The sequence below is a fragment of the Protopterus annectens genome, chromosome 5.part0, assembly GCF_019279795.1.
Source record: "Protopterus annectens isolate FY-2018-M chromosome 5.part0, PAN1.0, whole genome shotgun sequence".
NCBI lineage: Eukaryota > Metazoa > Chordata > Ceratodontiformes > Protopteridae > Protopterus > Protopterus annectens.
The window spans coordinates 12,415,723-12,875,808 of NC_056735.1; the positions used below are offsets into that span (position 1 = coordinate 12,415,723).

Consider the following 460,086-nt stretch of genomic DNA (forward strand, 5'->3'; position numbering starts at 1 on the left):
TAAGCTTCTCTAAAACATGGTTGTGTGAGCTCAGCTCTACTAAGCTGGTTGTGTGATGCATTCGTTGGAGTCTTACTAAATTGCTCTATATGCCTGGCGGTGTTGGTGACAGTGTGCACTTTAAGGTGTAGAGGTGGGGTGTGCAGTAGTCCAGAGTGTTCTTGGACTCCTGGTCCACAACTATGAACCCTGGCTGTTGCAGAGCGATTACCAGGGCTCAGAATGTAAAGCTGAAGCCTGAGATCAGTTGGTCAGGGATCTTACCAGGGCTACTGGTATCCCCCGTACTGGCGAACAGTGTCATCACCTCTTTGATGACCTGAAGTGAAGGAAGAGGGGAACCTTGGACACCTGAGTCCAAAAGGCTAGGGCTGGGCATACCTCACAGATATATAAGTATGTTTATTACTACTTTGCTAAAATACAAGCTGAATCTGTGCAAAACTGGCATGTAAGATGGTGTGCTTCTCTCCCAAGAGCTGCAGCTGAACTGGCTCGGAATGTGCAGTCTCATGCCGGGGGCCTGGCCAGGATGTTTTGTGAGTGTGGTAAGTACGGATATTTTCTGATAACTGTAGTGCAAGAAACAATAAACAATATCAATAACAATGAGCAATAAAGTGTATAGCAGGATTGTGGTTTGATAGCTAATGTGTGCAAATTACTGCAGTAGGGCTGTATTCACTGCATGTGTGCTCTGATGTCACTGCAGTCAACTGTAAAACTGAAATAAATAAAGAATGCAAAAGTGATTGCTTGTTAAATGTGTTGCACAACCCACAGTACAGTTTAAGGTTGTTGTTAAAGAGCAAGATGTAGTCGATGCCGATAAGGAGATGAAAAGCAAACCCAAAATTGTTGGAAAAATATATACTTGTAACACTGGAACCAACCCAACGGAAAGCCACCACACGTTCCTTCTCCAAAAACTTCTTTATTGACCTAGGTTTCGTCCATACGAACTTCTTCAGAATACATATTACTACTTCAACACAAGGTTTTTATACAGTATTTTATATTGAATAATTACTTAATTGATGTCATTGATTTTCAATAATAAATTCTTAAAAGGGAAATGTCTCATTCAAGAACATTTCATATCTATTGAAAACCATTGTAACTACAATGTTGTAATGAACTTAAATCAAATGTATATATATGCATTCTGATGTAAAAAATATGTATTGAACCATTTTTACTAAAAACAACTTATATAAATGTACATATAATCAATTATAACGATTCATAAAATTATAAAATTAAACCCTACATTATACTTTACATATGTTAAAACACATTTATATTATATAATGTATATGATGTATATATTTAAAAAAATATATATATGTATATACTACCTCATCTAACTTTATTTTTATATTATATGGAATTGCAACAATATACTAGAGGTCTATTGTAATATGATGTAATATAATATAATATGCATAATACCATAAATGCATATAAAATAAACCAACATATATTTTTAACACTGCTGACAAGTATTACTTCATTTGATTTTATTGTGTTATATATAATATATAATTATATGTAATCCATTCATTTAACCCACTAATTTCAAAATTGATATAATTAATAATTTGACTTTAGTCAAAGCTTGTATATGATACATAAATATAATTGATGTGTATGTATATTTTGTTATTTTTATGACATATCATCTATTTCCCATAAACTCTATTCAATTTCAATAATGGCATAATAGTCAGATATTCATTTATACCTGGTGGGATACATGAATTCAGACATATTTGTCATTTCAATTCCTCCATATCTAAATGGTACATGGTTGTCTTTCCCTGTTGGTCATATTTGATTTGATTAATGACCATAAATTTAAATTTATGGTCATTATTTTCAATAATATGTCTCGCTAACGCATTAGTACTCTTATGATGTTGTATATCCAACAGGTGTTCTTTGATACGCTCTCTAAATTGTCTTTTTGTTTTCCCTACATAGAAGGCTTTACATTGTTGACACAAAGCCATATACACTACATTTGTTGTTAAACAATTATAATGCCCATGTATCCTAATTTTACAATCATTGATCATTATTTCTGTACCTGAACAATATATGTGACTACATGTGGTACATGTTCCACATTTAAAGTTGCCTTTACTTCTGTTATTATACTTATCAATTTTTCCTTTTTTTTCTAATATATTTTTGAAAGATGGACTCTTTTTATATACAAATTTTATTGGACCTTGAAAAAGTTGTCTCCAAGTTTTTTCATTCACAAAATCCCAATTTTTCTTATTATGCTTCTATCTCTTTAAAACAATCATTATAATTAATAATATACAATGGAACATTATTATAGTAGTCTTTCTCTAACATTCTTTTACTATCCAATGTTGTTTTATTCAAAGAACCAGTTTTTAATATTGCAGTATAGATTCCATTTTGTCTCTTATTTTTTACTTCATTGTATATTCTAACACAAAACTGTTCTGGATATCCTCTATTCATAAATAGTTGCATAATATATTTTAGTTCTTCTATAAAATCCTGCTCTTCACTTACCATTATGGCTGCCCTGACCATCTGCCCTTTGATAATAGCTTTTTTCTGATGGTCAGGGTGCCAGCTATTAAAATGCAAATATGCATTAGAAAAGGTTTTTTCTATGTTTTTAATATTCGTTTCTTTGTTATATATTATATCTACATCCAAATAATTGATTTTTTCATCATGAACATGATGTGTAAATCTTAAAAATTTTACTGTAGTGTTTATATATTCCAAAAAATCAAATGAAGTAATACTTGTCAGCAGTGTTAAAAATATATGTTGGTTTATTTTATATGCATTTATGGTATTATGCATATTATATTATATTACATCATATTACAATAGACCTCTAGTATATTGTTGCAATTCCATATAATATAAAAATAAAGTTAGATGAGGTAGTATATACATATATATATTTTTTAAATATATACATCATATACATTATATAATATAAATGTGTTTTAACATATGTAAAGTATAATGTAGGGTTTAATTTTATAATTTTATGAATCGTTATAATTGATTATATGTACATTTATATAAGTTGTTTTTAGTAAAAATGGTTCAATACATTTTTTACATCAGAATGCATATATATACATTTGATTTAAGTTCATTACAACATTGTAGTTACAATGGTTTTCAATAGATATGAAATGTTCTTGAATGAGACATTTCCCTTTTAATTTATTATTGAAAATCAATGACATCAATTAAGTAATTATTCAATATAAAATACTGTATAAAAACCTTGTGTTAAAGTAGTAATATGTATTCTGAAGAAGTTCGTATGGACAAAACCTAGGTCAATAAAGAAGTTTTTGGAGAAGGAACGTGTGGTGGCTTTCCGTTGGGTTGGTTCCAGTGTTACAAGTATATATTTTTCCAACAATTTTGGGTTTGCTTTTCATCTCCTTATCGGCATCGACTACATCTTGCTCTTTAACAACAGGTTTGCTGTATATCTTGGTTACTAGTTTCCATGGCGAGTGAGAGTAGTTCGGTGGATGTCGGGAGCATGTTACAGCAAACATGTAAAGAACATTCGGTTCTTATACAAAAATACTCACTAAGGAAGCGGTGGAATTAATGCATTCAGGGAAAGTTTGGGTTTACCCTTACACGCCACCCAGTGCATCAACGCAAGGTAAATCCGATACATGCAGTAAAGAAAGAACTGTTAGAGATATAACCTGTTGGAAAACTACTGCATTTAGTTTTCTAAGACCACTACCAATGCAAGAAATGTTAAGAACATTTGAGAAAAAAATGTTTAAATTGAAACGGACACAACTAGAGAACTGTTATCTGACACGCAATATAGAATTGGGAATTATTCCCAAAGGTTTACGGCTCTGGAGATATCCTAATGGCTGTGAACACAATGACAGTATGTTAAAAGAATTACATGATTTGTTTGACAACTGTGGTATCCATTTGATGGAAATAATGGTTAAATACAACAGCATAAAAATTGAAGAATTATTAATCCAATTGGAAGAATTAAATCAAAATATCTCTAAAGACCTTCTTTTCGAACATACATATGACCAGTATACGCACATCATATCAGATGTTACAAACAGTTGTGATATTTTGTTTCAAAACAAAAGTGTTAAAATTCAACGTGATATACAAAGATATGCACAACATCAAGCATATCCAAAATCTGGAAGTTCGAAGGGTCAATACCATGGTAACCAACACGCGTCAGTTGCAGATGACCTCAATCCGCCGTTTGAGGGAGAAATGAGGGTGAAGACAACATGGAGGCTAATCGGCTGAGGAACCAAAATGAGTTTAATAACCAACATGAATTTGACAAAAAAGGCGCTGAACCGAAACAGACTTTTTTGGGACAATACACAGTAAGCAGGAAACGGAAAATGTAACCACAGATGCTGTGGTAAAGGCGGGTATTAGTATAGCGGAACATAGTTTTTTTGGACTTTTTTACATTCAACAGCCGCAAGAACTGGATAATAACATTAGTAACGTGAGTACGCCCTGCCTAGATATTGATATTGGTTCCATTGAAAATGTAGAACAATGTACAACACTGGCATCTTTTTCTAGCAATTCAAACCCTGCAGTTGATTTAACACTTGATAATAATATTATATGTGACTTGTATAACAGTAATAGCCTTTTAAAATCTGAGGGGAAACAAGATAATTACGATAATATGATTGATGATGCATTATTGGATTTAAGTATATACCAATGTAATGAAAGTGAGTTTAATAGTGGAATCGATAATGTGGAAATTGCAAGTGCTGACAAGCAAATACATGAAAATGAAGAATGTTTTTGTAATGAAGTTAACTTTTACATAGATTATAATCCAGACCATTATTTGGTTAACAACGACAATTGTATAGAGTCACAAGTTATAGGTATAGATACATATTCTAATGCAGACTTAGTACCTGATATTAATGATTATGTTTCTTTAAGTAACCCTAACATAGTAACAAATACAAAACATGATTTCAAAGTATATAATTATTCTTCAAAGAATATAACAGTGGAACATGCTGATTTATTTTCCAAAGGGTTTAATTTTATTCTAGTGGAATCTATATTGGATCTAAAGCTATTTTCACGTAAATTGAATCTAAAAACATTTTTTTACAATAAAATTGATAATCAAAGTCAACAACATAAGATTTTTACAAAATCTAGTTTATTCAATCCACCCATGAATGATGAAATAGCGAATTTTGAAAAAAGAAGTGAATATGATGTAAGAATGTTTTATAAAAAATATAAGTATAATAGACATTCCAATATGACTAAAAAAGAGGAAATATTACTTAATGACATCAGTAATGACTTGCAATTAAGAATTATGAGGCCAGATAAGGGTAATGGTATAGTCATATTAGATTATAGTGATTACAGTTCTTACATGACTAATATGCTACTAAGTGATACATATGTTGAAATAAGTAAGAACCAAGTGAACATAGCTTTTAAAAGAATAGAAGTAGTGCTAGATGATATGTTATACCAGGGGGAGATTACTGAGAATGAACATGAATATTTACAGAATGAGTATCCAGTAATTAGTGGTATCTTCGGAATACCAAAAATACATAAAGGCCTCAATAATTTAGAATTTCGACCCATTGTAGATGGGAATAGAAGTATAACATGTAATATAAGTCATTACTTGGATTATTTCTTCAAGGAGAGTATGAAATGTTTTACTTATATAACAAAAGGAGCAAACTAAAAGAAATAGATATGAAAAATGAATATACTTTTGTAACAATTGATGTCGTAAACCTATTTACAACAATTCCTCATGATATTGGCCTTATATGGCTTGAAGAACAATTGTTTGAGACACATTTATATGAACAAGAACAAATCAATACGTTAATAAATTTGATGGACATCGTCTTAAATAACAATTATATATATTTTGAAGGAAGTTATTACCAGCAAGTAAATGGGGTAGCCATGGGGCACCTAACCTCATCATGAGTTATTGGGAACATAATTACTTGTTTCAATCAGATTTCCGTAAACATCTTGTAATGTATACTAGATATTTAGACGATATTTTTATCATCTGGGACCATGAAAAAGATATGTTAAAAACTTTTTTGGAATATATAAACACTACAGTAAAATTTTAAGATTTACACATCATGATGAAAAAATCAATTATTTGGATGTAGATATAATATATAACAAAGAAACGAATATCTTAAAAACACAAATACATAGAAAACCCACCTTTTCTAATGCATATTTGCATTTTAATAGCTGGCACCCTGACCATCAGAAAAAAGCTATTATCAAAGGGCAGATGGTCAGGGCAGCCATAATGGTAAGTGAAGAGCAGGATTTTATAGAAGAACTAAAATATATTATGCAACTATTTATGAATAGAGGATATCCAGAACAGTTTTGTGTTAGAATATACAAGTAAAAAAATAAGAGACAAAATGGAATCTATACTGCAATATTAAAAACTGGTTATTTGAATAAAACAACATTGGATAGTAAAAGAATGTTAGAGAAAGACTACTATAATAATGTTCCATTGTATATTATTAATTATAATGATTGTTTTAAAGAGATAGAGAGCATAATAAGAAAAAAATTGGGATTTCTTTGTGAATGAAAAAACTTGGAGACAACTTTTTCAAGGTCCAATAAAATTTGTATATAAAAAGAGTCCATCTTTCAAAATATAAAACAAAGGAAAAATTGATAAGTATAATAACAGAAGTAAAGGCAACTTTAAATGTGGAACATGTACCACATGTAGTCACATATATTGTTCAGGTACAGAAATAATGATCAATGATTGTAAAATTAGGATACATGGGCATTATAATTGTTTAACAACAAATGTAGTGTATATGGCTTTGTGTCAACAATGTAAAGCCTTCTATGTAGGGAAAACAAAAAGACAATTTAGAGAGCGTATCAAAGAACACCTTTTGGATATACAACATCATAAGAGTACTAATGCGTTAGCGAGACATATTATTGAAAATAATGACCATAAATTTAAATTTATGGTCATTAATCAAATCAAATATGACCAACAGGGAAAGACAACCATGTACCATTTAGATATGGAGGAATTGAAATGACAAATATGTCTGAATTCATGTATCCCACCAGGTATAAATGAATATCTGACTATTATGCCATTATTGAAATTGAATAGAGTTTATGGGAAATAGATGATATATCATAAAAATAACAAAATATACATACACATCAATTATATTTATGTATCATATACAAGCTTTGACTAAAGTCAAATTATTAATTATATCAATTTTTGAAATTAGTGGGTTAAATGAATGGATTACATATAATTATATATTATATATAACACAATAAAATCAAATGAAGTAATACTTGTCAGCAGTGTTAAAAATATATGTTGGTTTATTTTATATGCATTTATGGTATTATGCATATTATATTATATTACATCATATTACAATAGACCTCTAGTATATTGTTGCAATTCCATATAATATAAAAATAAAGTTAGATGAGGTAGTATATACAAATATATATTTTTTTAAATATATACATCATATACATTATATAATATAAATGTGTTTTAACATATGTAAAGTATAATGTAGGGTTTAATTTTATAATTTTATGAATCGTTATAATTGATTATATGTACATTTATATAAGTTGTTTTTAGTAAAAATGGTTCAATACATATTTTTTACATCAGAATGCATATATATACATTTGATTTAAGTTCATTACAACATTGTAGTTACAATGGTTTTCAATAGATATGAAATGTTCTTGAATGAGACATTTCCCTTTTAAGAATTTATTATTGAAAATCAATGACATCAATTAAGTAATTATTCAATATAAAATACTGTATAAAAACCTTGTGTTGAAGTAGTAATATGTATTCTGAAGAAGTTCGTATGGACGAAACCTAGGTCAATAAAGAAGTTTTTGGAGAAGGAACGTGTGGTGGCTTTCCGTTGGGTTGGTTCCAGTGTTACAAGTATATATTTTTCCAACAATTTTGGGTTTGCTTTTCATCTCCTTATCGGCATCGACTACATCTTGCTCTTTAACAACAGGTTTGCTGTATATCTTGGTTAACAGTTTAAGGTTGTCTCCAGGCCACTTTCAGTCACCTAATGCTTTATATTCCTCCCACATCAGGAACAAAGTATACGGATAAACTAGCCCACGTTCTGGGCAGATATTATGTTATACTTCACAGATGCTAAGGCACAATAATAATAAAGTGTAAAACAGGATTGTGGTTTGATAACTAATGTGTTGAAATAAGTGCAGTAGGGCTGTATTCATTGCATGTCTGTTCTAATGTTGCTGCAGTCAACTGTACAACTGAATTAAATAAAGAATGCAAAAGTAATTTCCTGATAAATGTATTGCAGAACTCACAACATGGTTCGGGGCTGTTTTCAGACCACTTTCAGTCAAATAATGCTTTATATTCCTCCCACTCCAGGAGCAAGGTATATGAGTAAGATAGCCCATGTTCTGGGCAGATATCAGGTATATACTTCACAGATTCTACGGAGCAAAGACAATAAAGTATAAATCAGGATTGTGGTTCCATAAGTAATATGTTCAAATAACTGCAGTATGGCTATATTCATTGCATGTCTGTTCTAATGCCACTGTGGTCAATTGTTATATTATATGCACATGTACCCTGCAGTCACAGCTTTTGGGTTCTACTCCCATGCCTGCCAACTAAGAGATGACAGCTATCTAATCTACTTAATGTACACAAACATACCTCTCAATTGTAATGATTTTCCATAATGTAATGACAACTGCCCAATCTGTCTGGTCTGTGATTAGCAGAAAAATGATTACCTGGAATGCAATGCATTTGCAAATCTGTTTACAGAACACCTCGGTAGTTATGTACATGCACGTTATGCGAAACAGTTCTGTCTAGTTGTGTACCTGCATTTGTTAGTGCTTGCCCCATACTGTCCCATGCCCCATGCTAACAGCTTAAGAGGTATGTATGTGCTACATCATCTATAGAAGAATTTGAGTCACTGTACTCACAACTGACACTGCACATCGTAGAAGTATGTAATAGCAGTCTGTGTATTAATATCATCTGCGACTTCACTCATGGTATGTTTTTCTCTCTCTCTTCCCACCCCTTATCTTCTTTAATTTATTAATGTTATTTATTATTATGATTTAATATTAATATGTGCTGTTAAACTAACTGTTTTGTTGACCTTATGGGTTATTTCATACTGGCTTGCTGTTAACATACTTGCTGTTATGTTATTTAATGTTGTGTTCCACATAATATACCTTAATATGTATTTGGATTAATCAGTGTTATGTTCCATTATGTTAATACTAACACTGGTATGGTTATTACTAACCTTAACTTATTGTTTCAACTAATTTACTACAGAGTGACAAGGTAGGGTGGTTCCAAGTAATCTACCTACCTTGGCTCATCTGGCCATGGCACTGGGGTCCAGCACATCTGGATCCCAGTCTGGTGGTGCTCCCTCTGTTGACCCTGCACCACTTGTGGCATTGGGTAGTTCCGCTCTACAGGCTGGGGCTGGGCAGCCCTCTGGGAGTGGTGGTGGAGGGGGTGATGTCACCCATGATGAACTGCAAGGATTGGTGTGCAGGATTGTGTTCCATGGTTTTGGATGCCATCTGTGCTGGATGGATGGTATGCTGGCCACCCTGGTGAGGCAGCCTCACCCCGGAGTCCAGCCTCCACCATTGCCATCCCATGGGCAGTGAAGGAGCAGTGCCAACAGTCCCATGGGTAGAGCCTTGAGTCATGCTGCTACCTTGTGGAGGCACCTGAGACTGAGATTCCACAACACTGTCCCCTTCCAAGGTGTTCATCCCCCCTCTTATGTCACACACCACCCCCGTCTGCTGTCTTGTCTGCAAAAGCTTCCTCACTTTCCCAACTTCCCTCCCCAGATGTACTTATGTCCCTTCCCCAACATTCCACTCTCACCTTAAAAAAAAAACATCCCATGCATAGCTCTCCATTTCACACACGTGTCCACTGGACACACATAATTTGGTCCAATTGGCTTGACAACGTAGTTATATTGTCCTCACCCCTCTCTCTGAAGGTGACAGTCCAAATTCATCTACAAATTCTGTCAAAGTGCACAGTTGTTGCTGTACAAAAAATGGATAGCTATGGTTCTTTCCTACACCCTTCCTGCACATATCTAACTGCCTTTCACTATGTTTTTCCCCCTGCTTACACCCCATTTCAACACTGTCATACCTCCCCTTTTTTTTCCTTAATTAATTTTTGCCCGTAATGTAGAATCACTAACCTTAGCTAAATGAAGCTATATTGATATATGTATTTTAAATGATAATAAACACATACAAAATAAACACCTGTCTGCTATTTCAAACCTAAGACCATCGCACCTGCAGACCACTGCAGTATCATTCCACACCACACAGCTGTTAATTAAAACAGATGGTTTTAGCAAAACATAGTAATTGCAAGTTACCATCATTAAGCATGGTTAAGCACAGCTGCGCATTGTGCCACATCATGCCAACTTGCTGAAAGAGTAATAGAAAACTGGGAGTGTAACTTGGTGTCTGGTACAGGACTACACCACTAGAATGCCAGACACAGACTAATAGATGCAACTGAGGTCTCTAATAGCAGGTAAATGGCACTTTTATCAGCAACATGTACAAGTATACCTGCTAAAACACTAATGGTAAAATACATGCTCAGCCGGGACTCTGTTAGAGAGCTACATCCCTATAAAGGCAGGCACATAATAATGGATGTAATGGAGGTATGTCACAGTCTGTATGTGTGCACTTATACCTTCACAAATACACATGCTGTAACAGTGACTCAGTAGCCCAGTCAGTTAAATGTGTTGCAAACAGTAAGTTTTGCCACACATGGTCCTGGGTTCAAATCCGGTGGTGTGTAGCATTTAAATTATATTATTGTGAAGCCATTGATGAATGACTGACTCATGCACTCTTTATCCACACAATTCATGTAAAATGAAATGTCTGCTTTTCAATGATGGAAGTCACAGGCCTGCAGATAAGAAACATACTTGACATATCCCTATAGAAACACTATTAAGTGCATAAAGTGTCAGGTCATGCATTAATATGCATTCACAGAGGATTTTAACTTAGGTAATGCAAATGAGGCCCACTAATATCAGAGTGCCACACACAATCTTTTCATAATGATATTAAAGATTAGCACAGTTGTACAACTAACATACACATATGGAGGTCCGGCTAGTAACAAGGACTGCCAGCACACACGTTCCAAATGAATACCGTAATGTAACACATGGCCTGAAAGTTGCCCAAATGGTTGGCATAATGTTATATGTGTCCCCCGTGTTGCTCAAGGACACAACAAACATGCTGCCTAGTACTCAGTTAGTGATACCATTTCCTAACATTGCTTAACTTAAACATATGCCTTAATTTGCAGTGGAATGGGTAACCTCACTCTGGCTCTGCCTGTGCAACAAGGCTGCCACAACTCCTACAATTACTCTTACAACTTGTTGTCCTCCAAAGTGTTCACACTCTCTGCCTATGCCTATTGCCTGCAGCATTAGCTGCAGTCTGTAGCACACACATCTGTATGTAAAAGTATCTGCTACAGACGTACCCTCTACAATGACATAGTATCTTGACCCCAGTAATGTCCAGCACAACATATCAGAAAGGGCTTCTATTCTACATGAAGGTCTTATATCTTGTTCAGTGGTTGCATGTCATTGGATGACTATGCCAGCATATGCAAATGCACTGCATTCTATGTGGGAAAATCATCAAGAAAACCCTCTGATTGCATTAAGGATAACAACCAAGTGATCAGACATAAAGACCTCTACAATGCCCTGAGCAAACAGCACGGAGTGCTCACACTTTCATGAATTCGGATTTCTAGTGTAGGACCAGGTCAAACCCTTTGCAGGGGACTACAATACACTACTGGTGGTCTTGGAATTAAAATGGCAATTACTGCTCAATGCAGAAACTCCACCAGGGCTCAACGAGAATCTCAACATCAGGTGTGCGCTCAGATGGTACAGGTAGCAAACCACTCCTACCACTCTGCTGTAACCTACAATCCCGTCTAATGAGTCAATTAAAAGCCTTTACAGAGCTATAAAACTTATAAAACTTAAAATAGATTGGTCACTTTTTTTAGATTTAAACCCTAGAACTAATTATTAGTGGATAAAAAAACACCTTATTGCCTTTTCAACTGACTAGAATAATTGATTCGCAGATACAGTATTTTATATAGAACATTTATTTATTCTTCATTTTCTAATGAGGTAATTAATATAATAAAGAACAAAGGAAATAAAAATACCAGTTCAGCCTCATCCTTTTGTTTATCCTTCAAATGTTTTCATATTCAGGCATTCATGTTTTTAAATGTCTTACTGTGACTCTTCCACTTTAAGGATGATTCAGCACGGATTTGCATAACTAATTTGTATAACAGATTGATAATTATATGATGGTACTCGCTGGTACTTCTGTTTCTTCTGTGGATCAGGGCAAAAGCTCTTAACAGTAACTTTTTATTATTACACAAGTTTTTATTATTGTCCTGTGCTTGTTTGTTGGTATTTGTAGGATTAACCTCTGTGTTGTCCATGGCACTCTTCTGTGCAGTGTGCGGATTTGTGTAACTGTTATGTACTGCAGTACCGCCATACTTTTGGTTTAGAAAAAGGACTTGTTTAGTTAATTTGGCTTGTTTTTGTGTAATAAGGAGATGTGTAAGAATTCTATTGGATACATGAAGTATCTTTGAACTGCGGTGGTGGTGCTGCGGTAGCGTTGTCGCCTCACAGTAAGACGTTGTCCCATTCGATTCTCAGCTAGAGCGTCTTCTGTGTGGAGACATGCATGAATGGGCATACCTTTGTTGAAGGTTGTGCGTCAGGGCTGGCAACTTGGCACGTAAAAATCTACTGCCAATCATTAGCGGACCGGAGTTCCACTGTGGCGACCCCTAACTGGGAAAAGCCAACAACAACAACATGAAGTGTCTTTGAAACTCCCTGAATTAATTTCTCTCTTTCATCATGTTGTTTGAGAACATGCACCTCCTTATTTGAAACTGTATACAAGATTTCAGACTTTACCTCATCAGCAAACTTTTGGTTATGTACTCAAGCATATCGTCCCAACATTATAGCAGTAGCAGTGGCCCTAAGCACAGTATCTGAGCAATCATACACACTCTTAAAAGCATGCCTAGATACCTGAGAAAGGGTAGAAATGGTTTTGTTAAAAAAAAGCTTTCTGCTGCAGACAGAGAGAAAGCCAATTCCCTCAGACTGTCCAAGTGACAAAGCATATATGGTTGGGAGGGTGGCCTAGTGGTTAAGGTGTTTGCCTTACAAACACAAAGTGCAGGGTTTGAGTCTCACAAGGGATAATTGGCTAGGCTTAAATGGCTCACAAGGGCAATTAGCTTAGTACTAACCTATGAACCTATATATATGCCTACGATACCTTATTGATCTTATCTGCTTCTTTAGGGACTGATGGCTGGGTATCAGGATAAATGCAGGCAACATTCAACATGTCCTCCAGGGCTGGCCGAACAGGAGAAATGGGATAGGAATGAGGTATAGCCATTTGTAACGTATCATTGTTTCTCCTTGTTTCAGAGGGAACATCTATTTATTCCCATATTAAAAAAAAATCATTTATCCTAGCAAAGGTCTGATTAAAAGAAAATTCCTCCCCAAAGATAAGAATTAAAGTTGGGCCTGGGAGCCAATAGGAGAAAAACTGTATCTTTGCCAAAGGCAGAATTATCAGACCCTGTTTTCTCAGGAATCATTTTACAGGGAATACCCATATGTAAAGGATTCTGCTTACAAGAATTTACCATCTGTAATGCCTGTCTGATAACTTCATCAGAAGAACAATATTTAACTTTTTTATAGTAGTTCCCAAATAAGAGGGCTGACTCAGAAGAGGTATGTCTGCCCAGTCTAATGGTCTCTTGCCCTGGTTAGAACAAGAATAATCTTTTGGGCTATCTCCCAGAACCAGAGATGGTGTCTTTCCCATGCCTGTATCAACACTGGAACAGCCAAAGAGGACATGGCTGACCCCTGTTTATGCTGACTGAAAGGACTACAACAGAGGAAGCTGTAAAAGTAAGTGAGTGGTCTGAGGAATAACCAATGGCCACTGAAGGTGCACAGCTGGGACACAGAGTCCACAACAATGGCAAAGACTCATTGGTAAGAGAATTCTTCCTGGGTACTGCAGGAGAAGAGCCAGCTGGACCAGGGTAAGTATCCATGGTGTATCCAGAGAAGAAGCATCAAAAGTAGTAAGCATAGCTGGATCGAGTCATTTGGAAGGTAAGTTGTCACTGAGTGTTCACAAGCAGCAGACTTACACAAATAACAGCCTCCCCAGTCCCATAGATTATAAAATGTAAAAGCAGAACACAATTCCCCTGTTGTTGCTATTCAAACACTCGCACATACACTTACAAAATCAAAATAGCAGATTGGTTGTCACAATAGGCATTACACAGACACAATTCAATTCCCTATCTATTTCTACATAAAAATTTCTGTTCCACAAAATTCAAAGTTTATACAAGCAGTATACAACGTTTAACAAAGTTAGCCTCAAATACCTTGATAAACCCTCTAAGCTAAAATAGTGGTCTCTGATAGGAAACTTCTGATATTGTGAAAAAATATGTGTTTTAAACAGGAAATGCTGCTTATAGTAAAAAAATAGATAAAATGCTGTTTTTATAAAAGGGCAATAATTTGTTAGTGAAGACATTCACCAATGAGGACTTATCCGCCAGAAACAAAGCTCTTAGCTGATTGTTCCTCCTGGTTTAATTTCTCCTAGTCTTTTGGGTTTCTAATACCATGACAGGAATGGACCACATTCCTAAGTCAAAGTACGATTAAAGTTTATGAAATTGGCATTGTTTCAATCTTTGACGTTAGCCAGATGTGCTCTTTGCTGCACCTGCAAGGTGCCCAGAACTGACTCCTTCTGCAGTTCATATGAACTTAAATGAATTAGTAGCATATCTAAGTATGATTGTAAATTCTTTTTTTTAAGACTCATTCCTCTTACTACTATTGGAAGTGTCTGGGAATCCTTCCATATTGCCCTTATTTCTTCCTGTAAATCCTGCTGTTTTATGACTTTTTGTCTCTCAGTACACAAGACACTGTAGTCACTGGGTGTAGCAATTTCAGTGATCAATGTTACTTTTCATGGACTACTATTTCTGGTTTTCTCACATCTATTTTTTGAACTGTTGGCAATGGTGATCCCATGTGATATAAACTTCATCATTTTCTTAGGTTCATAGGTGGTTACTGTGCTATTGACCTGAAGGTCTTTATAATACTAGCCATGTGTACCCTATATAATACTAGAGAAACCCAATATAAAGGATCTTGCCAAAACTCGAGATCTTAGTTAGCAATGACTGCCGATATCTAGGAGGGTCATATGTAAAATCCCCAGTAGGAATTTACAGTTTCCCATCCAGTCATGCAGGCTATGCTTAAACAGGGTCATACAGGGACTCTGTTTGATGTGAATTGGTAGCCTATTCCAGAGGAGTGGCAACCTCTGAGAGACATGTCTGTCTCTCCAGTGGATCATATTTATGTGTCATGTCAGGTTAAGGTCCCTGTAGTGGGTGACCCTTGTTCCATTTGTTTTGCAGATGTGCAGCGTTTCCTTTAGGTCTGGATCTGAGATTGCTCTGTAGGCCAATCACAAATATCCTCTAAGTAGTTTGTATGCTACTGAATTCAGTGACAGTGACTTCAGGCTGTCAGTGTATGGCAGGTGCTGTAGACCCTGAATTTTCCTGGTTAGAAATCTCTGAAGTCTCTCAAGTTGCTGTAGGTGCCTGGTAGGGTACATACCAAAAGGAGCATTGAACTCAGCTATTGGCCTTATGAGGGTCAAGTACAGCGGAGCTATGACCTCTTTCACTCTTGAGGAAATGCCTTTGCTAATAAGGTGTGCTACATAGAGTGCTTTCTTTACCAGGGTAGACACATAGTGATGAAAGTTCAGGCTACAGTCAACTTACATTCTCAAGTCTCTCACTACTGAGTTGTTACTTAAGGTATTATTACTTATATGATAGTATGCAGGGATGCCATTTTTACCAAAGGGGATGATGATGCATTTTTTTTTTCATTGCGTTTGAGTCCATGGTTCATAGGTTCATAGGCAGGTACTAGGCTATTGGCCCTAGGGCCTATACAAGCATAGCCAAAAAGGTAGCCTTGCTTTTGCCACCCAAGAAAATTATTTTCCTGTGGCCCTGTCAAGTAGACCCACAGATGTGATCCCCGGGGTGAATTTCCTATTACTCAAGATTTTTCTTGAAGAGTGCTAATGAGGAGCTCTGTTTGACATAGATAGGTAGTCTGTTCCAGAGTATGGGAAGTCTCTGGGACAGGAATCTATCCCTCCAGCATGTTCTGTTTATTGTGGTGACAAGGTTTAGGTCCCTAGAATGTGTAGCTTGGAGGGATTGGGATTTCTTTAAGTGGAGAATGTCCAACAGTTCTGGGTTTGACATAGCTTTGTATGCTAGACAGAGATCGCCTCTGAGTAGGCGATATGTGACGGAGTAAAGCTGGAGTTCTTTGAGACGGTCTGCGTAAGGTACCTGTTTGAGGCCAGTAATCCTCTTTGTAAGGTATTTTTGCAGCCTTTCCAGTTGTTGCAGATGTCTTGTGAGGTACATACCAAAAGGGGCATTGTACTCTATAATGGGTCTAATGAGTGATGAGTAGTGGGAACAATGACCTCGTTTTTTCTGGATGAGAAACCTTTTGTGATGAGGTGTGCCACATAGGAGGATTTCCTGACCACTGTGGTGATGTGATTATCAAAGGAGATACTACTGTCCACCTGTGTCTCAAGGTCTCTTATCACACTTTTGGTGTTAAGTAGACTACTGCCTATGTGGTAGTTCATGGGTACAGAGTTTTTACCAAAGGGGATGACAATGCACTTTTTGGCATTGAGCTTGAGACCATGGCTTTGACACCAGGCATCTGTCTCAGTGAGGCCCTTTTGTAGAATGTCCACATCATTAGGAGTTTTGATTATGGCTCCTAGTTTGCAGTCACCTGCAAATTTAGTTATCCAAAGACCTTCTGTGTTAGCCTGTACTTCAGAGAAGTAGATACCAAACAGGAGAGGACCCAGGACTGAACCCTGTGGTACTCCACTTGTCACGGGTCTGAAATCTGTTTTGGAGTCTGCTACTTTCACAGTGTGAGTTCTGTCAGTAAGCCAGCTGGCAACCCATCTTGTGACATAGGGATTTATACCTAGTTTAGTGAGTTTATCTATAATTCCAGTGTGGGGGATGGTGTTGAATGCCTTGGCGAGATCTAGATAGGCTGTGTGAACCACCTTACCCTCATCTATGGCTTTGGTGACTACTTCAAAGAAGTCTATCAGGTTTAGGAGACATGATCTGCCTTTAACAAACCTGAACTGTGTGGGGTCCAGAGTTTGGAGATCTTCAATGTCTTTGTTTATGAGTTCCATGATGATACGTTCCATGGCCTTGCAGACCAGGCTCGTCAGGTTAATGGGGCCAATCATTGGTTTGTGTAAGACCCTCTTGAATTATATTAACATAGTTTAGGGTACCTAATTTGCAGTCATCAGTAAACTTAGTCAGCCACAGCTCCTCTGTTTTGGCATGAACATCTGAGAAGTATATTCCAAATAATAGGGGGCCAGGACTGACCCCTGTGAAACCCCACTAGTGACAGTTCTGCTGGTTGAGATAAAGTCCCCAAATCTGTCAGTGAGCCAGTTAGTAACCCACCTGATGACATAAGGGCTGATATTCAACTGAGGGAGTTTATCAATGATGCCCGAATTTGGGATTGTGTCAAAGGCCTTGGCTATGTCAAGGTAGACTGTATCTGCAGATCTGCCTTTGTCTGTGGCTCTGGTGACGTTTTTGAAGAAGTCCACCAGGTTTAACAGGCATGACCTGCCTTTGACAAAAAACAAACTGTGTCGGGTCAAGGGTTTGGAGATCACCTATATCCGTATTTATAAGGTCCATGAAGATTTGTTCCATGGCCTTACAGATAAGACTGGGTAAGCTTATGGGTCTGTAGTTACTAGGGTCTGTTGCTGTACTCCCTTTATGAAGGGGGATGACGGTTTCTGTTTTCCATTCAGCAGGGACAAAATCAGTACTCAGGCTGTGGTTAAAGAGGATACATAATGGAGTTACTAACTTTTGTTTTAGACCATTTAAAACACAACCTGGGATGCCATCTGATCCCATAGAGGATTTGCTTCTGGCTTTGGAGAGAGCATTGATGACTTGTTCTTTGGAGATGCAAGGTGGGAGAGATGAAGAGGGAATGCTTTGTGTAATGTTTGGATGGGACAGGGGAGTGAACTTTTTACCAAACCTGTCAGCTAATAAGTTAATTATTTTCACAGGATCAGTGTGTGTGTGTGTGTGTGTGTGTGTGTGTGTGTGTGTGTGTGTGTGTGTGTGTGTGTGTGTGTGTGTGATGGCATCCATAGCTAGTTCAGTCCACATCTGGGTCCTACCTTTTAGGTTACGGATATAGCTGAAGAATCCCTTATGGTTATCCTTAGCCATGGTTGCCAATTTTTTTTCGAGGTTCCCCTTAGAGGATTTTACATGTAGTCTTATTTGTTTGTTCAAGCAGAGGAGGGTGTTCTTCCAGTACTGGGGCCTCTCTTTTTTATTCTTAGACAGCAACTTCTTCCTCTTGTTGTATAACTTATTCATGCTAGATGTCCACCCGGGAGGGCTTGTTTTTTGTTGAGGATCCTGTTTTGATCCTATCAGGTACAGCAGTGCCAATACTTTTGTAGAAGTGGTTTTTCAGGGTATATGTGTATTCCTTAGTATTGTTGACAATGCCATCTGTGGGAGCAAGAGCTTGTAAATTATTTATGCCTTCCTTTAGGAGGGTATAATTAGCTTTGGTGAATTTATTTAGCATGATTTCACCTAAGAGGGTTTCAGGTGTTATAGCTACTTCAAATATGACTGATTTGTGATCAGATTTAACCAGTGAGGGTCCTATACTTGTGGTGGTGCAATGGTCACTCATGTTGGTAAGGACAAGGTCAAGAATATTTGAGCAGCTTGTGGGGTTGCATACTATTTGTTCCAGGGCATTAGTGTTAACAAAGTCCAGGAACCTTTGTACGAGCATGTTGGTACTCATATAAGTTTTCTAGTCAACAGAGGGATAGTTAAAATCGCCCATGACTAAAGTGTTTGGTTGTAATTTGATTGACTCAAGTAGGTCCAAATAAATAGGGTGGGTATCATGGCTCAGTGTAGGGGGCCTATAGCTAACAATGACTTGAAGAGGGGGTCTTACCAGCAGTTAGTTGAACTTTGAGTAACTCCAGGGTGTTTTTCTGTCTAACCAGTCTAGAGATGCATTCATCTTTGATGAAGATAGGTGCTCCTCCTCCTTTGGTTCTCACGTGTTCATTTTGCATTCTGAAAGTGTGGGAGGCATTGCAGCCTTGCAAAGCTGGGGTACTCTCTGTGGTTCTGAACCAAGTTTCTGTGACTACACAGATGTCAATATCCAACAGGGAGAGGAGTGCTTCCAGGGTGCAGTTTCTGATTTAAATACCTAGTGGTTAGCAGTGTAACCTTTAATTTATTTGTGATATTTTCATGTCAAAAATTTTGTACTTGACACCCTGCCTAAAAATGGCACTATGGGGAAGGCAGGTGCCTTAGCTAGGAATCAAAAGCTTAGACATCACAGGTGAAGACCATCTCTGACAAAGCAGCGTGGTCTATCAGCTATGTCATCACAGGCTGACAGGATCTGGATCCCGTTAAAATGACATCAGAAACTAAGTCAATTGTTGAAGTCAATCATTTTTTGTTTATATTGTGGTATCATCCTAGGTGAGGGTAGAATGCTGCCCAAGGCTATGGACATACCTGCTTGGAACACATATTCAGAGAGCTCAATCATGTCTATCTTCATATAGTCCAGTGAGGTACATCTCAAGTCATTCACACCAATATGAACTATGACAGAGTCATAATGGTAATTGTTGTTGAGAGACTTGAGTGCATGTATGATCTGACGGATCCTGGCACCTGATAGACAGCTGACTATAACCTTCTCCTTGTCCAGCCTGGTGAGTGGAACATCAGTGTGTCTCATAATGGAGTCATCTACAACTAAAAAATTTGGTTTAGATGTGCTTTGCCTTAGGGACTTATTTGGTGAGACACTGATGCTTGTGTTTTTATGTGTACTGAGTGCCGTAGGTGCTGTATTAGGTGTAGCACGTTTGTGTTTGGAAGGTCTCTGATGTTTAGGTAGATTTCTAGTGAGTATCTCCACATATGATGGTTTATGTGTTTAGTGCATGGTTTGCGTAGGAGGATTAGTGTGTGAGCTGACAACCTGTTCAGTATTACTGTTCTGTGTGTGAGAGAGCGAGGATTCCAAATTCTTAGTGTACATGCATCTCTCAGAAATTGTACTTGTGTGATTTAGGAGTAGACGGTTGTCAGTGTACAGGAGGCAGTTGCTACACTGCCTCAGGATAACCATGTGAATCAGGCTGGTAGCAGAAATGGAGGAAACTGACTAGCCATAATGCTAGGTTAAAATGTATTCACAGTGGGGATAGAAAATGGATAGGTGTGGTATAACTGGGTGCTCTAAGTGGGGTCTAAACTAATGGGGTGCTTTATAAAGGGTCTATACTGGCAGGGGTTCTCTAAATGGTATGATACTATTGTAGATTTGGTGGTTTTGGGACTGCTTAAGGGACAAATGTGCAGCTGAGGTGCTCTCTGAGCAGCTAAGTGCAATTTAAGGACTTCTCAGCTGGATTATGGGCACCTACTTAGGGAAAATTTATCTACTGAATTTTTTGCGTCTATAACCAGCAATGACTATCAGGTCTATATCATGTTAGTCGAACTGCAATAAGTCCAACTACATGAATATCGAACCTGGAAGTTCGAAATGCAAGAATTCCGAACACACAGAACAGCGATTTTTTTTTCCCAGGGGAAAAAAAATTGCTGTTCCAGTACAAAACCAAAAAACACACGTACACTCCAAACTGTTCCTAATGTGGGGGGCTTTGCCCCCCACACCCCTCAACATGGGAGGCTGTGCCCCCCACACACCCCTACTTAAATATACCAGCTCCGAGATTGCACCACAGTGGAGGAAATAAAGCCGTGGAAATGGCCCAATGATTTTCTTCCCTGGGGAAAAAAATCGGTGTTCTGTGGCTTCGCTATTTCCACATTTCGAACTTCCCAGTTTGATGTTATGGCATTCGGACACCGGTGTATTTGAACTCCTGACATATACCCATGACTATCCTCACTGTGCAATAGTGAGTGATGGTGCACAGTGGTGCTCTATGTATAAACAGATGAATATAGCAGAGCAGTGGCTGGTCACCTAACTCTGTAGAGCTGTGTTAAAACAAGTGCAAACCTGCGCAAATGTAGGGCTTATGTTGCAACAGTGAGCACACTGAATTAAACAATTTAACCAAAAAAAAAGTTCAAAACTGAACCCTCTGCCAGTAACCTTCAATCAGGTGAGTCCTAACTGCACTCTTCTGCCACAAGGGTGCAGGGGGCTCTCCAGCAAGAAATAGCCTGGTTGACTGCTCAGTTTAACAAACAGAACCAGATTCAGCAGGTCTGAATGTAGTCTATGCTACAGCAGACAGAAAGTGCAACATATCCACAGTTTTAAAAAAATCAGTAATATTACAAAAATACAGTTTCGCCTAACTCTGTATTTGTTTTGTGCTTTTCGGCTTTTTCCCGGTTAGGGGTCGCCACAGTGGAACTCCGGTCCAATAATGATTGGTAGTGGGTTTTTAAGTACCGGGTTACCAGCCCTGATGCACAACCTTCAACGAAGGCACGCCCCATTCATGTATGCCTCCAGACAGAAGACGCTCTAGCTGAAAATTGAATGGGACAACGTCTTGCTATGAGGCGACAACGCTACCGTAGCACCACCACCGCAGTCTTATAACTGTGTTAAAACAGTAACTGAATTAAACAATTTAACCAATAAAAAAGCTCAAAACTGAACCCTGCCAGCAACCTTCAATCAGATGAGTGCTAACTGCACTCTCCTGCCACAAGGGTGCAGGGAGCCCTCTCCAATAAAAGATAGCCTGGTTAAGTACTTAATTTAACAAACAAAACCAGAACTGGTAGGTCTGAATCTAGTCTATGCTACAGCAGAGAAAAAGTGCAACAAATCAGCAAGAAAAGTTTTTTAAAAAATCAGCAATATAATAAAAATATAGTTTAAAAGTGCAAAATACAGTATAAAATTGTACTTATGGTTAGCAGAATGCAACAGATTCCTTAGATTGCACAGATGAATACAGCAGAGCAGTGGCTGGTCACCTGACTCTGTCATGCTTTGTGACTCATGTTTACAATGCTTCTCAGCTACTTCAATATTATAATGTTTGCACAATCCCCAATGCAACAGTGTTGCCTCATTATCACGCCTTTCAGTATACAGTCTTTCTGCCATTAGTGTATCACACCCAGCAACAAGATGTGCAACTGTTTCCAATTATGTTTTACAAAACCTGCATTTGTCTGTTTTCTCACATGTTCAGTGGACTTTGTGAACCAACGTGTGCATAGTTCACTTTCTTGAGCCACCAATATTAACCTTTTGTCTTCTGGTTTTAATTCACCTCTCCTTAACCATTATTGTGTTCGATCCTGATCAACATGAGGTTGTTCCAAAAGTTTTCTGTACTTGCTACTACATTTATGTGTTTTCCGCATTTCTTACCTTATCATCTGATCTTTCACCTTACATTCTTTGTTTTGTTTTTAGCACATTCAGTTGCTGACTGATTTGTATCTGCTTCTGGTTTGATTTCAATTCCCGCTTATGCTTCTGCTAAACTAAGCAGGATTATGTATCTGTACATGTAATCAATTTCGAGTAGGCCCATACCTCCTTCAGAATGGGGAATATATAATCTTGGTATACACTGATTTTTATAAATATCTGATAAGCATGAAACATTTTTATTGTTTTCCTGTCCAACTGATCCAAAGCTTCTGGGGCCAGTCAGTCATTTCAAAACTGTAAGTTAGGACAGGAAGAGCAAATTGATTTATTGCCTGGACTTTGTTCCTAGATGTCAATACTGTTTTCAAGAATAATTTTAGTCTTCTAAGGTATTCCTTACTAATCTTTATTTGCATTTGTTCATATTTTATTGTTGATCCTTCATCAGTTCCCAGATATTTATACACTCCCTCTTGGACAAGTTCTTTTATATCACATCCCTGTTCCAGACTGATGTTTTCTTGGTGCTGCAGCTTTCCTGCTTTAAAGGTTACTTTTGAACATTTATCAAGACCAAATGACATTCTCATATAATCTGTGAAAGTTCTGACCACTTGTAGTTGTATTTTCATTTCCTCATCTGAGGAACCATATAGTTTTAAATCATTCATGAAAAGAAGATGAGAAATCTTTACACTGTCTTTTTTCTGGGAGCCAGATTGTAGCCATAACCTAACCTGTTAAGTGGACAGCTTAATGGGTTAAGGACAAGACAAAAGAGCAGTGTTGACAAAGAATCACCCTAGAATATCCCCCTCTGAATTTTTATTCCTGGAATAATACTTTGTCCTTTATTGTGGTTTAACTGCAAAGTAGCTTGCCACTGTTTTATGGTTGCTATAATGTATCGATCAGTGTAGAGTGTATCCTATACATTTGTAAGCACTCTTTTATGCATGAATGTGGGATGCTGTCAAATGTCTTTTTGCAGTCTATCCATGCCATACTTCAACACTTCCTCTTTTTACAGATCTCCATTGTGACTTTATTTAACAAAAAATTATCCTTTGTTCCATATGGCTTTCATTTATTACCTTTTTGTTCTGTTGCCATGATTGAGTTTTCTTCTAAATGACTATAAACTCTATAGGCATCATTTCCAGTGTATAGTTTATACATGGTCGGAAGGTAAATTATTCGTCTATAGTTTTTAGGACAGCTTGCAGCTTCACTCTTAAGAAGGAATATTATTTTTCCTGTTAACCATGTTGGCATATGTTCGGTGTTCGCATATAAATAGTTCTCACTGATTACTAAATCTTCATGTGAAGATATTAATACTTTAGACAGAAGTTAGGTACTGCATCTAGGCCTGGGGTTTTCCAGTTAGGAGCTTTTTTAAATTTTGTTTCAATTTCTCTGGCTGTTGCTTCATCCCATTTCATATCCTGTACATTTGAACTTCTTATTCTTTCTTTTACTTCTTCTATCCATTCAGCATCTTTATTATGTTCCACAGGATCTTCATAGATATTTCTCCAACATGTGTCTGTTTCTTCTTTTTTAGTGCTGTTTCAATTCCTTTTGCCTTGTTCCCAATTCTCTTATAAAATGTTTTTGGGTCATCAATAAAGTGCTTATTTTATACTTTTCCTTTATACTTATCTGCATATCTTCTAAGTTGTTCTGCCTGTGCTGATATCTTTAATTTATAATTTGCAATAATATATGATAGGTCCTGATCTGGTCTGATATTGCGCATTGTTTTTATCATATCTATCTTTTTGAGTATTTTTGTTGATCTGCTCCCTCTTCTGCCCTCTTCCAACAATGACTCTTCTTGTCTTAATTGCTCTATAGTTTTCTCCATCAATACTTACAGGGCAGTAAGGGAAAGGAAGGGAAGAAATTAAACGCCATGATGTGTTTTGTGGTAAGACTTTATCTGTTATTAATTTAGCTGCACAGTAATATATCCTATTTACATCTGCTATATTGCATGAGTTTCTATGAACAGTCCTGATTACTCTGTTCATTTGTTTTATCAAACGTCTAAAATTTTGGATCTTATTGACTTTCTGTGGTCTATTTCTTTCATTGATCTTAATATGTCTGTCCATCTCTATTAAATCAAACAACTCTTCTTACATCATTTTCTTCTAAATTTAGTGCACATTCTTTATTCTCCTTTACCTGTAGGCATGCTACAGAAAGTTCCAGAACATCTTCCAGTACCACGTTCTCTTTGATTTCATATTGTGTCATCCGTTGCTCTTTCATATGGGAACTCACTGACCTATCACTCCACAACATTGACTGAATCAGAGTTGCCACAGTTTCCTGTTCCTTCCCTTGCTGTGCAACTCCAACTGAACTTTTGTACTGGTTTCCTACTGAAGGCTCCAAAGTATCTTCATGTGGCAACTGATCAGAAGTTTTCTGCTTTACTGATTTCTCCTTAACTTGGGGATTCATTCAGAGTTAGATTTTCTACACTAAATCCGTCTATTCACAGATAATCCATAATCTCATTTTCTATTTATTTAACATCTCCCTTACTAATCCACCTTTCCACTTTCCCTCTTTGTTTTTTTTTTTTTATTGTAAAATTGTTCATATCTGGACACATTTGCCTGTATTTCTCTTCAAATATCTTTGGTGCTGCTCTTTTTGAACTGATTAGTTTTGCTTTTGCATAAATATTGCACCATATTAAATCTCTTTTTCTTTCCCATGTCCATATTTCTTCTTCAGATGTCTCCTGCTCCTCCTGTTTCTCCTTACATGGGGGACTTGTTGTTCCATCATGCTGTGATATAACCTGTGTTAGACTTTCTACACTAAATCCTTCATTTCACAGGTATTTCATAACTTCTGCTTCTATTTTTTAAACTTCTTTATTAATCTTCTGTTCTGTGTTCATACTTTGTTTTCTTATTTTTTGCATTGTGAAATGTTCCATATCTGGGTGCCTTTGCCTCTATTTCTCTTCAAATATCTTTGGGGCTGCTTTTTATGTTGATTAATTTGGTTTTCTCCTTTGCATAAATATTGTTTCATATCAGATCTCCCCTTCTTTCCCATGTCCATATTTATTTTTTATACTTTTCAGAAATCTCTAAATTTTGTTCTTTATATTTTTACACTTCTTCATTCGCTTCCTTTTCCAAATGGCCCAAGATTTCTTGGTCTATATAATGTTTTAATGAATCTGTTGTATTAATAAACATAAATTTGCATTTGAAACTTTTGACAGTTTTTCTTGTGCAAGCATTTTTCTTTCCTCTGCTTTCTCTCTCTTAATATTTTTGCATATCTTCTGGCTGAAAATTTTGGGCTTCTTGCATAATAGTAACAATACATAATTTCTTTCTTATCTTCAATAGTCCACTCTATCATCTTTATGGCTCTTCTTTGGCCTATCAGTTTTTGTGATTTTTGTGGACTGCTAGTTCCTTCTGCAATGGGGGGGCCATCCTGCTAGGAAATCTGAGAGACACTTCTTGAGACGGCAAGAAAGGCCTGAAGAAAGTTTTACTGTGACTGCTGATTTCCATCCTAGGGATCTAGGGATTAGCCAATCAGCAGTCAGAGTGAAGGCGTTGGGGGTGGGGGAGAGACAGAGCTTTTTCAAGATGGCCAGTTATTGTTTCCTAGGAAGGAAACAACCCATCTGCTGCAGTCATGCGAATGATGAACATCACACAGTCTAGACAGAAAGGAACAGGCAAGTGGAATGTACTGTCCGGACTATAAAGAATCTTATGAGAAACTTTGACGGTTGTAAAAATTCAGGCTCCTACCTCTTAGTTTTGGAGTATAGACTTAACTTTTGCAAATTAAGGAATTTTCATGGCTTGACTACTAATTTGAAGAAATGTCAGAGTAAAGATATCAATCTTTCACAACTGTAAAAAAGGCAGAAAAGTGAGGATCATAATGGAGTTGAGAAAGGTAATTTGCCTCGCCAAAGTGATGTGCCAAATAGAGCAATCGAGATCATACCACATATAAGGTTCAGACATACAGATTCACAGCAGGAACTGGAAGTGGTTAAGAAGGCTGGATCTGAAGAAGTTCAGATGCTGAAGTTACAGATTCACAATGCTGCCTCAAAGTATTCCAGATAATCTACTACCACCATCTCCCTGTAAAAGTATCTCTTAGAGTGCACAGAAACTCAGTGCCAGGAAGAGAGGGAAGCGGCTCAATGTAATCCTGAAATACGTTACTGAATAGGGTAATGCTGTGAGAAACAATCAAGCTACTTAAAAACAGTACTCAACATTTGGAAGACCGATTATAAACCTGATACATTAGAGGGAGATGCTGTAGATGGTCTCCATTGTTAAAGTGATTATGTTTTTCTGAATTCATTACCAAAGCTGGAAATTTTAGTCTGTTTAAATATATTGTATATCACATGATACAGTGTGTATAATCTTTATTTGCAGTCTGTGTACTTAAATTTGTTTCTTAAGGTTATTGCATTCATCTTTTAACATATATGTGGTGTATATGGTCATATATATATATATATATATATATATATATATATATATATATATATATATATATACAGAGAGAGAGAGAGAGAGATACAGCTTTAGATAGATAGATACAGCTAGATATACAAGTACATGTTAAATTATTAGAATGCAAAGGCATTGAAACTGAAGTGACAGATGCCAAAATTCTGGAATTTAACACATTGAAAAACTCAAAACATCTAAAACAAAACCAATTGCAAAATAAAACATGCAGTTTCATTTTGTGATTGGAGCAACAAATCCCCACCACACATTATAACCAAATTTGCCTGAATGGTGGTAGTGTTACTGAAAGGGTTTTGAAAACTAATACACAGAGCAAGAAGCAGGGATACGGTTAGTACATATTAGCAAGGTGAGCCCTAACCGTAATCCTGAACCTTACCTTTCCAAAACTCTTTTTGTAGTACTATCACTAATCAGCACAGCTTAGACACACAGCATGTACACACACACACACACACACACACACACACACACACACACACACACACACACACACACACACACACACACACACACATGCACTCCATTACAGCTATGCCCTCATTTAACCCTACCCTAACCCTAATGCACCTACACTCACATTCCTACTTGCTAATGCTGAAACCTTCAAAATATCTAAAGGCATTACTTTCCTAAAGCCACACTTACCTTACCTGCAAGCATTTGATGTTCTGCTCATCCAAGATGACTGGAACAATGAATTGCATTTCACAATTAGAAACTGCAAATGCATGAGAATTTTAAGACACCTGGAAAAATATTCAAACTCAGTATTCTAACTGTGTGTGTGTGTGTGTGTGTGTGTGTGTGTGTGTGTGTGTGTGTGTGTGTGTGTGTGTGTGTGTGTGTGTGTGTGTGTGTCACAACACTATTGTTAGGGTAAGGTGTATGTGCTGCTTTGTATTAGTGTTAGTATTAGGGATAAGGTTATTGTTATCTTTATGGTTAAGGCTGGACTTAGGGTTATTAAGCATATGTTAGAGGGAGTCTGACAGTCTACCAAAAGCTGTTTCTTTGACTGCCAATAGACTGAAAGAAAAATACCAAATCAATTTTCAATGACACTGGAGTTTTCCCTTGCCCCTTTGTAAAACAATTACCTCCAAGGTTCACCAAAAGTTGTTTTGGCACAGGTTTTTTTCAATGGATTTACTTTTGATTAAAGTTAATTTGACCAATCTACATGATTCCAAGTAATGGAGTTAGAGGGCAGTGCTTGCATGTATACTAACCCTAACCTTAGCTTTAATTCTGTCCCTAATTCCAGCCCTAACCATAATGCTTTTGGTAACTCTATCCATAACACTATACATACAGCTTGTTTTTGGCTTGTTTTAGCTTTGGCATTTTTCATTTCAGTAATTCATGTAATACATTTTTTTCAATATTATTTAAGATAAGAGGATTCCATTCATTGTAAGACACTCTGTAAAGATGTGCATAGGTTTCAACCTCTTAAGAAGCCAATGTGGAACACAGACCCTTGCGGGTCCCTATTACGAGAGCGAAAGTCCATTTAAGTGAATCCATAAATGTCGACACATATTGTGTGAACTGCCATTACAGTGAACGTCCAAAACCGCGAATTTGGAAATGTCGAATTACCATGGTTGGCCCGTCTGTGATATAGCTCCATAAGGTAAGTGTGCGATAGTTACGGACTTAGGGTTAGGGTGCGGGTTAAGGTAAGTGCATAGATAGGTAATGTATGTAAGTTTAAGTGCAGAGTTAGACGTAGGGTTTTGTTAAATGTATGTATGTGGATTATTTTGTTTGTGTATATTTTCATAGGGGAAGTGTGCGGTAGTTACAGACCTTAAGGTTAGGGAGGGGTTAAGGATAATGCATAGATAGTTGTGTATGTGAGGTTTAGTGTAGGGTTAGAAGTAGGGTTTTGGTGCTTTACTTTGGGGTTATAAGTAGGGTTTGGTTAGTGTATGTATGCGGTGTATTTATTTTGTTTGGGTAGGTAGTATGTAGCAGGTGGTGGGGTTGGCCGACTATGACAGTTCGAGATTTAAAATTTCACGGTTTAGTGCATTTGGTATTTTCGCAGTTCGCGCAATACGTGTCGTTGTTTTGGTATTCGCTCAAAAGGACTTTTGCTCTGGTAATATAGACCCGACCCTTACAATGTTTGATAAACAGTCAAACTGTGCTATACCCTACTTTCAAACCGCATAAAAATTTACGATTTCCATGAGACCTGGTCAAAGTGGGCTTTCTGTCAGAAGCATTAAGTTGAAGTTTAAATAAGTCAAGAATGAATACTGTGCATTTGTAAAATTCAGTAAAAACACACACTTGCAATTCAAATACAAAACTTTTATTTTATTATCTGAAAAAAACACCATAATCACACTATAAATAACTAAATGAAACAGCACTTCCATAAAGAATTAAACTAAATTTAACTGCTCCTTAATACCATTTCCTACCACATTTACTTGTCTCTAATATATTTTCTAAACAGACATTTCACACTACAACAAATTTCACGTCTGTTGTTGTTTGTACTAAGAGCATGAACAAACAGTAGGGAAATATGTGCCTGGCATATTTTAGATGCACACCCATTGTATGCTGCTGTGGTTTTCTAAGCAGCATCTAAGAGTTGTTCTGGCTGCATCTGGATTAATTTCAATTTCTAATAAAAAATTCAATGTTTTTATACTGAAAGACTGAAGCAATCCAGTCTTTATTTTCCATACCATACTAACATTTTTTTCAGCTTCTGTATTTGAATGTGGAAAGCAAAGTCACCATCAACTGCCTAAAAAGAGGTGGTTTCCCATTACCACAAAGGTCCTACAGAAGCTGTGCCCAGTACTTGGACACTCAGGAGTGGAGCCCATCTACTGGACCTGCTAGGTTCCCTTTGTCCTCAGTTAGATACTGGGTAAACTTATCAATTAATTGTTCAGCCCCCAGCATAATTTCCACAAACACCCAGATGGAAATGAACATCTCTGACAAGTCCGGAGGATATGTCCAATTTTTTTTGGCAGGATTAATAAAAAATGCATTATCTTTCATTATATGTTTTAATGGGAAACTTGCTAAGCATTTTCTGCAGCACTGTAGCAGAAAAAGCTGCATTTTTTTATAAATGTTAAATTCTATCACTGTCCCAGTAATATCTTCCTCATGGCTGTTCATGTACTGTATGATCTCACAGCCAATATGCAGCTCACTGTTTGATGGAATAGAGCTACTGTCAGTCAGCATGAAAACATCACAGTGTTTGATATATTGGCTGGCAGCTACAGGTCTCAGGAGTCTGCCAGTATGTTGCTGCAGGAGTTTATGAAGAGCGGCATGTATTGTCAGTAGCTGAATTTCTTGGTTCAGAAGCTGAATGTTGAACTCAAGTAAAAGTTCCAGTTCATATTTAAGAAACATAAAGATTATATGCAATTCGTGACTCTGCAGGTGGTTATAAATTAAGTTAATTTTAGCAAATCATGGCTTTTTTGACAAAAATATGAATTTGGGGCAAGCCACATGTCCAGTGTTCTGCTTCTCAAGACTCAGCCATCAGAGTTAGTGAACAATGTAGATTCTTTCAGATTTAGTTGTCTTTGTACACTGGACCTGAATGACAGTACACATCTGATATGAGTTCTTCAACTGGTGACAGTGAAATTTGTGCACCAGCCTTACTACAGAGATCTGCCAGGTGGTACAGACATCCCTTATTAATAATGGCGCACTTCACCTCCTTTAAATAAGGTGACACAGAGTTACGCTTTCCAATCAGTGAAGCATTATTGTTCAAAGAAAAGCCCACAATGTTGGAAAAAGCAATGTAAAATTTTGTCAGAGTGGACATTAATGCATCAAATAATACTTGTCCAGTTCCTGGCACACATTCTGGCATATAAGTAACCAAGTTTTGCCTGCCTTTTTATCTGCATAACCAATAAGGATCACCAAAAGTTTGTCATAAACCATGTCTGTGCTTTGGTCCATATACACACAGAATGGTGATTTCTAACAATTGGTAACAACTTCATTCCACCCATGTGATCTGGTCTGTATACACATAGAATGGTGATTTCTAGCAACCGGCAGCAGCTTTATTCCACCCATGTCTGTGCTTTGGTCCATATACACACAGAATGGTGATTTCTAACTATTGGCAGCAGTTTCATTTTGCCCACCTCTGTGCTTTGGTCCATATACACACAGAATGCTGATGTTTAACAATTGGCAGCACCTTCATTCCAGTCACATCTGTGCTTTGGTCCATATACACACAGAATGGTGCTTTCTAACAATTGACAGCACCTTCATTCTGCCCACTTCTGTGCTTTGGTCCATATACACACAAACTTAGCTTCTTTTTAATGCAACTTTAACTTTATGCATGTATCCCAACATATGTGAATCATTTTGCTATAACTGCTATTATATCAATATTGTTTAAAATTGTACTTGTTTTAAAATGTATTACTGGAGCTTTTCTCCTTGGGTCTCCACTGAAAATGGGCCACAAGCCCAGTTGGACAAACCCGGTTAACAAATGTCAATAAATAAATAAATAAAAATGGTGATTTAGAACAATTGGTAGCAGCTTCATTCTGCCCACGTCTGTGCTTTGGTCTATATACACACAGAATGGTGATTTCCAACAACTGGTAGCAACTTCATTCTGCCCATGTCTGTACTTTGGTCCATATACACACAGAATGATGATTTCTAATAATTGGCAGCAGCCCCATTCTGCCCACATCTGGTCTTTGGTCCATATACACACAGAATGGTGATTTCCAACAATTGGTAACAACTTCATTCTGCCTATGCCTGTGCTTTGGTCCATATACACACAGAATGGTGGTTTCCAGCAATTGGCAGCAGCTTCATTCTGGTAATGAGGTCCCAGAACATTCCTTACAATGCAGGCTGCCTTTGTTCCTCTTCTTGTCATTTTCCTGAGAACATCTTGATCCTCTGCACATTCCTTCATAAATTTAAGGGCATGTTTTCCTGCTGCAAATGACAAGTTATGGTCAGCAATGGGTGACACAAAACCAACCTCTGTCTCAATATCGTTTGCACTTGTCAAACTCTGAGGTCCAAAGAATTCTGCCATTGTCCTTACAGCTGCATGGTTGCAATGCTGTCCGTGTTTCTGACTGTTACCATGTCGCCACAGGTCATGTAGTGTGCCATGATGAATTATGAAATTTGTGCTGCAGGTCTTGCAGAAACCATATTTTACCCCATGCCTACTCACAGAAAGACAGTCAAAGGCACTTACCCAGCTTGGCTGAAAAATTGTATATCTCCTTCTGTTCTTCGGAGTGCCATCTATATCTATATCCCCATCTTCATCTTGATCTAGGCAGGTTTGTAAAACAAGGATATTAATGAAAAATGAAAATGAAGTGCGGCTATACTAAAAAAAAAAAAAAAAAAAAAGGTTGCAGAACTAATTGTATCCTCCAAGAAATGGGGCAATAGCCACCCAGCCTATTCACATCAGAGGAAGTTTGCTGCCATGACGGGAAGTCCTCCTGCTTGTCTCTGCTTCTTTTGCTCATTATAGACGCCTGCACAATCAGATTTAGTGCACTTTAACTTGCTGAAAGTTTGTCCCTCCCTTGACTCCACGATGACGCTTGCAATCCTCTGGTGTTCATTTGCTCACCTAACCACTGTTGCAGAAGGGAGAGTTTTCATTGTACAGATGACATTTGCATAGTGTACTGCTCAAAATAGCTTTAATTCTATTTTAACATCTATGTTGAAAATGAACAACCTCAGCTTAACGAATGCAGTTGCAGAAGACTTCTGTTTTTTTTTTTAGATTTCTCCAAATCTTTTGGGTTCCTAATACCATGACGGGAATAGACCCCATTCCTAAGTCAAAGTACTACTAAAGTTCATGTAATTAGTATTGTTTCAATCTTTGATGTCAGCGATTAGTGTTCTTTGCAGCACCCACATATTGCCCAGTAATGACTCCTTCTGCAATTCGTACAGAGTTACATGTACTGGTAACATATCTAAATATGATAGTAGATTATTTTTTTATGAGACTCGTTGCTCCTACTACTGGAACTGTCTGGGTATCTTTCTTCCACATTGCTCTCATTTCTGCCTGCAAATCCTGATATTTTATGACTGTGTTTCTCTGTACGCAAGACACTGTAGTCACTGTGTGCTGAGATTTCAATGATCAATGCTACTTTTGTCTTGTTTTCATGGAGCACTATATTTGGTTTTCCAGCATCTATCTTTTGAACTGCTTGTAATGGGTGATACCATGAGATGTAAACTTCTTCATATTCTATGATGCTTTGTGGCTCATGTTTCCAGTGTTTTATAGCCACTTCAATACCATAATGTTTGCACAATCCCCAGTGTAACAGTCTTGCCACATTAGTATGCCTTTCAGTACGCAGTCCTTCTGCCATTAGTATGTCGCAACCAGCAAAGAGGTGTGCAACTGTTTCCAATTCTGTTTTACAAAACCTACATTTGTCTGTTTCTCCCACATGTTCGATGGACTTTGTAAATGAATGCATACATAGCCCACTGTCCTCTGCCGCCAATATTAACCTTTCATCTCTTGGTTTGAATTCACCTCTCCTTAACCATTCCTGCATTCGTTCCTGATCAACATGAGGTTCTTCCAGAAGTTTTCTATACTTGCAACTATATTTATGTATTTTCCACATTTCTTGCCTACTCATCTGGTCCTTCACCTTATATTCTTTATTTTGTTATTTGGCACATTCAGTTGCTGCCTGATTTTTATCTACTTCTGGTTTGATTTCCATTCCTGCTTGATGCCAATATGCTTCTGCTAGCCTAAGCAAGGAAATCATCTTAGATTTATTCTCCTCATGTTTCAAAACTTTCACTACATTTGGGTCTTGTAAGGTGAGTCCCACGATTGCAGATCTATACATGTAATCAATTTCAAGGAGGCCCATCCCATCTTCAGAACGGGGAATATATAAACTTGGTATAAAGTGATTTTTATAAATCATTTGGTGAGCATGAAGCATCCTTCTTGTTTTCCTGTCTAATCTATCCAACACATTTTGGGGGCAGTCAGTCACTCCTAAACTGTAATTTTGAACAGGAAGAGCAAATTGGTTTATAGTTTGGATTTTGTTCCTAGATGTCAATGCTGCTTTCAGGATTAATTTAAGTCTTCTAAAGTATTCCTTACTATGTTTTATCTGTATTTGTTCATGTTTTATTGTTGATTCTTCATCAGTTCCCAAATATTTATGCAGTCCATCTTGTTTTGTAGTCTGAAGCATGAGCTGTGCCTACAGGAAACACCATGTGCCTAAGCAGTAGTAATAAATACATAAACTAGTACATACAACATCATGTTAATACCACCTGTGTTTCACTCCCGTCACCACTTTAGATGTATTCTAGGCCTGCCCCTCTCCCCTATTACAACTTCAGATGTATCTGCACCTGCCCCATACACTCTGGTCTGTACCTGCCAAAGATGCCAGAGCAATGCAGTTCACAGTCCAAAAGTCCTGACTGAAAATCCATCATACATGTTTTGCAGTACAACACAACAATGTCATGCTCTGTAAATGAGCCAAAAAACATTCTCACTGACGCAATTAAAACTACATGTGCCTCTACTATTCACTTCCCCACTCTTGTTTATGGTGCTCCCATCCTTACTAACCTCCAGACTTAAAATTAAAACTTGAACAATGCTATAACAAAGTTGCTAAATTTGCAGCACACAATCCTTTCAGAACCCACCACTGTATAGCACTGAAACACCTAAATTGGTTAGAACTGTCACATCAACTAACATATTCACAGCTTCTTACCACTCATAAGATCTTCCAGTGTCCATCTGCTTGTCCAGCACTAAAAAACATTCTACACAACTTTGTTCTCACTTGGTCAATGCAATCCAGTTACCAAAAACTCCTGTCTGTCTACAAACATAGCAAATCTGCTGGGCATTGTATGTACTCATACAAGGTTGCTAAGTCCTGGAACTCCTTACCTGTATCCATAAGGTCTGCACCCTCCCTCCCATCTTTCAAAACCACTCTGAAAGACCTCCTAGCTAAAATCTGGCTCTGTTCTTTCTCACAACCAGGATAAACTAGATCCCTAAATGTGAACAAGTACCTTTTCATTCCTTATACCTCCTTACTGTCCCTTCTGCACTTACTTCCTTACTGCTAATTCTCTTCCCTGACTTTTACTCTAAATATACCACTAGCCTGTTTTCCCTCACTTCATATTGCAACTCCTGTTTATGTTAGACTAACTTACCATTAATTTCTCTACAAACAGTCTAAATTTCTCTAAATATTAAATGATTGTCATATACCTTGTATCGATTCTTAACCAATGTTTTTATATTATGTCTAATTTGTTATAATTATTTAAACTGCAGATGATTTGTTTTATTTTTGAAAATTGTATAATTATTTTTCTTAAAATGTTTTGCATTAATTTGGAGCTTTTCTCTCTCTGGGCCTCCTATGAAAATGGGCTTCTACCCAGTTGGACTTTCCTGGTAATCAGACGTCGATAAATAAATAAATAAATAATAAAAAAGGCATAGTTTGCAGTACAGCTTGGAATTACATTCCTTTATGACAGCCATGTTTTTCTGTTTAGAATCTGGGACAAATCTAAGCTACAGAAAGGGTTGCATAGAAATTCACCTTAATAGTCCATAGAACAAGTCTTACCTCAACATGCATGTAATAAACAAACAGCTTGAAACTAATATCATATTACTAACTATAATCACAGGGATTTACTAGACAATCAACTTTTTCATGAGAGAAAAATACACATACATTCAGTTCATACTGTGCACACAGAACAGTGCAACACAGAAAACTCAGTAATTTCACAGGGAATCTGATGGTCATTCACAAAAATAACACAAGGCAATTTGGATATAAATCTATGAATAAACATGAAACATGTTTTCTCAGGTCTGACTTAGTAGCAGTAAAATCAACAAAAATCTGTGACTCTTCACAGAATCAGCAAATCACTCAAGTCATGGCTATGACCAAATGTTAAAGAACAGAATATAATGACATGAACACAGTTCATTTAAAAAGTCCATATAACAGTTTGTATCAACTGGCATTTTCTCAATGATAATGATAATGATGATGTTATTTACATTCGTTTACCAGGGTAGTGACATGATAACGATAATGTTATTTATATTCATTTACCAGGGTAGTGACATGATAACGATAATGTTATTTATATTCGTTTACCAGGGTAGTGACATGATAACGATAATGTTATTTACATTCATTTACCAGGGTAGCGACATAATAATGATAATGATAATGTTATTTACATTAATTTACTAGGGTGGTGACATGATAACGATAATGTTATTTATATTCATTTACCAGGCTAATAACATAATAATGATAATGTTATTTATATTCATTTACCAGGGTATTGACATAACGATAATGTTATTTATATTTATTTTCCAGGGTAGTGACATAACGATAATGTTATTTATATTCATTTACCAGGGTAGTGACATGATAACGATAATGTTATTTACATTCATTTACCAGGGTAGTGACATGATAACGATAATGTTATTTATATTCATTTACCAGGGTAGGGACATGATAACGATAATGTTATTTATATTCGTTTACCAGGGTAGTGACATGATAACGATAATGTTATTTATATTAATTTACCAGGGTAGTGACATGATAAAGATAATGTTATTTATATTCATTTACCAGGGTAGTGACATGATAACGATGATGTTATTTATATTCATTTACCTGGGTAGTGACATGATAACGATAATGTTATTTATATTCGTTTACCAAGGTAGTGACATGATAACGATAATGTTATTTACATTCATTTACCAGGGTAGCGACATAATAATGATAATGATAATGTTGTTTACATTAATTTACTAGGGTGGTGACATGATAACGATAATGTTATTTATATTCATTTACCAGGCTAATAACATAATAATGATAATGTTATTTATATTCATTTACCAGGGTAGTGACATAACGATAATGTTATTTATATTCATTTACCAGGGTAGTGACATGATAACGATAATGTTATTTACATTCATTTACCAGGGTAGTGACATGATAACGATAATGTTATTTATATTTGTTTACCAGGGTAGTGACATGATAACGATAATGTTATTTATATTAGTTTACCAGGGTAGTGACATGATAACGATAATGTTATTTATATTAGTTTACCAGGGTAGTGACATGATAACGATAATGTTATTTATATTTGTTTACCAGGGTAGTGACATGATAACGATAATGTTATTTATATTCGTTTACCAGGGTAGTGACATGATAACGATAATGTTATTTATATTCATTTACCAGGGTAGTGACATGATAAAGATAATGTTATTTATATTCATTTACCAGGGTAGTGACATGATAACGATGATGTTATTTATATTCATTTACCTAGGTAGTGACATGATAACGATAATGTTATTTATATTAAATTACCAGGGTAGTGACATGATAATGATAATGTTATTTATATTAGTTTTCCAAGGTAGTGACATGATAACGATAATGTTATTTATATTTTTTACCAGGGTAGAGACATTGCAGTAGTGGTGCTGTGGTAGCGTTGTCACCTCACAGCAAGACGTTGTCGCATTTGATTCTCAGTTATAGAGCGTCTTCTGTGTGGAGGCATACGTGAATGGGTGTGCCTTCGTTGAATGTTGTGCTTCAGGGCTAGTAACTTGGCACGTAAAAATCCACTACCAAACATTAGCGGACCGGAGTTCCACTGTGGCAACCCCTAACCGGGATAAGCCGAAAGACACAACAACAACCAGGATAGTGACACGATAATGATAATGTTATTTATATTCATTTACCAGAGTAGTAACTTGATAATGATAATGTTATTGATATTCGTTTACCAGAGTAGTGACATGATAACGATAATGCTATTTATATTCGTTTACCAAGGTAGTGACATGATAATGATAATGTTATTTATATTCATTTACCAGGGTGGTGACATAATAACCATAATGTTATTTATATTCATTTACCAGGGTAGTAACATGATAATGATAATGTTATTTATATTCGTTTACCAGGGTAGCAACATGATAACGATAATGTTATTTATATTTATTTACCAGGGTAGTGACATGATAACGATAATGTTATTTATATTCATTTACCAAGGTAGTGACATGATAACGATAATGTTATTTATATTCATTTACCAGGGTAGTGACATGATAATGATAATGTTATTTATTTTCGTTTACCAGGGTAGTGACATGACAACGATGATGTTATTTATATTTATTTTCCAGGGTAGTGACATGATAATGATAATGTTATTTATTTTCGTTTACCAGGGTAGTGACATGACAACGATAATGTTATTTATATTTATTTTCCAGGGCAGTGACATGATAATGATAATGTTATTTATTTTCGTTTACCAGGGTAGTGACATGATAACGATAATGTTATTTATATTCGTTTACAAAGGTAGTAACATGAAAACGATAATGTTATTTATATTTTTTACCAGGGTAGTGACATGATAATGATAATGTTATTTATGTTCATTTACCAGAGTAGTAACATGATAATGATAATGTTATTTATATTTGTTTACCGGGGTAGTGACATGATAACAATGATGTTATTTATATTAATTTACGAGGGTGGTGATATGATAACTATAATGTTATTTATATTCGTTTACCAGGGTAGTAACATGATATGATAATGTTATTTATATTCATTGACCAGGGTGGTGACATGATAACGATAATGTTATTTATATTCGTTCACCAGGGTAGTAACATGATAATGATAATGTTATTTATATTTATTTTCCAGGGTAGTGACATGATTATGATAATGTTATTTATATTTATTTACCAAGGTAGTGACATGACAATGATAATGTTATTTATATTTGTTTACCAAGGTAGTGACATGATAACGATAATGTTATTTATTTTCGTCTACCAGGGTAGTGACATGATAACGATAATGTTATTTATTTTCGTTTAGCAGGGTAGTGACATGATAACGATAATGTTATTTATATTTTTTACAAGGGTAGTAACATGATAACGATAATGTTATTTATATTCATTTACCAGAGTAGTAACATGATAACGATAATGTTATTTATATTCGTTCACCAAGGTAGTGACATGATAATGATAATGTTATTTATATTCATTTACCAGAGTAGTAACATGATAACGATAATGTTATTTATATTCGTTTACCAAGGTAGTGACATGATAATGATAATGTTATTTATATTCATTTACCAGGGTAGTGACATGATAATGATAATGTTATTTACATTCATTTACCAGGGTGGTGACATGATAATATAATGTTATTTATATTCATTTACCAGGCTAGTAACATAATAATGATAATGTTATTTATATTCATTTACCAGGGTAGTGACATGATAACGATAATGTTATTTATATTTATTTTCCAGGGTAGTGACATGATAATGATAATGTTACTTATATTCGTTTACCAGGGTAGTGACATGATAACGATAATGTCATTTATATTTGTTTACCAGGGTAGTGACATGATAACGATAATGTTATTTATATTCATTTATCAGGGTAGTGACATGATAACGATAATGTTATTTATATTCATTTACCAGGGTAGTGACATGATAACGATAATGTTATTTATATTTGTTTTCCAGGGTAGTGACATGATAATGATAATGTTTTTTATATTCATTTACCAAGGTAGTGACATGATAACAATAATGTTATTTATATTCGTTTACCAGGGTAGTGACATGATAACAATAATGTTTTTATATTTATTTGCCAGGGTAGCGACATAATAATGATAATGTTATTTACATTAATTTACTAGGGTGGTGACATGATAACGATAATGTTATTTATATTCATTTACCAGGCTAATAACATAATAATGATAATGTTATTTATATTCATTTACCAGGGTAGTGACATAACGATAATGTTATTTATATTTATTTTCCAGGGTAGTGACATGATAACGATAATGTTATTTATATTTATTTTCCAGGGTAGTGACATGATAACGATAGTGTTACTTATATTCGTTTACCAGGGTAGTGACATGATAACGATAATGTTATTTATATTCGTTTACCAGGGTAGTGACATGATATCGATAATGTTATTTATATTCGTTTACCAGGGTAGCAACATAATAATGATAATGTTATTTATATTCATTTACCAGGGTAGTGACATGATATCGATAATGTTATTTATATTTATTTGCCAGGGTAGCGACATAATAATGATAATGTTATTTATATTCATTTTCCAGATTAGTGATATGATAACGATAATGTTATTTACATTTATTTTCCAGGGTAGTGACATGATAACGATAATGTTATTTATATTCGTTTACCAGGGTAGTGACATGATAACAATAATGTTATTTATATTTATTTGCCAGGCTAGTAACATAATAATGATAATGTTATTTATATTCATTTACCAGGGTAGTGACATAACGATAATGTTATTTATATTTATTTTCCAGGGTAGTGACATGATAATGATAATGTTATTTACATTCATTTACTAGGGTGGTGACATGATAACGATAATGTTATTTATATTCATTTACCAGGCTAGTAACATAATAATGATAATGTTCTTTATATTCATTTACCAGGGTAGTGACATAACGATAATGTTATTTATATTTATTTTCCAGGGTAGTGACATGATAACGATAATGTTATTTATATTTATTTTCCAGGGTAGTGACATGATATCGATAGTGTTGCTTATATTCGTTTACCAGGGTAGTGACATGATAACGATAATGTTATTTATTTTCGTTTACCAGGGTAGTGACATGATAACGATAATGTTATTTATATTCATTTACTAGGGTAGTGACATGATAACGATAATGTTATTTATATTTATTTGCCAGGGTAGCGACATAATAATGATAACGTTATTTATATTCATTTACCAGGGTAGTGACATGATAACGATAATGTTATTTATATTCGTTTACCAGGGTAGTGACATGATAACAATAATGTTATTTATATTTATTTGCCAGGGTAGTGACATAATAATGATAATGTTATTTACATTCATTTACTAGGGTGGTGACATGATAACGATAATGTTATTTATATTCATTTACCAGGCTAGTAACATAATAATGATAATGTTATTTATATTCATTTACCAGGGTAGTGACATAATAATGATAATGTTATTTATATTCATTTACCAGGGTAGTGACATGATAACGATAATGTTATTTATATTTATTTTCCAGGGTAGTGACATGATAACGATAATGTTATTTATATTCATTTACCAGGGTAGTGACATGATAACGATAATGTTATTTATATTCGTTTACCAGGGTAGTGACATGATAACGATCATGTTGTTTAGATTTGTTTACCAGGGTAGTGACATAACTATAATGTTATTTATATTAATTTACTAGGGTAGTGACATGCTAATGATAATGTTATTTGTATTCATTTGCCAAGGTAGTGACAAAGTTGTTAATGTATGTAATTAGTGTGGCATTACTGAAAAGCCCGTTACTCCTTTAATACATTAATAAATATAACATGTTTTGCATCAAAATACATTTGGTAAACAATGCTCAGCATGCAGCACTCACTGACTACATAATTAATTACAGAACACATCTTACTGCAGCCTACATTTCCCAGTTAGTATGAAATATTAGAATAACATTTGTAACAAAACTGATTCATTTAGAAAGTTACTAGAACATGTTTTCTTCAACATACATTTTCTCCATGATAATGCATGAAACTACTCTAGCTTGGCCTCATTAAAAAAAAAAGCATAATTCATGTACAAAGTTAACCACAGGTTTTGCATCAATTTGAACTCCCTAAATAAGTACAAACCTGTTATCTTCAGCATCACTGAGACTGCAATGCAATTACTAACTGCATGGTAATTCATTAAAAAGTTGCTAGGACATATTTTGCATCAGCCTACGCTTGCTACACAAGTATGGCACTCTAGAATGGCATTAGTTATTATTCATCGTAATAAAAGAAAGTGCGTCTAACTCAATGTTAAAACCACAGTCCACAGCAGTTTTTACCAACTTACTTTCTCTAAGCAATAATCAGCATCAGCTTATAGAAAAGTACTTCAGTTCTATTACAAAAAGCAGACAATTCGAACTCATATCTGCAAAAAACATTCCCTAACAGGAATACTTATACTCAAGAGAAAATGTTTAAATGACATTATTTAAGTTCAACTATTAAAATAAAATAAGCATGTATTTTAGCACCATCTCTTCTAACCCTCCACACCATCTCCTTTACCAGCTAATTCTGTAAACTGTTTAGTTACAGAAGTGACTGACCTGGCGAACCCGCCTACCCACTCGGACTTTCCCAGCAATCAAATATCAAGAAATAAAAATAAATAAATATGTAAATAGGGCTAGCCACCTGGTGTTTTAACCTTGGCTCTAGATAATTGTCACTGATGAAGTGATACCATGACCCCCTTTGCAAAAATAGGAAAAAGTGTTTGAGGACAGCTGGATATATGTAAATACTAAGTCAGTCACAGAGAACCCTACATACATGCATACAAATATTTCAGGCATGGGTGGTACTGCCCTACTAGCCTGCCAATATACCAAAACACATATTCTCATTACACGTGTCCATGTTGTTTTTAAAAATAACTAATGCTTGCCTTAATGTAACTTGGTAGTCTAGTCCATGCATCAGCTACTCTCTCAGAACCAATTAGTACACCTCTCATTCCAATATAATCTCCTGCATAGGTTGCCTGATCATAGGATTATAGGATCAGAGGAGATTACTAGGCTATCAACCCAGAGGTCATTTTAAGCCTAGCCATTTCATCCCAATGTAATACCATAGAAATGCTAGTCAATACCCAGGATTGACTTTAGTGATGACTGCCCATGTCCAGGAGGGTTGTGGGTGCTATCTCCAGTAAGAATTTACAGTGCCCCATCACTCATCCAGGTTCTTCTTGAACAGTATTATAGAGGTGTTGTGTTTCACATGAATTGGTAGCCTGTTCCAAAGAAGTGACAGTCTCTGGGAGATAAATCTGTCCTTCCAGCATGTCCTGTTAAAGTCACAGGCCATATTTAGGTCCCTGGAATGGGTAGACCTAGACCCATTTGATTTACGGATATGAAGCAAGCTCATTGCGTTTGGGTTCTGGATTGCTGTGTAGGCCAGGCATAAGTCTCCCCTAAGAAGTCTATACAATACAGAGTACAGTGACGAGGACTGTAGTCAGTCTGTGTAAATCACATGCTGGAGCCCTTTGATCTTCTTCATTAGAAACCTCTGAGGTCTCTCCAGTTGCTGGAGGTGCTTTGTATGGCACATGCTGAACGGGGCGTTAAACTCAATTATGGGCTGGATAACTGCTGAGTATAGAGAGGTTATAATTTCTTTTGCTTTTGAGGCGATGCCTTTACTAATCAAATCTGCTACATGGAAATCCTTCCTTACTACAGTAGACACATGGTGGTCAAGTTAAGGTTGCAGTCAACTTGTGATCTCAGGTCCCTTACCACTTTGTAGATACTTAGGGTATTGCTGTTGATTTGATAGTGTGAGGAGATATTGTCTGTGCTGAAGGGAATGACGATGCATATCTTTGCATTTAGTTTGAGACCATGACTAATACACCAGTTATTGGTCTGAGTGAGACCCTCCTGGAGTATACACAACCCCCTAGTTTTGACCTGAACATCTGAGAAGTATTTATCAAACATTAGGGGGCCCAGCAGTGACCCCTGTGATACCCCGCTGGTAACAGGTCTGCTGGTTAATGTGGAGTTACCCACTTTAATAGTGTGTGTCTGGTTTGTGAACCAGTTGGCAACCCATCTTACAACAAATGGATTTATATTCAGTTTGCTATGTTTATCTGTAATGCATGAATGTGGGATTGTGTTGAAAGCCTTTTCCAAGTTGAGGTGTGCACAGATTTACCCTTGTCAATGGCCCTGGTCACATTTTCAAAGAAATCCACCAAATTTAACAAACAGGATTTGCACTTTATGAAGCTGAATTGGGTAGGATTCAGGGTTAGGAGAGCACCTATGGCTTTATTTATGAGGTCCACAATGATACGTTCCATGGCATTACAGATGAAGCTGGTCAGGCTTATGGGTCTGTAATTCCCCAGGTCTGTTTCTAGGCCACCTTTGTGAAGGGGAATAACTGTTACTGTTCTCCATTCTGCAGGAACAAAGCCTGTGGTTAGGCTATGATTGAAAACTGTACTTAATAGTGATGCTAGTTTATGTTTTAGCCTGTTTAGAAGACTGCTTGGGATGTCATCTAGTCCCATAGATGCTGTGTTTTTTTGCTTTGGACAAGGCTTTGGGGACCGGCTCTTCAGATATGTAGGGTGGGGGGAGTATGGGGGAAGGTTTCTGATAAGTTAGGAGGGGATGTGGGGGCGAAATTTTCACCAAACCTATCCCCTAATAGGTTTGCTATCTCTGTGGGGTCAGTGTGTGTGATACTGTTGGTCACTAGTGCTGCACATGCTTGGGTCCTACCTTTTAGGCTATGTATGTAGCTGCAAAAGGCCTTATGGTTATCCTTAGCTGTACTTGATAAGTTTTTTTTCTCAAAGGAGCCCTTAGAGGATTTGACAAGTTGACTTATTTGCCTGTTTAGACTGAGGAGGGTGCTTTTCCATTGTTCGGGCCTTGACTTTATTTTCTTGAACAGCAACTTTTTGTGTTTATTGTAAATTTTGTTGATGCTGAATGTCCACCATGGTGGCTTGTTTTTAATTGGGGCTCTGGCATTGATTCTTTCTGGTACATCTGAGTTTATACACTTATGCAAGTGATTGTACAGGGCTTTAGTGTAAGGTTTGGCACAGTTACCACTTCCATCTTGGGGTGGGGCTTGGAATGCATTTATACTTCACCTAGGAGGATATAGTTTGCCTTGGTAAAGTGTTTTAGTCTGTGTGACACCAGGGAAATATTGCCAGTCCAGCTATCTGGAATTTTGTAAACAATTATATGTCACTTGAAAATATTAATATGATTTATATAGAAATGTGACACTGCCAGCCCAGCTATCTGGAATTTTTTAAATAATAAATCCAACAACAATTAACGATGCCACTGCAGAACCTCAGCTACACAAACTGTGTATACTTGTACATGAATAAAATGTAGTATACTAGGTGGCTAAAAGCAAAGTAAATTTAATAAAAGGTTAGCGCTTTCACAACAGTTTGTGATTCTTCATCAGTCCAAAGAAACATATTACATAACTTCCTATATATGAATCAATTGATTATATATTCAATTATCTAGTTAAATTTTAAAGTCAACATACAAATATAAAACATAAACCACGATAATAAAACTTTAATTAAAATAAAACACATATACCTAAATATTCACATATATTTTATCTAAGAGACCGAGATTTCAAATAGGGCTTAATCAAAGCTCTATCATTAACACCTGTTGGTCTATCGGCTTGCAATTCTAAGATCCATTTTAACTCACATTGTTCTGTTAGATTTTTTAGATTCCCCTAATCTAGGGCTTGGATGCATGCATTCTATAACTTTAAAACTAAACTTGTATATATTGGAGAATAGGGATGAGTGCTTAGCTAGGGCACTTCTATCAACATCATTTTTGATGTAACCACAGTGTACCCTACTGGAAAAGAACTGAATGTATATAAACTATATACCTGTGCAAATGGTATGTTTTAATAGTAGAAGCTGGAACATACAGAGTTAACTTGCAAGGCTTCAAGAAAATAGATTGGAATCAGAATGTTTTAGGATTGTGTTATCTCAGTTTCAGTGCAGCAAGCAGACACAATTCTAGAGCTAGAGGTTTTCTTATTGTCTGGAAACAAAAATAATTACTAGGTTTCAAATGTAAACGTGTTTAATTGTTTTACGACTTCTAGTCATAGGCAAACATCTGATAGATATGTATTTTTCACAGAGAAATGTTAAATTTTGTTAAGTTTCTGTTAGCCTGGGAACTGAAGGCAGGTGACAAAGAGTGATGTCATCTGAGCTAACCTAAAACTAATGTTGATTATTAATTTAAGAACTCTCTCAGAGAGAATGCCTGGGCATTTTGCATCATGTCTTGGATGTAGAAACTTCCACTCATCATCAGCACTACATTTGCCTTGTTCTGTAAGGAAGTTATTTAGGGCATAGTATCTTTTAGATATAGGTAGGAATATAGTAGAGATTAGTTTAGATGTTTTCTTTATTTATATGAGGTTGTTCTGCAATGTTGTTTTAAAATATTTCCTGTGCTTCTGAACTCTGTAGTTACTGTGTTGTTTGAGTATTGTCTTGTTCTTTTATTATTTATTATTAAATATATTTAAACCTTTTAATTGTGGCTTGTTTGTTTAGAGATATTTAAGCTCTTAAAGTACTTGCATATGTATTTGGTGACACTGTATAGGCCACTCCTAAATAGCCTTAGCCTTGGTCACACTTACCATTTGGATAATAGTAACATTACACAGTAAGATTGGGCACCCTTTGGTAAGGGCCTTAATAGTAGCTGATAAGTAAGGGTGGCTGGTGGCAACTGGTACTACCTTATCATCAGGGCAGAAAGGAGCATAGCTCGTAAACCAGTGCCAGCCTTTCCCAGGTGTGTGCAAGTGTGTTTGTATATCAATCAAATCTCAAAGTGTGTGTGTGTGTGTGTGTGTGTGTGTGTGTGTGTGTGTGTGTCAGCTACTTGGGCAAGATCATGAAGCACTGGTTGGATTGAGAGGGTGCTGGAGGCCTTAGCTTGGCCACTCGGCTGAGATCTTAACCCTATAGCTGTGCCAGTGAGGAGTCTTACTGGGGATCTGGAGAAAGAGGGAGAAACCATCCCCAGACTGACTGTGATCTCTGTGTGCTCTTAAGGGAAATTGTACTTTACTGTGTGTGTACTTGTCATCCTCCCAATGTGTACGTCCCTCACTGGTGCTAGTGGTGAGGATTGAGGCTCCTTGATTACTGGGCCAGTGCAGATGCATCAGAATCTGATTTTACCCTTTGTCAGTTCTGGTGTTAGTGACAGCTTGAAGGTGACTGACTTGGGGTTAGTTTTAACTAATGAGGGTCTGACAGTTGTGACAGTGCATCTGTTTGATATGTTGGTGAAGACCAGATCTAGAATTCTTGTTCCTCTTGTCATGGTATGAATAATTTGTTCTAGGGTATTTGAATTAACAAAGTCAAGGAACTTTTGTGCTAGTGGTTTAGGGCTAGCATAGATTTCCTAGTTGATGGTGGGATAACTGAAATCTCCCATAACCAGTGTGTTCAGTAAAATTTGGATTGTCTCCAGTTTGGTCAAGTAGGTTTCATGGGTGTCATGATCCATTGATTGGGATCTATAACTGGCTATGACTTGAATGGACGCCTTACTCACCATAACTTGGACTTGGAGTAACTCCATGGAGTCGTCCAGTCTAACCAGATGTGAGGTGAATTTATCTCTAATATAGACTGAAACACCACCTGCTTTGGTTTTCACACATTAATTTTGCAGTCTAAAGGTGTGGAAGGCATTGCAGCTTTGCAAAACTAATGTATTCTCTGAGGCCTTGAACTAGGTTTCTGTGAATGCACAGACATCGACATCTTCTAGTGACAGAAGTGCTTTCAGGGAGTGCAGTTTATGGTTTAATCTCCTAACATTTAGCTGCATTACCCTTATTTTGTTCTGATTGGCTAATTAATGTTAGTATTGTTGTTTTTGAGACCTTGCCTAAAAAGGCACTCTGGGGGAGCCAAGAGCCTTTGCCAGCATCTGAAAGCCTAGAGATGCCAGGTGCAAGCCATCTCTGACAAAGCAGCGAGGTTTGTTGATCATGGCTTCCCAGGCTGACAGGAACTGGATACCCTTTGAATGACACCAAAAACTAAGCCAATTATTGAAATCAATCATTTTCTGCTTATACTGTGGCATCATTCTATGTGAGGGTAGTATGCTGCTCAATGCTAGGGACAGATCTGCCTGGGACACATACTCAGAGAGCTCAACCATGTCTCTCTTCATATAGTTCATTGAGGTACATCTCAGGTTGTTCACACCAACATGAACTATGACAGAGTCATAATGGTACTTGTTGCTGAGAGACCTGAATGCATGTGTGATCTGATAAATCCTGGCACCAGACAGGCAGTTGACCGTTACTTTCTTTTTGTGCATCCTGGTGAGTGGGACATCTATGTGTCTCACTATTGCATTTCCAATGACAAGAAAATTTGTTTTTTGAGTGTTACACTTTACAGGATTGATTGGCGAGACACTGGTGTTGCTATGTGTCATGGGTGCTGTGGGGACTGTGTTAGTTGTAGCAGTCTTGTGTTTTGAAGGTCTCTGGTGTTTTGACAAGTTTTTTCCAGAGAACCTTTGTGTATGTCGATTTTTGTGTTTGATGTGCACTATGTGGTATGAGTGGTGGTACTATGTGCAGATGTAGTGGTGGGTGAGTTGGCAATCTTTTCCATGTTACTGTTTTGAGTATGACAGAGCATGGATTCAAGATTCTTGGTGTAGATATATATCTTGCACTCTGTACTAGAGTGAGGGTTGTTGGTGTACATGAGGCAATTGCTACACTGCTTCAAGAGAACAAATCAACAAGGTTGGCAGGAGAAACAAGGATAGTCCAACTGTCCATAATGCTAGGCTGAAGACTGTTGTCACTAGGGGGTGGCTTTTCATAATTGACCATGGATGAGCTCAGTGGATGGATATTACTACCTGCTTTTTTTTTTTCTGGTGGTTTAATAGGTTACAGCTAACTAGCAGTATTTCTTTGACTGGGAAAGCACTAAGAATGGGGGCTACACTAGTGTGCTACAGTTGTATCAAAGGGAGAAATTGTTGAATTTAATTGGCTGGCTTTGGCTCACAATTGCGCAGCAATGTGCGGTGCTGCATGATGCGCAAACAAGCAGAAACCTGCTCAAATGCAGGACCTAAAGACCAGAACCTAAAAACCTGAAAAAAACTTTAAAAAGATTCAAAAGGCCAATGAAGATGCTTATTCCAAACCCTAGACCAACCTCCCTTTACCAGACAGGACCCAGTCAGCACAATCCTCTCACTAAAGTGCAGATAAGCCCCTTCAAATCCAAGATGGCCTGGAAAACATGCTGAGAGCAAACAACCACTACAAACAGTGTCAGATGCAGCATGCCTGTATCTGGGCTATGCTATAGCTATTAGCTATCCTAATTTCATCAGGAAACACTAGAAAATATTTAACACAACAGAAAAATAAAACAGCAGTAAGACACTAAAAAAACATTTAAAACAGCTGAAAGTCAGCAATGAGGCCCTAAATAATGGTTTAAACAGCTAATAGATCAGTTATTTAAACACTGCTTGGTAGGAAAACCAGAACAAGCCGAACAGATAGCTTTAAAACAGTGAAAAATACCAGTAAATACTTAAAAAGCTTTGTAAACAGTGAAAACAGCAATAAAATGTGATTTAACAGGCACAGTAATGCAGAGAATTGCAGTACATTTCCTATTTAGAGTACAGTTGTAGGTTTACTTACTTTAAGGAAGTAATTACCTTTTACTGATACACTTGCTGCATTTTACTGTTTACAATTTGGAGATGCACTGTTTCAGCTTGACTTAGTCTGATTTTGTTAAACAGCTTACTAGAACACACAGCTGTTACGGTTTTTAAATTGGTACTGAGTGCTCTCATCGGTATTTGGCAGCTGTGCTGTTTCAACCTGTGTTAGTTAGATTTTACTACTTAGTTTATTTGAGTGCCTATTCTGTTACTGTATTGTGTGGAAACTGAGTGATTTTACTGTAATTTTATGTCCTGCCACCATGTTGCTCAGTTCTCCTGGCATGCATTACTAAGTAGCAACAAATAGCTGGAAACGTTTACTGGCAATGAATTACTCTGCATTCTGTGAAATTAAGGTGGCAATAGACTAAATTTCATATTACTGAACAGGGTGACTTTCTTATTAATTATCACTACTTGTCCATTAACTAATTTATTTAAGTGTTGCTTAGCTAAACTACTTAAATTGTGGTAGTTTTTGTCTCTTTTATTCACACTATTTTACTTCACCTACTTCCTTTTCTGGCTTCATATTAACATCTCTCTCTCTTTCCTTGCAGTCTCTTAACCACATTCAAAAGTCCAACAACAACAACAAAAAAAAAAACCCAAAGGAACTGCCTGCATACAAGAATACAGAGATTGGAACCCCATTAAAACCCAGTAAAAGCTACTGCAAGTCTTACTTTTATCAGCAGACTGTGAGCAGTTCCCTTAAACACATTCAAAGGTCCAAAAAAAACAACAAAAACAAAAATAAACCTGAAGCAACTGCCTGCATACAAGAATACGGAGAACGGAACCCCATACAAACCAGTAAAAGGTAGTGAAACTCCTACTTTTATCAGCAGACTGTGAGCAGTTCCCTTAAACACATTCAAAGGTCCAAAAAAACAAAACAAAAAAACCTGAAGCAACTGCCTGCATACAAGAATATGGAGATCGGAGCCCCATACAAACCAGTAAAAGGTACTGCCAGTTCTACTTTTATCAGCAGACTGTGAGCAGTGTAGGCCTATTATAATCTTCTCTCTGTGATACCCCTACCGGTTCTTCTGCTGTGCACACTACTAGACCCCCCCCAGCAGTGTAGGTCTATTATAATCTTCTCTCTGTGATACCCCTACTGATTCTTCTGCACACTACTGCCCCCCCCAGCAGTGTAGGCCTATTATAATCTTTTCTCTGTGATACTCTTACTGATTCTTCTGCTCTGCACACTTCTGGACCCCCCTTTCCTCCCATTTATTGTAACAAATGTATACAGTTTCTCAAAGCTCTGCATTTATTTTATATTCTAACTCCTTGATGCTCTACTAAATCTGCGTTTGAGTTCACATAGATAAACGGACACCTTTAGGATCTGACCTGGGCTAGCTGGTTGATTGTTTTTCTCATCTCGCAGCTTTCTCCAAGTCCTGGTTCATAGCCTCCCCCTTCTATTGTTCTCCTAACATAATTCTCCCTTAAGATACCCTCAGTTTAGTAAAAGCTGGTGCAAAAGGAAACTAATATAACCTCAGGACTAAAAGTGTCTGCTGTTTATAACATACATATTCTCCCCCCAATCCCTGTGATACCAGTAAGGCAGCATATAACTTACTGGCAAACTACCATTATTTCAGTCTACCTGATTGTTTTTTCTTTATTTATGCACCTCTTCCAGCTAGGCTAACCCACTCTGTTCCCCCTCACTATGCTCAGGCTCACTCCGCTCCCCTTCCCTACCCTCATTTTCACCTACCCCCTCTTTCATTACATTTATACTTTCTACACCATACCCCTTCCTTTTCCTCCACCCAATCAGCCACTCTTATTAATTAACACCTTTTCTCCTTGACAACCACTCCTTCTACACTCTCCTCTCCTATAGCCTCATTACCTACCCTATCCCCTTCGTAGTCCCATCCATTCCTTACCACATACTCCTCCTCTCATCTTGAACCATCCCCTCCCACTCTCATAGGCTATACCACTACATATCAGCCATATCTACTACTCATTCCCTCTCTCTACTCTATCTTCTATCATGTGGCACCACTATTTCTCCATCTCCTTTCTCTTCTTCCTCTCACTAACAACTTCCTACCATACTTCACTTTGCCTTCAACCCCTCTCCCACCCTCCCTACTCTATCTCTCACCCATATTTAGTCTCACCATCACTCTTCCCCATCTCACTGTCTGACCTCTTCAAAATTACTACTTTTTCTAGCTCATCTCTCCCCGCTAGTCGGAAACCTAGATATCCTTCTACTCTGAACCTATGCTAATATATTCTCACGTTCTTTGACATACTTCTCTTGGATGGGGACATCTACCCCAGCCCAGGATCTCCCACTCATTGCTTGCACAATACCTCAACATTAACCCCCCCCCCCAACTGCCCCCTTCTAACAACAATCCCTCACCTAAATCACTAAAAATCTTCTAACTAAATATTCAAAGCATTATAAATAAAATAACAGAACTGCGCTCTTGGATTTCTAATACATCTCCCCACATCCTAACACTATCTGAAACCTGACTTAAACCACACATCCTCAGCTCGGAAATCTTACCTCCAGGCTACAATATCTTTTGCTCAGATAGAACCAATAAACAAGGAGGGGGTGGCTGTCATGTACTCTGAAATACTAAACCTGTCCCCTTTCTTCATCTCTGTTCCATCTTTCTTACCTGCAGAAATCCTTATCGTTAACTGTCACCTAAACTCACACAAAAAATTTGCCATAATCTCTATATTCATTCCCCCAGCAATAATATTCCAGTCCTAGAGAACGTTTTCTCCTGGAACGCTCAATATGTTCCCTATGAAACCATCATACTTGAGATGTTAACATAGACTGGTCTAAACTGTCCCCCTCATCCCCTACCCATAGTCTTAACCTCCATGGATTCCACCAATACATTTCTACCCCCACTAGAACTAACAAAAACTCCCCTTCTGGACCTACCCTTCACTGGATTCTTACCTGAGCTCCCAGCCATTAGCATAACCCTGGCATACTTCCAAACTCTTTATGTCATTACTCTCCAACCTTTATTCATATATTCACCCAACATTTTCCCAAAGACAATACTTACAGAATTTGCCAGAACTTTACCCACTTTGACCCAGATACTTTTAACTCCAAACTATCTGGCATCAGTTGATCCTTCCTATACCACCTTCCTCTCAATGAGGCTGTAAAGTCCTTCAGTAAGATTTTCCTTGACACTCTTGATTCTATCGACCCTTCTAGAAAAATCAGAATTAAATCCAACTACGCCCCCTGGCTTACAAAACAAACCCGATTGATCATGCACAAAAGAGAGGGCACCTGGAAATCCTGGGTTAAAAATAAATTCCCTCCCTTCAGACATACAAAGAGCTCAGAAACCAGACCAAAAAACTAGTTATCAAAGATAAGAGAGCCTATTTTTCCTCTAACCAATGCAGCCCTCACAAAAATCACAAAAATTCTGGACCTTCATCAACAACCTGTTCCATACAGGTAAACCCACTACTCCCAACCCCTTTCCTCACAACACTGCCACTGAAACTGCCACTCTCCTCAACAACTAATCATAATCATAAATAAAGCATAATCTCTGACTAATTTTATCTCTGGTCTTCTGGAATATACATGTATATTTTTTTATTAAGTGTATTATTATATACACGTGTGTAAGCTTGTTCTCATGTTTTTATGATTTTGTACTATTTTGGACAATGCTATTGTGTGTGGATCTTTTCTCCCTAGGTCTCCACTGAAAACGGGCTCATGGCCCAGTCGGACACTACCCGGTTAACAAATGTAAAATAAATAAATGAACTATTTCATAGAAACTATCCAAAAGCTCACACAAAATAGTACATCTCACCCAACCCCTCTATCACCTCTTAACAAAACACTTCCTAATAGATTTACTTAACAACCAGTCCCAACTACCACTATTAAATCTCTTCTAAATAAACTTAAGCCTTGCTCCTCCTCTACCGACCAACTACCCTCCCACTTCCTAAAAATGGCTGCACATTCCATTGCCTACCCTGTCACTATACTTATTAATCATTCCATCTCTGAGGCACTTGTCCCAGATATCTAGAAATCCTTTTATACCCTCTTCACAAAGGTGGCAACTCTACTGATACTTCTAACTTTAGACCCATTACTATCCTGTCCCCCCTTTTTAAAATTTTAGAAAAGTGCATCTATACTCAGTTAATCAAACACCTTCTTGACAACAATCTCATTACTCCTACCCAACATGGCTTTAGACCCCACCATAGCAGAGGCAGTGCACTAGTCTCCTTTACAATAGCTGAAGCCTGTGACAGTAACTTGCTTGTCTCCTATTTATTCCTTGATCTTTCAAAGGCCTTTCATACTGTCTCTCACTAAACTCCCTGCTAAACTTTGTGATTTACATCTCTCTCCCTCCTCCATCAACTGGTTCTCCAGCTACCTCTCTGGCAGGCAGCAATCTATCCGCTGGCAAACTATCCTCTCTCCATTCCTCCCTGTAAATACTGGAGTTCCCCAATGATCGATTCTAGCCCCCCACTCTGTTCAACATATTCACTAACAAACTTCACTCTGGTACTAACCTCTCTACACTTCTACAATATGCCAATGACTCCACCCTTATCACCTCTGCCCACAACATCCTTGAACTCCTAGCTCTCACTCAAAAAACATTCACCTCTGTCGAAAACTGGGTCTCTGATAACCAATTAATAGTAAATCCAAAAAAAAACTAAACTCCTTCTCTTCTTTCATAAAACACTTGCCCAGCACAAACCCTCTTTTTCTATCACCTCTCTTAATAACACTATCATCAAACTTGAACTCCATACCAAACTACTTGGAGTAATTATTGATGCTGAACTAAAATTCGATACTCATATCCAACAATGTATAAAAAAGACCCACCAGAAACTCGGACTTTTCTATCGTAACCAGAAATTTCTGTCACCTTCTTCCAAACCTTCCCTCGCTCAGTCCCTTCTTCTACCCTGCCTTCTCTATGCTGTTCCTGTCCTTACTAATGTTCAAACTTCACATATCACTAAACTAGAGCAAAATGATCACAAAATAACCAGGTCTGCCTCTAATCTTCCCTATAAATCCCACTGCTGTCTCACCCTTAAATCACGCCAATGGCCAGAATTCTCTAAACAACTACTTCTACCCCAACTTCACATTACACAATCTATCCTGAATGACCCCTCTTCCTGCCCTTCCATCTCCAACCTAGTCTCCTACTACAACTCCCATCATCACCTTCGTACTTCCAGCAAACACCTCCTTGACATATATAAACCCAATAAAAATATAGGAAAGTCCCTCTACAAATACTCTGCTGCACATGCTTGGAACTCACTCTCTCAAAACATAAGAAGCATTCATCAAAAACACCCGTTCAGAAAAGAACTTAAAATTTGTCTTCAGAGTACTTGGTCCTGCCCTTGTCTAACCCCTACTTGATGTAGCCTCTTCTCTTCTCAACTTTAACTCTTTTCCCTGCTCTACTCGTTACTTCCGTGTACTTGCCTCATATACCTCCTCTTCCCTCAGTTCCATAGCATATATATATATAGTTCCCCTTCACAAGCTCGAGTTATTGAAAGCTCGAAATTCATAAGTCTGAGACCAGAATCTCAAGTTTCAGTAACTCAAAATTGTGGATGGGGAGACAAGCAAAAAAAAAAGGAAGTTTACTTACACTCTCCCTACTTAAATATACCAGCTCTGTGACTGCACTATAGCAGAGAAATGGAAATTCTCCCGTTGTGCGCTTCTGTATACAGCGCGGAATGGGAGATTTCCCTCATCCCCATTGTAGTGCGATCTCGGAGTTGGTATATTTAAGTAGGGGGGTGTGGGGGTGCAAGGGGGATTGCCCCCCTGCAAAAACATTGTAAAGACATTTTTGAATGTCTTTTACATCCGCTTTAGAATTTCGAGTTGCTGAAAACTCGAGATTCTGGGCTCGAGCTTATGAATTTCGAGCTTTCAGGAATTCGAGATTCTAAAGGGGAACTATATCTATATAAATATATATATATATATATATATATATATATATATATATATATATATATATATATATGGATTCACTTTATAATCTCAGAATACTGAAATGTTGAATTTCAGTATATTGAGACTATAAAGTTGAACTTACAAAACACCGAATGCTAAAAACCGAGAAACTTAAAACTGTGAAACTTAAAATCACGAACCTAAACACACCATACACCACACTAAACATACACTACGCTACTCACACTACCAAAACAAAAAAAACCACACAAACATAACAACACACATATACAAACCTACACTACAAATAATCAAAGGGGTAAGCCCCCCTGCACCCCCTTATATATTCTAACTCTGAGATCACACCAAACAGTAAAAGACAGCAAACCCACAAGCAGACATTCTACAGTCCATTATACACACACACACACACACACACACACACACACACACACACACACACACACACACACACACACACACACACATTACATACATACAAACACCACCACAGTCAACAATTACACACTCATACTTTTACCTGCCTACCCTAACCCACACGTACAACTTCCAAACACACTCACATACACTCAAACACTTACCCAAAACCCTTACAAACTAGCCACTTACCTTAAATTCCACCTAAATCCACACACAAAATTGCACACCACCCACACATACACTCCACGTCATGTACTGTTAAAGCATAACCGCAAATTTGACATATCCATATGCACTTTCACTATTCTGCAGATTTGACTTTATGGTCTCGATATATTGAAATCCAACATTTCAGTATTTCGAGATTATAAAGTTAATCTATATATATATATGTCTGATATATATATATATATATATATATATATATATATATATATATATTCATATATATCTTTATTTAAAAAAATGATTGAATAGTTTATCTATTTGTATGTACTTCATGTGTGATATTCTCCATACCTGTCAATTGTTATTTAACCTATTATATATACAGATATTTTATAACTATTGATTTTCTTGTTATGTTTCATGGTGGTTTTAATTTTTTATTATTATTTTTATTTTTGATTTGATTTTTGTTTTAAAAATGTGTAATACGTCTGGAGCTTTTCTCCTTGGGTCTCCACTGGAAATGGGCCCCTGTATCAGTTGGACTAACACAGTTAACAAATGTCAATAAATAAAATAAAAATAAATAAATAAATACAGTATAAAAGTAGGTGGCAGACAATAAGAAAGTGCAGTAAATACAACAAATAAGCAAACTAATTTTTGGTAACCCCAAACGCTCCCAGAGGTAGTTGTTTCTAAATGCCCAAGTCTCCTCTTATATGTCTGCAATGACACACTATACAAGTTCAAATATTTTAGTCTTTCATAACAACTTACATTTTCACATCCATGGATGCATCTGGTATCTTTTCTGTTTACTCATGCTTGTTTTCTTATAAAGTTTCTATATTATTCCATACTCAGGTTTGGGTCTAATATAACTAACAAACAATGCTTTTATTTTTGATTTCCTAGATATTATAAATATTTTTATACAGTCTATAGTTTTATACCTACCATGAAAACAACTGGTTTATATGATCATAAAAAACTGAAAACTAGATCTACCCATATATCAGGTCCTTAAATGACTCTACATTTTCAATCAGTGTATACTTATAATTTATGTCTCCCAAATCTTATATGCTTAGTTTTTGATGTATTTATCAGCATATTATTCTCCTGTGCCCAAACTGTCAATTTAGTCAAGTTCTTTTGCAGACATACCTTATCTGTAACACGTAATCAGTTTACCCATTTCAAGTCATCTACATACAGACTGTAGGACACTTCAGATGAAAAAGATAGATCTGAAAGCTCCGACATAAATAAGTATGGTCCTAGGATACAGCCCTGTGGGACTCCCTGACTGTATAAAATTCCACCTGTCCAATTGCTGTGTGACACTTGTCATATCCTATTTGTAAGCCATGCAGCTATCCATCTTATTAAGAATACATCATTACTTAGTTGTTCTAATTTATTGATCAGTGCTTTGTGTATGACTATCAAAAGTTGACGTTAAGTCTGTATAAATTACTTCTCGGCACATTTTCAATTACAGCTACTTGTTGTTCTACAATATCATGTTATAGATGGTTATACATTTATTTTCAACATATACATGCTGATATATGGTTCCAAGTCCCAATCTTTCCATTTCTGACAATAAATTATCCAAAATAACCTTCGCCATTATTTTTCACCTCCTATCTTGGCAGTCACTAGCTGTGATTTTTGAAAATGTCTAGTACACAGAAAACCACACTATATAACCAACCTACTAGTGGCAACAATGGTTTAAAGAAATGAGGGCACATCTTATATTTCTCTTTTTCTTACATAGTAAAAAAATAAAAACAGCATCAACCCTGCCACAACCATGATAATCCAGCAAAAGGCAGGTCCAACAAGTCCTAACAGCATCAGTACTACCATGACCATCCCAAATGTGTTGTGTAACAAATCACAGAACTTTTTGAACCAGACTACAACTCTTGGTAATTTCAGGCTAGGTTGGTGGTAGTTATATCCTGCATGCAGACCACAGTCAGCAACATATCCAAGGTGCAGCTGGTTAGTGGTCACTTCAGTTTGTTGTCCTCTTCTACCCCTGGCCCAAGATTAAATAACTTTTCCAATTCCACTCTCAGCTTGTATAACAAGTAAATCTCTGCGTCCTGCGATACCCTTTTTGAAGTATTGCAGTGGCGCAAAAACTATAGAGGCACAACACTGGATGAGTTCTGTGCCTCTTAATTGGCTAGCTTTGCATGAGGAGACATTATACGATAGGCTCATACACCATGATGCTAACTGGCTATATTTGTGGTATACGAGCCAATCAAAAACTGCAAATGGAGTCACCACTGTTCTATGAGGAATAGCAAAAAAGTGACTCTCGACTTTCTGAAATGTGGATTGTTACATACAATCCAGAGCATTTGGCTGGTAAGAAAATAATCACTGATCAATCCCCCACCCCAAAATTGTTGGACCAAACTAACTGTCAAAATGCTGAACTGCTTTAGTGGAATATAAGACTGCAATCCAATAACATGGAAATCCTATGCTGACCAAAATACAAGAGGACTAAGAGAGAGTCACTTGACAATATAAGAAGCATTAAAATTTTACCAGATGGCTGTAGCAGACTTGCTCACGGTTAGGTCTACTTAGTGTCTGTGTTGTGGGGAGGTATGGAAAATAGAACATGAGCACTGACACAACTAAACCAGCTTCAAAAACTGAAATATAAATCCATATTATGTTTGATATATTTAGAATTTCCTACATATTCTATATGTACCTATAATGAACTTGGGTAGAATAAGAAAATGATAAAGGGTTAAAATAACATTGTTTTCTGCTTCTTTGTAACCAAAATTTAAAGACAAGGAACATAATGTTATTTTCTTTCAAAAAGTATTATCTTTAGGTCCCCCAGGAACAGCAATGAAAACCATGTTTTGGGAAGAGTGGAAACCACACCGGGTTCCCAAAACCATTGCAATATGGAAGAGTTCTAGGCCTTAATCATTTGTTTAAAGGAATATTATGACATGCAGTTTGCACCCTCTGTTTCTGTTCTGTAAATCTATATGGCATACAAAGCAATGTCAGACCCCACACTCATGGGACTGCTGCATATCCACAAGTCAAGCTCCACTCGAGTAACCAACATGCGAGACCTCAACCTAGTCTATGACATCAATAGGACTTGATGGTGGGACAGATTTGTGTCCCAGAAACTCCCCCTTTTGTGGAATAGACTCCATCTCCACGTAAAGCAGAGTACCTCATTAAACCTTTTTAAACGCAACCTGGATAACTGGATGGGGAACAGAAAATACACCCCTGAGATTCCACCTGTGTTCCTGCTGGACAGTGGCATAGGGTGCTGACTTGTTAGAACATGGGCTAAATTCTTGGCTAGACTTGTAAGGGCCTCAGAGCCAATAGCCTAGTAACTTCCTATGATCCTATTAGGGAACAGGCAGAACACAGTTATTAACAGAAAAACTTAGAGAAGACCATCTTACAACAGAGAAAAAGACAGTTATAGAATGTAGTTTTTGTGTAACTTCACAATAAAGTGCTTGTTGAATGTGCTGTTACAGCTTAAATCAGGGACAGTTGTTGTGTCTTTCGGCTTTTCCCGGTTAGGGGTCGCCACAGAGGAACTCTGGTCCGCTAATGATTGGCAGTAGATTTTTATGTGCCGAGTTGCCAGCCCTGATGCACAACCTTCAACGAAGGTAGGCCCATTCACGCATGTCTCCAGACAGAAGAGGGACGGTGAGCTCCAAAATACTCAGCTACAGTTTCCCCGGGAGTAAATGCCCTTGTACCAAATAATTTAATATACCCAGCTTTTTCTACATGTATCGGTGTTCATTTTTCATTATGAGTATCTCCCTGAAACCTTGCATCTTTTATATATATTGCTAAAATTAGTTTTCTGAATAAAATATTTGATAAACAACTGCATTTATTTTTTCCTAAGATAAAGATACATGAAACTATTGTTGGTTTTCTGACAGTTGCAGAGTGCATGTTCATGTAACAAAGGGCTGTTTCAAATCAAGCTTTCTCTTTATCCACCCTGGAGTTTACATCTGAATATTTATCAGAATTGTTCATTTCAGGCACTTAGTTCAGACTTGGCCTATTTTCCTTGAATGGTTACACTAAGGTTGTAACAGTGTAAACTTACCCCCAAACACTGACAGTGCCGAGTTGTTACCTTGGTAAGCCTGTGCATACAAACTGCTTTATTTAGCTTGGTCATTGTGACAATGTACACAATTGTTTTCTCTAATGTGGACTACAGTTATTTAAGCTTAGATAACACCATGCAGCTATCTCTGATCTCTGCAAAGTCAGGCTATCAGACTGTGCAGATCCAAGTGGAAGAGCTAGCATTTGCATTTGACTTAGGTTAAGAGCAAGCCTGGGCAAGACTCATAGTAAAGTGTACTCAAAACACAAAACTTTCTGCTCAAGCACAGTTTAAATTTCATTTGCACATTAGCAAAAGAATGTTGCTATTTTGTTGGCAGCTGAAAACAACAAACTAAAAATTACACAAAGTGCATACACATCTCCCAGTCTCCTCTAAAGCACAAAACTGCCCGGAGGATATCACATTTTCCTTTCTAAAGATTCCTGCACAGCTGCAGTTCTGTTACACAATAAAGAGGTGTTTCATATCCAAGCAGCCTTTCCTCTAAAAGATCAAGCTCATCTCTAAACAAGGCAAACATATAACAGAAAGACTTGTTCATTTCCCAGTCATATCATCTTCATTAATGATCAGCAATTTATTGTAAAAGGAAACTCTTTTCATCAGCATTCCATCTAAAATGTAAATTTTACAAGTTTTGTGAATGTTGGAAACTGGAGACCAAATGTCTGTTGCCACATTCTCTTGACATGACCATTCAGATTATTACAATGATGCCTTTTGGTGACTACTTAGAAAGCATCAAAGATTTCTGTCGATGGTCAGAGGCCCCCCGCCCCCCAAGTGTGTGAATGGTTAGGGGACTGTAATTTATTAAAGGAATGCAAAGCAGTTATTTTTCTCCAAAATTTAATTAACAGTTTGGTAGATAGCTAATTGCTTAAACATGTGTAGCAATTATATAATGAAACAATTAAGGTGTGCTTCCATAATGATGCCAGTATGTCCTGATGAATGTACTAATTGAAAGAGTACTCCAATACCCCAATCTCCAGTGATGGCAGTAAATTGAGAGGTATGGGCATATTTTAATGAGAAGCATAAAATGAAAAGGTACAAAGAAAAGCAGCTCAGTAAAAAAATAAAGTTTGAACTAATTGGAAGTGAATAAGAAATAGCAGCTTTTCTAGTGACTAAGTGCTTTAATGCATTCACTAGAACAATGTATAATTTAGGTTTATTTAAAGATAACCAGTGCACTTTTTCTTAAGGCTAAAAGTTAATGTTTTCTGAAAGTATATACGCTATATGGGAGGGGAATAAAGATAAGATAAGAACAGACAGCAATTAGTGTAAGCAGGAGCAGAGGCTATAATATGTGTTTTAGCATGGATAACCTTAACTTTATGTTAGTTAATATCTTTGTGGGCAGTTTGTTTTGTGTCTTTGTTTTAAGTTAATAGGTTATTTTTTTTTTAAAGGTTTTCATTAAAACAAAAAGTCTTGTAAAATATGACATAGATTAAAATGGAGATGATAAGAAACAGCTGTATGAAGGACCAGCCTACAAAACATTAATGAGTGTATATGACACAAAAACTGGAAATAGATAATTAAAAAAGATATCGTATATAATAGTTGGGAAAAATAATTTCTTATCGTAATGGCTATTATTTTTGAACATGATTCACAGGAATACACCAAAAGATAAGAGTATTGAATTATATTAAGAAAATGCAGAGTGCTAAAAGTAATGCTATAGGATGCTCATTTGGAAAGACACAAACATGTAAATTTTATAAAGAAAGGATTTCAGGACGGCTATTTAGCAGAATATCAGGGACAAATGGAAAGGGGAGTAACTATACAATTGCTAGAGGAGCTCCACTTGTGATATAAGGAAAAAAGAGCTAGGAATGGTAGATTTGTGATAGCAAGGGGCTACTGGCATGGTAGGCTTGTGATAGAAAGGGGCTACTGGCAAGGGATGAGGATTACTTGTGCATGTACTTATATTCTACTTAAAAATGATATTATGGGACTTAAGAAAAGTCTGGGAGAAATAATCAGCTATCAGCAGAGAATATTACTTATAAGTGGGAACTGAAACCTGATTTGCAACAGTGAGGGTGTATCTGGGGATCTAGAAGGGAAATATATAACAAAAGAGGGTAGATTTCTGAAGAAATTGATGAAAATATTTGGTTTGGAAGATATAAATTCATTATTCCCCAAAGTACAATAACTGAGCTAGACTAGACCGAAATGATATTTCACAAAAACATGTGCATTACATTGAAAGCTTCAACATGCATCCGTTATCTATTTCAGATCATGCTCCAATAGCAACTAGGATAAAAATGCAGGGTAATGAAGTACAAATGAGACACTGGTGCTTCCCCACCTACCTGTTAAAAAGAGAGGAATTTAAGGAATGGGTAGTGGAAATTATTCAAGAGTTATTATTATGGAAGACAGAAATTTCTTCAGAAGTTATAGCTAGTGAGTGGGATAAAATGAAAGTGGAGTGTAAAATAGGGTAGAAATAAAAGAAAAAGAGCTATGGTTAAGAAGTAATAAGAATTATTTAGAGGGGCTGACAAAGATTAAAGTATTACAGAATAAGGGGAATTGCACAGAACAAGAAGAGGCACAATTGTAGAGTGCTAAAGAAAAATAAGGGAGTATCTGGATAATATGCATGAGTTTAGAAAGATTGTTGTTAAGCAACTGTTTTTTGATAATAATGCCACAGCTCATAACTTTCAGCACAATGACTTAGGCAACAGAAAGTAGAAATGGTTGCTGCCAAACCTAAGGAGCCTATAACAAGAAAAATAACCAGAGATCATTTAGAGGCACTAAAGATATATCAGAAATTTTATGAAAATTTGTATAAAGACTTAGGTATGCCAAGGTTAGAGGTAGATGAGTCTCAACAGTTAACAGTTAAAGGAGGAAATGCGATACAAATGGTGACGTATGATCAATCTACAGGACAGTCTCCAAGAATAGATGGTATTCCTGTTTGGAAGTTAGGAGGGAAGAAAGTGATAAAGATCTGGAAGGTTTTGTTTAATAGTATTTTAAAAGGAGGGGAGGCACCAACATCCTAGAAGAAAGCTGTGGTGGCTGCAATACCTAAAGACAGTAAAGACCCATCAGACACAGCTTCCTATAGGTCCATTTCAATTTTAAATCATGATTATAAAGTGTTTATGCCTATAATAGCTACAAGAATGGCAAAGGTGTTTCCAAAATTGATAGATATGGATCAATGTAGTTTTGTGGAGAGAATGCAAAAATTTGACAACATTAATAGAACAACGATGATCCAGAGGGAAGAAGAATGTAAGAAAACAATGCTGTTTTTGGTGGTTCTTGATGCAAAGAAAGCATTCAACTAAGTAAGATGGGATTTTTATGAGTTGGGCAATGAAAGCATTTACATTCCCCGATACAATAATAAGGTTAATTCAGAGGATATATGATGTATCACAGGCAAAATTAAAGTGTGGGGGGGGTTCCTGTCTGTTAAGTTTTGTCTGATCAGAGGAACCAGGTAGTGGTGTTCTCTTTCCCTTTTATTTGCATTATAATTAGAGTCATTGGCAAAGAAAATAAGGGACTCAGAAAGTCAAGGGTTTATTTGGTATTGTAATCAAGAAAAGTTGGCTTTATTTGCAGATGATATTATTTTGTACCTAATAAAACCAGAAAAGGATATCTTAGTGTTGTAGAACATTCTGAGCCAGTTTCATATTGTTTTGGAATATAAACTTAATTAAGATAAAACAAAGGTTATAGCTGTAAACTATGCACCCACACATGAACTGGTTCAGCAATACCCATATTTATGGGGGCATGATTAAATTAAATATTTAGGAGTATGGTTTAAAAAGGATTCTGTTATGGCAGCTAAGGATACCTGGGGAGAGCCTAAACAAATGATAATATAGAAACTAAGAAACAGAAAGCTTTTGTTTATGGATATAGCCAGTAAGATATAAGAAGTGAAAATGTTTTTAGTCCTTTTAGTTTTATATATAGGTCAGGCATATTTAATCAACCAGTGAAAAAGTTGTGCATAGTAATTAAAAAAGAGTTTAAGGATTTTGTCTAGGAGGTAAACAGGGCAAGGGTCATGTGGAATAAGATGATACTTCCAATAGAACAAGACAGTTTAGGATTTCCTATTTTGAAGGGATGTTTTAGAGCTACACAGTTAAGACTCATATATGTAACACAAGCAGAGAGCTATAATTCAAAGTGGAAAGTGATGATGATGAATCTGGAGGGTAATTCAAGAAATAAAGGAGAGACTGGGATTTTGGATGCAGATCTTTAAGGAGAATAACATCAGCTACACAAAATATTATACTTGTAAAGTAAGAGAAAGTATTCTAAGAACTAAGTCAACACGAGAATGAAGAAATGAGATTTTGCCTGTAGGGATGACTGCATCTTGGGGTACAGAGAATAGGAAAGAGGGGTCTGGAATTTACTGACAAAACTGGCAAAGGAACCAAGATATTGGGAACAAATAACTCGAGAGAGAGAAAGGTAATATAATGGGAAGAGGCCACGAAGACATTTGGATTGCAGGCTAGAGACTGCCTTACCTATCAGGGATATCAGAATATAGGCAAAGAGAAAGGGATATTGGAATCCTAAGTGAAAGACCTGCTCTGGTATAACTTTTTGTTGAATCTGGAACAGAAGCTGCTGTTAAAAAGGGGTTAATTGGTGGGCTATATAAAATATTGCATGATAACTACAGGAATCAATCAGAGGAGGTTAGAAAAGATTGGGAAGAGAGATTGGATAAGCAACTCACAAGGAAACAATGGGAGGACAGATGTATGGGTCTCAAATATACAACAAAATCTAGAAGATTTGGATGTTTTTCTTGGAAGTGATTGCATAGGCATTTTTATACCCCAGGCAGACTCCAAAGAATTTTTCCTCAAGTAGATGGCAAATGCTGGAGGTGTGATGGGGAAGAAAGAGGTAACTGAGAACATATGTTTTGGGAATGTAATAAGTTGGCAGACTTTAAAATTCCCCTACAGAGTTCTTTGTCAGGAAGATTGGGTAATCAAATGGGTGTAACCGAGAAATTATTTTTTGAGCTAAGATACAGGATCTGAATTGCCTTGTAAGGCCTTGTTAAGTTTGATTCTGGAGGCTGCCAATAAAAGCAGGTCTATATCATATCATCAAAGGTTCAACTCAGTAAACCTCCTTTCGCCAAACTGACAAGAGCAAATGCTCACATAAGCAAACATTCACATCAGTGAATTTCTAAAACAGAGAATGGAATTAGTTGACCAACATTGTGACCGTCACACACACTGGAATATATCAAACCCATCCAGGTGGGGGCTGCACCCCCCCACACACACACCCTCACCCATATATATATATATATATATATATATATATATATATATATATATATATATATATATATATCAACTCCGAGATCGCACTACAGTGGTGAAAAGGGCAAATTTCCTGATGATGGCCAACTAATTCCATCGCCTGTTTGAGACATTCACTGATATGAATGTTCACTTAAGTAAACATTGGCTCTTGTTGGTTCGACAAATGGAGATTTGTGGAGTTGAACCTTCAATTATATGATATAGAGATCAAAAAAGTAAATTGAAATCAAAATCTATACTAACTGTATTTGAAGTGGTAAATATTGTAACAGAGATAAAATAAATGGAAGTGAGATCTTTAGGAAAGGGTAAGAGGAAATTACATAATGGAAACTGTTGGAAAAATACACAAAGAATAATGTTTTGAAGGAGGAGTGAGGTTTAAGGGAAGGCAGGAATTGATCATGTAGTACTGGATTGATGATAATTGTATAAAATAATATATGTGATACATAATGTTTGCAACTGTGAACATGTTAACATGGTTTATTTTCTTTTATATTTGTATTTGCCTGTGTCTTAAGTGATAATCTAATAAAGGTGTTAAAAATATTCCAGTCTCCATTTTCTGTTTCCATTCTCCAGTTTCTGGCATTTGTGGGACTTTTAAAAGTTACATTTTAGTTGAAAAGCTGATGAAGAGTTTCCTTTTGCAATGAATTAGTGATCAGAAGCACAAGGATGTCATCGGGAAAATGTTAAGCCTTTCTGTTGTATACTTTTGTCACTTTGAACTTGATCTTTTAATGGAAGTACTTGGAATCGAATTTAAGCCATGACTTGAAAAAGCCAGACCACTATTTGTAACATATATTACGGTATTCATTTCAATTTTACATTCACATTCATTTCTTGCTCTGAGTTTTCATCTCACGCTATGATATCAACTATAAACACCAAAACAGCTTTGCATATTTCTTTGAAAATAACTGGACAATGGCCTGTAACATGTCCAAAAGTATTTGCTTTTATCTGGATACCCTGCATAGGTTGCATTTCCTATTGCCTGGCCAGTGAGAGATTTCATCGTCTGCATTTTTCCTTACTTTTGGTACTGCAAAAACTATTTTTATTTATTTCCTCATCTTTATAATTAGTCAACAGGTATAGCTAGGGGTTATGAATAATATACTCACTACTCAATGCTTTTGAATGGAATGCTGCTGAAGGCATAGCTGAGTGCCACACTGCCCTTGTGATTTGATTAACCTCTACGTTACCTTAATCATGGGGATAACTTACTGCTATTATAACTGCATTTGCATTTTATTTTTAATGGCGTAGTTTAGCAATTTTAATAACCTGAAGCTAATGATATAAAACAGTCTGTATGCCAGAATCCTGAATGACTGATATGTTCACATGATTGACAGGAATTGTCTGGATAATTAAAATGAAAGGTCATAATACAGGTAGACCAACAATGCACACCAAAGCAATACAAATTTAAAAATTATTCTGAGATCACTAGTACTGGACCTGTAAAAAAACAGTTGCTAGCAATGCAAGGGTAGCTATATATTCTTATGAATAACAATGTGCTCTCATGTAATTGAGCATTAGAATCACAACACATTAATAGTTTCAGTATCTCTTCCTATGCAGAAATGAAACCTTTCATTTGCACAAAGGCAGAAAGTACCACACTAATTGCTTCTGCCCTACAGTGCTGGTATCTCTTATTTCAACATTTGGCCTCAGGATACAATGACACCCACACAGCTGCGACTATTAATGGATGCTTTTTATAGAGCATCATCACATTAGCACGTAGAAAACCTCCTAACTGCACAACAGTATGTGATCACTTATAAAATATAAATGCACTAGAGATAAGTTCTTCTGTATTAATCTTCAGTACACAGCTCAGCAAATTATTTACAAAAAAACTTTACGTTATTTTTCAGCTTAATATTCTATATTTTGACATACAAAATGTAAAACTGTACTTTAACAGGCCACTAAGAACCATGGTAGGTAATGAAGCAAGTTAACATGTGAGAATATACTTTTATACTTAGATTCAACAGATAATGGCTATACAGAATATGCCCATAATACGAGCCTGTGGGTTTTAGTGTTGGCATTAAAAGGATTATGAACAGATGGCACAGAATGAAACAATTCCTTCCCCCCATTCCAAGCCCTAGAACAGGCATTGACCCATCCATAGCTGACTTTTTGCACCACATTCCTATTTTATACTTTATCCTGCAATGTTACTTGTGCTGCTTTCATATTTGTGTATTATTTGCCAAATGTTTGCACTCTAATCTATAAGTGCTTTTGATTTTTTTTGTCTATGAGTTTCTGCACTTTTGGCTGGTTTATTGTTTCAACTTGGATATTTACTGCACTCTAGGCAACCTCGTATGGTGTTTTTACATTAAGAAAATTTTAATCTGCATAATAGTGGCAGAAGATGGTAGCCATGTCTTTTCTGAGCTTGGAATCACTGATTGAAATCCCAAGATGTCTCCTTCTGATTGGCTAGAGAGCTAGATTGTTTGTGTTAAGACTTACTGTACCTGTAGACTTACTGTACCTGTATCAACTTGGTTTATTACCTCAGAGCTTGGCCAGAAGGCTAGACTTGTTTCTGTACCTGTATCAGCTTGGCTTCCACACATGGCAACCATACCATTGACTGCTGAAGCTTTCTGTTGAATCCTGATCCCTCCACTGCTAGATAAGTACATTACAGTAGTGAATTGGACTCTATCTCAAAATATATGAAGTGTTATATTTAGGTTCATAGGTAGCTACTAGGCTATCTGCCTGAAGGCATTTATAAGCCTAGCCAGAATGTGTTGGCTTTTGCCACCCCCTTAGATTAGTTCCATGTGCCTCTGTCCAGCAGAGCCACTGAAGTGATCCACGGGGTAAACTTTTTGTTTCCCATCCACTCGTCAAGGTTTCTCTTGAAGAGTGATAGCAAGGAGCTCTGCCTAATGTAGATTGGAATCTTGTTCCAAAGCATGGGGAGTCTCTGGGACAGGAATCTATCCCTCCAGCATGTCCTATTTATTGTTGTGGTGAGGTTTAGATACCTAGAACGTGTGGCTCGAGGGGATAAGGTTTTCTTTAGGTGGAGCATGTCCATCAATTCTGGGTTGGACATGGCCTTGTATGTCAGGCAGAGATCACCTCTGAGTAGGCAGTATGCAACCAAGTACAGCTGGAGTTTCTTCAGTTGAGCTGCATAGGGCATCTGTTTGAGGCCAGTGATCCTCTTAGTGAGGTACTTCTGTGGTCTTTCCAGCTGCTGCAGGTGTCTTGTAAGGTACATCCCAAATGGGGCGTTGCACTCTATGATGGGTCTGATTAGTGATGAGTAGAGGGGCACAATGACCTCTTTTGATCTGGATAGAAGGATTTTCTAACCACTTTGGCAATGTGATTATCAAAGGAGAGATTACTATATACTTGGGTCCACCAATCCCTTATTATGTTTTCCATATTTAGGGGACTACCACCTATGTGGTAGTTTGTGGGTACTTTGTTTTTTCCAAAGGGGATGACTATGTACTTTTTGGCATTTAGCTTGAGGCCATGATTTTGACACCAGGTATCCGTCTCAGTGAGACCCTTTTGGAGGATGTCTGTGTCAGCCAGAGAGTCAGTTATAGCCCCTAGTTTGCAGTCATCTGCGAGGGTGGTCAGCCATAGTCCTCCTGTGCTTGTCTGTACCTCTGAGAAGTATATGGCGAACAGGAGGGGTCCTAGGACTGAGCCCTGGGGACCACCACTTGTAACAGGTTTAGAGTCAGACCTAGCTCCTGCAACTCTCACCATGTGGGTTCTGTCCATGAGCCAGTTGGCAACCCATCTTGTGACATAGGGGTTTATGTTCAGGCTGGTGAGCTTGTCTATAATACCAGAATGGGGAATGGTGTTGAAGGCCTTTGCGAGGTCTAGGTAGGCTGTGTGTACCACCTTTCCCTCATCTATAGCCTTGGTGACTGTCTCAAAGAAGTGCACCAGGTTTAGGAGGCATGATCTACCCTTAACAAAGCTGAACAGGGTAGGGCCAGTGTTTGGAGGTCCCCAATGTGTCTGTTAATGAGTTCCGTGATGATGTGCTCCATAGCCTTGCAGACCAAGCTAGTCAGGCTTATAGGGTGATAGTTCCCAGGGTCTGTTGTGGCTCCAACTTTGTGGAGTGGAATAACCATTGCTGTGCACCACTCTATGGGTACATAGCCTGTGGGGAGGCTGAGATTGAACAGTGTGTTTAGTTGAGGGGTTCGTTTGTCTTGAAGCTCATGTAGGATGCAGCCTGGGACAACGTCCGATCCCATTGATGCTGTGTTTTTGGCTTTGGAGAGGGATGTTTTAACCTGAGTGTCTGTGATTTCAGGAGCTCTACATTCTACTGGTATGGTTATGGGCCGTTTTGGGGGTGAGAGGGGGGGTGAAGTTTGTACTGAACCTGTCTGCCTGGATGTTGGCAATATCAGTTGGTTCAGTGTATTTTGTGCCAATCTGCACTAACTCTGAGCAGATCTGAGCATTGCCACTTAGATTCTTGACATTGCTAAAGAAGGCCTTGTGGTTATCTTTGGAGTCCTTGGCAATTTTTCTTTCGAAGCTCGCCTTGGATGATTTTATGAGGGATCGTAGTTTCTTGCCGATACTGATCAGGGATGTCTTCCCTTCTTGGGATTTTACTCTTTTCTGTACTAGTTTCCTCCTTCTGTTGTACAGCTTGTTTATGGTTGGGGTCCACCAGACTGGTTTCCTTTTCTTGGAGGAGTGAGTCTTGGTTTTGCTTGGGATAGCATGATCTATGCATTCTTGTAGGCGCCCATAGAATGCATTAGTAAAGGATTTTGCAGCTTGGACAGTGTTATCCTTTAGCATGGGGGATTTGAAACTTTCCACCTCGGTCTTAAGTAATGTGAAGTTTGCTTTTGAAAAGATTTTCACGGTGGTTTCCTTGTTGGGGGTGGAGGCGGAATGTGAATATCCAAAGTGATTTGTTTATGGTCAGATCTAACCAGCAAGGGGTTGACCTCCAGTGTGGAACACCGGTTGCTCATGTTGGTGATGACCAGGTCCAATATGTTGTCACCTCTGGTGAGAGTGTTGACCAGTTGATCCAGGGCGTTTGAGTTCATAAATTCTAAGAAATGTTGGGCAAGGGAGTTAGCACTTGAGTAGTTCTCCCAGTTAATGCTTGGGTAATTGAAATCACCCAATATTAGTTTCCTAGTGTTTCCAGAAATGCGGAATGGGGGTCCTTGGACATGGTGGGTGATCTGTAGCAAGCTACAATTTGAATTGCAGTTTTGCCCATTGTTAGTTGCACGTAGATGATCTGTGAAGCATCGTGCTGTGCCACTAACCTGGAGGTGTGGGTATCCTTGATGAATATGGATAATCCCACACCTTTTGTATTTTGGTCCAGGTTCTGTGGCCGAAATGTATGGTATGAGTTGTAGCCTGGTAGTGCTAGGGTGCTCTCTGGAGCCTTAAACCAGGTTTCTGTTACTGCACATATATCAATTTTCTCCATACTGAGAGGAGTGCATTACCCTCAGTTTTTTATTACTTGTGCTATTTACGGTGGTGGGTTTGTCTTTTGAGCCTTGCCTATAAAAGGCACTATGGGGGTGGCAAGAGCCTTGGCCGGTATTTGAAAGCCTAAGGGTGACAGGTGCAAGCTGTCTCTAGCGAAGCAGCATGGCTTGTCGAGCATGACATCCCAGGTGGACCCCCTTTGAATGGCACCATAACTTAGCCAATTGTTGAAATTGATAATTCTCTCTTTATACTGTGGTATCATTCTTGGTGAGGGTAGGATGCTACTCAGGGTCAGGGTCATACCGGCCTGGGATACATGAGCAGAGCGCTCTTCCATGTCTCTTTTCATGTAGTCCAGGGAGGTATGGCTCAGGTCATTCACACCAACATGGACAATGACAAAGTCATATTTGTACTTGTTCTGGAGTGACCTGAGTGCTTGTGTTATGTTGCAGATCCTGGCACCCAACAGGCAGCTAACAGTAACCTTCTCCTTATTCAGCCTAGAGTGTGGGATGTCAGTGTGCCTGACAATAGAGTCACCTATTACTAGTGTGTTGGGTATGTTATTTTGCCTTAAGGGCTGTGATTGTGTGGCACACTGGTTTTGTGAAGTATGTGTTTCATGGTTTGTGTTGGGTGGTGGAGGTTGCTTGGATGTCTGCTTTGGAGGTCTCTGTTGCTTTTGCAGATTTTTATTTGGAGCCCCAGAATATGTTTTCATGTATTTATGTGTGTTTATTTCCGGTGCTGGTTTAATGGGTCTATGTGAGACTGGTGGTGTGATGCAAATATTTCCCTTCTCCTCTTGACTGTCTGATCCAGTCTTGGGTTGAGAGAGCTTAGCCTCCAGTTTGGCTGTATAATTGCATCTCTCGCATGCATTAGTGTTTGGTGGTAGGAGGAGAGGGTTGTCTGTGTACATGAGGCAATTGTAACATTGCCTCAAAATGACCAGATTCACCAGTTGGACTGGAGAGTACACCTGAAACTGCCCTTTGGACATGCCTGGATAGGTACAGTGAACTGTTTTACTGAATGGCTGGTAAGGTCTAACAGAGAGCCTTGTCCTTCTGTACAGTATATGTGGGTCTAGGATTTACAAGAGCTTGCTATGAGTTTTTGTGCATTTTTTACAGATTTTGTGCACTTTAAACTGCATTTCAGTGGTGTTACTTTTACCACTGCATTTGAGTCGGGTACTGAATCCGGATCCAACCAGAGATAAATATTTGCTCCACATTACTATTTTGCACTTCATTCTGTAATATACTTTGGCTGCTTTTAAATCTGTATATTATTTGCTAAGTTGTTGCACTCTGATCTATTTATAACAGCTTTTGATTTTTTTTTCTGCCTGTGAGTTTTATTGTTTTCACTTTGTTATTTACTGGACTATGCTATCCTTTCATAATGTTTTTACATTAAGAAGATTTTGGTTTGCACTCTAGTGGCAGGAGAGGGTAGTCAGAGCTAAGAATCACCTAAACCCTACAGTGTGTGTTTCTGATTGGCCAGAGGGCTATTTTTGTTTGTTTTGAAACTTTCTGTACCTTTATAAAGTCTTCTTGTTTGCGGGACACAGCTCATCCCACAGTTAGCGGTGCTTCATATAGATGCAGGTACCTAGAAATGAAATTTTCCATATAAAACATACCTCTGAAATTTCCTCAGTACTTAGCTGCATAAAGAGCATCTAGTTTGCACATTGAGGAACACCAACCCATGAGTTTTTTCTTATGTAGTCTTGATTGTAATCTATAATCGTGCAACAAACAAGCTAATCAGCTGTAAACCCCTCTTGTACCATCCCCATGTAGATCATGAAATAAGGATCAGTAGCCACAGATAAACATTTTCCTACTATCTCTGTAGCTCGCTTGGTAGATATGGGCATCCTTAGGCAATGTATCAATTGCCTCACTTTTACTGTCAGACACATAAGTTTTAGGCAAACTGATAGGATATGTGAGAGATGTAGTCACACAATGTAACTAGAGGCAAGGCTCTCGCATACAAATTTAATGTATTTGTTTTCTGTTTAATTTTTTTGTCAAGTTCAGACAGAGAAAGGGTAAATGGAGTGTGTCAGTTGAGAATGACAGCTTTTGCTGTTAGACCCAATGTCAATCATTTTGGCCACACACACACACACACACACACACACACACACACACACACACACACACACACACACACATATATATATGGATTCACTTTAGAAGCTCGAAATACTGAAATGTCGAAATTCAGTATTTTGAGCCCATAAAGTGGAATCCTGAAAAGAGCAAAAGCCCAGAAGCGTGAAATTCAAAACCTCAAATACCGGAGGTTTTGAATTTCTCATTTCTGAGGTTCTGCTGTGGTTACTGATTCAGGTAAGTGTGTGTGTGTTAAGGATTTTGGGTAGGGGCTGTGGTGTGTGTTAGTGTACTTTTTGCTGTGATGTGTGTGTGGGAGCAGAATGTAGCTTGTGTGGTGGTGTGTGTGTGTGTTTGTGTGTAGTGCGACCTCGGAGTTAGAATATTTAAGTAGGGGGGTGTGGGGGGTACAGGGACTTGCCCTCCCTTTTTATGTAGTAGAGAGCTTGTGTGTGGGGAGGATGGTGTGTGTGTGTGTGTGTGTGTGTGTGTGTGTGTGTGTGTGTGTGTGTGTGTGTGTGTGTGTGTGTGTGTGTGTGTGTGCAGTAGTAGCGTGAAATTCAAAATCTCCGGTGTGCGAGATTTTGAATTTCGCGCTTCTGAGTTTTCTATGTTTCAAAAATTCGACTTTATAGCTTTGAAATACTGAATTTCGACATTTCTGTATTTCAAGGATATAAAGTGAATCCATATTTTATATATATATATATATATATATATATATATATATATATATATATATTAATAAATAAATAAATATGTGTGTATATGTATATAATATATATAACTATGTATATATATATATATATATATATATATATATATATTTATATATATATATATATATATTTATATATATATGTGTGTGTGTGTGTGTGTGTGTGTTCATAGGTATATACCAGGCTAATGACCACCAGGGCCTTAGTAAGCCTAGCTACTCAACCCAACCAATTGTGTGACTATTTGTCATGGGCGTTTATCAGGAGGGGGTATGTTAGGAAGTTTTTAAAAGTTATGGGAAGAGGTATGTTAGTTTGGGCATAGTTACTGTCTGCCTCTGTCTATTACAGACATGGGGTCCATACCTGGGGTGAATTTCTAATCTCCCCGCATTGGTCAAGGTTATGCTTAAATAGGGTTAGGGATGGACTTTGCTTCACATGGATGGGGACCCTGTTACAGAGCATAAGGATCCTCTAAGCCATATACCTGTTTCTCCAACAGGTCCTGTTTATGTCACAGGTAAAATTGAAATCTCTGAATCTAGTAGTTTTGATGCTGTTAATTTTGCAGATTTGCAAAAGGCCCATCAAAACTGGATACAAGGATGCCTTATATGCCAGGTACAGATTGCCTCGCAGCAACCTGTCTTGTAGGAAACTGAGTATAGGTGATTTGTATAGGATAATGTGTTTATACCTTGGATTCTCCTGGTAAGGAATCTATTGTGGGCATTCCAGCTATTGTATATGTCTGCTCAGGTACATGCCAAAGGGGGTATTATACTCAATGATGGTCTGATAATGACCACACCATAAAGTAGCAGTATGACTTTCTTGGATCTGGATGCTACACCCTTACTTATAAGCTGGGTGACATAGAATTATTTTTTTACTACCTTGGCTACTTTTTGGTCAGATGCCAGATTATTGTCCACATATGTTCCAGACCCCTGGCTACTGGGTCAACTCTTAGGGGTATCTTATCAATGGAGTAATTAGCCTGGGTGTCCATTTCGCCAAAATGCATTTCTTGGCATTGAGTTTTAGTCCATGACTTTGACCCCTGTCATTTGCCTGTGTTAGACCCTCTTGAAAGACATTTGTGTCATAGGAGGAATTTATGATAGCTCCCAATTTGCAGTCATCTGTGAACTTGGTCAGTCAAAGGCCCTTGGCATTAACCTTTACCTCTGAGAAGTAGATGTCAAATAGGAATGATCCTAGCACAGAACCCTGAGGTAACCCACTGGTGATTGGTTGCTTAATGAAGGTGGTCTCACCAATCCTGACTTTTTGGGTCCTGTCTGTGACTCAGCTGGCAATCCATTGAGTTATGCAGGGGTTAATGCCCAATTTGTTGAGTTTGTTAACTATACTCAAGCTAGCTATTGCATTGAACACCTTGTTCAGGTAGATGGTATGCAGTGTATTCCTGTCATCCATTGCCTTGGATCCATTGCCTTGGTGACCTTATCAAAGATGTCCAGCAGCTATTGACGCCAAACTTGCATGGGTACAGTGTCTAAAGGTTGCCTATGTATTTGTTTATCATTTTGATAATAATTTGTTTTTAATATATATATATATATATATATATATATATATATATATATATATATATATTTACCCAAGGCTGTTAACCATAGGTGAAGATGAGAACACTGATTGGCCACTACTATATTTGCCTTGTTATTTATTTATTACTTTACCAACACAGTCCATTTCAAAACTGCATTACTGCCACCACTGCACCTGTCTACTGCTCAGTGTCCCAGTCCCTGAAAAGGGCATTCATGGGCAAGATTCCAGAATAATTAAAGTCCACCACCTAAGATAGCTGCTCCAACCCTCACTTGTAGAGAACATTCACTCTTTTCTGGAACAGAGCCATAACTATAAGCAAAACAACAAAATCTAAACTGCTCACCAAGCGACTTCATACACCAATCTGGTACCGCCACCATTTACCTTCACAGGGTTTAACAACTCAAATAAATACACTTATTTTATGCAGGTACAAACCCAAATTCAACAAACAATTAAGTAATAAATCAATTAAGCAACATTACAATATAGTAAATATACTTATATACAAAAATATATAAAATACAAATATACTTATTTTCATTTATTTAACTATATAAATAATACATTTAAAAACAAACATTTATTTCCTGATTCAAACCTCTTGGGATCTTCTTCTTCTTTTTCTTTTCTTTTTTTCCGTTTAGCGTCGCAGCATTGCACCTTGTCCCATGAATTGAATGTGGAGTTTTTTACGGTGTCGAGTTGCCAACCCACGGAGGGAAAACCCACGCCACCACCAGGGAGGACATGATTCAAACCTCTTGGGATAATGTCCTATAATTTAATATCATTTTCATCTCTAACTCAGTCAATTTATTTAAATAATCACCTTCCCTGTGTTGTGTAAACACACACAAAAAGAAACCTGCATCTGAACCCCCATGAATTTTAAGAAAATGTTCTGCCACCTTACTTTTCAAATTCTAGTAACTTATGTTCCCTAAATGTTCCAATATATGGACCTTGTCCCCAAGAGGTTTGAATCAGGGAGTAAATGTTTGTTTTTAAATGTATTATTTATATAGGTAAATAAAAGACCATGCAATTGTTTTTTATATATATATTATATTGTAATCTTGCTTAATTGATTTATTACTTAACTGCTTCTTGAATGTGATTAGTTGGGTTCATACCTGTATAAAAAAGTGTATTTGTATTTATTTATTTTACATTTGTTTACCGGGAAAGTCCAACTGGACATACGTTCTTTTTCAGTGGAGCCCAGGGAGAAAAGCTCCAATGTCATAAAATCACATAGTAAAGTATATCATAACAATAAAATAGTAGGAAATATAACAACATTGCACATATAATACATTGAGAGAATTTGTAGTTACATTTAAAGTGCTGAAGATTAAACAATGACAACATTTAAAATAGAGAGAAATCGAGTTTGACATTTGTGGTGATAATCATAACTATTTACATAGTGTCATGAGCAGTCAGTTCCATTCTATGTGATGTTAAATCCTGTGAAGGCGAATGACTGAGGTACCAGATTGAATAAAGTCGCTTGATGAGGAGACTGGATTTTGTTTTTTTTGCTTGTAGTGTTTTGTTTCATGATTATTATGTCAGAGAATCATAACTTCTAATTTAGAAATGCTCATTTTCATGGCATTCAGCATCAAACTACTGCAGTACATCCTGATATTACAGTTACCTAAGGCTAGAAAAGCAGCATTCCCTGCGAACGTCAAGGATGCAGCCTTCTCATCCCCATCTGGATGCTCTCCATACCTTAGCCTTACCATGATATCCTGCCCATAATAATCACTGCCACCAGATCTGGTTAAATCAGACCACACATTAGGAACTTTCTCCTTTAAAGCCACTAACACCGCAATGGTAAACATTTCTGATGTCAAATAATTTAAGCATATAAACTTGCTTAATTCTATAATGAGATATCTAAGGTTACATACATCACCACCCACCAGTGTCTACTAGGCTAATGACCACAAGGTCATTTTTAAGCCTAGCCATGTATACCAAATTTTTAACAAGTTCTCATACCCTTGAACAGGGGCTTGGGAGATGAAACATTGACAAGCAGGGTCCTGGAAGATGAACCATTTACATGTTGCCAGTGTCCGTTAGAGACACAGGAGAAAAAACAGGGATGAATTTTCTGTTCCCCATGCAGTTGTCCAAGTTGCACTAGAATTCGGTTAGGGAGGAACTCTGCTTCACATGGATGGGGAGCCTGTTCCATAGATGGGGTAGTCTCTGGGATATGTACCTGTCTTTCCAGCAGATCTTATTTATATTATAGGCCAGGTTTATGTCTTTAGAACAGGTAATTCTGGTGCTGTTTGTTTTGTGGATATGCAGGAAGTTCATCATAGTGGGGTCTGACAATGCCCTGCATGCCAGGCATAGATCTGCCCTCAAAAGCCTGTAGGAGACAGAATACAAGAATAGAGCCTTGAGGCAGTCCGCATAGGATATTTTACATATACGTTTAGTGTTAAACCTCTGTGGATGTTCCAGTTGTTGGATATGTGTTTAATCGCTGTTGTTTGGATGTGGTTAGGTTGATTATTAGACAAAATGATATTACTTTAGGTAAATTAAAACTGCAGATTGATGAACTGAATAAAATTATTACAGATGATTTGATGTTTACCATTGCGACCAAAAGAGCTAAATATGATAATGTGCTTGAGGATGTTGATAAAAAGTGCATGAATGCAGTGAACAGGAAGATTAGGAAACTTAACCGTGACATTTTGGAATACAAAGAAAAAAGGAGTTACCCAGTGCCTAATAAAACATCCTTTGAGACTAATGATTTTGATTTAAATGGGGGTACTGTGGAAAACAATGGGGATAAGGTTACCCCCGTGGAACCCCATAATGAGATTTTTTTTCTCCGATTAAAGTTTTCCTAGTAGCCTTGCTGCATTTTCTGGACTGGTGTATATTTTTTTGGTTATTGGCTATTTTTGCACCTGTTTGTTTTATTTTGGACCAGTTGTTGGATATGCCTGGTTAGGCACATACCAAAAGGGACATTGTACTCAACGATAGGTCAGATGAATGCCAAATACAGTGATAGGTCAGATGAATGCCAAATACAGTGAAACAATGACTTCTTTGGACTTAGATGCCATACCTTTGTTTGTAAGTTGTGCACCATAGAATGATTTCCCCGCTACTGTAGACACGTGATAGTCAAAGGCTAGATTACTATCTATGTGTGTCCCTAAGTCCCTGACTACTGGGTCAGCGCTTGTTTGGCTTGGTTTTTGAATTAATTCTGTACTTTTTCCTGGTGGACATAGCTGCTTCTATGCAGCTATTAACATGCTTGTACAGGCTTTCTATGAGCAGTTCTGCATAGGAAGCAGCATTCTCGGGGTTTATGGGGGCTTGAAATTTGCCAAGTTATCACTTAATAGCAGGAAGTTAGCCTTAGAGTAGTTTCTGAATATTCCAAGGTTAGCTGGGGGTCCAGGTTTTATTTTTACTTCAAAGGAGACCATTTTTCTGGTCTGACCTTACCAGGGAAAACATTACAGTAGAGGGTGTGCAGTACTCTCCCATATTAGTGAGGACCAGATCTACTATGGTTGCACCCATGGTTGATGTATTGACAATCTGTTCAAGGTAGTGTGTTTACAAAATCCATGAATCTCTGTGCCTGTCATTTGGTGTTGTATAGGATTCCCAGTTAATAGTGGGGTATTTAAAGTCGCCCATGAATATGGTATTGGGTTGGTTGGTGACTGTTTCCAATAAGTTTAAATACATGGAATAGTTTTGCTGGGTCATAGAGAGGGACCTATAGCTTGAAAGGAAGTTGTATTGTCTTTTGCCTGAGGTGATTTGAACATGGAGCAGCTCAAGTGCATTGTCCTATTTGCCCAGCCTTGAGATATATTTATTTTTGATGTAAATACTGACACCTCTACCTTTAGTCCATGTCTGTGTAGTAGCTGGTTTAAATGTGTAGAAGGCATTATAACCTTGCACTGTTGGTATGCAAGGTTATATATACTTTTTTTCATCTAAACTATATTCTTACATAAAAAAGTGTATATATCTACCAATCCCCACTAAAACAAAATATAATGGGAAATTTAAAAATAAACCACATTGGCAGTCCACTACTATGAATAAGATTTATAATAAAAGAAAAACAAATTAAAAATTTCATAACAAATGCACCATCTACATAAAAAAAACTTAATCAAAGAGATCAGCAAGGAATTAAATATGACCATCAGAACAACCATAGCTGAATGTGAACTGAAACAGGCATCAGATACCAAAAGTAACTATGAATCTTCCTTTGGTTATATTATAAAACTGACAAATAACACCTTGCAATGTACAGAAGTAATCCAAAATGGAATTACCCACCGAGACCCTAAAGACAAAGTTAACATATTTGCAACACATTTAGTGCTAATTTTATTCCAGAAAAAGACAATTAAATTCCACAAATCCATGAACCTTACTCACCCCCTAAGATCACCATGGAACATGCCTTAGCTATATTCCCTAAAACTAAAAACACAACTTCTGTGGGCTCAGATAATTTATCTGGATGCCCAAATAATAGTGCCAGACATGTTCTCACTGAACCCACCCTTCTCTTGTTTAATTTAAGCCTAGTATGACCCTAAGATTAGCAAAACAGCTGTACTGGTACCCCTGAAAAAAGAGGATCCTGACAAAGACCCTGGGAATTACTGGGCCATTGCCCTAACCAGCCTAATTTGCAAGTCCATGGAGCATATCATATCTTACCTCTTAAACTATGACAAAAAAATCTAATACATCTGGACCTGCAACAGCTTGGTTTTGTCAAGGGCAGATCATGTCTATTCAACTTGGTAAACATCTTTGAGATGATGACAGAGACAGTGAACTGTGGACAATGGCCACTTAGTCCACATAGCATAGCTGTCTTTGGAATGCATTAAATGCTGGCATTGTAGGAAAACTAAAAAAAACATAAAGGTAGACCTTTCCATGGCACAATAGATTGCAAACTGCCTGAAGGATAAAACTCACACAATTAGGGTGGCAGGTGTCACTTCAGAAAGTAAGAAAATAAAATAACTACTTGAAAATCATTGTACTTGGTCCAGAGACCCCACCTTTTTGATATATACTTTTCTGACCTCCATACAGCAAACCCTTACCTATGGCTATCTAGATCTGTTGATACCTGAAAGCAGGGTATCATTAACTGTTCCTCCATTATATGGAGAAGTACCTAAGACCTAGTCCTTATAAACCAACGGTGTACAGACAAAGAACTCAAAATAAATGCAAAAAAGGCAGCATTATTACCTTTGGGGAACACTCCTTATCTAAAATTTACAAAGTAGCCTGTATACCACCTCATACAGACATGATAGCCAAGGATTTCAGCACCTGGGTCGGCAATTCCCTCACCTGTGACCACCAAGTTAAAACATTAGTTAAGGGATCCTTTCATGTATTTCAACAGCTCTTCAAAGATATCTCACCTAGGTGAAAGGATATTATTGTTCCCCTGTTCTCTATCCTAATTAGTCCAATTACTGAATACAGTGCTCCTCTCAGCATATACCTAGGCAGACATATCATGCAATTAAAAGGTCCCCAAAAGCTCTTAATTAAATAGGTTTTTGGTCTAAAAGCCCTTAACTCTAAACCAGACTAGAAGCTCTAGCATTATATTCTGTCTCTTTTAAGCTCCTGAATGAATATCTGTGCCTGGTATTTCATGTCCTCAAAGAACCCACCTTAATGGATGTCTTATACCAGGCTGAATGCCTATACAAATACGTGAACCAAGGATATGAAACTCCATAAACATAAAAATAAAACACATTGGAGGAATAGCTTCATTATGTAGTAGTTATCCCATCTCTTGAACAAATTTCTCCTGCATGTTAAACAGGGTGACACCCTTTCCACCTTCAGGACTAACCTTGATGATTGGACGTGTATCTGTAAATTATGTTGACCTGACATGTTAGGGGATACATCTTGAGAGTGGTATTTGGCAAGGCACACACTGTCTTCAGACTTACATGTCTTGTAGTTTTTATGACCCCCTGACTTTATGACAATATACATCCATGGTGGAGTCCAGCACTTACCCTCAGTGTATTTGGTATAACATTGCGCATATATAAATTATTCTCTTTCCTTAAATAAATTAGTGACTAAATGTCATTCAACAGTGGCCCAGAGACTCCATACTGTTTATTACCTCCCATGAGTCATTCTAGGATTTGCAGTTCATATGTCTTCTTCAGGCCTACAAAATTCACAAGGTACTGGCAAACCCCATGACTTCTATAATATCTGTGCAAGTACAAGCAGTTATTTCACTGTTCTAGGACCAGGATGGATCTGCACTGCACTCCTGTATCAGAGGTGGATGGATTGCACTGCACTGCAATTATGTATCAGAGGTGGATGGATCTGCATTGGATTTCCTGTACCAGTGGTGGATGGGTCTGCACTGTACTTCCTGTATCAGAGGTGGATGGATCTGTACTGCACTTCCTGTATCAGAGGTGGATGGATCTGCACTGCACTCCTGTATCAGAGGTGGATGGATCTGCACTGCACTTCCTGTATCAGGGTTGTATGGATCTGCACTGCACTGCTGTATCAGAGGTGGATGGATCTGCACTGCACTCCTGTAAAAGAGGTAGCTGGATCTGCACTGCACTTCCTGTATCAGATGTGCATGGATCTGCACTGCACTCCTGTATCAGAGGTGGTTGGATCTGCACTGCACAGCACTTCCTGTATCAGATGTGTATGGATCTGCACTGCACTTCTGTATCAGAGGTGGATGGATCTGCATTGCACTTCCTGTATCAGAGGTGTATGGATCTGCACTGCACTCCTGTATCAAAGGTGGATGGATCTGCACTGCACTTCCTGTATCAGAGGTGAATGGATCTACACTGCACTTCCTGTATCAGAGGTGGATAGATCTGCACTGCACTTCCTGTATCAGAGGTGTACAGATCTGCACTACATTTCCTGTATCAGAGGTTCATCTGTTGGATAAACCCTCCTTCCTAGCACCATGACATAGACTTTCCCCATGAGGCTGAGGAGCATGATCGCTGTATGCCTGGAGCACACCATCCTATCTCCCTTTTTAACGATGTGGATCACCACCCAACTTTAGTTTACAGATACTGTCCCAGCCTTCCACACAACAAAGAAAAATATATTAACCATGATATCCTAACAATATGCAGTGCCTTCAGCATTTCTGGCCAGATTTTATCCATTTCTGCAGCATTGTCACAGTGGTACTGTTGAATCTCTGCAGTGACCTGTTGTACTGAAATGCATCCAACCCCACAACTGTCCTGGCATTCCATTATTAGATAACAGTATTTCCACTGGATTTAGGAGTTTGTTAAAGCATTTCTTCCACATATCATCAGTGTTTTTGATCAGGTTTAGCGTTTTCTATCCTTGTTGACATCAGTCAGGGCAATAACCCACCCCAAATCACAAAAAGGCTTGCCAGAACTTCTTTGAGGCAATTTAAAAGTCATTTTTCATGGTCTCAATAAACTCCTCCTATGTCCAGGCCTTCATTTCAGTGAGTACCACAACTGCAACCTTCCTGGCTTGTTAGTACATGTTAGTAAAATGCAGAAACCCTCCTTCTAGCATTAAATAAAATACCACCTTCTTTTATTTGACAACTTTCCTCACTGTTGGTACATACCATTATGAGGTTCTAGGGTAACCACCATGACGAGTATCAACCATCTTTTAACTATAGCTCCTTGCCAGTGCTTTAACTATAGAGATCTTGAACAGAGTCCATTTGGACTTCACATCCCAGACCTCCCAAAGATTATTGAAGAAGCTGTCCTGGAGTTGGGAGTCAAAATCCTCCAAATCATAAAAATCAATTTGATGTTCTCAGGCCACCCTCAGTACATCTTTGGGTTTCTCAGGTCTGGCCATCTACTGTCCCAGCTCTGTGACCCAAATCACCTTCAAATAGTGACTAGTTAACAGCAAGAACCTCTTAGGACCCAGGAATTTGAAACATATGGCTTCATATCTGATGACATAACTACAAAGTTAATAAATGAACTTCAGTCCAAGAAGTTTTGGTACCAAGTACATTTATGAGCAACCTTTTAATCAACATAATGCTTGCAATGGACTTTCCATGAGTAGTGTAGTTGTCCGAAAAGAATTCATTACTCTGGTTATTTATTATGGAAGTCATATATCCCAGTCAAATCAATTCTGGAATTGCCACCAGTAGCCCCATGACCATTAAAGTTTCTCAGTAGAACTATAGAATCCGTAGGCTGAAACCATATCAAAAACTACAAACAAGGACTCTAAAAATTATTACAAATAGTTCTTGGGTATTGTCAACCTTCAAAACAATCATCATCTCCTTCCCCAGCACTGAGGTGACATTCCATATCTAAGAGCCAAGGCCCATACCTAGGGACTAGTCTGTCTTAATCCATCCCTCTCCTCCTGATACTTGATTAACATCACACTAGACCTCCACGCTTTGCTTTATGGATCATGAACCCTTAAAATAGTGCCATACTTTTTTTGGGTTGAGCCATTCCAGGCTATGTAGGTGACCCATCCTCTTGGTGCTATCCAGTGTATACTGTCCACAAGTGTAGTAACAAGGGTAGATCTTGGTATCCTTGTTCTAGCTGAGGTTCTCTGATTCTAAACTGTACAATTATGATGGTTATTTTGGATTGCTGTTTGGTGACTCCCCTCCAATTAATTTGTCAAGTATGGCCCAACTAGGCACACAAAGCTCCAAATAATGCAGGATCACACAGGTACACAAATTCCTCCACCTTGCCAAGATTATATGCCAAAAGGGGCAGTACACAAAGAGAATAATGTAAAACTTTTCCAGTTGCTGGCACTGGCATATTTGTTTCTACTTTATACTAATTTGTCTCTTGTAATGTTGATTATTCATCCCATTGTTCCCCTCTTTTAACTGCAAAATGAAGATTGCTTGTTTTGTGTTGTTACTCTGCATATATGGGTTACGAAGGAGATGATTGTTGAAATTATGGCCCGAACTGGTGAGAGGGTGTTTGCGTGACATTATGAGATCTTATAACTAAGTACTAGGATTCCAAAATATTTAGTCACCTTACTCATAAAATGTTAAATATGAGAGGCAGTGGCCAGTTAATCTATGGTTTATTAAGCTCATCTGCTTTAATACTGTTATCCTTAGCTGTAACTAATGTACATTCATGTAGCAAAAGTTTGTGCTTCTATTTATTAAGGGTAACAGGGTTGTAAACACAGATGAATTACAAGCTGTAACTCCATAACCAGCATTAGCACCTATCATCTGTGTTTCAATATTTGTATTAACTTTAATTATACTAAGGTATCTGTTTACTAGAAGTATATGACTCTCAGTAGGTTTAGAAAGGTAGGATTTACTACAAGTAATGTGACACCTCCAATTTGACTAATCCTAAAATTGCTACATACATCTTTAACCAGAATAATTTGCATAGCATAGTACATCTTGTTGATAATCATTATATAATTTTTGTATTATGCATCATGTACTGTTTATTCCTGAGAACCTAATGTAAAAAAGAACATGGCTTATTTAACTTTCTTGTGTTTATTGAAGGTAAATCTAGCCTTTAAAGGGTTTGTTAATTTCCTCACTTAGCTTGTTGCAGTTTTACGACCTATAAGTGAAAGGTATTGGCTATCTTTATTGAAGTTTTCTTTAAATACATTTTATCATAATGCCTGAATGTCTGGTTTTCTTGAAAACCTGACTACATATTGAACCATTTGTTGAAATATTTGTGCTTTTTGACACATGCCCTTAGTCATCCTATGCAATCTGATGATCTAGCAAAGTGATTTGTACCTCACATTAAAAGATTCAGCAAACCCACACAGTCACATTCCATCATATAAAAGGATGATTTAAACAAAACATTAATTCCCAAGTGAAAAATAATGGAGTTAAAAGTCAAATTTCAGAAGCAAGGAAACAACATCCATAAATTTAAGATCAGATATAATGAAATATTTTTTTCATCCAATAACATATGTCCATCTGTAGTCTTTGTCATAGATTTAGCAAGTATCAAACAAGTTCCATAGCTCATGGTTTTAGAAAGTATATCTAGAACTTTTGTTGACGCAATCTCTAGCTTATCCCAATTCCAATTTCCTTTTTGTTTAATCAGTGGAGGAAAGTTATTCCTATATTTTATAGTCTTTGGTACAATGTGTGGGGAGAAACCATTTATTTTCCTACATGTTGGACTATTGCTTGGGGAAAGGATTTCACATGCGGTGTATTAATTCCAAATTTAAGTAGAGAATATGGTAAATTCATTAGGTATAAAGGATATACTTCTTCAAAAGAAGCTTCTCTGTTACTGAATTAGCTTAAGGTGCCGAATATCGTTTTGCTGTTTAATCACTTATCCAAATCTAACTCTTTTTTTCTGTCTTACTGTTGTTCAGGGAACCAAATAACTTTCACACAACACAGTTCAGTAGAGAATAACATTCCCCTTTATTGGAAAGAAAGGCATGTACATGGGAGAATAGGAAATCAGGGTCCTGTCTCTTCGAACAGCAGAATAATACATTCTATATAACCTTTCTGATTAAAAACAACATTATTGTATCAATCTTAGAACCACTGACCAATTAAAAACTAACACTACAGCATTAATTCTGCTAACTAACAACTCAATCTGTGTTTATGGCTTTCTATATTAGGTATAAGTTACGATTCCATAAATGAACTTTCTGCAAAGAATAGAACTTTCTACACTTTGCCATGATAGCATTTTTCATATTTGGGAGGAATTAAATAATCAGATATATACCGAAAAACACTCAGGAATCCATTTTGTAATGAAAGCATATTAAAATGAAATACAGTGTCTAACATTTCTCCTCTTCTGTGAATCTCGCCCTTCACATTCCCTCATCTCATGCTGTAAAGCATCATTCAAATCATATATTTCTTTTATGACTGGACAATGACTACAGGGTCTCAGATGAGTGGATGTTTTTTCACTTGCTATAGAACACTCGTCACATGCGATTTCCTTCCTTCCCTGGCAATGACAATTTTATGCAGTCATTTCAAAAATATGCTCTTAGTAACAATAAAACATGCCTATGTCTTGATAGAATAAAAACACAACCTGAATACTGTAAATAATTTTCAGTTGCACATTCTCCATCTTTGCATTTGTTTTCACATTCCCCTTATGTATATGTATATATATATATATATATATATATATATATATATATATATATATATATATATATATATATACTCTATCATGCAATCTACTAAAATTGTGCAATACTTTATTTCCACCCTATGATGTGCTCCCGCCCAGAAAAAAAGATTAGTTAACTATGTCTACTGGGAACTATCAGCTTCTTTGGCATGTCAAAGTTTGGCAACTTTTTGAATTATTTCTAGGTGTCTATGAGTAGCACCAGTATTATCAGAAGTAAACAATCAGCACTCTGTTTTGTTGAGTGCGCAGTACCCCCTTTAGAATTGAGGGTGAAATCGAGTGCCATTTGGTTCTGGAGCACCACATTGTGCCTGGCAGTCATCTCTTGAGTAATCAAATTAATTAAGTCAAAGGTGGAGTTACTTAGTTTAGACAGTTTTCTCAGCTGCCAGATAGAACTGACTACCCTGTAAACAGGTATAATTCCTTTTACAGATATGACCCCATTATCAAGATCCATGCGAGCAAGTCCTTTAAAAGCAGTTTTTAACAGTATCACGATAAACCCAGGAAGCATCTATTTTTCCATTTGGGTTCAGAATGTCTTTACTGTCTCTCCTGTGATGAGGATTATGCATTTTTCCTGATGCTGTTTGTGTCAGTGTCCAAAAAATATGATGAACCTTTTATGTTGGCTTTAGAAGCAAGAAAATATACTGTTGATGTAGACGAAGGGTCTGTAAAGTTTACTGCAGGCCAGGATGAAGTAACGGAGTCACATGATTTCACTTTCTGGTCTGGTACAAAGGACAACTCAACTGCATCACTTCTGGATTCAGTCTGGATGGCAAATGATTCACAGTCAGTTCTGAATTTAGTCCAGGTGGAAAAACATTGGCTGTCACTTCCAGAGGTAATGATGTCCCTGTTTTTTTGTCTGGATCTGCTGGTGATATGTTCTATTGGTTCACATAGAATAATATCAATGGAGTCTTGGTTGCTCTTGTCATGAGGGAGGGACTCCTTGAGATGCAACACATGGATCCAGGTGGGAAGACCTTCACAATGGATGGCAGTAGCAGTTGTGAGCAAAATGAAGTAGGATCCCTTCCATCTGGGCTGAGTGTGTATCTCCAGGAGTGTACTTTAATGTAGACAAAATCACTGGACTGCAACATACGACTTTCTTGCTCTGTAGGTCACTGCACTGCATACAAAAACAGAATTGTGATATTTCTACAAGATATAACAAAGAGTTTTACAATACAACAAAAAAAACTGATTCATCAACATCTTGTAATTCCAAATTCTTGGGGAGGGGTGTAGAAGGTATTCTCATGAGCCTGCCCAGAGGATTTCATGAGGGGACGATCCTCTGGTGGTACTAACTGCACTTCTGAACATTTATGACCAGTCTGCTCACAAATTTTAACTAAAGGGTTTTAATGGTTTAATTAGCTCTTTCTACTATACCCGAAGCTTGTGGTCTATAGGAACAATGAAAATTCAATTTCACATTCAGAATTTTACAAATCTGCTGTGTTACCTGGTTGGTAAAGTAAGTGCCCTGATCAGACTAAATGTAACATGGAATTATTGGGTTCAATTCTGTTAACAATTTTTGCTACTGTCTTTGCATCATTCTTTTCACAGGGATACTCTTCTACGCAGCCAGAAAAAGTGTCAACAACAACCAATGTATGTTTAAAGTTCTGCAATTGAGGAAGTTCAATGAAGTCCCATTGCATGGAACAAAGTGGCCCCTAAAGCTTTTTCAGTGTTTGAATAGGTGCAGGTACAGATTTACACACATTGGTGTGAATTCAATAAAGCCCACACGGTCTGCTAAGACCATGTGTGTATTGTGCTGCAACACGTACACAATAGCACATGTTTTGTATTCAGTAAGCAGCTCTACATGACACTTAGAGCCCCACAAACATGGTAAACATTGTTGCATGCTAATTATAGCATAAGTAGCTGAATTTTAGGCTAATCAAAAATCCAAGATGGAGGAGCTATTCAAGAAGCTATAAAGCAATTGTGTAGACTCAGTGTATGTTTTCCATGTGAATTCCAAAACCTGTTAGAATACAGCCACAGAAACTACTGTACAAAGAAACAATGTCAGGGGCTGAAGTTGTTCTTATATATGTGTATGAGCAATGGGCCCAAGTGTATGCTGCTGCTGCTGCTAACAGACCTCAGCCATGGAGGAGAAGAGTGTTTAAACCCTGTTTAACTTTCCATGGTCTGTACGATGTGGAAATTGTAGAGCACTACAGGGTGGATAGAGATACTAATGGAATTCTGCAACCTCTGCCATCCACAATTGACAGCAAGGGCAAACCCAGGTGAATGAATACTTTTGGAGACTAAGCTATGTGTACCACTAAGAATATTAGCTACAGAAACCTTCCAAAGCCAACAGGGGATATGCTAGGGGTGTGACTGGCATCAGCATCTGGGATCCTATATCAATTCCTGAAAGCTATGCTCCAACATGCCAGTGATTACATACAGTTTCCCTGTACACCTGTGGACAAAGCTACAACTATGCAGGATTTCTACCTGTAGCACACTTCTCTGAAGTCCTAGGTGCCATAGACTGCATGCACATTGTAATTAAAGCACCATCCGGGGGTCAGGGAAGGGTGTACATAAACAGAAAGGGCTTCCACTCCATTAAATGCCAGGTTGTGTGTAATGCTAAGGGAATCATCTTGAATGTGTGTGCTGGCAACCCTGGCAGTTACCATGACGCACTTATCTGGCACAACTCCCAACCCTATTAGAGGTTTCCAGGGGTGATATCCCACAGGTCATTTACTGGGGAATGCAGGGTATGCACTGGAGCCGTGGCTGATGACGCCCATCAGAAATGCACACACCCACTAAAGAACGCTATAATGAGGCATATGCTCAAACAAGAAATATCATAAAGCCTGTATTTGGGCTGCTGAAGTCATGGTTCTAGTGCATATATACGTCAGGGGGGAGCCCTGAAGTACAATCCCTCTACATGTGCTGAAGTTTTCACTGTCTGTGCCATCCTTCACAATATTATTCTGAGAAAACAGTTGCAGCAGAAACACCAAATGGAAGGGGCACACATTCCACCACCACTGGAAAGGTCACCATCGCCGCACACAAAGTGTCAGAGGGGGAACCTCCAGCTACTGTGGGTGTAGGTAGACATAGGTGTGCATAATATGCCATCACTCTGCCCAAGAGGCAATGGATACACAGTAACATTGATGTCAGGAATTGTCTTTACTTATCAATGTAATGGGTGTGTACTGCTAGTATTAAACAGACTCAGCCTCAAAGTAAAACACTTGTAACTGTTGGACTATCAAGGTAAGTGTTAAACATGGAATATGAAAATAAATGTCTAGGAACACAAATGAATGGCAGATCCTTGCATACTGTTACTTGCTACTGTAACTAAGTAGAAAGTGTGTCTGTTGTGTTTGTAACATATCACACTCACACACAAACCAATGTTTGGTCCGAAACAAGACATACCAATGGAGTATTGTATTGTTTACCATGGAAATACCAAGATGAGTACAAAACTGCAAGAACAAAACTCTTGAAACCCAACCTTTACTGTGGCAACATACAAGTTATATTTGGTTCCCCTACCCCAAAAAACAGGAAAATGACAATTTGAACAATCCAAGGAATAACACATAATGCACTTTTTACAAATGCCTTCAACACAATTTTCATAAAATGTGTACACATTTACAACACAAAATTCAATTGTATATCACTTTTATTCACCTCTCACTGCACCACACTCTCATGGAGGTGTTTATGGGCCATCTTATAAGCATAACACCCCTGTGTCATTGACAGTATAATACTTTACATTTCCTTGAAATAAGATAGAAGACTGTACGATAACCAGTTTTAACAATAACACTTGTACTGACAGTCAATAAGGCTGTCTACCTGTGAAAGTCAATGCATGCCAAAATTCATGTGCCAAGAGCTAACTATAGGAAATGCATACAGAGAACAATTTAATCTCCTAATGCATACATATAAAAGTTTTCTTTGTGACATGTTAACAAATCTAGTATGTACTTAAAAAATACAAAACTATCTTAGCAACATCAGAAGCCTCCTGTGCATATAAATCAATAAGAATATCAGTCCTCTGTGTTATATAAATACACAAATCCTGTCACCTTCAAGTTCCCTAGCTACATTGTTACCTTCTTATGGTGTAGATTCAGGCCTCTGAGTATGGTGAATATGCAAATGTGGTGTGAACTAATTAGAATTGCTAAATCCCAAACTTTTGGCTTCATGTAGCAGATGTGAACAGAGTGTAGGCACTACCTCAGTTTTTGTTGCTAATGGATTACAACTATGAATGATTAGTAGGAGGAAGAAGGAATGCACAACAACAATTCAGACTCCCTTACCTGCTCTGGATGTGCCACCCAGGATACACTTTCAAAGTGTAGAAGTAATTGTAGCAAGCTTTGCAACAGAAATGAACACACACATTTCCCAGTTTCTGTGCACTAATAGCCAAACTCCCCTTCCTTTAATGAAGACTGTATTTTACTGTAATATTCTAATACATTTTAAGGGCAATGATACAAAATGCAGTATAGACTGCATGTCTGAGTCTACAGCACACATAGGAAAGGAGTGAACACAATATACAAAGAAGACAGAGCTTCACTGGTACAAGCAGTACTCATAAATGGTTGTGTGATCATTCATTGCACTAAATATGTAAACAACACATGTCAAACAACTAAGAGTGTACAAGTGTTTGTACAAGTGTTATATGTCTTTATAATAGTGTGGTGGAAATGGGAGTTGCTTGCATGCACAATGATTTGTATTCTTGCTGCTAAGCTGTTTCTATGGTAGAGATAAGAAACCCTTACTGTGTTTTGTAGGTTCAGTAGTCTGACAGTTCATATCCAAAGTCATGTAAAAATCTATCAGTGGTGTTAAAATGTAATTTGTAATGTTGTTTATGTTTCCTTTTTTTAATGTTTTTTTAAATAATAATATTTGCATGACTCATGACATAGTGTAAATACTGTGAAATGACAAAATAAATTAAAATTGATGAAAGTCGCTTCTATGATGAAAACAACATAAATTACAGATGTGAATCAAGTGTTTGTGTAGCACATCTGTTAAATACAATGAATCATGCAGCACATTAAGTAGACCAGGGTTCAAGTCTCACGTAATCTTTTAGTAATGAAATGTAATAAACAATTTTTACAATAATCATGCATGTTGAGCTTTGATAATCTCATTTTCATGCTACTCACCTCTGCACAAACACTGTGTAATGGCCCAGATAACAAGAAGACATTGTCAATTTCAAAAGAAAATACATTGTTGCATCTTTTACCTTCCATTGTGCAAATATGCTAAACGGCATTGCTCGGTGATCAGCAAGCTTCCACGACACCTGCAGGTCCAGAACACCTGCAGATAATAGGCAGACACTTGACAATTTCAAAAAAGGATACATTGTTGCATCTTTTGCTTTCCATCATTCAATACCGCTAAGTGCCATTGAGCTGCAGTTGGTAAGCTAACACAGCACCAGCAGGCTACGAACACTTGCAGACAACAAGCAGACACTTGTCAATTTCAAAACAGAAACACTGTATCATGTGTGGTCTTCTATCAAGCAAACATGCTAAGCAGCTTTGCACAGTGGTCTGTGCACTTACATACTAATGAATGTGAAAATATAGAGCTGCTGCCTAGTTGTTCCTGTGGCAGCAGGTGTAAATTAAGGGTTACAATACATGTGAGCCCGGGTTCTAATACATAAAAGTAAAACAAATTTTTACTGCTGTTCCACTTTAGTTTATATAAAAATTCACAATAGAAAAATAAGTACACATAGAAAAAATATGCACGTGCATTAGGCATACACAGGAGATCATATATATTAAATGTGTAACTGTGGGTATCAGTAGAATTATGGCTTGACAATTAAACATTTATTTTCTGAACTTTCATGTCACACACACACACATGATGAAACACTCAACTTTTTAATGTATATATGTAACTAATGATCAGATCTGACAAACAAGGTCTCAGTGGCAATAACCACTCTGCACAGTTGTTGTTGTTGTTGTGTCTTTCGTTTTTTCCCAGTTAGGGGTCGCCACAGCAGAACTCCGGTCCGCTAATGATTGTCAGTAGATTTTTACGTGCTGAGTTGCTGGCCCTGACGCACAACCTTCAATGAAGGTATGCCCATTCATGCATGCCTCCACACAGAAGATGCTCTAGCTGAGAATCGAACAGGACAACGTCTTACTGTGAGGTGACAATGCTACCACAGCACCACCACCGCATAACCACTCTGCACAGTAATGACTGTAAAAAAGCACACTTTTAACCTGACCTACCCTGTAGCAACTTATATAAGTTAATGTCCACAATTCTGATAGGCCAGGGTTCTAATCTAGCACACTCTAAATTTTATTAATGCTTGTCCACTCATTTTTCTAAATGAGAGTATAATCCAAAGATAATTATAAGTAACAATAACTATGTATAGCACTGGAGATCATATGAATTATATGTGTGACTGAGGGTATAGTGATAATTATCTTTCTGTACTTAAAAGAGACTTTTCTGTCCTGGGATGGACTTTATACCTCAATAATAGTCATATACACATGAAACCAGGATCTTGTCAGCTCACATACATACATGGTTAACCACACACTCTATCATGTGTCTACAGAATTAATGAGCTTGTCTGACAAGCACTTCTTCAGTGGCAAGGATGAAAAAACACCTATGTGGAAGAATATGTGTTATCTATTATATATAGTTTTGAATCCCACATTGCACAAATCACTTTTATCAGTGTGTAAAGCCATACAAAAAATGTGTCAGGTCATAAAATGTATGCCCCTAACATGTCTACAAAGTTAAATCAACTAATACGTACAGCAGCATCCAAATCAAAAACTAATGCCAACTGTCACATTACCATTCTTAGTTCATAAACTGCCTTCCTCTCTGTCTGGCACTGTTGCTCTCTGCTTAACACCACACAAACACAGTTAGCATGGTTGTATGGGTTTGTGCACTAGCTGTAAAATGTGATAACACAAATTGGTGGGAAACACTCTCAACTGTTCCTGTTTGACTTGTATGGACATGACAGGAGCTAGAAGGGAAGGTGCCTAATTTAGAGCACAAAGATGGGGTGTAGAAGAGTCCAAAATATTCACTGGACTCCCTGTAAAGTGCCACAGCCATAGGCTACTGCAGGGAGTCTGTACTGTGACTCAGTACAAACTGGAGGCTTAGAATAGTCTGGCCAAGTCTGTCTCCAGTGCAACTGACATTCCACACACTAGAGAGCAATGCAAGCATCACTACAATGACCTGAAAAGGTACAAGCAGGCACAACTCACCCAGTGGCTGGATGAGTTTAGGACTGCTGACATCTCACATTTGTGTAAGTATACAGATAAAGATACTTTAACTTATATAGCAAGCTGGATATAGCCAAGACTGGTATGCATAATGCTCTTCTCTTTTTCTCCCCTTTCTCTTTTACAGCTGCCCAGGAGATAGTGAACAGGGATGCCCAAGCTGAGTATTTGGAAAGACTTAGAGAAGCAAGGGATATGTATGCAGCACAAAAGAATATTATTTTATCAAAGTATTGCCCTTCGATACAATAGTAGCAAATTAAGCATGCATATCTTTACTGTAAAATCAAGCATACATGTTTCATTATGTAGCTCAAGCCACCTGTAGGAATCAATTTAAATAGTGTATTCTAATGTTATAGGTTCAAATCCCACAGGTAACAAAGATATTGCAAAATAATTAAAAAATATTGCATAATAACTTCACCAAAATTGGCATACATGTTATGCTGTTAACTTAAGCTGTATTATTTTATACAGCATATGTGCAATATAGTTTGCAGTTGTTAAAAAAGTATAGTTAATGTAAAAGCAAATTTATCATTTATATCGTATTAATTTACTGCGGTGGTGGTGCTGCGGTAGCGTTGTCGCCTCACAGTAAGACGTTGCCCTGTTCGATTCTCAGCTAAAGCGTCTTCTGTGTGGAGACATGCATGAATGGGAGTACCTTCGTTGAAGGTTGTGCGCCAGGGCTGGCAACTCGGCACGTAAAAATCTACTGCCAATCATTAGTGGACTGGAGTTCCGCTGTGGCGAACCCTAACCGGGAAAAGACGAAAGACACAACAACATTGTATTAATTTATTGTATGTGACATATGATGATTCTAATTATCTTTTTGCTTTTTTTCTCTCTCCTCTACCCATTATCTCTCTTTTTTATTTTTATATATTGGTCATAATGTTCTGATGTCATCAATTTCTGACAACTGACAAAATGATTTCCAGCACAGGGTGGTAGGCCAACCAGTTTGGCTCAGCCTACCACCCCTCCAGTGGCTGCACCACTAATGTGCTGCACATCTGGGACCAACCTGGCAGTACTGCCTCTGCAGCCCCTATACTACCTGGGCCATCCACATCAAGTAGCATTACCCCAGCAGCTGATGCAGTGGTACCCTCTGGGACAATTGGCAGAGGTAGTGATTTTGTCACCTGCCAGGAGATGCCAGGCATGATGTGTGAGGTCATGGAGAGTACCACTGGTGCACACCTCAGCTGAATGGAAAAGATACTCACCAGAATGCTGGGCAAAAGAAAACATCAAACACTCCAACAAGGTCAGGAAGGGGACAGTGATGACACTTCTGAGGATGAGGACTAGATTCTCACTGTCCCCATCTGATGTTCCCTCCCTATCTGCAATCATGGTGTCCCCCAACCTGTTGTGTTCCTCATCATCTGTCTCTTGTCTTGTTTGTCTGCATCCATTTCCTCACCTACCCTACTTACCTGTTCCAGACATACCTACATCCCTTACCCAACATTCCTCTCTTACTGAAGTAAAAACTCAATAATGAGCACCTGTCCCAAAAAAAAAAATTATCGTCCAATACACAGCTCTTCTCTTTGCACATGTATCTTCTCAACACACTTCATTCAGTCCAATTTGCTTTCCAAAACTGCATTTTTGTCACCCATCGTTGTTGAGGTGTCAGTCCAAATTCATGCAATATTCTATCCATGTTCATTTTACACTGCTGAAATAGTGGATAGCTATGGTTCTTTCTTAATTCCATCCTGCACATTCTTATATTGCTTTCTCTTTGTTCTTCACCCTGCTTGCCCCCTATTTCACCACTTTCCTATCTTCACCATTTTCACTCCTTTAATCTGGTAAAAAATAGAATCACATACCACACATATAAATAATAAATCCCCAGTGAAGCCTTTCATTTTTTGCCTTCTGTGTTTGCATTGAATTTCATCACACACCAGTGCCAAGCAATGGTGAATAGTTCATGTCCAATGGCTTGGTGCAGTTATCTCTGCCCAATGCTGCTTAAACCCATTGTACTAAGGAAACTCACAGTTAAAGTAGAATAAAGGCAGTTTTATTAAAAATGTCATATAAATTTATTTAGAATGTTGAATGTATAAATATGCAAATCCATATATATAATGATGACATAAATGAATTGAGTAGTGTTTGTTTTTAAACAGTACTTCACTGAAGTCAGTTCCTCTCAAATGTGCAAAAATTATAATTTGTAATTTTTTCATTATATCATCAATACATATGTAAAAACTTAGATTGAGCTGGAGTTGAACCCTGTAGCATCTGTGCTCAAAATAAGAGCTCACTACTGCTACATCTGCTGCCACAGAGACAACTAGGGAACAGCTGCTTTTCTTCCACTTAGTACTGTCCAAAGTGCTGACTGCCATGCCTCTCCACTTAGCATGCTTACATGGAGGAAATTGAACCAAAAGAACTTTTATAATTTTCTCAATAAAGCAGAGAACCACATTTGCTTGTTGCTTAACTACATGCAGAGGGGGTAAGCCATATAAATACTTTTTTAATGTCCTAAAATTTATGACACAAAATTTCTGATATGAACTACTTATGATCACTATAGTATTTGTTAGCCATTTCTACCATAGCCAATATGGATAGGTACTTCTCAAGTTCAAGTAGTATATCTCGCATGTGCAATTTGACATCAATCATGCAAACCAGCTGCTCAGCAGTGTGCTATGGAAAGTGCTGATTCGCATGTCGTACTTAAGTTTATTGCCCAGTTAATCTTCACCCTATTATAATCCATGTAAAAACACTGTTTACTGACTGAACACATATTTACACTGACTCATGTGTGCCCTGAACCCATGCAAAACTGGTATGTCAATACTAGTTCCCAGATGTCAAGTACACTACAGGAATAAGTAGCACAACTGCATTGTTATCATCATCCAAACCTTTATACTGACAATAGACATTCAAATTGCCTTATACATGTATTAATGTGGACAGCAATTCTTCACAGATATGAACACTGTACATGCACAGTTGCATCCATGCTGATCACAAAAAATGTGTGTCTGTATGTGGCAATAAGTGTGTAATGTGCACAACTATACCGAGAAACAGCTGCATATGTCTCAATTCAGCTACAGGCATTCCTGACAGCATTTTGCATCTAGTTTGAAAAGCTGTCTTTTAAAGTATACCTGCACTTTGGAAACACAACAGGAAATACAAAAATATGCACTTTGCACACTACTTTCATAACAGGATATGTAATCCACATCATATAGTGATGACCACTATGGTAAGGCAGCAACATACTTCAGGGGTGTTACAATCATTAACCACCGTGTTTTGAAGATGGGAACAAAATATTTACATGTGTGTGAAATTACCACAGCAGCCGCATTATGTGTGTGTCTTTATGTATGTGTAAGTGTGTGCATAATCAGAAGAGCACCAGTCTGTATCCTACTATCATCAATCCAGTCAAAAGCAGAACTGATATTTTGACAGTTGTACATGCTTACCCAGCAATGTCTTACAGGCCTTCCAACATCCCTTGCAAACATCCAGTAAGGATGTCATCCACTATAAATTGTTCAGCAGCACTGCAAAAATCAGAGTTGTGCTGTGGCACTTGCACTAAGTACTGTGCTCTGTAGATAGATAGGTAGGGTTCTACTCTCACTGTGGTCCACTGGTGTGAGTATGTTTGTGTTTACTTGGATGACATTCAATATACCATTTTAGACCAGCATATGAGACACTTCTACTACCATCTTCTTGTCAACAGACACTGCCGATGTCATCAGCTATAAAGTGTTGTCTGACACTATAAATTCCAGACGTGTGCTGTGGTGCTTACATTAAGTACTGTGCTCTGTAGATAGTTAAGTAGGGGTTCTACTGTCACTCTGATCAGCTGGTGTGTGTGTGTGTGTGTGTGTGTGTGTGTGTGTGTGTGTGTGTGTGTGTGTGTGTGTGTGTGTGTGTGCGTGTGTGTGTGTGTGTGTTCACTTGATTGACATTTAAGACTCCATTTTAGACCAGCATGTGAGACACTCCTACTATGATCTTCTTCTCACCAGCCATTGGTGATGTCATCAGCTATAAATTATTGTCTGACACTATAATAGCCAGACTTGTGATGTGGTGCTAGCATTAAGTACTGTGTTCTGTAGAGAGGTAGGGGTTCTAATCTCACCGTAGTCAATTGATTTGTGTGTGCATTCAAGAATCAATATTGTGACAATTTTAGAGTGACATGTGAGCCCATAGTTATGTCAGACACTCCTCTGAACATCTTCTTGTAGCATACACTAATGATATCATCCTGTATAACCATCAAGCCTGTGCTGTGGTAGTAATATTAAGTACTGTGTTTTTAAGCTACTTTACCTAGATATATAGGGGTTCTAATCTGATAGCAGTCAATCTGAGTGTGTATACATCCAAATATTACTTTTGAGACAATTTTACACAGAGACATGACTCAATATTCAATATTCATGCCAGGCACTCCTCCCAACATGTTCTTCTCAGCATAAAATATTGCTGTCATACTTTATAAAGTGAAACATGATAGTGTTAAAGTCAGACATATGTGGTGGTGTTACTGTTACATTGCATGGCATTCATCTTCTATACCTACACAGGTGTAATGTTCAAATCACATCCAGTCTACTGCCATGTGTGTGGCTGGTGGTACATTATGGCCATTGTATGATCTTTTGAATCGCTGTATATTTTGCTACCACTTAAGAGAACCTTTAACATTGCACCATACATCCACCTTTCCTCTTTTTCCCTCTGGCCATATGGCATCATTCCTGCAGAGGAGTAGAGGATGTCCTCATGACAAATACGCATGCACACATCATGAAGCAGGGTCTTTCCACTGCAAGCCATTTCCAGACCACTGCATGTGCGACTGCTAATTTTGTCATGGTGTGTTGTACATGTCCCATGTGGACAGTGGCAGTAATGCAATCAAACAAATACACACATGCACAATTTTTTAACTATCTTCCATCATATAGATATAGGGAGTTTGCTTTAAATGGTGTAATAATGACTAGGATTTTATGTGATATTGGCTGTTAGCTTGATAATATCCCATGACCATGTAAACATTGGAAACATCAATATTGCTGTCATTGACAAGTGTGCTATGTTGAGGTGTAGATATACAGTATGCCTTCAAGAGGGTATTACAATCTGTGATGTGAGCTAACGTATTGATGGCCACTGCTGCCAATTCATTATCTATAACAGCTATAGTAATTTGTCTCCTGAGAACTGCTGACATGGTATGATAAAATTTTATGTATATTGTTGGATTATTAAGACGTGTTGTTGTAGTGGAGCAGATCAACATGCCACACAATTCTCATTTCACCATCACAGTGGCACTTGCAGTATGGGAACGGTGTGGGTGTGTCTACATACCATCATTAAAATGCTCTGTGACAGACATCAATATAAATTCATACTGACTACATAGGCACATATGTATTTTTTCATCCACATATTGTAGTGCTGTGATATACATGGAAATATCACATGTTTTGATTCAAATGGAGCTTTGCAGAATTCATTGTATGTGCACTTGTGTTGCTATTCTCAAGGATTATTGAGGTGGTCAGCAGCACCACTGTGTGACTATCATGATTTGTGTCAATACATGTTCTGCATGAGCCACAACCAAATCATACGTAATGTGCCCTTATATGACATCAGGCTGCTCAAACACAGCTTTCACATGAAACAGATATAGGCATATGTTGTGCAACTGATATAATTATGTGATATTAGTACAGCTGTATAACTGTGTGAACAGTACCAGTGTGTGGCATGTGATGCATGACCACGGCTGTATTTGGACATGTTTTTAGAATTCATGTATGTCAATAAATATGACATGTTAAGGGGAATACACAACTAAGTGCTAAACTGTTTGTGGATGCCAGCAGCCATACTCATCCAGAGAAAATAGACAATCTGCTAGCTGGCAGTTTGTCTCAGACTTCACCTTTCTGTCACTACTGACCATCAGCGAAAGTAAACATGAAAATATTACTCAGTTTTTCTTCTCAGGAGAGCAGGTCATTTGGGCACTGTCTAAGGCTAATAACACACAGAATCAATAGTCCCTGATAACATCCCATGTTGCTTATAGATTGACTTAAAGCCTGACCTAGCAGACACAGTTGAATCCATACTTCAACACAACCTCCAGACAGCCTATGTTCTTGTAGAAGGGTGTACAGTAACAGTATTCCATCTAACTGGTGGTGACCATCACCTGATGCATGGAGTTATAGTCCCATACATCTGTCTCTCCTCATCTGTGAGGCAGACCAATGAGTCATTATGGACCTTTTCAAAAAGGACAGGGTTAATTTCCTGACTGCGCACCGCACTCATGTTTGATTTGTTAAGGCTACTTCATGCCTTTTACATCTGTTTGATGTCTTCAAGAAGGTCACCAAGGGCATGCCTAAGAAAATCACTCTCATCCTGCGTAACTTGACATGGCCAAGGAATATGACACAAATCCACACTCAGGCATTACAGAGAAAGTGTCTCAAGTGGGCATAAGCACCTGCATCATCAAGGGGGTAGACAGATGAATGACACACATGACAGATAATGTCAAAGTGTGTGAAGTCACCTCTATCTAGAGTCCAGTGAACAGGTCTGTACTTCAGAATTCTATACTAGGCCCTTTCCTGTTCATTACTGAAGTCTCAGAAGTCAAGACCAACTTACACAGCCTTTGTCTAACCAGCTTTGTGAAGAACTGCAAATTGTGGACAATCACTGAATCCAAGATTTGTATTGTTATAATCCAGACAGTATTAATACACACAAAGGATTGTTTCCAGAGCCATGGAGACAGAGTAGGTGAATGAAAATCATGGGGGGATTAGTTCATTTATGAAAGCAAATACAGAAGCTATTTACAATACAGACAGCACTCCCCTAGGAGTAGACTAACTCGTATGTGACCCATGTACTCAGGTAGATGGTATGTGGAACATTCACCAGCATGTGCCCACAGTGGTGACTAATGCCATGTATGTAGCACAACTCCTGGGTATGCATGGGACATTCAGATCAAAGGGCATTACAGACCCATTGTTTTCAACCGTCATCAAACAAATTGAGTACTATGGACTCTTTTGCATGTGCCTCCAACACATCTTCCAGGGATGCTTTACTCAAGTGTATTACATTTGTCACAGTGAGCTCCCACACATCTTATCAGCTATACTTAAGTATTCTTTTTGATACATAACCATTAGAAGTTGACAGTACAGAAGTCCCTTCAAGGTGTTATACAAGATGCATGTGTGATATGTGTTCCTGTGATGGACAAAGTAAATACATAGCTAAATGACAACACTGATAGCATGGGTTACATTCGTGCAAGTGTGGATTGTGGCACATATATGCCTTGCTTAACCTGTCACCTAGCCAGGACTGCTCATAATTTAAAATACAGGTGTAACAGTGTCCCTCTTAACACCTCTGAAAGCTGAAAATGTCTGAGACAGGTGTGCCGGATTCCCCTTATAGATTACAGACAAATCATGATAGTTATACAAGTGTTGTCATGCAGAACCATGTATAACTCACAATCACATATTTTATGTCAGTGACACAGATTAATAGGGGTATTATTTTGATATTGTCCATGATTGTGAGTGCTTATGTTTCCTGTTGTCCATGAGCCTGTTGCTATGTGTCCTACTTGGTCGGGACCTCTGCTTATGTTACATTCAGATTCAAGCAACTCATTTTGTGCATCTTCACAGTATGCACTTACCCCCTATTGTATATACTGTCTTTGCTAAATGTCCTCACCAGTGACCATGTCAGGGTGCTTATATAACAACCGCTCATCTCCAATGATATGTCACCTTGTGTGGCTGTCACAAAATATACAATAACTGTGTGATGATATGACTTATACCCACACAGGAGGTGTACACAGCAGTACATACTGTATCATGCACATATGTGACTACTGTTCATACTACAGCTGTCTTTTCTTTGTGATGTACGTACAGTGACATGCTCTTATCTGCTGTACATTACCATGTTTTACTTGCCCTCCTCCCCTGATTCATTCCTGCCATTCATGTGTGTGGTCCTTTTCACTACACACATTTCCCCAGAATAATTATTTATAATGCAGTCTATGAACCCTTGATGATTTATTTCAGTATGCCTAAAACAGATTTACAACATACTCTGCACTGCTTACAGTTTCCCTTAATGTGTTAAACCTTTATGCATTGCCTTATAATAAACCCTGGTAGTCATTTTTGCTATCTGTGCAATTGTGCAGAACTAGTTTGCCCAGAGGTAAATGTGTCTACATGTCTGCAGGTCTTCTATCTGCTTTACACAGTTTCCTGGCGAGCAACAATGTTGCCAGCCATGTAACCGCCCTTGTTTATGTTTAAGTACAATGTGCAGCATGCATATGGAATTAGCACTGCTGCTCATCCCGCAAAAATGTAAACTCCATGTAGGCATTGTGCTCAGCCTACATGGAGTTTATTGAGTCTCAGAGATTGTGTTCTAAGCAAACTACACAAGTATTTACAGAATGTTGAGCAACTTCTGAAAGATGAAGGGTATATCACTCATTGGAAATCTGTTTTATTAAAGCCTTTTTCCCCAAATGAAAAGGTAAATGGTAGGCTTTGACCAAGAAATTTTGTAGGACTACTACCCATCCAACCAGGTGGTGCCACAAAAGGTCCTGAGACTGGCTGCAGCCCCCCATTTATCCAACTCATTCTGTAAGAGTTTTCTGTCTGATTCTGAAAAGATAAAAATTTCTGCAAAGAAAATTGTTAGTTTCATTTAACTGCTGCAAAAATAAGTCTGAACAGGATAAGACAGCATCATCTGCCACCATATCTGCAAAATGGGACTCTTGCTTATCTATTATATGCTTTGTTACAATATTACTATCAACTTTCCTAAGTATAGCTGAAAGATATTCTGCAGTACTTTCTTTTAACATCCTGTTAGTCTTCCCTACATAAAAACAAGAACAATTTTCACAAGTTGCTAAATAAATAACATTCTTGGTTTTACCACATTTTTAAACAATGAAAAAAAGTCTTCTTAGTGACTGGATGTATAAACTCATTATTTTTATAAATATATTTACAAAGTTGACTATACTAACATGGGACAGTGCCCCTAGTTACTATATTAACATTAGCATTAGATTGTGTACTAAAATCTACAGTTCTAAGATCTTTTCATATTTCCACACAAATTGAACTGGAACAACAAAGCCACAATGTAAATACTTTGTTCTTCACATGTTTATTAAAATAATGAAAACACTAAAAAATTCAGTTAAGCGCTTTCATTCTATACCAAGAACTTCTTCAGAACTGAATAATAATCACTTCAAATACTACATATATACCATTCACCCCACCCCTTGATCACATGCTTTTAATTAACCAAATCATCATAAGGAAACTATGAACTCACAATTTGTAGTGCTTTAATCTTAAAACAGGAGCTAGAGAGGTACCATCATTTATACCTGGAAAACTAGTTGCATTTAATTTTATTTGCCATTTTAACTCTTTTACATTCAGATGTTCATCCATTGTATGTCCCTGAGGATCCCTTTTGATAAAATCAATCACCTTAAAGCCAAATTTATTTGCTGGAAAATTCAACACATGTTTGTATAAGGCATTTGTGGTTTTGTCCTTTTTAATATCCAACAGGTGTTCATATACCCTGTCCCTCAACCTCCATGAGGATTCCTCCTTGGAAAACAAATGGCTTTTGCATTAATATTGAACAGTAGTCTGAGGGGCAGAACTAACAACTATACCCCTTCAATGGCAGAACAGATAGCCAATTTGGACAAGGTGTTATTTAAATTTAGGAAAATACAACTAGAAAATGTTTATTTGATGAAAAATATTGAAGCTAAATGTATACCTAATGGACTTAGAATGTGGAGATATCCTAATGAGGCGGCACATAACCCAGAACTATTAACAGATTTACACAATGCATTTGATCAAGCTGATTTTGATTTAATGCATTTACTGATAAAGCATAATACTATTGAATTAGAATGCTTGTCTAAAGAGCTGGATTCTCTGAACAAAAATATTCAGGACGACCTTCTATTTCCTAATTATGAGACCAATTATTTGAATGTGTTCAGTAAGGTGGATGTGGAGTTTAATAAACTTTTGCAATGGAAAACTAAAAAGTTTTTAAGAGACTTAACTGAGTTTCAAAATGGTAGAGCTTACCCTAAGCCACCAGGTTACCATGGGAACCAAGTTTTAACTACCAATCAGAACACTGCGGATCCGCCTACTGGTTCTGACTCCATTAATTTAGATTCAGGAAGGGGTGGAGCCCATTTAGGGCAAGGAATGGAGAGAAGGTCAGAGAGAGTCAGGAATAGAGGGCCTCATACACCAACAACAAACGAGACATACTTGTAGCAGGGAGCCAGGCCGAAACAAGCATACAAACAGATCAAATGGAGAAAATAAGTGATGAAATCCTAAATGACAATGAGGACATGGTTTTGAGAGTTATTATGAATTCATTTAATGACTTTAGCATTTATAACTATTCTTCCAAGCAACTACATGTAGCACATGCTGATATGCTGACAAAAGGTTTCACGCTTGTTCCAGCTAGAAGAGCGGACATTACAGAAACTATTTATTATTATTTATTAATTTTACATTTGTTGACTGGGACTGTCCGACTGATCTGAAGAGCCCTTTTTCAGCGGAGGCCCAGGGAGAAAAGCTCCAACATATTATACAATTTTCATTATAAATTATCATTAAACAGCAATGTTACAGGATTATTACAAGGCATTAAGTAGCAATACAATGTTATACAGTGTCAATAATCAGGAGCATAGCATAACTATTTCAAGATGCATAAACAGAAATTTGTTATTAAGATGAGTATAGTTTTTGGAGTAAGTGGTTACAAAAACCCAGTTTTATCATAATGTAGTTGCATGAAGGCAAGACTATTACAATATAATGTTTCTTTGAGGCAATTTGCTTAATATATATTAGAAGACAGTAGAAAGAGTAGTCAATGAAGATTAGAGAGAGCTAGTGAGAAGAGTGAGTTAAGGGCAGAAAGTAGATTAAGGTAAGAGAAGTAGGGGAAGTTTAAGGAGGGAGAGTGCAGTGGCAGGGCCAGTGACTGTTAAAGTGCTCTTTGGTGGCTGTCTTAAATTGTTTAGGATGTATAAGGGTCCTGATTTCTAGTGGGAGAAACTATAATAGATTTAAAATTATTTATTAGGCAGTTGAATTTTAAATTGTGGTTTGATAATGCAAATGTTAATGAGGATACCACTATGATATGTAGGTCAAGTGTTTTTAATCCACCGATTAAGCAGAGCTACAATTGTTGGAAAAATTATGTGAAAGAAGTATACAAAAGATTTATAGTGAAAAATGTAGATGTAATTATGTTAATTTATCTAGTAAAGAACAGAACTTGGCTGAAAGTCTTGCTGATTGGAACTTAAGGGTAATGAAACCTGATAAGAGAGGGGCGTTGGTGGTAATGGATCAAGTGGATTATTCCAACACAATGAACCAATTGTTGATACAAGATATATATGTTATAACAACAAAAAATGAAATCAATATTACATATTCCAAAATTGATATGATGTTATATGATTTGCTACTGGAAGGTCTTATTGCTAGGAATGATTATGAGTTTATGTACAATGCTAGACCTAAAGTAGTGACCATTTTTAGAATACCTAAATTGCATAAAAATATCCAACAATCCACCTTCAGACCTATTGTTGATGCAAAATGTTCTAAAACATTTTTTATTGCAAAGTTCATAGACTCTAAACTAAAGAAGTATTTTATCGGGTTTGTGTTAAGAGAAAAAGTTTTAAAACATACTGTTATTTGTCTTTTTCCTGTTCTTGCAAAGTGAATATGTTATTTGTTGGGATATGCCTATCAAAGATGGGCCTCATCTGTGAACAAAATGCAGCATTGCTTATGAACCTGAATGATATCTGTTTTCTGCATTTCAGAATAAGGAGATTTGGTTATAGCTCAGTGAAGCCTGGGATAAGGACGCACGGCCAAGTAAGAGTTAATTTACTGGGGCAGGCTGTGTGTCCTGGAAAATTTGAGCTACCATTCTTGAATTGAACATTCTGTACTTCTTGAACATTCTGTACTAACTGTGGGTTTGAGGTAATTTGTGATAAACATGTTTATCCTATATGTTTTTCATAGCCAACTGTCAACGGTCAGAAATGTAACAAAAAGTTGTTTTGCTTGCAGTATAAAAGTTGATCTCAGTAAACAAGTTGATCAGATCAGATCAGAGGAGATCAGATCAGTCCAGACCGGACATCTTGGCCAACATGCTGTGTAATCTGGTTAACTGCTAATAAAGGAAAATTCATCGCCTGAGACAGATGTGACTCGTTTGAATTTTTTCTTCTGACATTTTGGTCCTTCGGACCGGAAACCTCTACAAAGATACGGATCAGACTGACAGAGAGTCCGAAAAACCTGTGCAGGTGAGAGTTTCTCATCTTAAGATACCCTCGACTGAAAGCCCTCCGACTGATTTGTCGTTGAGAAGAGGCTGGCCGCTCTCTGATCCCTATCTGAGGGACGGTTTCTGAATGAAAAGGGGAAACGGAGTCTCATCTGGTTCAGGTAGGATGAAAAATAAATTTCTTTTAATTTAATTTAATCTTGTCGACAAGGTTTTATTTTTAGTTAAGGATGGGTAGGATTACTTGTTAAGATTATTTTGTTAGGGTCACCCGTTAAGATAGTCCCATTTTATAATAAGCCCTGTAAAATAATTTTGATACAGTCCTAAATACCTAAAAAAAAAAAAAAAGGGAAAGGTAAAATAAGAAATCTAGGGGAAACATGGGTTCGAGTTGCTGCAAGTGTGAGAGTGATGCCTGTTTAAATGTTGATGCTAAGTATATGAAAGGTTTAAACAAAAATAATGTTAAATTTAAAAAAAGTGGAAGTCGAGATATGATTTTGATGGTACACTGAATAAGAATGCCTGTGCAAAATTGGTTAGAGATTTGAAAAGAGATGCAGGAACTAGAACTAAAAAACAAAGACAACTGGGATTTCCCCAAGCACAAAAATGGTTAGAAGAGGCAAATAAACAAGCTATAAAAGAAAAACAGTGCCAGGAAAAAGAAAAAATAAATCAAAAGAGATCACTGGTGCCAAGTGGAAAAGTAGCTTTATTTTTAGATAAGGAGGATGAGCATACAGTTTGTGCAGTACAAAGGCAGGCAACTGCCCCACCGTATGGGGAAATTGCTGCTGCTGTACCGGCGGAACCTCCTCAATATCAGTCTGAAGATGTGGGATCTGTACAGCAGGGTGGGTTATTGGCTGCTCAAGGAAACATTGTGACCCCTCCAATTTACCTGCAAATTCCCGTAGTACCCAAGGTTGCTTTGCAACAGGTAGACCAATCTATGCAGTTAAGGTCGGGACCAGCAGGGCAAGGACGTTGGGCCATTAAACTTTCTGACCACTCAGAAGCCCTTCCCTTAATACAAGTTGCAAACCCACAAGCAGGGGATGTTGGACAAGAGCCAACTATTTTAGTTTATCGTCCCTGGGCTAGAGAGGATATAAAACGAGCTACGGATGATATTCCTCATCCCAAGGTTACTTTTCAAAAGTTTTCTGAGGACATAGTTGGTATGCGTTTAAGTTATCATCTAAATGTTTAGAAGTAGAACAAGTAGTGCGACAAATCCTGGGTCCAGATTGGCACTTAGTTTGTGGTACTTGGGCATGTAAGGCGGATGACGGCACTACATTAAAGCATAATTCTGGGGTGTTAGACACGCGAGTCACTGATCTGTTGAAGAGAATTTCTGATAAGTGGCGTCCAAGAGCAGATTGGACAGTAATAAATCAGTGCATCCAAAATGATGATGAATCTGTAGATCACTATATTGTAAGATTGACAGAAGTGTTCAATAACCATTGTGGAATGATGATTCTGCAGGATCAGACTACTGATTATCCGTACGAACAGCAATTGAAAAACGCTTTTCTTAAAGGTTGTAAGGCTCTGATAAATAGTTTTATAACTAAGCATATGGTTGATCACAGAACATGTAGACTGCAACCTTTGTTTGAATAAGCACGGCATGCTGAGCGACATTTCAATTTAAAAAAGAAAAAGAAAGTACAAGTGTTAGCAGTAGGGGATGATGGTGGTATATTTTTGGTACAGGACCAAAGGGGCAAGGGCTGTGGTGGCATGCAAAGACGGGGGCCCGAAATGGGACACGTCAAATAAACCGGGTGGACATTCAGAGGAATATGAGGGGAGGTTAAAATGTGGAGAATGTTTTAAATGCGGTAGACATGGGCACTTTGCTGCCGACTGTGAAGAGTGGCAACATCCCCCACAGCTTACGAACAAGGGCTCTGCATGACTATATGATAGTAAAGGAAGGCGCCAAATTCATTATTGTGATTATTGTAGAGAAGAAGAAAGCGAGAATGATTGTGATGAAGATGAGGCAGACACTCTCTGCGATGAATGTCAGGACACCCACGAAATTAAGGAAGGGCGGGATTGTGACTGTGAAGTCATAAACCTGGCACATTTGAGTATTGCTATGCATCTGGATCAAAAACCCATGATAGAGTTTTTGGTTGAGGGACAGAAAATGGAGTTTTTATGTGATTCAGGTGCATTGCATACACTTTTGGGTCCAGCAGTTCTACCCCCGAACTGTGAAACAGATGAGTTTGTTCTTGTGAAAGCGGCAAACAGGAAAATCTATAAGGAACCACTGTCTCATCCTCTATTGTTCACAGATCCGCAAACAAACCAAACTGTTAGGTGTAGGGTAATTATATCGAAAGTTTGTCCAGTTAATTTGCTGGGAAGAGATTTGATGCATTTGTTTGGAATAGCGGCAATTCCCACACCTAATGGCATTGAGTCGAAAAGGTTAGTGGATGGCTTGGTGGTACAAGGAGTACAAGACTTGTTTTACTGGTATAGCCAGGACTTGATTTCAAATGGGCCGGGGAGGGCTGATACAGATTTGATCAACCTAGCTTTAAGTAAATCTAGGAGCAGTTCACCGCAGGTTGAAGCACACTTACATTGTACTATGTACTACAGACAGGCCCCTGGTCCGGATAAAGAATTTGAAAAAGAATTCTTTAGGCACAAATGTGCAAGGATAATTTTGAATGATATGTTTTGGAATAAGCAAGGTAATACAGTAGTGACCTGTACTTTGACCAAGGAAATGAGTTCTTTATATCGCTCAGGTTATAGCCCACATATTTCAATTACTAAAGCGGTGGGGACACATTGGGTAGATTTGGCGAAAAAGGTAACAAATTGGGACACAATGTCCGAAAGTCAGTTGAAGGATCAACAGATCCAGGTACAAAGATTAAATTGGGTAACTTAGGCACAACCAAGTGTGCACCTCAGGGATGACAAAACAGAAATGGCATGACAAATCCTCCTAACTCAAGAAGAAGATTGTGTTTTAAGTGCCTTACCTGTAGATTTATGGTCAAAAGGTAAAGGGGATGTAGGACTGATGAAAACAGCAGGTGAAGTTTGTATAACTCCAAAGTCAGGTTTTAGACCTTGTAAGTACCAATACCCGCTAAGTAAACAAGCAGAGGAAGGAATTAAGCCAGTCATTGAGCAGCTAAAACAGGTAGGAATTCTTGTTGAATGCCCAGATTCACCCTGCAATACTCCGTTGTTTCCTGTAAAGAAACCGGATAGGTCATGGAGGTTGGTTCAGGATTTACAAGCAGTTAATTCGGCTGTGATCCCAAGAGCACCGGTGGTCCCTGACCCCTATACATTATTTAATGATTTATTACCTCAGCACAGATATTTTTCTGTCATAGATATAAGCAATGCCTTTTTCTCCATACCACTACATAAGGAGAGTAGATTTTGGTTTGCATTCACTTATCAAGGTAAAAGATACACCTACACCAGATTGCCACAGGGTTATTGTGAGAGTCCGACAATATTCGCACAAGAAATGGCTGTGAATTTAGCTCATTTTGTTCCCCCAGAGGGAAGCCAGGTTCTGTTGTATGTAGATGATATTTTGTTGGCCTCACCCGCACAGGAAAGTTGTAAAAGGGATACCCTTGCCCTTCTTAGTTTTTTAGCTGAGCAAGGACATAAGGTAAATAAAGAAAAGTTACAATTGTGGAAAGCACAAGTAAAGTACTTGGGTTATTTAATCTCGCAGGCAGGTAGACAATTGGAGAACAAAAGAAAACAAGCAATTCTGTTTATCTTGTTTATTATGTGCAAAGTATCATGCTCAGGGGGGAGTTAAAAAGTCTCAGCAGGCATTCCCTACCCCTCCGTATCCCTTCCACACACTCTGTATGGATTTTATTGAATTGACACCCTCAGAGGGAAAAAGGTTCTGTTTAGTCATTATTAATGCTTTTTCTAAATGGGTAGAAGCTTTTCCAGTGAAGCATCCGAATGCACAAACAGTAGCACAGCTTTTGACTACAGAAATAATTCCCCAATTTGGCCTACCAAGACGCATTTACAGTGATAATGGGTCTCATTTTGTTAACCAGATTGTTCAGAAATTGGGTCAAGTGTTTCAAATTGATTTCAAAAATCATTGTGCTTACCATCCCCAATCAGCTGGACTGGTGGAAAGACACAACGGTGTCTTGAAGAGTAAGCTCCACAAACTAATGGCAGAAACACATAGGTCATGGACTGCGTGCCTTCCGTTGGCACTCCTGTACATGCGAATCTCACCTTCCTACTAAGGACTTACACCATTTGAACTTTTGTTTGGGAGACCATATTACGTCCCGCAGTATCAAGGATTGTTGCCAGCAGAACGTGAGGGGGGTGAGGATCTAGCGGATTATATGAAGAAGCTGCTAAATGTCAAATCTCTTGTAACCAATGACTCCTTTGCAGATTCCAGAAATGAAACCTTGTTAAGCGTGGCACCCGGGGACTGGGTGTGGATCCAAATTGTGAAGAGAAAGAATTGGTCATCCCTCAGGTGGGAAGGCCCATACCAAGTACTTATCTCGACACCTACGGCTGTAAAGATCACTGAGAGGACTTTGTGGATTCATATCACCCACTGTAAAAAAACTCAAGGCTCTTCCTTCTGCCATTGATATTGGTCAAACTCCACCGGACCGCTGAGCGCAAAGTCTGGCTACAAAGGGGGATTAGCCCAATAGGGGTTAGTTCGTCTCAAACCCAGTGAAGAAACCAATGGTGCGAGGTAGTTCTTAGGGAGGACGGCCATGTTCAACTGGTACTTGAACTATCACATGATGATGATTTTGGTGGCGAAAGTAAATATGTCCATACGAGAAGGAACAGTTGCAAGAGAAAAAGGAATGGTGGTGCTGCAAGCGCAAACAGGTGTTACTACTGTGTTTAAGGTGAAACTTTGTGAAGTAATTTTGGACTGTTCTAAATGGAACAATAATAATTTCTTGACTCGTGCAAAATACTTGTGCAATAGAGACTGTACATCCTGGTCAAGTGTTTGGTGGTCAACAGATGTGAATGGATGGGAAACAAGTGGTGCAGTGATACCAGAGAAAGATAAAAGCAGGCAACAAAGAATAAAAATTATGCATTTCCAAGGTACCGGAGAAGTTACTATAACCATTGTGTCACCACAAGAAAGTGATTCAGGAGTTTATGGAATTGGAGTGTCTCTTCCAACTAGAACTGATCCTTAGGGGACCATCCAACTTAAAGTACAAAGCCTTAAGAATGCTACAAATAAAGCAGATTTTGCCTTCACAAAAGAAGAACAATTGTTACTCGAGACGGGATTCGTACACCATAATGAATGGTTATCTTGGGTTAGATATAGTACCCGAGAAGCACATCGTGAGAACTGTATTTCTTGTGCTGAAGGTAAACAGCAATTAGCAACAGTCCCATTGATGCAAGATGAAGGTAACCTAATGTGTCTGTTGAAATTATTCTTCAACAAAACTGAAAATAAATGCAAAGATGAAACTCAGCGTTTTCTGGTCATAAGCAAAGTTGAGAAACCGCCTGCAGTGATTTCCTATCCAGGTTCGTATATGTGCATTTCCAGAGATGGCACAGGGAAACATTATGGCAATATGGGACAGAACTATTGCAATGTTACTGTGAATGGCAATGGGAATCCATTTCTGGAGAACCAAACTCATAGTTTAGCAGATGTATGGTGGTTATGTGAAGACAACAAACTCAGATCAAGGCTTACGATTCCCTGGAAGGGAACTTGTGCACTTGTAAAGTTAATTCTGCCATTCTACATTTTCCCAGTTCCAGCAAGCAATTTCATAAGAGAACTTGAAATAAAGCCGAAGTGGTTGAGTAGGAGAAAAAGAGAGGCACCGAAGCAATCTTTCGATAATAATGTCTACATCGATAGCATTGGCGTACCAAGAGGCATACCTGATGAATACAAAGCAATAAACCAAATAGCAGCTGGTTTTACATCCATCTTTGTCTGGATTCAACCTAATAAGAATGTGGACTGGATCAACTACATTTACTATAACCAGCAGTGTTTTGTGAACTATACCAAAGATGCATTGAAAGGAATTGCTGAAAAACTGGAGGCCACTTCGCAGGTGGCATGGCAGAATCGAATTGCATTGGATATGCTCCTGGCCAAAGAAGGAGGAGTTTGCAAGATGTTTGGGACTTTCTGTTGTACATATATTCCAAACAACACTGCCTGATGGAAGTATCACTCGAGCTTTGAAAGGTTTGGAGATGTTATCCGAAGAATTGGCAGAGAACTCTGGGGTAAATAATCCCTTTACATATTTTCTACAAGCGTGGTTTGGAAAATGGAGTCATCTCATCAGCAGTTTCCTGGTGTCCGTTGGAGTTGCTGTGGCTATCGTGGTGGCATGTGGTTGTTGTTGTATACCCTGTATCAGAGGTCTTCTACAAAGACTGGTTGATACTGCTGTTATGAAGACGATGTACCAGCAATTGCAACAGACTGGTGAAAGTGAATACATTGAAATGTGACTCTTTGCAAATGTTTTTGAAGTTTAAAAATTTGTCTTGCCAATGAAGTAATGTATGCAAAGAAAAACTTAGTTTTTACCATATATTGTTGAAATAAAAGACAAATAAAAGTGTTTTCAGGGGGGAAATGTTAAGAGAAAAAGTTTAAAAACATACTGTTATTTGTCTTTTTCCTGTTCTTGCAAAGTGAACATGTTATTTGTTGGGATATGCCTATCAAGGATGGGCCTCATCTGTGAACAAAATGCAGCATTGCTTATGAACCTGAATGATATCTGTTTTCTGCATTTCAGAATAAAGAGATTTGGTTATAGCTCAGTGAAGCCTGGGATAAGGACGCACGGCCGAGTAAGTGTTAATTTACTGGGGCAGGCTGTGTGTCCTGGAAAATTTCAGCTACCGTTCTTGAATTGAACATTCTGTACTTCTTGAATATTCTGTACTAACTGTGGGTTTGAGGTAATTTGTGATAAACATGTTTATCCTATATGTTTTTCATAGCCAACTGTCAACGGTCAAAAATGTAACAAAAAGTTGTTTTGCTTGCAGTATAAAAGTTGATGTCAGTAAACAAGTTGATCAGATCAGAGGAGATCAGATCAGTCCAGACCGGACATCTTGGCCAACATGCTGTGTAATCTGGTTAACTGCTAATAAAGGAAAATTCATCGCCTGAGACAGATGTGACTCATTTGAATTTTTTCTTCTGACAGTTTGGGTCAAATATGTAAAGACTCTTGGCATTCTTTCGAACTATTGAACAAAGCAAATTTTCATCCTAATTCCTTTTTGATCACCATAGATGTGAACAATTTATATTCACTCATCCCCATGGGATTATTGTTGTTTGAACAGCAGCTTTTTAACTGTGAAGGATTGACAATAGAAAAGGTAAAAACCATGGTCACCCTTATGGAAATAGTGTTAAAGAACAACTTTTTATATTTTGAAGAGCAATACTTTCAACAAACCATACGGGTGGCCATGGGAGCAGCTTGTGCTCCTCTGTTTGCGGATTTTTTAATGGCAGATTGGGAAGAAAAATTCATATTTAACAGTAAATATGCAAACAGTTGGAGTTTATATACATGATTTTTAGATGACATATTTGTTTTGTGGAAAGATACAATAGAAAGATTGCAAGATTTTTTTATTATATCAATAATGCAGTTGAGTTTTTTTCATTTACTTACTCTGCTAAGGACAATAATATTACTTTTTTGGATATTTTGATTAATAAGGATGTGAAAAGGGGATGTTTTACCTCTACTATTTATCACAACCCTACTTTTTCTAATAGTTATCTGCATTATTCCAGCTGGCATCCTAAATATCAAAAGAAGGCAGTAGTTAAGGGCCAGTTGGTTAGGCTTGCGAGAATGATAACAGACTTTGATATTTTTAACCTTGAATGTGATAAATAATTCAGACGTTCACTTCCAGAGGTTACCCTGAGTCTTTTTAGGGGAAATTAAGGCTGAAGTGGTTATGAAGAGATTCTTAGGAGTATATGTGCCCATCTTAAACAATGGTGGACAAGTAGCAAGAGAATTATGTAATATAAGGAGTTATGACAACACCCCAAAAGCAGCCTTTATTACCACTTATACTTTGGATAGTTCAGCTATAATAGAATGTGCTAAAAATAATTGGAAAATTTTTTTTGGCGAATCCCGTTATCGACAAAAATGGGTAATTTCCCTAGTATTGTTTATAAAAAGGATAAATCATTTAAATTTCTATTGGAAAATAAAAAAATCTACTGCTCAACCAACAGGGAGGGGAGGGGGCCTATAAATGTGGCACCTGCCCTCAATGTAGGTATATAATGGGGGACCATGTTAGGTTTAATGGAGTAGAATTTAAGGTTAAAGGACACTTTAATTGTTGTTACATAATGTGATTTATTTGGCCCAATGTTTATTTTGTAAGGCATTTTATGTGGGAAAAACCTCAAGGAGGTTAAGGGACAGGGTATATGAACACCTGTTGGATATTAAAAAGGCCAAGACCACAAATGCCTTATACAAACATGTGTTGAATTTTCCAGCACATAAATTTGTCTTTAAGGTAATTGATTTTATCAAAAAGGACCCTCAGGGACATACAATGGATGAACATCTGAATGTAAAAGAGTTAAAATGGCAAATCAAATTAAATGCAATTAGTTTTCCAGGTATAAATGAGGGTACCTCTCTAGCTCCTGTTTTAAGATTAAAGCATTACAAATTGTGAGTTCATAGTTTCCTTATGATAATTTAGTTAATTAAAACCATGTGATCAAGGGGTGGGGTGAATGGTATATATGTAGTTTTTGAAGTGATTATTATTCAGTTCTGAAGAAGTTATTGGTATAGAAAGAAAGCACTTAACTAAACTTTTAGTGTTTTTATTATTTTAATAAACATATGAAGAATGGAGTATTTATGTGGGAGCTGTGTTGTTCCGGATTGATTTGTGTGGATCTTTGGAGCTTGCGGACATTTAACAGTTATTTGTTTATCTTTTCATATTTACCAGAATATGTCCGAATAGGAGGGAGAGAATCTACAGTGGTTTGAAAATCCAGTGTAGTCCATTAGCATACTACCCTTATGGTGGGTTCACCCTTGCTATCTCTAGTTGCTGCTGGATTAGGTAAATCTCACAATAGATGCATTTGTGTAGCAGGTATATAAAAGTCAATGGAAGTATCAGAATCTGTTTCTTCCTCTTTATTTTGTTTGGCAGGTGGTGTCCATTGATATTCCTCCATATCTATAACAATCTGAAACTGGGTAATGATTTGCTTAATCTTTTCAAAGCATTAACTTTTGATGGAGAGCTTTTATTAGGAAATCTTTTTTAATTTTTCTACATATTTAGCACTAGTTGCATATATATGTTTGTGATACATTTGCTTCCCTTTATTAGCTATTCACATTAATATTTGATTGCCACTGCTGATGGAATCTAGTGTTATAACCCAACCCAGAGAGGGAGGGTCTATATTAGAAGACCAAAGACACATTCTTTCGAATGCATCTCGGTCTAACTTAGGCTGAAAATGCAATATATCAAAGCGGTTGTTAAGCAAATTCTTTCCCTGGGAAAGAATTTGCTTGGCCACTTCGATACTTTGCCATTTTTGGCACTGTAGTGCAGTCTTGGAGTTGTTATATTTAAGTAGGGGGGTGTAGGGGGTGAAGCCCTCACTTAAAGCAATGTTTGAAATTGTTTTTTATTTATATTTTTTTGGAACAGTGATTTTTTTCCCCCTTGGAAATAAATCTCTGTTCTGACACTTCGACATTGTAAGCTTTCGCTTACATGGGGTCGATTAATCACCGTTCACTTTTTTAAGCATTCAGTGATCTAATATAGACCCAAGAGGGAGAACTATCAGCTTCTGAGGCACAGGCAGGTCATAAGGTAGAGGAGTGTAGAAGGCAATAGAGACCAGTCGTCATCTGATGATTCTGGCTGTGCCTTAGCAGAAACATACCCAGGAATTTGATTTCTCATCTGCACATTTTTGTAATGAGTTTACTATTCTATTAGCCACCAGCAGCTATGACTTTAATCCAGCTGAGTTATATTTTAAGCGTCTACAGTAACTACAAATACCTTTTCCTCATTTTGAGCTTCTTCTTGCCAGTCATTAAAGGCTGACCAACAAGATGCTGGCATCTTTATTATATTTTTGTTTCAATTTATTTTTTAGATTTTCAAACATTTTCTTATCAAAAGTACCTTTTTCTGGAAACTGTAAAGTGCTATCATTTATAGTGAGCCCAGACCATTTTACCAAATAACTACAGCTGTCTCTACCATGCATATCAAACATATGCCTGCCTATAGTCCCATACTCTGGCTCTTTTAAACCACTTGTACTGGTGCCCATTATAAAAAAAAACACTCTCATACCAAAAGGATAGATATGTGACTATAATTAGGGTCACTCACATTCCCTGTGAAGGAATCTTTTCTGTTCCTTTTCTTTTTATTTGATTAAAACTCCACTCTCACACCTAAGAAGGGTACTCTGTTCTTGTATTTTATTAATTTGACCCCCACTAGCACACAGTGAAATAAACTTCATGCTGCTAGTTTAGATCATAAGATCATAGGTTCAGTGGTGTGCACTAGACTAACAACCACTAGGGCCGTTTTAAGCCTAGCCATGTATCCCAAATATCTGACAAGTTATGGGACCCTTGATAAATGTAAACAGGGGCCTGCAGATGAACCATTTACTGGCTGTCTGTATCCATTAGAGACACAGATGCCAAACCAGGGATAAATTTCCTATTCCCCATCTAATTGCCCAAGTTACACTTGAATTGAGTTAGGGAGGAACTCTCCTTCACATGGATGGGGAGCCTATTCCAGAGAAGGGGTAGTCTCTAGGATACATACCTATCTCTCCAGCAGGTCCTATTTATATCACAGGCAAGGTTTAAGTCTTTAGAATAGGCAATTCTGGTAATGTTTGTTTTGCAGATATGCCGGAGATCCATCAGGGTGGAGTCTGATAATGCCTTGTATGTAGGCAGTGTTGTGCTAGTTACTTATAAAAGTAATAAGTTACTATTACTAGTTACTTTTAAGTGAAAGTAATATATTACTATTACGTATTACTTTTCTAAAAAAGTAATATATTACTATTACTAGTTACTAACTAAAGTAACTAGTTACTTTTGAGTTACTTTTACATAAGTATTGTTTATCAATTGTCATATTCTGATTTATTCACACTTGTGTTTAAGGAATACATGCTTACTGCACATGAATATTAGTGTATTATTAAAGCTGTATACACTGTATTACAATAAAGATAAATAGCATTTTACAGTTTACAAAGTCCCACAGACAAGTCTTTATAGTCAGAGTCACAATTTAATACTTACCAAAGTACACACAGCCAACAACACAAGACCCATAACAAGTTACAACCCATCAAATTTTCAACAACATACATTAAGCTAATCTGCTAATCTGATAAAAGTGATGCCAAGGACACAAAATACTTACAGAATATGTCATAAAGGTCTAACAAGACTACTATCATAACAAAGTCAACCAGAATATCACCATATATAACTATTCACATCCCATTGACTAAACATAAACAATCACTACACATTTTTGTTGGCTCGAAGAAGGAGCAACTTTTCAAAGTGTTCATCGGTGAGCCTATTTCTTCTTGCAGTCAGCACTTGTCCACCAAGACTGAGCAGGCATTCAACAGGTGCACTAGATGGCAGAGGTGTATTAGTGTTCAGAACTATCTTCTTGACTATAGGGTAACTGTTGAGAGAAGATACTTGTCTGGAAGGGTCAGCCAGATACATCTCCATCTGAGAAGATATGCTGACACTGGCTGCTGTCAATTCTTTGAAGTTGAAGAACCTGTCTTCAGAAGTTAGTGCAGAAGCTTCAGACGACCAATGCTCAGGTTCATCAAGTTTCTGCATGGCATCAAGGAGCAGAGCCTTGCCTCGGAGTTTCTGCTCTTCGCTGTCCATCCATCGAAACGGAACTGTAGATGCACTATGCTAGTCAGAATGAGCTCTTCGTGGTCCAGAAGGTGATCGAACTGAGCCTCAGTGCCTTTAAGAAGAGCATTGACTAGTGGCACAATGAGCTTCACAGACTGCCTGACTTCAGACAACTTGTTTTTCAAGCACATAATGGTGGGGATCAGGATTCCCATGAAGCATTTCAGCTCTGACTGAAGGATGTCCAGAGCCATTGCCAGGGGCTGCATTGCTTGCACAAACACAGCAACAAAGGTCATTTCAGCAGGCCTGAAGATGGCAGTTCTAATCTCTTCACATATCTCATTCAGCAACCTTCACCCTGAGTTGCAATGTGGTGAATTCTCTCCATCGCATAGAAAGTGGAATTCCATCGTGTCGCATTGGGAACAATCGATGCCAGATCACACTTATTGCGAACCACATCAGCATCTTGAGGGCTGCAACTAGCCTTGTTCCCATCAGCATAGCATTTGGCCATGGTGCTTCGCATAATGTTTTTATACTGTGCATCATCACAAGCAGATTCAGCATCATGCACGGCAACTAGATTCAATGTATGTGCTGCACATCTCAGATGGGGAGGCAGTGAATAGGTGCTCTCACTTTGCCCTAACTGACTCAGCATGGCTGTCACACTTGTAAATCACTTCACCATCGCCATCGTCATCCTCATCTTGGGACAGAATGCTTGGAGTCTGAGATCTCCCACATTCCGCAAAGACATTGAAAGCCTTTACAAAATTACTGCCATTGTCAGTAATTGTCACACACACCTTTTGATCTATCTTGTACTTGATGTGAATGCTCTCAAGAGTTGATGCTATGAGATCATATGTATGCCTCCCCTGTATTCTGAAGCATGACAAAGCAGCTGACTTTCGTTGAAGTGTGTCACAGTTGATCCAGTGGGCGGTGATGCCAAAGAAACTACGATTCCGATGGGTCCAAATGTCAGCTGTAGTACAAACAGTTGAAACAATTACTAAAGTTTCCATCAGATTCTCCTTCATATCACTGAACTGTTTCTCCACTTGTTTGATAAGAATTTTCCTGCTCATGACCACCATTCCCGGCTGCAGACCAGTTACAAGGTTGATGAAGGATGGCTGTTCGACAATGCTGAAACACTGCATGTCATTCACCACAAAGTCAATGATCAAACTATCCAGCTTGGACTGTGTGACATGACCAGAACCAATGAATGCTGCAATAGACGGCTGTGTCAATGATTTCTTGTCCGACTTGTCAGGCCCGGAATCAACTGCTTTCCTTTTCAAGCTATTTAGCTTTCCATGTGCGATAGGATGTGATGTCTGAAGATCCTTTTTTAAACTCGACATACTGTATGCTGAAGTTCTATAGGTCTTCTTTGTTGGTGGACATAGCTTACATTTCACATCAATGTTTCTTCCATCGTTTGTAATTAGGTCAAAGAATTCTGTGTAAATGGATCGTTCAAATGAATTTCGACTTTCCATCTCTTGAGTGAAACCACTAAGAAGAAAAATAAATTGATGTGCATGGAATATCTATATATTGCAAATGTTTTCTTTCATAACCTCTGTCAAAATGTGGCTCTGATTGGCTGAAGCTTAAAATAAAGGGACTGCCAGAAATACAAAAAAAAAAAAAAAAAGAAAAAGTTAACTGTATAGAACCTTTTTTTTAAAACATGAACCTACAGTGCATGAATTTTCTAAGTTTCTTTAATAGCTGAATAAAACACTGATTTTGTATCTGAAACACCTAAATAGCATATGGAGCAGCATAAATAACTGAAATGCTGCAAGAGTAAGCTGTTATTTTAGAAAAAAAAGTGAAGCCCTGTCCTTTGCACTGGCTATGGGTATGGTTTCTCCTGCAAAATCTTTTTTCTACAAAAAAGGCCCTCTTTGGGTATTTGAAAATTTGGCAAACCCACTACTTACTTACTCTGCCTGTAGCCTCAGTTTCAAAAATATGTCTACATATAACCTAATATCCAAATTCTTTTGCCCTAAGGAATGTATGATGCTTAATTAACACAATATACATTATAACAACTATATTACCAGTAAAGCAGATCAAAGATGGCCATACACAGTAAAAGGTAGATTTAGTGTACCTCTTCAAATCACCAGTGGCCATTTCCTTCTGTGAAGACATGCAGTGGAGGAATTCAACTGCCTGTCACCAGTGGGGAGTAAAATGACAAGGCAATCATTCTTTAAATGGCTTTTCTGCTGGACTTTGTTGTTTTAAATAACTAAGTATTCCACACACAATAGAGTTTGTGCCACCCGCTGTGGTCTTTGAGTTTGCCGCCCCTCCCCTTCACAAAATAAAATACACCTTTTGTGTGGATTTTTCCAATCATCGTACCTGTCTGCCAGTCCACAAACATTTAAAACATAAAAGAGAAGATAAGTGCTCCAGATTATGTGGAACACTCTGCATTCGTCCATAAATGAACCCACTGTTCTGTAATGAACAGCTTTAGCTTTTGATTGGTTCATATACTGCAGTTACTGCCAATCGGCATCAGAGTCCCCCTAGAGCAGCCCTTCCTGTGGCAACCCCTCCCCCCCCCAAAGCAGCTTCCTACCCAGCCATTCCAGTGTTCCATTACTTGGCTATTTCCCCCCAGTTATCATAAACACTGTTCAAACCTGTCAGTGTGCATACAGCTTTCTTACTACAATAATTACAGATGTTGAACTAAAATAGAACAAACACTGATAGCCATTTGCTAAACAAACAATACAGTCTCACAAGAAAAATAGACATAGCATGACCAGTAAACTTCTCTGCCTTTGAAAGTCACATTCATTGAAACAGCATTAAAACTCACATGCAAAGAAAATTAATTTAGCCAGTGGAGGATTAAATTTACCTTTGGGCTGTTTTCAAACCATAGGCTCCTTGCATACATTTTTAGGGATCTGCATACATGTATATGTTCTTTGATTCACCTTCCTGGTTGTATTAAATGATATTCCTTGTATAATACAGAACCACTTGTTAGAATGTGTTTCAAATTTGTACTTTTGAGCATTCTTTCAGTAAGCAATGTATGAATCAATATAATGACAAAACTACCCATTTCAGAAAATTTCAACCATAAAAGGCCACTCAAACATCTGGTCAACAAAAAGCAGAAGTAAAAATTGTCTGAATATTTTCACGTTAAAGAGAACTGTAACTAATGAAGAGGTTGCTACTGGCAAAGAACTTTACATCTACTAATTCAGTTCCTGCTGCTCTTGAATAATTAAATTGCTGATGTTATATTAAAAGAACTTTATAGCAGTTGTTTTCACATGTTCCAAGTTCAATGATTACATTTATGGTAGACCTATTCAGACACTGATCAGCGATCTTTAGTATAGTCACTATCTGGCTTATTGAGCACACCCAATATGTCACTATACACAGTGTTAATTCCAGCTGCTTGTCCACATCTATGGATGTTCCCTAAGGGATACCAAAAGCAGAGCCCAAGTAGTAGAGTGAGCTTAAGAAACTTTCAAATGCAAGCATTGGTTCTATATGCTAAGCTACTTAAAATCATTTAATGTCTCCATCAAGATAACAGCTTAATGCAAAATAAATAATACATAAAGAAAAACTGACCACTCATCACTTGTAGCCTCTCTATTGCACAAGCAGTTTTTAAGAAAGTAAAATTGGATGCCAAGTCAAAAATCGGCAAGTGGTATGACACAATATTAACTTAAGTAAAGCAATATTTAAACATTTATTGCAAGAGTAATGTAAAGAAGCATTTTATAATGGGTCTAGGACAGTTCTTCAAATGACAGTCCTGAGAACTAATATTTGATGAACACATTCCTACAGGCAGGGGACTTTACAAAAGGTTCCTTAATGAGAAAACCCAAATGCTGCCACAGCAGAGCTAGATATTTCTCATACAATCAGTTTAACATCCATGCTTCCTTCATAAGCCCAGAATGAAAGCACAAGACCTCAAGGGAAATAATTAGAGCAATGCAAGCAGTTTTAGCATTTATTTGGTGTTTAAATTTTGATATAGTCAACTGTCCTCATCAGGCACCATTACAGTCAGAGTCTGGGACCAGCTATAAAGGTACATCAAACATTTGAGCCAGACATACATAAAAATTCTCATTTGGAAATGAAGACGAAATAACAATGCAAAAGAACACAATAAAACATCAGCTTTAAAGAAATAAATTAGAAATATCAGTCCTGCGAAAAAAACATCTAAAGGAAGATCTGTTGAATGTTTGCAGTTTTAATCACTCTCTAAGTGCTTTTGCCTTCTTCATAAAAGCAATCAGAATATCCACTCTCAGCTTGGCTCCTGTGTAATATAACATGCAAAAAATTAACTCGGCTCCTGGCGTGCGCGGCAAAGTAACATTTGACATTAAATGGGAAGATGTGAACATCAACAGTCTGTGTGACAAGGCACAGATGTGATGTGAATGGACAGGAAAAGTGCTGCCGGGGGCAGACCACCCCTCACCCCCCCTTCTACGCCACTGCCTCTGTACTATCTGTGCAGATTAGGTCTGCAGTTTTTTGGAATAAAATGCAGACTTGAAGATTACAGATTTCAAAGTGATACATACCACTTTATCGGGGAGTAAACACCAGGACATAATTTAAAGTGGAAGTTAGTATATGCCATGTATAAGTTAATTGTTTTTAGATGTTTGGCCTACTGCAGACTCTGAATTTCTCTGAGAAGGAGGGGGGAGGATGATTCTTCAAAGTATAACCTGTAGTGATTTTAACAGTCCTGTCCATTGTTTACTTGGGTTTGTGGGACTGACTAGATGGGAGGTTAGTGAGGTTGTTTGACATGTTTAGAAGACTTGGGAGAAGACATGCTGTGGCAGTAACTGATTTAGTAAAAGTAATGCGAAAAGTAATACACATTTGCATTACTTGTTACTTAAAAAAGTACTGTATTACTATTACTGTGTTACTATATTGAAAAGTAACGCAGAATATTAGTAGTTAGTGAAAAATGTAATATGTTACAGTAACGAGTTACTTTTGTACTGCGTTACTCCCATCACTGCTTGTATGCCAAGCATAGGTCTCCCCTCAACAGCCTGTAGGAGACAGAATATAGGGATAGGGCTTTGAAGCGGTCTACACAGGACATGTTACCTATACCCTGCATTCTTTTAATGATCAACCTATGAGGATGTTCCAATTGCTGAACGCACCTGGTTAGGTACTTACCAAAGGGGCAGTGTGCTAAATAATAAGCCTGATGAATGTGGAATACAGTGGAAAAATGGCCTTCTTGGACCTAGATGCCATATTTTTGTTTATAGGTTGTACAGCATAGAATGATTTCCTCACTACTGTAGACACTTGATTGTGAAAGGTTAGATTACTGTCTATGTGTGTCTGCAAGTCTTTGGCTCATTTCTTATGGGCATGCCGTCAATATGACAACTACCAAGTGTGGATGACTTCCCTAAGGATATTATTATGCATTTCTAGGCATTTCATTTTAATCCATGGCTCTGACACAAGTTATTTGCCTGTGTCAGTCCTTCTTGGAGAACATAAGAATGGAAGAATAGAATGAAGTATGGAGAAATGACAATGCTTGATATACTTTGATAATTGCTTATAATTGCTTAATATTTTTAGTATGTCTAACTTTGTTACTTCCTGATTTTTTTGACACTACTGTAATAACTTGTAATTTGTATTACTGTGTATGTCCTACAATTAATGTAACTTGCATATGTCATATGCAAATACTATTGTAATCTACTTTGGAGCTTTTCTCTCCGGGTCTCCACTGAAAACGGGCTTCTGGCCCAGCCGGACACAACCTGGTTAACAAATGAAATAAAATAAATATGTGTTGGTGGGGGATTCTATGACAGATCCTAATTTCTAATCGTCTGCATGTTTGGTCAGCCAGAGGCCCTTGACATTAGTCGATTGTATATGTATACAGTTTCCCAAAAACATACAATTTACTCAATCAAATACAATTAAATCTAATTTAGAGGTTATTAATAAAGCTTACCTGTAGAGACCTTAAACTCTGTTGATAGTAAATAAAGAAATTATGTATTGATATACCAGATATTTGCTTAACAGAAAACCTGTCACAATGAGCCCAGTGACAATTTCTAATGCAGCAACACACAAAAAGCTCAGAAATGCAAGTCTATGGCAACAAACTGTTACGGTACCAGATAACTTTAACACAATACAGTTCAGCAAAAAATTTTACAGAAATTAAGATTTACTATGAAGCCTTCCAATGAACAGCTGGGTTTTATTTACTTAAGTATTAACTGATGTGATCCTGCAGTCCATGGAATTCTCAAAAGTTTTCTCCAATGCCACAGTTCAAAAGCATTGATTTTCCAGCACACAGCCTTACTCTCACAACCATGTGTTTTTGCTGGAAAAACCTTAGCTTAGACTATATGGACCATTGTTGACAATGCGATGTCTTGGCTACTCTTTAAAAGCTTATCCAGCTTTGCCGTAACTTTCCTTCTAATAAGCAAGCACCTTTTAATATCATTGCTGCAAACAAAGGAAAATAAAATATGTCACCGACTCCACTTCTTTCCTATTTGTTTGCAAAAAATTGATAGGGCTAGGTGACATAATTCTACTTTATTTATTTATTGGCTGTCAGCAACAAGCCAGCTTTTGTGCTTTCTGCCCAAACGGCCCAGAAAATTTAGTTTATTGGCCGTTTGGGCAGTTTTTCCATCTCTTTCAATTTTCTGGTTTAAAAGCCAATGTTTGCGCTTGTTTCCCACCTTTCCTGTAACTAATCTAGTCCAAATACAGATTTGCTGTATCCAGGACTGTTTGTTAGCTTCTGAGTGGTGCCAAAGTCTGCTCTTCAATTTTTCCCTTAGATCTGCTAGTTCTCTCCTCTCCTGCACTTTTACTAGCTTATTAGTCTAGCACATTACCAGACTTCTTGTAGCAATTATTTGTAGCACACAAAAGTGCTACCAGCACTAAACGTTCTACAAGGAAACAGCTCCAGTACTTATTATTAATTCCACCCTTCCAAGCATGTCTAAAGGTCAGTTCCCCATGCTTTCTCCTATTAACATGGTGAACTTGGGCATCCTGAGGCAATGTAGCAACTGTCTCATGTACACTAACAACCCTCTCCTCTTCCCTCCCAACACTCAGACTTGAGAGAGATGCATTTATATATCCAAACTGGAAGCCATGCACTCGCCAGCCAAGACCGGAAGAGCTGGTCAAGAGGAGAAGGTCAACACTTGCACCACACCACATGGAACACATAGCCCTCCAGAACACACACCAGCAGTCCCTTCACATAAAAATAACAAACCACACACCCACCTTTGTGGATGCTCTCAATAAAAATCTACCCAAACAGCAGAGACCTTCAAGGCAGAAATGCACTTGACCACAACACAACACTAATCTCGAGAAATATAACTCTCCTAAACAGTGTGCTACTCAACCAAAGCCCCTAAGGCAAAACAGCATGCCCAACACACTAGTTATGTGACATGATAGTGAGGCACACTGATGTCCCACTCACTAGGTTGAATAAGGAGAAAGTAACAGTCAGCTGCCCGTCAGGTGCCAGGATCCACCACATAATGCACGCACTCAAGTCCCTCAACAACAAGTACAAATATGACTCTGTCATTGTACATGTGGGTGTGAATGACCTTAGACATATCTCCCTGGACTACATGAAAAGAGACAGAGATCTCAGATTATGTAGCCCAGGTGGATATGACCCTAGCCCTGAGTAGCATCCTACCATCACCCAGAATGATACCACAGTACAAGCAGAAAATTATTGATTTCAACAATTGGCTAAGTTTCTGGTGTCATTCTAAGGGGATCCAGTATCTGTCTGCCTGGGATGACATGATTGACACACCTCAATGCTTTGCCAGAGATGGCCTGCATCTGTCACCCCTGGGCTTCTGGATACTGGCCAAGGCTCTTGCCACCCCTATAATGCCTTTTTTAGGTGGTGTTCCAAAGACCAAATTACCACCGTAACAGCTACAAACAAATGCAATCTGAGGGACATGCTGCTCAACACTAGAAGTCTAAATCTCACAATGCACTCACTCGAAGCACTCCTTAAAATGAGAACATCGACATTTGTGCTGTAACAGAGACCTGGTTTAAAGCAGCAGAAAGCACCCCTGCACGACCAGGCTATAACTCATTCCACACCTTTCGGCCCCAGAACTTGGACCACAGCTACAAAGGCGGTGTTGTTTCCATATTAATAAAAGGATGCACACACCTCCAGACTGGTAGTCCAACATAACGCATCAGAGATATTTCAGGTGCAGCTAACACTGGGTAAGACAGAGATTCAAGTCGTAGCCTGCTATAGGTCCCCAACCATGTCCCAAGACTCACACTCCCATGTCCCTAAGTTCTCTGAAGAATATTAGGGTCCAACCTAACACTCTCATATTGGGTGACTTCAACTACCCTCCATTAACTGGGAAAACTACTCATGTACCAATACACTTACCCAACATTTCCTGGAATTCATTAATTCCAATGTGTGGACCAACACTTTTTTACCCTCACTAGAGGTAGCAACATCCTTCACCTGGTCATTACTAACATGGGTGACCATTGCTCTACACCAGTAGTCAACTCCTCCCTGGTTAGATCCGACAACAAACTAATTACCTTGGAAATACACATCCCTACCACCCCCTACCTCCTGCAAAGGTAACCACCATGAAAAACTTCTCCAAAGCTAATTCTGGGCTCCTAAAAACAGAGATGGCTAACTTCATGGCACCCACGTAAATGGAGAATAGTTGCATGACCACCAAATTATACACTAATGCACTGTACAAACACGTACACAATTGCATGGATCTCGCCATACCTAATAGAACGAAGACACTCTCCTCCAAGAAAAGGAAGCCAATCTGGTGGTCTCCTGCCATAAACAAACTCTACAACAGAAGGAGGAAACTGATGCGGAATAAAGTGAAGTCCCAAGACTGGAAAAACTCCCTTATCAGCCTCAACAAAAAGTTGAGATCCCTCATCAAATCCTCTAAAGCTAGCTATGAAAACAGAATTGCAACAGATAGTAAAGACAACCAGAAGGCCTTTTATAGTTATGTAAAGAATCTCCATGGCAATACCTGGATTTGCTCTGAGCTACTGCACAATGGTACCTCCTATACTGAGCCAACAGATATTGCCAATATACTGGCTGACAGATTCGGTGCCAACTTTACCCCCCCCCCAAAGAACCATTCACAATACCAGTAGATTGCCAGGAACCCGGTATTACTGCTGCACAGGTTAAAACAGCATTGTCCAAGGCCAAGAAATAAGCTTCTATGGGACCTGACTATATTCCTGGCTGTGTTCTACATGAACTACAGAGTAAACTGGAACCTCAGCTGTGTGCCCTGTTCAATCACAGCCTCACCTCAGGCTTTGTCCCTACTGAATGGCACACTGCTACAGTCATCCCTCTCCACAAAGGAGGAGCAATTACAGACCCTGGGGACTATCGCCCCATTAACCTGACGAGTCGGATATGCAAAGCTATGGAACACATCATCATGGACCTAATAAATAAGGATATAGGGTATCTCCAAACTGATACCACACAGTTTGGTTTTGTGAAGGGTAGATCATGCCTGCTCAACCTGGTCGACTTCTTTGAGTCAGTCACCAGAGCTGTGGATGAAGGCATTGTGGTTCATACAACCTACCTTGATTTGGCCAAGGCCCTTGATACCATTCCCCACTCAGGAATCATAGAAAAACTCACTAAGCTAGTCATCAACCTGTATATCACTAGTTGGGTTGCAAACTGGCTCACAGATAGAACCCACAGTGTGAAAGTAGCTGACTCCAAGTCAGACTGCCAACCAGTCACAAGTGGAGTCACACAGGGTTCTGTCCTGGGTCCTCTCCTGTTTGGAATCTACTTCTCTGAAGTCCAGGCCAACATGAAGGGACTCCGGCTGATAAAATTCGCAGATGATTGCAAGTTGGAAGCTATTATTAACTCCCCAAGTGATGCTGACATCCTACAGAAAGGTCTCACTGAGACCAACAACTGGTATCAGAACCATGGCCTTTAGCTCAATGCCAAAAAATGTGTTGTCATCTCCTTTGGGAAAAACCCATTCCCATGAATTACCACATCGATGGTACTCCACTGAACACAGAAGGCATTATAAGAGATCTGAGAACACAGGTTGCCAGTAAAAAAGAAGTTATGTACTTACCATAACATTCCATGTGAGTTGTTCATCTCGCCTTCATTCTTACAGATGGGTTCAGAGCCGATCCTTCGGCTCTGAGTTGACCTACTATAAAGCTCAAGGTCTTCAAATAGCTCGAGGCCAAGTCCATATCCCATGATGCACCTAGAGTTACCTCAGATCTTGTTTGCTGCTTATGATAATACCTTATGTCTTTTATCACTCCATAAGAGAAAATATAGAAGGGTTGAGCAACCAGGAAGGCTCCAGCATCTCGGTCTTCTAAAAACCCAGGAGGGGGTAGGAGGGAAAGAAGTAAGAATAAGATGAACAATAGTAAGTACATCATTTCTTTATGTGAGGTTGTTCTATCTCACCGTTCATTCTTACAGATGGGTAGCGTCCCAAGCACCATCTATCTCTGGTGGCTCACGGGAATATGTTTTTTAGGACAGTAGACCCAAAAGAGGCCCTGTCCCTGGAGGCCCTGTCAACTTTGTAATGAGTAATAAAGGTAAGAGGTTTTGACCAAGTGGCTGCTGCACAAATGTTATCAATAGGAAGTCTGGCAGAAAAGGCAGAGGATGTAGGAACTGCTCTGGTTGAGTGAGCCTTAATTTTATGTTGTAAGGGCATATTGGCAGCTGAATAAGGAAATGTGATACAGACAGATAACCACTTAGACAGAGTTGTTTTAGCCACTGGCATACCTTTCCTGGAGTCTAAAAGGGAAACTAAAAGCTATTCTGATTTCCTAAAATCTTTTATTCTATCCAAGTAAAATCTGAGCTGTCTGTGAACATCAAGTTTCTGCAGCATGTTTTCTAGATTGTTGGAGTGATTGGGGAAGAAAACTGGCAAATCAATAATTTGATTAAGATTAGTTTTGGTGCAAACCTTAAGCAAAAAGGAGGAGTTTGTTTGAAGTGAAACTCTGTCAGCATGGAAAATCAAATAAGGAGGCTTAATGGATAAGAGTTGAAGCTCTGACACTCTGCGGGCAGAAGTAATAGCTACTAAAAAGATAGTCTTCCATGACAAAAATTTGAGGTCACATGAGGAAGCTGGTTCAAATGGAGGAAGAATAATGTGGGAAAGCATAAAATTTAGATTCCATGGGGAATAGGGAGATTTCACAAGTGGTCTGAGATGAAAAGTCCATTTGCGAAAGGCTTTGGATAATTTTTGTGACATAATATTCAATCCTTTGAATCCTAGATGAAAATTAGAAATGGCATCAAGTTGAAAATGAACTGTTGCTGCTGCAGCTCCTTTGTTGAAAATCATAGTCAAGAACGCTAAAATGGAGGCCATAGGGGCTTGGTAAGTATCAATATTGTTTTTGGAGACCATATAGAACATTTTTTCCATTTAATAAGGTATAGCTTCCTCATGGAAGATTTATGAGAGGATAAGAGACTTTGCTTCATCTCATTGGAAAGGTTATGGAACCTGGCTATGATGGGAATTGGAGCAGCCAAGCTGTCAGCTTCAGGGACTGCAGAGTGTGTCAGAAGGTCTGGAACTGGGTCCAGAATGCAAGGGTCCTCCAAAAGATGAAGTCGAAGGAAGGGGAACCAAATCTGTCAAGGCCAATGAGAGGCTATTAGAATGATGTTCCTTCCCAGGGTTTTTGATTTCTGTAGAACCTTGGGTATCAACAGGATTGGTGGAAATGCATAGAGGAGACCCGGAGGCCAATCGTGAACGAGTGCGTCCCTTGAGCCTTCTCCCGGAGGGGGAATCAGGGCAAAGTAGCTTCTGCATTTCATGTTCATGTGACTGGCATAAAGGTCGCAGAAAGTCTGGCCCCACCTGCGGAATATCCTGTCCAAAATTTCTTTCATGATGGACCACTCATGGGACAGCAAAATTGCCCTGCTCAGCTTGTCTGCTATCATGTTGGATTTCCCCGGGATGTTTGTTGCTAACAGAAAGTGCTGGGTGGATAAAGCCCACTGCTATACTCTTAGGGCCTCGCAATGAAGGGGATATGACCTGGTTCCTCTTTGTTTTTTCAAGTACCAGACCACTGATATGTTGTCTGTCTGAATCGCAGTCGTACCCAGAGGAAGAGAGTCCTGGAAGTACTGCAACACCAAAAGTGCTGCTCTCATCTCTAGGACACTGATATGCAGATGCATCTCTTGATCGGTCCATATGCCTTGGGCTGTCCTTCCCTGAAAATGCCCCCCCACCCTATCAGGGAAGTGTCCGTGGTCACTGTGGCCGCTGGTGGGGATAAAACAAAGGGACGACCTATCGTGACATGAGGTCAACCACCACCGAAGATCCTTTTTGCAAGAGTTTGTAATGATTATCAGGGGAGACATGGGGAGCTCTTGATAAGACCATTGAGTGAACAACAGCCATTGCAGTATCCGCATGTGCATGCAACCCAGCGGTATGGCCAGAATTGCAGCTGCCATCATACTTAACAACTTTAAAACTTCTGATGCTGGAGCCTTGTTTTTGGATATCAGATTGCTGACCTGCTGATGGAGTAGTAAGACTCTTTCTACTAGAAGTCTTAGCTTGGTGGTGGTGGTGCCCAGTTCTGCTCCGATAAAAACAGTATGTTGCGATGGCGACAAGGTAGATTTTTATGAGTTTATTGTAATGCCCAGCTGGCTGCAGAGTGACAGAGTGGAGTCCCTGGCTTGAATGAGTTGATGCCTGGTGGTGGCGGTGAGGAGCCAATCGTCTAGGTATGGAAACACCTGGAATCCTAAATGTCTCAAGTGAGCCGTGACCACTGCCATACATTTGGTGATCACTCTGGGGGCTGTAGTGAGACCAAAGGGCAGGGCTCAAAACTGGTAATGATTGGCTCCCAGCCAAAAGTGCAGATGATCCCTGGATGGTCTGGTCATTTTTAAATGGTAGTACGCATCCTGGAGATCTATTGAGCACATCCAATTGTCTTTCCCTAAAAAGGGAAGTATTGACTGAAGTGTGATCATCCAAAACTTCTCTTTCTTGACAGATCTGTTTAGTCTGCTGAGATCCAATATAGGTCTCCAGTACCCTGTCTTTTTTGGAACTAAAAAGAATCTTGAGTAAGTTCCAGATCCTGTCTGGTCTGCTGGGACTGGTTGGATGACTCCTTTTCTTAGCAATGTTTGGATGTCTACTGTTAGTTGTTCCCTGTAACTGGGTGGAATGTCCCAGATTTTTCTTGTCAGTGGAGGGGTTGTGGTGAAAGGAATGAAGTATCCTCTGGAAATGATACTTTGCACCCAGTTGTCATTTGTTATTTTGAGCCAGGCATCTGGATACAAAGATAAATGACCCCCAACTGCCTCCAGAGTAGGACAGTTGGGCCTCCTTTCAGGAGTGCTGGTAGGGCTTCCCAAAGAAGTGATCTCTGTTGCCCTGGTTTTGTGGATCCCCTCTGCTGCAAGAGTGACATTTTCCATTATTGCCCCCTCCTCTGCCCCTGGAGGGGGGCTCACCACTTGTACCCTGAAAGGCTCCTTGGGCTTTTCAGAACCACATTTTTCTTCCCCTTTGACACTTAGGGTAGTGTCTGGTAGAGTTGGAAAAATGGACTCTGACGGCAGACAGAGTCTTTCCTTCCTGCTCACACCTGGTCAAAGTTTCCTTAAATTTGGGCCCGAAAAGGGACAAGTCATCAAAAGGGGTATTCACAAAGGATGACTTGAAGGGCTCCATGAAGGAACACAAGTGCATCCAGAAGTGTCTCCTAAGAGCAAGTCCTGTACCCGCTGCCCTGCTCATTCCATCAGCTGCATATGAAATGAGGCGCATGGACAAGTTAACAATGGAGTTGAGGGAAGCAAGCTGGGAGGCAACTTACTGTACTCTGAAGAGTATCTCCCAGCTCTTTAAGGAGATCTCTTTGCAGTCTCATGAAATGGGTTAGGTAGTTGAGTGAACAGAATGCAAATGTTGCTGAACTATAAGTGCGCTTCCCATATCTAGCCATGTTCCTGGAATCTCTGTTAGGAGGATGGCTAGAAGAGGAAGTTTCTGAAATTTCCTTTTTGGTGGCTGCTGCCACCACCATGGCATCAACTGGTGCACCCTTGGTCAGGAAGGATTTGTCTTGGGGAGTAGAGATGAATTTATTAGGCCTACTGGGGACAGGCTCCATGGTGTCCAGACAGTCCCACGCCCTTCATGAGACCAGCTGCATAAGCTCATTGAAGGGTGGAGACACCCAAGAGGTGGAGGGCTGAGACCCGAAAGCCTTCAGGAGAACTGACTCATCTTCAGTAGGGTTTGTGGACTGCTAGTCAACCCTCTGCCTAAGGATTTCAAGTATCTCAGCAAATGAGATATCCTCAGAGGGGGACCTCGGCGACCCTTCTGATTCATCCAAGTCAGTATCAGATGTCAGGGACTCCTGGGGGGGAGGCTAGATGTTTCCTCTTACAAACTCTCTTCCTGGGAACCTCATCAGTGGGAGCTTTTGGTGAGGTCTCGGAAGAGCATGGGCCAGCCAATGGGGGCTTCCTGAGGCTCTGGGTCTCTATGCTTGGTCAGGATCTGTGAAGCAGAAGCAGACACAGGTGCTTTAGGGGAGGAAGAAGTTGGACCTGAGGTCGTGGATGTCTTAGGAGACATAACTCTCTTCATGGCTTCGAAGGCACCTCTGCTCCGATGTGAAGGGACCAATGGATCCGAGAAAACCGTCGATACCCCTAGCAGCTGGAGAGTGGGCTCCGAGCCAGAGGTAGGAGTCAAGCTCATCCAAGCTGAAGGCCTGAGATGTGGAGTTGGAACTGATAAGTCATTCCAACTATCCTCCCCGGACCCGACCAGAGAGTGTCAGCTCCTAGTGTCCTCGATCGGCACCGAGGACGTCAGAGTAAATGGAGACGAAGACACTGGAGCAGGCATCGGCTCCGAAGGCTCCACAATCAACAAGTCCGACTCCTCTAGCTCTGAAGGACCTGTATAGCTCAGAGGAGGAAGAGTTGAAGCTGACATAAGGGTCTTCATCTCCGAAGCTGCTTGGGTCAGAGCTAATAAAAATTTTGCAAAGGCCGGTGCCTGTAAAAGCTTCTGCACCACATGATCAGCATCCAAATCAGAAAGGCTAATGGAAGACCGAGATGAATGGATCGAAGGTGGTACCGACTGTAATAATGGAGATTCTGGAATTTTGGATACCGGTTCCAAACCTGGGGACCGGCTCTGAAAAGATTAGACAATCGGCTCCGAGGCCTGTGAAGCCAATGTCACAGACTTTTTAGATTTTTTTGATTCAGGGGAAGTCTTGGAAGACTTTGAGGACTTACTGGATCCATCCTGGTCACTCAAAGCCTCCTGGAAAGAAGGTTTCAGCAAACCTCTATCAATAAATTTCCTTTTTCTCTCCTGGAGAACTCGAGAAGAAAAGGAATGGCATATGGAGCAGGTTTCTTGCAAATAGGTTCATAGGTTCATAGGTTCGTACTAGGCTATCTGCCCTAGGGCATTTATAAGCCTAGCCAGAGTGTGTTTGGCTTTCGCCACCCATTTTAAATTAATTTTGCTATGCCCTTTTTCAAGGTTAGTATACTGTGCCTCTGTCTAACAGTGACAAAGAAGTGATACCCGGGGTAAACCTACAATCTCCCATCCACTCATCAAGATTCCTCTTGAAGAGAGTCAATGAGGGACTCTGCCTAACCTGGACTGGGATTTTATTCCAGAGTGAAGGGAGCCTCTGGGTTATGAATCTGTCCCTCCAGCATGTCCTATTTATTTCAGTGCTGAGGTTCAAGTCTCTCAAGCATGTAGCTCGATGGGATTTGGATTTTCTGAGGTGCAGCATGTCCATTAATTCCGGGTTGGACATGGCTTTATACGTCAGGCACAGATCGCCTCTGAGCAGGCGGTATGCCACTGAGTAGAGCTGGAGTTTCTTTAACTGGGCAGCATATGGCATCTGTTTGAGCCCTTTGATCCTCTTGGTGAGGTACTTTTGGGGTCTTTCCAGTTGCTGCAGGTGTCTGGTAAGGTACATCCCAAAAGGGGTATTGTACTCAATTATGGGCCTGATGAGGGATGAGTAAAGAGGCACGATGACCTCCCCTGATCTAGATGTGAATCCCTTCATGATTAGGCGGGCTATATAAAATGTTTTTCTAACCACTTTGGCCACATGGTTGTCAAATGAGAGATTGCTATCAACTTGGGTCCCCAGGTCCCTAATTACTTCTTCTGTACTTAATGGATTACCACCTATGTGGTAATTTGTGGGCACTTTGTTTTTGCCAAAGGGGATGACTATACACGTTTTGGCATTTAGCTTGAGGCCATGGCTCTGGCACCAGTTGTCTGTTTCTATGAGGCCTTTTTGGAGGATGCTTGTGTCGGCTGGAGAGCTGATTATGGCACCCAGTTTGCAGTCATCTGTGAACTTGGTCAGCCACAGTCCTTCCGTGTTGGCCTGTACCTCCAAGAAATATATACCGAACAAGAGAGGTCCCAGGACTGAGCCTTGTGGGATGCCACTTGTAACTGGTTTGGAGTCTGACATGGCTCCAGCAATTCTAACCATGTGGGTTCTGTCCTTGAGCCAGTTTGCAACCCATCTAGTGACATAGGGGTTTATATTTAAGCTGGTGAGCTTATCTATAATGCCCAAGTGGGGTATTGTATCGAAGGCTTTTGCGAGGTCCAGGTAGGCTGTGTGGACTACCTTCCCCTCGTCAATGGCCTTGGTGACTGTTTCAAAGAAATCAACCAGGTTTAAGAGGCAGGATCTGCCCTTAACAAAGCCAAACTGGGTAGGATCCAGTGTCTGTAGGTCCCCAATATCTTTATTTATGAGGTCCATGATGATCCTTGCATAGCTTTGCAGACCAACCTAGTCAGGCTTATGGGGTGATAGTTTCCAGGATCCGTTGAGGCACCACCTTTGTGGAGAGGGACCACTGTTGCTGTATGCCACTCTTTGGGTACATATCCTGTAGTAAGGCTGAGATTGAACAGTAGTTTTATGTTTGGGTTTAGCTCTTCTTGGAGTTCATGTAGGATGCAGCTTGGGACACCGTCTGGTCCCAATGATGCTGTGTTTTTTGCTTTGGAGAGGGCAGCTCTTACCTGAGCATCTGAGATGTCAGGGGGGCAACACTCTGCTGGGATAGATATTTGCCCTTTTGGTGGGGAGGGGGTTTGTGCTGAACCTGTCAGCTAGGATGTTGGCAATGTCTGTGGGTTCAGTGTATTTTTTGTCATTTTGGACTAATTCTGAGCATATCTGGGAATTCCCACCCAGGTTCCTAACATAACTAAAGAAAGCCTTGTGATTATCCTTAGTGTCCTGTGCAATTTTTCTCTCAAAGCTGGCCTTAGACGATTTTATGAGTGCCCATAGTTTTTTGCTAATACTAATCAGAGATGCCTTCCCTTTTTGGGATTTTGCTGTACCATGTAGTAGCTTCCTACTTCTATTGTATAGTTTGTTTATGGCTGGGGAACACCAGACAGGACGTCTGCCTTTGGAGGATTGGGTCTTGGTTTTATTTGGGATTGCATGATCCATGCATTCCTGAAGGTGTTCATAGAATGCGTTTATAAAGGATTCTGCGGTCTGGGCCGTATTTTCCACAGGCCCGGGGGCTTTGAAGGATTCCACCTTGGTTTTGAGGAGTGTGAAATTTGCTTTAGAGACGTTTTTCACTGTGGTTTTCAGGGCAGGGGGTGGAGTCGGGATGTGAATATCCAGTGAGATTAGTTTATGGTCTGATCTTACCAGTGAGGGATACACTTCTGGTCTGGAGCATAGAGTCCCCATATTGGTGATGATCAGGTCCAGTATGTTTTCCCCTTTTGTGGGAGTGGTAACAAGTTGTTCCATAGCATCTGAGTTTATAAATTCTAGGAACCTTTGGGCTAGGGTGTTGGAGCTAGAGTAATGCTCTCAGTCTATGTTTGGGTAGTTAAAGTTACCCAATATAATGGTGTTTGGAGAGACCTTCATATTTTCCAGTGTTCTCAGGAAGCCTGAGTGAGGTTCCTGGGTTTGGGAGGGTGGTCTGTAGCAGGCTATAAACTGGAAGGCAGTTTTACCCACTGTTAGTTGCACATGGATAGTCTCTGATGCTTCGTGCTGTGCCACCAACCTGGAAGTGTGGGTATCTTTGACGAATATTGATACTCCCCCTCCTTTTGTGGTTCGTTCCAAGTTTTGGGGCCGAAAAGCATGGTATGAGGTATAACCTGCTAGTGCTGGGGTGCTCTTGGGAGCCTTGAACCAGGTTTCTGTTACTGCACAGATATCAATGTTCTCCATGCTAAGGAGAGTTTCGAGTGCGTGCATCTTGAGGTTTAGACTTCTGGCATTGAGTAGCATTACTCTTAGTTTCTTATCCCTTGTGATACCTATGGAGGTGGGTTTGTCTTTTGAGCCTTGCCTAAAAAAGGCACTATTGGGGTAGCAAGAGCCTTTGCCAATATCCGAAAGCCCAGGGGTGACAGGTGCAAGCCGTCCCTAGCGAAGCATTGTGGCTTGTCGAGCATGTCATATCAGGCTGACAGGCATTGGATCCCCTTTGAATGACACCAATACTTAAGCCAATTGTTGAACTTGATCATCTTGTCTTCATATTGTGGCATCATTCTTGGTGAGGGTAAGATGCTACTCAAGGTCAGGGTCATACTGGCCTGGGCTACATGCTCAGAGAGCTCCTCTATGTCTCTTTTCATGTAGTCCAGGGAGGTACATCTCAGGTCATTCACACCAGCATAGACAATGACTGAGTCAAATTTGTACTTGCCTTGGAGTGACCTGACTGCTTGTGTTATGTGGTGGATCCTAGCGCCCGACAGGCAGCTCACCATGACCTTCTCCCTGTTCAGCCTGGTGAGCGGGACGTCAGTGTGCCTGATGATAGAGTCACCTATTACAAGTGTATCAGGTGTGTTGCTTAGCCTTAAGGCTATAATGCTCCTAAACAATAAACACGGTTGACATGACTGTCAGTGACAGACATTTTCTGCCCACATTTAGGGCATTTTTTAAAACCTGACTTAGGGTGTTTGTCCTTATCATCAGCCATTGGCAACATTTTTTGACACACCCACCAACAATCAAATATTTCAATAAGCCTTTCTATAGCCCACGTAATCATGAAGGGATTCACATCTAGATCAGGAGAGGTCATCGTGCCTCTTTACTCATCCCTCATCAGGCCCATAATTGAGTACAATGCCCCTTTTGGGATGTACCTTACCAGACACCTGCAGCAACTGGAAAGACCCCAAAAGTACCTCACCAAGAGGATCAAAGGGCTCAAACAGATGCCATATGCTGCCCGGTTAAAGAAACTCCAGCTCTACTCAGTGGCATACTGCCTGTTCAGAGGCGATCTGTGCCTGACGTATAAAGCCATGTCCAACCCGGAATTAATGGACATGCTGCACCTCAGAAAATCCAAATCCCATCGAGCTACGCGCTTGAGAGACTTGAACCTCAGCACTGAAATAAATAGGACATGCTGGAGGGACAGATTCATAACCCAGAGGCTCCCTTCACTCTGGAATAAAATCCCAGTCCAGGTTAGGAAGAGTCCCTCATTGACTCTCTTCAAGAGGAATCTTGATGAGTGGATGGGAGATCGTAGGTTTACCCCGGGTATCACTTCTGTGTCACTGTTAGACAGAGGCACAGTATACTAACCTCGAAAAAGGGCATAGCAAAATAAATTTAAAATGGGTGGCGAAAGCCAAACACATTCTGGCTAGGCTTATAAATGCCCTAGGGCAGATAGCCTAGTATGAACCTATGAACCTATAAGAAAAACAGGCTAAATAGAAAGACACAAGCTCTTTAAACTATGGCTAACATGTCATACACACACTATCTAAGCAGATAATATCAAGTTGTGACAAAAGTCACTATCTAAATACAAACAACCAAGCTATACACTAATAAAGTTAGCTCTAATAATTATAAAGCTGTGACAAAAGGTCACTATCTAAGCACACAATACTAAATACTAACTATTTCTAAGAAAAATGTGACAGAAAGTCACTATTTAAACATTTTTTTTACTCAGAACTTAAATTGGCCTAAGAAAAAACGAGGCCAAATATTCAGCTATGAAAAAGGCACACAAGGGAAAGGGAAACTACACAGAAAGCTGTAAGAGCTTAACTAACTACAACTACCTTTTAGAAGAAAATATCAATAATATTTGAAATATATTGAAAAGTAAGGTTTTTACTGGCCCGAGCTAGCGAGAACCTCTGATCTGTTGCAGCGGCAAACTTGATCTGAGGTAACTCTAGGTGCATCATGGGATAGGGACTTGGCCTCGAGCTAGTTGAAGACCTCGAGCTTTGTAGTAGGCCAACTTGGAGCCGAGGGATCAGCTCCGAACCCATCTGTAAGAATGAACGGCGAGATAGAACAACTTCACAGCTCTCTTTTGACCACCACATTGCCACTGTGGTCAGAAAGTCCTTTTATGTGGCACATCTCATTACTAAGGGTTTTGCATCCAGGAAGAAAGAGGTCATTGTGTCCCTCTACTATTCCCTCATTAGGCCAATCATCGAGTGCAATGCCCCATTTGGCATGTACTTTACTAGACACCTGCAACAACTGGAGAGGCCACAAAAGTACCTCACAAAGAGGATCCTAGGCCTTAAACACTTGTCTTATATGGACAGACTCAAAAAACTCCAACTATTCTCTGTCTCAAATCGCCTACTTAGAAGCGATCTCTGCTTGACTTACAAAGCCATGTCTGACCCAGCTCTGTTAGAAATGCTACATCTAAAGAAATCCCAATCCCTCCGCACCACACACTCCAGAGACCTCAACCTCATTACCACAATCAACAGAACATGCTGGAGGGACAGATTCATAACCCAGAGACTGCCCACGCTTTAGAATAGACTTCCCATACATGTCAAACAGAGCACCTCACTGGTCATCTTCAACAGAAATCTTGATGAGTGGATGGGAAATAGAAAATTCTCCCTGGGGATCACTCCAGTGGCTCTACTCGGCAGAGGCACTAGGAACTAAGGTCGGGTGGCACGATGCCAGGGTAATCCTATGGGCTAGGCTTGTAAAGGCTCCAGGGCCATTAACCTAGTACATACCTATAAACCTATGAATCTATGAACTTTCACCTTCATCATCAGGTTTTTCATCTTTTCCTCACTATAAGCCATCAGATTGGTATCATCTGCATATATGAGACTGTAAATATTTCTTCTGGCAATTTTGATATCATCTTTTGATTCATCTAAGCTAGCATCATACATGATATATTCAGTATATGAACTGAATAAGGAAGGTGACAACATATAACCTTGTCATATTCCTTTCCCAAAGCTTCAACCAGTCAGCTATTCCATATTTGGTTTCAGCATATAGATCCTTCAGGAGACAAATAAGGGGGCCTGATATTCCTATTTGTTTCTAAAAGCTTGCCACAGTTTATTATGGTGCACACAGTCAAAAACTTTAAAATAGCCAATAAAGCAGAAGTAAACATATTTGCTGGGTCTCCCTTGCTTTCTCCATTATCTAGAAGATGTTGGCAATCTGATCCCATAATCGTCTGCTCCTTCTAAAACCAGCTTGGACATTAGGTAGTTATTGATCTCTGCATTGTTCTAGTCTAGTTTGCAGGATTTTGAGCATTACCTTGTTAGCATGTAAATACATTCAATTGTTTGATAATCTGAGCTTTCTTTAGCATTGCCTTTTTTTTGGGACTGGAATATAATTAATATTTCCCAATCTAATGGCCACAGCCATGTTTTCCAAATTTACTAGCAAATTCCAAGCAGCATTGCTCATCTGGGATCCCATCACTTTCAGCAGCCTCATTATTAGTAAGGCTTTCTGGGCTCATTTAACTTCATTCTCCAGAATATCTATCACAATATCATAGGCCATCCCCATCATATGCATCAGTGATGCAAGCATCCTTCTTAAATATCTCTTTGTTAAATTCTTGCTACCTCTTCTTAATATCTTATACTTCTATTACAGCCCTTCCATTATTGTCTTTTATCATGCCTAAAAACTGTATATCCAGGAGTTCTTAAATATAAAATATGTTTAGTAAATTGCTTGACAACTGTGTTTGTAGGTAAGTGAGACTTTACAGGTAAAATTATCAAAATGGCTAAAAGATAGGTAAAACAAGCCTGTTTTAAACAAATACATCAGGTACTCTAATAATCAAAGAACTGAAACAATTTCTACATTAATGGAAATGTTATGACACCAAAGGGAAAATCTAGTTTATTTAGAAAGGAAATATTTTCTATTATTTGTTTTTAGCCTTTTTAACAAGGTCTCATTACTAAATACACGAATATTTAGAATTAACTTGAAAACTTTCATGCTGTTAGACATAGAACTCTCAGATGTGCATGAACATTTTCTCTCCCTGCTGGGAGAGTGGCTTGTTGCTGAGTGTTAGTGTCAAGGGATCTGCTAGCTAACATTTGAATTAGCACGGTGAACCATAGTTACCTTCAATAAAAGGAAGCAATTCAATTAGATTTGATTTTTCTCTTTTCACTCTCAGAGGTACTTTTGAGATGAAAGAGCAACTGAGAGGGCATTCATTGTCACTGTTAGGACATGAAGAAACTTGAAATAATATACAAGAGGCTGGTTGTTTAGCTGTGATGCATGCAGGTCTATCACTGGTTAATCCTGCTTCTTTACTTTGTATAGAAAAACATTTTTGCCAAAGTTAATTTGTAACAGATTGGCTGGTCTGGGATATAAACTGCTTGCATATAATATGTTTGTCTTTTTTTGGGTCCCCAACCATCTGCCACTGACATCCATTCCCCTATTAGACCATTCAGTCCTCTGTCATATACTGTTTTATTACTGGTGAGGGTTCTGGCCACATTTTTTGTGACCCTGCAGGTATGCCTTCCTTCTCCAGGAAGAAAAAGACCTTACAGTCTATTACCTTTAAGACTGCTGAATGCCCCTGTACCACTTTATTTATATTGGAGGGGTCTGATTAAATCATGTTGTAACCCTGAAAGTGGACCTTCCTTCTCCAGGGTGAGAATGACCTTATAGTCTGCAACCACTAAGACTTGTTTAGTCTGGAAGGGTCTGGCTGAATTGTGCTGTCACCATGCGATCGACCTTCTCTCGCTAGGAAGACAGCAACCTTATGGTAATAATGCCACCAATACTTCCATTCCCACTTTGAGAGGTATGAGAGCTGAGGGTGGGTGGATATCACATATGTGGGTCGGGGTGGTATTTTTGGGGTATGCAAGCAAAGGGAATCCTTATTGGGTGGCTTGAGTGTTCTCCCCCACTACTATGCAGTAGCCTTATCCAGCCAGGTTATTTATCTTTGACATCCGCCGGGGTGTACTATAGCTTTAGATGTAATCCCATCCTCTTTCCCAGGATGGGCAAGCTGATGTAAGACAGTCAATACTACCTCCTCACTTGCTGCTCCACCACATAAGCAGCTAATCAAACTAGGGTTAGCTGAGTCATAACTCTAAGTAACAGTGACAGCAATAATAGGTTTATCTTGGCTGCCTATTTCCAGAGTATCAGAAGTCTGTGCCCCTTACTTATGTACCACATCACTGTAATATTATCTGTCACAGGCTATAGAAATATCTAGCTGAAGAACTGACTAGAAGAATTTCAGGACCAGAAAAGTATCTACCCATTTCTTTACCATTTATATACTTCTTCCTCTGAGGTGGAGATGAAGGTCCCTGTACCTTCAGTTCTTGAAAAAGGTCTCCCTATGCATGGTCCAGCGTAGCTGTCAACTGTCCAGATTTTTGCAGAATGTCCAGATTTTTGCTCATATTTATGGGTCTTTTCCTCATAAAATTTGTGGGTTTCTGGCAAATCACTGGGATAATCTAAAGATTGAAGTCAGTAAATAATGACATACATTTCAGTTTCAGACTTCATATCCTTCAAAAAATGCATATTAACACAAATCTTACTAAAATTACTTTCTAGGTTTATTAGAACAATATCTAAAAATATGTCCCTATTTTTGGGTCTTTGTCCCCCATAATGTCAGGCTTTATCCAGATTTCTTGCACTAAGAGATTGAGAGGTATGGGTCCAAGGCATCCATAATTAATTTCTGGTTTAGAAGAAGAGGTAGTAATGGGATAGCTGGGTCCCTGGATACTTGTTGGATCCACCACTGCAGCCCCTTTGTCAAAAAGTGCTTTGTAGGAAGGCTGATATCTAGTAGCGGATTATTCTGCTTCCATAAGTTACTCACACTCCACTGGATTTTCTCCATGTGAAGTCTTATGTAAGGAATCACTGGAATGGAAGAAGACATGGACTCGAGTATCTTCATCAAGGTATTGGTCATTAAATGACTTTCTTTTATAATTTGACAGAAAAACTCCATCATCATTTGATCTTTGTCCTGAGCAAGAGAAATTAAACAAGTCTTTGTGTTTACATTGCCCACAGGAACCAGTGTAGCCATTCAGGGCTCATAGCTTCAGGGGGGGAGGGGAGTCCATTGGGCTGGCTGGCATTTAGAATTAGGACATTTTATTTATTTTTTTAATGTAGCAACACTGCAGCACTGGACATCTGTATACAAGTTTTTCCTCACTGATGAAACAGCGAGCAGACACTTATGCATGGTCAGCAACTAGGAGTAGGCAGTGTGGCAGCAGGTCCTCTTTGCCATTACTATATAGCAGAAAAACACGCAGCTAGCATGACAGTTCATGCAGCTACACACCAGTAAAGCTATTTTAAATTATACGAATGAGCAGATCTGATCTTGTTACAAGAGTCTGGCCTTCAGACTAAGCGTTATTAATGGGAGCTTCACCAGTACCTGACTGCTTGTCAAACAATTACTTTAGTTTACCTCCTTCAGCAGCGGGTAGTATTGTTAATGACAGTCAGAGCCAGCAGACTCCCGAGAGTGGGGAGCAGATAGATTGGGAGTGAATTTGACTTCTCACAGGCCCATGAATATTAAAAAGTAAAGGGATTTCTCACGTGCAGAGGTGGAACAGCAGCTGAAGTGGTCAGTAAGATAAGTTGCTTTTTCCTGTTTTTTTTTTTTTTTTTTTTTTTAATAGCCCTGGCAGAAAACCAGATTTAGGCAGCGGACAGCTTCACAGGAGGAGTACTGGATGTTATCCTCACCAGCTGTCCTTGGTTTTGCAGAATGTCTGTGATTTTTGACTTGTATGTCTTTTCTGTTACTCATAAAAAATATGATTTTCTGACAGATTGGCGAGGGTTGTAGTCACTAAATAATGAGAGATGCTTGAATTTCAGATTTTATATCCTTCAGAAAAATTCAGATGAATCCAAAGCCTGCTTTTCTCATAACTATAAGTATATAATAACAATATTTAAAATCTTTCTTTGATTTTGGACCTTTGCATGCATCATTTTTGGGTTATTATGCTAAGAGGATAAGAGCTATGTTGTAGGGCTTGCAAGTAACTGCATTTGATTAAATCAGATTTGAAATCTATTGCATGACCATTATGTGATCCTGGCAGACAACTAGATATGAATAATGGATCACTTGGCAGATGAAGTGCTTACTGAGTTGGCTAACAACTATGGATTTGTATAAAACAAAGTTCATATCAATTGTGTAACCATATGGTAGGTAAGCTGATATCGGCAGTGGGTGGCCTTGAAGGGGGATTACTGTGAGGATCGTACCTCTCAACTGTTCCTGATTTAGGCTCAAAATTGTGCTCTGTCTCATGTAATCCCTCCTAAAATTGGCAATTTTAGGGAAAACAATGGTGAATTACACTTAATAAATAATGATAAAGTATAGTAATTAGAGTTATATAACCTCAAGAAAAAGCATGTTAATTTATATTATCTTATTCTGTCCTTTTCTCAAGTTAATAGTACTAATACTTTAAAAAGTGTCCCTGATTATCATGATTATTTTTGGATTTGTCTCTGATTGTGGACATAACTGGATTTGTCCCTGATTGTGGACGTAACTGGATTTATTCCTGACTGCGGATGTTACTGGATTTGTGCCTGATTGTGGATGTAACTGGATTTGTAGCCTGATTGTGGATGCAACTGGATTTGTTCCTGATTCTGGATGTAACTCTATTTGTGCCTGATTCCAGATGTAACTGGATTTGTCCCTGATTGTGGACCTAACTGGATTCATGCCTGATTGTGGACATAACTGGATTTGTCCCTGATCGTGGTCATAAGAGAGCTACAGCAATGGTGGGGCTGGAGAGCAGCTGTGTAAACAGTACTGTAATGCATTGTGTACAGCAATGGTGAGGCTGGAGAGCAGCTGTGTAAACAGTACTGTAATGCATTGTGTACAGCAGTGGTGGGGCTGGAGAGCAGCTGTGTAAACAGTACTGTAATGCATTGTGTACAGCAGTGGTGGGGCTGGAGAGCAGCTGTGTAAACAGTACTGTAATGCATTGTGTACAGCAATGGTGGGGCTGGAGAGCAGCTGTGTAAACAGTACTGTAATGCATTGTGTACAGCAATGGTGGGGCTGGAGAGCAGCTGTGTAAACAGTACTGTAATGCACTGTGTACAGCAATGGTGGGGCTGGAGAGCAGCTGTGTAAACAGTACCATAATGCATTGTGTACAGCAATGGTGGGGCTGGATAGCAGCTGTGTAAACAGTACCATAATGCATTGTGTACAGCAATGGTGGGGCTGGAGAGCAGCTGTGTAAACAGTACTGTAATGCATTGTGTGGAAGTTATTGCATTTTCGTTTATTGCAATCCAACATCTGATATATACACAGATACAGCTGTAATTGAAGAGTATGAAGGCCATCTGTAGATGAAAATGACTGACAGCTGTCATTGGTCTTTAATATGGCTTTGCAGGACTATAGCTCTCTAATGTCCTTAATCTTCTATAATATCTTTGGTCTGTTCCACTTGACAATTGTAGTTTTCTGTCAAATCAGTATTATTTTTTGATTTTGCTTTGTTTGCCAAGTCTAGTCTGAAGGGTTTAGTGAAGGACCCCTTTACAGTGGAGATCCAGCAAGAAAAGCTCTAAGATATTACAAACATTCAGCTATTTACATGAACCAATATTTAAGGAGTATACATAATTTATTTATTTTTATTTTATTCTATTCTACATTTGTTTACTGGGAAGGTCCGACTGGACATAGGTCCATTTTCAAAGGAGGCCCGGGGAGAAAAGCTCCAAACATAATACATAAAATCATAAAAATCATAAAATCATAACATAATAAATTAAATGAGATATGGTATAATACATTAAATCAGAGAGAAATCATATAGAAACATGACATGTATACTAAGGACATTAAGTTATAAAACAATAAAATAAAATTTCTAAGATGTCACATAGCAACAGGATGAGAAATATAAACAATTTGTAGGTAGTTTCTTGTAGAGTATTATAACATAATAAGTGAATCTTGCAATAGTGCTGTTGAAAACAGCTAAAGAAATTGATGAATATTAATGGGATTCACATACATATTTTAGTTTTGCTATTAACAGATTTAGTGTATTAACCCATTTTGCAGGTCTTTGGATGTATGAGCCTTGCAACTCGACATGGTGGTATAGATATGATATGTACAATACTTTAATTGAAGGTGGTGTGGAAAATGTTGCAGCTAATATGGAATGATGGTTAATGGAGGGGATGAAACAGAGAAACAGACATGTTGTGTAAAGTAAGATTCCAGTTAAGTCATAGGGTACCATTAGGTAGATGAGGGATTAGTAGTGCGTATTGGTAAAGAGTAAAGATAGACTATACAGTAGGTATTGTATCCTGGGGTGTAACAGGAGCATAGTCAGGCATCAGTATAGTGGATTTTGAGGAGCTTTTTAAATTGTGAGGTAGAGCTAATAGAAGTCAGGTGGTTAGGTGGTGTATTCCAGGCTTTGGAAATAGAATAGCTGTAGAGAGATTTCCCTGTATTGTTGTTATGTCTGGTGATATTTAGGTGGTTTTGGTTACTAGATCTCAATGTTCTTGTTGTAGAATAAGGGATAATTAGGTTTTGGAGAGCCGAAGTTTTAGTTGGGTGGTAATATGGCTTGTGGGCTAATGTCAATTGATTGAGTTTCAGTAGCTGAGGTAACTCTATCCAGTTTAGTTGTTTGAGAGCTATACAGAGATGAGTCCTAGAAGGAGTCCCAGTCGCATCTCTAGCAATCTTATTGTAACAAGATTCTAGTTTTGTAGGTCAGTTTTATGGAGGTTGGTTAGAATTGGGGATTCATAGATTAGGGTAGACAACAGATGTGTCCTGGCAATAATGGTTTTGGTGTGATTAGTGAGAAATTGCTTATTCCGGTAAAGGAGACCTAGTTTTTTGTGAACCTTCTTGATAGTTTGGTCTATATGAATGTCAAATTTTAGGCTATCTATTTCTACTCCTAATAGTTTAGTGTGGGAGGTAGGGGGGATAATAGTATTGTTCTTAGACATTATAGTTAAGTTGTCACATGGGGAAGGGGATCTACTGGGACTGAAAAGAAGAAGTTTGGTTTTATTTGTATTTAGGATAAGGTGGATGGGCTGAACATATGAGAGTGGTATCACCAGCATATTGTACTACTGCGGCATTGAGTATGGCGGATGAGAGCTGGTTGGTAAATAGAGAGAAAAGTAGTGAACCCGGTATGGAGCCCTGAGGGACCTCTAAGGATACTGGTATAAATAGAGATAGTTGGTTTTGCCATTTTACTACTTGTTGGCATTCTGATAAGTAGCTTCTGAACCATGTGATTGAGGGGGTGGAGATGTTTAGGGTGGTTAGTGTATTAAGAAGTCTTTTATGGTTGATCATATCGAAAGCTTTGGACAGATCTAGAAGGATGGTAGAAACTAACTGTCCATTATTTCTGTGGTGGTTAACTATGTTGGAGAAGGACATTAGGGCTGTGGTGGTGCTGTGGAAGGGTCTAAAGCCATGTTGATGTTTAGTTAGTTGATTGCTTTTAAGGAGGTAGTTCATTAGTTGAGTGTGAATGACTCTTTCTAGCATTTTTGATAAGGGTGACAGAATAGCAATTGGTCGGTAGTTGCTGAGTTCTAAGGAGACCACCCTTGTGCAGTGGAATGATGTAGGAGATCTTCCATATAGTAGGTACTTTACACTCTAATATTGATCTATTAATTAGAGTAGAAACAGGATAGGCTATAGCCTCTGCAGCTAACTGCAGGATTTCCACTGGTAAATTGTCTGCAGCTAGGGTGGCAGGCTTAAGCTTGTGGAGCAGTTTTAAGATGGATTTAGTTGACACTGGGTGGAAAGTAAAGTGGGATGTGGTTTCTTGTGTATTGATGCCATTTTGTGGGGTTGGTGGGTTTGGACTGTTAAACTGGGATTCTGCTAGTGCTTTAACTGTTTCGGTGAAATATTTATTGAACTGAGTGGGGATGTTATCATGATTGTTTACTGTTGCAGATGTTCGGGTATTGGATTTCCCTGGTTGGAATATAGAGTTTATAGTGGCCCAGAATTTTTGAGGGCTGTGAGTATATTTTTCCTGTAGGTTTTGGTAGTAGTTTATTTTGGCTAGTTTAATGAGTTTTTTGGCTTTATTTGGAGTTCTGAGCAGATTTGTTTAGATGATAGGGTTTTGTTTTTATGAAACTGTACTCATGACTTGTCCCTGTCTTTGATAATGGATTTAGTTCCTTTAGATAGCCAAAGGGCATACCTTTCTTTTATTCTAATCATTCTAGTGGGTGCATGATGGTTTAATATTTGTAGGAAAGATAAGTTAAAGTAGTGGACTGCCTCATCAAGTGGTAGTTGTATTAGTGATTTCCAATTGCAGCATTTTAGGAAATTTCGGAAGTCATCAGGCTTAAAGTTTTTTTTTGTTCCTGACTACTCTAAAGGTTGGATGGTGAATGTTGTGAGCTATACTCCTTAGAAGGAAGGTGGGTTGATGGCCACTGAGGCTGTCAGAGAGGCAGCCTGCTTTAGATGCAAGTGAGGGGTCAGATATAAGAATCCAGTCCAGTATGGACTGACGTTTTGAGGTCTTGTCTATTCTAGTAGGTGATGTGATAAGCTGGATAAACCCATGCAGGGTGATGTGGGTGAAAGGATTGTGGCTGGAGCAGTTGTGCCAATCTATATTAAAGTCTCCTAGCAAAATATTTTCTTTGAGGGAGGGAGTTTGCAATCCATTCTAGGAGGGATTCCATATTGGCAATATTATTGCCTGGTGGACAGTAGCAGCCTATGATATTTATGTGTTTTTTGGTATTCAGTTTTAGCCTAGTAAGGATGACTTCTGCATTGTTTATGTGTGGTATATTAGCGTCATGTTGTTCTACGATGAGATGGTTTTGGTAGAGTAGTGCTACTCCACCACCCCTTTTGCCTGTTCTATCTTTACTTATGATGTTATATCCAGGTGCAATTATTTCATTATTGTTAATTTCTGATTTTAGCCAAGTCTCTGTCAACAGTACGATTTCAGGTTTATACAAGGCTAATAGAACATGCAGGTCATGAACTTTATTTAGGACGCTTCTTATGTTAAGATTTAGGAGGAGGAGAGAGTCCTTTTGTCTATGGATGACAGCAGCAAGGTGGTTGGGGTCTGGGGTAGCCTGAGAGTTGGGACCAGGTGTATGCCTTCACTGCATGTTAGTTTATTTATTATATGTTAGTAGAGTTTGTTAAATTTATTGGTAACTGTACAGTGTTTTAGAAAGGTATGGGATTTGTATTTAGGTGATAGTATTTTGTGTGAGTAGTAGTCAGTCTGGGAGTGGTTGAAGAGGCATGAAGCTATGTGTATGTATGGTGGTGCAGTGTAATGGCTTATAACTGCTGTTTGCGATGGATAGGAGATGTTATTTTTGGGTAGAGTATGGTATGTAGTTAAGGCTGTGAGTTGGAGCAATGTGGTAGTTGTAACTATATATATATTAGAGGAATTAGTATGCGATTATGTGGACTGTGGGACATCTTTCCCTTTTACAGTAAGAGTAGATGGAGTAAGGAGTATTGTAGAGAACCTGTGAGGTAAGGGTAATTGGTGTTAGAGTAGGGTGTGGTAGCTGTTATGTGGTTGAGGATGCGGAGGTGTAAGATTGGGTAATTAAGTTAGAAGGAGGGACGTACTGGTAAATGAGGGTGTTGCCTGTAACTATAAATCCAACTGATGTGGGGTGGGTGGGAATGGGGATAGGGTAGGGGAGTGGAGTCAGTCCAGAGCGGAGGGTGAATGGACCAGGATGGCCCTGGCTGTGGAGAGATTAATGAGAGAAAAACAATCAGCCAGGTAAGCTTATTCTTGCTAGTTTAGTCAGTTTATGCTGAGTGTTATTGCAAGACCAAAGACTGCAAATGACTTAAGGCAGGAAGTTATTTCTGAGGGCAGAGAACAGTCGAGGAGAACAGGGGAAGACAGTAGCTGTGGGAAGTTTATATAAGCTACATAAGTTGTGGGAGAGTGAATAATGAGTAGGTGATAGACACAGATAAAAGTGTGAAGGGAGGAAAGTAAAGAAAAGATCAGACTAGGGAACTGGATTAGAGTTGGTTGGTAATGATATGTGGAAGGTGGGGTAATAGAACAGGATAGAAGGGGTGGGGGTCAGGGAGGATGTACTAGGGAGCCGAGCAAGCTGAGCTTGAGGGGTAATATATATAGATGAGTATAAAGGTATACTATGATGTACTTTAACATGGTATAGACTGGCTCCTGCTGAGTTCAGTCCTCTGAATGGGAGGGTGAGTTTTCTGAACTTCACTTTGCTTAGGTCTTCCTGCAGTGGAGTGAAGGAGACGAAGCCTGTGAGGGGAGTCTACCTAATTTAGGCAAGACAGTAGGAAAATAGGAAGTAGCTTACTTTTAATAAAATATAACAGTTTTATGGGAGGTAACTAGGTTAAAATTCTAGTGCACTAATAGTGAGACACTGGGTATGAACAACATTCATTAAGAGTTAGCGTCTAAGAACAAATTAAATTTCTACATAATATTACCAAACAGTGAAAGCAATATGCAGTTCTTCAATAATTAGTACTCCTGCTAGTAATTCAGTTACACAGTTCTAAAGATAAGTAATTATAGAGTGTAATACACAGCAAGTAGTTAGGCCACTTGTAGGGTACAAGTTATGCTATGCAGCACTCTGTTTGTGCCAGTTATACAAGTCATAAAAGTAAATGGTATGCTTGAACATGGATTAATCACTTAGGGGAGATAGCTTTTATATAGGAAGATTATGAGCTATATATTCAATAGCCTACAGGAGGTACAAAGACCCACAACACCAATCACAGTGTCAAAGATAAATATCCCCAGTGTCTTCCACACTTTTGCTGCTTCTTACTCTTGAACATACAGTTTCAAAGCTATGTAAACTGTAACAACTACCGTTTTGGCTTGGAAGATATGTCAGCAGTCAATACAGCAGATTTAGTGCAAGAGAAAGTAAACTAACAATAAATACTACAGTGTTTGTGCAACAGGAAAGTTATTAACATTATTATAGCAGGTCTGTGGGTTTTAGCAGCTTTTATAGGTTCATAGGTTGGTACTAGGCTATCGGCCCTAGGGCCTAAACAAGCCTAGCCATAACAATTCCCTGGCTATTTCTTCTCACAATATTTACTTCCCTGGACCCCTGTCTAGAAGGGTGACTGAGGTGATCCCCGGGGTGAATTTCCCATCTCCCATCCAACTGTCAAGGTTCCTTTTGAGGAGGGTCAAAGAGGCACTCTGCTTGACATGTATGGGCAGTCTATTCCAGAGTCTGGGGGTCTCAGGGTCAGGAACCTATCCCTCCAGCATGTTTTGTTCATTGTGATGACAAGGTTTAGAACCCTGGAGCGTGTGTGTCTGAGGGATTGGGATTTCTTTAAGCGTAGCATGTCCAACAGCTCGGGTTTGACATGGCCTTGTATGTTAAGCAGAGATCGCCTCTGAGTAGATGATATGCGACAAAATATAGCTGGAGATTTTTTTAGACAGTCAGCATAGGGCATCTGCTTTAGCCCTGAGATTCTTTTAGTGAGGTATTTCTGTGGCCTTTCCAGTTGTTGCAGATGTCTTGAGAGGTACATACCAAACGGAGTGTTGTATTCTATAATGGGTCTAATAAGGGGTGAGTACAGTGGGACAATGACCTCCTTTTTTCTGGATGAAAAGCCCTTAGTGTTGAGGTGTGCCACATAGAAGGATTTCCTGACTGTTGTGCCGATGTGGTTATCGAAGGTGAGACCACTGTCCACCTGTGTCCCTAAGTCTCTTATCACATTTTCAGTGTTTAGTGTACTGTCACCTATGTGGTAATTCACGGGTACATGTTTTTTCCCAAAGCGGATAACTAAACATTTCTTGGCATTGAGCTTGAGCCCATGACTCTGGCACCAGGCATCTGTTTCTGTAAGGCTCTTTTGTAGAATATCCACAACATTTGGGGATTCAATAATGGCTCCCAGTTTGCAGTCATCTGCAAACTTTGTTAGCCAGAGTCCCTTAGTGTTGGCCTGTACTTCAGAGAAGTAGATGCCAAACAAGAGCGGTCCCAGGATTGAACCTTGAGGTACTCCACTTGTTACTTGTCTGGAGCTGGATTTGGAGTTGGCTACTTTTTTCTGTCAGTAAGCCAGTTGGCAACTGATTGAGCGACATAGGGATTAATGCCCAGCTTAATAAGTTTATTAATGAATCCAGAGTGGGGATGGTGTCAAAGGCCTTTATGAAGTCTAGATAGGCTGTGTGGACCGCCTTACCCTCATCCACAGCTCTGGAGACTGATTCAAAGAAGTCAATCAGGTTCAGGAGACAAGATCAGCCCTTCACGAACCCAAATAGGGGGGGGGGGTTCAGTGTTTGAAGGTTGCCAATGTCTTTTAAGTTCCATGATAATACATTCCATGGCCTTGCAGATCAAGCTCGTCAGGCTGATGAGTGGTAGTTCTCAGAATCCAAGGTGGTTCCCCTCTTGTGGAGTGGGATAACTGTAGCTGTGCGCCACTCAGTGGGCACAAAGCCTGAGGTGAGGCTATGATTAAACATGACACTTAGGTGAGATGCCAGTTCATTTTTTAGTTCATGTACACAGCCTGGGATGTCATCTGGTCCCATGGATGCTGTATTCTTAGCTTTGGAGAGTGAATTTGGCAATCTTTTGGTATTGAGATGGGCCCTTTAGGGTGTGAGAGCAGGTGAAGTTGACACTGAATCGATCTGCCAGGATATTGGCAATATCCTTGGGATCAGTATATTTAATGCCATTCTGTTGTAGCTCAGAGCAGATCTGAGCATTGACATTTAGATTGTTGACATAGTTATAGAATGCCTTGTGGTTGTCTTTGGAATCTTTGGCAATTTTATTTTCATAACTAGCTTTGGAGGATTTTATGAGGGATCTCATCTTCTTACTGAGACTGGTAAGGGAGTTTTTTTGCATTCTGGCATTTTCCCCTTTTCTGCAACAGTTTCTTCCTTTTGTTGTAAAGTTTGTTTATGGCAGGGGACCACTAGATTGGCTTCCTTTTTTTGGAGGACAGCATCTTGGTTCTATTTGGGATGGCACAATTCATGCACGAGTGGATGCTGTAGACAGGGGCACAGGAACCATAGGGCGGGGGGGGTGAGCACCCTCCCACTTTTAAGAGGCTTCAACAATAAAATAAAAAAATAAAAAAACACTCTGTGTTGGTGGCATCTTCTCCTTTAAGGAGGACTTTGCATACACTATTCATCATTTCTTAAAAATTGTAATCCCTGTATATTTCTTCCATACTACAAAACTCTGTGCACAGTACAAGTGTATGACATTTTTCTGTTATTTCAAACTATGTTTTGCTGTTCCCAATCATTCTCACAGTATTTGGTTTACAAAACTGTTCCTGTTCTTCTTGTATATATTGTATTCTATTAACGATTGCATTATGGTTGTGTAGTAGCTGAAAAGTATGAGCACAGACTCCGAGTTGGAACTATAAGACAAATGTTTAACTTATTTTATACAAAAATATACACTTCTCCTTCTACAGTCCAAACCAAGGGAAGCCAATGAGAAATGTTTATTTTTATTATTTCTCTATACTTCCCCCAACCCCTTCCACTTCTCCAATCTTTTTAAGCTCCTGCAACTTCTATTCATGTGCTGTAATAAAGTTTATAACCCCCTCCCTCCCCCACTTGCACTGTGACCCTAGAGCAGGAGAAGAATTGATCTGAGAAGAATACACTAGGGGTCTTCCCAAAATCCAATTCCACATCTTCATCAGAAGAGTCAGACTCCCTGAGCCTTCTAACGGAGTGGAAGAAAAGAAACAGCAGAATGAATAGGTAACCCTTGGGGGGCTTTAAAGGCATAAGGGCCTTAGAAGGACTTTGCTAAATCCTGCCATTCTTTATGGGGATCCTTGGCCACAGCAACTACGTTTGGACTTCTGCTTCTTCAGAGTAACATCAGCCCCAACAAGCTTAGCAATTCATAGCTCTGCCTGACTTCAGTTAGGGAACCAGTAACCTCTTCCCTAAAAAGTATCTGGGGAACCACCCTAGGTCCTTCCAAAATTATCAGCCACAACTCTACGTTCGAGTCTGTAGCAGATGTACGCTCATCCTTGGCAGATGTGCAAGGAACCAACGTCAAGTTGGCCTCCAATTGGAACGTGACAGAGGAAGCTGGAGGTGGAACTGGTGGATCTTCGGTTTCTTCATCCAACCCGGAGACATCCAGCAGAGGCTGGACAGCAGAAGTCTCTAAACGAACCTTTTTCATTTTCTTAAGGGGTGGCTGAATATCCAGGTTAGCGGATTTAGAAGCTAAGGTTCCCTCAGCAAGTAACTTCAGACCTTGGTTCTCTAGGTAAACAAAAAGGGAGGACAATTGGCTATGAAGGGACTTGGGTAAAAAAGTTTGATAAAACAGTACACAGTCTGACAGCAATTAGCACCTGCGCGGAAAATGCACTTATGTCTCTTTATGGGGAATCTGACTCATGGACTCACATTTCCCTTTCCTAGATGGCATATAAAATTATAAACCAACAAAAAGAAAGAAGAAAAAGTCCCCAACTGGAACAATGTGATGAATGACTTGACAGACTTAATTCAAAAAGTAGCATTCGAACTGGTGGCAAAGAAGTTCTGAGGACTAGGTGCCCATACATCACTTAGGTAGCTTACATTCTGGGTGTAGAACATGCTTCTGATCTAGGACTTGAAAGGGCCTAAGACTATGGTATGCTGGCTGGATGCAAGGCTATCCTAAATAAGATAATCCTTTAGTAAGAAATACTGGAACAATAATAAGGAAGGACATGGAAAGGTACAGCTGCATGCTATTAGTGTGGCAACAGTAATTTAAGACTCTCTTCTGAATAACACCTCCCAGATGAAGCACACAAATGGTGAAAAATAACAGCACAAGAACAGAGCCCTGAGGAACACCACAATCAAGAGAGAAAGGATCAGTGGAATCAACCTGCAATACTACTCTGTGTGTGATTAAGAAGGCAGCAAGCAAATCCAAGATGGCAACAGAGATGTCACAGTAATGCTCTGACCACTTCAACAGGACAGCAGTTTCAAATGCTGATGAGAGATCATCTAGGAACAAGACTGAGAAATTGACAGGGACTCCACTAAAGGCCATGTCAGAATTATGTCTCACCCAAACAACTGGACTGGAAGGGTTGTTGATGATGCTATCTTTCACAAAGGATTCCAGATGCACATAAACCACCTTCTCAAGAACCTCACCTAGAAATGGAAGGCCTGAGACTGGCTAATATTTTTTTCAAGCTTTCAGAATGTAGACAAGCCTTCTTTATGAGATAAGTAATAAAGGCCTCCTTTAACTTAGATGAAAACACATCACTCTCAATGAGGCTAAGAATCTGGTACAAAACTGGGCCTCGCATCTCCAGATAAGTCAATACCAGCCTCGTTGGATGATGATCCAAGCTCACTGATCTTACTGTGCATAAAGGACACAGCAGAGATAAAATCATGATGATCAGTTACAGGAAAGTTATACTAACTCCAACGTAGCAACAACTTCCTTGGACTACAGTCATTACCCTGATGTGCACCTTGCAGATCAATAGATGTCAGCAGGGCAAGCTTGGTGACAAAGTACCAAACAGCTGTTGACAAATGCAAGAGGTTAGGTATAAACCCTTAATGTCACCCAGTGAATAGCCAGCTAACTCAGAGAAGCATCCAGTAAGTCAGAATTGTGGAGTCCACCTCTACAGAGAGGCCAGTCACAGAGTCCTTCAGGAATTGGTCCTGGGACTGCTTTTTTTGGAGTTTGCTCATCTGAAATCAACACCAATGTCAAGAGCCTTTGGCTGGCTAAATTTGTAGATGACTGCAAATTAGGAGCAGTCACAGAATCACCCACCGACGCTAATGTTCTCCAGGAAGGACTGACACAGACAAATAACCTGTGTCAGACTTGTAGACTAAAACTAAATGGCGAGAAATGCATAATAGTATCCTTCAAGAAGTAATTCACCCTTGGTAACTATCACTTTGACAACACACCCCTAAGAGTCAACCCAGTAGTCAGGGACTTGGGGACACACAGACAGTAATCTAGCCTTTGGCCATCACATTTTCACAGTAGTGAGGAAAATATTCTATGCTGAGCAACTTTTAAACAAAGGTATTGCATCAAGGTCTAATGAGGTCATTGTTCCACTGTTTTTGGCATTCATCAGACCTATCATTAAGTACAATGCCCCATTTGGTATGTACCTAACCAGGAACATCCAGCAACTGGAACGTCCACAAAGGTTCCTCACTAAAAGAATACAGGGCATTAAGTAGATGTCCTATGCAGACCACCTTAAAGTTCTATCCCTGTATTCTGTCTCCTACAGGCTGTTGAACAGAAATCTATAACTAGCATACAAGGCACTGTCAGACCCCACACTGATGGACCTCCTACATATTCACAAAACAAACAGCACCAGAATTACGCATTCTAAAAACGTAAACCTTGCCGGTTATATAAATAGGACCTGCTGGACAGAGATGTACCCCAGAGACTACCACTTCTCTGGAACAGTCCCCATCCATGTGAAACAGAGTTCCTCCCTAACATGATTCAAGTGTAAGATGAACAACTAGATGGGGAACAGGAAATTCATCCCTGGTTTAGCATCTCTATCTCCAATGGACACAGAAACCTGGTAAACTGTTCATCTTCCAGGCTCCTGCTTGCAAATGTTTTATCTGCCAAGCCCCTACTTACACTTATCAAGGGTACCAGAACTTGTCAGAGATTTGGGATACATGACTAGGCTTAAAAAGTCTCTAGTCATTGTTAGCCTAGTACACACCTGTGAGCTGGATCAGTTATCATTTGATAAAGCATTCCTGGGGCACAGCTCCCCTACTGCCTGGAAGACTGCTGCACTTGGTTTGCCACATAGATTTCTTATGGCTGATCTCGGAGAAGTATAATATAAAATGATTATCTAGTACAAGTCTGCATTTGAACACACCAATACATTACCCTCTTCTTGACACTCCTGTGGTATAGAGGGATAAAGCCCTGACTATCGCCCAGCCACCCCAGGTGCAATTAGCAGCTTGGGCAACTGACTGAGCAGCTGGGAGGGATGGGCATGCCTATGCTTGGAGGGAAGGCGCTCATCAATGCTTCCCTAAGAAAAGATGTGGTCCACAAAGGGAATTTGCCCTCATACATGGTAAACAAGTGGGGGGGATTGGTGGGGCATGTAAAAAGGCCTCCCCCACACACACACAAACACACACACTCACACAGAAGCACAAATGGCCAAGTCCCCAGTATGTCTTTGGGATCCAGAGATGGCCCCAATAAATACTAAATTAGTTTGGGGGGGCAGGAGGGTGGCTGGTAGACACAGTGTGGATGTGGGACACTGGGGGCTGTATCATGAGGTTCTAGGGAACCAAAAATAAAATGATACTTCTTGTGCTTCATCCTTCAGCCAGTCCTCCTCGGCTTGATAATCTCAAACAATGCTTCAGGGGGAGTAAAGTACACCACCATACAAGGCATAGTGGTAAGCTGTCAAATGAAGCTCAAAACTTATTTCCCACATTACTAAAAGAGGACTTGTGCTCAAATTTGCATAATCACCTTCAGGATCACACACAAAAAATGTTATAAGAAGCTTAACAATAAAGATATAGAAATTCTGGGTGAATATTTTAAAATGTGCAAGCAATTTGCTGAATGCAGATGTGGTGAAGACTGCTTTTTCTTTGTAAAGACCTCACTTATAAATACTGCTATTTATTCACTTAAGTAATGAAAACTGATTCAAAGCTAGAAGAAAATGATGCTTCTTATCCCACAAGACGACTATACATTCTTCACATGTAACATCACATTCGAAAATACACAGTGATGCTTCTATTGTTTACATGCTCTAACCATACAATAGCAACAAAATGATAGGGGGTTGGGGGCTGGCAAGGGAGTTGGGAGTTTGCATAATGGTTAGGTGTTTACCTAACAGATGCAACATGTAGGGTTTAATTCTCAACTTAGGAAGCATGGTTAAGCTTAAAAAGACCCCCAAGGTCATCAGCCTAGTAATCAACTAGGAATTATGAATACAAAAAGAATGGACTATATTTATGCAGAAATGGGCATGCTATCTGTCAAGAAACGTGATTATAATATACATCTATGAATAGTTTAAATTCGAAATGCATCACTTGTAAGTGTTCATTTTATTTTGACAATGCAGTTTCATAAGTCTGGTTAGTTCTACTAATTAATATAGTTCATTAGTATGGCTCCAACGTAGAATTTTGCAAACATACCATGTCTTATGTTACAAAATGCTGGCAACTATTCAAGTTTGCATGCTGATAAAATCATACCCACGACCCAGAACAATGGAAAATGCTCCCTTCACTTCCTCTATTTCTCTGACTCAAAACTACCTCAGATTGTTTAACACGTGTACTTAACCACTTCTGCTGAACAGCTGCGGTGGTACAGCGGTTGCATTGTTGCCTCACAGCAAGAGGTTCTCCTGTTCGATTCTCGGCTGGGGTGCCTTCTGTGTGGAGTCTGCATGTCCTCCCCGTGGTCGAGTGGCCTCCGAAAGACATGCGTGAATGGGCGTGCCTTTGCTGAAGGTTGGGCGTCAGGCTGGCAACTCGGCACCATAAAAATCGACTGCCAATCATTAGCGGACCGGAGTTCCGCTGTGGCAACCCCTAACCAGGAAAAGCCAAAAAGACAAACAACAACAACCACTTCTGCTGCATTTGCCTGCTGTGTAGGTTAACAAATGGCATAAATAAATGATTGCCTTTTTTTGTTCTGAGAAAAGGCCTGGAAAAGATCACAGTCAAATAAATTCTAGAAGTTTCAGATCACCAGATGAAGATGTCAGCAAAACCTAGGCAAACAAATGTGTCACAGTACAGTACTATTCTTTGGTTTACAACCACAACAAAATAAAAGTAAGAAGCTTGTACGAATGGAATAGGAGAGTATAAATTCAAATTTAAAGCTCAAAATAAGAACATATACAGGTTATTTAATACCTGTGTCTGTGATGTATTGTTATATGTCTTAACTATCTAAATATTTCACAGACCAAGAAGTTGAACTACAAACGCTGCCCTCAATAGGGGGGGGGGGCAGCACATCTTTATCTTCCGCTGCTTGTCAAAAATAACAAAACAAGCCCAATATGCGAAAATATTCTTGCTGTAGAGCATATGTGCATCTTGTAGTGATTAATAAAAATGCGACAGGATAGCCATATAGGTACTACACATATCACTGATAGCATTTCAGAAGAAAGCTGCCAAAGTAACTTTCAACCTGGAGAGGTACCTCTGCTTTATGCGCATTTAACATTTTCTCCTACTGCTATAACTACCTCTTCGCCCCTCATCCCTTCTTCATCTGTCACATACCTTTATAAATGCCTGTGTGGATTTCCTTACTACCAACCATTTAAAAAATTCATCCCACTGGTACAAACCCCTTGACTGAAGGAGTTCTTATGGAGTGTAAATCCTGATATCGGTGCTCCCTCTTCCTCCTGTATCTCTCCTGATGTCCTTCTATATCACTGTTGCAGGATTCTAAACAGGAGGGATCTCCTGTCCAGGGCAGCACAACACTCAGCCAGTATACCAAAGCCTAATGATCTTGTATGTGCCATACGTCACACCTATGCTTAAAAGGGCCATATGGACACAGCCACCTAGAACTTCTTTGCTGCCAGTTGGAACACCATTATTGCTAGCTGGTCTGAACGCCTTGTTGCTATGCTGAATACCTAGCTGCCAGATACGTGCCCAGTTGTTTTTTTTTTTCTTCTTTTCTTTTCTTGGTCTTATATTTTATTTTGTTACCTAGATTTCATGTCATCCAAGAAGGAAAAGTCAGTGTGGGAAGAAGCTTTCCTATAAGGCCCATCAAGAACAGTATCTTTTTTGTTTGGGTGCTTCCCATGTCTGTACAGTATTTGTGCCCAAGACACTCAGATGCTGTTTGTCATCCCTGGTCATTTATCTTGAAAAACAACTGCTTAAACAGTTAGCCCAGGATACCATGGCAGAATCCTTTAACTCTGAGATACTCCCGCTAGTTAAAAAGAAGGCTAAGAAGTCTCGTCCAGTTTCTTTAGCTGTCCAGCCTCCACCGGATGTCCCTCTAGAAGCAGGTAATAGCTCTGTAGGTCATTTGATGTCTACATCAGATTCCTATGTCGCGACCCCGACAGAGGCCAGCATGGATCCATCTTTTTGCATGTCCTCTGTGGCTTTGCAGGCAGACTTTGAGGGGGAATTGCTGTTGATTATCTCAGAGGCTCCCAGAGGGATTGGTAGAGAGAGTCCGGTCTCTCTTATCGAATCTTGCCAATGGTTGGAACCTCCAGTATTTGTTACGGCCGATGTCCCTTCCAAGAAAAGACAAACAATATAGCATGTTTCAGTTTCTCCTAAGGATCCTTAAAGGGAATGGCAAGAGTTTACTCAGGGCTTTTCTGCATTAATGGCCCTGAAGCCTTCTCAAGGGATTTGGTACCTGCTCCTTTTTGGACCTCTACTCCTTCGAAATGGCTTAGGGAATGAGCGGTCTTTGTCCTGCTCTTCACAGATGCCTTCACCTTTGGCTTATGGTTCTAATGAGGAGGAGTTTGTTACCCCTGAGTATCCTTTTGAGGAATTGTCATTTGCTTTACAAGGGTGATGGTATACATTAAATGGGATTCTTCTCAAGTGTCTGATATTCAAAGAAGATATTATGAGTTGCTTCAGGTGGATACTCCTAAACCATCGGCAGTTTCTCCTGTTGTCTGCCTTGTTAGACACTTTCATTGCTGATTCTCAGCCTCCTGCTCCTAAGAAATCTGATAGGTTCTAGAAGGTTCTTGAGGATTGTCAATTTTTATTTAAATGTCCTTCTGCTGATCCTGTTGTGGTGTCAGTCTCTTCTGACAAACCTTCTAAGCTCTTGCCCACTTCCAAACTTTTGCCTTCTAATAAGGATAGTAGGGCAATGGAGAGGATTGGTAAGAAAGTTTACACTTCTACTCTGGCCCTTATGGCTGCTAATTACCAGACCCACATGACCAGGTATACTCTGGTCTTGACTGCTTAGGCTTGTCAAGTTATTTCTGACCTGCCTGATTCTGAAGGCAAACCCGTTGCCTTACCTATTTTAGGTTCAGCTTCTCAAGTGGCTCAGCACTCCGTTAAGTGTAGCTATGATGCTGCTGCTGATGCCTCTTCCAGGGCTGCAGCTTTTGGGCCTGTCATGAAGCGTTATTCTTGGCTTTGTCTCCAGTCTCTGCCTAAGGACATTAAGGACAAACTGTTGGATGCTTCTTTGGATAATCAACATCTTTTTGGGACTGTCACTGCTGACGTGTTTAAGTCTCTTCAAGAGAAAGGCAAAGCCTTTCAAGACTTTCAACATTTTCTCTCTCCTATCCCTATGTTCCAGAGGAATTATCTTTCGAGCTCAACTTTTGTTCACAGATAACCCCTCCAGGCCTCTAAGGGCAGGAATGGTGGTAGATGAGCCCCATCTGCTAAGATTTCTCAGCTTTTTGTGGCCCAAAAGCCTGCTTATCTTGGACAATTCACCCCCCCCTTCTCTCAGACCAGGTTCCTTTGTCTCTTCAGCTTTTCCTTTGTCTCCCAAACTGGCATATCATCACTTCAGGATCTCGGGTTCTTTCCATCATCGTCAGGATTACTTCATGATATGAAAGTCTCTCCATCCTTTTTCAGGGATTCCTCAACTTCCTCTAGACCAACTTCCTCATTTCCTGGAGTGTCTAGGGTCCCTGATGAACCAAGGAACTATTCAGCCTCTCCCCGCTTCCTAAGTGGGAAAGGGTTTTTATTCCAGTATGTTCCTAGTTCCTCGATAGGACAACGCTTGGAGACCTATTCTGGTTCTCTCCCTGCTCAACATCTTTCTCAAGGTTCCCTGTTTTTGGATGCTTACCCTTCAAATCCTGTTTCCTCTTCTACTACGCCAGGCTTTTCTGGTGTCTTTGGATCTGAAAGATGCTTACCTTCATATGCCTATTCACCCTCTTTTCAGGAAGTTTTTTACATTTTTCTGTGTCTCCTTTTTATTTTCAGTTCTCTGTTTTGCCCTTTGGCTTCTCTACTTCTCCAAAGGTATTCACAGAATGCTTAGCTCCAGCGATTCCTTTTTGCAGGTTCCAAGGCATTCGGATTTTTTCTTATCTATATAACCTGTTGCTTCAGGCATCTTCTCCCAGGCTCCTGTTACAGGATCTGGAGTTCACCATCATTTTGGAAAAATTTACTCAGGCTCATTTTGGGCCTGCAGATTCTGCTTCTTTGCAGCAATGTACCTGGAAGACTATTTTGTTGCTGACTCTTACTTCTGCTTGGAGGGTTTCTGAGCTCCAGGCCCTTATGGTCATTCCTCCTTTTTTGTTTATTGTTCTTTTTTTTCCACAGGGACAGGATGTCCCTTCATATTAATCATCCTTTTATGCCAAAGACAGTAAATGAGTTGTCCTTGAATCAGCCAGTACAACTCCCTTCCTTTTTCCCCTTCTCCTCAGTCTGCTAGTGAGAGGGTCCTGCATACCTTGGATTTGTACAGACAGCTCAGCTACTATTTGGATAAACAAAAGTAAATCCACAGAGTAAACCACCAACTGTTCTATCAAAAACACTGTTGAGACGCTGTAAACCTTAGTCAATTTATTGAATCACAGAATATATGTAAGTGCTTTTGTCCATACAATGCCGGACTTCATCAGATATAACAATCCACTGCTCACCCCCTTTTTTATATATTCCCATTAAGTAAAATGAATCAATCATGACCCAATTGTAAGCCAAGTGTCTTCTTCCAAAGATGAATTCAAAATTTAGAGAGACTTAATCATATAATGTTATTTAAAATCATTACATAAAAAAGTCTAACTTAAATATTTTTAGCTTAATCCAAGAACACTTAAACCATTTATATTTAACATTTATAAAAATAACTACCAAAATACCAAATAAATTACATGAATTATGTAAAACTTTTTAAGCTGTTTACTTAAAATACTGTACTGTTTCTAATTTTAACACTAATATACCACTAACTGATACTTTGTCATTAATTCCTGGGTATTATGTGGCATTTAACTTGACTTGCCATAATTCCTTCTTTTCCCAATAGGATTCCCAGTCACCCTCACCTCAAATGTTTTGTGGGACTTCAAACAAAAACTTTTTAAACTCTCTGTATTATATGCTATGTTTATACAGGGCATTCCTTTTATCCTTTTTTCATAGGGCATACATACAGTGGATATAAAAAGTGTACAAACCTCTGCCAAAATGCCATGTTTATAAGGAATTACCAATAAAGTCCAAGGGTATGGACTGTTTACAGTATCATACCGGTCTGGTATGGACTGTTTACAGTATCATACCGGTCTACTTTTCCCTGCACATCAAGCATACAAGTCCCTGAACTGGGTTAATAGTAATGATTTGGCAAGAATCTGGAATATATTACACCAGACATCAAGTAAATGAGGACAGGATATAAGCTAGTAAGAACGATTACTTAATTTAGAAGAATTAACAAATTACACATATATTTCCTAACTACATTACAATCATATTAAATAAAGGTACGTATTACAATATAAAATATACTTTTGCATTAGTAGTTGTTGAACACTGAACATTTGAAAAGGTGTATTAGGGGATCTGACAAACAGATAATAGATCTTGTGATTAGAAATTCAAAGAAATGGAAGTGAGAGGAGAGATGCAGTCACTAAGTAAAGATGGACATTTGAGGATTAGACTTCATAACCTTCAGAAAATGTGTACTAATGCAAAATCCTGCTAGGTGAATAACTCAGAAATATATATCCATTTTTACGTCAGGGGTGTAGACAGTGAATTCCATTTTGTGCTCACAAATGCCTGACATTTAAAAAAATATATATAACATCACTCCATCTATTGCCCCCCCAGCACTTCACAAGTATTTCAGCTGCTCATTCAAAAACTATTTAGAGATATTATTTTTAGATTTGTAATCCTGCCTGTAAACAAAGTACATACATACATATATATATATATATATATATATATATATATATATATATATATATATATATATAGTCAGAGGCATAATGACATGATATGACTTGATAAAGTTATAAAGTTCCAATGTTTCTAAATGATGTTCAAAAATAAAACGTACTCTGCAGAGTACAGAGAGTATGCCTAGCTACACCCTTGTGTTACGTGATATCATATTCAATATTCCTCTCCACCTCAGAATCATTAATTGCGTGACTGTATTTCCCACTACATTACCATAGGTTTCCAAAATCAAAATTTTCAGTCCTTCAAAGGCCAGGGAGTATCAAAAAGAAGTTTTACACCTTTATAGTAACAACATACAAATAATTCTCATATGGTTACTTTACCAGATGGATAGTTTTAAAAAAGGTTTAAAGTGCACATTACCTCTGTGAACTAAGTATACAAGTCTGAAAGTGAAGCAGGAAGAAACCTTCAAGGACTTTTGCATGCTTTGTGTTTTAGTTTATAGGCAACTCATGACTCAAATACTTGGCAAGGTTTGTTTTGGTTTTAATAAGGCCCAATGATTTATTCTCTTCTTAGGAAAACTTGAGAGGAATGAAAAAGGTGAAAGAAGAAGCAGATGTCTGGATTTCTTAGGGAGGAAGGAACTCAAGAGACATGAAAGTTGTAATACCACAAGTTATAACTCTTATCTTCTGCTCTTCTTTATCAAAGTTTCCCTTGATAGTTCCCATTTCAAGTTTAAAAAACTAAAGGTATACAATGAATAAAAGCATTTTTTGCAGCAGAAATAAAACATACACTGAAGTTTATATTAAAAAAGCAAATGCTGAAGCCATAGAAACAAAGCTGTAAATGCTACATCAGGTCTCTTTACTGTTTTTTACTTAAAGAGCTGAAACTCATTTTAGGTAAGTCCAGCTTTGTATAAGTGCAGTTGTGATAATGATATAGACAAATGCAGATTCAGGTCAAGCAAGTTACCTCAGTCTGGAGTAGTGGGAGTGGCAGATCAAGTACTGGACATAGTAGGATAGTGACTATCTGACAAGAGTGAGTGCAAAACACAAGAATTATCTGGTTACAAGGAACATTGTCTTCATACAGTGTTATGGCGAGTACTATATATGACTATACTTTCTATTGGGTCTACCTAGCACACCCATCTTCTTCTTCTTCTTCTTTCGGCTTTTCCCAGTTAGGGGTTGCCACAGCGGATCACCTGTCTGCTCATGATTGGCAGTGGGGTTTTACAGTGTCGAGTTGCCAGCCTTCCACGGAAGGCACACGCATGCACACATTCACACCTAGGGCCAATTTGGAGTGTCCAATCCACCTACAGCATGTCTTTGGGATGTGGGAGGAAACCGGAACACCCGGAGGAAACCCAAGCGACCACAGGGAGGACATGCAGACTCCACACAGAAGGCACCCCAGCCAAGGATCAAACTGGAGAACCTCTTGCTGTGAGGCAACAATGCTAACCACTGCACCACCGTGGCTGCCCTTTAACTAGCACACCCATACATTTCTTTATTTCCATATAGCTCTCTGCTCCTGTACAATACACTGCAGACTTGAGACATGTGTCTGGTTGCACAAAACAGAGGCTTTGAGGCTACAAATTGGTAATGAATAATGTATTATAGTCCTGACTTGGTTTCCAGAGGCTCCACAGGCAAATTGCAGCACTAAGTAAACTAATTAAAAAAAAAAAAAAAAACAACATTATCTACTTAGTCTGACTGGGTTACTGTTTTGTTTTTATTTTTTCTTATGCTACTTTTCTTTTCTTCATAGCTTTTTAATGTTGTATTTTTCTGATATACCTGTCAAGTGTTTAGGCTTAAGCATGTAAATACGTATTGACTGACTGATGCTTTCATTGACTAATTGATTGCTGGATGCCTAAAAAGTATCTGTTAATATGGGGCACCCATCTGGCAAAATAAGTGTATAGGCAGGTTGCTACTGAAAGCAGTTCATTTTCACTAGCTACAGAAATAATTCATTGCTTGTATCTTTTTTCATTCTTTTTGTTGGGTAAGAAAACCTGCAGTCTTTGCCAGCACATTCTGTTCTCAACACAGAAGAAAGATCATGTGCTTTGGAAAGTCTGAGACTAAAATCCTGTCATTCTTAAGTCAAAGACCTTTGAGTGCTGGCATTAAGTTCCAAAATGACTCACGTAGTTTACTATTTGCCCAGAGTTAATGGATCCTTGTATGTAGTAGCTTGGAATGTTATGTTTTGCACATACGTTGGCTGTAAGACTTACTGTAATGCTCTATGCGGTCACTGAACCCCCAAATATTCCCCTGTTCTGCCTAATGGCCTATGATTAAACATCACTGGACCAACTTCTAGCTACATGAAATGACTGTATGCTTTTCTCTGAATTATACAATTCCCTTGCTGGCAGTGACTTGTACACCTTTACATTTGCTAAAAGCCTGTTCCATGCATGGGTGGCATAGAGCTTAGTTTTAATTCTGAATATGAGCTTGAATTTGTTCTATTGCAACAAACCTAGGTTAGATTCTCAGGATTTCTACTTGCACACCACAACTCAGATCATCCCCAAATTAAATATTTGCAACTAAAAGATCCGACTTCTAATTGATATAGCAATTTATTTGATATCTGGTTATATATATATATATATATATATATATTGATATAAGTCTCAGTGACTACAACTGCCTTTCATTTAATTTTATTTAACTTTTTATTTTACTTAAAATACTTGGTAAAAAGATAAGTAAACTATCTTCCTGGTCATCAAAAGAAGAATACAGAAAGAGCAGCTTATTTTTCTGCTATTGTTATTATGTATTCCTTGTTCATTTATCCATATAAGTGTGGAATTTTAACTTGTTGGCTTCAGTACTTTGAAATTAAATGTTGCATTTTTTTTTCTTTATGTTCTTCATGTCTTTTGAGTCATTGTTATTCTGGACCACACATGACCTATGACCTATAAGCCAACCCTCCCTACCCATCTGTCTTATCATTAATGCTACAGGCACTCCACCAGACAGTAAACACATTCTTTGATTGTTGGGGTGTATAGGAGGGGGTTCATGTCCGCTGGATACAGTTATTTTCTTGTCATTTGTGTCACTTCTAGGAACACAACAATCTTGTCATTTGTGTCACTTGTAGGAACACAACAAATTCACCCTCAGCAGTACACCACTGGCTTGTGCTGTTGTTGTGCCACATAACTACCGACTACTTCAAGGAAGGGAGCTCACAGTTTGTGCAGAGCACAGACATTCAGTTATGTTGGTATGACTCTAAATTCATGGCAAAGTCTCACAAGAATAGTGGCCATCAGCAAGCCTTCGTACAGCCCCCCCCCCCCAACCAAATCTCTTTTGCAAACCATTCAGTTACTGGTCTCATACCACTTCCTTTCCACCCCCACAGGAAACAGACAATGGGATATTTATATCACCTTCTAGCTGCACCCCCAGATGACCCACATTTGTCATAGAACCTGAGTTGCTGGTAACCCAGCCAGAAATCAAGTACTATTTTCATAATGGTGAATAACATTTTTTAAGTTTAAAGGGAACAAAAACCTGCCAATATAATGGTTGAAATAGACACTATACTTTAAACATTAGCATCATAGGCGGGTGCACAAAGTAATGCAAACATTTCTGTAAAATCTGTGAAATGAAGAACTGAAATAAAATACTGCAAATATGAGTCTCTGCTGTGGCAACAAATTACACATGCAGCAATGTCAGAGTGATGTTGAAACAGCTATACGTCGGTATAAAACAATTTGATGCAGATAATTATTTACAATATGCAAAATAAAATATTCTTCAACCATTGATAGTAACACAGAACTATAGTTTTAAAAATGCACTAATGCCATTAAAAAGGCTTGTTTTACATTTGCATTTGATAATGTAATTAACTATGACTATTCTTGGGTACCTTAAGATGTCTGTCCTTCATTAATATTTATACATTTATACAATGCACATCAAACTGAAACAGCTTTCGTGTAAGAAGTGTAGCTCCTAGTCATCTAATATCTGATGGTCAGAAAATTTAACTTACAGAGAAAAGAAAACGGCACTGAGATGTTGTTCAAGCAACAAATACTGTTTGTGCCGTCGCAAATCGCACTAATAATCATTCAAACAAGCAATGGCAGGATGTGGAATACAGCTTTACACAGATGTTACTGAAAAGGCAAAGTTGTCACATAAATATTCTGTTTGAAGTTGCTAATTAATAAGGTACACCAAATATAACTTCTGTGTTGTGTGATGACCAAGGAAATGTTGTTCAGGATGATACACTGTAAATAAAGGTTCAGTTTACAGTCTTCCTTTTCTTCTTAAATCTCTTTTTTTTTTTTTGAATTTTTCATTTATGGTTATGGTGTTAAATTAAATTCAATGGTGTATTTTATTGGCTGCTGAGCCTCCTATAAATTTTCTGGATGTTACTACATTCAATTTGTCTGATGGCGTGTGGTAGCATCTGATGCCTTTACCTTCTGTTTGTTTTATAAATAAAAGTACCAATGGACAATGGACAGCTATTGTAACTTTAACCCTTTACCCTTTATTGGCTCTGGATTTAAAAGTAGCTGCATTGAACCCTGACAAAGACAACATTTTCTAACATTGAACTTTTCGATTAAAGTATGAAAAATATAGAAATAAACTGCAATAAACTGCAAAGCAGCGGCATGGGCGTAAGCATTTGAAGCGGCAAATCACTACAAATGTATTCCAAGAGCTGGCATACTTTCCATGCCAACATATGGTGACACGCCAACAGCTGCTCTGAAAAAATGGCAGGATATTAATATTGAAGCTAGCCACAAGCACATGAAACTTCTAATTGATTACTTTGAACGCTCGAACTGAAACTAATTCTAAAGGTCAGCGCCAGGAAACGCTTTTTTTTTAATTTTTTTTCTACTGGCTTTGTGTGTTTGTTTGGCGAGGCTTGCGACAGCCAGTACTCAGAGAGATTTTTTTTTTTTTTGAACTCAAGACCGTGACGCCACTCGCACCACTGGTGTTGTGGATTGGTAAGTAACTGAGCTGCTGGCGCTGCTACTGATATAAACTCCCTTCACTCACTACACCACGGAGGCGTTTGCTTCACTAGTGCTTCTCTGGCTTTCAACACACTCCCGAAATCAAGAAGCAAACAATGCAGCCAAAGCATCAAGAAATTTCAGGGACAATAACCCCTTTTACCCCTGCCCAAAACCAACTTTCCAAAAGGAAGAAGAAACAGCTGGGAGAGCAGGAAGCGAAAGTTATCTATACTTTGACTACTTAATTACTTAATAATGGCCTTTCCTTTGTCCTTTCACGGGGGAGTATATTCCGATATATTGATTGATTTTTTTTGATTTTGCAGTTTTTGTGAAACTTTTTTTGCTAAAACGTAAACGTAATAACTACTAAATATACTTGCTGCTGTGTATATCTGTATATAAAAGAAAAGTTTCCTTCACAATGCTATTGTCAGCTCATGTAGATTTGTTTGTTAAACTACCGAAACAGACTTTTTACATTTTTTTTAGCAATGGTAGGAAATGTGCTTTCTTTAATATAGTTGACGAGAAAGGGCTTATTTTATTTAATTTTGCTACATAACAACTTTTAAATAATAATAATGTATATGAATATATATAATACATATCAAGTTGTAATCATTAAGCTAAGTTCAACTCTATTATTAAAACTGTATATGTATGATATGTTAATGTTAATGTGTTGCCAGATACCTAACATATACTCTTCTTTCTTTTGAGCACCGGTGGTACCCATTATTAAGGACTACCAAAAATGCATATTCATCAGTTAACTTTTTAAATAAATATTAGAAGAGGAGGGAGATTATAATAATAATTAAGAAAGAAATTAGAGGAACACTATTAGAAATAACGGATACGCACTGCATGCATGCATATACCATAAAAGTCAGGTATCTTGAAAAGTCAATTTATTAGACTAAGTAAAATATGCATTGACAGAATGATTTAACAGAGAGAAGCTGACAAATGAATGAATATGTAGCTAAGAGGTTATAATCATGACTTAGTTATGGAAGTCAGAAACAATGTTTTGCCTTTAGAAATAAATTTAATCATACTGATAGAGTTTCTTCACGACATACACTAATGACTTCATCATGAAACATAAGAAAATATTAGTTAACAATTGGTCTTCTTAATGCTGGATGAACCCACTAAAAAATACTAGGCAACTCTCCACAATAAGTTTAGGCATTAATGAATTTCTGGAACATATCACATGTGTAATTATTGTGCAAGTTCAGTTCCAAACCAAAAGTCAGAATTTGTGCATCCCGAACTTGACTTTTTTTTTTTAGACAGATTTAGAGCCACTCCTGACACCTCTCTGCTTATCTATCTAGCTACATTGTGACATTCTACATAGGCAAAAAGGAAGAAAGGAAACTCAAGAATAGGATATCATCATGATATAAAAATAAAAAAAAAAAAAATGAGTTGAATGCCTTGGCTTGTGATTTCTAATCTAATCCATCGCATTCCTTTGTATTTTAGGTGTGCTGCAAAGTGGTAGAGCAGATAGAGTAGGGTGACTATTTAGATAGAAGAGAGGCTAAAAATGAATGGATGGATACTTTTACTTAGGTCATTACCCCCAGGTCTGAATAATTATTTTACTATCAGATCATTCCTTAATAACCGAAGATGATATTATTTAATGTAGAACAGTTACCTTGTTAGCTGTTTTCCAGTAATATCTATTCATTAGTTTAGTCATTATCTTTATATTATTATATAATAGATAGTGACAGTGAGAGTTAAGAATTATATATTTTGACCATATTATATATTTACATATTTATTATATTTGCATGAATTTGAATTATTTATACATATTTATTCATTACTGTCATTTTTATTTTTTATGATTTATGTGCTAGTAGAGGTTATCATCAAATAGTTTGGTTTATTGTATTATAAATTATATTAATATCGTTTAACAGGGACACTTTACTATGAAACCTTGATTTGAATGCTTTCTCAAGCATTTCATGTAAGAGATAGAGTACTTGTTCCGTTGCAATGAATTTTTTTTTTTGAGTTTTGTGTCAGGTAGGGTTCGTTTTTTTTTATTCTATCTATTTTATTTATGCATGTCTGCTTATGTGTTTGCTTATATATTTTTTTTTAATCAGAACTAAATAATCAGTTTTTTTAAATACAGTCTTCCTTTAAATCTCTGAATGTTTTAAGGTTTGAATTTTGTTTATTGGCCTATAAATTTTTGATTACTACATGTTAATAAATTGTCTGATGGAAGCGATAGCAAGCATCTGTCAAACTTACCTTCTGTTGTTTGTTTTTATAAAAGTAAAATTTTTATTTTTACGGAGGAGGAAGTTTTTTGCTATACATGTAAATAAAGGTTGTGTGAATCAAACACAGATCTGTTGCGTTCGATAATAGCCTACATTTGTAGGCTATTCAGTTCTAATGTTAGGCTCTTAGAGTGTCTGCAACAGCTACCAGTAGAAATATATTTCTTGCGTGAAGATAAAGTAAATCATGTATAAAGAATTACAAATGTTTCTGAATTACATCAGTTAAGGAGTAAACAAACAGCAAGAAAATATAACTATAACTGATGTATCAGAATGATGTGTCAAACCTACTTTACTCCATTTATTTAAGGTAATTATTTTTAAGCACTTTATTAAAGGTTTTACATATTGCCAAATAAGGAAGGAGTAGGTTAAGGTCACTGGGGTTTTCAGAAGAAAAAAAAAAGGACCTCAAAATCTTGCACTTCTTGACAGTAGAGAAACCCCAGGTCCTAACACACACCCTGTGCCCCTCATGTACTTTATATCTTCTTCTTCTTCTTTTACTTTTTCTTTCAGCTGCTCCCATTAGGGGTCATCACGGCGGATCATCCGTTTCCATTTCTTCCTGTCCTCTGCATCTTGCTCTGTCACACCAACCACCTGCATGTCCTCTCTCACCACATCCATAAACCTTATCTTAGGCCTTCCTCTTTTCCTCTTACCTTGCAGCTCCATCCTTTTCCCAATTACATGAGAGTATATAAAAAAGTACATTTAATGTGGCACCCCTCAACAAAACAAGGAACATGCCCTAAAGCCCACCATCACCCTGACCCTCTCTAAGTGAGAGCTTAAAAAAATAGAGCTGTAATTGTTTCCCCTGACACATTGAATCCAGGGCTACTGCCCTCTTTGCCCCACCCTAGGCATGCTATGGCAATCAGGACAGTGACTTAAGTTGAGTAGCATGAGGATCAGCAATGTACATGGAGGTGACAGTTCAGAGACACAAGTAGCACAACCACACTTGTGGGAAAATAATGCAGTATGCATTGTATGCAAATAACTGCATAATGACATGCAAATGAGAACTGCCTCATATGCAAAAGACAAAATGATATATGGTGGTGCGATTCAGAAGTGTATAAAGTTAGCCCAGTGAGCTGTAGCGCTCAGCTTATCTGAACACCATCATCTTTCAGTGTACAGGTCTGTCATTCATGCTAAAATGCTAGAAGTAGCATCTGCTGCAGCTGGGCTGCATGTGTTAGGGGCTGCTTTGGGAACCAATATCCATGAAGTTGTATATCACTACCTCCACATCAAAATGGAGTCCACCACAAGATGACATACCATCACCTCCACAACCAGAACACTGTCGACTGCTGCTGTATGAACAGAGAAATCATACTGGGTTAGTGGACATGAGGAATGTTTAATATCCAGGCCTAGAAAGATAGCACAATCCTTGGACAGTGTGGAATGAAGGGAATTGACTGTATTGATAATGTTCTGCAAGAATCTTCATTCATCAGGGCTAATTTTTTTTAAAAGTCCACAAAGAAAGTGACAGCATGGAAGGAAGAGATATGGAGGTGTTGAAGCCAAGTGAGGAGGCTTCTTATATGGATATCACTTGAACAAACTTCAACAAATGCTGCTTAGAAGGGATATAAAAGTGAAGCAATAACAATGTGAACTATTAGTAATGACCTTAGCATATATTTTGGCATGTAATCCAATAAATTATATGCATCTCCAAATCAAGACATATGGGGTCCATTTCAAGTTTTACCTGCAAGGCGACAGAGATTTAAGTCATGGATACATGCACTGTAGTAAAACACTGGATTGGAACAAATGCCGAAGTTGTAGGTCTAAGCAGTGGGGGACTGAGGACATCACAGTAATCCATGGCATACCTCTCAACTGTCCAGATTTATGCCTCATATTTTTGGTCAGTTTCTCATAAAAGTTGTGGTTTTCTAACAAACTATTGAGAATTAAAGTCACTAAATAATGGCACGTGATTTTCAGACTTCATATTCTTCAGAAAATTCATGATAAATCAAAACCTTCTAGTCTAACAGCTTTCAAAGTTTATAAAAGTAATTAAAATCTGTCCCTGATTTTAGGACCCCCCCCCATTATTTTTGGCTTTGTCCAGATTTCTTCTGCTAAGTGGTTGAGATCTATGACACATGGAAATACCATCAAGGCCACCGGCCTTCTTACAAGAGAAAGAAGTAACCACTCTGAGTACTTCTTAGGCCACAAAGGGGCAAAGAAGAGGTATGTCAACTGTGGGAGACAAATTCGGCAAATCAGTGTGTTGTAAAAAGACAGTAAGAGACTTACACTGTAAAGCCCGCAGAACAGACCTCTCAACTCTCCTTATTTTGTAGGAAGACCCCTGATGTTTCTCAAAGTTTTGCTCCATTCCTCCTAAAACTGGAAATCATTTTGAAAATTTTAAGATCATAGTGCCAACATTTAAAATGTGTCCCTAATTTGGGGCCTTTTCCTTAGCTTTTACGTTGTTCCAAATTCTGTTGGTAAAAGTTGAGAGCTCTGCTGCAGATAGTTATAAAACAGTGTCATAAATTCATGGATCATTTTAGGATTCGTATAATATGAACATTACAGTCTTTAGCAATAGATATGTGTTTTTCAGCTTTGTACTTTTTAAACATATAAAAACTTGCTTTTTGTTGGTCAGCTAGGAAAGTAAGCTTGAGCAACTGGCAACTGATTCACATACCGCAGGGTGAGTAAGTGGGTCTTTTACGGCATGTTGTTTCTCTCTAGTAGAGGCTTAAGAGTAGCATTAATGCCCCACAAGCATGTGTGCATTGAGGTGGGGGAGGAATGACAGTAATAAATGATGGGCAAGAGTGACACTCAGGGGATTCTTATGGCATAAAAAAATCCCTGAAATTAGGAGCAGGTAATGCTGATTGAGTTACATCTCTCTCTCCCACCCCTGAACATGGATAATTTGTTCCACTAGCTGTGATGCCAGGTTGGTATCTTCCATCCAGGGGAAGCCAATCAGTTTAGTGGAAGTTTATGGAGTAGGACAGACAACAGCACTAGCAAATATTTATGCTATTTATTTATTGACATTTGTTAACCGGGTTTGCCCAACTGGGCTTGTGGACCATTTTCTGTGGAGACCCGAAGAGAAAAACTCCAGTAGTACATTTTTAAACAAGTACAATTTTAAACAATATTGATATAATAGCAGTTATAGCAAAAAGATTCACATATGTTGGGTTACATGCATAAAGTTAAAGTTGCATTAAAAAGAAGCTAAGTAACATAATTTTACATTGATATAATTCAATAGGTCAACAATAACATTTTTTGTTAGTATAAAATTATGCAAATGCATAGTAGACACATTGGAGAGAGCGAGGTGTAATGAGGTACTAAGTATGGTTCTATAGAGGGTACATAAAGGGAAATAAGACTAGGTGGGGTCATGGCAAGGGCAAGTCCTGGAATTGAGAAAATAAGCTTTTAATTCATTATTAAAGTGTGATGTGTGGGAGACTGAACGTAAGTCAAGGGGAAGTTTGTTCGAAGCATGGGCAAGGGAGTGTTTGTAGAGTAGTTTGCCTACTGACCTTTTTGGGTGGTAGACATCAGGTAATTGTTGGTTAGAAGTACGGAGGGTCGGGGTGGGATGTAGATGGAGACTAAGGAAGATAGAGATGGACAAAAGGAGGTTTTATAAAGAATAGGGTGTAGCATATGAAATTGATAAGATAGCAGAAACTGGGGAAGTTCAAGCCATTGAAGGGAGTTTAAAGAAATGCAGTGGTGTGAGTTGTATGGGGAGTTAGTAATGAATCTGGCTAATTTATGGTAAGTCTGTTGGAGTGTGTTTAGAGTGGAGGCCTAGATATTGGTAAGAACTGGGGAGGCGTATAAGAGGGAGGGGAGGAGGAGTGCCTGGCCCAGGGTAAGTCTAGATTCAGGGGTTAGGAATTATTTGTTCCGATATAGCAGACCTAGTTTCTGGTTTGTTTTTTTATACATTGGAGTATGTGTAGGTTGAACTTTAGTTCGTCATCGATAATGACCCCTAGGAGTTTTGTGTGGGTGTCAGGTTGGATAGTTGTGTTGTTAGAAGATTTAATAAAAAAGGAGGTTTTTGTTCTGAGAAAGAGAACGGGGAAGGAAAAGTAGGAGTTTGGTCTTTTTGGGATTTAGGATCAGTAGGTTGTGAGAGAGCCATTGTTCAGTGGATAGTAGGGCTTGTTGGGTCAGGGGGAGTAGTTCAGGAATGCTATTTGAGATGGATATGTGTGGAGTCGTCGGCATAATGAATAAGGGAGGATTTTTTGCATGAGGTGTAAAGATCATTGGTGAAGATGTTAAACAAAAGGGGTCCCAATATGGAGCCTTGGGGAACAGCAGTGGAGATGGGAAGGAAAGGTGAGGAGGATGAGAGCCAATTGACAGATTGTTTCCTGCCAGATAGGTAACTATTAAACCAGGCAAGTGCAGAGGGGTATAGGTGGAGATATGCGAGTTTGGACAGTAGTAGAGGATGAGAGACAGTATCGAAGGCTTTGGAGAGATCTAGGAAGAGACAGGAAATTAGTTTATTGTTGTCTAGGGCCTCTGCAATGATATGAGTGAAGGAGAGGAGGGCAATGGTGGTGCTGTGGTGAGGACGAAATCCATGTCAGGTAGGGGTAAGTAAGTGGTGTGTGAGGAGGTGATTGAGAAGCTGTGAGTGAATACATTTTTCTAATATCTTGGAGAGGGGGGATAGAATGGCAATGGGTCGGTAGTTGAGAGGTCAGTGGAGTTTCCACCTTTATGAATAGGGATAGTAAAGAAAGATTTCCAAAGGATGGGGACAGTTGATTCCAGAATATATCGATTAATTAGTATAGATATAGGATAGGCAATTGAGTCAGCAGCAAGTTTGAGGAATGTAGGAGATAGATTGTCAGTGGAAGGAGAGCAAGTTTTTGCTTGAGTAGTAGAGATTTGATGTAAGTAATGGGAACTGGCTCAAAAGAAACCAACGTTGTGTTAGTGGGACTTGGAGGGGTGGGTGTCGAAGTAGAGTTTGGCTTAGAGGTTTACCAGATTTTGGATGGAAGAGATAAAGTGTTTATTCAGGAGGGTAGCCTGACCAAAGAAACAAAAAAAAACTTGCATGGTCTTTCCCTATTAGTTTAGAACAGAACAGCATTTCTAAGTAGACAGACATGACATTCATCATTCCAGTATTGAAGAAGCTTGAAATGCAGTGATTTACAGGGAACTCTTATTTGGTAGCTGTGTACTTGCATGTATAGCTATTTTTAATGTCAAGCTATTGGTCTGCCTAATCAGTAACTTACCTCTGCTTGTATGATGCAGACCTGCAGCAGACACCTGCTACGAGTTTCAGAGATTTCTGCGAGTCATTACTGTTGGAGGATGATAATGAAAGAACTTTTTGTGAGCTGGGGCAAAACAGTCTCTGATTAGAATTTTGATGTCCCACTAATAATCTTGTAATTAAAGGCCGTTAGGTCATGACAAGCCAACAAAATAAGACTTATAGTGTCATTTTTTTACAATTTGTCTTCCTCTGAAGTTTTGTAACCTTAGAGTTAGTTGTAATATGTGGGTTCATGGGTTCACCCCATTTAAGGCATCAAATATTTCTGTTCAGTCACCTGGATGTGACTGAATTGCTCTCAATGAAAAGGGCTTCAGTAAAAATCACCGTTACCAGCTTTGATTAGTTAGAATTGCATTCCATGGAGAGGATTGGAATTAGTTTGATTGAGGAACAAAGTCAGGTCTATCAAGGAGTGAAGGTAGAGTGCCAGATCCATGGAATACACTGGAAGAAGCACTACTGAAAGAAATAGCAAATAGTAATAAATACAGACAAAACTGTGCATTGAAGGGATGATACAGGTTAAACCCAGTGTTAATTGGTTAGAATGATCTCAACTCATTAGACAGTTCCATGTTGGGAATTACAAAAATAATCTTCAAATAGAAGAGAAGAGTGACTGTAAAATATCTCTGTCCTCCGTTAGATCTGCTTTTTTTCAGAAGACAAATCCTCCTGCAACCATAATGCTGGGTGCAAGTCCAACAACCCAAACTTTTGTATACCCACTCCGAGATGAGCATACCTGAGGGAAAATGGAAAGGTCTGGGGTACAAAGATCAAGGACTTGATAAATATGACTCTGCATTTTTGCTCATTCAATGTCAATGTTCTGGAACTCACAGTGACAAGGCTTGGGATGTTAAAAGGTTACCTCCATAATCTTTGATAAGTGTTAAGAGTCATGAAACTACCAAAGTGCCTCTCAGACTTAGGGTCATTACAAATGGTTAGTGAGTCTAAGACAACATTAAACTCCTTTCCTTCCATATACAGCATGGAGGACTTAGCCAGTCAAGGGAAGCAGGTCCTTAAACAACCACAAGAAAAATACAGATTCATCTCCATTAGGATAAAATTCATTGAATAAGATAACCTCCTTCTAATCCATAAATGAAATAAATCAGTTTTAGAGGATGCCAGATGCAAATTAAAAAAATGTAATGGAATTATATGGTCACCTCTCATTTCACTCCATCATCTATGGTTTTTGGCTGATTTGTATAGTGCATTCCCAACCCAAACTCTCCGATTTTCTAATACGACTCCTTAAGTTTTGTTTTGGAGGAAGATCATTTGTATTTGTTGATGTTTACTGGTATCAGGTTTTTGCTTTCACTTTAACAAAGTGCATAGTCCTCTAAAATCTGAGGAGATCCTGCATGTACAACTGAAAGATGCTGCACCAGTGAACTCAGTGTCCTGTATGATGTCCATATAATTAGGCATTCACTAAAGCTATCTATATATGTAATTCAATAAAGTAGTATAGTAAAAAACATAATAAAGAAACATTATTCAAGCAAAACGCCCAATCAATAATTATGTATAACAAAATAATAAACAAAAATAAAAAATAGCTTGATAATCAATAATACATTAATGTGAGCAGAAAAACAAAAAGAGTGTCAAAGATTTATTTTTCGTAATACCCAGAAAGTAACTATATCAACAAGAATGATGCAAAATATAACCCGCGGTAGTGGTGCTGTGGTAGCGTTGTCGTCTCACAGCAAGACGTTGTGTTCGATTTTCAGCTAGAGCGTCTTCTGTGTGGAGGCATGCATGAATGGGCGTGCCTTCGTTGAAGGTTGTGCATCAGGGCTGATAACTTGGCATGTAAAAATCACTACCAAAGATTAGCAGACAGGAGTTCCGCTGTGGCGACCCCTAACCAGGATAAGCTGAAAGACACAACAACAACATAATGAATGCCTTAAATTCTGTGAAAAGGATATTAGATAAGCCTGGCAAAGCCACCAATGGGAGTGAGGCTGCAGTAACAGTCAGCAACGTTGCCAGTGATGAAAAACAAGGGAACAATCAAGGCATCACGCTGCTTGATGTGTGCAATAATAAAGGGAACGCAGACAGAATTTTTTTTTAGCATAGAACATTTTCTTAAACCTGTGTAATATTTAACTGCATGCATTCTGAAAGCCAAACCAAGACAAGCATGCCTGTCCCTACACAATCTTATAGTGAAAAGCACCTAAGCAGGGCAGTGGTTTATGACTAAAAGAGTGTGCACCCCAAGAGTTGTGGGAGGTTTAATCATGTGTTGCAAAGATCACTTAAGGTAAAGACAGGTGTAGTGTTGCAGTTGAGGAAAATGGTTACAAATGCTGTCTATTTGCATAAGGGTGCTAACAGGAGTAAGAGGTGATATCAAAAGATCTAATAACATGCTGGCAAAAACTGACAGCAGTGCAAGTCATATCTAGAAATTATATAGTTTAAATGAAAACAGCAAAACAAATATGAAAAATAATATTAATAAAAATAACCACTTAAAAGAGCAACACATTTAATTATTGTTTTTGTCTAAACCAATACAGACTTCAACCAAACAAACATTTCACAAACACAGCCAAAACCTTTTACACAAATCAAGAAATCAAGTGGTTGAAGATTTTTATATCCATATGCAAAAGTTCCTCATCATTAAACCTCATACTGTATAAACTTTGCTTAAAAAGATCATAGATAAGTTTATCAAATAATTTTAAACAAAGACTAAAGAGACACTAGTATAATCTGGAGCAGTGTGATAGCAATGCTTTTGCAGTATGTACTGTTAGTCAGAGTAGAAAACTAAAATTTATTTTCTCTCTATAAAGACAACTGGTAAGATCTGTATATACATTGCTGTGTTCAGTTCAGGAGACCTCATTTTCAATAAATTGCACAGATGAAGTATAGGGGAGTATTATCAAATGGTTCATTGGCTTCAACAGAAGCTATGTGCAGAAAGATTGCTAGTGTTTCTATGTACAATCGTAAAAGAAGGAAGCAAGTGCAATATGAAAGAAGCATTAAGTACCTTGTGGGAAAACAGTGCAAGAATGATATAAGAAAAAGAGGGACCCATTGAAAATGCAAGCTGAAAGACTCAAGGGAGAACAAAGGAATTACTTTTTCACAGAAAAGGTGGTAGATAATTAAAACAGGTTTTCTGAAGAACTGATATTGTCCAAATAGGTGACAAAATCCAAGACTATGTGGGACTAACATTGGACATTTTTTATGCTGGGCATAAGAAAAAAAAATAAGCTTCTGGATATGTAGAATCGGCAATTTATGCAGAAGGTAGGAAAATTGGTTGAGTTGTAGTAAAAAGTGGATCTTATTTGTTGTCACAATCTATGTTTCCTTGTTATTGTTCATTCAGCTACGTAGGGAAAAGCAATATAGTCCATGAACAACAGAATAAAGCTTGAACACACAGCATGCATATCTGGTTTTGTAATATTACAATGAAAGGCATAAGATCAAATTTTCTTTAAAGAAATTAATTCAAAGCAGAGTTCAAACTCTGGTTTTATATAGGAGGCAGCACTCAGAGTCTCCAGGCTAGGGGCTTTGCCCTCTGCACTCCCTTCTTTTTTATGTATATACAAACAATATACTTTATTTTAATGCATTGTTTATGCAGTAAAAAGGGAAAAGTTGCCCACATTTACTGTAACTTGATTTGAGCACACATTCATACTCATGTATACTACCTGCATGCTTTAGGACATGCATTAGCAGCATTTACAGGGAGTATACCTGCATGCTTTAGGACATGCATTAGCAGCATTTACAAGGAGTATACCACCTGCATGCTTTAGGACATGCATTAGCAGCATTTACAGGGAGTATACTAACTGCATGCTTTAGGGCATGCATTAGCAGCATTTACAGGGAGTATACTACCTGCATGCTTTAGGGCATGCATTACCAGCATTTACAGGGAGTATACTACCTGCATGCTTTAGGACATGCATTAGCAGCATTTACAGGGAGTATACTACCTGCATGCTTTAGGACATGCATTAGCAGCATTTACAAGGAGTATACTACCTGCATGCTTTAGGACATGCATTAGCAGCATTTACAGGGAGTATACTACCTGCATGCTTTAGGACATGCATTAGCAGCATTTACAGGGAGTATACTACCTGCATGCTTTAGGACATGCATTAGCAGCATTTACAGGTAGTATACCACCTTCATGCTTTATGACATGCATTAGCAGCATTTACAGGAGTATACTACCTGCATGCTTTAGGACATGCATTAGCAGCATTTACAGGGAGTATACTACCTGCATGCTTTAGGACATGCATTAGCAGCATTTACAGGGAGTATACTACCTGCATGCTTTAGGACATGCATTAGCAGCATTTACAGGGAGTATACTACCTGCATGCTTTAGGAAAAATGTGCAGGATTTTTTTTCCCCTCAGAACATTGTGGATATAAGACATAGCCTTCCTTAAGAGGATGAAGGGTCAAAAAGTTAGGGAAGTTAAAAATGCATTGGACACACATAAAGGCAGTTTTTGTGAGAAGTACAACATCGAGGTGTTAGTCGACTAAGAACTGAAACTTATCCAACAGCAATAGGAGCAGGCAGATTAAGTGGTCCAAATCATTATCTTATATTAAAGCCTACATTTACATAGAGGAAAACAAATGCAGACATTTGTTGACAGAGAAAGGCAACGACTTCAGTGGTAGGACGGAGCAAGGCCAGGTGAAACTGGCTGCCAGTAGGTCTTACAGAAATTAAAATATGATGCTAAAAATACATTAAAAAATTCCATGTTCTTCAGAGTCAAAATATGGAGGGAGGCACCAGACAGAATGATAATGTAGTTATTGTACAGACATTGTCACTGACAGGTGACCAAATCTAGTGCAGTAAGATAGATGGAGTAATCCTCAGCGGACTTAAAATGAGTTGCCTTGTGTGAAGTCAGTGTTCAGGTCTTTATGCACTACATGCATCTCGCAAATCTAGTGACTCTCTCTTACTGTAATTATGCGCTAGATTTGCATTTCAAAATATGGCCAAACTTGATGCCTCACACAACCTGTTAAGCCACATTATAGTTAGACAAAGTCACAGAAAATCTACCATTCTGTATATAGCACTGGCCTTTAGCATGTTTATATAACTGAAAGACTCTTGCATATTCAGTATTATCCACACCCATTACGTGTAATTAAAAAGTTACCTGAAACTCACCATTAATTCTAATATTACCTTTTAATTACAGGGTGTCTTTGCTATGTTCATTTTGTAGTGTGATGCCTGAAATGATTACATTATAATTGCTGTACTATGGATGGCATTTTAGTATACTAGAAGTTATTTTTTACAGGTATTCCAGTCCTTGACTGTTAACCAGACATATCTGAGCATAACAGCACTGTTTTTAAAATCCTTATCTTGTACACTGAGCTCTTTCCAGTTTTGCTCATTTGAAGATGGACAGATAGCCATAGATGTCATGTTGATACTTAAATGGAAGTGCATTACATGTGACACTTGCTGATGGAAGGGGTCTGGAAAACTATGTCTTGCAAGGTATTCCATATACGTATAGATAATTGCTTAAAGTTTATGAAAGCATCCATTTACAGCAAATAAGGATAGCTACAATGTGTCTTATTGTTGGGTATAGTGTTCCAGGCTACTTCACTCTAGCTTTGAACACACACCGGCCATCATAATGTGTATTATACATTACTGGCTTGGCTTCCAATGTAGCTATGAGTCCTGTGTAGGCTGTGTTATGAAGATTTCTTATAGTTAGTTGCATTTTAATAGCCCCTGTTACAGTCTGGTTCTTAAACTGCTTACAACAGAAATTCTTACTGATGATCTCTCTCATTCACGCCAATACCCAGCTAGCCGATAATTTCTGGACCAATTCCAGAACACAAAAACTAATATATCTTGTATCTTGACCTGATGCTATGCAGCTGGGAGATGGGGTTGTATTTAGGAATTGGGTGCTGAAGGGGTGTGCAGTGACTAAGATTCGATTTAAAAATACCAAAGGAATTCTGTCATGCTGAATCGCCATGTTTTAGCTAGAAACTCTGCCAACAACCTGCTAGTATGATTAGATATAACTTTATTGGCTGGACAACATCAAATGGTTATGTCACTTGTGCTGCAATGTTTGTTTTGCTGCTGCACAAAAACAGCGACCATATATGACATTTAACAAGCAGGAGATTTTTTGTAGATTGCTTTATTGAAAAGGTACATTTAAAGGTGCTTTTCCTATGAATGATTGAAACACAATCATTCAAAAACAGACTGCTTGATCACATGAGATTAAGAACACAAGTTACTGAACATCACATACAACGGTGAAATAAGTCTATTATTTATTTATTTATTTATTTTGCGGACGGGCATACTCTCCTACACCAATATATTGACAACAAAAAGAGTTTGTGTTTTGTTCTTTTATTATACTCTCCTGCACCCCCTGAGGATAAATCTTACACAGACATTAACTCCATGGTGACCCACAGGTAGATGCAAATTTGGCTAATTTGGTCCACAAGTTAGAACATGAGGAGCTGGTCAAAGATCACATGTAGGAAAAAAAGCCTTTAAATATGCTGTGGCTTAAATTAGCTGTTAACAAATTGCATTGCACTCCCCTGTTACTTATAATAAAGTAATATATAAACAAATATTTATTTTCAGTAAAATCATCTGTATGTTTCTTTTTAGCTGCTTGAAGTTATGTTCTAGTGATTTGTCCTCATAATTATTCTCAAACCAACAGACTGTGATGGCTCAAACTTCAGTTAAGAAGTAAATTATTATGCCAAATTACTTTATACCTCTGTACAATGACAGGTATGACAGGCTATACAAATTATGCAGCTGTAGGAATTTTACAAATATAGGGGTGCAGATAAAGCCAGGCCATGCTATGTGGACAACATTCTTTAAATACCTTGTTGTACAAGCAGTGGCAAATAGCAACACTAGCCATCAGATCCAGAACTGAGTGACCACACACCAATGCCACTGTTACTGTTGCTGTACCTTGTGGAAAAGGTTCATAGGTTCATATTAGGCTAATGACCACAGCGGTCTTTATAAACCTAGAAATGCAATCCAGGTGAGACTCAAACTCAACTGCATGTTTTAATCAATAAAATAAAAATTGGAAAGAATGTCTGGAACTTGTTTATAATCTTACTGGCTTCAGTGTGTGCGTGTGTGTGTGTGTGTGTGTGTGTGTGTGTGTGTGTGTGTGTGTGTGTGTGTGTGTGTGTGTGTGTGTGTGTGTGGTGTTTTCCTGTGATGGCTTAGCACCCTGTCCAGAGTAAGTCTGCATGTCTTGCACCAAAGCACCTCTGATTCCCAATCAACCTGCACTGGATTAAGTGGATAATCAGAAACTGAATTGATGAATGAATCAATCAAATCAATCAATATCAATCAATATTCCTATATATCTGTATGAAGGATCTCTAGTCTTTTGTTTACTGTGAATGCTTTTACCATGTCTGTCTTTCTAAGCAGTGGAAAGTCAAGTGGTTTGCAAAAAAGACTTTGCAGACTTACACACTTGACTGTATGATGCTCACATTGTCCACTGTTTTAATAGTCTTAAATGTAAAGGGAAAAAAACAAGCAAAGCAATTTTGATGAAAAAAGTTTTATAGAAAATTGAAAAACAAAAAAAAAAAAAAAAAAACCACAAAAAAAAGAGGAAATAGATCCATTTTGAAGAACTATTTATATGGTACCTGACCAAACACCAACCTGGCTAACAACAGGGAAAACAATGTTCATACGGCAATAGACAAAAAAGACAATAAAAAAAAGTCATCATGGAACAAAAGGATCATTTGTTGTTAAATAAAGTCATAGTGCAAAAAGCATTTGATAGTATTCCAAATTCATGGAAAAAAGCACTAAGCAATTACACAGTGACCATGAAACAGTGGCAGACCACTTCCTAGAAAACAACAAAGTATAAAGACTTCTCATCTTCTCTTTGTCGATGATTTAGAACTGTATAGCTCATCAGAGGAGGAACTGGAAGAAAAACTGTTGTCAAAACGTTTTCAGATGATATAAGAATGTCATTTGGTTTTCATAAATGTGCAAAAGCAACCTTTAAAGCAGGAAAACTACAGCATCAAGAAAACATCAGACAAGAATGTGATATAAAAGAAGTTGAGCAAGAGGGAGTTTATAAATATTTTGGAATTGATGAAGGATCAACACTAAAACATGAACAAATGCAACTAAAACTTAGTAAGGAATATTTTAGAAGACTTAATCTAATTCAGAAAACAATGTTGACATCTAGGGACAAAATTCAAGCTATGAACCAATTTGATCTTCCTGTCCTAACTTACAGTTTTGGAGTGATTGATTGGCCCCAAAACATGTTGGATGATTAGACAGGAAAACAAGGAGGATGCTTCATGCTCACCAAATGATTTATAAAAATCAATGCATATGACAATTATATATTCCCCTTTCTGAAGTAGGTATGGGCCTTCTTGAAATTGATTACATGTATAGATCAGCAATCGTGGGACTGCACACATATCTGCTGACCTCACAAGACACAAAGGTAGTGAAAGTTTTGAAACATGAGGAGAATAAATCTAAGATGACTTCCCTACTTAGTCTAGCAGAAGCATATTGGCATCAAGTGGGAATGGAAATTAAACCAGAATTAGATAAAAATCAGGCAGCAACTGAATGTGCCAAAAAACAAAAGAAAGAATATAAGGTGAAGGATCAGATGAGAAGGCAAGAAATGTAGAAAAAGCATAAATATAGTTGTAAATATAGAAATCATCTGGAAGAACCTCGTGTTGTTCAGGATTGAATGCAGGAATGGTTAATGAGCGGCGAATTCAAACCAAGAGATGAAAGGTTAGTATTGGCGGCCCAAGATACTGGGGTACATACACATCGGTTTACAAAGTCCATTGAACATGTAGGAGAAACAGACAAATGTAGGTTTTGTAAAACAGAATTGGAAACAGTCGCACACCTCATTGCTGGTTGTGACATACTAATGGCAGAAGGACTGTATACTGAAAGGTATAATAATGTGGCAAGAGTGTTGCACTGGGGTTTGTGCAAACATTATGGCATTTAAGTGGTTAAAAAAGACCAGAAACATTAACCACAAAGCATCATAGAAAATGATGAAGTCTACATCACATGGGATCACCCATTACCAACAACTCAAAAGACAGATGCAAGAAAACCGGATATAGTGGTCCATGAAAAGAGCACAAAAGTAGCATTGATCATTGAAATTGCTACAACCGGTGAATACAGTGTCTTGCGTATAGACAGACACAAAGTCATAAAATATCAGGATTTGCAGACAGAAATGAGAATAATGTGGAATAAAGATTCCCATACAGTTCCAACAGTAGTATGACCAATGGGTCTTATAAAAAAGAATCTACAACCATATTTAGATATGTTACCAATAAATGTGACCCCATACGTACTGCAGAAGGAGTCATTACTGGGCACACTGCGGGTGGTGCGAAGAGCACTTTTGGCTAACATCAAAGACTGAAACAATACTAATTTCATGAACTTTAATCATACTTTGACTTAGGAATGAGGTCCATTCCCATCATGGTATCAGAAACCCAAAAGATTTGGAGAAATTAAAAAAGAGGTGTTATTGGATTCTGAATGGAGAGATGATAAGTCAAAAAGCAAAGGAGAGTAGTATTCATGAAACTGAATTTATCATTAAGTCTTGGTGCTTACCTTCACAAGGTCGACCCTGTTTTTCACAAAATCTCACCACGATGAGACTGATATAGAGACTGTATTTATATAGTATATACCGTGGACAGAAGTATATTAAAAATAAAAAAAGATAGCTGGATGCACAAGACCTAGGATAAAAAAAAGTGCCCAATCCTGGTAGTCACACTGGTGCCAAGACTGGAAAAAATGAGAGCGTAGAATCCTTAAAATATGGAAACAATCCTAAAATGGCACAGGCAGGCCCAGGGGGAAGATGGCCCCATGTTGTAGAAGGAAATAGCAGTCCACAAAAAAATCACAAAAACTGATAGGTCAAAGAAGGGCAAAAAAGATGATAGAATGGACTATTGAGGATAAGAAAGAAATTATGTATTGTTGCTTTTATGCAAAAAGCCCAGAATTTCCAGGCACAAGATATACAAAAAGATTAAGAGAGAAATTAGAGGAAAGAAAAATACTTCTAAAGGAAAAACTGTCAGAAGCTCCAAACAAAAATTTGTGTTCATTAATAAAAACAGATTTGTGAAAAACGGTATACAGACCAAGAAACTTTGATCTGTCTGAAAAAAGAAGCATCTGAGGAACTGAAAAAATACAAACAACAAAACCTAGAGATTTTTGAAAAGTATAAAAAAGAAATATGGACATGGGGAAAAAAAGAGAGAGATTTGATATGGTGCAGTATTTATGCAAAGGTGAAAGCCAAATTAATCAATATAAAGAAGGCAGCCCCAAAGAGATTTGAGGAGAAATACAGGCAAAGGCACCCAGATATAGAAAATTTCACAATTAAAAAAAAATAATATCACAAAGAGGGAATGCAGAAAAGAAGATTAGTATAGCAGAAGTTAAAAAAATAGAAGTTGAAGTTAGGGAGTGCCTCGGTGTACAAGGTCTAACACAGGTTACATCACAGCATGATGGAATGAGTCGTCAATGTCATGAGAAACAGGAAGATCAGGAAACATCTAAAGAAGAAATATGTAAATATGGACATGGGAAAGACAAAGAGATTTTAATATGGTGTAATATCTATGCACAGGAGAAAGCAAAACTAATCAGTATAGAAAGACCAGCACCAAGATATTTTATGATCGAAATAGAGGCAAAGGAATCCAGACATAGAAAAATTTACAATACAAAAAGTAAGAAGACAAAGAGGAAAAGTAGAAAAGGAGATTAGCAATGGAGAAGTTAGAAAATAGAAACTGAGGTTATGGAGCACCTGTAAAGTAAGGGATTCAGTGTAGAAAATATAATTCAGAAAGCACTACAACAGGATGAGCAAAGGACATCCAAATTAAGGGGAAATCAGTGGAAAAGTAAGCAATTGGTCAGGTGCCATACAAAGTTATTTTGTAGCCTCCCACAGGAAACAGTATAAATGTTCACTTGAAGCTGGACAGCAAGGGAAGGAACAAGAAACTGTGGAAACTCTGACGCAGTCACTGCTGAGGAGTGATAGGCCAGTGAGTTCCCATATGACAGAGCAATGGATTGCACAGGATAAAATTGAGGAGAATGTGCCCCAAGAAGATGCTATAGAAAGTACAGTTGTGTACACTAACCATAAATGTAGATGTTTGAGTGTGTTCACTGTTGCAATCATCACATTGGGTTATCAGCCTGCAGGTAGCCCTCATCCAGCCTGAATATCAGAGTCTTCGGATTTCTGCGTCGGATGCTGTCGCTTCTTCCTTGATGTCAGGTCGTCAGGGGTATAAAACATGTGGCCGACATCATTACATCAGTTTTTCTTGCCCCAGATATCAGTTGCACCCACAATGGGAAGCAATTGTATGATAAGTTACACCTCTATCAAAAAGCAAATACACAAGAAAAAATAAATATACCAAGAAGAAGAGGTAGAGCCAAGAGAAGTCAGGGGGCTGGAGGGAAGGTAACCAGGACTGCAACAGTGAATACACTCGAACATCTACATTTATGGTAAGTATACACAACTGTACTATGTTCTTCATGTTTCACTGTTGCAGTCATTACATTTAGGTAGATTCCCAAAGCTAAGGAAGGGAGGAGAAAGTTAAAGAGCATTAGGTCCAGCTATTAATCCCTGCAAGACTGCATTGGCAAATACAGCTCTGGATTTAGAAAAGATAGGCAAGTGGTAATGCTTGGTGAAGGTATGTACAGAGCTCCAGGTAGAAGTTTCTAGGATGTCCCTGGTAGGGACTCCTCTGAGAAGTGCTGCAGAGGTAGATGCAGCCCTGGTGGAATGTGATCTTATCCCTTGTGGGGTAGGTTTTCCATGGTGCTTGTAGCAGAAATTAATGCAATGGGCTATCCATTTGGAAATGTTTTTTTTTAAATGGCCTTCCCCTCTGCCTCTGCAGCAAAGCAAACTAGCAGCTGTTTAGATTTTCTGATAGGCTTAGTCCTGTCCAAATAGAATCTAAGTTGTCTGTGCACATCCAGAGAGTGCAGTATCCATTCCCCTTTGTTTTGTGGATTAGGAAAAAAGTAGGCAAATGAATGGACTGATTTAGGGCCACAGTAGACACCACCTTGGGCATAAAGGAAGGATTAGTCCTGAGGGAAACCCTGTCCACATGGAAGATAATGAAGGGTTCCACTGCCATGAGGGCCTGTAATTCAGACACTATTCTTGCTGAAGTCATGGCTAGAAGGAAGGCTGTTCTCCAAGAAAGGAATTTCAACTCTGCTGTAGCAGCTGGCTCAAAGCGGGGAAGAGTGAGATTTTCCAATACAAAGTTAAGGTCCCAGGCTGGAGTGGGAGGTCTCCTGGGGTCTTACATTTTTGGCCTCTCTAAGGAATTGCTTTAGCAAGGGGTGAGAGAAGAGGGGTGACTCAGTATTATAAAGTGCTGAAATGGCAGAGGCATGAATTTTAATTGACGAGAAGGATAGGCCCTTGTGGAGCATTTCTGTTAAGTACTGTAGAATATGAGGTATGCTGGGCACTGTTGTGCCCATCCCCTGAGCCTGGCTCCAGGAACAGTATCTTTTCCACTTCTCCGCATAGGATTTTCTAGTACTAGGCCTCCTTGCCTCCAGAATGACATCCAGCACCTGCTTACTGAGGGATGTTAGAGGAGAGCTCAAGGAATCAGCCAGGCTGCAAGGTTCAGGGTTTGAAGCTGAGGGTGCAGAATCTGGCACACCTGCTGGGACAGCAGGGAATGGTTCTGAGGCAGGTGCCATGGTTGCAGCAGTGTCATACTGCGCAAGAGGGGGTACCACTGCTGGTGTGGCCAGTCTGGTGCAATCAGTATTGTCCTTGGCTTGTCCTGTTTGATCTTTAGTAGAACCTTCGAGAGGAGAGGCAGAGGGGGAAAGGCATAAACTGAGAGGCTTTCCCAGGTAAGGGACAGGGCTTCCACTTCCCAAGCTTGACTGTAGGGAGTTCTTGTGCAGAATTTGTTCAATTGGTAGTTCTGAGGGGAGGCAAACAGGTCTACCTCTGGAGTCCCCCATTTGTTCCTCAAGAGGTTGAATATTTTGGGTTCTAGTCTCCATTCGTGTGGGTCCATTAGATTTCTGCTTAAGTCGTTTGCCAGTGAATTTAGTTTGCCTGGCAGGAATTGTGCTTGTAGGTGTACTTGGTAGTTCAAGGCTGTGTCCCACAGAGCCATGGCTAGTCTGCAGAGAGGGTACGAGTGGGTTCCCGCCTGCTTGTTTATATACCACATAACTGTGGTGTTGTCTGTCTTTACCAATAGTTGTCTTGGAAGAATACAGTCTATGAAGGCTGTCAGAGCATTCTGTGCAGCTAACATTTCTTTTTGATTGATATGCAGGTGCATCTGCCTCGGGTTCCATTTGCCCTGAATGCACTGCCCTGCCATGTGAGCCCCCGATGCATAGTCTGATGCATCTGTTGTTAGGGTTTGGGCAGCAGTGGGTAGAGTGAAAGGGAGTCCCTTGTTGTGGTAGCAGGCCTCTGCCCACCAAAGGAACTCTGTCTTGATACAAGGAATTATAGAAATCATTGTTTCCAGATCCTGAGAATGTTGACACCATAGGCTTTTTAGATACCATTGGAGTTTCCTCATATGCAGTCTTGCATATGGGATTAGTAGAATGCAAGAGACCATGAACCCCAGAGCTTGCAGTATTTTCCTTGCAGATAGCTGGGGTTTTGTGGCCAATAATTTGAAGTAGGTTGTCAAATAACCTTGTTTCTCCTGAGTGAGGAATGCCAGCTGGGAAGTTGTGTTCAAGCTTGCTCCCAGGAAAACAATCTGTTGGCAGGGTACTAGGTGAGATTTCTTTTCGTTGATGGTGTACCCCAGTGAGGTTAGAAGTTTCTTTACGAATGTCAGGTATTGTAATAGCAAGTCCTGGATTTCTGCCTGAATCAGACAATCATCCAAGTATGGGTAAATTTGAATATTTCTCTGCCTGTAAAATGCAATGGCTGGAGCTAGACACTTTGTGAACACCCTGGGCGCAGTAGATAAGCCAAAGGGAAGTGCAGAGAACTGAAAGTGTATGGAGCCCGCCCTGAAATATAGGTATTGTCTGCAGGATCCTCTTAATGGGATGTGCAGGTAAGCTTCCTTTAAGTCTAGGGTTGCCATCCAGGCATCCTTGCCTAGCATAGGGAGAAGCTGCTGAAGAGTTAGCATTTTGAATTTTGGAACCACCAGAAAGATGTTGAGAATAGAGAGGTCCAGGACAGGATGCCAGGAGCTGTCTTTTCTGCGTACCAGGAAAAAGTCTTGAATAAAAACCTTGTCCCCTTTGTTCTGCTGGAACAGGTTGAATAGCCCTGATACTGAGAAGTGAGAGAACCTGCTGTTGGGACTTTGCCCACTGATTTCGGGGTAGGTCTGGCCAACCATTTGAGGTTGGTAGTGTGTGGAAGTGGAATCTGTATCCTTGGGAAACTATGTTAAAAACCCACTTGTCCTGGGTAATGAGTTCCCATTTTTTTGCAAGCAGGGCGAGCTTTCCTCCTAAGGGAGCAGGTAATAGAGCAGGGCTTGGAAGGTTTAAGATTAGGTCATTGTGCCATTTTTCCATAGGGGGTGGCTTACTACACCCTGCTTTGGAAGTGGGAGCCCCCCACTGCTTAGATCTCTGTGTAGTCTGAGACTGTAGCCTAAGTGGTCTGCTGTTCCTGGGTTTGGACTAAGAAGGCCTGGAAGGGACAGAAAGGAGCAGTTCTTTGAAGGACAATGCCTACTGAACCTGGGAGGCTGTACTTGTAGGAAATCTTTAACAGTTTGCATAGATTTAGCTTTTTCCTCCATCCTTTTAAGGATTTCTTTTGCTTTGTTGCCAAAAAGGCGGTCCTGGTTTAAGGGAGCATCCAGTAATTTAGCATTAACATGATCTGGCAAATTTTGTTCCTTAAGCCAAGCATGCCTTCTAAGTGCAGACCCAGTGACAACAGCCCTGCAAGATGCTTCTAAAGCGTCAAAACCACATTGCAAAGTATGTTTACCAACTTGTTCTGCAGAATGCATTAAATCTTGCAATTCTTTGTGTTCAGCACAGTCAGGAATCAACATCATTTTCTGTTTAAGTAGAGCCATAATATGCTGCTGATACTTTAATATATGAAACTGGCAATTTAAAGCCCTAATGGCCAAAGTAGCAGAAGTGTATACCTTCTTACCCCATCTGTCCAAGGCTCTAGAATCTCTATCAGAAGGGGTAGGATTTTTGGCAGCAGTAGCCTTAATGCCTTTTGGTCCTTGGGAAATGGTCTCTGGATCCGCAGAAGAATTCTTGAAGAGGAACTTGTGAGCGTCAGGTACTCTGCAGTACCTGTCAGGTTTTCTGGGAGCTGGAGGTAAAGTGTCTGGGGTAAGGCTAGATTCCAAGAAAGCATCATCTACAATGTCCAGAACAGGAGGGATAGCTAAAGGTCTGTGTTGAGGTAGAAGTAAGAATTCCCTAAGCCTCTTTTTGGAGTAATCCTGGCTTTCCCAGCGGAAATGCTCCTTGAGAGTATGCAAGGTTTCACCGAAAGGAAAATCTTCTGGAGGGGAAGCAGAGGGAATGGAATCCTCTGCATCAGAATCCTCATAAGTAGATAAGGGCATATTCTGGTAATCAGAAGGAGCAGAGATATCAGATTCCTCCTCAGAAGAATCAGAAAGAAAATCAGTTCTAGGTCTCTTGGAGGGGGAAGGCTGGCTTCCCCTAATTAAAGTAATAAGGTCTTCAGCCATTCTAAGCATTTGTTTTTTAGGCATATGGGCCTGAGCCTGCGGTTTGGTCATCTGTTTTCAAGGCGTAATGCGAGTTTTTGGCCTGGATGAAAACAATGGCGTTGGTTTAATATGAATGTCTGTAGGCCTGAATACACCCTCAGAAGCTGGTGCCTGCACAGCGGCTCTGGACCCATCCAAGGTAGAGACATCCACAGGTTCCATAGTCAAAGAAGTATCTCACGGCATACCCGACTCCGAATGGGTCTCAGTAGAGGCCTACGAATGTGAAGTAGCGGATATCAGGGGCTGTGAAAACGCCTCACTGAGTACCGGTGGACAGGCGACTAGCTTAATGGAAGCATAGTTTGCAGTTTTGACCTATGCAGTCTGTCTCTGTCTTTATCCTTATGTATTTTTTGAAAGATCGGTTGTTGGAAGGCTTAATGAAGCCATTTCGGAGTACGCAGATTGAGTACGAAAGTAATTAGCTGCAAAAATAGCCCGATGACGAATAGTTTGAGCGTTGAACAAGGTACAAAACCGACAACGAGGGACGTTGTGGTCTGGGCCTAAACAGGAGATGTAGTAAGAATGAAAATCTCTATGAGGTATTTGCTTTCCACAGGTAAGACAATTGTTAATTTTTACTGACATCGGTTAGAGCAAGAAAAAGAATCCCCAATGGGGTACTTAGCTTTTTTGAAGACTTCGGGTCTGAAACTCGAAAAAGAAAATTTCAAGAGTTGGCCGACCGGCACTTGTGAACTGCTTCTTCTTCAGGCACTGCGCGGCAAGAAAGACTGATGTAATGGCATCAGCTGCATGTTTTATACCCCTGACGACCTGACGTCAAGGAAGAAGCGACAGCATCCGACGCATAAATCTGAAGACTCTGGTATTCAGGCCAGCTGAGGGCTACCTGCAGGCAGATAACCCAAATGTGATGACTGCAACAGTGAAACACAAACAACATCCTTCTATAGAATCCTTGTAGGAAATGGAAAACAAAAAATGAGCCCTCAGTTTCGAAGAAAATGAGCTAAGAGAAGAGTTGCTTTATTTAATAGAGGTAGGCAGACGTATTAAGATCAATGAAAGAAATAGACTTTAGAAGGTCAATAAACCCCCAAAAGTCAGAAGTTTGATACAGGAAATGACTACAGTAATTAGGACTGTTCATAGAGATCCATGCGATATAACAGAAGTAAACAGGATATATTACTGTTTAGCTAAATTAATAACTGATAAAGTTCTACCACAAGAACAGAGGGTAGTGAGGGAAAGGAAGGGGAGAAATCGAATACCATCATGGAAGTGTCGACTATAGAAAACTATAAAGCAGTTAAGACAAGAAGGATCACTGTTTGAAGAGTATAGAAGAGGGAACAGATTAACAAAAATACTTATAAAGACAGACGTGATAAAAGCAATGTACAATATTAGAACAGATCAGGATATGTCATGCACTGCCACAAATAACAAACTAAAAATCTCAGCACAGGCAGAAAAACTTAGAAGATACACAGATAAATATAAAATAATCAATTTATTTATTACCCAAAAAGGTTTTATAGATAATTGAGAAACAATGTAAAAGGAATTGAAAGACCACCAAAAAAGAAGAAATAGATGCATTTTGGAGACTTATTTATGAAGATCCTGGGGAATATAACTAAGATGTTAAATGGATAGAAGAAGTAAAAGAAAGAATAAGAATTTTTTAATGTACAGGATATGAAATGGGATGAAGTAACAGCCAGAGGGATAGAAACAAAGTTAAGAAAAGCCTTTAATTGGAAAACCCCAGGCCCAGATGAGTACCTAACTTCTGGTTTAAAGTACCACCATCTTTGAATGAAGATTTAGCCATGAGTAAGAGCTATTTATATGCATACCCTGACCAGATACCAACCTGGCTAACAACAGGAAAAACAATGTTCCTACTTAAGACTGAATCTGCAAGCTAACCTAAAAATTATAGACCAATTACTTGCTTTCCAAAGATGTAATTCAATAAATTAGTATATTAAAAAAAACATAATAAAGAAACATTATTCAAGTAAAACTCCCAATCAATAATTATGTATAACAAAATAAAAATAGCTTGATAATCAATAACACATTAATTTGAGCAGGAAAACAAAAAGAGTGTCAAGGATTTATTTTTAGTAATACTCAGAAAGTAACTATATCAACAAGAATGATGCAAAATATAATGAATGCCTTAAATTCTGTGAAAAGGATATTAGATAAGTCTGGCAAAGCCACCAATTGGAGCGAGGTTGCAGTAACAGTCAGCAACTTTGCCAGTGATGAAAAACAAGGGAACAATCAAGGCATCACGCTGCTTGATGTGCGCAATAATAAAGGGAACGCAGACAGAATTTTTTTTTAGGATAGAACATTTTCTTAAACCTGTGTAATATTTAACTGCATGCATTCTGAAAGTCAAACCAAGACAAGCATGCCTGTCCCTACGCAATCTTATAGTGAAAAGCACCGAAGCAGGGCAGTGATTTATGACTAAAAGAGTGTGCGCCCCAAGAGTTGTGTGAGGTTTAATCATGTGTTGCAAAGATCACTTAAAGTGAAGACGGGTATTGTGTTGCAGTTGAGTAAAATGGTTACAAATGCTGTCTATTTGGTTAAGGGTGCTAACAATTGTAAGAGGTGATATCAAAAGATCTAATAACATGCTGGCAAAAACAGACAGCAATGCAATTCATGTTTAGAAATGATATAGTTTAAAAGAACACAGCAGAACAAATATGAAAAAAAATATTAATAAAAATAACTCCACTTAAAAGAGCAATACATTTAATTATTGCTTTTCTGTAAACCAATACAGACTTCAACCAAACAAACATTTCACAAACACAGCCAAAACCTTTTATACGAATCAAGAAATCAAGTGATTGAAGATTTTTATATCCGTATGCAAAAGTTCCTCATCATTAAACCTCATACTGTATAAACTTTGCTTAAAAAGATCATAGATAAGTTTATCAAATAACTTTAAACAAAGACTAAAGAGACACTAGTATAATCTGGAGGAGTGTGATAGCAATGTTTTTGCAGTATGTACTGTTAGTCAGAGTAGAAAACTAGAATTTATTTTCCCTCTATAAAGACAACTGGTAAGATCCCTATATAAATTATTGTGCTCAGTTCAGCAGACATCATTTTCTGAGTAAATAAATTGCACAGATGAAGTATAGAGGAGTATTATCAAATGTTTAATTAGCTTCAACAGAATCAATGTGTAGAAAGATTGCTAGTGTTTTTATGTACAATCGTAAAAGAAGGAAGCAACTGTAATATGAAAAAAGCATTAAGTACCTTGAGGGAAAACAGTGCAAGAATGATATGAGAAAAAGAGGGAGCCATTGAAGATGCTAGCTGAAAGACTTAAGGGAGAAGAAAGGAATTACTTTTTCACAGAAAAGGTGGTAGATAATTAAAACAGTTTTTCTGAAGAGCTGATATTGTCCAAATAGCATAAGAAAACAAAAATAAGCTTCTGGATATGTAGAATCGGCAATTTATGCAGAAGATAGGAAACTTGGTTGAGTTGGTGTAAAAAGTGGATCTTACTTGTTGTCACAATCTATGTTTCCTTGTTATAGTTCATTCAGCTACGTAGGGAAAAGCAATATAGTCCACAAACAACAGAATAAAGCTTGAACACACAGCATGCATATCTGGTTCTGTAATATTATAATGAAAGGCATAAGATCAAATTTTCTTTAAAGAAATTAATTCAAAGCAGACTTCAAACTCTGGTTTTATATAGGAGGCAGCACTCAGAGTCTCCATGCTAGGGGATTTGCCCTCTGCACTCCCTTCTTTAATGTATATACAAACAATATACTTTATTTTAATGCATTGTTTATGCAGTGAAAAGGGGAAAGTTGCCCACATTTACTGTAACTTGATTTGAGCACACATTCATACTCATGCATTAGCAGCATTTACAGGGAGTAAACTACCTGCATGCTTTAGGACATGCATTAGCAGCATTTACAGGGAGTATACTACCTGCATGCTTTAGGACATGCATTAGCAGTATTTACAGGGAGTATACTACCTGCATGCTTTAGGACATGCATTAGCAGCATTTACAGGGAGTGTACTACCTGCATGCTTTAGGACATGCATTAGCAGCATTTACAGGGAGTGTACTACCTGCATGCTTTAGGACATGCATTAGCAGCATTTACAAACATGCTTTAGGACATGCATTAGCAGCATTTACAAACATGCTTTAGGACATGCATTAGCAGCATTTACAGTGAGTATACTACCTGCATGCTTTAGGACATGCATTAGCAGCATTTACAAGGAGTATACTACCTACATGCTTTAGGACATGCATTAGCAGCATTTACAAGGAGTATACTACCTGCATGCTATAGGACATACATTAGCAGCATTTACAGGGAGTATACTACCTGCATGCTTTAGGACAAGCATTAGCAGTATTTACAGGGAGTATACTACATGCATGCTTTAGGAAAAATGTGCAGGATTTTTTTTCCCCTCAGAACATTTTGGATATAAGACATAGCCTTCCTTAAGAGGATGAAGGGTCAAAAAGTTAGGGAAGTTAAAAATGCATTGGACACACATAAAGGCAGTTTTTGTGAGAAGTACAACATCGAGGTGTTAGTCGACTAAGAACTGAAATTTATCCAACAGCAATAGGAGCAGGCAGATTAAGTGGTCCAAATCATTATCTTATATTAAAGCCTACATTTACAAAGAGGAAAACAAATGCAGACATTTGTTGACAGAGAAAGGCAACGACTTCAGTGGAAGGACGGAGCAAGGCCAGGTGAAACCGGCTGCCAGTAGGTCTTACAGAAATGAAAGTATGACCCTAAAAATAAATTAAAAAAATTCCATGTTCTTCAGAGTCAAAATATGGAGCGAGGCACCAGACAGAATGATAATGTAGTTATTGTACAGACATTGTCACTGACAGGTGACCAAATCTAGTGCAGTAAGATAGATGGAGTAATCCTCAGAGGACTTAAAATGAGTTGCCTTATGTGAAGTCAGTGTTCAGGTCATTATCCTCTACATGCATCTCGCAAATCTAGTGACTCCCTCTTACTGTAATTATGCGCTAGATTTGCATTTCAAACTTTGGCCAAACTTGATGCCTCACACAACCTAAGCCACATTACAGTTAGACAAAGTCACAGAAAATCTACCATTCTGTATATAGCACTGGCCTTTAGCATGTTTATATAACTGAAAGACTCTTGCATATTCAGTATTATCCACACCCATTACGTGTAATTAAAAAGTTACCTGAAACTCACCATTAATTCTAATATTACCTTTTAATTACAGGGTGTCTTTGCTATGTTCATTTTGTAGTGTGATGCCTGAAATGATTACATTATAATTGCTGTACTATGGATGGCATTTTAGTATGCTAGAAGTTATTTTTTACAGGTATTCCAGTCCTTGACTGTTAACCAGACATATCTGAGCATAACAGCACTGTTTTTAAAATCCTTATCTTGTACACTGAGCTCTATCCAGTTTTGCTCATTTGAAGATGGACAGATAGCCATAAATGCCATATTGATACTTAAATGGAAGTGCATTACATGTGACACTTGGTGATGGGGGGTGGGGGGTCTGGAAAACCTCTTGCAAGGTATTCCATATACGTATAGATAATTGCTTAAAGTTTATGAAAGCATCCATTTACAGCAAATAAGGATAGCTACAATGTGTCTTATTGTTGGGTATAGTGTTCCAGACTACTTCACACTAGCTTTGAACACACACCGGTCATCATAATGTGTATTATACATTACTGGCTTGGCTTCACATTTAGGTATGACTCCTGTGTAGGCTGTGTTATGAAGATTTCTTATAGCTAGTTGCATTTTAATAACCCCTGTTATAGCCTGGTTCTTAAACTGCTTACAACAGAAATTTTTACTGATGATATCTCTCATTCAAGCCAATACCCAGCTAGCCGATAATTTCTGGACCAATTCCAGAACACAAAAACTAATATATCTTGTATCTTGCCCTGATGCTATGCAGCTGGGAGGTGGCGTATTTAGGAATTGGGTGCTGAAGGGACTGCAGTGACTAAGATTTGATTTAAAAATACCAAAGGAATTCTGTCATGCTGAATCTCCATGTTTTAGCTAGAAACTCTGCCAACAACATGCTGGTATGATTAGATATAACTTTACTGGCTGGACAACATCAAATGGTTATGTCACTTGTGCTGCAATGTTTGTTTTGCTGCTGCAGAAAAAGAGCGACCAAATATGACCTTTAACAAGCAGGAGATTTTTTGTAGACTGGTTTATTAAAAAGGCACATTTAAATGTGATTTTCCTATGAATGATTGAAACACAATCATTCAAAACAGACTGCTTGATCACATCAGATTAAGAACACAAGTTACTGAACATCACATACAACGGTGAAATAAGTCTATTATTTATTTATTTATTTATTTTGCGGACGGGCATACTCTCCTGCACCAACATATTGACAACAAAAAGAGTTTGTGATTTGTTCTTTTATTATAGTCTCCTGCACCCCCTGAGGATAAATCTTACACAGACATTAACTCCATGGTGACCCACAGGTAGATGCAAATTTGGCTAATTTGGTCCACAAGTTAGAACCTGAGGAGCTGGTCAAAGATCACATGTAGGAAAGCCTTTAAATATGCTGATTGTAGGAATGTATATTAGAACACCTAAGGGATATAGCAAACATAAAAGAGACCAATGCTCTTGCAAGACATGTGCAGGAAGTAGGTCCACAACATACCTTTAGTTTTATGGCATTAGAAGTTTTAGAAGAAAATGTTAGGGGTGGTGACATGAAGAACAGAGTGGAGATAGCTGAACAGAAATGGATTTTACTATTACAAACTGAAAAACCACCTGGGTTAAACAGTGCAATGTCACTTAAACCTTTTCTGAAGGCTAGACCACTTAAACACTGAATTTATTTATTATTATTTTTAGGAGTAGAGACCTATGTGTTTATGGAATCATATGTACTCATTATTAAATTATATTTTAATTGTTTTTATCAAATGTTTTTTTTCATAAAGCGTTCTCCTATGGAGAATTCAGTGTGTTACTTTAAAAGTTAATCAGACTATTTTTATTGTTACTTGTGATTGATTAGGTTTAAATATGGTGACCTCACCTGTTTTGTAACAGAGTCTGAAGAAGCGATCAGTGTGACATCGCGAAAGCGCTTACTTTTTACCTTGTTTCATTAAATTTCGAGTTCTATTTTCGTTCCTCAGCTGTGGTCACTTTGTTTCTGTTCTGCTATTAGTTGCTCTGAGGTGAATACTGAGTGTTAATCCAGCTCTAAGACATTTTTCACTCTTTAATATATAAACAAATATTTATTTTCAGTAAAATCATCTGTATGTTTCTTTTTAGCTGCCTGAAGTTATGTTCTAGTGATTTGTCCTCATAGTTATTCTCAAACCAACAGACTGTGATGGCTCAAACTTTGGTTAACAAGTAAATTATTATGCCAAATTACTTTATACCTCTGTACAATGACAGGTATGGCAGGCTATACAAATTATGCAGCCGTAGGAATTTTACAAATATAGGGGTGCAGATAAAGCCAGGCCATGCTATGTGGACAACATTCTTTAAATACCTAGTTGTACAAGCAGTGGCAAACAGAAACACTAGCCATCAGATCCAGAACTGAGTGACCACAAACCAATGCCACTGTTACTGTTGCTGTACTTAGTGGAAAAGGTTCATAGGTTCATATTAGGCTAATGACCACAGCGGTCTTTATAAACCTAGAAATGCAATGCAGGTGAAACTCAAACTCAATAACTGTTGCGTGAAAGTTAAAAACCTTAACCATTATATCAATTCCTAACCCAAAATGCATCAAAGCTTCTCTGCCTGGGAACTGAGAATTGAACCCAAGCCATGGTGGTGAGAACACAGAATCCTAGCTACTAAAGCACCAGTGACTTCCCCCTGCAAAGGTGAAAATCAAACCCTGTACCCCCATGTCTCTAAGGTTAGCACGTTAACCATCACATCAACCCACAGTTTATGTTTTAATCAATAAAATAAATTGGAAAAGAATTGTCTGGAACTTGTTTATAATCGTGATTCCAACCAGTTCTCCAGATTGTTTCTTGGATGATGTTCCTTATATATGAAGTACATAAATCTCTCTTTTATCTGCTTAGGTTTTGGTGTTTTCTTCCACATCCCAAAGATGTGTGTGTGTGTGTGTGTGTGTGTGTGTGTGTGTGTGTGTGTGTGTGTGTGTGTGTGTGTGTGTGTGTGTGTGTGTGTGTGTGTGTGTGTGTGTGTGTGTGTGTGTGTGTGTGTGTGTGTGTGTGTGTGCATTTCCTGTGATGGCTTAGCACCCTGTCCAGAGTAAGTCTGCATGTCTTGCACCAAAGCACCCTGTCCAGAGTAAGTTTGCATGTCTTGCACCCACTAGGTGCTGGGATAGGCTCTGATTCCCAATCAACCTGCACTGGATTAAATGGGTAAATAGAAAATGAATGAATCAATTAATCAAATCAATCAATATCAATTAATCGATTATGCAGCTTTTGCTCATAGTATGTACACAGGCAGTCAATAACAACAAATGCATTTAGGGTTGTGCCTTATAACAGTAGTGAAAACCAAATACCATACCACAAGCCCAAGTCCACCTCAGCTCTACCTGCTTTTATTGCCAGTTTATGAATTACTCATATTCTATATCCTTTTTATTAAGTTAAAATCAGCATTATGCATTATTTCAGACTCTGGTATTATTTTATCTTATCATTTTAGTAATATTTTAAACACACTAGATATATAATGTCTGTACGATAGATCCTAGTCTGTTTTGATACTGTGAATGCTTTTACCATGTCTGTATTTTCTAGAATTCTTGTCTATCTACATTTTCCCTTTTGTATAAACTCTAAGATCTTCTTAGATCTTCCACATGGTTTGACAGTGTGTGTGTGATTTAAATAATGCTTCAGAATATGTTGGAAATATCCTCAAAAAGGAACTAGACCTACTAAGTATTAGAGTGAAAGGCATCTATAAAATTGGTAACAGAGTTTAGCAGTTAAAATAAATATAATATGGTTATAGAACACACCAAATATCAAAGTATAAAAATTAATTTTTTTCTTAGGAAGAGAAGTTCATAATTCAAATTCAGAACAGAAAAATCAAATTAATAAGCTGCTAATGGCCTTAATGGCCATAAGTAACACCTCAAAGGAGTTACTGAAAAAACTCAAAAAAATACTTAGAAAGATAGAGGGGATAAAGGCAGTGTGCAGTATTAGAACAGATCAGGATTTATCATGCACAATTGCAAATAAACGACCCCTTTCACCCCCTAAAGGGCCCAAAGTATCCCAATACCCGAGAAATGCCAAATCCCTAATATCACGGCTGCACTGGTAAAAGCCGCACTATCAAAAGCCAAAAATACAGCTTCCATGGGACCTGATAATATACCTGGCTGTGTTCTACATGAATTACAAAGGGAACTGGCACCACACCAAAGTGCCTTGTTCAACCACAGCCTCACTTCAGGCTTTGTTCCCACCGAATGGCACACTGCTACAGTCATTCCACTACACAAAGGGGGAGCGACTACCAACTCTGGAAACTACTGCCCCATCAGCCAGATGAGCCTGATCTGTAAGACCATGGAGTGCATCATTATGGACCTCATAAATAGGGATATAGGGAACCTTCAAACCCTGGAACCCTTGCAGTTTGTGTTTGTGAAGGGTGGATCATGTCTGTTCAACCTGATAGACTTCTTTGAATCTGTCACCAGAGTGGTCGATGAAGGCAAGGTAATCCATACATCCTACCTTGATCTAGCCAAGGCCTTCGACACCATCCCTCTCTCCGGGATCATTGACAGACTCACTAACCTAGGCATAAACTCCATGTCATAAGATGGGTTGCCAACTGGCTCACAGACAGAACTCACAATGTGAAAGTAGCAGACTCCAAATCCAACTACTGGGAAGTTACAAGTGGAGTCCCACAGGGATCTGTCCTGGGTCCTCTCCTGTTTGGTATCTACTTCGCTGAAGTTCAGGCCATCATCAAGGTACTCTGGTTAACCAAATTCGCAGATGACTGCAAACTGGGAGCTATTATTGACTCTCAAGCTGATGTAGACATCCTACAAAAAGCCCTCACAGATACCAATGACTGGTGCCAGAACCATGGTCGTAAGCTCAATGCTAAAAAGTGCATTGTCATCCCCTTCAGGAAAAACATGGTGCAAACGAACTACCATATCGACGGTAGCCCACTCAACTCCCAAAGTGTGATAAGAGATCTAGGGACACAGGTAGATAGCAACCTCTCCTTCAACAACCATGTTGCCACTGTAGTTAGAAAGTCCTTCTATGTGGCACACTCATTACAAATGGTTTCTAATCCTGGAAGAAAGAAGTCATAATCCCTCAATACTCATCCCTCATTAGACCCATCATTGAGTAGAATGCCCCACTTGGCATGTACCTCACTGGACACCTACAACAACTGGAGAGTCCACAAAAATTCCTCACAAAGAGGATCCTAGGACTCAAACACATGCCCTACACAGACAGACTCAAAAAACCCAGCTTTACTCTGTCTCATATCTCCTACTTAGAGGTGATCTCTGCTTGGCATACAAAGCCATGTCTGACCCAGTGTTGCTAGACATGCTTCATCTGAAAAAGTCTCAATCCCTCTGCACCACACACTTCAAAGACCTCAACCTCATCACCACAATAAACAGAACCTGCTGGAGGGACAGGTTCCTAACCCAGAGATTTCCCATACCTTGGAATAGACTCCCAATTCATGCCAAGCAGAGCACTTCACTAGCCCTCTTCAAGAAAAGTCTTGACGAGTGGATGGGTAACAGGAAATTCACCCTGAGGATTACTTCAACAGCCTTGCTCGATAGGAGCACAGGAAACTAAGATCCAGCAATAGGATGACTGGGAATATTCTTGGGCTAGGCTTGCGTTGGCTCTAGGGCCAATAGCCTACTACTCACCTATGAACCTATACAAATCTCAGCACAGGTGGAACAACTTAGAAGATACACAGATAAACATAAAGGAAAAGTACAAAATAAGCAATTTATTGATGATCCAAAAAAGTTTTATGAGAGAATTGAAAAACAAGGTAAAAGGAATTGAAAGACCACCAAAAAAAGAAGAAATAGATACATTTTGGAGAAGTATTTATGAAGATCTTGTGGAACATAACAAAGATGCTAAATGGATAGAAGTAAAAGAAAGAATAAGAAGTTAAAATGTACAAGATATGAAATGGGATGAAGTAACAGCCAAAGAGATTGAAACAAAGTTAAGAAAAGCCTCTAATTCGAAGACCCCAGGCCCAGATGCGGTATCTAACTTCTGGTTAAAAGTATTAACAACTTTTCATGAAGATTTAGCCATGAGTAAGAACTATTTATATGGGTACCCTGACCAGACACCAACCTGGCTAACAACAGGAAAAACAATGCTCATACTTAAGAGTGAACCTGAAAGCTACCCTAAAAATTATAGACCAATAACTTACCTTCCGATGACATATAAACTATACACTGGAATTGATGTCGACAGAGTGTATAGTCATTTAGATGAAAACTCAATTATGGCAATAGAAGAAAAAGGCAATAAAAGAAAGTCATACAGAACAAAGGATCACTTGTTAAATAAAGTCATAGTGGAGAACTATAAAAAGGGGAAGAAACGTAAGTATGGCATGGATTGACTACAAAAAAAGCATTTGATAGTATTCCAAATTCATGGAAAAAAGAGTGCTTAAAAATGTATAAGACACACCCTACACTGAGCAACTACATTACAGTGACCATGAAACAGTGGCAGACCACTTTGCAATTAAGCCACGATAAAAGACAAATTATTATTCCAAGTATATAACTTCAAAGGGGAGTGACTCTCTGTTACCGCTGCTAATCTGTCTTGCCCTTAACCCATAAAAACACTTAACAGCTTAGGCCATGGCTATAATTTGGCTCCTAGAAAACAACAAAGTGTAAAGACTTCTCATCTTCTCTTTGTCGATGATTTAGAACTGTATAGCTCATCAGAGGAGGAACTGAAAGAACAACTGCTGTCAAAACTTTTTCAGATGATATAAGAATGTCATTTGGTTTTGATAAATGTGCAAAAGCAACCTTTAAAGCAAGAAAATTACAGCATCAAGAAAGCATCAGTTTGGGAAAAGAATGTGATATAAAAGAACTTGAGCAAGAGGGAGTTTATAAATATTTGTGAATTGATGAAGGATCTACACTAAAACATGAACAAATGCAAATAAAACTTAGTAAGGAATATTTTAGAAGACTTCAATTAATTCTGAAAACAATGTTGACACCTAGGGACAAAATTCAAGCTATAAACCAATTTGATCTTCCTGTCCTAACTTACAGTTTTGGAGTGATTGACTGGCCCCAAAACATGTTGGATGATTAGACAGGAAAACAAGAAGGATGCTTCATGCTCACCAAATGATTTATAAAAATCAGTGCATATGAAGATTATATATTCCCCCGTTCTGAAGGAGGTATGGGCCTCCTTGAAATTGATTATATGTATAGATCAGCAATCATGGGACTGTACACATATCTGCTGACCTCACAAGACACAAAGGTAGTGAAAGTTTTGAAACATGAAGAGAATAAATCTAAGATGACTTCCCTGCTTAGTCTAGCAGAAGCATATTGGCATCACGCAGGAATGAAAATCAAACCAGAAACAGATAAAAATCAGGCAGCAACTGAATGTGCCAAATAACAAAAAAAGAATATAAGGTGAAGGATCAGATGAGAAGGCAAGAAATGTGGAAAATGCATAAATATAGTTGCAAATATAGAAAACGTCTAGAAGAACCTCATGTTGATCAGGATTGAATGCAGGAATGGTTAATGAGTGGCGAATTCAAACCAAGAGATGAAGGTTAGTATTGGCGGCCCAAGCTACTGGGATACATGCACGTCGGCTTACAAAGTCCATTGAACATGTAGGAGAAACAGACAAATGTAGGTTTTGTAAAACAGAATTGGAAACAGTCGCACACCTCATTGCTGGCTGTGACATACTAATGGCAGAAGGACTGTATACTGAAAGACATAATAATGTGGCAAGAGTGTTGCACTATGGTTTGTGCAAATATTATGACACTGAAGTGGCTGAAAAAGACTGAAAACATGAACCACAAAGCAACGTAGAAAATGATGACGTCTACATCACATGGGATCACCCATTACCAACAGTTCAAAAGATAGATGCAAGGAAACCGGATATAGTGTTCTATTAAAAGAACACAAAAGTAGCATTGATCATTGAAATCTCTACAACCAGTGACTACAGTGTCTTGCGTACAGACACAAAGTCATACAATATCAGGATTTGCAGACAGAAAAGAGAGTAATTTGGAAGAAAGGTTCCGAGACAGTTCCAATAGTAGTATGAGCAATGGGTATTATAAAAAAGAATCTACAATCATATTTAGATATGTTACCAATACATATAACCCCATACAAATTGCAGGAGTTACTGGGCACATTTTGGGTGCTGCAAAGAGCACTTTTGGCTGACATCAAAGATTGAAACAATACTAATTTAATGAACTTTAATCATATTCTGACTTAGGAATGGGGTCCATTCCCATTCATGGTATCAGAAACCCAAAAGATTTGGAGAAATTAAAAAAGAGGTGTTGGATTCCAAATGGAGAGATGATAAGTTAACAAGCAAAGGAGAGTAGTATTGCTGAAACCGAATTCATTGTTAAGTCTTGGTGCTTACCTTCATAAAGTCAACCCTGTTTTTCACAAAATCTCACCACGATGAGACTGATATATAGACTGTATTTATATAGCATATATCATGGACAGAAGTAGGTTAAAATTTAAAAAAAAGTTAGCTTGATGCACAAGACCTAGGATAAAAAAGTGCCCAATCCTGGTAGGCACACTGGTGCCAAGACTGGAAAATGACAGCGTAGAATGCTCAAAATATGGAAACAATCCTAAAATGGCACCAGACCAGGCCCAGAGGGAGGATGGCCCCATGTTGTAGAAGGAAGTAGCAGTGCACAAAAATCACAAAAACTGATAGGCCAAACAAGGGCAAAAAAGATGACAGAATGGACAATTGAGAATAAGAAAGAAATTATGTATTGTTGCTATTATGCAAAAAGCCCAGAATTTCCAGACACAAGATATACAAAAAGATTAAGAGAGAAATTAGAGGAAAGAAAAATATTTCTACAGGAAAAACTGTCAGAAGCTTCAAACAAAAATCTGTGTTCATTAATAAAACAGATTTGTGAAAAACAGTATACAGACCAAGAAACTTTGATCTGTTTGAAAAACGAAGCATCTGAGGAACTGCGAAAATACAAACAACAAAACCTAGAGATTTTTGAAAAGTATAAGAAAGAAATATGGACATGGGAAAGAAAGAGAGAGATTTGATATAGTGAAATATTTATGCAAAGGTGAAAGCCAAATTAATCAATATAAAGAAGGCAGCCCCAAAAAGATTTGAATGCAGACAAAGGCATCCAGATATGGAAGATTTCACAATAAAAAAAATAATATCACAAAGCGGGAATGTAGAAAAGAAGATTAGTAAAGCAGAAGTTAAAAAATAGAAGTTGAAGTTAGGGAGTGCCTTGGTTTATAAGGTCTAACACAGGTAACATCACAGCATGATGGAATGAGTCCCCAATGTCATGAGAAACAGGAAGTTCAGGAAACATCTAAAGAAGAAATATGTAAATATGGACATGGGAAAGACAAAGAGATTTTAATATGGTGTAATATCTATGCAAAGGAGAAAGCAAAACTAATCAGTATAAAAAGACCAGCACCAAAGATATTTGATGAGATAAACTGAGGCAAAGGAATCTGGACATGTAAAAATTTACAATACAAAAAAATAAGAAGACAAAGAAGAAACGTATAAAAGGAGATTAGCAATGGAGAAGTTAAAAAAATAGAAACTGAGATTATGGAGTACCTGCAAAGTAAAGGATTCAGTGTAGAAAATCTAATTCAGAAAGCACCACAACAGGATGAGCAATGGGAATCCAAATTAAGGGGAAACCAGTAGAAAAGTAAGCAATTGGTCAGGTGCCATACAAAGTTATTTTGGAGCCTCCCACAGGAAACAGTATAAATGCTCACTTGAAGCTGGACAGCAAGGGAAGGAACAAGAAACTGTGGAAACTCTGACGCAGTCAGTGTTGAGGAGTGATAGGCTAGTGAGTTCCCATATGACAGATCAACGGATGACACACGATGAAATTAAAGAGAAGGTACCTTCTATAGAATGCTTGCGGGAAATGAAAAACAAAAAATGAGCTCTCAGTTTAGAAGAAAATGAGCTAAGAGAAGAGTTTCTTGATTTAATAGAGGTAGGTAGACATATTAAGATCAATGAAAGAAATAGACTTAGGTCAATAAAACCCAAAAAATCTGAAGTTTGATAAAAGAAATGACTACAGTAGTTAGGGCTGTTCATAGAGATCCAACAGGATATATTACTGTGCAGCTAAATTAATAACTGATAAAGTTTTACCACAAGAACACAGGGTAGTGAGGGAAAGGAAGGGGAGAAATTGAATACCATCATGGAAGTGTCGAATATAGAAAACTATAAAGCAATTAAGACAAGAAGTGTCACTGTTTGAAGAGTAGAAGAGTATAGAAGAGGGAACAGATTAACAAAAATACTTAGACAGATGTGATAAAAGCAATGTGCAGTATTAGAACAGATCAGGATCTGTCATGCACTATCCCAAATAACAAACTAAAAATCTCAGCACAGGCGGAAAAACTTAGAAGATACACAAATAAATATAAAATAATCAATCTATTGAAGACCCAAAAAGATTTTATAGAGAATTGAGAAACAATATAAAAGGAATTGAAAGACCACCAAAAAAAGAAGAAATAGATACATTTTGGAGACTTATTTATGAAGATCCTGTGGAATACAGCAAAGATGCTAAATGGATAGAAGAAGTAAAAGAAAGAATAAGAATTTTTAAATGTACGGGATATGAAATGGGATGAAGTAACAGCCAGAGAGATAGAAACAAAGTTAAGAAAAGCATCTAACTGGAAAATCCCAGGCCCAGATGCAGTACCTAACTTCTGGTTAAAAGTACCACCATCTTTGAATGAAGATTTAGCCATGAGTAAGATGCATTTATATACATACCCTGACTATACACCAACCTGGCTAACAACAGGAAAAACAATGTTCCTACTTAAGACTGAATCTGCAAGCTAACCTAAAAGTTATATGCTTTCCAAAGCATATAAACTATACACAGGAATTGATGCGGACAGAGTTTATAGTCATTTAGAAGAAAACTCAATTATGGCAATAAAACAAAAGGGCAATAAAAGAAAGTCATATGGTACAAAGGATCATTTGCTATTAAATAAAGTCATAGTGGAGAACTGTAAAAAGGGGAAGAATCTAAGTAAGGCATTGATTGACTACAAAAAAGCATTTGTTAGCATCCCACATTCATGGATAAAAGAGTGCTTAAAAATGTATAAGATACACCCTACACTGATCAACTACATTACAGTGACCATAAAACAATGGCAGACCACTTTGCAATTAAGCCATGATAAAGGACAAATTATTATTCCGTGGATAAAAATTCAAAGTGGGATATTCCAGGGTGACTCTCTGTCACCGCTGCTATTCTGTTTTGCCCTTAATCCCATTAAGCTAACTACTTAATAGCTTAGGCCATGACTATAACTTGGTTCCTAGAAAACAACATAGTGTAAAGACTTCTCATCTTGTCTTTGTTTATTTAAAACTGTATAGCTCTTCAGATGAGAAACTGAAAGACAACTGCAAGTTTTCAAAACTTTTTCAGATGACATAAGAACGTCATTTGGTTTTGGTAAATGTGCAAAAGCAACCTTTAAAGCAGGAAAACTGCAGCACCAGGAAAACATCTGTTTGGGACAAGAATGTGATATAAAAGAACTTGAGCAAGAGGGAGTGTATAAATATTTGGGAATTGATGAAGGATCAACAGTAAAACATGAACAAATGTGAATAAAACTTAGTAAGGAATATTTTAGAAGACTTAAATTAATTCTGAAAACAGTGTTGACATCTAGGAACAAAATTCACGCTATAAACCAATTTGCACTTCCTGTCCTAACTTACAGTTTTGGAGTGATTGACTGGCCCCAAAATGTGTTGGCTAGATTATACAGGAAAACATAAAGGATGCTTCATACTCACCAAATGATTTATAAAAATCGGTGCATACCAAGATTATATATCCCCCATTCCGAAGGAGGTATGGGCCTCCTTGAAACTGATTACATGTATAGATCGGCAATTGTGGGTCAGCACACATATCTACTGACCTCACAAGACCCAAATGTAGTGAAAATTTTGAAACATGAGGAGAATAAATCTAAGATGACCTCCCAGCTTAATGTAGCAGAAGCATATCGGTGTCAAGCAGGAATGGAAATCAAACCAGAAGTAGATAAAAATCAGGCAGCAACTGAATGTGCCAAAAAACAAAATAAAGAATATAAGGTGAAGGTTCAGATGAGAAGGCAAGAAATGTGGAAAATGCATAAATATAGTTGCAAGTATAGAAAACTTCTGGAAGAACCTCATGTTGAACTGGATCAAATGCAGGAATGGTTAAGGAAAGGCAAATTCAAACCAAGAGATGAAAGATTAATTTTGGAGCCCAAGATAGTGAGCTACATAAACGTTGGTTTACAAAGTCCATTGAACATGTGGGAGAAGCAGACAAATGTAGGTTTTGTAAAACAGAATTGGAAACAGTCGCACACCTTGTTGCTGGTTGTGACATACTAATGGCAGAAGGACTCTATACTGAAAGGCATAATAATGTGGCAAGACTTTTGCGCTGGGGATTGTACTAACATTATGGTACTGAAGTGGCTGAAAAACACTGGACACTTGAGACACAGAGCATCACAGAAAATGATGAAGTTTATATAACATAGCATCACCCATTACCAACAGTTCAAAAGACAGATGCGAGAAAACCAGATATAGTGTTCCATGAAAAGAAGACAAAAGTAGCATTGATCATTGAAATTGCCACACCCAGCGACTACAGTGTCTTGCATACAGACAGACACAAAGTCATAAAATAGCAGGATTTGCAGGCAGGAATGAGAGCAATGTGGAAGAAAGATACCCAGACAGTTCCAATAGTAGTAGGAGCAACAAGTCTTATAAAAAAGAATCTACAATCGTACTTAGATATGTTATCAATGCATGTAACTCTATACGAATTGCAGAAGGAGTCACTACAGGGCACATTATGGGTGCTGTGAAGAGCACTTTTGGGTGACATCAAAGATTGAAACAATACTAATTTCATGAACTTTAATCATACTTTGACTTAGGAATGAGGTCCATTCCCATCATTGTATTAAAAACCCAAACGATTTGGAGAAATTAGAACAGAGAGGTACATTGCAGTGACCATGTAACAGTCGCAGACCACTTTGCAATTAAGCCATGATAAAGGACAAATTATTATTCCAGGGATAAAAATTCAACAGAGGATATTCTAGGGTGACTCTCTGTCACTGCTGCTACTCTGTCTTGACCTTAATCCTTTAAGATGTCTACTTAACAGCTTAGACCATTGCTGTAATGTGGCTCCTAGAAAACAACAAAGTGTAAAGACTTTTCATCTTCTCTTTGTCGTTGATTTAAAATTGCATAGCTCATCAGATGAGGAACTGAACGCACAATTGTGGGTTGTCAAAACTTTTCCAGATTATATAAGAATGTCATTTGGTTTTGATAAATGTGCAAAAGCAACCTTTAAAGCAGGAAAACTGCAGCACCAAGAAAACATTAGTTTGGGACAAGAATGTGATATAAAAGAAATTGAGCAAGAGGGAGTGCATACATATTTTGGGAATTAATAAAGGATCAGCAATAAAACATGAACAAATGCTAATAAAACTTAGTAAGAAAGATTTTAGATGATTTAAATTAATCCTGAAATCAGTGTTGACATTTAGGAACAAAATTCAAGCTATAAACCAATTTGCTCTTAATGTCCTAACTTACGGTTCTGGAGTGATTGACTGACCCCAAAATGTGTTGAATAGATTAGATAGGAAAACGAGAAAGATGCTTCATGCTCACCAAATGATTTATAAAAATTAGTTTATATCAGCATTATATATTTCCCATTCCAAAGGAGGTATAGGACTCCTTGAAACTGATTACATGTATAGATCTGCAATTGTCGGACTGCACACAAATCTGTTGACCTCACAACACCCAAACATAGTGAATGTTTTGAAACATGAGCAAACAAATCTAAGATGACTTCCCTGCTTAGTCTAGAAGAAGCATACTGGCATCAAGCAGGTATGGAAATCAAAGCAGAAGTAGATAAATATCAGGCAGCAACAGAATATGTCAAAAAATAAAAGAAAGAATATAAGGTGAAGGACCAGATGAGAAGGCAAGAAATGTGGAAAATGCATAAATGTACTTAGTTGCAAGTATAGAAAATTTCTGGAAGAACCTCATGTTGATCAGGATCAAATGCAGGAATGGTTAAGGAGAGGCAAATTCAAACCAAGAAATGAAAAGCTAATATTGTCGGCCCAAGATATTGGGCTACGTACATGTTGGTTTACAAAATCTATTTAACATGTGGGAGAAACAGACAAAAGTAGGTTTTATAAAACAGAACTGGAAACAGTTACACACCTTGCTGTTGGTTGTGACGTACTAATGGCAGAAGGACTCTATACTGAAAGGCATAATAATATGGCGCGACTGTTGCACTGGGGATTGTGCAAACATTACGGTATTTAAGTGAATGAAAAAACACTGGAAACATGAGCCACACAGCATCATAGAAAATGATGAAGTCTACATCACATGGGATCACCCATTACCAACAGTGCAAAAGATAGATGCTAGAAAACCGGATATTTCAGTCCATGAAAAGAAGACAAGAGTAGCATTGATCGTTGAAATCACCATACCCAGTGACTACAGTGTCTTGCATACAGAGAGATACAGAGTCATAAAATATCAGGATTTGCAGGAAGAAGTGAGAGCAATGTGGAAGAAAGATACCCAGACAGTTCCAATAGAAGTAGGAGCAACAGGTCTTATAAAAAAGAATCTACAATCGTATTTAGATACGTTACCAATACATGTAACTCTGTACGAATTGCAGAAGGAGTCATTACTGGGCACATTTCGAGTGCTGCAAAGAGCACTTCTGGCTGACATCAAAAATTGAAATAATACTAATTTCATGAACTTTAATTATACTTTGACTTAGGAATGGAGTATACTTCCTTCATGGGATTAGAAACCCAAAAGATTTGGAGAAATTAAAAAAAAAGAGGTCTAAATGGAGAGATGTAATCAGCAAGAAAAGGAGAGTAGTATTGCCTGAATTGAATTCATCCTCAAGTCTTCATGAGTCCCTTCGCATGGTGAAACTTGCTTTCACAAACTCTCATGAAGACAACACTGATATATAGACTGTATTTTATATATAATGAAGAGAGGTAAGTTTAAAAAAAAACAGCTGGGTGCACAGATCACAAGGATAAACAAATGTCCAATCCTGGTGTAAGCACTGGTGCCAGGAAAGGAAAAAAATGGAAGTGGTGAATCCTCAATACATGGACACATTCCTACAAAGGGGTGAGGCCAGGCTGAGGAGGAGGAGGACAGTCCCATTGTCATAGAAAGAAGTAGTAGTCCACAAGAACCACAAAAACTGACAGGACAAAAAGGAGCCATAAAGATGACAGATTGGATTATTGAGGATAAGGCAGAAATTATGGACTGTTATTATGCAAGAAGCTCAGTATTTCCACACAGTAGAAATTCAGAAAGATTAAGAGGAAAATTAGAAGAAAGAAAAATACCTGCACAAGAAAAACTATCAGAGGCTTCAAATAAGAATCTGTGTTCATTAATACAACAGATCTATGAAAAACATTACATGGATGAAGAAACTTGGGTCGCCTAGAAAAAGAAAAAAACTCAGAGATTTTTGAAAAGTATAAAAAAGAAACATGGACATGGGAAAGAAAAACAGATCTGATATGGTACAATATTTATGCAAAGGTGAAAGTCAAATTAATCAATACAAAAAAGTAGCTCCAAAGATATTTCAAGAGAAATACAGGCAAAGGCACTGAGATATGGAGAATTTTACAATACAAAAATATGTAAACAAAGGAAGAATGTAGTAAAGAGGATTAGTAAAGTAGAAGTTATGCAAATAGAAAGTGAAGTCATAGATTATCTGTGAAGTGAAGTATTTAATGTAGAAAATGCAACAAAGGCAATGTCACAGAATGATGGTACGAGTAGTCACATTAAAGAGATGCAAGTGGATTGGAAGGTACCTGAAGAAAAAGTATGGACATGGTGTGATATCCCCTCTGTAGGCCAGTAATCAAGGAGCCTTAATCCTCCACTGACACTGGAGAGGGATGTTCAATTGGGAAAAAAATAGATACACACAGTATTTCCAGATGCAGCTCCCTAAAGACCACACAGGGAACATATTCAGTCCAGGGTCTGGGTTTCTCTCTCTCTCTCTCTCTCTCTCTCTCTCTCTCTCTCTCCAGATTCCTAGTAAAACTCCCCACTGTCACAGCTGTAGAGCTGAGTCCTCAGCCAAGTGTCCAAGCCAAGTCCTCCACCACTCTCTCTGGATACCAGTGCTCTGTGTCCCTGCTCCAAGCAGCTGACACATACACTCTTTGAGATTTGATTTACACACACACACACACACACACACACACACACACACACACACACACACACACACACACACACACACACACACACACACACACACACACACACACACATGTGGGAAAGGCTGGCTCTGATTTACTAGCTATGCCCCCTTTTGCCCAGACTATAAGGTAGTTACACTGACACTAGACACTCCAAAGCCGAATACTCTAAGGCTATAAGGGTACCCAATTATACTGAGTGAAATTAATATTAATACCGATGGTAGTGTTTGACCAATGCAGTAAGACTTTCAGGAGTGGCCACAGAGTCACCAAATAGATATTAAGTACTCTCAAAGGTTAAAATATTCTCTAAAGGATCAGCTACAATGAAAAGATTAAATATATTTAATAATAAAACAACATGAAAATACAAATACATATATTTACAGTAAACACCAGAGTTTCAATCACAGGACATATTAAAATAACACAGATGAATAGATTCACACAGATGCAGAAAAACAGTACTTAACTAATCTCACTATATTTTCCTGACTGATCTAAAGAATTACTATTCCCTGGTCACTTACTAGAGCAAGGCCAGATTAAGTAGGTAAGTGGTTTTCCTTCTTTGCCAGGTCCCAAAAACAGACTGCTCTTTTTTTTCCACTTATTTTTGTCCTGAATTATAGAATGGCATCACATACATCTGGTCAACTGAGTTCTGTTTTCCGTACTACTCCCTTTCCTAACAAATGACCAATAATCTCATACATATGTGTCAATAATACACAGACACACACATGCACACACACACACACACACACACACACACACACACACACACACACACACACACAGCTTTGCTAAAATCTGTCACAACTTCTGGAAGTCATAAAACAATTTCAAACTTCTACCCTTCCAGAGTAGCAATTAGTTCACTGCTAATGACAATACAGAAGGCTTTACAAACTCAAAAAAATATAAACACAAAACTAAACTAGTAAACAAGTCGGATAGCAGCAAAACCAATGCAGACCAGTAAAAGCCAAAAAGATTTAATAAGATTAAGCGCTTTTCGTTTGCTCTGTCAGCAAACTTCTTCAGACTTTCAGTCTGAAGAAGTTTGCTGACAGAGCAAACGAAAAGCGCTTAATCTTATTAAATCTTTTTGGCTTTTACTGGTCTGCATTGGTTTTGCTGCTACCCGACTTGTTTACTAATACAGAAGGCTTCCTTTATTTGTTTTCCCAGACATTTTGTCTCTGGCTTCAATCAGAACTGTAAGATACAATCTTTATGGCCTAAATTAAGTAATTTAATTTTACACTATTTTTCAAAGTTAGCTGTACTGAGATTAACTTCTTCTCTTCCAGTATCCTCTGTTAACATATATACATTATCTCAATTACAACACTACAGTCTGACATAAATATTTATTTATTTTCTGTCCATCATCACACTGTTGATACATGATTAACACAAGCAACTTTACAAATACCTTTTTCAACACAAGCATCGATACAAATCAGTTTGATAAACAAATGACATAAAATTCTTTACAAAATTCCAGCTAGCTGTGCTGGCATATTTTTCACATCCATTGCCCTACTTCTCCTGGCATAGCTGGCAATACCTCATATCATCACCTCTTTCCTCCCTCTGAAGACTCAAGCTAGTTTTTCAAGTGACCCTTGAGAAACATTGCTTGAGAGGAATGAGCCTTTCTGGGAATACATTAACCCATACCCTGTCTTGAGAACCCATCTGCATTGGCATTGCTGACTCCTGTACAGTGCTGCACTGTCATGTCATAAGCCTTAAACCCTACGTTCTACCTTAGTAATTTGGCATTTTGCTGGCTGGCTCGATGTAGCCATAGATCCCCCTCAGACTCCTCCTGCCATCTACTGCAAATACTTAGCACAAAGGCCTCCCTGTCATGGTAAGGCTTCATCATTTTAACATGGTTCAATTTGTACCCCTGCCTCCTGCTAGCAGTTCTACCATGTAGTTAACCTCACTGGCCTTCCCCACCACTTTGAAGGGTCCCTCTCAAGCTGCCTGCAGTTTATTGTGTCTGACAGGAATGAGAACCATAACCTGCTGTTCCACAGCATACTCTTAGGCTTAAATATTCCTGTCATACCAGACCTTTTCTGCTGTTAGACTCCTGCCAGGTTCTCCTGGGCCAAGACCATGAGCTCCCTAAGCCTTGTCCTGAGGTTTAGGACATATGCCACAACAGACTCCTTGTGGGATTCACACTCACCCTCCCACTCATCAGGAATCAAATCTAAAAGCCCCCTCACCCTATGCCCAAACAGCAACTCAAAGGGTGAAAAACCTGTGGATTCCTGGGGTATCCCTCTGCATGCATACAGGAGATGGGGCAATTATCTGTTCCACTCTCTCTTAAACTGATCTGCAAATGCCCTTAGCATGGTCTTTAGTGTAGAGTTTAACCTCTCCACAAGAACATTAGTCTGGGGATGGTAGGGGGTGGCTTTTATGTGCTTCATCCTGCAGAACTTTCACAGACTAGCCAGCAGGTTTGACATGAAATTGGCACCTCTGTCAGTCAGTATTTTTCTCAGGAAACCTTCCTTGCTGAAAATCTGTAACAAAACATTTGCCAACTTCTCTGCCTCAATGGAGGACAGAGCCACCACCTCAAAGTATCTAGTAGCATGATGTACTACCACCAGGAAATACTTTTTCCCTGTGGAGCTTGAAGTACTCATAGGCCCCACAATATCCATAGCTACCCTCTGAAACAACTTCTCAGTCATAGACAAAGGCATCAAGTGAGCATTGACCTTGTCTCCTGCCTTCCCTACTGTTTGGCACTGCACACAGGTCCTGCAGTACCCTGTTATATCCCTTGCAATCCTAGGCTAATAACAGTCCTGCATAATATGTCTCTTAGTACACTTTAGACCCATATGACCTGCAAAAGGAATTGCATGGGCAATGGCTGCAAGTGTCAGATGGTAGGCTCTAGACACTATCAATTGTTTTATTACCTCACCCTCTAGCCCTCCCTCAGAAGTCCACTCTCTCTACTGTAACCCTTTGTTCCATTATACAGGCTCCCCTTTTCCTTGAGAATCAGGTGCCTCCCCAGCTACCTCCCTCAAGACTCTTAATGTAGGGTCAGAGAGCTGAGCCTGTCTCAGCTCTATCATCGTGACCCCTCTGAGCTCCCTTTCCACAGGAAGCCTGGTATCCTCTGAAAGTGGTGCCTCACTGTCAGCCTGGGCACTACCACTCATCTGTGCCCTTGCAGTCACTCTGGGCAAGGGAACATCAGTACCTACTAGCAGCTGTGGCTCACCTTCAGGCACACTGCTGCAGGACCACTCCCTCCCTAAAATAGCCACCTCACCAGCCCTGGCTTCAGGTGTGGGGTTTGTCTGGGTCTCCCCCAGGCTATCAGACCAACATGCCTGTCTCCAAGCCTAACTACATAAAACTGCATGCACTCAAGATACGGCATTATCAAAATCATTCCCTATCAGGACATCTGCAGGGATATCCTCAAACACATCTACATGCTTCATGCTTGCTTCCTTTTCCATGCTCCCAGTCAAGGTGAACCCTGGCCAAAGGCATTTGGAATGGGGTCCCTCCTAAAGCTCTGGCTAGACTGGACTGCTCAATCAAGCACTGCTCCTCTTTAACCACTGCAGGCTTCACAATGGTTATGTCAGTGGCTGTGTCTCTCTTAGCTTTTGTCTGTTTTCCATCCACTAAGATAGAGTATAAACTCTGGTGATAGCCTGGTACCCCTGTTTTCTCCAGACAACTTTCCACTGGAATACTGTTATTCCCACCTGCTGGCTCCCCCATCTTTTGTTCTCCACCTTGCTTCCATGGACATCTATATGATACATGGTCCCACTAGTTACATTTAAAACTTTAACCCTTGATCCTGGATGTGTACCTGAACTAGTGGCTTCCCCTGTTACTAGTGGACTCTGTTGGGGTGGTTTAGGCTGCCCACCATGGCTTCTCTTATATCCATGTGCAGCACTGGTGATCCCCTTCCTGTTCAGTGATGCCCTGCTTGCTAAGTAGAGATCCCCTTTTTTTCCCCAGCTCCTCTGCAGTTACACTCCCAGTTTGCCAACCAGATTTTCAGGTCCTCAGGCAAAGTGCTAAGTGTTTGTTCCCTCAGCAAAAGGTCTGCCAGCCCTTCAAAAGTGGTGACTTGACACCCAAGCACCCACCTATGAAAATAAGTGCTTAACTCAGCAATGTTATCACACACACTTTCATCTGTCTTGCCTCTATGCTCACAAAACTTTTTTCTGTAAACTTCAGGTGTTAAAACATTCTAGTAAACATTGTTTTTATTCTATCATAGTTTAAACAATCAATATCACCTGCAGTGGTTAAAGAGGAGCAGTACTTGATTGAGCAGTCCACTCTAGCCAGAGCTTTAGGAGGGACCCCATTCCAAATGCCTTTGGCCAGGGTTCACCTTGACTGGGAGCATGGAAAAGGAAGCAAGCATGAAGCATGTACAGTTACAGCTTTACCATGAAGTAAGGGGATCAAGAACCATACACAGAGCCCTTGATCAACTGTATACATACTTTTTCAAATATATGAGTACATCTATCAAAGTTGTCACCCTCCGTAAACTGTGGAATGAATTTGCTGACTTTTATTGCTTCTGTAGTTTGTTTATTCCCTTCCTCATGACCTCCATGACCCTGGTGGTGAGTCAGCATCTCCCTCTCATGTTGATGCTGCTTCTCATTTTCTTTGGCCTCCAAATGCCACAGTCTCTCTGCTGATTCTAGCTCCAAACATTTGGCCTCCAGTTCAAGTCTCTTTAACTCCAGATGGGTTTATAAGTATTCTGAGGAGAAGGTGAACTGTCCTGTTTCTCAGGGCTGCAAATTCCCATCACCACACTGCTCCTGATTGCTGGTCTGAGCTGCGACTTAGGCTGAAATAATTTCCTCTTTAGTCAAGTTGGCATGCATCAGTCCTTTAGATTCACACACCTTGGCTAACTGGTTCTTTGTATGCTTGTCATAATCCTCTGCTGACACCTTTGCCTGCTTTCCCTCACAAAATTAACTAAGAAAAATAACTAAATAACTAAATAACTAAACAAATAAAACTATTGTGAAAATGAAACTCTGTATGTTTACCTTTTGGCTGCTGAGAATACAAACACCTTCAGTGACAACTGCTTACAGGCTACAGACGTTCAATTAATATCCACATCACTGCTCACCAATATGTGACACCCCCTCTCTGGGCCAGTAATCAAGGAGCCTTAATCCTCACTACTGACACTGGATAGGGATGCTTGGAAGAAAAATAGATACACACAGTTCTTATAGATGCAACTCTCTGCATCAAGCACAGCTTCCATTAACAGCAAACATGGGACACACACAGTCCAGGGTCTGTGTTTCTCTGTCTCTCGCCATATCTCTAATAAGACTCCCCACTGGCACAGCTGTAGAGTTGAATCCTCAGCCGAGTGTTCAAGCCAAGTCCTTCACCATTCTGTCTGTGAAACCAATGCTCTGTGTCCCTGCTTCAAGCAGCTCACACACACACACACACACACACACACACACACACACACACACACACACACACACACACACACACACACACACACACACACACACACACACACACACACTCACACACACACACACCTACCTGGGAAAGGCACAGATTTACTAGCTATGTCCCCTTCTGCCCAGACTATAGGGTAGTTACACTGCCACCAAACACTCCAAAGCCAGCTACTCTATGGCTCTTACACGGGTACCCAATTATATTGAGTGGAATTAATATTAATAACAGTGGTAGTGTTTGGTTTGACCAATGCAGTAAGGCTGTCAGGAGTGGCCACAGAGTCACCAAATAGATATAAGTACTTTCAAAGGTTAAAATATTCTCTAAAGGACAAGCTACAATGAAAAGTTTAAATATATTTAATAATAAACAACAAACATGAAAATACAAAATATCTATTTACAGTAAAGACCAGAGTTTTAATCACAGGAAATATTAAAATAACACAGATAAATAGAGTCACACAGATTCAAAAAAACAGTACATAACTAATCCCAGTAAATTTTTCTGACTGATTTAAAGAATTACTATTCCCTGGTTACTTACTAGAGCAAGGCAAAATGAAGTAGGTGAGTAGTCTTCCTTCTTTGTCAGGTCCCAAAAACAGACTGCACTGAGACTTCTGTTTCATCTAGTATTAAAGCATCGTTTCAGTACTGGCTTACAGAATGGCATCACACACATCTTGTCATCTGACGTCTGGTTTCCATACTACCCCCTTTACTAGCAGCTGAGCCACAATCATGCACATATGTGTCACCATACATACACACACATACAGCTTTGCTAAGATGTGTTATAGCATCTGGAAACTATAAAACCATTTCAAAAACTTCTACTCTTCCAGGACAGCAATTAGTTCACCCTAAGGACAATACAGTAGGAGTCCTAGTCCTGGTTTTCACAGACAGTTTCTCTCTGGCTGCAATCAGAACTGTAAGATGCAATCTTTATGGCCTAAACCAGGTCATTTGATTTCAGATTATTTTTCAAAGTTAGCTGCACTGACATTAACCTCTTCTCTTCCAGTATCCTCTGTTACAATATATTAATTCCAACAGTTACAATACAGTCTGACATACAGGTGTATTTCTTTTCTGTCTAGCAGGACCCACTGTGGATACATTTTAAGACAAGCAACTTTACAAATACATTTTCAACAGAAACATCTGTACAAATCAGTTTGAAATACAAATGACATATAATTCTTTACAAAACTCCAGCTAGCTCTGCTGACATATGTTACATATTCACTGCCTTACTTTTCCTGGAATAGCTGGCAGTACTTGGCATAATCACAAGAGGTATTCTTTTAGTACATGCATAGCTACCTTTCTTGACTCTCTGCATCTCATTGATGAAGAAAGTCAGGATAACACCAGTTCAAATCACTGTGGTGATACCAACATTAATAACCAGAAATGGTGATGCCAGTAGCATTACTCAGCATCCATACCAGGTAAAGCCCTGCATTCCCAGAGCCTGAAATAGTCATGGCCATTCAATCAGAGCCACTCAAGGAGTAACATGGTTTGTGTATCATGTGCTGCATAGCATAGCTCTACACCACAGTGTTAAGATGTGGCTATAGTGCTAAAAGTCATTACTACAACATGGCTCATTGCTATGGATGCACACAAGACATATGCATGAATCACATGCACATGCAGGTCACATGCTTCATGTTCACCGTGACATGCATGGCTCATGCCAACATGTATGGAGAATGCATTGCTTACCCACTGTGATTTAGGGACAGTGGGACTAACTGGTTCATTAATATAACTGCAGTGATAACTGGCCTTTGTTAGCATGATATAAAATGTTGGCACCATCTAACACATCACTGCCATCCAACTTCAAAATACAGGAATTTCAGAAAAGCCTTTGTATGTATGGAACTTTCCAAAGTTATGGCATGAGTCCTTCCTGACAAAGTACCTCAATAATAACAACAGTAAACCAATTAATCAACATCAGTTCAAGTGAGCCAGTGTGATGGTGTCTGTGTAATTGGGGACCCAAGACAAATTCATGGCATAGTATCCTCTGCCTGTGGCTGTCTGGGATTCAAACCATGACCACAAGAAACTTTGAGAAGGACATGCTGCAAGGGACATGAGGTTAGATGGTCATACACTGAAGTATGGCTAAAATACATAAATCATAAATGGGGAAAGTCACCTGTTGATGAGTGGCCTGCCAGTCTGGTCATGGATGTCACCACATCACAGGTGATTATGCTCATTAGGCTTAAGACACATGATGCCACCTTGTCCATATTCCTACTCCTTCCATGCCACAGATTGCATCAAGCTCATCCGCCACAAGTCAAGGCAGTGGACACTATGAATAGTCACATCATGGCAATTCAACCCACCACTGGAGGATATGATACCTGAGTCTCCACACCCTCCCAGAGTACATGGCTACCATATTCACCTCCCCAACTAATGATGACTGTGCCCTGTCCACCTCCTAACCTGTGTGGGTATCACAATGTCTGATTCACAGCATGGCCAGTCCATGCACTGCCCTGCCCTGCAAAGCCCAGGTGTAACACCAAATGCATCATTTTTATGTGTCATCTTTATCATGGCCCATAGCAGAGGACCAGAAGCTATTTTCTTTGCAGTGCTGCAGTGCACTGCACCCACCTTTACCTCAGCTGTTATACTGCTGCAGCATGATCCCCCCACCTCTCCACCTTGCCTTTCTGATGGTGCTGTCACTGAAATAGAAGGCCTTGTCATGATGCTCACCTGCTGCTCCATTTGTTTGCACAATACAATATTATGTAGCTTGACAAGTGCAACAAACATCTTGCTGCATGTGCTTGGACTATATTGCGCTGCCCTTTCTGGGCTGTCTAGACATCAGAATTGTCCCTTCAGTAGTCCAAAGATATGTTCCACTACATTTTGAACTTCAACATAGGCTGTGTTATTAGGATATTTCTTGCATGGTCTAAGGATTACATATTGGGGTCATCATCCAGAGTTTTGGGCATATCTGGCACCTCCTGCAACATACAACATATTGTATGTGGCCTACACCCTACTTCATGATACAGGTTTATGTGGACCTTGTTATTTTGCATGTGTATCTACCTATCACCAAAGAAACCCTTTTGACCCCCCCCCCCAGGAACTGTTGGTATATGTCACACATGTGACAAATGTTTGAACTATGTGAACCATCTGGGTGGTGCATGGACGCATTATAAATAATGTTCTGGCATTAGAGAACAGTATAGCACATCTTACAATTCAGTGACTGAAAACCTTTCTTGATGATGCATCAGAGGGCCTCTATAGCAGGTGGGTACATGACAGCAGCATGTGTGCACTATATGGCCCCTAAGATCTGAGGGAAATGGATACTTGTTATAAATAGACCACATGATGTTGGCACTCTCCTCTGCTTTCCTGGGGAATCAGATATGGCTCTCCACATGTTGTAGCTCTGTATTGTGGAAATGGGATTCACAAGGCTGATGCCTGCAGTATCCCTAATGTGTCCAAGACAGGTCATTGGAAGGTCCCCTGCAGCTAAGATGGTTAAAGTTACACGTACCTTTGTATCCCCAGAAACAGGCATACCATACATCTTCCTTGAGTCTATATGTGGGTGAAGTAGTTCACCTAGGTCCATTACACTATCCATATCCACTCAGAAATGGGTTACAGTCTGTTGGGTCTGTGAGCTGGTAGCATGTCACGCAGAGCCTGTATCTCATCCGATGGAGAGGAGTGCCACAATGTGCAACACTCTCTCCAGTGTGGCTCCCAAAACCTGCTACTACTCTTCCAAGAATCACTTGCATTGTATACCATGAATCTTGGAGTTCAGAATGGATATGCCACTGTGCAGCACAGTTGTTTTATACATTTCTGAATCACTTTTCTGTTTTAGGTTCCTTCGTTTGCATGATCTATGTAGCTTATTTGTATGGGTTCATTTCCTTGTCATTAAAGACTCATGAGCACATGCTATATTTTGACCATTGCACAGCCATGATGTCTTTGTCTTTGAATTGGCCACTCCTTCTGTATGGTTGCTACTCATGCTAATTTGCACAGTGCACTGCAGTAATGATCTAGCCATAAATCTTAGTTTATAATTTCTCTGATACTGCAATATACAGCCAAATAAATGATTAAACTGAAATACTGTGTGTGTGTGTGTGTGTGTGTGTGTGTGTGTGTGTGTGTGTGTGTGTGTGTGTGTGTGTGTGTGTGTGTGTGTGTGCGTATGCATGCGCGTGTGTGTATGTGTGTATAAATATATGCAATTATAAATATTTAAATTAAAATAGCAAAATGTTGGCATCACTAAGCTCAACAAGAAAAGGTCAGCAAAGCAAATGTTGAAATGTTCTACGCATTCATGAGGAATACCCTTGCAACATGTAAAACATGTGAGAATATAATTTTTGTATGGAGGGCAAGCCCCTCCTGCCCCCAACCCATCCTCCACTCTCCTTTGCTAATTATATATTCTAGCTAAGAGATTGCAGTTTTGCATATTCAGTCCTGCACACCTGTGAACCATCTATTTTCTCGAACAAAGTTTGTTACCAAAACAGATATTGGCATTTGGCATTTTTGATTAGCTTAACCACTGTTATAAAAAATATGTACGTGTGTGTGTGTGCATGTGTGTGTGTGTGTGTGTGTGTGTGTGTGTGTAACTATATATCTATTTCTTTACCTATAAATATCTATGTGTGTATATATATATATATATATATATATATATATATATATATATATATATATATATATATATATATATATATATAGAGCTATATAGATGTATCTATATGCATTTTTGGTAAATACTGGTCCTTCAAACACTTGTTTTCTGAGAATGTGCAATATGTATGCATGTATGCATGTATTCAACTTAAGATACTACAAAGTTTCTACAAACGGAATATTTTCCACACTTACATATTTTCAGATTCTGATACTTTGGCTTCTTACTGTTTCCTAAACTGGATGTGTGTTTAAATAATAACCACTGATTGTCATATTAATTTGATAGCAATCCTGATTTATAAGAGCTACCGCCTTTATTCAGCTTTAAAATGCATATTTGTTTGAAGGTGTAATATCCAAGTACTACAAATATTGCCTTTTGTCTTTGGAACACAATTTGTACCTAATAAATAGCCACCATTTAACCCTGTTATCTTCATACTGGCACTGGATTAGTTCAAAGCTGAAAAGGGTTCTCATGCCAGTGCACCTACCCAGGCAGCAAATCTAAAATAAAGCATGAGTGCATATGGTTTTAGATAACTGGAATATCTATATGGACCAGGCACATTTTGAGTAGATTATTATTATTATTTTTTCTCACTAATAGTTCTTGCTGTCCAAATAGAAACATTAGCCTCAGTGGAACCAAACTGGAATGAATAATTAAAGGAAAACTCCCCCTAGAACTTAAAAAAAAATTTCACTCTATTTTTGTTTCCTGACCTATTTTAACACCTCAAAATCACTCTTGGGTCATAGGGCAGTTAAATGTGATGTTATCATGGAGAAAATTGAGCAGAATAGCAAGTGCAAATTATATCTAAGAGATAGAACGGAGTTTTGAATGGACTTCTGTGGAGAGGTTTTTTTTTTATATATACAGCACTGCTTTAAACATCTACATGGGCTTCCCTGTATGTGGATAAAATGTAACCTGATGCATGCCAGCTTTTCCATTTATAACTCACTGATTTTTACAAGTCACTAATAGTGTCTCCCATTGTTTCAGTGGGACAGTAAGAGTAATATTGTCCTTGTTAAGTACTGCAACCCTTTGTAGTGCGTCTCATTTCCCACAGTTGTGTAATTGTGCAGTTAATGTCTAGAAGTAAGCAGGTAAGGGAGAGGTCCTCCACATGGGGGTTGCATATGTGGTATTGAGTTGACTGCTTAACTTACTGTGAGTGGCTATCTGGTTTGCCAGAGAGATGGGAGAAGGAGCTTTGAAGACATACACCAAGTCACTTGATAATTAACTCTTTTTGTTTTGATTTGGTTTCCAGTCAGTGTAGACTTCTGGAAACAAAACTTTGTCAGTTCTCAATGTATGGCTGCATTGTTATGGAATGCTGCGAAACAAGACATTATGTAATAACCATTAAAAAAAAAAATCTTTGTTTACAGTGGAGGGAAACTCAGTAGCAACCATATCTATAAGCAGAAGGAAAAGACAGCACAAGGTGACATGTATCTGCAAATGGAGGTGTGAAGATAGGTGAAGGCTGTCAGCGTAGCCAGATAGAATTTTGTAGATAATTCTGTCAGTCGTAAATATTAATATAAGCCACAGGCTTGTTATCTTAAATGTGAAAAGACTGTAGTGGATGTTGAACTGCAAAAATGCAACAACAGTGCACTCTGCTGTAAGAAAGCTGATAAGTCAAACACTGTATAATTGTTTTTGATCTCAGGGCTTGGAGCTGAGATGTCTAGATGAAGGAATCCTTGCTTTTGTTTTGAGACCAGAGTTAATTGCTAGAATTTGCATGTAAAATTTATTTTATTGCTCTGGATTCCTGACCAGCTGCAAGATCAAAAGAGCTGTTACACTCTGAGTTTCTGTTAGCCTGAGAAAACCAGAAAATTGTTAAGAATGATGTAATGTGAACCAGCACTGTGTTATCAGTTTAAAGAGAGAGAATCAGCGAGCATTTTGCATTTGTCTTGAGAACGTCTAACTCACCAGTACTTTGCCTATGTCTGTATGTAAGTAGGATCTTAGACTTTAGTGTTTCTCTTAGAAATAACTAGGAAATAGGAAGATTGGACTAAGTGTTTTTCTGTGTTGATGTCAGAACTATTCTACTGCATTCCAATAAAACCACCTCCAAAAAGCAAAGGTATCCAATGGTCAATAAAGGCAGAAATAAAAACTTGAAAAACTCTTTAGTGTACACACTTTATTTTCTGCTTTCCTCTAAAACAGACTTCTTCAGAAAACAGATTTCCAACACACTAATCACATAAATATAACAAAACCTGATGGACTTAATTAAAGCCAATTAAAATTTTAAAGAAGTTTAAACCATTCCTAAAACGTGTTAAAGCCCAAAGTAAAAAATAAATAATAATAAATAAATAACATTGTTAACGACACTGCATTTTCTCAAGTTTTCTTAACTTTTAATTTGCTATATTTTAAAAAAACATTTTATGTTAACTGCCTCTTAAGGGAAATTGTACTTTACTGTGTGTGTATTTGTAATCCTCCCCTATGTAGATGCCCCTTACTGGTGTTAGTGGTGAGGATTGAGGCTCCTTGACTGCTGGGCTAGTACATGGGCATCACAGGAGGTAATAGAATGCAGGGGCATATATGTATGTGTGCATGTGAATGTACATGCATCCATGCACATACACCCACACAAGCATATGCACTCGAGCACATGCACAGACAAGCCTACATGCAAATGCACACCATGCAAGTGCAAACATCCTAACAGACAGACAGACACACACACACACACACACACACACACACACACACACACACACACACACACACACACACACACACACACACACACACACACACATTTAGTTTTGTTTCTAAAAATGTATAAATCAGTATATAAAAAGACTGGCCATCATCTCCGTCTGTTTCTAAGAAGCTATTTGAAATCTAACACTAGTACTTTGGGGTGCTAACAAAACAGTTTACAAACAAAAGTATAGTTCTGTGTACAGTGTAACTAATCACATCAGTTATTTCAACAATCATTTTAGACTTTACTTTTAAATAACTGCTGAAAGAATGCAACCACCAAATGTGTCAGTATATTCATATATCTATAGTTATCTATATATCTATATATCTATATATATGTGTGTGTGCATGTATATGTATATTTACATTTACACACACACACACACACACACACACACACACACACACACACGCGCACACACACACACACACACACACACACACACACACACACACACACACACACACACACACACACACACATCACTTGTCTACTGTAAGGTATGTTAATCCCAGCAGTAATATAAATAAGCAAATACGAAGCCCTTGCACATCTTGGGAAAAACAGAGTATCAGTTGTTGTCTCGTTTTGTTTTGAGATATGCAGTCACCGAAATGACTATGCAAACCAACCAATATAGGTAAAAATCTTAGCAATTCATTCATTAAAGACTGGTGACAAATTAAGCATGCATGTTCCATCTTTACAAGGTCTCTTCCTTTTACTGTTAGTATTTACATTTTGCACAAAGTAAGACTTCTGCTGCGGGATGAATAGTTATATTAGTATTATTGTTCAAGATCTGGAAGGTTGTGTATTCATTTTTACTACATTTTTTATTTACACATTTTTATTATCAACTTGTATTCAGCAATAATAGCAGACAAACCAGTGGGTAGGCAACCACAAATATATCCATGGTCTGACACCCATGTCTCTGCTAGAGAGAGGAAGCTTGTAATTGTTTGTCTACCTAAGAATATACACCTTCCACAAAACATTTGGGAAGCATTACTTATCAAATTTTAGTCTGGAGTATTTGACCAGGCTTAAAATGACCCCTTGGGCCGTTAGCATAATATTTTGATACTATGATATACCTAAGTATCTATGAACTGATAAGGATAACATAAGCACATAAAATGTCCAAATACACAATAACATTGTTCTGTTATTACTTTTTAAGCATACCTTTCTTTGTTGTTACAGTAACAAATCTCAGTATAATGTTCTCATAAATCAGCTATTTTTGTAGGGAAAAAATGCTGATTTTTTTCCATTACAGTTATGATTGACTGCTGTTAGTCAATTACTCCGCATGTCCTCTCTATTTTGCTCATTCCTGGTTTTACTGTGTACTTCGGTCTCATAGGGTCTACTAGTTGCCCATCCCAGCATTTCGGTTCCTTCACTAACCATTTTTACATCAAGGCAACTGCTCCTTCTGTAACCTCTATGGTAGTCTGCTGATCTCTGTGCTATAAGTAGTGTGCCACTTGGTCTGGTGATTGCACATGTAAGGAAGTGCACATGCATCTCCCAAAGGCAGCCATAGCAGAATTTGCAAGGCTGGTATGAGGTAGTGGTTTAACGCATGCCCACTGGCAGCAGTATGATGCTGCACCTGAGTCCTTAATCTCCTCACCTCAAGAGAGGATAAGGTATGCCTGGGTAAAGGCAGTGAACAAGGAAAGGAGTTATGGGCAGCTGACAGTTAGCTATGTGGAGCTTAAAAATAAAGACCCCCCCCCCACCAACGTTTATAAATTATGCATTGGTGTGTGCAAGGTACACAGGTGTATAGTATGAGCACTGGTGAAACAGGGCCAGCAGTACACTGGCTAAATCTATGTTAATATGGTTAAAGTTGCAATGTGTTCTGAAAACAGGTAAGAGAAGGATAAAAGTATATCAGAATATTAAATGATGATACCAAGGTAGTTAAAGTGGATTGTGATACGTTCCTAGGAAAGTTACAACTGGGAAAGTCCTTTACAGAGCTGTTGCCAACTTGCAGATAATTACAGACTTATAGAAACAACATCCAGTAAAGAATTAATGTATTCAGGAAGATACTTACAGCTTTTCTTAACTATGTTGTAACATATTTTGTCTAAGATTTACCTATGAAGTTAATCTCACCAGGTACAACACTTTAGGACACCTAACTAAATATTTCAATTTGGTTCTGTTTGCAAAATCACAAAAGAGAATATGAAACACCTGAACAGTTGGCAGTTAGCAGAAACAGCTAAAGCTGTTAGCTGTAATTCTTGTGGTACAGGGTTTGATTCTTGCAGCCTTCATTTACTTACTGTATGACCTTGAGCAAATAAAATCTGAACCAGACATTGCTCCTGGGTCATCCCTGAAATGAGATTGCATGTCCAGTCAGCCTTCTTGGTTAACATATGGGTATTATAATAATACACCCAAGCTGCTATAATCTCAGTGGTGGTAACAATACCAATATATGGTTTGTAATTTGCCCTACTCTGCCATAAACACCATTTACTGTTCCCATGATGCAAGTAGCTATGCAGATGTCCCCCCAAAACATTGTGTGTAATTCAGAAACAGAAAGGCATCAGTATGCATGCTTGTCACAATTCCCATAATTTATAGAACAGGAATTATGCACTGATAGTTATTAATGGAGCAGACGAACAAGCATGCATTGCCTTCTCATATGCTGATGTGTTGCTCAGCATTAGATATCCAAGTAACAACATCAGCACAAATGGTGTTGTATGTCATTTCCAACCATGAGATGCAAATTGATATTCTTGGTAAACTAAATATAAAATCATTAACATCTAGTCCATCTCTGAGACAAAAAGTCAAGTCTTTATTTAAAACTAAAATTTCAGCGTCAGTTAAAATGAATTTAAGATTTTAATAATCAAAGAATAGTTAGAAATAGTATTACAAAGTCCATTGTCGCTGTTAGTCAATCTTTCTTGCATTTTTGTTCAGTCACTATTTGTACCAGTTTACTTCAGATGATGGTTGGCACTGACTTCTTTAGATTTTATTGATAATTATTACGGACTTATTCATGCACACCTTTGAACAGGTTGTGTTTCACCTTGATATTACTGCTAGTTGTGACAGAAAACTTGGCGGTCTTACTCACGTTGACAAATACGCCAGATTTTTTAGGAACACAGATAACAGTATTAACTTGATTCATGCCTGAGTCATAGTCAGACTTGGTATAAAAACAGAAAACTGCTGGCATTATTATTAAAGTTACTAATGGAATTCTTTGTAAAATCATTTTTATAGTCATTTAAATTCCCAGTTAAATATATTACCTTTCATAATCTGTACAGTGCTATATACATTTCTGCAGTTTTCTAGTCTTCATTTCTGTTACCAAAAGCCTGCATTTTGATATAAAATTTTAATTTTAAATAAGCATACCCTGGGGTAAAGAAATGCTACATCTTCATTTGTGGCCAAGCCAGCACTGTTTACCTTGCATGCCCAACAAGCCTCAATGTTTATTATCAATGTATCTGGCCAAGTCATTTTTCTCCTCTTCATTGTAGCCGCAGTGCAGACCCATGGTCAAATCACACCAGAGTACGTCATAGCAGGATGCTGCAGTGCAGACCCATGGTCAGATCATGCCAGAGTACATTATAGCAGGATTAATTATAAACAGCTGAGGTAAACATTGAATGTGTAGTAGCACGCCTGGTTGCAACAACGAGTACATGCTCACTGCTGGGAAAACTACAATGACAGTGTTGATGTAATAAACAGCAACACACACTCACACACACACTCACACACACACACACACACACACACACACACACACACACACACACACACACACACACACACACACACACACACACACACACACACAAATATATGTGAATAGGGTCTATATTATGTAGTCAAAGGTACTAAATCTCGACTACCCTTTCATCGAAACTTATGTCTCGAATGTCCACTTGTGTGAATGGCCACATCATCGATTTCTTTCCATGGAAAAGAAATCGGTAGGCCTACTACACATGACACAATTTATCAAACACTATGAAGTGGGGGGCTTCACCCCCCCCCCAATGTGAGGGCTGTCCCTCCCACACCTCCCCTAACTAAATATACTAACTCCAAGATCACACTACAGGGGAAAAGGGCAGATTTAAAACAATGGCCTACTGATTTCTTTCCCTTGGAAAGAAATTGATGATGCGGCCTTTCACGCAAGTGGATGTTTAACATATATGTGTTGATGAAAGGACAGTCGAGATTTAGTACCTTCGACTACATAATATAGAGCCTATATATATATATATATATATATATATATATATATATATATATATATATATATATATGTACAGAGAAATGTGCCATGAAAGGAAAAATGTCAGGGATGACTAATGGTAAAGTAGAGGTTTCACTGTAGGAACAAAACCACAGAGATGGATAGAAGAGTGCAAAGACAGCTGCTCAGGGCTGCAAAACACAATGGAGAAAGTGGTATGAAACTATATGAATGTAGAATAATGTGAAATCTAGATAGAAGAGGTGGGATACAGTAAAGTAGCATGAAGTATCTACCTGTAGTAGTTCTGACAACATCAGAGTATGAGCAGAGTGGACCTGTACCATAATGTGAATGTTATAAAAGGAAAATATGACACCCTCAAAGAATATGACCTATCAATCCAGTCTATTTGGCAGTATATCGTCAGTTGTCTATCAAGGGGAGCAACTGAAGCAGTAAAACTGTCATAAAGCATACATATTAAGGAAATGTAGTGCATCTGCAGACTGATAGCAAGAAAAGAAAGATAAGCCTGAAGGAGCTGTTGTTCTCTAAACAATGTATTAACAAGGGGTGTCACTGATACAGAGTAAAAGGGCTCATAAACATAAATGTAGCACATTTGTAAACTGATAGCAAGAAAGGAGCTAGTTCATATGTGTGACTAATGGCCGTGTCCATAGCACATGACAAAGGCTGGGCTTCATTTTTCCCATAGGATGAGAAGTGTTATCTCCTTGGTTACACACGTGCATCAGCACTGTTCTCTTCAACCTGTCACACAAAGTATGAGCATAGAAAGATGATTTTTTTTACAAGCCTTTGTGGGCATTTGTGTGTTGTTTTTATTTATTTAATTATTTATTTGTTTATTTATTTAGTATTTAACCAGATTAAAAGCATATGACAGAGATGAAAAGGAGGATCAAACAGAGGGTAGAACACAAGGTGAGCAAATAAGGATTGAGCAGAATGAATTTGGGATAGGAGCATACCTCTCAACTCATTGGCTCAATAATCTTAGAGAATTCCAACAATAGCTGTTAATTATTTAATGACTTCAATTGTCAGTGATTTGCCAGAAAACTATTCTTCTTATAATGAACAATTTTAGGCTTTATGATGGACAACTATAGCCAACCATGTGTACATTGCTCAATATATCTGCACATTTGAAAGGCATGTGTGGAGATGTATTTTTGTGGGACAAGAGCCCATTTTTTAAAGAAATAAAAGTTGGGAAATGAAATCAAGGAACTAAGTGATTGGTAAGTAGGAGAGGTTAGTAAACAGGGAAGAACAGACATGACTGGCAGGATGTGGAGTAATACAATAAGGATGGAGGAACACAATGTTAAAGGTGACATCAAACAGGCAGAGGGAAGACAATGGTAAGGGAGTGATCATATAACATACATGGATGGTTATAGACATACAAAAAAGTGCAACACCAGGTTTGGGGATACGATTGGGAGTTCTGAGATGCAGCCACCTCCAGCTTAGACCCAGTGGTAGATTACTTGCCACATCAGGTGCCATCACCCATGGGTCCTTCCTTAGAAGGTATAGTCAGTGTTGTGCTGGGATGTGTCTTAATGAGTCACTGGAGCATCATCTTCATGCAGCCAATAAAGGCATCTAAACTCCTGTCTCTTCTGTCCCCACAAGACCTGTCAGCTCTGGATGAGTGACTGAGTGACTGAGTGACAAAAGTATCACCTTCACTTGCTCTGCTACCAATGGGTAGCACAGTACCACCTTCTAGTGTAAGGCTACCTGATGCTGGTAGTACAGGTAGGGCAGGAGATGTGAAGGCAACTGTGCAGGCTGCGTCCCAGATGTGCTGGGTGCCTCTGGTGGTGATGATAGCATCAAGGGGAATAGCAGGTCTTGCCAGTGGAAGAGGTGCAGGTTTCTGTGTTGCTGCTGTATATAATAGTAACAGAAATGGAGAGAAACAAAACAATGAACTAAATAAGTGTATGTAAAAAGGATAGTGACAAAGAGGCTGGGGGAAAAGAAAAGCAAACACAATGAAAATTGCATTCTTAACTATGTTGATACTGATACAGTAAAGCATAATAACCTTTTAATAGTAGGACTTACACAGGTATGTCATCAACCTGATTGCCTAATTATAACATATAGTAGGGGAGCTAAGCTAAAAGCTATCCTGACATGTAGCCTGACATGAGGGAATAATAACTGCAGGAAATATTTATCCAATCTGCAGATCTGTGCTTGTGGCCTGTGATGCTGCTTGACTTTAGACAATAACAAAACTGTACATGTACGTAACAAACATGCTGATTATACAATAAATATTCCAGTGCATGTGAAAGACCAAGGATAGATACATCTATTGTATATTGACAAATGCCCAGCAAACCATTATGCATGAATGTAACATTTATGGACCTTGCAGTGTTGCACTGATATTAATGGGAAGACACTGATATCAGAACTTCTTTTTTTCGGGGGGGGGGGTGAACTCAGAACCATCCTAACAATCTTTGTGCACGTAGACTTAACATGATGATCCACTTGTACCCTGAAGTTACGTCATTACTGACAGATGTGGTACTGCTATATAAAAGCTGTATAGACTTATTTTAAAGGCTATGACTATTACTATGCAAACAGAGACATTTTTCACAATAGCATGTATATTTACACTAACACTCACTTAGGTGCTCTAGTCTGCTCCTGTTCATTTCATTATTTCTTTCGATCTGTGTAGGGGTTATAAAAATAAAGAGGGCATAACAAGAAATTGGATGGTGGCATTCAGTTGCACATTATTTTGCTAAGCTAAAAGATGGCATTCTTATAGTGCTAAGGTGGTGACCACTCCCTAACTTCAGCTTCGCATTGACCATGGAGGTCAGGTTTGTGTCAGCTGAAGTCAGTGTAGTGGTGACAACACTGTACCCCTATGCATGGGATGTCAGTAGTGTGAGTGACAGCCTCGGCTAAATTATTCTAGATATTAACCTTATACTGTGACCTGGTATAGCAGGAGCCTCCAGCTATAGTGCTAGGATGTCCACAAAAATCTTGGACTTCTCCTCACATCACTTCTGTGCTCTAAAAGAGGCACTACTCTCACCTTGTCCAGTCATAATTGTCTCACCTTCAAAGATCTCAGGAAAAATGACAAGTTATTACCACTCAAGGCAGTTCTCACATATCTCAACCTCTGTGCAGTGATAAGCACCAATGGGCAACTTGTTTGCTCAATGGATGGCAAAATAATAAAATATAGACACTGTTTGATTAGGCTTCCAATAACACTTGAAGGTGTGAAACAAGTTAGTCATCCAGCCCTATTCTGCAGTGACTCCATCTTCAGATGGTTAATTATGAGATGAAAATTCTCTCAGTTCTAAGCTCTTATATGCACCTCTGTGTGTGGAGTTGTCTGCAGGTGCTTAGGCATGTGCACGGCATTGTGTAGTAATTTCCACTATGCTTAACAGGTTTGCTCATAGGTTCATAGGTTCATACTAGGCTATCTGCCCAAGGGCATTTATAAGCCTAGCCCATAGTTATGTGGCTTTCGCCACCCCTTTAGTCTGAATAAAACTATGCCTATTATTTTGCTGTGCCTCTGTCAAGCAGTGACACTGAAGTAATCCCTGGGGTATATCTGCGATCTCCCATCCATTGGTCAAGATTCCTCTTGAACAAGGCCAGCGAGGTGCTCTGCCTCACATGTACCGGGATTTTGTTCCACAGCATAGGGAGTCTCTGGGTGATGAATCTGTCCCTCCAGCATGTTCTATTAATAACCGTGTCAAGGTTTAAGTCTCCCGCCCTTGTGGTTCTGAGGGATCTAGATTTTTGAGGTGAAGCATATTCATCAAATCTGGGTTTGACATGGCCTTATATGTCAGGCACAGGTCACCTCTGAGCAAGCGGTATGAGACTGAATAGAGCTTGGAGTTCTTTCAGTCGGGCAGCATAAGACATATTTTTGAGACCCTTTATCCTTTTGGTGAGGAACTTTTGGGGCCTTTCCAGCTGCTGCAGGTGTCGGGTCAGATACATTCGAATGGGGCATTGTACTCAATCATAGGTCTAATGAGTGATGAGTACAGGGGCGATGACCTCCTTGATCTAGATGTGAATCCCTTCATGATCAGGTGGGCAATGTAGAAGGTTTTCCTAACTACTTTAGCAACATGAGTGTCAAGCGAAGGCTACTGTCAACCTGAGTCCCCAGATCCCTGATGACTTCTTCTGTGCTCAGTGGATTGCCACCTATATGGTAGCTAGGGGTAACCTTGTTTTCGAAGGGTATGACTATGCATTTCTTGGCGTTTAACTTTAGGCCATGGCTCTGGCACCAGTTATCCATTTCTGTGAGGCCCTTCTGAAGGATATCTGTGTCAGATGTGTTTTCGACTATGGCCCAGTTTGCAGTCATCTGCAAACTTTGTCAGCCATAACCCTCCTGTGTTTGCTTGTACTTCAGAAAAGTAGATGCCGAACAAGAGTGGACCCAGGACTGAGCCCTGTGGGACACCACTTGTGACAGGCTTTGAGTCTGACATGGCTCCAGCAACTCTGACCCTGTGGGTTCTGTCACTTAGCCAGTTTGCAACCCATCTTGTGATGTATGGGTTTACATTCAAGCTGATGAGTTTTTCGATGATACCTGAGTGGGGTATTGTGTTGAAGGCCTTTTCCAGGTCGAGGTAGGCTGTATGGACTGCCTTTCCCTCATCAATGGCCTTGGTGACTGTCTCGAAAAAGTCAACCAAGTTTAAAAGGCATGATCTGCCTTTGACAAAGCCAAACTGGGTTGGATCCAAAGTCTGCAAGTTCCCTATGTCTTTATTTATGAGTTCCATTATGATCCTCTCCATGGCTTTGCAGATAAGGCTTGTCAAGCTAATGGGATGGTAATTTCCAGGGTCGGTGGAGGCACCGCCCTTGTGAAGTGGGACCACAGTCGCCACTCCTTGATCCTGAGGTGCTGCTAAGATTAAACAGCTGTCCTAACTGCGGGTTTAATTCCTCATTGAGTTCGTGGAGCACACAGCCGGGGCACCATCCGGTCCCATGGATGCTGTGTTTTTTGCCTTGGAGAGAGCAGTTCTCACCTGGGCGTTGGAGATGTTTGGGGGCTACAATCCTCTGGTATAGATATCTCTCCTTTTGGGGGAAGTTTGCACTGAACCTGTCAGCCAGTATGTTGGCAATGTGTGTAGGTTCAGTAATCTTCACATCATTTTGAACTAATTCTGAGCATATCTGGGAGTTTCCTCCTAGGTTTCTAACATAGCTAAAGAAGGCCTTATGATTATCTTTTGAGTCCTTGGCGATTTTTCTCTCAAAATTTGCCTTGGATGATTTTATGAGAGCTCTTAGTTTTTTACTTATAATGATCAAAGGTGTCTTACCTTTTAAGGATTTTGCTCTATCTTGTAGTAGCTTCCTCCTTTTGTTGTAGAGCTTGTTTATGGCTGGGGTCCACCAGACTGGATGCTTGCCTTTGGTACAAAGAGTCTTAGTTTTGTTTGGGATTGCCTGATCCATGCAGTCCTGTAGGTGCTGGTAGAAGGCATTTGTAAGTGATTCAGCGGTTTGAGTAATGTTTACCACTGGCTCAGAGGCCTTAAAGGAGACCACACTAGTTTTTAGAAGTGTGAAGTCGGCTTTTGAGAAGTTTTTCACTGTGGTCTTTTATTTCAGGTGGGGGCGAGATGAGGACCTCCAGCGAGATTAGTTTATGATCTGATCTCACCAGTGAGGGGTATACTTCCGGTGTTGAACATTGTGATCCCATGTTCGTGATGATGAGATCAAGTATGTTTTCTCCTCTTGTGGGGATGGTGACTAGTTGTTCCATGGCATTTGAGTTTATGAACTCCAGGAACCTTTGGGCTATAGTGTTTGGGCTTGAGTAGTGTTCCCAGTCTAAATTAGGGTAGTTGAAGTCACCTAGTATGATGGTGTTTGGAGATACATTTATCCCCTCCAATGTTTTCAGGAAGGCCATGTGAGGTTCCTGAGTTTGAGAGGGTGGCCTGTAACATGCTACAAATTGCAGAGCAGTCTTGCCTATGGTTAATTGCACCTGGATGGTCTCCGATGCATCGTGCATTGCCACCAACCTTGAGGTGTGGGTGTCCTTTATGAATATGGACACCCCCTCCTTCTTGGTGTTGTCCGGATTTTGGGGCGGGCATGATATGAGGTGAAACTTGATAGTGCTGGGGTGCTCTCAGGAGCCTTGAACCAGGTTTCTGTCACAGCACAGACATCGATGTTCTCCATACTGAGAAGGGCCTCGAGTGTGTGCATCTTGAGATTGAGACTTCTGGCATTGAGCAGCATTACCCTTAGTTTTTTTCCTTTTTTGTGTTCTAGGGTGGTAGGTTTAGAATTTGAGCCTTGCCTAAAAAAGGCACTATGGGGTTGGCAAGAGCCTTTGCCAATATCCGGAAGCCTAGGGGTGACAGGTGCACAGCGTGGCTTGTCCAGCATGTCATCCCAGGCAGACAGACATTGGATCCCCTTTGAATGACACCAGAATTTAAGCCAATTATTAAAGCTGATCATCTTATCACTGTATTGTGGCATCATTCTAGGTGAAGGTAGGATACTGCTCATCTCACAAATTGAGCAGATCAGAAACAATAAAGAAATCAGCCTTAATTAGCATATCAATAACACCCGGTGAATTAACATGATATAAGCCCAATGAGAAGCACAGAGCCTCATCACTCTGTGGAAGAATACTACTGTGATAGGTGTTTGAATCCCGTGAGCTGATTTTGTTTATGACTTTCCTTCTGAATCAGATATCTGCTTATATAAGGTAAGTGCTACACAACTCATGTGATTGCAGAACTTTAGTTTTGACTGCTGCTAGATCCTAATGCTGTGAGGGATGTCAGTAATTAATTATTATTAATTGTTTGTCATTAATATGCTTCTTCCCTAGCATGTAAGCACTTAAATGTATTTCTTCACTCATTAAGACATGTTGCATACTGTGATGGCTTTACAAGTTAGGTCCATGAATCAAAACCATCCTGCATGTTTCTGACAAACTGCATAAGTGTTCATGGTGTGCCACACAACTTATCTGTGAAGTCCAGCTGGTCTTGTACACACCAGAAAGACAGAAAGTATGATTATTATGTTCTGCTGCACTAAACATATATATCACCTATGATAATGGAGACGCGCATTCTGCCATGTCAGATTCACCCATTGTCTGAGAATCATGGAGGATGCCTAATCCATTATTCAATCTCTTAAATAAAGAAGATTATCTTTTCTTTGAACAAATGCAATTTTTTGTTTATAAAAATAAATCTCTCATGCCACCCACCTAGGTACCCTTCACAAAGCAATGGGTCTGGGGCTGCTAACCCCTCAGGTTAACCTAGATTGTAAGGGCACCAGTATATACTCAGCCTCCCCGTGTCCAGTACCTAATGTAACAAAATCCTCCTCTTGTTATTTTTTCACCTTTTTAAAAGATTTTTGTGCAAAAATAAATTTTATTTGTTTATTTATTTATTTGACATTTGTTAACCGGGTTAGTCTGGCTGGGCAGAGCCCTTTTTCAGCAGAGACCGGTGGAGAAAAGCTCCAAGTATAACATCACTTAAACATTAATTAACAGTTGTTACAACAGAAAAAAACAATACAATACAAAACTAACATTCTCTGTACATAAGTAGTTCAGTTTTACATGAGAAACACATTCTGAAGTAAATACTAAAGTACAAGCAACTGAAAGATTTATCAACAGGGTTATGTGCATATTAATAAATGTTGTAGAAGACAGAGTGACTAGATTTTAGTATATTTGTAAGAAAGTTGTAGTAAGAGAGAGAAGAATAAGCCAGTAATAATCAAAATCAGCTTTGGATGAAACACACTACAACCTTTTCTTAAAAAAAACCAAAAGCCATGGTAAGTAAGCAACTCGAAACAAAATGTCCAACTCAGAGCTGAACTTTAGCACTCTTTACTTTTCAGTTAATAGACAAACACTTTATTTTGTGGGACACTCAAACTTCATCAGAAATGACACACATAAATTCTGAAATTTATATGTGTCAGCATCACATGATACAATAAACCAATGGTTACTTGTTAAAAACATCATCTTAGTCAAAATCAAAATCTACAAAATGAATTAAAACCAGAAAATATTTCATCATAACTTGGAAGCTTTTAACGTCAAAACACTATTAAATGGATATGGCAATGTATAAACCTGGTGGTTGAATTACATTCAAAGACAGCTGCTACCTTAATTCTCTGTACTCTAGCCAGTCCTGCCAACAACCACACCTCTCATGAATTGTCACTTCTTCGACTACAAAAAAAACAAAACTTAATACAGTTTCTACAAGTTTCCACATGCCTATAATGTATTTGTGTTGTCCATCCATCTTATTGCAGAATCATGCTCATACACTCAATCTTTTAAAGCCCATATGGTCTTACCAATATAAAAGGCTGGGCAAGATGCACATAAAGCGAAGTATACCACCCCACTGGTGTAACAACTGTAGTTCCTTTTACATTTTACAATAAAACCTTCCTTTCTGGTGTTTTGATTGTGTACTCATCTCATTTTTCTCAAAACTAAAGGGACACTGAGCACACATACCACATTTTTTTATCCAGCCTACAGACTCAGCTGTAATGCCATTGTTAGCTTCGGGATACTCCCTTTCCAAAACATTCTTTAAATTTGACTTTTACAAACAGGGGTTCACTATCAACTTGCTCTAACAATCTCTTAGCCTCCAAATACCTCTCCATTTTTTATTATACCATTTTTAATTTTATTAACTCCTTTGGTGCATGGCAAAATCATAGCCCTGTTTAAATTAACGGCAGCCTCTTTCTTTTTTCCTGTAACACCTTTCTGAGGATCTAATAAAATGGGCTTAAAATATATGACTCTGCCTCATAATCTTCTGAATAATGGGGGTCCAACACCTTATCTGGATACCCCCCACTCGATAAACACCTTCTTAACTCTCTCTATTTCAATAAGAAACTGCTGTTATCAGACATAAGCCTAAAAATACATATCAATTGCCCCTTAAAAAGATTCCTTTTCTTGCCAGTGCTGGTAGCAACTGTGGTAGTATAACTATCCATTAGAAAAAGACTTCTTACAATAGATACTAGAAACAAAATTTTGTTCAGTCATGTCCGTGGTAACAATAATATCCAAATAACTATTTCATAAAAGTGTGCTTCTGTTGTGAATTTTAATAAAATCTGCTGTGTTGTTAAAGTAAGAAAAAAATCTAGCTTCAATGTTACCATCCATCAATAGCATTTTAAGGTTAAAAAGTTTCCAAGTTGTAATGACATTTTTTTTTTATTTTTAATTCATTTTGTAGATTTTTATTAAGAAGATGTTTATGTTTTATTAAATGGTGTTTTTAACAGGTTACCACTGGTTTATTTTGTTATGGTTGACATTTATATAACTTTCAGAGTTTATTGTAGCAAGCAGTTTAGTACAGTTTAAAAGTAAAAAAACAAAATCTCTCTTTCTCTTTTTTTTAAATCTAAAACTTGAGCACTGTAGTGCTCTGTGCAGACAGAGTATAACCTGTAGCAACTTTTTCCAATATTTGTAGCAAGCAGTTTGCTACAGATTATGAAAAGGACTTTTTTTTTTAAGTAAAACCTGAACTCTATAGCACTCTGTGCAGGGAGGGTATAAACTGTACAGACTGTTTGGTACAGTTTATACCATGCCTGCAAGGAGGGCTACAGCATTCAGGTTTTACTTACAAAGAAATAGTTTTTTTTTTCCTTTTACTTTTAAATTGTAGCAAACTGCTTGCTACAATGTACCAAGCAGTTGCTACAATTTGGGCCATGTACGGAGTGCTAAATCGCTCAGGTTTGACCACAGATGCAATGGAGGAGGGGTGGGGCAGGGCAAAGAAATGGAACCTGAATGACTGGCAGGAGGGAGGTGAGGGTGTATTGTGCATCTGGCTACCTAGATGGCATGGAAGTAGAAGGAATGTCAATCTTTTTTCTTTTTGCTCTTCAACTGAAGAGCTGTGGGGGGGCATGACTCTATTATAAGCAGACTGCTAACACAGTAAAGTGTTTTTTTTTTTTTTGCTCTTCATTTAAAGAGCTGAGGGGGTGAGGTGTACGTTAATGGTAGCAGCACAGGGTGCTGGATGAGACATCTATACATCTGATGCATGGCCTAGTAGTATAGAACTGTTGTACAGCTTTTTTATGGCCATGTGAGAACAAGGCTATTAATTCCCCTATTTTCCATGTCAATACAGCAATGCCTAAAAAAAATGAGGCCCTAAAATGAGTGCAGGATCTGGAGGCCATCACATCCACCCACATATCAAATTTATGGAAGCAAAATATGAGGTGGTACTACAGGCCCTCTCTCTATGTGAGCCACTGCTCTTAGCTCTCCATGTTGTTGATCAGCCCTTCTGTGACCATGCTTGTTCTAAAATGGTCAGCAATGTAAAGGCGGTGGGTGATCAGGATCACAACCATGACATAGTCAATCACAGGCCCATGGATATGACCTGTGCTGCTACACAATGAGCAGAAGCTGCGGCACATGAATGGAGGGCAAATGGTGGTAGAGTGTCGACTGAGCCACCTGTTACAGACACAGAGAAGTTCTTGGCCTCTCTGAAAGGCAATTCCACCTCCATGAAATCCCACAATGTGGCGCTAAATATTTTGACAGAGCTGGACAGGCCCCATAGAGTTTCAACCACAGATGCACCAAGTATGTAGTCATGCTTCATATTATCAATAGCTTCAACGTCTCCTTAACATGTAGTCAGTATAAGGTTCATTAACTCTAACTTAAGTTATACAAGAACATCTAGGAATCAAATTCTAGATCTATCTGCATGAGGTATGGCCAGTGGTATTAATTGTTATCATTCTTTATAATGTAAAGGCATCATTTTCATGTGTAGATATGGTGCTGAGTCATACTTACTCTTGCTATTCTTTGCTTTGGTACATTCACAGGTAATTCTTTATCCTGCACCAGCACTGAGAAATGCCACCCCCTGATGCTGGGGGATTTATAACCTCTGATGATGGTGAAAAGGATGACCTGGCCCAGTCAAGGGGTGCAGAGTGACCCCTAGATCCTCTACTCAGAGTATGGACAGCATCTCTATTCCTCAGATATCCAGGAAACACAACTATCTAAGAGTAGACAGATTAATGGGGACACCAAAGACCAGGGAAGCATGGTGGTCCACAGATTAGAGATGTCTGCATATGCCCCTGGCACTTGTGAGCAGGAGGGGGTCCATACTGGGGCATGGTACTGAAGGTGTGGTTGCTACATTATGTATGTGCAGGGCTATCATGGAGGCACAGGCTATTTCTATCTGAGCTGCAACAGGGATAGCGAGGGTGATCCAGGCTGTGGATACTGATGGATGGGAGTGCATGACATGTATGTGTGAATTGTTGGATAGACTGAATCACACATGGAACCATGCAGTGTCTTCTCTGGGTGGTCTGTCAGTAGTGAGGGTTCAACCACACAGCTGTCCTCATGGCCGGCCATCTGCTAACTCCACAGATGTTAGTCGACATAGCCATGGATGAGTGAGATCCTGCTCCTGCAGTACTAGCATCTCTGTATTTATAGCCATCATAATTCTGGTACATGTGCTACTGTCCATCAGTGTAGGTCACACAGCACACCAATATTTATCCAAGGTCATGGTATAGCGAGTACAACTCCTGGTAGTGCTAGATGTTGTGGTCAGGGGGGTTATGCCCTGTACCTGTTAAATAGGTCAAGATACAGTGCTGCAGAACACACACACACACACACACACACACACACACACACACACACACACACACACACACACACACACACACACACACACACACACACACACACACACACACACACACACACACAAGCTCTCACATTTTGCATTAATGCAGTTTTTCTTTTGCTACACCTCAGCACTTACACACTTCCCTGTAAAAGACATGCACTCCCCTTGTTGTCATGTGCAAATGATGATAAATGTGCCCTGCCCTTTGTACATTGCTGCTTGGGTTGCCAACATCTGACACACAGCATGGCCAGACTATGAATGGATAAGCACAGTCTGGTAGTTTTGCATGCCTCATTTTTACTGTAGTTTTTGGAAATCTGTATTGTTGACAGTTGACATACCTGTGGAAGCATGGAGGTGTTTAGGAGAGATGGACGTGTTTTTTTTAACCAGATTGTTTAATGGAATTTTGGAAAGTGAGAGGATGCCTAAGGAGTGGAGAAGTGTATTCATACCAATTGTTAAGATTAAGGGTGAAGTGCAGAGCTGTAGTAACTATAGATGGATAAAATTGATCAGCCATAGCATGAAGTTATGGGAAAGAGTAGTGGAAGCTAGGTTAAGAAGGGAGGTGATGATTAGAGAGCAGCACTATGGTTTCATGCCAGAAAAGAGCAGTACAGATGCAATGTTTGCTCTGAGAGTGTTGATGGAAAAATATAGGGAAGGTCAGAAGGAGTTGCATTGTGTCTTTATGGACTTAGAGAAAGCATGTGACCGTGCCTAGTGAGAAGTTGTGGTATTGTATGAGGAATTCGGAGGTGGCAGAGAAGTATGTAAGAGTGGTACAGAATATGTATGAGGGCAGTGTGACAGTGGTGAGGTCCATGGTAGGAGTGACCAGTGTGTTCAGGATGGAGGTGGGATTACATCAAGGATCAGCTCTGAGTCCTTTCTTCTTTGCAATAGCGATGGACAGGTTGACAGCTGAGATCAGACAGGAGTCCCTGTGGACTAGGATGTTTGTGGATGACATTATGATTTGTAGTGAGAGTAGGGAGCAGGTTGAAGAGACCCTGGAAAGGTGGAGATTTGCTCTACAGAGGACAGGAATGAAGGTCAGCAGGACTAAGAATATACGTGTATGAATGAGAGGGAGGACAGAGGAATGGTGAGGATGTAGGGAGTAGAGATGGCTAAAGCGGATGAGTTTAAATACTTGGGATCAACAGTTCAGAGTAATGGTGAGTGTAGAAGAGAGGTGAAGAAGAGAGCTCAGGCAGGGTAGAGCAGGTGGAGAAGAGCGTCAGGAGTGATTCGTGACAGATGGGTACCAGTAAGAGTGAAAGGGGGTCTACAAGATGGTAGTGAGACCAGCTATGTTATATGGGTTGGAGACGGTGCCACTGATGAAAAGACAGGAGTCAGAGCTGGAGGTGGCAGAGTTAAAGATGTTAAGATTTGCATTGGGTGTGATGAGGATGGACAGGATTAGAAATGAGTATATTAGAGGGTCAGCTCAGGGTGGATGGTTTGGAGAGAAAGCCAGAGAGGTGAAATTGTGTTAGTTTAGACGTGCTGAGAAGGGATTCTGGGTATATTGGGAGAAGGATGCTAAGGATAGAGCTGCTAGGTAAGAGGAAAAAGGAAGGCCTAAGATAAGGTTTATGAATGTGGTGAGATAGGACATGCAGTGGTTAGTGTGACAGAGCAAGATTCAGATGACAGGAAGAAAAGGAAACAGATGATCCACTGTGGTGACTCCTAATGACAGCAGCTGAAAGAAAAAGAAGAAGACTTTTACTTTAGTTTTTCGGCTTAGCTCTTGTACATTATGTTGTAATACTATGTGCACTCTGCTGCCTCTTTGCTAATGCCATGGCATCCTGTGCCTGTCTCTGTCTGGCATGGTCATCCCCTGCTGTTATCTCCTCCTTTGATTCCTTGTCTGTTCCAGCTACTGCTGTCTGTGGTGCAGGGAACTGCTGGCTGTGCTATAGGCCACCCTGATGTAAATGTTTCTGAACTCCAATCAGGGGCGGCTTATGCTGTTGGACTGCAGGACTGCTGCCCCTCCAGCTGTAAAAGAAAAGAGAAATAAAACTGATTAGCAAGTCCCGGAACACTGCACATGCATGCTTGGCAAGTTCCCGGAACTCTGTACATGTGTGCAGGAATCTGGACTGCTGTTTAACCAGTCCAGATTAGAAAGAGAAGGCATCAGACTACAGATGCCCAGAAGTCTATGCAGTTACAACTGCATAGACTGGAAGAGGATTGGACTGCAACATATGCAGGCTGGATAGCAACTCTCATGGGAAAGAAGGGGGGACTTGTATTTTAAACAAATGCTGCTGCAGGAAGGAGCTGGGACTTTGTGGAATGAAGCTGCTGCAGGAAGGACTTTGCACTCACAAGAGAGTGTGTGTGTGTGTGTGTGTGTGTGTGTGTGTGTGTGTAATGCCCCAGTTAAATATACCTGGTGGCTAGAGAATAACTCAGGCTCAAACCCTGTACCTTGGGTGCAGGTTGCAAGACCCTGAATTCCCTACCCATCACCACTTGTGAAAACTATTCAGATTTGGGACTTATATTTTTGTTCTGTGGTTTTCTGGATTTTGACTAAATAACGACAGGCATTTGAATTTCAGATTTCATATTCTTCAGAAAGTACACCGTAACACAAAACCTTTTATTCTAGCAATTTTCTAAATTTATAAGGTCAATATTTGAAATTTGTCTCTATTTTTGGGGCTGTATTCCCCCATTATTGGCTTTGTCCAGGTTTTTTGTGCTAAGAGGTTGAGAACTGTGGTGAGAACTGAATTCACTAAATGACAGCCATTTAAGTTTCAGTCCTCGTGTCTTTCAAGAAACAGCTGATTTGCTATAGTGGTATGTTGCTCTGATTGTAGTGTACAGTGTCCTGGGTCCTGGGTCCAAGGCTTGGCAGTGAAATGCATGGTGTTAACACAATATTTTATTCTAATAACTTTCCAAGATTATAGAAGCAATGTTTAAAATGTGTCCTCTGTTTTTTGGGCTTTTGTCCCCCCCAATAAATGTTGTCTTTTTCCAGATTTCTTGTGCTTCAAAGTTGAAAGATACAGTTCAGTGTCGAGTAGATTTTGCAAGGAGCTGACAGCCTCAGGGGAAGAGAAGTTTAGTGCTGTTTATGCTGAATCTGCTTGCATTGTTAATAGCATAACAGGCTGAATACTTGCTTTTGATGCAGAAGGCTGTGAGTTCTACTTCCACAGTATATATATATGTATATATATATATATATATATATATATATATATATATATATATATATATATATATGCATTGCTGATACTGTACTGTGTTGTACTTTTAAAGGGGATGGATGTTGCAGCCCTGAGAATGTCCTCTTTTGTGAAGACACCTAGTAACTATGAACCTGTTATCAGTTTGCCATCCATTCCCTATTGCAATATTACTAGCTTATCACTTTTTTAATGTAACATAGGCAATGTATTCCTCAAGGGCAGCAGGCACTTTATTTGTAGATGAAACAATGAAATATAAAGTTGTTTGCTAGCAGCAACCTCTTCATAAGTTACAGAGCTCTTTAATGTGGAATTATTTAGATGACTTTTACTTCAGCAGAGATTGTGCATATTTACTGATACTGGTGTATTGTAGAAGGTTGAGTAGACTTTTAAGATGGAATGTTCTGAATTGGGCAGTTTTGTCATTATTGGTGCATGCATTTTGTTTCATTGTTTAGTGGAAAAATGTTCAAAACAAATTTAAAACACTCTCTAACAGCATTACTGTATTATACAAGGAATATAATTTAATACAATCAGGGAGGTGTATCAAAGAACACATGTATGTTTCATGTGCAAGGGGCCTATGATTTGAAAACAGCCCAAAGTTAATCTTTATCTGCCACTGGCCAGATGTATGTTCTTTGAATGTGGATTTCAATGCTGTTTCAATGAATGTGAGTTTCAAGGGCATAGAAGTTTTAATGCTAAGTGTATTTTCATTGTGAGACTGCATTGCTTTGTTTAGCAGATGTCTATTAGTGTTTGTGCTGTAAAATGTAAAATAAAACTTTTAAATGAAATCCAAATCATTGTAGAAGTAAAGCAGCATGCACATTACAGTGTTTATGGTAAATGGGACGAAATAGCCAAGTAATGGGACACTGGAATAGCTGCAGGGGGGGAGGCCCCATTCGACCATGATTTTGTGAAGTGGGAAGGGTGTCAAACTCAAAGACAGCCCAGGCTGAACTATACCTCTCAACTGTCCAGATTTTCACAGAATGAATAGATTTTTGCATCTTATCTTTGGTTTGTTCCTCATAAAATTTGTGGTTTTCTGGCAAATCATTTAGGACTGAAGTCACTAAATAATGACAGACATTGAGTTTCAGATTTCATACCCTTCAGAAAAATGCATGCTAAAGCAAAACCTGTTATTCTATCAACTGTCTAAGTTTGTATAAGAGCAATTTTTAGTACTGTTTGTATGTTCCCCCAATATATTTGGCCTTGTCCAGATTTCTTGCATTAAGAGGTTGAGAGGTACACACAAATAAATTGCTTTATAGAATTAGGTATATCCAAACCTCTCAACTGTCCCAATTTTTGGCTCAAAATGTTGCCTCCCCCTAATAATCTCTCAGCAAAATGGCAATTTTGGAAGAAAACATGGAGGGTTTACAATTAATAAATAATTGTAATGCTCAGAGTTATGGATTAGTTTTATTTCAGAAATACATGTAGATTCTCTTATTTTGTTAGCTGCTCAACTTAACAGTACTAATATTAAAAATTGTCCCTTCTTTGACAGACTCCCAGCTGTATTGTGTGGCTATTTTATATTTTTGCATCACATTTTTGGTCCGGTTTTCATAAAATTGTGGTTTTCTGGCAAATTAGTGGGAAATCATTAAAGATTGAAGTTAGAAAATAATGACAGACATTTGAGTTTCAGATTTCATGTCCTTCAGAAAATTCATATTAAGGCAAGACCTACTATTCTATTATCTTTCTAAATTTATAAGAGCAATATTTAAAAATTGTCCTTATTTTTGGGCCTTTGTCCCACTTCTATTTATGGCTTTCTTGCTCTGAGGTTGACAGGTATGACAACTTTGTCAGGGCCATCACTGTCAGCCAGAGACATTTCAAATTGTGAAGTACTATAGAGGCCTTTAATTTGTCCTTGATTTTGCAGAATGTTCTGGTTTCATGTCATATTTTTATACTGCTGATTTATGCTTCTTATTATTCAGAAAATGCATGTTGTTGCAGTGCCTATTGCTCTGTGTTTAAGCAGCAATTCCTAAGTGACCATCAGGTAAACTTGTCTGAGATTGTAAGATGCAAGTAAGCTTTAATACGCATGCATTTAAAAATTAGGTATAGAAATGCATATGACAGTATTTGAATAAAGGACAGGATTACAGTATTTTCAGAATCTCATTACATTTATTGGAGACTTGCAGTCATCTTTGCAGGCTTTACCCATAAACTAAACAGAATGCAAATCTATCATGTGTGGTCCATAACCTGTGCAGTAATCCTTTAAACAATTTATCTTGAACTTGTTTCTTGTTTGCTGTTCATTTTTTACTTTGATCATGTTTTCCCCATGAAAAGAGTCGATAGTTGTTGTCAGGCAGCAGGTCTTTTTTGGATAAGAAACATTTTTGCAAATGGGGGTCTCACAGAGATTTCTACTTTTAGTATGTTACTTGGTACTTTTATAAAGCTGAATATAAATTATAATTAGAACTGCAGCACAAGGAGAAGTGGTTTGAGTTGAATGCTGCTTGTTTTTTTTTTCTTGATTTTGACTGGCATTTCAGTAATGTATTTAAAAATTAATTTATTTTTCATGCCTCACAACCTTTTTGTTTCCATCTAGATAGTAAGTAAGCTGTCATGTAGCCAATGCATTAAAATATTTTTTCTTCTCCACTTCATTTTGTCTTGATTGGACTCTCATAATGATGGTTTGACACCCAGGGGAGCATATTTAATTAAAGTCCCATTTTTTGTGGTTTTGAGCATAGCTGTGCCCCTTTCTAGTTGGTCACACCTCTTTCCATTGGCTCCACCCATTCAGCTGTCTCCTGCAGCCCCCCCCTTGATCTGAAGTCACCAGCTACTTCTGACTCCAATATTTTCTAACATAGCAGACACAGCTGTTATTTTTACACAGATGATGGGGTCATACTACTGCCGGGTGGCACTAAACACATTCAGACAGTAGAAGCATGACTGCAGCAGCCCAGACACATGTTCTTTAATATTTCTGGTTTGTAATTATTCACAGTTGCACCCCTGATCAGTTTGATTTTGTGGATTTCTGATGAGTGTTATCAGCCAGGGTTCTAGGACATATCAAGCATCACCCACAAGATGGCCCTCCAAGAAATAACCCCTTGCACACTGTAATAAATGTCATGTGTGCCATATGTGTGAGTCATGAAAACTGCCTGTGTGGCTGGCACACATGCTGTAGGTGATACCCTGCACATTACAAGCCACCTGGAAGTTGATGACACGATACCCTTTGAGGTTCATGTACCTCCTTTTCTGTTAACCAGGTAAGGCCTTTATTTCAGTTGGACTATAGTCTATGCCCCTACCAAGTGAGGCCTTTATTTCAATGGGAGTATAGTCTACGCCCCTAGTACATTATGAAAATGGGCTATGTCATTGAAGTCCCACATATTCCTTGTTCTCTCCTTTGGGGTACATTGGAACCACACATGCTTCCCCACATTATCAAGCATGGCATTGAGGAGCCGATGGAGTATTCTTGGGGAAGATACCCGAGATACCCCTCCTGTGTCCCCTGTAGGTCACTGAAAAACCCTTCTAACCATTGTATGTAAAGCCAGACATACCTTTGTATCCACTGAGATGCATACTCCATGACTCCCATGGGGATGTAGACAAAGCTGACACATGTTCACGATTTTCTGTATGGTGTCCCTGTCCACACAGTACCAGTCCAGTTAGTCAGTTTAGTAGAGGGCATGAAATATTAAGTATGCTTGGATGACTTTGTGCCTCTGAGGATGATGATGTGAACCAATAGGTAAAGTGACTGCAATAAGAACTTCCTGCAGATGCACCTTTACAATGGCTGTGGTACACCCATGCATAGTAATATGATGCACTCTCTTTGAACATGGACAATATGACTGAGCTCAAATCTAAGGTTAGCAGAGTTTAAACATTTCTGAATCATGCTTCCATCTTGGATTGTCTCATTATCACAAGCGGCACTTCATTATGAAGTCATTAGCATGCAGCATGTGGCATGTGGCCATATAATCTGGCCTGGCCATGTCATGCAGCTTAGTTTTATGAACCACATTCACTCTGCCCATGGCTGTTCTCATTAAAAATCACTCAGCACAATACACCAAAGTTTTCTGAATTTGGACAACTCTGTGCCATCTGTGCATGTGGATGTTTTTCTATTACTTAAATTTTGTTCTTTAGAGAAACTTCTATAATGTCAGCATCCCCCAGAATCATGTCCGTAAGATGTAATGAACTGGCATGTAAAGACGTTTCTATTTTCAAAGGAGGCAGTTCTATATAAACACTTTATTACATGAAATAACACTTTGGCTATTCCGCCTTCTAAGACTTTTCCATTTCTGATGGAACTCAGACCCGTCTCATTTGTAAGTGTAAGGTTTAACAACAGATAGTACCCAAGAAAGTATCTACACTGCAGATAAGCAAGAAACATAACTGTCTCCCAGTGCAAACTTCTGGCTTGTAAAATTATACTTTTGTGTCTCTCAAACAGCTTAACAAAGTGAAGAGGTTCTTCAAACATATTTGGCAGACATTTTGGCAGTCTGTTCCATAGGATGAAACTGTCATTATTCTAAAAAAATACATATATCTGAGTGCTGAACAAGTGCTTGCTGGCAGAATGCTCTCCTTATTTCAGTCATAATACAGTCAGCTGCATGCCATAGGGGGTTCAATTCCTGATTGTGTCCCAGACATCCTGAGCTTAATTAAGGGGACAGGCACTAGAAAGGAATGATAAGTAATGCCTGCTTGCTTCTTCCATGATGGAGAGTGTGGGGGTTTGATAGGGGCTCACACTGTCATGACCTCTCTGGCGACACTAGAGCCAGGATGAGAGGCAATTGTGACAGCATAACGTGAGTGGGCAAATGGTATTATTTTCCTGGACATGGGAGTGTTTCCCCCCAAGGTGCCACTGGACATATATTTTCAGATGCAGGGTCAGCATATCAGGGAGAAAGGTAGGGGACAACTAAAAATCTCACTGCAAACTGCAGTATAGCAAACTAACATCTGGTGTTGTCCTACTTGGTGAAGCATGGTGACACCAATCCGTTAGAAACTCCATTTCTCTGCAGAAGATGAATCTTCCTAGTATGGGTCATATGAGGAGATTTTGAAAAACAGGGGACCCCAATGGGGCCAGGAATATCAGGAACCTGGCCATAGAGGTCTTGAATTCAGCAGTGATGGTAGAAAAAACAATTTCAGTCAGAATACTAATAATCTAGTAGTTTCTTCTACCTGTGATGACAATTATATTTCATTTCTAGATGTAGAATTATATACGTTTGCAGAAGTTGAAATATATTATCTGTATAAAGATTGTTGACTGTAATACACTATTACATAATCACAGTTCTCACCTAAACAATTTTAAATATAACATCCTATATGGTCTAGTAAGTTTAATGTGGTAGAGAATGTTTAGAAATATTGGTGATGCTAGATGTTGTTTTGAGAGCATTGAGTAACACAATAGAAAGGTTTAAAGGTCATGTACATTTATTATATTGCACCAATAAAGCCAGATAAATATTTATTGTTGAATGTTTTCACCCAGAAAGCTAGACTAATGATATTCCTGGTAGAATATCTTATGAAATGCCTTTTGTGATAACCACATTGCATGTGCTGATGAAGTTTTGGAACAGTTTGCAGAAAACCTGACCCATTTTAATGATTCTAGAAAAGTTAAAGTATTTCCTGGGAGTTTCAGTTTTTAAATAAATATCGGCATATATATTTTAGGATACAGTGATAAGGCAACAATTGCTAAATATAATGGCATCTTTAATTGTTGGTACTACCAAGTGTGCATGTATATTAGAATTACTCATGGTTTTGTTACTCTAGTTATGGCTTTAAATATATTTATACTACATTTACTAATTTTATGTGTGCATATTTAGTTTATTTAATGCATCTATGGGAACATTTTATGCAGAAAAAAAACTGCTAGGAGTGAGACACTGCCCAGCTATCTAGTACTTTGTAAATAATCATGTTATTTGTGAATATTAATATGATTCATATGCTTGTCTTACAAATGTAAGAGAACTATTTGTTATGTGGATATTAAACTACTGGTATAGAAGTGTGTGTTGAACTGTATGTTATGTACTGAGCTTCAAGAATGTAATCACAGTGTACCCTACTGGAAAAGAACAGAAATGTATATAAACTATATACCTGTGCAAATAAATGTTTTAATAGTAGAAGCTGGAACATACAGAGTTAACTTGCAAAACTTCAAAAAAATAAGTTGAAAAGTAAAGTGGTTTACGATTGTGTTATCTCTCAGTAAACAGACACAATGTCTAGAGCTAAAAGTTTTTCTATTATCTTGAAAGTAATTTTAATTACTAGGTTTAAAATGTAAAGTGTTTTATTGCTTCCTAGCAGCTACACATCTGAGAGATATATACTTCTCACACAGAGATGCTAAAATTCTTAGTTTCTGTTAGCTTGCGAACTGAAGGCAGGTGACAAAGAGTGATGTCATCCAGGCTAACCCGGCAGTAATACATGATATTAATTTAAGAACTCTCTCAGAGAAAAAGACTGGACATTTTCTATCTTGTCTTGGGCCTAGAAACATCCATTCAGCACGTCTGCATTTACCTTGCTAATAGTAAGTAACTAGGGTACAGTAATTTCTCTTTGATCTAGATAGGAATGTAGTAAAGATTAGTTTAGATATTTTCTGTATTTATTTGAGACTGTCCTGCAATGTTGTTTTAAAATATTTCCTGTGATTCTGAACTTTGATGTCACTAATTACTTATTTAGTATGGTCTTGTTCTTTTATTTATTATTAAATATATTTAAACCTTTTAATTGTGGCTGGTTTGTTTAGAGATATTTAAGTTCTTAGAGTACTTGCATATGTACTTGGTGACACTGTATAGGTCACTCCCAACAACTTTGCTCTCGGTCACACTTACCATTTGGATAATAGAAACATTACACAGTAGGATTGGGCACCCTTTGTAAGGGCCTTAGAGTAGTTGATAAGTTAGTAGTTGGTGGCAGTGATAACTACCTTATAGTCTGGGCAGAAGGGGGCATAGCTAGTAAACCTGTGCCAGCTGTCCCCAGGAGTGTCTGTGTGTTTGTCTATAAATCAAATCTAAAAGTGTGTGTGTGTGTGTGTGTGTCAGCTACTTGGGCAGGGTCATGAAGCACTGGTTAGACAGAGAGGGTGCTGGAGGTTTTGGTTTGACCAGTGGGGAGTCTTACTGGGGATCTGGAGAAAGAGGCAGAAACCAGCCTCAGACTGACTGTGATCTCTGTGCACTCTTAAGGGAAATTGTACTTTACTGTGTGTGTACTTGTCATCCTCCCAATGTGTATATCCCTCACTGGTGCAAGTGATGAGGATTGAGGCTCCTTGATTACTGGGTCAGTGCAGGGGGTCACAAGGAGTTTCACAGGAAGGACAACATATTCTAAAGTAGACATTAAAGCATAAAGTTAGAAAATGCTTTGATGAAACACACACACACGATAATAGACATATGTTTCTTTTTTGGAGAGGTTTACTGTGTTTAATTCTTGAGATGGTGGAGATCTGGCCAATATTAATTTATTAAATGATTCCAAGTAGCAAAATAATTAAAATCTTATCTTTCTCAGTAATTGTTTTTATGCCTTTATTAAATCTTCAAACCCCATATTTTAAATAATTTAAATAATGTATTTTTTCACAATAATAAATGTGTTTAATATATGTTAATATTCATATAAATCAAGCTCCGGTGGTACAGCGATAGCGTTGTTGCCTCACAACAAGAGGTTCTCCTGTTCGATTCTCAGCTGGAGTGCCTTCTGTGTGGAGTCTGCATGTCCTCCCTGCAGTCGAGTGGCCTCCGAAAGACATGCGTGAATGGGCATGCCTTTGCTGAAGGTTGGTCGTCGGGCTGGCAACTCGGCACTATAAAAATCGACTGCCAATTATTAGTGGACCGGAGTTCTGCTGTGGTGACCCCTAACTGGGAAAAGCTGAAAAGACAAACAATATTCATAAAAATCATGTTACCTTGCTCTTTTAAGAAAGTCATTCTTGTGCTATATTGTTTCAAAAGGAAAGCAGACACTGTAGCCCTTGGAGGTGTTTATGTTGTAAATGTAGCCACAAACAAACGATTTGATAGACTGAAGCTGAGAAAGCAAGCTGGTGTCAGGTCATTTTCATAGCAGGGATGTTAACAGTTGTATAGTCATTGGATCTGCTGCCTTATGCACTTGATTCAGCAGTTTAGTTCTTGGTTGGGGTGCCTTCTATGTGGGATCTCTGTGGGTTTTCTTTGAGTGTTTCACTTTTCTTCCACATTGAAAAGACATGTAGATGAAATGGTGATGGTGCTCATTTTCAAGCACTGTCTCATATGTCGTGTTGCATTTGACAATGGCGTTTAACCGAATCCAGGCTACACATTTCAAGGAAGTACAGACAAATCCCTCTGTGAAATGTATATTAATCTACAGTGCACTAAAATAGCTGTCTCTTCAATACTGGCAGTTTGAAATTTTCTCTTGAATTTCTTATCTGTGTTTGAATAAAATACATCTGGGCTTCTTGCAGGTGTTTATAAAGCTTAAGAAAGTTGTTTGTTATCATTGTTTCATTCATTCATTTGTTAACATTGCTTTATTCTTTGATGCTCAGTTTATCCAACACAGCATCACAGAAGAGTCAGAACTTATTCCAGCACTCGGTGGGTGCAAAGTAGAGAAAACATATCCTGGATAGGATGCCAGTTGAGTGTAGGATGCACACACAGGCTCATTCACACATAGCATGCATTCTGTTGAACAATCTGGAAGATGCCATTTCATGTGCTTGGAATGTGGAAGAAAAGTGAAGCGCCCAAGGAAAATTCATAGGTAAGGGAAGACATGAAGATTGTATGCAGAGAAGTCATTCCAACCAGGAGCTGCTGAGGCAGCTACTGTAAGGCAGCAGAACTAATGACTACACAACTGTTAATATCACTGCTATGAAAATGACCTGGCACCAGTTTGCTTCCTCGACTTGCAGTCTATCAAATCATTTGTGTTCGGCTACCTTTACAACGTAAACACTTCCAAGGGCTACAGTGTCTGCTTTCCTTTTGACCCATCTCAAATTGCTTAGATGGAGGTACAGGGTAATGAAGTGCAATTTTATCAGTACAAAGATGAATTTGTATGAAGACTAGCTTTAGTTTTTTCTTTCTTCTGCATCGGTATTTGAATAATTTGATTTGGGTAGCTACCTGTTTAGGGTCGGTTCTGCTATTACTAGATTCAAGTTCATTAGGCAGACAGAAATGTCTGTACTTTTCCATGATACATTATTAGCACAAATTGTAGGTATTGCATTTACAAAAGTAAATTGTATTCACAAAAGTTAAATTATATCACATTTTGCTTCCATCAGACATGTGTTAGTTTGATCATCAGGTGTCTCTTAATGGTTATCTGAGATTTAATGTACTTCAAGTGTTTTCTTCTGACTTCAGGTATGGTATTTGCTTGCCTCTGGTTCATTATCCATTAAACAACTACACTTTCTATTGCAGTCAGAAATTAGCTGCTTTAAACTGCATCTCTTAAAAGCTTTTAACATCCGTGCATTTACAATATATATGTCTTGATAACCAAATAAAATTCAAAACTCCAGACACTTTACCTAGATGTTCATGATGATCTATGCAATATGCTGCATACTGTCTTTGAAGTTCTTAATTTAAAAATATTATACAATTGCTTAATTACATTGCAACAATGGCTCAGTGTGTATTTCTTGTCATCTTGCATGTGAAAAGTACATTCAGTGTGTACTGTACCATCAGAATGTATTGTTTTTTGTGAATGAGGCTAGGGTTATGGCTGAAAATTTGTCTACAATTACAACAAATAAACCGACAAACATAAAGAAACAAAGTCCAGCAACAGATTAAACTTTGCTTGTTTGAAATACTATCATTTTCTTATTTTCTCATTTAATGCAGCTACATTTGTTTTACTTAAAGTATGTTTATTGTCTTACCTTTCATACTAACCAAAGTATTGTCTTCTGTCCTTTCTAGTAGTGCAAACAACACTGATCAGTATACAATCCGTTAATGTTCAGTAAACATAGTGAACAAAATAAACTCCTCATTCTTGTTTTATTCTTTTGTGAAATGAAAAGAGGTATGAAGTCATCTCTTTCAGCAAGATCTGGCCCAAGCACTACCATCCCACCCCAAACAAACAAGCCTGCACATGTATATACACACACACACACACACACACACACACACACACACACACACACACACACACACACACTTGCCATTTAAAGCAGCAGAACCATTATTTATGTTGAACAACAGATCAAATTTAATTAAAAAAAAAAACAAACAACTGAAATAGGCAGTTTGATGCATTCCAGACAGGTTTATAATGTATTTCTTTATTTACTTACTTTATTTATTTATTTATATTTATTCTGCCATTAAACAAGCACTTTTTAGTGTCTCCAGTACCAATTTGAACATTTTAATATAGCCATAGATGAAGACTTAGAGAATCAAACCCAGGCCTACAAGATAAAGCACACAACACAGTCTTAATCACCTACATAAAACTAACTCCAAATCAGATGAAAGGTAACCCCTTTTCATACCTCTCAACCATTTAGAGCAAGAAACCTGGACAAAGCCATAAATGCTCTTACAAACTTAGACAGTTGATAGAATAACAGATTTTGTAATCAAACAATAAATAAACTTTAGTATTTTTCATCTGTAAACTACATAAATAATATATTAATATATTGCAAAATATTTCCATTGAACACATGGAAATTAAATATTTGTTTATAAACTGAATTACAACATTGGGTTCAACCATATGACATTGTGTGTGTGTGTGTATATATATATATATATTTAACATTATATACATGCACACACACACACATATATATATATATATATATATATATATATACATATATATAGAGAGAGAGTGAGAGAATACATTCTTGAAGTTCATAGGTTCATAGGTAGGTACTAGTGTATCAGCCCAAGGCCTACGTAAGCCTTGCCAACAAGGTTCCCTGGATTATGCCACCCAAGAAAGTTATTTTCCTGTACCACTGTCAAGCAGAGACACAGAAGTGATCCCCGGAGTGTATTTCCTATTTCCCATTCACTCATCAAGATTTGTCTAATTTGTGCTAATGAGGAACTTTGCTTGACATAGGTGGGTAGCCTGTTCGAGTATGGGAAGTCTCTGGGACAAGAATCTATCCCTCCAGCATGTCCTGTTTATTGTGGTGACAAGGTTTAGGTCCCTAAAGTGTGTAGCTCTGAGGGATTGGGATTTCTTTAGGTGTAGCATGTCCAACAGCTCTGGGTTTGACATAGCTTTATATGTTAGGCAGAGATCACCTCAGAGTAAGTGATATGCTACGGAATAAAGCTGGAGTTTTTTGAGACAGTCAGTGTAGGGCATTTGTTTGAGGCCAGTAATCTTATTTGTGAGGTACTTCTGTGGCCTTTACAGCTGCTGCAGATGTCTTGTGAGGTACATTCCAAAAGGGCGTTGTACTCTATAATGGGTCTAATGAGTGTGAAGTAGAGGGGAACAATGACCTCTTTTTCCCGGATGAGAACCCTTTTATAATGCGGTGTACCACGTAGAAGGACTTCCTGACTACTATGGCGATGTGACTATAAAGGAGAGATTACTGTCCACTTGGGTCCCAAGGTCTCTTATCACACTTTTGGTGTTAAGTAGATTGCTGCCTATGTGGTAGTTCATGGGTACAGAGTTTTTACCAAAGGGGATGACACTGCACTTTTTGGTATTGAGCTTGAGGCCATGGCTCAGACACCAGGCATCTGTCTCAGTGAGGCCCTTCTGTGGGATGTCCACATCATTCGGGGACTTGACTATGGCTCCTAGCTCTGAGTCATCTGCGAACTTCATTAGCCAGAAGCCTTCTGTGTTAGCCTGTACTTCAGAGAAGTAGATGCCAAACAGGAGAGGTCCCAGGACTGAACCCTGTGGTACTTCACTTGTCACTGGTTTGAGGTCAGATTTGGAGTTTGCAACTTTTAGAGTGTGGGTTTTGTCAGTGAGCCAGTTGGCAACCCATCTTGTGACGTAGGGATTTATACCTAGTTTAGTGAGTTAAACTATAATTCCAGAATGGGGGATGGTGTTGAAAGCCTTGGTGAGGTCAAGATAGGCTGTGTGAACCACCTTACTCTCATCTATGGCTTTGGTGACTGCCTCAAAGAAGTCTATCAGGTTCAGGAGGCATGATCAGCCTTTCACAAACCTGAACTGGGTGGGATCCAGAGCTTGGAGGTTACCAATGTCTTTGTTTATGAGTTCCATGATGATACATTCCATGGCCTTGCAGACCAGACTTGTCAGGCTAATAGTTCGATAGTTCTCGGGATCAGTGGTGGCTCCCCCTTTGTGGAGTGGGATAACTGTTGCTGTGTGCCATTCAGTGAGCACATAGCCTGATATGAGGCTATTATTGAACATGGTGCTTAAGTGGTGAGCCAGTTCATTCTGAAATTTGTGTAAAGCGCAGCCTGGGATGTTGTTCGGTCCCATGGATGCTGCGTTTTTGGCTTTAGAGAGTGCAACTTTTACCTGCGTAGTTGTGATTACAGGGACTCTGCATTCTTCCTGTATAGATATGGGCCCTTTAGGGGGTGAGGGGGGGGGTAAAGTTAGCACTGAACCTATCTGCCAGAATGTTGGCAGCATCAGTTGATTCTGTAATTTTTGTGCCGATGTGCTGTAACTCTGAGCAGATCTGGGTGTTGCCATCGAGATTCTTGACATAGCTATAGAATGCTTTGTGGTTGTCCTTAGAATTAGTGGCAATTTTGTTTTCATAGCTGGCTTTGGAGGATCTTATAAGGGATCGCAGCTTCTTACTGAGGCTGACCAGGGAGCTCCTACACTCATGGGATTTTACTCTCTTTTGCAACAGTTTCTTCCTTCTGTTATACAGTTTGTTCATGGCAGGGGAACACCATATTGGCTTCCTTTTTATTTTGGAAAATAGTGTCTTGGTTCTGTTTGGGATAGCATGATCCATGCATTCATTTAAGTGCTTATAGAGTGCATTTGTGTAGGATTCAGCAGTTGTAACTGTATTGTCCATTGGCATGGGTGTCATGAAGTTCACCACTTCTGTCTTTAGAAGCACGAAGTTGCCTTTGGAAAAATTTTTTACCATGGTTTCCTTAATGGAGGGTGGGGGCGGGATGTGGATATCAAGGGTGATTAGCTTATGGTTGGATCGAACCAATGAGGGGTTGACTTCAGGTGTTGAACACCGGTCACTCATGTTGGTAATGAGTAGGTCTAGGATATTGTTGCCCCTGGTGGGGGTGTGGATAAGTTGATCCAGGGCATTGGAGTTTATGAATTCCAGAAAGCGTTGAGCTAAGGAGTTGGTACACGAGCAGTTTTCCCAGTTAATGGTGGTGTAGTTGATATCGCCCATTATTTGGGTGTTTGGTTGAACTCTAATATTTTCCAGTACATCAAGAAAAGAGGAGTGGGAATCCTGGGGCATGGTGGGGGATCTGTAGCAAGCTACAATTTGGATTGCAGTTTTGCCCAGAGTTAGTTTCACTTGGATAATCTCGGATGCATTATGCTGAGCAACTAGCCTGGATGTGTGGCTATCCTAAATGAATATGGACACACCTCCGCCTTTGGTGTTTCAGTCCAGGTTACATGGTCGAAAAGTGCGGTATGAGTGAGTTATAGCCTGGTAGTGCAGGGGTGCTCTCTGGAGCTTTGAACCAGGTCTCAGTCACTGCACAGATATCGATGTTCTCCATTTTGAGGAGTGTCTCGAGTGAGTGCATTTTGAGATTTAGACTTCTAGCATTGAGTAGCATTACCCTCAGTTTTTCCTTGCCTGTTCCTGTTACAGTGGTGAATTTGTCATTTGAACCTTGCCTAAAAAAGGCACTATAGGGGCATCAAGAGCCTTAGCCAGTATCCGGAATCCCAGGGGTGACAGGTGCAGGCCATCTGTGGCAAAGCATCATGGTCTGTCAACCATGTCATCCCAAGCAGACAGATACTGGATTCCCTTAGAATGACACCAGAAGCTTAGCCAATTGTTGAAGTCAATCATTTTGTCCTTGTACTGCGGTATCATTCTGGGCGATGGCAGAATGCTACTCAGGGCTAGGATCATACCTGCCTGGGCTACCAGATCGGAGAGCTCTTCCATGTCTCTTTTCATGTAGTCCAGGGAGGTACATCTCAGGTCATTCACACCAACATGGACAATGACAGAGTCATATTTGTACTTGTGGAGTGACCTGAGTGCATGGGTTATGTGGAGGATCCTGGCACCCGACAGTAACCTTCTCCTCTTTTAGCCTGGTGAGTGGGACATCAGTGTGCCTGACTATAGAGTCACCTATGACTTGTGTGTTGGGTACGTTGTTTTGCCTTATTGGCTGTGGTTCAGTGGCACACTGAGTCTGTGGGCTATGTGTCATTTGGGTTGTGTTGGGGGATGAAGGTTCATAGGTTGGTACTGGGCTATCTGCCCAAAGGCATACATTAGCCCAGCCACGTTGTGCAGTATTCAACACCCCTTTGGTTAGTTCCCTAGGCCCTTGATCTAGCAGCTAGTACCCTTTGCCTCTATCTAGTAGAGCTGTTGGTATGATCCCTGGAGTGAACTTTCTGTTACCCATCCACTCATCAAGGTTCCTCTTGAAGAGTGATAGTGAGGGGCTCTGTCTTATGTAGATCAGGACCTTGTTCCATAGCAAAGGAAGTCTTTGCGAAGGGAATCTATCCCTCCAGCATGTTCTATTCATTGTTGTGCTGAGGTTTATATCCCTAGAGCCTGTAGCTTGAATAGATTTGGTTTTGCTAAGATGGAGCATGTTCAACAGTTCTGGGTTGGACATGGTTCAGTATGTTAGACAGAGATTGCCTCTGAGAAGGCAGTATGCAACAGAGAAAAGCCTTAGTTTTTTCAATCGTGCTGCATAGGGCAACTGTTTGAGGCCAGTAATCCTCTTAGTGAGGTACCTCTGTGGTGTCTCCAGCTGCTGGAGATGCCTGGCCAGGTACATTCCAATTGGTGCATTGTACTCAATAATGGGTCTGATTTGGGAAGAGTAGAGGGGCACCACTACATCCTTAGATCTTGATGCGAACCCTTTCGTGATCAGATGGGTCACATAGAAGAATTTTCTAATCACCTTGGCAACATGGTTATCAAAGGAAAGCTGACTATCTACTTCGGTCCCTAGATCCCTTATTACGTCTTCAGATTTCAGGGGGTTACCTCCTATGTGGTAGTTTGCGGGTACTCTGTTTTTTCCAAAGGGGATTACTATGCATTTTTTAGCATTTAGCTTGAGACCACAGCTTTGACACCATGCATCAGTTTCATTCAGGCCCTTCTGGAGGATATCCATGTCAGCCGGAGACTCTATTATAGCACCCAGTTTGCAGTCGTCCGCAAACTTGGTCAGCCACAGCCCTTCAGTGCTTGCCTGTACTTCTGAGAAGTATATGCCAAACAGGAGGGGCCCCAGGACAGAGCCCTGAGGCACACCGCTTGTTACTGGTCTGGATTTGGACATAGATCCTGCTACTCTTACTTTGTGGGATCTGTCTGAGAGCCAGTTTGTGATCCATCTTGTGACGCAAGGGTTTATGCCCAGGTTGGTGAGTTTATCAATAATACTCGAATGGGGAATGGTGTCAAATGCTTTAGCAAGGTCAAGGTAAGCTGTGTGTACCTCCTTTCCCTTATCTATAGCCTGAGTAACAGTCTCAAAGAAGTCCACCAGGTTCAGGAGGCATGATCTGCCCTTGACGAAGCCGAACTGTGTGGGGTCAAGTGTTTGGAGGTTCCCAATCTCTCCATTTATGAGTTCCATAAAGATTTGCTCCATTGCCTTACATATCAGACTGGTCAGGCTTATTGGCCGGTAGTTCCCAGGGTCGGTTGTGGGCCCACCCTTGTACAGCGGAACCACCGTTGCAGTGCTCCATTCTATGGGCACATATCCTGTCGAGAGGCTGAGGATGAACAGGGTATTCAGATGCGGGGTTAATTCATTTTGGAGCTCACGTATGACACAGCCCAGGACACCATCTGATCCCATGGAGGCAGTGTTTTTAGCTTTAGATAGAGCCTTATTAACCAACGTATCCATAATAATTGGAGTTACACAATCCCCTGGAATAGTAATAGGCCTTGCAGGTGGTGAGGGGGGAGAGAAATTTGCACTGAACTTGTCAGCCAAGATGTTGGCAATGTTGGTGGGGTCAGTGTATTTTGTTCCATTTTGTACTAGCTCAGAACAGACCTGAGCATTGCCATTTAGGTTTTTGATGTAACCATAGAAGGCCTTATGGTTATCCTTGGCATCTTTGGCAACTTTCTTTTCAAAATTGGCTTTAGTTGCCTTGATGAGGGCCCTCAATTTCTTACTAATGCTGATCAGGGATGATTTTTCTACTTGAGATTTGGCCTTTTTTTGTACAAGTCTCCTCCTTTTATTGTATAGTTTGCATATGGCCGGGGTCCACCAGACTGGTTTCTTCTTGCATGAGGAAGGAGTCTTGGTTTTATTTAGGATAGCATGGTCCATGCAATCATGAAGATGTATATAAAGTGCCTTGGTGTAGGATTCTGCATCCTGGATATCATTATCCTTCTGCAAGGGAATAGTGAAGCTTTCCACTTTTGACGCAAATAGTTTGAAGTTTGCTTTGGAAAGGTTTTTTACAATGGTTTCTTTGACTGGGGGAGGTGGAGGGGTGAGTATGTCCAGGGTTATCAGTTTGTGGTCTGATCTGACCAGAGAGGGAGTGCTAACAGGTGTGGTACAATGGGCGCCCATATTTGTGATGACTAAATCCAATATGTTGTCCCCTCTAGTGGGTGAACATACCAGTTGTTCAAGGGCATTTGAATAAATTCTATGAACTGCTGGGCATAGGAGTTAGAACTTTGGTAGTTCGCCCAGTCTATACCAGGGTAGTTGAAATCACCAAAAATTATGGTGTTGGGTAGGACCTTTATATTTTCCAATGCCTCAAGGAATGCCGAGTGAGCATCTTGGGACATGGTGGGTGATCTATAACAGGCTATGACTTGAAATGCGGTTTTGCCTGCTGATAGTTGCGCATCGATGATCTCTGGGGCATCATGCTGCGCCACTAACCTGGAGATGTGGGTATCCTTGATGAATATGGATACACCTCTGCCCTTTGTATTGCGATCCGGTAACTGAGGCCAGAAGGCATGATATGAATTGTAACCTGGTAGTGCTGGGGTGCTCTCTGGAGCCTTGAACCAGGTTTCCGTCACTGCACAAACATCAATTTCCTCCATATTGAGGAGTGCCTCGAGTACGTGCATTTTGAGGTTGAGACTTCTGGCGTTGAGTAGCATTACCCTTAGTTTTTGGTTACCTGTGCTGGTTATGGTGTTTGGTGTGTCCTTTGAGCCTTGCCTAAAAAAGGTACTATGGGGACGGCAAGAACCTTGGCCAGTATTCGAAAGCCTAGGGGTGACAGGTGCAAACCATCTCTGGCGAAACAGCGAGTGTGGATTTTGTGGTGTAGATTTAGTGAGACTATGTGATGAGTGTGGTGTGGTGTAACTTCAACCAAGACTGAACTTGACAGTCAAGAGGAGGAGAGAGCTTTACCTCCAGTTTGGCTAGATAAGTACATCTCTCACAGGTTGTAGTGTAGGGTGGTAGGAGGAGATGGTTGTCTGTGTACATGAGGCAATTTCTACATTGCCTCAAGATGCTCAGATTCATCAGATAGACAAGAGAGAACACTGGGAGCTGACCCTTGGATATGCTTGAATAAAAAACTATTTTCCTCTAGATAAGTGAGGAAAGTGAGTACAAGAGCTGTTTTTCTCTAAGCAATTGAGAAAAGTAAGTACAAAAACTGTTTTCCTCTAGGTAATGAGGAAGGTTGAGTGCTATAGTAATTAGTAGCTTATTTAGTGCTTACAAGTTCTGAACAAGTGCTGAGCACGAATAAGGAAATTTAAGTGCTAAAACTAAAAATCTGTATCTGCGCTAGACGAGTTACAGGACAGAAACAAGTGGAAATGCAGGCTTTCAAATCAGAAAGTTGAGAGAGATGGAAAAGATTGCCCAAACGTCCAATAACTACAATTTCTGGGCCAGAACCACCCCTTATGTGGTAGGCAGGTTACCTAGTGCTTACCACTCCCACTGATAAGCTAGAAGGCTTCCCTCCAACACAGAAGCTTACATACAGTCCTGGATATAGCAAATCTGTATCTGAAACAGGCTTACAGTTTTTTTTTTTTTTTTTTTTGATTCTGATACTAGAATTGGGAAAACAGATACTTTGCAGACAACAGATCTCTCCCACATCTGAAGAAGTGTTGGAAACGAAAACACAAACTGTGGATACGTTTATGTGCTTGTTGTTTTATTTGTGTGAGTTTGCAGTGCATATTGTGTTCATTAAAGTGCCTCACCCGCATTTTGATCTGTGGCTTTATTGTTTCATCGTAGATTGGTACCTATTTCCTATTTACTAGTTTGGTTTGGTGCCTTTCACTCTTATTTTTTTGTTACAGAAAAGTAGCTAAAACAGCAGTAAAAACAATTCACATTCAGTGCAAGTTACACATGAGTATGTAGCAATATTAAGCTAGCACACTTGAGTATGTAGCAATATTAGACCAAACACAGTTTAAAAAATACAATTAAATTAAAAAGGACTAAAAGCAAGCACAGAAAGAGTTTATTAGGTAGAATGTGGTAAAGAGATGGGACTGGGGGAGTGTCCCAGATCAAATCTACAGCAACTGCAAAAGCCACCAAATTTAAACTACAAACCAGAAATAGGGAGGGTGGATGGGACAAAACGGTTCCAGCAGAAATCTAAGCAACAATTAACAGTACAAACTCTAAAACCAAAAGAATATACTCAGCTCTGTATATTTGCAGATAGATTGAGAAGTAGTCTCTCAGAACACAGGTTCCAGTAATGAAATGCAGGCTGTTACTAACAGGTCTAATTTTATGCAAGTGATCCTTGAGTTACATAACACACAACCTGTGAAAACCAGTTATACCGACTGAAGACACAGAAGAAAATAGGGGGAGATGGGGTAAACAGTTTCAGCAGAAATCTAAGCAACAATTAACAGTACAAACTCTAAAACCAAAAGAATATACCCAGCTCTGTATATGTGCAGATAGATTGAGAAGCAGTCTCTCAGAACACAGGTTCCAGTAATGAAATGAGGGATAAAAGTCATTTGTTAGTTCTGTCCATCACAATATGTCTTTCTAAATTCTTCCATGTATTTTTAAGTTAATTTGTTTATTTTAACAACGTATTTCAGACTCCTGTATGCTTTTGCAACATTCTCAAAATGTATATCAGATTTTTGCATTTCTCACCACCCAGGTTTAATCCTGAAAACAGTCCATTTGGATCCTTGTTTTGCTTCAGTTAGCAAATGACAAATATAAAAAGAAATAAGCAATGATAGAACGGTGTAGATTCTCAGAACTAACAGAGATAAGTGTCTCATGAACAGTATATGCTACATCGACAATGTCAGTGTAATTTCTGTTCAATGTAAGATCTTCCACATGATTCAGTTAAACGGCTTGATTTTTTGTTAAATGCATATTTAAAAAACTATGAAAATGGAAATGCAAATAATACCTTCTGGGTATAAAGGTTGTTTGAATGTAGTGTGGACAGACAGCACTAGAAGGCAATTGGACTGTGGCTGAAAAACACCTCATAAAGTCTATATGGAATATTAAAATAAAGCATTTTCATTTTAAATCCATTGCCTATCTGCTATATTACAAACTGAATAAGATATGTCAATTATTAAACACATCTGATAAACACAGCTTCAATGGCTTCATGTCTTCCATTCCTCGACTGAGTATCAGCTGTGTTTGATACCTGTTATATAGGGCTAGATTCAGGGTCTATACCAGCCTTACTGCCTTGTCGAACATGTTGAAAGTCAAAGAATATATATACATGAGTTGGGCAAGGTTAAGGGTGACTATGCCATAAGAAAAGGACAGAGTCCCCCAAAAACACAAAGTGCAATGTGTCAGACAAGATAATGGGTAGGATGTCTGTGGGCCAGCAAAATATAAGCTGAGTGAAATTGTATTATAGAGCAAATGAACAATATATCACAAAGCTGCAGTGACTACAGACTGTGGACAAAACACTTGACTGCATCATCTAGTAAGTTTAAAAAAAAAAAAAAAACACAGTTATGACATTTATTAGAAACTTGGAGGTTGGAAAAGTCAGTTAGATGTGCCCAAAACTTTCTTAGAATAAGCACAGCAAGTAATCATTGTTATCAATGTGAGTGGCTGGCAGAAAGACAAATCTAGTACCTTATATTCTATAGAATGATCTAGACAGATACTATATTGCATGCAGATGGGGAGGGATATCAGTGCAACAGCAGCATATGTCAAAACAAGAAATCATGTAAGAGTACAAGTGCTGAAAATTCAGTACATTGATGAAAACATGCCATAAAAGACCCCCCCAACTGAGTTCCTAGACCAGCAGCTGTAGACAACACAAATAAATATGGAATATCAAAAACAAACATATATGAGATGACAAAATGTGTCCCAGACATGTTTGCATCACTGTCCAGAACACAGTACTGTGGTGTACATAGAGACATTGACCTCTGCTGACTCAGGAAGCAGATACTACAAATGGCCATCAAGACACAATTGTCATCAAGTGTACAAGAAGTGTCCATGTATGGCAGCCACCTTGCCAAGATCACCCACAACACCATCAAAAGTGCAGGAAAGTCAGACATCTCTGAGGTCAACAAGACAGCATACCTGACAGTGTAGAATGGTCATACAGCTCTCAGTCCAATAAGGGAGTGCATTTCATACTGCGACAATTCCCCTGGCCAACAGGACAGCTTGGCCCAAACATGCAGTAAAGATCCAAAGCAATAGTCCATTACTAGTACCAGTGACTACTGCTGTGCAACACTGCATTGCTGAATAACTGCAAACAAAATGTCAGTCCTGTAAGTGGATCCACATGTGATTTAGGTACCTCTTCACAAATCAACGCTGTGTAAGTTAAATGACATTCAGCTGCAATACTGAACTAAGACAAGAGGAGCCTATTACAGCAAAGTTAAAAGGCTACATAGTGGCCAATAGATTAAACAAATCAACCCAAAATGCTAAAAGGATGTCTGTACATCAGATGGCTGGCAAGGCATAATATGAAAGGCATGTTGTACAAATAAGTACATTGCTAGCAACAAGGGGGAGTGGCATGGAGGATGGTTTGGCATAATGGCAAAGGTGTTTACCTCACATACACACATATACAAGGTAGAGGGTTTGATTCTCACCTTTGAGAAAAATTGGCTAGGTTTAAAATGGCCCACAAGGGCATCTACCCTAGTACTTGCCTATGAACCTATGAACATTCAAGTGTCCTGAAGGTGACAAATGTCTCACATAATGTGGCCTGAATCAGCAATCTACAAAACACTTGCCAAGAACCACCAGCTTGTATGTACACAGAGCATGTTAAAATGGTGCCTAGTGCTGGCCACAAAATGCATTATGTGTCAAACAACAGGACTGAGCATGCTGTAAAGTGGAATTATCCTGAGACTGTGGCTCTGCATGTTAGAAACCTTACATTGTGGAACAGGGACGAGACACAGTCTAAGAGTAACTACTACTTTTGAAATATAGCTGGGGGCCCTGACTCCAGAAAGTAGTTTGGGGGAAGGAATTTACTGGTAGTACTCCACAGCTTATACACCAAAGAAAGAAAGAAACAAACAAGACAGGAAGAAAAAGTGTGTTATGATGCAAGCAGGAGATGGAATATAAACTATTGTGGCACAATGTGTGGAGGAAGGGGAAGTATAAGCAAGGACACTTTATTCATTTGTGTGGAGACCCTTTTTTGTACAGAAATGCAAGTGCAGCAGAACAGATGACGGACAAGTAGCAGGGATCTGGGTGCCAAGCCACAGCATAAGATGAAGGTGCCACAGAGGAACCCATAAGGAAACACATAAGTCTTTACAAATGTGGAGATAGTGCTTGCACACATAATGCAATGGAACAATAGTGCAACACACAGATTCAAGACTAACAAGTGGTGTTTGGGAGGCTGAGACAACATGAAATAAACCAGGAACCAAAACTTCCAAATGAAAAAACAGGAAGAGAAAGCACTACAGCCGAAGTAGAAATGCTGTATCGTATAATATGATGCTGCCACAATTCGAAAGGAAAATCCAGGGCCAATAAACGCTCCAAACGAAGTTTATTAATAGTAAAACAGTACAAACAAAATGCGTCGACCTAGGTTTCGTCCATCTCCACGGACTTCTTCAGAACACAAATACTACAAAACAAGCCCCTTAAATACCTTTCACATTCCAAATTAATGAATCAATTGTTCAATCAATTACATAATGAATAGAAAATGTTTTAAAACTAAAACAGAAACAGAATTTAAAGGCAGCGTATACACCACTCTATAAAAAACTGTCAATAATATTATGAACACTACATGACAGTAAAAACATACGTTCTTTACCTAAGTGTATATATGTTGTTAAAATATATTAAAATATATTAAAAAACTCCCTATTAACGTGTTATGTTATATACTTATAAAATAATTACTGAAATTAATTGTTTTATACAAAAACCATAATAAAATTTATATATATGTGTATGTGGACATGTGGTTGTTTGATACACGTATAATATCTAACCCAATACCATGCAAAATTTAAATAATCTAAGTATATGTGGTTAAAATTAATATTGTAAAATTGTATGTAATATATATATATATAACACATGAAATAATTTTGTGTATGTTGTACAAATACTAACAATAAATATTTACAAATAAATATATAAATATATATATATATTAATAATTAAAAAGATATACAAGTAAAAATGTAAAATTGTATAATGTAGGTCTAAGACCGTGTCCTCCAGCATGTAAAAAAATTATTATTATTTTTTATTTTTTATTATTATTTTACAATGTGAAAAATAAATACATGAAGGTTTGCCATACAAATATATGTATGTGTATAAAATTCTATATATATATAAAAAATGTTTGACCCATAATTAACTGAAATGTATATGTGTGTAATTTAGGAAAGAAACATATAAAAATGAATTCCAAAAGCTAGACCTGTGCTAGTGACCCTTAATATTGTTTAACCATAAAATAGGCTTGATGCTAATATATTCGTTAAGTCCAGGGTACTGATGAGCATTTAAAAATATCTGCATCCTCAATTCTAATATGTCTAAATTGTGTTTAGTGATTTTGCCCTGTAAATCCATATTCTGATGTAATACACCAAAAAACTTAAAATACTGATTTTCATGTTGGTTTATATGTCTAGCCAGGGCATTTGTTAATTTATTGTTTTTAATGTCCAATAGATGTTCTTTAATCCTATCCCTCAAATGCCTACTGGTTTTCCCAACATTAAAACCTTCGCACTGTTGGCAAACAGCGATATAAACAACATTAATAGTGTAACAATTAATGTGCTGATAAATATTAATACTATGATTGTTGACTGTCACAGCTGTACCAGTGCTGATCAAATGTTTACATATTGAACACCTGCCACATTTAAAATTACCCATGGGTTTGTGAGAAATGTTATCAACTTTTACATTCAAGCTTTCGAACAAATCCTTAAACGATGTGTCCTTCCTAAATACATATGTTACATGCCCTTTGAAAAGGTCCCCCAATGTCTTATCCGTACTTATTAAAGTTCCAATTCTTGTTAATAATATTTTTAATTCTCCAAGAAATGTCGTTAAATGTGGTAATGTACAATGGAATATTATTACAAATAAATTTCCTGACGTCAACAAATTGACTTTTGTTGCCATTACTAGGCAAACACTCAGGTGTCTGATGTTAACAAGCACGTAGGAGATAATGTGTGTTCGCAGGATGATTTTAACAGACAATTTAATCAGGAGGGAGAATGTAGGTTGTTTTTTAAACCCAATATCGTGGTGAACAATAATGGAGATTTTAAATTATACAATTACGCAAGTCAGTCTTTTGATAAAGAATGTGTTGATTTATTTTCCAAAGGTTTCAGTTTTGTACCGTGCAGGAGGGGGAATTTGGTAAATACAATTTTGGATTTGAAATTATTCACCCGGAAGTTGAATTTAAAAATTTTGTATCAGAGTAATTCCTGGGCCATTAATGATAATGGCACAAATAGATTGTCTAAACCCAGTACCTATAACCCTCCCATGCACGACAAGGTATGCTTTTGAAAAAGTGACTGAAAATGACATTAGGGATGCTTTTATTAATTACAATAACAATTTTAGTAACAAAAACTTGACTGAACAGGAAGAAGCCAATTTAATTAGGATTTTGTCCACTAAAAATATTAGAATTATGAAACCCGATAAGGGCAGTGGAATAGTGATAGTGGACCATCACGATTATGTTTCCTACATGAATGCTATGTTGTTGGGAGACACATACAGGGAAATTAGCAGGAATGAAATAAACATAGCGTACAAAAGAATTGACACGACACTCTTTGATATGTTGTTTCAAGGTGAGGTGGATGAACACGAATGGCGATTTTTACAGAATGAGTATCCAGTTATCAGTGGAATTTTCGGTATTCCTAAAATACATAAAGGCTTGGACAATTTACAGTTTAGACCCATAGTGGATGGTAAACGTAGTAAAACACATTTTATCAGCCAATTTCTGGATTATCATTTAAAGCCTGGTATTGAATTTTTTCCACACATACTCAAGGATTCTTGGGATTTTTTGGTAAAAATAAAAGCCATAGAATTTAACCATGGAGACACATTTATTACTATGGACGTGTGTAATCTATTTACTGTTATACCCCACGACAGGGGGCTTGACTGGTTAGAAGAACAATTATATTACACCAACCTATATGATCAAAACAAAATAAACGTATTAACAAAACTAATGGATATTGTATTAAAAAACAATTTTATATTTTTTGAAGGGGCTTATTATAAACAAAACAGCGGAGTAGCCATGGGGGCAGCGTGTGCCCCAAGTTTTGCAAATTTTGTATTGACATATTGGGAGTTAAACTACGTGTTCAATTCTGAGTATTTTATATATGTTAAATTTTACGGTCGGTTTTTAGATGATTTATTTATTATATGGAATGGGGAACAGGCAGTATTAAAAGCCTTTTTAGAATATATTAATAGTAGTGTATGGTTCTTAAATTTTACACATGTTATTAGTCAGGACAGCATTGGTTATTTGGACATTAAGTTGACTTATGATAAAAATAAGAACAAGCTTGTGTCTAATATATACAGGAAGTCCACCTTCTCAAATTCATATTTACATTTTGATAGTTGGCACCCTCACCATCAGAAAAAAGCGGTGGTAAAAGGCCAGATGGTGAGGGCAGCCAGAATGGTCAGTGAGGAGGTGGATTTTGAACATGAAATAAAGTTTATTATTACTTTATTTTTGAACAGAGGGTACCCAAAGGATTTTTGTAGTAATATTGCCAATGAAGTGAGAGGCAAAAGGCAAAATGGGTTTTACAAGGCCTTATTAAATAGTAATGAGTGTTTGCCTAGTAATGGCAACAAAAGTCAATTTGTTGACTTCAGGAAATTTATTTGTAATAATATTCCATTGTACATTACCACATTTAACGACATTTCTTGGAGAATTAAAAATATTATTAACAAGAATTGGAACTTTATAAGTACGGATAAGACATTGGGGGACTTTTTCAAAGGGCATGTAACACATGTATTTAGGAAGGACACATCGTTTAAGGATTTGTTCGAAAGCTTGAATGTAAAAGTTGATAACATTTCTCACAAACCTATGGGTAATTTTAAATGTGGCAGGTGTTCAATATGTAAACATTTGATCAGCACTGGTACAGCTGTGACAGTCAACAATCATAGTATTAATATTTATCAGCACATTAATTGTTACACTATTAATGTTGTTTATATCGCTGTTTGCCAACAGTGCAAAGGTTTTTATGTTGGGAAAACCAGTAGGCATTTGAGGGATAGGATTAAAGAACATCTATTGGACATTAAAAACAATAAATTAACAAATGCCCTGGCTAGACATATAAACCAACATGAAAATCATTATTTTAAGTTTTTTGGTGTATTACATCAGAATATGGATTTACAGGGCAAAATCATTAAACACAATTTAGACATATTAGAATTGAGGATGCAGATATTTTTAAATGCTCATCAGTACCCTGGACTTAACGAATATATTAGCATCAAGACTATTTTATGGTTAAACAATATTAAGGGTCACTAGCACAGGTCTAGCTTTTGGAATTCATTTTTATATGTTTCTTTCCTAAATTACACACACATACATTTCAGTTAATTATGGGTCAAACATTTTTTATATATATATAGAATTTTATACACATACATATATTTGTATGGCAAACCTTCATGTATTTATTTTTCACATTGTAAAATAATAATAAAAAATAAAAAATAATAATAATTTTTTTACATGCTGGAGGACACGGTCTTAGACCTACATTATACAATTTTACATTTTTACTTGTATATCTTTTTAATTATTAATATATATATATATATTTATATATTTATTTGTAAATATTTATTGTTAGTATTTGTACAACATACACAAAATTATTTCATGTGTTATATATATATATATATATTACATACAATTTTACAATATTAATTTTAACCACATATACTTAGATTATTTCAATTTTGCACGGTATTGGGTTAGATATTATACGTGTATCAAACAACCACATTTCCACATACACATATATATAAATTTTATTATGGTTTTTGTATAAAACAATTAATTTCAGTAATTATTTTATAAGTATATAACATAACACGTTAATAGGGAGTTTTTTAATATATTTTAATATATTTTAACAACATATATACACTTAGGTAAAGAACGTATGTTTTTACTGTCATGCAGTGTTCATAATATTATTGACAGTTTTTTATATAGTGGTGTATACGCTGCCTTTAAATTCTGTTTCTGTTTTAGTTTTAAAACATTTTCTATTCATTATGTAATTGATTGAACAATTGATTCATTAATTTGGAATGTGAAAGGTATTTAAGGGGCTTGTTTTGTAGTATTTGTGTTCTGAAGAAGTCCGTGGAGACGGACGAAACCTAGGTCGACGCATTTTGTTTGTACTGTTTTACTATTAATAAACTTCGTTTGGAGCGTTTATTGGCCCTGGATTTTCCTTTCGAATTGTGGCAGCATCATATTATACGATACAGCATTTCTACTTCGGCTGTAGTGCTTTCTCTTCCTGTTTTTTCATCAGGCTGAGACAACATGCTGGTGACAGGTGTTCACATAAACATGCAGGGACATGAGTGGCATGGGGAGGATGGGTTGCTTCCCCCATACTGGAGCTGGTAGACAGAGCTTTCCTGGGCAGACTTATTAGAGGAGAAATAGTCCTCATTATGTGCTCCACAATAGGATGTTATTTCTCTTGTTGGAGGTTTATGGGAAGCCTGGTGACACAATCTGAATAAATACAGTATATAAAATCCTGTTTTTTTTTTCCTTTCTTTTTTTTTTTTTGTTCTGCCATGTTAGTCCCACTAGACATAGCCTATTTCTAGGGTAGACCTCAGGTGGTATTCATACCGGCAATGAGAAATTTGTCCAGGACACCAGGGTATCAGTTTTGTACCATGAGATCTGCTGTCCATGAAACATTCTGTCCTCATACCACTTGATATTGAGAGGTGTTTTGCACATCTTAGCCTTGTGTGCAGTTCTCTCCTCTCCTCTCCATGAAGTGGAACCTTGCTTATTTAGTGTGCTTTCAGGACAGATTGTGAGTGATACCTTACTGCAGAGCAACTCTGACACGTGAAACTGACCGATACCATATGTTCTTGTAGAATAGCATAAGTTACTATGTCACTATACCTGTCACTATACTTGGTGTCTTACAGACTGTAAACAAGTGACCTGTGTCTGGCATATAAGGCACCCTCCAACCCAATACTGATGGATTTGCCACAGATTAGCAAGTCAAATGGCATCAGAAATACTCAGTCTGAGGCTCTAAACCTCTTCTGAAACATCAATATAATAGTTTGGAGGGGTATATTTTCACAGATGAAACTGCTGCTGTGGAACACACTCCCCCTCCACATAAAACAAAGTTCAACCCTGTCTATTTTCAAGTGCAGCTTAGATCTATGGATGGGAAACAGAATATTTAGCCCAAGACTGCTCCCCATATTACTAATAGACAAAGGCAGCTCCTAAATGCTTTATCCCATGCATGGGTCTCTTCAAATAATATATGGTAAGATCCCAGTTATTCTCATTAGGGGTTATAAATAAATATCAACCATGGGATGGGTAAGGCCAATCTATAACCAAATGGGATAGGTTATTTTGAGCACAAAAAGAGAAACTGGCTAGGCTTAAAATGGCCCACAAGAGCAGCTAGCCTAGTACTTACCTATGAACTTATATATGTAGATGTATAAGATTGTTATATGAGGCGGTTAAAGAACGTCTGGACATTTTTCACATTGTAAATATCATGTTTCCTCATTTCCTCCCCATCTATACTTCCCACTCAACATCTCTCTCAACTCTACAGATTCTTGCAGAATGTCCAGATTTTCGGCTCATATTTTTGGCCTGTTCTTCATAAAATGTGTGTTTTTCTAGCACATCACTGGGATGATCTGAAGATTAAATTCATTAAATAATGACATGCATTTGAGTTTCAGGCTTCAAATCCTTCAGAAAATGTATGTTAAAACAAATCCAGTTACTCTAACAACTTTCTTAGTTTATAAGAACAATATTTAAAATATGTTCCTATTTTTGGGCCTTTGTCCCCCATTTTGTTAGACTATGTCCAGTATTCTTGCACTAAGAGGTTGAGAGGTATGCATTCATGTAATGATTCAGAGATATCCTATGCTAGTCAGTATCAGTATTTAATCTTAGCCTAATAAAGGTGTACTGAACTCAGTGACAGATTTCTGTATGTTGAAACAGACAGATAAATATTGTTTGCAATATTTAAGTCTGAACAGAGTAAATGTGAATGTGTCATACATTTCTTGCATATCTGCATAACTTCCCAACAGATGTATGTTGTGAATTAATGTGTTTTGTTACTAAGTTATACATATAGTTGTACATATTTGCAATACGCAATCCTCAACAGTTTGCAAAGAAAACGGCAATACGGTTCAGACACAAACGGAACTCAATGAAAAAACAAAAACAAACCACTTGTGACAACTGAATGAGGAAAAAAAAGTTTAATTACAGGTTGAGCACTTTTGACTTGTTAGTCTTCATTAGAACAAACAACCACCAACAATTAGTGATTTACAAAGAAAAGTAAATTAATCTTGTGAACTCTCTTACCAAGCAGAAGTCTTGTACATATACATTTAATTAAAAAATCATGCCTAGCTCCTTTAAACTCTATACTTAAAAAAACAGACTTAATAAAAAAATATAAATATATCTTGTAGAAAAACTTTGTAAAAAAATTCTTATAAACCCACAATAAGCATCCGAAAACAACTTCATTACTCATTTACAAAGTTCTGTTTGTGTTTTAAAACTACCTTGTAGTTAATATTAATATTTAAACCTGGGGAGGGGTTATAAGCATTGAATAAAATCTGCCATTTTAATTCTCTGTACTAACTCCCCTTCTCTATTTCCATTAAAATCGGTAGGAACTCAATCAATAACAGAAAAATAAAATATCCTGCAATTAGGACAAACTGTGGAATGCTTACCCAAAGCATTGTTCAAATTCTTAACTTTGATGGCATACTGATGTTCACAGATCCTCTTCCTAAGTTCTCTATTGGTCTTCTCTATGTAAAAGGATTTGCAAGAACCACAGGTTGTCATGTAGACCACAAATTTGGAGGCACAAGTAAAAAAGCAAGGGGTGGATATGTTCTGTCATTTCTTCCATCTACAAAAAAGGCCTTTCTGACATGCACTTATACAAAGAGCAGTTTAAACACTTAAAGGTACCCTTTTTGTGACCCACACTTGTGATCTTATTTCCTTCTAACAAGGATGTAACACGTCTATCGTTTCATTAACAAATAATGGCTTGTCCCCCACCAGTCTGGATATCTCATCACTACTGATTAAGATGTTCCAGTTTTTACATATCACTCTTTCTAGTTCTACTATCCAAAGAAAATGTAACCGTCATCAAAAGGGGCCATTCCCGTGGGTTGCAATCGGAAACAGAATTCTTTTTTTAATAATTTATCTTCCATAAATTCTTTAACCACTCTGCCAGGGTACCCCCTATTCACAAGTGTAAAATGTAGTGCCTTAGAAAACATATCAAGTGCTTCCATATCTGTATTTAAACATTTCAGTCAAACTAATTGGCTGTTGATAATATTGCACTTGATGTAAGTGGGGTGCATGCTAGAATAATGCAGGATGGCATTATGGAAATATTCTTATAACTAATAACTGAGTACAAGTTTTCTTCTCCTTATTTCTTAACAATTTCTACATCTAAAAAAATGATCTTGACATAATTATAAGTGATAAGAAACTTTAAAAAGCCAGTACTTTAATTAATGCTGTTAAAAAAAAGTTAACAAGTCTGACTTTGTGCCCCTCCAAACAAAAAACAAATAATCAGTAAAGTGAAAATAAAATAAAACAGACTTAAATTCAATAATTAGAGCCCAAACAAAGCTTTCCCAGTATGCCATGACTAAATTAGCATAATTGGAGCCATTCGGGTTCCCATAGCTACTCCTCTTTTTTGTTGCTAATAACTGCCCTGAGAGATAAAAAAAATTCTCAGAAAGTGCAAAATCAATGCATTCCATCAGGAACCTTATTTCCCCCAATGTGCAGTCATTGTATCCACTCGACCCCTACATCATGTGGTATTACTGTGTACAAAGACTGTACATCCACAGTCATTAACAGATCTTCTTTATCAACTGAAAAATCTTTACTTTTCTCCAAGAAATCATGAGACTTCTAATAAAGGATGGCATAATTTTACCAGGGGAGCAAAGCTCTATCAAGGAATTTGTAAATGGCTTCCAGCTTGGAACCTGGTGCTGAAACAATAGGTCTATATGGTGGGAAAGTGGAACTTTCATGAATTTTGGGTACTCCAAAAACCTTTCTTATTTTAGGATTAGAGGTAAGAAAAAAAGAATACATACTGTCAGTGATAACTCCTTCAAGCAAACTGCCATATAATCACAAATCAGTTTGTCTATATGGTACCTTTACTAACTTTTTCATAAAAGGTAGGATCTGCCAACAAATCACTCATATTTATTAACAATTCTTGCACATGACATTTTCTACTGCAGGTTTCCAGATGGCATCTGTAGGGACCATCAGCATCAATGACAATGACATGACAAATGAGAAAGAAGTGTTGCTATGGTTCTTATAGGTGCAGGGTTTGAATCTTCCTAGGTGGGGGGAGCAGATTCCAATGTGATTATCTCTGGGAAACTTTTAATAGAGAGGAGGAATCAATCATATCAGTCAGGGTCCCCAAAGCATTCATTGTTAGCAGCAGTAGGGAACAGATTCAACAATTCAGCTTTGAAGAGGATTAACTGGGTACAGCTCCTGAATTTAGGCAGAAAACTATTCCCAAGAGCTGGAGCAGTTTTTGAGAAGGAATGCCATTAAGAATGCAGGCTTTATCATGACAAGGGTGCCACAATTTTGTGATCTTACTGAGTTGTGCACTGAGCTGAATTTAAGCTTATTTGTAAGAGGCGCATAGTAGTCACAGTTTTGCAAATTAAATATATTAGAGCAAAGTGCAAGTGCTACTTTTTGTATGACAGGCAGCCAGTTCATATTAAGGAGAGAAAGGCAAAAGAAAAACGGCTTTTCAGAGTGGTTTAAACAGCAGGGTGTTGTGTGAAACACACATAACCACTAAGGGCAGGATGTATTTTAAAGGTGGAAGTAGAACATTCTTGTTGATAAATCCTCATGCCTCCATTGTGAAAAGTCTAGCAAACTTGTAGCCCATGTTCATCTTTTTTAAGACCTTACGAATGGCTATTTCAGTATGGTGGCTAAAGGAAAGTGAAGAACACTATCATACACCAATAAACTTTTAGGCTGAAACATATTCTGGTTTAAAACTAGCGAAATATTGGAGGTCATAAACAGCATTACTTGAGTTTCCCTGGTATTAACAAAGTATTAGCTTTAAATCAATACCAAACATTTCTGAAGTTTGTCTGTCTGCATAAAAACATCAGTTTTCCCAGCTTACAGAAAAAAAAAAGTCATCAGCAAAGAAACTGGGCCTGTAGAACCTGAATGTCTATAATAAAGTAGCGAGAATAAAGCCTGCATCTTAGCTCTGATGTATCCCAGATGTCAATATCAGGTTATGGAAAGAAAGTCGACATTTAGGAAACCATTTGTAATTTTCAGGCCTGCTTTACAGTCCCATAATGTTGAAACTGAATGGCTGAAAAAATTAATATATCAAGTTCAAGGTGGCCATTTCTCAAAATGTTCCCTTTTGTCTGAGGTATAGTGATTTCAAATTAGTATATATAAGTTCAGGAGGTGTTGAGGGCTTGCGACCCACATTGGGAAAAGTGGAGGACTTGCCCCCCTGCAAAAAAAAAAAAAAAAAAAAGAAATTTAAAGGAGAAGAGTGATTTTCAGTATTTGGTCTTCTGCATTTTCAGTGGGGTTTTTTGAATGTCTGCACTCAGGGTTACAAGTGCTAACATTTCAACACACAGCCATGCATGTACTAAGAGAGACTTGGCTCCAGATAGGTATTATGTTAGAAAGGGGGTGGTTGACCATATCAAAAACTTTTTTAAGATCAGGACAGAAGGGCACTTAGCAGTTTACAATTGTGACTGTACTGTGACAGACAGCATTAATGGCAAGTAAGACATTTCTGAAACCATATTGTGCAAGGTTCAGTATGGCATACTTACTTGTATATTCTAACAGCTACCTGTAACCGGTTGAAGCATTAGTTCCTTACAGATGGAGGCCCACCAATACTGCTGCTCTGTTTCCCCTGATACTAATGTCATACTCCTGCCAAATGCTATCGTGCCCTTATTCACCTAGAAAGTGCCTTAAGCTTTAAAATACATTTAATTGAGGCATATGTGTTTAAACCTGGTGGTATGTGGGCAAAAGTACAAATTTGCCACATAAGCTCACATTCAGTTCCCATGGGCCCCCTCTCATACTAAATTCAACTTGTTGCATGACAGTGAAAAGAAATGTATGTGTGGGATTATCTAAAATGTGTTTAGCTAAAGTGTTTGTGGTTATTTTCCTATGTATACTATATTGGTGTTCATATATCCTCTGTTTGAGTTTTCTTTCTGTTTTTCCAATATATGATGATGCACATTGTTCCCTTATATATTATAAATTGTATGTAGGTTATTTATCTATCCATTAATTTATTTATTAATTCAATATTTATTATGAGTATATATCTATTTACATCTACTATGAGTATATATTAACTTTTAGTGTTTAGGGGTTACAGAAAGATGAGGTGACATGAAATATTGTGTGTCATGACAAACCACAGTGTCAAGTCAAAATGTTTTTACATGTAATATTTAAAAGTCTGTCAATTTTATGTATTTTAGGTCTTGTACCTTTAAACTTGTACTGTTTTAATTGATTTTTATTAACTAAATTGGTCTTAATTAATTGACTGCAATATATATTAAATGTATTGTGTTGTGTTGAGTTGTCTGAAGAAGATGGGGCATTTGCTGCAACAAAAGCGCTTACAATTGAAGTGTGGAGTGTCAACAGCCAGCTTGCCTTTTTTGTTGTTTTACCAGTTTGTTGAATTGTGTAGTTTTAAGTCATTCAGAAAATACCCAAATAAAAAGGCAAAAAATATACTTAAGTCTAAACCCCAAATTATATGCAGCAAACATAGCTAAACAGCTAAATTTTGCAGATACAGTAACTGATACATTTTAAAGAAAGTAACTGCTGAGTTACAGATAGGTCTTTAAATTGTATTCCCATCCCAGACATAATCTGCATGAAACACAGCACTGTGTTATTTGAACTTTTTTGTTTTATATTTGCATTTTGTGGATACAAACATCAAGCAAACCACACATTCCTGGCAGGGATTTTCCCAAGATGAAGCACAAAGGGAAATACATATCAAAGAGTTACAGTAATCACTCACATTTCTTACTTTCTTTGTTTTTGTTAGAACTAGACCGTTGAACACAATGGAATTTATTCACAAAGGTTCTATGGCAGATGGCTTAATTTCAGAACATATATTTTTAGATAAAAGGCAACAAACAGATAACAGATGTATGCAATGTTGACAATAATACAATAAACATATCTTACATTTATTAGTTTTCCTGGTGTGTGATTTAGACATTGAGTTCTTATTTAAAGCTTGACCTAGTTACAATAAAAGAAGCTGAAAGAAATGTTCAACTCTTTCATCTTTTACAAGAGAATATATAGAACTATTAATAACATGTTACTACAGCTCATAGATAAATAGTAGGTTATCAGTCTGTAGACTGTTAGAAGCTTAGTCAATAAACAGAAGTTAGAATCAAACCCTGCACCTTGGATTTCTGATGTAAAGACATTGACCAATATGCCAACCCCCTCTCCCCCCAAAAATTGATACAGGGGCAGACTGTATAACTGTGATACTATTAACCCAAGACTGTCTATTGACTTGAGTGCTGGAAGGCCATCCTCGGGGAAGAAGTACTACTAAGTCAATACCAGTTTCTTCATCCTTAGGGGGAGTGTGCAGGTTTTTGCCATAGCTCTCACCCCCTAATGGAGCTTAAAGAGTGATGTTGTGTATTTGGGTATGTGCCTTAGGGTTTGGAGCTGGGGAGGTGTTGAAGCAGGAACCAAGTAGTTGCACATTGGGAGTATGCATGTGACAGGCATGAGGAGTCATTGTATACTCACCCTCAGTTTGGGATTGGGTCATCTCCTTCCAAGTCCGTTGTCCCATGCATACCAAAAAAGTCTCTCCCCAGGTGTAATAATGACCGCCTCTTTTCCAACTCTATAAAAGTCAATTGTACCAAGGACTAAAGGTCAGACATGTGGTTGGTCAAAAAATAAAAAGAAGAAAGGGCTAGACTCCAATTCAGTGGCATAGAGAGAAAGAGACAGAGAGCAAGCATACAGCCTCCACCATTCTTTTGTTACTACCCTGAAATGCAAAATCCACTCTGCCCTTTGGAAAGACATCATCCCAGGAAGGCAGGTACTTCAAACTCAGTACCTCACAATGCTTAATATTAAACGGGACTGAGTGCCAATACCCTCAGGCAAGGGTAATAAGATTCTCTACCATTCTTATGTTAATGAACCTTAGTACCCTCACAAAAAAAAAATTCACTTTTACTGGCTTGGCCATTGATTCAGCCTCATATCTCAGTTGAGTCTCTCTGATGTACAACACCAAGTTAGTTTGGCGAGACGAGCCCATTCCCCTTTTGGAATTAGACATGATGACTCCACCAGTTCCAATTAGCGTACACTAAATGGGGGCTGGTGCAGGCCTATCTTTTGTACTTAGAGGTAGAGTAACTGCTCAGTCTGATGTGTTACTTCACATCCAAGTCCTTTAGGAATCATGCCTAAAATGTATGACCAGGTAGTCTAATTAAAATAGTTTAGAAAAAAGTGAAATGCCAATACAAGTAAATGGAAATAAAATCTAACAGCACTGGTAGCAATAAAAAATTGATTAATGTGATAATGGGTATTTAACACAATTTAATCTTAATGTGATACAACATGGTTTTGGCCTGCAATGCTGGACCACATTATCAGACATATGCAGTACAGACAGGAAGGGCTTCTAGTAAATCCTATTAGTACAACTGTAGCTAACTGTCTAAAGAAAAAAAATGTGATGATAGCACAAAAGAGCTAAAGTGAAGGTAATGATGTAAGGAAGGCAAGTAACGTGCTTTGAAATAACCGACCTCAAAGTAAAAGGGGGGGGGGGTTCTACCACAAGTATTAAAGTGGGAATGTTTAGCTTAAGTTGTGAAATACCATAGCATTTGAGGGAGATGATAAGCACACACAAAACTATTTGTTTGCCAGAGTCACAGTGCTGAAGACTGAATGCCTTAGAAAAAAGACTGCATAACATGAAATTAAATCAATGTACTGTATGAAAAAACCCTGATACAAAGAAATGCATCAGAAAATTGTCAGGCAAAGTCTGAACAAATAATAGCACACCTACAGTGACATACAAACCAGTACTTACTTCATCTGATTACATTACCCATGGCTCTAAACAAAATAAAGTAGGATGGAGTAATATACTGCTATCATGGCACATAGCAATGTGGCCAGTGTAACCAGTGTCAGCATGTATGTATGATCCTTTTATGAGACAGATATATGCAGCTGCGGTGCTGACCGCACCACGCAGGTGCAGGTACTTTTGTGTACTTTTAAATGTATTAAGGACATGACCAATGGCACATATATAAATTCTGTTGCAATGTATAAAAGATACAGAGAACAGGAAAAGAGCATTTTTCCAAGTTCTGAATGTTACAAAATTTAACTAATGTGATATAAATGCTGATAATCAGTTGCTAGTATTGGAGGCTAGACTGTAATGTGAGCTAGCAGTGTGTACTGAGGACTTACTATTAAAGTTAGTAACATTCACTTTTCTCAAAAAACATGTAAGTAAAATCTCCATTGATTATATGCAAACAAGGCCTATTGGCATATAAGTCTTATAAACATTTTATAGTTATTATAAGTTTCTCATATGAACAGTAATACAATGTGACAGATTTATTTCTAATTTTACCAGATGTTATTTTCATCCTTTTTTGATATTTAAGGTTTGTGTGTGTGTGTGTGTCTGTATGTGTGTGAGTCTGTGTGTGTGTGTGTACATCTAATGTGTGAGTTGTCAGGAAAAGACAACAGTGAAATTATTAGAGTCAGAGTCAAAAAAGAAAAGGCAGCAGTGGGTAGGCTGCCTTACTATCATACCAGAGGAATTGGTGCAAGCACATGTGAGGGAGAATTTGTCTGCACTAATATCAGACTGCAACTGAAAAAAAGTTTGCTTTTTTGTACCTGTTAAGACTATTGCATAAACAGTCCTGTTACACAGATATTTTTTTTCACATAGTGGTGTTTAGTTTTCTGGTTTTACTTTAGTTTAGAAAGTATAATTTTCAATAAATATCACTGCAAGATTCAAAGTCCTTTCATTTTGAGGAAGGATACCGCAGCTGGAGGTCAGAGATAAATCTTTTTGTACAAATTACTTTTCCAAGGTTTGAGTGCTGTTGACTGATGCTTGATATCTCTTATTCAAACAATCCTCAGATATAGCCTGACTTTTGCAGTAAAAGAGACTAAGCTAAGTGTTTGACATTTATGGGAAACTGTTTTTTGATAGATGAAATTAGTGACCTGTTTTCTAACCTTCTAAAATTTAGCTTGCTAGTACTCTTCAGATAATTAAATATAAAGTATGGGCACCACATTCTTCTGCCTTCCTTAAGAGATAGGGGGCAAGCTGAACCAAAATAATGGAAACAATTTAAGTTAAAAGTTATTTTTTGGGGAAAAAGACAGAATTTTTAGAATGCAACAAGTAACTCATACAGTGTGTATGTGATAATACACAAATAATGATATGCATGTTTTTTTTATTCTGAGTATTAATGAACTTAACATTTTTACTGATTGTTACTGTACAATGAAGAATATAAGATGGTAAGTTAAGAGTTACTAAAAGTACACACAGAAATTAAGCAACAATATATAAAACATTACCTTATCTAAATGGGTGCTTATATACATTTCTGAAATTCCTTCAACATACATTTCTTCTAAACCTGATATCTGTTTTACCAGTATTAAGACAATGACCTGAGCTTTTCATATAGTAGTTAATGATATAAGAGACACAATTTCATACTACATCCCTAGCTCTACAGCTATAGAATAAAAATTTACTGGCAGCAGCAGCATTATTGTATAAATGAGGTGACACCGCTGCATTCAACATAATTTGAAAATGCCACATTCTGCTACAAGTGCGCACATATGAACAGACCTTTCTTACTATTAAGAACCAAAATGTCTGCTCTTCACCTGCTATCTGTACAACTCATTCATTCTTTATCCTCTGCTGATACCTTCATCTCTCACAGTATGCTCAGTGCAGGTGACTTGGCTTGGTCTGCAGTGTTAGACTCTGGAATATCTTTTTCTTATACAATTCTCACATACTGTTCTTAGGTTCTAACCCCCTTAAAGTCATACCTGAGAAGTAAAGCACGCTGTGCCATGTATAATTCAGATTCTTAACTTAAAATACTTCTGACAAGCAGTGACACTATGTTGCCCATTCATTTTTTGTATTTACTGTACTGATTACCTATTCCTGAGGCACTGCACTGCATGTTGTTATTCTGTGACTTATAATTTGTTTATCTACTGATGTTCCATTCCAGATTCTGCCTGAAAATAGTCTGGCTATATCTACCCACCTACACAGTTCGCAAAAGAATAATAAATTAACCTGCTGCACAGCAGCATAACAAATAACATACCGGAGTGTCCTGGAATAAAATCAGCATGCATCCAAATAATTCATAAGATAAATCAAGTAAACAGTTTACCAAGGCAAATAAACAAACACACAGCTGGGTTAGGGATAATTACCTGAAGCAGAACATTGTATGAAATCCATCAAATCTTTGACTTACACATGCGTGTGTGTTTTAGTATATGTGCGTGTTTTAGCATACATATGCACTTGTGATATATACATATATATAGATATATAGACATAGATATATACACACACACACACACACATAAAGAGAGAGAGAATAGACAGAGTAGGCTTAGAAAAAAACCAGATGATTTGATTGTCTGGTGGTAGAAATGAATAAAAGTTGATCAACAAAAATCCCACATAAATACCCTGTAAATGAGTGCATAGCAATAAAAAAGTCATACCATTTTGTCAAGTGCAAAAACACATTTTGGGTGATGTACTGAACAGATATTGCCTCGCATCCAGGCTTACAAGGCACTTGTATGTTGGGGATCAATCTTCTCAATGCTTTTGGTGTGTGGTGCTATCATAAATCAGCAATGCAACACCACCGAGATGAATAATCAGTAAGCTTTGGCTACGGCACAGTATAAAGTAGAAACTGAGAGGTAGACAAGGAGAATTACAGGGAACAATACGCAAGCCTAGGAACACTAAGATTTATATGTGTGGTTAAGTATTTAGTGTACTGGCTGCAAGATACTGTAGTAAAGGAAGAAAAAGGAGGGAGTAACAAGCTATGTATTGGCTATTATTTTGGACAGCCCAAGAACCTGTTAAACTGACTGCCCACTATTATGGGCTGTAATATATAGCTGTGGTATAGGTGGTGTTGGGGTTCTATGGCACCACTTTCTCTAGTATAGAGTATGCACCAACACAGCTGCTTACTGCAGGGTAGTGTAGATGGACACTCAGCTGTCCCTCTAGTCTGATTCTGCAAGCTGTAAGTCTTAGCTTATGTTAACTTTACTGGATTACACATACATATCTACCTTGACTGCGCACTCCCGGTCCTTTCAAGGATGGACGTCAGGCTTGGGTGTCAGTTGCTGGACAATGATAACTTATGCAGCCTGTGCTGGGTATTAGCTGGGGCTGCTTTGGTCAGAGTCAACACAGTAGGACTAGAGATGGCTAAAAGGGGTAAGAGAGGTTTTATTAGCTCAGATGTAAGACAGTGAGAGTCAAGAGTTAAAAAAGAGACTTTGGAAGCAGTGTCTAAAAAATGAAGCTGTAACGAAAGTTTTCAGGTCTTAAAATTATGTTTAAGTCTAGAATAGCTTATATAGCTGGTTGAATTATTCAGCAGTCTACCATAACTGGAAAATGTAAAATGACTATTTACATTATCAGATATTTACAATATCTGTTTTTGGTTTTGGGATAATTCTGGTTACATTACAACAGCAGTTTGAAAACAGAGAGCCTACTTCAAGGTTATCACTGATATCTGAAAAGCAACATAAAATAAAGAAAATTCTGGAAAGCTTCAACATTGACATAAACACTATATAAATATATAGATACCAGAAGCATGCATTCTATTACATTAATCATTGAATATTATCCTTCTTGTATCTATATATGCATATGCTTAGTCTTAAGAAAATACATGTCAGATATGGCTTACATACTCTTAAATGCTAGGGAACTAACTAAACTGATTTACATGTCATGTGGTACACAGAAGTTCTGGAAAAACAGTTTAAATATATAATTCATGGAAGCTATTACTATATTTCTTATCTATGCATAACATACAATCCTCCTGATATGGCAACATGCACCCAAAACCACAATGTCATGAGGAGAATAAGTGTGGAACCAGTTTTTTCAACAGCTACTTTAAGTGGTTTAACTTATACTCCTAGCCATGTACTGCATATTTCTTAACATGTAAAGGTATGCGCATTGGCAGTACATAAACATTGGGTAAAATTCATGAGTACTGTGCCCCACAGAGTAGGGGTAGTACATAATAGAATGAAATACCAAAGCCATATGTAGTGCATGGATCTGCATGATTATGCTTCAGAATTTGGAAAAAGATAAACTTAAGTGCTTCTCTAGTGCAAGAGCCAGTTATAACAGCATTTGGAGGGTATAACAATTATTATACCACTACCATATGTGCTGTTATGACCAGGACTTACACTCGAGACTATCAGCAGACAGTACAGACCAGCAAAGAGCTGCAATAGAAAGTAAACACTTTTTGTTTCTGCCTACTGACCTGCTTCTCAACTATCCCTAAGTTTGTTTTATTTTACTCTGTCCTAATAACTAAAGATTATAGTCAGTCAAAACTTTCAAAATCAGAGTTTCATACATCTTCTTGTTCAGAAAATTATATACTGATGCAAAACCTGGTGTTCTATTAACATGCTAAGTGAATTAAAGGGATATTAAAAAAGTTTCTAATTTTTATTCTCTGACTCCTGCAAATAAGGTGAGAGGTTTCCTGTTGTCTGTTTGACAGCTTCCAAAGCCAGTAAAACAATTTGCACTTTTTTTCTGTAACTAGTAGTACCTGGTGCAAATAAAGTTCTATGTACTGCAAAGGATTATTATCAGGATTTCCAATCATAACCCCCGATTATATGTCCTCAACATGGATACCAAGATTGAGCTTTGTTCTCAAGGTGAATTTCTTGGCATCCATGTTTTGAACATATAATAATGAGGTCATAATCAGAGACCCAGTCATAATCCTCTATCTCATCTATAAAGACTGTTACACAGCAGGGTAAAACTTTGTAAACAGTCTTATCTCACTCTTTAGCCACAATGCTCTGTGCATGAAGCATGCATACAAATAACTCATCCCCCCTACATTTCTGTACAGTCAGAAAAACCACAACAGGTGTGTATGAACTTGTCTCAACTACACAGGTTATGGGAGAAGAACATACACCTATAGTGGGTGTTGTGCATCTGACTGCAATGATCACTTTTCCCTTACATAGAGCTGAGCAGTAACATACGTTAAAATTAAACAAACAAACAAAAAAACTCTTTTTCATCATACAAAAGCCATACTGGAAATGGAGTTCCAGTGGTGAAAGCTAGTGGGAGCTCGTTCATTTTATTACCACATTATGGCAGTGTCCCTGGCTACACCACAATGGAAAATGAATAATACCCGTTTTATAAATTGCTGTGTGACATGACAATACTGCACAGGGTAGTACAGACCAGATACTGAGTAAAGTATGTCAGATATATCATGCCTTGTAAGGCACGTCAGATATATCACACTTTAGAAGGTATGTCAGATGCAACATACATTAGAAGGTATGTCAGACAGGTCACATCTCATAAGGTATGTCAGATACATCACATCTTAGAAGTATGTAGACACATGACACCTTAGAAGGTATTTCGGATGCACCATACCTTATAAGGTATGTCAGACCCGCCATGCCACAGGTGGTATTGCAGACACATCATACCTTAGAATGTATGTCAGACCCATCATACCTTATAAGGTACGTCAGTTACATCATATCCTAGAAGGTATGTCAGACACATCATACCTTATAAAGTATGTCACATGCACCATTCCTTATAAAGTACATCAGACACATTGTATCTTATAAAGTATGTCTCATGCCTCATTAATTATAAAGTGCATCAGACACACACATTGTATCTTATAAAGTATGTTAGACACATTGTATCTTAGAAGGTATGTCAGATGCAGATTTTTTAACAGAATCTAGAGCAGAAGCTGCCATTAAAAAAGGAATAATTAGTAGAGCATATAAAATATTGCATGATAACTATAAGAATCAATCAGACAAGGTTAGAAAAGATTGGGAAGAGAGATTGGAAAAGCAATTCACACAGAAACAATGAGAGGATATATGTATGTCTGCCAAATATGCAGCAAATTCTAGAAGCTTTAGGATTTTTGCCTGGAAATGTTTACATAGATATTTTTATACCCCAAGTAGACTCCAGAGAATTGTTCCTCAGGCAAACAGTAAATGTTGGAGGTGTGAAGGGGAAGAACTAGGTAACTGGGAACATATTTTCTGGGAGTGTGGTGAGTTGGCGGACTTTAAGGATTCCATGCAGGATGCACTGTCGGAGATGCTGGGTGGGCAGATTGGTCTGATGAGGGAGGTGATTTGTTTGAGCTAGGATACAGAATTAGAATTAACTAGACGTGTTAAGGCCTTGCTGTGTCTAGTAATGGTGGTTGCCTAAAAAGCAATTACTAGAAAATGGACATCAAAATCTAAACCAACTATACTGGAAATAGTGAATATACAGTAGTAACAGAGGTAAAACAACTGGAACTGAGATCTTTAGAAAAGGGTAGGAGCAAACTACATAGGAGAAAATGGGAACTGTGGGAACAATACATACAAGGGAGGAATGATGTCTAAAAGGCAGCAGGACTTAAATGAGCTATGTAATGTTTGAGTGAGAAAGATTGGCTAGATTATAAATGTTGTATAATGTTTGCAACTGGGAGTGTGTCAGTAAGGTTTGTGATGTAAAATGCTTGCAACTAGGATTGTGTTGGTGAGGTTTGTTTTCATTTATATAAATGTATGACTGCCTATGTAGTAAGTGTGGTTTAATAAAGATGTTTCTAGTTTAAAAAAGGCAGGAATTTTATAATTTATGTAATATCGCTTAGGTTATATGATATATAGCAATATGGGTCTAGGGCTAGTCACTGAAAGTCAAATGACTATGCACAAGTCACTGAAAGCTCAATTCACGGAAAACACAGTTCACTGAAAGTTATATATGGCCTTTTCCCAACTGTTGTGCGAATCTGGAGTTAGTAAGGGGGGTGGGGGGGGCATAGCCCTCCCTATATTTTGGATATATATTAAGTTCAGAAAAGAGTAATTTATCAGAATTGCAAGTATCCATGTATACAGTTCAAAATATTTAAAATAGGTGGGGGGCGGTGCTCCCCACACCCCCTTTATATATATATATATATATATATATATATATATATATATATATATATATATATATATTCAACTGGACGTATAAGAGAATTTAAGTACCTTTTTATGCACTTTTTCTTTTAAAAAATACAGTATTTAAATTGATTTAAACTGTGTATGAAGGAGTGTTGAACTGGTTATTCTGCTCTTCACTAACTTGAACTAAAAGCTAGTGTTGGCTGAATTTTGTTATTTGCTAGTAATTACAGGTGTGGGGGTAGCCACATTCAGTGATTTCCTGTCCTTGCATATTTAAACTGGTGCATGTGAAATAATTCCTGCTTTAAAACTTCAGCTTGGCAAGCTAAGAACTTGGTTATATTCAACTGGACGTATAAGAGAATTTAAGTACCTTTTTATGCACTTTTTCTTTTAAAAAATACAGTATTTAAATTGATTTAAACTGTGTATGAAGGAGTGTTGAAGGAATTTTAACTGGTTATTCTGCTCTTCAGTAACTTGAACTAAAAGCTAGTGTTGGCTGAATTTTGTTATTTGCTAGTAATTACAGGTGTGGGGTAGCCACATTCAGTGATTTCCTGTCCTTGCATATTTAAACTGGTGCATGTGAAATAATTCCTGCTTTAAAACTTCAGCTTGGCAAGCTAAGAACTTGGTTATATTCAACTGGACGTATAAGAGAATTTAAGTACCTTTTATGCACTTTTTCTTTTAAAAATACAGTATTTAAATTGATTTAAACTGTGTATGAAGGAGTGTTGAAGGAATTTTAACTGGTTATTCTGCTCTTCAGTAACTTGAACTAAAAGCTAGTGTTGGCTGAATTTTGTTATTTGCTAGTAATTACAGGTGTGGGGGTAGCCACATTCAGTGATTTCCTGTCCTTGCATATTTAAACTGGTGCATGTGAAATAATTCCTGCTTTAAAACTTCAGCTTGGCAAGCTAAGAACTTGGTTATATTCAACTGGACGATAAGAGAATTTAAGTACCTTTTATGCACTTTTTCTTTTAAAAATACAGTATTTAAATTGATTTAAACTGTGTATGAAGGAGTGTTGAAGGAATTTTTAACTGGTTATTCTGCTCTTCAGTAACTTGAACTAAAAGCTAGTGTTGGCTGAATTTTGTTATTTGCTAGTAATTACAGGTGTGGCGGTAGCCACATTCAGTGATTTCCTGTCCTTGCATATTTAAACTGGTGCATGTGAAATAATTCTTGCTTTAAAACTTCAGCTTGGCAAGCTAAGAACTTGGTTATATTCAACTGGACGTATAAGAGAATTTAAGTACCTTTTATGCACTTTTTCTTTTAAAAAATACAGTATTTAAATTGATTTAAACTGTGTATGAAGGAGTGTTGAAGGAATTTTTAACTGGTTATTCTGCTCTTCAGTAACTTGAACTAAAAGCTAGTGTTGGCTGAATTTTGTTATTTGCTAGTAATTACAGGTGTGGGGTAGCCACATTCAGTGATTTCCTGTCCTTGCATATTTAAACTGGTGCATGTGAAATAATTCTTGCTTTAAAACTTCAGCTTGGCAAGCTAAGAACTTGGTTATATTCAACTGGACGATAAGAGAATTTAAGTACCTTTTTATGCACTTTTTCTTTTAAAAATACAGTATTTAAATTGATTTAAACTGTGTATGAAGGAGTGTTGAAGGAATTTTTAACTGGTTATTCTGCTCTTCAGTAACTTGAACTAAAAGCTAGTGTTGGCTGAATTTTGTTATTTGCTAGTAATTACAGGTGTGGGGGTAGCCACATTCAGTGATTTCCTGTCCTTGCATATTTAAACTGGTGCATGTGAAATAATTCTTGCTTTAAAACTTCAGCTTGGCAAGCTAAGAACTTGGTTATATTCAACTGGACGTATAAGAGAATTTAAGTACCTTTTTATGCACTTTTCTTTTAAAAAATACAGTATTTAAATTGATTTAAACTGTGTATGAAGGAGTGTTGAAGGAATTTTTAACTGGTTATTCTGCTCTTCAGTAACTTGAACTAAAAGCTAGTGTTGGCTGAATTTTGTTATTTGCTAGTAATTACAGGTGTGGGGGTAGCCACATTCAGTGATTTCCTGTCCTTGCATATTTAAACTGGTGCATGTGAAATAATTCTTGCTTTAAAACTTCAGCTTGGCAAGCTAAGAACTTGGTTATATTCAACTGGACGTATAAGAGAATTTAAGTACCTTTTTATGCACTTTTTCTTTTAAAAAATACAGTATTTAAATTGATTTAAACTGTGTATGAAGGAGTGTTGAAGGAATTTTTAACTGGTTATTCTGCTCTTCAGTTATTCCCACCCACCCGCCCTGTTTTTGTTTTGGTGTTAATCTTAGTGGCATTGAAACTCCGCCCCTCAGCCTGCCTCTGGGCCCATCTCATTTGCTCACTCAACTGAGTGCAGTGAGATCATATTCTGATTTCAGGCACTCCTACTGTGTACAAAGACAGCATCTGGGAAATAGAAAAAAAAAATTAAGCTTATTTCCTGCCTTTCTTGTTAAGTGGTACAGACTATTTGTAGGCTTCTGAGCCCCCAAGCCCTTCTGTGTTTGAGGGAAGCCTTCTAGCTTGTTTTTTTTTTTTCTTGTAACTAGCCAGTTTTCTAGTTTCAGCACTCAAATCTGTTTCTTTGATCTCAGCACTTGTTCAGAAAAAAAAAAAAAAAAAAAAAAAATTTCATCTGCTTTTACTGTACTTGTGTTTTTACCTACTTCTTTTACTTTTGCATCATCTTTAAATTTTAGGGCCTTTTACTTACTAGTACTCTTCAGATAATTAAATATAAAGTATGGGCACCAGATTCTTCTGCCTTCCTTAAGAGATAGGGGGCAAGCTAAACCAAAATAATGGAAACAATTTAAGTTAAAAGTTATTTTTTGGGGAGAAAGACAGAATTTTTAGAATGCAACAAGTAACTCATACAGTGTGTATGTGATAATACACGAATAATGATATGCATGTTTTTTTTTATTCTGAGTATTAATGAACTTAACATTTTTACTGATTGTTACTGTACAATGAAGAATATAAGATGGTAAGTTAAGAGTTACTAAAAGTACACACAGAAATTAAGCTACAATATATAAAACATTACCTTATCTAAATTGGTGCTTACATACATTTCTGAAATTCCTTCAACATACATTTCTTCTAAACCTGATATCTGTTTTACCAGTATTAAGACAATGACCTGAGCTTTTCATATAGTAGTTAATGATACAAGAGACACAATTTCATACTACATCCCCAGCTCTACAGCTATAGAATAAAAATTTACTGGCAGCAGCAGCATTATTGTATAAATGAGGTGACACCACTGCATTCAACATAATTTAAAAATGCCACATTCTGCTACAAGTGCGCACATATGAACAGACCTTTCTTACTATTAAGAACCAAAATGTCTGCTCTTCACCTGCTATCTGTACAACTCATTCATTCTTTATCCTCTGCTGATATCTTCAGCTCTCACAGTATGCTCAGTGCAGGTGACTTGGCTTGGTGTGCAGTGTTAGACTCTGGAATATCTTTTTCTTATACAATTCTCACATACTGTTCTTAGGTTCTAACCCCCTTAAAGTCATACCTGAGAAGTAAAGCACACTGTGCCATGTATAATTCAGATTCTTAACTTAAAATACTTCTGACAAGCAGTGACACTATGTTGCCCATTCATTTTTGTATTTACTGTACTGATTACCTATTCCTGAGGCACCGCACTGCATGTTGTTATTCTGTGACTTATAATTTGTTTATCTACTGTTGTTCCATTCCAGATTCTGCCTGAAAATAGTCTGGCTATATCTACCCACCTACACAGTTCGCAAAAGAATAATAAATTAACCTGCTGCACAGCAGCATAACAAATAACATACCGGAGTGTCCTGGAATAAAATCAGCATGCATCCAAATAATTCATAAGATAAATCAAGTAAACAGTTTACTAAGGCAAATAAACAAACACACAGCTGGGTTAGGGATAATTACATGAAGCAGAACATTGTATGAAATCCATCAAATCTTTGACTTACACATGCGTGTGTGTTTTAGTATATGTGCGTGTTTTAGCATACATATGCACTTGTGATATATACATATATATAGATATATACACACACACACACACACACACATAAAGAGAGAGAGAATAGACAGAGTAGGCTTAGAAAAAAATCAGATGATTTGATTGTCTGGTGGTAGAAATGAATAAAAGTTGATCAACAAAAATCCCACATAAATACCCTGTAAATGAGTGCATAGCAATAAAAAAGTCATACCATTTCGTCAAGTGCAAAAACACATTTTGGGTGATGTACTGAACAGATATTGCCTCACATCCAGGCTTACAAGGCACTTGTATGTTGGGGATCAATCTTCTCAATGCTTTTGGTGTGTGGTGCTATCACTAAATCAGCAATGCAATGCCACCGAGATGAATAATCAGTAAAGCTTTGGCTACGGCACAGTATAAAGTAGAAACTGAGAGGTAGAAAAGGAGAATTACAGGGAACAATACGCAAGCCTAGGAACACGAAGATTTATATGTGTGGTTAAGTATGTAGTGTACTGGCTGCAATATACTGTAGTAAAGGAAGAAAAAGGAGGCAGTAACAAGCTATGTATTGGCTATTATTTTGGACAGCCCAAGAACCTGTTTAAACTGACTGTCCACTATTATGGGCTGTAATATATAGCTGTGGTATAGGTGGTGTTGGGGGTTCTATGGCACCACTTTCTCTAGTATAGAGTATGCAGCAACACAGCTGCTTACTGCAGGTTAGTGTAGATGGACACTCAGCTGTCCCTCTAGTCTGATTCTGCAAGCTGTAAGTCTTAGCTTATGTTAACTTTACTGGATTACACATACATATCTATCTTGACTGCGCACTCCCAGTCCTTTCAAGGATGGACGTCAGGCTTGGGTGTCAGTTGCTGGACAATGATAACTTATGCAGCCTGTGCTGGGTATTAGCTGGGGCTGCTTTGGTCAGAGTCAACACAGTAGGACTAGAGATGGCTAAAAGGGGTAAGAGAGGTTTTATTAGCTCAGATGTAAGACAGTGAGAGTCAAGAGTTAAAAAAGAGACTTTGGAAGCAGTGTCTAAAAAATGAAGCTGTAATGAAAGTTTTCAGGTCTTAAAATTATGTTTAAGTCTAGAATAGCTTATATAGCTGGTTGAATTATTCAGCAGTCTACCATAACTGGAAAATGTAAAAGGACTATTTACTCCAAATATCCGTTTTTGGTTTTGGGATAATTCTGGTTACATTACAACAGCAGTTTGAAAACAGAGAGCCTACTTCAGCTTATCACTGATATCTGAAAAGCAACATAAAATAAAGAAAATTCTGGAAAGCTTCAACATTGACATAAACACTATATAAATATATAGATACCAGAAGCATGCATTCTATTACATTAATCATTGAATATTATCCTTCTTGTATCTATATATGCATATGCTTAGTCTTAAGAAAATACATGTTAGATATGGCTTACATACTCTTAAATGCTAGGGAACTAACTAAACTGATTTACATGTCATGTGGTACACAGAAGTTCTGGAAAAACAGTTTAAATATATAATTCATGGAAGCTATTACTATATTTCTTATCTATGCATAACATACAATCCTCCTGATATGGCAACATGCACCCAAAACCACAATGTCATGAGGAGAATAAGTGTGGAACCAGTTTTTTCAACAGCTACTTTAAGTGGTTTAACTTATACTCCTAGCCATGTACTGCATATTTCTTAACATGTAAAGGTATGCGCATTGGCAGTACATAAACATTGGGTAAAATTCATGAGTACTGTGGGGCACAGTAATAATAGAATGGAATACCAAAGCCATATGTAGTGCATGGATCTGCAGGATTATGCTTCAGAATTTGGAAAAAGATAAACTTAAGTGCTTCTCTAGTGCAAGAGCCAGTTATAACAGCATTTGGAGGGTATAACAATTATTATACCACTACCATATGTGCTGTTATGACCAGGACTTACACTCGAGACTATCAGCAGACAGTACAGACTCGAGACTATCAGCAGACAGTACAGACCAGCAAAGAGCTGCAATAGAAAGTAAACACTTTTTGTTTCTGCCTACTGACCTGCTTCTCAACTATCCCTAAGTTTGTTTTATTTTACTCTGTCCTAATAACTAAAGATTATAGTCAGTCAAAACTTTCAAAATCAGAGTTTCATACATCTTCTTGTTCAGAAAATTATATACTGATGCAAAACCTGGTGTTCTATTAACATGCTAAGTGAATTAAAGGGATATTAAAAAAGTTTCTAATTTTTATTCTCTGACTCCTGCAAATAAGGTGATAGGTTTCCTGTTGTCTGTTTGACTAGCACTGTTTGACAGCTTCCAAAGCCAGTAAAACAATTTGCACTTTTTTTCTGTAACTAGTAGTACCTGGTGCAAATAAAGTTCTATGTACTGCAAAGGATTATTATCAGGATTTCCAATCATAACCCCCGATTATATGTCCTCAACATGGATACCAAGATTGAGCTTTGTTCTCAAGGTGACTTTCTTGGCATCCATGTTTGAACATATAATAATGAGGTCATAATCAGAGACCCAGTCATAATCCTCTACCTCATCTATAAAGACTGTTACACGGCAGGGTAAAACTTTGTAAACAGTCTTATCTCACTCTTTAGCCACAATGCTCTGTGCATGAAGCACGCATACAAATAACTCATCCCCCCTACATTTCTGTACAGTCAGAAAAACCACAACAGGTGTGTATGAACTTGTCTCAACTACACAGGTTATGGGAGAAGAACATACACCTATAGTGGGTGTTGTGCATCTGACTGCAATGATCACTTTTCCCTTACACAGAGCTGAGCAGTAACATACGTTAAAATTAAACAAACAAACAAAAAAAAACTCTTTTTCGTCATACAAAAGCCATACTGGAAATGGAGTTCCAGTGGTGAAAGCTAGTGGGAGCTCGTTCATTTTATTACCACATTATGGCAGTGTCCCTGGCTACACCACAATGGCAAATGGATAATACCTGTTTTATAAATTGCTGTGTGACATGACAATACTGCACAGGGTAGTACAGACCAGATACTGAGTAAAGTATGTCAGACATATCATGCCTTGTAAGGCACGTCAGATATATCACACTTTAGAAGGTATGTCAGATGCAACATACATTAGAAGGTATGTCAGACACGTCACATCTTATAAGGTATGTCAGATACATCACATCTTAAAAGGTATGTAGACACATGACACCTTAGAAGGTATTTCGGATGCACCATACCTTATAAGGTATGTCAGACCCGCCATGCCACAGGTGGTATTGCAGACACATCATACCTTAGAATGTATGTCAGACCCATCATACCTTATAAGGTACGTCAGTTACATCATATCCTAGAAGGTATGTCATACACATCATACCTTATAAAGTATGTCACATGCACCATTCCTTATAAAGTACATCAGACACATTGTATCTTATAAAGTATGTCTCATGCCTCATTAATTATAAAGTGCATCAGACACACACATTGTATCTTATAAAGTATGTTAGACACATTGTATCTTAGAAGGTATGTCAGATGCAGATTTTTTAATAGAATCTAGAGCAGAAGCTGCCATTAAAAAAGGAATAATTAGTAGAGCATATAAAATATTGCATGATAACTATAAGAATCAATCAGACAAGGTTAGAAAAGATTGGGAAGAGAGATTGGAAAAGCAATTCACACAGAAACAATGAGAGGATATATGTATGTCTGCCAAATATTCAGCAAATTCTAGAAGCTTTAGGATTTTTGCCTGGAAATGTTTACATAGATATTTTTATACCCCAAGTAGACTCCAGAGAATTGTTCCTCAGGCAAACAGTAAATGTTGGAGTTGTGAAGGAGAAGAACTAGGTAACTGGGAACATATTTTCTGTGAGTGTGGTGAGTTGGCGGACTTTAGGGATTCCATGCAGGATGCACTGTCGGAGATGCTGGGTGGGCAGATTGGTCTGATGAGGGAGGTGATTTTTCTGAGCTAGGATACAGAATTAGAATTAACTAGACATGTTAAGGCCTTGCTGTGTCTAATAATGGTGGTTGCCTAAAAAGCAATTACTAGAAAATGGACATCAAAATCTAAACCAACTATACTGGAAATAGTGAATATACAGTAGTAACAGGGGTAAAACAACTGGAATTGAGATCTTTAGAAAAGGGTAGGAGCAAACTACATAGGAGAATATGGGAACTGTGGGAACAATACATACAAGGGAGGAATGACGGCTAAAAGGCAGCAGGACTTAAATGAGCTATGTAATGTTTGAGTGAGAAAGATTGGCTAGATTATAAATGTTGTATAATGTTTGCAACTGGGAGTGTGTCAGTAAGGTTTGTGATGTAAAATGCTTGCAACTAGGATTGTGTTGGTGAGGTTTGTTTTCATTTATATAAATGTATGACTGCCTATGTAGTAAGTGTGGTTTAATAAAGATGCTTCTAGTTTAAAAAAGGCAGGACTTTTATAATTTATGTAATATCGCTTAGGTTATATGATATATAGCAATATGGGTCTAGGGCTAGTCACTGAAAGCACATTTCACTGAAAGTCAAATGACTTGCACAAATCACTGAAAGCTCAATTCACTGAAAACACAGTTCACTGAAAGTTATATATGGCCTTTTCCCAACTGTTGTGCGAATCTGGTTAGTAAGGGGGGGGGGGGGGGCATAGCCCCCCCTATATTTTGGATATATATTAAGTTCAAAAAAAGAGTAATTTATCAGAATTGCAAGTATCCATGTATACAGTTCAAAATATTTAAAATAGGTGGGGGGCGGTGCTCCCCACACCCCCCCCTTTATATATATATATATATATATATATATATATATATATATATATATAACTCCAGGGTTGCACAACAGTGGAGAAAGGGCCATATATAACTTTCAGTGAAATGTGTTTCAATGAATTGTGTTTTCAGTGAATTGTGTACTGTCAAATGTGTTTCAGTGAACTGTGCTTTCAGTGAATAGTCCTAGACCCAGCAATATATATGTGAAGTATAATCTTTGTCATATTAATATAGTCTGATTACTTTTATATGAATGTCACAAGTGATAATTCAGTAAAGATGTTTGGAAAAAAAAAGGTATGTCAGATGCATCATATCTTAGAAGGTAAGTCAGACCCATCGTACCTTATAATGTATGTTAGATGCATCATACCTTAGCAGGTATGTCAGACGGAATACATTCATTTGATCGAGCTAACATTGCTCGAGTGGGTATAACACCAAGTGTTATTACCGAATTTCTCATTGCCGAACGGTCAGAATGTTGTACCAAACACTGACTGCAACATTTCCGACCACTCTACCACCTAAACAAGTGCTACCATGGGTCAAAAAGGGGGGGATGTTTTGCGATTGGCAACAATTGTGTTCGCATTTTTGAGGTTTTGCCACACTGCTTTCGATTGTATTCCAGTTGACCATCCACCAGCCGATCAAATGAATGTATACCATGTCAGACACATTGTACCTTTTAAGATATGTTAAACACATCATACCTTATAAAGTATGTCAGATACACACTGCATCTTACAAGGTATGTGAGACACATCGTACCTTATAAGCTATGTTACATGCATCATTCCTTATAAAGCATGTGAGACACACAATGTATCTTATAAAGAATGTCAGAAGCAATGTATCTTAGAAGACACATCATACATTTTAAGATATGTCAAACACATCATACCTTGGAAGGTATGTCAGACACTTCATACCCTATAAGGTATGACAGACCTACCCTTAGAAGGTATGTCAGACCTCATCATACCTTATAAGGTCAGACACATCATAATTTATAAGGTTCATAGGTAGGTACTAGGCTATTGGCCCTAGGGCCTATATAAGCCTAGCCAAAAAGGTACCCTGGATTTCGCCACCCAAGAAAATTATTTTCCTGTGCCCCTGTTGAGCAGAGCCACAGAAGTGATCCCCGGGGTGAATTTCCTATTTCCATCCAATCATCAAGATTTTTCTTGAAGAGTGCTAATGAGGAGCTTTGTTTGATATAGATAAGTAGTTTGTTCCAGAGTATGGGAAGTCTCTGGGACAAGAATCTATCCCTCCAGCATGTTCTGTTTATTGTGGTGACAAGGTTTAGATCTCTACAGTGTGCAGCTCGGAGGGATTGGGATTTCTTTAAGTGGAGCATGTCCAACAGCTCTGGGTTTGACATAGCTTTGTATGTTAGGCAGAGATCGCCTCTGACTAGGCGATATGGGATGGAGATCTCTACAGTGTGCAGCTCGGAGGGATTGGGATTTCTTTAAGTGGAGCATGTCCAATAGCTCTGGGTTTGACATAGTTTTGTATGTTGGGCATAGATCGCCTCTGACTAGGCGATATGAGATGGAGTAAAGCTGGAGTTTTTTGAGACGGTCTACGTAGGGCATCTGTTTGAGGCCAGTAATCCTCTTTGTGAGGTATTTCTGCGACCTTTCCAGTTGTTGTAGATGTGAGGTACATACCAAAAGGGGCACTGTACTCTATAATGGGTCTAATGAGTGATGAGGAGAGGGGAACAATTACCTCTTTTTTCCTGGATGAGAAACATTTTGTGATGAGGTGTGCCACATAGAAGGATTTCTTGAATACTGTGGCGTTGTGATTATCAAAGGAGGGACTACTGTCCATCTGTGTCCCAAGGTCTTTTATCACACTTTCAGTGTTAAATAGACTACCGCCTATGTGGTAGTTCATGGCTACAGAGTTTTTACCAAAAGGGATGACAATGCACTTTTTGGCATCGAGCTTGAGGCCATGCCTTTGACACCAGGCATCTGTCTCAGTGAGGCCCTTTTGTAGGATGTCCACATCATTACGAGTTTCGATTATGGCTCCTAGTTTGCAGTCATCTGCAATCTTCATTAGCCAAAGACCTTCTGTGTTAGCCTGTACTTCAGAGAAGTAGATACCAAACAGGAGAGGACCCAGGACTGAACCCTGTGGTACTCCACTTGTCACTGGTCTGAAGTCGGATATAGAGTCTGCTACTTGGGTTCTGCCGGTAAGTCAGTTGGCAACTCATCTTGTGACATAGGGATTTATACCTAGTTTAGTGAATTTATCTATAATTCCAGAGTGGGGGATGTTGTCAAAAGCCTTGATGAGATCTAGATAGGCTGTGTGAACCACCTTACCCTCATCTATGGCTTTGATGACTGCTTCAAAGAAATCTATCAGGATTAGGAGACATGATCTGCCTTTTACAAACCCGAACTGTGTGGGGTCTAGAGTTTGGAGATTACCAATGCCTTTGATTATAAGTTCTATGATGATACGTTCCATGGCCTTGCAGACCAGGCTCGTTGGCCTAATGGGGCGGTGGATCCCCCTTTGTGGAGTGAGATAACAGTCACTGTGCACCATTCAGTGGGCACAAAGCCTGAGGTGAGGCTATGATTGAACATGGTACTTAGTGGGGTACCAGTTCATTCTGTAGTTCATGTAGAACACAGCCTGGGATGTTGTCAGTTCCCATGGATGCTGCGTTCTTGGCTTTGGAGAGTGTGGTTACACATGTGCAGCTGTGATTACAGGAACTTTGCATTCTTCCGGTATAGAGATGGGCCCTTTAGAGGGTGAGAGAGGGGTAAAGTTAGCACTGAACCTATCTGCCAGGATGTTGGGAATATCAGTTTGTTCTGTATATTTAGTGCCATTGTGCTGTAACTCAGAGCAGATCTGAGTGTTGCCATTGAGATTCTTGACATAGCTATAGAATGTTTTGTGGTTGTCTTTAGAAACAGTGATGATTTTGTTTTTGTAACTAGCTTTGGAGGCTTTTATGAGAGATCTCAGCATCTTACTGTGGCTGACCTGGGAGTTCCTCCAATCATGGGATTTTACTCTTTTTTTGTAGCAGTTTCTTTCTTCTGTTGTACAGTTTGCTTATGGCAGGGGACCACCAGATTGGCTTCCTTTTTTGGAGGATAGCATCTTGGTTCTGTTAGGGATAGCATGATCCATGCACTCGTGTAAGTGCTTATAAAATGCATTTGTTTAAGATTCAGCAGTCATACCTCTATTGTCCATCTTTATGGGTGTCGTGAAGCTTGCCACTTCTGTCTTAAGAAGCGTGAAGTTGGCTTTGGAGAAATTTTTTATGGTGGTTTCCCTAATGGGGGGTGGGATGTGGATGTCTAGGGTGATTAGCTTGTGGTCAGATCAAACCAAGGAGGAATTGACCTCTGGTGTGGAACACCGGTCGCCCATGTTGGCAATCACCAGGTCTGGGATATTGCTGCCCCTGGTGGGAGTGTGGATAAGTTGATCCAAGGCGTTGGAATTTATGAATTCCAGAAAACATTGAGCAAAAGAGTTGTTACATGAGTAATTTTCCCAGTTAATGGTGGGGTAGTTGAAATCGCCCATTATTAGGGTGTTAGGTTGTACCCTAATATTCTCCAGTGTATCAAGAAATGAGGAGTGGGAATCCTGGGGCATGGTGGAGGATCTGTAGCAAGCTACAATTTGGATTACGTTCTTGCCCAGAGTTAGTTGCACTTGGATAATCTTGGATGCATTATGCTGAGCAACTAGCCTGGAGGTGTGGACATTCTTAATGAATATGGACATGCCTCTGTATTTAGTGTTTCAGTCCAGGCTAGGTGTGTTATGAATTATAGCCTGGTAATGCAGAGATTCTCTCTGGAGCCTTGAACCAGGTCTCTGTCACTACACAGATGTCGATGTTCTCCATTTTAAGGAGTGTCTCGAGTGAGTGCATTTGAGGTTTAGACTTCTAGCATTGAGTAGCATTACCCTCAGATTTTTGCTTGGTTGTACCTGTTACAGTGGTGAATTTGTCATTTGAACCTTGCCTAAAAAAGGCACTATAGGGGTGGCAAGAGCCTTAGCCAGTATCCGGAATCCTAAGGGTGACAGGTGCAGGCCATCTCTGGCAAATCATCGTGGTCTGTCGATCTTGTTATCATGTCAGACAGATACTGGATCCCCTTAGAATAACACCAGAAGCTTAGCCAATTGCTGAAGTCAATCATTTTGTCCTTGTACTGTGGTATCATTCTGGGTGATGGCAGGATGCTACTCAGGGCTAGTGTCATTCCTGCCTGGGCTACAAGATCAGAGAGCGCCTCCATGTCTCTTTTCATGTAGTCCAGGGAGGTACATATCAGGTCATTCACACCAACATGGACAATGACAGAGTCATATTTGTACTTGTTGTGGATTGACCTGAGTCCGTGCATTATGTGGCAGATCCTGGCACCTGACAGGCAGCTGACAGTAACTTTCTACTTGTTTAGCCTGGTGAGTGGAACATCAATGTGTCTGACTATAGAGTCACCTATGACTAGAGTGTTGGGTATATTGTTATGACTTATGGGCTGTGGTTGGATGGCATACTGAGTTTGTGGGCTATGAGTCATTTGGGTTGTGTTGGGGGGTGGAGGTTGCTAATATTTCTGCTTTGGAGGTCTCCATTGCTTGGGCAGATTTTTATTGAGAGCCTCCATGAATGTAGGTATGTGTTTTGTGTTTCTGTGTATGTGTTTTGGTGGTACAGGTTTTGAGGGACTATGTGATGGGTGTGGTGTGGTGCAAGTGTTTACCCTCTCCTCTTGGCTGTCTAGTCCAGTCTTGGGTGAAGAGAGCTTTGCCTCCAGTTTGGCTATATAAGTGCATCTCTCACAGGTTGTAGTGTTGGGTGGTAGGAGGAGAGGGTTGTCTGTATACATGAGGCGATTGCTGCATTACCCAAGATTACAGATTCATCAGGTAGACAGGAGAAAACACCGGGAGCTGACCCATAGACATGCCTGGATAGGTGCTTATTTGTTAAGTACTAAAAACTGTTTTCCACTAGACAAGTGAGGAAAGTTGAGTGCTGTAGTAATTTGTAGCTTATGTAGTGCTTACAATGAGTTCTGAACAAGTACTGAGCTCAAAGAAACAGATTTGAGTGCTAAAACTAAAAAACTGGCTAGTTCTAAGGGAAAATTTGAAGAGCAGACCAGCGATGCATAATGTATTTTTTTTTTAATATAACAGTAGCAAATGAGCAAACTGATGTAAACAAATTAACCAATAAAAAGCTAAAAACTGAGCCCCTTTCCAGCAGACTTCGATCAGACAAGTTCTAACTGTACACTCCTGCCACTAGGGTGCAGGGGAACCTTTTCCAGAAAAACATGGCCTGGATTAGTGCTCAGGTTATACAACCAAAGGTAGATTCAGCAGGTCTGAATCTAATCTTGTACTACAGCAAACAAGGCATACCAATTTCATAAAGAAACAGTTCAAATAAGCAGGCACATTAAGCCTTTAACCAGAAACTTCCAGCTCAGAAGGGCAGAATCTATGCTCTCCTCCCACAAGAGTGCAGACAACACCTTCTTAATGTCAAATAACTGGCCCTAAGCCCAAGTGCTTAAACCAGATCTAATACACTTTTAGAATAACAGATGCTAAGCCTTCAATCAGCAACTCCCAACTTAGAAGGATGTAAGCTACCTGTTCTGCCACAACAGTGAATACTACAAACCTTCTTAATGTAAAGCAACTGGTCTGAAGCCCAAGTGTTTAAACCAAAGGCTTAGAATAACAGTTACAATTTAATTAAGCTACTAACAAACAGTAATATATGCAGCAGAATAAATGCAATTAAGTACTTTTAAGAACAGGAAGCAAAAACAAAATAAAGTAATAAAGAAGGAAGAAATACAAATACAGTAAAAGCAGATGAATAAAGTGCAATTTTTTATAACAATAGAAAACGAGCAAACTGATTTAAAAAATTACCCAATTAACCAGTAAAAAAGCTCAAAACTGAGCCCTGTTCCAGCAGTCTTTAATCAGCCAAGTTCTAACTGCACACTCCTGCCACTAGAGTGCAGGGGAACCTTCTCCAACAAAGATAGCCTGGATTAGTGTTCAAGTTATACAAACAAAGCTAGATTCAGCAGGCCTGAATATAGTCTATGGTATAGCAAACAAGGTGCACTAATTTCAGAAAGAAACAGTTAAAATAAGCAGGCACAATAAGCCTTTAACCAGAAATTCCCAGCTCATAAGGGCAGAATCTAGCCTGTCCTCCCACAAGAGTGCAGACCACAAACCTTCTTAATGTAAAATAACTGGCCTGAAGCCCAAGTGCTTAAACCAGAACTAATACACTTATAGAATAACAGACACTGAGCCTTCAATCAGCAATTCCCAACTTAGAAGGATATAAGCTACCTGTCCTGACACAACAGTGTAGACCACAAACCTTCTTAATGTAAAACAAATGGTCTGAAGCCCAAATGCTTAAACCAACAGGCTTAGAAGAACAGTTACAATTTAATCAGGCTACTACCAAGCAGTAATAAATGCAGCAGGATAAATATAATTGAGTACTTTTAAGAAGAGGTAAAAGCAAAATAAGGTAATGAAGTACGAAGAAACACAAATGCAGTAAAAGCAGATGAATAAAGTGCAATTTTTTTCAGTAAAGTGCAAGGAGAGAGGAAGTGGGTTGGCCTTCTCAAATGTTCTCTCTGTATTAAGTAGGGTGAACACTAGACTGGGAGGGGTGTCCCAGATCAAATTTACAGTAGGGGCGGGCAACTGCAAAGCCACTAACTATAGCACCACCACAAGAATAGGGTGTGAAGGAGGTGGAAAACAGTTTCAGGACAGATGAGAACAGAAAGCAATGCCAGAAAATATATAAAATAAATCAGTCAGGCAAAAAAATATTTCAGATAGGCAAAATTAAGTTAAACAATTAGACAGAAAAATAAAATATAGTACTATCTTTAAAACTGCAAGTTTGTACTTAACTTTAGCTTCTAAAACAGTTGATTGTAGCCAGCCAAACCACTCAGATATTGAGCAGAAAATAAATTCCCAGCTATGTGGCTAACACTTAAAGCAGAGAGAAACCCTCTAGGCTAAGAGTTAAATATTGAATAACAAGGAGGTGAGAACAGCAATAACCCCATCTAACTGCAGAGGGACAGACAGACTACAATATTCAGTGAAACAAGTAAACAGACTGAAAAAACAGTTTCAGGACAGATGAGAACAGAAAGCAATGCCAAAAAATATATAAAATAATTCAGTCAGTCAAAAAAATATTTCAGTCAGGAAAAATTAAGTCAGATCCATCATACCTTAGAAGGTATGGCAGACATATACCTCAGAATGTATGTCAGACACATCACACTTTCTAAGGTATGGCAGACACATCATAGCTTATAGAGTATGTCAGATGCATCATTCCCTAGAAGGCATATCAGACGCATCATACCTTATAAGGTATGTCAGATCCTACCTTAGAAAGTATGGCAGACATGTCATACCTTAGAATGTATGGCAGACCCATCGTACCTTATAAGGTATAGCAGATACATCATTCCTTATAAAGTATGTCAAACACATCATACCTTATAAGGTATGTCAGACACCTCATATCTTATAAGGTATGTCAGACACATCATATCTTATAAGGTATGTCACATGTATCATTCCATAAGGTATGTCATACACACACTGTATCTTATAAACTATGTCAGACACATTGCATCCTAGAAGGCATGTTACACTCATCATACATTATAAGCTATGTCAGACACATCATACCTTAGAAGGTATGTCACACAGGTCTATATTAGAACATCAAATGTTCTAAATAGCAAATGCTCTAAATGGCGAAAATGCAGGACCTCAAAATCATTATTGTGGGGGGCTGCACCCCCCCACACCCTCTGCTAAATATATATTCCAACTCCGAGATTGCACTACAGAGAGGAAAGGGCAAATATTCCGATCTTCACTGTACTGCGATCTCAAAAAAAGCACTTTGAGGTCCTACATTTTTGCTGTTTAGAGTGTTTGCTATTTAGAACATTCGATGTTCTAATATAGACCCATGTCAGACACATCACACCTCAGAAGGTATGTCAGACCACATCATGCCTTATAAGATATGTCAGATCCATCATACCTTAGAAAGTATATCAGACACATCATACTTTATGAGGTATGTAAGACCCATTATACCTTAGAAGGTATATCAGATGCATCATACCTTATAAGATAGGTCAGATCCATCATACCTAAAAGGTATGGCAGACCACAGATCAGAATGTATGAAAGACACATTGTAACTTTTAAGATATGTCAGACACATCATAGCTTATAAAGTATGTTACATACACATTGAATTTTGTAAAGTATGTCAGACATGCATCTTACAAGGTATGACAGACACATCATACTCTATAAGGTATGTCACATACATCACTCCTTTTAAAGTATCTCAGACACACATTGTGTCTTAAAAAGTATGTTAGACACATTATATCTTTGAAGGCATGTCAGACACATCATACATTATAAGATATGGCAGATACATCATACCTTATAAGGTATGCCAGACACATCACACCCTAGAACGTATGTCAGGCACACTGTACCTTATAAGGTATGGCAGACATGTCATACCTTAGAAGGTAGGTCAGACTCATGCTGCCTCTTAAGGTATAGCAGATACATTGTACCTTTTAAGATATGAATGACATCATGCCATATAAGGTCTGTCACATGCATCAGTATATTAGACACATACATACTGTATCTTATAAAGTATGTCAGACACATTGTATCTTAGAAGGCATGTCAGACACATCATACATTATAAGATATGTCAGACACATCACACCTTAGAAGGTATGTCAGAAGCATCATACCTTTGAAGGTATGGCAGACACAACTTGGAGTTTATGCCAGACTCACCATACATCATAAGGTATGGCAGACACATCATACAGTACCTTATAAGGTATGTCACCAATGCATCCGTCCTTAGAAGGCATGCCAGATGCATCATACCCTAAAAAGTATGTCAGACACATTATACCTTTTAAGATATGCCAGACACATCATACCTTATAAAGTATATCAGATGCATCATTCCTTATAAAGTATGTCAAACACATCATACCTTATAAGGTATGCCACATGTATCATTCTTATAAAGTATGTCAGACACATTGTACCTTATTAAGTGTCAGACACACTGTATTGTAGAAGGCATGTGAGACACATTATAAGATGTCAGACACATCATACCTTAGAAGGTATGTCAGACAAATCACACATTAGAAGGTATGTCAGACACATCATACCTTAGAAGGTATGTCAGTCATATTGTACCTTTTAAGATATGTCAAACACAAATGAAAAAAAAAAGCATAAAACAATAAAAAATGAACAAGCACAGGAATCTGTCAAGTTCCAACCTCACCACCACGAGTGTTGAGGAAAAATTATAATAAATAATAAATAATATTATTTTATATTAAGACATGTTAGACACATCAGACTTTAAAAAATATGTCAGATGCATCATTCCTTATAAAGTATGTCAGACACAAGTTGTATTTTATAAAGTATTTCAGACACATTGTATCTTACAATGTACATCAGACACATCATACCTTATAAGGTATGTCAGACATATTGTATCTTAGAAGGGATGTCAGACACATCATACCTTAGAAGGTTTGTCAGATCCATTGTACCTTGCAAGATACGTCAGACACATCATATCTTATTAGGTATGTCAGACACATTATACTTTAGAAAGTATGTCAGATACATCATTCCTTATAAAGTATGTCAGACACACATGGCGTCTTACAAGGTATGTCAGACACATCATACCTTATAAGGTATGCCACATGCATCAATCCTTATAAAGTATGTTAGACTCACATTGTATCTTATAAAGTATGTCAGACACATTGTATCTTAGAAGGTATGTCAGACACATCATATTGTAGTAGTTATGTCATACCCTCATACCTTAGAATGTATGGCAGACATGTCATACCTTATAAAGTACGTGAGACACATCATATTTTAGAAAGTATGTCAGACACATTGTACCTTAGAAGATATGCCAGCTCCACTGACTTTGCTCAGTAGCTGTTCCCTACTGTGCCATCATGTCACACAATAATTCAGTCCGTGGCACATGCTCATGCAGCACACAGTTGCATAGTAGGCATATCAGTGTGCAATTTTACTGTTGTGCCTTTTTTTGCACCGTCTGTCATTACCATAATTCATGTCTTTGAATCACAGTAAGGACATGTGACATGCTAAACATATACTACAGAATGCAATTATGCAACAGTGTACTGCATTCATGAATATACTGACCAGTCTTAATATGGGGACCATGACTGCAAAACAGTGATGCCAACACTTACAAATACATTTTAATTATGACATGGACGTATTTAAAAAACTACATAGGATAAAACAACTCCATGATATAATTGCAATGGAGCACTGCAGTCAGCAAACAATGCTTGGTTTACCCTTTCCTGAGCAATTTTACTGCTTAAGCTTCACTATCCTGATTGACTTGTGCTAGTCATGGGTAAACCATACGCGGCCTTTGTATGGTCAAGTGCTTCATTAATGTACATTTCAGGTTACTTTTCAAATGTATGTATCAGTTAATCGGGTTTGGAATTATTACCATACTGAACCAATGTCCTTGAACTCCATGTTGGTATCATATTCTAAGCATGAATAATGTTTAATTATGTACTGTTTCTAAAAACAGCTCTGAAATGCGGTGACTTGACTGACTAAATAAATTAATTTCTTTTAGTGGTGGTAAACAACAATTATTGTCCCAAAACAATCCATTCAAAAGACAGCAAAAAAAAATTGAAACACATTACATTTAAGATGTCAATGGCAAATTCATGAAATTATATCTAAAAGAACAACAACAACAAAAAAAAAAAAGAAAGAAAGAATGAGCATATATCTCCAATTCTTTAGCTGACAGAAATGTGTCATTCTTCTATTTAAAAGAAGAAAAAATGTTGCTGTGGTCACTTATTGGCACAACATCAGTAGCATGAACTTTTAGTTATGTACTTACCATAACTTTAGATGTTTGGGATCCATCTCGCCTACATTCTGTACTGATGGGCTCGGAGCCAATCCCTCGGCTCCGACTAGGCACGCTATGCTATAGAGCGAAGCCTCTTATTGGCTGAGCTATTTTTTATCCCAGGATGCACCACCACTAATCCCCCAGATCTTGTTTGTCCGCATTCATGCACACATGCACAACTTGTTTATATAACATTGTTAGATGTTTCAAGATGAAACAACAGGATTCGGACCTTCTGATATCCTCTGATCTCCAAGGAAGGGGGAAGGAGGGTGGGTTATTAGGAATGTAGGCGAGATGGATCCCAAACATCTAAAGTTATGGTAAGTACATAACTAAAAGATGTTATGTGATCCTATCTCGCCTACATTCTGTACTGATGGGACAGCCCCTAGCACCTAAATCTTGGGTGGCTCATTGGAAAACACTCCTGAGCACTGTGGAACCAAATGAAGCTCGTCCTCTAGATGCCACATCCAATTTGTAGTGGGAAATGAAAGTGTGCGGGAAGACCATGTAGCTGCAGCACAAATGTCACTAATGGCAAGCTTAGAATCAAATGCTATCGAAGTAGCCATAGCCCTTGTAGAATGAGCTTTGACAGAGGTGGTAAGCTCTTTGTTAGAATAGGAATAAGCTTGAGTAATACAGTCCCTGATCCATTTGGCAATAGTGACCTTTGTGACAGCTTTGCCCAATTTATTGTCTACAAAGGATACAAACAACTGATCTGTTTTCCTTGTTTGTTTGGTCCTGTCTAAATAAAAACGTAACTGCCTGTGGACATCTAATGTGTGGAATATGAATTCCGCTTTGTTAGAATATTTTGGAAAAAAGACTGGAAGTTCTAATGATTGTTGTAGGCAGAAACTGGAACAAACTTTAGGGACAAAGGTAGGATTTGGCCTGAGAGATACTCTGTCTTTGTGAAAAACCAAGTACGGGGGTTTTACAGACAAAGCTTGAAGCTCTGAAACTCTTCTGGCAGAAGTAATTGCCACCAGAAAAGCAGTCTTCCATGAAATAAATTTTAGATCACATGTAGCTGCCGGAAGGGGGAGGAAGTTAAGGCACGTAACACCACATCGAGATCCCATGGAGGAGCAGGATGAGAAATCGGAGGTCTTAAAAGCGCAGCACCTTTCAAGAAGGTCTTGCACAATCTGTTGCTCATTAAAGGTGGGTTTATAGATTCGTGAAAATTGGAAATCGCTGCCAATTGAACCTTGATGGTAGAGACTGAAAAGCCTTGATTGAAAAGAGAAGTCAAAAATTTTAGTACTTCTGCCACGGGAATAGTGATGGGATCCAGGCCCCGGAGTTGAGCCCAAATAGCAAATCTTTTCCATTTGCTAGAATACAGTTTCTTTGTAGCAGACTTATGGGCCGAAGATAATATGTGTACAACCTCTGGATCCAATGTATGACTCCTGACTATAGTCGGAAGTGGAGGAGCCAAGCCGTCAATCTTAAGGTGTGCAGGGACTGGTGGAATAGTCCCGACTGATGAACCAAAAGGTCTGGGATCTGATCCAGGAACCATGGACCTTCCAGAGCATATTTCCGAAGATAGGGGAACCATACTTGACGAGGCCAGTAAGGAGCAACTAAGATCATTTTGCTCCCCAAGAGAGATGCCTTTTGGATCACCCTGGGAAGGAGAGGAACTGGGGGGAAGGCATAAAGCAAGCCGGTGGGCCAAGGACGGGCTAGTGCATCCATGGGGCTCTTCCCCGGAGCCGGGGTTAGGGAGAAGAATTTTTTGCACTTCGCATTTAGTGGAGTCGCGAAGAGGTCGCAACACGGAACTCCCCATCTGCTGAAAATCTGACTCGCAACTGTCATGTTCAGAGACCATTCGTGAGGAGAGAGGATGGTTCTGCTCAGTCTGTCGGCTATCACACTGGACTTGCCCGGGATATGAGTAGCCACTAGAAAGCGTTCGGTCGAGACTGCCCATTCCCAGACTCTCATGGCCTCTCTGCAAAGAGGATAGGATCTGGTCCCTCCCTGTTTGTTCAGGTACCAGGCAACTGACATGTTGTCTGAGTGAACGGCAATTACGCCCTGAGGGAGGTAATCGTGAAGGGCTTGGAGGGACAGAAGCACCGCCCTCATTTCTAGGATGCTGATATGAAGTAGGGTCTCTTCTGGGTGCCATTTGCCTTGGACTGACCTGCCCAGGGAATGCCCCCCCCCCATCTGGGAGGCGTCCGTGGTCAAAGTGGCCGCAGGAGGAGGTAGAACAAAGGGTCGTCCCTGATCCAAATTGGAGGGCACTAGCCACCAGCGAAGGTCCCGTTTGCATGTTTCCGTGATCCATATGAGGTGACTGAGAGGGAGTTCCTGAAAGGACCACTGAGCTGAAAGAAGCCACTGGAGAATTCTCATGTGCAACCTTGCCAAGGGGACTAGAAGAACCGTGGCGGACATGGATCCTAATAGCTGCAGGACCATTCTGGCTGGGGCTTTGGACCTGGGAAGTAAGGCTCGAACTTGAGTCTGTATGGTTTGTATTCTGTCTGTAGGTAGATAGACCCGCATTTGGTTTGAGTCTATCTCTACCCCTATGAATCTTATTCGTTGAGATGGCAGCAACACAGACTTTGGCCAATTGAAGGTAATTCCAAGGGAATTGCCCAGTGATATAGTGGCTTGTAGGTTCCGCAGTAGTAGATGCTTGGAGGCGGCAGTTAGGAGCCAGTCATCTAGATTCGGAAACACCTGGAATCCTAGACTTCTCAGGTGAGCAGTCACGACTGCCAAGCACTTGGTGAACACCCTGGGGGCTGTGGTGAAACCAAAGGGCAGCGCGCAGAACTGAAAATGACTGCCTCCTAGGCTGAAGCGCAGATGTCTCCTGGACGCTTGATGTACCATGATATGGTAATAAGCGTCCTTGAGATCTATGGAGCACATCCAAACACCTTTCTCCAGCAATGGGAGAATGGTTTGTAGGGTGACCATGCGGAACTTGGACTGTCTGACTGAACGGTTTAGAATGCTGAGGTCCAAAATGGGCCTCAAGTCCCCGGTCTTTTTTGGCACCAAAAAGAATCTTGAGTAAGTCCCTAATCCGATCTGGTCTGCAGGGACCGGTTGGATGACTCCTTTTTGCAGCAGCTTTGAAACTTCTGAGGCTGCAGTATCCCGTTGACTGGGTGGCGGGTCCGGGATTTTTTTGGACTGAGGTGGGGAGTGAGAGAAAGGGATGGTGTAACCTCTGGCGATAATTCGAAGCACCCATCGGTCCTGAGTGATACCTTCCCAGGCTTTCAGGTGCTTTGAAAAACGACCCCCAACTGGCTCCGGAACTGCACAGTCGGGCAATCCCTCAGGGACTGTGAAAGGCTGAAGAGCCACGAAAGGACTCGCGGTCTCCAGTGTTGCGAGGGCCTCTGCCGCCTCTGGGACGGCGTCTTCCTGAAGAATTTCCCCCTCCCCTGCCTCTGGAAGGGGGATCATCCTCCTGAGAGGGGTAAGGCTTCTGAGATCTACGGAACCACATTTTCCCTCCTCTTTTAGCCTTGGGATAAGGCCGAAAGGGAGTGGAAAATTGTGCCCCTACGGCAGTCAGAGTCTTACCCTCCTGTTCGCAGTGGGTCAGTGTGTCCTTTACCTTGGGTCCAAACAGGGAGGACCCATCAAAGGGGGCGTCGGCAAAGGAAGACTTAAAGGCCTCCGTGAAATGACACAGGCGGAGCCAGGCTTGTCTCCGTAGAGCAATGCCTGTACCGCTCGCCCCTTCGGCCGCATAAGAAATGAGCCTCATGGACGAGTTTGAAATGGACGACAATGTAGCCAGCTGAGAGCCAACCATCTGGGCCAGCTCCTCAGGCAGGTTACCCAAGAGGGTATCGGAAAGTTCTTTAATCAGATCCCTCTGAAATCTAGTAAAGTGCGTAAGGTAGTTCAAGGACCTTAATGTAAAGGCCGCTGAACTTAGGGTGCGCTTTCCGTACCAATCCATGCTCCTAGACTCCTTATTAGGAGGATGGACAGACGTCGAAGCCTCTGCTACATCTTGCTGGGTAGCAGATGCCGCCACCAAAGCATCTACAGCCACACCTTTGGTTAGAAACTCTTTTTCAGGGGTGCCGAGGAACTTATTCGGACGAGCAGGCACCGGTTCCACAGAGTCTGGGTGTTCCCACGCCCTTCGACAGATCAAATCCAAGAGCTCGTCGAAGGGCGGAGACACCCAGGAGGTGGAGGGCTGAGCCCCGAAGGCCTTAAGGAACACCGACTCATCAGCAGAAGGGGGTTTGGACTGCCAGCCGCCTCGTTGTTTAAGGGCTTCCAGGATGTCTGCAAAGGAGACATCATCCGAGGACGACTTAGGGGACCCCACTGCATCATCGAGATCAGTGTCTGATGTAAGAGAATCATCAGGGGAGTCAACGTGCTTCCTCTTGCACGATCTTTTCCTGGGGGGTTCTTCTGAAGAAGCTTCAGAAGGACCTCCAGGAGGGGGGGGAACCCCAGTGGGGGTAACCTCAGGCCCCGGGGCTCCGTTGTCTAAGGACAGGGGGACTGCCAAAGACCCAGTCTCGGTATGCAGGGAAGGAGCTGGGGAGACCGTGGAGGTAGCCAAAGATGATTTGGCTAACGCACTCCTCATAGCCCTGAAGGCGGGACCACCAGAATCCTGGGAGGGTCCCACCTCCGTGGCCATGACAGTAGACGGCACTCCCACCGCCGACGCACCAAGAGGGAGACTTGGGACTGAAAACATCAATCCCGAAGCATCCCCGGGCCGACGGAAGAAGTCCGTGCGAACTCCGACCCAAGAGCCGGAGTTGGAGTAAGGGTCGGGCCCGACCCTAAAACCTCCACCGGTTCCACCAGCACCGGCTCCAACGGTGCCGAGGCTTTCGGAGGAGGAACCATAGTAGGGAGGTGGACCATCGGCTCCGAGCGAATGGGCTGGAGCGAAACTAGCTTTTGGAACACCGGAGACTGGAAGAGTCTTAGGAGCACCCTGTCGATGTCCGAATCAGACATCTTGGATGATCTGGACGATACCGATCGGGTCCGAACCGATTTCTCCATCGGCTGCAAAGGACTAGGGGAGCGGCTCCGAATGGATTCTATAATTATCGGCCCGAGGAGATCTCATAATTTCCCTCGGTGCCGACGAGGACTTCGGCTCGAGGGGAAGAGTCTGAGCCGGCAACCCTCATCGGCTCCAATATCAGTGGAGCCGATGAAGGTGACCCGCCTCGATGTCCCAGTCCTCGGCTCCGAAACCAGAGGGGTCGAGACTGGAGGCATCGAGGCAGACCGTTCGCCTCGGCTCCAAGTCCGTGGAGCCGATGGAGAAGTCTGCCTAGGTTTTGGCAGTCGGTTCCGACTGACTGGTCGGAGCCGACGCTTTCTTCTTTTTTGAAGGAGAGGGAGAGGAAGATAAAGCCTCCTCGAAGGATGGCTTAATTAACCCCTTAAGGATTAATTTGTTTTTCCTCTCCTGGAGGACCCTTGATGAGAAGGCGTGACACACGCTACATGATTCTTGTAGGTGCTTGGCGCCTAAGCAATAGACGCACGAGGAGTGGTCGTCCGTTATGGACATCTTATAACCACACCTCGTGCACTTTTTAAACCCGGAGGGTCTATGCTCTTTGGACATAACTAATTTAGAAAACAGCACACCTGTCTAAAGAGAAATACAACAAAACTTAATGGTTTAAGAACAACAAAAAAGAATAAAGTTTTTTTTTTTTTTTTTTTTTTCACAATACAGTTGAACAAACCACACAGAAAGAGAGAGTCAAGACCCTCTAACTTAAACGGGTACTTGACCCACAAAAGAAACACTAATAGCAAAAAGCAACAGGGGAAGGCCCCTCTAACTAAAACGGGAAACCTTCCCTGACGAAAAACACAAATTTCTCAACAGAACTGTTCAATACACACTCGTATCACAACAATAGCTGTTAAAACAGCTTTTGGGTTCAAAGCAAGCAAATTTCTGACAGGAAAAAGCCTAAATAAATTAGTACTTAGCCCAGCCAAGTTGAGACCACGTCTAAGCTTGTAAGCGGCAAACGAGATCTGGGGGATTAGTGGTGGTGCATCCTGGGATAAAAAATAGCTCAGCCAATAAGAGGCCTCGCTCTATAGCATAGCGTGCCGAGTCGGAGCCGAGGGATCGGCTCCGAGCCCATCAGTACAGAATGTAGGCGAGATAGGATCACATAACATCTATAGTTTCTTCTTTTCATTGAGAGTATGTGCAGAAATGTACACATGCTCAGAATGTGTATGGGATGCCTCTAATTACTGGTATGTGTGGATACATCCATCAACTTGGTGCATGAAAAAATATGCTGATAAATACATCAAGGTATAAGCATAGGAAGTCTGGGAAAATAGAATACTTAATACAGTGCACAGTGATCAAAACTGTAGATTCATTTAAGAACTTGAGTGCATGGGTAGATCCAGTGCTGAGTTTTCTGATCATGTCATCCAATTGGTTAATGACAGTTATAAAACTTTTGGCTGTATAAAAAAGAATTATAAAGTCTAGGAAATCAGAAACAATGAACTCATTGTTTGTTAGTTACATTAGACCCAACTAGAGTATGCAATAATAATGAAATGGAAACCTTATAAGAAAACAAGCATGAGTAAACTGGAAAAAGTACAGCAGAAATATATGAAGGATATTTATAGAAGTAAAAATTTAAGCTATTATGAAATCTTAAAATATTTGAAGTTGTGCAGCGTCTTGTACAAAAAATTAAGAGGAAACCTTATTTAGGTGTATATAGGACATTTAGAGATGGCTACATCTGGGAATCATCAGAAAATCTGTGTAGGAGATCATTTAGGAATGAGAGATGTACTAACTGGTTCTCTGAGATGGTGGCTGATGTATGGAATAGATTACCACATTTTATTAAAGCAAGCACTAGTTTAGATATATTTGAAAATAACTTACTGCGGGAATGACTGGACATGTTAGCAGGCTGCAAGAGCATTATCGCCTATGCTTGAAATATTTGTATGTAGTATATATGAAAAGAGGGCTATTTATGAGTTATTTAAAAAGTAATACAATCACATAAAAAACAGGTGGCAGCACAAATGTAGTGAACTGTAAAAAAGAACAAATCACTTGGAATCCAGAGGTATGATAAACAAAACTTTTTAATACAAATTCAAATCCACAAAGCTTTCAGGACAAAGTCACTTCAGCATTCAACACTGATGAAGGGACTTTGTCCTGTAAGCTTTGTGGATTTGAATTTGTATTAAAAGTTTTATTTATTGTAACTCAAGTTTCGTAAGACTTTTTTTTTTACAAGTTATTTAAAAAGTAAGAAATACTATTATTTAATCTGACATTTAACACAAATAATCACCATCTGATCACTAGTAAAGAAGGATTTATCCAAATTTTAGGCAGTGATTATTAATGATTATTGGTGAATTTTCCCATCAATATTACCATGCAGCACTGTTATCTAACACAACGGTGCATATTTGATAACAGTAATACTTTTTCATGTTTATTTGTATGATCATATATGCTTTTTTGTTAGCAAGAATATTTCCACATTTACACATTTGGCTAGTGAGATAAACCTATAGAATAACATCTCAGTTTCCTCATTGGGATTAGAATGATTAGATAAGGGTCTTCAGGTCTGTCTTCTATTTCGAATGTTGTGACAGCAACATCCAAGTTTCATCTGCTACTGGCTATCTCAGCCATCCATCCCTCTATCAAAGTTCTAGTTTGTTATCCATCTTGAAACATGATACTGTGCACTCATCACCTTCTGGGAGTGCCAGTGGACAATGATCTGTTCTGCCATCTCTTTTTGGGTATGATACTGTTGGACCAGAAGTTTTCTTGTTAGTCCTTCCGTTGCTGGTCCAGTCACACACAGGTCTTGAGATTAGAATTTGTGTGTGTGTGTGTGTGTGTGTGTGTATGCATATGCACTAGCCTGTGGGGGGAGGAGGTGAGTACAGGTGTGCATGTGTGTCTCAGTGTTCATTTAATTTTGGCTGATTGGTATGCCTTCTCCAGGTACCTTGTCTTACATTAACAGTGTACACTCGGGGTTCAGTGTTTGTAAAAGTCTGGCCCTTTTGCCAGTGTTGCCTTCTTTGGCCAGCACTTTTCAACATCTGGTAAAACTTCTTAATTACTTCTCATCATATTTGGACATTATATCTTGCATGGCTGCTGTCACACATCAGGTTGGAATGTAGTTTATGTGTTTAGGGATAGCACTGTGGATGCAGTATTGGTGCTTAAACATATGGCACTGTATTAGATTTACCTCTCTTCTTCCCCACAGGGTGATAAGGCAAATATGTATTCCCTGGCTGATGACCTAGAGGCCAAATAGTCTTGGCTTATCAATAATTGGTTGAAACTTAATAACTCAAAAACCTTCAGTGCTACCTTGCTAGAATATTCTGCTTCCTGCCTCTCTAATGTCATCTTATATTGTGGCAATATGCTTGAGTTTGTCAAAAAGGTGCATAATTTAGACATTATTCTGGACTGTAAACTGATACTCCAAGACCAAGTGTCAGATGCTATGAAATTATCATGTTTCCATAAGCAAAACATCTCAAGGATCAAGCATCTCTCAGTGGTCATTCGTGTCCCATTACTGGCATATTTTGCCTGCTCTGCACAGATTAAACCGGCTTCCAGTTGTGACACACCCATCTATAAGATTTTGTTATTAGTCTTTTTGAGGCTTTGTTCTTTTCATACCTAAAGGAGCTGGCTGTGCCATATTGCTCTATCAGAAGCATGAACAGCTTGTCCATGTTGCAACTGGTGGGGCAGGCCACTTGGTTAGCAGGATGCATGTCTTGAGTCAGCTGCTGAGAATAAAATATGAGATTGCAACCTCTATCAGGAAATGAATTGGCCAAGGGGCTCCAGCCCTGACAAAGGAATTAATGAGTCAATTAGGTGCAGGAAAGGGAGCCATTGGGTTGATCCTGCAGACAAAAAAAATGAAAAATAAAAAGATCTGTGAGACTTTGCTCTATACAGTATCCATATAAAATGATAGCATAATAATATGACATTTTTTAGTTATAAATGTTCTAAAAAGCCACAGTTATAATCACGTCTTCATGTCTTTCTTTTGAGCAAAATTGATTTCAGTTTTACTCAGAAGCACAATAGAAAAACTCAGCTACTTCCTATTTACAAAATGTACTGGTTGGGAAGCAGCTATCAAACCTTTTTCTCCATGCAAGACAGCGGCATTTTACTGCTATTTTTTTATTTCCTGCAAAATAAGACAATCATCAGACAACAGCATTTTTCATTGTCTTTCAGGGAGAAAAACATCCATACCCTTTCAGAAGTCAGCTTCTGTCTGAAAAACAAAACAAAGTGAGGGGGGCATCAGAATGTCATACTGGAAATCCCGATCTGCAGTACTGAGGGTACAGACAGAGTATATTGTAAAGTTATTAAGACATACCTCCCTGCCCCCCACCCCCCGTAGTCATGTATCTGCATTGTAGCACATCTCAAAAGACAAATCTACACTGCCTCATTAAAAATCTGCAACTACTGCCTCTAACAGAACATTAAATGTAACTTATTCAGAGCAGCAATATCATCTTTAATTTCAATTTCTGCAGCTAAGACCTAAACACAACATACCCTTTTTAAGCGTGTATTTTTCTTCTTTCAAAATTATGCTTACACTGCCCTACATCAAAAATAGCATGCCTAAGCTATCTTTTTGCTTCCATGGCTTTTCTCTGATATTCAGGTCCCTCAGAGTACAACATTTTTCAGCTTGATACTTGCTTTGGAATTTGGCTTACTGTCTCTTACAGCATACCACCTTTATTTTATCACATTTTAAGGTTCTAGCCCAGAAAAAGCTCACATAGCAAGGTGTTTGCAGCCCTTTGTGCTTTACTTCGTAGCGAGGTGTTTGCAGCCCTTTGTGCTTTACTTCGTAGCGAGGTGTTTGCAGCCCTTTGTGCTTTACTTCGTAGCGAGGTGTTTGCAGCCCTTTGTGCTTTACTTCCCATAACTGTATTTTTTTTTTTTTTTTTTTTATTATCAGTTATACTAGCTTCCTTCTCTTCCTCTGTCTGGAGCAATAAATGGCTTGATTATTTTGGAATTCATGGAGTCTCACTGATAAGAAACGTGATACCAGTGATAAAAACAGAGATGGAATGAGGAGGCATCCTGTAGCTGATTCCTACCTTTTGTTCAAACAATCAAGTTTAAGCACTGTGTTGCAGTTAAAGAAGAAATGGATATTACAATATGCTTTAAATATGACAAAACACACAAATAAGAGATGTTACTGGAATACCGTTTCAGACAATCTAGATACAGATTCTCAAAAAAAAAAGGCAGAGACATTGAATACTAGCCAAGTAAACGCAAAGAAGATCTTGCAAGCGACAGAACGGCATGAAAATATTATCTTCCGAGGACACAGTGTGCACTGCAAAGGAGATTAGTAGTAAAACTAAAATCACATCATTTTGTTTAACTTTCTCAAGTTATTTTCAGACTATTTATTTATTTCTTTTACATTTGTTGACTGGGTTTGTCCGACTTAGCTAAGTAGCCCTTTTTCAGTGGAGGCCCAGTGAGAAAAGCTCCACATGTTCTACAGATTATAATTTACAAAAATAAGTAAACAATCAACAACTGGTTTACAGAAAACATTCAAAGTAACATATACATAAAAAACTAGGTTTTACTATAGTAAACTAATCATTATGTCTGTCAGATTTAGAATCCTACATCATTCAAAAGAACTAACAATAGTTTTGTCACCAGATGTAAAATCTTACATTATGCAGATAAGAATTACGTAATGTGCTTAAGATAGAGAAGTTAATGTGAGACAAGGTCTAGAGAGTTAGGGAAAGTTACATAGCTTGGGAGCAGATAGAGGTGTGCAGTTAGTGTTGATAAGGTGTTTAAGGGGGGTGGGTACAGAGGCAGGTCCAATGGCTTAACAGGTATTCTTTAGTGGCTAGCTTGAATTGACTAAGTTGCTTGAGTGACCTGATCTCTAGTGGGAGTTTGTTTCATGCCTTGGAGGGATTATGGCTATACAGAATACATCCTTTCTTAGTTTTAGGTTTGTGGATTTGTAGCAGATCTAGGTTAGAGCTCCAGAGGGATCTAGTAGGTGAATAGTGGGAGATGACAAATGATAGGGTTGGACAGTAAGAAGGCTGATAAAGGATGGAGTGGATGATCTGGAGTTGAGGAAGAAGAAGCTGGTGAGGTTGTTCAAGCCAGTTAAGGTGTTTGAGTGAGAGACAATGATGTAACTTGTAAGTCTGATGTGCTGCAAATTTGGCTATCTTGTTGTAGGTATATTCAAGTTTGGCAAGGAATGTGGAGTTGAGGCAAGTAAGAATTTGAAAATTTGAGCCATAAAATAGACTGGGTAAGAGGTAGGCATAAGAGAGAGTTACTTTAGCTTCACTGGTGAGAGACTTTTTGTTGCGCTAGAGGAGCCCTAGTTTTTGATGAGTTTTCTTGATACAGGTGTTAATGTGTAGATCAAATTTCAGTTGGTCGTCAATGATGACACCAAGGAGTTTAGTGCTAGTTTCCACCTCAATGTGTGTGTCATTGAGGGACAGGATTGTGAAAGTGGATTTAATGTGGCTGTAGTTTTTAGGAAGAAAAAGAAGTAGCTTAAGTTTTTTTGGGGGGGGGGGTTAAAGATAAGCTGGTTATCAGGGAGCCAGTTTTCTACTGAGTTAAAGGAAGTCTGTTGTAGAGATGAGTTCGGATGGAGAGTCAGCAATATTGGACCAGTGATGAAAAGTGGTGGACCAAAGATGGAACTCTGAGGGACACCCATTTTAGCTGGGAGAGGAGGGAAGATTGCAGATTGCCACTTCACTGCTTGAGATCTGTCAGTGAGGTAGCTGAAAAAACATGCAACAGTAGCAGGGGAGAAGTTAAGGTTGGTTAGTTTGTGCAGAAGGAGAAGGTGAGAGATGGTGTCAAAAGCTTTAGAGAGATCTAAGAATAGGCAGGAGACAAGTCTGTTGTTATCTCTGGCAAGGGCTATAGTATTAAGGAATGATAGTAGGGCAGTAGTAGTACTATGCTTTGGTCTAAAGCCATGTTGAGTAGGTGTAAACAGATTTTCAGAGAGTAGGTAGTGCATAACTTGTTTATGTATTCATTTTTCTAGAACTTCAGAGAGAGGAGAGAGGATGGCAATTGGTCTAAAATTAGTGATGTCTGAGGAGTTACTTCCTTTATGTATTGGTAGAGTGAAAAATTGTTTCCATATGGAAGGGATTTTGGACTCTGAAATGGAGTGGTTGATTAAGATAGATACAGGGAGAGCAAGAGAGTCAGCAGCTAACTGAAGGAAAAGGGAAGGAATGTTGTTGGTAAAAGCTGAGCAAGGTTTGAGTTTAGAAAGTAGGGATTTGATGTAGCTAGTACAGGTTTGAGGAAAAAAGAATTTGATGAGAGTATTGTGGGATGTGATAGAGAGTGGTTAGAAATGTTATTAAAGGTAGATGAATTGGCACTGGGGTTAAACAGTTTGGATATAGAGTCAATGAAACATCTGTTGAAGGTGGAGGCAGTATCTTTGGAAGTGTTATCAGGACAAGGATTGGGGGAGCAGGGACCACCAGGATGTGGTTTAAAGAGTTCCAAAATTTGGGGGGGTTAGATTTCAAGGCTGAGGGTGGATTATAGTAGAAGTCTCTTATCTTTATTAATACGCTTTTTGGTCTGATTTCCAAGTTCTTTGTATTTTAGCAAGTCTGCAGGGAGCTTTGTTTTGGTCCATGTTTTCCAAGCTCTGTCTCTATTATTCATTAGGATATGGGTGGAATTTGATAGCCATGGAGATATATTAGATTTAGTATGGACTGTGCGAAGTGAGTCATAAAGATGGAGTTGAAAGACAGGACAGCATCATCAAGGGGGAGTTGGGGAAGGAAATTCCAGTTAACTTTAGAGAGAAGAGATTTAAAGGTGTCTGGGTGGAAGTTAGTAACCTTGCGGCATGTGATAAATCTATGCTGTTTAGTAATGTGAGGGATATATCTAAGTACATTTATTGGGGAGTGATCACTTAGTGTGTTGGGAAGGGTTTCAGGATTGTGATATTTAGAGGGGTGAGAGACTAGCATCCAGTCGATAAGGGTGCTGTGTGTATGAGAGTTGTTGATATGGGTGGCATCAGTGATAAGTTGAGTAAAGCCGTACAAGTTGATGTATAAGGAATAATTTGGGGTACAGAGAGTTAACCAATTAATATTGACATCACCAAGAATAATGGTTTCATTAGGAATAAAGTATGAGAGAATGTTTTCCAGCAGGGGTAAGTTATTGATGGTGGTATTGGTGTTAACAACAAGGCTGGCTGTCAGTATTTCTGCAGGGAAAAAGGATGGGATAGTTTTATTAGGACTTGTCAGAGTAAGGTGGTTAGAGTAAGCAATGGCAACTCCACCACCATTTTTCTTTTGGCGGTCAAGGTGCAGTGTATTATAGCCAGGAGGGAGAAAGTCTTTGTCATGGTGTCAGGGTTTAGCCAAGTTTCTGTTAGGGTGATGACATCAGGAATGTCGCTTGAGATCGAAGTATGAAATTCACTAACTCGTTTAATACACTTCTAGTATATTATAACATAGAAATTGCTATTCACTACTTGTAGTACTGCAGGAACAGTACTACAACATATAACTTGATATAAGATAATATACAAATGTTCCTTCAATTTCTGACCATTGTTGTCTTGTAAGACAATCACCAAAAATCATCACTCCTGTCTAAACAAAATGCTTGGGGGGGTCAGTCTTTCTTTTTATTAGCAGCCTTAAAAAAAGGCAGAAAGGCTGAATTATTTCAAGGTGCAAATCAACACACTTTTCATTGTCAAATCCAAAAGATGAGTGCACTTTTGCTTTAAAACTCCATTATAAACAACACTGTATGTGCCCAAAAGCCTGTATTGTACACATATGGTATGAGTTTTAGTCATCACTATGGAATGATTGAATGATACATGATGTCATGTAAACTCTTCTAAGTTCATTGCTTTTGAGAATTGTCAACAACACTATCAGAATTCTGCATTTTTACCTATATATCTAAATGTAAATATAATTAACTATGAGTTCTGTTGCCAGCTCATATTACAAGATTGCCCAGTTGGATTCTTGGATTGGGTGCATCCTGTGTGCAACCTGTGTCCTCCCTGTATCCAAGTGGAGTTTCTCTTGGTGCTCTGGTTTCCTTCCGCCTTCCAAGACATGCAATAGGTTGAATGTTCATAGGTGTAGATGTGCATGTAGTGCCTGACTGAGTGTGCACGTGCCATCTGTGAGACTGTTGCCTTCTCCACAATCAGCTTCAATGTTTTGCACACACAATCAGCTGGAAGAGGCAGCAGCAACCCTGTGATCTTATAAAGGATATAAAGTTTAAACATAAAACATCCATATCGATTTTGTCTATCTTGTTATGGCCTTTTACATTCTGTCATGTCATTTTTCTAAGTTAGTCTTTGGAGTATTTACCATAATATGTACAACCACTTATTTAGTTAATTGAATATAACAACAGCCAAACCTCATAAACTGCATATACCACATATAATGTCAAGTCATTTTTGTTCTTTTGTTTTCTTTGGGGTGAACTTTTCCATGATGCCATTAAACTGTACTACTCCAGTGGTCTTTGAAAGTATGTATTATTCCAGTGTTTTTTGAAAGTTTGACAACCGTCATTGTGCTCCTCACAACAACGACACTGTAAGTGTGATTAGGGGAATATATAGCAATACTAAAGATGTAATAATTAAATTAAGAGTATTCGATTTCAAAGTAGGATAACTATCTTGGAGACAGCAGATATAAGTAGTAAGGGTAGGTGTATGAGGGAGTACAGCCTCCATATCAATGCAACACCACGTTTTAGAATTTATTACCTTTTTCGTTGGAATAGCATATTTTTTGTACTGTTGGGTGGGGCTCTTGATATGGGGTCTCACACTTTTGCTTGAGAACCAGTATATTTATTAGCTTTAAACAAAATATACCATAAAAAACAAAATAACAAATACTGCATGAGTGTTAGTAGGGCAGTCCGCTCTAGAACGTAAATGTCTATGACTAAAAGACACCAAAATACATCTTCAAAGATTAAATAGCTAAAACAATTTAATTTAAGCTACATTGCTATCCGAAGTGAAGACATCTATACTACAAACTGAATACTGTCCTGTTCAAGTCTTGTTTGTCATATGTTCTGCGCTTTATCTATATGTCTTTCCTGCATCCATGTGGGATACCTGTGGTGGTTGGGGGAAAGGGCAGCAGACACTTATGAAGCACACTCAGGAGCCAAAGATACTTGGCTACCAGTCTCATACCTTCCTACATCATTAAATAAAAATGCCAACAATCCCAAAAACTGAAGACCAAAATAAGCTAATTGCCAACTTTAATAAGCATTTTCAATTTTTTCATTAAAAAAGTTTTACTGAGTAAGTTGAAAGCACTTATTGAAGTTGGTAATAAAGTTATTTTGCTTCTCAATTTGCAAAATTTTTGGCATTTTTCATTATTTTACCTGTCATGGCTATTAGTCTTACTGGACTATTTGAGTATTTGCTTCTTTTATCCTATACTGGCACTAGATTTGTTTGATGCATACCTTATTGTGTCATATAAGTAGATTCAGACAGGCTTACATAGTGGAAAGTCCACACCAGCCTGGTTACCTTGGCAGTATGCTTAAAGACAGACAGTTATCTTTTATAATAAAAGGAAGTGGGAGGTGCTTCTGGACAGACAACACATAGGAATGTGATCAAAGAAGTGAGCCAAAGAAACAAAGTGTAGGGTGTCAAGAAAGACGATGGATAGGCTGTGTATTGGCCAACAAAATATGAGTTGAACAAAACAGTAACAGTACAAAGGAAACAGATCACAATCCTGCAATGAAGGGGTGCAAATGCTAGGTATGACACAAAGTAGGCCATGCCTGCTGAAATATAATGGATCGATGCACGGGCTGGACAAATAATTTGCACAATGCAATGGAATAAAAATAAAACACATATACAAAACACCGCTGTAGAAACTGAAGTGATGACAAAAGAGAGGGAAAAGGATCTGGGGATGTCGATCACACTTGGACAGTACAATAAGAAGCAGATTGTATGGCAGCAGAAAATATAATGCCAGGGTGTATACTCATGGTGTAGACTTCAAAAGGAAAGAGGTAAAGACCACATCTTGAGTACTGCATACTGTTTTGGAGGACACACAAGGAAAGGAACATTTGTTGGGAGAGATCTAGAGGATTGCAGCAATTCCTAAATGTTCTTAATGCCAGCATCCTAGAACAGTCGGTCCTTTTTCTTGCAAACATCCTTGACCTTGTACTCACAAACATGGAGTGCCAATGTTCCTCACCCAAAGTAATATCTTCACTTGTCAGATCTTACCATAAGGCAATATTATTTGAAATAAACATTAAATATGGGGATCCAGCAAAACCAAAAACCTTTAGGAACTATTTCAAGGCTAACCTCTCTCTACTAAGCAACACCTTGGCTAAATTCCAAGCACCCCTAAACCCAGTAAAAAACATAGTATACACTGAGCTATATACAAAATCTCTGTCCAGCCATACTGATAGCTGTATAAACTAAGTTGTGCCCACTCATATTAAGAATAAGACAAACTCAAAAGACAAGCCACCTTGGTGGAATCACACTATCAATCTGTTCTACAACAAAAGAAAAAAAAAAATCTTGGCCAAGCATTGGAGGAACAAAACCATACATGCATACTAAAAGCCCCTGACAATCTAAACAGGTAACTAAAAGGGTTAATTAATACTTCAAAGACTAAATTTGAAGAAAAAATAGCTTCTCAGGCAAAGGACAACCACAAAGCTTTCTACAGCTATGCCCATAATCTTAGGGGAAATACACAACAATGCGCAGAACTTATTGCAAATGGCATCACCCACACTGAACCGGAGGCCATTGCCAACCTTTTGGCTGACAGGTTCAGCTCAAATTTCTCCCCCCACTCCCTCCCCCCCGATTGTCTAAAGGAAATGCCACATAACACAATCCTCCTAACCAATACTAGAGAATAGGTCATTAATACACTTTCCAAGGCCAAAAACACTGCATTGATAGGCCCCAATAATAATCCAGGATGTTTAATAAAATGCAAGAAACATGACCTCTTTAGTCCACTTGAAGCACTTTTCAGCTAGAGCCTTCAGTCAGATTTTGTGCCCAAGAAATGGAAGATGGCTACAGTCATTCCCCTGCACAAAGGAGGTTTTACCAGCCTCATATGTAAGGCCATGGAAAGAATCATCATGGACATGATAAATGAAGAAATAGATAACCTGCAAACACTGGACCCATCCCAGTTCAGCTTTGTTAAAGGAAGGTCATAACTATTAAATCTAGTGGATTTTTTGAGAGGGCTACCAAAGATTTCGATGAAGGTAAGACTGTGCACACAGCTTACTTCGACCTGACCGATGCTTTTGATACAATAACCCACAAAGGCATTATAGACAAGCTCACTAATTTAGGTATAAACCCTTTTATCACCTGCTGGATAGCCAACTGGCTCACTGATAGGACCCAGGATGTCAAAATAGGTGAGGCCACCTCCCCCAAGAGGCCAGTCACTATCAGAGTCCTCAGGGCTCCATATTGGACCCACTCCTTTTTGGCATCTATTTCTCTGAAATGGAAGCAAATGCTGAAAGTTTATGGCTGATTAAGTTTGCAGATGTTTGCATGCTGTGGGTTGTAATGATAGGTGGTACTGCCAGCCATGCCAGGAGAAATAGGGCAATGGATTTGTAACATATGCCAGCACAGCTGGCTGGAATTTTGTAAATAATTAAATGTCATTTGTATATCAAAATGATCTGTACAGATACTTGTGCTGAAAATGTATTTGTGAGGTTTGCTTGTATTAAACTGCATCAATAGTGTGCTCTGCTGGATGTACATGCATTACTGTAATTGTTTAAATGTATACATTGTAACAGCATATACTGGAAGTGAAGAGGTTAATCTTAATCCACTTGACATTGAAATATATTCTTGAAATTAAGTTAATTTATGGGTTAAGTCATAAAGACGTTATCCCACACTTTTGAATGGAGACAGAGATGGAATGTCCGGGCTAGAGAATAGTTGGTAGCTGCTGTAGGAAGACTGAAATGGTTTTATGGTTTTATGACTTCCAGGAGATCTGAGTAAAGCTGTATCTGTGTGTATGGTAACACATATGTGCTAAAATCCTGTCAGCTTCTAATGTTGGTAATAGCATAGGAAACTGAGTAATTTGACCAGATGTATGTGATGTCATTCTGTAAGCCAAAAATAATCTTTAAATATTAGTAGGAGTTTGCTCTCAGCGTTCTGTATTCTGTCTTGGATCTGACAACAAGGACCACTCACCCACATTATCATGTCTTGCTCTGTTCAGTAAGTAACTTAACTAGGGAACAGTAATTCTCTTTAGATTAGTCAGGAAAATATAGTGAGATTAGAAATACTGTTTTTCTATAACTTTTAAGAAAAAGTCTGATGCAGATCAACACTCTTTAAAGCACTTTAATAAAACGTAGTTAAAAACCATAAAACCTTAAAAGTGAAACAATGCATAAATCCAGTGATGAGCACTTCCGGGCTCCTGCCCTTCATCAGATAAATTACAACTGTTCCCAGTTCTGCTTTTAACTAGATAACAACCAACCACATTTCAGTATTGCACCCGCCTATTTTTAGGGCGGGTTTCATAGGGATATACTCCTTAAGCCCTGGATACCTATGTGCCTGAAGCTCTATTATCCACTTTGTTTCCTCTCTTTCACTGTATTTTTTATATCTCCCCCTCTAAAACTATTGTATACATTCCAAATCACCCTGGATTTAAACTGATGTCCTTCATTTTCTTTTACATGTCTGTACAAAGCATTATATTGATTCTTGGTTCTAATCGAAGATAAATATTGTAGGATCCTAACTTTACACATATTGCTTGTTTTTCCTACATAGAAGCAAGGACACAGCTGACATTCAGTTAAATAAACAATATCTGTGGTCCTGCAAGTGGCTTTAGCCTTAAAATCAAAATTTCTTCCTGTAGTCGGGTGTCTAAATCCAGTATCTTTATTAATAAACCCACATGCTTTGCATGAGCCACATGATCTCGTACCTTCCTTGGTGATAACATTTTTTCCATTATTCATCTTTTCACACCTCAGGATATCCTTAAGGTTCTTATTCCATCTAAACCCAAAACTGGGTTGTTCTCCTACAATTCCTGATAGTCTATCATCTGTCTTCAGGATATTCCAATTCTTCCTTATTATATCGCACACACCATAAATGTTGTTACTATAGGTGAATATCATTCTAGTAGTTGACAATGCACTTCCTATACTGTTGTTGCAAACTTTCTCATTACTGTTGTTACAAACAGTCTCATTACCCCTTTGATTACTTCTTAACAGTGGGCCCATCTTCCCTCTTCTATATTCTCCTTTACGACTACATTTATCACTAATTAACTTGCTTTTATAGCCCCTATTTAAAAAATGTTCCTCTAACTTTTCTATCTCAGCTTCAAATACTGTCTCTTCCATGCAGACCCTAGAAACTCTACTGATCTGCCCCTTCACTATATTCCTGAAGGTGAATCTCGGATACATACTGTCATAAGTTAATAAACTGTTTCTCCAGCAATCCTTTCTATATAATGCTGTCTTAAAACTTTCTCTATCCTGCATTACTCTTATGTCTAAAAAATCAGTCTCTTTTCTAGAATGAGTAGCTGTAAACCGAAAAAATGTTGTGGTTTCCTCTAAATATGTTACGAATTGTAAAAGCTCCCTCTCATCACCCTGCCATAAAATAAAAACATCATCTACAAAACGCCTGTATAGAGAAATTTTTCTTCTCCACATATTACTTTCATTTAAAACAAACTGTCTTTCCCAGTAGGAGAGAACTAAGTTGGCATATGTAAGTTCTGTGTAGCATAACACAGTAAGGGCATGTCATCTAGATCAAAGGATATTATAATTCCATTGTACTCGGGCCTCATCAGACTAATTGAGTACAATGGACCTTTTTTGTATGTACCTCACCAGACATCTGCAACAACTGGAGTGATCCCAGAGGTTTCTCACCAGGAAGATACAGGGGATAAAAAATAAGTCCTGTGTGGAAAGCCTGAAAGCCCCATCACTGTATTCTGTCTCCTATAGACTACTAAGGGGCAATCTGTGTCTGTCCCTACAGGGCAGTCTCCGATCTGACCCTGATGAAAATGTTACACATTCACAAATCAAACTGCATGACGGTCACTCATTCCAGGGATCTCAACCTAGCCTCTGACATAAATAAATCGTATTTTTGCAGATGGATACATTTCTCAGAGACCACCCCACCTCTGGAATAACTTCCCATTCATGTGAAGCAAAGCCCCTCCCTGACCCTCTTCAAGTGCAACCTGAATCAATGGATGGGTAATTATAAATTTACTCCTGGGGTGGCATCCATATCCCTCAAGGACAGAGGCAGTTGGTATTAGATACCGTAGCATAGGCTCATACCTCTGTGAAATTTGTTCACCTAACTATTGAAAACTGGGAAAATCAGGTTAAATATAGCCAGGCTTGTAAGGGCTGTTGGGCTGATAGCCTAGTAATCTCCTATGAACCTATGAACCAGTGTGGCTATGTGCTCCACTTACCTGTACGGCATGCACATATATGAGAATATACATGCAGCTACCTACAGTATTGGTATATAAGGAAGCCACCAGTCACTGCAGAGAAGGGTTACGTATTTGGCAGAGGTGCCTGCATGAACACAAGATAAACCATTCCTTAACACCCACTTCTCACCTCCTGAGAGGAATAAATGGTGTCATTAGGCCGTTGCCACATGCAGGGGAAAAAAGGGTTCTTTGGGCTCTTGCCCTGGTTAGAGAACTGATGAGTCTGGCTCTTACCCCTACAGGAGGAACAAATGGGCCGATTGGGCAGAAAGAGGAGTACCTGATGGTGGTCATGTAAGGGAACCCAAAACAGTACTGTCCAAATGTATGTAGCAAGGACCTAAAGCAATTATTAGTCCTGCAAAGTAATATAACTACAGACATGATGTGCATAAACAAAACAAAAAGCAATAACTGTGAACTCAGCAACATTAATTTCTATCACCTTTTACCAAGTCACAATTCTGGAAGTTACCTGAAACTGAGTTGAAGTACTGTCTTAAGATGTAAGATGTCTGGAGCAGGACTAAAATGCCATGTTGTGGCTACTACCTTAAAAAAGTCCAGCCCACAGTATGAATGGAATGTGAAACATAAAACATTAAGTTTCATAGGTATTTGCTAACTAATTGGTTCAGTAGATCATTAGAAGCCTTGTTTCCCGACTACTATTATTTGTTCCTATTGGCAATAGGGCCAAAGAGGTCAGCCACTGGATGAATTTATGGATCCCCATCCACTCACCAAGGTTAGTTTTAAGGACAGTTAAGAAGTTATTTTGCTTGTTAAGGAGTGAGGTAGAGGATCCATTGGGAGAGGTATTTAACCATCATTACAATGTGATTTGTTAATATTATGATACAGACTTAGATTGTTTTTGAATGACTGTTGACAGTATTACTGGTTTTGCTAATGTATAAGAGAGTGGGAAGGATATGATTGTTCAGAACCACAAAAATCTATGCAAAGGTTATCTCACAATAGTCTATAAGTGACACAGAATACTTACTGGGCTGCCAGCCACTTACTGTAACTCAAAGACGACTTAGCCAATATTTTCTTTGTTTGGAATTACTAAAGTCTCTCAAGTTAGGCAATCTGCTGGATAAGTTTATGCCAAGGGGCATTATATTATATAAGAAGGAATAGAGAGGGATGATGACTTCCCTCAGATCTGAACATTACATTTTAGTGACTAACTGTGCTAGCTAGAATGTTTTCTCTACAGTGGTTAACACCAGGAATGAGTGCAGCTAAGACCTTCCTGAAGATATGAATATCAGCTGGAACATTAATGCTAATACTGAGTTTGCAGTCATAAGTGAACTTAGTCAAAGATCCTTGATAGCATGAACATCTGAGAAAAATTATCTGAATAGGAGTGGGACCAGCATGGAACCTTGTGGCGTTCCACTTGTGACATGCCTTTTTGTAGAACATGTGCCACCAGCCCTCTCCTTATGTGTTCTTTCTGTGAGCCAGTTTGCAATCCAGTGGGTTACACAGGGATTGACACTGTGTCTGGAGAGCTTACTTATGATGCTAGAGTATAGGATGCTGTCAAATGTCTTAGCCAGGTCAAGGCAGGTGATATGTACTGACTGACTAGTATCCAGTTCTTCAGTCACCTTCTCAAAATAAAATTATTTATCACATTATAGTCGATTATAGATCTCCAACTATGACACTTTTAGAGCATGAAGAATATCTTAACCAGTTAGAAATGTTAACAGTTGAACCAAATACCTTTACGTGTGGCTTAAACTGTCTGCTCAAACTGGAAAACATATACTACCAACAATATGCGAGAGATTTCCAGACTTTGTAAATACCGACACATTTATCAGAGTGGTTCTTCTTCCAAATAGATACGTAAATCTTCTTGATCTGGTCCTCACAAGCATTTCTTCCAAATGTATCACCCTATTTATTACTTCCTCCCTTATCAAATCTAAACCATATTGTTGTGATATTCTCTCTGAAAACATGCTTGTGGCCCTTAATAACTTTTCTACATTCATGGATTACTCCAAAGCCAATTATATACTATTTACTGACTTTTATTGATAACCACAAATTGTATAGCTCTCTAATAAATCTTTTAACTGAGGCTGCTATGGATTGCTATGAATTTTACTCTCTCTTGGACAGATGCATTGAGACAGCCATAATAATCTAGCATAAGCAGAATGGCAAGTTTATGGCTAAACTCCCATATCAGTGAACGGTAATAGCATAAAGAAAGAAATCCTGGCAATCACTAAAAGATGTCTACTTTGTCATTACAAAACAGATTGCAACTGATAAGTCTCTCAAACTTACCATTAGGAAATGTAGAGCCAGTTATGGATTTAGGACTGTAACTAATTCAAACAACAACTATAGGGCCTTCTTCAGCTGTATTAGTAAAGTACAGTTTTGTACCTACCATAAATGTAGATGTCGGATAGGTATGCATCTGCAGTCATCACATATGGGTTTGTCCTGCCTCAGGCAGCGGCGGTTGCAAAGTCTGGAGTCCGGTCGGCAGTGGCATCGCCCCCCCCGACTTTTCCTGCGCCTGGGGTAAAAGCATCAGCAGGCGCCATCTTCCTCAGTTTTCTTGCCCCAGATGCCAGGTGCCCTCTAGGAAGGCTAAATTTGGAAAAAGAAAAAAAATAAAAAAAAACAAAAAAAAAAAAAATATATATATATATATATATATATATATAGATATATATATATATACATATATATATATATATATATATATATATATATATGTAAAAACAAATACACCATAATAGATCCCCAGCCAGCTATAGAGGGGTAAGCACCCTAGGAATACCACTGAGGGGAAGGAGGAGGTAAACCTGACTGCAGATGCATACCTATGTCCTTCAAGGATGCATCTGCAGTCATCACATATGGGTAGAATACCATAGCCAATCTGGGGGTGGAGGAACTGGTGGCTGTGGCTCTCGAGAATGAGGTCTAATGTTAGCTGGTACAGACTTTCCATGAAATGAGTAACAAATGCAATTTCCTATCCATTTTGAAATAGTCTGTTTGGAGTACCAGCAGCATATGCTACTAGCAGCTGGTCAGTTTTTGAAACCTTTAGTTCTGTCCAAGTAGTAACTGTCTGTGAATGTCCAGGGTGTGCAGCTCCCTTTGTTTTGTGGATTTGGGAAGAAGGTAGGCAAGTGAATGGCTTGATTCAATGAAACCCTGGATACCAGCTTTGGCATAAAAGGATTAGTTCTTAATGAAACTCTGTCCTGGTGAAAAATGGCTGAACTGCCATCAGGAAGCCCTTCTTGCTGAGGTTATTGCCAGAAGGAAGGCAGTCTTCCATGAAAGGTACTGTAGATCTGCAGATGCTGCTGGTTCAAATGGAGGCAGTGTTAGTTTTTCCAACACGTAGTTAAGGTCCCAAGCAGGTAGAGGTGGTTTCCGAGGAGGTTTGATGTTTTTGATTCCTCTTAGAAACTGTCTTAGGAGAGGATGAGAAAAGACAGGTGGATCAGTATTGTACTCTGCTGAAATTGCTGAAGCATGAATCTTAATAGAAGAGTAAGACAGACCATTGTGAAACATTTCTGTCAAATATTCCAGGATATGTGCCATGTTCATCACAGGCCCTTTGTGGTGTTCCAGATGAGAAATCTTCTCCATTTTGCTGAATATGCCTTTCTTGTGGAAGGGCGGCGAGCTTTCATAATAATATCCTTCACTCTCTGGGATAGCTTATCCTGAGGAGGAGCCAAGGTATTCCCCACGCTGTTAGCTGCAATGTTTTCAGGTCGGAATGTAGAGTTTTGTATCTGTGCTGTGTCAGTAGAAGTGGCCATAGAGGTAGAGGCCATGGTTGTGACATGCTCCTTAGCAGTGGGTACCAGTGCTGTCTTGGCCAGTCCGGAGCTATCAGAATCACTTTTGGCTGCTCTGCCCTGATCTTCAGTAACACCTTGGTCATTAATGGGATAGGACGAAATGCATACACTGTCAGATTTTTCCAGCTGAAAGACCACTTTCCGGTGGTATGTCCTTGAACAAAATTTCTTCAGTTGATGATTGTGTGGGGAAGCAAATAGATCTATGTCCAGGCTCCCCCAAGATTGTGTTATCTGTTGGAAGATGTCTGGAAGCTGTCCGCCAGTGTATTGTCTTTCCCTGGCACAAACTGAGCTTGTAGCTGTATATTGAGTTTCAAGGAAAGATCCCATAGATTCATTGCCAGTCTGCAAAGAGGGTAGGAATGGGTACCTCCTTGCTTGTTTATGTACCACATAACTGTGGTGTTGTCTGTCCTTATTAGTAGGTGGCCTTGATGCAGAAAGAGTTTGATGGCCTCGATTGCATGTATCACTGCTAGCATTTCTTTTTGATTTATGTGCATGCGTATGACCACTGTCCTTGGATACGTGCCCCCAACCTAGGTCTGAAGTGTCAGGGCAACCCTCTGTTGGACTGGCTGGCCTGAGCCCACCACAAAAATTCCTTGTGAAAGCATGGAATGAGTGGGATTAAAGTTTCCAAACTGTGACTGTGCTGAGTCCATAAACTCCTTAGGTACCACTGTAGCTTTCTCATATATAGCCTTGAATACAGGATGCCACCTGCAGGATTTTCCTTTGTCAGATTCTTAAAGTAATCCGTAGCTGACTTTGTTTTCTGTGAGATAAGCCATTTAGAAAGGTTATTCTTTGGGATGGAACAAGTCTTGATTTGTGCATGTTCACTGTATATCCCAAGGCCTGTAGAAGATTGATGGCATAATTTAAGTCCTTTATCAAAGTTTGTTGGTTGTCCGCTTGTATAAGGCAGTCGTCCAGATATGGGTAAATTTGAACCCTGAAGTCTGCAGTGTGCTATTACTGATGCCAGCATTTCGTGAATACTCTGGGCACAGTAGATAAGCCAAAGGGCAATGCTGAGAATTGATAATGCTCTGACCCTGCAAGAAATCTGAGGTGTCTTCTGCAACTTTGTCTGATAGGGACATGCAGGTATGCCTCCTTGAGGTCTAGAGTCACCAGCCAAGACCCCTTGCCCAGCATGGGAAGGAGTTGCTGTAGAGTCAGCATTTTGAATTTTGGCACAATGAGATAAGTATTCAGTGCGGACAAGTCGAGAATTGGTCTCCATTGATGCTCTTTTCTTGGAACAAGGAATAGCCTGGAGTAAAATCCTTGGCCCTGTTCTGAAATAGGGACTTTTTCTATGGCTTTCATTTGTAGTAAGTTTGAGATTTGTTTCAAAGCCTCTGCCCTTTGATTTGGTGGCAGACCTGGCATGCCTTTTCTTTTTGGCAATGTGTGGAAATGGAACCTGTATCCATTGTCTATTATTTGGAGTGTCCATTTGTCTCTTGTAATGTTGTGCCAATTTTTTGAGAATAAAGAAAGCTTTCCACCCAAAGGTGCTTCTAATTGAGCCCTGGTTGGCGGAGTCAAAGCAAAGTCATTGAGTTTGTCCTGAACTGCCTGTCTGGATTGGAGGTTGCCATTTGCCCTCTACCTCTGGCACGCCTGTTCCTGCCCCTTTGAAATCTTTCTGTGTCCGGAAAGGACCAATTCTTGGAAGGCCAATTTCTGCTGAATCTAGGCAGTTGGACTTGAAGAAAATCCTTAACTGTTTGTACAGATTTTGCCTTTTCCTCAAATTTCTTTAGGACTTCTTGAGCAGTGGAACCAAATAACTTTTGCTTTTCCAGTGGAGCATCCAAAAGCTTAGCTTTAACATGGTCTGGCAGAGATTGTTCCTTCAGCCAAGCATGCCTACGTATGACAACACCTGTCACTGCTGACCTACATGAAGCTTCCAATGCATCATAACCACACTGCAAGAAATGGTTGCTAACCTGCTGGGAGTTATGTACCAGATCCTGAAGGGATTTACGGTCAAGGGGTTCAGTAGAAGCCAATTTGTTATGCATTTCTTCTAACAAATACTCTTGATACTGTATCATATGAAATTGACAATTTAATGCCCTCATAGCAAGAGTGGCAGAAGTATACACTTTTTTACCCCATCTCTCTAATGCCCTGGACTCCTTTGCAGAGGGGAGTGGGTTCTTAGTAGTAACAGCTGCAACCCCTTTAGGGCCCTGTGAAATAGTTTCAGGGTCAGCAGAGTGGGCCTTGTAAAGAAAATTATGTGTGTCCGGGACCCTGTAATACCTATCGGGCTTAAAAGGGGCCGGAGGCAGAGTGTCAGGGGTCATACTAGAGTCAGAATACACATCATCAATGACATTTAAAACAGGAGGAATAGCCAAAGGTCTATGCTGAGGTAAATGAAGAAAAGTAGAAAAGTTCTTAGCCTTTTCCTGGAATCAGAATATTCCTGGCCCTGCCATTTGAAATGCTCTCTCATAGTGTGAAGGGTCTCCCCAAAGGAAAGCTCTTCAGGAGGGGAGGCTGAGGGAATAGATTCCTCTGCATCCGAATCCTCATAGGCCGAATAAGCCTCCTCCTGGTAGTCTGAGTGATCAGAGCCAACAGAGGCCTCCTCTGAGGAAAGGGGATCAGGGGGATCCACCTGGGGCCTTTGTCTAGAGGGGGTTGGGAGCCCCTGTCAGGATGGGGCTGAGAGCCCCTAATTAAAGAGATAAGGTCCTCTGCTAAGGTTAGAATCTGTGAACTAGAAGAGGGTCCCTGAGGAATAACCCTGGGAGGCATGGCTTTAGTGTGTTTTGTAGCTTTAGCCCTGGTGAAGGCCTTAATAGACATGGATGCAGGAGGCCTGGCTGCACCATGTGCTGGTGTAGCTTTGTCCAAAATGCCGGAAGGTTCCAATACACCAGCAGGAAGGCAATTCTGTAACCGACTCTGGGCCTCCGGGGCCGAGGCTGTCGGTGTATTATTTCAGGGTTGCCTAGCTGCGGTTTCAGCGAAACCGCGGTCCGCCTGTGTCGGTCCTTGTCTTTCCGTTCTTAATTAAATGTGATGTCGGGTAATTTGTTTCCCACAAGTTAAACAATTAATAACTTTTTCTGACATCGGCTGAGGCAAGAAAGAGTCTGAAGTCTCTTTTCAGGAGCTGGCGGCACTCGAACTGCTTCTGCTCGGGAACCACGTGGCAAGAAAGACTGAGGAAGATGGCGTCGGCTGACGCTTTTATACCCCAGGCACTGTGACATCGGGGAAGGGGCGACATCAGCTGACGCCAGACCCAGACTTTGGAATCCGGCTGCCTGAGGCAGGACAACCCATATGTGATGACTGCAGATGCATCCTTGAAGGACATCTTAGAAGTAGCCTATAAATCTGTGCTGAATTAATCCTTGGTAGTATTTCCTTCTCTGACCCCAGGTACATTGCTAATATTCTTGCTGACAAATTCTCTTCCAAACCTCACTCTACCCATCCTCACCCCTCTCCACTCCATTTCCCCACTCACACCCCTCCTGAGATCAATTTGGCACCTGTCCTTTTCTCACTTTCTTCAATTAAAAACACGACTGCCTTGGTGCTGACAATATTCCTGAATGCTTGCTTAGAAACTTAAATTCCTGCTTAGCAAAATCCCGCCATAAAATATTCAACTTGAGTCTCTCCACTGGTTGTGTTCCAAAGTAGTGGTGAATAGCAGTTTTGGTGACCTTGTATAAAGGTTGTCCCTCTACTGACCCTAGGAATTACATGATTATTAGCCTCACTAATATTATTTGCAAAGCTATGGCATGCATTATAGCTGAACTGATAAACAATGATGTAGGTGAGTGCCCCAGACATGATCCCAGGGGTGAATTTCCTATTACCAATCCACTTATCAAGGTTTTTCTTGAAGAGTGCTAATGACGAGCTCTGCTTGATGTGGATGGGAATCTTGTTCCAGAGCATAGGAAGTCTCTGGGACACGAATCTATCCCTTCAGCATGTCCTATTTATTGCTGTGGTGAGGTTTAGGTCCCTAGAGTGTGTAGCTTGGGGAGATTGGGATTTCTTCAAGTGGAGCATGTCCAATAATTCCGGGTTTGACATAGCTTTGTATGTTTCTTGAGCCGGTCAGCATAGGGCAATTGTTTGAGGCCAGCGATCCTCTTGGTGAGGTACTTTTGGGTGCTCTCAAGTTGTTGTAGGTGTCTTGTGAGGTACATCCCAAATAGTGCATTGTATTCAATGAGGGGTCTGATAAGTGATAAGTAGAGGGGAACGATGACTTTCTTATTTCTAGATGTGAACCCTTTTGTGATTAAGTGGGTCACTTAGAAAGATTTTCTGAGCACTGTGGCAATGTGGTTATCAAAGGAGAGGTTGCTATTCACTTGGGTCCCAAGGTCTCTTATCACACTTTCTGTGTTAAGTGAACTTCCCCCTACTTGGAAATTCATGGTACCATGTTTTTGCCAAAGGGGATAACAATGCACTTTTTGGCATTTAGTTTGAGGCCATGATTTTGACACCAGGTGTCAGTCTCGGTGAGGCCCTTTTGCAGGATGTCTACGTTGGCAGGGGAATCAATAATGGCCCCCAGTTTGCAGTCATCTGCGAACCTGGTTTGCCATAGACCTTTGGTGTTCGCTTGCACTTCAGAGAAGTATATACCGAACAGGAGGATTCCCAGGGCTGAACCCTGGGGTACTCCACTTGTCACTGGTTTGAAGTCGGATCTGGAGTCAGCAACTCTTACCATGTGGGTTCTGTCTGTAAGCCAGTTGGCCACTCATCTTGTGATGTAAGGGTTTATGTTAAGGTTGGTGAGTTTATCAATGATTCCTGAATGAGGGATAGTGTCAAAGGCTTTAGTGAGGTCCAGGTAGGCTGTGTGGACTACCTTGCCACGTCTATGGCCTTTGTAACTGTTTCAAAGAAGTTTACGAGGTTTAGGAGACATGACCTACCGTTTACAAACCTGAATTGGGTAGCATCCAGAGTTTGGAGATTACCTATATCTTTGTTTATGAGTTCCATGATGATACGCTCCATGGCCTTGCAGACCAGGTTTGTCAGGCTAATAGGTCTATAGTTCCCGGGGTCTGTGGTGGTTCCTCCTTTGTGGAGTGGGATAACCGTTGCTGTGCACTATTCTGTGGGCACATAGCCTGTGGTGAGGCTGTGGTTGAATATGGATTTTAGGTATGGGGCTAGTTCATTTTGGAGTTCGTGTAAGATGCAGCCTGGGATGTTGTCCAGTCCCATGGATGCTGTGTTTTTGGCTTTAGAGAGTGCCATTTTTACCTGTGTGTTTGTGATTGCTGGGGCTCTACAACCATCTGGTATAGTTAATGGGCCCTTTGGGGGGGGGGGGAGTAAAGTTTGCACTGAACCTATCTGCCAATATAGTAGACCACAAACTCCAAGCCAGTCACGGTGCAATTCAGTAGTGTTTTTAATAAAACAAATCCACAAAATGTTATTCTCTAGCGCCTCGGCTGAATTCACCTTTATCAGAGTATACAATCATGTTCTTACATCCCCCCCATTTTATACTAATTTTACTACCCAATTACATAATTAAGCAATTAAAAAATTAATCAATTATTCATTAAAACATTCATTGCTGCTTCACAGCACACTTTGCCACATACTATCTGCCAATATGTTGGCTAGATCAGTTGGCTCTGTATATTTTGTGCCGTTCTGTTGTAGCTCGGTGCAGATCGGGGTGTTGCAATGGAGATTCTGGACATAGCTAAAGAATGCCTTGTGGTTGTCTTTGGAAACCGTGGCAATTTTTCTTTCAAAATTAGCTTTGGAGGATTTTATGAGAGATCTTAGTTTCTTACTGAGGCTCGTCAGTGAGTTCCTCCATACCTGGGTTTTTACTCTCTTTTGCAACAGTTTCTTTCTTCTGTTGTAGTTTGTTAATGGCAGGGGACCACCAGATCGGCTTCCTTTTTTTGGGAGGATAGCATGATCCATGCACTCATGCAGGTGCTTGTAGAGTGCATTTGTGTAGGATTCAGCAGTCATGACTGTACTGACTGTGTTATCCATCTACAGGGGTGCCGCAAAGTTAGTCACCTCAGTTTTGAGAAGCGTGAAGTTCGCTTTGGAGAATTTTTTATGATGTTTTCCTTGTGTGGGAGTGGGGTCGAGATGTGGATATCTACGGTGATTAGTTTATGGTCTGATGTAACCAGGGAAGAGTTGATCTCGGGCGTTGAGCACCGGTCACCCATGTTGGTAACGACCAGGTCCAGAATATTGTTGACTCTGGTGGGGGCATTGACAAGTTGATCCTGGGCGTTAGAGTTTATGAACTCTGGGAATCGTTGAGCCAGGGGGTTAAGTACAAGAGTAGTTTACCCAGTTAATGTTTGGGTAGTTGAAATTGCCCATTATTATGGTGTTTGGTTGGACCCTCATTTTTCCAATGTCCCCAGGAACAAGGAATGAGCGTCCTGGGTCATGGTGGGGGATCTATAACAAGCTACAATTTGGAGTGCATTTTTGCCGTGGGTTAGTTGCACTTGGATGACTTCAGAGGCATCGTATTTTGCAACAAGCCTGGAGGTGTAGCTGTCCTTGATGAATATGGACACACCTCCACCCTTCGTGTTTCGGTCCGGGTTTTGTGGCCGAAACGTGTGGTATGAGTTATAGCCTGGTAGTGCTGGGGTGCTCTCGGGAGCCTTGAGCCAGGTCTCAGTCACTGCACAGATGTCGATGTTCTCCATTTTGAGGAGTGCCTTGAGTGAGTGCATTTTGAGGTTTAGACTCCTAGTGCTAAGTAACATTGCCCTCAGTTTTTTGTTTCCTGTAGTTCTTATGGTGGTGGGTTTGCTTTTTCAGCCTTGCCTAAAAAAGGCACTATAGGGGTGGCAAGAGCCTTGGCCAATATTCTGAATCCCAGGGGTTAACAGGTGCAGGCCATCTCTGGTGAAGCATCGTGGCCTGTCAAGCATGTCATTCCAGGCAGACAGATACTGGATCCCCTTTGAATGACACCAGAAGCTTAATCAATTGTTGAAGTTGATCATCTTATCCTTGTACTGTGGTATAATTTTTGGTGAAGGCAGGATGCTACTCAGGGCTAGAGTCATACCTGGCTGGGCTCCAAGATCGGAGAGCTCTTCCATGTCTCTTTTCATGTAGTCCAGGGAGGTAAGTCTCAGGTCATTTACACCAACATGGACTATGACAGAGTCATATTTGTACTTGCCTTGTAGTGACTTGAGCGCATGTGTTATGTGGTAGATTCTAGCACTTGACAAGCATCTGACAGTGACCTTCTCTTTGTCCAGCCTGGTGAGTGGGGCATCGGTGTGCCTGACTACAGAGTCACCTATCACAAGTGTGCTGGGTATGTTGTTCTGCCTTATGGGCTGTGTTTGTGCGGCACACCGACTTTGTGGACTGAGTGTTGTTTGTGGTGTGATGTTGGGAGGAGGTTGCTTGTGTGTCTGCTTTGGAGGTCTCCGTTACCTAGGCATATTTATATTTTTAATCAGAACCTCCGTATATGTCTTGGTGTTTCTATGTGTGGGTTTTGGAGGTGTTGGTCTATGTGTTGTGAGTTTTTACCTTCTCCTCTTGTCTGTTCCAGTCTTGGTTGGAGAGAGCTTTGCCTCCAGTTTGGCTGTATAATTGCATCTCTGACAAGTGTTACTGTTTGGTGGTAGGAGGAGAGTGTTGTCTGTGTACATGAGGCAGTTGTAGCATTGCCTCAAGATGCCCAGGCTCATCAGGTAGGCTGGAGAGTACACCAGGAGCTGTCTCTTGGACATGCCTGAATAAGTAGGGAAGTATAAAGACTATTCCCTTCTGGCAGATGCGGGGGTTGAGTGCTTAGTGCTCCAGTAGATTTAGAACAAGTTCTGGGCTGAAAGGTGCAGGTCTGAGCACTTTAGGCTGAAAGACTGACAAGTTCTAAGGGAAAAACTGAAGAGCAGACTTTGTGGAGCCAGGAATGATTAACCCAGCTAACCGGCACTGTGCGGTGCGCAAAACTGGGTTTTTATAGAAGTAAGATAAAAGGGATAGAAATTAGCCCAAAATGGCCAATAAACTACAAATTCTGAGCTGAAAACCACTCCTCCAGGGACAGATAGGCTGCTCAAAGCTCCCCACTCTTACTGGTAAACAGAGAAAAGTACAGTTTTGTACCTACCATAAATGTAGATGTGCGAGTGCTAATACAGCTGCAGTCATAACAGATGGGTTCTCCTGCCGTCAGGCGGGTCCTCGGTCGGCCGAATTCCAAAGTCTAGGTCCGGTGTCGGTTGTCGTCGCTTCTTCCCTGATGTCAGTGCGACAGGGGTATAAAGGAACCAGCCAACGCCATTTTCTTCCGTTTTTCTTGCCCCAGATGTCAGGTGCCCCCAGAAGGAAGGCAATACATAAATTTGTGTAATAATGCAGTGTAATATAATCAAAATACAGTAGTTGCAAGCAAATACATCATAAATGAATACCCCAATCAGGTTGTATGAGGATGTGCTAGCCTATAGGCCTGTCCCAAGAGGGGAAGGAGGGAGGGAAACCTGGACTGTAGCTGTATTAGCACTCGAACATCTACATTTATGGTAGGTACAAAACTGTACTATGTTCATCGTGCATACAGCTGCAGTCATAACAGATGGGTAGAATCCCAAAGCTAAGAAAGGGGTGCTAGGCACTAGGTGGAATTAGGAGGAGCCAAAATGCCCTGCAAGACTGCAGTGGCAAAGCCTGCTCTAGATTTGGAGTATAATGGTAGGTTGTAGTGCTTGGAAAAGGTATGCACATAGTTCATCTACCTTATTTTGCTGTTTTCCTCTGTCAAGCAGTGACACTGCAAATCTCTGGGGGGTATACCCCTGAGTTAATCATCCATTGGTCAAGATATCTTGCCATGGTGCCTCGTACATCTAGTGACACTGAACAAAGCCTGGGGTATATCTATATCTCAGTCTTTAGGTCTCGTTTCTCCTCTGTCCTGCCGTCCGCCCTATTCCTCTTTGTATAGGGGTTAATTTTGTTCCCTCCTTTCCGAGGGTCTTCAGATTTTTGAGGTGAAGCACGTTCAACCATTCTGCTGGATTAGGGTTTGTATATCATGTCAGGTATGTCTCACTATCTAGAGGCCTGACATGGAGGTATGAGAGCCTCTGAGGTTCCACACGGAGTGCATTGGAGGCAGCTTTCAGAGGCCCTTTCGTACCCTTTATTGAGCATATTTGAGATTTGGGGCTCCTTTTCAGAGAGTCATTGTAATCCTTTAGTATTTGACTCATTTCATTTGGTCATTCACACATTGCATTGGGTGGTATGGAGATGGTACAGTGATGATGATGGCATTGAGGATAATCATGTTTCCCTAATCTAGATGGTGAAGGGCAATGTAGAAGGGTATGATCTGTACTTTCATCCTTCAAGTACAGTCAACCAACTGTTACTGTCACTCCAAACCTCTTGGTACCGGAGTACTGTGCTGAGTAGGTTGCTAGGGGGGGTATACTATGGCTCCTGGGGTAACTTCTTTTTTAGAAGGGGTATATGTTTTGGCATTTGGGGTTTAACTTTAGGCCATAGTTCTGGCACCAGTTTTTTTCTTCTATAAGACCCTTCTGTGTTCATCTGTGTGTTTTGCTTCTCTAAGACCTCAGTCAGTTGCATTTTTGTCAGAAAATTTCTACTACATAATCCTCCTGTGTTTGATAAGTAGATGCGAACAGGAAGGGCCAGGAGCTGAGGCAGTGTGACTCCACTAAGTGGATGCAGTAAGTCTGACATGGCGCCAGCAACTCTAGCCCTGTGGGTTCTGTCATTCTTACAATTTGCAGCCCATCTTGTGATGTACTGATGGGTTTAGCACATTGGTTTGAGCTGATGAGTTGTGGGGTTGGTGTTGGCGGGTTGCCAGGTGCCTGTGTGTTTTTCGTCCTGCTTCCAGAGGCCTGGTGTTGTCAATTGTTTTCCAGGTCATCAAAGTCCACCAGGTTTAAAAGGCATGATCTGCCCAAGTTTCAAAACAAATGGGTGGGCAAAAAGGCACAAAGTCTATGTCTGACAAAATTATGCAAGTCTCCATGATCTCTCTCCAGTTCTCAGGCAAGCTAGATCCCAGTGAGCTGATGGAGAGATCGGTCGGTGGCTGGGTGGGACGGTAAGTTTCTCGGGCCAGTGTCGGGTCCTCCTACCTCAGGCATATCCAGAGGCCCATCCTGAGGTGAGGCTAAGATTAAACAGCTGCCTAGATTTAACAGTGTATTTCCTCATTGAGTTCCCTCGGCCGCACCATGGGACACCATCTGGTCCATGGATGCTCTGTTTTTGCAGTTGCTGTGTTTTGTCCTGGATGTTTGGAGCTGGCAGTTCTCTAAATAGGAGCTTTGGGGTTTTTGGGGGAACCCTGGGGGGGTCCTTTTGGGAAGTTTTGACTGAATGTTTGTGTGAGTTGTTGTTGGGCATTTTGAACTAATGCTGATTTTATATCTGCAATTTTGAATTTGAGCATATGTTTAGTTCTACAAGGTTCTCATTATTAGATAGCTTTGTTTATGAGTCCTTTTTTACTTTCAAAATTTGTTCTTGCCTTTTTGCCTTAATGATTTTTTTTTTTTTAATTTTTATAATGATCAAGGTTTTTTTCCTTTTTTTCTTTTTTGTTGTACTTTCTTCCTCTTTCCTTTGTTTCCTTTTTTAGTTATGGCTGTCCACCAAACTGGGAAACTGCCTTTTTGGCTTGGTCTTTGTTTGTTTGTTTTGTTTGCTGATCCATGCAGTCCCAAGTGTGGTGGGGCTGGTAGAAGGCATCTGTAAGTGATTGTGAGTCAGGAGTTTTCAAACTGGGGGGGAAAAGAAACCAGACACTAGCCTTAGAAGAAGTGAGTCGGCTTTCGGAAGTTCTTCACTGCGGTCTTTTTTATCTCAGGTGGGGGCGGGCAGAACTCCAAGTGGCTGCTTCCAAAATATCCTTGGTAGGAACTCCTCTGAGGAAGGCTGCAGATGTGGCTGTGGCCCTGGTGGAATGAGTTCTAATGCCTGTAGGTACAGTTTTGCCATGAAAGGAATAGCAAAAGCGTATGCAGTGACTATCCATTTTGAGATTATCTGTTTGGAAATTGGCTTTCCTTGAGCTCCTACCGCATAGGCCACAAAGAGCTGTTCTGATTTTCTGAAAGGCTTTGTTCTGTCCAAATAAAAACGCAGTTGTCTGTGGATGTCCAAGGAATGTAGTATGGATGTCCAAGGAATGTAGTAATCTCTCCCCTTTGTTTTGAGGATTAGGATATAAAGTAGGTAAATGTATGGCCTGATTTAAAGCTACCCTGGATACCACTTTAGGCATAAAGGACGGGTTGGTTCGTAAGGAAACTCTGTCCTGATGGAAGATGATAAAATGCTGGACAGCCATGAGAGCCTGTAGTTCTGAAACTCTACGAGCTGAGGTGATAGCCAGAAGGAAAGCTGTTTTCCAGGACAAACATTGCAAATCTGATGAGGCAGCTGGCTCAAAGGGAGGCAAGGTCAGTTTTTCCAGAATGAAATTAAGATCCCAAGCAGGTATTGGTTGTTTCCTTGGAGGTCTTAAATTCTTAGCCCCTCTGAGGAACTGTCTTAAGAGAGGATGAGAGAATAAAGGTGGATCACTGTTGTACTCTGCAGAAATGGCTGAGGCATGGATTTTGATGGAGGAGAAAGAAAGTCCACTGCTTAGCAGTTCAGCCAAATATTGTAGTATTTGAGGTAAATTCAGTTTTCCAGGGTCCTGGCCCTTTTTCTCATTCCAGACTCAAAAACGTTTCCATTTTGCGGAGTAAGCCTTTCTAGTTGATGGCCTTCTGGCCTCCAAAATGACATCCTGCACCTCCTTGAAGAGTACGGCCTGCTGTGACGCTAAGGAATCTTCCAAGCAGCTAGATTGAGTGTTTTTAGCTGACTGTGAAGAGTTTTGAAGCTGTGCTGAGTCAGAAGAAGAGGCATTAGAGGCAGGGTCCATGGTGGGGAATGCGTCAGGATCCTCAGGAGTGGGTACCAGTGTTGCCTTGGCCAGTCCGGAGCAATGAGGATCATCTTGGGTCTGTCTGCTCTGGTCTTCAATAGAACTTTGGGCAGCAGAGGAAGAGGTGGGAAGGCATAAACTGTCATTGATGTCCAACTGAAAGATAGAGCGTCCACTCTCCAGGCCTTTGGATGGAAGATCCTTGAGCAGAACTTTGTCAATTGATGATTTTTGTGGGAGGCAAAGAGATCTATGTCTGGCCTTCCCCATTCTTGGATTATTTCTGTAAAAACTTTTGGATGCAACTTCCATTCGTGTGGATCTGTCATATTCCTGCTTAGGTTGTCTGCCAGCGTGTTTTCCTTGCCTGGCAAGTACTGTGCTTGTAGTTCCATTTATAAGTCCATGGCCATGTTCCAAAGGGACATGGCCAGTCTGCATAGGGGGTAAGAATGTGTTCCTCCCTGCTTGTTTATGTACCACATAACTGTGGTGTTGTCCATTCTTATCAATAGTTGACCTGGTTGTAGAAGGTCCTTGAAAGCTATAATAGCATTTATTACTGCTAGCATTTCTTTTTGATTGATGTGAAGGTGCTTTTCTTTTTGGGACCATTTGCCCTGAATGCACCAATCTGTCATGTGCGCCCCCCAGGCATAGTCTGAGGCGTCTGTTGTGATGACTTGATTTGCTTGAGGCTTGCTGAATGGAAGACCTGTGTTTGTTTGACATGCTTGAGCCCACCACAGAAATTCCTTTTGCAGACATGGAATTAGTGGTATTATTGTTTCCAAACTGTGGCTGTGTTGAGACCATATGTTTTTCAGATACCAGTGTAGTTTCCTCATATACAGCTTTGCACATGGGATTAGTAAGATGCAAGATGCCATGAATCCCAGAGCCTGCAGGATTTTCCTTGCAGTCAGCCTGGTGCAATTAGCTAGTGTTCTGAAGTATTGAATTAGTTGCCCCTGCTTCTCTGGCGTGAGGTAGGCCATCTGGATGTTTGTATCCAAATTGGCACCCAGGAAAATTATCTTCCGAAAGGGTATTAGCCTTGATTTCTTTTTGTTGACTGTGTATCCCAGAGAGTTCAATAACATTATTACATAAGCCAAATGTTTCAGAAGAATGTGCTTGCTGTTCGCTTGGATCAGGCAGTCGTCCAAATAGATATATTTGTATCCCTTGAAGTCTGCAGTAGGCAATTACTGATGCCAGGCATTTCGTGAATACTCTGGGTGCAGTGGATAAGCCAAAGAGCAATGCAGATAATTGATAATGGGTTGAACCTGCAAGAAATCTGAGGTACCTTCTGCAATTTTGTCTGATTGGGACATGCAGGTATGCCTCCTTGAGGTCCAATGTTACCAGCCAAGACTCCTTGCCCAGCATGGGAAGAAGTTGCTGTAGAGTGAGCATCTTGAATTTTGGTACGAGTAGAAATGTGTTTAGGATGGATAGATCCAAAATAGGTCTCCAATCTTTTCCCTTCCTTGGCACCAGAAATAGCCTGGAATAAAAACTTGACCTTGTTCGCGTAGGTAACTCTTGAATAGCTTTCATGTTTATGAGATCTGTAATTTGCCTTTGTGCCTCTGCCCTTTGATTGTGTGGCAGGTTTGGCATGCCTCTCATTTTGGAAGGGTGTGAAAATGGAATTTGTAGCCTCTGTTTATAATGTCCAGGATCCATTTGTCCTTTGTGACAATATGCCAATTTTTGGAAATAATGCCAGCTTTCCTCCTAAGGGGCTGCCATTTGAGACCTGGTTGGCATGCAAAGGGAAAGTCATTGGGTTTGCTTTCTGAAAGATTGCAAGTTGTCCTCACCACCTCTTTGTGTAGGAGCTTGCCATTGTCTGCCTCTATACGATCCTTGGGATTGTCCTCTGCCCCTCGGGCGCCTGTATCTGCCTCTTTGGGGTCTGTCTGTGGCAGGAAAGGACCAGTTTTTGGAAGGCCAATTTCTACTAAAACGTGGGGGTTGAACCTGTAGAAATTCTTTCACAGTTTGCATTGATTTAGCCTTTTCCTCCATTTTCCTTAATACCTCCTCAGCGTTACCACCAAATAGTACATCCTTTTCAAGAAGGGTGTATAGTAATTTAGCTTTGACATGATCAGGCAAGGCTTGTTCCTTGAGCCAGGCATGCCTACGTATGACTGAACCTGTAACAGCAGCTCTACATGAGGCCTCTAGAGCATCAAAACCACATTGTAAGGTATGCTTACCCACTTGTTCTGCACTATGCATCAAATCCTGCAACTCCTTCAAGTCTGGTTGTTCAGGTTGTGACATTTTACTTTTCAATTGTGATAACAAAAACTGTTGGTATTTTAGCATATGAAACTGACAGTTTAAGGCCCTCATGGATAAGGTAGCCAAGGTATATACCTTTTTCCCCACCTTTCGGAAGGCAATGGATTTTTAGCAATGGAGGCCTTAACTCCCTTGGGGCCCTGTGAGATGGTTTCTGGGTCAGCAGCATGACTTTTGTATAGAAATTGGTGCGAGTCAGGGATGCTGTAGTACCTGTCAGGCTTAACTGGAGCTGGAGGTAGAGAGCCCGGGTTAAGGCAGGCCTCCAAGTAAACATCATCTAGGATGTCCAAGACAGGAGGTATAGCCAGAGGCCTGTGCTGAGGAAGCAAGAGAAATTCCCTGAGCCTTTTCTTGGAATCTGAATAATCCTGGCCTTCCCAGTGGAAGTGTTCCCTTAAGGTATGCAAAGTTTCCCCAAATGAGTAATCCTCAGGGGGGGATACAGAAGGGATGGACTCCTCCGCATCAGAGTCTTCAAAAGGGGAGTAAGAATGTTCCTGATCATCAGAGTGCTCTTAAATAATGGAGCCCTGATCAGAGGAAGGGGAATCTTCCTCCACTCTAGGCCTTTTGTCCGGAGGGGGCTGAGAACCTCTGATAAGAGTAATTAAATCTTCAGCCATTTTAAGCATTTGTTTCTTAGGCATGGGGCCTGGAGATGGACCCTGAGTAGCTGGTCTCTTAGAGTGCATGGTTGCTTTGGACTTAGTGAAAGCCTTGATGGAGAAAGAAGAGGAAGGTCTGAAGACACCTTGAGTGGAGGTGGACCTGTCCACATTCTGAGTTTCAACACCAAGAGTGGCTTCGGTATCTGTAGTCGGGGTGTGGGCCGAGGAGCCTGCGACCTGGGGCACAGGAGAAACTGTCAAAGACAGGTCGTCGGTAGTCAGGGGCTGTGTAGGTGCCTCGCTGAGAACCGGACCATGTGTAGTCGGCTTTGGCGTGGTGTTGGTAGAGGCCGCGGACCTCGTGTGACGGTCCTTGTCTTTGCGTTTTTTAGACAAAACCGGAGTCGGAGTATCCGACGACATAGTATAGTTAAATGCTTTCCAAAATAATGCTGGGCAAACTTCGCCCGACGCTTAATAGTGCGTTTGTTGAATGTAGCACAAAAGCGACAGACCGAGACGTCTTGGTCTGGGCCTAAACAAGGTATACAGCGGGAATGGAAATCCTTATGCGGTATTTGCTTCCCACAAGAAATACAATTATAAACTTTGTCTGACATCGGTCTGAGGCAAGAAAAGTTTCCCCAACGGGGTACTTAGCTTTTAAGAAGACTTCGGTTTCCAAATTTTCGTAATCTCAGGAGCTGGCCGACCGGCACTTGCAAACTGCTTCTGCTTCGGGCACCGCGCGGCAAGAAAGACTGAAGAAAATGGCGTCGGCTGGTTCCTTTATACCCCTGTCGCACTGACGTCAGGGAAGAAGCAACGACAACCGACGCCGGACCTAGACTTTGGAATTCGGCCGACCGTGGACCCGCCTGACGGCAGGAGAACCCATCTGTTATGACTGCAGCTGTATGCACGATGAACATCTTCCTAATATCCAAGTAAGGTATGGGCCAACACAGAAACTACAATACAGCCCTGGATTCAGCAAATTCTGAAAACTGGACTCTACTAGCTTCAGAAAGTAGGGAAACAAGTACAGGATAGCTTGTTTTTTTGTTAGAAATTAAGACAATAAACACAAAATAAACACTTTAGGCACAAAAAAAAAACGGCTATCACACTTGAGTGTGCAGTCTACAACAGTTAAAACAGTTTAAATGCTCAAAAAATTAATTTAAAGTGCAAACAGTAAATAAGTACAATAAAACAGTTGCAAAAGGCTTTTTAGTATCAAATAAATGCTAGAAACTAAGCGTTTAGGTGGAATTAGCAATTTCTAAGAAGAAACAAGCCAAAAAAGTACTTAAATCAAACCAAAGTGTCTCTTTTCTCTTTCTGCTGCTTTAGGACTCGGCAGATCACCTGGGCAGGCTCTTGCTGAGCTGATACAGCACAAAAACCATGCAAAAGCGGGTTTTATAGCATGAAGATAAAAGGGATAGAAAATAGCCCAAAATGGCCAATAAACTACAAATTCTGAGCTAAAAACCACTCCTCCAGGGACAACTAGGCTGCTCAAATCTCCCCACTCTTACTGGTGAACAGAAAACTTCCTTCTATCCAAGTAAGGTATGGGCCAACACAGAAACTACAATACAGCCCTGGATTCAGCAAACTCTGAAAACTGGACTCTACTAAGGCGGGAAACAAGTACAGGATAGCTTTTTTTTTTTGTTTTTTTTTAGAAATTAAGGCAGTAAACACAAAATAAACACTTTAGGCACAGAATAGTTTCCTTTAGTAAATCTAGCATCACTGCACCTCACTGTATAGATAACATTCCACTTAAATTTGATACAGTCATCAGAGATTTTCATACTTTTGTAGATAACTAACTCTCTTTTAGCCACCATATATCTGTGGTAGTTATAAAATCCTTCTCCCTTGCACACCTTATTTCTCATGGTATTGCCTCAGGGTCCATGGAAGTTATAGTCCCACTTAATTTATCACTTATTAAGCCAATTATTGAATGTTATGCACTCTTCAACATGCACCTAGCTAAGCACCTAAACCAGCTTGAGAGACTTCAACATTTCCTCACCAAAATCTCTATCCATCTACAGTATATAGCATATCTCTGCCTAACTTTCTGTGCTAAGAATGATGCAGCATTCTTAGAATTCCTTTATCTAAATTATACAACTGGTAAAGCAAACACCTATTTTAGATGCCTAAACCTACACTATCACAACGACACCAGATGGTGGGACAGATACCTCACCCAACATATTCCCCTTTTCTGGAATTGGCTCCTCTTACTATGAAGCAGAGTACTTCCCTAGCAACCTTTAAAACCAGTCTGGATGACTGGATTGGTAACCACAAATTTTAACCAGGGATATGTGGAGAAAGCCTACTCAATAGGGGGCATTTCTCATCTACCGCCAGTATTTGGTGATGTGACTGAGCTTCTTGATGTTCTCCTTTGGCCTTAAGCTTAATAAGAACCTAAAAAGAAATCTACCAAGTTCAGTAGACAGGAACTACCCTTGTCTCAGCCAAAAAGTACTTAAATCAAACCAAAGTCTCTCTTTTCTCTTTCTGCTGCTGTTGGACTCTGCAGATCACTTAAGCAGGTTCTTGCTGAGCTGATACAAGTGCAAAAACCTCGCAAAGCAGGTTTTTATAGCAGGAAGATAAAAGGGATAGAAATTAGCCCAAAATGGCCAATAAACTACAAATTCTGAGCTGAAAACCACTCCTCCAGGGACAGAGAGGCTGCTCAAAGCTCCCCACTCTCACTGGTGAACAGAGAAACTTCCTTCTATCCAAGTAAGGTATGGACCAACACAGAAACTACAATACAGCCCTGGATTCAGCAAACTCCGAAAACTGGACTCTACTAGCTTCAGAACGGCAGGAAACAAGTATAGGATAGCTTATTTTTTTATTTTTTTGTTTTTTTTTTAGAAATTAAGGCAGTAAACACAAAATAAACACTTTAGGCACAGAAAAACGGCTATCACACTTGAATGTATAGCCTACAACAGTTTAAATTAATTTTTTGAGCATTTAAACTGTTTTAAGTGCAAACAGTAAATAAGTAAAATAAAACAGTTGCAAAAGGCTTTTTAATATCAAATAAATGCTAGAAACCAAGCGTTTAGGCAGAATTAGCAATTTCTAACAAGAAATAAGAAGTTATGTACTCACCATAACGTTCCATCTGAGTACGTAGCTTCATTTGTCTGCAACCTGTGGGTCTTGGATCCGATATCGGATCCGAGCTGGCAACTTGTTTCATAGCTAATGGATCTGAGCTCCTAGCTCCTCCCCTCACCCATAATCCCCTGCCAACTCTCCATGACCTCAGATCAAGTTTGCCCCTCAATATGTACCCAAAAAGGGTATTCCAACTCGCATAGATCCAATGAAGGCCAGGGGAAAGGAGGGGGGGATGGTTGCAGACAAATGAAGCTACCTACTCAGATGGAACGTTATGGTGAGTACATAACTTCTTAATCTGAAGTAGGGACTTCATTTGTCAGCAACCTGTGGGACAGAGTCCCCAGCTACCTGAATCTTGGGTGGCCATCATGGAAGGATATTGCGGAGCACCGCAGAGCCAAAGGATGCTCTCCCTCTAGAAATCACGTCCAGTTTGTAGTGGTTAATAAAGGTATGAGATGAGGCCCAAGTAGCTGCCGAACAAATATCATCCAATGGAACTCTAGATTTGAAGGCCGCAGAAGTAGAGATGGAATGAGTGGAATGTGCGCAAACTCCTTCAGGTGCGGATCTCCCAGAAGCTTGGTACGCTAACAGGATACATTGGGAAATCCAGCGTGACAGAGAGATTTTTGATACTGCTTTCCCCAAATTAAATTTGGCAAAGGAAATGAACAGCTGGTTGGATTGCCTGTGACCAGCTGTTCTATGAGTATAGAAACGCAGCTGCCTATGAACATCTAATGAGTGCAGCTTGTACTCTCTTTTATTCTGATATTTAGGAAAGAAGACCGGTAAATTTATGGATTAATTTATATTGGTTTCTGATGCTATTTTGGGAAGGAAGGGGGATTGGTCCTGAGGTACACTCTGTCCGGATGAAAGATCAAGTAAGGAGGTTTCACAGAAAGAGCTTGAAGCTCCGAAACTCTTTTCGCTGAAGTAATGGCTACAAGGAATGCCATTTTCCAGGGCAAGTATTTGAGATCTACTGAAGCAGCAGGTTCAAAAGGTGGAGCAGTCAGGGCTTGAAGAACTAGTGAAAGATCCCAAGGTGGTATGGCTTCTTTTATAGGGTGTCTAAGCAAAAAGGTGCCCTTGAAAAAGTTTTTACACAATTTGGCTGACATCAAGGGCCCTGTGTCATGTCCCACATGGTAATGGGAGATGGCAGCCAATTGCACTTTGACAGTTGAGCAACTAGCGCCTTCCTGAAAAAGTTCGGTTAGGAAGTCTAATATGGATGGAAGAGGAGCCGTAAAGGGATCTAGATTATTATGCTCCGCCCAGACGGAGAAACGTTTCCATTTACTGCGGTACACTTTCCTGGTGGAAGGCTTATGCGCTGCCACAAGGATGGCTTTAACTGGTGAAGAGATACCGGCAGTCCTAACTAGGAGTGGAACTGGAGCAACCAAGCCGCCAGCTTCAGATTGTCCAGATTTGGGGTCGGTAAGTCCGACGGATGGGATATTAGATCCGGACTGGGATCCAGAATCCAAGGGGGATTCACTAGGTGAGACCACAGGTAAGGGAACCAAATTTGTCGAGGCCAGAATGGGGCAATGAGGATCATACTGCTCCCCAACCGCGAGGCTTTCTGTAAGAGCTGCAGCATCAGGGGTAGAGGAGGATAGGCATAAAGTAGACCGGGTGGCCAAGCATGCACCAGAGTGTCTCTTGGGGTTTCCCCTGGAGGGAGAATCAGAGCGAAGAAATTGCTGCATTTGGTGTTTGAAGAAGAGGCAAAAAGATCGCAGCAGGGTTGCCCCCATATTGCGAATATCTGCTTCGCTACTAGTGGGTTGAGAGACCACTCGTACGGGGTAAAAAGTGTGCGGCTGACTTTGTCCGCTAGGATGTTGGCCCGCCCCGGAATGTGCGTTGCAATCAGAAAGCGGTTGGTGGAAATCGCACATTCCCACACTCTCATGGCTTTGCGGCATAGAGGGTAAGACCTGGTTCCCCCCTGTTTGTTGATGTACCAGACAACCGACATGTTGTCCGACTGAATTGCAATCGTTCCTATGGGGAGGAGATTCTGAAGTGCTTGCAACGCGTACAGCACTGCTCTCATCTCCAGAACGTTGATATGCAGGGAGGTCTCTGTATCGTTCCATGAGCCTTGGACGGTCCTGCCTGAATAATGCCCCCCCACCCGAGGCGGGAGGCGTCCGTGGTCACCGTGGCGAGAGGGGGAGAGGTGCAGAAGGATCGGCCCGTATGGAGGTCCGGAGCATGGAGCCACCATAATAGAGCCCTCCTGCAAGCCTTGCTGATAGCAATAGGGTGATGGAGAGGAAAAGACAGAAAGGACCATTGTGCTAGAAGGGTCCACTGCAGTACCCGCATGTTCAGACGGGCGCATGGAAGGAGCGTTATCACTGCCGCCATGGAGCCCAGCGCCCTCAGGACCAATTCCGCCGGTGGAGTCTCTGATTGGAGGATGGAACGCACATGAAGTTGCAAATTCAGTAGTCGTTCCGACGTCAGGAAGGCTCGTAGATCTCTGGTGTCTATTCTGGCTCCTATGAATTCTATGACTTGTGTCGGGGCCAGAAAGGATTTGTTGGCATTGATGGTGATGCCTAACTGGGGGGCTAGGCGGAGAAAGAAATCTCTGGCTGAGCAAAGTAGATGCCTTGTTGGGGCGGTCAGAAGCCAGTCGTCCAGGTATGGAAAGACCTGTATTCCCTGGAGTCTCAGGTGGGCCGCAATCACTGCTAATACCTTGGTGAACACCCTGGGGGCTGTGGTGAGGCCAAAGGGAAGGACCCTGAACTGGTAGTGACTGGCTCCCAGCCGGAAACGGAGGAACCTCCTGGATCGTCTGTCCATTAGAATGTGGTAGTACGCATCCTTGAGGTCTATAGAGCACATCCAATCGTTCTCCCTTAGAAGGGGAAGAATAGATGGAAGAGTGACCATTTGGAATTTTTCCTTGGTTACCGACAGGTTCAAACGGGACAGGTCTAGAATCGGTCTCAAGTCCCCCATCTTTTTTGGCACCAAAAAGAACCTGGAGTAGAACCCTAATCCGAGCTGGTCTTGGGGGACGGGCTGGATGGCTCTTTTTCTTAGCAGCTGCTGAATCTCTGCGGCTGCAGCCCCCCTCTGATCGGGTGGTACATCGGGGAGGTTCTTGAATTTGGGGACATGAAGTAATGGGATTTTGTATCCTCTGGATATAATTCGAAGCACCCAGCGGTCTGTCGTGATGGACTCCCATGCCGCTAGGTGCCCGGAGAAGCGCCCCCGACTGCCTCCAGAGTGGAGCAGTCGGGCAACCCTTCAGGGCTGCTGCGTGGGCCGGTCAGAGAAAGGTTCTCTGGACCCAAAGTTCCTCGGAGCCCCTCTGCCCCTGGGGCGGCGTCCTCCCTGTCCTCCTCTGCCACGGAAGGACTGGTTGTCCGGAGCGGGTTGGGAATGTTGCAATTTCCGGAACCACGTCTTCTTCTGACCCTTTTGGTTCTTCGAAAAGGACCTCTGGGGAGCAGAGAAGCGGACTCCGATGGCAGACAACGTCTTCCCGTCCTTCTCGCTCTGGACAAGTGTCTCGCGAACCGTTTTGCCAAACAGGGCAGAACCATCGAAAGGGGCGTTCGCAAAGGACGCTTTAAAGGGCTCCGCAAAGTCACAATGACAGAGCCAGGCCTGACGTCTCATGACTAGGCCCACTCCGCTAGCTCTAGCGGCTCCCTCGGTGGCGTGGGACAATAGCCGCATAGAGGTATTTGAAATGGATCTCAGAGTGGCCATTCGGGTGGAGTACAATTGTTTGTCCTCCGCCGACATGGACTCAGAGGGGGAGGCAGCGTATTCTTTGATAAGATCCCGCTGCATCCTGATGACATGTGCCATATAGTTCAGAGACCTTACCGAAAAGGTCGCTGAACTAAAAACTCGCTTCCCTAAGCAGTCCATCGAGCGGGACTCCTTGCTTGGTGGATGGACTGAGGGGCTCTCCTGAGCTAGTTCCCTCTTCGTGGCTGCCGCCGTCAACATGGCATCTATGGGGGGACCCTTGCTCCAGTGTGACCGGTCTGCGGGGGGCTTAGTATCCTGTCCGGGCGTTTGGGGATTGGCTCCACGGTGTCTGGGTCCTTCCACGCCCTGGTGGTAATAAGGTCCACCAAGGGGTCGGCCGGAGGGGACACCCAAGAGGTAGACGGGCCTGCTTCGAATGCCTGCAGAAACACGGACGCGGAGGATGCCTGGGGGCAGACCACCCACCTCTGATCCTCAGCATCTCCATGATGTCTCCAAAGGAGACATCCTCAGGGGGTGATCTTGGGGAGCCTTCCCCTTCATCCAAGTCCGTGTCCTCAGTTAAGGACTCAGGGGAGTCCACGTGCCTCCTCTTGCACTTGTGCCTGCGGGGCACTTCCTCGGGGGGGCGGTCCGAGGAGGTCTCGCAAGCAACATCCTGTTCCAATGGAACAATCTGGGACATTGAAGCAGGCTGTCCCTGAGGCCGGGTGATGGAAGCCTGGCCCAGCAGACAGTGAGTGCAGGGTGGAGCCGAGACAAGGGCCGGGGGTCCGGATGCTCTCGACAGAGACCTCTCCACTACATCGAAGGCCGAGGGGGAACCGCTCTCCCTGGGCTCCGAGAGCCGGCTCCCACTCGGATCCGATGAAGGGATTGGAGCCGGCGCCGAGACTATCGGATCCGAAAGACCAGTGCGCTCCAACCTGGATGGAGCCGAAGGCACACTGAATCCCTCAGATCCGAAGCTCGGGCCACGGCTCAGAGAGGTCGGATCCGACAGACTCGAGGGCAGGGTCGGATCCGTAGTACCAAGTACTGTCGGCGCCGACCCACCCCCGGCTCTGACGCTGCTCGGCTCCGAACGCTCCGAACCTGGGTAGCGGGTCGGAGAAGGAGCAATTGTAGCGAAAAAGGGTGTCGAGCTCCCCCCCCGAAGGGAGGGGGAGGCAAGAGCACTCCCATCTGCAGCTGGGCCTGGATGAATCTTCGCATCATCCGGTCCAAGTCTGCATCTGATATGCTGAAAGTTGATCTCGACGAGGCCACCGAGGCAGGCCTGGAATGCCGCCTCGATGACCTCGATGGAGATCGGGCCTCCTCCTCCTCAGGCCCTGGGGAGAAGCAAGGAGATCGGAGCTGAGGAGGAGACCTAGAAGCAGTGGAGGGAGAAGCCCGCTTAGCTGGCGGGGCCGAAGCGGAGGCCTCGGCCCGCCATTTGTGGTGCTTCTCCCTCTGTTTCTCCCTCCTAGCCTCCCTGTCCTCCGGCGCTTTAGTGGGAGTTTGAGTCCCGGCCGAAGGAAGTGGGGCAGGAGTGGCAATGACCACAGCCTGTGGTAGTGCCACGGGAGCAGCGGAGGCCACAGCCGAGTCCGGGGGCAAAAGTCCCGCCAGGATCAGCTTCGACCTCCGCTCTTTCAGTGCCCTGGGGTTGAACGCTGCACAAATGGTACAGCCTGAGGTGAGGTGTTCAACCCCAAGGCACCGAACGCACCGAGTGTGGCTATCAGCCGGGGAGAGCTTATGGCCACACTCGGTACATTTAGAAAAAATGGCTTTTGGGGCCTCAGCCATACTTTAAAGAAAAAGGAGTGCTACACAAACACACAGGCCCCAAAAACACAAACACACACACACACACTCACTAACGACTAGTGAAGGGAGGGAAAACTATGTAAAAATTACAGGGAACCTGACTCTTACACACTTTTTTAAATTTAGCTGTTGAGAAAAGTTGACCAAAAAACAGACTTAACTGACGATTTTGCTACAGCTCAAAGGAATCCAGCCATCCACAAGGGCGGCAAACTAGATCTGAGATCATGGAGGGTTGGCAGGGGATTATGGGTGAGGGGAGGAGCTAGGAGCTCGGATCCATTAGCTATGAAACAAGTTGCCGGCTCGGATCCAATATCGGATCCAAGACCCACAGGTTGCTGACAAATGAAGGCCCTACTTCAGATCAAGCCAAAAAAGCACTTAAACAAGACCAAAGTCTCTCTTTTCTCTTTCTGCTGCTGTAGAACTCTGCAGGTCACCTGGGCAGGTTCTTGCTGAGCTGATATGAGCGCAAAAACCACACAAAAGTGGGTTTTTATAGCAGGAAGATAAAATGGATCGAAATTAGCCCAAAATAGCCAATAAACTACAAATTCTGAGCTGAAAACCACTCCTCCGGGAACAGATAGGCTGCTCAAAGCTCCCCACTCTCACTGGTGAACACAGAAGCTTCCTTCTATCCAAGTAAGGTATGGGCCAACACAGAAACTACAATACAGCCCTGGATTCAGCAAACTCTGAAAACTGGACTCTACTAGCTTCAGAAAGGTGGGAAACAAGTATAGGATAGCTTATTTTTTTTTGTTTTTTTTTAGAAATTAAGGCAGTAAACACAAAATAAACACTTTAGGCACAGAATAGTTTCCTTTAGTAAATCTAGCATCACTGCACCTCACTATAGAGATAACATTCCACTTAAATTTGATACGGTCATCAGAGATTTTCATACTTTTGTAGATAACTAACTCTCTTTTAGCCACTATATATCTGTGGTAGTTATAAAATCCTTCTCCCTTGCACACCTTATTTCTCATGGTATTGCCTCAGGTTCCATGGAAGTTATAGTCCCACTTAATTTATCACTTATTAAGCCAATTATTGAATGTTATGCACTCTTCAACATGTACCTAGCTAAGCACCTAAACCAGCTTGAGAGACTTCAACATTTCCTCACCAAAATCTCTATCCATCTACAGTATATAGCATATCTCTGCCTAACTTTCTGTGCTAAGAATGATGCAGCATTCTTAGAATTCCTTTATCTAAATTATACAACTGGTAAAGCAAACACCTATTTTAGATACCTAAACCTACACTATCACAACAACACCAGATGGTGGGACAGATACCTCACCCAACATATTCCCCTTTTCTGGAAATGGCTCCTCTTACTGTGAAGCAGAGTACTTCCCTAGCAACCTAGATCTGATGTCATGGAGGGTGGGCAGGGGATTATGGGTGAGGGGAGGAGCTAGGAGCTCGGATCCATTAGCTATGAAACAAGTTGCCGGCTCGGATCCAATATCGGATCCAAGACCCACAGGTTGCTGACAAAAACTTTAAAACCAGTCTGGATGACTGGAATGGTAACCACAAATTTTAACCAGGGATATGTGGAGAAAGCCTACTCAATAGGTGGCATTTCTCATCTCCCGCCAGTATTTGGTGATGTGACTGAGCTTCTTGATGTTCTCCTTTGGCCTTAAGCTTAATAAGAACCTAAAAAGAAATCTACCAAGTTCCGTATACAGCAACTACCCTTGTCTCTGTACCATGGAATAGTTTTAATATGTACTGATACTAAGAAGCATAGCCAGGGTGGGGTGAAGGGGGCAGCCATGTAAGCTGGAAGGTGTTAGGGGACACAATTAGCAGATGTTGCATTTTGGTCCTCAAGTTAAAAGTTGAGGGGTGCCAAATCATGGAGTGGCATTGGGTACGATAAGCCTCTACTGAAATGAAAGTGTTACAGACCCTTATAATATCGAACAGAGATGCCATGGGATACAAAACCAACAGTAAATGCTTTACCTGTAAAAATGGTAAGATTGACCTATTCCTGTGCCACAGAGGGATGAAGCTCTGACTGTGACCAAGTTGACCAGTGTTCAACTATCAGAATGAATGCTGGACAAAATGGGATGGAGATGAGGGCAGTGAATGGCTGTTGTCAGCTTGCCCATCTTGGAAGAAGGGTGATAGCTCTGCCTTGCCACTTAAGTGACAGCTAGACAGAGCAATAGATGTAATGCCTGTGGAGTATGAGCCTGTACAGCATTAGCTACCAAAAGGCCAAGCTGGAAACACAGGTAGACACAAGCATGCCTGTCATGGTCAGCAGCACTAGCACAGTTCTAGTGGGCTATCATGGGGAGTAGGAGCTCCTAGCAGGGAAGGAGGGGAGTTCACTGGGTGCAGATAAGAAAGCTTTATTTATGGGTCTAAACTGTTTCGTAAACGATGCAAATGCAGTGAAAGGGGTGGGAGGCAAACAGCAGGGATATGAGTTCTGCAGCAGAACAGGATGCTGGGGAACACAAATTAGCAAACAGATAAGGCCTTAGAGATGGATAGGGACCCAGCATACATGCAGGCAGGGGCAAAACATTGTCAGGGACATATACAGTACACACTGAGAATGGAAAAGTGCTATTTAGAAGGTTGGGACAACATCATATAGAGGCCAGATGTTCTTACTGGAGACAAGGACACAGGTTTATAGTGCCGTAAATTATAGGCTTATAATACACTTGAGGTGAAAGTGACCTTTTAGAAATTTAGTCAAGTGACTCAGCAAAAATATGAGATATTAACTGGTCCAATCATGAAAACTGTTTCCACATACTCCAGCTGTTAGTTTGCAGTTACACCTCTACGTCCAAAGTCCAGATTTAAAAGCAGCAAGGAGATTGCTATATCCGATATGAAAAGGGAGACTGGTCCAAAAAACTGGCTGAATATCAATAATCAATATTTCCTACACTAAGGGAAATGAAAAAGAATAACTGCACACTTCTAAATGCACAGTGATTTGTTATTATCCCCGAACCTTCCATTCCTCTAGCAAGTGAGAATTGTATCAACAACTATCATGAAAGCAGTGGTGCACCTGGTGCCCTCCCCAGGCCTGTGGAAATGAATGGTGGTGGCTTCCCTTTGCATCAGTTTTATAGAATGGAGTATGCCGCCCATGAAAAATCTCTTCATGGTACCTCTGTACAGAACATAATATCAGGAGGGTCTTCTACTCATCTCAGCCTGGTACACAGGAGCGCCCTCCTCTCAAAGATGAATAATTGTGTGTATTTGCTGTGCTTCTAGGACAGACAGTGAGTCTTAGCTTGGAGAAATAAAATGGCACTGTCCTGCTGTATGAAATTCAGTAACCCTTACACTCTTATAGGACTGTAGCATAAGCTGATGGCATTATACATTAAAATAAGGTGTCTGTGAATCTGGATGCATAAGAAAGCATGAGATGGTCAGAGAATTTCTAAGCCATTTTCCACATGTTGTTGTCTTTCGGCTTTTCCCGGTTAGGGGTCGCCACAGCGGAACTCCGGTCCGCTAATGATTGGCAGTAGATTTTCACGAACGCCGAGGTGCCAGCTCGATGTTCAACCTTTAGTGAAGGCACACCCATTTACGCATGTCTTTCGAACGCCCACTCAAATGCGGGGAGGACATGCAGACTCCACACAGAAGGCACTCCCCGCATTCCAGCTGAGAATCGAACGGGAGAACCTCTTGCTGTGAGGCAACAATGTGGAAGTAAGCCATTTTCCACATAATGCAAATAATTTTTCCTAAGTTCTTACAGCATAATACCAGCCAAAAATAATATGATTCAGAGCCACGCTGTGTTAATCAGCCTCATTATGTATGTATGGCTACTAGTACTGTACTATACAGGTGCACCAAACAGGAATTATGTATGGCGCACTGCACTACAAAGATGCACCAAACAGGAGGTATGTATGGCACACTGCACTATAAAGCAAAGATGCACCAAACAGGAGGTATGTATGGCATACTGCACTATAAAGGAGTTATGTATGGCATACTGCACTATAAAGGTGCACCAAACAGGAGGTATGTATGGCATACTGCACTATAAAGGTGCACCAAACAGGAGGTATGTATGGCATACTGCACTATAAAGGTGCACCAAACAGGAGGTATGTATGACATACTGCACTATAAAGGTGGACCAACATACCTCTCAACTGTCCAGATTTTTGCAACTATCCAGATTTTTTACTCATATTTTTGTTAGGTTTCTCATAGAATTGTATATCTGACAAATCATTGAGGATTGAAGTCAGAAAGTAATAGCACACATTTGATTTTCAGACCTCATATCCTTCAGAACATCCATGCTGCTGAAAACCTGTTATTCTATTAACTTTGTAAATTTTTAAGAGCAATCGTTAAAAACTGTCCCTATTTTTGGGCTTTTGTTCCCTTCATTATTTGTGGCTTTGTCCAGATTTCTTGCTCTAAGAGGTTGAGAGGTATGTGCACCAAACAGGAGTTATGTGTGTCATACTACACTATAAAGATGCACCAAACAGGAGTTATGTATAGCATACTGGACTATAAAAGTGCACCAAACAGGAGTTTCACTATCGATCTGCAGTCTTGCAGTGACATAGAGGATAGTATTTCTGCAGTATAATGCAGGCAGGTAAGTACTGTATGTAATGCTGTAATTTCAGGAGAGGAAGTGTATGTATGAGATGTATTTCTTGCACATCTGCATAGCCTCTTGGCAGTTGTGATGGATGCACTGTGTCATGCACTGTGCCTCTGTGCTATACTTAGCTGTATCATGCAATGGATGCAGCAGCAGGAAACAAGTGATAGTTCTGTGTCACAAGTGATAGGCAGTCCTCAATTGTGATTGGGGTGCTGTGGTGGTGCAGCGGTTAGCATTGTCACCTCACAGCAAGATGTTCTCTGGTTTAATTCTCGGCTGGGCTGCCTTCTGTGTGGAGTCTGCATGTCCTCCCCGCAGTCACGTGGGCTTCCTCTGGGTGCTCCCATTTCCTCCCACACTCCAAAGACATGCAGCAGCCGGACTGGACACTCTAAATTGGCCATAGGTGAAAGTGTGTGTGAGTAAGTGGTGCGAATGAACTACCACAGCAGGGCTAGCCACCCTGCAGTGTAAACCTTGGCTCACGATGATTGTCACTGCAGAAGTGACATCCCGACCCCATGTGTAAAATGGGAAAAAGGGGTTGAGGATGGTTAGGTGGATGGAACAGTGTGTGATATTACTGCGGAATGTATGTGTATATATAACTTAGATACATTTTATTGTAGGTGTCCAGATGGCAGCAGTAGATCATTATCAGAATCATAATAATATTATGTCAGATGACAAGTTACTACTACAGGCCTTTCAGAAGCATGTGTTGGCTCTTCTGACTTTAGGGGAAGGGTTGGGTAAAGACCAGAGTGACCACCTTTGAGCAAACTTCATTAGAGAGGTGGAATCACTCATATTGCCAAGATCCTGCTATCATTTAAAGGTAGCAACCACAGACAATCGGCTCAGCAAGTCAAATTTGAAGGGGGCTAATACAGTGGACCTTCTTGAATTAGGTGGCAAAGTATTCTCAAGAGCTGGCCCAGTTTTAGAGAAGGAATCCTTCTCATACAGCAAAACAGCACAGTGTTAAGATCTTTGCATAGCAGTTACAGAGTCTTGTTTTTGTCATTGTCTCTGGTTGCAATGTGTGTGCAATCCAAATTGTAGCTTGCTACAGATCCCCCACCATACCCCAAGATTCTCACTACACCTTTCTAAACATACTGGAAAATATTAAGATAGAACCAAACACCCTAATACTGGGTGACTTTTTTCTGCCCTCCCACCCAGTTACAGTTGTCTTGTTAAATACCACTGTCTTTCTAGTTGCCTGCCTCTTATGTTAATCTGACCATATATCTCATTTCCTCTCTACTTTCAGTGACTTGTGTGAGTAATCACAAAAATCATAGTTTCTGAAATCCCTCCCCTTCAACTATTTAAATTTATTGGCCATCCTACTGTATTCCATAGTACCAGAATACAAAAGTGACCAGCCCTTTCAACCCATCTTGCTGTTTTAAAAATAGTAACTCTCCACTATACCTTAACTTTTTAAACAGGTAAAACTTAAGTTACCTACCTTCACATCTAACTTCTCTAGTGCAAACTGCAGTGTGCATTTTTTTTTTCATCTTAGCTTTAAGCATCCCTGTGACTAGCACTTTCTCTAATACCTGCTGGAAAGCACTAGGAAGCCTTAAACTGATACAAGCACTCAACTCTCCTTGTTAATAAGGAGAAATTAATAGTAGGCACTAAACAGCCTATAATTGCAAAGTACCTTGCTAAGGTAAGGGAAAACAGCTCCTGTACTTTACACACACAAAAAAAAAAAAAAGCACCAAACCAGGCATGTCCAAGGGTCAGCTTCCGGTGATTTCTCCTGTCCACCTGGTGAATCTGAGCATACTGGGGCAATGCAGCAATTGCCTCATGTACACAGACAAACCTCTCCTCCTACCACCCAACACTACAACCTGTAAGAGATGCACTTACATAGCCAAAATGGAAGCAAAGCTCTCTCCACCCAAGATTGTGCTAGACAGTCAAGAGGAGAAGGTTAACACCCACACTACACCTCAAGCAACACATAGCCCTTCTAAACCCACACCACCAACACCCACATATAGCAACACTAAATCCACATATGCAGAGGCCCTTAACTGTAACCTGCCCAAGCAACAAGGACCTCTGAAGCTGAAACGCAAACAAACACCAATCACAACCAAAGTGTCACATAGTTCACAACACCAGTGTGCTACCCAGAAACAGCCCCTAAGGCAAGACAATGTACCTAACACTTTAGTCATAGGTGACTCTATAGTCCGGCACACTGATGTCCCCCTCACCAGGTTGAACAAGGAGAAAATTACAGTCAACTGCCTGTCGGGTGCCAGGATCCACCACATAACACATGCACTCAAGTCACTCCACAACAAGTACAAATATGACTCTGTCATTGTCCATGTTGGAGTGAATGACTTGAGACGTACCTCCCTGGACTACATGAAAAGAGATATGGAAGAGCTCCCGGATCATGTGGCCCAGGCAGGTATGACCCTAGCCCTGAGTAGCATCCTGCCTTCGCCCAGAATTATACCACAATATAAGGACAAAATGATTGACTTCAACAATTGGCTAAGCTTCTGGTGTCATTCAAAGGGGATTCAGTATCTGTCTGCCTGGGACGACATGATTGACAGACCACGATGCTTTGCCAGAGATGGTCTGCACCTGTGGATTCAGGTTACTGGCTAAGGCTCTTGCCACCCCTATAGTGCCTTTTTTAGGCAAAGTTCAAAGGACAAAACCACCACCGTAACAGGTACAAGCATGCAAAATCTGAAGGTAATGCTACTCAATGCTAGAAGTCTAAACCTCAAAACGCACTCTCTCGAGGCACTCTTAAAAATGGAGAACATCGATATCTGTGCAGTAACTGAGACCTGGTTCAAGGCTCCAGAGAGCACCCCTGCAATACCAGGCTACAACCCTTACCACACTTTTCGGCCACCAAACCAGGACCAAAACACTAAAGGTGGAGGAATGTCAATATTCACCAAGGATATTCACACCACCAGGCTAGTTGCCCAACACAATGCGTCTGAAATTCTCCAGGTGCAACTAACACTAGGTAAGACTGCAATCCAAATTGTAGCTTGCTACAGATCCCCCACCATACCCCAAGATTCTCACTACACCTTTCTAAACATACCGGAAAATATTAAGATAGAATCAAACACCCTAATACTGGGTGATTTTAACTACCTTGCCATTAACTGGGAAAACTACTCATTTACCAACACCTTTGTCCAACGGTTCTTGGAATTCATAAATTCCAATGCCCTGGATCAACTAATCCATAGTCCCACCAGGGGCTCCAATATCCTAGACCTGGTCATTACCAACATGGAAAGTCGATGCTCCACACCTATGGTCATCCCCTCGTTAGTCTGGTCTGACCATAAGCTAATCACCCTTAACATCCACATCCCACCCTCATCCCCCAGTAAGGAAACCTCCATAAAAAACTTCTCCAAAGCCAACTTCATGCTACTCAAGTCAGAAGTGACAAACTTCATGACACCCATGCAGACGGGAACTAAAAGTTCAACTGCTGAATCCTACAATAAGGCACTGTACAAGCACATCCACTCGTGCATAAATTGTGACATCCCAAATAGAACCAAGATGCTCTCATCCAAAAAAAGGAAGCCAATCTGGTGGTCCCCTGCCATAAACAAACTTTACAACAAAAGGAAGAAACTGTTGCAGAAAAGAGGAAAATCCCAGGATGCAAAAAACTCCCTTACCAGCCTCAGTAAGAAACTGAGATCCCTCATAAAATCCTCCAAAGCTAGTTACAAAAATAAAATTGCCAAAGATTCCAAAGACAACCACAAGGCATTCTATAACTATGTTAAGAATCTAAATGGCAATGCTTAGATCTGCTCTGAGCTAAAACAGAATGGCATTAAATATACTGATCCCAAGGATATTGCCAATATCCTGGCAGATCGATTCAGTGCCAACTTCACCCCCCTCTCACCCCTAAATGGCCCATCTCAATACCGGAAGATTGCCAAATTCCGGTAATAACGACCACACAAGTAAAAAAACACACTCTCCAAAGCTAAGAATACAGCATCCATGGGACCAGATGACATCCCGGGCTGTGTACTACATGAACTACAATATGAACTGGCACCTCACCTAAGTGTCATGTTTAATCATAGCCTCACCTCAGGTTTTGTGCCCACTGAGTGGCGCAGAGCTACAGTTATCCCACTCCGCAAGGGGGGATCCACCTTGGATCCCGGAAACTAATGTCCCATCAGTCTGACAAGCCTTATCTGCAAGGCCATGGAGAGTATTATCATGGAAGTTATAAACAAAGACATTGGCAACCTTCAAACACTGGACCCCACCCAGTTTGGGTTTGTGAAGGGCCGATCTTGTCTCCTGAACCTGACTGACTTCTTCGAATCAGTCTCCAGAGCCATGGACAAGGGTAAGGTGGTCCACACAGCCTATCTAGACCTTGCCAAGGCCTTTAATACCATCCCCCACTCTGGAATCATAGATAAACTTACTAAGCTGGGCATTAATCCCTACATCACCCAATGGGTTGCTAACTGGCTTACTGATAGAACCCACACTGTAAAAGTAGCCGACTCCAAATCCAGCTCCAGACAAGTGGAGTACCTCAGGGTTCAGTCCTGGGACTGCTCTTGTTTGGCATCTACTTCTCTGAAGTACAGGCCAACACTAAGGGACTCTGGCTAACAAATTTCGCAGATGACTGCAAACTGGGAGCCATTACTGAATCCCCAAATGATGTGGATACTCTACAAAAGGGCCTTACAGAAACAGATGCTTGGTGCCAGAGCCATGGACTCAAGCTCAATGCCAAGAAATGTATAGTTATCTCCTTTGGGAAAAAACATGTATCCGTGAATTACCATATAGGTGGCAGTACACTAAACACCGAAAGTGTGATAAGAGACTTAGGGACACAGGTGGACAGTGGTCTCACCTTCGATAACTAAATCGCCATAACAGTCGGGAAATCCTTCTATGTGGCACACCTCATCACTAAGGGCTTTTCATCCAGAAAAAAGGAGGTCACTGTCCCATTGTACTCATCCCTCATTAGACCCATTATATAATACAACGCCCCATTTGGTATGTGCCTCTCAAGACATCTGCAACAACTGGAAAGGCCACAGAAATACCTCACTAAAAGAATCACAGGCCTAAAGCAAATGCACTACGCTGACCGCCTTAAAAAATTCCAGCTATACTCTGTCGCATAACGTCTACTCAGAGGCAATCTCTGCTTAACATACAAGGCCATGTCAAACCCAGAGCTGTTGGACATGCTACACTTAAAGAAATCCCAATCCCTCAGAGCCAGCTCCATGGATCTAAACCTTGTCATCACAATAAACAAAACATGCTGGAGGGATAGGTTCCTGACCCAGAGACTCCCCAGACTCTGGAATAGATTCCATACATGTCAAGCAGAATGCCTCTTTGGCCCTCTTCAAAAGGAACCTTGACGATTGGATGGGAGAAAGGAAATTCACCCCGGGGATCACGTCAGTTGCCCTGCTAGACAGGGGTCCAGGGAAGTAAATAGTGTGGGAAGAAATAGCCAGGGAATTGTTATGGCTAGGCTTGTATAGGCCCTAGGGCTGACAGCCTAGTACAAAGCTATGACCTATGAACCTATGACTTTGGATGTTCTTCCATGACTGCAGAGTTTGGTACACACCAATTGTTTAAACAGATTAAGCACACTGCACAGCACATCATCATCAACCCCCTTTTCCCATTTTTACATGGGCTTGAGGTGTCACACAAAAATGCTACCACCTCTCTTGACTGGTATCCTACCTTCTACAGCCATGCTTGACTGTCACAGGCCTTGTCTCATACAGTACATCCATCTCTTAGCTAGATGTCCTCATCTCTTCTATCTTCCTGTCTCTCCTAAATCTGTTGCCTTCTGCTTTTCTGCTTTCCTGCACATGTGATTAAACTATCATAACATTTCTCCTTGACCTTCTTTGAATTGAGGCTACTTTGGCTTCTGATCCAATATCCTCATTTCTTTATCTGTCCCACAGTGTACACCGTATCACTCATCTCAGACACTTTATCTCCATCACCTCACACTTCCTCAGATTTTCTACATGCACTTCCCAAGTTTCAGTGCCTTACTGAAGCACTGAGCACACCAGTTTTGCACACTTTACTTTTCAGCTTTGTCAGCATTTTTTTGTGACCTATGCACTCTGACTCCCTATTATTTGCCGAAGTTTCTGTTTAGAGCCTGCTTGTAGTGTGACATCATCTGCACCTCCTTCCAGTGTGACCATCTGCATACAGTAGTTTTGTTCAGCTGGCCCCTCCAACCTGTTGCAAAGCACAGCAACAATGAACCTAAAAATATTCTGCCAATAGCATACATTTTAGACCATGGTAATTTCCCCTCTTAAGTTACTGCAAAGTACTTTAATCAAGGCTAGGTGGGGAGACATACATTACAATTGTACATCCTTCTGTCTAGTGGGATAAGAAACTGTGGAGATCATGGAACTCTGGTGTTACATAATTAGCATAATCACCGGATTTTCTGGAGAGTAAAATTTAAGTACTTTAACCTACAAAAACCCATATGGATAGGGCTCACAGTATCTGCTTGATCTGCTTTTCAATATTTCACAGTTGTAGCTTTATCTTCCTCAGGCTACACTCTGCTCAAGATTTACGGGGTACATCTGGAAATAGTTAACAATGTATGTTACAAATATGTTATAATCTATGTACTGGTGTTAGCAAACTTCCTTGCTTACTTTGACATGAGGCATGTCTGAAAAATGTAGCTTGTTCTATTCCATCTTCCATGGTTATATAATGTTTAACTATTTAATATGTATACCTGGCCCTGACACTTGGAATATCTTTTTTCTTTAATTTATCCTTTTGTTGACTGGGTTAGTCCCACTAGGCTAGTAGCCTCTTTTCAGAGGAGACATGAGGCAGAATTAATACTACTCCCCTCAAAAGTTGGACAGGACATCAGGAAACTTCCTCTACATAGGTGCTATGAGATCCTTTATATCCACCTGAGCTACCACCAATAAAGCAGATGGTGTGTTAGTTTTGTGTGTCATCTGAAGGACAGCACACTTCTTATGATGCACTGCAGTGTCAGCAATCATTCTACCTAGTGTGGGAATAGAACCCACAGGCTTCTGCATCAAAGCTGAGTATGCTACCTGTTGTACCTCTAATACTGCTTGATCCTTACATAATTCTAAGCCTAGTTCCATCTTAGTTTCCAGTTTCAGGGTCTCTCTTAAGACATATCTGGTTCAGATCTCAGTTGTTCTACTTGAATGTGAACTCTGTCTAGCTATGGGTTTGGATCATATAATACCATTTGAATTTCTGGACTAAGTTGTTTCAGAATTTTGCCCTGCACTTTGGGAACGAGTGCGGTTTACATTAAGAGTCAAAGGTTGCACAAATAATACTCAAAAAGGGAATTGTCACATTGCATAGATATTCAGTGCATTAAACTGGTTATTTTGCATGACAATATGATCAATTTGAAAATTCCACTTTCATTTCTTTGCAGCTTTGAGCCGCAATTTGCAAACTAAGCACATTTTGATAAGAATTGTTAGCAGGACAGTACATTTCATTATGGAGTGGCTGTTACAGTCAAATACACATTTTTATGTAGAAGGTAAAAACATAAAAGCTTTAGGAAAGCATCTAGAACATACACACAACAGGAAAAAGATTCACGTTTCACTTTCTTTTCAATCCATTGTCCCAGATGCTCCTCAAATATTACTTGGAACCGTTCACTTGATATGCACCTATAACATCTACCTGCTCACAGTTCTTATTTATTAGTCCACATATCTTTTCTCGCCTATTCTTTCTCCTCATATATAGGTTCATAGGTGTATACTAAGCTTATGACCACTGGTGCCTTTATAAGTCCAGCAAAGCACCTCAATTGTATCCCTCAAGTTTATGTGCCTTAGAGGTTATTTTAAGGGGTATATGTAATCTAATGCATGAATTATATGCTGCCTCTGTCCATGAGAAGCATAGGTGCTAGGCCCGAGGTGCATTTCCAATTTCTCATCCACTGATCTAGGTTTCTCTTGAAAAGTATTAGGGAAGAGCTCTGCTTTACATGGATGTAAAGCCTATATCTACTCTTTATCCTTTGGAATATAAGGTATGTGAAGAAGCTTTCACTCATTGGTTTTTATCTTCAGTGTAGTTTTCCATGTTCTATGTCTGCTCTCCTAAACTTTTGTAATGAATCAGGAGCAGTAGTCTGTAATGGTGGTACTATAGAAAATGTGTGTTAACACGCATGTAGTGCTGTCATGTAAAACGCTGTAGCCGTGTTCACATCAAACTCTCAGTTTTATGTAATTAGATATGTACAATATATTTCTTGTTATACCAATTATCTACATTTTAGATATGAGCAGGGAGGTTCTGCAGCACAACATTACCGTCATTAGCGTAGCTGTTGCCAAGTCTCTCCTGTATCATACTGCGTGCGTTGTAGGCACTAATCTGCTCATGCAGCACAAATGTACCGTTATGAGATCATGAACATTTTATTAAAATAATCCTTTAAACAAGTTGTTTCCAGACTTAGGAACAACATTAGTAACTCACTCAATTCATTAGCAAAGTAACTAAAAAAACAAAGCTACAATGCAAAATCAATCCAAAAATGAGGTAATTCATAGATAGACAAGCAGCTACTTACAGACATATTGATCACTGCTGTCTAAGCAAACAACTGTCTGCTCAGATATAAATCTGTTTGTTAAACTATGTCTTCATCCTAGGACAAATATGGATCTGTCAGGGTGCAGGTACTTTTCTATATATTCTAATTATTGTTGCTTGTGAAGCAGAAATCATGTAGTTTTTTCACAGCTATCTGCTATAACAAGGGTGGGGGGAGGGGTGGTTAGGCAGTAAAGGGGTGTGATTGGATGGTGCTGCTGATGATGTGTGAGTGCAGTGTCAGCATTGCCTTATGAATGCCAACACTGCATTTGCAGTCACAGCTGAAGTGGTCACTAAATGACAATTTAACTGTAGCAAGTTGCTTGTTACATTTGTAGTAAGGAGGTTGCCACAGTTCAGAGTAGAAGAGTGTTTTTTTCTCTTCAGTTTTGAGTTGTGGGGGTCAGTTAGGGAAACTCCTCAAGGAGTTTCCTCTCTACAAGACTAGCCTGGTGGCTCCTATACTGTATCCAGTCAGACCCTTTGTTCTATATAGTAAAAACTGGAAATTCCTGGGCTAGTAAACAGCCATCCACCCTATTAATTCCTGCCACAGTAGCTCAATAAGCCACTTAATTCCCCAAATGGTATACCCATCCCCTAATGGAGCTCCCTTCCTCATGGCAGCTATCCAAGCTCTGTTGTGTGCTGCCTGCCATAGGGAGCTTGCCAGCATACTCTCACTTGTATACAAGGATTTTTACAGTGACAGGACATGTGCATAGGCTAGTGATTCACAGGTACAATACCTAGTACCCCCACAAGATGTCATCTAAGTGACTAGCCATAGCTACTTCCCTCCCATAAGATGGATGAGCTTGCAGTGCCTACTCATTCCATCCTCCCCAGCCAGGTCCATCTGACACATTGAGCTGCAACTATAAATAGTTTTGTGGATGACAAAAGTGAAGAGGAGGAAATCCTGAATATTGTATTAAAAATGTTGCCACATTAAAATTGTGTTAGCTTCTAAAAAACTTCATGCCAATATAATGGCACAGATTACTTTATGCAGACATTAAAGACATTCTTAGTTGAGAAGCTGACTTTAATTTTAGTTATTTCAGTTACTCGGGTATCAATTGAAAAACTGAATCATATTAAGTCACAAATAGAATTTTTTTTCATTGATATGATATACGAACAAAACTTTTCTCAACTTGTGGTAGAAATCACTAAGGGGCACAATTACTCTGTACCTAATATTGGTTAATCAAGCAATAACCAATGAGTGGGTGTGGAAATTTTGAGGATTTACCCACGTTTGATGTGATTTTATCACGAGAGCAGAGCCAAACTAAACTAACCATGGGTAAATCCTAATATACCTACATCCACGAGTCAGTTATTGCTATTATACAATGACACAGTTTAAGAAAGAAATTGCTTACTTTTGAATGTATTTGTATAATGGTGCAGCAGTGTTCCTCCCTGTTGTTGCCTCATTCTTCTGTGTTTGTTGATGTACTGCACATGTGTATGGGACTTACCATGCTTGTACAGTACATTGGTGATGCTGAAAACAAGCAACAGAGAAAGGAAGATCTCGGTTGTTTTTTTCTTTAAACTATAAAATCTGGACAGTTTAGAGGTATGATGCAGAAATACAAGGAAAACCAGGTACATTTCTTAAGTTTTGCAGAATGTACCTGATTTTCCTTGTATTTGCTCTGCCATCCATACATACCTCTCAACTTTTTAGCTGAAGAAATGTGGACAAGGCCTTAAATAATGGGGAACAAAGGCCCCAACATATGGAGTGATTATAAATGTTGCTCTCAGAAAGCTGCTAGAACAACAAGATTTCTGTTATTGTGCATTGTCTGAAGGATATGAAGTCTGAAACTGAAATTATGTCTTCACTCCTCAGTGATTTGCCAGAAAACCACAAATTGTTTGAGGAACAGACCAAAAATATGATACAAAAATCTGGACAATCTGTGAAAATCTGGACAGTTGAGACATATGCCTCTGTAGCATACACTAACAGAAGGAAGTCTGGATGCCCAATGGTACTTTTGAGACTTTTTTCTTTTGGTATATGCTCGATTCGAAACAGCCACTCTGGTTGGGCTGACCATTCAGCATACACATTTTTGAATAGTAATGAGTTATCATTGTATAATAAATATCATTTAATCTCAGAAGTTGCTGTGTGAATGCCTTTAGGAAATAAAGACCACAATGCAGTCTATTTAAGATGATCAAGTATTATTCTGTACTTCTCAGGAAAAAGATTTTTATGATATGGAGAAGTTAAACAAAGGTGAACTTTTGCATAAATTGATAAGTGTGGACTGGAAAAAACGAGTTGAAACTTGGGGTAGGAGTGTGGGTGGCTGAAACAAGAGTGATAAAAAAGTGTCAATGGTCTAATATACCTCGGTGGAATAGTCATTTCATTAGACTACTTAAGGAAAACAAAGGTGCTGCTACAAAAATAATATAACATATAGTACAAAGTATAATAAAACATATTTAAATATTATAACCAAAAGGTGGAAAAGGAAATTGTGCATGAAAAAACAAGCATATGAAGAATATTTAATTAAGACAGCTAATAACAATAACTTTTTATCAGAATATATAAGAAATCAGATCCTGATAAAGAAGTTATTACACAATAACAAGGTAGCAACTGATACACTATTACAGAATTCTTTAATAGGTTCATAGGTGTTTACTAGGCTAATGACCACAAGGCCTTTTTTAAGCCTAGACATGCATCCCAAATCTCTGACAAGTTCTGGCACGGTGGCACCCTTGATAACTGTAAGCAGGGGCTTGGAGATGAAACATTCACAAGCAGGGGCCTAGGACTGTTTTGCAGTTTTTTCCTTACAAAACGACTTAAAACCAATTCAGCAAGTTTCTATTAATTCTACTTTAGAATTACCTTACATTTTTTTTGGATGTTGTGAAGAATGTTTTATTTTTATTTTAAGTTAAAGGAAATTGGTATATGGGTTCTGATCTTATTCTAGGTAAATGAGTGCAAGAAATGTCCAACTATCTGATATCACCTTTATTAAGGATTTTTAATAGTTTACTCCTTCATAGTATGATCCCAAATAATTGGAAGAAATCATACAGAGTCGGATTCCATAAAGTCAGCTGTTTTTGATGTATTACACCGATATCAGCACTGAACTTGCCGATAACTTTGGTTGTAAATATACCACAATAAACTCAAAATAACCCAGCGCACAAGGAAGTATCACAGTAGCAAAAGCACACCAAACAAACCTGCAAGTAATCCATAAGTAATGAGAAATCGTTGTCAAAGTATGTTGTACGTTAACAAAGTTACAGAAAGATTATCAAAACTCAAGCAGCCTGATGGTTATACATACATATGCATAACAGAATCTGTCCAGTAAGGTTAAGGACAGCTGCAGAATATAACTGACTCTGTTATGATAAAAAAATGCCAGCTATTCCAATGTAAGCTGTATGGCATTCATAATAATATTTTCAGAAGTTTGTCCAGAAATGTTACAGACAACTATGGATATTTATGTAATTCCTTTACTAACAAAATATACTTGTGCTAAAGCTCCATACCCTTTGTGATACATATCACAAGGACTCTGTGCTGTAAGCTCAGAGGTACCTACTGATATCTCTATACATTATGTACCAATAAAATATGCCTGTTTTGCATTTATGGATTTTGACAGAATCCATAACATTTCTAATTAAAAAAATTAAAGGTGAAGAGCAATCACGGCCACATTGCCACAGCTAACATTTGCTAACAATGGGTTCAGGACTTATGTGGAGAACACAAGGAAGTGGGAGACAGAAAAGAAGATGTGGGGTACGGGTGAAGGAAAGGGACACACAACAGGGATGTTGGAACAGAAAAATCTGAGGGAAAGTCAGAGGGGCATGGGCATTTTTTTTTTTGGTGGGAATAGGTCCAACTTTTTTTAAGAATTGAAGAAAGGGGGAGGGGAACATCAGAGCAGATATACCAATAGAACAAATATCACAACACATGACAGACAAAGGTTGGAAATAAGCAGTAAGGATAGGTAGGTTACGCAGACAGCACACTGCACAACACGGACAATGGAAAGTTGTCAAACAGGGTGGGGCTTTAGCCATGATGAAATGCAGAAAAACACATCTACCCATGCACTATCACTTTATGACATGTTGCACACTATGTGGCAGTCATACCTGAATACGTATGACCAATGGTAGATGTGTGTTGGAGGGTTATAAGCAAGGATGACAGTACAAATTGAATAAATAAACACATATTCAAGTAGTCTGTCAGCAGTGCAAGTCAAGCAACATCACACATGAACAAAAGCAGGTCTAATAATGTTAGATAACTGAAGCAGACGACAAGAGTGTGAAAGGCAACAACCAAGCACAGTGCCAAAAAGAAGTACTGCAGAAAAGTAACAGAATGCCCGCTACATACACAAATAGGTATGCACAAGCAAAACAAACATGTAATGGAATGCATATATATTGCACACGCATGCCATGCCAAAGACAACACTCAGTTTTGGATGTATATGTATGACTGTTAGTGGCCTAAATGGAACGTACATGAAATCAAGTTCATACACTTATACAGACCAATGACATGTAAGAATGTCTAATAAAATATAACTACAGCAAATATATCAAGTTGTGCACACGGATGTCAACCATGCATACTGATCAACACACAAGTATAATGAGAACAAGGATGTATTGCAAGCAATAGCCGGATACTTGTGTGCAGATGTCCTGCGTCATAAAATGGCCATACATTTGGCACATGTTCCCCCTGTCAACAACTAATACACAGCAATGGTCAATAATTGCAACAAGGCAAACATGTACACAAAATATAATATGGAAATATGAAGGTGGAAGGGAGGTGGGCAACTTGGGCCTACATCAGAGAAAAGCAAGACAGGATAAGTTGACACTGCAAATACATGTGTACATAGAAGCCAAACCAAAATACATTTAACCAAAAGGAAAATGAATGCCACACGGGCAGAATATGTATAAAACACACATACAAAGCAATATGCAATCATGCAATATAAACATGCATAGGTAAGCAAGCTAATGAATTTCAAACATGTCCACATATACTGTCATGCAAATGTTGAATAAACAAGCACAGGTGTATGTCACCCACCTTGCTCATTGCCAAGTAGAGCACACTCATGTGAGCATCATTAAAGCACATCAGTGGTAAGTCACTAAGTGTTCGCAAGTCTAAGGTAGAATTGTGTATCAGTATGGATCCAACTATGTGCAGAGACATACAATCAATTAATGTGTGGAAAGTGTGAACGTATGTGAATAAGTAATGGATTTGGAAATACAAGATACAGCAAACAGGGCATGAATTTATTTATTTTTATTTATTTATTTTATTTTTCATTTGTTTATTGGGAAAAGTCTGACTGGGCATTGTTGCCCATTTTCAGCAGAGGCCCGGGAAGAAAAGCTCCACATTAATAACAAAAGCACCCAAGGTGTTGTAGGCAGATGCAATATCCATGTTGAAGTGAAGGGGATGCCACACAATCTGCGAACAGCAGCACAAGCACTGACACAGTAACACCCATTCAGTCCTTAAATAGGCAAGTTATGTCACAAATACAAGTGTACCAACCCATGCATTGTAAGTAGGAATTAAAGCACTAAGACTTATATACAAACATCCACCTCAAATTATGTGCGACAGATACACTAACCCAAATGTTAAGAAGAGTACAAAAGAAAAACTATGTGCTGAAACAATGGCTTAATGCTACATGATAGCGGGACATGTTAGTATTTCAATTGCAGTTGTAAGCACAGCTATAGTCAGATACTTTCACTTACGTTACTGATGCATGATGTGTATTCCTGCATTCTAAGTAGTATACATGTTAATGTGACAAATACAGGCCTGAAAAAAGGATCAGATGCATTTCATAAAAAAGAAAAAGTAATCAGCATACCTTTCTCCCTCTGCTGCTCCTCAAGCTTCGGCATCTGGTCGATGTACAGAGCTCGGTTCCTGGTCCAGTCTTCATCACCTGAAAACAGAAACTATGAAAGATGAATTGCTCAGAACAGTTTCTAGACAATTTATTTCTGAAGACTGTTAGATAACCACCATACACATTTTTCAGTGCTACATAACAGGTTTTAACAACTTTGAACACAGACTGGAGGGCATGAGATTCAAACCTGCAATTACATTGTACATCCAAACTTTAACCTTGAGAACTACCTGCCTTGGTAATCCACCTTAACTGAAAGTGCATGTCATAAATGCAGAGAAAAGACTTAGTTTTAAGACATCACATGGATGGGGGATGGTCTACTAATATGTATCCTGGCTTAGGATTTCAAAGTATGAACATGTGCTGGTCATGTAGATAAAAAGTTCATAAAACTTCATTCATGTCAGCACTGTGTTCACAAACATTAACAGTAACAATGGACATCGTTCATTCCTCAGACAGTTGAACAGTGTTATAGAACTTCTGTTAACAGAATGCAAGTTCCTGTACGCAAGGGACACTAAGGTATGTGTGAGGACAATGAAATTCCTTGACAAAAAGCACATCATTAAGCAAATACATACACCTTCCCTGTTCCACAATTCAGCTGCAAGTCTGTCCATCCTGTTCCCTCAAAAGAGGAGGATAGGACGATGTTCTTGAACTGAATGCAATAATTAATGATAAAACAGAACTTGGTAGCAGGTTTAAAAATAATACAATATTGGGTGGTGGTGCTGCGGTAGCGTTGTCGCCTCACAGTAAGACGTTGTCCTGTTCGATTCTCAGCTAAAATGTCTTCTGTGTGGAGACATGCGTGAATGGACGTACCTTCATTGAACGTTGTGCGTCAGAGCTGGCAACTCGGCATGTAAAAATCTACTGCCAATCATTAGCAGACCGGAGTTCCGCTGTGGCGACCCCTAACCGGGAAAAGCCGAAAGACACAGCAACAAAAACATTGGGCAAACAAATAACAGTCTGTTGCAAGCTTTACTAACCTTGCAGCTAAAAAGCTGAGACCATTACATATTACAAATATATTTGTAGGAATTCGACAAAATAACAGAGTTATTCACAACCATGCTCAAAATATAAGATTTTATCAATAAGTGGAATATGCTTTTCTAAAGAAATACTATTGGTGAACTAAACCAAGATAACAATTTCAGAGATGTGTCCCTATGTAGATTGGAACCCAAAGCACGCCAAAATGTAGGCATGCTGGCCAGTTTCCTTACATGACAAGATAACAGCCAACACACATTTATGTTAAACAAACTGGTACTGCTTTACTAACCCTGCTGTTAAAAAGCTGAAGTTAGCAGAGCATTATGGATTATGGGCATGTTCATAGGAATTCAAAAAGTAACTCAGTTATTCATAACCATGCACCGCATGGAGGATTATGATTGGCTCGCTGATCATAACCTGCTTATCGTGTGTTCGAGACATGAATGCCAAGAAAGTCAACTTGAGATGGAAGTTTGAGAGGGGACTCTTGGCATCCTTGTCGTGAACATATAATTTAGGGTTATGATTGGGGAGATGATGATAATTCTTTGTAGTGCATGGAGCTTTATCTGCTCCATGTACTACTACTAATGGGGAAAAAAATTACAAAAAAATGTTGTCAGTTTTCAAAGCCATAAAACACTTAATGGATGCTGTCAGAAAGGCAGTGTAACACTGTACGTCATGTTTACACTTGCCTTTCATGCCTTTCCACCGTCCATATTTTCACATAACATCCGGATTATTGCTTCATATTTTTGTTTGTTCCTCATAAAATCTGTAGCTTCGGACAAACCACTGAGGACTGACGTCATTATATAACGACATGCATCAGACTTTCAGAGTTTGTATTCTTCAGAATATAAATGCAAACACAAATCCTGTTATTCTAGCAAGTTTCTAAGTTTGTTACAGGAATTTAGGGACGTTGTCAGAATGGACAGCAGGCAGAAACAATTGTTTATTCTGCTGCTGCTATTTGTTGGTCAGTACAGGCAGATTTTACTGCCTAGCGTGGGAGCCAACTTTAACAACTTTTGTAGGGAGTGCCTAACATTTGCTGAGGTCAGATAGCATGCCATTCTGGCACTTAACTGGTTTGTTTTTTTTTCTGAATATCAGAGTGTAATCAGCATGCTCCATGCACTACACAAACATTAATATCAATTAGTGGAATATGCTTCTCTAAAGAAATGCTATGGGTAAAGTAAACCAAGAGAACAATTTCAGACATGTTTCACCTATTTGGATAGGAACCTGCAAATGCCAAACTGTAGGGATGTTGGCCAGTTTCCTTACAGGCAAAGCTAACAAGCAGTTTCATCTTAACAAACAGGTACAGCAGATGTGTATTTGAATTATTGCAGAGAATGAATGGGTACAGAAACTGCAAGCACTTATTGGATATTTTATTGTAAAGTAACAGCTATCAAGTCATAACTGATAACATATGTGTAAGAAGTTGGACAAGCATTCCTTTGGGCTTAAATAAGCTTGACTGTATTAAGCATGTTTACTTTATTAGGAGGAATGAATTAAAGAAGTTATGTATAAGTTTTTATTCTGACATATAAAGATGCTGTAGGAGATACTGTGGTACTATAATGGAAAACTGAAATGTGCAGTCATCCACGGCTTAGGCACTATAGGCATCAATTATGCATGAGGACAGTGGATGTGTGAAATGATGTTGTTATATGCTGTAAAACGTGCACAACTGCAAAGGTCATAATCATGGATATTATAAACATTATTAAAGAAATGAACAGCATTACAATTGAACCAATATATATATATATATGACACAGGTATAGCTCTAGTTTCCATAGGAATGCTTAGCTATATGTAGAATAGCCATACTTACTGTGGGGATCCATGGGCTGTCTCCTCACCTTGGCAATCATCCAACAAACTTAAACTGTGTCATTCTGATGCAGATCATTATAGCGGTGGTGAACCTGCACTCCACTATGGTAAATCCCTCTACATCTTTGGTGCTCCTTCCCGATCATGTTTCATTGTCAATCATCACAAAGTTCCTTGGGCTGGCTTTCAGGCAATGCTCCACTCCTACCTAAGCTGTCAGCATCTGAGTGGTCTTCTCCTTGGTCCATTTGGGTGAACGGACAGGTCTGAGCCTCCTTGAAATAGCCATCTTGATCCTTCCATGGAAAATGCCTGAAAAATGCAAAAACAGCGAAATGCTCAGTATGGTCCCACTTGTTTCACAGTTAGCAATGGTCTGATCCATAAATGTAGCAAAATCATTATTTGAAAGTAGTGCTGATGTCATGTTATCAGATCATTGGAAGACAGTGGGCATGTGCCACACATAATACCATGTCACGATAGCTACTGGGCGTTTACGTAGTACACCAGGAGTCCAGCAAATGGGATTCCAAAACCTAGAATTTTAATGAACCTCATTAGTTATGTATGGTGCAAATGGTACTTAAAGTTGGGTACACATTAGAGGCACTTTGTTTAAGGGATTGAGAGTCAGAGGTGCATTGGAAATTGATAGCATTTCTGTTTTGGTGATTATTACATCTGTTAAAAGTTAGTCATTCATCAAAGGTACCTGTTTAAATTAATTTTTAATCAAAATGTGAGCTTTATTAAAACTTGTAAATTGCTGCACTGATGTTTGATTGACCTTTATGCATACAGGTGTTGATATTTTAACTAATTTATTTCATTCTCATACGCAGTTGTATAGACAGAATTACACTGCAATATGAACAATATGTAAAGGCAAATTTATGGATCATCTGTACTTCTTACTGTTAATTCCTTGCACTCTGCGGTGTAATTACAGAAACCTATGGATAGCGACACTTTCCATATGTACAATGTGCTGTTGATATTATGGGTATTTCTTAATTCATGTTTCTTAACAAAACTGTTAAAATAAGTGCTGTTGCTGTTATGGATATTTCTTCAGTGATACTTCTTAAAGGTGTTATCACTTCGGACTCAATATGCAAATGATCCATACTGTTTGTGGCCTGGCTATGGATCCTGAGGTTTGCAGGCAATTTCCATATGTTGTTTAATTGTCGGCTTGTATAGTATTTTAATGTGAAATGTATGCAGACTCCTGTGGCATGATGCTGTTGTTTTTGGACCACTATTCCACATATATGTAGTGTGAAGGGTTCTAATCCTACAGATGAACTCTAAAGATATTACAAGTTAGGTATAAAGGAATTGTTGTTACTTTTTACATACCACATTAGCATTTGTCACAGTTAGTGTTGTACAGTCCTTTGCATTGCACAGGAATACATACTGTTTATGCTGACATACACACTCCAAAGAATCAACTACATACATGGGCTCACACAGGGCCAGATCATGTGCATCACTGTCTTTCACATGGCCAACACATGGCCAACTGTCCTCGGACTGACAACTCCTCCACACAGTAAAATGACATCATACTTGATGTTCTCTGACAACATGAACAGAGGCTTCTTGGCATTTCTATTAATACAGTTTGGTGACTTGAAATCTGGACCAACCTCACCAACATTATAAATGCAGCTGGAGGACACAACAGATCCTCTGATGCCGGTAGACAAGGCTGTTCAGACATTTATTTATTATTTATTGATTTATTTGTCTTTGTTGACCAGGAAAGTTCAACTGGGCAGAGCCCATTTTCAACAGAGGCCTGGGGAGAAAAGCTCCACCAGAGTACATTTATATAAACAAGTGAACTTCAAAACACTTAAAAAAAAAAAAAACAGTTGCATTTCTCATGAAACAACAAAAATAATTACAAGACAGGTATATACAGTAAAATATATACATCAACAATTATAATTCAACTTGCAACTGTAAACTCTTACCGAAGTAAATGGATTGTTACTACAGAAGGAAAACATTGTAAAGAAGTTGTGTTCTATCATTTGATCCTTCATGCAGTCAACAAATTAAGACAATACAGGAGACTGAAGGATACCACCAGTGGTGGACCGCCATTGACCCCCCCCCATGACATCACAATATTTATGGCCTCACTGCATACAAGGAAAGAGGAGTGATGCATACCTGTGGGTGGGATTAAACCTCAAGTTCCAGGCCGAGTGTGTATGTCTTTCTTTCCATGACTTGGCTGAGTACAGAGACAATCACTGCATATTGCTGTAGCATGCATATTCATGTGGTGTCATTTTTGATTTACAGCAGCAGATTTGAACCGTTCACACAAATCCACACAAGGTGAGGATGACGAACATAAGTCTGTTGACATGTATTAATGCAACTGCAGTACAGACAGAGAAGTCCAACCAACATGTATAATGCTGTCTGCATTAATATTCTCAGGTCCATCCACTTTGGGACAACAACAGGGAATTGCAGGTGATCGTCTACATACTGTGATACTGTAACCACTACCTGTTATTGCCTCATACTCATTGTATGGCACTGCTGTTTACGGTCATATTGTTATTTCCCTAACATTGACACTACATGTACATCCAGTGTGGGCTCAGGCTATGCAGGTTCAACTTCACACAGATCAGGTATGTAATAGCAAAAGTTGCAAAGCCTGCATCAATGTGTAGCACACATGATACATGACATAATGTGTAGCACACGTGATACATGACATTAATGCTAATATTTTCATCAATGTATAGCACACGTGATACATGACAATGTGTAGCACACGTGATGCATGACATTAATGCCAATATTTTCATCAATGTGTATCACACGTGATATATGACATTAATGTCAATATTTTTCAACACAGGACAATCTGGTGTACAGGTGCAGCGTCCATCTCATGAGTATCTGCAGCCTCTTTTACTGTGTTGTAAATGTGATGCTGCCAGTATTACTTTTGCTACATACTGTTCATGACAGTGTTGTCTTTCTCTTTACTTTCCCACTGCAGGCTCCACAGTACAACCCACAACCTCTCCACAGCAAAAGTCTGTCAGTGGTAGCTATTAAATATGTTTCATACATGTCATTGATGTTAATCCTGCTGTTGTTCTCCATTAATACTGTGTCCTTCCTCCCATTCTTAGGCCTCCATTAATACTGTGTCCTTCCTCCCATTAACTGCCCATAAGAGTATTATGTGTAAGTTAAATGCTCTGTATGTTTTAACTGTGTTCACATGGTTAATCATGGCAATGATGTGATCACTAATTTTGATTAATTGAAGTTCACCCCTCTTCAACAGCACCATCTTCCCAGGAGGAGTTATCAGGCATGTGTTTTGTTTGTATTCCTCACATATGTCATGTATGTTGGATTTGTAACCTAATTCTGTCCTCCATGTACGTAGATTATATGAAACATACATGACCTTGTGTAAAGTCATTATTTTTTTACACATTGCATTGAGATATATATGGCATATTTCTTTGATGCGAGCCATCACATGATGTAAGTACATTTTCCTGATCTGTGTCTTCTGTTAGCACATCGACTATCTGTATCATCCATCAGCTCATCTAATGATCATGATGCGGTATCAGAAGTGTCTCAGCATGGCATCATGGCCCCTGGCACATACAACATTGACGTGTTGATAGAGTCCATCCAGGATGTTGACAGTGATCTCACAGCAGCTGTAGCCTCAGATGTGGCAGGGAACTTGTCTGGTCAGTCGGAGGATGATGGGACATTGGATGTTGAACAGGATGAGACCATTGAATGACAAACCTGAGCTGAGGCTGCTACTGATGGCAGTTACTCACAACAACAACTGTAAACAGGGTGTCACAGTAGATGTAGATATGCAGATGGTGTGCATGGTTAGGTGTCAGAGGGTGTCTGCCTCCTGCTGCAGGCAAATGAACATCCTCAGCAATGTCATCGATCAGACATTCGTGCACTTCCATGTGCCACAGATCATATGGAACGCCAGCCACGTGTGATGCATGAAGGACAGGAGTGCAGACACTGTGAGATAATTGTGGCATTGGCTGCTCAAAAGGATAGTCTGCTAGCTGTGGCATGGTCGGTAGAAACCCTGGCCTCTATGGTACTGCAATAATACTATAGTATAAGCAGTGTTCTGCATGCCCTGACTGTGCTCAGCCGATTGCAACATGGGAGAGGCAGGTCATCTCTCCACAGACCCACCATTGCCCATTGAGCATCAGTGTCTATGGTCCAACATACACACATTTCCTCTGCTGGCCCATCTGATGTGGTCCCATCAGTCACAACAAGAACTTCAACTCAAAGTCATACTCTTTCACCACAACATGCTGTTGCCGCCCCATCAGTCTCCTCAGAGGAGCATCCTGGGCCAAGTGTTTCTGTAATGGTAGGGACAGGGCAGACCATGATATGAGACATCAGCAAGGTTACCTTAGACTGGGTTAAAGTGAGTCCAAAGGTTTTATAAACATAGCTGACTCCTTGTATTACATTGCTAAATTACTGTGATACATTTTATGCGACTATTAAACATTCTGTATTATGTCCTATGTTGTTTCAAATTTTTCATGTTATTATACTGTAGAGTTATGAATGGGTTGCACTGATGTGTGTCCCTTATTGTTTTCCATACACTGATACAGCAGTCTTAGTGTGTATGCATACCTATGTCAGTTGTGCCCTGAGTTGACGATCCTTGTTGGGACACATTTGTCTATGTTCACATTGTAATATATTATGATTATGTTGCTATGACTGATGATCAGTGTGTACATCTGGTGGGTACTTACCATTAGATGCCATCTGTGCTGCTGTGGTGAGGCAGCACCTCAACATCAATGTTTAATGTATGTACTCATGCACATGTGGCTCGTAATGGCTCAAAGTTGTGGGTCAGACACTGCTGAGTAGCCTGGACCTGCACTTGTGGTCACACCCTATGTTGCCTATGCTTGTGTCTTCTGTCCCCATGTCCTCCTTCTCCTCCTTTGATACCTGTGGGATGTCCTCTTCAGACATCTGGGGTTCTTGGGCTAGTTTACCCACACCTGCAGCTTTAAGACCACCATGTGCTCTAGTTAGCATGTTGTGCAGCATGGTGCACAGTATCATTTATGCTGTCTTTTCAGGTGTGTATTGCAGTGCACCCCCCGGATGTAGAGCAGTCTTCCAGAGCTCCATACTGGGCCTACATTTTTGGCATCTATTTCTTTAAAATGGAAGCAAATGCTGAAGGTTTATGGGTGACTAAGTTTGCAGATGATTGCAAGATGGAGGTGATCAGAGATTCCCTTGCAGAATTCTTCAAGAAGGCCTATCTCTGACTCGCAAATGGTGCCAAATCCATGGTCTTAAACTCAATGCTAAGAAATGCATAATTTACGCTTTGGGAAGTCACCCATCCTGGCTAATTACCATGTTGATAATATGCCCCAAGGGTCAGGGATCTGGGTACATACACAGAAAGTGGCCTTACCTTTGACCACCATGTGGCCATAGTGGTGAAGAAATCCTTTTATGTTGCACACCCTACAAGTAAGGGCATGGCATCTAAGTGCAAAGAGGTAATTATCCCACTGTATTCCACCTTTATCAAACCAATCATAGAGTACAGTGCTCTCCTTGGTATGTAACTGACCAGGCATATGCAACAACTAGAGCAACTTCAAAGGTTCCTTACAAAAAGGATACAAGGCATGACAAATATACATTACACAAAGCACCTTAACTTCCCTTCCCTCTACTCAGTCTCCTCTAGACAGCTGAGGAGTGATCTATGCCTGGCTTACAAGGCATCCACAAACCTCACACTTATGAATCTCCTTCATATTCATACGTCCAACAGTACCAGGAATGCTAGGTTTAGGGACCTGAATTAACATGCTGGAGAAACAGAATGTGCCCCAGAGACTGTCCCTCCTATGGAACAGGCTTTCAGTCCACGTGAAGCTGAGTTCGTCTACTACTCAGTTTAAGCACAAACTAGATCAGTGGATGGCAAATAGGAAATTTACACCAGACCTGGCACCCATGTCCCTTATGGTCAGAGGCAGTTTATAAATACCTGGCTATCAACATCCCATTCAGATACAGGACATCATTATTCTTTCAGGAAAACTTGGCTAGGCTTAGAAAGGCCTCCCCCAGTCATAAGCCTAGTAACACTCTAACAATCTATGTGTCCAGAAATCTGAACCTAGCTTTCAGTACACCAAACACACACTCTATTGTGTTTCTGGTTGTCACATGTGCTCTATTGTACGACTCCTTTGCAGGGTAGGATGGTTCATGATACAGTGTCATTAGCCATGACTCAAGTGAATAACCATAGTCACCTGTTGTAGGGAATGAAAACACATTAGGTCAGAATGGATATTGTTGTGAGGGGTGTCCTTAGCTTACATCCTAGCTGTGTGCCTGTACTTACCTTGTAGCAATCCCTCAGGTATTGACCTTTCTGGAATGCAGTCCTCAGTTCTCTTTCCTTCCATATGGCAGCATCCCGGACACGTCCAGAGTGTGTTGCCATGATGACTGTTATGCTGCCATCTACTGCACACACAACTTGGCAGTTGATGGATGGCCATCCCTTTCTGTATCAGTCGGCTTCAGGATGTCCTGGTGTCTTGATATGTATATGCATGCAATCTATTGCAGTGAGTATATGGGGGATGTTTGTGATGCTGTAAAACTGGTGCATTACAGTTCTCCAGTCCTTGGGGGTTTAAGGAAAGTGCATGTAGTCATCTACATTGCTACATATTGCTTCCAGGAATTTTGTCAGGATACAGCTGGCAGCTGTCTGTGATACTCACCTAGCATCCCACGTGTGTCTCTGGAATGACCCAGATGCAACTATACCAAGACTGGGACACACTTTGGTTTTAAGGGGGAACGGGGTTTCCTAGCAGCATCTGCACAGACATGTGTGGGGTATACATGTTGCAGAGAGCCTGCACAAATTGCCTGTCTAGTGGTATATGTCGATTATTTGCTGGTCTGACAATGGGTTTAGTTGCAGTCTTGCTCTGACTCTAGCTGGCTGCCTTCTAGGGTGCACAGCCACATTTCTGGCTTGTATTACTACAGCCTGTTACAGTTTATTAACAGCGGGTTATATTTTTATGTTTTTTTTTCTTTTGCTACAGAATTCAGCAAACTCTGTAGTATTATCATTATTCCTTGAGGTCCATAGAGCAAATGTCAAGGATTTCATTAACAGAGTGGGCGTGGGAGTTTGCCACATTTAAATTGCGTTGTGTGCACACTATGTGTTTTGGAATCAGACGTATGAGAGTGGAATCAGCAATTATCCTACACTGAATAGCTAAGTACTCAGATTGCCTTCAGTGTGTCTTCTGAAATTACGTCCACAGCAGGTGCAAAGAAGTCTTCCTTCAGTGTGCTGTGACGGTCATAAATAGCTTTCATGAACTTTACAGAATCTGGCCCACACTGTTCCAGTTTTTAAGGGAGGTGATAGGTATCAAGTATCACTCTACAGACCAATACATTTAACTTGAGTTATTGGTAAAAGTTTTGAGAGATGCTTGTTACAACATTTAACTTGAGAAAATAAATGTCATAGAAATGGACGACAGTTTTACTTTATCAAAGACAGATCCACATTGAAATGTCAATCCAATTTCTATTCTTTTTGAGAGAAGGGAAGACTTACTTGGAAATTTACCTGGATATCAGCAAAGCCTTCCATTTCTTACATCATGATCAAATAATTAAATATTTGCAATGATTAAATGTAAATACATATGTTTTGAATTGGATAATAAACCAGTTAACAGAAGAGGAGGAATATGTTAAATTTAAAGTTAAAACATCTGTGTGGCTATCTTTTAATAAGGGGTTCCCACAAGGGTCAAGTTCAGGGGCCTATATTGTTTAATGTAGTGTCTGCTAGCTTGCCTATATCCAACAAATTCTGAGTCTGCAAATATGTAGGCAATTGTAAAGTTGGAGTTGAGATCAGAAATGTTAATACTGCTAGTGATTTAAATTTGTTTTTAAATAAAATTCATTTATGGGTGACAGGAATAGGTTTCAAGTTTAATTATAAAAAATGTAAGGTTTTGCAGTTTGGACACCACAAAGAATTGAGGTCAGAAATGTTTGGTCAAGAACCTGAAGTGGTAAAAAAGATTATGGATTTTGGGACAATCATTAGTAATAGTCTATCATTCAAGTTCAATATGCAGAGCATTAAGGTTCGAGCCATGAGAACATTTGATTTGAGGGACAAGAAGGTCTTAAAGGCATTATTTATAACATTAATAAATCATTATTGAGTATAATTTATTGAGTATAATTTATTGAGTATAATTTATTGAGTATAATTTAACTATTTTTACTTTATCCTTGGCAGATAATGTAACTATCAAATTGATAAAAAGGAGATGTACTAAAATAGTTAAATTTATGAAAATTTTAAAGTATGAAGGAAGAATAAAATATGTAAATCTTTACAACACCATTTATAGGTGCATATCCATTCCAGGAGATTGTGTAAGTTCAATTATTACTGATACATTGGTTAACAAGGCTCTATCTAAAGCTAAAAACACTGCCTCCATGGGACCAGATGGTGTCCCAGGCTGTGTCATACGTGAGCTCCAAAAGGAATTAAGCCAGCATCTTAATACCCTGTTCAGTCTCAGCCTCTCCACAGGATATGTGCCCATAGAATAGCGCACGGCAACAGTGGTCCCGCTACACAAGGGTGGAGCCACAACTGACCTTGGGAACTACCGACCAATAAGCCTGACCAGTCTGATCTGTAAGGCTATGGAGCAAATCATTATGGAACTCATAAATGGAGAGATTGGGAACCTCCAGTCGCTGGACCACACACAGTTCGGCTTCGTCAAGGGCAGATCATGCCTCCTGAACCTGGTGGATTTCTTTGAGACAGTTACTCAGGCTATAGATAAGGGAAAGGAGGTACACACTGCTTACCTCGACCTTGCTAAAGCATATGACACCATTCCCCATTCAGGTATTATTGATAAGCTCACCAGCCTTGGCATAAACCCTTACGTCACAAAATGGATCACAAACTGGCTCTCAGACAGATCCCATAAAGTAAGAGTAGTGGGATCTACGTCCGAATCCAGACCAGTAACGAGTGGTGTGCCTCAGGGCTCTGTCCTGGGGCCCCTCCTGTTTGGCATATACTTCTCAGAAGTACAGGCAAGCACGGAAGGGCTGTGGCTGACTAAGTTTGTGGACGACTGCAAACTGGGTGCTATAATAGAGTCTCCGGCTGACATGGAGATCCTCCAGAAGGACCTAAATGAGACTGATGCATGGTGTCAAAGCCATGGTCTCAAACTAAATGCAAAAAAATGCGTAGTAATCCCCTTTGGAAAAAAACAGAATACCCGCAAACTACAACATAGGAGGCAATCCCCTGAAATCTGAAGAAGAAATAAGGGATCTAGGGACCCAAGTAGATAGTCAGCTTTCCTTTGATAACCATGTTGCCAAAGTGGTTAGAAAATCCTTCTATGTGACCCATCTGATCACGAAAGGGTTTGCATCAAGATCTAAGGATGTAATGGTGTCCCTCTACTCTTCCCTCATCAGACCCATTATTGAGTACAATGCACCAATTGGAATGTACCTGGCTAGACATCTCCAGCAGCTGGAGAGACCACAGAGGTACCTAACCAAGAGGATTACTGGCCTCAAACATTTGCCCTATGCAGCACGATTGAAAAAGCTACGATTGTTCTCTGTTGCATACCACTTTCTCAGAGGCGATCTCTGTCTAACGTACAGAGCCATGTCCAACCCAGAATTGTTGGACTCAAGCCAAAAAACACATAATTCACCTCAGCAGTGTGCCTCACAACAGCCCTTAAGGCAAAACACCATACCTAACACGCTAGTAATAGGAGACTCTATAGTAAGGCACACGGATGTTCCACTCACCAGGCTGAACAAGGAGAAGGTTACTCTCAGCTTCCTGTCGGGTGCTCGGATCCGCCACATAACACAAGCACTTAGGTCACTCCAGAACAAGTACAAGTATGACGCTGTCATTGTACATGTTGGTGTGAATGATCCAAGACGTACCTCCCTGGACTACATGAAAAGAGACATTGAGGTGCTCTCTGATCATGTAGCCCAAGCTGGTATGACCCTGACCTTGAGTAACATACTACCTTCACCTAGAATGATACCACAATACAAAGACAAAATGATCAATTTCAACAACTGGCTAAGCTTCTGGTGTCATTCTAAGGGGATCCAGTGTCTGCCTGCCTGGGATGACATGATAGACGAGCCTCGCTGTTTTGCCAGAGATGGGTTGCACCTGTCACACCTAGGTTTTCGAATACTGGCCAAGGCTCTTGCCGTCCCCATAGTGCCTTTTTTAGGCCAGGCTCAAAGGACAAACCAGCCACCGTAACCAGCACAGGTAACCAAAAACTACGGGTAATGCTACTCAATGCCAGAAGTCTCAACCTCAAAATGCACACACTCGAGGCTCTCCTCAACATGGAGAAAATCAATGTTTGTGCAGTGACGGAAACCTGGTTCAAGGCTCAAGAGAGCACCCCAGCACTGCCAGGTTACAATTCATATCATACCTTCCGGCCTCAGTTATCGGACTGCAGTGCAAAGGGCGGAGGTGTATCCATATTCATCAAGGATACCCATATCTCCAGGTTAGTAGCGCAGCATGATGCCCCAGAGATCATCCATGCGCAACTATCAGCAGGCAAAACCACATTTCAAGTCGTAGCCGGTTATAGATCGCCCACCATGTCCCAAGATGCTCACTCTGCATTCCTTGAGACATTGGAAAATATAAAGGTCCTACCAACACCATAATCTTGGGTGATTTCAACTACCCTGGTATAGACTGGGCGAACTACCAATGTTCCAACTCCTATGCTCAGCGATTTATAGAATTTATAAATTCAAATGCCCTTGAACAACTAGTATGTTCCCCCACTAGAGGGGGACAACATATTGGATTTAATCATCAGAAATATGGGCGCCCACTGTACCACACCCGTTATCACTCCCTCCTTGGTCAGATCCGACCACAAACTGATAACCCTGGACATCCTCACCCCTCCACCTCCCCCAGTCAAAAAAAACATAGTCAAAACCCTTTCCAAAGCAAACTTCAAACTACTTGCATCCGAAGTGGAAAGCTTCACTACTCCCTTGCAGAAGGATAATGATATCCAGGATGTGGAATCCTACACCAAGGCACTCTATATGCATCTTCAGGATTGCATGGACCATGCTATCCCAAATAAAACCAAGACTCCTTCCTCAAGCAAGAAGAAACCAGTCTGGTGGACCCCGGCCATAAGCAAACTTTACAATAAAAGGAGGAGACTTATACAAAAAAAGGCCAAATCTCAAATAGAAAAATCATCCCTGATCAGCATTAGTAAGAAATTGAGGACCCTCATCAAGTCAACTAAAGCTAATTTTGAAAAGAAAGTTGCCAAGGATGCCAAGGATATGTTTGGCATATACTTCTCAGAAGTACAGGCAAGCACGGAAGGGCTGAGGCTGACTACATTTGTGGACGACTGCAAACTGGGTGCTATAATAGAGTCTCCGGCCGACATGGAGATCCTCCAGAAGGGCCTAAATGAGACTGATGCATGGTGTCAAAGCCATGGTCTCAAGCTAAATGCAAAAAATGCGTAGTAATCCCCTTTGGAAAAACAGAGTACCCGCAAACTACAACATAGAAGGTAATCCCCTGAACTCTGAAGAAATAAGGGATCTAGGGACCCAAGTAGATAGTCAGCTTTCCTTTGATAACCATGTTGCCAAAGTGGTTAGAAAATCCTTCTATGTGACCCATCTGATCACGAAAGGGTTCGCATCAAGATCTAAGGATGTAATGGTGCCCCTCTACTCTTCCCTCATCAGACCCATTATTGAGTACAATGCACCAATTGGAATGTACCTGGCTAGACATCTCCAGCAGCTGGAGAGACCACAGAGGTACCTAACCAAGAGAATTACTGGCCTCAAATAGTTGCCCTATGCAGCACGATTGAAAAAGCTAAGACTGCTCTCTGTTGCATACCGATTTATCAGAGGCGATCTCTGTCTAATGTACAGAGCCATGTCTAACCCAGAATTGTTGAACATGCTCCATCTTAGCAAAACCAAATCTACTCGAGCTACACGCTCTAGGGATATAAACCTCAACACAACAATGAATAGAACATGCTGGAGGGATAGATTCCCTTTGCAGAGACTTCCCTTACTATGGAACAGGGTCCCGATCTACATAAGACAGAGCCCCTCACTATCACTCTTCAAGAGGAACCTTGATGAGTGGATGGGTAACAGAAAGTTCACACCGGGGATCACACCAACAGCACTAGTAGATAAGGGCCAAGGGTACTAGCTGCTAGTACAAGGGTCTAGGGAACTACTAAAGGGGCGGTGAATACCGCACAACATGGCTGGGCTAATATATGCCTTCGGGCAGATAGCCCAGTACCAACCTATGAACCTATAAGAGATTAATTGTACCTAGCATTCAGAGTGTCTTGAGAAGAAGTGTTAAGGAAAGATCTGTGGTCTTTCATTAAAAGATCAACTGATAGGAATGAGAAAAAGAGAAGTTTGTTTAGAATAAAAATTAACAGAGCTAAAAAAAGAGATGTTTTTTATTACCCAGACTATACCAAGATTGTGGAATATTCTTCCCCTAAAGATTAGGGAATTAGAAACCTTGAAAATGTTTAAAAGCCAACTAGACAATTAATGGAGCGAAGAAGGTACTTATGTAATATGCAGGAGACTGCCATATTAAAGCTGACTGATGGCAGCTAGGGATTAACTATGTAACTGTCTAACTATGTATTGCTCACTTTTATCTTTTAAGATAAACTTTGGACGTGAATGAACTGATCCAGTGATATCATCTGCATTTATCTCTGAGGGATCAGCTACAATTCAGTACATGGTTCTTTCAGTGGATCATCTGGTTTCTTGAGAAGAAAAATAGACTTTTTATAGTTCTTTTAGTAGAATTTGCAGAAGCAGAGTAAAAGTTGAAGATGAAGGCTGTAGACAGCAATGCTGCTTCTTATGTATGGAAAGTACTAACAAGATCAGATATGTCTAGAAGGCCTTCTTGCATTTTCTGTGTTAGTATTAGTAACGTCCTGACAGATCTTACAATGACTAAAATTGTATGATTACCCAAATAAGAGAGACACTTAATATGTATAATGGTGGGCTGAATGGTTCAACCATAGGCACTGTTCGAGATTCCGTGTTGTCAAGCCTAAGCACAAACATGTAGGAAATAAAAAAGGGAAAATATTATTAAAAGTGAAAAGTCTTCTAGGACCTCACAACTACCACTTGAAAAAAATAAAATGGAAAAAAAAAAAAGATACACACACGCACACACATTCTTACTGAAAGGTTTATGCATGAAATTACCTCAGACTCATCACTTTTTTAAACAGAAAATAATGAAAATCTCTTCAGCCAAAGCCTGACCATGGGCATTAAGAACTGGAGAGAAAGGGATGTGGGGAGGGAAGAAAGCATTCCTGGAAAAATTGACAAATGTAAAACACAGAACCTTAGAAAACATACTTCTAAAATAAAAAAATGTGGCCAAAGAGCGAAACAACAATAGACTAGTACCAACTAATGTAAAACTTCAAACATTTAATACAAAATTTTAAAACTAAAACTTAGTTCATAGTAAAAACAACCATTGAAAGAACGATAAGCACTTTCATCTTGATACATTCAAGACTTCATCAGATAACACTAAGTAATTTTACTGAAGTTAAAATACCCACAAAAAGCTAAGTCACATGATCAAATGCATGTTTTGCCCCAAGCATACTCTAAGTGGCACAAGACCTTAGACTCCTCAGCTAAATTTTATGTTTCTATCTTAACGATAACCTCTCCCCTTTCACTGTATTCTCTAACTCTTCTAGCCCACTCTAGCTATAACACCTTATTTTCTAATTTCCCACTCTAGCCTCTCATACCTCACTCCTGCCCAACACCTCCGGTCCTTCTCCCTTCCTTCTTACCCCTCTGTGAACCTTCTTTCACTGATTGACTCCAGAACCCCTCTGGACCTCTTGGTTCTACCTGCTCCGTTCGCCCTGCGGGCTCACTCCGCTCCCCTACCCTACCCCCAATTCCCACCCACCCCCAGTGCATCTAGCTTTATTCCCTCATAGCCACACCCCCTGACACTCGTATCCAATTATACAATTACTACCAATTCCTACCCCTCCCTATCCCCACCCACATTAACCACTAATTATCTACATCACCTATACCACTTAACCATTAGGATCCTTCCCACCCACTCCAAACCCAACTCTATATTCCACTACCAACTTCATACTCTATACTTAACTACTCCTACAGTAACTTATCTCTCTAGCTTTCTTTTTTATCTTATCTACCACATAACCACTCAACATATTTAACAATCTAACACACTTTCTACCCAGATACATCCAATTAATTTATATACTATCCACTATATTCAGTTCTCCACTACTCTAAGTCCACTGTTGTTTTTACCCCTCCTCATTATGCTCTCCAAACACACCTTCACCTTCCTCCCACTATTACTACTATTCTCTTTATCCTCTTTATATCATCTCTCCCAATCTACAATTTCTACCCACTCCCAACCCTTTCATATAACTAATCCTCATAACACTTCTTTCTCACCCTCATATTCTCTTATCTCCCCTTATTTATATTCCTCAGAAAACCTCCTTCTCTTTCGACACAAACTTATCTCCTATCATGCCAACTTTTCCACCATGACTTTTAGCAAACCCTTCCAATTCACAAAACAACCTAATCTCATCTCCTTGCTAACTACCCACATAAACCATTACATACTACACCTTACAAGCACTCTCATATCTGGAGACATCCATCCAAACCCAGGCCCCACCACTGCTACTACTATAAATAAATCCCTATTATTCACTTCCTTAAACTCTCAAAGTGTAGTAAACAAAGTCCCAAACCTACATGCATGGCTCAAACACAATAAACCTGACATCCTCACTATTTCAGAAACCTGGCTAAAACCACACATTAAAGACTCTGAAATAGCTCCCCCTAACTACTCCATCATTCGAAAAGACAGACCTCACAAGAAAGGTGGAGGTGTAGCCCTCCTATACACTTCCTCCCTAGTAGTCACCCCATACAACAAACCTACTCCACACTTTAACAATGCCGAACTTCTCCTTACCATGCTACAAATCAATAATCATAAACACATATGTATAGCTTCCCTTTACATTCCCCCAGGGGATAATATCTCCACACTTGAACTGATCCTTTCCTGGCTATCCAGTAACATTAGTAATGAAACCATAATCCTAGGAGATGTTAATATTAACTGGGCCCTCATACAGTCTCCTACAAACCTCACTAACATCAACCTTTACAATTTCTCACAACTGATCACTTTGGTAACCCACCCTGCCAAAAACCCCTCCAATGGGAGTATATTGGATTGGATTCTAGTCTCCCACCCTCAATACTTCAACAACAGTGGCACTCTTCCCGACCCACTTGGTGACCACTTACCCACCTTTACCCACCGGCTTCCCACTATCCTTCAGCAGACTCATAACTACATTACAATCCGTGACCATAAAAACTTCAACCCATTAATCTTTTCAAACTCACTACAAGCAATAAATTGGAACTGTCTAAAAACATTATCTCTAGATGATGCAGTCTCATACTTCAACTCAACTCTCTTAAAATTACTTGACTCCCAAGCCCCTGTAATGGACTAAAAGAATAAAAACTAAATCAGCCCCATGGCTCTCCAAAACTACTCTTGCTATCATGAGACAAAGAGACAAAGTCTGGAGACGCTACCATAAACACAAGACAGCACCACTCCTTAACGAATATAAAATGCTCCGAAACAAAGCTAAGAAACTCACTACTTCTGATCGTCAAAACTATTTCTCTACACTCCAAAACCAAAATAAAAATAACCCTCAGAAATTCTGGAAAGGGATCTCTACTCTCCTTCACCCCAGCAAACCAGATACTCCTACCCCAGACCCAAATACTCCAGATCATGAATTAGCTACCCAATTTAATTCCTTCTTTATTGACTCTATCTCTAAACTGACCTCCTCATTCTCTAACTCCTCTCTACTATCTAATACCCCCTCATTCACCCCCACTATCTCTACTTCCTCACCCTACTCCCCACCTACTATCTCCCCTACCCCTCTTCTACACAAACTCTATCATCATTTCCTACTCCCCAAAATTTCCCCCTCCTGACTGCCCCTCTTCTCACTAAATCCCATACCAACATCAACTATTAAAAACTCCTTCAAAAATTGAAACCATGTACCAATGCTCCAGATAATATCCCTCTTACTTTCTCAGTATAGCTGCTGAAACTCTTGCCTATCCCATTAGCATTTTAATTAACCGCTCTCTACTAGAACACACAGTTCCCCAAATCTGGAAACAAGCCTTTATTATACCTCTACATAAAGGTGGTAACAATAATAACATTACTAATTTCAGCCCAATAGCCATCCTGTCCCCATCTCTAAACTCTTAGAAAAATGTGTCCAACTTCATCTCCTTCCCCACCTCCTAGACAACCATCTTATAACTCCCACACAACACGGTTTCAGACCCAATCATAGCACCATGACAGCCCTCCTCTCTTTCCTTGAGGTTGTAAATAAAGCCCGTGACTCTGGACAAATTGTTTCCACCTTACTTCTTGACCTGTCGAAAGCCTTGTATACCATCTCACACAGCCTGCTCTTAAACAAACTTTCTAATCTTCACCTATCTTCTTCTTCTTTAAACTGGTTCTCTAGCTACCTATCTAATAGAAGTCAAGCTGTAAAGTGGAAAAAGCTACCTCTTCTTTCCTTAGTACCCCTACAGGAGTTCCCCAAGGCTCCATACTGGGTCCTCTTCTCTTCAATATCTTTATAAATGACTTCCACAAATCAATCCCTTTCTCTAGCATCATCCAATATGCAGATGATTCAACTATTATCTGTTCCGCCTCTTCTATCTCTACACTACAAAACGTTACTCAAGATGCTTTCTCTTCCACAGAACAATGGATGCTTTGTAATCATCTAGCTCTCAATGCTGCCAAGACCAAACTAATGTTATTTACCCTTCTAAAGTCATCCCTCCTGACATTGGTACTTTCTCAATTACTACACAACACAACTCACCTCTTGAAATTGTGTCAGAAACCAAACTACTTGGGGTCCAAATCGATAACCTACTCAAATTTAACTCCCACCTGCAAATTAACATCAAAAAAACACACCAAAACTTGGCATGCTTTACAGACAGAATGCCTACCTCACATCTGCCACTAAAATCACTCTCTCTACCTCCTTCCTAATCCCATCCCTGCTATATGGTGCCCCACTACTAACTAATTTTCAGTCCTTGTTAAAAAAACAACTTACTTCCTGCTATAACAAAATTGCAAAATTTGCCACCAGCCAAAAGTCCTCCACCCACCACTGTCTCTCCCTCCATAACCTAAAATGGTTAGAACTTCCCAATCAACTAACTTACACTCAACTAACTCTAGCCCACAAGCTCATCCTCAACCCTTCCCTCTGTCCCTCTCTTTCCTCTGCCTTTACTATGCACCAACCTAACAGAGTTCTAAGGTCAAATAATCAAAATCTACTCAAAGTACACAAACCAACTCATCCCCCAGGCAAAAACCTTCTTTCCTTCAGCCTCGCTCGCCTGTGGAACTCCCTACCACCACTCATCCGCACCACCTCTAACCACTCTGCCTTCAAAAAGTCTCTCCATCTTCATCTTGCCTCACGGTGGGAATGCTCTTGTTCCCACCCCACATAACTAGCTCTACACGACACCTGTAGCTATGAAATTTGTTCTCTAATCAGTTTTAATGTTTTACATTTATTCATTACTCGAAGGCTTCTTCTTATTGTATTAACTGTTATGATTGCTTTCCTGAATGTGACTAGTTCTACTTTTTAGTATATAGAACTATTAATAATTCTCTGTACAAAAATTGTTACTGTCAAATGTTGAAAATACATTCTGTTGGAGCTTTTCTCCCCAGGACTCCATTGAAAACGGGTTCTTTAAGGCCCAATGGACTATCCTGGTAAACCAACGACAATAAATAAAAAAATAAATAAATAAATAGCCAATCTCCACTACTCCAGCCAGCAACACTGTCATCAGACTGGGAAATGATAAACCAGTCACTAGTCTTTCGTATAAGTTAATGTTCCATTCAATAATCACCTTAATAGCAATTTTAATTTTAAAAGACTAGATGAGGAAATATTTTCATTTATTCCTGGCCAACTATCAGCTCGAAAAAAAAGTTGCCACTAAAATTCTCATCTTTCAAGGTGTAAATGACATGGACCACATTTGGATTATGGGGGTCTTGCTCCACAATAACAAAGTAGAAAAAGTGTTCTGGAAATTCTACATGCTTAGCTAGAGCATTAGTATTTTTTTTCTTTTGGATGTCATGTTGGTGTTCATACACCCTTTCTCTTAACATCCACTCAGATTTTCCAATATAAAAGCAACTGTAGATCTGACATAGTGCATCATAGACCACCCTTTTGCGATTACAGTTGAATTTTCCTTTAACAGAAATAAGTTTGTCTCTAATATAATAGTCTTGTATGGTATAGATCCATTTAAAATAGTATCAATGACCGCATTTCTTCATGTACTCTTTTTATGTACTGTGGTCTCCAAAACGTTCTTTAAATTTTTCTCTCTTCTAAACACAAGATTAGGTCTATTAGAAAAATACTGTTGGAAATCTCTCCCTTCTCTAAATATATCCCCGTTCTTATTCATTATTAATTTAATTATATTGTTGCCAAGATAGTAGTTGGTAATAAATGAACATGAGAATTCCAACATCTCCTTTGTCTTTTCCAAAACTGGAGCAGAATCATTTTCTTCTTGATCTAAATGCAGGATAAAAGCATAAAAAATACTTTTCCTCTTTGCAACAACCTATTCCTTAATTTCAGCAACAAAAAGTGTGGGTACCCTCTTCTTTGAAACATCATTTCCATTAAATCGCATTCCTCCAAAAAATGACATTCTTTTGTGACCATTCTTGCTGCCCTAACAAAATTGACCCTTCACTACCAATTTCTTCAGTGACAGGGGTGGGCACTAGAAAAATTGAGGAATGTATTCGAATAGAGGGGTTTGCAGAAATGTTTTGCATAATAATACCCGTTTTCCAAATCTTTAAATAGCAAAGCATTCAGGTACAAAGTTTTTGTGGTGTCCATTTGAAAAGTAAACCTTAAGAAGTCTGTACTTTCATTAATAAAATAGACAAACTCTGCCAACCTTTCATTTGAGTCCTACCAAATAATAAACAACTCATCTATATACCCAGTATAAAAATTGATTCAATGGTCCATCCAGAATAATGGTTCTTTCCCATTTAGCCATTACAATATTAGTATAAACAGAGCCACAGTTGTACCCCATGGCTACCCCTTTTGTTTGATGGAAAATATGTTCATCAAAAAATAATGAAGTTGCTTATGAGGACAGTTTCCAATAACTCTTCTAAAAGACAAAATTATTCTCAACGCCTTTGTTTTCCAAGAAGTCATAAAACCAGTTTAATCCTACATCATGGAGTATCATTATTTACAAATCTACAACGCTTATGGTAGCCACTATGTCCTTTTCATCAAAAGCAATATTGCTGATTTTCTTTAAAAATCTTTACACACTTGTGGTTCACTTTTTAATAGATCTTTTAATTTAAAATCCAAAAACCTAGCACCTGCTTATGTTATGGAACCTCTACTGTCCACAATTGCATGCACAGGTGGATTTGTAATGCTCTTGTGACTTTTTGGGATGACAGTGTAGGCATAACAGGTGAAATAAAATTCAAATAATTTAGTTATTTTATGGATAATCTTCCTTCACTGAACATATTGTTCAATTGACCTGTAAATTTCTTGCAAGCTTGGTTCAGTTCATTCCTGGAAACTGCCTCGTATATGCTTTCATTCAGCATGGCTAACCTTCTTCTCTTATATTCTTTCTGATCCATAACTACTAATCCTCCCTTTATCTGGTTTTGTGAATCTTAACCCCGCATGTTTTAAATCGTTCAGTTTGGTCCATTCATCCTTAGTCAGGTTAGCATTAGTAGGGCTTCTTTGTTTGCCCAGAATTTTCCTAAAATCCAGTTCACAGATTTTTTAAACACATTCAGGGTTGGATTCAAGGGAGGATTAAATGTGCTAGAAGTCCAAAAAGCATTAGACACATGATGTGATTCATTAAATAGAAGCTTAAAGTTTAACTTCCTAACAAATATTTCAAATTGATTAATGTTTCTGTAATATTGGCTTTCTTTAGAGGAAAGAAGGTCCTGCCTTTAGCCAGTAATCCCATCAAATCACCATCAATATTGTGTTCTGTGAAGTTGTAAAGTTTAAAGTCACCTTTGGTGTTGGTAACTATATTACAAGAATGGAGAGCTTGAATTAAATAATTTTCAACCAATAGGCTTACATCACAGGGCCAATGCACCAAACTCACATCAGGCATACTCAATTGTGTTCCTGTGGGTGTGCCAGACCTCCCTTTTTAAGTCAGGGGGTGCTGTCAGTATTGTAATTTGCAGAGATAATAATGCACTTTTTTGCATTTAATTTTAGTCCGTGGCTTTGGCACAAATCATTTGTCTGTGTTAGCCCCTTTTGTAATATAACATAATTTGGGGGCTCAGTGATTGTGCCCAGTTTGCAATCATCAGCAAACCTGGTAAGCCACAAGCCATCTACTTTCTCTGGACTATTGAGAAATAGATCCTAATCAGTAGAGAGCCCAGCACAGATCCTTGCGGTATGCCACTGGTAACAGGTCTACTAGTAGAGTTGGAATCCTTTGACAGAATGTGCTCTGTCAGTGAGCCAGTTGGCTACCCATCTAGTGACATATGGGTTAATCCCCAGCTGGGAGAGTTGGGGGGTGTCTCAAAAGCCTTGGCTAAGTCAAGATAGGCAATTTGCACTCTTTGCCTTCATCCAGTGCTTTGGTGACATTCTCAAAGACATCCACCAGTTTCAATAAGCATGATCTACCCTTAACAAAGCCAAACTAGGTTGGGTCAAGAGTTTGAAGGTCACCTACATCCTCGTTGATAAGGTCCATGATGATTCTTTCCATGGTCTTGCAGATTAGGCCGGTTAGGCTTATGGGTCTATAGTTCCCAGGGTTAGTTGTCGGACTCCCACTGTGAAGGGGATTACTGCTGATGTTCTTCACTCTGCTGGACTAAAGCCAGTGCTCAGGCTGAGGTTAAAGAGAGGGCCAAGTAGCTCCACTAAGTGTTGTTTTAGATTGTTTAGTAAGCAGCCTTGGATGTTACCTGGTCCCATAGAAGCCGTATTTTGGCCTTAGAGAGCACAGATATGACCTGCTCTTTGGAGATACTAGGTAGAGGACTGGTGTCAGGTATGCTTTAGGTAATGGCTGGTGGGGGCAGGAGGTGAAGTCTGCACCAGATCCGTTAACTAGCAGGTTGGCAATTTCCTCAGGTTTAGTATGAGAGGTACTGTCCACTATAAGTTTGGCACATAGTTGGGCATCCCTTTTAGATTTCGGACATATCTAAAGAATGCCTTATGATTATTCTTAGTAGGGATGCTAATTTAGCTTCATAACTAGCTTCAGAGGACTTTACAAGTTACAGTTTATGACATAGCTTGTTATACTTTAACATACCAGCAAGAAACCCAAAGTTATTCTAGCAGAACGTAACTGATGAGATACATGTTTTTTGCTCTAATGTCTCTTTCAGATTATAGCAAAGCACCTTATTCATGGTAACAGTGGGTAATAGCCATTAAAATTCCATAGCCTACCTTTTAGTGGTGAGAGGGGGTGGACTTGGAGGTCATATAACTCTGCTGCTACGGAATCTCCATTGGACCCTGATTTTCTAAAGGATGAAATCTAAAATCTGCCTATTAACTTACAAAACCCAGCATGGACTGAGCCCACAGTGTCTGCCTAATCTGCTTTTCACTACTTCACCGTTGTAGCTTTACCCTTCTTAGGCTACACTTTGCAGGAGAGTAACACATGATTATGTATTTTGCAGCTAACCCAAACCTGAGTGCGCCTCCTGCACTCTCCTCACATTCTACTACTCCTCTCTCTGTCACAACCTTCTGTCTACAACTTTCTGCTTTCATTTTTTGTTCTACTAAAACTTCCTTAAGCCCTCTATTGTAGAATACCTACTGAACTAAATATTGAAGTAACAAGTTTTAAATGTACCTCTCAACTGTACAGATTTTTGCAGAACATCCAGATTTTTGCCTCATATTTTTGGTCTGTTTTTCATAAAATTGTGGTTTTCTTGCAAATTAGTGGCAAATCATTAAAGTTGTTAGAAAATAATGACAGGCATTTGAGTTTCAGACTTCATACCCTTCAGAAAATACATGCTAATGCAAAACCTCTTATTCTATCAACTTTTTAAGTTTGTAACAGCAACATTTAAAAATTGTCCCTAATTTTGGGCCTTTAACTCTCTTTTATTTATGACTTTGTCCAAATTTCTTGCTCTAAGAGATTGAAAGGTATAGCTTTAAATTTCTGACCATATAAGTTTAGTATTCATACTATATGACATGCTAACTTAGTTTGGTAACTAAAACAGTACCTATGTATAAGTCCATATTTGTTACTTTTAGAATCCTACATTGCACTATACTCATTTATTGAAACTAAATATTCCACAGACTTGTTTTATTCTGATGCTGTTATTGCATTGTAAACAACTGTTCATGTGGAGTTTTCTACCCAGGCGTCCACTAAAAATGGGCTCATCTCGGCCCAGTGGACCCTCTTAAATAAAATAAATAAAATCAAATTTTGTACTTAAGTTACTAAGACTCTTTACTGCCTTTGGCATTAGGCATGGCTAAAAAGTTTAATTTGCTCCTGCTCTCCTACCATATCATTCAATGCATAAATAAATCTTATGGAATCCTCAGTCTTACCCTTTTATAATTTTCATGTAACACTGCTTTGACGTAGGAGGATTATTCCAAAAGCAGTGGAGATGCTGGGTTCCCAGTGAGAGCAAGTATGCTTCAGGGTTCAGCTCGTAGCAACAAAGCTACTGTAAGCAGATGATGTGACACCACAAGCAGATTCTGAATAGGAGTCTCAGTAAATGACAGCGGTACTGGAATGCAAAACAGAACGGACACGGGATGAAACTATATACAGACAAGACAGTGATCATGGCAGCAAATGGGGAAAATTGGAAGAAAAAGAAGAAAATTGAGATAGAAGGGAAAATAGTGAAACAGGTTAATAGTTAATCTCTTAGAGCAAGAAATCTGGAGCTTTTCTCCCCGGGCCTCCACTGAAAATGGACATGTATCCAGTTGGACTAGCCCGGTCAACAAATGTAAAATAAATAAAAAAATAAATAGTTTAAAGTATCTGTGAAGTGTGGTTGAGGAGAAAGGAAGTCTAAATGAGAAGGTCAAAGCTAGACTCAAATGGGCTGCAGCAACCTGACAAAAAGCATCAGGAACAGTGTATGAGAGATTTCCAAAGCAATCAGAAAACTGGGCAATGAAGGCAGACTGCCTGAGGAAGAAGGACCACAGCAAGGAGTGGGGTGAAGGCCCAAGCTGTTAGGAAGCAATTTTTCAATGCAGAGGACTTTTTTCGTCATCCACTTTAGAGGACATTTTTTATTCTATTTAATTTTTTTTTTTGGTCCTCAACTTTGGATTGTGGTGACACTCTGGAGGACTGCCCAAGGTGCCAGTTTAGGCATTTACAGTTTTTTGAAGAAGCTCAAGGTGATTGAGATGAATAGTAGGATGTACACTGTGGGACAGATGAAATGAGGACATCAGAGTGGAAGCCAAAGTAGCCCCAGCAGCAGAAAATGTCAAGTAAAACAGATTAAGGGGTTGAATCACAGATTTTTGAGAGACAGGAAGAAGGCAAGAGGAATTGAAATAAGTGAGGATAGCTGATGCAACTCACCTTGACCTTGTGTGAAAATGGGAAGAAGGGGGGTTGGGTTGATGATAATGAGTGGAAATCTTAACCTTAAAGTGAATGGCACTTATGTGAGTCCCTATAAACAATCTTGTCTTAATTGACATGCTATTATTCAAACCTAGAAAGTCTAACGTCTACGGAGTCACTAGTTAAAATAGTGGCAACAGTGACACTTGAAGGTTGCAAATAAAAAAAAACTCACATTTTTGTATAGGAAATGAGCCCACCTTGCTCCCTACTGACAAGGTGGCAAGCCCCCACTCCCTCCAAATGTTTTATATTTACATCTGGTACTTACATATTATTGCAACCACATTTACAAAGTGGCTGAAATGGAAGTGTCTCTGCCAAAACATTTTTCTTAACCTTGAAAGGGGTGTGTGAGCAAGTATGCATTAGTCGGTCACAGTTTGGTATGAGGCCTGAAGAGAAACAACGGTCAATTTTTTGGATCCTGAGGGAGGTGTGACTCATTTCTTCCGTGACCTGCACAGTGCTACACTGCATTGCAATTCCCGCATTCCTAAGCACAATCTCAGCAAAGGCAAGTTAGTCAGGGACATACCATCTAACTGTTCATGGCCAGTACTCCTTGAAAACACAAGCGCCCGTAATGGGACAGTGATCCATCCCTCAATGACTGCTCCCTTTCTCGCTAGCAGAACTCCTGTGCCAATGGTGTAGACATTATCCCGCTTCACACAGACAGTTCTGCTAATCTGAACCAGTCACAGTACTTGCAACATGTGCTATAACTGCTGAGTGATTCACACACATATCCCCCAAAAATGACAATCATTGATGACACGGTGTACACCTAAAGGTGTATGACAGGAGACGGCTGTCTTGTGGGGAACACAATGACTTTCATGACTTCTAACATTAACGATGACTGCGAAGCACCACTCCTATGTATAGGTTAGGAACAGACGCTCCCCAGAAAGAGGAATGTTCATGTTATTCCTCTTCATATGTTAAAACCACTCAGACACAATAGTAGTGAAGAGTTTACACTCCACTTCTTAGGTTATCAGACATTGTTTTGCACCACCATGACGAATTCTTTGACATCCAAAATGTGGCTGCAATAATACGCAAGTACCTTATATCTATATATGTATATGCACGTATGTATAAATATATATATATATATATATATATATAGACGTATATATATATATTTATAGATTTAGATATATATATATATATATGACATCTTATGGAAATGATACAATGCTGAAACATGTTTGGTCGACACCCATTTGTTTGATGCAGATAGATGGTTGATAAGTGTGAGAGATCAACAATCCCCGGGTTAGGAATATTTCCTTTCCACAGGGACTGTGCAGTCAGTCTTGGACTTAATATATTTAATTATCAGGGGGGTGGGGGTTGCAGACTCTGCACAAACATTTGCTGTTGGTTTAGTCCACTGTGGGGTAATCCCCAGAGCATGTGCAGAACATGTCGATATTTGCTAAAGTGATATTCTAAGATCAATCTCCTGGGTGCTGGCATTATGTTATATCAATCGGGTGTTCAACACCAATATACATATGTATATATTTATTGTAGAGACAGATATATCAAGTCAAAGATCATATAAACTCAGAGAACAGGCTGAAAGTGAAGAAAATGTTACACTCACCTTTTCTTTCTTCTCTGAGTGAATTTGCCATGATAGGATGCCGGTGATCTTTCAGGTTTGAAATTCTGTGTTAGTCAACTATCCAGCATATAATAGTAGGGCTTCCAACTTATGCAGGTGTGTGTCTGTGTGTGTGTCTGTGCGTGTTGTGTGTCTGTGCGTGTTGTGTGTCTGTGCGTGTTGTGTGTCTGTGCGTGTTGTGTGTCTGTGCGTGTTGTGTGTCTGTGCGTGTTGTGTGTCTGTGCGTGTTGTGTGTGTGCGTGTTGTGCGTCTGTGCGTCTGTGCGTCTGTGCGTCTGTGCGTCTGTGCGTCTGTGCGTCTGTGCGTCTGTGCGTCTGTGCGTCTGTGCGTCTGTGTGTCTGTGTGTCTGTGTGTCTGTGTGTTAACCCTCCCATTGCATGTGCATGACTATATACCCAATGGGACAATTCATCTTTTCTTGGATTACCAAAAGCCTTTCTTCACCTTAGTGAGAGGATTGCATTGACTGGCCACTGGCTGGTAGAGGTTGGCTGGCCTAAGGCTTGGAGTAAGCACTCATTGGTCCTTTTGAGCTTTTTTTAAGTTGTTTCAGGTTGCACGTTCTGGTATTTAGGCACTGCCACTGAGAGGAATTCTGTTTATTCACAATGAGCTGGATCTGTGATATATAACAATAAGTATCCTGATTTTTTTGGGGGCTTTTTTTTTTTTACTAGTTATTACTTATTCTAACCATTTATAGCACTGTTTTATTGTCTGCTGCCTATCATTTATTACTGTATTTTATCGCTATAAACTAATCTGCACTATTGTACTGAAATTATCTGCCTTACAGGGCCTGTTAAATCACTTTTGTTACTGTCGCACAATTTGTAAAGCTTTTTTAGCTAGTTTCACTGCGTGAAAGGTATTAACTGGAAATTTTCTCAATTTGTTAAGCATCTATTTGTTTATTCTGACTTTCTGCCAAGGAGTGTATCATATAACTGACTTGTTTGCAGTTAATAGCATTCTCTAGAGTCTTCTTGCGCCTTTATCTGTTCAAAACTTTCATTTAGTGTCTCACTGCTGTTTTTCTGCTGTGATAAACATTTCTGTAGTGTTTTCTGCCTAACACAGTGCGGCTATCAGCTGTAGCATAGTTTCTCGCCCTTCCTCCCTCCCTATTGGTGTCTTGTTCTTATACTTGATAGCTTTGCAGTTGCCTGCTCCTACTGTAAATTTGATCTGGGACACTCCTCCCAGTCCAGTGTCATTAACTCATTCTACCTAATACAGAGAGAACATTTGGGAAGGCCAACCCTCCCTTAGTTTCTTAACATTGAATTATTTCCTTTCCACTTTACTAAAAAAAAAAAAAAAAAAACTTTATTCAGCTGCTTTTACAGTATTTGTGTGTTCCTCCTCCTACTATATCACTTCATCTTGGTTTTTCTGCTGCTTGTTCTCTAAAGTGTTCAACTGAATCTTCTCTGCTGCATTTATTACTGCTTGTTTTTAGCCTGTTTAAATTTTAAGTGTTATTCTAAGCCTCTTAGTTTTGGTTTAAGCACTTGGGCTTTAGGCCTACCCCTTAGCTCTCCCTGGCCTCTCTCCCTCAGATTCTGACAAATATGGATAGACAATTTCCTATGGTTTCTCCTGTCAGCCTGGTTGATATAGGCATCCTGAGACAGTGTAGCAACTGCCTCATGTACACGGACAACCATTACTACTACCACTTAGGAACACAATTTGTGAGAGATGCAATTACATAAAGAAGCTACAGTCTATGCTCTCTCCCTCAGAAACCAATACATCTGGCACTGAGAAGGTTGTCAACACAATCACTACAACTCTAACACCACCCACAACTACACAACACACATCCACATATACGGTGGTTCTCAACAAAAACAAAGGCAAAAACACATGAGACCTCCACAACCCTCCACACCACATATCATGCATAGTCCACACACCAGTCTCTCACAACCAGAGGCCTAACCATAAACCCAACATATTAGTCATAGGAGACTCCATTGCGAGACAAACAGATGTGCCTCTCACCAGGCTGGATAAGCAAAATCATGGTTAGTTGTTTGTCAGGTGTCAGAATCAGCCATATCACACATGCACTCAAGTCTTTTGACAACAGGTACTGTTATGACTCTGTCATAGTCCATATTGGCGTGAACAACTTGGATGTACCTCCCTGGAGTATATAAAGAGAGACATGATTGAGCTCACTGAATATGTGCCCCAGGCAGGTATGTCCTAGCCTTAAGCAGTATTCTACCATCACCCAGAATGATGCCTCAATACAAACAGAAAATATTGACTTTAACAATTGGAGTAGTTTCTGGTGTCATGCCAGGGGGATCCAGTGCCTGACAGCCTGGGAAGATATGATCAACAGACCACGATGCTTTGCTAGAGATGGCCTGCATTTGTCTCACTTGGGCTTCAGGCTTCTGGCAAAGGCCCTTGCCTCCCCCATGGTGCCTTTTTTAGGAAAAGTCACGAGGTCAATATTACCAACATAAAAATTTCAACAAAATGCAAATTAAAGGTCATGCTGCTAAACACCAGGAGTCTAAACATGAAACTTCCCTCATTGCAAGCATTCTTAACCCTGGAAGATGCTGACATTTGTGCAGTCACAGAAACCTGGTTCAAACCTGTAGAGAGCACCCCAGCCTTACCTGATTACTCATGCTATCATACATGCAGACCCCAAAATGTGGGCAGCAAAGCCAAAGGAGGTGGAGTTTCAATATATATTAAAGACACACACACACACACACACACACACACACACACACACACACACACACACACACACACACACACACACACACCTCCAGGCTGGTCAAACAGTATGACACACAGGAGACACTCTAACCACTGACAAGACCCCTATTTGAATTATAGCTAGCTACAGGCCCCAAATTTGACTCAAGATGCCCACTCCACCTATCTGGATCTCTTCAAATCTATCAACATTCAAACCTTTACCCTGATCCTGGGTGACTTTAATTACCAAACCATAGATTGGAAAAACTACTCATGCCAGAACACAAATGCCCAGAGATTCCTCGATTTTATCAACACAATTGTCTTGGAACAACTAGTTGATAACCCCACAAGAGGTGAGAATATCTTGGACTTGGTATTAAGCAACATGAGTAACCACTGCAGCACCCCTACAGTATCATCATCCCTGGTAAGATCCAACCATAAAGAGGTCACTTTCGAAGTCATCTTCTCCCATGACACCCCTCTAGCTAGGGTCAAACAAAAAAAGTTCTCCAAAGCTGATTACTACCTCCTAAGGGATGGTATAAACAACTTCACAGCCCCCTCACCCACTGTAGGAACTGGCACCAATGTCCAAATCTACACCGAAGTACTATACGAGCATTTATATAGATACATGGAATCAGGAATACCTGACAGGACAAAATCATCCTCTGCAAGGAAGAGTAAACCTGTCTGGTGGACATCTACAATAAATAAACTATATAACAAAAAGAAATAATTGCTGTCCAGTACCAAGAAGGAGCAGGTGCCCAATTGGAAGCAATCTCTCCTTAGCCTACAAGCAAATAAGAGCACTAGTGAAATCCTCTAAAGCCAACTTCGAGTCCAAATTGGCCACATCTACTAGAGACAATCATAACGCCTTCTTCACATATGTCCGCAATCTCAAAGGAAGCACCCAGATCTGTTCAGAACTGGTGGTCAAGGGCACCACAAACACAAATACTGTAGATATAGACAATAAACTGGCTGACAGATTCAGCAAAAACTTTTCCCCTCTGTCTCCCCCATCAGTAAAAAATGATATCCCCAGTGCCTTCCCCCATCCCTTATCTCTAGGGAACAGGTCATCACTGCCCCCTCAAAGGCAAAAAATACAGCCTCCATGGGACCTGTTAACATCCCAGGCTGCATCCTACATGAACTCAGGCATGAACTTTCAGCACCGTTAGGCACCGTATTCAACCAAAGCCCGAGTACCGGCTTTGTCCCAGCCGAGTGGAGGACAGCCACTGTCATCCATTTACACAAAGGTAGATTGTCCACCGATCCAGAAAATTATAGACCCATCAGCCTATCTAGCCTGATCTGCAAGGCCATGGAACAGATTATCATGGACGTCATTAACAGGGACATTGGCAACCTCCAAACACTCGACCCCACAATTTGGCTTTGTCAAGGGGAGGACATGTCTGTTAAATCTGGTTGACTTCTTTGAGACAGTCACCAAAGCCGTGGACAAGGGGAACACTGTGCACACCACCTACTTGACCTGGCCAAAGTCTTCAACACTATTCTCCACTCAGAAATAGTAGATAAACTCTCTCAACTAGGCATCAATCCATATGTTACCAGATAGGTAGCAAACTGGCTGACTGATAGAACCCATCTAATCAAAATAGGGGAAGCCACCTCAAGCAGTAGACCCGTAATGAGTGGTGTACCGCAGGGATCGGTCTTGGGGCCTCTGTTATTCGGGATATACTTCACTGAGGTGCAGGCCAAAACTAGTGGGCTATGGCTGACCAAGTTTGCAGATGACTGCAAGCTGGGTACAGTCATCAATTCAAGTGATGTGGATGTCCTCCAAGAGGATCTCACCCAAACAAATGACGGGTGCCAGAAACATAGCCTAAATGCCAAAAATGCATCATCATCATCATCCCTTTTGGGGAGAGTGATGTCCTCACACATTATCACATTAATAACAACGTCCTAAATATACAATCAGTAGTGAGGGATTTGGGCACCCAGGTTGACAGCAACCTGACTTTTGACCACCATGCTGCTTCCATTGTACAGAAAGCTTTCTACATAGACCACCTCATAAGTAAGGGTATTTCATCCAGGGACGAAGAGGTCATAACATCCCTGTATTTTTCCCTTATAAGGTCAATTATTGAGTAGACTGTCCCCTTCAGCATGTACCTCACAAATCACATGCAGCAGCTGGAGAGACCTCAGAGGTTCCTCACCAGGAGAATCCAGGGCCCCAAACATCTACCCTACACAAATAGGCTAAAAGCCTTGCTCCTCTACTCAGTTTCATACAGACTCCTCAGTGGTGACCTCTGTCTAGCATACAAAGCAATTTCAGACCCTGCCTTGATGGGACTGCTGCATATCCACTCGAGCAACCCATACGCACAGCCTCAACCTGGTCTGTGATATCAATAGGACTTGTTGGCGGGACAAATTTGTGTCCCAGAGTCTCCCCCATCTGTGGAATAGACTCCCTCTCCACGTCAAGCAGAGTTCCTCATTATCCCTTTTAAGTGCAACCTGGATAACTGGATGGGAAACAGAAAATACACCTCTGGGATTCAACTTGTGTCCCTGCTGGACAGATGCTTTGGGTGCTGACTTGTCTAAACATGGGCTAAACTTTTGGCTAGGCATATAAGGGCCTCAGGCCCAATTGCCTAGCAACATCCTATGAATATGTTTTACTGTTACACTGACTACCTTTTAGAATATGTCAAATGATCTTTCCAGCTTCTGTTTAGGTGTACAGCAGCTAACAGGTAGGAGGAGGCTTTCTTTGATGTGTTGCATGAACAGTACTGAGAATTTGATAAGAAATATCTGTATTAAGGGACATTTCTGTATGGCATGGATGCTATAGTCAGATGCACAGTTCCATGTAGTAGCTAACCTTAAATAAAACCTTTAGGAAACTGTGTCAAGGTACACAAGAAGGAATTAGGGCCACATTGCATGTTTTTTGCATCTATTGCCCTTTTATACTCCTAAAATACTACCTGGAGTCCTTCCATGTGACATTTAGTTTCATAGGTAGGTACTAGGCTATTGGCCCAAGGGCCTAAGTAAGCCTAGCCAACAAGGTTCCCTGGTTTACGCCACCCATGAAAGTTATTTTCCTGTGCCCCCTGTCAAGCAGAGCCACAGAAGTGATACCCGGGGTGTATTTCCTATTTTCCATCCACTCATCAAGATTTTTCTTGAAGACTGCCAATGAGGAACCCTGCTTGACATAAATGGGTAGCCTGTTCCAGAGTATGGGAAATCTCTAGGACAGGAATCTATCCCTCCAGCATGTCCTGTTTATTGTGGTAACAAGGTTTAGATCCCCTAGAGTGTGTAGCTCGGAGGGATTGGGATTTCTTTAGGTGCAGCATGTCCAACAGCTCTGGGTTTGACATAGCTTTATATGTTAAGCAGAGATCACCTCAGAGTAGGCGATATGCTAAGGAATAAAGCTGGAGTTTTTTGAGACCTTGTACTCTATAATGGGTCTAATAAGTGTCGAGTAGAGGGGAACAATGACATCTTTTTTCCTGGATGAGAGCCCTTTTGTGATGAGGTGTGCCATGTAGAAGGATTTCCTGACTACTGTGGTGATGTAATTATCAAAGGAGAGACTACTGTCCACCTGGGTGCCATGGTCTCTTATCACATATTCGGTGTTAAGTAGACTGCCGCCTATGTGGTAGTTCATGGGTACAAAGTTTTTACCAAAGGGAATGACAATGCACTTTTTGGCATTGAGCTTGAGGCCATGGTTCTGACAACAGGCATCTGTCTCAGTGAGACCCTTCTGTAGGATGTCCATATCATTTGGGGACTCGACTATGGCTCCTAGTTTGCAGTCATCTGTGAACTTTGTTAGCCAAAGGCCTTCTGTGTTAGCCTGTACTTCAGAGAAGTAGACACCAAACAGGAGAGGTCCCAGGACTGAACCCTGGGGAGGGGATTCTGCTGATGGGGATGATGGCAATTAGGGGCACAGAGAACAGACAAAATGGGTCTGGAATTTACTGGAGAAAGTGGGCAAAGGAACCAAGGTACTGGGAACAAATAGAGAAGTAAAGGTGACAGAATGGGAAAAGGCCAAGAAGACATTTAGATTGTAGGCTGATGACTTCCTTCCTAATCAGAGATTGATAGAGTATAGACAGAGAAAGGGATAGGGGGATCCTAAATGAAAGAGTCGAGTTTTTAACTGAATCTAAAACAGAAGCTGCTGTTAAAAAGGGTTAATGAATAGGACATATAAACTCCTCCTCCAAACAGGTTCAAATATATGTGAGAGATGCAACTATTTAGCCAAACTGGAGGCTGAGCTCTCTCATCTCAAAACTGGTGTAACCAGTCAGGAGGAGAAGGTAACCTCACACAACACAATTCCAGTATCACATAGTCCCACCACATCAGCGAACCAAACACATAAATACACAAAACATACTCGGAGGCTCTAAATAAAAATCTACCTAAGCAACAGAGATCTCCAAAGCAGACATCCAAGCAAACGCTACCTCAAAACAAAACACACACAACACATAGCCCACAAAGTCAGTGTGCCAAGCAGCCACAGCCCTTAAGGCTGAATAACACACCTGCTACTCTTGTAATAAGTGACTCTATTGTCAGACACACTGACGTCCCGCTCACCGGGCTGAATAAACAGAAGGTCATGGTGAGCTGCCTGTCGGGTGCTAGGATCCGCCACATAACGCAAGCACTCAGGTCACTTCAAAGCAAATACAAATATGACTCAGTCATTGTACATGCTGGTGTGAATGACCTGAGACGTACCTCCCTGGACTACATGAAAAGAGACATAGAGGAGCTCTCTGATCATGTAGCCCAGGCTCGTATGACCCTGTCCTTGAGCAGCATCTTACCCTCACCTAGAATGATGCCACAGTACAAAGACAAAATGATCGATTTTAACAACTGGCTAAAATTTTGGTGTCATTCAAAGGGGATCCAGTGTCTGTCAGCCTGGGATGACATGCTCGACAAGCCATGTTGCTTCGCCAGGGACGGCTTGCACCTGTCACCACTGGGCTTTTGGATATTGGCAAAGGCTCTTGCCACCCCCATAGTGCCTTTTTTAGGCAAGGCTCAAAAGTCAAACCCACCCCAATAGACAGCACAAGGAACAAGAAACTAAGGGTAATGCTGCTTAACGCCAGAAGTCTTAACCTCAAGATGCATGCACTCGAAGCTCTCCTCAGTATGGAGAACATCAATATCTGTGCAGTGAAAGAAACCTGGTTCAAGGCTCCAGAGAGCACCCCAGTACTACCAGGCTATACCTCATATCATGCTTTTCGGCCCCAAAACCCGGACCGAACCACAAAAGGAGGGGGAGTTTCCATATTTATCAAGGATATCCACACCTCCAGGTTAGTGGCATTGCACGAAGTATCGGAGACCATCCGTGTGCAACTAACAGTGGGCAAGACTGCTTTTCAGTTTATAGCATCCTACAGACCACCCTCTCAAAGTCAGGAATCCCACTCGGCTTTCCTGAAAACACTGGAGAACATGAAGATCTCTCCGAACACCATTATATTGGGCAACTTCAACTACCCAAACATTGACTGGGAGCACTACTCAAGCCCCAGCACCTTAGCCCAAAGGTTCCTGGAAATTATAAACTCAAATGCTATGGAACAACTAGTCACCACTCCCACAAGAGGGGACAACATACTAGACCTGATCATTACCAACATGGGGACTCTATGCTCCACACCAGAAGTATATCCCTCATTGGTAAGATCAGACCATAAATTAATTTCACTGGATGTCCACATCCCGACCCCACCCCCAGCCCAGAAAACCACAGTGAAAAACTTCTCAAAAGCGAACTTCTCACTTCTCAAAACCAAAGTGGAATCCTTCAAGGCCCCAGGGCCAGTGAAAACTACGGCCCAAACTGCAGAATCCTATATAAACGCATTCGACGGACATCTCCAGGAATGCATGGATCATGCTATCCCAAACAAAACCAAGACCCAATCATCCAAAGGCAGGCGTCCAGTCTGGTGGACCCCTGCCATAAATAAACTGTACAACAGAAGGAGGAAGCTACTACATGATAGAGCAAAATCCCCAATAGGGAAGGCATCTCTGATCAGTACTAGCAAAAAATTACGATCCCTCATAAAATCCTCCAAGGCCAGCTTCGAGAGAAAAATTGCACAGGACACCAAAGACAATCATAAGGCTTTTTCAGTTATGTTAGGAACCTGGGATGCAACTCCCAGACTTGTTCTGAGTTGATTCTAAACGACAAAAAATACACTTAACCCACAGACATCGCCAATATCCTGGCAGACAGGTTCAGTGCAAACCCCCCTCCCCCCCCAAAGAGCAAGTATCTATCCCGGCAGAGGGCTGCCTCCCAAACATCTCTGATGCTCAGGTGAAGGCTGCCCTCTCCAAAGCAAAAAACACTGCTTCCATTGGACCAGATGGCGTCCCAGGTTGCGTCCAACATGAACTCCAAGAGGAACTAATCCCTCAAATAAAACAGCTATACAATCTCAGCCTCACTACAGGATATGTGCCCACAGAATGGCGTACAGCAACAGTGGTCCCACTCCACAAAGGTGGAGCCTCTACGGACCCTGGAAACTATCGCCCCATAAGCCTGACTAGCTTACTCTGCAAGGCTATGGAGAGGATCATCATGGAGCTCATAAACAAAGACACTGGGGACCTACAGACACTAGATCCTACCCAGTTCGGCTTTGTCAAGGGCAGATCCTGCCTTTTGAACCTGGCTGACTTCTTCTAAACAGTCACCAAAGCCATAGATGAAGGGAAGGTAGTCCACACAGCCTATCTGGACCTTGCAAAGGCATTTGACACAATACCCCACTCGGGCATCATAGATAAGCTATCCAGCTTAAATATAAACCCCTATGTCACAAGATGGGACGCAAACTGGCTTAAAGACAGAACCCACAGAGTGAGAGTTGCTGAAGCCATGTCAGACTCGAAACCGGTCACTAGTGGCATCCCACAGGGTTCTGTCCTGGGACCACTCTTGTTCGGTATATACTTTTCCGAGGTACAGGCAAACGTGGGAGGACTATGGCTCACCAAGTTCGCAGATGACTGCAAACTGGGCGCCATAATCGACTCTCCAGCTTACACAAACATCCTTCAAAAAGGTCTCACAGAGACAGATAATTGGTGCCAGAGCCATGGTTTAAAGCTAAATGCCAAAAAATGTATAGTCATACCCTTTGGCAAAAACAATGTGCCCACAAATTACCACATAGGCGGAAACCCATTAAGTACAGAGAAAGTTATTAGGGACCTGGGGACCCAAGTTGATAGCAATCTCTCCTTTGAAAACCACATTGCCAAAGTGGTTAGAAAGACCTTCTACATAGCCCACCTCATCACGAAGGGTTTCACATCTAGATCAAGAGAGGTAATCATGCCCCTTTATTCATCCCTCATCAGGCCCATCATAGAATACAATGCCCCTTTTGGGATGTACCTTACCCGACACCTGCAGCAATTAGAAAGACCCCAAAAGTATCTCACCAAGAGGATCAAGGGTCTCAAACAGATGCCATATGCTGCTCAGTTAAAAAAACTCCAGCTCTACTCAGTTGCATACCGCCTACTTCGAGGCGATCTATGCCTGACATACAAAGCTATGTCAAATCCAGAATTAATGGACATGCGCCACCTCAGTAAATCTAAATCCCTTAGAGCCACACGCTCGAGGGACTTGAACCTCAGCAGAGAAATAAATAGAACTTGCTGGTGGGACAGGTTCATAACCCAGAGGCTCCCTTCGCTCTGGAATAGAATTCCAGTTCATGTGAGGCAGAGCACCTCACTGAATCTCTTCAAGAAGAATCTCAATAGGTGGATGGGGGATCGTAGGTTTGTCCCAGGGATTACTCCCGTGTCACTATTAGACAGTGGCACAGTAAACTAAACCTTAAAAAGGGCACAGTATACTCAAATCAAGGGGTGGCGTAAGCCATACAGAATCGGGCTAGGCATATAATTGCCCCAGGGCAGATAGCCTAGTATGAACCTATGAACCTACTGCACAATAACTACAGAAACCAATCAGAAATGGACAGAAAAGATTAGGAAGAAAGATTAGATATGCAATTCGCAAAGAAACAATGGGAAGACATATGTATGGTAATCAAGTATGTAACAAAATCTAGAAGATTTAGCATTTGTGCACGAAGTGTTTGCATAGATACTTTTATACCCCAAATGACTCCCAACATTTTTTTTCCCATAGGTAGATGGCAAATGTTGGAGGTGTGACAGGGAAGAAAGAGCTAATTAAGAACATATGGTCTGAGAGTGTAATGAGTTGGCAGACTTTAAAAATTCCCAACAAAGTATTTAGTCTGGAATACTGGGTGTGCAAATGAGTGTAACTAAGGAAATTATTTTTGAGCTGTGATACAGGATCTGAACTGCCAAGACATAGCAAGGCTTTGTTAAGTTTAATTCTGGTGGCTGAAAAAAAGCAATTTCTAGAAAATGGAAATCAAAATCTAAACCAACTATTCTTGAAATAGTGAATATTGTAACACAGATAAAAGAACAGAATGTAGAATCTTAGGGCCTTTTTAAGCCTAGCCATGCATCCAAAATCTCTGACAAGTTCCGATACCCTTGATAAGTGTAAGCATAGGCCTGGGAGATGAACCCTTTACAGGTTACCTGTTTGTATTACAGACATAGGTGCCAAACCAGGGATGAATTTCCGGTTTCCCATCAAATTGTCCAAGTTGCACTTGAATTGGGTTGGGGAGGAACTCTGCTTCACATGGATGGGGAGCCTGTTCCATAGACGGGGTAGTCTCTGGGATACATACCTATCTCTCCAGCAGGTTCTATTTAGATCACAGGCAAGGTTTAAGTCTTTAGAACAGGTAGTTCTGCTACTGTTTGTTTTGTGGATATACAGGAGATCCATCAGAGTGGGGTGTGACAATGCTCTGTATGCCAAGCATAGAGCTCCCCTTAAAGGCCTGTAGGAGACAGAAAAAGAGAAAGACGTAGAGTTAAGAAGTAATAGGAATTATTCAGAGAAGGTGACAAAGAACAGGAGCAGCAACTGCAGAGTGCTAGAGAAAATAAGGAAGTATTTGGATAATATAAATGAGCTTGTAAAGATTGCTGTTAAGCAACTATCTTTTGATAACTCCAAAGCACAAAAACTTTTAGCACAATGACTTAGGCATCAGAAAGTAGAAAGGGTCATCACCAAACTTAGGGAGCCTATGATAAGAAAAATAACCATAGTTTTTAGAGAATCATTACGTATATTTTGGAAATTTTTTGAAAATGTGTATAAAGCAGAGGAATGTGGAACGAAGAAAGAGCACAGATGGACATATTCATGGAATACCTGTGTTTCCCAAGGTTAGAGGAGGAAGATGAGGCTCAAAAACTAATAGTTAAGATAGCAGGAGATGAGACAAAAACAGGTGATATATAATCAGTTTGCAAGGATGTGATCGCATGTGAGTGCAGATTACATTTCTGTAGAAATCTGGCAGGAAGAAAATGATAAACATCCAGAAGATTTGGTTTAATTGTATTTTTAACTGAGGAAAATCACCAGCATCTTGAAGAAAGCTGTGGTAGCTGTATTACCCAGTATGGGTAAGACCCATCAGACCTAGCTTCATATAGACCCATTTTTATTTTAATCCATGAATATAAAGTGTTTATGTTTCAAGTAGCTAAAGGAATAGCAAAAGGTGTTGCTGAAATTAACAGATGTGGATCAATATGATTTTTGTGAAGGGAAAGTAAACATTTGACAACATTGATGGAACAATGATGGTCCAGGGGGAAGAAGAAGAATGTAAGAAAACTGAGCTGTTGTTGCTGGGTCTTGATGTACAGAAAGTATCTGACAGATTAACTGGGATTTTATGAGTAGGGAAATGGAAGCATTTGCTTTCCCCAATACCATAATAAGGTTAACTAGGAGGATATGTGAAGGATAGAGGCAAGGACTAAAGTGTGATGGTTCCTCTCCAATAAATTGTGTCTCAACAGACAAATCAGGCAGGGGTATCCTCTTTCCTCTTTTATTACATGCTTTATATTTACAGCCACTGGCAAAGAAAAAATGAGACCAAGAAATTCAAGGATATAATTGATATAGTAATCAAAAAAAGTTGTTCAGAAATATTGGGGGAGCAAATGGCTACAACTTATGAAATAAGGTACACAGGATCTGAATTGCCTACACATATTAAGACCTTATTAAGTTTAATTATGTTGGCTGCCAAAACGCAATTACTAGAAAATGGAAATCAAAATCTAAACCAGCTGTATTTTAAGTACTGAATATTGTAAAACAGATAAAAGAATTGGAAGTAGAATCGTTAGAAAAGGGAAGAAGTAAATTACATAGAAATAAATGGAATTTGTGTGAACAGTACATGCAAAATAATGTTTAGTAGGAGAGAGAATGAGGTTCAAGGGAAGGCAGGAATTGATCAATCTATGTAATGTTGGACTAAATTACCTTTCTTATAAAGAGAGAAAATGTTTATGCAATGTACAATGTATGTAAATAAAAAATGTTACTGTTTTCTATTAATGCATGTCTGCCTTTGTCTTAAGTGATAATGTAATAAAAAATATTAAAAATGACACATATGGGGGAGGGCCTGACAGTCAACAAGCATAGAGAGAAAATATGTTTCTAACCATCCTTTCTCCAAAAAAGAATATATTAAGCACTCACATTTTCTCAGCCTGTGACACACATAAATATTTCAGACTCAATTTGTATCGTACCAGCATCAAACTGTACTATAGTGCAGTTGTATAACACACAAATGTGCATTTTCCAATTACCCACTAAATCAAGTTTAAGACTATTGGACAACCCAGAAGCCTATTCCAGCAATCATGGATGCACGTCAGTAAAACTTATCCTGAATGGGGAGCCAACCCACTGCAGGATATACATTCATTGACGCAAAAATACCCATGCACAATTTGGAAGGCTACCAATTCATCTTCGACAAGCAAGTCTTTAGGACATAGGGGAAAAACCAAAGCACCAGGCAAAAGTCCACACAGACACAGTGAGGTGCAATATGCAAAAGGAACTACAGCCAAGAACCGAAACTGGAGAACCAAGTACCATGAGGCAGCAATGCTAACTGCTGTTCCACCTTGTCACTCTTAATAGGTGTAATCAAAGATATAACAAAGTTGTGCCTTAAGCAAATATGCAATTATTCCAAATTACCTTGGGTCTAGGTTATATCTGAAAAGGATCTTTCACTTAATTTCACCCACCTGGTTAACAAATGTACAAACAAATAAATATAAACAAGTAGTTGGAGAAGCTGGTTGCAGAAGCTAATGTTAATGCTTATAAGGGACAGCTATGAGACATACTCCACTACGAAGCCCTGTTCATGGAGAATATGCATTTGCATCTCCACCTATTCATTTAGAATAAATCATAGCATTAATACTTATAGCCTGACATTCCATTTTAGAAGTTACTGAACAAATAACTAGCAATACAACATACTAACCTAGATGATGAAAAAGGCCACATATCTAAATTTAGCCTCTATGGTCTTCTTATCACGGCCACAAGTAACATATCCAAGGTGCCCAATTAATCCATCAAATATGGGCCTGGTTTCCTTCCCTGTATTATTCACTAGTCCATCAAGTCATGATGTTTTCCACTAGTAAAGCATAAAGACTCCAATAGTTACGTTACATTCTTCTGTTTTAAAGTTTTGTTTCTACGCAGTCCATGAAATGGTTCACTTACCAAATCTGGAACTCTGGATGAATTCATGGATCAGCGACCACATCCGGAACCTCTGGTTGAACTTTTCATTCTGCTGTTCATCACAGGAGCAAAGATGGAAACGTAAATGCAATATGTCCGTTTCCTGTGTTAACAGTTCATCTTAAAATATCCTAGGAAAGATCACAGGTATATGTACATATTACTATTGTCATTACTGCAGCGGCATTTGTTCTTTAATTATGCGCTGTGTAAGATCTGGGACTGCCTAACATGTAAGAAATCTAAAGCAACCCAACTAACCCCTACTAGTTAAATGATTATAACACAAGAGTTGGCTGAAATGAAAAAAAAAAAAGATGTGGAATGCAAGAATAACCGTTGGACCAACGTTTCAATATAAATGTTAACTCAAGTAGTTAATTTGTGGTAAACCTATTGTAGCAGCATTTAATTACAAGCTCCCCTCTCAATATCACCTCCATCTCCCCCCACAAATGCAATCTGTCCGTTTCCTGTATTAACAGTTCATCTTAAAATATCCTAGGAAAGATCACAGGTATATGTACATATTACTATTGTTCTTACTGCTGCGGCATTGGTTCTTTAATTATGTGCTCTGTAAGATCTGGGACTGTCCTACGTTATAAGAAATCTAAAGCAACCCAACTAACCCCTACTAGTTAAATGATTATAAACACAAGAGTTGGCTGAAATGAAAAAAAAAAGATGTGGAATGCAAAAATAACTGTTGGACCAACGTTTCAATTTATATGTTAACTCAAGTAGTTAATTTGTAGTAAACTTATTGTAGCAGCATTTAATTATAAGATCCCCTCTCAATGTCCCCCCTCCCTCTATGTTGTTACTACCCAAAGAAAGCCCCACCCTCACACCGGCAGGGTTTGCGTAACCCCACGGCATAGGGCAGCACGAACTGCGCCTAAGACGTAACGTAGGCCGGAGGTTCCCCCGGGGATGAAGCCAACAACATAGACGGCCACAGCGGCAATTTCTACTGCAGCTCCGAGGGTAGTGAGGACGGTGCTTTGCAGAGACAAAGCTGCGTACAGTGTGCCAAGTAACGCGGTTGCGTACACTGCTCCAGCTGGAGAAGGAAAGGCCAGTAAGCGGCTAGGACCGCGGACTAACGCTACGGCTGCCAGGGCAAACAAAGAACCAAGGGACCACAGCAAAGCAAACTTCCGCGCTCGGAGCAGCAGCAGTGGTGCATAAAGAAGTGCCAGGCCGAAGCAAATAGCTGCAAACACCAGGCAAATTCCTGCACCAGTTAGCCGTTGCCAACGTGTCATACCCTGCGGAAGACAGGGGTCTGGCTCTCCTGACCAGGGCCATGAGGACGCGTTCGTAGAATTTGTTCCCGATTGTGAGGGCCCCGATTGAGGGATGATACGTCCCAAGAAGGCTCCGAACTTTGATTTTGAACTACTTGGTTCTGTCGGGGGATTTGGGGAGGGTGCTCCGCTTCCTTGTTTAGACTGTAGCAAGTACTCTTTTAACTCCCTGTTGAGGTCCGCCATTACAAAAAAATATATATTTCACTAGATTGACAGCGCCCTCTTCTGAGTGTGTTCCAACTTTTTTTTCGGGGGGGGGGGCGGTAATAGTTATGCAGTCCAATTTTCTGGAGCATTAACGTTGTGCAAGTAAGATATACTTCTTCGTCTTTTGCTAGAGAAAGCAGTAGTTACTTGTTCGTGCTCCTCGACGGCACTTGTAGGCATAACTCTCAACCAATCACGGACTACTTCAAGGACGCTATTAACGTGAGACTTTTTGACAAAGTCAGAGCATATGGATTGCATACTTACAACAACCCTCTGTTTGCGATCCTTACTTACCTGTTTCCCTTGCATGTTGCCTTTATCCTACTTTCCCCATAGATATACCTGGTTCCCTTTACCCTAAAGAAGCATTCAGTCCTTAGCTTTATCTTGTCTGTCGTTTTCCTTTGCTCAATGCATGCGCTGCTAAACATTTGTAACGAATGAGGAACAGAAGTCTGTAATTGTAGTACTCTAGAAATTGTGTGTTAACAAGCGTGTGATGCTGTCATGTAAAACACTGTAGCCATGATTTCACCAAACTCAATGTTCTGTGATTCTTGTTACTGCCCTTAATATCTACAGTATATTTCTGTTATGCCACGTTATCACCACTTACAGATAAGCTTGCGGTTTCTGCAGTACAGCACCATTATCATTTGGGTAGCTGTTTGAAGTGTCTGCATCATACTGCATGCATTATGAGCATTAATCCTCCCACACAGCGCACAGATCAACCGTTATGAGCTAAGAATCCATTTTATCAAAAATAATTTTAAAGAGATTGTTTTCAGATTTTGTCACAATCTTGTAACACAATACATTAGCAAAAGTACTTAAACTATGCAACAATGCACACCAATCACCTTCTAAATTGCACAATGCAAAGACAGCTAGCCAGCTGATTATTTACAGTCACACTAACCACTGCACTCTAAACAAAGTTAACTGCTCACTTGCAGAGATATGCCCTTGAAACTCTTTCCCTATTCCAGAGATAATCTGCATAACAGGCAATTGTGTGCTGCTTGAATATTGTTTGCTATTTACAGTCTGTGGATGGACATTTGAACCAAAGCATTCTTTCATTAACACACCTATTCCCATGATGAATCAGACAGGAAGAGTACACAGTGAGTTATTATACTCATTCACATGTTTTTTTTTATTTGTTTTCACTAGGACTGAGATTGTTGATACAAGGACTATTCATATGCCAAGTTCTGTCAGGTTGCATAATTTCAGAAATGTGTTCTACAGACAGAAAGGCAGCATGGAAAAAAAACAGATGAATTCGGCGTTGCCTGAAATTAACAACTGTTTAATAACTATATTATGTATTTATTATTTTGACATATGAGTAATTCACCTAGTTATAGTACATCCTGAACGAAATTTACATCCCTACAAGAGAGCATTTAGATATGCTAAAAAGTACACCACCACCGAGTGTAATTAAAAATTATTTACAAAAACCTAAAATAGGAACTCCAGCACAAATGAAAAAAAAAAGTACAGCACCTTGGTAAGCAATAATAAAAATGTTACGCACAGCAACAGGCATTTAGAACATTTAATATGAATGGGATGCACCAACATTGTGGCCTATATTGATACCATACAGTTGCAGGATCACAGGAGGAGGACATTTAAGAGATCCTACTCCCACAACTACATTTAAATAAAAAAAAAATTATGGAAGAGTGGAAGGGTTAAAAACATAGATACTGGGCTCATTCAGAAGTGAAAACGACCTGCTAACAAAAGCAAAACTACTGTAATGTTTAGTTTAAACTGTGAGACTCCACATGATCTGATATTAAGATAACATAGTGAAAGTTGCTAGCATAAAGTAGAAACAATCAGGAAAGCATCAAGCAATGAAGGAAAAAACAATAACACATCAAATGTGACATACAGAATAACAATTTACCTGGTTATATTGTACATAGTTACACCCAGAAAAAACAGGTGGAATAATATACAGCCATTACGGAGCACAGCAATTAAACCACTACAGCTAGTGCAGTTATATACGTAGGGCTAACCAGTTTGCACTTCCTGTGGAAAACATATTTACAAATAAGTGGTTTGACAACTCTAGTGCTGACTAGGCAGTGTTTTGAGGTGTATGAAGCTGTGATTGCTTTTATTTGGGAAAACTGCTGGCATGTTCCAGAAATGTATTTTCTATTTTATATACAAATTTCTACCACATGTTAAAGATAAGTATGTTGTTCTTTGTGTCTTCTTGTATATTGCAAGAGCATTGGCAAATTTTCCTTTGGCAGTATCCCCTGTGTTTAGAAATATGTTTCTGGACCATACAGTCAGTTTTAATTTCATAAAACACTAACAGTTGCTTACGGCCACAGATAATGTTTACTCAGTGCCAGAGTTTTAAAAATACTTATTTCTCTATACCTGTTCAGCATGTATATTATTTAGTTAGTTAGTTATTAACATTCTGGTTACAGGGTGGAACATTGATCACAGCATGACTAGCTGCGGGCTCAGCCTATTAATGTTAGTTATCGTCAGCCCACTGCAATGTACTACAACAGTTTTGCATTATACCACTGGTTTTATTCTTTGGAGATTTCGATAACCAGCTGCAGGTCTTGGAAACTAGATGGCAATGCAAATTTGTTGTTTATGGGGAGACGCTGCTTAAAAGTAAACTTTAAACAGTCCCTTTTCTTAAACAGTAAACAGGATGAATCATCAGCGATTGATTAATTAGGTAGAGTTGAGACCTGTTATATACAAACTCTACTGGGTATTGAAACATGTCAGAGTAAATCTAAACTCAGGTTTAATGACTTGAGTTCACATCCCTAGATTTAACAGTACCTCAAAATCTTCCTTCTTATCTCATAAAGCTGTTGCTTTAAGGAATAAATCACCAAAAAAAATGGTGGTGCCCAGTGAGGCAGCGGCTGCTCAGGCCGGCAGGAAAATACATTATTTGTCTACTTCTATGTCAATTTTTAAGGAAAAAACTAAGCTGGGGACAAAAAGAGACTATAATATAACTTATAGTAGTGAGAAACGTCTGGAAATTCAACAATCAAGCTCGCAGTGCAAATGGTTTGATGATCTGATGTCTGCAGGGCCTGTGGGGCCTTCAAAAGTCTTTGAGCTAGAAAAACTGGGAATTCTACAAAATCATGGTTCAAAGTGCCTTGCACAAGCAGTATTTATTTATTTATTTCTCATTTGTTTACAGGGAAAGTCCAGCTGGGCATCTGTCCTTTTTCAGTGGAGGCCCGGGGAGAAAAGCTCCAGTGACAACAGTACATACAATATTGGAATATAACTTCAAAACATTAATTTGGTACATTAAAAGCTTTAAATAATAATATAGTACATCAGAAGTAGAAACATAGGACACCAATCAGTCACAGAGGAAGAAGGAAATGAAAGAGATGTGAAAGAGCAAGGAAGAGAGGGTCTCGATCTGGAATCACTGCCAGACTGAAGGCAGACCCATACAGGCCTGCACTTCCATCCATGTTACTAGCAAATGTTCTTTCATTACATAAGCAAATGGACTACTCAAGAAAGGAGCTCACTGCTAAAAATAAGGTAAGAGACTGGTGTGTTCTTATTTTCACTGAAACATGGCTAAACTCTAATATAAATGGCTGTGCAGTATATCTGGAAGGGCTCTCATCATTCACAGCAGACAGGATAGAGTCTCTTAGTGGAAAATCATGTGGAGGGAGGGGTGTGTATCTATGTAAACAGATGGTGTACTAACTGCCAGATAATCTCCACTCACTGCTCTGAAAACTTAGAGGTTATGTCACTAAAGTGCAGACCCTTCTACTTGCCAAGGAGATTTAATGGTGTAAGCATTACAGCTGTGTACATCCCTTCCAGTACTAATACAAATGAGATACTGGCTACCCTATACAAGAAGATCAGTGATTTCCAAAATCAGAATCTAGAAAATGTACACATAATAGCAGGAAACTTCAACCAGGCCAATATAAAGTCAGTCCTTCCTCACTATTACCAACTTGTGGATTTTGCAACCAGGGGTGAGAACACACTGGATGAAGTCTACACCACTGTTAAACTGACATTCAAGGCATTGCCTCATCCACACCTGGGCATCGCAGACCATATCTTCATCATATTAGTTCCAGTGTACAGACCATTACTAACCAGAGGAACGCCCTCCAAAAAGCAAATGAGGTTATGGCCCAAGGAAGCAGTATCAGAACTCCAGGATTGCTTTGAATGCACAGATTGGAATATGTTCAGACAGGCAGCCACTGTAAATCAGCAAATCCACCTGGAAAGGGGTAGACAAAGTCTGTGTTGGGTTACATATCCAAATGTGTAGAGGATCTAACAGTCAGTAAGTGCATCATCACAAGGGCCAACCAGAAACCCTGGCTCACAAGTAGAGTATATGAACTCCTGAAAGTAAGGAATGCTGCCTTCAAGGAGGGAAATGAGGATGAGCTCAGGCATGCCAGGGCAAACCTAAAAAAAAGGTGTGAGAGAGGCGAAAAGGGCATATGATCAGAAACTCCAAAATCACTTCTCTGACAAAAAGGACGCAAGGAGACTGTGGCAAGGAATTTGGGCCATAAAGGATTACAAGCCCACTTCTCAGTGTGAGAACACTGAATTCCAGAACAAACTCAACATATATTTCAGTAGGTTTGAAGAAAGAAACAGCACAAAACCTATGAATGCTCCAACAAGCCAGAATGAAGATGTACTCAGCCTAAATCCAACTGATGTCTACAGAATCCTGAGGAGGATAAATCTGAGAAAAACGTCTGGTCCTGATAACATTCCGGGAAAGGTCGTAAGAGACTGTGCTAGGCAATTGACAAATGTACTCGCAAACATATTCAATACCTCATTGAAACAGGGCATTGTTCCCAGGTGCTTCAAGAACACCACCATATTACTTCTGCCTAATCAAATGAACAAAAAATTCTCTAGTGAATTTTTTTTGCTATGTAAATAATAATTGTGTATATTTGCCTGATGCATGCATTTTACTATGTTCATATTCTTGCTGCGTAATCTTCTGTTTTGAATTTTTTTGTCTATTGTCTCTCATATATGCATGTACAAAAAAAAATCATTTGTATTGTGATATTTCTATAACTGGCTATTAATGGAGCTTTCTTCCTTGGATCTCCACTGAAAATGGGTCCCAAGCCCAGTTGGACTAACCCGGTTAACAAATGTCAATAAAATAAAATAAAGGCTGGTCAAGGATCCCTTAATATTCAGACTTCTGTCATCCTTCGACCCACTACAATTTGCATACAAACTAAATTGATCCATGGTCGATGCCATTTCACTGGCACTCCATCTATCATTGGACCACATGGAAAACAGCTATATGCATATGTTATTCATTGATTTCAGTTTGCATTCGACACAGTCATACCTCAGCAATTCACATAGAGAAGCTAACTCAGCTAGGTGTCAACACTCCAATGGATTCTAGACTTCCTTACTAAAAGGCCATCAACAGTGTGTGTGGGAAAGAACACCTCAAATAGTATCACCTTGAGCACATGTGTACCTGAAGGCTCTGTTCTGAGCCCTCTGCTATTTACAATGCTAATGTACGACTGCACTGCCAAGTACAGCTCTAATCACATAATCAAGTTTGTAGATGATACCACAGTTGTGGGTCTCATCAGCAATGAGGAAGAGACAGCCTGTAGGGAGGAGGTGAGACAACTGATAACTTGGTGCAGTAACAACAATGTGGCACTCAATGTGAATAAGACCAAGGAGGTAATCATGGATTTTAGAAAAAACCATAAGAACCATTCTCCACGCACAATCAATGGGGAAACAGTGGAGAGGGTAAAAATCAGCAACTTTCTTGGGGTTCACATCTTGGAAGACTTGTCTTGGTCTGTGAACATAAATTCCATTGTCAAGAAAGCACAGCAATGCCTACATTTTCTGCGAAGGCTGAGAAGAGTAAATCTACCAGCCCTTGTTCTCATGACATTCTGCAGGGGCACAATTGAGAGCATCCTGACAGCTTGGTATGGCAACTGCTCCACCAAAGACTGCAAGTCCCTCCAAAGAGTGGTACGAGCAGCACAAAAGATTACCAGGACCACTCTATCATCTATTCAGGACTTGTGCCAGTCTTATTGTCTCAACAGAGCCAGAAAAATAGTCATGGACTGCACTCACCCTACATGTGGACAGTTCCTGCACCTAACATCTGGGAAGTGTTATCATAGCATACATTGCAAAATGGACAGATTTAGCAGAAGCTTCTATCCTCTGGCTGTCAGGCTACTGAACTCCAATAGCAACTTACATTTCACTTGATATCAGGGACAGTAGGTAATATGACATGAGAAGCATATTTGCATGCAATAACCTTAAAAGGTCTTAAATACATTACGCAATTAATATAACAGTATAATCTTATTTATGTGCAGTATCCACTGATGCTAAAACAGCATACTGTGCAATAAGTCACAGCTGTGAAGTTTTTGTGCAATATATATCGTTGTTTCCTTAGACTAGTGCCAACAGAATCTTGTGCAATAAAAAGCAGCTGTGGAATGCTGTGCAATACATACCATGTCTCTTTAGCATAGTAAATGTCTGTTGATATGAAAAACAGTAAATATTATGTTATAGGAATGTCTAAATGTAGTAATGTTGTATATGTTAGATGTTTGCACATAAAACCTGGAGTAATGTAATTTCATTCAATTGCACTTTGTGGAGTCTAAATGACAAAGTTTAATTTGACTTTGACAATCTATCTAAGGCAATCAGACAGTTTAACAAAATTCAAGATCTATCCAGAGTGTTGAGTAGGTGAGTTAGCATCTGATCCTGGTATATGTGAGCCAGTGTTCCTTGAGAGTCACATGACCAGAACACTGAACAACAGCTTATGAACTTGGTGTATTTGAGTCCTATAATTTTCGAAATCATTTAAATGTTTTAACTCCATTTAAAAGTTTATTTTATAAAATGAAGGACAGTGTGATATCTGAAATGCTTTATTATAATGAATTAACTTTTGATATGTACCAAAGTGAGTTGCTGCTTTTCATGCTCTTAGCTACCTTAAAGGGCTTTAGCAAGGGTGAAAAGGTACAAATATAAAACATTTATTGAGGTTAAACAATGTTCACAATTTTTAGGAATTGGCAAGATAGAGGAAATTTTCCTGCAACATGAGAACTGCTGCAGGCATAGAAATTTGTTGAAAATATCTGTGACAAAACACAGACTAACATCGTGTAGTTAAAGTGGGCTGCTAAAAAATGGAATAGCAGGAAACCACACCTTTGTTTTAAACAATCAATAAGTGATTAAAGAAGATGGCACCTAGAAAAGGAATGTTTAAAGCCTCTACTGAAGGTGTAGGATGCTTCCACAAATGTTTAATAGAATTGTTAAAATGAAGGGGAATAAAAAGCATAAATAACCAGGAAATAAGAAATAGTAATCCGAGCAAAAATGTAGACAGCATGGATAAATAGAATATGTGGGTTCTGCTGAGAAAATGTATATCACTGTAGAATTAGTAGAGTGACACTGTAATGCATCCAGTAACATTACTGTCTCACAGTGATTTGTTCATCAGTCCAGTTTCCATTGAGCCTTGTAAGGGAGTGTGCCTGCTGGGTTTTCACTGGGTACCTTCATTTCTGTACAAAGATAAGACACAGGAAAATGTGTGATCCTCCATATTGCCTGTAACTGTAAGCAATGTGTGTGTGTGGAAGGGGGTACAATGGACTGGCATCATACCTGGAATGGATTTCTTTGCCTCTTTACCTTATGCCCACTGAGTGCTTTGATAGGCTCCAGCTCACCCCAATTTTGAAGTGGATAATAAAGAAAGGATTAGGGAAATTACTTTTTCATGTGGCGTCTCCATTCATCACAGAACCTGCTCCCTAAACCTATAGTAGAACTTCTTTACTTGATCACACAGCAGATTCTCCAAAAATTCTATGTACATGTCTCTATCTATCTGTCTGTCGTGTTTGTGTGTATGTATATTTATATCTATCTATATCATGTGTGTGTGTCTTTACTGATATGGATCAAAACACCAAATCTCAACATTTACAAAGATGACATTGAAAGACCAACTATGCAAACACATCTTTCCCTACCCCAAGAATTGTGCAGTCTGTCATATCTGTTAATCATCTGTTTGGTTGATCAAATTTTGTTGGCTAAACTGATGTTGAGTTAACTAACTTCAGTTGATATCTATATTAGTTTGTGCCTTTTGGCTTTTCCCAGTTAGGGGTCACTACAGCGGAACTCCGGTCCGCTAATGATTGGCAGTAGAGTTTTACGTACTGGCTTGCTGGGCCTAACGCACAACCTTCAACGAAGGAACGCCCATTCCCGCATGTCACTACACAGAAGATGCTCTAACTGAGAATCGAACAGGCAACGTCTAACTCTGAGGCGACAACGCTACCGCAGCACCACCACAGCTCAGTTGATATCTATATATATATATATATATATATCTAAACATATATGGATCTTTCGTACAACAGTCCGAATCCAACTTACCCGAACACACTTTAATGAAAGTGCTTTTACCGAAAAAGCACTTACGTTAAAGCTCGTTAAAAACAAAACATTAAAAAAGCGTTTATGCAGGGGGCAAGCCCCTCTGCACCCCCCCATGAGGGGGACTGTGCCTCCACACCCCCCTACTTTATTATTCTCACTCCGAGATCGCACTACAGTGGGGAAAAGGGAAAAATTCCCTTAACCACACTGTAGTACGATCTCCACAACAGTCACTCCCCCACAACTCCCTCTACCTCCAGGCATACTTATGCGAAAGTGCTTCATCAGTGAAAAGCACTTTTGTGTAAGTATGCACAGCCATTTCAGATTCGGTGAAACGACCGTTCGCTCATTAGTCCCAGTCCCATATATCTATATATATATATATATAATATTAGGGACAGACTCATCCCATTTCCTCCAAAAAGGTCTACAGTTTCTAGCAGTATGGCCTTGATCCTTAATTCCTCTTGTTTTCAAGCAGTAGGTGGCATCATAGAACTATCACTAGTGCTTGGAGAATTCCAAGATGAAGGAATAAACATTGTTCTGAACAGAGAATCTGATGTCAGTGGCACAACAGGCAGCAGATTTGCCTTTGGTGCAGAAAGTTATAGTTTCTGTTCCTACTCCAGGTATATGGATTGCTGGTACTGCAGGGCAGCATAAGGGGGTAGTGGCAGTTCTGCATTCTTTGGATGAGATGCTAGACTGAGGCCCCATCTGCTGAAGCTGGAGGTAGTTCAGGTGGGTTTAAAAGCTCTCATGACAGCTATCAAAAAGAGACGGGGAAGTTCCTTTGGGTATCTGCTGAAAAAAGCTGCTAGCCTAGTGGGACTAACCCGGTCAACAAAGGATAAATAAAATAAAATGAAATTCTAACTACCGCATTGGACAACTGAGGTTTGGATACAGAGATAGAAGAACTTAAGGAAGAAAGGAAAACCCAATGAAGGAAAGGAGATGGGTGAGCTGGAGTGTTGCAAGAGTACTCTGGTAATGTGGTAGAAAAGCAGAATATAGGCACTGAAAGTACAGAGGCACATTCAGCTGATTTAGTAATCAGTTTTAAGAATAATGCTCTATTATCTGTTTGACAAACCCAAAAATATACTTCTTCAAATGCTCAATATTCAATATCTACTAATGCATAGGTATCTTTTATATTGTACTAATTGCCTTTATTTCATATAAATGTAATCTAATTAGTAAATGAATGCCTAATTGTTAATGTATATTACTTAAGGTCTGTTTAAAAATGTTTGTAATAGTTTTTGTACTTACTTTTCTCACTGGCGTTGAGAAAAACAGCTCTTGTACTCACTTTCCTCACTTATCTAGAGGAAAATAGTTTTTTATTCAGGCATGTCCAAGGGTCAGCTCCCAGTGTTCTCCCCTGTCTATCTGATGAATCTGGGCATCTTGAGGCAATGTAGAAATTGCCTCGTACACAGACAACCCTCTCCTCCTACCACCCAACACTACAACCTGTGAGAGATGCACTTATCTAGACAAACTGGAGGTAAAGCTCTCACCAACCAAGACTGAACCCGACAGTCATGAGGAGAAGGTAAACATTTGCACCACACCACGCTCATCACATAGTCTCACTACATCTACACCACCAAAATCCACACATAGAAACTCAAAAACATTCGCAGAGGCTCTCAATAATAATCTGCCTAAGCAACAGAGACCTCCAAAGCAGAAACACAAGCAACCTCCACCCCCCAACACAACCCAAATGACACATAGCCCACAGATTGTGTGCCACTCAAACACAGCCAATAAGGCAAAACAACTTACCCAACACACTAGTCATAGGTGACTCTATAGTCAGGCACACTGATGTCCCACTCACCAGGCTAAACAAGGAGAAGGTTACTGTCAGCTGCCTGTTGGGTGCCAGGATCCGCCACATAACCCACGCACTCAGGTCACTCCACAACAAGTACAAATATGACTCAGTCATTGTCCATGTTGGTGTGAATTACCTGAGACGTACCTCCCTGGACTACATGAAAAGAGAAATTGAAGAGCTCTGCGATCTTGTAGCCCAGGCAGGTATGACCCTAGCCCTGAGTAGCATTCTGCCATTGCCCAGAATGATACCGCAGTACAAAGACAAAATGATTGATTTCAACAATTGACTAAGCTTCTGGTGTCATTCAAAGGGGATCCAGTATCTGTCTGCTTGGGATGACATGGTCGACAGACCACGATGCTTTACCACAGATGGCCTGCACCTGTCGCCCCTAGGATTCCAGATACTGGCTAAGGCTCTTGCTGCCCATATAGTGCCTTTTTTAGGCAGGGTTCAAGTAGCAAATTCACCACCATAACAGGAACAGGTAAGCAAAAACTGAGGGTAATGCTACTCAATGCTAGTAGTCTAAATTTCAAAATGCACTCACTCGAGGCACTCCTTAAAATGGAGATCATCAATACCTGTGCAGTGACTGAGACCTGGTTCAAGGCTCCAGAGAGCACCCCTGCACTACCAGGCTATAACTCATACCACACTTTTCGGCCATCTAACCTGGACCGAAACACCAAAGGTGGGGGTGTGTCCATATTCATTAAGGATATTGCTCTTGCTACCCCCATAGTGCCTTTTTTAGGCAAGGCTCAAAAGACAAACCCACCTCCATAGGTATCACAAGGGATACGAAACTAAGAGTAATGCTACTCAACGCCAGAAGTCTAAGCCTCAAGATGCACGCACTCGAAACTCTCCTTAGCATGGAGAACACTGGTATCTGTGCAGTAACAGAAACCTGGTTCAAGGCTCCCGAGAGCACCCCAGCACTACCAGGTTATACCTCATACCATGCTTTTCGGCCCCAAAACATGGACTGAACCACAAAAGGAGGGGGAGTATCAATATTCGTCAAAGATACCCACACCTCCAGGTTGGTGGCACAGCATGAAGCATCAGAGACTATCCATGTGTAACTAAGTGGGTAAAACTGCCTTCCAGTTTATAGCCTGCTACAGACCACCCTCCCAAACCCAGGAAACCCACTCGGCCTTCCTGAGAACACTGGAAAATATGAAGGTCTCTCCAAACACCATTATATTGGGCGACTTCAACTACCCAAACATAGACTGGGAGCATTACTCTAGCTCCAACACCCTAGCCCAAAGGTTCCTAGAATTTATAAACTCAAATGCTATGGAACAACTTGTTACCACTCCCACAAGAGGGGAAAACATACTGGACTTGATCATCACCAACATGGGGACTCTATGCTCCAGACCAGAAGTGTATCCCTCATTGGTAAGATCAGACCATAAACTAATCTCACTGGATATTCACATCCCGACTCCACCCTCTGCCCTGAAAACCACAGTGAAAAACTTCTCTAATGCAAATTTCACACTCCTCAAAACCGAGGTGGAATCCTTCAAAGCCCCTGGGCCTGTGGAAAATACGGCCCAGATCACAGAATCCTTTATAAATGCATTCTATGAACACCTTCAGGAATGCATGGATCATGCAATCCCAAATAAAACCAAGTCCCAATCCTCCAAAGGCAGACGTCCTGTCTGGTGGACCCCAGCCATAAACAAACTATACAATAGAAGGAGGAAGCTACTACATGATAGAGCAAAATCCCAAAAAGGGAAGGCATCTCTGATCAGTATTAGCAAAAAACTACGGGCACTCATAAAATCGTCTAAGGCTAGCTTCGAGAGAAAAATTGCACAGGACACTAAGGATAATCACAAGGCTTTCTTTAGTTATGTTAGGAACCTGGGTGGGAATTCCCAGATATGCTCAGAATTAGTCCAAAATGACAAAAAATACACCGAACCCACAGACATTGCCAACATCCTAGATGACAGGTTCAGCGCAAACTTCTCCCCTCCCCACCAAAAGGGCAAATATCTGTCCCAGCAGAGTGTTGCCCCCCCCTGACATCTCAGATGCTCAGGTAAGAGCTGCCCTCTCCAAAGCAAAAAACACAGCATCAGTGGGAGCAGACGGTGTCCCGGGCTGCGTCCTATATGAACTCAAAGAAGAGCTAAACCCAAACATAAAACTACTGTTCAATCTCAGCCTTACTACAGGATATGTACCCAAAGAGTGGCGTACAGCAACAGTGGTCCCTCTCCACAAAGGTGGTGCCTCAATGGGTCCTGGAAACTATCGCCCCATAAGCCTGGCTAGCTTGGTCTGCAAAGCTATGGAAAGGATCATCATGGACCTCATAAATAAAGATATTGGGGACCTACAGACACTGGATCCTAGCCTGTTCGGCTTTGTTAAGGGCAGATCCTGCTTCTTAAACCTGGTTGATTTCTTTGAAACAGTCACCAAGGCCATTGACGAGGGGAAGGTGGTCCACACAGCTTACCTGGACCTCGCAAAAGCCTTCGATAAAATACCCCACTCGGGCATTATAGATAAACTCACCAGCTTAAATATAAACCCCTATGTCACTAGATGGGTTGCAAACTGGCTCAAGGACAGAACCCACATGGTTAGAATTGCTGGAGCCATGTCAGACTCCAAACCAGTTACAGGTGGCATCCCACAAGGCTCAGTCCTAGGACCTCTCTTGTTCGGTATATATTTCTCGGAGGTACAGGCCAACACGGAAGGACTGTGGCTGACCAAGTTTGCAGATGACTGCGAACTGGGCACCATAATCAACACTCCAGCCGACACAAGCATCCTCCAAAAGAGCCTCATAGAAACAGACAACTGGTGCCAGAGCCATGGCCTCAAGCTAAATGCCAAAAAGTGTATAGTCATCCCCTTTGGCAAAACAAAGTGCCCACAAATTACCACATAGGTGGTAATCCATTAAGTACAGAAGAAGTAATTAGGGACCTGGGGACCCAAGTTGATAGCAATCTCTCATTTGACAACCACATGGCCAAAGTGGTTAGAAAAACATTTTATATAGCCCACCTAATCATGAAGGGATTCACATCTAGATCAGGGGAGGCCATCGTGCCTCTTTACTCATCCCTCATCAGGCCCATAATTGAGTACAATGCCCCTTTTGGGATGTACCTTACCAGACACCTGCAGCAACTGGAAAGACCCCGAAAGTACCTCACCAAGAGGATCAAAGGGCTCAAACAGATGCCATATGCTGCCCTTGTTAAAGAAACTCCAGCTCTACTCAGTGGCATACCGCCTGCTCAGAGGCGATCTGTGCCTGACATATAAAGCCATGTCCAACCTGGAATTAATGGACATGCTGCACCTCAGAAAATCCAAATCCCATCGAGCTACGCGCTCGAGAGACTTGAACCTCAGCACTGAAATAAATAGGACATGCTGGAGGGACAGATTCATAACCCAGAGGCTCCCTTCACTCTGGAATAAAATCCCAGTCCAGGTTAGGCAGAGTCCCTCATTGACTCTCTTCAAGAGGAATCTTGATGAGTGGATGGGAGATCGTAGGTTTACCCCGGGTATCACTTATGTGTCACTGTTAGACAGAGGTGCAGTATACTAACCTCGAAAAAGGGCATAGCAAAATTAATTTAAAATAAGTGGCGAAAGCCAAACACATTCTGGCTAGGCTTATAAATGCCCTAGGGCAGATAGCCTAGTATGAACCTATATCCACACCTCCAGGCTAGTTTCTCAGCATAATGCATCCGAGGTTATCCAAGAACAACTAACTCTTGGCAAAACTGCAATCCAAATTGTAGCTTGCTACAGATCCCCCACTATGCCCCAGGATTCCCACTCCTCTTGTCTTGATGTACTGGAAAATAGTAGGGTTCAACCAAACACCCTAATAATGGGTGACTTCACCTACCCCACCATTAACTGGGAAAACTACTCATGTACTAACTCCTTAGCGCAATACTTTCTGGAATTCATAAACTCCAATGCCCTAGATCAACTTATCCACACCCCCACCAGGGCAACAATACCCTAGACCTAGTCATTACCAACATGAGTGACCAGTGTTCCACACCTGAAGTCAACTCCTTGTTGGTCAGATCCGACCATAAGCTAATCACCCTTGATATCCACATCCCACCCCCACCCCCCATTAAGGAAACCACAGTAAGAAATTTCTCCAAAGCCAACTTCATGCTTCTTAAGACAGAAGTAGTGAACTTTATGACACCCATGCAGATGGACAATAGAGTTACAACTGCTGAATCATACACAAATGTGCTCTATAAGCACCTACATGAGTGCATGGATCGTGCTATCCCAAACAGAACCAAGACTTTATCCTCCAAAAAAAGGAAGCCAATCTGGTGGTCCCCTGCCATAACCAAACTGTACAACAGAAGGAAGAAACTGTTGCAAAAGAGAATAAAATCCCATGAGTGGAGGAGCTCCCTGGTCAGCCTCAGTAAGAAGCTGAGATCCCTTATAAGATCCTCCAAAGCTAGCTACGAAAATAAAATTGCCACTAATTCCAAGGACAACCACAAAGCATTCTATAGCTATGTCAAGAATCTCAATGGCAACACCCAGATCTGCTCTGAGTTACAGCACAAAGGCATGAAAATTACAGAACCAACTGATATTGCCAACATCCTGGCAGATAGGTTCAGTGCTAACTTTACCCCCCCTCACCCCCTAAAGGGCCCATATCTATACAGGAAGAATGCAGAGTCCCTGTAAAAACAACTATGCAGGTGAAAGCTGCACTCTCTAAAGCCAAAAACACAGCATCCCTGGGACCAGACAATATCCCAGGCTGCGTTTTACACGAACTTAAGAATTAACTGGCTCCCCACTTAAGCACCATGTTCAATAATAGCCTTGCATCAGGCTTTGTGCCCACTGAATGGCGTACAGCAACAGTTATCCCACTCCACAAAGGGGGAGCCACCACTGATCCCGGGAACTATAGATCTATTAGCCTGACGAGCCTGGTCTGCAAAGCCATGGAACGTATCATCATGGAACTCATAAACAAAGACATTGGTAACCTCCAAACTCTGGATCCCACCCTGGTCGGGTTTGTGAAAGGCAGATCATGCCTCCTGAACCTGATCGACTTCTTTGAGGCAGTCACCAAAGCCGTAGATGAGGGTAAAGTGGTTCACACAGCCAATCTTGACCTCACCAAGGCTTTCGACGCCATCCCCCATTCTGGAATTATAGCTAAACTCAATAAACTAGGCATAAATCCCTACGTCACAAGATGGGTTGCCAACTGGCTCACTGACAGAACCCACACTGTAAAAGTTGCAGACTCCAAATCTGACCTCAAACCAGTGACAAGTGGAGTACCACAGGGTTCCGTCTTGGGACCGCTCCTGTTTGGTATCTACTTCTCTGAAGTACAGGCTAACACAGAAGGCCTCTGGCTAATGAAGTTCACAGATGACTGCAAACTAGGAGCCATAGTCAAGTCCCCAAATGATGTGAACATCCTATAGAAGGGCCTCTTTGAGACAGATGCCTGGTGTCAGAGCCATGGCCTCAAGCTCAATGCCAAAAAGTGCAGTGTCATCCCCTTTGGTAAAACTCTGTACCCATAGGTTCATACTAGGCTATCTGCCCTGGGGCAATTATAAGCCTAGCCCAATTCTGTATGGCTTACGCCACCCCTTGATTTGAGTATACTGTGCCCTTTTTAAGGTTTAGTTTACTGTGCCTCTGTCTAATAGTGACACGGGAGTAATCCCTGGGACAAACCTACGATCCCCCATCCACTTATCGAGATTCTTCTTGAAGAGATTCAGTGAGGTGCTCTGCCTCACATGAACTGGAATTCTATTCCAGAGCGAAGGGAGCCTCTGGGTTATGAACCTGTCCCTCCAGCAAGTTCTATTTATTTCTGTGCTGAGGTTCAAGTCCCTCGAGCGTGTGGCTCTAAGGGATTTAGATTTACTGAGGTGGAGCATGTCCATTAATTCTGGATTGACATAGCTTTGTATGTCAGGCATAGATCGCCTCGAAGTAGGCGGTATGCAACTGAGTAGAGCTGGAGTTTTTTTAACCGAGCAGTATATGGCATCTGTTTGAGACCCTTGATCCTCTTGGTGAGATACTTTTGGGGTCTTTCTAATTGCTGCAGGTGTCGGGTAAGGTACATCCCAAAAGGGGCATTGTATTCTATGATGGGCCTGATGAGGGATGAATAAAGAGGCACGATTACCTCTCTTGATCTAGATGTGAAACCCTTCGTGATGAGGTGGGATATGTAGAAGGTCTTTCTAACCACTTTGGCAATGTGGTTTTCAAAGGAGAGATTGCTATCAACTTGGGTCCCCAGGTCCCTAATAACTTTCTCTGTACTTAATGGGTTTCCACCTATGTGGTAATTTGTGGGCACATTGTTTTTGCCAAAGGGTATGACTATACATTTTTTGGCATTTAGCTTTAAACCATGGCGCTGGCACCAGTTATCTGTCTCTGTGAGACCTTTTTGAAGGATGTTTGTGTCAGCTGGAGAGTTGATTATGGCGCCCAGTTTGCAGTCGTCTGCAAACTTGGTGAGCCATAGTCTTCCGAGGTACAGGCAAACGTGGGAGAAGTATATACCGAACAAGAGTGGTCCCAGGACAGAACCCTGTGGGACGCCACTTGTGACCGGTTTCGAGTCTGACATGGCTCCAGCAACTCTCACTCTGTGGGTTCTGTCTTTGAGCCAGTTTGCGACCCATCTTGTGACATAGGGGTTTATATTTAAGCTGGATAGCTTATCTATGATGCCCGAGTGGGGTATTGTGTCAAATGCCTTTGCAAGGTCCAGATAGGCTGTGTGGACTACCTTCCCTTCATCTATGGCTTTGGTGACTGTTTCAAAGAAGTCAACCAGGTTCAAAAGGCAGGATCTGCCCTTGACAAAGCCGAACTGGGTAGGATCTAGTGTCTGTAGGTCCCCAATGTCTTTGTTTATGAGCTCCATGATGATCCTCTCCATAGCCTTGCAGACTAAGCTAGTCAGGCTTATGGGGCGATAGTTTCTAGGGTCCGTAGATGCTCCACCTTTGTGGAGTGGGACCACTGTTGCTGTACGCCATTCTGTGGGCACATATCCTGTAGTGAGGCTGAGATTGTATAGCTGTTTTATTTGAGGGATTAGTTCCTCTTGGAGTTCATGTAGGACGCAACCTGGGACGCCATCTGGTCCCATGGAAGCAGTGTTTTTTGCTTTGGAGAGGGCAGCCTTCACCTGAGCATCTGAGATGTTTGGGAGGCAGCCCTCTTCCGGGATAGATATTTGCTCTTTTGGGGGGGAGGGGGGGAGAAGTTTGCACTGAACCTGTCTGCCAGGATATTGGCGATGTCTGCAGAACAAGTCTGGGAGTTGCATCCCAGGTTTCTAACATAACTGAAAAAAGCCTTATGATTGTCTTTGGTGTCCTGTGCAATTTTTCTCTCGAAGCTGGCCTTGGAGGATTTTATGAAGGATCGTAATTTTTTGCTAGTACTGATCAGAGATGCCTTCCCTATTAGGGATTTTGCTCTATCATGTAGTAGCTTCCTCCTTCTGTTGTACAGTTTATTTATGGCAGGGGTCCACCAGACTGGACGCATGCCTTTGGATGATTGGGTCTTGGTTTTGCTTGGGATAGCATGATCCATGCATTCCTGGAGATGTCCGTAGAATGCATTTATATAGGATTCTGCAGTTTGGGCTGTAGTTTCCACTGGCCCTGGGGCCTTGAAGGATTCCACTTCGGTTTTGAGAAGTGAGAAGTTCGCTTTTGAGAAGTTTTTCACTGTGGTTTTCTGGGCTGGGTGGTAGGGTCGGGATGTGGACATCCAGTGAAATTAATTTATGGTCTGATCTTACCAATGAGGGATATACTTCTGGTGTGGAGCATAGAGTCCCCATGTTGGTAATGATCAGGTCTAGTATGTTGTCCCCTCTTGTGGGAGTGGTGACTAGTTGTTCCATAGCATTTGAGTTTATAATTTCCAGGAATTTTTGGACTAAGGTGCTGGGGCTTGAGTAGTGCTTCCAGTCAATGTTTGGGTAGTTGAAGTCGCCCAATATAATGGTGTTCGGAGAGATCTTCATGTTCTCCAATGTTTTCAGGAAAGCCAAATGGGTTTCCTGACTTTGAGAGGGTGGTCTGTAGGATACTATAAACTGAAAAGCAGTCTTGCCCACTGTTAGTTCTCTCTATCCAAACGTTTCACACTCCTCAACCTTGCATATCCTGAACTAGGAAGCAAATTACACTGCCTGAAGTAAAGGAACCCAGTAATTACTCTCTTACTGCCTCAACTAATCTACCTCAAATCTCTGTACCTTCCAAGAAAGGAAGTCTGAAAGTATGTAATTTTTCCTACAAACCTGACTACTATGTGTTTATAGTAATTAATACTTGCTAGCAGACTAAGATACACTTCCAAACCTAGGTTAGCCAGCAGCCTATCCCCCTCTCTACCATCTGCCGTTTCACTCCCTGTATAGTACTGCCTGCATTTTTTGTGTCTCCCTACAGAGACTTTTTTCTTTCCAGACATATAGGAATCTCTTAGTTATCTTTTTCCTTACACCTCCTTAAGGCCTTCGCCTGCCTAGATCTTTCCCTCTCACTTTTAGAAAACTGTCTGCCTCTCTTACTGCCACCACTATAGCTTTTCTTGGCTCTTCAGACCAGTACACTTATCTCTCCCTCTAGCTAAGCATTTCTCTGACTGATTGTTTTCTCACTTGATGCCAAACACTCATCCTGTCTCTATCTGGTATGTGTTTTATTTCTTGACCCTAACTCTTTTTTTCTGTCTTCTTTGCATTACCTACATCTTTTATCTATCCTATACTTTCTGTCTTGCTCAGTTAACCTTTACATAGAGCACTATCTATATCACTCCTTACTCCTTCCTCTAGCATCACTCTATTTTCCTGATACTTAGTCTAACTTACACTGTAATCAGTCTTGCCCCACCTACTCTACCTGCATATACTAGTAATCCCCTCCCCCTTACCTGCAATTGATCCCACTCCCCTCCCTCCTCACTTCATGACCTCACATCCCTTTTAGCCCCTTATATACTGTTGCCCTTCGTGGCGCCATCCCTTAGTATCGGCATCTTCCCTTGGCTGCTGTACACCCGGTTTTAGTGAACTACTGCTGTGAGTATAAATGTGACTGTCTTTTTTCTTTGATTGTATTAATTGTTTCACTCTGGAGCAAATGAAATGTATCCTGAACTGTAGTTCCAACAAACTTGTTGTGTTAAGATTACTGATCTCCTGCTAAATACCTGGTAGTTGATGTAACTGTTTCTACTGCGTTTATAAATCATTAGCGTACATTCTCAACTGCATTAACAGCACGGAGTCTTGTACAGCAAGTAATACTACTCCAGATATTTACCACATAGTTAAACCCTAATACTGTTAGCATTAGCTGCTAAATTAAGTGTTATTGCTATTTTCTAGCGTGCTGGGTCTAGCGACCTTACTCTTGAGTTATTTACTGTTTTTTACTTGTGATTTCAGCCCTATTTTAATAAGCCGCTTACCTTATAGTGAATAGACCTACAAACTAACATGTAACAGCTGCCCAGGAAAGCGGTTATAGTTTTAAATATATACCTGATGTTACAAGTGACTGTAATATACTTTTATGGCTGCTGCGTATTGCGTGTGCACTACTTAGAACCACAGTATATTTTTTGCTCTACTCGTCAAGCGTGGAGTTACTAGCGGTTTTGGGTTATGCAGGTAGTATCTCGTAGTTAAACTTTCATGCTTAATTGTACTACACTCCTTAGGAAAGGTGATGTTTGGTCTCTATTTTAGGCTTAATTGGGTCTAGGAATTTTAAAATATTCCACCTAATGGTTTTATGCGTAGCCTTTGGCGGCTATTGAGTTACTTTTTTTCCTTCTCCCCAAGGAAGGCTTAGGAAAACAAGGTACCCCTTGCAATTTAAGATTTAGGAATTGTACTTAGACTTATTGTAGCTGGCTAGATCTAGCGACCTTTATATTTCATACCTAGTAAATGATTTAATTGAGTTAAGCGTTTTAGAGTTTAGAGCTCCCCTAGCTGGAGGATTATTCCATATGTAATTATCACTGTGTATTCCAGCGTTTCAGGTTGATTTCATGGTCATAGTTACGAGTGCTTAGCACATCTTGGAATAAGGAATTACCCTGCACACTTGGCATCCAGAATATATGGGCTTATATTGATTTTTTTTGTAGAATTAACTATCCCTGGTCTATGGCGTTTTGGACCCATCCAAAGTCTGCTGCATTTGGCGACTATCTTTTTTCCCGCCCAATTAATGCGCAGTACTCTTAAAACACCTCGTATGTGATGGTTTAACAGTTAATTGATAGCATTGTCTAACCACATCAGAAAAACAGCTGTTAGAAACAGCATTTATACTTGTATTTTACAGTACCGTTTTGATAAGAATTGCCAAACTTTAAACCTGCACGGTCTCTGCTTGTTTATCTGTATGCTATTATGTACTGGGCAATGCGACCTGACTGCAGATAATATTTGTGTGTTCCACTGATTTTTTTTCTGCAATTAGTTGAACCACTGTTTCTTTTGGACTTTTTACTTTGGATTTCCAACTGTTCAACTGTAAATAGGCTCATACTGTTTTACTTTATTGTTGTTTATGGCAACCCAAGGCATAGTATGGTTTCTCTAGTGTTCCTACTAAGATTTCTTGTTGTATTTCGGAGGACCTTGTTACTACAGCAAATTATTCCCAGCCTGTTACGGTATGATATCTGTATATACTTGATTAAGGTGTCTACATTGATATTATTTGTTTTGCTTATTGCCTAACACTTCCCTGCTTTTTCTTTTTGTTTTTCTAAATGAATGATTTTTATTTTCACTACAGCTCCTTCTCTCTATCCAAACGTTTCACACTCCTCAACCTTGCATATCCTGAACTAGGAAGCAAATTACACTGCCTGAAGTAAAGGAACCCAGTAATTACTCTCTTACTGCCTCAACTAATCTACCTCAAATCTCTGTACCTTCCAAGAAAGGAAGTCTGAAAGTATGTAATTTTTCCTACAAACCTGACTACTATGTGTTTATAGTAATTAATACTTGCTAGCAGACTAAGATACACTTCCAAACCTAGGTTAGCCAGCAGCCTATCCCCTCTCTACCATCTGCCGTTTCACTCCTGTATAGTACTGCCTGCATTTTTGTGTCTCCCTACAGAGACTTTTTCTTTCCAGACATATAGGAATCTCTTAGTTATCTTTTCCTTACACCTCCTTAAGGCCTTTAAGCCCTGCCTAGATCTTTCCCCTCTCACTTTTAGAAAACTGTCTGCCTCTCTTACTGCCACCACTATAGCTTTTCTTGGCTCTTCAGACCAGTACACTTATCTCTCCCTCTAGCTAAGCATTTCTCTGACTGATTGTTTTCTCACTTGATGCCAAACACTCATCCTGTCTCTATCTGGTATGAGTTTTATTTCTTGACCCTAACTCTTTTTTCTGTCTTCTTTGCATTACCTACATCTTTTATCTATCCTATACTTTCTGTCTTGCTCAGTTAACCTTTACATAGAGCACTATCTATATCACTCCTTACTCCTTCCTCTAGCATCACTCTATTTTCCTGATACTTAGTCTAACTTACACTGTAATCAGTCTTGCCCCACCTACTCTACCTGCATATACTAGTAATCGCCTGCCCCTTACCTGCAATTGATCCCACTCCCCTCCCTCCTCACTTCATGACCTCACATCCCTTTTAGCCCCTTATATACTGTTGCCCTTCGTGGCGCCATCCCTTAGTATCGGCATCTTCCCTTGGCTGCTGTACACCCCGGGTTTTAGTGAACTACTGCTGTGAGTATAAATGTGACTGTCTTTTTTCTTTGATTGTATTAATTGTTTCACTCTGGAGCAAATGAAATGTATCCTGAACTGTAGTTCCAACAAACTTGTTGTGTTAAGATTACTGATCTCCTGCTAAATACCTGGTAGTTGATGTAACTGTTTCTACTGCTTATAAATCATTAGCGTACATTCTCAACTGCATTAACAGCACGGAGTCTTGTACAGCAAGTAATACTACTCCAGATATTTACCACATAGTTAAACCCTAATACTGTTAGCATTAGCTGCTAAATTAAGTGTTATTGCTATTTTCTAGCGTGCTGGGTCTAGCGACCTTACTCTTGAGTTATTTACTGTTTTTTACTTGTGATTTCAGCCCTATTTTAATAAGCCGGCTTACCTTATAGTGAATAGACCTACAAACTAACATGTAACAGCTGCCCAGGAAAGCGGTTATAGTTTTAAATATATACCTGATGTTACAAGTGACTGTAATATACTTTTATGGCTGCTGCGTATTGCGTGTGCACTACTTAGAACCACGAGTATATTTTTTTGCTCTACTGCGTCAACCGCGTGGAGTTACTAGCGGTTTTTTGGGTTATGCAGGTAGTATCTCGTAGTTAAACTTTCATGCTTAATTGTACTACACTCCTTAGGAAAGGTGATGTTTGGTCTCTATTTTAGGCTTAATTGGGTCTAGGAATTTTAAAATATTCCACCTAATGGTTTTATGCGTAGCCTTTGGCTGCTATTGAGTTACTTTTTTCCTTCTCCCAAGGAAGGCTTAGGAAAACAAGGTACCCCTTGCAATTTAAGATTTAGGAATTGTACTTAGACTTATTGTAGCTGGCTAGATCTAGCGACCTTTATATTTCATACCTAGTAAATGATTTAATTGAGTTAAGCGTTTTAGAGTTTAGAGCTCCCCTAGCTGGAGGATTATTCCATATGTAATTATCACTGTGTATTCCAGCGTTTCAGGTTGATTTCATGGTCATAGTTACGAGTGCTTAGCACATCTTGGAATAAGGAATTACCCTGCACACTTGGCATCCAGAATATATGGGCTTATATTGATTTTTTTTGTAGAATTAACTATCCCTGGTCTATATGCTTTGGACCCATCCAAAGTCTGCTGCATTTGGCGACTATCTTTTTCCGCCCAATTAATCGCAGTACTCTTAAAACACCTCGTATGTGATGGTTTAACAGTTAATTGATAGCATTGTCTAACCACATCAGAAAAACAGCTGTTAGAAACAGCATTTATACTTGTATTTTACAGTACCGTTTGATAAGAATTGCCAAACTTTAAACCTGCACGGTCTCTGCTTGTTTATCTGTATGCTATTATGTACTGGGCAATGCGACCTGACTGCAGATAATATTTGTGTGTTCCACTGATTTTTTTTCTGCAATTAGTTGAACCACTGTTTCTTTTGGACTTTTTACTTTGGATTTCCAACTGTTCAACTGTAAATAGGCTCATACTGTTTTACTTTATTGTTGTTTATGGCAACCCAAGGCATAGTATGGTTTCTCTAGTGTTCCTACTAAGATTTCTTGTTGTATTTCGGAGGACCTTGTTACTACAGCAAATTATTCCCAGCCTGTTACGGTATGATATCTGTATATACTTGATTAAGGTGTCTACATTGATATTATTTGTTTTGCTTATTGCCTAACACTTCCCTGCTTTTTCTTTTGTTTTCTAAATGAATGATTTTTATTTTCACTACAGCTCCTTCTCTCTATCCAAACGTTTCACACTCCTCAACCTTGCATATCCTGAACTAGGAAGCAAATTACACTGCCTGAAGTAAAGGAACCCAGTAATTACTCTCTTACTGCCTCAACTAATCTACCTCAAATCTCTGTACCTTCCAAGAAAGGAAGTCTGAAAGTATGTAATTTTTCCTACAAACCTGACTACTATGTGTTTATAGTAATTAATACTTGCTAGCAGACTAAGATACACTTCCAAACCTAGGTTAGCCAGCAGCCTATCCCCTCTCTACCATCTGCCGCTTTCACTCCTGTATAGTACTGCCTGCATTTTTTGTGTCTCCCTACAGAGACTTTTTTCTTTCCAGACATATAGGAATCTCTTAGTTATCTTTTTCCTTACACCTCCTTAAGGCCTTTCGCCCTGCCTAGATCTTTCCCCTCTCACTTTTAGAAAACTGTCTGCCTCTCTTACTGCCACCACTATAGCTTTTTCTTGGCTCTTCAGACCAGTACACTTATCTCTCCCTCTAGCTAAGCATTTCTCTGACTGATTGTTTTCTCACTTGATGCCAAACACTCATCCTGTCTCTATCTGGTATGTGTTTTATTTCTTGACCCTAACTCTTTTTTTCTGTCTTCTTTGCATTACCTACATCTTTTATCTATCCTATACTTTCTGTCTTGCTCAGTTAACCTTTACATAGAGCACTATCTATATCACTCCTTACTCCTTCCTCTAGCATCACTCTATTTTCCTGATACTTAGTCTAACTTACACTGTAATCAGTCTTGCCCCACCTACTCTACCTGCATATACTAGTAATCCCCTCCCCCTTACCTGCAATTGATCCCACTCCCCTCCCTCCTCACTTCATGACCTCACATCCCTTTTAGCCCCTTATATACTGTTGCCCTTCGTGCCATCCCTTAGTATCGGCATCTTCCCTTGGCTGCTGTACACCCCGGTTTTAGTGAACTACTGCTGTGAGTATAAATGTGACTGTCTTTTTTCTTTGATTGTATTAATTGTTTCACTCTGGAGCAAATGAAATGTATCCTGAACTGTAGTTCCAACAAACTTGTTGTGTTAAGATTACTGATCTCCTGCTAAATACCTGGTAGTTGATGTAACTGTTTCTACTCGCTTATAAATCATTAGCGTACATTCTCAACTGCATTAACAGCACGGAGTCTTGTACAGCAAGTAATACTACTCCAGATATTTACCACATAGTTAAACCCTAATACTGTTAGCATTAGCTGCTAAATTAAGTGTTATTGCTATTTTCTAGCGTGCTGGGTCTAGCGACCTTACTCTTGAGTTATTTACTGTTTTTTACTTGTGATTTCAGCCCTATTTTAATAAGCCGGCTTACCTTATAGTGAATAGACCTACAAACTAACATGTAACAGCTGCCCAGGAAAGCGGTTATAGTTTTAAATATATACCTGATGTTACAAGTGACTGTAATATACTTTTATGGCTGCTGCGTATTGCGTGTGCACTACTTAGAACCACGAGTATATTTTTTTGCTCTACTGCGTCAACCGCGTGGAGTTACTAGCGGTTTTTTGGGTTATGCAGGTAGTATCTCGTAGTTAAACTTTCATGCTTAATTGTACTACACTCCTTAGGAAAGGTGATGTTTGGTCTCTATTTTAGGCTTAATTGGGTCTAGGAATTTTAAAATATTCCACCTAATGGTTTTGTACGTGTAGCCTTTGGCGGCTATTGAGTTACTTTTTTTCCTTCTCCCCAAGGAAGGCTTAGGAAAACAAGGTACCCCTTGCAATTTAAGATTTAGGAATTGTACTTAGACTTATTGTAGCTGGCTAGATCTAGCGACCTTTATATTTCATACCTAGTAAATGATTTAATTGAGTTAAGCGTTTTAGAGTTTAGAGCTCCCCTAGCTGGAGGATTATTCCATATGTAATTATCACTGTGTATTCCAGCGTTTCAGGTTGATTTCATGGTCATAGTTACGAGTGCTTAGCACATCTTGGAATAAGGAATTACCCTGCACACTTGGCATCCAGAATATATGGGCTTATATTGATTTTTTTTGTAGAATTAACTATCCCTGGTCTATGGCGTTTTGGACCCATCCAAAGTCTGCTGCATTTGGCGACTATCTTTTTTCCCGCCCAATTAATGCGCAGTACTCTTAAAACACCTCGTATGTGATGGTTTAACAGTTAATTGATAGCATTGTCTAACCACATCAGAAAACAGCTGTTAGAAACAGCATTTATACTTGTATTTTACAGTACCGCTTTTGATAAGAATTGCCAAACTTTAAACCTGCACGGTCTCTGCTTGTTTATCTGTATGCTATTATGTACTGGGCAATGCGACCTGACTGCAGATAATATTTGTGTGTTCCACTGATTTTTTTTCTGCAATTAGTTGAACCACTGTTTCTTTTGGACTTTTTACTTTGGATTTCCAACTGTTCAACTGTAAATAGGCTCATACTGTTTTACTTTATTGTTGTTTATGGCAACCCAAGGCATAGTATGGTTTCTCTAGTGTTCCTACTAAGATTTCTTGTTGTATTTCGAGGACCTTGTTACTACAGCAAATTATTCCCAGCCTGTTACGGTATGATATCTGTATATACTTGATTAAGGTGTCTACATTGATATTATTTGTTTTGCTTATTGCCTAACACTTCCCTGCTTTTTCTTTTGTTTTTCTAAATGAATGATTTTTATTTTCACTACAGCTCCTTCTCTCTATCCAAACGCTTTCACACTCCTCAACCTTGCATATCCTGAACTAGGAAGCAAATTACACTGCCTGAAGTAAAGGAACCCAGTAATTACTCTCTTACTGCCTCAACTAATCTACCTCAAATCTCTGTACCTTCCAAGAAAGGAAGTCTGAAAGTATGTAATTTTTCCTACAAACCTGACTACTATGTGTTTATAGTAATTAATACTTGCTAGCAGACTAAGATACACTTCCAAACCTAGGTTAGCCAGCAGCCTATCGACCTAGCTACCAACTCCCGCTTCACTCCCTGTATAGTACTGCCTGCATTTTTTGTGTCTCCCTACAGAGACTTTTTTCTTTCCAGACATATAGGAATCTCTTAGTTATCTTTTTCCTTACACCTCCTTAAGGCCTTTCGCCCTGCCTAGATCTTTCCCCTCTCACTTTTAGAAAACTGTCTGCCTCTCTTACTGCCACCACTATAGCTTTTTCTTGGCTCTTCAGACCAGTACACTTATCTCTCCCTCTAGCTAAGCATTTCTCTGACTGATTGTTTTCTCACTTGATGCCAAACACTCATCCTGTCTCTATCTGGTATGTGTTTTATTTCTTGACCCTAACTCTTTTTTTCTGTCTTCTTTGCATTACCTACATCTTTTATCTATCCTATACTTTCTGTCTTGCTCAGTTAACCTTTACATAGAGCACTATCTATATCACTCCTTACTCCTTCCTCTAGCATCACTCTATTTTCCTGATACTTAGTCTAACTTACACTGTAATCAGTCTTGCCCCACCTACTCTACCTGCATATACTAGTAATCCCCTCCCCCTTACCTGCAATTGATCCCACTCCCCTCCCTCCTCACTTCATGACCTCACATCCCTTTTAGCCCCTTATATACTGTTGCCCTTCGTGGCGCCATCCCTTAGTATCGGCATCTTCCCTTGGCTGCTGTACACCCCGGGTTTTAGTGAACTACTGCTGTGAGTATAAATGTGACTGTCTTTTTTCTTTGATTGTATTAATTGTTTCACTCTGGAGCAAATGAAATGTATCCTGAACTGTAGTTCCAACAAACTTGTTGTGTTAAGATTACTGATCTCCTGCTAAATACCTGGTAGTTGATGTAACTGTTTCTACTGCGTTTATAAATCATTAGCGTACATTCTCAACTGCATTAACAGCACGGAGTCTTGTACAGCAAGTAATACTACTCCAGATATTTACCACATAGTTAAACCCTAATACTGTTAGCATTAGCTGCTAAATTAAGTGTTATTGCTATTTTCTAGCGTGCTGGGTCTAGCGACCTTACTCTTGAGTTATTTACTGTTTTTTACTTGTGATTTCAGCCCTATTTTAATAAGCCGCTTACCTTATAGTGAATAGACCTACAAACTAACATGTAACAGCTGCCCAGGAAAGCGGTTATAGTTTTAAATATATACCTGATGTTACAAGTGACTGTAATATACTTTTATGGCTGCTGCGTATTGCGTGTGCACTACTTAGAACCACGAGTATATTTTTTTGCTCTACTGCGTCAACCGTGGAGTTACTAGCGTTTTTGGGTTATGCAGGTAGTATCTCGTAGTTAAACTTTCATGCTTAATTGTACTACACTCCTTAGGAAAGGTGATGTTTGGTCTCTATTTTAGGCTTAATTGGGTCTAGGAATTTTAAAATATTCCACCTAATGGTTTTGTACGTGTAGCCTTTGGCGGCTATTGAGTTACTTTTTTCCTTCTCCCAAGGAAGGCTTAGGAAAACAAGGTACCCCTTGCAATTTAAGATTTAGGAATTGTACTTAGACTTATTGTAGCTGGCTAGATCTAGCGACCTTTATATTTCATACCTAGTAAATGATTTAATTGAGTTAAGCGCTTTTAGAGTTTAGAGCTCCCCTAGCTGGAGGATTATTCCATATGTAATTATCACTGTGTATTCCAGCGTTTCAGGTTGATTTCATGGTCATAGTTACGAGTGCTTAGCACATCTTGGAATAAGGAATTACCCTGCACACTTGGCATCCAGAATATATGGGCTTATATTGATTTTTTTTGTAGAATTAACTATCCCTGGTCTATGGCGTTTTGGACCCATCCAAAGTCTGCTGCATTTGGCGACTATCTTTTTCCCCCAATTAATGCGCAGTACTCTTAAAACACCTCGTATGTGATGGTTTAACAGTTAATTGATAGCATTGTCTAACCACATCAGAAAAACAGCTGTTAGAAACAGCATTTATACTTGTATTTTACAGTACCGTTTTGATAAGAATTGCCAAACTTTAAACCTGCACGGTCTCTGCTTGTTTATCTGTATGCTATTATGTACTGGGCAATGCGACCTGACTGCAGATAATATTTGTGTGTTCCACTGATTTTTTTTCTGCAATTAGTTGAACCACTGTTTCTTTTGGACTTTTTACTTTGGATTTCCAACTGTTCAACTGTAAATAGGCTCATACTGTTTTACTTTATTGTTGTTTATGGCAACCCAAGGCATAGTATGGTTTCTCTAGTGTTCCTACTAAGATTTCTTGTTGTATTTCGGAGGACCTTGTTACTACAGCAAATTATTCCCAGCCTGTTACGGTATGATATCTGTATATACTTGATTAAGGTGTCTACATTGATATTATTTGTTTTGCTTATTGCCTAACACTTCCCTGCTTTTTCTTTTTGTTTTTCTAAATGAATGATTTTTATTTTCACTACAGCTCCTTCTCTCTATCCAAACGTTTCACACTCCTCAACCTTGCATATCCTGAACTAGGAAGCAAATTACACTGCCTGAAGTAAAGGAACCCAGTAATTACTCTCTTACTGCCTCAACTAATCTACCTCAAATCTCTGTACCTTCCAAGAAAGGAAGTCTGAAAGTATGTAATTTTTCCTACAAACCTGACTACTATGTGTTTATAGTAATTAATACTTGCTAGCAGACTAAGATACACTTCCAAACCTAGGTTAGCCAGCAGCCTATCCCCCTCTCTACCATCTGCCGTTTCACTCCCTGTATAGTACTGCCTGCATTTTTTGTGTCTCCCTACAGAGACTTTTTTCTTTCCAGACATATAGGAATCTCTTAGTTATCTTTTTCCTTACACCTCCTTAAGGCCTTTCGCCCTGCCTAGATCTTTCCCCTCTCACTTTTAGAAAACTGTCTGCCTCTCTTACTGCCACCACTATAGCTTTTTCTTGGCTCTTCAGACCAGTACACTTATCTCTCCCTCTAGCTAAGCATTTCTCTGACTGATTGTTTTCTCACTTGATGCCAAACACTCATCTTGTCTCTACCGCTCTGCCTCTCAAGTGGCTCACTCCGCTCCCCTACCCTACCCCCAAATCCCACCCACCCCCAGTGCACTCAACCTTATACTTCCCTAACCACACCCTCAGCCCTAATCTACCAATTACCTCTCTTCGCAAACTTCATAACAATTAACACACCTGTTCACCATTTTACTTAGCCTTACCTTCCACACCCACTCTTACCTATTTTCCCTAAGCACTCCACATATCATGACTACACTTTAAATTGTCTTTTTCTTTATTTTTAGCCAAACCTCCTACACCTCTAACTATGTATAATCATCATCAACCTTTTTTCCCCAACATTCTTTTCTTATCCATTGGGCTCACCTTATTACTTACAACTCATTGCCTTACTTCCTATGAATTCTCATCCTTTGCTACATTTTATCATCTCCCAAGACAGACTCACCCTTTCTCTACTAGCACCTCTCTTACACACTGTAACATAACATCCTATTCATCCTTCATTCTACCACAGTTTCATAGACTAACCCATATTAAATACCTACAAATAAAAAAAGGACAGCTCTCTCTTTATAAATTGTTTAAACTATCACTTAACCCTCAAATCTGCTTACTTCTTCACGGTGACATTCACCCAAACCCTGGTCCTAATCTCACCATCCCAAATACTCTATTAGCCCCTACTTCCACTCCCTAAATGTCCTAAAAGCCCATACTCTCTACTTATAGGTCAACTCAATATAAGAAGTGTTAATAACAAAATAACCCAACTACATGCCCTATTAGACATCTATTCCTTTGACATCTTATGCCTTACTGAAACATGGCTTAAACCTACAACAAAGATAATGACATTGTCCCACCAGGCTATAACATTCTCAGACTAGACCGTATAAATAAAAGGGAGGTGGAGTAGCAATATTGTTCAAATCTGAACTGAACATTACATCATTAGAGATGCAACCTCCTCCTCCTAATAACTCTGAAATCTTAACCTCAAAGCTCCAAATTAATGCAAAAAAATCTATATACATTATCTGCTCTTACATCCCCCCTGGGAACAATATTAGTACTCTCGAAAATACCCTAAACTGGCTTTCAATATCCCTGCCACAAGAAACCATACTCCTTGGTGACTTTAATATTGATTGGAATAGCTGTACATCTCCCACTCCCACTACACATATAAACCTCTTTGGCTTCCACCAAACCATTACCTTCCCAACCAGGATCCACAAACCTAACAAAACAAACTACCTTAGATTGGATTCTAGTAAATAAGGACCCCCATCTTTATCAAACAGGTATACTCCTGACAACATTAGTGACCATTCTCTTACCTACATCACTAGGCAAAGACTAACATTCATAATCCAATAGCTTTTAGAACGACCAGAAACAAAAAAATTCAACCCAAGTAATTTTCAAGCTGAGCTTAAAGCTTGCAACTGGTCACCCCTAAAATACCTACCTCTTGACAAAGCCATTTCACACTTTAACTAAACATTCTTGCAGATCCTTGAGCAACATGCTCCCACCTGTACTGTCAGAACAAAAATAAACCAGCCCCTGGCTATCTAAGGACACAAGGCTAAACATACAACTAAGGAACAAATTCTGGTCGAAATGGAGAAAAACTAAAACCCAATAGATCACCTAAACTTTAGACAAATTCGTAATTCCACAAAAAATCCATAATCCTTGACAAAAACTTCTACCTCAAATTCCAACAAAACCAACAAAATAATCCAAAAGTTTTGGTCAGGTATCAACAAATTACTCCACCCAGGACAGTCCAAAACACCTACCCTCAAACCTAACCCAAACCTCCCCAGCCACATAGCCAACACCTTTAATAATTATTTCTCTGAAACAGTCCAAGCACTAGCAACCACCTTACCACCTTCCTCCACCACTACATTTCCCTCACCAACCAAATTACCCCAGCCTTTTAACCTTCAACCTGTACCAACATCTTTGATACACTCCTTGCTTCTTAAACTAAAACCATGTACACCATCAGCTGACCTGCTACCAGTTGAATTCCTGCAAGTCCAGCTGGTGCACTTGCCTACCCTATTTCTATCCTAATAAACAGAACCATCTCTGAATCTTATGTCCCATCTATCTGGAAAATCTCCCATATCATCCCTCTGCATAAGGGAGGTACCTCAAATGAATTATCTAACTTTCCAATAGCCCTTCTCTCCCCATTGCAAAGATTATGGAGAGATGCATCCATCGGCAATTACTTCAGTATCTCCTACAAAACAACCTTCTAGTTGACTGCCAACATGGTTTCAGGCCTCACCACAGTACCACAACAGCTCTTCTATCCTTTACAGATAGCATTAATAAAAACAAGAATACTAACCTACTATCTTCTGCTCTTTTTATAGATCTCTCAAAGGCCTTTGATATGGTTAACCACCAAATACTATTAAATATACTTGAATCACTTTCCCTTGATCAGCAACTAGTAAAATGGTTCCAATCCTACCTTGAAAACAGGAAACAAGCAGTCCTCTGGGAAAACAATCTATCTTCTCAGCTCCCTATCACCCTTGGAGTCCCTCAAGGATCTATTCTTGGACCTCTCCTTTTCACAATTTTCATTAATGATCTAAAAACCTTCCTTCCACAAACTACATGCATACAATATGCTGACGATTCAACTCTGGTATGTGCCGCATCATCCCCTGCTGAATTACAGGCTAACACACAAACTGTCTTTACTTTAGTGGAAAACTGGTTCCATCAACGTTGTCTCCTCCTGAACCCTAAAAAAACTAAATTACTTCTATTTACTCCCACACAGAAATCCTCTATCAATCTCACAGTAAAATCAAAATGGCACAGAAATAGCACCTGAAACCACCACCAAACTCCTCGGTGTATTAATAGATAACCATCTTACCTTCGACTCACATATTAACGCTACTATTAAATCAGTAAATAGAAAACTGGGATTCCTCTACAGAATCAGACCATTCCTTACAGAATCAGCAAAGATCTCTATTTCCCAAACCCACCTTATTTCCACCCTACTCTATGCCTCACCTATATATACCAACCTATCCAGAACTAATCTAAATAAGCTAGCAACCACCTACAACAACATAGCTAAATTTGCCACTGGTACCCCTTCCGTACTCACCACTGCCTTAACCTTAGACATCTCGGATGGCTGGAAGTACAAAACCAACTAGTTTACCAGCAACTTATTTTTATTCACAAGATTTTACATCATCCTTCAAACACTCCCATACTATGTAACCTAGTAAATTCTTATAAAAACCTTCCTACCCTAAGATCAGCTAAAAAACTACAAGTAGCCACTACCAAATCCTTTAACAAAGCTGGAGACTGCCTATTCTCAAATGCAGTTGGCAATTCCTGGAACAAACTTCCAACTGAGATCACATCCCTTACTTCCACCAACCTTTTCAAGAATCAGCTGAAAACTTCATGAAAACCAAATGGCTTTGCCCTGCTCTCAGCCTGACTGATACTTATTTTCTCCTCTTTCTAACTCTAACTCTCAAACTTGATTTCTTTTACTGAAACTCCTCTACCTTCTTTATATGGCAAGTTTAAATACTTCTTGCTCTCTTTTTTTTGTATCTCCCCATTATGACTTTCTGTATATTTTTTTGCTTACTGAAACTGAACTAGAACTTTTTCTTTTTTGGCTGTTAAAAAAACTAAAAAATTATTACTTGTACTATTTTGTATAAATGTTTCTTTGTTTCTGTCCTTGTTATTGTCTCGGAGCTTTTCTCCTCGGGCCTCTACTGAAAATGGACATATATCCAGTTAGACTAGCCCGGTCAACAAATGTAAAATAAATAAATAAATAAATAGTTGCACATGGATGGTCTCCGATACTTCGTGCAATGCCACTAACCTGGAGGTGTGGATATCCTTGTTAAATATGGAAACTCCCCCTCCTTTTGTGGTTCGGTCCGGGTTTTGGGGCCGAAAAGCATGATATGAGGTATAGCCTGGTAGTGCTGGGGTGCTCTCTGGAGCCTTGAACTAGGTTTCTGTCACTGCACAGATATCGATGTTCTCCATACATAGGAGAGCTTCGAGTGCGTGCATCTTGAGGTTAAGACTTCTGGCATTTAGCAGCATTACCCTTAGTTTCTTGTTCCTTGTGCTGTCTATGAGGGTGGGTTTGACTTTTGAGCCTTGCCTAAAAAGGCACTATGGGGGTGGCAAGAGCCTTTGCCAATATCCGAAAGCCCAGTGGTGACAGGTGCAAGCCGTCCCTAAGCGAAACGGGCTTGTCGAGCATGTCATCCCAGGCTGACAGACACTGGATCCCCTTTGAATGTCACCAAAATTTTAGCCAATTGTTAAAATCGATCATTTTGTCTTTGTACTGTGGCATCATTCTAGGTGAGGGTACGATGCTGCTCAAGGTCAGGGTCATACCAGCCTGGGCTACATGATCAGAGAGCTCCTCTATGTCTCTTTTCATGTAGTCCAGGGAGGTACGTCTCAGGTCATTCACACCAGCATGTACAATGACTGAGTCATATTTGTATTTGCTTTGGAGTGATCTGAGTGCTTGCGTTATGTGGCGGATCCTAGCCCGACCGGCAGCTCACTGTGACCTTCTCTTTATTCAGCCTGGTGGCGGGACATCAGTGTGTCTGACAATAGAGTCACCTATAACAAGAGTATCAGGTGTGTTATTCAGCCTTAAGGGTTGTGGCTGCTTGGCACACTGACTTTGTGGGTTATGTGTTGTGTGTGTTTTGTTTTGAGGTAGCTTGCTTGGATGTCTGCTTTGGAGGTCTCTGTTGCTTAGGTAGATTTTTATTTAGAGCCTCGAGTATGTTTTGTGTATTTATGTGTTTGGTTCTGATGTGGTGGGACTATGTGATACTGGAATTGTGTTGTGTGAGGTTACCTTCTCCTCCTGACTGGTTACACCAGTTTTGAGATGAGAGAGCTCAGCCTCAGTTTGGCTAAATAGTTGCATCTCTCACATATATTTGAACCTGTTTGGAGGAGGAGAGGGTCCT

The 460,086-nt window shown here is 39.6% G+C and overlaps 1 protein-coding gene and 1 long non-coding RNA gene across 7 annotated transcripts; one reads left to right on the forward strand and one right to left on the reverse strand.

The window, feature by feature from the left end:
• Window positions 1-87,767: 87,767 nt before the first annotated feature.
• On the reverse strand, window positions 87,768-425,448 carry SFT2D3 (SFT2 domain containing 3). 6 transcript variants are annotated; one of them, XM_044072066.1, is made up of 4 exons: window positions 423,463-425,448; window positions 383,064-383,377; window positions 380,138-380,215; window positions 87,768-88,871 (listed from the first exon to the last, which is right to left on the reverse strand). In XM_044072066.1, exon 1 carries the CDS (start codon window positions 424,980-424,982, stop codon window positions 424,332-424,334), a length of 651 nt encoding a protein of 216 aa, XP_043928001.1. In that variant the 5' UTR covers window positions 424,983-425,448; the 3' UTR covers window positions 87,768-88,871; window positions 380,138-380,215; window positions 383,064-383,377; window positions 423,463-424,331. The 6 variants fall into 6 exon arrangements, 5 of the variants coding, with proteins under 5 accessions (XP_043928001.1, XP_043928003.1, XP_043928000.1 ...); XM_044072068.1 differs by lacking the exon at window positions 87,768-88,871 and adding an exon at window positions 319,896-321,386 and having other exon boundaries at window positions 383,092-383,377; XM_044072065.1 differs by lacking the exon at window positions 87,768-88,871 and adding an exon at window positions 319,896-321,386.
• Window positions 425,449-443,654: 18,206 nt separating this feature from the next.
• On the forward strand, window positions 443,655-449,263 carry LOC122802010. Its single transcript, XR_006364840.1, has 3 exons — window positions 443,655-443,805; window positions 446,352-446,513; window positions 449,057-449,263. It is a non-coding gene; the product is annotated as an uncharacterized LOC122802010 (long non-coding RNA).
• Window positions 449,264-460,086: the final 10,823 nt, after the last annotated feature.

What these genes read in the sequence shown, in the direction of transcription:
- SFT2D3 (XM_044072066.1), bottom strand. Translation starts at nt 424,982, where the DNA reads ATGGCGGACCTCAACAGGGAGTTAAAAGAGTACTTGCTACAGTCTAAA.